Genomic DNA, 487,587 nt, shown 5'->3' on the forward strand with positions numbered 1-487,587 from the left:
TTTTGACCCCGCCCACCGCCATGGTTTCCGTGGTTTCTGTACCGCCACGGAAACACTGGCGGTAGGCACTATCAATGCCAGGGAATTCCTTCCCTGGCACTGAAAGGGGTCTCCTCCATGCACTCCCCAGAGTCCTCCCCCACCCTCCCGCTCCCCCTCCCGTCACCCCACATATACACACATACACGCACATACATACTGTAAGAGGCTGGCCTGGCTTGTAGTGGGTACCAGAGGCACTTACACCTTGTGCCAGGTCCAGTTATCCCTTATTAGTGTAGAAGAGATGTTTTTAGCAGCTTAGGCTGATAGAAGGTAGCTATGGCAAAGCAGTTATGGCTGAACTAGGAGACATGTAAAGCTCCTACTATACCACTGGTGTCATATGCACAATATCATAAGAAAACACAATACACAGAAGTACTAAAAATAAAGGTACTTTATTTTTATGACAATATGCCAAATGTATCTCAGTGAGTATCCTCAGTATGATATATGTACACAAACCAAAGTTATGCAGGTAATAGCAAGAAAAGTAATGCAAGCAATGTAAAGTTACAGTAGATTGCAATAGGAGCACATAGGTATAGGGGCAACACAAACCATATACTCCAAAAGTGGAATGCGAACCACGAATGAATCCCAAACCTATGTGAGCTTGTAGAGGGTCGCTGGGAGTGTAAGAAAACAGTGAGGGTTAGAAAAATAGCCCATCCCAAGTCCCTGAAAGGTAGGTGTAAAGTGCACCTACTACCCCCAGAGAGCACAGAAGTTGTGATAGGGGGATTCTGCAGGAAGAACAAACACCAGCAATGCAACAACAATGGATCTCAAGACCTGAGTACCTGTAAGACAAGGGGACCATGTCCAATAGTCGCAACAGTGTCGAGAGTGGGCAGGAGCCCAGGAAATGCAAGCTGAGGGTGCAAGGAAGCTGCCACCTGTTGGAAGAAGCTTGGAGTTCTGCAAGAAAGAAGAGGACTAGGAACTTCTCCTTTGGACGACGAATGTCCCACGTCGCGATGAAGTTTGCAGAGGTGTTCCCACGCAGAAAGACTACAAACAAGCCTTGCTAGCTGCAAGGGTTGCTGTTAGGGTTTTTGGGTGCTGCTGTAGCCCAGGAGGGACCAGGATTTTGCCACTTGGAGGAGAAGACAGAGGGGGTGCCCAACAAGTCAGGGAGCCCTCACAGAAGCAGGCAGCACCCGCAGAAGTACCTGAACAGGCACTTAGAAGCAAAGTGAACCGGAGTCCACCTGAAGTCACAAAAGGGAGTCCCACGACGCCGGAGGACAACTCAGAAGGTTGTGCACTGCAGGAAGGAGTGTCGGGGACCCAGGCTTGGGTATGCACAAAGGAAATCCTGTAAGAGTGCACAGGAGCCGGAGCAGCTGCAAATCACGCGGTAACCAGCAATGCAGTCTAGCGTGGGGAGGCAAGGGCTTATCTCCACCAAACATGGACTGAAGAGTCACTGGACTGTGGGAGTCACTTGGACAGAGTTACTGAGTTCCAGGGACCACGCTCGTCGTGCTGAGAGGGGACCCAGAGGACCAGTGATGCAGTCTTTTGGTGCCTGCGGTTGCAGGGGGAAGATTTTGTCGACCCACGGGAGATTTCTTCAGAGCTCCTGGTGCAGAGAGGAGGCAAGCTACTCCCAGAGCATGCACCACCTGGAAACAGTCAAGAAAGCCGGCAGGATGAAGCGATACAAGGTTGCTAGTAGTCGTCTTTGCTACTTTGTTGCGGTTTTGCAGGCGTCCTGAGCAGTCAGCGGTCGAACCTTTGGCAGAAGGTGAAGAGGGAGATGCAGAGGAACTCCGGTGAGATCTTGCATTCGTTATCTGAAGAATTCCCCAAAGCAGAGACCCTAAATAGCCAGAAAAGGAGGTTTGGCTACCAAGAGAGGTAAGAGCCTATCAGAAGGAGCCTCTGATGTCACCTGCTGGCACTGGCCACTCAGAGCAGTCCAGTGTGCCACAAACATCTCTTTTTCCAAGATGGCAGAGGTCTGGGACACACTGGAGGAGCTCTGGGCACCTCCCCGGGGAGGTACAGGTCAGGGGAGTGGTCACTTCCCTTTCCTTTGTCCAGTTTTGCGCCAGAGCAGGGCTGGGGGATCCCTAAACCAGTGTAGACTGGCTTATGCAGAGATGGGCACCATCTGTGCCCATCAAAGTATTTCCAGAGGCTGGGGGAGGCTACTCCTCCCCAGCTTTCACACCGATTTCCAAAGGGAGAGGGTGTTACACCCTCTCTCAGAGGAATTCCTTTGTTCTGCCTTCCTGGGCTAGGGCTGCCTGGACCCCAGGAGGGCAGAAACCTGTCTGAGGGGTTGGCAGCAGCAGCTGCAGTGGAGACCCAGAAAGGCAGTTTGGCAGTACCCGGGCTCTGTGCTAGAGACCCGGGGGATCATGGAATTGTCCCCCCAATGCCAGAATGGCATTGGGGTGACAATTCCATGATCTTAGACATGTTACATGGCCATGTTCGGAGTTACCATTGTGACGTTGTACTTAGGTAGTGACCCGTGTAATGGTGTCCCCACACTCACAAAGTCCGGGGAATTTGCCCTGAACTATGTGGGGGCACCTTGGCTAGTGCCAGGGTGCCCACACACTAAGTAACTTTGCACCCAACCTTCACCAGGTGAAGGTTAGACATATAGGTGACTTATAAGTTACTTAAGTGCAGTGGTAAATGGCTGTGAAACAACGTGGAGGTTATTTCACTCAGGCTGCACTGGCAGGCCTGTGTAAGACTTGTCAGAGCTCCCTATGGGTGGCAAAAGAAATGCTGCAGCCCATAGGGATCTCCTGGAACCCCAATACCCTGGGTACCTCAGTACCATATACTAGGGAATTATATGGGTGTACCAGTATGCCAATGTGAATTGGTAAATTTAGTCACTAGCATGTTAGTGATAAATTTGGAAAGCAGAGAGAGCATAACCACTGAGGTTCTGGTTAGCAGAGCCTCAGTGAGACAGTTAGGCATCACACAGGGAACACATACTGGCACATACTTATGAGCACTGGGGCCCTGCCTGGCAGGGTCCTGGTGACACATAGACTAAAACAACATATATACAGTGAAATATGGGGTAACATGCCAGGCAAGATGGTACTTTCCAAGGGCTTAGACTGAGTTTGCCTCCCGTTTTGAAGTCTCAGAGCCTTCAAATACTTCCTGTGCCAGCATCTGGACTCTCTGCTGAGACTCTTGCCTTGCCAAGTGGTGCCCTATACAGTGCCTGGGCCCTTGAAAGGTGAAGCTGGTAGAAGAAGGACTGTAATCCACACACAGGAAGCCATGCAGGGAAAAGCTTGAAGCACGGCGTGCAACAGGGCTAATAGCTAAAGCTTCTTTTTCCACAGTTGCATAATTCTTTTCTCATGGAAACAGTTTCTGGGTTATACATAGAATGGGTTTCTTTTCCCCGTTCTCGACTTTCTGGAACAAGAGAGCACCTAAGCCAACTCCTGGGGCATCTGTCTGAAGAATAAATTAGTTTGAAAAGTTTGGGCTGTGAAGGATGAGCTCTGAAGTGAGAACGGTTTGTAGGGTATGAAAAGCTTCTAAGACTGATTTGGAGGAATGGTGGAGTCCAAAGTCAGAATCTTTGCCCTACTTGAAGAGATCCATTAGAGGGGTGGCCATTTGAGAGAACCTGGGAATTAATCTCTGGTAGTATCTCACCAATCCCAAGAAAGCCCTCAGATCTCTTTGTGTTTTGGCGAAGGGGATCTTCAAAAAGGCAGAAGATTCTATTTCCTGATGTTGGATGAGGCGTTCGCCTAACAAATACATTAGGTATTTGATCTTTCTGGCAGCTAAGTGGCATTTTGCTGGATTTATCTTGAGACCTACAGACCCTGGAGACCTCAGGACGCTACCTAGATGTTAGAAGTGGGCTACCCATGTTGGGCTAAATATGACAATGTCGTCAATCTAAGCTGCTGCATAAGAATTGCGTTGTTTAAGTACCACGTTCATCATGGATTAACATGTGGCAGGGCCCCTTGTAGGGAGAACACTAAACTGATATTAACCCCCTGGAATGGAGAAGGTGTTTTTTTTTCCTTGTCTTGGGGTCTAAGTGGGAGCTGCCAAAATCCTTTACATAAGTCAAGGGTACTGATATGTTGGGAATCTCCTAATTTCTCTATCATTTCATCAATTCTTGGGATTGGGTAAGTGTTGAATTTGGAGATCTTATTCACTTCTCTAATTCAATGCAGAAATGAATTGGCCCATATGAATTCAAGACCAACACAATAGGGGAGTTCCACTCACTTATAGAGGGTTCAATGACACATTTATATAGCATGCATTGTACAACTTCCGCAAAGGCCTTTCGACGGCCCACAGACACTCTATATGGTTTCAGTCTGTAGGAAAGTCCCTCTTTTTAGCATGGTTACTCCCACTTTTTTTGCCTGTTTTCAGTGTGCTTAGCCTTTTTTCACTGGGATCCTGCTAACCAGGACACCAGTGATTGTGCTCTCTCCTCTTAATTGGGTTGTCTTGGTACTCTTTACACCCCACAATTGGCATACTGGTGTACCCCTGTTAGCTCCTAGTATATAGTACTTAGGTACTCAGGGCATTGGTACACCAGTGGTCTCCAATGGGCTGCAGTATGTATGATGCCACCCATGGGAGCCCATGCAAACTGTGTCTGCGTGCCTGCCTTTTGCAGCTTGTGTAAAAAGGTCCATGCACCCTTTCACTGCTGATCACTACAAGAGGTTGCTGTAAGTCACCCGTTTGGTAGGCCCTTCGAGCCCTAAGGGCAGGGTCCAGTTCCCTGTGAGTGCGGCCACCCCTAAAAGTGTAGAGGTGTCCCTAAAAACTCCAATTACAATTCCCTGAACCTTGTAACTGCGGGGCTGCCACTTTAGCTATGTACTGGCCATAGGTCACTACCTATGGTAGAGCTACATAATGGTAACCCTAAACCTGGGCATGTTTGGTATCAAATGAGTCAGAATCATACCCCAATGCTGATGTCAGTATTGGTGGCATGATTCCATGCACTCTGGGGACTCCATAGAGGACACCCCAGCATTGCTCCTACCAGTCTTCCAGGGTCTGCGAGCAGCCCACGCTGCTGCAGCCCCTCAGACAGGAAGCTGCCCTCCTGCTGCTTGACCAGCTCAAGCAGGGGAAGGCAGAACAAAGGATTTCCTGTAGGGGAGTTGTAGGAAAGTACCATCTTGCCTGGCATGTTACCCCCATTTTTCACTGTATATATGTTGTTTTAGTTGTATGTGTCACTGGGACCCTGGTAACCCAGGGCCCCAGTGCTCATAAGTGTGCCTGAATGTGTTACCTGTGTAGTGACTAACTGTCTCACTGAGGCTCTGCTAATCAGAACCTCAGTGGTTATGCTCTCTCATTTCTTTCCAAATTGTCACTAACAGGCTAGTGACCATTTTTACCAATTTACATTGGCTTACTGGAACACCCTTATAATTCCCTAGTATATGGTACTGAGGTACCCAGGGTATTGGGGTTCCAGGAGATCCCTATGGGCTGCAGCATTTCTTTTGCCACCCATAGGGAGCTCTGACAATTCTTACACAGGCCTGCCACTGCAGCCTGAGTGAAATAACGTCCACGTTATTTCACAGCCATTTTACACTGCACTTAAGTAACTTATAAGTCACCTATATGTCTAACCTTTACCTGGTAAAGGTTAGGTGCAAAGTTACTTAGTGTGTGGGCACCCTGGCACTAGCCAAGGTGCCCCCACATTGTTCAGAGCCAATTCCCTGAACTTTGTGAGTGCGGGGACACCATTACACGCGTGCACTACATATAGGTCACTACCTATATGTAGCTTCACAATGGTAACTCCGAATATGGCCATGTAACATGTCTATGATCATGGAATTGCCCCCTCTATGCCATCCTGGCATAGTTGTCACAATCCCATGATCCCAGTGGTCTGTAGCACAGACCCTGGTACTGCCAAACTGCCCTTCCTGGGGTTTCACTGCAGCTGCTGCTGCTGCCAACCCCTCAGACAGGCAGCTGCCCTCCTGGGGTCCAGCCAGGCCTGGCCCAGGATGGCAGAACAAAGAACTTCCTCTGAGAGAGGGTGTGACACCCTCTCCCTTTGGAAAATGGTGTGAAGGCAGGGGAGGAGTAGCCTCCCCCAGCCTCTGGAAATGCTTTGTTGGGCACATAGGTGCCCAATTCTGCATAAGCCAGTCTACACCGGTTCAGGGACCCCTTAGCCCCTGCTCTGGCACGAAACTGGACAAAGGAAAGGGGAGTGACCACTCCCCTGACCTGCACCTCCCCTGGGAGGTGTCCAGAGCTCCTCCAGTGTGCTCCAGACCTCTGCCATCTTGGAAACAGAGGTGCTGCTGGCACACTGGACTGCTCTGAGTGGCCAGTGCCACCAGGTGACGTCAGAGACTCCTGCTGATAGGCTCCTTCAGGTGTTAGTAGCCTATCCTCTCTCCTAGGTAGCCAAACCCTCTTTTCTGGCTATTTAGGGTCTCTCTCTCTGGGGAAACTTCAGATAACGAATGCAAGAGCTCATCCGAGTTCCTCTGCATCTCCCTCTTCACCTTCTGATAAGGAATCGACTGCTGACCGCGCTGGAAGCCTGCAAACCTGCAACATAGTAGCAAAGACGACTACTGCAACTCTGTAACGCTGATCCTGCCGCCTTCTCGACTGTTTTCCTGCTTGTGCATGCTGTGGGGGTAGCCTGCCTCCTCTCTGCACCAGAAGCTCCGAAGAAATCTCCCGTGGGTCGACGGAATCTTCCCCCTGCAACCGCAGGCACCAAAAAGCTGCATTACCGGTCCCTTGGGTCTCCTCTCAGCATGACGAGCGAGGTCCCTCGAATCCAGCGACTCTGTCTAAGTGACCCCCACAGTCCAGTGACTCTTCAGTCCAAGTTTGGTGGAGGTAAGTCCTTGCCTCACCTCGCTGGGCTGCATTGCTGCGAACCGCGACTTTGCAGCTACTCCGGCCCCTGTGCACTTCCGGCGGAAATCCTTTGTGCACAGCCAAGCCTGGGTCCACGGCACTCTAACCTGCATTTCACGACTTTCTAAGTTGGTCTCCGGCGACGTGGGACTCCTTTGTGCAACTTCGGCAAGCACCGTTTCACGCATCCTTGTAGTGCCTGTTTCTGGCCCTTCTCTGGGTGCTACCTGCTTCAGTGAGGGCTCTTTGTCTTGCTCGACGTCCCCTCTCTCTTTAGGTCCAATTTGCGACCTCCTGGTTCCTCCTGGGCCCCAGCAGCGTCCAAAAACGCCAAACGCACGATTTGCAGCTAGCAAGGCTTGTTGGCGTTCTTTCGGCGGGAAAACACTTCTGCACGACTTTCCACGGCGAGAGGAATCCGTCCACCAAAGGGGAAGTCTCTAGCCCTTTTCGTTCCTGCAGAAACCTCAGCTTCTTCTGTCCAGTCGAAGCTTCTTTGCACCCGCAGCTGGCATTTCCTGGGCATCTGCCCATCTCCGACTTGCTTGTGACTTTTGGACTTGGTCCCCTTGTTCCACAGGTACCCTAGATTGGAAATCCACAGTTGTTGCATTGCTGGTTTGTGTCTTTCCTGCATTATTCCTCTAACACGACTACTTTGTCCTTAGGGGAACTTTAGTGCACTTTGCACTCACTTTTCAGGGTCTTGGGGAGGGTTATTTTTCTAACTCTCACTATTTTCTAATAGTCCCAGTGACCCTCTACAAGGTCACATAGGTTTGGGGTCCATTCGTGGTTCGCATTCCACTTTTGGAGTATATGGTTTGTGTTGCCCCTATCCCTATGTTTCCCCATTGCATCCTATTGTAACTATACATTGTTTGCACTGTTTTCTAAGACTATACTGCATATTTTTGCTATTGTGTATATATATCTTGTGTATATTTCCTATCCTCTCACTGAGGGTACACTCTAAGATACTTTGGCATATTGTCATAAAAATAAAGTACCTTTATTTTTAGTATAACTGTGTATTGTGTTTTCTTATGATATTGTGCATATGACACTAAGTGGTACTGTAGTAGCTTCACACGTCTCCTAGTTCAGCCTAAGCTGCTCTGCTAAGCTACCATTATCTATCAGCCTAAGCTGCTAGACACCCTATACACTAATAAGGGATAACTGGGCCTGGTGCAAGGTGCAAGTACCCCTTGGTACTCACTACAAGCCAGTCCAGCCTCCTACAGGAGTGGTGCAACCTCCTCTTCCTTTGAAATAGGTGTACATGGCTGGCGAGAGGTAGCCTCCCCATGCCTATGGCTTGCTTTAAAGGGCACATTTGATGACCTCCTTGCATAATCCAGTTTGAACCAGTCCAGGGATGCCCAGTCCCTGCTCTGGTGCAAAACTGCACAAAGGAAAGGGGAGTGATTACTCCCCTGTCAATCACCACCACAGGGGTGGTGCCCAGATCTCCTCTAGGTGGCCACTTGATTCTTGATCTTGAAATCAAGATGAGCAGAGACCCATGGGAGCACCTGACTCGTCAGGTTAGGCAGACGGCATCAGTTACCCCTCTGGTAGGTGGTCACCTTGCAAAGTCACTAAGCCCCTTTTTCGGCTATTTAGGGAATCCCTTGTGGGTGGGTCCCCATATTCATGCAAGACTCTACCAAGACTCCTCTGCAATGACTACATCAGCTCCTGGACACCATAACCGCTGCTGGACTTCACAGGAAGCAAACAAAACTGCAACACCGAGAAAAACCTCTCCTTGCAACATTGTTTTCGTGGCTCCTGTTAGCAACTTGCAACATTTCCATGGCTGGATTTCTCTGGGGTCAGCAAGACTTCAGCTGCACCAAAGAAGCAATAAGGAGTGAAGTAGTCACTCCCCTGCATCAGTAGGCACCTAAGGCAACAATGTCTGGCTGCTGAGATCTGCTGTCCTCTTGACCTGCAAAGATTCTCCAACACAGGAGTTGGTTCTGAGGGGTCCTATGGGTCTTCTCTGCCTTCTTTCCAACGTGGGAGATGGTGAAACCTTGCCTCTTCCTCCAAGACAGAATCACTGTGAATCACAACTGTTGCAGCAGCCAAGGCTTGTTGACTCCTGCTCTGAGGGATCTTCAGGCTCCAAGTAGCCCTGGCCCCCAGCACTCTACCTGTGCAAGGACAGTTTCTTCTCTGTTGCACCAGTGATGTGGGACTCATCTTCAGGTGTGCTACCTGAGCCTCACTGCAACTTACTATGCCAGCTGCGAGCGGGTTGCTCTTAGGGGCTCTGACTGCTTCTCCTGTCTTGTTAGGGTCAGCCCAGAGTCCCCTCCAAGGATTGTGTCCCCAGGACCTTGCTGGTTCTCTTCAGCCCTGCAAAACTCCAACAGCACCTGTTGCATTTGCTTGTGCTTGTTGGTGGTCCTCCTGACCACTGACCCATCTACAATCCGCCGACCATTGAGGGACAGCTCCTAGGTGACTTCAAGCACTTCTCTGAAGCTCCTGGACTCCTCAGCTGGACTTCATCTACCACTGTTGACCCGTCTCTTCACCCACAGAAGGGTGGGCATTGCATCCTGCACCACCTTGACACTCCGGTGTGGACTGTCCCCTTCTTTTGCAGGTCTTCTTCATCCAGAGTCCACAATTGGGTTCCACCAGCCTGTTTCTGTTCTTGCAATATTCTATTTACGTTTCCTCATGTTAGCTAATGGGGCGACCAGTTACCTCTGCTCTCCAGGTTGCGGGGGGTCTTCTAGATACTTTTCTTTTGGGGTTCCACTCTCTCTAGCCCTTGGCTAACTACTTCATATCTTCTGGTGGAGGACCCATTCTCGCATTCCAATTTTTTAGTGTACGGTTTGGCCACCCTATAGGGCTCTTGTTATTTTTTGCTATTTCCTAATACTTACCTGTGTATATTTTGTGTGCACTTACCTCAAGTAGGGGGTTTGCCTCTAGTAATCTAGTTTGGTGTTCTTGTTCTAAAGTACCTTTATTTCTGCAACAGTGTGTGGTTCTTTTCATGTGTGATAAGTTACAGTGTGACTACTGTGGTATTGCAAGTGTTTCACACTCCTCCTAGAGGAATCTTGGCTACTCACCACAGCTACTGCTAGAGAGCCCCGGCTACTTAGACACTGTATGTAACACTATCTAATAAGGGTTATCTGGACCCAGTGTAAGGTGTAACACCATAGGTGTCCGCCACACACTGAGCCAGCCTACTATAAGGTTTAGCTTTGTCTCCTGGTTAAGTGTGAATCGAGGGTTCCATTATGTGTGTCTATCCTGGTGTGGTGGCGAATACTGTCAGATGAGGTGGTAGCTTTTCTATCAACACCTGCCTCTGGGTAGAGGTTAGTTATGGGTCAAAACAGGCTACGGTCTGGAAGGTTTGCTCTTGGCCTGAATTGAATAAGATGGAAAGAGGCCTGTAAGGAAATGGCTCCCTGTTGCAGTTACCCCCCACTTTTTGCCTGATAGTGATGCTGACTTGACTGAGAAGTGTGCCTGGACCCTGCTAACCAGGCCCCAGCACCAGTGTTCTTTCACCTAAAGTGTACCATTGTTTCTACAATTGACACACCCCTGGTATACAGATAAGTCCCTTGTAAAAGGTACCAGTGGAACCAAGGGCCCTGTGACCAGGGAAGGTCCCTAAGGGCTGCAGCATATGTTGTACCACCCTAAGGGACCCCTCACCTAACACATGCACACTGCCATTGCAGATTGTGTGTGTTGGTGGGGAGAAAAAGGCAAAGTCGGCATGGCATCCCCCTCAGGATGCCATGCACACAAAATGCTGCCGGTGGCATAGGTAAGTCACCCCTCTGATGCCAGTGTTCGATTTATTAAAAAATGCACACTGAAGGCATCTTAGAGATGTCCCCTGTATTTTACCCAATCCTTCAGTGCAGGACTGACTGGTCTGTGCCAGCCTGCTACTGAGAGACGAGTTTCTGACCCCCTGGGGTAAGAGCCTTTGTGCTCTCTGAGGACAGAAACAAAAGTATTTTCTGGGTGGAGGTGCTTAACACCTCCCCCCTGCAGGAACTGTAACACCTAGCAGTGAGCCTCAAAGGCTCAGGCTTTGTGTTACAATGCCCCAGGGCACTCCATCTAGTGGAGATGCCCGCCCCCTGGACACAGCCCACACTTTTGGGGACAAGTCCAGGGGAGATAATGAGAAAAACAAGGAGGAGCCACTCACCAGTCAGGACAGCCCCTAAGGTGCCCTGAGCTGAGGTGACCCCTGCCTTTAGAAATCCTCCATCTTGATTTTGGAGGATTCCCCCAATAGGATAAGGGATGTGCCCCCCTCCCCTCAGGGAGGAGGCACAAAGAGGGTGTATCCACCCTCCAGGACAGTAGCCATTGGCTACTGCCCCAGACCTAAACACACCCCTAAATTCAGTATTTAGGGGCACCCCAGAACCCAGGAAATCAGATTCCTACAACCTGAAAAAAGAAGAAGGACTGCTGACCTACAAGCCTGCAGATAAGGAGGAAAACGACAACTGATTTGGCCCCAGCCCTACCGGCCTGTCTCAAACTTCAAAAACCTGCTCCAGCGACGCATCCCACAGGGACCAGCTACCTCTGAAGCCTCAGAGGACTGCCCTGGACTACAGGACCAAGATACTCCTGTGAACAGCGGCCCTGTTCAAAACCAGCTACTTCTTTGCAACAAAGAAGCAACTTCCAAGGACTGCACATTTACCGGCGGAAGCGTGAGTCTCTACACTCTGCACCCGACACCCCCGGCTCGACCTGCAGAAAACCAACACCTCAGGGAGGACTCCCCGGCGACTGCGAGCCCGTGAGTAACCAGAGATGACCCCCCTGAGCCCCCACAGCGATGCCTGAAGAGAGAATCCAGAGGCTCTCCCTGACCGGGACTGCTTGTAACAAGGACCCGATGCCTGGAACCAACACTGCACCCGCAGCCCCCAGGACCTGAAGGAACCGAACTTTGATGTAGGAGTGACCCCCAGGTGAACCTCTGCCTTGCCCAGGTGGTGGTGGTCCCGAGAAGCCCCCCTGTACCTGCCTGCACCGCTAGAGTGACCCCCCCGGTCCTTCCTTTGAAACCTATACAAAACCCGACAGCTGCTTTGCGCACTGTACCCGGACGCCCCTGTGCTGCTGAGGGTGTGTTTTGTGTGCCTACTTGTGTCCCCCCCAGTGCTCTACAAAAACCCACGGTCTGTCCCCGAGGACGGAGGTACTTACCAGCTGGCATACTGGAACCGGAGCACCCCTGTTCTCCATAGGCACCTACATGTTTTGGGCACCTCTTTGACCTCTGCACCTGACCGGCCCTGAGCTGCTGGTGTAGTAACTTTGGGGTTGCCTTGAACCCCCAACGGTGGGCTGCCTATGCCCCAGGACTGAGACTTGTAAGTGTTTTACTTACCTCCTAATCTAACCTTTACTTACCTCCCCCAGGAACTGTTGATTTTTACACTGTGCCCACTTTGAAAATAGCTTATTGCCATTTTTGCAAAGACTGTACATGATACTGTTTTCATTCAAAGTTCCTAAAGTATCTAAGTGAAGTACCTTACATTTAAAGTGGTTGATGTAAATCTTGAACCCTGTGGTTCTTAAAATAAACTAAGAAAATATATTTTTCATTATAAAAACCTATTGGCCTGGAGTAAGTCTTTGAGTGTGTGTTCCTCATTTATTGCCTGCGTGTGTACAACAAATGCTTAACACTACCCTCTGATAAGCCTACTGTTCGACCACACTACCACAAAATAGAGCATCAGAATTATCTAATTTTGCCACTATCTTACCTCTAAGGGGAACCCTTGGACTCTGTGCACACTATTTCTTACATTGAAATAGTATATACGGAGCCAACTTCCTACAAGGCCCTTCCCATTTTTTAGCAGGTTCAAATGATAGATTTGAGTTTATCTATTGTCATTATTTATCTCTATTTTGTAGGTGACAGGGAAACTTGTCCCAGGACAGTGAAGGGTCCTTGCCATCTACATAACAGTTTGCTCTCAGAAGATGGCAACATCAAGAGGACTTGTTCCCCCAATGCAAATTCCCAGATTGCTTATAATATTGGGTCTGTTTCTCCTCTTGGGCTTGTTAGAGGTTCATTTTTGTTCTCTCTCTTATTTGGTTTAAACAGGTTTTTAATCCTGTTATTTATTCCAATAGGGGTTTTGAATTATCTGTTTCCTGCTCCCATGACTCTTTGGCGATACCCAACAGGGTGAGGGGTTTACAATCAAATGGAGAAAAAACAGTGCTACTTTGTTCCCGACTCCAAATGGAGAATAAGGCTAGAGAAACATCTGTTTCCAGTTATGTACTTGAGATCTAGTGGTTTTTAAAAAGTGGATTTTAAGGTGGCCTTATATTGTTACACCAAACCTTCAGTTTTGGGATGATATGTCGAAAAACGTATTTGTTTTACCCCTAGTTGCACACATAATTGCTTCATTAATTTTTAGGTAAATGGAGTCCCATGATCAGTAAGCATTTCATGGGAAAAGCCTACCTGGGAAAAGAGCTCAATCATTGCTTTAGTAATGCAAATAGTGACAGGATGTCGGAGGGGAATTGCCTCCTGATATTATGTTGCATAATTCACTATAACTAGAACATATAGGCGCCCGCTGCATGAGGGAATTAGTGGGATGATAATATCCATTCCCACCCAAGAAAATGGTTCATCAATTACAGGTAAAAGGCATAAAGGATCTTTTTGGGGACTAGACATTCTCACAATATTTCTTTATGTGACTAACAAATGGCTGTTTGCTAAAAACAAGACTTTATCCCTAAAAGGAGTAGATATGAGTCATTGTTTGGGAAAGGTCATTTCCCCTTCCCGATACAACAAACCTCGCTATGTGAAAAATTGAGGTCCTACTTGCGTGTGGTTCTTCTTCTTCTTTATCCATGTATCAGGCTTCTCAGAACTGGGATTCTTCTCTCTGTGCAGCTCGAAATTTCCTATCAGACTCTCATACATATTCCTCCTAATACACAGGCAACCCTCTTGAGAATATTCATTTGTCCTCAGTTTCTTCTCTTTTTTAAAACTATTTTTGGGCTTGGGAAAAAGTCAATCAGCTTCTTCTGTCTGTGAAAAGGGAGTATTGGCCCACCTTGATTCTCCTTCTTTACAGGATGCCTGCAACAAAGACTCTAGGTTGGGAAAGTTGTGGCCAAAATGAGCAGTTCAGGAAGCTGCGGGATCAGTCTCACCTGTAAAGGTAGCACTGGGACTTGTTCATGTTGTATATTGGTGGTGGTGAGGTTATACTTCTTTTCATCTCCATGTATGCATTGTATATTAACCATGCCTTCCAGCTCAGGGACCCCTCCTGGAATGACTTGAGGCCTGACTACACTCTGATGGCATCCCATGTCTAGGAGGGCCGAAATAGGGTCTCCATTCACTTTCCTGGCACAATAGTAAGGGGAATTGGGTCCTGTTTGGTATAAAAAGAGAACTGCACCACATAGATATCCATGAATTCTTCCCTTTGTGGACATACTCTATCGATGTGTCCCCATTCGCCACATTGGAAAAACTGCAGGCCTCATTGTGGGGGCTTTGGACTGGGTCCAACCACTATAGTGGTGTTTCAGATCTTTTGGGACCTTGCGGTTTAACTGGGCATATTGGTCTGGTTGTCTTACCCTCCAACTGCCTTCCTCTTTTCCCTTAGGGATATCCTGGGCACGACTATAGGTACTCACCATCTCGACGGCTGTCTCAAAAGTGATATTACTATGTTGCCTCACCCTCTTCTGGATTGGAAGATGTGAAGATGCCAGAAACTGCTCTTAATAAATCTTCTCCATAATCTCATCTTTGGTAGCTGTTTTTTGGTCAGACCATCTATCGACCTTGTCTTTAACCCAATAATACAGATATTGAGTGGGTTCATAGAGTCCTTCTTTCAATTGTGGTAAACAGATTCATTAAGTTTCACTGTCCACCCCTAACTGCTCCAGGATACTTTTCTTTATGTCCTCAAAAGGGGTTGTTCCTATAGGGTTGTCAGTTTGGAAGGTATTTTGGTGGTCCCCCGTAAGAAATGGACCTAAATATTGGCCCCATCTACCTGTGGGCCATGCAGCCACTTGAGCCAACCGCTCAAAATCATTGAAAAAAATTTGGGGTCCTCCCCCTCCATATACTTTTATAACACAACCGAAAGGAGGGGTGAATGCCCTTGTTACTGGCCCAACACATCGGCCAGCCTGAGGAGTGCTGCATCCTGTGACTGGGCTACTTTGTCTATCATCTCAGCCTGACTCATTAGGGCTGTGTGGAAAGTCTTTCTATGCTCTTTGGCAACCGACAAAAGCATTCCATTACGTTTTGTAGTCATTGATGTCCTTTGGGCATTTTGAGGCATCCAAGTATCCATTTCCTCCAATCCCACTTTTGACACCACTTGTGGGAGACCAGAAATATGGCTTCAGAGACTTGAGTGGTCGGGGAAGCTTGTCTTTTTACTAGATATGATTAGGAAACATAGGATTTAAGAAAAAAAAAAAAAATGTATATATATATATATATATATATATATATATATATATATATATATATATATACTTTTATATCTGGCGCCGCCAAAATCCTCAAAAAGAAAAAAGGTTTCTCACTTCCTACTTTGTCCCAGCACCAAAGTCAACCAAAGTGCATATCTTTAATTTCTCTCTATTGTCTTGTTTTATGAGGCAGACAGAAGAGGTAAGTATAGAAATAATAACTGAAACAAACAACTATACCAAGTGCAAGAAAAGAAAAACTAAAAAGTCAAGGGCTGCTTTATTAGCACCCATCGTTTAAGGGAAGAGAAGCTTCTCCCATGAACATTACCATTCTTTGTACCCTTTTTGTGCTTGCATGCAACCACATGTCACTGTTTTATTGGGGGTTTTACTCCTCTATATGAGGCTCCCCCGTTGTATTCCTGTTCCGGCCACTCACAGCACTAGCCACAGCTCTCAAGAGCAATAAGAGTGGGGGTTGGGGGCTTCTAAAAAGGGCTCTTTCCTACTACTGTGATCTTATATTATGTGAGTATCTTACTGGTCAGTCAAGCAGGAATCACAGTTAATAAATAAACGTGCCTCATTGGAGTACAGTCAGTGGAATTTCTTGACCGTACCACATTTCGAGAAGGAATAAGACCCAACTGAATCTTGTAGAAGCTATTATTAAGGATCCTGCCTTCACAAACGAGGAAGAGCTCAAGGCCTTTTTGGAACTTGCTGAGTTTTATGCCAAATCTGTCAAAAAGTTTACCAGCCTGGTCGGACCTATGCTGTCTCTCTTAAAGAAAAATGCATACTTCTTATGGAAAACAGATTGTCAAGGTGCGTTTGAACAGGTCAAGTCAGCCGTAGCTAAGGCCACATCATTAACCAAATTTGATCCCAATGAACAAACCTTTCTAACCATGGATGCAAGTAACAAAGGGTTAGGAGCCACTCCTACTCAAGTTGCTGATGGAATGAGCAGATGATTGCTTTTGCATCTAGCTCCAAAAAAAGAGTTGGAGAACCACTACTCCTAAGCAGTTTCTCTAAAAGAAAAGCAGACGCTTGTTATTGAAAACATATTCCCAAGGTGCATTTGAAAAGGTCAAATCAGCCATAGCTAAAGCCCCATTGGGAATGAGAAGATTATTGCTTTTGCATCACACTCATTGAGAGGGCCAGATATTCACTACTCTACATTTGAAAGAGAAGCTATAGGGTGTGTGAGAATGTGGAGTGTTGTTTAAAGTGGGTGTCATAATAGCAGTATTCCTGAATAGATCTAGGTAGGTCTTAATCATGTAAACATGAGTTCAACCCTTGGTAGCTTTTCCATTAAAAAGTAGAAAACACATTACTATAAAACCCACTCAATTTTTAAAAAATAGAGTAAAATGTAATGAGCAAATAGACACCAAATGACAAAAATAGATGTAGGGACCTGGAGATATTGATTTTTTTTAAGTTTTACATATTTTTCATACCAAAAAGTGCAACATGCCAGCTGCTGGTATCTGCTCACGACAGGTCAAAGTCAAATGTTAAGGACAGCTGCGATGGAGCATGGATCTGAGATAGGGATGAGGTTCAGTCTGGTGGAAAGCTTTACCTTTTGACCTTTATGAAATCCTCAGCAGGTCAAGGCAGGAGGTTGTGGCTGACATGGGTTCCACAAGTCTGGATAGCCACTTGATGAAGTCACAGTGAAGCTGTTGACATTTGGTGGGAAAGTTCCAAGTGGTTTTCAAAGTTGAAAGGAGGTCCCTCGCAGGCCAGATGCTTATAGCATATTCTATCTGTTAAGTTTTCCACCTGCAGACTTACAAACTCTTTTGGAAGTCAAACTCATTTCAGTAGGGTACACCAGCAAGTTGAATCTGACTAGTGATGCAATGTCGCAGCTGTGGCTTGGTGGGGGTCTGGTGGTAACCTCAGGTCCTTTTTGGGAAAAACTTGGGAAAAGTTCTACTTTTGCAGTTGTTGTTGGAAGCAAAGTCCATTCTTCACTAGTCAAGCATTTCAGGACCTTTTGGGCACCAACTAGGTGTTAGGACTCAGTATCCTAGAAGCATTTTCATGTTCCAAGCTTAATCCAGTTGGAACTGGTTGGCTGAGCTCAGCAGACTCTTCAGCTTCTTGCAGCTTTTGTGTTCCTGCCACTTAAAAGGAGGCTAGCCAAGTAGCTCTTGGAGTTCACTCTTCTGTTCTGGGTTCAAGTGGGAGCAGGTCCAGCACTTGGGGTTTCTCTCCACATATTACATCAGGTGCAGCCCTTTTACTGAAGTCAGGGTTCAGCATGTGCAGTTCTTCCTCTGTCTTTCTGAGGTCCAACAGTGTTCTGAAGAAGGTATCTACAGGTGCCACTTTCATGTTTGATACAAGCTACTGGGTGGGGGTAACTCCATGACCAAAAGGGGAAATGTTCCTAGGGGCAATCCTACATACTTTGACATAATTCCCTGGGTGCTCGCCCTATGCAAACCCACACGTCCCTGCTCCGACATAATCCGAATTCGCAGAATCTTTTTTCCCTTGGTCAGAGCTCTTGCCAACTCCTGAGGTGTGTTTAGGAGAATAAAGAACTCCCCTGCAAAACCCATTCTGGGCCACCACCCCGCCACTACCACTGGGATTGGTGCCATTCTGTATACATGAATAATGGCAGAGCAGGCCTAGGTGTGAGCTATAACTGCCTGTGACAGGGGCTGCACCTTTGAAGCTTGCACAGTTGATGGCCCCATCCCGCAGGCCATCCTCTCAGGAGGAAGTCACACCTCCTCCCAGCTCTAAGGCCCTTTTGTTGCCTTTTGTAGGAGCAAGGCACACCTCTTATCAGATTGCCACATAAAAACTGAGAATTATCTCTGAAACATGAAAAATCTGATTTTACCACCATATTGGATTTTAAATTCATATTGTATCCTCGAATCATGGTCCTAACTATTCCCAAACTTAAGTTATACATTATACTGTGTTATAATGTAGCTGTTTTTCCATGGAAAAGACTGCCTTGTCACAGTGTAATTTTCTGTTTTAAAACTGCACACTCAAGCTGCAGGGGTAAGCCTGAAGACATGCTTCGCACTGTTACTTTGGGGGTGGTGCAATAGATGCTGCAGTCCACTGGTGACATTGAACTTGCAGGCGCTTAGTACCTTAGGGCAGTCAGGGATTAGCCAATCCTACCTGTTTTTAAGGGTCAGAGCACATAACCTGGGCAATGGATGGAGCACCTCATTGTACAAAAAATCCATATACCAGAAGTATCAGTCTAAAAATCTAAGGGGGACTAGCATGCCCAAAAAGTTAACTTTCCTTACAAGGTGCTAGTGGGCGACTAGACATTTCAAGTTTTTTTTTTCTCTAGGGTGTATCTTTGTGATTGGGACTGACCATAGGCCTTTACTGCTTGATTTTGCCACTAATGGTTCTGAATATACCCTGCCAAAAACTCTAGCTGGATTTTTGGTTTAGAGGGGTAAACCTTTTGTAAGCTTTATTTCCAGGAGTCAAAAATGTTGTGGCAGACTGTGAATCATATAGGGCCGTTGAAACTGACATTTGTAAAAATTGAGATGTTATGAATGAAATGGTATTAAATTGTATTTGCAATCAATCTCTCAATGGTGAATAAAGAGAAATGGGGAGAGTACATGAAATGTGACAATGAAATGGGGAACAACATGGGCGAATCGTGGCCTAAAACTGGTTGTGACCTGCCTGAATGCTTATCTAAGAACTGGGACATCAATTATTAGTTGAGTATGATGGATGGGGCTCTGTGCCAAAGTGAGAAAACCATTCGCCTGTGTTTTAAGAGAAAAGATTGTAGGTTGAGAACATGAGGGCCATTTGGACCGTAGTCTGACAAAGAGCAAAGTGCATTCTGAATATCGATGGCCAGGAATGAACAGTCTGATAGATAGCAAGGTAAATACTGTCACTGATGGTCGGACGTGACAAGGCACATTCAGTCAGAAAAGCTCCTCTCTCTCACACAAGAGTACCCAATAGGCCTTGGGTCCAAGTGCACTTGATATTATATGGTCTATTCAGCAGAAAACCCTATCCTAACGTTATGAAGAAGAAAAGGCTTCCTCTCATCAGTCATGGGATCCCAAAAGAGATCCTGGCACAATATCCTAGTTTAATCCCACTTGCATTGCTCATTTGTTGGGTTAAAACTGTTTTCTGCTGTTCAGTCTTTGTCCTGACAAAGTAATTTTTCATGTGTTTTATGTTCCAGGTTCGGACTACATTCGGCATGGCTGTGGAGTGTTAGCGCTGTCCGTATTCCGTGTCACTGAATGCCTTTTCACAAACAGACACAGAACTGAACAAATCAGCTGAATGCAGGACTTCACTGATGCCCAAGCAGGAACTACCTTTGATGCAGCAGGTGCAGTGTCATCAAGGCCCAGAACCCAGAGAGGCCCATTGAAGCCTGATATGTGGTTTATTTTACTATTTAACTGGAAGTCAAAGGATCGTTTTCCTTGCTTTCAACAGCACTACTGACATCTTGCTGCTCTACTGTGGCCACATATTTCATGATATTCAAGCCATGTTTAGCAATCCCTCTGGGGTGAAAGCAGCATCATTTGTCCTCATCTTGCGATTTATACTGCCAGAACTTTGATACAGTTATAGTTTTAACCCCTTACCTGCTGGGTCTTTCCCCCATTCCAGGGTCCTTTTTTTGGCTATTTGGGGTAGTTCGTGCTCAGGGCTCCATATCTTTTTTTTCACATAAAGGCTCTCATTACAACCCTGGCGGTTGGTGATAAAGTGGTGGTAATACTGCCAACAGGCTGGTGGTAACTACCGCCAAATTATGACCGTGGCAGTGCGAACTCAGATAGACAGCCACTTTACCACTCCGACCGCCAGGGCGGAAACAACAGCCACCACGGCGGTAGCCGTCTACAGGCAGGCGGAAGTCAATGTTCTGCCCACCATATTATGACACATTAATCCGCCACCTTTTCCAGTGAAAGCCTGGTGGAAACAGAACACAGAAGGGAAAGGACTCACCGTTGGAGACACAGGGAACAACCATGCCGCCATGGAGCCAGAACTGCAGATCTTCCTGATGCTATGCTACGTGCTGCTCCACCACGAACACCAACGACGGCGAAGATGACCACGGTGAGTACAGCTGCCTAGCACACAGAGGAGGAGGGGGAGAAAAAGAGAGTGACACACACATGCACCACCCCCCTCCCTACACCATACATATAATCAGATGCAGTAATAAAGCATATTTACCCCGTACCCCTCAGGAATAATGCAAGGACTACAGGAATTGATGAAAAGTGAGTGTTATAATATAAATACAGTGGAAATACAAAAAAATCAAACTACTGGCATGTACATATGCACAGTTCAAGGGACATTGCCCAGTCCATATTGTGCGTGGGCCACAGGGCCACAGGCCATAGTCCAAGGCCCCACTTGTCACCTGCACCAACACGGAGAGAACACTGCAGGGGCACCATTTGTAAAATAGGCAGGCACCTCAGGGGGATGGGGAACGGGGGGTACTTCAGCTGGTAGATGGAACAACACCACTGGTGCTGGAGGGGGCAACATGCCCTGTGCTTGGTCCAGGGGAGTGCAACACCACAGTCTCTCAAGTGGGTGACTTGCCCACATGCTCTGGAGGGTGCAACATGCCTTGTGCTTGGTCCTGGGGAGTGCAACACCACAGTCTCTCAAGTGGGTGACTTGCCCACATGCTCTGGAGGGGGCAACATGCCCTGTGCTTGGTCCTGGGGAGTGCAAGGCCACAGTCTCTCAATGGGTGACTTGCCCACTGACTCTGGAGGGGGCAACATGGCCTATGCTTGGTCCTGGGGAGTGCCCACATGCTCTGGAGGGGGCAACATGCCCTGTGCTTGGTCCTCTGGAGTACAAGGCCACTGTCTCTCAAGTCGGTCACTTACCCACATGCTCTGGAGGGGGCAAGATGCCCTGTGCTTGGTCCTGGGGTGTGCAAGGCCACAGTCTCTCAAGAGGGTGACTTGCCCACATGCTCAGGAAGGGGCATTGTGCCCTCTGCTTCTGATCCTGGGAGAGGATGGGGTGAGTGGGTGGCTTACTCACTGGCTCTGGAAGGGGTATTGTGCCCTGTGCTTCTGATCCTGGGAGAGGATGGGGTGAGTGGTTGACTTGCCCACTGGTTCTGATGGGGGCATCGTGCCCTGTGCTTCTGATCCTAGTGAGGATGGGTGGCTTACCCACTGGTTCTGGAGGGGGTATCGTGGCCTGTGCATCTGATCCTGGGAGAGGATGGGGTGAGTGGGTGGCTTACCCACTGGTCCTGGAGGGGGCATCGTGCCCTGAGCTTCTGATTCTGGGAAGTTCAAGGTCACAGTCTCTCAGCGGGGAGTCATTCCCACCGGATTTGCAGGGGGCAGGCCGCATAGTAGCCCATGGAGGAAGAACTACAGGCCATCCGCCGGCGGTGCCGACTGCTCAGTGGTGGTAGTGGTGCAGCTGCAGCCACTGGGGGGGGGAGGCTCCAGCCCATTCCCTGCAGCCTCGGATGGCTGCTCACTGGTGATGGTGGCGGTGCTGCTGGTGGTGGTGGGGGCAAGCTCCAGCCCATCCTCTGCAGCCTCGGATGGCTGCTCACTGGTGGTGGTGGCGGTGCTGCTGCTGGTGGTGGTGGGGGGAAGCTCCAGTCCATCCCCTGCAGCCTTGGATGGCTGCCCACGGCTGGTGGTTGCAGTGCTGTTGCTGGTGGTGGCGGTGCTGCTGCTGCTGGTGGTGGTGGGGAGAAGCTCCAGCCCATCCCCTGCAGCCTCAGATGGCTGCACAACTCTTCTTGGTGGTGGGGGCTCCGACTGAGTCCCTGCACCAGGGCTCTTGTCCTTTCTGCCTGCTGGTGCAGGTCCCTTGACCTTCCTGGCAGCACTTGGGGCAGACTCTTTGCCCTTCCTGGCACCACTCGGGGCAGGTTCCTTGCCCTTCCTGGCAGCAGCTGGGGATGGCTCCTTTCCCTTCCTGACAGCAGCTGGGGATTGCTTCTTGCCTTTCCTGGCAGCAGCTGGGGATGGCTCCTTGCCCTTCCTGGCAGCAGCTAGGGATGGCTCCTTGCCCTTCCTGGCAGCACTTGGGGCAGGCTCCTTTCCCTTCCGGACAGCACTTGGGGCAGGCTCCTTGCTCTTCCAGGCAGCATTTGGGGCAGGCACACTTTCTTTGAGGCTGGCTGGTGCCCCTGACTCCCATCACGAGTGGGTGTTGAGATTACTGGTCCCGTGGACTGGGTGGCTGAGGTGCTTGCCTGGGTTTGTTGCCACCATGGCCAGATGTGATGCACAGGGCGAGGGGTAGGGAAGAGGTCAATGGTGGAGAGGAAAAGCTTCTTAGGGACACAGGGGCGGGAAGAGGGAGAAGGTTTAGGAGTGGAGGAAGAGGGAGTGGTTGTAGGAGGTGTCTGTCTGCTGTGTTTGTGTGCAGGTGCATGGGCTGGATGCTGTTGTGAGGTGGATGGCTGTTGGGTGTCTGAGTGCTTGCGTATGTGTACCTTGGGAGGGGTGGGCAGACACAGGGGTGGAGATCACAGGGGACGTGCGTATGGCTGTTGTAGTGGTGTCTGCAAGTGAGGTGTGTGTTCTGCTAGGTGTGCTGGTGATGCTGGTAGTGGATGATGGTGTAGTGCATGCAGGTGTGAGTGTAGACGCAATGGGGAGGGAGGTGGAGGAGGAGGAGGAGGGGGACACAGTATAAGAGGTAGATGTTGTTGTGTCTGCATCTTGATAGTGTTTGTGTGAGTGCCTGTGGGATGATATATGGTGCTTGTGTTTGCCTGGGCCACTCTTGTGTTTTGTCCTGTGTTCATGCTCTTCTGCCTGTGTGCTTGGGATAGGTTGGGGAAGAGGGGAATGGGATTTGGAAGAGGAAGTTGGAGGGTGGAAACAAGGACAATAGCTGCCATCAGAGAGGAGGCCAGAGCCTGGATTAATCTCTGTTGGGCCGCCAAGCCAGCGTGAATGCCCTCCAGGAATGCATTACTCTGTTGCATTTGGGATGCCAGCACCTGGATGGTTGACTGCCCAACAGAGATGGATCGCAGGAGGTCAACAGCCTCCTCACTCAGGGCAGCAGGGCTAACTGGGGCAGGGCCTGAAATGCCTGGGGCGAAGGAGATGCCCACCCTCCTGGGTGAGCGGGCACGGGCAACTTGCTGAGTGGCTGCTGGGAGGGCGGTGCTGCTACAGGGGTGGCGGCTGTACCTGTAGCTGGGGTGGTCACAGAAATGTCCGCCACCACCAGGGAGCTGCCATCGGAGGAGGTTGTAGCAGGTACACCTTATACCAGGTCCAGTTATCCCTTATTAATGAAGTAGTAGTGTTCTAGCAGCTTAAGCTGATAGAGGTAGCCATAGCAGAGCATCTTAGGCTGACCTAGGAGACATGCAAAGCTCATGCAATACCACTTATAGTTACACAGTACTTATACACAAACAAAGACAATACTCAGTCTTACCAAAAATAAAGGTAGTTTATTTGGGTGACACAGTACCAAAATTATCTTAGAGGCAATACTCATTCTGGAGGTAAGTATTATACACAATATATACACTAGACACCAAAATAAGGTAAGTAATTAGACATAGGATAGTGCAAACAATAGGAAATGCTATAGAATGCAATGGGAGAAAATAGGGGCAACAAAAATCATATACTAAGAAAGTGGAATGCGAATCACAAATTCCCCCCTAGACAAGTGTAGTGTGTGGAGAATCACTGGGAGAGTCAGAATACAGTAAAGGTAAGCATATTACCCCACCCCAGAGCGCAGAAAAGCAGGAGTAAAGTACTGCAAGTTTCCTTAGGACACACTACACCTAGTGATTGGTATTTTGCAGTAACCAACCAAGTCCGCAAACAACTGCTGGATTCATGGACCTGAAGACCTGCAAAAGAAGGGTACAAGTCCAGAAGTCGAAAGAAGTTCCAGGAAGGACAGGAGCCCGTGCCACCCCAGAAGAGGGTGACAAGAAGAGTCCCCGGTTGGATGAAGACTGCAGTAATGTACCATAGGAAGATGTCAGCAGTTCCTGCATGATGCAAATGATGTCCCACAACACGAAGATGGATGCAGATGTGATTTCGTGTTGGAAGTCACCAACAAGCCTTGGTTACGACAAATGTGCATTTTGCATCAAAATGGTGCTGGAAGGACCTGGGGTCCTCAACTCTATGTGAGGAGGAAGAGAGGGCTCTCAACACTTTAGAGAGCCCTCAGGATGCCAGATAGCACCCACAGGAGTCCCAGGGTATGGGGACAAAGGAGGTGCAACATGTGGTTGGTGCAGCACAACAAAGGAGGGTCCCACGCCGCTGGAGAACAACTCAGCGAGTTGAGCATCGCAGGATGGAGTGCGGGTGACCTGGACCAGGCTGTGCATGAAGGAATTTTGCAAATAGTGCACAGAGGCCTCAGGAGGTGAAGAAGACGCAGTACACATGGTTACCGTCGCTTTCAGGGAAGGCAAGGTCTTACCTCCTCCAAATAGCGTTAGTAGGACCTCAGGACAGTCTATGTTGATGGGGTCCACCCTCTGTGTCCTTAGGAGCACGCTCATTGCTGTGAGAGGAGTCCAAGGGTACATGTCGTCGCCTTGGAAGGTGCCTGCATGAGCAGGGGAGTGACTCCGTCACCCTACAGGAGATTTCTTCGGTCCGTCTGTTACAGGATGAAGACAGGGAGTCCCCAGAGCATGCAGACTGTGGAAACTGTCACAGTTGCTGGCTGCTGCAGCTGAAGTTGCAGAGGAAAAGTATCCCTTATGGATACTTTGTTGCTGTTACAGCTATTCCTGGAGCAGGCTGCAGTTGATCCAAGGTCAGAGGATGAAGTAGTAGTTGCAGAGGATTCCTGTAGGAAACATGCAAGCAGAATCAGAAGAGAAACCAAAGGAGATATCCTAAATAGCCCTGAGAGGGGGATTGGCAACCTTATCAAGTATGGACCTATCAGGATGGGTCTCTGACATCACCTGCTGGCACTGGCCGCTCACAGCCCTCCAGAGTGCCCCCACACCTTGCAAAGCAAGATGGCTGAAGTCTGGGACACACTGGAGGAGCTCTGGGCACCACCCCTGTGGTGGTGATGGACAGGGGAGTGGTCACTACCCTTCCCTTTGTCCAGTTTCATGTCAGAGCAGGGGATGAATTGGTCCCTGAACCGGTGTAGACTGGTTTATGCAAGGAAGGTACCATCTGTGGCCTTCAAAGCATTTCCAGAGGCTGGGGGAGGCTACCCCTCCCCAGCCTGTAACCCCTATTTCCAAAGTGAGAGGGTGTAACACACTGCTCTCAGAGGAAATTATTTGTTCTGCCTTTCAGGGACTGAGCTACTCAGACCCCAGGAGGGCAGACCCTTGTCTGTGAGGTGGCAGCAGCTGTAGCTGCAGTGCAAACCTCAGAGAGCTGGTTTGGCAGTACTGTGGTTCCATAATGGAGCCCCCAGGAATCATGGAATTGGCTCCCCAATACCAGATTTGGTATGGGGGGCAATGCCATGATCTTAGACATGTTGCATGGCCATATTCGGAGTTACCATTGGGAAGCTACGTATAGGTATTAACCTATATGTAGTGCACATGTGTAACGGTGTCCCAGCACTCACAAAGTCCCGGGAAATGGCCCTGAACTATGTGGGGGCACCTTTGCTAGTGCAAGGGTGCCCTCACACTTAGTAACTTTGCACCTAACCTTCAGCAAGTGAAGGTTAGACATATAGGTGACTTATAAGTTACTTAAGTGCAGTGAAAATGGCTGTGAAATAACGTGTGGTTATTTCACACAGGCTGCAATGGCAGGCCTGTGCAAGGGTTTGTCTGAGCTCCCTTTGGGTGGTATAAGAAATGCTGCAGCCCATATGGATCTCCTGGAACCCCAATGTCCTGGGTACTTAGGTACCATTTACTAGGGACTTATAAGGGGGGGGTGGGGTCCAGTATGCAATTGAAATTGGTAAATGAAGTCACTGGCCTACAGTGACACATTTAAAAGTAGAGAGACCATAATCACTGAGGTTCTGGTTAGCAGACCCTCAGTGACACAGTTAGGCACTACAAAGGCATACGCATTAGGCCATAAATTATGAGCACTGGGGTCCTGACTAGCAGGATCCCATTGAGACAGGTAAAAACATACTGACATATAGGTTTTTATCTATGAGCACTGGGGTCCTGGCTAGCAGGATCCCAGTGACACAGTAAAAACATACAGACACACACTCACACACAGGCCAAAAGTGGGGGTAACCATGCTAGAAAGACTCTACTTTCTCACACACACACCCCAAACGAAGGACAATAAGGCTAACCTTGGCCAGTTGAGACTTTATTGTCTAAGTGGTGATAAGTGGAGAGTAGGTCTGCAATAGAGTGGTTACTCCCATTATCATCCACTATATGGTTTCTTCCCTGTGGGGATGTAAACCACTCTGTTTGGAGATTCTTACCTAATCAACAGTGTGAGTGTAAATTCTCAGAGTTCCCATGAGTATGTTTTAAAGTTGGACAGTGGGACTGGTCCACATGGGCCTATGTCAAATGCAGGAAATGCTAGACAGGGATGCTGTCTCAATAAAGCCATAGCTGGGCAAAAACGTTGTCCATGTGCCTATAAGAGGGAGCAGGGTTGCTGTTTCTCTTGAGTTGGAGCAGGGCAGGGCTGCTGTCCTGTAAGCTCCACACCAGGACAGGGCTGCTGTCCTAAGTGTTTAGAAGTAGTGCAGGGCTGCTGCACTACAGTTTCTCTGGGGGGCTGGAGGGATACTCCATATTTACTAAGATGGTGCAATTTTGCACATCTGGATTAGTAATTCCACAGAGTGGTACTTTTACCTCTGGGAGTCCAGCTGTGGTAGCTTGAGGCATCTTTGGTACAGGTTCCACCCCAGGAGAGGTTTCTCCCATCATAGGAATGGTATCTTTAGTGGCAGGGCGGGGAAGGGATACTTTGATACCTTTTTTACCTGTTGGTGGAGAGGGATCCTGAAATTTCAGGCCTTTTCCTCTCATTTGCTTTTTCATTTCACCAGAAATGAGAGGAAGAAATTCCTCAGGGATACCCAGCATGGATGCATGGGCTCTAAACTCTACCTCAGCCCAACCTGAGGCCTCTAGGTCATTCCCTAAGAGGCAATCTACAAGTAAGCTAGGTGATACTACTACCTGCTTAGGGCCAGTAACTCCACCCCAACTAAGTTGAACTACAGCTAAGGGGAGAGACTTAGTGGAGTTATTGACATCAGTAACTTTGGACTTCTGTCCAAGGAGTTGTTGTGCAGGTGACACCAGGTTTTCAGTCACCAAAGTGATACTGGCACCTGTGTCCCTGTAGGCCTGAGCCTCAACAACATTTATTACGATTGACTGTCTGTACTTATCCATGTTAAGATGACAAGCAGCCAAGGTGGCAAGGCCAATGGCACCAGGTGTGCCAGAAACTGTCTTGGGACTGTCTACCCCAGTTTCTATTATGGTCCCAAAAGTGAACCCAATTACACCCTTAGTTTGACTATTGCCAGTAGTCCCACCACTATTACCACTACTGCTAGGGGCACTAGAGTCTGATGTCTTAGTGGTGATAGGCTCAGGGCCTTTACCTGTGCAGGCCTTATCCCCTGGTCATTGGCCCTCATTTCTATACACATTACACCAAGGCTTTTTATGATTATGTGAAGAGTTTGAAGAAGATGGAGATGTTTTATCCCCACCCCCAGAGGAGTGTTTTGGACCTGAAAAAGGATCTTTGTGTTTACTTTTATCCCCATGCTTGTCCTGAGATTTTTCACCATCTTTCTTCTTGCCATCCTTGTCACCCCCGGTATGAGCTTTTCTGCTTACCCTTGCTCTAACCCATTTGTCTGCCTTCTTTCCCAGTTCTTGGGGTGAGGTCAGGTCTGAGTCCACAAGATACTGATGTAACAAGTCAGACACACAATTATTCAAAATATGCTCTCTCAGACTTCATTTACATAGGCTTTCTTAATCAGTCACCTTACTGCCATGTAACCAACCTTCTAGGGCCTTCACAGAACAGTCTACAAAGTCTGTCCAGTCTTGTGATGACTCCTTTCTTGTCTCTCTGAACTTCAGTCTATACTGTTCAGTGGTTAAGCCCAGACCATCCAAGAGTGCATTATTAAGAATTTGGTAATCATCTGCATCATCCTCTCTTACACTAGGAAGTCTGTCTCTACCTTTGATAGAGAAGGACAACCAAAGGATAACAGCCCACTGCACATGGAGGGACCCTCTGAACTTTACAGGCCCTATCAAGTGCAGCAAACCACTTGTTGATGTCATCACCATCCTGGTAAGGAGGGACACCGTTATGCAGATTCCTACAATCAAATGAGGGTTCCCTAACATTTGTATTCCTAAAACTGCTGCTGCCACCATGGGGAACTAACCCCAAACCCTGTCCCTCTTTCTCCACAGCCAGGGATTCCCTGTCTAAGGCCAACTGCTGCTGCATTAGCTTCAGTCTGGCCTCCTCTAACCTCAGATTTCTGTGTTCCCTATCTAGGGACTGGTCCTCAGAGTTAGAATTATGTGAAGCCTCTGAAACAGAGGTAACATGAGAATTTGCAGAGGCAGACCTATCTCTAACAGGGGCCACTCTAGTGACCAGGCCTCTAGGGGTGAAGGGAGCCCTACTTGAGTGTGAACCCTTACCACTACCAGTTATACTAAGGGGCTTGTTGACAGATAACTTTGTGGAAAGAACATCCCCAGGATTGTCATTCTGCTCCTCTGAGCTTTCCTGGTTGGAGTTATCCTCTACCTCTTCCTCAGTGCTGATTCCCTGGTCATCCTGTAGGAGGAGATTTAAGAGGTACTCCTTATTGGGGTTCTTCCCAATTCCTAAATTTCTTTCAATGCAAAGCCCCTTCAAGCTTTCATACTTTAAATTGTCATAGGTGTCTGGATAGCTGTAGGGGTGGCTTCTACAGAAGACATATTGAAAGAAAAAAAGTTTAGGAAAGTTAGTAAAAAGTTATTAGAATAACAGAGCTAACTTTTTAGAGAAAAGAAGAAAACTTTTCAGAACTTTGTAAAAATGTTTGCAAAGTTTAAAGAACTTTTAAGAAAGTTCGAAAATAGTTTCTAGGTATATATTCTATATGCTCTAAGTATCGGAGCAAGCTTTTCTTGTGAAAAGCACAGGTAACAAAGTGGTAAAGCAATTGCAAGTACTTATCCCACCGCTGCATCACCAATGTTGGAGGCTGGTGTAGTTTGTAATGGGTACCTTGGGTACTTACACCTTACACCAGGTCCAGTTATCCCTTGTTAGTGAATGTAGTAGTGTTCTAGCAGCTTAGGCTGATAGAGGTAGCTATAGCAGAGCAGCTTAGGCTGAACTAGAGACATGCAAAGCGCATGCAATACCACTTATAGTTACACAGTACTTATACACAAGTAAAGACAATACTCAGTGTTACCAAAAATAAAGGTATTTATTTGGGGTGACACAGTACCAAAAATATCTTAGAGACAATACCTCTTCTGGAGGTAAGTATTATACACAATATATACACAAGACACCAAAATTAGACAAGTAAATAGTCATAAAACAATGCAAACAGTAGGAAATCCTATAGAATGCGATGGGAGAAAATAGGTCTAGTGGCAACAAAAACCATATACTAAAAAAGTAGAATGTGAATCACGAATTCCCCCCCAGACAACTCTAGTGTGCTCAGAATCGCTGGGAGAGTAAGAATACAGTAAAGGTAAGTAAATTACCCCACCCCAGGGCCCAGAAAAGCAGGAGTAAAGTACTGCAAGTTTCCCTAGTACACACTACACCTCATTTTTGGGATTTTGCAGCAGCCAACCAAGTCTGCAAAGAACAACTGCTGGATTATTGGACCGGAAGACTTGCGAAGGAAGGGGACCAAGTCCAGAAGTCAAAAGAAGTTCCAGAAAGGACAGGAGCCCCTGCCAACCCAGAAGACGGTGCAAAAGAAGAGTCCCTGGTTAGTTGAAGACTGCAGAAATGCACCCTAGAAAGATGCCAGTGGGTTCCTGCATAGTGCAAAAGATGTCCCACAGTGTGAAGATTGTAGCAGATGAGAATTCACGTTGGAAGGTGCCAACAAGCCTTGGCTACAACAAAAGTGTGTTTTTCATCAAAATGTTGCTGGATGGACCAAGGAGGGACCTGGGGGCCTCAACTCTGTGTGAGGAGGAAGAGGGTGCTCTCGGAACTTCAGAGAGCCCTCAGGATGCTAGCCAGTACCCCCAGAAGCCGCAGGATCTGGGTTCAAAGGAGGTGCAAAATATGGTTTATGGAACACAACAAAAGAAGACCCCACGCTGCAGGAGAATAACTCAGCAGGTTGAGCATCACAGGGTGGAGTGCTGGGGACCTGGGCCAGGCTGTGCATGAAGGAATTTTGCAGAGATTGCACAGAGGCCTCAGGAGGTGAAGAAGACACAGTACACAGGGCTACCATAATTCTCAGGGAAGGCAAGGTCTTACCTCCTCCAAATTGTGTCAGCAGGACCTCACGACAGTCTATGTTGATGATGTCTACCCTCTGTGTCCTTAGGAGCACGCTCACTGTTGTGAGAGGAATCCCAGGGTACTGGTCGTCATCTTGGAAGGTGCCTGCTTGGAGCAGGCGAGTGACTTCGTCACTCAACAGGAGATTTCTTTGGTTATTCTGGTGCAGGATGAAGACAGGGAGTCCCCAGAGCGTGCACACCATGGAAACTGTTGCAGTTGCTGACTTGGAGCTGAGGTTGCTGAAGAAAAGTGTCTCTTGTAGACACTTTGTTGCAGTTACAGTGTTTCTTGGAGCAGGCTGCGGTTGATCCGAGGTCAGAAGAGTCTGAAGTTGTTGCAGAGGATTCCTGAAGGAAACTTGCGAGCAGAATCTGAAGAGAACCCACAGGCGAGACCCTAAATAGCCCTGAGAGGGGGACTGGCTATCTTATCATGTATGGACCTATCAGGAGGGGTCTCTGATGTCACCTGCTGGCACTAGCCACTCAAGAGGCCTCCAGAGTGCCCCCACACCTTGCAAAGCAAGATGGCTGAAGTCTGGGACACAATGGAGGAGCTCTGGGCACCACCCCAGGGGTGGTGATGGACAGGGGAGTGGTCACTCCCCTTTCCTTTGTCCAGTTTCCCTCCAGAGCAGGGGAGAAGGGGTCCCTGAACAAGTGTAGACTGGTTTATGCAAGGGCCATCTGTTCCCTTCAAGGCATTTCCAGAGGCTGGGGGAGGCTACCACCTATACCATCTATTTCCAAAGGGAGAGGGTGTAACACCCTGCTCTCAGAGGAAATGCTTTGTTCTGCCTTCCTGGGACTGGGCTGCCAGACCCCAGGAGGGCAGAACCCTGTCTGTGAGTTGGCAGCAGCTGTAGCTGCAGTGCAAGCCTCAGAGAGCTGGTTTGGCAGTACTGGTGGTCCATGGTGGAGCCCCCAGGATGCATGGAATTGGCTCCCCAATACCAGATTTGGAATGGGGGGACAATTCCATGATCTTAGACATGTTACATATTCGGAGTTACCATGGTGACGCTACATGTAGTGTAGGAGGCTGGCCTGGCTTACAGTGGGTACCTTGGGGTACTTACACCTTGTGCCAGGTCCAGTTATCCTTTATTAGTAGAACAGAAGTGTTCTAGCAGTTTAGGTTGATAGAGGTAGCTATAGCAGAGCAGCTTAGGCTGAACTAGGAGACATTTAAAGCTCCTACTATACCACTTATATCGTATAGCACTATATCATAAGAAACACAATACTCAGAGTTACAAAAAATAAAGGTACGTTATTTTAGTGACAATATGCCAAAAGTATCTCAGAGGATATACTCCCTTAGGAGGTAAGTAAAATACACAAAATATACACACAAACCAAAATCAGGTAAGTAAACAGTTAGAAAAGTAGTGCAAACACTGTAGAACACAATAGAATGCAATAGGAGACAATAGACCTAGGAGCAACAAAAACATATACTCCAAAAGTGGAATGCGAACAACGAATGGACCCCAGGCCTAGTGTAGTGTGTAGAGGGTCGCTGGGAGTGTAAGAAAACACTAAGGGTGTCCAAGATACCCCACCCCAAGACCCTGAAAAGCAGGAGTAAAGTTACTCTACTACCCCAAAAAGGCAGTAAAGTCAAGATAGGGGATTCTGCAAAGACAACAACTGATTGCAAAGCAATGAAGATGGATTCTTGGTCCTGAGGACCTGCAAAGGAAGGGGACCAAGTCCAAGAGTCACGCAAGTGTCTGGGGGGGCAGGAGCCCACTAAACCCCGGATGAAGGTGCAAGAGGTCTGCCTCCGGGTGGAAGAAGCAAAAGATTCTGCAACAACCGAAGGTGCCAGGAACTTCGCATTTGGTCAGATGTTGTCTCACGGCGTGCTGGAGGATGCAGAGTTATTTCCACGCAGAAAGACCACAAACAGGCCTTGCTAGCTGCAAGAGTCGTGGTTGAAGGTTCTGGGTGCTGCCAGGGCCCAGGAAAGACCAGGAGGTCGCCCCTTGGAGGAGGGGGCGCTCAGCAACAGAGAGAGCCCATGCAGAAGCAGGCAGCATCTGCAGAAGCACCTGAACAGGCGTTCAGAATATCTGAGCACTGCGGTCGTCTCAGCACAACAAAAAAGGGTCCAACGAAGTTGGGATCCAACTCAGTGAGTTGGGCAGTGCAGGAGGGAGTGCTGGGGACCTAGGCTGTGCTGTGCACGAAGGACGTCTTGCAAAAGTGCACAGGAGCCCTAGCAGCTGCAGTTCACGCAGTACACAGGATTACTGTCTGGCGTGGGGAGGCAAGGACTTACCTCCACCAAATTTGGACAGAAGGGCCACTGGACTGTTGGGGACTGTAGGAGGTTGGCCTGGCTTATAGTGGGTACCTTGTGGTACTTACACCTTGTGCCAGGTCCAGATATCCCTTATTAGTAGAATAGAGGTGTTCTAGCAGCTTAGGCTGAACTAGGAGACATGCAAAGCTCCTACTATACCACTTATTTCATATAGCACTATATCACAAGAAACACAATACTCAGAGTTACTAAAAATAAAGGTACTTTATTTTAGTGACAATATGCCAAAAGTATCGCAGAGGATACACTCCCTTAGGAGGTAAGTGATATACACAAATTATATGTACACAAACCAAAATCAGGTAAGTAACAGTTAGAAAAGTAGTGCAAACAATGTAGAATCACAATAGGATGCAATAGGTAGAAATAGGCCTAGGGATAACACAAACCATATACTCCAAAAGTGGAATGCGAATCACGAATGGACCCCAGGCCTAGTGTAGGTTGTAGAGGGTCGCTGGGAGTCTAAGAAAACACTAAGGGTGACCAAGATACCCCACCCCAAGACCCTGAAAAGTAGGAGTAAAGTTACCCTACTATCCCAGAAAGACAGCAAAGTCGAGATAGGGGATTCTGCAAGGATAACAACTGCCAGCAAAACACTGAGGACGTATTCCTGGACTTGAGGACCTGTAAAGGAAGGGGACCAAGTCCAAGAGTCACGCAAGTGTCCAGGGGGGCAGGAGCCCACTAAACCCGGATGAAGGTGCAAAAGGGCTGCCTCCGGGTAGAAGAATCCGAAGATTCTGCAACAACGGAAGGTGCCAGGAACGTCTACTTTGGTGAGAAGATGTCTCCCGGCGTGTTGGAGGATGCAGAGTTGTTTCCACGCAGAAAGACCGCAAACAAGCCTTGCTAGCGGCAAGAGTCACGGTTGAGGAAAATAGCCCATCCCATGACCCTGAAAGGTAGTTGTAAAGTGCACCTACTACCCCAGAGAGCACAGAAGTTGTGATAGGGGGATTCTGTAGGAAGAACAAACACCAGCAATGCAACAACAGTGGATTTCCAGGCCTGAGTACCTGTAAGACAAAGGGACCAAGTCCAATAGTCACGACAGTGTCGAGAGTGGCCAGGAGCCCAGGAAATGCCAGCTGAGGGTGCAAGGAAGCTGCCCCCTGTTGGAAGAAGCTTGGAGTTCTGAAAGAAAGAAGAGGACTAGGAACTTCCCCTTTGGAGGATGGATGTCCCAAGTCACAATGAAGCTTGCAGAGGTGTTCCCATGCAGAAAGACTGCAAACAAGCCTTGCTAGCTGCAAGGGTCGTGGTAAGGGTTTTTGGGTGCTAATGTGGCCCAGGAGGGACCAGGATGTCGCCACTTGGAGGAGGAGCCGGAGGGGGCACCCAGCAACTCAGGGAGCCCTCACAGAAGAAGGCAGCATCTGCAGAAGTACCTGAACAGGCACTTGGAAGGAGAGTGAACCAGAGTCCACCCGAAGTCACAAAAGAGAGTCCCATGACAACTCAGAAGGTTGTATACTGCAGGAAGGAGTGTCGGGGACCCAGGCTTGGCTGTGCACAAAGGAAATCCTGGAAGAGTGCACAGGAGCCGGAGCAGCTGCAAATCACGCTGTACCCAGCAATGCAGTCTGCCGTGGGGAGGCAAGGACTTACCTCCACCAAACTTGGACTGAAGAGTCACTGGACTGTGGGAGTCACTTGGACAGAGTTGCTGAGATCCAGGGACCACGCTCGTCATGCTGAGAGGGTACCCATTGGACCAGTGATGCAGTCTTTTGGTGTCTGCGGTTGCAGGGGGAAGATTCCGTCGACCCACTGGAGATTTCTTCAGAGCTCCTGGTGTAGAGAGAAGGCAGGCTACCCCCAGAGCATGCACCACCTGGAAACAGTCAAGAAAGCCGGCAGGATGAAGCAATACAAGGTTGCTAGTAGTCGTCTTGCTACTTTGTTGCGGTTTTGCAGGCGTCCTGAGCAGTCAGCGGTCGATCGTTTGGCAGAAGGTGAAGAGGGAGATGCAGAGGAACTCTGATGAGCTCTTGCATTCGTTATCTGGTGAGATCCCCAAAGCAGAGACCCTAAATAGCCAGAAAAGGAGGTTTGGCTACCTAGGAAGGAGGATTGGCTAGCAACACAGGTAAGAGCCTATCATAAGGAGTCTCTGACGTCACCTGCTGGCACCGGCCACTCAGAGCAGTCCAGTGTGCCAGCAGCACCTCTGTTTCCAAGATGGCAGAGGTCTGGAGCACACTGGAGGAGCTCTGGGCACCTCCCCTGGGAGGTGCAGGTCAGGGGAGTGGTCATTCCCCTTTCCTTTGTCCAGTTTCACGCCAAAGCAGGGCCTGGGGAGCCCTGAACCGGTGTAGACTGGCTTATGCAGAGATGGGCACCATCTGTGCCCATCAAAGCATTTCCAGAGGCTGGGGGAGGCTACTCCTCCCCAGCCCTGACACCTTTTTCCAAAGGGAGAGGGTGTAACACCCTCTCTCTGAGGAAGCCCTTGGTTCTGCCTTCCTGGGCCAAGCCTGGCTGGACCCCAGGAGGGCAGAAACCTTTCTGAGGGGTTGGCAGCAGCAGCAGCTGCAGTGAAACCCCGGGAAAGGTAGTTTGGCAGTACCCAGGTCTGTGCTAGAGACTCAGGGGATCATAGAATTGTCTCCCCAATGCCAGAAAGGCAGTGGGGTGACAATTCCATGATCTTAGACATGTTACATGGCCATGTTCGGAGTTACCATTGTGATGCTATACATAGGTAGTGACCTATGTATAGTGCACGCGTGAAATGGTGTCCCCGCCTCACAAAGTCCGGGGAATTTGCCCTGAACAATGTGGGGGCACCTTGGCTAGTTCCAGGGTGTCCACACACTAAGTAACTCAGCACCCAACTGTAAGAGGCTGAACTGGCTTGTAGTGAGTACCAAGGGGTACTTACACCTTGCACCAGGCCCAGTTATCCCTTATTAGTGTATAGGGTGTCTAGCAGCTTAGGCTGATAGATAATGGTAGCTTAGCAGAGCAGCTTAGGCTGAACTAGGAGACGAGTGAAGCTCCTACAGTACCACTAGTGTCACTTGCACAATATCATAAGAAAACACAATACACAGATATACTCAAAATAAAGGTACTTTATTTTTATGACAATATGCCAAAATATCTCAGAGTCTGCCCTCAGTATGAGAATAGCAAATATACACAAGATATATATACACAATACCAAAAATATGCAGTATAGTCTTAGAAAACAGTGCAAACAATGTATAGTTACAATAGGATGCAATAGGGACACATAGGGATAGGGGCAACACAAACCATGTACTCCAAAAGTGGAATGCGAACCACAAATGGACCCCAAACCTATGTGACCTTGTAGAGGGTCGCTGGGACTATTAGAAAATAGTAAGGGTTAGAAAAATAGCCCACCCCAAGACCCTGAAAAGTGAGTGCAAAGTGCACTAAAGTTCCCCAAAGGACTTAAAAGTCGTGATAGGGGAATTCTGCAGGAAAGACACAAACCAGCAATGCAACAACGATGGATTTCCAGTCGAGGGTACCTGTGGAACAAGGGGACCAAGTCCAAAAGTCACAAGCAAGTCGGAGATGGGCAGATCCAGGAGGGACCAGGATGTCACCAATTGCGTCTGGGGACAGAAGGGGCGTCGAGCAAGAAAAGGAGCCCTCTCAAAAGCAGGCAGCACCCGCAGAAGTGCCAGAACAGGCACTACAAAGAAGAGTGAAACGGTGCTCACCCGAAGTTGCACAAAGGAGTCCCACGTCGCCGGAGACCAACTTAGAAAGTCGTGCAATGCAGGTTAGAGTGCCGTGGACCCAGGCTTGGCTGTGCACAAAGGATTTCCGCCGGAAGTGCACAGAGGCCGGAGTAGCTGCAAAAGACAGAGTTACCAGCAATGCAGTCTGGCGTGGGGAGGCAAGGACTTACTTCCACCAAACTTGGACTGAAGAGTCACTGGACTGTGGGAGTCACTTGGACAGAGTTGCTGGAATCAAGGGACCTCGCTCGTCGTGCTGAAAGGAGACCCAGAGTACCGGTAATGCAGTTCTTTGGTGCCTGCGGTTGCAGGGGGAAGATTCCGTCGACCCACGGGAGATTTCTTCGGAGCTTCTAGTGCAGAGAGGAGGCAGACTACCCCCACAGCATGCACCACCAGGAAAACAGTCGAGAAGGCGGCAGTATCAGCGTTACAGAGTTGCAGTAGTCGTCTTAGCTACTTTGTTGCAGTTTTGCAGGCTTCCAGCGCGGTCAGCAGTCGATTCCTTGGCAGAAGGTGAAGAGAGAGATGCAGAGGAACTCTGATGAGCTCTTGCATTCGTTATCTAAGGAATTCCCCAAAGCAGAGACCCTAAATAGCCAGAAAAGAGGGTTGGCTACTTAGGAGAGAGGATAGGCTAGCAACACCTGAAGGAGCCTATCAGAAGGAGTCTCTGACGTCACCTGCTGGCCCTGGCCACTCAGAGCAGTTGTGTGCCAGCAGCACCTCTGTTTCCAAGATGGCAGAGGTCTGGAGCACACTGGAGGAGCTATGGACACCTCCCAGGGGAGGTGCAGGTCATGGGAGTGGTCACTCCCCTTTCCTTTGTTCAGTTTCGCGCCAGAGCAGGGCTCAGGGGTCCCTGAACCGGTGTAGGATGGCTTATGCAGAAATGGGCACAATCTGTGCCCATCAAAGCATTTCCAGAGGCTGGGGGAGGCTACTCCTCCCCTGCCTTCACACCATTTTCCAAAGGGAGAGGGTGTAACACCCTCTCTCAGAGGAAGTCCTTTGTTCTGCCATCCTGGGACAAGCCTGGCTGGACCCCAGGAGGGCAGAAACCTGTCTGAGGGGTTGGCAGCAGCAGCAGCTGCAGTGAAACCCCTGAAAAGGCAGTTTGGCAGTACCAGGGTCTGTGCTACAGACCACTGGGATCATGGGATTGTGTCAACTATGCCAGGATGGCATAGAGGGGGCAATTCCATGATCATAGACATGTTACATGGCCATATTCAGAGTTACCATTGTGAAGCTACACATAGGTAGTGACCTATGTGTAGTGCACGCGTGAAATGGTGTCCCCGCACTCACAAAGTCCGGGGAATTTGCCCTGAACGTTGTGGGGGCACCTTGGCTAGTGCCAGGGGGCCCACACACTAAGTAACCTAGCACCCAACCTTTACCAGGTAAAGGTTAGACATATAGGTGACTTATAAGTTACTTAAGTGCAGTGGTAAATGGCTGTGAAATAATGTGGACGTTATTTCACTCAGGCTGCAGTGGCAGGCCTGTGTAAGAATTGTCAGAGCTCCCTATGGGTGGCAAAAGAATGCTGCAGCCCATAGGGATCTCCCGGAACCCCAATACCCTGGGTACCTCAGTACCATATCCTAGGGAATTATAAGGGTGTTCCAGTATGCCAATGTGAATTGGTGAAATTGGTCACTAGCCTGTTAGTGACAATTTAGAAAGCAGAGAGAGCATAACCACTGAGGTTCTGATTAGCAGAGCGTTAGTCATCACACAGGGAACACATACAGGGCACACTTATGAGCCCAGGGGCCCTGACTGCCAGGGTCCCAGTGACACATTACAGGAGGCTGGACTGGCTTGTAGTGAGTACCAAGGGGTACTTACACCTTGCACCAGGCCCAGGTACCCCTTATTAGTGTATAGGGGTGTCTAGCAGTTTAGGCTGATAGAAAAGGTAGCTTAGCAGAGCAGCTTAGGCTGAACTAGGAGACGAGTGAAGCTCCTACAGTATCACTAGTGTCACTTGCACAATATCATAGGAAAACACAATACACAGATATACTAAAAATAAAGGTACTTTATTTTTATGACAATTTGCCATAGTATCTCAGTGAGTACCCTCAGTATGAGGATAGCAAATATACACAAAATATATGTACACAATACCAAAATATGCAGTAATAGCAATAGAAAACAGTGCAAACAATGTATAGTCACAATAGGATGCAATAGGGGCACATAGGGATAGGGGCAACACAAACCATATACTCTAGAAGTGGAATGCGAACCAGTAATGGACCCCAAACCAATGTGACCTTGTAGAGGGTCGCTGGGACTGTAAGGAAACAGTGAGGGTTAGAAAAATAGCCCACCCCAAGACCCTGAAAAGTGAGTGCAAAGTGCACTGAAGTTCCCCAAAGAGCACAGAAGTCGTGATAGGGGAATTCTGCAGGAAAGACCAACACCAGCAATGCAACAATGATGGATTTCCAGACGAGAGTACCTGTGGAACTAGGGGACCAAGTCCAAAAGTCACGATCAAGTCGGGAGTGGGCAGATGCCCAGGAAATGCCAGCTGTGGGTGCAAAGAAGCTGCCACTGGATGGTAGAAGCTAAGGATTCTGAAAGAACGACAAGGGCTAGAAACTTCTCCTTTGAAGGATGGGTATCCCACGTTGTGAAGAATCGTGCAGAAGTGTTTTCTCGCAGAAAGACAACAAACAAGCCTTGCTAGCTGCAAGGGTTATGGTTAGGGTTTTTGGATGCTGCTGTGGCCCAGGAGGGACCAGGATGTCACCAATTATGTGAGAAGACAGAGGGGGCGTCCAGCAAGACAAAGAGCCCACTCAGAAGCAAGCAGCACCCGGAGAAGTGCCAGAACAGGCACTATGAAGTGGAGTGAAACAGTGCACATCCGAAGTTGCACAAGAGAGTCCCACGCCGCTGGAGGACAACTCAGGAGGTCGTGCAATACAGGTTAGAGTGCCGTGGACCCAGGTTTGGCTGTGCACAAAGGAAATCCTGGAAAAGTGCACAGGAGCCGGAGTAGCTGCAAAACACGCGGTTCCCAACAATGCAGTCTGGCGTGGGGAGGCAAGGACTTACCTCCACCAAACTTGGACTGAAGAGTCACTGGACTGTGGGAGTCACTTGGACAGAGTTGCTGGATTCAAGGGACCTCGCTCGTCGTGCTGAGAGGAGACCCAGAGGACCGGTGATGCAGTTCTTTGGTGCCTGCGGTTGCAGGGGGACGATTCCGTCGACCCACGGGAGATTTCTTCAGAGCTTCTAGTGCAGAAAGGAGGCAGACTACCCCCACAGCATGCACCACCAGGAAAACAGTCGAGAAGGCGGCAGGATCAGCGTTACAAGGTCGCAGTAGTCGTCTTTACTACTATGTTGCAGTTTTTTTGCAGGCTTCCAGCGCGGTCAGCAGTCGATTCTTTGGCAGAAGGTGAAGAGAGAGATGCAGAGGAACTCTGATGAGCTCTTGCATTCGTTATCTAAGGAATTCCCAAAAGCATAGACCCTAAATAGCCAGAAAAGAGGGTTTGGCTACCTAGGAGAGAGGATAGGCTAGCAACACCTGAAGGAGCCTATCAGAAGGAGTCTCTGACGTCACCTGCTGGCACTGGCCACTCAGAGCAGTCCAGTGTGCCAGCAGCACCTCTGTTTCCAAGATGGCAGCGGTCTGGAGCACACTGGAGGAGCTCTGGGCACCTCCCAGGGGAGGTGCAGGTCAGGGGAGTGGTCACTCCCCTTTCCTTTGTCCAGTTTCGCGCCAGAGCAGGGCTGGGGGATCCCTGAACCGGTGTAGACTGGCTTATGCAGAAATGGGCACCATCTGTGCCCATGAAAGTATTTCCAGAGGCTGGGGGAGGCTACTCCTCCCAAGCCCTAACACCTTTTTCCAAAGGGAGAGGGTGTAACACCCTCTCTCTGAGGAAGTCCTTTGTTCTGCCTTCCTGGGCCAAGCCTGGCTGGACCCCAGGAGGGCAGAAACCTGTCTGAGGGGTTGGCAGCAGCAGCAGCTGCAGTGAAAGCCCGGGAAAGGCAGTTTGGCAGTACCCGGGTCTGTGCTAGAGACCAGGGGGATCATGGGATTGTGCCAACAATGCCAGAATGGTATTGAGGGGGCAATTCCATGATCATAGACATGTTACATGGCCATATTCGGAGTTACCATTGTGAAGCTATACATAGGTAGTGACCTATGTATAGTGCACGTGTGTAATGGTGTCCCCGCACTCACAAAGTCCGGGGAATTTGCCCTGAACCATGTGGGGGCACCTTGGCTAGTGCCAGGCTGCCCACACACTAAGTAACTTAGCACCCAACCTTTACCAGGTAAAGGTTAGACATATGGGTGACTTATAAGTTACTTAAGTGCAGTGGTAAATGGCTGTGAAATAACGTGGACGTTATTTCACTCAGGCTGCAATGGCAGGCCTGTGTAAGAATTGTCAGAGCTCCCTATGGGTGGCAAAAGAAATGCTGCAGCCCATAGGGATCTCCTGGAACCCCAATACCCTGGGTACCTCAGTACCATATACTAGGGAATTATAAGGGTGTTCCAGTATGCCAATGTAAATTGGTGAAATTGGTCACTAGCCTGTTAGTGACAATTTGGAAAGAAATGAGAGAGCATAACCACTGAGGTTCTGGATAACAGAGCCTCAATGAGACAGTTAGTCATAACACAGGTAACACATACAGGGCACACTTATGAGCACTGGGGCCCTGGCTGGCAGGGTCCCAGTGACACATACAACTAAAACAACATATATACAGTGAAATATGGGGGTAACATGCCAGGCAAGATGGTACTTTCCTATACAACCCCCCCCCCCCCCCAAACGAAGGACAATAAGACTAGCTATTTCCTGATGAGTCTTCATTGTCTAAGTGGAAATATCTGGAGAGTCCATCTGCATTGGAGTGGGTACTCCTGGGTCTATGTTCCACTGTATAGTCCATTCCCTGTAGGGATATGGACCACCTCAACAATTTAGGGTTTTCACCTTTCATTTGTTTTAGCCAAAGTATAGGCTTGTGGTGTGTCTGAACAATGAAGTGAGTGCCAAACATGTATGGCCTCAACTTCTTCAGTGCCCAGACCACAGCAAGGGCCTCCCTCTCTTTGGCAGACCAACGCTTTTCTCTAGGGGTCAGCCTCCTGCTGATAAAACAACAGGTTGATCCTGGCCCTCAGAATTAAGTTGTGATAAGACTGCCCCTACCCCTAACTCAGATGCATCAGTTTGGACAATGAATTTTTTGGAGGAACAGGGGCTTTTTCAGGACAGGTGCAGAGCACATGGCCTGCTTCAGCTCCTCAAAAGCTTTCTAACAGTTTGCTGTCCATAATACCTTCTTAGGCATTTTCTTAGATGTGAGGTCATTAAGAGGGGCTGCAATGGAGCCATAGTTCTTTATGAACCTCCTGTAGTACCCAGTGAGGCCTAAAAAGGCTCTCACCTGAGTCTGAGTAGTAGGGGGAACCCAATCTATAATAGTTTGGATTTTCCCCTGAAGTGGTGCAATCTGTTCTCCACCTACCATGTGTCCCAGATAAACCACTTTCCCCTGCCCTATCTGGCACTTTGAAGCCTTGATAGTGAGTCCTGCCTTTTGCAGGGCCTCCAAAACTTTCCATAGGTGGACCAGGTGATCATCCCAGATGGAGCTAAAGACAGCTATATCATCTAGATATGCTGCACTAAAAGCTTCCAGCCCTTGCAGGACTGTATTCACCAACCTTTGAAAAGTGGCAGGTGCATTTTTCAATCCAAAAGGCATTACTGTGAATTGGTAATGGCCTCCAATGGTTGAAAATGCAGTCTTTGCTTTTGCATCTTCTGATAATTTGATCTGCCAATACCCTGCAGTCAAATCAAAAGTTCTTAGATACTTGGCAGATGCCAGTGTATCTATTAGCTCATCTGCCCTGGGTATAGGGTGAGCATCAGTTTTGGTTACCTGGTTGAGACCTCTGTAATCCACACAAAATCTAATTTCCCTTTTACCATCTTTGGAATGAAGTTTTGGTACAAGTACCACAGGAGAGGCCCATGGACTTTCAGAGTGCTCAACCACTCCCAGTTCAAGCATTTTCTGTACCTCTTGTTTTATGCAGTCTCTGACATGGTCAGGCTGCCTATAGATCTTACTTTTGATAGGCAAGCTGTCTCCAGTATATATGGTGTGCTCACACCAAGAAGTGGTGCCTGGCACAGTAGAGAAGAGTTCAGAAAACTGACCCAGGAGATTTATGCTGTGGTCTTTCTGCTCAGCAGTAAGACAATCTGCCAAAACTACACCTTCCACTAGAGCATCTTGTTCTGTGGAAGAGAAGAGATCAGGGAGAGTGTCATTCTCTTCTTCCTGTCCCTCATCAGTTGCCATGAGCAGGGTGAGATCAGTTCTGTCATAGTAGGGTTTCAAGCGATTGACATGGAGCACCCTAAGGGGACTCCTGGCTTTGCCTAAGTCAACTAAGTAGGTGACTTCACCCTTTTTCTCAACAATTATGTGGGGTCCACTCCATTTGTCTTGGAGTGCTCTTGGGGCCACAGGCTACAAGACCCACACTTTCTGCCCTGGTTGGTACTGAACCAAAACAGCCTTCTGGTCATGCCATTGCTTTTGGAGCTCTTGGCTGGCCTGAAGGTTTTTGCTGGCCTTTTTCATGTACTCAGCCATCCTAGATCTTAGGCCAAGTACATAGTCCACTATGTCTTGCTTTGAAGCTTTTAAAGGTTGTTCCCAACCCTCCTTAACAAGTGTTAGAGGACCTCTCACAGGGTGACCAAATAGGAGTTGAAAGGGGCTGAACCCCACTCCTTTTTGGGGTACCTCCCTGGAAGCAAAAAGGAGGCAAGGTAACAGGATATCCCATCTCCTGCGGAGTTTTTCAGGGAGTCCCATTATCATACCTTTGAGAGTTTTGTTAAATCTCTCCACCAGTCCATTTGCTTGTGGATGATAGGGTGTGGTGAACTTGTATGTCACACCACACTCCTTCCACATGGCCTTCAAGTAAGCAGACATGAAATTGCTTCCCCTGTCTGATACCACCTCTTTTGGGAAGCCCACCCTGGAAAAGATTCCCAGGAGGGCCTTTGCCACTGCAGGAGCTGTAGTGGTCCTTAGAAGAATTGCTTCAGGGTATCTGGTGGCATGGTCCACTACCATCAAGATAAACCTATTGCCTGAAGCAGTAGGAGGGCCAAGGGGGCCAACTATGTCAACCCCTAACCTTTCAAAGGGAACCCCAACCACAGGCAGTGGAATAAGGGGTGCCTTTGGAGTGCCACCTGTCTTGCCACTGGCTTGACAGGTTTCACAGGACTTACAAAATTCCTTTGTGTCCTCTGACATTCTAGGCCAATGAAACAAGGGGACAAGCCTGTCCCAAGTTTTCATTTGCCCCAAATGCCCATCTAAGGGAATGTCGTGGGCTAGAGTTAGGAGGAACTTTCTGTACTCCTGAGGAATCACCAATCTCCTGGCAGCTCCAGGTTTTGGATCCCTTGCTTCAGTGTACAAGAGGTTGCCCTCCCAGTAAACTCTGTGAGAGTCACTGACATCCCCATTTGCTTGTTAGACAGCTTGCTGCCTTAGACCCTCTAGTGTGGGACAGGTATGCTGTGCCACACTCAGCTCCTCCCTGGCAGGCCCCCCTTCACCCAAAAGCTCAGCAGTGTCTGCTTCCAGCTCCTCTGGTGTAGGTTCTGCACAGGGTGGAAATTCTTCTTCCTCAGAAGTAGAATCCACTGTAGAGGGAGGGATAGTAGGTACTGTTTTACCTTTACTAACCCTAGCTTTAGGGAGCACTTGGTCCATTCTTCCAGGATCCAAGTCACCCTGTCCTTTTTGCTTTTTGGCCTGAGCCCTGGTTAAAGCACAAATATGCCCTGGAATGCCCAGCATTGCTGCATGAGCCTCCAACTCCACTCCTGCCCAAGCTGATGTCTCCAAATCATTCCCTAGTAGACAGTCTACAGGTAAATCTGAGGCAACCACAACTTTCTTTGGACCAGTAACCCCCCCCCAGTTGAGATTCACAACAGCCATGGGGTGGCTAAGAGTGTTGTTATGAGCATCAGTTACTTGGTACTGGTGACCAAGTAGGTGTTGTTCAGGGTGGACCAGTTTCTCTATTACCATTGTAACACTGGCACCTGTGTCCCTGTAGGCCTGAACCTCAACACCATTTATTGGGGGTAGTTGCTCGTACTTATCCATGTTAAGGGGACAAGCAACCAAGGTGGCTAAACCAATAGCCCCCTCAGACACTAACACAGCCTCTGTGGTCTCCCTAATCAGACGAACCCCAACTAAGTTACCAAAAGTGAGCCCAGCTACTCCCTTGGATTGGCTATTAGTAGGTTTGCTCCCACCACCACTGCTATTACTAGGGGCACTAGGTGTAGCAGCAGGGGTTGTAGTGGTAGGAGGCTTGGTGCTTTTCTTTGGGCAACTGGGATCAGTTGTCCAATGGCCTTTTATTTTACATAAATAGCACCATGGTTTCTTTTCTTTGTTTTGATTTGAAGAGGATTTGGGCAAACCACCCCCACCAGAGTGTTTTTGTGGGCCTGATGAAGACTCATTTTTAGATTTGTCCCCACCCTTGTCAGAAGACTTACCATCCTTCTTCTTGCCATCCTTGTCACCCCCTGTATGAACTTTTCTGTTCACCCTTGTTCTGACCCATTTGTCTGCCTTCTTTCCCAATTCTTGGGGAGAGGTCAGATCAGAGTCTACGAGGTACTGGTGTAACAAATCAGACACACAATTATTAAGAATATGCTCTCACAGGATTAAGTTATACAGGCTTTCATAGTCAGAAACTTTACTGCCATGTAACCACCCCTCCAAGGCCTTCAGTGAATGGTCAACAAAGCCTACCCAGTCTTGTGAAGACTCCTTTTTGGTTTCTCTGAACTTCATCCTGTACTGTTCAGTGGTTAAGCCATAACCATCAAGGAGTGCATTCTTAAGAACTGCAAAATTATTGGCATCACTTTCTTTAACAGTATAGAGCCTATCCCTACCCTTTCCACTGAAAGATAGCCATAGGATAGCAGGCCACTGCCTTTGAGGGACCTCCTGTACAACACAGGCCCTCTCAAGTGCAGCAAACCACTTGTTAATGTCATCCCCCTCCTTGTAAGGGGGAACTATCTTGTGCAGATTCCTAGAATCATGCTCTTTTACAGGATTACTATTTGGAATACTGCTGCTGCCACCATGGGGTCCTAACCCCAACTCTGTCTTTCTTTTTCTAAATCAAAGGACTGCCTATCTAAATCCAGCTGTTGCTTCTTGACCTTCAGCCTAGATTCTTCCACTCTCAATCTATTGAGCTCCCTTTCTAACACTCTGTCATCAGGGTGGATGGGTGGGGCATGCCTTGACACAGAAGTATGGTGAGAATGAACAGAGGGAGACCTGTCCCTAACAGATGGCACTCTAACATTCTGGCCTACAGAAGTAACACTCCTACTATGATGAGAAGTAACACTCTTACTGTGATGTGAATTTACATCAGTACCAGCTATGCTAGGTGGCCTGCTAATGGGCAGGTTGGGAAGGTTCCCTTCTAAATCGTTTGCTAGGGGTGCCCCAGGGTCAGATTGGGAACCATCAGCTAATTTCTCAACAGAAGTGCCAACTAAGGTCTTATCTTGTTCACTGAGCATATTAACCAATAGTTCTCTAGAGGGATTCTTCCCTACCCCTAAACCTCTTTCAACGCAGAGACTCCTTGCTCCTTTCCAGCTAAGGTGATCATAAGCAAGTTTGGACAGATCAACAGTTTGGCCTGTACCAGACATTATAGAAAGTGTTTAAGGGATAGAAAAAGATAGAAAAAGTTTTCAGAACTTTTGAAAGGACAGAAAAAAAACTTTGTAAACTTTTTAAGAACTTTTTGAAAGTTTAGAGGTACTTTTCAGCACTTAGCAAAGAAGTGAGAGAAGAAAAGCAAAACTTTTTGGTTAGGTGTACATACACTGAACTTGTTTTGTATATTTTTCTCTTATGAAAAGTACAATATGACAAAGTGGTAAGTAGTTGCAAAGTACTTATCCCACCGCTGCACAACCAATGTAGGAGGCTGGAGTGGAAGGTGTAGGAAAGTACCATCTTGCCTGGCATATTACCCCCATTTTTCACTGTATATATGTTGTTTTAGTTGTATGTGTCACTGGGACCCTGGTAACCCAGGGCCCCAGTGCTCATAAGTGTGCCTGAATGTGTTACCTGTGTAGTGACTAACTGTCTCACTGAGGCTCTGCTAATCAGAACCTCAGTGGTTATGCTCTCTCATTTCTTTCCAAATTGTCACTAACAGGCTAGTGACCATTTTAACCAATTTACATTGGCTTACTGGAACACCCTTATAATTCCCTAGTATATGGTACTGAAGTACCCAGGGTATTGGGGTTCCAGGAGATCCCTATGGGCTGCAGCATTTCTTTTGCCACCCATAGGGAGCTCTGACAATTCTTACACAGGCCTGCCACTGCAGCCTGAGTGAAATAACGTCCACGTTATTTCACAGCCATTTTACACTGCACTTAAGTAACTTATAAGTCACCTATATGTCTAACCTTTACCTGGTAAAGGTTAGGTGCAAAGTTACTTAGTGTGAGGGCACCCTGGCACTAGCCAAGGTGCCCCCACATTGTTCAGAGCCAATTCCCTGAACTTTGTGAGTGCGGGGACACCATTACACGCGTGCACTACATATAGGTCACTACCTAGATGTAGCTTCACAATGGTAACTCCGAATATGGCCATGTAACATGTCTATGATCATGGAATTGCCCCCTCTATGCCATCCTGGCATAGTTGGCACAATCCCATGATCCCAGTGGTCTGTAGCACAGACCCTGGTACTGCCAAACTGCCCTTCCTGGGGTTTCACTGCAGCTGCTGCTGCTGCCAACCCCTCAGACAGGCATCTGCCCTCCTGGGGTCCAGCCAGGCCTGGCCCAGGATGGCAGAACAAAGAACTTCCTCTGAGAGAGGGTGTGACACCCTCTCCCTTTGGAAAATGGTGTGAAGGCAGGGGAGGAGTAGCCTCCCCCAGCCTCTGGAAATGCTTTGTTGGGCACAGATGTGCCCAATTCTGCATAAGCCAGTCTACACCGGTTCAGGGGACCCCTTAGCCCTGCTCTGGCGCGAAACTGGACAAAGGAAAGGGGAGTGACCACTCCCCTGACCTGCACCTCCCCTGGGAGGTGTCCAGAGCTCCTCCAGTGTGCTCCAGACCTCTGCCATCTTGGAAACAGAGGTGCTGCTGGCACACTGGACTGCTCTGAGTGGCCAGTGCCACCAGGTGACGTCAGAGACTCCTTGTGATAGGCTCCTTCAGGTGTTGCTAGCCTATCCTCTCTCCTAGGTAGCCAAACCCTCTTTTCTGGCTATTTAGGGTCTCTGTCTCTGGGGAAACTTTAGATAACGAATGCAAGAGCTCATCCGAGTTCCTCTGCATCTCTCTCTTCACCTTCTGATAAGGAATCGACTGCTGACCGCGCTGGAAGCCTGCAACACTGCAACAAAGTAGCAAAGACGACTACTGCAACTCTGTAACGCTGATCCTGCCGCCTTCTCGACTGTTTTCCTGCTTGTGCATGCTGTGGGGGTAGTCTGCCTCCTCTCTGCACCAGAAGCTCCGAAGAAATCTCCCGTGGGTCGACGGAATCTTCCCCCTGCAACCGCAGGCACCAAAAAGCTGCATTACCGGTCTCTTGGGTCTCCTCTCAGCACGATGAGCGAGGTCCCTCGAATCCAGCGACTCTGTCCAAGTGACCCCCACAGTCCAGTGACTCTTCGGTCCAAGTTTGGTGGAGGTAAGTCCTTGCCTCACCACGCTGGGCTGCATTGCTGGGAACTGCGACTTTTGCAGCCACTCCGGCCCCTGTGCACTTCTGGTGGAAATCCTTTGTGCACAGCCAAGCCTGGGTCCACGGCACTCTAACCTGCATTGCACGACTTTCTAAGTTGGTCTCCGGCGACGTGGGACTCCTTTGTGCAACTTCGGCGAGCACTGTTTCACACATCCTCGTAGTGCCTGTTTCTGGCACTTCTCCGGGTGCTACCTGCATTAGAGAGGGCTCCTTGTCTTGCTCGACGTCCCCTCTCTCTGCTGGTCCAATTTGCGACCTCCTGATCCCTCCTGGGCCTCAGTAGCATCCAAAAACGCTAACCGCACGATTTGCAGCTAGCAAGGCTTGTTGGCATTCTTTCGGCGGGAAAACACTTCTGCACGACTGTCCATGGCAAGCGGGATCCGTCCTCCAAAGGGAAAGTCTCTAGCCCTTTTTGTTCCTGCAGAAACCGCAGCTTCTTCTGTTCAGTAGAAGCTTCTTTGCACCCGCAGCTGGCATTTCCTGGGCATCTGCCCATCTCCGACTTGCTTGTGACTTTTGGACTTGGTCCCCTTGTTCCACAGGTACCCTAGATTGGAAATCCACAGTTGTTGCATTGTTGGTTTGTGTCTTTCCTGCATTATTCCTCTAACACGACTTCTTTGTCCTTAGGGGAACTTTAGTGCACTTTGCACTCACTTTTCAGGGTCTTGGGGAGGGTTATTTTTCTAACTCTCACTATTTTCTAATAGTCCCAGCGACCCTCTACAAGGTCACATAGGTTTGGGGTCCATTCGTGGTTCGCATTCCACTTTTGGAGTATATGGTTTGTGTTGCCCCTATCCCTATGTTTCCCCATTGCATCCTATTGTAACTATACATTGTTTGCACTGTTTTGTAAGACTATACTGCATATTTTTGCTATTGTGTATATATATCTTGTGTATATTTCCTATCCTCTCACTGAGGGTACACTCTGAGATACTTTGGCATATTGTCATAAAAATAAAGTACCTTTATTTTTAGTATAACTGTGTATTGTGTTTTCTTATGATATTGTGCATATGACACTAAGTGGTACTGTAGTAGCTTCACACGTCTCCTAGTTCAGCCTAAGCTGCTCTGCTAAGCTACCATTATCTATCAGCCTAAGCTGCTAGACACCCTATACACTAATAAGGGATAACTGGGCCTGGTGCAAGGTGCAAGTACCCCTTGGTACTCACTACAAGCCAGTCCAGCCTCCTACAGCAGGCCTGTGTAAGAATTGTCAGAGCTCCCTATGGGTGGCAAAAGAATGCTGCAGCCCATAGGGATCTCCCGGAACCCCAATACCCTGGGTACCTCAGTACCATATACTAGGGAATTATAAGGGTGTTCCAGTATGCCAATGTGAATTGGTGAAATTGGTCACTAGCCTGTTAGTGACAATTTAGAAAGCAGAGAGAGCATAACCACTGAGGTTCTGATTAGCAGAGCCTTAGTGAGACAGTTAGTCATCACACAGGGAACACATACAGGGCCCACTTATGAGCCCAGGGGCCCTGGCTTCCAGGGTCCCAGTGACACATTGTAGGAGGCTGGACTGGCTTGTAGTGAGTACCAAGGGGTACTTACACCTTGCACCAGGCCCAGGTGCTCCTTATTAGTGTCTAGGGGTGTCTAGCAGTTTAGGCTGATAGAAAAGGTAGCTTAGCAGAGCAGCTTAGGCTGAACTAGGAGACGAGTGAAGCTCCTACAGTATCACTAGTGTCACTTGCACAATATCATAAGAAAACACAATACACAGATATACTAAAAATAAAGGTACTTTATTTTTATGACAATTTGCCAAAGTATCTCAGTGAGTACCCTCAGTGTGAGGATAGCAAATATACACAAAATATATGTACACAATACCAAAATATGCAGTAATAGCAATAGAAAACAGTGCAAACAATGTATAGTCACAATAGGATGTAATAGGGGCACATAGGGATAGGGGCAACACAAACCATATACTCTAGAAGTGGAATGCGAACCAGTAATGGACCCCAAACCAATGTGACCTTGTAGAGGGTCGCTGGGACTGTAAGAAAACAGTGAGGGTTAGAAAAATAGCCCACCCCAAGACCCTGAAAAGTGAGTGCAAAGTGCACTGAAGTTCCCCAAAGATCACAGAAGTCGTGATAGGGGAATTCTGCAGGAAAGATCAACACCAGCAATGCAACAATGATGGATTTCTAGACGAGAGTACCTGTGGAACTAGGGGACCAAGTCCAAAAGTCACGATCAAGTCGGGAGTGGGCAGATGCCCAGGAAATGCCAGCTGTGGGTGCAAAGAAGCTGCCACTGGATGGTAGAAGCCAAGGATTCTGAAAGAACGACAAGGGCTAGAAACTTCCCATTTGAAGGATGGGTGTCCCACGTTGTGAAGAGTCGTGCAGAAGTGCTTTCCCGCAGAAAGACCACAAACAAGCCTTGCTAGCTGCAAGGGTTGTGGTTAGTGTTTTTGGATGCTGCTGTGGCCCAGGAGGGACCAGGATGTCACCAATTATGTGAGGAGACAGAGGGGGCGTCCAGCAAGACAAGGAACTCACTCAGAAGCAAGCAGCACCCGGAGAAGTGCCAGAACAGGCACTATGAAGTGGAGTGAAACGGTGCTTATCCGAAGTTGCACAAGAGAGTCCCACGCCGCCGGAGGACAACTCAGGAGGTCGTGCAATACAGGTTAGAGTGCCGTGGACCCAGGCTTGGCTGTGCACAAAGGAAATCCTGGAAAAGTGCATAGGAGCCGGAGTAGCTGCAAAACACGCGGTTCCCAACAATGCAGTCTGGCGTGGGGAGGCAAGGACTTACCTCCACCAAACTTGGACTGAAGAGTCACTGGACTGTGGGAGTCACTTGGAAAGAGTTGATGAGTTCAAGGGACCTTGCTAGTTATGCTGAGAGGAGATCCAGAGGACCGGTGATGCAGTTCTTTGGTGCCTGCGGTTGCAGTGGGAAGATTCCGTCGACCCACGGGAGATTTCTTTGGAGCATCTAGTGCAGAGAGGAGGCAGACTACCCCCACAGCATGCACCACCAGGAAAACAGTCGAGAAGGCGGCAGGATCAGCATTACAAGGTCGCAGTAGTCGTCTTTACTACTTTGTTGCAGTTTTTTTGCAGGCTTCCAGCGCGGTCAGCAGTCGATTCTTTGGCAGAAGGTGAAGAGAGAGATGCAGAGGAACACTGATGAGCTCTTGCATTCGTTATCTAAGGAATTCCCAAAAGCATAGACCCTAAATAGCCAGAAAAGAGGGTTTGGCTACCTAGGAGAGAGGATAGGCTAGCAACACCTGAAGGAGCCTATCAGAAGGAGTCTCTGACGTCACCTGCTGGCACTGGCCACTCAGAGCAGTCCAGTGTGCCAGCAGCACCTCTGTTTCCAAGATGGCAGCGGTCTGGAGCACACTGGAGGAGCTCTGGGCACCTCCCAGGGGAGGTGCAGGTCAGGGAAGTGGTCACTCCCCTTTCCTTTGTCCAGTTTCGCGCCAGAGCAGGGCTGGGGGATCCCTGAACCGGTGTAGACTGGCTTATGCAGAAATGGGCACCATCTGTGCCCATGAAAGTATTTCCAGAGGCTGGGGGAGGCTACTCCTCCCAAGCCCTAACACCTTTTTCCAAAGGGAGAGGGTGTAACACCCTCTCTCTGAGAAAGTCCTTTGTTCTGCCTTCCTGGGCCAAGCCTGGCTGGACCCCAGGAGGGCAGAAACCTGTCTCAGGGGTTGGCAGCAGCAGCAGCTGCAGTGAAACCCCGGGAAAGGCAGTTTGGCAGTACCCGGGTCTGTGCTAGAGACCAGGGGGATCATGGGATTGTGCCAACAATGCCAGAATGGTATTGAGGGGGCAATTCCATGATCATAGACATGTTACATGGCCATATTCGGAGTTACCATTGTGAAGCTATTCATAGGTAGTGACCTATGTAAAGTGCACGTGTGTAATGGTGTCCCCGCACTCACAAAGTCCAGGGAATTTGCCCTGAACCATGTGGGGGCACCTTGGCTAGTGCCAGGGTGCCCACACACTAAGTAACTAAGCACCCAACCTTTACCAGGTAAAGGTTAGACATATAGGTGACTTATAAGTTACTTAAGTGCAGTGGTAAATGGCTGTGAAATAACGTGGACGTTATTTCACTCAGGCTGCAATGGCAGGCCTGTGTAAGAATTGTCAGAGCTCCCTATGGGTGGCAAAAGAAATGCTGCAGCCCATAGGGATCTCCTGGAACCCCAATACCCTGGGTACCTCAGTACCATATACTAGGGAATTATAAGGGTGTTCCAGTATGCCAATGTAAATTGGTGAAATTGGTCACTAGCCTGTTAGTGACAATTTGGAAAGAAATGAGAGAGCATAACCACTGAGGTTCTGGATAGCAGAGCCTCAATGAGACAGTTAGTCATAACACAGGTAACACATACAGGGCACACTTATGAGCACTGGGGCCCTGGCTGGCAGGGTCCCAGTGACACATACAACTAAAACAACATATATACTGTGAAATATGGGGGTAACATGCCAGGCAAGATGGTACTTTCCTATACAACCCCCGCCCCAAACGAAGGACAATAAGACTAGCCATTTCCTGATGAGTCTTCATTGTCTAAGTGGAAATATCTGGAGAGTCCATCTGCATTGGAGTCGGTACTCCCGGGTCTATGTTCCACTGTATAGTCCATTCCCTGTAGGGATATGGACCACCTCAACAATTTAGGGTTTTCACCTTTCATTTGTTTTAGCCAAAGTATAGGTTTGTGGTCTGTCTGAACAATGAAGTGAGTGCCAAACAGGTATGGCCTCAACTTCTTCAGTGCCCAGACCACAGCAAAGGCCTGTAGGAGGCTGGACTGGCTTGTAGTGAGTACCAAGGGGTACTTGCACCTTGCACCAGGCCCAGTTATCCCTTATTAGTGTATAGGGTGTCTAGCAGCTTAGGCTGATAGATAATGGTAGCTTAGCAGAGCAGCTTAGGCTGAACTAGGAGACGGGTGAAGCTACTACAGTACCACTTAGTGTCAAATGCACAATATCATAAGAAAACACAATACACAGTTATACTAAAAATAAAGGTACTTTATTTTTATGACAATATGCCAAAGTATCTTAGAGTGTACCCTCAGTGAGAGGATAGGAAATATACACAAGATATATATACACAATAGCAAAAATATGCAGTATAGTCTTAGAAAACAGTGCAAACAATGTATAGTTACAATAGGATGCAATGGGGAAACATAGGGATTGGGGCAACACAAACCATATACTCCAAAAGTGGAATGCGAACCACGAATGGACCCCAAACCTATGTGACCGTCAACAAACAGCTGACCACCTTCCTGGAAGACAACAACCTGCTCGACCCTTCACAAACCGGATTCCGAACCAACCACAGCACGGAAACCGCCCTCATCTCAGTCACAGACGACATCAGAACCCTGATGGACAACGGTGAAACAGTCGCCCTCATTCTCCTCGACCTCTCGGCTGCCTTTGACACCGTCTGTCACCGCACCCTAATCACCCGCCTACGCTCCACCGGGATCCAAGGCCAGGCCCTGGACTGGATCGCCTCCTTCCTCGCTAACCGCTCCCAAAGAGTTTACCTCCCTCCGTTTCGCTCAGAACCCACCAAGATCATCTGCGGCGTACCTCAAGGCTCATCGCTCAGCCCGACACTCTTCAATGTCTACATGAGCCCCCTCGCCGACATCGTACGCAAGCAGGACATCATCATCACCTCCTACGCCGACGACACCCAACTTGTACTCTCCCTCACCAAGGACCCCGCCAGCGCCAAGACCAACCTACAAGAGGGTATGAAGGACGTCGCAGATTGGATGAGGCTCAGCCGCCTAAAGCTGAACTCTGAAAAAACGGAAGTCCTCATCCTCGGCAACACCCCGTCCGCCTGGGACGACTCCTGGTGGCCCACGGCCCTCGGCACCGCACCGACCCCCGCAGACCACGCCCGCAACCTCGGCTTCATCTTGGACCCTCTTCTCACCATGACCAAGCAAGTCAACGCCGTGTCCTCCGCCTGCTTCCTCACTCTCCGCATGCTCCGCAAGATCTTCCGCTGGATCCCCGCCGACACCAGAAAAACCGTGACCCACGCCCTTGTCACGAGTCGCCTGGACTACGGCAACACCCTCTACGCCGGGACCACCGCCAAACTCCAAAACCGCCTGCAACGCATCCAAAACGCCTCGGCCCGCCTCATCCTCGACGTACCCCGCAACAGCCACATCTCCGCACACCTGAGACACCTGCATTGGCTCCCAGTCAGCAAAAGGATCACCTTCCGTCTTCTCACCCACGCACACAAAGCCCTCCACAACAAGGGACCGGAATACCTCAACAGACGCCTCAGCTTCTACGTCCCCACCCGCCCCCTCCGCTCCGCTGGCCTCGCACTTGCTGCCGTCCCTCGCACCCGCCGCTCCACGGCGGGTGGGAGATCTTTCTCCTTCCTGGCGGCCAAGACCTGGAACTCCCTCCCCACCAGCCTCAGGACCACCCAGGACCACTCCGCTTTCCGGAGACTCCTAAAGACTTGGCTGTTCGAGCAGCGATAACCCCCCCTTTCCCCCCTAGCGCCTTGAGACCCGCACGGGTGAGTAGCGCGCTTTATAAATGTTAATGATTTGATTTGATTTGACCTTGTAGAGGGTCGCTGGGACTATTAGAAAATAGTGAGAGTTAGAAAAATAACCCTCCCCAAGACCCTGAAAAGTGAGTGCAAAGTGCACTAAAGTTCCCCTAAGGACAAAGAAGTTGTGTTAGAGGAATAATGCAGGAAAGACACAAACCAACAATGCAACAACACTGGATTTCCAATCTGGGGTACCTGTGGAACAAGGGGACCAAGTCCAAAAGTCACAAGCAAGTCGGAGATGGGCAGATGCCCAGGAAATGCCAGCTGCCGGTGCAAAGAAGCTTCCACTGGACAGAAGAAGCTGCGGTTTCTGCAAGAACGCAAAGGGCTAGAGACTTCCCCTTTAGAGGACAGATCCCGCTTGCCTTGTAGAGTCGTGCAGAAGTGTTTTCCCGCCGAACGAACGCCAACAAGCATTGCTAGCTGCAAATTGTGCGTTTAGCGTTTTTGGACGCTTCTGCGGCCCAGGAGGGACCAGGAGATGGCAAATTGGACCAGAAGAGAGAGGGGACGTCGAGCAAGAAAAGGAGCCCTCTCAGCAGCAGGTAGCACCCAGAGAAGTGCCAGAAACAGGCACTACAAGGATGCGTGAAACGGTGCTCACCTGAAGTTACACAAAGGAGTCCCACGTCGCCGGAGACCAACTTAGAAAGTCGTGAAATGCAGGTTAGAGTGCCGAGGACCCAGGCTTGGCTGTGCACAAAGGATTTCCGCCGGAAGTGCACAGGGGCCGGAGTAGCTGCAAAAGTCGCGGTTCCCAGCAATGCAGCCCAGCGAGGTGAGGCAAGGACTTACCTCCACCAAACTTGGACTGAAGAGTCACTGGACTGTGGGGGTCACTTGGACAGAGTCGCTGGATTCGAGGGACCTCGCTCGTCGCGCTGAGAGGAGACCCAAGGGACCGGTAATGCAGCTTTTTGGTGCCTGCGGTTGCAGGGGGAAGATTCCGTCGACCCACGGGAGATTTCTTCGGAGCTTCTGGTGCAGAGAGGAGGCAGACTACCCCCACAGCATGCACAAGCAGGAAAACAGTCGAGAAGGCGGCAGGATCAGCGTTACAGAGTTGCAGTAGTCGTCTTTGCTACTATGTTGCAGGTTTGCAGGCTTCCAGCGCGGTCAGCAGTCGATTCCTTGGCAGAAGGTGAAGAGAGAGATGCAGAGGAACTCGGATGAGCTCTTGCATTCGTTATCTAAAGTTTCCCCAGAGACAGAGACCCTAAATAGCCAGGAAAGAGGGTTTGGCTACTTAGGAGAGAGGATAGGCTAGCAACACCTGAAGGAGCCTATCACAAGGAGTCTCTGACGTCACCTGGTGGCACTGGCCACTCAGAGCAGTCCAGTGTGCCAGCAGCACCTCTGTTTCCAAGATGGCAGAGGTCTGGAGCACACTGGAGGAGCTCTGGACACCTCCCAGGTGAGGTGCAGGTCAGGGGAGTGGTCACTCCCCTTTCCTTTGTCCAGTTTTGCGACAGAGCAGGGCTAAGGGGTCCCCTGAACCGGTGTAGACTGGCTTATGCAGAATTGGGCACATCTGTGCCCAAGAAAGCATTTCCAGAGGCTGGGGGAGGCTACTCCTCCCCTGCCTTCACACCATTTTCCAAAGGGAGAGGGTGTCACACCCTCTCTCAGAGGAAGTTCTTTGTTCTGCCATCCTGGGCCAGGCCTGGCTGGACCCCAGGATGGCAGATGCCTGTCTGAGGGGTTGGCAGCAGCAGCAGCTGCAGCGAAACCTCAGGAAGGGCAGTTTGGCAGTACCAGGGTCTGTGCTACAGACCACTGGGATCATGGGATTGTGCCAACTATGCCAGGATGGTATAGAGGGGGCAATTCCATGATCATAGACATGTTACATGGCCATATTCGGAGTTACCATTGTGAAGCTACATATAGGTACTGACCTATATGTAGTGCACGCGTGTAATGGTGTCCCCGCACTCACAAAGTCCAGGGAATTGGCCCTGAACAATGTGGGGGCACCTTGGCTAGTGCCAGGGTGCCCTCACACTAAGTAACTTTGCACCTAACCTTTACCAGGTAAAGGTTAGACATATAGGTGACTTATAAGTTACTTAAGTGCAGTGTAAAATGGCTGTGAAATAACGTGGACGTTATTTCACTCAGGCTGCAGTGGCAGGCCTGTGTAAGAATTGTCAGAGCTCCCTATGGGTGGCAAAAGAAATGCTGCAGCCCATAGGGATCTCCTGGAACCCCAATACCCTGGGTACCTCAGTACCATATACTAGGGAATTATAAGGGTGTTCCAGTAAGCCAATGTAAATTGTTAAAATTGGTCACTAGCCTGTTAGTGACAATTTGAAAGAAATGAGAGAGCATAACCACTGAGGTTCTGATTAGCAGAGCCTCAGTGAGACAGTTAGTCAATACACAGGTAACACATTCAGGCACACTTATGAGCACTGGGGCCCTGTGTTACCAGGGTCCCAGTGACACATACAACTAAAACAACATATATACAGTGAAAAATGGGGGTAACATGCCAGGCAAGATGGTACTTTCCTACACAACCCCCCCCAAACGAAGGACAATAAGACTAGCCATGACCTGATGAGTCTTCATTGTCTAAGTGGAAATATCTGGAGAGTCCATCTGCATTGGAGTGGCTACTCCCAGGTCTATGTTCCACTGTATAGTCCATTCCCTGTAGGGATATGGACCACCTCAACAATTTAGGATTTTCACCTTTCATTTGTTTTAGCCAAAGTAGAGGTTTGTGGTCTGTCTGAACAATGAAGTGAGTGCCAAACAGGTATGGCCTCAACTTCTTCAGTGCCCAGACCACAGCAAAAGCCTCCCTCTCAATGGCAGACCAACACTTTTCTCTAGGGGTCAACCTCCTACTAATAAAAGCAACAGGTTGATCCTGGCCCTCAGAATTAAGTTGTGATAGGACTGCCCCTACTTCTAATTCAGATGCATCAGTTTGGACATAGAATTTTTTAGAGTAACAAGGGCTTTTCAGGACAGGTGCAGAGCACATGGCCTGCTTCAGCTCCTCAAAAGCTTTCTGACAGTTTGCTGTCCATAATACCTTTTTAGGCATCTTTTTGGAAGTGAGGTCATTAAGAGGGGCTGCAATGGAGCCATAGTTCTTAATGAACCTCCTGTAATACCCAGTGAGGCCTAGGAAGGCTCTCACCTGAGTCTGTGTAGTAGGGGGAACCCAATCAATAATTGTTTGGATTTTCCCCTGTAGTGGTGCAATCTGTTCCCCACCAACAAGGTGTCCCAGATAAACTACCTTACCCTGCCCTATCTGGCACTTTGAAGCCTTGATAGTGAGGCCTGCCTTTTGCAGGTCCTCCAAAACTTTCCATAGGTGGACCAGGTGATCATCCCAGCTGGAGCTAAAGACAGCTATATCGTCCAAATATGCTGCACTGAAAGCTTCCAGCCCTTGCAGGACTGTGTTCACCAACCTCTGAAAAGTGGCAGGTGCATTTTTCAAACCAAAAGGCATTACAGTAAACTGGTAATGTCCTCCAATGGTTGAAAATGCAGTCTTAGGTTTAGCATCTTCTGACAATTTGATCTCCCAATACCCTGCAGTCAAATCAAAACTGCTTAGATACTTGGCAGATGCCAGTGTATCTATGAGCTCATCTACCCTGGGTATAGGGTGAGCATCAGTTTTAGTTACCAAGTTGAGACCTCTATAGTCTACACAAAACCGCATTTCCTTCTTTCCATCTTTGGAATGGGGTTTTGGTACCAGTACCACAGGAGAAGCCCATGGACTGTCAGAGTGCTCAACCACTCCTAGTTCTAACATTTTCTGGACCTCTTGCTTTATGCAGTCCCTGACATGGTCAGGCTGCCTATAGATCTTACTTTTGACAGGCAAGCTGTCTCCAGTATCTATAGTGTGCTCACACCAAGAAGTGGTACCTGGCACAGTAGAGAAGAGTTCAGAGAATTGATCTAGGAGATTTATGCAATTGTCTTTGTGCTCAGCAGTAAGACAATCAGCCAAAACTAGACCTTCCACTAGAGCATCTTGTTCTGTGGATGAGAAGAGATCAGGGAGAGGGTCACTCTCTTCTTCCTGTCCTTCATCTGTTGCCATGAGCAGGGTGAGATCAGCCCTGTCATAGTAGGGTCTTAGGCGATTGACATGGAGAACCCTAAGGGGACTCCTGGCAGTGCCTAAGTCAACCAAGTAGGTGACTTCTCCCTTCTTTTCAACAATGATCTGGGGTCCACTCCATTTGTCTTGGAGTGCTCTTGGGGCCACAGGCTCCAAGACCCACACCTTCTCTCCTGATTGGTACTGAATCAGAACAGCCTTCTGGTCATGCCATTGCTTTTGGAGCTCTTGGCTGGCCTGAAGGTTTTTACTGGCCTTTTTCATGTACTCAGCCATTCTGGATCTTAGGCCGAGTACATAGACCACTATGTCTTGCTTAGGAGCTTTTAAAGGTTGTTCCCAACCCTCCTTCACAAGTGTTAGAGGACCTCTTACAGGGTGTCCAAATAGGAGATCAAAGGGGCTGAAGCCCACTCCTTTCTGGGGTACCTCCCTGTAAGCAAAAAGGAGGCAAGGTACCAGGACATACCATCTCCTCCTGAGTTTTTCAGGGAGTCCCATTATCATTCCTTTGAGAGTTTTATTAAACCTCTCTACCAGTCCATTTGTTTGTGGATGATAAGGGGGGTCATTCTGACCCTGGCGGCCGGTGACCGCCAGGGTCACCGACCACGGGAGCACTGCCAACAGGCTGGCGGTGCTCCCAAGGGCATTCTGACCGCGGCGGTTCAGCCGCAGTCAGAAAGGGTAAACCGGCGGTCTCCCGCCGGTTTACCGCTGCCCCATTGAATCCTCCATGGCGGCGGAGCGCGCTCCGCCGCCATGGGGATTCAGACACCCCCTACCGCCATCCTGTTCATGGCGGGAAACCTGCCATGAACAGGATGGCGGTAGGGGGTGCCGCGGGGCCCCTGGGGGCCCCTGCAGTGCCCATGCCAATGGCATGGGCACTGCAGGGGCCCCCGTAAGAGGGCCCCACAAAGTATTTCAGTGTCTGCTTTGCAGACACTGAAATACGCGACGGGTGCAACTGCACCCGTCGCACCCCTGCAACGACGCCGGCTCAATTCTGAGCCGGCGTCCTCGTTGCAGGGGCATTTCCGCTGGCCCGGCGGGCGCTCTTTTGGAGAGCGCCCGCAGGCCCAGCGGAAATGTTTGAATGGCCGCCGCGGTCTTTTGACCGCGGTGCGGTCATTTGTCGGCGGTACCTTGGCGGACGGCCTCCGCCGTCCGCCAAGGTCTGAATGACCCCCAAGGTGTGGTGAATTTGTATGTTACACCACATTCCTTCCACATGGCCTTCAAGCATGCAGACATAAAGTTGCTACCCCTGTCTGATACAACCACTTTTGGGAAAATCACCTTGGAAAAGATTCCCAGGAGGTCTTTTGCCACTGCAGGTGCTGTAGTGGTCCTTAGAGGAATTTCTTCAGGATATCTTGTGGCATGGTCCACTACCACCAAGATAAACCTATTGCCTGAAGCAGTAGGAGTGTCAAGGGGGGCAACTATGTCAACCCCTACCCTTTCAAAGGGAACCCCAACCACAGGCAGTGGAATAAGGGGAGCCTTTGGGGTGCCACCAGTCTTGCCACTGGCTTGGCAGGTCACGCAGGACTTACAAAAATCCTTTGTGTCCTCTGACATCCTAGGCCAGTGAAACAGGGGGACAAGCCTTTCCCATGTTTTGATCTGACCCAAATGTCCAGCCAAGGGAATGTCGTGTGCCAGAGTTAGGAGGAACTCTCTGTATTGCAGGGGAATGACCAGTCTCCTGGCTGCTCCAGGTTTTGGGTCCTTTGCTTCTGTATACAAGAGGTTGTCCTCCCAGTAAACTATATGTGAGTCACTGACATCCCCATTTTGCTGTTTGACAGCTTGCTGTCTTAGACCCTCTAATGTGGGACAGGATTGCTGTGCCACACTCAGCTCCTCCATGGCAGGCCCCCCTCCAACCAAAAGCTCAACAGTGTCTGCTGCCAGCTCCTCTGGTGAAGGTTCTGCACAGGGGGGAAATTCTTCTTCCTCAGAAGTAGAATCATCTGTAGAGGGAGGGATAGCGTGTAGGGATTTATCCTTACTAACCCTAGCTTTAGGGAGCACATGGTCCATTGTTCCAGGATCCAAGTCACCCTGTCCTTTTTGCTTTTTGACCTGAGCCCTTGTCAAAGCAAAAATATGCCCAGGAATGCCCAGCATTGCTGCATGAGCCTCCAACTCCACTTCTGCCCAAGCTGATGTCTCTAAATCATTCCCTAGTAGACAGTTTACAGGTAAATTTGAGGCAACCACAACTTTCTTTGGACCAGTAACCCCCCCCCAGTTGAGATTCACAACAGCCATGGGGTGGCTAAGAGTGTTGTTATGAGCGTCTGTCACTTGGTACTGGTGACCAACTAGGTGTTGTTCAGGGTGTACCAGTTTCTCTATTACCATGGTAACACTGGCACCTGTGTCCCTGTAGGCCTGAACCTCAACACCATTGATTAGGGGAAGTTGCTTGTACTTATCCATATTAAGGGGACAAGCAACCAAGGTGGCCAAATCAATGGCACCTTCAGAGACTAACACAGCCTCTGTGGTCTCCCTAACAAAACCAACCCCAACTAAATTACCAAAAGTGAGCCCAGCTACTCCCTTGGATTGGCTATTAGTAGGTTTGCTCCCACCACCACTGCTATTACTAGGGGCACTAGAGGTTGCAGTAGGGGTTGTGGTAGTGGGAGGCTTGGTGCTTTTCTTTGGACAACTGGCATTAGTTGTCCAATGGCCTTTTACTTTGCATAAATAGCACCATGGTTTCTTTACTTGATTAGAAGAGGATTTGGACCCACCACCCCCACCAGAGTGATTTTGTGGGCCTGATGAAGACTCATTTTTAGATTTGTCCCCACCCTTGTCTGAAGACTTACCATCCTTCTTCTTGCCATCCTTGTCACCCCCTCTATGAACGTTTCTGTTCACTCTTGTTCTGACCCATTTGTCTGCCTTCTTTCCCAATTCTTGGGGAGAGGTCAGATCTGAGTCCACTAGATAGTGGTGTAACAAATCAGACACACAGTTATTCAGAATATGCTCTCTCAGGATCAGATTATACAGGCTTTCATAGTCAGAAACTTTACTGCCATGTAACCACCCCTCCAAGGCCTTCACTGAATAGTCAACAAAGTCTACCCAGTCTTGTGAGGACTCTTTTCTGGTTTCTCTGAACTTAATCCTGTATTGTTCAGTGGTTAAGCCAAATCCATCCAAGAGTGCATTCTTCAAAACTGTAAAATTATTGGCATCACTTTCCTTAACAGTAAGGAGCCTATCCCTACCCTTTCCACTGAAAGATAGCCATAGGATAGCAGCCCACTGCCTTTGAGGGACCCCCTGTACCATACAGGCCCTCTCAAGTGCAGCAAACCACTTGTAAATGTCATCCTCCTCCTTGTAAGTGGGAACTATTTTATGCAGATTCCTAGAATCATGCTCTTTCACAGGATTACTATCTGGAATACTGCTGCTGCCACCATGGGGTCCAAACCCCAACCTCTGTCTCTCTTTTTCTAAGTCTAGAGATTCCCTGTCTAGAGCCAGCTGTTGCTGTTTAAGCTTCAGTCTGGACTCTTCCACTCTCAATCTATTGAGTTTCCTTTCTAACAGTCTGTCACCAGGGTGGGTGGGTTGGGAATGCTTTGACACAGAAGAATGATGTGAATGAACAGAGGTAGACCTGTCCCTAACAGTTGGCACCCCAGCAACCTGGCCTGCAGGAATAAAATCATCCCTACTGTGATGAGAGCTCACATTACTACCAGCTATGCTAGGTGGTCTGCTAAGGGGCAGGTTAGGAAGGTCACCTTCTAGCACTCTTACTGGGGGCTCCCCTGAGTCAGAGTGTGAGCTATCTCCTAACTTCTCAATTGAAGTGCCTGTTAAGGCCTTATCATTTTCAATAAGCATGTTAGACAATAATTCTCTAGAGGGATTCTTTCCCACCACTAAACCTCCATCAATGCAGAGACTCCCTAAACCCTACCAGTTAAGGTGGTCATAAGCTGTGCTGACCAAGTTAGTAGAAGTTCCTACATCAGACATGATAGAAAAAGGTTTAGGGACAGATAAAAGAGAGAAAAAGTTTCAGGATTTTTTAAAGAAACAGAAAAAAACCTTTTTCAACTTTTTGAAAGTTTAGGAGTACTTTTCAGCACTTAGCAGATAGTGTAAGAGAAGAAAAGCAAAACTTTTTGGTTAGGTGTACATACACTGAACTTGTTTTTTATATTATTCTCTTATGAAAAGTACACAATGACAAAGTGGTAAGTAGTTACAAGTACTTATCCCACTGCTGCACAACCAATGTAGGAGGCTGGCCTGGCTTGTAGTGGGCACCAAGGGGTACTTACACTCTGTACCAGGTCCAGTTATCCCTTATTAGTGTAGAAGAGGTGTTTCTAGCAGCTTAGGCTGATAGAAGCTAGCTATAGCAGAGCAGCTTAGGCTGAACTAGGAGACATGCAAAGCTCCTACTATACCACTGGTGTCACATGCACAATATCATAAGAAAACACAATACACAGATATACTAAAAATAAAGGTACTTTATTTTTATGACAATATGCCAAAAGTATCTGTAGGAGGCTGGACTGGCTTGTAGTGAGTACCAAGGGGTACTTGCACCTTGCACCAGGCCCAGTTATCCCTTATTAGTGTATAGGGTGTCTAGCAGCTTAGGCTGATAGATAATGGTAGCTTAGCAGAGCAGCTTAGGCTGAACTAGGAGACGTGTGAAGCTACTACAGTACCACTTAGTGTCATATGCACAATATCATAAGAAAACACAATACACAGTTATACTAAAAATAAAGGTACTTTATTTTTATGACAATATGCCAAAGTATCTTAGAGTGTACCCTCAGTGAGAGGATAGGAAATATACACAAGATATATATACACAATAGCAAAAATATGCAGTATAGTCTTAGAAAACAGTGCAAACAATGTATAGTTAAAATAGGATGCAATGGGGAAACATAGGGATAGGGGCAACACAAACCATATACTCCAAAAGTGGAATGCGAACCACGAATGGACCCCAAACCTATGTGACCTTGTAGAGGGTCGCTGGGACTATTAGAAAATAGTGAGAGTTAGAAAAATAACCCTCCCCAAGAACCTGAAAAGTGAGTGCAAAGTGCACTAAAGTTCCCCTAAGGACAAAGAAGTCGTGTTAGAGGAATAATGCAGGAAAGACACAAACCAGCAATGCAACAACTGTGGATTTCTAATCTAGGGTACCTGTGGAACAAGGGGACCAAATCCAAAAGTCACAAGCAAGTCGGAGATGGGCAAATGCCCAGGAAATGCCAGCTGCGGGTGCAAAGAAGCTTCTACTGGACAGAAGAAGCTGAGGTTTCTGCAGGAACGAAAAGGGCTAGAGACTTCCTTTTTGGTGGACGGATCCCTCTTGCCGTGGAGAGTTGTGCAGAAGTGTTTTCCCGCCAAAAGAATGCCAACAAGCCTTGCTAGCTGCAAATTGTGCTGTTAGTATTTTTGGACGCTGCTGAGGCTCAGGAGGGACCAGAAGGTCGTAAATTGGACCAGCAGAGAGAGAGGACGTCGAGCAAGACAAGGAGCCCTCTCTGAAGCAGGTAGCACCCGGAGAAGTGCCAGAAACAGGCACTACAAGGATGCGTGAAACAGTGCTCGCCGAAGTTGCACAAAGGAGTCCCACGTCGCCGGAGACCAACTTAGAAAGTCGTGCAATGCAGGTTAGAGTGCCGTGGACCCAGGCTTGGCTGTGCACAAAGGATTTCCGCCGGAAGTGCACAGGGGCCGGAGTAGCTGCAAAGTCGCGGTTCCCAGCAATGCAGCCCAGCGAGGTGAGGCAAGGACTTACCTCCACCAAACTTGGACTGAAGAGTCACTGGACTGTGGGGGTCACTTGGACAGAGTCGCTGGATTCGAGGGACCTCGCTCGTCGTGCTGAGAGGAGACCCAAGGGACCGGTAATGCAGCTTTTTGGTGCCTGCGGTTGCAGGGGGAAGATTCCGTCGACCCACAGGAGATTTCTTCGGAGCTTCTGGTGCAGAGAGGAGGCAGACTACCCCCACAGCATGCACAAGCAGGAAAACAGTCGAGAAGGCGGCAGGATCAGCGTTACAGATTTGCAGTAGTCGTCTTTGCTACTATGTTGCAGGTTTGCAGGCTTCCAGCGCGGTCAGCAGTCGATTCCTTATCAGAAGGTGAAGAGAGAGATGCAGAGGAACTCGGCTGAGCTCATGCATTCGTTATCTAAAGTTTCCCCAGAGACAGAGACCCTAAATAGCCAGAAAAGAGGGTTTGGCTACTTAGCAGAGAGGATAGGCTACTAACATCTGAAGGAGCCTATCAGAAGGAGTCTCTGACGTCACCTGGTGGCACTGGCCACTCAGAGCAGTCCAGTGTGCCAGCAGCACCTCTGTTTCCAAGATGGCAGAGGTCTGGAGCACACTGGAGGAGCTTCTGGACACCTCCCAGGGGAGGTGCAGGTCAGGGGAGTGGTCACTCCCCTTTCCTTTGTCCAGTTTCGCGCCAGAGCAGGGCTAAGGGGTCCCCTGAACCGGTGTAGACTGGCTTATGCAGAATTGGGCACTTCTGTGCCCAACAAAGCATTTCCAGAGGCTGGGGGAGGCTACTCTTCCCCTGCCTTCACACCATTTTCCAAAGGGAGAGGGTGTCACACCCTCTCTCAGAGGAAGTTCTTTGTTCTGCCATCCTGGGCCAGGCCTGGCTGGACCCCAGGAGGGCAGATGCCTGTCTGAGGGGTTGGCAGCAGCAGCAGCTGCAGTGAAACCCCAGGAAGGGCTGCTTGGCAGTACCAGGGTCTGTGCTACAGACCACTGGGATCATGGGATTGTGCCAACTATGCCAGGATGGCATAGAGGGGGCAATTCCATGATCATAGACATGTTACATGGCCATATTCGGAGTTACCATTGTGAAGCTACATATAGGTAGTGACCTATATGTAGTGCACGCGTGTAATGGTGTCCCCGCACTCACAAAGTTCAGGGAATTGGCTCTGAACAATGAGGGGGCACCTTGGCTAGTGCCAGGGTGCCCTCACACTAAGTAACTTTGCACCTAACCTTTACCAGGTAAAGGTTAGACATATAGGTGACTTATAAGTTACTTAAGTGCAGTGTAAAATGGCTGTGAAATAACGTGGACGTTATTTCACTCAGGCTGCAATGGCAGGCCTGTGTAAGAATTGTCAGAGCTCCCTATGGGTGGCAAAAGAAATGCTGCAGCCCATAGGGATCTCCTGGAACCCCAATACCCTGGGTACCTCAGTACCATATACTAGGGAATTATAAGGGTGTTCCAGAAAGCCAATGTAAATTGGTAAAATTGGTCACTAGCCTGTTAGTGACAATTTGAAAGAAATGAGAGAGCATAACCACTGAGGTTCTGATTAGCAGAGCCTCAGTGAGACAGTTAGGCACCACACAGGGAACACATACATATAGGCCACAAACTTATGAGCACTGGGGTCCTGACTAGCAGGGTCCCAGTGACACATAACAAACATACTGAAAACATAGGGTTTTCACTATGAGCTCTGGGCCCTGGCTGGCAGGATCCCAGTGAGACAGTGAAAACACCCTGACATACACTCACAAACAGGCCTAAAGTGGGGGTAACAAGGCTAGAAAGAGGCTACTTTCTCACACAACCCCCCCCCCCCCAAACGAAGGACAATAAGGCTAACCTTGGCCAGTTGAGACTTTATTGTCTAAGTGGTGATAAGTAGAGAGTAGCTCTGCAATAGACTGGTTACTCCCTTTATCATCCACTATATGGTTACTTCCCTGTGGGGATGTAAACCACCCTGTTTGAAGTTTTTTAGCTAAGCAACAATGTGAAGATGTATTTTCAGAGTTTCTATCAGTAAGTTTTAGTTTAGAACAGTGGGAATTATCCACTGAACATATTTGTAATGATGGAAATGCCAGACAGGGATGCTGTCTCAGTAAAGCCATAGCTGGGCAAAAACTTTGTCCATATGGCTGGAAGAGAGAACAGGGATGCTGTTTCTCTTGAGTTGGAGCAGGGCAGGGATGCTGTCCTATGAGCTCCACACTAGGGCAGGGATGCTGTCCTAAGTGTTGTGAGGCAGTGCAGAGTTTCTGCACTAAAGTTTCTCTGGGAGGGTTGAAAGGATGCTCCATGTTAACTAAAATGGTGCTCTTTTTGTCACCAATGTTAGTTATCCCACAGAGAGGTACTTCTACCTCAGGGAGTCCAGCTTTGCCAGCTGATGATTCCCTTGGGACAGGTGCCACCCCAGGAGAGGTTTCTCCCACCACAGGAATGGTATCCTGAATGGTAGGGTGGTTAGGGGATACTGTGATACCCTTTTTACCTGTTGATGGAGAGGGATCCTGAGTTTTCAGGCCTTCTCTCCTTTGCTTTTTCATTTCAGTAGAAATGAGAGGGAACAATTCCTCTGGGATGCCCAGCATGGCTGCATGGGCATAAAACTCTACATCAGCCCAACCTGAGGCCTCTAGGTCATTACCTAAGAGACAGTCTACAGGTAAGCTAGGTGATACCACCACCTGCTTAGGGCCAGTAACTCCACCCCAACTAAACTGAATTATAGCTAAGGGAAGAAACTTAGTGGAGTTATGGACATCAATAATCTTATACTGTTGTCCAATGATGTGTTGATCAGGGTGCACTAGGTTTTCAGTCACCAAAGTGATACTGGCACCTGTGTCCCTGTAGGCCAAGGCCTCAACACCATTTATTGAAACTGTCTGCCTGTACTTATCCATTGTAAGGGGACAAGCAGCCAGTGTGGCAAGGCCAATGCCACTAGGTGTGACAGAAACTGTCTTGGGAGTGACTACCCCAGTTTCTACTATGGACCCAAAAGTGAACCCAACTACACCCTTAACTTGACTGTTGCCAGCAGTCCCACCACTATTACCACTACTGCTAGGGGCACTAGAGCTTGATGTATTAGTGGTGGTAGGCTCAGGGGGTTTACCTGGACAGGACTTATCCCCTGGCCTATGGCCTCTGTTTTTACACACAAAGCACCAAGGCTTTTTAATGTGTGCAGGTTGAGAAGAAGAGGAAGAATTAGTTTTCTCCCCACCCTCTGAAGAGTGTTTAAGATTTGAAGTGGGATCTTTGGTTTTACCCTTATCCCCATGCTTATCTTGAGATTTTTCACCATCTTTCTTCTTATTGCCATCTTTGTCACCCCCTGTATGAACTTTTCTGTTCACCCTTGTTCTGACCCATTTGTCTGCCTTCTTTCCCAATTCTTGGGGAGAGGTCAGATCAGAGTCTACCAGGTACTGGTGCAACAAATCAGACACACAATTATTAAGTATATGCTCTCTCAGGATTGTGTTATACAGGCTTTCATAATCAGTAACTTTACTGCCATGTAACCACCCCTCCAAGGCCTTCACTGAATGGTCAATGAAATCAACCCAGTCTTGTGAAGACTCCTTTTTGGTCTCTCTGAACTTTATCCTGTATTGTTCAGTGGTTAAGCCATAACCATCCAGGAGTGCATTCTTAAGAACTGTAAAATTATTGGCATCACTTTCTTTCACAGTAAGGAGCCTATCCCTACCTTTTCCACTAAATGATAGCCATAGGATAGCAGCCCACTGCCTTTGAGGGACATCCTGTACAACACAGGCCCTCTCAAGTGCAGCAAACCACTTGTTAATGTCATCCCCCTCCTTGTAAGGGGGAACTATCTTGTGCAGATTCCTGGAATCATGCTCTTTTGCAGGATGACTATGGGGAATACTGCTGCTGCCACCATGGGTTTCTAAACCCAACTTCTGTCTTTCCTTCTCTAATTCTAAAGACTGTCTATCCAAATCCAGCTGTTGCTTTTTAAGCTTCAGTCTGGTTTGTTCCCCTCTCAATCTATTGAGCTCCCTTTCTAACAATCTGTCATCAGAGTGGGTGGGAGGGACATTTCTAGATACAGAGGTATGATGGGAATGAACAGAAGGAGACCTGTCCCTTACAGAGGGCACCCTAACAGCTTGGCTAACAGTATAATGTGAGAGCACACCATCAGTATGGTGTGATTCAACCTCTGTACCAACTATGCTAGACTGTCTAGTAATGGGCAGGCTGAGAAGTTTCTTTCCTGAATCTTTTCCTGGGGGAGTCCCTGGATCAGATTGAGAACCATTAGCTACGTTTTCAACAGATTGGGCACTTATGGCCTTATCCTGTACTCTAAGCATGTTAATTAACAGTTACAAGGAAGGATTCTTCCCTATACTCAAACCTCTCTCTATGCAGAGACTCCTTGCTCCTTTCCAGCTAAGGTGATCATATGCAAGTTTGGAAAGATCAACATTTTGGCCTGTGCCAGACATTTTTAGAGAGAGTTAAAGTGATAGTAAAAGATAAAAAGTTTGTCAGAGCTTTTAGAAAGACAGAGAAAAAACTTTTAAAACTTTTTAGAACTTTTTAGAAAGTTAGAAGTACTTTTCAGCACTTAGAAAAGAGTGAAAAGAGGAAATGCAAAACTTTTTGGCTATGTGTATATACAGTGACCTTGTTTTGTATATTTTTCTCTTATGAAAAGTACAATGACAAGAGTGGTAAGTAGTCTCAAAGCACTTATCCCACCGCTGCACAACCAATGTAGGAGGCTGGACTGGCTTGTAGTGAGTACCAAGGGGTACTTGCACCTTGCACCGGGCCCAGTTATCCCTTATTAGTGTATAGGGTGTCTAGCAGCTTAGGCTGATAGATAATGGTAGCTTAGCAGAGCAGCTTAGGCTGAACTAGGAGACGTGTGAAGCTACTACAGTACCACTTAGTGTCATATGCACAATATCATAAGAAAACACAATACACAGTTATACTAAAAATAAAGGTACTTTATTTTTATGACAATATGCCAAAGTATCTTAGAGTGTACCCTCAGTGAGAGGATAGGAAATATACACAAGATATATATACACAATAGCAAAAATATGCAGTATAGTCTTAGAAAACAGTGCAAACAATGTATAGTTACAATAGGATGCAATGGGGAAACATAGGGATAGGGGCAACACAAACCATATACTCCAAAAGTGGAATGCGAACCACGAATGGACCCCAAACCTATGTGACCTTGTAGAGGGTCGCTGGGACTATTAGAAAATAGTGAGAGTTAGAAAAATAACCCTCCCCAAGACCCGGAAAAGTGAGTGCAAAGTGCACTAAAGTTCCCCTAAGGACAAAGAAGTCGAGTTAGAGGAATAATGCAGGAAAGACACAAACCAGCAATGCAACAACTGTGGATTTCCAATATAGGGTACCTGTGGAACAAGGGGACCAAGTCCAAAAGTCACAAGCAAGTCGGAGATGGGCAAATGCCCAGGAAATGCCAGCTGCGGGTGCAAAGAAGCTTCTACTGGACAGAAGAAGCTGAGGTTTCTGCAGGAACGAAAAGGGCTAGAGACTTCCCCTTTGGTGGACGGATCCCACTCGCCGTGGAGAGTCGTGCAGAAGTATTTTCCCGCCGAAAGAAAGCCAACAAGCCTTGCTAGCTGCAAATCGTGCGGTTAGCATTTTTGGACGCTGCTGAGGCCCAGGAGGGACCAGGAGGTCGCAAATTGGACCAGCAGAGAGAGGGGACGTCGAGCAAGACAAGGAGCCCTCTCTGATGCAGGTAGCACCCGGAGAAGTGCCAGAAACAGGCACTACGAGGATGCGTGAAACGGTGCTCGCCGAAGTTGCACAAAGGAGTCCCACGTCGCCGGAGACCAACTTAGAAAGTCGTGCAATGCAGGTTAGAGTGCCGTGGACCCAGGCTTGGCTGTGCACAGGGGCCGGAGTAGCTGCAAAGTCGCGGTTCCCAGCAATGCAGCCCAGCGAGGTGAGGCAAGGACTTATCTCCACCAAACTTGGACTGAAGAGTCACTGGACTGTGGGGGTCACTTGGACAGAGTCGCTGGATTCGAGGGACCTCGCTCGTTGTGCTGAGAGGAGACCCAAGGGACCGGTAATGCAGCTTTTTGGTGCCTGCGGTTGCAGGGGGAAGATTCCGTCGACCCACGGGAGATTTCTTCGGAGCTTCTGGTGCAGAGAGGAGGCAGACTACCCCCACAGCATGCACAAGCAGGAAAACAGTCGAGAAGGCGGCAGGATCAGCGTTACAGAGTTGCAGTAGTCGTCTTTGCTACTATGTTGCAGGTTTGCAGGCTTCCAGCGCGGTCAGCAGTCGATTCCTTATCAGAAGGTGAAGAGAGAGATGCAGAGGAACTCGGCTGAGCTCATGCATTCGTTATCTAAAGTTTCCCCAGAGACAGAGACCCTAAATAGCCAGAAAAGAGGGTTTGGCTACTTAGGAGAGAGGATAGACTACTAACACCTGAAGGAGCCTATCAGAAGGAGTCTCTGATGTCACCTGGTGGCACTGGCCACTCAGAGCAGTCCAGTGTGCCAGCAGCACCTCTGTTTCCAAGATGGCAGAGGTCTGGAGCACACTGGAGGAGCTCTGGACACCTCCCAGGGGAGGTGCAGGTCAGGGGAGTGGTCACTCCCCTTTCCTTTGTCCAGTTTCGCGCCAGAGCAGGGCTAAGGGGTCCCCTGAACCGGTGTAGACTGGCTTATGCAGAATTGGGCACTTCTGTGCCCAACAAAGCATTTCCAGAGGCTGGGGGAGGCTACTCCTCCCCTGCCTTCACACCATTTTCCAAAGGGAGAGGGTGTCACACCCTCTCTCAGAGGAAGTTCTTTGTTCTGCCATCCTGGGCCAGGCCTGGCTGGACCCCAGGAGGGCAGATGCCTGTCTGAGGGGTTGGCAGCAGCAGCAGCTGCAGTGAAACCCCAGGAAGGGCAGTTTGGCAGTACCAGGGTCTGTGCTACAGACCACTGGGATCATGGGATTGTGCCAACTATGCCAGGATGGCATAGAGGGGGCAATTCCATGATCATAGACATGTTACATGGCCATATTCGGAGTTACCATTGTGAAGCTACATATAGGTAGTGACCTATATGTAGTGCACGCGTGTAATGGTGTCCCCGCACTCACAAAGTTCAGGGAATTGGCTCTGAACAATGTGGGGGCACCTTGGCTAGTGCCAGGGTGCCCTCACACTAAGTAACGTTGCACCTAACCTTTACCAGGTAAAGGTTAGACATATAGGTGACTTATAAGTTACTTAAGTGCAGTGTAAAATGGCTGTGAAATAACGTGGACGTTATTTCACTCAGGCTGCAATGGCAGGCCTGTGTAAGAATTGTCAGAGCTCCCTATGGGTGGCAAAAGAAATGCTGCAGCCCATAGGGATCTCCTGGAACCCCAATACCCAGGGTACCTCAGTACCATATACTAGGGAATTATAAGGGTGTTCCAGTAAGCCAATGTAAATTGGTAAAATTGGTCACTAGCCTGTTAGTGACAATTTGAAAGAAATGAGAGAGCATAACCACTGAGGTTCTGGTTAGCAGAGCCTCAGTGAGACAGTTAGGCACCACACAGGGAACACATACATATAGGCCACAAACTTATGAGCACTGGGGTCCTGACTAGCAGGGTCCCAGTGACACATAACAAACATACTGAAAACATAGGGTTTTCACTATGAGCACTGGGCCCTGGCTGGCAGGATCCCAGTGAGACAGTGAAAACACCCTGACATACACTCACAAACAGGCCTAAAGTGGGGGTAACAAGGCTAGAAAGAGGCTACTTTCTCACAGTATCTCAGTGAGTACCCTCAGTATGCGGATGCCAAATATACACAAGATATATGTACACAATACCAAAAATATGCAGTAATAGCCAAAGGAAGTAATGCAAGCAATGTAGAATTATAGTAGATTGCAATAGGAGCACATAGGTATAGGGGCAACACAAACTATATATTCCAAAAGTGGAATGCGAACCACGAATGGACCCCAAATCTATGTGAGCTTGTAGAGGGTCGCTGGGACTGTAAGAAAACAGTGAGGGTTAGAAAAATAGCCCACCCCAAGACCCTGAAAAGTAGGTGTAAAGTGCACCTATATTCCCCAGAGAGCACAGAAGTCGTCATAGGGGAATTCGGCAAGGAAGACCAACACCAGCAATGCAACCAAAGTGGATTTCCGGACGAGGGTACCTGTGGAACAAGGGGACCAAGTCCAAGAGTCGCAACAAAGTCGAGAGTGGGCAGATGCCCAGGAAATGCCAGCTGAGGGTGCAAAGAAGCCGCCACCGGATGGTAGAAGCTGTAGATTCTGCAAGAACGAAGAGGGCTAGAAACTGCCCCTTTGGAGGAAGGATGTCCCACATTGTGAAGAAGGTTGCAGAGGTGTTCCCTCGCAAAAAGACCGCAAACAAGCCTTGCTAGCTGCAAGGGTTGCAATTAGGGTTTTTGGATGCTGCTGTGGCCCAGGAGGGACCAGGATGTCACCACTTGGAGGAGGAGACAGAGGGGGTGCCCAGCAAGTCAGTGAGCCCTCACAGAAGCAGGCAGCACCCGCAGAAGTACCAGAAAAGGCACTTGGAAGAGGAGTGAATTGGAGCTCACCCGAAGACACAAAAGGGAGCCCCACGATGCCGGAGGACAACCTAAAAGGTTGGGCACTGCAGGTTAGAGTGTTGGGGACCCAAGCTTGGCTGTGCACGAAGGAAATCCTGGAAGAGTGCACAGGAGCCGGAGCAGCTGCAAATCACACGGCACCCAGCAATGCAGTCTAGCGTGGGGAGGCATGGACTTACCTCCACCAAACTTGGACTGAAGAGTCACTGGACTGTGGGAGTCACTTGGACAGAGTTGCTGAGTTCCAGGGACCACGCTCGTCGTGCTGAGAGGGGACCCAGAGGACCGGCGATGCAGTCTTTTGTTGCCTGCTGTTGCAGGGGGAGATTCCGTCTTCCCACGGGAGATTTCTTCAGAGCTCCTGGTGCAGAAAGGAGGCAGGCTACCCCGAGAGCATGCACCACCAGGAAACAGGCGAGAAAGCTGCAGGAGAAACGATACAAGGTTGCAGTAGTCGTCTTTGGCTACGTTGTTGCGGTTTTGCAGGTGTTCTGAGCAGTCAGCTGTCGATCCTTTGGCAGAAGGTGAAGAGAGAGATGCAGAGGAACTCTGATGAGCTCTTGCATTCGTTATCTAAAGAATTACCCAAAGCAGAGACCCTAAATAGCCAGAAAAGGAGGTTTGGCTACCTAGGAAGGAGGATTGGCTAGCAACACAGGTAAGAGCCTATTAGAAGGAGTCTCTGAAGTCACCTGCTGGCACTGGCCACTCAGAGCAGTCCAGTGTGCCAGAAGCATCTCTGTTTCCAAGATGGCAGAGGTCTGGAGCACACTGGAGGAGCTCTGGGCATCTCCCCTAGGAGGTGCAGTTCAGGGGAGTGGTCACTCCCCTTTCCTTTGTCCAGTTTCGCGCCAGAGCAGGGCTGGGGGATCCCTGAACCGGTGTAGACTGGCTTATGCAGAGATGGGCACCATCTGTGCCCATCAAAGCATTTCCAGAGGCTGGGGGAGGCTACTCCTCCCCCGCCCTGACATCTTTTTCCAAAGGGAGAGGGTGTAACACCCTCTCTCTGAGGAAGTCCTTTGTTCTGCCTTCCTGGGCCAAGCCTGGCTGGACCCCAGGAGGGCAGAAACCTGTCTGAGCGATTGGTAGCTGCAGCAGCTGCAGTGAAACCCTGGGAAAGGTAGTTTGGCAGTACCCGGGTCTGTGCTAGAAACTCAGGGGATCATGGAATTGTCTCCCCAATGCCAGAATGGCATTGGGGTGACAATTCCATGATCTTAGACATGTTACATGGCCATGTTCGGAGTTACCATTGTGACGCTATACATAGGTAGTGACCTATGTATAGTGCACGCGTGAAATGGTGTCCCCGCACTCACAAAGTCCGGGGAATTTGCCCTGAACGATGTGGGGGCACCTTGGCTAGTGCCAGGGTGTCCACACACTAAGTAACTTAGCACCCAACTTTCACCAGGTGAAGGTTAGACATATAGGTGACTTATAAGTTACTTAAGGGCAGTGGTAAATGGCTGTGAAATAATGTGGACGTTATTTCACTCAGGCTGCCGTGGCAGGCCTGTGTAAGAATTGTCAGAGCTCCCTATGGGTAGCAAAAGAAATGCTGCAGCCCATAGGGATCTCCTGGAACCCCAATACCCTGGGTACCTCATTACTATATACCAGGGAATTATAAGGGTGTTCCAGTATGCCAATGTGAATTGGTGAAAATGGTCACTAGCCTGTTAGTGACAATTTGGAAAGCAGAGAGAGCATAACCACTGAGGTTCTGGTTAGCATAGCCTCAGTGAGACAGTTAGTCATCACACAGGGAACACATACAGGGCACACTTATGAGCACTGGGGCCCTGGCTGGCAGGGACCCAGTGACACATACACTAAAACAACATATATACAGTGAAATATGGGGGTAACATGCCAGGCAAGATGGTACTTTCCTACACTAGGTCCCCAGCACTCCGTCCTGTGATGCTCAGCTCCATGAGTTGACCTCCTGTGTCGTGGGACCTCTCTTTGCCTTGTGGAGATGACCACCATGTTCAGTCCTCTTGAACCCATGTTCAAGGACTTCTGTGGGTGCTTCCCTCCTGTCCATGGGCTCTCTATATTGCTGAGGGCCCCCTCTGTCCCCTCACCTGAGTGGCGACATTCTGGTCCTTCCTGGGCCAGGGCAGCCCACTTTTTCTCCAACCGTGACTTTTGCAGGTAGCAATCCTTATTTGTGGTATTTTGCCAAGGAAACAACTCTGCATCCTCCAGCATGCAGTGGGACATCTTCTGCACAAAGCAGAACCTCCTACCTCCTTTCGTTGTTGCAAAACCTGCAGCTTCTTCCAACCAGAGACAACCATTTTGCACCTTCATCTGGGGTTTAGTGGGCTTCTGCCCCCCCTGGACACTTTAGCGACTCTTGGACTTGCTCCCCTTCCTTTGCAGGTCTTCAGGTCCAGGAATCCGTCTTCAGTGCTTTGCAGTCTGTTGTGGTCCTTGCAAAATCGTTTATCACGACTTTAGTCTGTTTTTGGTGAAATAGTAGTACTTTACTCCTACTTTCCAGGGTCTTGGGGTGGGGTCTTCTTTACCCCTTTAGTGTTTTCTCACACTCCCAGAGACCCCCTGCATACTACACTTGCCTAGGAGTGCACTCATCGTTTGCATTCCACTTTCTTACTATATGGTTTGTGTTGCCCCTAGGCCTATTGCATCCTATTGTGCAATACTTTCTGACTGTTTTACTTACCTGATTTGGTTAGTTGTGTATATTTTGTGTATGTTATTTACCTCCAAAGGGAGTATATCCTCTGAGATATTTATGGCACATTGTCACTAAAATAAAGTATCTTTATTTTTAGTAACTATGAGTATTGTCTTTCTTATGATATAGCACATACATGCTATAAGGGGTATTGCATGAGCTTTGCATGTCTCCTAGTTCAGCCTTGGCTGCTCTGCTATAGCTAGCTCTATCAGCCTAAGCTGCTAGAACACTACTACACTCTACTAATAAGGGACAACTGGACCTGGCATAAGGTGTAAGTACCATTGGTACCCACTACAAGCCAGGCCAGCCTCCTACACCCACCCAATGTATGTCAGTGTATGTCTTCTGGTGTTGTCCCCATAACATTGTGTAAGGCTAATGTTTGTCCCTCAATACCTGCAGGTGTCTCCGGGTACCCAAACCTATCGTGGCTCCTGACCCCTGTGAGGAATGCCAGGACAGGGGCTGAGAACCGTTATAATGATGCACATGGGCGAACCAGGAGAATTATTGAAAGGACCTTTGGCCTCCTTAAGGCCAGACTCAGATGCCTCCATCTGACAGGTAAATCCCTGTGCTACTCACATGAGAAGGTCTGCCAGATAGTATTGGCATGCTGCATGTTGCACCAACCTGGCCCTCAGACGACATGTGCCTTACCTGCAGGAGGAGGAGACTGGAAATGCCCTGTGGCAGCAAAGGACCCTGAGGACAGTGATGATGAGGAAGCAGAGGATGAGGATATTGCCTACAGAACATCAGTTATACGTCAATACTTCCAGTGACACACAGGTGATACAGTGGAACTGACCATTCCTCTGAATATTGATGTTATCTGTGTGGCTGTAAGAGGATGGCATTCACTTCCTTTGCATCTCAACTTACTGTCACCTATGGCTACTCATTTTGCAGATGTTGGTGATATAACAACAGTGTACTGATGTGGTGACTACAGGCCGCTACAGATCATTAATTGTATGCTATCACAGTGTTCAGATCATTTGCACATGATATGACTGTTTCCGTAATTACACATTTACATCTCATAAAACACTATCAGTCAAGTTGTATTCAAGGGGTGTTTATTGTAGTCCAAATAATTGACGGATAAGTGCAATGGAATGGGGTGATAGTAGAGGAAAGTCCAGGGTATTTTTCCAGTCTGTTTGTAGCACAGATCCAGTGTCCAAGGGGCCATAGTAAGGGGTGCAAAGGCAGTTCAAAGTGGACAAGGTGACAGGGTGGGACACAAGGAGGACATTCAGAAGGGTCTCATTTCCTGGTGGTGGCCTTGATCTTGACAAGTGTCTCTGGCTTCTGTCTGGGTCGCAGGGAACGTTTGCGGGGTGGTTCACCTTCTGCAGGGGGAGGGGTGCTGGTGGCTTGTGGGTCCTATGGCAGGGCCTCCTGCCCACTAGCTACAGCGGAAGTGGAGGGCTGGTCAGTAGACTGGCTAGTTGTGGGGCCCGCTGGTGTGCTGTCCATTCCCTCATGATGTTGGCCATATCTGCCAGCACCCCTGCTATGGAGACGATGGTGGTGTTGAGGGCCTGCAAATCCTCCCTAATCTCCTGATGGGGTTCCTCCTGCAGCCGCTTGTTCTCCTGCATGTTGGTAAGGATCTGGACCATCTTGTCCTGGGAATGTTGGTAAGCCCCCAGGACATTAGTGAGTGCCTCCTAAGGTGTCAGTTCCCTGGGCCTGTCCTCCCCCTGGCGCACAGCGGTCCTCCCAGTGTCCCTGTTCCCCTGGGCCTCTGTCCCCTGAACGGTATGCCCACTGCTACTGACCCCAGGTCCCTGATTGTCTTGGGTGTGAGGTGTGGACTGTGGTCCCAGTAAAGTGGGCACACTGCTGATTGACGTGTCCTGGGGACATTGGGTGGGTGCTGTGGTGTTGGATACTGATGGGGGAGGCTCTGTGGTGGACTGTGAGTGGGCTGGGGTGACCAACTGACCAGTGGTCCAGATGGGCCAGGTACTTCTTTCATATCCTGAAGTCCAGGGTTACTGTCATCACTGAAGGCATCTTCTGTTGGGGGACTGGATAGTTGTGGCACCTCTTCGCCACTGTTATTGGCTGGGGCACCTTTGGGGATGTAAGTGATGTATTATGCTTCATGTCTGTGACAAATTGTACATCCCTAGCTTCCCCTCTATCGTTGCTGTTGCCCTGCCACCTTTGTTTGTGTATGGTGATGTATTGTGGGATTGTTAGTTCTTCATGCTGTGCATGCTTTGGTGATGGGTGTACTTGCAGGGCTGGGAGGGCTGTCCATGCATTGTTATGGCAGTATGGCATGCAGGGCTTGGCATTGGGGTTGGTGACATGTATAGGTGCACTGTGTGGGATGGAGTGGAGTGATGGGAGTCAGGGTGAGGGGGTGAGATGGCATGCAGGTATGGGGGGTGATGAGTAGTAAATATTGACTCACCAGTGTCCAGTCCTCCGGCTATTTCAGTGAGTACCTCAGGGTGCAGGATTTCCGAGACTTGCTCCTCCCATGCTGTGAGCTGTGGGGGAGGAGGTGGGGGTCCACCGCTAGTCCTCTGGATGGCGAGCTGGTGTCTTGCTGCCACGGAATGTACCTTCCCCCGTAGGTCGTTCCACCTGTTCCTGATATTGTCCCTTGTTCTTGGATGCTGTCCCATGGCGTTCACCCTGTCCACGATTCTCTGCCATAGCTCCATCTTCCTGGCTATGGATATTTGCTGTACCTGTGCTCCAAACAGCTGTAGCTCTAACCTGACTATTTCCTCCACCATGACCTGCAACTCCTCATCAGTGAAACAGGGGTGCCTTAGTGGGGACATGGGTGTTGTGTGGTTTGTGTTGTGCAGAGGGTGTTGAGTAATGTGGTGGGATGTGGGATGTGGGGTGCATGACGGATTAATGGGTGTTTGTGGTGTGTGTGTATAGTTGTCTCAGTGGTCTTCGTGTCAGTCTCGAGGCAATAATTGATGTTCGTAAAGGGTTGTGGGTAATGTGGGTGCGTGTTTTATAGTGCTGTGGGTGGGTTGTGGTGTGCATATCAGTGTCAGGTGTGTGATTTTCATTCAGGTCAATTTTGTGTTGTTTTGAATTTGGGTGACCATTCTGAGCGCGCCGGTGTGTTCCTTCTATGGTTTAGCATCATTGAATGTCCACAGTGGAGATTCGTGAGTCATAATGTGGTGGGTGTTGTATTGTTCGTGTAACGGTGTGGGTATTCGTACCAACACTTTAACACTGACCTTTGGGCTGGTGGATTTGTGTATGTGGCAGTATTCTGTCGGTTTGGTGTGTGTGTGTCATAATATGGCAAACGGATATTCGCCACCGCAGAGGTATGTTGGCGGCCGTCACCCCGGCAAAAAGCAGGATTTACTTCCTGTAGGAGGCTGGCCTTGTTTGTAGTGGTTACCTAAGGTACTTACACCTTCTACAAGGTCCAGTTATCCCTTATTAGTGAAATGTAGGCAGTGTTCTAGCAGCTTGGGCTGTCTAGAGGTAGCTGCAGCAGAGCAGATTAGGCTGAACTAGGAGACATGCAAAGCTCCTGCAATACTACTATAGTTACACAGTACTTACACACAATAAAAGACAATACTCAGTGTTACCAAAAATAAAAAGGTGCTTTATTTTAGTGACATAAGGGCAAAAATATCTTAGATGCAACACTCCTTTTGGAGGTAAGTATAATACACAATATATACACTAGAGACCAAAATCAGGTAAGTAAATAGTCATAGGATAGTGCAAACAGTAGAAAATACAATAGAATGCAATAGGCCTAGGGGCAACACAAACCATATACTAAGAAAGAGGAATGCAAATCACGAATTCCCCCCTAGGCAAGTGTAGTGTGTAGAGGGGTGCTGGGAGTGTAAGAAAACTCCAAAGGTAAGTAAAATACCCCACCCCAGAGCCCAGGAAAGTAGGAGTAAAATACTGCAAATTTCCTCAGGACACACTACAAGTAGTGATAAGAGTTATTGCAAGAACCAAGTAAGACTGCAAGCAACAAATGGTGGATACCTGGACCTGAAGACCTGTGAAGAGAAGAGATCAAGTCCAGAAGTCGCAGAAAATTCCAGGAAGGACAGAAGCCCCTGCCAACCTAGAAGATAGTGCAAAAGAGGATTATCTGGTTAGAAGAAGTCTGCAGAAGAGCACCAAAGAAGATGGCTGAGGGTTCCTGTGTTGTGCAGGAGATGTCCCACATCGAGAAGTTGGATGTAGGCTGTTTGCGTCGCTGGATTAATCCAACAAGCCTTGGTTCAAGCAAGGTTGCGGTTTGCATCAAAATGGCGCTGCCTGGACTCCGGAGGGATCTGGGGGTCTCAACTTGGACTGAGGAGGCAGAGGGGGCTCCCAACACAGGCGAGAGCCCAGAGATGACCAGGCTGCACCCACGGGAGTCCCAGGACAGGGGGACAAAGAAGATGCAAATTGCAGTTGGTGCAGCATAACAAAAAAAGGTCCCTCGCCGCCGGAGAACAACTCAGCGAGTTTTGCGTTGCAGGATGGAGTGCTGGGGACCTGGGCTACACTGTGCACAAAGGATTCTTCGAAGAAGTGCACAGAAGCCCAAGGAGCTAGAGGTGACGCCGTGCACAGGGGTACTGTTGCAAACCGGGAAGGCAAGCTCTTACCTCCTCCAAATTTGTACAGCTTGACCTTAGGACAGTTTGGGTCCGATGGGTCCACCCCCTGTGTTCCAGGGAGCATGCTCGCCATCAGGAGAGGAGTCCCAGAGAAGCGTTCATCATCTTGGAAGGTGCCTGCAGGAGCAGGGAAGTGACTCTGTCACTCCATAGGAGATTCCTTTGTTCTTCTGGTGCAGGGTGAAGACAGGGAGTCCTTAGAGCGTGCACACCTTGGAAACTGTTGCAAATGCTGGCTGGAGTTGGAGTTGCAGGTCACAGGAGTAATCCTGGATACTTTGTTGCAGTTACAACGGTTCCTGGAGCAGTCTGTGGTTGATTCGACGGTCAGAAGCTGAAGCAGAGGATGCAGAGGATTCCTGGAGGAGTCTTGCAAGCTGAATCTCAAGCGGAACCCACAGGAGAGACCCTAAATAGCCCTGAGAGGGGGATTTGCTAACTACCCAGGTATGCACCTATCAAGAGGGGTCTCTGACGTCACCTGCTGGCACTGGTCACTCAGATATATCCAGAGTGTCCCCACACCCTGGAAAACAAGATGGCTAACACCAGGGACACACTGGAGGAGCTCTGGGCACCACCCCGGGGTGATGATGGACAGGGGAATGGTCATTCCCCTTTCCTTTGTCCAGTTTCACGCCGGGCAGGGACTGGGGGTCCCTGAACCGTTGTAGACTGGCTTATGCAAGGAGGGCACCAGTGGTGCCCTTCAAAGCATTTCCAGAGGCTCTGGGAGGCGTCCCTCCCAAGCCTGTAACACCAATTTCCAAATGGAGAGGGTGTACCACACCCCTCCCAAAGAAAATGCTTTGTTCTGGCTTCCTAGGACTAAGCTGCTCAGACCCCAGGAGGGCAGAACCCTGTCTGTGAGGTGGCTCCAGCTGTAGCTGCTGTGCAAGCCTTAGGGAGCTGCTCTGGCAGTACTGGGTGTCCATGGTGGAGCCCCCATGATGCATGGGATTGCCCCCCAATACCAGAGTTGGAATGGGGGGACCATTCCATGATCTTAGACACCTTACATGGCCATATTCGGGGTTACCACTGTGAAGCTACATATAGGTATTGCCTATTTGTAGTCACACGTGTAATGGTATCCCTGCACTCATGAAGTCTGGGAAATTGGCCATGGACAGCTTGGGGGTGCCTTTGCTAGTACAAGGGTGCCCTCACTCTTAGTAACTTTGCACCTAGCCTTCAGTAAATGAAGATTAGACATATAGGTGACTTATAAGTTACTTAAGTGCAGTGAACATGGCTGTGAAATAGTATGTGCACTATTTCACACAGGCTGCAGTGGCAGTCCTGAAGAAGGGTTTGTCTGAGCTCCTTTTGGGTGGCAAAAGATATGCTGCAGCCCATAAGGATCTCTTGGAATCCCAACGCCCTGGGTACCTAGCTACCATGTACTAGGGACTTGTAAGGGGGGTCCAGTGTGCCAATTGGAATTGGAATATGAAGTCACTAAACTATAGTGACTAATTTGGAGGCAGAGAGAACATAAGCACTGGAGTTCTGGTTAGCAGAACTTCAGTGACATAGTTAGCACTACTGACAACACACACATAGGCCACAAACTATGAGCACTGGGGTCCTGGCTAGCAGGATCCCAGTGAGACAGGCAAAACACACTGACAAATAGGGTTTTAACTCTGAGTACTGGGGTCCTGGCTAGCAGGATCCCAGTGAGACAGTAAAAACATACCGACACACACTCACAAGCAGGCCAAAAGTGGGGGTAACCATACTAGAAAGAGGCAACTTTCTCACACAGCCAGTGTCATGATGAGGGCCTATGTGTTGCTAGATCAAAGACTTTGGCAATACCTGTTTGATGTGATGGTAATTAACAGGGCAGATAGCCACCATAATGCTTTGGTTGCTAACTTTTGTGTAGGTATTTTTGATAAAGCCACTGAAAGTAACACTGATCCCTTTACCTTCCTGTTGAATTCTAAAAATAATCTTAGAAACATAACATGGGCAAATATTTGTCGAAATGATTGTATTAAGGCGGAAATATGTAAGGAATTATCTTATAATTTTGGGCCCCGTGAGCTGACTGTGCTCTGTGCGGGTAGCACATCCAGCCTTATTATAAAACATAATCATTTATTTGGAGCTTTAAAGTTCCTTTTTAGGAAACAGACAGGGAAGATATCAGTTAGACTTAAATCGTACCCTTGGCTTAAACCTCATGAGGGCTTGCTAAAGGGAACCTGTTAAAAGCCATCAAAACTGGAAATAAAGGGTAAATAGCTCTGGCAAGGGAGTTCTATAAGTCTTCCCTGATCAAGGCTAAAAGTACATTAGAGGATTTGCAATGGGCACAGTCCTTGGGAAAAATGATCATCAAACTTTTTGGAAGTTAGTGTCGGTGGGAAATGGGTGTGGTAGTTCTATCTTTGAATTCTTTGTCCAACCAGAGAGGTGGGTTGAACACTTCAAAACCTTATATAGCAAATATGAAAAAGGCTTTTTAGCTTTTCCCACAATACTCAGTTGGCTTCATGCAATTTAAATCTAACTAATGGTTGCCCAATATCATTTACTGTGGAAAAAACTACATTGTCCTTTACACATACAAGAAGTGAGAAAGCTTCTGGTCCAGATAGCATACCTGCAGACCTTTTTAATTTGGAGCCCAATATCTGGACCCTGTATGTGAATGTGCCATCAAATGCAATCGCCCAGTGGGTGGAATTCCTGAAACATGGCATGGCTCAATTATTGTCCTTATTCCTAAAAAAGGGGCTATAAGACAAATCTGCTAATTATAGGCCCATTAGTCTAATTCATAGCTCCCAGAAGATTTTTGCTTGTCAAGTATTAGCCTGGGTCCATGGGTGGATGGCTGAGCACACTTTCAGGTGGGTTTTTAGAAGAAGATTGGGACAGTGGATCAGATGTTCCATTTTATAGTTGTCAGTTGAAAGTATGTTACCACTGGGAAAGAACACTTGTAAATGGGCTTTATGGGCATGCAGGAAGCTTTTGACCTAGTGCAGCTGCAAACAGTTTGAGAGGTGCTGGACTGGATGGGGTTGCCTCATGACCTTTTGCATCTCTTAATTACATTGCATACAGGCACATACACCCAGGTGAGGTAGAAAAAGCAAGCTAGTCTAACCCATAGAATCCCAATGGAGTGGAGTGTACACCAGGGTTGTGTTTTGGCTCCCACTCTCTTCTCACTGTTTATGAATTGTGTGGTAGATGATCTGTCTAATTGTCAGCACTATGCACCAAAAATAGCTGGTATATGTGTACCAGTACTGCTTCTTGCAGATGATAACCTGCTGATTTCGCATACCCCCATGGGACTACATTTGTTTGATCATTTTGTTGAGCTTAGTAAACATAGAGGACTTGAAATAGAAGCAATGAATCTCTGATGGTAATAAATCCCCACCGTCATTCAGAAATACTTTGACTGTTTGATAATTTGAGCTGCAGCTACTAAAAAACAATTCTCTTGTGTCGCATAGGTCTTCAGCGATCACCAGGAAACGCAGATTATCATCCACTAGAGCTGTTGTACTGGTGCTGGAGGTTTGTCGCACAATGGCCAGGTTGGAGCACTCTATGGGAAGAAAATATGGGGGTATCGTAGACTCTTCCAAGCTCACACTTACAGAAAATAAGTTTATTACGTCTCTAGTAAATGTTCTGACTGACATTCCCCTAATACCTTTAAGGTGTACCCTGAAATTGAAAAGAATTGATAATGTTACCATTCCTTAATGTTTTGACCTATTGGTCAGACTTTGGACTACTTCAGAGTTGACCCTGTATAAAGCAGACCTGCAGGAACTGATTTCCTTAGACAGGACTACTCCCTGACTGACAACTCTAAGATTCCTATGTAGTGGTATAAATCTTTTTAGTTTTTGGGAAGATTTACCTCAATGGACAGGACCATAGCAAGTCGACTGAAGGGTCTGCTCTGGGAACATATACTACAAAGAACATGGTGTGGTGTAAAGTCTGAAGGGCTTGTTGACGGGTTTCTGAACCACAAACCATTACCACAATGTGAAGTTTATCTTGACAGGATTGTACCAGCGAAGGCTAAATTCCTATAGTTTGTTTTTGCTTTGGTATATTACTGTTAAGAGCTTACACTGTAAAGTGGGAGGACAGTTTTTTAGGGCCTGTAACCTGTTCATTTTGCCCTACCATTGCTGAAGATGAAGTACATTTCCTACTTTTTTGCCACAAGTCAAGGTCCCAAGAGCTAAATGGATTCTTCCCCTCTGTTTTAACCTGGGTGTGAGGCAAAGTGGGATAGCCCTACACATACTGCAAAATGATACAGCCAAAGTTATTGTGTTTACTTGGTCAAGATATCTGAAGTGTGCCTGGTCTCTCCACATAGCCACGTTGAAGGCTGGGCTCTGAGGTGGGCCAGCCAAATGTTAAATGTTATCTGGATTTGCTATAGCGTAAGACCTAGCACTGATTTATTGCACTTTGCATTTTAGTTTCCTTGGGTAGCTTTCAGCTCTCTTTTACTAAATTGCATTTTTAAATGTTTTATGTGCATTTTATATACCTTGCGCTTTATTTATTTTAACTGTGATACTTTATTGTTTAATTTTATACGTATGCATAATGTTGCAGTTTGTGATGATGTATTGTACTTTTATGGTCTGCATGATCAAAATAAAATAATTATGTATGCATGTTGTGTAGAGTTGCGTGATCACCAAGCTGGATGTCTGTGATGAAAATTATGTATGATTATTGAGATGGTAATCAATATGGTAACAGCTCGTAGATATTTATCTAGCATTAATCAGAATGGAATGGTTAGAGAGGCGTATCCTAGATATGGAGTCATGGGTGGGGATTGTGGTTGGGTTTGGGAAGGTGGGGATAGGGTGAGGTGAGCAAAGACTATGGTCAAGTTTGACTAGTTAAAATAGGTACACCAGTGACATTGAGGACTCCTCAGGAGGCACATCACTCATGTTACAGCCTGTGTGTTTATACCTGAGTGGTTATGGTGTGAATTAGAGTGATTCTGAACCTGCAGAATGGGGAGGGTTGTTTCATGTTAGTGCCTGGGTTCCACAAATAGGTAAACATTTCCACAAATAAGCAAACTTCAGAGAGAAAAAGGAGAGCTGGATCCTGAAATAGTGGACAAGTCTATCAAGAGAAAAGGCAAGACTGACTGGGGGACCAGCTTCAAAACAGATCCCAAATCAGGACCCCTCTTCTCAGGAGGATGAGTCAACCTTCTTAGAGGGAACTGAGCCCCAAGAGCTTGGGCCTTACCACCTAGAGCTCTTGGGCCCAGGGGACCCTCCAGGGAATATCCGTGCCAGGGGCAAAAGACCTGCCCCACTCTTGAAGGCCTGCAGCAGCAAGCTACGCAGGAACAGGTAGGGAATGTCAGTAGTACCCACAGGGTTTATTGGGAGGATCGCTCCTGTGCACTGAGGCCAGAGACCTCAAACCTGGTGCAACCAGGAGGGTGGTAGTGCCCCAGAAGTTCATAGAATTCCTCCACACTCTAGCCCATGACATCCCCCAAGCAGGGCATCTGGGCCAAAACAAAAGAGGGTTAGGTTAGTTAACCACTTTTTTTGGCCAGGAATGTCCCAAAAAATGAGGGACTTTTGTCAGTCCTGCCCTACCTGCCAGGCCAGTGGACCCCTTAATGCCACTGCCTGTGGTTGAGGTACCCTTTGAAAGGGTAGGAGTCGACATTGTTGGCACCCTTGACCCTCAAACAGCATCAGGGCACTGATGTATACTAGTGGTAGTGGATCATGCCACTAGATATCCCTTAGGACCATTACTGCACCTGCAGTTGCCAAATCTCTCCTGGGTATCTTCACCAAGGTAGGGTTCCCTAAGGAGGTAGTATCAGACAGAGGTTCAAACCTCATGTCTGCATACTTGCAACACGTGGCAGGAATGTGGGGTGACCTATTAGTTCACCACCCCATACCATCCAGAAACAAATGGGCTGGCCGAAAGATTTAGCCAGACAATAAAAGGCATGGTCGGAGTACCCCCCGAAAAGCTCAAAAGGAGATAGGATGTCCTGCTTCCTTGCCTGTTGTTTGCCTACAGGGAAGTGCCATAAAACGGAGTAGGTTTCTCTCCATTTGAACTTTTGTTTGGGCACCCTGTTATGGGACTACTAAGCCTTGCTAGGGAAGGATGGGAGAAGCCTCTCAAAGAACCCAAGGAAGATATTGTGGACTATGTGCTTGGTCTACGTTCAAGAATGTCTGAGTACATGGAGAAGGTCACCAAAAATCTTCAGGCCAGCCAGGAGCTGCAAAAGCTCTGGTATGACTTGAAAAGCTGCTATGGTGGAGTTCCAACCAGGGCAGAAAGTTTGGGTGTTGGAGCCTGTTGCTCCAAGGGCCCTCCAGGATAAATGGTGTGGTCCCTATCCCATACTTGAAAGAAAAGGGGAGGTCACTTATCTAGTTGACCTAGGCAGTTGCAAAAACCCCAAAGAAATCATTCATGTCAACCGTCTAAAACCCTTCCATCGTAGAGCTGATGTGACCATGCTTATGGTTACAGATGAGGGACATAAAGATGAGACTGAGCCTCTCCCTGATCTCCTCTCCAGCAACCCCCAAGATGTTTTTTTGGATGGAGTGTTCTTATCAGACACCCTCACAGAACTATAGCAAGATGATTTCAGGCAAGTCCTCAACCACTATGCTGAGTTGTTCTCTCTGACCCCTGGAAAGACAAACTGGTGTACCCATGATGTAGACACTGGTGACAGCTTGCCTGTCAAGAACAAGACTTATAGACAGTCAGATCATGTCAGAGGGAGTATTCAGGCAGAAGGTAAAAAGATGCTGGATTTGGGTGTAATTGAACCCTCTGATAGACCCTGGGCTAGTCCAGTTGTTTTAGTCCCCAAAACTCACTCCAAGGGAGAGAAAAAGGAAATGAGGTTCTGATGCACACCCAATTCCAAGAGCTGATGAGCTCATAGACAGAATAGGGCAGCCAAATATCTGCGCACTTTTGATTTAACATCTAGGTACTGGCAGATTGGCCTGAGCCCAGGAGCAAAAGAGAGGTCAGCATTTTCTACTCCTGGTGGGCATTATCAGTTCACTCTTATGCCCTTTGGACTAAAGAATACACCTGCCACCTTCAGGAGGTTGGTGAACCATGTCATTTCTGGACTAGAAAGGTTTAATGCAGCTTATTTGGATGACAGAGCTGTGTATAGTTCCTCCTGGCAGGATCACCTGATCCAACTAGCGAAGGTCCTTGAGGCTCTGCACAAGGCAGGCCTCACTATCAAGGCAAGTCATTGCCAGATATGGCCAGGAAAAGATGTTTACTTGGGTCACCTGGTTGGAGGAAGCCAAGTACAACTCTTCCAACCCATGATTCAGATGATTCTGGCTTGGGAAGCTCCCACAACCCAGTCACAAGTCAGGGCATTCCTTGGCCTAACTGGGTACTATAGGAGATTTGTGAAGGATTATGGCACTATAGTTGCCCCCTCAGAGAACTGACCTCCAAATAAATGCCCAACAAGGTTAACTGGACAGTGAGTCGTCAAAAAGGTCTTTGACACTCTGAAGGAAGCTAGGCACTCTGCTCCAGTTCTACAAGCACCAGACTACTCCAGGCAATTCATAATCCAAATAGATGCTTCTGAAATAGGGATAGGAGCGGTCCTTTCCCAGAAAAATGATGATGGACATGACCAGCTAGTTGCTTTTACAAGCAAGAAACTACTCCCTAGCGAACAAAATTGGAGTGCTATATAGACAGAGGGAAGCCTTTGCTGTGGTTTGGGCCCTGAAGAAACTGAGGCCATACCTGTTTGGTTCTCACTTCATGGTTCACACTGACCACAGCCTCTCAGATAGCAACAACTGATGAAGGATGGAAACCCCAAACTGCCTAGTTGGTCCATCTCCCTACAGGGAATGAACTTTCAAGTGGAACACATGCCAATGCAGATTGCCTCTCCAGGTTATTCCACTTAGATGATAAAGACTCACTAGGGAAAGGGTAGTCTCACCCTCTTTCATTTGGGGGTTAGTGTAAGAAAAGGCCTCATTTTTACATGGTTAGCCCCCACTTTTTGCCTGATGTATGATGTAGCCTAGAAATTTTAATGCAGAGGACCCCTGCTAACCAGGTTCCCTGGGCCAGAGCTCTTTCCCGAAAACTGTTGTGATGCATTGGCAAAATTGGATACACATTTACCTACCACTATAAGTCCCTAGTAAAAGGGTACTTAGGTACCCAGGGCATGGGGTACTATGGGTAGGCCCCTGAGGGCAGCAGCACTGGTTGTGCCACCCTCTAGGGTCATGCATCCAGATGTACCCAGCATTGCCATTGCAGGCTGAGTGTCCTAGTGCAAACCTAAAACCCAAACTCGACATGGCCACTGCCTGTGTGCCCTGTCCACCATACACTGCATGTGCTATGAGTAAGACACCCCTCTGGCAGGCCTTACAGTGCTAAGGCAAGGTGCATCATATTGTATGTGAGGGCATAGCTGCATGTGCTGGACACTGGTCAAGACGAGTTTCCCAGCTGCATGATGGTCAATCTGAACCCTGGGGTGTTTGGTATCAAATAACTCAGAATGATAAATCCAAACTGGTACCAGTATTGGATTTATCCCTAAATGTACCCAGGTGTCACCTTAGAGGTGCCCCTTGCAAAAGCTAACTACCCTGGTATGGTTGCTGCTGGTTCTATCCATCCCTGCCACCTCCAGGCACCCAATCTGCAAACCTTGAGGGAGAGCCCTGTCTCTCTGGTTTGCAGAAGAATGCCCTTCCTGGGAGGAGGTGCTAACACCCTCCCCCTTAGGAATGTGCACTGCACTGGCGGCGAGCTTCAAAGGGCTTACCACCTTTGAAACTCGACCCCAAGGCCTGCTGCTGGCAGCAGATGGTCAGCCCCTTTGTAAACCCCCACTTTTGGTGGGAGCAAAGGTGGGGTGGAAAACCACACAAAGAGTAGAGGGAGTGTCCCTCCGGCATGCACCTCCCCTAAGGTGTTGTCTAGGAGGTGGACACTCCATTTCATTTTCCTCCATCTTAGATCAAAGGAAGAAAGACAATCAGGGATACGGAAGAGGCCCTTCCCAGAGGAAGTGGTCATTATAGTGCGTGTAGCCACCCAAAGGTAATTTCCCACTGAACACTACCAAGTTCCCCATAAAATGCCCACTACATACAGTATTTAGTGGGCATCCCTAGACCAGATAATCAGATTCAAGGGATACAAAGAAGACCACCACCAAGAGGATCTAAGGCACAAGAACTATGGGCTTGCTGCACAAGAAAAGGCACCAAACCCTGCCTGTTGCATCCAGGACCAACAATCACTGCTGAGGAGAAGCTGGACAACTAGACTGACCTCAAGAACCCCAGAGGACCTCCAGGCTTCACCAGTCACCCAAGAGCTCCCTCTAGCCTGTAGGAAGCACTTTGCAACAAAAAAGAAACCAGCAAGACAGTGAGGGTCACTTCACTGACTGACTGCTAACTCCCAAACCAGACTTTGCAGCCAGACCCAACGGTATACCAACAACCACCAGGACAAACCCTGTAAGTGTGCCAAGTTTGGTGGCACTGCAACCTCCAGTGGCCGAACCATATTAATACCCTGGGTACTGGTCAGCTGAAATCAGACACCAAGAAAACTATCCTGCCTGGGGCTGAGAAAGGACCAGGAGGAAGCCCCAGTCAAGGGGTTTCAGGAACACCCTCGACCTCACACCAGAGTGCCCCCAGTTGTCCTGTAAGTGACCCTTTATGTGACTAACCTCCAAATACAAAGGAAATCTATGTGCACAGCTCCTGGCTCCCGATTCGCTCTGCACCTGGCCTCCCTGTGCCCTGCAACAAAGGACCTGCAGTGCCCTAAGGGTCCCTCACCCCTTTCAACCTTGACACTCCAAGGGGACCCCAAGGAACCACCTCTAAATTTACCTGCACAGACCGTTTCCAAGTGGTCCCCCCGAAATGGCCCTGCACCAGCTCCAGAGACTTTTCCTCACTGATCTCACCGAAACCGAGAGCCACCTGAACTTCTCTAGCTGGCACAGTGTGCCGACCTTGACAAACTTGCAAAAAAAGAACTTGGTAAAGTAACTATGTGATTTTGATATGTATTTTTAAAGGTGCCTTTCCATTGATTTCCATGGTGCGTAATTTCTCACAAAAATATAATTTTTTATAGAAATTCATATCTCAAAAAGTACTTAGCCAATTTGATAATCTTGGTCTTAAAAATTATATAAGAATCTGAAGTATTTTTATAAATTGGTCTTGAGTTATTCCTCGAATGTGTGAGTTGCATGATTGATACTGTAAGTACAACAAATGCTTTGCACTTCCCAAGTTTGGCCTAACTGCTCGACCAAGCTACCTAAAAATGAGAGCATTAAGGGGGTGATTCTGACCCCGGCGGTCACGGACCGCCGGGGTCAGGGTCGGTGGGAGCACTGCCAACAGGCTGGCGGTGCTTCGCAGGACATTCTGACCGCAGCGGTATGGCCGCGGTCAGAACAGGAAAACCGGCGGTCTCCCGCCGGTTTTCTGCTGTCCTGCAGAATCCTCCATAGCGGCGCAGCTTGCTGCGCCGCCATGGGGATTCTGACACCCCATACCGCCATCCTGTTCCTGGCGGTTCGCCCGCCAGGAACAGGATGGCGGTATGCAGTGTCGTGGGGCCCCTGGGGGCCCCTGCAGTGCCCATGCCAATGTCATGGGCACTGCAGGGGCCCCCGTAAGAGGGCCCCACAAAGAATTTCAGTGTCTGCCAAGCAGACACTGAAATTCGCGATGGGTGCAACTGCACCCGTCGCACATCCTCCACTCCGCCGGCTCCATTCGGAGCCGGCATCCTCATGGAGGGGTGTTTCCCACTGGGCTGGCGGGCGGCCTTTTGGCGGTCGCCCGCCAGCCCAGTGGGAAACCCAGAATCACCGCGGCGGTCTTCTGACCGCGGAGCGGTGTTCTGGAGGGGGGAACTCTGGCGGGCGGCCTGCCCGCCCGTCAGAGTTAGAATGACCCCCTAAGTGATCTAGTTTTTACCTCTGTAAACCAATGTGTGGTTGCCTGGGCCACCTGAACAGTGTGCCTAGCGCTGCACATCACATAGAGGGCCAGCCTCCTACACCCTGCCATGCGCAGGCGAAGATCATGCATGGCGCAAGATTGGATGCTTATAGAGTGTTGGACTCAGGGCCTGGCCACAGTTGGTGATTGGATTAATGTATAGTAATGAAAATTACTATATCTTAAAAAATCATTAAAATTCACCAAAAATACTAAAGGTTATAGAGACGGTATAATTAGGCTCACATTTTAAACGTACAAAACCATAGAAATTCATCTGTTATAGTTAGAGTTATCTTAAGTAATTATAACTCATGCCCTAAGGTAACTATAACTCGCACCCTCGCCATGCATTGCTAATTACCCAACAAATTACGACACTCATGACATCTTTAATAACATCATTGATAATATCAATGTAATATTTGCAGTAACATTTTTAACGTAGAAAATGTGCATGGTTAGGTAGCAGATTTTGGGGACTGATATCTAAGGATTAAAGTTTCAGGAATAGAGTTGTGGCATTCTAGTTTGAGGAAGAAATATTAAAGTAATTGGCTTTTGAGAGAGTATGGGCCATAGGGTCTTTGAACACTGCTCCCAAAGCAGGCCCAATGAATTGGTCCTTTTGGCTGGATAACCTGGGTATGAAGTGTGTGACTTATGCTTAGTTCAGACAGTGCAGCTGAGAGAGTTCAGGGACTTAATTAGCTTGAAAGGGACCAGGTTGATACCTGCCCATTCATATTGAAATGTGAAGTGAGACCTAACGAAGAGTGGTCTTTCGATAATATGTTGCATGGTAGCTATCCTGATCCCATCCCAGTGGGAGGAGGAGCTAGTCCCAGAACTGGTTTGGGGTGATTGAGGGGGAGGAGACTACCCATTTCCCTATACACATCCCTGGATGAGCCACCAGCCTCGTCCAGGGCAGAATGGTTCTGGCATGTTAAATTTCACTTAGACTAGTGGTCTATGGGAAGGTTTGTTGTAAGGCAAACAGGATTTAATGAAAAAGAGGGAGGGTTTGCCCTGGAATCTTTGTGCCAATTGATCAGTTAGTGTTCAGAACTCATCCCCCCCCCACTGGCTAGTAATTCCTACAAATATGGAACCTCGCCTAGAGCTCATCAGAACTCATCTGAACCTAGGGATGGACAGAAGAGAACTGGAATTACATCTCACCCATGTGGAGACCTGAAAGGTTGGACCTACTTTCACTTGTTTCAATTGTACCCAGGACTAAGAAATGGAACCAATGATCCATTGCCTGACTTACTCCAGAAGATGAAAGAGACTTTTTTTCTGGGGTAACCTGCTAATTATTGACAACTAGATTCTAACTTGACCTTGCTAGTAGCCTCTTCTGGTGTGAGTCCTGGCTCCTAAGTGCTGTTTGTGAGATCTCTAGAGCTTTAGAGGTCACTAAGAGCAGCTGCTTCAAAAAGAAGAAATTTGTGACTTGTATAATTTTTTAGCTCTGGGTACAGGGACTATCTACTCTGGGTTATCTGCCCCAAAGTGGGAATCAACTGCAACAAAATCAGGTTGGCCCCACTTTGAGATATTTCATGGGACCTTTGTACCTTAGGTGTGACCTACCCAGCTACAACTCCCAGCCTTGCCTTGCTGAAGGTGTTGAGCTTCAAAAAAAGAGAGTAAGGTCCTTATTTAATGTTTGGCAGACAGTTATATGTCCATCGGAATGACATAGTAAAACACACCATCACCATGACAGTCAATCCAAGTGCCGTATTTAGAGATGTCCACTTGCCTTGTGGACATTTCTTAACTTTGACAAGGACGTTTGATGGATGACTCAATCAAACATGATGACCATCCATCAAATCTTTATAAAGTTTTGCATTGTTTAACCCCTTCGCTGCCAGGCCTTTTCCCCCTCCTGTGCCGAGCCTTTTTTTGGCTATTTGGAGCAGTTCGCGCTTAGGCCCTCATAACTTTTTGTTCACATAAGCTACCCATGCCAAATTTGCGTCCTTTTTTTCCAACATCCTAGGGATTCTAGAGGTACCCAGACTTTGTGGGTTCCCCAGAAGGAGGCCAAGAAATTAGCCAAAAAACAGTGAAAATTTCATTTTTTTAAAAAAATTTGGAAAAATGGGCTGCAGAAGAAGGCTTGTGGTTTTTTCCCTGAAAAGGGCATCAACAAAGGGTTTGCGGTGATAAAATCACCAGCTTCCCAGCTTTCAGGAACAGGCAGACTTGAATCAGAAAACCCAATTTTTCAACCCAATTTTGGCATTTTACTGGGACATACCCCATTTTTACGATTTTTTGTGCTTTCAGCCTCCTTCCAGTCAGTGACAGAAATGGGCATGAAACCAACGCTGGATCCCATAAACCGCAACATTTCTGAAAAGTAGACAAAATTCTGAATTCAGCAAGGGGTAATTTGTGTAGATCCTACAAGGGTTTCCTACAGAAAATAGCAACTGAAAAAGAAAAATATTGAAATTGAGGTGAAAAAAACATCAATTTTTCTCAAAGTTTTACTCTGTAACTTTTTCCTGCAATGTCAGATTTTCGAAAGCAATATACCGTTACGTCTGCTGGACTCTTCTGGTTGCGGGGATATATAGGGCTTGTAGGTTCATCAAGAACTCTAGGTACCCAGAGCCAATAAATGACCTGCACCCTGCAGTGGGTTTTCATTCTATGCCGGGTATACAGCAATTCATTTGCTGAAATATAAAGAGTAAAAAATAGCTATCAAGAAAACCTTTGTATTTCCAAAATGGGCACAAGATAAGGTGTTGAGAAGCAGTGGTTATTTGCACATCTCTGAATTCCGGGCTGCCCATACTAGCATGTGAATTACCGGGCATTTCTCAAATAGACGTCTTTTTTACACACTGTCTTACATTTGGAAGGGAAAAATGTAGAGAAAGACAAGGGGCAATAACACTTGTTTTGCTATTCTATGTTCCCCAAAGTCTCCCGATAAAAATGATACCTCACTTGTGTGGGTAGGCCTAGCGCCCGCGACAGGAAACGCACCAAAGCGCAACGTGGACACATCACAGAAAACAGACCTGTTTTTAGCAAAGTGCCTACCTGTAGATTTTGGCCTCTAGCTCAGCCGCCACCTAGGGAAACCTACCAAACCTGTGCATTTCTGAAAACTAGAGACATAGGGGAATCCAAGATGGGGTGATTTGTGTGGCTCGGACCAGGTTCTGTTACCCAGAATCCTTTGCAAACCTCAAAATTTGGCTAAAAAAACACATGTTCCTCACATTTCTGTGGCAGAAAGTTCTGGAATCTGAGAGGAGCCACAAATTTCCTTCCACCCAGCGTTCCCCCACGTCTCCCGATAAAAATGATACCTCACTTGTGTGGGTAGGCCTAGCGCCCGCGACAGGAAACACCCCAAAGCGCAATGTGGACACATCACAGAAAACAGACCTGTTTTTAGCAAAGTGCCTACCTGTAGATTTTGGCCTCTAGCTCAGCCGCCACCTAGGGAAACCTACCAAACCTGTGCATTTCTGAAAACTAGAGACCTAGGGGAATCCAAGATGGGGTGATTTGTGTGGCTCGGACCAGGTTCTGTTACCCAGAATCCTTTGCAAAGCTCAAAAATTGGCTAAAAAAACACATGTTCCTCACATTTCTGTGGCAGAAAGTGCTGGAATCTGAGAGGAGCCACAAATGTCCTTCCACCCAGCGTTCCCCCACGTCTCCCGATAAAAATGATACCTCACATGTGTGGGTAGGCCAAGCGCCCGCGACAGGAAACGCCCCAAAGCGCAACGTGGACACATCACAGAAAACAGACCTGTTTTTAGCAAAGTGCCTACCTGTAGATTTTGTCCTCTAGCTCAGCCGCCACCTAGGGAAACCTACCAAACCTGTGCATTTCTGAAAACTAGAGACCTAGGGGAATCCAAGATGGGGTGATTTGTGTGGCTCGGACCAGGTTCTGTTACCCAGAATCCTTTGCAAAGCTCAAAAATTGGCTAAAAAAACACATGTTCCTCACATTTCTGTGGCAGAAAGTTCTGGAATCTGAGAGGAGCCACAAATTTCCTTCCACCCAGCGTTCCCCCACGTCTCCCGATAAAAATGATACCTCACTTGTGTGGGTAGGCCTAGCGCCCGCGACAGGAAACGCCCCAAAGCGCAACGTGGACACATCACAGAAAACAGACCTGTTTTTAGCAAAGTGCCTACCTGTAGATTTTGGCCTCTAGCTCAGCCGCCACCTAGGGAAACCTACCAAACCTGTGCATTTCTGAAAACTAGAGACCTAGGGGAATCCAAGGAGGGGTGACTGGCGGGGCTCGGACCAGGTTCTGTTACCCAGAATCCTTTGCAAACCTCATATTTTGGCTAAAAAAACGCATTTTCCTCACATTTGAGTGACAGAAAGTTCTGGAATCTGAGAGGAGCCACAAATTTCCTTCCACCCAGCGTTCCCCCAAGTCTCCCGATAAAAATGATACCTCACTTGCGTGGGTAGGCCTAGCGCCCGCGACAGGAAACGCCCCAAAGCGCAACGTGGACACCACCAAAATTTTGGAAGAAAACAGAGGTGTTTTTTGCGAAGTGACTACCTGCAGATTTTGGCCTCTAGCTCAGCCGGCACCTAGGGAAACCTACCAAACCTGTACATTTCTGAAAACTAGAGACCTAGGGGAATCCAAGGAGGGGTGACTGGCGGGGCTCGGACCAGGTTCTGTTACCCAGAATCCTTAGCAAAGCTCAAAAATTGGCTAAAAAAACACATGTTCCTCACATTTCTGTGGCAGAAAGTTCTGGAATCTGAGAGGAGCCACAAATTTCCTTCCACCCAGCGTTCCCCCACGTCTCCCGATAAAAATGATACCTCACTTGTGTGGGTAGGCCTAGCGCCCGCGACAGGAAACGCCCCAAAGCGCAACGTGGACACATCACAGAAAACAGACCTGTTTTTAGCAAAGTGCCTACCTGTAGATTTTGGCCTGTAGCTCAGCCGCCACCTAGGGAAACCTACCAAACCTGTGCATTTCTGAAAACTAGAGACCTAGGGGAATCCAAGGAGGGGTGACTGGCGGGGCTCGGACCAGGTTCTGTTACCCAGAATCCTTTGCAAAGCTCAAAAATTGGCTAAAAAAACACATGTTCCTCACATTTCTGTGGCAGAAAGTTCTGGAATCTGGGAGGAGCCACAAATTTCCTTCCACCCAGCGTTCCCCCAAGTCTCCCGATAAAAATGATACCTCACTTGCGTGGGTAGGCCTAGCGCCCGCGACAGGAAACGCCCCAAAGCGCAACGTGGACACCACCAAAATTTTGGAAGAAAACAGACCTGTTTTTAGCGAAGTGCCTACCTGTAGATTTTGGCCTGTAGCTCAGCCGCCACCTAGGGAAACCTACCAAACCTGTGCATTTCTGAAAACTAGAGACCTAGGGGAATCCAAGGAGGGGTCACTGGCGGGGCTCGGACCAGGTTCTGTTACCCAGAATCCTTTGCAAAGCTCAAAAATTGGCTAAAAAAACACATGTTCCTCACATTTCTGTGGCAGAAAGTTCTGGAATCTGAGAGGAGCCACAAATTTCCTTCCACCCAGCGTTCCCCCACGTCTCCCGATAAAAATGATACCTCACTTGTGTGGGTAGGCCTAGCGCCCGCGACAGGAAACGCCCCACAGCGCAACGTGGACACATCACAGAAAACAGACCTGTTTTTAGCAAAGTGCCTACCTGTAGATTTTGGCCTGTAGCTCAGCCGCCACCTAGGGAAACCTACCAAACCTGTGCATTTCTGAAAACTAGAGACCTAGGGGAATCCAAGGAGGGGTGACTGGCGGGGCTCGGACCAGGTTCTGTTACCCCGAATCCTTTGCAAAGCTCTAAAATTGGCTAAAAAAACACATGTTCCTCACATTTCTGTGGCAGAAAGTTCTGGAATCTGGGAGGAGCCACAAATTTCCTTCCACCCAGCGTTCCCCCAAGTCTCCCGATAAAAATGATACCTCACTTGCGTGGGTAGGCCTAGCGCCCGCGTCAGGAAACGACCCAAAGCGCAACGTGGACACCACCAAAATTTTGGAAGAAAACAGACCTGTTTTTAGCGAAGTGCCTACCTGTAGATTTTGGCCTGTAGCTCAGCCGCCACCTAGGGAAACCTACCAAACCTGTGCATTTCTGAAAACTAGAGACCTAGGGGAATCCAAGGAGGGGTGACTGGCGGGGCTCGGACCAGGTTCTGTTACCCAGAATCCTTTGCAAAGCTAAAAAATTGGCTAAAAAAACACATGTTCCTCACATTTCTGTGGCAGAAAGTTCTGGAATCTGAGAGGAGCCACAAATTTCCTTCCACCCAGCGTTCCCCCACGTCTCCCGATAAAAATGATACCTCACTTGTGTGGGTAGGCCTAGCGCCCGCGACAGGAAACGCCCCAAAGCGCAACGTGGACACATCACAGAAAACAGACCTGTTTTTAGCAAAGTGCCTACCTGTAGATTTTGGCCTGTAGCTCAGCCGCCACCTAGGGAAACCTACCAAACCTGTGCATTTCTGAAAACTAGAGACCTAGGGGAATCCAAGGAGGGGTGACTGGCGGGGCTCGGACCAGGTTCTGTTACCCAGAATCCTTTGCAAAGCTCAAAAATTGGCTAAAAAAACACATGTTCCTCACATTTCTGTGGCAGAAAGTTCTGGAATCTGGGAGGAGCCACAAATTTCCTTCCACCCAGCGTTCCCCCAAGTCTCCCGATAAAAATGATACCTCACTTGCGTGGGTAGGCCTAGCGCCCGCGACAGGAAACGCCCCAAAGCGCAACGTGGACACCACCAAAATTTTGGAAGAAAACAGACCTGTTTTTAGCGAAATGCCTACCTGTAGATTTTGGCCTGTAGCTCAGCCGCCACCTAGGGAAACCTACCAAACCTGTGCATTTCTGAAAACTAGAGACCTAGGGAAATCCAAGGAGGGGTGACTGGCGGGGCTCGGACCAGGTTCTGTTACCCAGAATCCTTTGCAAAGCTCAAAAATTGGCTAAAAAAACACATGTTCCTCACATTTCTGTGGCAGAAAGTTCTGGAATCTGAGAGGAGCCACAAATTTCCTTCCACCCAGCGTTCCCCCACGTCTCCCGATAAAAATGATACCTCACTTGTGTGGGTAGGCCTAGCGCCCGCGACAGGAAACGCCCCAAAGCGCAACGTGGACACATCACAGAAAACAGACCTGTTTTTAGCAAAGTGCCTACCTGTAGATTTTGGCCTGTAGCTCAGCCGCCACCTAGGGAAACCTACCAAACCTGTGCATTTCTGAAAACTAGAGACCTAGGGGAATCCAAGGAGGGGTGACTGGCGGGGCTCGGACCAGGTTCTGTTACCCAGAATCCTTTGCAAAGCTCTAAAATTGGCTAAAAAAACACATGTTCCTCACATTTCTGTGGCAGAAAGTTCTGGAATCTGGGAGGAGCCACAAATTTCCTTCCACCCAGCGTTCCCCCAAGTCTCCCGATAAAAATGATACCTCACTTGCATGGGTAGGCCTAGCGCCCGCGACAGGAAACGCCCCAAAGCGCAACGTGGACATCACCAAAATTTTGGAAGAAAACAGACCTGTTTTTAGCGAAGTGCCTACCTGTAGATTTTGGCCTGTAGCTCAGCCGCCACCTAGGGAAACCTACCAAACCTGTGCATTTCTGAAAACTAGAGACCTAGGGGAATCCAAGGAGGGGTGACTGGCGGGGCTCGGACCAGGTTCTGTTACCCAGAATCCTTTGCAAAGCTCAAAAATTGGCTAAAAAAACACATGTTCCTCACATTTCTGTGGCAGAAAGTTCTGGAATCTGAGAGGAGCCACAAATTTCCTTCCACCCAGCGTTCCCCCACGTCTCCCGATAAAAATGATACCTCACTTGTGTGGGTAGGCCTAGCGCCCGCGACAGGAAACGCCCCAAAGCGCAACGTGGACACATCACAGAAAACAGACCTGTTTTTAGCAAAGTGCCTACCTGTAGATTTTGGCCTGTAGCTCAGCCGCCACCTAGGGAAACCTACCAAACCTGTGCATTTCTGAAAACTAGAGACCTAGGGGAATCCAAGGAGGGGTGACTGGCGGGGCTCGGACCAGGTTCTGTTACCCAGAATCCTTTGCAAAGCTCAAAAATTGGCTAAAAAAACACATGTTCCTCACATTTCTGTGGCAGAAAGTTCTGGAATCTGGGAGGAGCCACAAATTTCCTTCCACCCAGCGTTCCCCCAAGTCTCCCGATAAAAATGATACCTCACTTGCGTGGGTAGGCCTAGCGCCCGCGACAGGAAACGCCCCAAAGCGCAACGTGGACACCACCAAAATTTTGGAAGAAAACAGACCTGTTTTTAGCGAAATGCCTACCTGTAGATTTTGGCCTGTAGCTCAGCCGCCACCTAGGGAAACCTACCAAACCTGTGCATTTCTGAAAACTAGAGACCTAGGGAAATCCAAGGAGGGGTGACTGGCGGGGCTCGGACCAGGTTCTGTTACCCAGAATCCTTTGCAAAGCTCAAAAATTGGCTAAAAAAACACATGTTCCTCACATTTCTGTGGCAGAAAGTTCTGGAATCTGAGAGGAGCCACAAATTTCCTTCCACCCAGCGTTCCCCCACGTCTCCCGATAAAAATGATACCTCACTTGTGTGGGTAGGCCTAGCGCCCGCGACAGGAAACGCCCCAAAGCGCAACGTGGACACATCACAGAAAACAGACCTGTTTTTAGCAAAGTGCCTACCTGTAGATTTTGGCCTCTAGCTCAGCCGCCACCTAGGGAAACCTACCAAACCTGTGCATTTCTGAAAACTAGAGACCTAGGGGAATCCAAGGAGGGGTGACTGGCGGGGCTCGGACCAGGTTCTGTTACCCAGAATCCTTTGCAAAGCTCTAAAATTGGCTAAAAAAACACATGTTCCTCACATTTCTGTGGCAGAAAGTTCTGGAATCTGGGAGGAGCCACAAATTTCCTTCCACCCAGCGTTCCCCCAAGTCTCCCGATAAAAATGATACCTCACTTGCGTGGGTAGGCCTAGCGCCCGCGACAGGAAACGCCCCAAAGCGCAACGTGGACACCACCAAAATTTTGGAAGAAAACAGACCTGTTTTTAGCGAAGTGCCTACCTGTAGATTTTGGCCTGTAGCTCAGCCGCCACCTAGGGAAACCTACCAAACCTGTGCATTTCTGAAAACTAGAGACCTAGGGGAATCCAAGGAGGGGTGACTGGCGGGGCTCGGACCAGGTTCTGTTACCCAGAATCCTTTGCAAAGCTCAAAAATTGGCTAAAAAAACACATGTTCCTCACATTTCTGTGGCAGAAAGTTCTGGAATCTGAGAGGAGCCACAAATTTCCTTCCACCCAGCGTTCCCCCACGTCTCCCGATAAAAATGATACCTCACTTGTGTGGGTAGGCCTAGCGCCCGCGACAGGAAACGCCCCAAAGCGCAACGTGGACACATCACAGAAAACAGACCTGTTTTTAGCAAAGTGCCTACCTGTAGATTTTGGCCTGTAGCTCAGCCGCCACCTAGGGAAACCTACCAAACCTGTGCATTTCTGAAAACTAGAGACCTAGGGGAATCCAAGGAGGGGTGACTGGCGGGGCTCGGACCAGGTTCTGTTACCCAGAATCCTTTGCAAAGCTCAAAAATTGGCTAAAAAAACACATGTTCCTCACATTTCTGTGGCAGAAAGTTCTGGAATCTGGGAGGAGCCACAAATTTCCTTCCACCCAGCGTTCCCCCAAGTCTCCCGATAAAAATGATACCTCACTTGCGTGGGTAGGCCTAGCGCCCGCGACAGGAAACGCCCCAAAGCGCAACGTGGACACCACCAAAATTTTGGAAGAAAACAGACCTGTTTTTAGCGAAATGCCTACCTGTAGATTTTGGCCTGTAGCTCAGCCGCCACCTAGGGAAACCTACCAAACCTGTGCATTTCTGAAAACTAGAGACCTAGGGAAATCCAAGGAGGGGTGACTGGCGGGGCTCGGACCAGGTTCTGTTACCCAGAATCCTTTGCAAAGCTCAAAAATTGGCTAAAAAAACACATGTTCCTCACATTTCTGTGGCAGAAAGTTCTGGAATCTGAGAGGAGCCACAAATTTCCTTCCACCCAGCGTTCCCCCACGTCTCCCGATAAAAATGATACCTCACTTGTGTGGGTAGGCCTAGCGCCCGCGACAGGAAACGCCCCAAAGCGCAACGTGGACACATCACAGAAAACAGACCTGTTTTTAGCAAAGTGCCTACCTGTAGATTTTGGCCTGTAGCTCAGCCGCCACCTAGGGAAACCTACCAAACCTGTGCATTTCTGAAAACTAGAGACCTAGGGGAATCCAAGGAGGGGTGACTGGCGGGGCTCGGACCAGGTTCTGTTACCCAGAATCCTTTGCAAAGCTCTAAAATTGGCTAAAAAAACACATGTTCCTCACATTTCTGTGGCAGAAAGTTCTGGAATCTGGGAGGAGCCACAAATTTCCTTCCACCCAGCGTTCCCCCAAGTCTCCCGATAAAAATGATACCTCACTTGCATGGGTAGGCCTAGCGCCCGCGACAGGAAACGCCCCAAAGCGCAACGTGGACATCACCAAAATTTTGGAAGAAAACAGACCTGTTTTTAGCGAAGTGCCTACCTGTAGATTTTGGCCTGTAGCTCAGCCGCCACCTAGGGAAACCTACCAAACCTGTGCATTTCTGAAAACTAGAGACCTAGGGGAATCCAAGGAGGGGTGACTGGCGGGGCTCGGACCAGGTTCTGTTACCCAGAATCCTTTGCAAAGCTCAAAAATTGGCTAAAAAAACACATGTTCCTCACATTTCTGTGGCAGAAAGTTCTGGAATCTGAGAGGAGCCACAAATTTCCTTCCACCCAGCGTTCCCCCACGTCTCCCGATAAAAATGATACCTCACTTGTGTGGGTAGGCCTAGCGCCCGCGACAGGAAACGCCCCAAAGCGCAACGTGGACACATCACAGAAAACAGACCTGTTTTTAGCAAAGTGCCTACCTGTAGATTTTGGCCTGTAGCTCAGCCGCCACCTAGGGAAACCTACCAAACCTGTGCATTTCTGAAAACTAGAGACCTAGGGGAATCCAAGGAGGGGTGACTGGCGGGGCTCGGACCAGGTTCTGTTACCCAGAATCCTTTGCAAAGCTCAAAAATTGGCTAAAAAAACACATGTTCCTCACATTTCTGTGGCAGAAAGTTCTGGAATCTGGGAGGAGCCACAAATTTCCTTCCACCCAGCGTTCCCCCAAGTCTCCCGATAAAAATGATACCTCACTTGCGTGGGTAGGCCTAGCGCCCGCGACAGGAAACGCCCCAAAGCGCAACGTGGACACCACCAAAATTTTGGAAGAAAACAGACCTGTTTTTAGCGAAATGCCTACCTGTAGATTTTGGCCTGTAGCTCAGCCGCCACCTAGGGAAACCTACCAAACCTGTGCATTTCTGAAAACTAGAGACCTAGGGAAATCCAAGGAGGGGTGACTGGCGGGGCTCGGACCAGGTTCTGTTACCCAGAATCCTTTGCAAAGCTCAAAAATTGGCTAAAAAAACACATGTTCCTCACATTTCTGTGGCAGAAAGTTCTGGAATCTGAGAGGAGCCACAAATTTCCTTCCACCCAGCGTTCCCCCACGTCTCCCGATAAAAATGATACCTCACTTGTGTGGGTAGGCCTAGCGCCCGCGACAGGAAACGCCCCAAAGCGCAACGTGGACACATCACAGAAAACAGACCTGTTTTTAGCAAAGTGCCTACCTGTAGATTTTGGCCTCTAGCTCAGCCGCCACCTAGGGAAACCTACCAAACCTGTGCATTTCTGAAAACTAGAGACCTAGGGGAATCCAAGGAGGGGTGACTGGCGGGGCTCGGACCAGGTTCTGTTACCCAGAATCCTTTGCAAAGCTCTAAAATTGGCTAAAAAAACACATGTTCCTCACATTTCTGTGGCAGAAAGTTCTGGAATCTGGGAGGAGCCACAAATTTCCTTCCACCCAGCGTTCCCCCAAGTCTCCCGATAAAAATGATACCTCACTTGCGTGGGTAGGCCTAGCGCCCGCGACAGGAAACGCCCCAAAGCGCAACGTGGACACCACCAAAATTTTGGAAGAAAACAGACCTGTTTTTAGCGAAGTGCCTACCTGTAGATTTTGGCCTGTAGCTCAGCCGCCACCTAGGGAAACCTACCAAACCTGTGCATTTCTGAAAACTAGAGACCTAGGGGAATCCAAGGAGGGGTGACTGGCGGGGCTCGGACCAGGTTCTGTTACCCAGAATCCTTTGCAAAGCTCAAAAATTGGCTAAAAAAACACATGTTCCTCACATTTCTGTGGCAGAAAGTTCTGGAATCTGAGAGGAGCCACAAATTTCCTTCCACCCAGCGTTCCCCCACGTCTCCCGATAAAAATGATACCTCACTTGTGTGGGTAGGCCTAGCGCCCGCGACAGGAAACGCCCCAAAGCGCAACGTGGACACATCACAGAAAACAGACCTGTTTTTAGCAAAGTGCCTACCTGTAGATTTTGGCCTCTAGCTCAGCCGCCACCTAGGGAAACCTACCAAACCTGTGCATTTCTGAAAACTAGAGACCTAGGGGAATCCAAGGAGGGGTGACTGGCGGGGCTCGGACCAGGTTCTGTTACCCAGAATCCTTTGCAAAGCTCAAAAATTGGCTAAAAAAACACATGTTCCTCACATTTCTGTGGCAGAAAGTTCTGGAATCTGAGAGGAGCCACAAATTTGATTCCACCCAGCGTTCCCCCACGTCTCCCGATAAAAATGATACCTCACTTGTGTGGGTAGGCCTAGCGCCCGCGACAGGAAACGCCCCAAAGCGCAACGTGGACACATCACATTTTTTCATTGAAAACAGTGCCTACCTGTAGTTTTTGGCCTGTAGCTCAGCCAGCACCTAGGGAAACCTACCAAACCTGTGCATTTCTGAAAACTAGAGACCTAGGGGAATCCAAGATGGGGTGACTTGAGGGGCTCTGACCAGGTTCTGTTACCCAGAATCCTTTCCAAACCTCAAATATTGGCTAAAAAAACGAATTTTTCACACATTTCGGTGACAGAAAGTTCTGGAATCTGAGTGGAGCCACAAATTTCCTTCCACCCAGCGTTCCCCCAAGTCTCCCGATAAAAATGATACCTCAGTTGTGTGGGTGGGCCAGGTGCCTCCAACAGAATAAGGCCCAAAACTTGTAGAGATACAGGGGATAGTACTGCGAGTTTATAAGGACATATTCTTTTATACATCTTTAGACTGACTCTGCTTTGGGGACCCACATACGTGAGGTGTCATTTTATTTGGGAGACTGAGGGGAACACTGGGGAGTAGGAATTTTGTGCTGGAGTGGTGATCGTACGAAGAAAAGTCAGGAAAATATGCTTTTTTTAAGCACATTTTGAGGTTTACAGAGGAGTCTGGGTAAGAAAATGTTGGGGGATCCACGCAAGCCACTCCTCCCTAGACTCCTTGGGGTGTCTAGTTTTAAAAAATGTCTGGGTTTGGTAGGTTTCCCTAGATGAAGGCCGCACACAGGACCAAAAACATAGGTGCCCTCTCCCCCCCCAAACACAGGTAGTTTTGTAATATATCGTTTTGATGTGCCCACATACGTCCGTGATGTGCCAAACACTAAAATTTTGAAAAGAAACACACTTAGGTTATGTGAAAAAGACCCCTCACCCACCAACCAAGTTGGTGGCATGCTTCATCATCGGGGTCCCACCTGAGGCACCTAGCGTGTCATAGGTGTGCTGCGACGCCTGATTACAGCGGAGCAGGTTTGGTCATTTTTACCACACATACTGGTTGGATTTGGCACGAGGGTGAGTGATGGTTCAGTGGATCAAATTTTACTAACAAGAGCTTTCACAAAAATGAAAAGCACTGTTAGTAACTGAAAGGCAAAAAACTGAACCAATGACTCACAGCTCGTGAGCTGTAAAGCCGCGACAAGGCACCAACCGCTTTACAGTCCATTCACACAACTTTCATACATGACACACACAAGGCCATTCACACCGCCAGCCACGGGCCCAGCACATTACAACACTCACATCGACAGACAGCGCCACTCAAGGGCCCATCACTTACATACGCCCACATGCCTGATACAACAATCACACCAGCTGATGGGAGTGTGTGGACTGGTGTTTGGCTTGCAGTGTGTTGCAGTAGCCAACATCAAGTCAATATGTACAGTCTCAGCCAAGCCCCACTCCACACACAATGGCATCATATTTTTTTTTTTTTTAACAGAGGAACCCCTAACTAAGTAGAAAGAATTACAAAACAACAAACACAAAAGCTCTAACTAACAACATGACAGAAATGCTAACCATGAAACTAAACACATGAAAATACAAAACAGACATGAGTTTACACTCATGGTTGTTCCCAGAAATTCTTCTGGGTGTGGTAATTCTTAAAACAAGCACCGACACACAGCCCAGGCTTTGAAGGACAATCTGGGCAGTACATTCGAGACTCCCTCCGGATACCTCTTCGAAAACACACTCTACATTTCTTAGCTGGAAAGTCTTTTTTGGGTGTGGGAGGAATGTGCTCAGCAAAGTGGCGATCTTTCAATCTAGCCACATCCTCCACCACTGCTTCTCTAGGAACTCTGGCCTGTTCCACCACAATAAGGCTCTCTATCACTGACTCCTGAAATTTCACAAATGTCATCTTTGAGTCTGGAGACCTATCCCTAAACACAATAAAAGCATTGAAGGTTGCTAAGTGGAAGAGGTGAAGTGCTAACTTCTTATACCAAACATAAGACTTACGAATAGCAGTATAAGGTTCCAACCTCTGGTCAACTCTATCTACACCTCCCATGTGCTTATTATAATCTAAAATGCACACAGGTTTGCGCACTTCAGCAACCTGGCCCCAAACAGTCACAGGGGAAGTACTCTCATCATGGATGGTACTTAGCATGTAGACATCCCTCTTGTCTGAAAATTTCAAAGCTAGCAGCTCCTCGTTCCGCAAGGCACAGCACTGTCCCCTCTCAAGTTTTTTACAGACAAGCTCCCTTGGATAGCCTTTCCGGTTAGAACGGATTGTGCCACAAGCAACTGTGTCCACTCTAAACAATTCCTTGAACAACTGCACACCAGTGTAGAAGTTATCTACATACAAATGGTGACCTTTGTTGAACAGTCGTCTACCAAGATCCCACACTATTTTCTCAGTAACTCCAAAAGTGGGAGGACAACCAGGGGGGTCAATATTGGAATCCCTACCAGTGTACACACGGAAACTATACACATATCCTGTCCTACTTTCAGACAGCATATACAATTTAATTCCATATCGTGCCCTTTTGCTAGGAATGTACTGCCTAAAAACCAAACGACCCTTGAAGAGGACCAAAGACTCGTCCACACTTATCTCTTTGCCTGGAACATAGACCTCCGAAAACCGATCTACAAAATGATCAAGGACAGGCCTAATCTTAAAAAGACGGTCAGAATCTGGGTGATCTCGTGGCAAGGCTAATGCATTGTCAACAAAATGCAGCATCCTAAGAAGAAGCAAATACCGATTACGACTCATGGTAGCTGGAAATATAGCTGTTGCCATCAAGGGACTAGTAGACCAATAAGAAGCCAGTGACGGCTTCCTTATCAACCCCATCAAAAAAGTCAAACCCAAAAACCTTTTTAGCTCCTCCAAATTTGTGGGAATCCACTGGGCAGCTCTAGAGTGTGGCCTAAGTCTAGCAGCGTTGTCCCTCAAATGCTGCTCCGCATACAAATTAGTCTGCTCAACAATCTCTTCCAAAAACACATCATCCATGAATAACTCAAAGAAATTGATAGGCATAAAGTTCTCTGTATTGGCGTTACACCCCGGGAGACCAGTAAAGGCAGGCAACTCTGGCTGCTCCATGTTTGGGGCAACCCAGACATCAGGTCTTCTAACGGGAAACCTTTCAGCCCCAGGTTGCTGCACTATTGGCACATCAATGTCCTCCTCTAAAACAGAACCTTCATCTGCACTGAGTGTGGCTTCATCATCAGAAGATTCCCCTCCAACAGAAACATCACTGCCAGAATCTCTGACTTCCTCCTCTGCCTCAGATGCAGAGTCCGTCTCATAGTCATGATCAGACTGTGACTCAAAAAGCATACCAACCACCTGCTGAGCAGTCATCCTGCGGCTAGCCATGATCTCTCCTGCTAAAATTAACTGGACAAATTCACCACCAACAACCAGCACTGTGTAAGACAAGTAACAAAGTGTAGCTTTGTTAGTAAGAGTTACAAACTCAAAAACTATACCGCTCACTTGCCTGAAAAAGCTTGATTCACCAGCAACTACACAGCAATCACCAATGATATCCCACTAAAAAGAAAGAAAGAAAGGCAAATTAGAAATAAGACACAACAAATATCATTGTGCACAAACCTAAGGACAATTTCACACACAATCCTGCATTTAGTACACCCCCTACAAACATGTCATTCATGCATGGCAACAATACTCCTTTGGAGTAAATTGTTTTTACTTACCTAAAACATGCAACTGTGCAAACTGCAGGTCAACCACCGCCAAAACCGCAAGGAGCCACAGCAAATAAAGCAAAAGCTTTAAACTAGAATAAAAAGGAGGAATTTTTTTTTTATCACAAATGCAAAGACTTCTTCAGTTGACAAACACCCCACCATCAAACATTTTAGAAATTGGTGCCTAAGTGGATTCTGTCATAGGGGCAGATGGGCCTACTAAAAAAATAGGCCTGTCTGCCCCAAGGAAGCCAGAAAATACCTTTAGTACTGTGTCCCCATGGAGAGCGACCCTTGCCAAAGGGGACAGCCCTCAAACAAAAAAAAACAAAAAAAACACACACAACACTATCCCTGGTGCCTAAGTGGCTTCTGCCCCCTTGGGGGCAGGTGGGCCTAAGAAAATAGGCCCATCTGCCCCCAGGGGGTGTAGAAATGGCCATCAGGTCAATGCCCCCCTTGGGGGGGCGCCCCGTGACCAAGGGGACGCCCCCCCACAAAAATAAACACATAAAAAAAAATCCCTGGCGTTCTAGTGGTTTCTGCCCCCCTTGGGGGCAGATCAGCCTAAAAATAATAGGCTGATCTGTCTCCAAGGGGTGCAGAAATGGCCTGGGTACATGTGCCCCCAAAGTGGGGGGCGACCCTTGCCCAAGCCCCCCCCCATCCACTAACATACACACACACACACACTATCCCTGGTGTCTACGTGGCTTCTGCCCCCCTTGGGGGCAGGTGGGTCTAGAAAAATAGGCCCATCTGCCCCCAGGGGGGGCAGAAATGGCCAACAGGTCAATGCCCCCCTTGGGGGGGCGCCCCGTGCCCGAGGGGACGCCCCCCCACAAAAATAAACACATAAAAAAAAATCCCTGGCGTTCTAGTGGTTTCTGCCCCCCTTGGGGGCAGATCAGCCTAAAAATAATAGGCTGATCTGTCTCCAAGGGGTGCAGAAATGGCCTGGGTACATGTGCCCCCAAAGTGGGGGGCGACCCTTGCCCAAACCCCCCCCCATCCACTAACACACACACACACACACACTATCCCTGGTGTCTACGTGGCTTCTGCCCCCCTTGGGGGCAGGTGGGTCTAGAAAAATAGGCCCATCTGCCCCCAGGGGGGGCAGAAATGGCCAACAGGTCAATGCCCCCCTTGGGGGGGCGCCCCGTGCCCGAGGGGACGCCCCCCCACAAAAATAAACACATTAAAAAAAATCCCTGGCGTTCTAGTGGTTTCTGCCCCCCTTGGGGGCAGATCAGCCTAAAAATAATAGGCTGATCTGTCTCCAAGGGGTGCAGAAATGGCCTGGGTACATGTGCCCCCAAAGTGGGGGGCGACCCTTGCCCAAGCCCCCCCCCATCCACTAACACACACACACACACACACTATCCCTGGTGTCTACGTGGCTTCTGCCCCCCTTGGGGGCAGGTGGGTCTAGAAAAATAGGCCCATCTGCCCCCAGGGGGGGCAGAAATGGCCAACAGGTCAATGCCCCCCTTGGGGGGGCGCCCCGTGCCCAAGGGGACGCCCCCCCACAAAAATAAACACATTAAAAAAAAACCCTGGCGTTCTAGTGGTTTCTGCCCCCCTTGGGGGCAGATCAGCCTAAAAATAATAGGCTGATCTGTCTCCAAGGGGTGCAGAAATGGCCTGGGTACATGTGCCCCCAAAGTGGGGGGCGACCCTTGCCCAAGCCCCCCCCCATCCACTAACACACACACACACACTATCCCTGGTGTCTACGTGGCTTCTGTCCCCCTTGGGGGCAGGTGGGTCTAGAAAAATAGGCCCATCTGCCCCCAGGGGGGGCAGAAATGGCCAACAGGTCAATGCCCCCCTTGGGGGGGCGCCCCGTGCCCGAGCGGACGCCCCCCCACAAAAATAAACACATAAAAAAAAATCCCTGGCGTTCTAGTGGTTTCTGCCCCCCTTGGGGGCAGATCAGCCTAAAAATAATAGGCTGATCTGTCTCCAAGGGGTGCAGAAATGGCCTGGGTACATGTGCCCCCAAAGTGGGGGGCGACCCTTGCCCAAGCCCCCCCCATCCACTAACACACACACACACACACACTATCCCTGGTGTCTACGTGGCTTCTGCCCCCCTTGGGGGCAGGTGGGTCTAGAAAAATAGGCCCATCTGCCCCCAGGGGGGGCAGAAATGGCCAACAGGTCAATGCCCCTCTTGGGGGGGCGCCCCGTGCCCAAGGGGACGCCCCCCCACAAAAATAAACACATAAAAAAAAAACCCTGGCGTTCTAGTGGTTTCTGCCCCCCTTGGGGGCAGATCAGCCTAAAAATAATAGGCTGATCTGTCTCCAAGGGGTGCAGAAATGGCCTGGGTACATGTGCCCCCAAAGTGGGGGGCGACCCTTGCCCAAGCCCCCCCCCCATCCACTAACACACACACACACTATCCCTGGTGTCTACGTGGCTTCTGCCCCCCTTGGGGGCAGGTGGGTCTAGAAAAATAGGCCCATCTGCCCCCAGGGGGGGCAGAAATGGCCAACAGGTCAATGCCCCCCTTGGGGGGGCGCCCCGTGCCCAAGGGGACACCCCCCCACAAAAATAAACACATAAAAAAAAATCCCTGGCGTTCTAGTGGTTTCTGCCCCCCTTGGGGGCAGATCAGCCTAAAAATAATAGGCTGATCTGTCTCCAAGGGGTGCAGAAATGGCCTGGGTACATGTGCCCCCAAAGTGGGGGGCGACCCTTGCCCAAACCCCCCCCCATCCACTAACACACACACACACACACACTATCCCTGGTGTCTACGTGGCTTCTGCCCCCCTTGGGGGCAGGTGGGTCTAGAAAAATAGGCCCATCTGCCCCCAGGGGGGGCAGAAATGGCCAACAGGTCAATGCCCCCCTTGGGGGGGCGCCCCGTGCCCGAGGGGACGCCCCCCCACAAAAATAAACACATAAAAAAAAATCCCTGGCGTTCTAGTGGTTTCTGCCCCCCTTGGGGGCAGATCAGCCTAAAAATAATAGGCTGATCTGTCTCCAAGGGGTGCAGAAATGGCCTGGGTACATGTGCCCCCAAAGTGGGGGGCGACCCTTGCCCAAGCCCCCCCCATCCACTAACACACACACACACACACACTATCCCTGGTGTCTACGTGGCTTCTGCCCCCCTTGGGGGCAGGTGGGTCTAGAAAAATAGGCCCATCTGCCCCCAGGGGGGGCAGAAATGGCCAACAGGTCAATGCCCCCCTTGGGGGGGCGCCCCGTGCCCAAGGGGACGCCCCCCCACAAAAATAAACACATAAAAAAAAAACCCTGGCGTTCTAGTGGTTTCTGCCCCCCTTGGGGGCAGATCAGCCTAAAAATAATAGGCTGATCTGTCTCCAAGGGGTGCAGAAATGGCCTGGGTACATGTGCCCCCAAAGTGGGGGGCGACCCTTGCCCAAGCCCCCCCCCCATCCACTAACACACACACACACACACACTATCCCTGGTGTCTACGTGGCTTCTGCCCCCCTTGGGGGCAGGTGGGTCTAGAAAAATAGGCCCATCTGCCCCCAGGGGGGGCAGAAATGGCCAACAGGTCAATGCCCCCCTTGGGGGGGCGCCCCGTGCCCGAGCGGACGCCCCCCCACAAAAATAAACACATAAAAAAAAATCCCTGGCGTTCTAGTGGTTTCTGCCCCCCTTGGGGGCAGATCAGCCTAAAAATAATAGGCTGATCTGTCTCCAAGGGGTGCAGAAATGGCCTGGGTACATGTGCCCCCAAAGTGGGGGGCGACCCTTGCCCAAGCCCCCCCCCCATCCACTAACACACACACACACACACACTATCCCTGGTGTCTACGTGGCTTCTGCCCCCCTTGGGGGCAGGTGGGTCTAGAAAAATAGGCCCATCTGCCCCCAGGGGGGGCAGAAATGGCCAACAGGTCAATGCCCCCCTTGGGGGGGCGCCCCGTGCCCAAGGGGACGCCCCCCCACAAAAATAAACACATAAAAAAAAAACCCTGGCGTTCTAGTGGTTTCTGCCCCCCTTGGGGGCAGATCAGCCTAAAAATAATAGGCTGATCTGTCTCCAAGGGGTGCAGAAATGGCCTGGGTACATGTGCCCCCAAAGTGGGGGGCGACCCTTGCCCAAGCCCCCCCCCCATCCACTAACACACACACACACACACACTATCCCTGGTGTCTACGTGGCTTCTGCCCCCCTTGGGGGCAGGTGGGTCTAGAAAAATAGGCCCATCTGCCCCCAGGGGGGGCAGAAATGGCCAACAGGTCAATGCCCCCCTTGGGGGGGCGCCCCGTGCCCATGGGGACGCCCCCCCACAAAAATAAACACATAAAAAAACATCCCTGGCGTTCTAGTGGTTTCTGCCCCCCTTGGGGCAGATCAACGTAAAAATAATAGGCTGATCTGCCCTCAAGGGGGGCAGAAATGGCCCTAAAAGACATGCCCCCCAAAGGGGAGCGACCCTTGCCCAAGGGGGCGCCCCCCCATCCACTACACACACAATCCCTGGTGCCTAAGTGGCTTCTGCCCCCCTTGGGGGCAGATGGACCTAAAAAAAATAGGCCGATCTGCCCCCAAGGGGGGCAGAAATGGCCAACAGTTCTCTGCCCCCTTGGGGGGGGCGCCCCTTGCCCAAGGGGGCACCCCCTCCCAACATACCTGCACAGAAAATATAATTCCCTGGTGATCCAGTGGTTTCTGCCCCCCTTGGGGGCAGATCCGCCTAAAAAGTAGGCCAATCTGCCCCCAAGGGGGGCAGAAATGGCCGTAACTAATTGCCCCCACAAGGGGAGCGACCCTTGCCCAAGGGGCCGCTCCCCGCCAGCAAGAAACACGAGCAAACAACAAAAAAAAAAAATCCCTGGTGTCTAGTGGGCATTCCTGCTGCCCGATCGCAATGCGATCGGGCAGCAGGAATGCTCAAAGAGACACCGGGGGAAAGGAAAAGCCTTTCCTTTCCCCCGGTGCCTCTTTAGCCCAAACCCCCCACCCACCGGGAAGAGGAACTCACCTCTTTCCTCGTCGCCGCACAGGAAGCAAATGGCTTCCTGTGCGGCGAAATCCCCATAATGAAGTCAGCGCGCGATCGCGCGCTGACGTCATTATGGGGGGGTGGGGGGGTCGGGGGTGGAAGGGGAAGGGCTTCCCCTTCCATCCCTGACTTTGGGGGGGTGGGGGGAAGCACACAGAGGGAGCGAGAGCGCTCCCTCTGGGCTGTGTGCCGAGGACGTAGTGGTTACGTCCTCGGCACAGCAGCACTGTGCCGCGGGACGTAACCACTACGTCCGCGGCACAGAAGGGGTTAAAAGAATACTCTCAAAGCAGGAGTTTGTTACTGAGAAAAGTAAAACTAATGGCCCCTGCACCATGGGGGTTTTCTCCCACAAAGTGCAGGTCATTTTTTTAACTGTCCCAGTAAGGAAAGTGGATTATTACATTATGTAGTTGTTTGACCTGATGACACAAGACTGTTTAAGGTCTAGTCAGGTTTGTTTGCAAAATCTGAACTCATTCCTGAGTAGCTAGGGCTCACAGCAGTCAGACTTTATCAAAGGAACACATGGAAGGCATTAAGAAGTACCAAAACTGTGAATAAGAAGAAAACCGACCCCAATAAATATCTGACATCAATTTGTAAAAATAGGTTGTAGTTTCATTTTTAAAAAGACAACTCAATGACAAAAATCCACTGGTGGGTTCCGGAGATATTAAAGAATACTATTTAAAGAAACAATAAATCATAGTTTTTCACTGAATGCAATAAATCTTTGTAATTTATCACAATCCCCTTTAGTGCTAGCCACAACAATCAAGATATATTGGTACCCTTTGGGGGGCCAACTCTGATAATGAGCCAATTAAAGGGACCAGTCAAGTCCAGTGGGACAGTTACCTGTCAGTTTTAGAAGTCTCTAGTCCAGTTCTGAATCCTATGGTAAAACCGCCAATGAAGTCAATGGAGTGATCCTAATGCTAGGGATACAGTATGCTGAAGAGCTCAAAAATGATTAGGATGTTGAGCCAGGGTCGAGGGTCTTTCTGTGGTCACCCCTTTGGCCTCTGGGGTTGACCTCCCACAGAGCCTGGGTGAAATGAAGCACAAGACCTACTTCCACTGGTCTACTGGTCTCCGATTACAGCAAAAGAACAAATGCAGCAGTTTCCTTCGGTTGGTGAGAACTTCCTTGCTGGCAACCAAACAGCACTCTGACGACTCTTCCAGGTCCAGCATACACAGATGCAACTTTTGAGGGTCAGGTCTTCCAAGCTGCACCTCAGTGTCAAGCGGCTGTCAGGTTTCTTGGCATTGGACTATCCAGGGTGCAGGCTTCTCAGCTTTTATGGCCCTGTGGGTGTGGCAGGGAGTTAGCCAACTGACACCTGGAATCAGTTCCTCTCTCTAGCACCCATGGGCAACTTATCCATGAGTGGGCACTGCAGGCAAATCCTGCTCTTTGCTACTCTACAGATCCAGCTGGTGCAGTCCAGTCTCTGATGCAGCCTCACCTTGCGAGGTACCGGGAAAAGCAGGGCTTCTTTGGTCTTCTCTCCAGTACAGATGTGATCTGAGGTCTGTGTGCCAGGGGTGCCTCTTTTATGCCCGCAAAGAACCTAGGGCGATATGAGGACTAAGTATCCAATAAGCGATCAGGCCCCCTCCCACCTGATGATGACTTCCAACATGATGTGGCATCTCACTATGCCAAAATGCACTATTTTGACCATCCCTAACGTGACAGTATCTTTATCTCAGTGTGTGACGTACCCCAGCCCAAACCAGAGATGTGAATACCAGGGGGCTACATTTCCTTTGAAAAAAACGTTTGGCAAAATAATCAAAAAGTGGGGATGAACATGCAAATAGACATAGGCCCTCATTACAACTCTGGCGGTCAGTGATAAAGTGGCAGTAATACCGCCAACAGGCTAGCGGTAACTACCGCCAAATTATGACCACGGCAGTGACAACTCAGATAGACAGCCACTTTACTACACCAACCACCAGGGCAGAAGCAACAGCCACCACGACAGTAGCCGACTACAGCCAAGTCAATGTTCCGCCCACCATATTAAGACACACAAATCTGCCACCTTTTCCAGGGCGGTACCAACGACACCAAAAGCCTGGTGGAAACAGACCTCAGAAGGGAAAGGACTCACTTTTGGAGACTCAGGGAACAACCAAGCCGCCATGGAGCCTGAACTTCAAATATTCCCTATGATATTCTACGTCCTGCTCCACCACGAACACCAACGACGGCGAAGACGACCACGGTGAGTACAGCCACCTAGCACACAGGGGAGTGGGGGAGGAAAAAGAGAATGACAAACACATGCAACACACCCCCCCCCACCCCCAACACCATACACACAATCAGTTGCAGTAATAAAACATATTTATCCCGTACCCCTTATCAATAATGAAAGGACAACAGTAATGTGATAAAGTAAGTGTAATAATATAAATAAAGTAGAAATTTCGAAAATTCAATCTAATGGTATATACATATGTACAGTTCAAGGGACAATGCCCAGTCCTCATTGTGCGTGGGCCACAGGGCCACAGGCCAAAGTCCACGGCCCCACTTGTCATCTGCAACAACACGGAGAGAACACTGCAGGGACATCAGTTGGAAAATAGGCAGACACCTCAGATGGTCGGGGAACGGGGGCACCTCAGCCGGCAGATGGAACAAGACCACTGGTCCTGGAGGGGGCAACCTGCCCTGTGCTTGGTCCTGGGGAGTGCAAGGCCACAGTCTCTCAAGTGGGTGGCTTGCCCACTGGCTCTGGAGGGGGTAACACGCCCTGTGCTTGGTCCTGGGGAGTGCAAGGCCACAGTCTCTCAAGTGGATGACTTGCCCACTGGCTCTGGAGGGGGCACCATGCCCTGTGCTTGGTCCTGGGGAGTGCAAGGCCACAGTATCTCAAGTGGGTGACTTGTCTAATGGCTCTGGAGGGGGCAACATGCCCTGTGCTCGGTCCTGGGGAGTGCAAGACCACAGTCTCCCAAGTGGGTGACTTGCCCACTGGATTTTGAGGGGGCATTGTGCCCTGTGCTTCTGATCCTGGTAAGACTGGGGTTGGTGGGTGTCTTACCCACTGGTTCTGGAGGGGGCATTGTGCCCTGTGCTTCTGATCCTGGGGATGCTGGGATGGGTGGGTGTCTTACCCACTGGTTCTGGAGGGGGCATCATGCCCTGTGCTTGAACCAGTGGAGTGCAAGGTCACAGCCTCTCAGGTGGGTGTCATACCCACTGGATTTGCAGGGGGTTGGCTGCACATCAACCCATGGAGGCAGGATTACATACCGTCCGCCAGCAGTGACAGCTGCTCAGTGGTGGTGCTGCTGGTGGTGGGGGGAGGCTCAGCCCATTCCCTGCAGCCTCGAACGGCTGCCCACTGCTGGTGGTGGTGCTGCTGCTGCTGGTGGTGGGGGGATGGGCTCCAGCCCATCCCCTGCAGCCTCTGACGACTGCACAAGCATAGTTGGTGGTGGGGGCTCAGTTTGAGTCCCTGCACCAGGCCCCTTGTCCTTCCTGCCTGCTAGTGCAGGCCCCTTGCCCTTCCTGGCAGCAGCTGTGGATGTCTCCTTGCCCTTCCTGGTAGCACTTGGGGCAGGCTCCTTGCCCTTCATGGCAGCACTTGGGGCAGGCTCCTTGCCCTTCATGGCAGCAGCTGGGGCTGGCACTCTTTCCTTGAGGCTGGTTGGTGCCCTGGATCCTTTCACACCACGAGTGGGTGTGGAGACTACTGGTCCCGTAGACTTGGTGGCTGAGGTGCTTGTCTGGGTTTTTACCACCCTGGCCAGACGTGAAGAACGGGGGTGAGGGGTAGGGAAGAGGTCAATGGTAGGGAAGAAAAATGTCTTAGGGACATTTTGGCGGGAAGAGGGAGAAGGTTTTGGAGTGGAGGAAGAAGGAGTGGTTGTGGGAGGTGTCTGTCTTCTGTGTTTGCATGCAGGTGCATAGGCTGGATGCTGTTGTGAGGTGGATGGCTGTTGGGTGTCTGAGTGCTTGCGTTTGTGTACCTTGGGGGGGACAGACACAGTGGGAGAGGACACAAGGGGTGTGTGCATGGCTGTTGTGGCGGTGTCTGCCAGTGAGATGTGTTTTCTGCTAGTTGTTCTGGTGATGCCGGTGTTGGATGAGGATGTAGTGCATGCAGGTGTGAGTGTAAACGGAACTGGATGTTGGTATGTCTGCATCTGGATGGTGTTTGTGTGAGTGCCTGTGGGATGAAGTGTGGTGCTTGTGTTTGCCTGTGCCACTCTTGTGTGTAGTCCTATGTACCTGCTCATCTGCCTGTGTGCTTTGGATAGGTTGGGGTTGAGAGGAATGGGATTGGGAAGAGGACGTTGGAGGGGGGAGGGTGGAAAGAGGGACAATGGCTGCCATCAGAGAGGAGGCCAGAGCCTGGATTGATCTCTGTTGGGCCGCCAAGCCAGTGTGAATGCCCTCCTGGAATGCATTTGGGCTGCCAGCCCCTGGATGGCATTCGCAATGGTTGACTGGTTGACTGCCCTATGGAGATATATCTAAGGAGGTCAATAGCCTCCTCACTCAGGGCCGCAGGGCTCACTGGGGCAGGGCCTGAGGTGCCTGGGGCAACTTGCTGAGGGGCTGCTGGAAGGGCATTTTTGGAACGGGGGTGGCGGCTGTACCTGTAGGTGGGGTGGTCACAGAAGTGTCCGCCGCCACCAGGGAGCTTGCATCAGAGAAGGTATCTGTGTTCGAACTGTCCCTGCAGTCTCCGCCGTGGTGCTCCCCTCGCCCTCCGTCCCACTGGTGCCCTCACCATCAGTGGACTCTGCCACCTGGGTCCTGTGGGATGCAGCTCCCTCCGTCAACGGTACCTCTGCTCCTCCGCCAGATGATGCTATTGCACATAAGGACAGGGTGAAAAAACAAAAAGGGGGGGGGGGGAGAAACAAAGGATACACTGGGTCAATGGCTGCACCAACACCACAGTTGGCATACACACCCCCGTCACACACAGGGAACAGCCCTAAGTACTATACAATACACTACCAGTAATAATGCTAGCCACCAGGCGAGAGGCACATACCTCCAACTGCAGCACACCTTGGACCCACACAGCCCTGACCAGTTGTGGATGCCTACAAGATAGGTAGCAGGATTAGCACCTCAGAACCCTGCCCAACATGGGACCTACTCTGCAATGTTAGGCCTGGCCTTGGGGCACCTACTGACACACGTCCCCACCTAAGTACCCTCCTGCCATGCGTAAGTTGTAATGATGGGCATGGTACTCACCCCCTTGTGGCCGCTGTGATGCCCCAAACGCCCATCCATCTCCGGATAGGCCACTGCTAGTATGCGGGCCATCAGGGGGGTCAGGGTTCGATGAGCACCCCTTCCTCGTTGGGAGGTGTAGGAGGCTGGTCTGCTTAGTAGTGGGTACCTTGGGAAGTTACACCTTATACCAGGTCCAGTTATCACTTATTAGTGAAGTAGTAGTGTTCTAACAGCTTAGGCTGATAGAGGTAGCTATAGCAGAGCAACTTAGGCTGAACTAGGAGACATGCAAAGCTCATGCAATACCACTTATAGTTACACACTACTTATACACAAGTAAAGACAATACTCAGTGTTACCAAAAATAAAGGTATTTATTTGTGTGACACAGTACCAAAAATATCTTAGAGACAATACTCCTACTGGAGGTAAGTATTATAAACAATATATACACTAGACACCAAAATTAGACAAGTAACTAGTCATAGAACAATGCAAATAATAGAAAATGCTATAGAATGCAATGGGAGAAAATAGGTCTAGGGGCAACACAAACAATATATTAAGAAAGTGGAATGCGATTCACGAATTCCCCCCTAGACAAGTGTAGTGTGTGCAGAATCACTGGGAAAGTAAGAATACAGTAAAGGTAAGTAAATTACCCCACCCCAGAGCCCAGAAAAGCAGGAGTAAAATACTGCAAGTTTCCTTAGGATACACTACATCTCGTGATTGGGATATTGCAGTAACCAACCAAGTCTGCAAAACAAAACCTACTGGATTCCTGGTCCTGAAGACCTGCAAAAGAAGGGGACCAACTCCAGAAGTCGAAAGAAGTTCCAGAAAGGACAGGAGCCCCTGCCTCCCAGAAGAGGGTGCAAAAGATGAGTCCCCCGCTGGACGAAGACTGCGTAAATGCACCGTAGGAAGATGCCAATGGGTTCCTGCATGATGCAAAGGATGTCCCACGATGTGAAGATGGATGCAGAAGACAGAGGGGGCAACCAGCAAGTCAGGGAGCCCTCACAGAAGCAGGCAGCACCCGCAGAACTACCGGAACAGGCACTTAGAAGAGGAGTGAACCGGAGTCCACCCGAAGTCAGAAAAGGGAGTCCCACAACGCCGGAGGACAACTCAGAAGGTTGTGCACTGCAGGTTAGAGTGTCGGGACCCAGGCTTGGCTGTGCACGAAGGAAATCCTGGAAGAGTGCACAGGAGCCGGAGCAGCTGCAAATTACGCGGTACCCAGCAATGCAGTCTAGCGTGGGGAGGCAAGGACTTACCTCCACCAAACTTGGACTGAAGAGTCACTGGACTGTGGGAGTCACTTGGACAGAGTTGCTGAGTTCCAGTGACCACGCTCGTTGTGCTGAGAGGGGACCCAGAGGACCGGTGATGCAGTCTTTTGTTGCCTGCGGTTGCAGGGGGAAAATTCCCTCCACCCACTGGAGATTTCTTCAGAGCTCCTGGTGCAAGAAGGAGGCAGGCTACCCCCAGAGCATGCACCACCAGGAAACAGGCAAGAAAGCCGGCAGGATGAAGCGATACAAGGTTGCAGTAGTCGTCTTTGCTACTTTGTTGCGGTTTTGCAGGCGTCCTGAGCAGTCAGCGGTCGATCCTTTGGCAGAAGGTGAAGAGGGAGATGCAGAGGAACTCTGGTGAGCTCTTGCATTCAGTATCTGAAGAATTCCCCAAAGCAGAGACCCCAAATAGCCAGAAAAGGAGGTTTGGCTACCATCGAAAGGAGGATAGGCTAGTAAGAAAAGTAAGAGCCTATCAGAAGGAGTCTCTGACGTCACCTGCTGGCCCTGGCCACTCAGAGCAGTCCAGTGTGCCAGCAACACCTCTGTTTCCAAGATGGCAGAGGTCTGGGGCACACTGGAGGAGCTCTGGGCACCTCCCCTGGGAGGTGCAGGTCAGGGGAGTGGTCACTCCCCTTTCCTTTGTCCAGTTTCGCGCCAGAGCAGGGCTGGGGGATCCCTAAACCGGTGAAGACTGGCTTATGCAGAGATGGGCAGCATCTGTGCCCATCAAAGCATTTCCAGAGGCTGGGGGAGGCTACTCCCCCCCAGCCATCACACCTATTTCCAAAGGGAGAGGGTGTCACACCCTCTCTCAGAGGAAATCCTTTGTTCTGCCTTCCTGGGCCAGGGCTGCCTGGACCCCAGGAGGACAGAAACCTGTCTGAAGGGTTGGCAGCAGCAGCAGCTGCAGTGAAGACCCCAGAAAGGCAGTTTGGCAGGACCCGGGTTCTGTGCTAGAGACCCGGGGGATCATGGAATTGTCCCCCCAATGCCAGAAAGGAATTGGGGTGACAATTCCATGATCTTAGACATGTTACATGGCCATGTTCGGAGTTACCATTGTGACGCTATACATCGGTAGTGACCAATGTATAGTGCACGCGTGAAATGGTGTCCCCGCACTCACAAAGTCCGGGGAATTTGCCCTGAACAATGTGGGGGCACCTTGGCTAGTGCCAGGGTGCCCACACACTAAGTAACTTTGCACCTAACCTTTACCAGGTAAAGGTTAGACATATAGGTGACTTATAAGTTACTTAAGTGCAGTGGTAAATGGCTGTGAAATAACGTGGACGTTATTTCACTCAGGCTGCAGTGGCAGGCCTGTGTAAGAATTGTCAGAGCTCCCTATGGGTGGCAAAAGAAATGCTGCAGCCCATAGGGATCTCCTGGAACCCCAATACCCTGGGTACCTCAGTACCATATACTAGGGAATTATAAGGGTGTTCCAGTAAGCCAATGTAAATTGGTTAAATTGGTCACTAGCCTGTTAGTGACAATTTGGAAAGAAATGAGAGAGCATAACCACTGAGGTTCTGGATAGCAGAGCCTCAGTGAGACAGTTAGTCATAACACAGGTAACACAGTCAGGCACACTTATGAGCACTGGGGCCCTGGCTGGCAGGGTCCCAGTGACACATACAACTAAAACAACATATATACAGTGAAAAATGGGGGGGACATGCCAGGCAAGATGGTACTTTCCTACAGCATCTGCCCACTCTCTACACTGTCGCGGCTCTTGGACTTGGTCCCCTTCTCTTACAGGTACTCAGGTCCGGAAATCCACTGTTGTTGCTTTGCTGGTGTTGGTTTTCTTGCAGAATCCCCCTATCAAGACGTCTGTGCTCTCTGGGGGTTGTAGGTGCACTTTACACCTACCTTACAGGGTTTTAGGGTGGGCTATTTTCTAACCCTCACTGTTTTCTTACAGTCCCAGCGACCCTCTACAAGCTCACATAGGTTTGGGGTCCATTCGTGGTTCGCATTCCACTTTTGGAGTATATGGTTTTTGTTGCCCCTATACCTATGTGCTCCTATTGCAATCTATTGTAACTTTACACTGTTTGCATTACTTCCTTTTGCTATTACTACATATTTTTGGTATTGTGTACATATATCTTGTGTATATTTGGCATCTTCATACTGAGGGTACTCACTGAGATACTTTTGGCATATTGTCATAAAAATAAAGTACCTTTATTTTTAGTATATCTGTGCATTGTGTTTTCTTATGATATTATGCATATGACACCAGTGGTATAGTAGGAGCTTTGCATGTCTCCTAGTTCAGCCTAAGCTGCTCTGCTAAGCTTCCATTATCTATCAGCCTAAGCTGCTAGACACCCTATACACAAATAAGGGATACCTGGGCCTGGTGCAAGGTGTAAGTACCCCTTGGCACTCACTACAAGCCAGTCCAGCCTCCTACATAGCAGAACATGCAGAGTAGGTCCTCTCCTGCTGAAGGTCAGGTAGCAAGTGTGTGATCAGATAGAAAATGGCAGTCACTTCGATGGCGGTGCATACCGTCACCGCCAGCGTACATCACCATTGGCCACTGTACCCCATAGGGCCCAATAATAACCAATGAGGAGTTGCACAGTGGTTCCCGACCGCCTCCCACAAGGGCGCACAACGTCAGCAGAATTATCTCACTCCACACAGGACAGGCTGACACCATTTCAGGAGAAGGGGGGCAGACCCTGGATAATAACTGCGTCACAGTTAAAAACTGGACATAAAAGACAAATACCACTTACACATTACAAATTAACATCATGCATTGTACTGTTGTGGCTGTGATGTTCAGTTTGTGATAGGGTCCTCACTCTTTTGTCCCTTAGACTGCAACCGCTGCGGATGAATAGGAGATGGAGACATACCCCCATGTACAAACCCCTGGTGGACTTGGCAACAATGGAGGACAGGCACATTATCCTCATCGAAAGACTTGACAGGGCCACAATCACAGAGCTGTGTGCTCAATTGGAGCTTGACCAAATATCTGCTGTCCGTCACCCCACTGGGATCCCCCCTTTTCTGCATGTCCTATCTGTGCTCCATTTCTTGGCAACTGGTTCTCTCCAAGTAACAGTGGGCTTGGCAGCAGGAATGTCTCAGCCAATGTTCTCAATAGTGCTGTCAAGAGTGTTGTCTGCCCTGATTAAACACATGTGCAGCTACATTGTTTTCCCCCAGGGTGGAGGATTTGGCCACAGTGAAGGCTGACTTCTTTACAATGGGACATATCCCCAACATCATTGGGGCAATTGTTGGAACACATATTGCATTTGTCCCCCGCCTCCTGGGCAAAATGAACAAGTATTCAGAAATCGAAAGAGTTTTCACTCCATGAATGTCCAGATGGTGTGCTTGGCAGACCAGTACATCTCCCATGTCAGTGCTAAGAACCCTGGGTCGGTGTATGATGCCTTTATCCTGAGGAATAGCAGCATCCCAAACGTGGTGGGCCAATTACAGAGGCACAGGGTGTGGCTAATAGGTGAGCCTGTTTCCCACCCAGTGGATGTTGGTGTATATGTATGGTGTGGGCCATATAGGCTAGTGTGTGCCTAAATGTTGTCCCTCGATATTTGCAGGTTACTCTGGTTACCCAAACCCATCATGGCTACTGACCCCTGTGAGGAATCCCAGGACAAGGGCAGAAAAACATTACAATGAGGCACATGGGAGAACAAGAAGGATTATCGAACGTACCTTTGGCCTACTGAAGGCCAGGTTCCGGTTCCTCCATCTAACGGGGGATCCCTGTGTTACTCACCTAAGAAGGTCTGCCACATAGTGGTGGCATGCTGCATGTTGCACAACCTTGCCTTGAGACGCCATGCGCCTTTTTTGCAGGAGGAGGAGGCTGGAGATGACAGCGTGGCAGCAGTGGACAGTGAGGATGAGGAGGCAGAGGATGAGGACAACAGAACAGCTGTGATTCGACAATACTTCCAATGACACACAGGTATGACAGTGGTACTTCACATTTCATTGTCATTTTTTGGATTATCTTTGTCACTGGCATGCTATTTCCCACTTCAATGCCCACTCACTGTACCCTTTGGCAACTAATTTTGCAGATGTTGGTGCCCCACTATCGGTCTTGGTGTGATCACTGCAGCCAACTACAGGTCTTTCCTATGTGAACATTACTATACAGTCGAATTGCAATGTTTGAACCTGGTTAAACAAATACATACTTAAAAAACATTTGACATACTCCGTACTTGTATTTATTCAAAGGTGTTTATTGAAGTGATAAGAAGGAGAGGTGCGAGTGCGTTGGGATGGGATGATGATTGAGGAAAGTCCAGGGTATTGTTCCAGTCTATTTGTAGCACAGGTGCATTGTCCAAGGGGACATAGGAAGGGGAGCAATGGCAGTTCAAGGTGGACAGGGTGACAGAGTGGGACACAAGTGTGACAATCAGGAGAGTCTCTTTTTTTTTATAGATTTTTTTTTATTTGGAAAAGAAAGAAAATTCATTACATTAGTTAGTCTCACAAAAGATTTAGTCCATAGAAGAAAAAGATCTAAGATACGTGACAATCATAATCAGGTTCAACAATAAAAAAGGAAAGAGAAAAGCGGTTCAGATATCAGTGGGAGAAGTTTGGATCAACCCCCCAATAAGCGTTAGCGGGACCGAATCCAATCTTAAAACCGCCCCCATATCACCTGCCCTTGTCTCCTAGCCCTTCTCCCCTTCCATTCATACAGGGCAATTTCAAGATGATACACAGATAGCAATTTGCCCATCCACTGTTGACAGGAAGGGGGCGATAAATCCAGCCATGCAGATGCAATACACAATCGATAAACCGCCACGGCCATGAATATAAAAGCTCTATCCGTTTCTCTCACTTTCTCCCTGACCCCCAAAATCCTAACCTCAGGGGTAAGCTCGACTTCATACCCCACTACTCCTTTTAACACTAGCTGGACCCCATCTTTCAACGCCATCAATTTCCCACAAGTAGCACACATATGGGTAATATCTGCCGCAAGCATCCCACACCATGGACAATGTATCCCTTCCTGACCACCCCATTTAGCTAGATGAGCTGGGGAATAATATAGATCATACAGCGTCTTATAATGATGCGCTTGTAGCGCTGAGGATAATAACATGGTACACCCGAGCTCTAGTGATTTAAGAAAGATAATACTGCCCTTCTCAAATTTACCCTTCCACTTCTCGCTGTATTTCTCTTAGTCATTAGGCTGTTGTAACATGAGCATTGAGTAAATTGATCTTATTATTATATTAGGTTTCTCGATTATATCCTCCAAAAGGGGAATATTTACAAAGAAATGTGCCCCCCCAGCCTTTTTCCTTAAGAAATCTCTTATCTGTAAATATTTTTTAAAAAGTCTGTCCGCTCGAGTCCAAATTGCTCTCGAAGATCCTCAAATGACTTCACTCCAAGCTCATCATAGAAATTTTCTAACCTTCGTATACCTAAAAAGATCCATTTTGCAGCATACTGATCCTTAAATATTACAGACAGGGATGGGTTATTATTGATTAAAGCATAGTAATTAAATCTCCCAAGCCCAGTCTTTTTCTGCCATTGCCGCCAACACCCATAGGCGGCCTCAAGTACCTTAAATCGTACTTTCTTATAGTACCCAGGTTCATGAAAAATCAGCAAACTTCCATTAGCTATTGGTCCTGTGAACAACTCATAAATGTGTGGGCAATATTCTATCCCCGCCTCGCCTTGTTTTCCCCCCAACAGTGGGCGCATATACTGAAAAGCTGCTGCAAGCTGATATAATTTAAAGTTCGGAAGAGACCACCCTCCCTTTTCTCGAGGTAAAGACATAAATTTGCCCGCCCTTCTAGATTTACCATATGCCCATATAAATCTCATTACTAACCAGTCCATCTCTTTAAACCGAGACTCAGTGGTATAGCTCGGAATATATATAGCAGCTGAGGGAGGAGGATCATTTCAACCATATTGCATCTTCCCATTATAGACATAAGTAAATTGTTCCATCTATTCAACTCCTGTTTTGCTTTAACTAATATCGGGTCCAGATTCAAATTAACCTAACCTTGGGGTGATGTCAATACCGAGATATACTGCGTGATCTACCCTCCGAGTGTCCTGTGTACTTGCATGGCAATGAACCAACAATTGAGTTTTAGCTTTATTTAGTAAAAAGCCAGAGAATATTCTGAATTTGCTCGTCACCTCTTCTATTTCTCTCAATGATACATCTGGGCTAGGAGTTATAACGGCTATATCATCCACATATGCCAGAACTTTTGTATCCCAACCAAACCTGGAAACTGGCTGGATAGTAGAGTTTACTCTTAGCTGTCTAAGCAAAGGATCTATATAGATTGCAAATAGCAATGGAGAGCATGGGCACCCCTGTCGGGTACCCCGTTCTATTCGAATATACTCAGATTGTCCTCCCATCAGCTGGATCCACACCACAGGGGATCTATAGATTGCTTTTATTTCCAGGATACATTTTTTACCAAAACCATATATTTCCAATACCTGCCACAGATAATTCCAATTCACCCTATCAAACGCCTCCTCAGCATCTAATAGCACAACAGCCATAGGTTCTTCCGCCACCTCTGTAGCATCAAAAAGCGTAATGACCCTCCTGATATGTTCGGTGGTATCTCTCTCGTGAATAAACCCATGTTGATTTGATACTACTCATTTCTCAATAACCATAGAAAGTCGAGCAGCAAACATTTTTAAATAAATGTTACCATCACAATTAATCAATGTGATTGGTCGGTATGAGCCCGGGTTCTGTGGGGTCTTCCCAATCTTAAAAAAACACTATATTAGCCAAATCCCAAGATGGGGGAGTTTTGCTGCCATTTTGCACCTGAATAAATAATTCCATCATCAGAGGTGACAGGAGTGTTTTGAAACACTTATAAAATTCAAGAGGTATTGCATCGGGACCAGTAGCTTTCCCCATGGAAAGATCACTCATTGCCCTCTCTAATTCGTCACTGTTGATAACTTCCTCCAGAATCGAGTGATCTTCATCTGATAATTTACTGGTATTAATAGAGTAAAAAAACTCCAACAATGCTGCTTCTGCACTTAGAGATGTCGAGCTATAGAGCTCGGTATGATATCTTTGAAATACCTCCCTAATTCCATCAGTATCTACTATGATTCGTCCTTGTTGATCCCTGATTTCTCTGATAACCCCGGTTGCTGCTTTATGGCGCGCTCTTACTGCCAGCAGGTGGCCAGACCTCTCCCCATATTCGTACCATTCGCTACGATTAGCAAGATATTTTTCCACAACTTTTCTTGCTGTCACTTCATTTATTGCTGCTTTTTTGCGATAGCGATCTGCTCCAAAATATTATTTGTGTCTTCACCCCTCTCTATAACCAAAATCATCTGATTCTCTACCGCTTTAAGTTTGGTATATGCAACCTTCATCGACTCTTGGGCACATCTCTGTTTCCTAAGACTAAAATTCAATGTTTCCCCCCGTACTCCCGCCTTTAAGGTGTCCCAGACCATCTCGAGCGAGGCTGTCCCCCGATTGAACTCTAAAAATTCCATTATCCAATTCCTCATGTAAGCGCAATATTCAGGGTCCTTAAGGAGCCCCCTCTCAAAAGTCCATCGCCTCAACTTTCGCTCAAAGCCATCCAGGTCGAGATCCAATATTAATGGGTTATGATCTGACATAAGCTGTGGGTATAATTCCATACCAGCACGTCCTAACAACTCAGGAGATGCTAAAAAATAATCTAATCGAGCCAACATCACATGAGGGGATGAGTAGTTTGTATACCCAGGGTCTGGTGCACACAGCTTTACCCAGGCGTCCACCAACCCTAACTCCTTCTGGAGCCCTACAATAGCTTTATATACCCGAGGCTTGCGACCTTGTTATCCCTTAGATGTAACAACAAGCAAATCTTGCAGCCCATCCCAGGATCCATCAAAATTGAGATCCCCACAAAGGAAATAGGGAGGGGACCATCCTGCTAACTCCACTGCCAGAAAGTCCATTACGGTAGGATCGTCCATTATTACACCATATATAGATCATAGAGTGAAGTGCCCTTGCCTGTAGTGACATTCCGTTACCACCCATTTTCCGTTATTATCTGCCATCTGCCTCGTGTATTTTAATCGATTACTCCAATCCAAAATTGCGACCCTTTTAGTCTTGATGCCTTGTTCAGAACAGACAATGACCCTCATACCAAGTGAGCCTAAAATCCCTCTATTATTATACTCCACATGTGTCTCCTGTAAGCAATATATGTCAGCCCTAAGGACCTTCAGATCTTCTGCAATCTTTTGCCTTTTTCGGGGATCGTTTAATCTGCAGATATTAACTGATGCAATTCGAAGTCTCATCATCTAGCCCTTGGTGCTTCTCTGCGAGTATAACTCCTTCTTTTCTTCCTTCCCCCTCCCTTTCGGATATCACCTCTCTGCTTTCATCGTACCTTGAACTTTTTTCTTCTTCTCTTGTGCTGCTCCATTAATCATGAACAATGCGTTACTCTCTGACTTCCAATTCCAGTTTGCAAGTTCAGGAAAAGCAGCACTCAACAGCTTAATCATGAATGTTCTAATGTCCCCTGCCTTGGCCCCTTCCTCTCTCACCAAAAAGCATAAGTTATTTTCCCGCTGCCTATTCTCAAAGTCCTCTAATTTCCACATGACATCTGTTAATTGTCCACTTTGGGTAAATACATTATCTTTAAGGGCCGCCATCTCCCCCTCAACCACTGAGGTTTGGCTCTCAACAGTATTCAGTTTCTCCTCTATTTCAGAACACGATTTGGCTATCTTCCGAACCATGACCTGCAGTTGTTTTATAGCCACTCAGGCTTTTCGATTCTCTGCCCATGTCTCATTTTGCAGTTCCCTCACAGTGCTGTAAATCAGCTGTAGCATTTTAGTATCAGAGCTGGCCAAATTGTTCACCAGCTCCCCCGGGCAATTTTCGTTCACAATTAAGTCAGAAGTCAAAGCTGTGTCGCTAGGAGCCTGGGGGACCTTCTCAGAGTGTGACAGCCTAATTCCTGAATAATCCCACTTAAGCGTCGCTGCAGGGGAGTCCATGACGCCACCTGAAGCTGTTCTAGATTTTATACGCTTACGATAGCGGCGTTGTGGCCGCACCGTGGGTCCCACTACAGGGGACATCCTCTCAACCAACTCTCAGCCTCTGATGAGGCACTGCCTTCCTCATCGTTCAGATCATATCCACTGCTTGCTGCTTCTGATTCCATCAGCGAGTAGAATTTATCTCCTCCTTCCTTTAGCCATTCACCATTTCTTCCATCATACTCTGCTTTTTCAGTCTCTGATAACCGGTTTCTATTAGCAACTCCCACCGTAACAGCTTCTGTCTTTTCCTGCGCTGTCCTCTCTTTGACACAGGACTCAGGGCAGCCCTCAATCAGACTTTGAGTTTCCTTTGCCCTTTCTTGCATGTTACTATGAGCCATAAGATGATCAAACCACCTTGCTTTCTGGTCCGGCCACTTAGCCTCATTCATCGGCCCCTCCCCACAATCTCGTGGACTCTTAGAGTTCAGGCTATTCTCCCCACACTTCATTTCCATGCATGCCCCCAATACAACACTGCTTGCCCCGCCTAAGGCTTCCATAAGAATAGGGGGGTCTTTAGGTAAGGGGCCTGAATTCCCATAGGCGAGGAAGTCAGTTATACTTGGTTGTGTCTTATTTTGCAGTTTATCTTTAGGCTTATTATCGGGCTGGGCACCTCTGGATGATCCCTCCCATCTCTCACAGCCGCAGCGTTAGTCTTACAGCCGATTTTCGTTGACCCACCCAAAGCCCGTTTCCCGATGGCATGACCATCACTGCCTTCTTTTGCCAGATGTGCCTGGCGCACACTTTCATTTTTATCTGTCACACTTCTTGCGCTTTTGGGTGCCATTTCCACCAGCAAAGACCAAGTCCTAAACACTTCCCTGCTATTTAGAGCGAGTGTTCGCCAATATACAGCTCCTTTCTTTAACGTCACTGCTACTTCTTTTAATGTCCCGTTAAAAAAACATATTGAGCTTGACCTAGCCTACTCCAGAGATATATCTTTGAATCCAATCTGCATCCAGACGTTACTTGTTCTTCAAGATAAATAACAACACCTCAAAAATTGACAAAAAAATTGCTCTGACTTACACCATGAAAAGAGACAGTCAAACTACCCCAAAAACCTTTTACTGTCCAATAACAGTGCCTTCCTCTCTCGGCGTTAGTTCCAGAAAATCTCCAAATCCAGGGAAAGAAGCAGCACTGACAAAAATCCAAAGGGAGGATGGGGAGCGGGAAAAAACTGAGCCTAATTCTACACAGACGCGCTCTCCATGCGAGCGCGCTCACCGGGTTCCGAAGTCCAGCATCGCGGCATCAAGGGGGAGGGGCCGAGAGACCGTCACTCCGCAGCCATCGTTGCTCCGCTCAGACAATCAGGAGAGTCTCATTTCCTGGCGGGGGTCTTGGCAATAGTCTCTGGCTTCTACCTGGATCACAGGGAATGTTTGCGGGGTGGTTCACCTTCTGCAGGGGGAGGGGTGCTGGTGGCCTGTTGGTTCTGTGGCGGGGCCTCCTGTCCACTAACGGCAGCGGAGGTGGAAGGCAGTTCAGATGTCTGGCTAGTGGTAGGGGCCCGCTGTTGTAAGACTGCCTCCCTCATAATGTTGGCAATGTCTGCCAGCGCCCCTGCTATGGAGACCAGGGTGGTGTTGACAGCCTGCAAGTCCTCCCTGATCCCCTGGTACTGTCCCTCCTGCAACTGCCTGTTCTCCTGCACGTTGTCCAGGATCTGACCCAGTGTATCCTGGGAATGTTTGTATGCTCCCAGGATCTCGGTGAGTGACTCGTGGAGAGTCGGTTCCCTGGTCCTGTCCTCCCCCGGCACACAGCACTCCTCCCAGTTTCCCTGATGTCCTGTGCCTCTGTCCCGTGAACCGTGTGCCCACTGCCACAGCCCCCAGGTCCCCGATTGTCTTGGGTATGAGGTGTGCCCTGGGGTCCCTGTAGTGGTGGACACACTGCTGATTAACGTGTCCTCAGGACAGAGGTATGGGTATGCTGGGTGGGTGCTGTGGTGGTATTTCCAGATGGGGGAAGCTCTGTGGTGGTGTGTGACTGGGATTGGGTAACCGACTGTCCAGAGGTCCTGGATGGGCCAGGTTGGTCATCCAGATCCAGGCGACTAGAGGTGCTGTCATCACTGTGGGCCTCTTCAGTTGGGGGACTGGATATTGCTAGCACCTCTTCGCCCCTGACATTTGCTGGGGTAACCTGCGGGGATATAAATGCAGTGTTATTGTTTCTGTGTCTGACATATTGTGCATCAGTGGGTTGCCCTCTTTGGTTGTATTTGCCCTGGCAGCTTTCACTTGTGCACGTTGGTGTATGGTGGGATGAATAGTTCTCTCTAGTGTGCATGCTTTGGTGTTAGGTGTCCATGCAGGTTTGTGAGTGGTGTCCATGTATTGGTATGGCATGCAGGGCTTGGAATTGGGATGAGTGAGTTGTGATGGTGGGGTGTGTGGGAGGTGGTGGAGTGACGGGAGTGAGGGTGAGGGTAGGGGTATTTGGTGGTGTACAGGTAGGGGGGTGATAATAGTAGAGTTGACTTACTAGAGTCCAGTCCTCCTGCTACTCCGGCCAGGTCCTCAGAATGCATGATTGCCAAGACTTGCTCCTCCCATGCTGTTAGTGGTGGGGGAGGACGCGGGGGTCCACCTCCAGTCCTCTGTACAGAGAGTTGGTGTCTTGCTGCAATGGAACGTACCTTCCACCGTAGGTCATTCCACCTCTTCCTGATGCCATCGCTGGTTCTTGGGTGCTGTCCCATGGCGTTGATCCTGTCTACGATCCTCCGCCCTAGCTCCATCTTCCTAGTAATGGATATCTGCTGCACCTGTGCTCCAAATAGTTGAGGCTCTACCCTGATGATTTCCTCCACCATGACCCTTAGCTTCTCCTCTGAGAATCGGGGGTGTCTTTGTGGTGTCATGAGTTTTGTGTGAGTTGTGTAGGTGAGGGTGTGTAAGGTGATGTGTTGGGGTGTGTGATGTAGGGTGCGTGGGTGGTGTATGGCTCTGGTTTTGTCTGTAGTTGTGGTGTCTGTCCCGTGCCAATGAATTGTAATTGTAAGGGTTGTGGGTAAAGTGGGTGTGTGTTTTTTATAGTGATGCGGGTGTGTGGGTGTGGTGTGTGTATGTGTGTCAGATGTGTGTTATTTAAATTATCCAATGTGGTGTTGTTTTGTTTGTGTGTGTGTATTTTGAGCACAGCAGTGCGTACCGCCAATGGTTTACAAAGGTTTACAAAGGTTGAATGACCACTGTGGTGATTTGTGGGTCATAATGTGATTGTAGGAAGCTGGCCTTGTTTGCAGTGGGTACTTTGGGTACTTACACCTTACACCAGGTCCAGTTATCTCTTGTTAGTGAATGTATAAGTGTTCTAGCAGCTTAGGCTGATAGAGGTAGCTATAGCAGAGCAGCTTAGGCTGAACTAGGAGACATGCAAAGCTCATGTAATACCACTTATAGTTACTTACACAGTACTTATGCACAAGTAAAGACAATACTCAGTGTTACCAAAAATAAAGGTATTTATTTGGGTGACACAGTACCAAAAATATCTTAGAGACAATACTCATTTTGAAGGTAAGTATTATACACAATATATACACTAGATACAAAAATTAGACAAGTAAATAGTGATAGAACAATGCAAACAGTAGGAAATCCTATAGAATGCAATGGGAGAAAATAGATCTAGGGGCAACACAAACCATATACTAAAAAAGTGGAATGTGAATCATTAATTCCCCCCTAGACAAGTGTAGTGTGTGCAGAATTGATGGGAGAGTAAGAATACAGTAAAGGTAAGTAAATTACCACACCCCAGAGCCCAGAAAAGCAGGAGTAAAGTACTACAAGTTTACTTAGGACACACTACACCTCGTTTTGGGGATTTTGCAGCAGCCAACGAAGTCTGCAAAGAACAACTGCTGGATTATTGGACCTGAAGACCTGTAAAAGGAAGGGGACCAAGTCCAAAAGTCGAAAGAAGTTCCAGGAAGGACAGGAGCCCCTGACAACCCAGAAAAGGGTGCAAAAGAAGAGTCCCCGGTTGGTAGAGGAATGCAGAAATGCACCCTAGGGAGATGCCAGCAGATTCCTAGATAATGCAAAAGATGTCCCACTACGTGAAGATTGTTGCAGATGAGATTTTGTGTTGGAAGGCACCAACAACCTTTGGCTAAGACATAATTGCATTTTTCATCAAAATGGCGCTGGATGGACCCAGTAGGGACCTGGGGGCCTCAACTGTGTGAGGAGAAAGAGAGGGTCCTCAGCATTTTAAAGAGCCCCCAGGATGCCAGCCAGCACCCCCAGAAGCCACAGGATCCATGTTCAAAAGAGGTGCAAAACGTGGTTGATGCAGCACAACAAAAGAAGGTCCCTCGCCGCTGGAGAACAACTCAGCAAGTTGAGCATCACAGGGTGGAGTGCTGGGGACGTGTGGCAGGCTGTGCACAAAGGACTTTTTCAAAGAGTGCACAGAGGCCTCAGGAGATGAAGAAGTCACAATTCACAGGGGTACCGTCGTTCTCAGGGAAGGCAAGGTCTTACCTCCTCCAAATTGCATCAGCAGGACCTCAGGATAGTCTATGTCGATAATGTCCACCCTCTGTGTCCTTATGAGCATGCTCATTTGTGTGAGGGGAGTCCCAGGGTACCAGTCGTCACCTTGGAAGGTGCCTGCTTGGAGCAGGGGAGTGACTCCGTCACTCCATGGGAGATTTTTTCGGTCCTTCCGGTGCAGGATGAAGACAGGTAGTCCGCAGAGCATGCACACTGTGGAAACTGTTGCAGTTGCTGACTTGGAGCTGAGGTTGCTGAAGAAAATTGTCTCTTGTAGACACTTTGTTGCAGTTACAGCATTTCTTGGAGCAGGCTGCGATTGATCCGAGGTCAGAAGAGTCTCAAGTTGTTGCAGAGGATTCCTGAAGGAAACTTGCAAGCAGAATCTGAAGAGAACCCACAGGAGAGACCCTAAACAGCCCTGAGAGGGGGATTGGCTATCTTATCAGCTAAGGATCTATCAGGAGGGGTCTCTGACGTCACCTGCTGGCACTGGCCACTCAGAGGCCTCCATTGTGCCCTCACACCTCTGCATGCAAGATGGCAGAGGTCTGGAAAACACCGGAGGAGCTCTGGGCACCACCCCTGGGGTGGTGATGGACAGGGGAGTGGTCACTCCCCTTTCCTTTGTCCAGTTACGTGCCAGAGTAGGGGCTGGGGGATCCCTGAACCGGTGTAGACTGGTTTATGCAAGGATGGCACCATCTGTGCCCTTCAAAGCATTCCCAGAGGCCAGGAGAGGCTACTCCTCTCAGGCCCTTAACACCTATTTGCAGAGGGAGAGGGAGTAACACCCTCTCTCAGAGGAAATCCTTTGTTTTGCTTTCCTGGGACTGGGCTGCCAAGACCCCAGGACGGCAGAAGCCTGCCTGTGGGTTGGCAGCAGCGGTAGCTACTTATAGTATAAGTATAAGTAACTTATAAGTCACCTATATGTCTAATCCTCACCTAGTGAAGGTTAGGTGCAAAGTTACTAAGTGTGAGGGCACCCTGGCACTAGCCAAGTTGCCCCTACATAGTTCAGGGCAATTTCCCTGGACTTTGTGAGTGCGGGGACACCATTACACGCGTGCACTACATATAGGTCAATACCTATATGCAGCTTCAGAAAGGTAACTCCGAATATGGCCATGTAACATGTCTAAGATCATGGAATTGTCCCTCCATGCCAAATCTGGTATTGGGGAGCCAATTCCATGCATCCCCGGGGCTCCAGCATGGACCTCGGGTATTGCCAAACTAGCTCTCTGGGGTTTTCACTGCAGCTACTCCTGCAGCTATTCCTTTGAGGGCTATTTAGGGTCTCTCCTGCGGGCTTCTCTTCAGATAACAAATGCAAGAGCTCACCAGAGTTCCTCTGCATCTCCCTCTTTGACTTCTGCCAAGGATCGACAGCTGACTGCTCCAGGACGCCTGCAAAACTGCAACAAAGTAGCAAGACAACTACCAGCAACATTGTAGGGCCTAATCCTGCCGGCTTTCTCAACTGTTTCCTGGTAATGCATGCTCTGATGGCTGTCTGCCTTCAATCTGCATTGGAAGCCAAGAAGAAATCTCCAGTAGGTCGACGGAATCTTCCCCCTGCTAATGCAGGCACCAAACCTGCATCACGAGTCCTCCGGGTCCCCTCTCATCTTGATGAGCATGGTCCCTGGAACACAGGAGTTTGATCCAAGTGACCCGACAGTCCAGTGGTCCTTCTGTCCAAATTTTGTGGAGGTAAGTCCTTGCCTCCCCACGCCAGACAGTAATCTCACCACACATTACAAACAAGACGCAATCAGTATTGGAGGGACTGAAGGAGATTCCGATCTTTAATCTGAGTCAAATTACCTTGGATGACCATTGTATCAGCTTGTTATCGAAAGGCTTGTCCTTTGTACGGAACTCAGACATAAATAAATTTGAATTGATGAAAAACCTTCAGGCATTCTTCAGACGAGTGAGACTAAAAAGGTTTTTTTCATCGTCTCCCCCTACTACCACTGTTAGCAGATCAGGACTCAAATTGCCATCTACGTTTACTCCCCCGTTAGAAGCTTTGGGTCCCGAAATAGCTATATTTGAGAGGACAGTGACTAGTAAAATTAAGAAAATGCTTCTACATGCCCCAAGATCCAGGTACAATCTTAGCAAAGATGAAAGCATGGCCCTAAAAAGTCTTAAAAATACCAGGACTATCACTGTTAAACCATGTGATAAAGGGGGTGGTATAGCTATTCTAGACACCAATTTGTATATGGACAATATGGAAAACATGCTACAGTGTCTAGTCTTTTATAAATCTATACCAGGCCACCCTGAAATCAAATTGAAGAGATCAATCAAAACTACGAATCTAGAAGCCTTAGAAGCGGGCCTGATTTGTAAGAAAGAATTAGATTTTTTGACTCCAGTCCATACTAGAATCCCGATTATCTATGGTCTACCTAAGATTCACAAGGACGCCAGTAATCCACCTATGCGTCCGATTGTATCCACCATAGGGTCGGCCATCAAAGTACGTTGATACCTTTCTGAAACCAATGGTAGCCCTTTTACCATCCTACATCAGGGACACAGGCCACTTCATTTCTAAGATAGAGGGCCTGCAATATAGACCTGATGGGGAATATCTGGTGACCATGGACCTTGAGTCTTTATATACGAATATACCCCAGCAAGAAGCCATTGATGTTGTAGCACTATATCTAAACAGACGGGGAGATGATCCAGCATTGAGTTTCATTCTGAAATGCTTGGAAACTGTACTATTTAATAACTTCTTTGAGTTTAATGGTAAAATGTATAATCAAATCAAAGGAGTCAGTATGGGTGCTGCCTGTGCACCTAGTGTGGCGAACCTATATGTGGGAGCATTCGAGGACAAGTTCATTTACAACGAAATGGCCCCTTTCTATGAGAATGTGCAGGCCTGGAGTAGATTTATTGATGATGTTTTCTTCATTTGGAAAGGCAGTGAAGACCAACTACTAGAATTTTACAGTTGGCTCAATCTGTGTGACAGCAACCTCAGATTTACGATTAAATACGACCATCATTTGGTTGAATTCCTGGATGTGTATATCAAACACTATCAAGGGCACTTGCTTATGACCCTATACATTAAACCCACGGCTAGGAACACGCTGCTTCACTTTGATAGTTTCCATCCCCGTAACCAGAAGCAGTCTATTCCTGTTTCACAATTCCTGAGACTCAGGAGAAATTGCACCAGCATGGCAGACTTTTTGAAACATGCCGCAGATCTTACGTGCAAATTTGAACAGAGATGTTATCCGATTAGAACCATCAAAGATTCCTTAAAAAGAGCCAAGTTTTACAACCGTGAGGCCCTGTTTTCAAAACAACGATGCAAGACCAGTGACCGGCTAGGCTGTGTGATTCACCATTCTACCCTGAATAATCAAATCAGGGATATTATTAACAAAGAATGGCACATTTTGAATTCCAATACTGAAGCGGATAAACTTGAAAAACCATTGTTCGCTTTCAGGAGGAACAAAAACCTACGTAACCATTCGGTGAAATCAGCTACCAATTTTGTATCTACTTTTGGCCAAAAGTCACTAACAGGATCTAATCCAGTTACGGGCAATTACAAATGTGGCCAATGCCAAGCCTGTGACTTAGCCGTTGTTGCAAAAGAGTTTACATTCAATGACAAGACTATCCCATTTATGGACATGACTAATTGTAGATCTAAAATTGTAATTTACTTGATTATTTGCCCGTGTAACCTGGGATATATAGGTGAGACCTCCAGGGAATTTAGAACTAGCCTATCGGAACACAAATCTGCGATTGGGACACAAAAGATCAACGCCCCGCTAGTTGCTCATTGGTTATCTTTAAACCACAAGGAGGTAGATATCAGGTGGATTATTCTTGAGAAAGTACTGACAAGAAACGATGTGGACCCCGAAAAACAAAGGAAAAAGAAAGAAGTGTTTTGGATTTTTTCTTTAAACACATATGAGAATGGCCTGAACGAAGATCTCCCTTGGAGCAATGCCATCTGAGTACGTATGTACAGGATTGCCTGAGGAGTCAATATTTTTCCAGGTGCCTACCACAGGGCTGCTTTGTGCTCTCCTGTGGTGGCCCTTTATCTTACTTTTAAGTGAATTCTTCACTTTATACGATAAAACTGTTTTCGGTTCCTTCTTATAAAACCTTATGTTATCGATTTGTATTATATACACGATACGTATTGTATTTTACTAACCCATTTTGTGCCTACCCTTGGGACATTGAGTACCCTGTACATTGACGTTCCAAGATGGCGCCCACTGTTTTGGGCGTGCTGGTAAGTGATATCTACTCTTTGGCTTGATTTAGAACTGGCCATTATTTTTTATTTTTTATTTTTGGTTATTTCCTTTTGCCACTACTATATGGCTATGACTCTACAGTTTGATTGTATCTCTTATTCTCTGTAGATTTGGGCATATTTCATGCTGTTTTGACGGTTCTAAGATGGCGCATGTTTGACCATTTCTTTAGATGGCACCTACGGGCCTGTTTCTATGTTCATCACATCACCTGTGGTGATTTGGTTTAAATAGGAGGCAGCTGGGGAAGTACGGGTTATTGCTCCTCGAGAGATCATCGTGCTGGTCATATGTCCTGGATCCTGCTGATACTGGTAGGCTAGCTTTGCTGAACCTTTGTGGATTGAATTATTTTATACCGTCTGGATTGTGTCATTTCTATCTGGCTCAAGACTCCCCCCTGTTCCCTTGCAGTTAGCAAGTTGTTCCCTACAAGTTTGGTATCCTTGCGGGTTTCCCCTGTGGATTACGTTTTTTAAACCATGTGAACTTGTAGGTAAGTCTGTAGTTAGCGATTGTACATATGAGCAGATTTCTTCTTTTCTATCCTGTAGACTTTCCTGCCCTGTGCAAGCTAATGATTTCATTATGTTTGCTTTTAGAGTGAGAAAGCATAGCTTCATTTAGCTATATCCATGTGTCAGTCCTTCATTTTGGACTACAAATTTGAAGTTGGAGAGTGTTTAATCCAGCCTGTAAGGGATATCTAAATTTGTTCATATCTAAGGTATTTTATCTTATTTTAATATAAACAAACTAGTCTTTTACTATTCTTGACTAGATTCTCTCGGTGGTAATCCAACACTTTTATGATATAGGTGATTCTATTTCTGCACTTTATCTAGTATTTTGTTGGACACTAATGGTGCTTTCCTTGGATTTTTAGATTTATTTACCTTTATTAAGCATTGGTTTTATAGATTTTGATCTTGGACACTTTATCTGTGTTTTTTCTTAATTAAGTCACTTGAGTTGGTCTGGTTGCAAATCTGACATGATTCGAGCCTTCCCCCTATGCAAAGAATTGTAATGAATAATTTTGATGTTTCTTTGCTAGGCAGATTACAAGATGTACGTATGCCAATTATACTGAACCATAAAGTCCTGATGAAGGTGTATTTATATTTTTCTTCACTCACCGAAACGCGCGTCGGCTTGTAAATTGGTATGTCTTGAACATTGGCATGAAGTGTTTGAAATTGGCAAATTTGAAGCCCTGACTAGGATTGGCTACCATCAGGCCTGTAACACGAGAATTTGAATCAAGAAATTATAACCTAGAATTGGCTGTTATTATGTTGAATTTTATACAATCCAAACTACAACGCATAATTGTAGCATCAAAGCAGTAACTTTATTGTGCTGTTTAAATATCCTCTCATGTATGAGGCGGTTGTAAATTTGTATGTATACTATTTTGTGATTTTGTTGGTTCTGTGTTATTTGTTTATTTTTGCATATTTACTGGTATGTTATTTATGTTTTCATATATGTCTGTTTCATTTAGGTTAGGGGGTTGTATTATATAATTTTTTTTGGTTGATTCTATGTTGATTATATTATGTGCGAACTGAATGTTTAATTAGCTATAATAAATATCTAAATTGAAATATATTGTATGTTGTATATTTGAATTTAAGATTTCCATTCCTATGTTTGCTATGTTAATGGAGAGTAAACTACATTATACTCATAGTATTGCTTCCCTGTGTGTTACTCTCTGTATCTAGCTCAGGGACCCTGTTTAGATACGAGGATTTGCTTACTTACAGCTCTGCTGTCAGGGTTTGCTCGTTTGATTACTTTATTTATCTTGGGTCTTTCTGTGCACCAGACCTTCTTTCTTTTTTTCATTTTGGATTACATTGTTTTTGGGCCAATTTTTTGTTTTATTTTATATTCTTTTCTCTCTTTTAATAAGTTCTTTAGAGTTAGTTTAATCTGTTTTCTTTGATGGAGAGTATTAAAACCTTTGGGTTTAACGAGGAGGATTTTTCAAGAATAGTGGGCACTAGTACCAATTCGAGTTCAGAGTCCTTATTTTCCAACAGCCTGAACAATGACTGGCTTAATTTACTCAATTTAAAAAAGAAAGCCCGCAGGACTGAAGCACACGCTGAATTTCTTTTAGAATATCTTAAGGCTGGTACTATCCCAAACGGCCTAAGAATAAGAAACATTCCAGGCCTCTTTGTTGAGATCAAACAATTCCTCGAAAAGTGGTCGCTTATTTCTAATAGATGCTCTCGTGATCACATGCTGTTGATTATAGAAACAGCCAGAGAAGTAGCTTCTTCTCTGTTTTCTGAGATTCAGGAACTTGAAAGCAAGCTCAGGCAGGCAGTATCTGTGGAGGAAGCCAAAAGAAAGCTAGAGGAGATAAATACGGATTTGGAATCATTTAATATATATTTGACAAAGAGGAAATCAGACAAATTGAAAAAAGATATCAGGTATTTCACCCGGGAGAGGACATATCCTTATCTTGCTGACCAGTACTACAAACAATCCTCCATACCACAGGAAAGACAGGAGTGGGTTCCTAAGAAAGTGGTGACGTTTTCCAATACTTTTGAATCTGAAGGGGAGGGTAGTTCATATCAATTCGATGAATATGGCAATAGACTGAATCATTCGGAACAGTACCAACAGAATCCCCGTTTTTTTAGGTCACCGCAGATTCAATCACAGATCAAGATTCAGACAAAATCGGGGAAATCGTCCCCCGAACTCAGAACAATCTCACCACACATTACAAACAAGACGCAATCAGTATTGGAGGGACTGAAGGAGATTCCGATCTTTAATCTGAGTCAAATGACCTTGGATGACCATTGCATCAGCTTGTTATCGAAAGGCTTGTCCTTTGTACCGAATTCAGACATAAATACATTTGAATTGATGAGAAACCTTCAGGCATTCTTCAGACGAGTGAGACTAAAAAGGTTTTTTTCATCGTCTCCCCCTACTACCACTGTTAGCAGATCAGGACTCAAATTGCCATCTACGTTTACTCCCCCGTTAGAAGCTTTGGGTCCCGAAATAGCTATATTTGAGAGGACAGTGACTAGTAAAATTAAGAAAATGCTTCTACATGCCCCAAGATCCAGGTACAATCTTAGCAAAGATGAAAGCATGGCCCTAAAAAGTCTTAAAAATACCAGGACTATCACTGTTAAACCATGTGATAAAGGGGGTGGTATAGCTATTCTAGACACCAATTTGTATATGGACAATATGGAAAACATGCTACAGTGTCCGGTCTTTTATAAATCTATACCAGGCCACCCTGAAATCAAATTGAAGAGATCAATTAAAACTACGAATCTAGAAGCCTTAGAAGCGGGCCTGATTTGTAAGAAAGAATTTGATTTTTTGACTCCAGTCCATACTAGAATCCCGATTATCTATGGTCTACCTAAGATTCACAAGGACTCCAGTAATCCACCTATGCGTCCGATTGTATCCACCATAGGCTCGGCCATTGAGCCATTGTCAAAGTACGTTGATACCTTTCTGAAACCAATGGTAGCCCTTTTATCATCCTACATCAGAGACACAGGCCACTTTATTTCTAAGATAGAGGGCCTGCAATATAGACCTGATGGGGAATATCTGGTGACCATGGACCTTGAGTCTTTATATACGAATATACCCCAGCAAGAAGCCATTGATGTTGTAGCACTATATCTAAACAGACGGGGAGATGATCCAGCATTGAGTTTCATTCTGAAATGCTTGGAAACTGTACTATTTAATAACTACTTTGAGTTTAATGGTAAAATGTATCATCAAATCAAAGGAGTCAGTATGGGTGCTGCCTGTGCACCTAGTGTGGCGAACCTATATGTGGGAGCATTCGAGGACAAGTTCATTTACAACGAAATGGCCCCTTTCTATGAGAATGTGCAGGCCTGGAGTAGATTTATTGATGATGTTTTCTTCATTTGGAAAGGCAGTGAAGACCAACTACTAGAATTTTACAGTTGGCTCAATCTGTGTGACAGCAACCTCAGATTTATGATTAAATACGACCATCATTTGGTTGAATTCCTGGATGTGTATATCAAACACTATCAAGGGCACTTGCTTATGACCCTATACACTAAACCCACGGCTAGGAACACGCTGCTTCACTTTGATAGTTTCCATCCCCGTAACCAGAAGCAGTCTATTCCTTTTTCACAATTCCTGAGACTCAGGAGAAATTGCACCAGCATGGCAGACTTTTTCAAACATGCCGCAGATCTTACGTGCAAATTTGAACAGAGAGGTTATCCGATTAGAACCATCAAAGATTCCTTAAAAAGAGCCAAGTTTTACAACCGTGAGGCCCTGTTTTCAAAACAACGATGCAAGACCAGTGACCGGCTAGCCTGTGTGATTCACCATTCTACCCTGAATAATCAAATCAGGGATATTAATAACAAAGAATGGCACATTTTGAATTCCAATACTGAAGCGGATAAACTTGAAAAACCATTGTTCGCTTTCAGGAGGAACAAAAACCTACGTAACCATTTGGTGAAATCAGCTACCAATTTTGTATCTACTTTTGGCCAAAAGCCACTAACAGGATCTAATCCAGTTACGGGCAATTACAAATGTGGCCAATGCCACGCCTGTGACTCAGCCATTGTTGCAAAAGAGTTTACATTCAATGACAAGACTATCCCATTTATGGACATGACTAATTGTAGATCTAAAAATGTAATTTACTTGATTATTTGCCCCTGTAACCTGGGATATATAGGTGAGACCTCCAGGGAATTTAGAACTAGCCTATCGCAACACAAATCTGCGATTAGGACACAAAAGATCAACGCCCCCCTAGTTGCTCATTGGTTATCTTTAAACCACAAGGAGGTAGATATCAGGTGGATTATTCTTGAGAAAGTACTGACAAGAAACGATGTGGACCCTGAAAAACAAAGGAAAAAGAAAGAACTGTTTTGGATTTTTTCTTTAAACACATATGAGAATGGCCTGAACGAAGATCTCCCTTGGAGCAATGCCATCTGAGTACGTATGTACAGGATTGCCTGAGGGGTCAATATTTTTCCAGGTGCCTACCACAGGGCTGCTTTTTGCTCTCCTGTGGTGGCCCTTTATCTTACTTTTAAGTGAATTCTTCACTTTATACGATAAAACTGTTTTCGGTTCCTTCTTATAAAACCTTATGTTATCGATTTGTATTATATACACGATACGTATTGTATTTTACTAACCCATTTTGTGCCTACCCTTGGGACACTGAGTACCCTGTACATTGACGTTCCAAGATGGCGCCCACTGTTTTGGGCGTGCTGGTAAGTGATATCTACTCTTTGGCTTGATTTAGAACTGGCCATTATTTTTTATTTTTTATTTTTGTTTATTTCCTTTTGCCACTCCTATATGGCTATGACTCTTCAGTTTGATTGTACCTCTTATTCTCTGTAGATTTGGGCATATTTCATGCTGTTTTGACGGTTCTAATATGGCGCATGTTTGACCATTTGTTTAGATGGCACCTACGGGCCTTTTTCTATGTTCATCACATCACCTGTGGTGATTTGGTTTAAATAGGAGGCAGCTGGGGAAGTACGGGTTATTGCTCCTCGAGAGATCATCGTGCTGGTCATATGTCCTGGATCCTGCTGATACTGGTAGGCTAGCTTTGCTGAACCTTTGTGGATTCAATTATTTTATACCGTCTGGATTGTGTCATTTCTATCTGACTCCCCCCTGTTCCCTTGCAGTTAGCAAGTTGTTCCCTACAAGTTTGGTATCCTTGCGGGTTTCCCCTGTGGATTACGTTTTTTAAACCATGTGAACTTGTAGGTAAGTCTGTAGTTAGCGATTGTACATATGAGCAGATTTCTTCTTTTCTATCCTGTAGACTTTCCCGCCCTGTGCAAGCTAATGATTTCATTATGTATGCTTTTAGAGTGAGAAAGAATAGCTTCATTTAGCTATATCCATGTGTCAGTCCTTCATTTTGGACTACAAATTTGAAGTTGGAGAGTGTTTAATCCAGCCTGTAAGGGATATCTAAGTTCGTTCATATCTAAGGTATTTTATCTTATTTTAATATAAACAAACTAGTCTTTTACTATTCTTGACTAGATTCTCTCGGTGGTAATCCAACACTTTTATGCTATAGGTGATTCTATTTCTGCACTTTATCTAGTATTTTGTTGGACACTAATGGTGCTTTCCTTGGATTTTTAGATTTATTTACCTTTATTAAGCATTGGTTTTATAGATTTTGATCTTGGGCACTTTATCAGTGTTTTTTCTTAATTAAGTCACTTGAGTTGGTCTGGTTGCAAATCTGACATGATTCGAGCCTTCCCCCTATGCAAAGAATTGTAATGAATAATTTTGATGTTTCTTTGATAGGCAGATTACAAGATGTACGTATGCCAATTATACTGAACCATAAAGTCCTGATGAAGGTGTATTTATATTTTTCCTCACTCACCGAAACGCGCGTCGGCTTGTAAATTGGCATGTCTTGAACATTGGCAGGAAGTGTTTGAAATTGGCAAATTTGAAGCCCTGACCAGGATTGGCTACCATCAGGCCTGTAACACGAGAATTTGAATCAAGAAATTATAACCTAGAATTGGCTGTTATTATGTTGAATTGTATACAATCCAAACTACAACGCATAATTGTAGCATCAAAGCAGTAACTTTATTGTGCTGTTTAAATATCCTCTCATGTATGAGGCGGTTGTAAATTTGTATGTATACTATTTTGTGATTTTGTTGGTTCTGTGTTATTTGTTTATTTTTGCGTATTTACTGGTATGTTATTTATGTTTTCATATATGTATGTTTAATTTAGGTTAGGGGGTTGTATTATATATATATTTTTTTTTGGTTGATTCTATGTTGATTATATTATGTGCGAACTGAATGTTTAATTAGCTATAATAAATATCTAAATTGAAATATATTGTATGTTGTATATTTGAATTTAAGATTTCCATTCCTATGTTTGCTATGTTAATGGAGAGTAAACTACATTATACTCATAGTATTGCTTCCCTGTGTGTTACTCTCTGTATCTAGCTCAGGGACCCTGTTTAGATACGAGTAATCCTGTGTACTACATGAACTGCAGCTGCAAGGGCTTCTGTGCACTTTTGCAAGGAATCCTTCATGCACAACAAAGCCCTGGTCCCCAGTACTCAGGCCTGCATTGCTCAACTCACTGAGCTGACCACCGGCTTCGTGGGACCGTCCTTTGTAGTGTTGAGATGAACGCCGTGCTCAGATTTCTTGAACCCCTGTTCAAGTGCTTCTGCGGGTGCTGTCTGCTTCTGCGAGGGCTCTCTGTGCTGCTGAGCATCCCGTCTATCTCCTCCTCCGAGGGGCGACCTCCTGGTCCTCCTGGTGCCGGGCAGCACCCATTTTTTTCAACCACGACTCTTGCAGCTAGCAAGGCTTTTTTGCAGTGTTTCTGCGTGAAAGCAACTCTGCATCCTCCAGCACGCCGTGGGACATCTTCTGTGCAAAGGAGAAGTTCTTGGCATCTTCTGTTGTTGCAGAATCTTCAGCTTCTTTAAACCAGAGGCAGCAATTTTGTACCTTCATCCGGGGTTTAGTGGGTTCCTGCCCCCCGGACACTTGCGTGACTCTTGGACTTGGTCCCCTTCCTTTGCAGGTCCTCAGGTCCAGGAATCCATCTTCAGTGCTTTGCAGGCAGTTGTTGTCTTTGCAGAATCTCCTATCATGACTTTAGTGTGCTTCTGGGGAAGGAGGGAAACTTTACTCCTACTTTTCAGGGTCTTGGGGTGGGGTATTTTGGACAGCCTTAGTGTTTTCCTTCACTCCCAGCGAACCTCGACACACTACACTTGGCCTGGGGTCCCTAAGTGGTTCGAATTCCACTTTCTTAGTATATGGTTTGTGTTGCCCCTAGGCCTATTGCATCCTATTGTATTCTACAGTGTCTGCACTACTTTTCTAAATGTGTACTTCCCTGATTTTGGTTTGTGTGTATATTTTGTATATTTTACTTACCTCCTAAGGGAGTATATCCTCTGAGATATTTTTGGCACATTGTCACTAAACTAAAGTACCTTTATTTTTTGTAACTCTGAGTAATGTGATTCTTATGATATAGTGCTATATGATATAAGTGGTATAGTAGGAGCTTTGCATGTCTCCTAGTTCAGCCTAATAGTTACCTCTATCAGCCTAAGCTGCTAGAACACTATTAATCTACGAATGAGGGATAACTAGACCTGGCACAAGGTGTAAGTACCATCAGGTACCCACTATAAGCCAGGCCAGCCTCCTACATTGGTGGTGCAGCGGTGGGATAAGTACTTGTAACTGCTTTACCACTTTGTCATTGGTGCTTTTCATTAGAAAAACATATACCAAATACTTAAAAATATACACAGTTAACCTAAACAGTTTAACTTTCTTTCTACAAACTTTCTAAAAAGTTACCTGAATAGGTGGCCAATCTTCCTCTGAGGGCTATTTAGGGTCTCTCCTGTGGGCTTCTCTTCAGATAACGAATGCAAGAGATCACCAGAGTTCCTCTGCATCTCCCTCTTTGACTTCTGCCAAGGATCGTCAGCTGACTGCTCCAGGACGCCTGCAAAACTGCAACAAAGTAGCAAGACGACTACCAGCAACATTGTAGCGCCTAATCCTGCCGGCTTTCTCGACTGTTTACTGGTGATGCATGCTCTGAGGGCTGTCTGCCTTCATCCTGCACTGGAAGCCAAGAAGAAATCTCCAGTAGGTCGACGGAATCTTCTCCCTGCTAACGCAGGCACCAAAGCTGCATCACCGGTCCTCTGGGTCCCCTCTCATCTTGACGAGCATGGTCCCTAGAACACAGGAGCTGGATCCAAGTGACCCCGACAGTCCAGGGGTCCTTCTGTCCAAATTATGTGGAGGTAAGTCCTTGCCTCCCCACGCCAGACAGTAATCCTGCGTACTACATGAACTGCAGCTGCTAGGGCTTCTGTGCACTTCTGCAAGGAATCCTTTGTGCACAATATAGCCCAGGTCCCCAGCACTCAGTCCTGCATTGCTCAGCTCACTGAGTTGACCACCGGCTTCGTGGAACCGTCCTTTGTAATGTTGAGACGAACGCCGGGCTCAGATTCCTTGAACCCCTGTTCAAGTGCTTCTGCGGGTGCTGTCTGCTTCTGCGAGGGCTCTCTGTGCTGCTGAGTGCCCCCTCTGTCTCCTCCTCCAAGGGGCGACCTCCTGGTCCTTCTGGGCCCGGGCAGCACCCATTTTTTTCAACCACGACCTTTGCAGCTAGCAAGCCTTGTTTGCAGTCTTTCTGCGTGGAAGCAACTTTGCATCCTCCAGGACGCCGTGGGACATCTTCTGTGCAAAGAAGAAGTTCCTGGCATCTTCCGTTGTTGCAGAATCTTCAGCTTCTTCAACCCGGAGGCAGCCATTTTGCACCTTCATCCGGGGTTTAGTGTGCTCCTGCCCCCTGGACACGTGCGTGACTCTTGGACTTGGTCCCCTTCCTTTGCAGGTCCTCAGGTCCAGGAATCCATCTTCAGTGCTTTGCAGTCAGTTGTTTTCTTTGCAGAATCTCCTATCACGACTTTAGTGTGCTTCTGGGGAAGGAGGGTAACTTTACTCCTACTTTTCAGGGTCTTGGGGTGGGGTATTTTGGACAGCCTTAGTGTTTTCTTACACTCCCAGCGACCCTCTACACACTACACTTGGCCTGGGGTCCCTAAATGGTTCGAATTCCACTTTCTTAGTATATGGTTTGTGTTGCCCATAGGCCTATTGCATCCTATTGTATTCTACAGTGTTTGCACTACTTTTCTAAATGTGTACTTCACTAATTTTTGTTTGTGTGTATATTTTGTGTATTTTACTTACCTCCTAAGGGAGTATATCCTCTGAGATATTTTTGGCACATTGTCACTAAAGTACCTTTATTTTTAGTAACTCTGAGTATTGTGATTCTTATGATATAGTGCTATATGATATAAGTGGTATAGTAGGAGCTTTGCATGTCTCCTAGTTCAGCCTAAGCTGCTCTGTTATAGCTACCTCTATCAGCCTAAGCTGCTAGAACACTATTAATCTACGAATAAGCGATAACTGGACCTGGCACAAGGTGTAAGTACCATCAGGGACCCACTATAAGCCAGGCCAGCCTCTTACATTGGTGGTGCAGCGGTGGGATAAGTACTTGTAACTGCTTTACTACTTTGTCATTGGTGCTTTTCATAAGAAAAACATATACCAAATACTTAAAAATATACACAGTTAACCTAAACAGTTTAATTTTGTTTCTGCAAACTTTCTAAAAAGTTACAGAAAAGTTTTCAAAAAGTTTTGAAAAGTTTGAAAAAGTTTTTCTCTTTTCTCTAAAAGTTTCTAAAAATGTTTCTCTCTGTCCTAAACCCTTTCTAACAATCATGTCTGCAGTAGAACTTACTCCCACAGTTGTCCAGGCAACCTATGGCAGTTTAAACTTTAAAAGTTTGAGGGGTCTCTGCATAGAAAGAGGTTTAAGCAATGGTTAGAACCCTACCAAAGATCTTCTCTTTAACCTTCTCCTAGAAAGTGACCAGAACCAGTCTGGCCCATCCCAGGATCAGGAGGTAGAGGAGGGGGGTAGTCAGCAAGACTCAGAGGAGTCCCCTGAGGACTCTGGGAAGGGTTCATCCAAGGACCTGCCAGCTAACAGGCCTCCTAGTGACACTGGTAGTGGGAGGGGGTCACACACTAGTAGGGCACCTTTCACTCCAAAAGGCCAGGTTACTAGAGTCCAGCCAGTTAGAGAAAGGTCCCATTCTGCCAATTCCCACATTTCCTCTGTGTCTCACAATTCCAAGCCTCCCACCCTGAGGATAACACCATGGAAAGGGAACTCAAAGCTGAGGTCGGAAGAGGCCAGACTGAAGTTAAGACAGCAACAGTTGGCCTTAGACAGGGAATCTCTAGATGTAGAGGGAAAGGCAGAGGTTGGGGTTAGTTACCCATGGTGGCAGCAGCTGTGTTTTGATAGTAATCCTGTAAGAGAACAAGATTCTAGAGACCTGCATAAGATAGTCCCCCCTTACAAGGAGGGGGATGACATTAACAAGTGGTTTGCTGCACTTGAGAGGGCTTGGTCCCTCAAAGGCAGTGGGCTGCTATCTTTCGGCTATCTTTCACTGGTAAGGGTAGGGATAGGCTCCTTACTGTCAGAGAAAGTGATGCTAATAATTACAAAGTTTTGAAGGATGCACTTTTAGATGGATTTGGCTTAACCACTGAACAATACAGGATAAAGTTCAGAGATTCCAGAAAAGAGTCCTCTCAAGACTTGACAGACTTTGTAGACTGTTCAGTGAAGGCCTTGGAGGGTTGGGTACATGGCAGTAAAGTGACTGACTATGAAAGCCTGTATAATCTAATCCTGAGAGAGCATATTTTGAATAATTGTGTGTCTGACTTGTTGCATCAGTACTTGGGAGGCTCAGATCTGACCTCTCCCAAGAATTGGGAAAGAAGGCAGACAAATGGGTCAGAACAAGAGTGAACAGAAACGTTCATACAGGTGGTGACAAGGATGGCAAGAAGAAAGATGGTGAGAAATCTCAGGATAAGCATGGGGATAAAGGTAAAACTAAAGATCCCTCTTCACATCCTAAAAACTCTTCAGGGCGTGGGGATAAATCATCTTCTTCCTCTTCTTCACAGTCCACACACACTAAGAAGCCTTGGTGCTATGTGTGTAAAAATAAAGGCCATTTGGCCAGGGGATACGTCCTGCCCAGGTAAACCCCCTGATCCTACCACCACTAATATATGAAACTCTAGTGCCCCTACCAGTAGTGGTAATAGTGGTGGGACTGCTGGCAACAGTCAAAATAAGGGTGTAGTTGGGTTCAGTTTTGGGTCCATCATAGAAACTGGGGTAGTCAGGCCCAAGACAGTTTCTGTCACACCTGGTGGCATTGGCCTTGCCACACTGGCTGCATGTCTCCTTTCAATGGATAAGTACAGGCCAGCCTCCTACATTGGTGGTGCTGCTGTGGGATAAGTACTTGTAATTGCTTTACCACTTTGTCATTGGTGCTTTTCATAAGAAAAACATATACCAAATACTTAAAAATATGCACAGTTAACCTAAACAGTTTAATTTTGTTTCTGCAAACTTTCTAAAAAGTTTCAGAAAAGTTTTCAAAAAGTTTTGAAAAGTTTGAAAAAGTTTTTCTCTTTTCTCTAAAAGTTTCTAAAAATGTTTCTCTCTGTCCTAAACCCTTTCTAACAATCATGTCTGCAGTAGAACTTACTCCCACGGTTGTCCAGGCAACCTATGGCAGTTTAAACTTTAAAAGTTTGAGGGGTCTCTGCATAGAAAGAGGTTTAAGCAATGGTTAGAACCCTACCAAAGATCTTCTCTTTAACCTTCTCCTAGAAAGTGACCAGAACCAGTCTGGCCAATCCCAGGATCAGGAGGTAGAGGAGGGGGGTAGCCAGCAAGACTCAGAGGAGTCCCCTGAGGACTCTGGGGAGGGTTCATCCAAGGACCTGCCAGCTAACAGGCCTCCTAGTGACACTGGTAGTGGGAGGGGGTCACACACTAGTAGGGCACCTTTCACTCCAAAAGGTCAGGTTACTAGAGTCCAGCCAGTTAGAGAAAGGTCCCATTCTGCCAATTCCCACATTTCCTCTGTGTCTCACAATTCCAAGCCTCCCACCCTGAGGATAACACCATGGAAAGGGAACTCAAAGCTGAGGTCGGAAGAGGCCAGACTGAAGTTAAGACAGCAACAGTTGACCTTAGACAGGGAATCTCTAGATGTAGAGGGAAAGGCAGAGGTTGGGGTTAGTTACCCATGGTGGCAGCAGCTGTGTTTTTGATACTAATCCTGTGAGAGAACAAGATTCTAGAGACCTGAATAAGATAGTCCCCCCTTACAAGGAGGGGGATGACATTAACAAGTGGTTTGCTGCACTTGAGAGGGCTTGTATTGTACAGTTGGTCCCTCAAAGGCAGTGGGCTACTATCTTTCGGCTATCTTTCACTGGTAAAGGTAGGGATAGGCTCCTTACTGTCAGAGAAAGTGATGCTAATAATTACAAAGTTTTGAAGGATGCACTTTTAGATGGATTTGGCTTAACCACTGAACAATACAGGATAAAGTTCAGAGATTCCAGAAAATAGTCCTCTCAAGACTTGACAGACTTTGTAGACTGTTCAGTGAAGGCCTTGGAGGGTTGGTTACATGGCAGTAAAGTGACTGACTATGAAACCCTGTATAATCTAATCCTGAGAGAGCATATTTTGAATAATTGTGTGTCTAACTTGTTGCATCAGTACTTGGTAGGCTCAGATCTGACCTCTCCCCAAGAATTGGGAAAGAAGGCAGACAAATGGGTCAGAACAAGAGTGAACAGAAAAGTTCATACAGGTGGTGACAAGGATGGCAAGAAGAAAGATGGTGAGAAATCTCAGGATAAGCATGGGGATAAAGGTAAAACTAAAGATCCCTCTTCACATCCTAAAAACTCTTCAGGGGGTGGGGATAAATCATCTTCTTCGTCTTCTTCACAGTCCACACACACTAAGAAGCCTTGGTGCTATGTGTATAAAAATAAGGGCCATTTGGCCGGGGGATAAGTCCTGCCCAGGTAAACCCCCTGATCCTACCACCACTAATATATACAACTCTAGTGCCCCTACCAGTAGTGGTAATAGTGGTGGGACTGCTGGCAACAGTCAAAATAAGGGTGTAGTTGGGTTCAGTTTTGGGTCCATCATAGAGACTGGGGTAGTCAGGCCCAAGACCGTTTCTGTCACACCTGGTGGCATTGGCCTTGCCACACTGGCTGCTTGTCTCCTTTCAATGGATAAGTACAGGCTGTCAGTTTCAATAAATGGTGTTGAGACCCCGGCCTACAGGGACACAGGTGCAGGTATCACTTTGGTGACTGAAAACCTGGTGTCTCCTGCACAACACCTCATTGGACAACAGTACAAGATTATTGATGTCCATAACTCCACTCAGTTCCTCCCTTTAACTATAGTTCAGTTATGTTGGGGTGGAGTTACTGGCCCTAAGCAGGTGGTAGTATCACCTAGCTTAACTGTAGACTGTCTTTAAGGTAATGACCTAGAGACCTCAGGTTGGGATGAGGTAGAGTTTAATACCCATGCATCCATGCTGGGTATCCCTGAGGAATTGCTTCCTCTCATTTCAGCTGAAATGAAAAAGCAAAGGAGAGAAAGGGGACTAAAATCTCAGGATCATTCTCCAACAACAGGTAAAAGGGGCATCAAAGTATCCACTACCCACCCTGCCATTAAGGATACCATTCCTGTGGTGGGAGAAACCTCTCCTGGGGTGGAACCTGTACCAAGGGAACCATCAGCTACTACAGCTGTACTCCCTGAGGTGAAAGTACCTCTCTGTTAGATAACTAATCATGATGTGAAAAAGTGCACCAATTTAGTTAACATGGAGCATCCCTCCAACCCTCCGAGAGAAACTTTAGTGCAGCAACCCTGCACTGCCTCACAACACTTAGGACAGCAACCCTGCCCTAGTGTGGAGCTTATAGGACAGCAGCCCTGCCCTGCTCCAACTCGAAAGACACAGCAACCCTGTTCTCTCTTACAGCCATAAGGACAAACTTTTTGCCCAGCTATGGCTTTATTGAGACAGCATCCCTTTCTGGCATTCTCATCACTTGATATAGGCCCAATGGACCCTTCCCACTTCTCTAAACTAAAACGTACTAATAGGAACTCTGAGAATATAACTTCACATTATTGGCTAGCTACAAAACTCCAAACAGTGTGGTTTATATCCCCACAGGGAAGTAACCATACAGTAGATGAGTTTCTGCTCTCTCTGTCTTTAAAATTGCCACTGCAGGCTAGTGACCATTTTTACAAATTCTGATTGGCACACTGGAACTCCCTTATAATTCCCTAGTATAAGGTATATAGGTACCCAGGGTATTGGGGTTCCAGGAGATCCCTATGATCTGCAGCATTTCTTTTGCAACCCATAGGGAGCTCAGACAATTCTTACACAGGCCTGCCACTGCAGCCTGAGTGAAATAACATCCACGTTATTTCATAGCCATTTAACACTGCACTTAAGTAACTTATAATTCACCTATATGTCTAACCCTCACCCATTGAAAGTTAGGTGCAAAGTTACTAAGTGTAAGGGCACCCTGGCACTAGCCAAGGTGCCTCCACATTGCTCAGGGCAATTTCCCCGGACTTTGTGAGTGTGAGGACACCATTACATGCTTGCACTATATATAGGTCAATACCTATAAGCAGCTTCACAATGGGAACTCCGAATATGGCCATGGATATGGACATATTCGGAGTTACCATATATGCAGCTTCAGAATGGTAACTCCGAATATGGCTATGTAACATGTCTAAGATCATGGAACTGTCCCCCCTGCCAAATCTGGTATTGGGGTGCCAATCCCATGCATCCCCAGGGCTTCAGCATGGACCCCTGGTACTGCCAAACTAGCTCTCTGGGGTTTTCACTGCAGCTACCGCTGCTGCCAACCCACAGGTAGGCTTCTACCCTCCTGGGGTCTGGGCAGCCCAGTTGCAGGAAGGCAGAACAAAGGATTTCCTCTGAGAGAGGGTATTACACCCTCTCCCTTTGCAAATAATTGTTATGGGCCTCAGTGTAGTAGCCTCTCCTGGCATCTGGGAATGCTTTGAAGGGCACAGATGGCGCCCTCCTTGCATAAACCAGTCTACACCGTTCAGGGATCTCCCAGCTCCTACTCTGGCATTTAACTGGACAAAGGAAAGGAGAGTGACCACTCCCCTGTCCATCACCTACCCAGAGGTGGTGCCTAGAGCTCCTCCAGTGTGTCCCAGACCTCTGCCATCTTGAATGCAGAGGTGTGAGGGCACAATGGAGGCCTCTGAGTAGCCGGTGCCAGCAGGTGACGTCAGAGACTCCTCCTGATAGGTGCTTACCTGACTAGGTGGCCAATTCTCCTCTGAGGGCTATTTTGGGTCTCTCCTGTGGGCTTCTCTTCAGATAACGAATGCTAGAGCTAACCAGAATTCCTCTGCATCTCTCTCTTCGACTTCTGCCAAGGATCGACCGCTGACTGCTCCAGCACGCCTGCAAAACTGCAACAAAGTAGTAAGACGACTACCAGCAATATAGTAGCGCCTAATCCTGCCGGCTTTCTCGACTGTTTCCTGGTGGTGCATGCTCTGAGAACTGTCTGTCTTCACCCTGCACTGGAAGCCAAGAAGAAACCTCCCGTGGGTCGATGGAATCTTCCCCCTGCTAACACAGGCACCAAACTTCTGCATCACCAGTCCTCTGGGTCCCCTCTCATCTTGACGAGCGTGGTCCCTGGAACACAGGAGCTGAATCCATGTGACCCCGATGGTCCAGTAGTCCTTCTGTTTAAATTTGGTGGAGGTAAGTCCTTGCCTTCCCACGTCAGACAGTAATCCTGTGTACTGCGTGAACTGCAGCTGTAAGGGCTTTTGTGCACTTTTGCAAGGAATCCTTCATGCACAGCATAGCCCAGGTCCCCAGCACTCCGTCCTGCATTGCTCAACTCACTGAGATGACCACCGGCTTCGTGGGACCCTCCTTTGTATTGTTGAGATGACCACTGTGCTCAGTTTTCTTGAACCCCTGTTCAAGGGCTTCTGTGGGTGGTGCCTGCTTCTGCATGGGCCCTCTGTGCTGCTGAGCACCCCCTCTGTCTCCTCCTCCAAGGGGCAACCTCCTGGTCCTTCCTGGGCCCGGGCAGCACCCATTTTCTCCAATTGTGACCTTTGCAGCTAGCAAGGCTTGTTTGTGGTCTTTCTGCGTGGAAGCAACGCTGCATCCTCCAGCACGCCATGGGACATCTTCTGTGCAAAGGAAAAGTTTCTGGCATCTTCCGTTGTTGAAGAATCGTCAGCTTCTTCCCCCGGAGGCAGCCATTTTGCACCTTCATCTGGGGTTTAGTGAGCTCCTGCCCCCCTGGACACCTGCGTGACCCTTGGACTTGGTCCCCTTCCTTTGCAGGCCCTCAGGTCCAGGAATCCGTCATCAGTGCTTTGTAGTCAGTTGTTTTCTTTGCAGAATCTCCTATCAGGACTTTAGTGTGTTTCTGGGAAAGTAGGGTAACTTTACTCCTACTTTTCAGTTCTTGGGTGGGTATCTTGGACACCCTTAGTGTTTTCTTACACTCCCAGCGACCCTCTACACACTACACTAGGCCTGAGGTCCCTAAGTAGTTCGCATTCCTCTTTCTCAGTATATGGTTTGTGTTGCCCCTAGGCCTATTGCACCCTATTGTATTCTACAGTGTTTGCACTACTGTTCTAACTGTGTACTTACCTGATTTTGGTTTGTGTGTATATTTTGTGTATTTTACTCACATCCTAAGGGAGCATATCCTCTGAGATATTTTTGGCACATTGTCACTAAAATAAAGTACCTTTATTTTTAGTAACTCTGAGTATTGTGATTCTTATGATATAGTGCTGTATGATATAAGTGGTATAGTAGGAGCTTTGCATGTCTCCTAGTTCAGCCTAAACTGCTCTGCTATAGCTACCTCTATCAGCCTAAGCTGCTAGAACACTACTAATCTACTAATAAGGGATGACGGGACCTGGCACAAGGTGTAAGTACCATCAGGTACCCACTATAAGCCAGGCCAGCCTCCTACATTATGGCGGTCATTACAACATTGGCGGTAAAAGCCGCTTACCATCGTGCAACACACCGCCACGCCCGCGGAAATCCGCCATGGCCATTACGACCCACAGCATAGAATCCGCCAATATTAAGACACCCACACAAGTCCTCCACACCAAAGGTCAGTGATAAACTGGTGAAAACAAAACCTCCACCGTCACGTCAACAGAAATACGCCCACACAATCACGACCCACGAATCCACACGGAGGTCCTTCAACCGCGGTATTCCATTGGCGGTACACACCGCCGCGCTCAAAATACACACACACATACAAAACACAACCACACTGGACAATTCGAAATACACACACCTAATACACATACACACACCACTCCTACACACCCAATACAATATAAAACACACACCTACATCACCCACAAACCACTACAGACACAATTGAGAAAGCAGCACAGAGAGAGACACCACCATCAATAATACTAGCATCCACAGGCCCATAACACCATCACCCACATAACTTCCACGTATCTCACACAACACCCCACTACATATCAGCACACTTATCACCACACACACCACCCCACACATCAGCCACACCACCCCATGGCAAGGCAAAGACACCCCAGGTTCTCGGAGGAGGAACTCAGGGTCATGGTGGAGGAAATCATCCGGGTAGAGCTACAGCTATTCGGATCACAGGTGCAGCACACCTCCATTGCAAGGAAGATGGAGCTATGGCGAAGAATCGTGGACAGGGTAAACGCAGTGGGACAGCACCCAAGAAATAGGGATGACATCAGGACAGTGCGTTCCATGGTCTCAAGACACATCCTTGCGGTTCAGCGGACTGGCGGCGGAACCCCACCTCCTCCCCCACAACTAACAACATGGGAGGAGCAGGTCTTGGCGATTCTGCATCCTGAGGGCCTCACAGGACTAGATGGAGGAATGGACTCTGGTAAGGCAAATCTTAACTATTACATTCCCCACCCTACCTGCATGCCATCACATACCCCCACCCTCCCCCCCCATCACCCCTACTTCTCACAAATGTTCCACTATCACAACCCACACATCCCAACACCAAGCCCTGCATGCAACAACAAAGCATGGACACCTATCACTAAAGCATGCCTACTGCACATACCCATACACCCCCCTAAACCATCATCACACAAGGTCCCACACAGGAATGCAAGCACTGGGGTACACGGTCACCCACCCATTGCAAACCATGGCACACACAGATGTAATAAACATCCTTTTATACCCCTGCAGGACCTCTACCCAACGCCACCGGACAGGAGGGTCCACACATGTCGACACCACCAACAGAAGAGTCCCACAGTGATGACAGCACCTCTGTCCAACTGGATCTAGATGACCAGCCCGGCCCATCGGGGACCTCAGGACAGTGGGTTCCCATCACACAGTCACAGGCCACTACAGAGCTTCCACCCTCTGGAAACATCAGCACAGCACCCACCCAGTGGGCCCATACCTCCGTCCCCAGGACACGTCAATCAGCAGTGTGTCCACCACTACAGGGAACCCAGGCTAACCCACCACCCCAACAATAACAGGGACCTGGGGGCAGTGGCAGTGGGCACACGGTCCAGTGTACGGAGGCCCAGGAACACAGGGGAACTGGGAGGGATGCTGTGCGACAGGGGAAGGACAGGCCAATGGAACCCACTTTCCACGAGGCCCTCTCCAACATCATGGGAGCCTACCACCACTCCCAGGAGACGATGGCAACGGTACTGGCCAAGTTTCAGGAGACCCAGCGCCTGCAGGAGGAACAGTATTTGGGCTTCAGGGAGGAACTCAGAGCCATCAATTCCACCCTGGGCACCATCGTAGGGGTGCGGAAGGAAATACTCAATACCAGGAGGGACACTGTGGCACAACAAGGGGCCCCTGACACTAGCCTGGACGATGAACTGCCCACCACCTCCACTGGCACTAGTGGACAGGAGGCACCGCCACAGGACCACCACACCAGCACCCCACCCCCTGCAGAGGGAGGACCACCCCGCAAACGGTCCCTGAGATCCAGGACAAAGACAGAGAACGATGCCAAGACCCCCGCCAAGAAATGAGACCACCCTGAATGTTATCCTTCTGTCCCACTTTGTCACCCTGTCCATCCTTAAACTGCCCCAGCTCCACTTCCTATGCCCATTTGGGCAATGCACCTGTGAGAATAATAGACTGGACTCTGCCATGGACATTCCTCCACCATCATCCCCTCACCATTTTGCTACCCCCCACCCATATTTTGCACTTAAATAAACACCCTTGAAGCACAAAACAATCTGGAGTCAGTCTGTGATTTCGGAATAGTGTATTAGCAATTAGAGTGTCAAAAAGCTCTTTCATTTGTAATGTCAACAAACCAAAGTCACACAGCTCTAGTCCATGAGGAAACAAAGCAGATGTCACACAGTGGGACCCACATCTGTGAAATCGGTGACCATACACTGGGTGACAGTAAAGAGGTAGTAGTGTTACAGTACATGTAGTAGGCAGGTTTGTATTCTTACCTGTGTCTCACTGGAAATATTGCTGGATCACTGAGTCCCTGTTGTCCATGTCTTCTTCTTCTGTTTCCTCATCTTCACTGTCCACAGGCTCCACAGCTGCAACAACACCGCCATCTGGACCATCTTCCTACAGAAAAGACACCTGTCGTCGCAAAGCTAAGTTGTGAAGCATACAGCAGGCCACGATGATCTGGCACACCTCATTTGGTGAGTAGAATAGGGATCCTCACTGGGGTCAGTAGCCATGACAGGTTGGGGTAACCAGAGTCACATGCAAATGGCGAGGGACAACTGTTAGACCCACACTAACCTGTAGGGATAACCCCAGACACAGAAAACCATTTCCACTGTCTTGCTTCCAGGTGCTCACCTAATAGCCACACACGGTGCCTCTGGAGTTGACCCATCACATAAGGGATGCTGCTATTCCGCAGGATGTAGGCGTCATTCACTGAGCCAGGGAACTTGGCATTAACATGGGAGATGTACTGGTCCGCCAAACATACCATCTGAACATTCATCGAATGATAACTCTTCCGGTTTCTGTACACCTGTTCACTCCTGCGGGGGGGAGACCAAAGCCACATGGGTCCAATCAATGGCACCTATGATGTTGGGGATATGTCCCAGGGCATAGAAGTCTCCTTTCACTGTAGGCAAATCCTCCACCTGAGGGAAAACGATGTAGCTCCGCATGTGTTTCAGCAGGGCAGACAACACTCTGGACAACACGTTGGAAAACATAGGCTGGGACATCCCTGATGCTATGGCCACTGTTGTTTGAAATGACCCACTTGCAAGGAAATGGAGCACTGACAGCACCTGCACTTGAGGGGGGATTCCTGTGGAATGGCGGATAGCTGACATCAGGTCTGGCTCCAACTGGGTACACAGTTCATGGATTGTGGCACAGTCAAGCCTGTATGTGATGATCACATGTCTTTCCTCCATTGTCGACAGGTCCACCAGCAGTCGGTACACCGGAGGATGCCGCCATCTCCTCACATGTCCCAGCGGGCGGTGCCTATGAAGGACAACAGCGAGCACAGAGTGAACCAACTCAGAAGTACGTACCCACAGCTTACACAGAACACAAATCATAATCCAAAAAGTGGCCTGTATGTGTGTTGAGTCCAGGCCTAGGTATGTGTGACGCAGTTAAAAATAATGCCATGTGGGCCCCTGAAATGGCGGCTGCTTGACCTCTAAAGTCGGACAATGGGATGTGAGGTAACTGCGCTGGCGTTATACACCGGTGCGGTAGGCGGTCGAAGACCATTGCGCAATGCTGCATTGGTTAACATTGGACCCTATGGGTCTCATGAGCCAATGACGATGTACGCCGGCGGTGACGGTACGCACCACCGCGGACGTGACCGCCATTTTCTATCTGTTCAATCACTCGATACCTGATCTTCGACAGGAGAGGACCTACACTGCAAGTGCTGTTGTGACCTCGGTCTGGAAGAGACAATGGCTCGAGTGTCTGGGGAAAGGGCCCCTGCTTTCACATCGGAGGAGTTGGAGAAACTCATGGACGGGGTCCTCCCCCAGTACACGTTACTCTACGGTCCTCCAGACAAACAGGTAAGTACACTGGGAGCATGCTGTATGGGCTATGCCTGTGTGGAGTGGGGTGGATGTAAGAAGGGGGAGGGATATTGCGGCGTGCATGAAACAACGGTTAGTGCATGTGCCACATGGCAAGGGTAGGGATGGGGGCCAATGACTGTGATGGTGCAGTTGGTAAAAAGTTTCTCTTCCCCCTGTATAATTCATGTAGGTCAGCGCTGACCAGAAAACAGATATTTGGCGTGCCATCGCCAAGGACGTCCGGACCCTGGGGGTCTACCACAGACGGAGCACCCACCACCAGAAAAGATGGGAGGACATCTACCGCTTGAGCAAGAAGACGGTGGAGGCTCAGCTGGGGATGGCCTCCCAACGTGGGAGGGGTGCCCGTCGCACCATGACCCCCCTGATGTTTAAGATCCTGGCGGTGGTGTACCCAGAGTTGGATGGGCGCTTGAGGGCACCACAGCAGCTACAGGGGGGTGAGTACACTCTCATCCTGCTGATTTAGCGCACAGTGGAGGGGTCTGGGTGGGGGAGGTGGGCTGTGGGTTTCCCTAGGCCAGGGCGAGTTTAGTAGGCAAGGTCCCTCCATAAGCCAGGCCATGTGGCACCCCACCCCACCTATGTAGAGTGCCAAGTACACCTAGTCATGCCCCTGTGTCATCCATGTGTGCAGATGTCATCCATAGAATAGTAGGCCATTTCCCAGGGATTGAACAGTGGAGCCCAAGAGCGCGCCGTATTGCAGGGGGCTTCTGTGTCTGTCGTGTCCGCCAACGGTAGCTGTAATGCATGCACTCAACATGTCTTTATTCTGTCATCCCCCCCCCTTTTTGTGGTCTCCCTGTTCTTGTGTGCCTTAGTATCATCAGGCGGAGGAGCAGTGACACCGGAGCACGAGGGAGCTCCATCCCACATGGCCATGGAGGGCCACAGTACGAACTCGGACTTCACCAGTGGGAGGGAGGGTGAGGGGAGCTCCACAGCAGGGACAGAAGCTGAGACCAGCGACATGGACTCGTCCTCTGATGGGAGCTCCCTTGTGGTGGCGGCAACATCTGTGCCCCCCATCTACAGGTACAGCCGCCACCCCCCCTACCAGCACCGCCCTCCCAGCAGCCCCTCAGCCTTTGCCCCGTGCCCGCTCACCCAGGAGGGTGGGCATCACCTTCGTCCCAGGCACCTCAGGCCCTGCCCCAGTCACCCCTGCTGCCCTCAGTGAGGAGGCCATTGACCTCCTCAGGTCCCTCACTGTTGGGCAGTCTACCATTTTGAATGCCATCCAGGGTGTAGAAAGGCAGTTGCAACAAACAAATGCATTCCTGGAGGGCATTCATTCTGATCAGACGGCCCTTCAGTGACCTTTTCAGACTCTGGCCTCAGCACTGATGGCAACCATTGTCCCTGTCTCTAGCCTCCCCCCTCCAACTTCCTCCACCCAGATCCAATCCCCTGTACCCCAGCCTATCCCAAGCACAACTACAGATCAGAATGCACACACGTCAACACACAAGGGAAGCTCTGGCAAACATAAGCACCACACATCCCACAGGCACTCATGCAAGCATCAGACACATGCAGACACACCAACATCCACTGCCTCCACTGTGTCCCCCTCCTCCTCGTCTTCCTCGTCCTTCCCAGTCTCGTCTACACTCACACCTGCATGCACTACATCTACAGCCACTACTTCCATCACCAGCACACCCACCACCACACCCGCTCACGTGCAGTCACCACCCCACTACCATTCACATGTCCCCTGTGTCCTCTCCCAGTGTGTCTGTGATGCCACCTCCCAAGATACCCAAATGCAGGCACACACCCACCCAACAGCCATCCACCTCATGACAGCCTCCAGCCCATGCACCTTCACCCAAAGTCAGCAAACAAACACCTCCTACAACCACAACCTCTTCCTCCACTCCCAAACCCCCTCCAGCTACCCATCCCAGTGTCTCCCAAAAACATTTCCTGTCCAACCTTGACCTCTTTCCCACACCTCCCCCACCCCGTCTGTCTCCTAGGTCCCGAACTAGCACCTCAGCCACATCATCTCCGGGACCAGTGGCGCCTGTAGTCACCGGAATCTGGAGTGCACCGGGCAGGAGAGTAGCCAGTGTGGCATGGAGCCACAGCACGGACAGTCCCCCACCTGTGAAGCATCAAAAGTTGGCCAGTGCCCGGTAGGAGAGGGGGAAGACTCAAGCCACCAAAGCCGCTCCCAGGGGTCCCGGTGGGAGTGTGGAGTCAGCTGTGACACCTTCCAAGGTGGGGAAGGGCCACAAGGAACCAGGAAAGTCTGGGAAGAGCAGCACGGCGGAGGAGACCCTCCTCATCCCCGCTGCCCAGGACACCACCGCCATCATCCCCGCTGCCCAGGAGGCCACCGCCATCATCCCTGCTGCACAGGAGGCCACAGCCATCATCCCCGCTGGGACAGAGAGGACTGCCAGCACAAGCCCCACTGGGACAGAGAGGACTGCCAGCACAAGCCCCGCCGGGCTAGAGAGGACTGCCAGCACAAGCCCCGCTGGGACAGAGAGGACCGCCAACACAAGCACCGCTGGGCTAGCGAGGACCGCCAGCACAAGCCCCGCTGGGACAGAGAGGACCGCCAGCAGAAGCCCCGCTGGGACAGAGAGCAGCTGAGTCACTGCAAAGGAGCCCGCCGCCTCAAGCACCGCTGAACAGGGCACCGCCGCCTCAAGCACCGCTGAACAGGGCACCGCTGCCTCAAGCACCGCTGAACAGGGCAACGCCGCTCCAAGCACCTCTGAACAGGGCACCGCCGCATCAAGCACCGCTGAACAGGGCACTGCCGCCTCAAGCACCACTGAACAGGGCAACTCCGCTCCAAGCACCGCTGAACAGGGCACCGCCGCCTCAAGCACCGCTGAACAGGACACCGCCGCCTCAAGCACCGCTGGCCCATGAGCGCCAAGGGCACTGACGCTGCTGAGTCTGCCAAGAGCAGGATGAAGCACTCTGGGCACCATGCCCCCTCCAGAACCAGTGGAGAGATACATCCGCTACCTCTGTCCTTAGCAGGATGAAGCACTCTGGGCACCATGCCCCCTTCGGAACCAGTGGAGAGATACATCCACTACCTCTGTCCTTAGCAGGATGAAGCATTCTGGACACCATGCCCCCTCCAGAACCAGTGGAGAGATACATCCACTACCTCTGTCCTCAGCAGGATGAAGCACTCTGGGCACAAAGCCCCCTCCAGAACCAGTGGAGAGATACATCCACTACCTCTGTCCTCAGCAGGATGAAGCACTCTGGGCACCTTGCCCCCTCCAGAGCCAGTGGAGAGATACATCCACTACCTCTGTCCTTATCAGGATGAAGCACTCTGAGCACCATGCCCCCTCTAGAACCAGTGGAGAGATACATCCACTACCTTTGTCCTTAGCAGGATGAAGCACTCTGGGCACCATGCCCCCTCCAGAACCAGTGGAGACTGTCATCCACTTAAGAGGCTGTGGCTTTGCACTCCCCAGCATTGTACAGTGGGCAACCCACCCACTGTAAAGACTTGAGTGACTGTGGCAACCCACCCACTGTAGAGACTTGAGAGACTGTGGCTTTGCACTCCCCAGGTTTGAAGAGTGGGCAACCCACCCACTGTGGAGACTTGAGAGACTGTGGCTTTGCACTCCCAAGGATTGAACAGTGGGCAACCCACCCACAGTAGAGACTTGAGAGACTGTGGCTTTGCACTCCCAGGATGGAAGAGTGGGCAACCCACCCACTGTAGAGACTTGAGAGACTGTGGCTTTGCACTCCCCAGGATTGAACAGTGGGCAACCCACCCGCTGTAGAGACATGAGAGACTGTGGCTTTGCACTCCTCAGGATTCAACAGTGGGCATGTGGCCCTCTCGTGGATTTGGCATTGTGCACTCAACCGGCTGAGGTGCCCCCCCTTTCCCTCCCCCTGAGGTGCCTGTTTTCTGGCTCTCTGATGCCCCTGAAGTGTTCTCTCCATCATGGTCGGGGATCTTGTGTGGGCCTCGTCCATACCGTGTGGGCCCAGTGTTCCACGGACTTCATTGGAGCACTACCTGGACTACTAAGCTTGGTGTATATTTTGTTTATGGTGTGTATACATATATATTTGCATTCTTGATTTTAATATATTACAATGGTTACACTCATTTCCTTTTGTCTTTGCATTCTTTTGGGGGGGTTGGGGGGTGTAACTATCATGTATAAATATGTATTAGTGTGTGTGTTGTAGTGGGTGAGGGTGGGGGTGTTGCATGTGTGTGTCCCTGTTTTTTCCCTCCCCCCTTCCCTGTTGTAGGTGCAGTGCTCACCGTGGTCGTCACCGCCGGCGTTCGTGCTCCTGGTAGAGGAGCAGGAAGACTATCGCAGGGAGAATTTGGAGTTCCTGCTCCATGGTGTCCTGGTTCCTCGTGGGGTGTGTAGAGGTGAGCGTTTTCCCTTTGAAATCCTGTTTCCACCGTGTTTTTATCTGCGGTGAATCCGCCTCGGAAAAGGTGGCGGATTGGTAGGTTGTGATACTGTGGGCAGTACTCTGTCCTCCGCCTGTCTGTTGGCGGTGACCGCCAAGCTGTTTGTCTGTACCGCTGTGGCGGTCGGAGTGTTAAAGTGCCTGTCTTTGTTGGCGGTTTCCACCACGGTCGTAATTCCAATTTTTTTACCGCCGGCCTGATGGCGGTCTTACCGCCACTTTAACACTGACCGCTAGGGTTGTAATGACGGTCTATGTCTGTGGAAATGTAGGCCTTTGTGGCGCAGGGCAGCACAGAAAGTCACTGTGCTGTGGTGCCCAGCATCACAAGGAAAGGGCAGGCATGTGCTGTATCAATCTAATATGGCACATTCCTGACCTTTCTCCCTGCACTTGCACCCTTTTGGCAGCATAGCGCCAATGCTGGAACCCTTGCACCATGGTGCAAGCGTGCCTGTTTTGCATGCAGGATGGGACAGCATTAACAAATTCCTACACAAAACACATCAGAAATTGTTAGTAATCACAGCCGCATAGTACGTATCTGTTTGTGAGCACCAGCAAAAAAGAAGGAAGGTGGCTCTCTGTTCTCAGTACTTGTTGCATAGTAGAATGTTTGTGTAGTTCAAAATTCTTTAAATTGGTGCCATTGTGAGTACTGCATAGTATTGGCCTCCATTTCTTGCCATAAAGTTGGTGGTAGCAAGCTGTACATCAAAACAAGTTATTGTCTGTAATATAGTTTGTCAATTATACCTGTGCTTATACAGTGCATAGCGCCCTTCTTGGAATAGTCCTGCATTTCAAAGATTGCCACAAAACTGTTTATCCAATTAACCTGGCAAATATTACATAAAACAGTTCAGTATTGCACTGATAATTGAATCACTCAAGGTGAAAAAAATAATATTTGCAGTGAACAACAGATGTACAAAGACTGGTTTTTAATTTGTCAGCTAACACAATTACCATTTTGGCATTTGCCTTTGAGTGCACATTTCGGTGCAAATCTGCACTGTGACCACTGTGCACTGTAAGATCTGGTATATTTGGCGTTTCTTGGAAACATGCTAAAGACAGTTTTAATTCCCTATGCTTGCAGGTAACACACATCACTGTAGCAAATGTATTAATACCCTGAGCTATCTCGACAACATCATAAACGTGCCTTTAGTATGAAACACAGCAATGCAGTCCTTTGTAAAAATGTTTTCAAAATGTAGTACTAATTTTTCAATCTATAAATAGGTCAACCAAAGTGACCTGTCGTCTTAATGCAAGCTTTTGCTCTGCCAAGAAGGTTAGAGTTATTGTGCTGCGCAATTTGCAATTTGCCAACTGACCTACAGCCTTTCAAAGTTAAACATTAATTTATTTTCAACTGTGCAAATAGCTTCTTGTGATAATGTTTTAGTATCCCCCATCACCCTACAACACAAGCCACAAGTCTTATTTTTTCCGGAGCACCCATTGCTACTCTGGGAGCATGGCTACTTCTTTCTCAGTTATGGAACTCGGAGGAGGCAGTGGCATCTCCCTTTGGCTGGTACTCACCCTGACCACCGTTATTTTTTTCGTGGTCTGGAAATCCACCCGCCAGAGAAGCAAACTACCCCCTGGCCCCATTCCAATTCCGTTTCTTGGGAACCTGCTCCAATTGGATGGCAAAAACATGAGCAAATCGCTTATAAAGGTATGGAGGCTTGATGTTAGCTGTTGTTTTTTGGAAAAGGTATGGTTCAAAGACTTGGTGCATTTTCCTTCAAAAAAGCCCTATGTGGTTTACAGCTCCAAAATGTTTTAAATACAATTGACATGTAAGTTTAATTTGTATGTGCTTTCACAGTTGACTATATGAGTGTGTTTTACAATGCAGTTTGTTGAATATAACACTTCTCCAGTGCCTAATTTAGGATGCACTTAAACACATTTATTTATTGCAATATAATCTCACATGGCAGATTTAAATCCTTTTAGAAGGTTCTTCTAGTATGTGACCAATTCATGGCCCACTAGGTTTGAAAATGTGTTTCTTTAAAGTTCAGTGAGAATTGTTTCTTAAATTAATGTTCGTATCTTTTTTGCCATTTGCAATTTTCATTGGTGCCAGCACAGTACGGTTGGAACATTATTTCACCATCAAAATGGCTTTCCACTCCTTACATCTAATCTAGGAAGGCCTTGAGCCATTTCAATCAAACTGATTCTAGTATGTGCAGCCACATAGATACCATAAATGAAGGAGCCAATCTGATTGTCACTGGAGACCTATTCATATTGCTAAAGTTAAGTAAATCAAATACCCAAAAGGTGATTGCACAGTGAGCACGGGCCCTGCATCCAGGCATACACTTGTCTACTTAGAACATCACATCAAATACACAAAAGATGATGGGAGGTATGTTTGCAATAAGTCTAACCACAGGCTAACCCTTAGGACAGCATTCCAACCAATCATTCTTCTGCCCACCTTGCCACCTCAGTTTGGACTCAGCCATATACAAATCAGAGTTGACCATGTTCCAGTAAAAACAGTCCTGCCCCAAAATGCATTTACCACAGCAGACTTCTCTTCCATGAGTGTGGAGATATCCACAATTGTAGATCCGATTGAAGGGAAGAAAGTAGGGGCTTTAAGTCATTGGTTGGTTTTGATTTTTAGGACCACCCTCGAACATACCTTTGTTGGCATTTCAAAATGAGCTTTGAACCCCTTACCTACATGAAGAAGGTGAGAGATTTGCTCAAGCGAGAGCTGAAGTAACCCCTCTTCCAAGGTGGGAAGGGGAACAGATCAATCCCAGATTTGGAAGGAGAAGGTAGTTGAAGTGATTTTCTGTTAGTTGAAAAAAGTGCATTTCAACTGAGCGTTCAACGTCACATTTGCAAATTTCTGCAAAGGGGGAATACGACTCCATGGGGCAATTTTCATGACATTCCCAGTACTATTTCTGGGAACCTGTGTCTTGTGCAGATTTTCACATGTACTAATGGGAATGTTTCTGAATAGTGAAAAGTAGTAAATCTGTACTGGTACCTAGGGGTACATTTATGGATGCTGATTTACTACTATTTTTGGTCACTAGGATTTATGTTTTATTGTACTAATAGTTGAAAAAAGAAAGCACATCTTTAGGCACAATTTTGCATGTTTAATATCTGCATTCACATGGAAATCAGAACAGAATAGCACAAAACATAATATTATTTGCCATCTCTACTGGAACAGCTTACAAACCCCTGCCTACCATCAACAAACCAATACTGCTCACAGACATTGCAAGAATCTACAAAATTATTAATCATATAAAGAACACCAAACGTTTTTGAATATGCAATAAATCAGTGCAATTCCACACAGCTCACCATCTTCCATATCTATTAATTAATTTATGACTTATGTATTGTGTCTGTAGAAGGCTCATGCAACTAGGAGAAGCTACAGACAACTGTCAACAGGGATGTGGAGTGAGAGAGACAAGCAGCCCATGAAGTGATTAGAGTTGGTGTGACATAATCAGTGCTCTTCAGATTGAGGATCAGGCAGGAAACATAGTTTTGCACTCTTTGTAGCATGCCCAGGGTTTTGGCTGGGACGCCAGTGTAGACTCCATTGCAACAGTCAATGCAAGAGTAGATCAAAACTATGGGAGGACACATGTGATGCTTAGTTTGTAATAGGTTGGAGGATAGTTCATAGATGAAGAACCTGAAAGAATGCACCATTGACAACAAAGTTTATCTGAGTAGAAAAGGGACGAAAATGATAAAAGATGATTCATAGATTTCTGAAAGATTTGGAGGGGATAGGAGAGAGAGTAAAAATTTTAAGATCAGATAGATGATTAGAGATCTCAATTTACAGGTTACTGTGGGAGGTTCGTGGTTTAGTGGTTGTTAAAGGAAGAATTATCATCCATTGTTCACATGTTGGAGTCAGACAAGAACTTCTCTGTGAATCTCAAGTTTTTGAGGAGTTTGAAATACATTCGTCAGTCACCAGCATACATGTGTTGGTGGACATTAGGGCTTTTGAGGGAGCAAAAGGAACCATATAAGCATCGAAGAGAGATGGAGTGCTGGATCCTGGGAAATCCCCAGGTGAAGGCTGTGATTTTCAATGAGAGTGGCCAATTTTCACCTGAATGGTGCAGTTGGCATGGAGTGATGGAAACTTTAGAGTATGATGTCTCTCAGCTAAATTCTGGACTTCAGACAAGGAAACTAAATTGTTATGTTGATTACGTAAAGGCTACAGACAGGATCAGAAGCATGAACGCACAACTGTTATCTCTGTCAGAGAGGTGTTATTTTCTGATGTTCAGTAGTTCTGTTTAGTTTCTTCCTCCAGGACTAAAGCCTGAGTGCACGTCACTTGGGAAGTTATTTGCCTCCCCCAAAGTAAAGAGTTGAAAGGCAACCACTACTTACAGATTTAGATAGAATGGAGTCCAGAGATTGTTTTATAGTTGGCAGCGACATTTATATTTTGTGTTATGTTGCTCTGGTTTCCCTAGGAGGGTCTGCCAAGGTGGAGGGGATTGTACAGAGGCGTAACAGTAGCATGTTTACATTTCTTTAGCTCAAATCCAGTATTCAGTGATGTATTGACAAATCTGATGATAATCAGTGCTAGAACAGATTGTCAAAGGTTATGGTTTTTACATTGCAATGATTTGATGGTGTAGCCACAGGCTTGAATTTGTGAAAGATTTTTTGGATTTTATCTTCAGAAATATTGTTGAATGAGTGGTATTTGGACAAAGTATTGAGTTAAAAATATCAGGAGGCACAACTATCGGAAATTAAATATTGTGAGTCACAAATATTGTGAACATTTTGAAATAAACCGGGCAAACCCAGTAACTCAGGAACCTGGCTACATATTTTTATAACAACAAAAGTGGTCTCTGAAGGGGAAGTGCAGCCCTTGACTTCCTCAGCAGTGGTCAAATAATGCAAAACCCTCCTAATGGTTAAGGTTTGTTGAACAACTCATACCTTCATTTTGAACAGATCCACAAAACAATCAAAAGTTGCCAAATTCAAAACTATTTTGGCTTTCATAATTCAGGTGCTCCTCATAAGTGACAGCGCAGTGCAGGTGAATAAAGTGAACTAGATTGCACCAGTGTTATTTAGAAAATTATTTGTATATATAGATATATATATATATAATGTGAACTTCTATGCAACACCCTTAATACAGGTGTCAAAAATCCACTAGCAGCCTTAAAATCAGTCCACAATTGCTTTACGTCGACGCTTCGACCCAACCTACAACATTTATTCAATATGGATCATTATCAGGATGATATGTTTGTGTAGGAAACATCCCAATAATATAGGCAGGATTCACAATTTCACAATATCATCAAGCCAAAGCCAAGAAAAAGCAGGTAAAACTGAGAGGGATAAAGGAACCTTCCAAAACTCACCAAAAAACACTCTTGTCTTTAATTATGCTGCCAAGTACAATCATCAGGCAAGCTCTAATCCACTAATGAGTCTTAACCGCATCCAAGCACCAAAGGTGCCTGAGGTCACCCTGGTAACTCGATGTATCATGGGAAATTAATCCCTTGGTAACTGCGGCCCATTAGAAGGATCGGGCTTATTCGGAATGCGAGTGTCGGCTGGAAAGGACCAAGGGCACAAATATCGTCGATAATAATATCGATTTGTGAGGTAATATCATTTGAGATACTATTCATGTTTTTAATATTGTTTTCACTAATAGAGTGGTTAAAAATATTGTTTTTGAGTTATTTTATAGTGTTTTAGTTGATATATTAATTTTATGTTACTATTGCTTCTGTAAATTTTATTATCGTTTTTACAATGTAGATTGGAATTTTAAGTGATTTTGAATTTTTTATTCATTTTTTAATAATAATTTATAGTGTTGTAGAGGGCTATTGGGTTTGTAGGGAGATAGAGTGGGAAGTTAATTAGGTAATAGTCATTTACGAATTGTTTAATCAATTTGATTTCATAATATGATTGTGAATTATTATGTAATGTATGTAATTTTTCAAACCACTGCCCTCATCAACTGCAGGGACTACCTGTCTCAGGAGTCCTTCCTTCTACCAGGAATCTCAAGGGGAGAAGGCGAATCTCTCCCAATGTGTGCTATTTAACTCTAATTTCTGTCTCGCATCGCAGGATGAAACCAGGATACACCCGAACTGCACCCTGGTGAAACCCCAGGCCAAGGGCAGGTACATCTTCACACTTCATTGACCAGAAGAGGCTGGGATGGGCCATCCCCCTTGGCTGGAACTCGAGAGGTCTTGGAGGTCCTGTTTTTCACTGTACTTTTCTATCACAGGAACCTTCAGGTTCCTTTTTTAGATATGTCTCTTAGCTGTTAAGCTACGATCAATTATGATTGACTGCTATTCGATGACCCTTTATTAGATTACTACTGAGATTCTTGTTGCATCAGGCCAAGCCCAGTGAAATTATTTATAATTTTTATGTTGACATTGGGGGTTTGTTTTGTCTTTCTAGTAGTAGCATTATTATTCTATTCTATTGTTGCTAGCTATGGGAAAGAGCCAAACAAAACAAGAATAAATTAGCTAAACAGCTGTTACTAACTGTGATCGAAGAAGTTGGCAACTTACTAAAGAAGTGTAAGCCGTACTGTGCAGTAGTGGAAGACTTTCAGGCCAAAACATGAAACAAACTGCATTAAAAAAGGGCCATGTTTCAGAAGCTGTTTTCCTGCTGCAAATGGCCCATTTCACAAAATTGGTCCTTCTGCGACAGGAAAAATGCAAATTGAAATGTACTTGAACTTGTTATCGCATCACAATTTGGGTTTAGCAATTCCATATTAGAAAGGGGGGTGTAGAGGGCATCCCTTTCTAATACCTTATCACTGTGGTAGGTGTGGATTTTTTTTTTGTGATCAAAATGCAGTCACAAAACATTCACAGTTTACCACCAATTTCAAATTTGTGATAACCTAAGGGACCCTTTCCCTTTGTGAATGTTTGTAAAAGCATTTTTTAAGAGTAGGCAGTGGTCCCACAGACCACAGTCTACTCTTAAAAAACATGAAACCTTTTATGCACAGACCATTTATGGAAAATGGGCTGCATTTAAAAAAAAAAGATTGCTTTATTTAAAAGCAGTCACAGAAATTGGAGTTTTCTGACTCCAGCAGGCCACCATCCCTGTGAGTTTTGCGATTCCAATGCATCTCAAAGAGAGACCTAGCTCATTAATATTCATTTCATGAGGTAGGTCTATTTGAGACCCACTGGGAATTGTAAATGAAACTCAAAAGAGTTTCATATATATGAAATTGCGATTTCCTAATTGCAATTTGCAAGCAATCACAATTTGGAACTCGCTATTTCAAACTTCCGTACATGTGGTCCAAAATTCTTTCAGGAAAAGGTTAAAGCCCATGTAGCCAGACGTTCCTTCTTCCAATGATAATCATTTTCAGGATATTAATGCTGTGTGCACAAGTAAATTTACCTCTTTGTTGCAGGATGGTTCTAGCTGTAGTATGGAGCTACCAGAGCACTCCTTGACTTTGATGTGTTATGCAGAGACCCAAATTGCATACATGTCACAAATCACAGGACTGCTTGATTCCAATTTCTAGTGAAATTGTTACTTTTGATTGCGTCATTGAAACATGAGGTTGAGACTAAGGGTGGGAGAACTCACAGAGTTTCACGGTGCAAAATTCTGTGAAGTTACATAAAAACTCCCTGAGATTCCGTGGAGTTCCACCCATCCCTAATTAATTCTTCTGCTAAAGTCTACCTTAACCATTAAGAAAACTGTACATGCTGCAGCTGTCGTTAGTTAATGTAATACCTTGTAAGTACACTTAGACACAGCTAATTGGAGCTTTCTTGTATTTGGGCCCATGATTAGTGAGCTGTGAGCCATAATCTATGTGTTTGTGATGCTCGGACTGCCACAGTGTGATCCAGGATCTCGTCAGAAGGAATATTGAGTGGGGTGGCTCAAGCAGGGTGAACCATAGGGAGACAGCTTTCCCTCACCCAAATCTAAGCAATAATAAGCATTATGGAAAGGACACTGTTTTAGTTCTTAATTAGAGCCAGGCTGTAATTTATTTGGTTTATGTGCTGGTCCCAGTAGTGAAATCTCAATGTGTGAAAAATGACTACAGCTGGGTGTGATCAATCTCCACCAGAACAGCCAATCTATATCGGATAATGAAATGTATCAACCAAAGTCGCATGGTATATTTGGAAAATAATTTGATCTACAGATAAATAACACATGAATTAATCAAGTCTGTCTCATTAAACCGTAAGAATTAATGACAAATCCAAAAATGTGCCACAAATATAGGGACTGATTTACTTTCTGCATAGCTTTGATGCGTTTCATGGCACATGCACATACATTCGATACTGTTAGCGATCTGTCCAGCCATAGATCCATCATGCATTTGTTGGAAAGCCAAGATTACTCACGCGACCAACTCATTCTGAGTCCATCCCCGTATTTTTAGTTACATTAGGGCCCTCTTTGCTAGTAACATGTTATTAGCCAAACGGACCATAGCTCAACCAACCCTTCTTCTTTTTACTGGCCATTCATGAGCTCTAGCAGTGGCCCAGAGCTCAACCCTTGCATTGCGTTTACTGAGCCAGACTCAGGGTTCATAAATACTTAACAATTACACTTTGTGCCCATGTACTGGCCTCACCATATTGCCGTTTTATCTCAAATTCTCTGTACAGAACTCCGGCTCTGATTCATCTTCTCTCACACGCATAAGTGGAAACCCAGCTCTGCCACTTCTGCTGAATGTCATCACTGATACCCACTAATAGTGATATGCCAGGAAATGGAGCTTGGGAATCCCAGACCTCCACTATCTTTAGCTTGAACCGTTAGCTCATAAACTTCAGTGTTTTCAAATCATGTTTTTCCCTCTGATATAAGACTTCTTCCCTCAAGCCCAGTTCACATTTCGAGATGTAGCTCCGCAGATCATTCTTAAAAAGGTAAGTGATTTGTCTCATCGAACCCTACACTTATGTGTTGCTGTTTCCCTTGTCGGCATAGTGTCTTCTACACGTCTCCAGGTGCACAGACTTTAGTTTACATACAAATTAACTGAATATAACACGGAAGTAGTAGTTAATCTAACCGGTTTACTTACTAAATACGCCCCACATATTGTAAGTTGCCTAGACTCTGTACGTGTTTTAGCCCCGCAAACCGTAACACCCATTTCACAAGGTATAAGTTAAATAGAAAACAGGGTGGCTGACAAGGATTGGTCCCATACCAATATGAAAAAATGTTGCTACTGCATTGTTAAAACGAGTGCACTTACATTGCACCAAGTTCATACTCAGAGGCACTTTTAATTTGTCTATGGGCCTTTCAGGAGCTAGTTATTAGTTGTTTATTTGTTGGATCGAATTTACAAGAATTCATTGACACAGTGTAGGAAAGTAGCATCTTGCCTGGCATGTTACCCCCATTTTTACTGTATGTATGTTTGTTTTTGCCTGTGTCACTGGGATACTGCTAGCCAGGACCCCAGTACTCATAAAGTATGCCCTGTATGTGTTCCCTGTGTGGTGCCTAACTATATCACTGAGGCTCGGCTAACCAGAACCTCAGTGTTTATGCTCTCTCTGCTTTTAAAATTGTCACTGCAGGCCAGTGACTAATTTTACCAATTCTTATTGGCACACTGAAACACCCTTATAATTCCCTAGTATATGGTACCTAGGTACCTAGGGTATTGGGGTTCCAGGAGATCCCTATGGGCTGCAGCATTTCTTATGCCACCCATAGGGAGCTCATATAATTCTTACACAGGACTGCCACTGCAGCCTGAGTGAAATAACGTCCACGTTGTTTCACAGCCATTTTACACTGCACTTAAGTAACTTATAAGTCACCTATATGTCCAAACCTCACTTAGTGAAGGTTAGGTGCAAAGTTACTTAGTGTGTGGGCACCCTGGCACTATCCAAGGTGCCCCCACATTGTTCAGGGCAAATTCCCCGGACTTTGTGAGTGTGGGGACACCATTAAGCGCTTGCACTACATATAGGTCAATACCTATATGAAGCGTCACAATGGTAACTCCGAACATGGCCATGTAACATGTCTAGGATCATAGAATTGTCACCCCAATACCATTCTGGTATTGGGGGACAATTCCATGCATCCCCGGGGCTCCAGCATAGATCCAGGGTACTGCCAAACTAACTTTCCGGGATTTTATCTGCAGCTACCGCTACTGCCAACCCTCAGACAGGTTTCTGCCCCCCTGGGGCCTGGGCAGCCCAGTCCCAAGAAGGGAGAACAAAGGATTTCCTCTGAGAGAGGGTGTTACACCCTCTCCCTTTGGAAATAGTTGTGAAGGGCGGGGGAGGAGTAGCCTCCCCAGCCTCTGGAAATGCTTTGATGGGCACAGATGGTGCACTCTCTGCATAAGCCAGTCTACACCGGTTCAAGGATCCCCCAGCCCTACTCTGGCGCGAAACTGGACAAAGGAAAGGGGAGTGACCACTCCCCTGACCAGCACCTCCCAGGGAAGGTGCTCAGAGCTCCTCCAGTGTGTCCCAGACATCTGCCATCTTGGATGCAGAGGTGTGAGGGCACAATGGACAGCTCTGAGTGGCCAGTGTCAGCAGGTGATGTCAGAGACCTCTCCTGATAGGTGCTTACCTTTCTCTGTAGCCAATCCTCCTCTGAGGGCTATTTAGGGTCTCTCCTGTGGGCATTTCACCAGATAACTAATGTAAGAGCTCACCAGAGTTCCTCTGCACTTCCCTCCTCGACTTCTGCCAAGGATCGACCGCTGACTGCTCCAGGAGGCCTGCAAAACCGCAACAAAGTAGCAAGAAGACTACCAGCAACATTCTAGCGCCTCATCCTGCCGGCTTTCTCTATTGTTTCCTGGTGGTGCATGCTCTGAGGGCTGTCTGCGTACACCCTGCACCGGAAGCCAGGAAGAAATCTCCTGTGGGTCGACGGAATCTTCCCCCTGCCAACACAGGCACCAAACTTCTGCATCACCGGTCCTCTGGGTCCCCTCTCATCCTGATGAGTGTGGTCTCTGGAACACAGGAGCTGGGTCCAAGTGTCCCCGACAGTGCAGTGGCCCTTCTATCCAAATTTGGTGGAGGTAAGTCCTTGCTTCCCCACGCCAGACAGTAATCCTGTGTACTATGTGAATTGCAGCTGCTCAGGCTTCTGTGCAGTTCTGCAAGACGTCCTTTGTGCACATCCTAGCCCAGGTCCCCAGCACTTGGTCCTGCATTGCCCAGCTCACTGAGTTGAACTCCAACTTTGTGGGACCCCCTTTTGTTGTGCTGAGTCTACCGTCGTGTTCAGATCTTCTGAATGCCTGTTCAGGTGCTTCTGCGGGTGCTGCCTGCTTCTGCGTGGGCTCGCTGTGTTGCTGAGTGCCCCTTCTGTCTCCTCGTCCAAGGGGCAACCTCCTGGTCCTTCCTGGGCCCCGGCAGCACCCAAAACCTTCAACCGCGATTCTTGCAACTAGCAAGGCTTGTTTGCGGTCTTTCTGTGTGAAAAGAACTCTGCATCCTCCAGCACGCCATGGGACATCTTCTGATCAAAGGAAACGTTCCTGGCACCTTTCGTTGTTGAAGAATCTTTGGCTTCTTCCACCCGGAGGCAGCCCTTTTGCACCTTCATCCGGGGTTTAGTGGTCTCCTGCCCCCCCTGGACACTTGCGTGACTCTTGGACTTGGTCCCCTTCCTTTGCAGGCCCTGAGGTCCAGGAATCCATCTTCAGTGCTTTGCAGTCAGTTGTTGTCCTTGCAGAATCCCTATCTCGACCTTACTGTCTTTCTGGGATAGTAGGGAAACTTTACTCCTACTTTTCAGGGTCTTGGGGTGGGTCATATTGGACACCCTTAGTGTTTTCTTACACTCCCAGCGACCCTCTACACACTACACTAGGCCTGGGGTCCATTCGTGGTTCGCGTTCCACTTTTGGAGTATATGGTTTGTGTTGCCCCAGGCCTATTTTTCCCTATTGCATTCTAATGTGTTCTACAGTGTTTGCACTACTTGTTAACTGTTTACCTACCTGGTTTGGTTTGTGTGTGTATATTTTGTGTATATTACTTACCTCCTAAGGGAGTATATCCTCTGAGATACTTTTGGCATATTGTCACTAAAATAAAGTACCTTTATTTTTAGTAACTCTGAGTATTGTGTTTTCTTGTGATATAGTACTAAGTGATATAAGTGGTATAGTAGGAGCTTTGCATGTCTCCTAGTTCAGCCTAAGCTGCTCTGCTATAGCTACCTCTATCAGCCTAAGCTGCTTTAACACCTCTAATCTACTAATAAGGGATAACTGGACCTGGCACAAGGTGTAAGTACCACAAGGTACCCACTATAAGACAGGCCAGCCTCCTACACACAGTCAAAGAGACACTAAAATAAATACATGACAATATATGCATTAAATGATTTAAAGCAATAACATCAATAAAGACTTATAAAAACAATGTATGCAGTCAATGTATGCCATGGTTGCATGAGCTGTCTTGTGCTTTCTCATGCAGCTATAGGCACTAATGGTTTTCAGGACAGATTTTTGGACAGTCAGATGTTTACAGCTCACAAACCAAGTTGTTCTCAAAAAGACACAGAATGCAGTACCTTTGGATGTGTATCACCAAGACCAATCCGTAAGGCTTCCTGATAGTGTCTGGTCCCCATATTTAAGCAGAATGGTTTAATTCACTTTGCTCTAGCAATTTTATATGCCATTCAAAAACAAGAGAACATGCTGAGCGGCATCTCGTGAAACATTACACACTGGACATGTGTCCGTGTTAGGGAGAAGTTGGACCAGATGCTCGTGAACGATGCCAATGAAAGAGTGTCTAACCTTAACTGGATATAGAGCTTCCTTTGAAGTGGGAGCTGCAGAAAATCAAGATACTCTTTGAACTTGAAGTCCATTTTTCAGTCAGAAAAGTATTAGTTAAGGATCCATGAGGTGGTTTTCCACAATGTACCCTCTGGATATATTGCCAAACTTACTTTTGTACTAATGGGACAGTGCTTGAAGTGACTGAATCAGGCTCAAGCCAACGTTTATCCACACCTAGCTTAGTTAAAAAGGTCTGGATATGCCTTAACCAGGGACATTTAATGCCTGTGTCTTGCTGATTACATTAGTTAGAACAGCCCTATAGTGGGACAATTCTTCCGTAGGCCAGGTCCTTAGCTGAAAAATGGGCTTTATCCTCACTCCGGCCCTCATTATGACATTGGTGGTAAATCCTGCTTACTGCCATGCTGACGGATGCCAATTTATCGCGGCAGCGGTGGATATCCGTTCACCATATTATGACACACACACACACACCAATCCGAAGAATTCAGCCACAGACACAAATTCGCCAGACCAAAGCCCAGTGATAAAATGACGGTATCAAAACCCACACCGTTACGCCAACAGAACAATGCCCACCACATTATGACCCACGAATCACCACGGTGGACATTCAACGGCGGTAAACCATTGGCAGTACATACTGCCACACTCACAATGGAAACTCACAGACAAAACAACACCACATTGGAAAATTCAAACAACACACACCTGACAGCCATACACACACCGCACCCACACACCCACACCACTATAAAACACACACCCACATTACTCACAACCGTTTACAAATACAATTCATTGGCACAAGACTGACACCAAGACCACTTAGCCAACTTGAGCCATACACCACTCACACCCATGCACCACTCACCAACTACACATCACACACCCCAAAACATTACCCAACACACCCTCACGAACACACCTCAAATAACACCCAGGGCACCACAAAGACACCCCCGTTTCACTGAGGAGGAGTTAAGGGTCATGGTGGAGGAAATTGTCAGGGTAGAGCCACAGCTGTTTGGAGCACAGGTGCAGCAAATATCCATTGCATGGAAGCTGGAGCTATGGCGGAGAATCGTGGACAGGGTCAACGCCGTGGGACAGTACCCAAGAACAAGGGACGACATCAGGAAGAGGTGGAACGACCTACGGGAGAAGGTACGTTCCATTGCAACAGGACACCAGCTCGCTATCCAGAGGACTGGCAGTGGACCCCAACCTCCTCCCCCACAATTCACAGCATGGGAGGAGCAAGTCTTGGCAATACTGCATCCTGAGGGCCTGGCCGGAGTCGGAGGAGGACTGGTCTCTGGTAAGTCAACTTTCAACAATTATCACCCCGTTACCCACAGTAACTCTGGACTTCTGGATCTGGACGGTCTACCTGGCCTATCCGATACCACTGGACAGCCGGTTGCCCAAGCCCAGTCACAGACCACCATAGACCCTCCCCCATCAGGAAACAACACCACAGCACCCACCCAGCATACCCAAATCTCTGTCCCCAGGACACGTCAATCATCAGTGTGCCCACCTGTACAGGGTCCGCAGGCTATACCTCGCACACAAGACAATCAGGGACCTGGGGTCAGTGGCAGTGGGCACACGGTTCAGGGGACAGAGGCACAGGCCAACAAGGACACTGGGAGGACTGCTGTGCACCAGGGGAGGACAGGACCAAGGAACCGACTCTCCAGGAGGAACTCAAGAAGATCCTGGGAGCCTACCAACATTCCCAGGACACAATGGGCCAGATCATGGACAATGTGCAGAAGAACAGGCGGCTGCAGGAGGGACAGTACCAGGGGATCAGGGAGGACTTGCAGGCCATCAACACCACCCTGGTCTCCATAGCAGGGGTGCTGGCAGACATGGCCAACATTATGAGGGAGGCAGTCTCACACCAGCGGGCCCCTGCCACTAGCCAGTCATCTGAACAGCCTTCCACTTCCACCGCCGCTAGTGGCCAGGAGGACCTGCCACAGGACTCACAGGCCACCAGCACCCCTCCCCCTACAGAAGGTGAACCACCCCGCAAACATTCCCTGCGATCCAGACCGAAGCCAGAGACACTTACCAAGACCCCCGCCAGGAAATTAGACTCTCCTGATTGTCCCCTTTGTGTCCCACATAGTCACGCTATCCACCTTGAACTATCATTGATCCCTTCCTATGTCCCCTTGGACAATGCACCTGTGCTACAAACAGACTGGCACAATACCCTGGACTTTCCTCCATCATCGCCCCATCCTATTGTACTTCCCCCCTACATGTTAGCACTTAAATAAACACCTTTGATAAAAATAGATTTCGAGTATGTCATGTATTTCAAATATGTATTGATTGAAACATGTACAACCAGTGCAAATGAACTGTACATAGAATAAGCATAGAATTAATTACCTTTAGTTGGTTGTAGTGATCACACCAGGAGTATTTGTCATATCACCAACATCTGCAAAATGAATAGCCAGAGGGAACAGTAAGTGGGCATGGAATTGGGAAAAACCAGCATGCCAATGCCACACAGAATACAACCAAAGTCATTGAAATGTAAAGTTACACTGTCTCACCTGTGTGTCATTGGAAGTACTGATGGATTACAGTTGTTCTGTTGTGCTCATCCTCATCCTCTGCCTCCTCGTCCTCACTGTCCACAGGGTCAACAGCTGCCACAGGGGCATCTCCAGTCTCCTCCTCCTGAAGAAAAGGCACATGGCTTCTGAGGGCCAGGTTGTGCAACATGCAGCATGCCACTACTATCTGGCAGACCTTCCTGGGTGAGTAACACAGGGATCCACCTGTTAGATGGAGGCACCTGAACCTGGCCTTCAGGAGGCCAAAGGTTCTCTCAATAATCCTTCTGGTTCACCCATGTGCCTCATTATAAAGTTCTTCTGCTCTTGTCCTGGCATTCCTCACAGGGTTCAGCAGCCATGATAGGTTTGGGTAACCAGAGTCACCTGCAAATATTGAGGGACAACATTTAGCCACACTCTATCCTATATGTCCCATACCATATCCATACACCAACATATACTGGGTGGGAACCAGGGCTCACCTATTAGCCACACCCTGTGCCTCTGTAGTTGAGCCATCACATTTGGGATGCTGTTATTCCGCAGGACAAAGGCATCATGTACCGACCCTGGATACTTAGCATTGACATGGGAGATGTACTGGCCCACCAAGCACACCATCTGCACATTCATGGAGTGGAGACTCTTACGATTTCTGAGCACTTGTTCATTCTGGCGGGGGGTACAAATGGAATATGTGTTCCGTCAATCGCCCCATTTATATTGGGGATATGTCCCATTGCATAAAACTCAGCGTTCACAGTGGCCAAATCCCCAACCTGGGGGAATGCAATGTAGCTGCACATGTGTTTTAACATGGCAGACAATACTCTCGTCAGCACTATTGAGAGCATTGGCTGTGACATTCCTGCTTCCAAGCCCACTGTCACTTGGAAAGAACTAGTTGCTAGGAAATGGAGCACTGATAGAACTTGCACAAGAGGGGGGATCCCAGTGGGGTGACGGATAGCAGATATCAGGTCAGGCTCCAATGGGGCAAACAGCTCTGTGATTGTGGCCCTGTCCAGTCTAGGGGTGAGGATAATGTGCCTGTCCTCCAGTGTAGCCAAGTCCACAAGGGGTGTGTACACGGGGGTATGTCTCCATCTCCTATTCATCCGCAGCAATAGGAATCTAAGGGACAAAAGAATGAGGAGCCTGTCACAAACTGAACAACAGAGTCACAACAGTAGTTTACAATCTGTATACATGAAATGGGTCAGTGTGATCAGTACAGTATGTGCCTATTTCTCCTGGGATGCAGCATTATTCCATAGGCCTGCAACCCCTGAAATGGGATCCACCTGTCCTGTGGCGGGAGGTGGGAGGGAACCGCCATACAATTCCTCATTGATTAATATTGGGCCCTATGGGGTGCAGTGGCGAATGGGGATCTACGCCGGCAGAGACGGTATGCACCGTCGCGGACGTGACCGCCGTTTTCTATCTGATTGCTCACTTGTTTCCTGATCTTCCATAGGAGAGGACCTACACTGCATGGGCTGCTGTGACCTGTGTCTGGAACCTACCATGGCCCGTGTGACCAGGGAAAGGGCCCCAGCCTTCACTTCGGAGGAGTTGGAGAGATTGGTGGATGGGGTCCTACCCCAGTACAGACTGCTGTATGGGCCTCCAGACCAACAGGTGAGTACACTGTGGGCACGATGCAGGTGGCATGCATGTATGGAGATGTGTGTGAAGGCATTGTGTAAGGGGGGAGGGATGTCCTCCTGGCTGGGTACACATTGAGTGCTGGGCTATTTTTGTGCCAATAGTGCTGTAAACGGGTATGGTGGGCCATTTGTGTAACTGGCTGTACTGTTTGTCTGATGGTGTTCTCCTGTCTGTATTGCCTCTGAAGGTCAGAGCCCATCAAAAGAAGGGTATATGGCGTGCCATTGCCAAGGAGGTGCGGACCCTTGGGGTCTATGGCAGGCGGAGCACCCACTGTCGCAAACGGTGGGAGGACCTGCGATGCTGGGCACGGAAGACTGCGGAGGCCCAGCTGGGGATGGCCTCCCAATGAGGAAGGGATGCCCGTCGAACCCTGACCCCCCTGATGGCCCTCATGATGGCGGTGGCCTATCCAGAGCTGGATGGGTGATTGAGGGCAACACAGCAGCCACAAGGGGGTGAGTACAGTGGCTATCATTACAACTTACGCCTGGTGGGGTGGTATCCATGTGGGTGCCCCTAGGCCAGGCCAGTCCAGACATAGCAGCGTAAGTCCTCTGGTGGCTAAGGGTCTGAAGGGAAAATACTGCCTACCTAGCTTGTTTACATCCACTCCTGGTCAGGGCTGCGTGGGTCCCAGGTGTGCTGCAGTTGGCGGTGTGTGCTCCTCTTAATGCCTTGGTGTCTAGCAATATCACTGGTAGTGTAATGCATAGTGTGTGGGCCTGTACCCGGTGTGTGAGGGTGCTGTGTATGCCAACGGTGGTGTTGGTGAAGTCATTAACTCAGTGTATCCTTTGTCTCTCTCCCCCCTTTCTTGTTTTGTCATCCTTTCCTTATGTGCATTAGCATCATCTGGCGGAGGAGCAGAGGCACTAGCGATGGAGGGAGCTGCATCCCACAGGACCCTGGAGGCAGAGTCCACCGACACTGAGGACACCAGTGGGAGGGAGGGCGAGGGGAGTACCACGGCGGAAACTGGAGGGGACAATACAGACTCTGATAACTCCTCTGAGGGGAGCTCCCTGGTGGTGGCGGGCACCTATGTGACCTCCCCAACTACAGGTACAGCCACCACCCCCATACCAGCACCGCCCTCCCAGCAACCCCTCAGCGAGTTGCCCGTGCCCGCTCACCCAGGAGGGAGGGCATCTCCTTCGCCCCAGGCACCTCAGGCCCTGCCCCAGTCATCCCTGCTGCCCTGAGTAAGGAGGCTATTGACCTCCTGAGATCCATCTGTGTAGGGCAATCAACCATTGTGAATGCCATCCAGGGGCTGGCAGCCCAGATGCAACAATCTAATGCATTCCTGGAGGACATTCACACTGGATTGGCGGCCCAACAGAGATTGATTCAGGCTCTGGCCTCCTCTCTCATGGCAGCCTTTATCCCTGTTTCTACTGTTCCCCCCTCCGAATTTCCACTTCCCAGTCCCATTCTCCTCAACCCCAACCCATCCCAAGCACACAGTCAGACGAGCATGCACAAAGAACAACACCCAAGAGTGTCACAGGCAAACACAAGCACCACACTTCATCCCACAGGCACTCACACAAACACCATCCAGTTGCAGATACAACAGCATCCACTATTTCCACTGTCTCCCCCTCCTCCTCCTCCACCTCCCACCCAGTTACATCCACACTCACACCTGCATGCACTACATCATCATCCACTACCTGCATCAACACAACACTAAGCAGAACACACACCTCACTGGCAGACACCTCCACAAACATCCATGCACACGTCACCTTTGTCCTCTCCAACCATGTCTGTCCTCCTATTCTAAGGTACACAAATGCAAGCACTCAAACACCCAACAGCCATCCACCTCATCACAGCATACAACCTATGCACCTGCACCAAAATCCAGCAGTCAATCACCTCCAACAACCACTCCCTCATCCTCCACTCCCATTACTTCTCCCTCTTCCCACCCCAATGTCCCTAAAAAGCTTTTCCTTTCCACCATTGACTTCTTCCCTACCCCTCGCCCCATCCTGCATGCATGGCCTGGGTATCAAGAACCCAGCCAAGCACCTCAGCCAAACAGTGCACAGGCCCAGTTCCATCTGCATTTGCTCGTGGTGGAAAGGATTCCAGACCACAAATACTGAAGGGTAAGTAGCCGGCACCAGCCAGCAAAAAGGGGAAGGAGCCTGCACCAGCCAGCAGAAAGGGGAAGGAGCCTGCACCAGCCAGCAAGAAGGGGAAAGAGCCTGCACCAGCCAGCAAGAAGAGGAAGAAGCCTGCACAAGCCAGCAAGAAGGGGAAGGAGCCTACACTATCCAGCAAGAAGGGGAAGGAGCCTGCACCAGCCAGCAAGAAGGGGAAGGAGCCTGCACCAGCAGCTGTCACAGAGCCCTCTCCACCAGCCGTAGTTGTGCAGCCAGCAGTGAGTGCAGGGGCAGAGCAGAAGCCTCCCACTACCACCACCACAGTGCAGCCATTGCAGGGTGCAGGGCCTGAGCAGAAGCCTCCCACTACCACCATCACCACCACAGTGCAGCTGTCACCGCCGGCGGACACCATGTGATCCAGCCTCCGTGGGCTGCTGTGCGGCCTGTCCCCACCAGAACCAGTGTGGGAGACACCCACATGAGAGATTGCGGCATTGCACTCCCCAGGACCATGCACACGACATGTTGCCCCCTCCAGAACTAGTAGGCAAGTCACCCACTTGAGAGACTGTGGCCTTGCACTCCCCTGGACCAGGCACAGGGCTTGTTGCCCCCTCTAGAAGCACTGTGGGAGACACCTGCTTGAGAGACTGTGGCTTGCACTCCCCAGGACCAGGCACAGGGCTAGTTGCCCCTCCAGAACGAGTGTGGGAGACACCCACTTGAGAAACTGTGACCTTGCATTCCCCATGACAGAGCAATGGACATGTTGCCCCCTCTAGAACCAGTGTGGGAGACACCCACTTGAGAGACTGTGGTCTTACACTCCCCGGGACAGAGCAATGGGCATGTTGCCCCCTCCAGAACCAGTAGACAAGTCACCAACTTGAGAGACTGTGGCCTTGCACTCCCAGGAGTGCTAATAATCGGGCTGAAACAAGACCTGTTTCCCAAGGTGAAGGAACTAACGTGCCCCACTAGAGACATACTAGTAGTGGAGATCGAATCTGGTAATTCAAAGGGGCACACCCGTATAGTGATCATAAATATTTATATTAGACCTGGTTCACGAAAAACTGAGATTGCTATGTTGAACCATCTTACGGACCTCCTGAGCCAGTGGTCAGGGAGAGGGGGCATAATTATTGCAGGGGACTGTAATATGCAGTTAAGCTGCAAGGATGATTATCTACGAGAAGGAATTCAGTTTGCAGACCCTTGGGAAAAGTCAGGCCCGGTACAAGACATAGCAAAGAAACCTGAGGGAGCGGTAACCATATTTGAGGATTTGATAAACACCAAAGGATTAAGAGTAGTAAATGGGAATACGAAGTTGGACACTCCGGCAATGCCCAGGTACAAAAAGGGATCATATACAAGTCACCTAGATTATGAGGGTCATTCTGACCCTGGCGGCCGGTGGCCGCCAGGGCCACCGACCACGGGAGCACCGCCAACAGGCTGGCGGTGCTCCAATGAGCATTCTGACCGCGGCGGTTCAGCCGCGGTCAGAGGCGGAAAGTCAGCGGTCTCCCGCTGACTTTCCGCTGCTCTTTGGAATCCTCCATGGCTGCGGAGCGCGCTCCGCAGCCATGAGGATTCTGACCCCCCCTACCGCCATCCAGTTCATGGCGGGAAAGCCGCCATGAACAGGATGGCGGTAGGGGGGGTCGCGGGGCCCCTGGGGGCCCCTGCCGTGCCCATGCCAATGGCATGGGCACGGCAGGGGCCCCCGTAAGAGGGCCCCGAAAAGTATTTCAGTGTCTGCCTTGCAGACACTGAAATACGCGACGGGTGCCACTGCACCCGTCGCACCTTCCCACTCCGCCGGCTCGATTACGAGCCGGCATCCTCGTGGGAAGGTCGTTTTCCCCGGGGCTGGCGGGCGGTTTTACGGAACCGCCCGCCAGCCCAGGGGAAAACTCGTAATACCCGCCGCGGTCTTTTGACCGCGGCGCGGTAATTTGGAGGGCGGGATCCTGGCGGGCGGCCTCCGCCGCCCGCCAGGGTCATAATGAGGCCCTATATCTTAATTGATGATATCCTTTGCCATTCCCTTATTGATATGACTGTCACTCCTAGGGTCGATAGTGGCTACCAAGCTCTCTGCACAGCTTTTTCATCCTCTGCATTCAACAGCAGTAATCTAATCAAACGCGTGATGGACAATAATCTAACAGTGTCTAATGACTATAAGAACGTAAGATGGGAAGCTGTGGCAGGTGATATAAAGTTCCAGATTTCAATTTACGAGTTAAAACGACTCTACTCCCCCTGAACTACACTGACTTTGCATTGGAGGACCTGACTAACTTGCATTGCTCCTTGGTCAATCGGCTGAGACCTCTTTTTCTGGTATTAAGAAAACAGGGGAAAACCACAGATAGATCATTGAGATGGTTCTCTAGTTCTTGCCGACAGGCCAAATTACAGCTGTTGGGAGCATTACAGAAAGGAAATAGTCGGGAGATAAGAGCAGCAAGGTCTTCCTATAAAAGAGTGTTGAAAAATGCCAAAAAAGAGTGGGAAATTAAAGAATGAAATGCCCTGGTAGGCACCCTTCAAGAGAGGGATACAAAACTGTTCTGGAAAGTGGTGGTAGGAAAGGAACATCCTCAAAAAGCAGAGAGTTATCCAACAATTTCGCCAGCAATTTGGGTGTCACATTTTGAAAATCTTTATAGGGCGGACTCGAACAACTGTACCAGTGAACACCTACTTACACCTGAAGGGCTCTGTATCCCCCATACTCTATCTCTTGGGAAAGTCTCTTGGGAAATGTCAAGCTTTGATCTGGGTTTTTTATCTTTGAAAGAAACTACCCTGGCTCTTCAAACACTATGTAAAGGAAAGGCCCCTGGCCTCGACGGTGTCCCAAATGACTTGTACTTATCTCGACCTAGAATCTGGTCTTTGTATCTAAACACACTCAGCAATGCGATCCTGAGGGGTGGCGAGCTCCCCTCTACATGGCGATGAGCAATAATAGTCCCCATTTACAAAAAGGGAGACAGGGAATCACCAGCTAATTTTAGACCAATAAGTTTAATTGATGTGAGCAAAAAGGTATTTTGTAAGCAGGTATTGACCAGACTGCAGACATGGATGGAAGATATCCAGGTCCTCTCCGATTTTCAAACAGGATTCAGGAAAGGAGTTAGTACAATAGACCAGGTATTTAGATTTAATCTCCTTTGCTGGATATACCTGAACCTAAAAAAAGACCAACTGTACATAGCTTTTATTGATCTAAAGACTGCCTTCAATCTGGTTCCACGCGACTTGCTGTGGAATGTCCTGGAGTCTTACAATATTAACAGCGAATTACTGAGATTGATAAAACACCTTCACGAGGGAACCTATACCCAGGTCCGATGGTCACAGGGTGGTAACTTGACAGAAGCTATACCCATTGCAAAAGGGGTCAGGCAAGGTTGTGTACTAGCCCCTACCCTGTTCAGCCTCTTTATTAACGGTGCAGTAGATCAGCTGATGAGATGTAATCACAATGCACCTAAGTTAGTAGGAGCCCCGGTCCCAATTTTAATGTTTGCGGACTACACCCTACTGATCTCAAGAACACCAATGGGTCTCTAAAATGAATTGGATGCTTTCACTATGTTCTGCGAGAAGAGGGGCCTTGAAATAAACCCAGATAAGTCCAAATTTATAGTTTTCAACTCGCATAAGAAATTCAGGGGGAAAATGACTGTAGGCGGCCAACTGATAGAACGAGTCAGCCAGTTCGATTACCTGGGGATCAGATTAGCTGACGACCATCAATGGTCAGCACAAATTGGAAAGAGTGCCTCTGTCCTTCGGCAGAGGTCAGCAGTGATAGGGAAGAAAATTAAAAACTCTTTAGAGGGGGAAATCTCGCCGGCTATCACTTTATATAAGGCTGCGGCTGTGACTGCCTCAACCTATGGTGCCGAGCTTTGGGGCCACTGTAACTCCAGGAGTCCAACATTGGTTGAAAACCAATTCATACGTAATTTGTTGCGCTTGCCGATGAGCACACCTCTTATCCCCCGTAGATTTGATTTAGCGCTTAATGAGATCCATAATGAAATCGCTTTGAAACCACTTTTGTATTGGGTGCGCCTCTGGTCATCTGACCATTTGGTATCCTTCCAAGTAGCCACTGCAGAGTTACTAACTCTCAAGGGTGCAATGTCAGTTCCTTGGTTTAAATGCGTTAGAGATATGTGCCAAAGTATTAAAATGGAGAAGGTGTGGAGAGATCCCTGCAGTTTAACCAAGGAAGTGAAACCACGTATAAAGCGATGCTATTGGGAGATGGTTCTGATGCAGATGTGGTCCAAACAGGGGCAAATCAGTATGACAATACAGTTTCTAGATAACAAATGTTTCCCAAAGTTCGAAACCTATATGGACAATGTAAAGCCTCCTTACATTAAAAGCCTTTTTATTAAGTTTAGATTAAGGACTTTGCCGTTAAAGACGTTTACCACGAGTCGGAGCAAGGACAACAGCAATTCGAGTTTCTGTCATTTTTGCCCCATGCAACCTGAGACCCTTGCACATTTTGTATTTTTCTGCCCTCGATACTCGGTCCCTAGGAAAAAGTGGATTATCCCTTTATGTAGATCTCTTGGGATAAGAAATTATAAGGCATCTCTTCACATATTGACAAGTGACACAAGTGATAAGGTAGTCCTTGCAGTCGTGAGGTATCTCCAATGTGCATGGGTGGTAAGATCAAGAGAATACCTCTCTGACTGATCTGCAAATACGCAAAGACACCTGGTCAAATGCATTAACTTAAGGGACCTAAGCAGAAAGGCTACAACTGTGTAATTCTATTGAGTGTCTTAATGGGCTTTTATTCAATGTATATATGTTTATAATAGTCTAATGTTTTAGAGTGGGGCAGGGATATTTATTAAATTGTATGGCACTTTTTCTACCTGATTTTCAATGACCATTGTGTGAATATATTATATTATTCTTATACGGATGCTATTATGGCTTTTAGCCGAAATAAAGAATATATTTATTTTTTAGACGTGAGTTCCCTTTCCAGGCCACCACGTACACTAGGAAAGTTATCCGTGTGAAAGCGAATGATGCTTAATAACAAATCTTGGGGCATTCCAAGAGCAGACAACACTTCCCACAGCTTAGTTCTTGGGACAAGATCAAACGCTGCACAAAGATTTATAAATGCAATGTGAAAGCTACCCTTGCCTAACAGCACCACTTTCCATCTGATTAGTTGGAACAAAAAGACTTGATCAACTGTAGTAACATTTTATTGGAAACCAGCCTGGAGTTTGATTAGAATAGATTTTCTGAAAATCTAGGCTGTTTGTCTAAAACGTGTTTGCTGAACATTTTTTGTGGATTATCTATTAAACTACTAAGGCAGTAATTGGCTGGATCATTAATCATTTTGCGAACCCTTCTTGTGAATTGGGCCAATTTCTGCACCTTTCCAGGTCTCAAGAATCAGGCCTCGCTGAAAGATTGCATTACTTACAATGTTAATCTAGGGTAGCCACAAATCAAGATTGGAATGACAAAGCTCTTCTGGGATTTTATTGACACCAGTGGCCTTCTCACTTTTTTGGGAGTTCAAGGAGAATTCAGTGCCAGGAAAATTATAAGGATTCTTCAGAATGGTTCAGGCAAAGGGTATAAGTAGTTGGAGAGGGTAAAGGGGTGCACTCTACCTTGTAAGACTACAGTGCTTTGAAGTGAGACTCCCAAACACCAAGTAAGACATTAGATTCTGGTCTTTTATAGCCAGTTTTACTCCCATGTGTTAACAAATGCCAAATGAGTTTGGTATCTCTGCCTCTGGCTTCTTCAAGCAATTCATTCATGATGAATTTGTCCCGTGGCCTCTTTGCAGCCCATAATGTTGATCTGTATCAACTTCTGGCTACTCTAATCATTCCTGCATCTCCCAGCCTAACTGCTTCTAGAAGTGTCAATTTTTTTAGCTCGGCATTTGGCTTCAAACCCGTCATTAGACTTGAGATTGCGGGTTGTGCCTTGTCTATTGTTTGTGAAGTTGTTTCCAATTTCATTGAAGAGAACATTTTGGGCTTCTACGATATCAATGAGTCTTTGAGGGGATGTTTGAAAATAATCAAGAGTTGAAGAAATGATGGTTGTAATAGAGTCCAGCACAATACTGTTGGCCTCTGAAGAGTGCCACCTAATAGTTCTATTATGTTAGTTAAGACTAGGGGCCTGATTTAGATCTCAGCAGATGGAATACTTCGTCACAAATGAGACAGATATCCTGTCTGCCAAACAACGATCTTCATAGGATATAATGGGATTATAATACGCCACATGGGATGTCCGTCATGTTTGTGACAGAGTATTCCCCTCTGCCAATATCTAAATCAGACCCTAAATAATTTTTCCCTTTGTCCAGTTCAGAGAGTAAGGAATTTAGTTTTGGGCTCTGCAAAAGAAGGGTTAACGATAAGTGTCGAAGCCAAGTTATCGAAGCCCAGTCAGAGTATTCCAGATCCAGACAATTCAGGAAACAAACCGAGACCAGCCGCTCTTCTTTAGATTACTTTTAATAAGAACTAATAAGACACAATAAGAAATACGTGTACACGGAGACTTGAGCGAGCAAAATCTAGCTCGAACAGTCTGCCCAAAGAAGTAATGCATGATCTTTTATAGCATTAAACCGCAGACATTTGAATACATTTTCATTGGTTCTTGATAATGTCGTATGATTAAATGTTTCTATATAGCACACGTGATGTTCCATATAAGGGTTAGAATCATGGACAGGAAGCTTGCACAATGTCCTCTGAATCAAATGTCTTGTGATACATCTATATGTGGAGAAAGAGGAACCATAAGTGCATACGTTAGTACTTTTAGCAGTGAGGATTTCGCAAGCTAGCATGCGGTGGTGTCTCATGATGGCCATCAGTTTAGCAAGCCTTGCAACATAATGCGTTTCAAGCACAATAGACATTTCTTCAAGGCCTAGTTAATTCAACATTTTAATGTGTTCAACAGAAACAGGCCTGTATTTTCATTGTGTATCACAGGGTCTACTAGGTCCAAATGGATCCAGGAGAACGTGATTCCACATTCCGCCCTCTGATACCCAATGAAAACACTCATTGACCGTTTAATCATCCTGATGGACAGGTGTCATTTCAATATCATCATTTTCCCTGGTCTCATCCTCATGCCTTCTCTTATGATGGTGCTCAGTGTCCTTATGACACATTTTCTTCATTAACATGTTCAAACAGGAAGGACACACCCTTATCAACACACATAATGTTATAAATCCTACTATTCCCACCACCAGTACTTCTATCAGCCAGGATCCCCAACCACGGAACCATGCTGCGATGTCCTTTAGTATTCCTCCTATTTCCGTCACATCCGTCACATCCGCCACTTTCCTTGCTCCTTCTTCTACCACCTCTATTTTCCCTATTGCCATCCTCACATTCCCACTGTTGTCTGGTATTAAAACACAGCATTCCTGATGGATCACGTTACATACACCACCGGCTCTTGCTAAAATGATGTCTAATGCAAGTCTGTTCTGTATTACAACAGCTCTTAGGTCTGTAAGTTCTTCAGTAATGTTACCTAAAGCTGCTGCAGTAGAACTTGCTAATGTTTCTACCAATACTGCCAATCTGTGTATTTGATATTCTGAATGCGCTATTCCTAATGGCATCACAACTATTCCTTCCACTGCTATGAACCTATCCAACCAAGTAGGTGCCCTTCTTCTTCGTACCCTACCCGGTGCCTTTTGTGTTGCATTGGTCAAATTTGTTATATGCAACATTCGGGGTAGTACGAACGCCAGGTAGCAGGAGCCCTGCCACCCTGCAGGCAGTCTAAAATATGCAGATGTCCCGCATACTATGTATATTCCCCTTGGAGCTGAGAGACCTATAGACAAACCTTCTGGGCCCTTCCGTATGTTATCCAAATCAGAGTATTTGGAGCAGGTGCTTTCTCCTACTTTTATGCTGCTCTTATTATGGTTGGGGAGGTGTTTGTTAGGGCATTTCATTACTGGTGTAACCATTCGACACACCTTATCATAAAATGTATTTGGTCTTGGGATGCTGCCTTTGAGGTATCGAAAACACCATGACCCCTTCTTCTCCTTATGTATAGAAAGGGATGTTTGTGATATATCTATGTTCTTCTCCCCCTGTACATAACCCTCATCTCTTCCTATGTTAAATGCTTCCAGTAGCTCTGCTTCACCTTTTTCCGGTACAAGTTGTCCACACACACCCATCCTACCTCCTCCTTTACTTTCTCTTCCTTCCCCACTGTTTCCCTCTTTTAATCTCCCTTTTCCAACCTTCCTCTTCCTTTTAGGTGGCCTTCTCTTTATAGTCCCATTTACTTCCTTTGCAAACATGCTGTTTAGTATGTGACATGAAGCATACTGAGGAAGAGGAATCTGGGCGTAATCTGTCCTTCCCTGGGCAGAGGTGGGTATATGTGTACAAATATAGCAATCAGACACATTTGCCAATTCCTTATAAAATTTCACCATTTGCACAAATGCATTATCCCTGTAATTGTTCCCATCTTCCTCCCATTTGGAATATTTTATCCACTGTGTCCTGTTCCCCTCCCTTTCTACCACACTAGAGTTCTCCCCTTCTTCTTGTTCTACTGCATTGGTAATCCCTATTTTGTTTACACTGTTATTTATATAATGTTCTTGGTCCAGATATGGGATTTGTATTTCTTCATGATATATAATAAGTATTATAGTGATAATTATTGCTGGAACAGGGGTACATATGGCAGTTAGTACCATAGGCCACTTTTTCTCTTTTCTTCTTCTTCTAGGCATTATTCTATTTCAAGTGTCACAGCTTGCACTTGTTTAGTTCTTGTCTGTTAATCTCTTATTCTCTGTATCTTCTTGTTGGCATGTCACAGAGTGGTGTCAGAGGTTACTAGCACTTGAACCCACTTGTATGATATACGTAGATATTCAGGTGAGACCCGATTGCCCCCATCCCTCTCCTGAGATGTACAGCACGAGCAGTTTATTAAGAATTCTTTGATGGACCCGCTTGCGTCTCCTGACTCCTGTAGGAGAGCAGCACGAGCAGCCCTGTAGTCTCTCCGCAGGACCCGCTTGCACCTCCTGACTCCTGTAGGAGTGCAGCACGAGCAGCCCTGTAGTCTCTCCGCAGGACCCGCTTGCACCTCCTGACTCCTGTAGGAGTGCAGCACGAGCAGCCCTGTCAGTGTTGTTTGGTGTTTTGTTTGGTGTTTTTCGTTGATCGAAGGTTGTACCCCTGCGGTGCAGGTGTGACCTTTATGGGTACCGCAGGTGGTGGCTGGATGACCTCCGGTTCAATTGCTCTCTTGGTGTGTGAGCTGTGGATCCAGTAATTGAGACCCTCACACTTGACCGCTGTGGCTGTTGTCAGTAGGACTTGGTAAGGCCCTTTCCATCGTGGTTGAAGGCAATGACGCCTAGTGTGGGCCTTGACCCAAACCCAGTTGCCAGGCAGTAGTCCGTGTTCAGGTGGCGTTCCTCCTTCTGGCAGGGCCTGCAGTACCTGGCGGTGAAGACAGCGTAACGTCTCTGTTATCTTCCTGCAATATTGTAACAAAAGATCATCTGTTATTGCCAATGGGGCAACTGACATGTGGCCTGGAATATTCATGGGGCGCCCAAATAGCACCTCATGGGGACTTAGTTTTGTGACTCTATCAGGGGTACTTCTCATAGCAAGGAGCGCTAATGGTAATGCATCAATCCAAGATAGTTCAGTCACTGCGCATATCTTCCCTATTCTGTTTTTCAACACCCCATTTTTTCTCTCTACTGCCCCTGCTGCAGGTGGATGGTATGCGCAATGCAACTTTTGTGTTATTCCCAGCCCTTTGCAAAGGCCCTGAATAACATGTGAAATGAATCCTGGTCCATTGTCTGAACTTAAAAGAGTCGGCACCCCAAAACGTGGTATTAACTCTTTTAAAAGGCACTTAGCCACAGTTTGTGCATCACAGTTACTGGTGGGGTATGCCTCAGTCCATATGCTGAACATACAAACGATTACCAAAACATATTTTAGCTTGTATACCGGGGGCATCTCAATGAAATCCATTTGGAGGCTCTCAAAGGGTCCATGTGGCGGTGGGAAATGGCCCGAAGCGGTTGGTGTACCTTTTCCCGTGTTGTACTGTGCACAAACTGTGCATCTCTTACATAAATGTTCTGCATGTTGCCGAAATTTGGTATTAAACCAACATTGTGAAAACAGTCGTATCATTCCATCCCTACCCACATGTGAGGGGCCATGGAAAAGGCGTGCCATAGAGGGCAGTAATGTGGATGGTAGGCATATTTTACCGTTGGGTCCCACCCACACACCCTTCCCGTCTGTCTTGCAACCACCCTTTTCCCAATCTGTTAGTTCTGACCCGTCAGCCTGCTGTTGAACACATTTTGGATCAAAATATGTACTTTCCTCTTTAGCTATTGTGGTGGGTTTAACCTGGACCATTACATACTCACACCCACTGAGGGCTATTCTTCGTGCCTCTTTGTCAACAAAAGCATTTCCCACAGAAACATAGTCCTTAGCAGAAGTGTGGGCTGCACATTTTACAATTGCAATTTTTCTGGGCAATAGTAGAGCTTGCAACAAGGCAACAATCAATGAAGCATGTTGTATGTGTTGGCCTGCTGAAGTGAGAAATCCCCTCATTGCCCACAGTTGACCGAAATCATGAGTGACCCCAAAAGCATATTGGCTGTCTGTGTAAATATTCGTTGTCTTTCCCGCTGCCAATGTGCATGCTCTGATTAGTGCTACTAATTCTGCTGCCTGGGCACTTTTAATCTTTGGTAGCCTTCCTCCTTCAAGTAATCTTGTGGCCGTCCCCACAGCATAGGCTGCTTGTAGCATCCCTGTGTGGTCCCTAATGCATGAACCATCCACAAACAAATCACCCTCGGCCTCAGGGAATGGGGTGTCTCTGAGATCTGGCCTCACCTTGGTGTGTGTGTCGACTGCCATAATACAATCGTGGAAAGAATTATCTATGGTGGGATCATCGTGATCCATTTCGGTAGGCAACAGGCAGGAGGGATTCAATGTTGTGCATCTCTTTATCCTTATATGTGGTGCCAATAGTGTCAACTCATAGCGTGAGAGGCGAGCATTCGTCAGGTGCTGGGTCTTGGTGGTAGTTAGTAATGTGTCAATTGCGTGTGGGACATGTAACACCAAAGTGTGAGCCAGGACAATGTTTTCTGATTGTTCCACTGCTAAAGCGGCTGCTGCCACTGCCTTCAGACATGGGGGAAGACCTGCTGCTACTGGGTCCAGGGTAGCCGAATAGTAAGCCACTGGGCGGTAGAAGGTGCCGTGTTTTTGTGCCAAAACCCCTAAGGAGCAACCACCTTTTTCATGGCAAAATAAATGGAAATCTTTGGTGTAATCTGGGAGGCCTAATGCTGGTGCTGCACACAATGCTAACTTCAATTTCTGAAAAGCCTCTTCACAGTTTTCTGACCATGGTACTTTGTCTGGCACATCCTTGTGTGTTAAATTCAAAAGTGGTCGTGCAATCAGGGAGAAGTTCGGTATCCAATGCCTGCAGTAACCTGCCACCCCAAGGAAAGCCCTCACCTCCTTCTGTGATTGTGGCCTGGGGTGCTGAGTTATTGTTGCTATCCTATCTGGTAGCAATCTCCTGGACCCTGGTGACAGTTCGTGCCCTAGGTACTTCACCTTTGATTGGCAGAACTGCAACTTCTTTGGGGAGACCTTATGTCCTTTTATGGCAAGGTGACAGAGTAGGGCCACGGTGTCCTGAACACACGCTTCCCGTGATGGTGAGGCTAGCAACAAATCATCAATGTATTGTATCAAAGTTGATCCTCCTGCAAAGTGCAATGATGCCAAGTCTGCTCTTAAGGCGTCTGAGAATAATGTTGGACTGTCCACGAACCCCTGAGGGAGACATGTATATGTCATTTTTCTATTTTTGTACGTAAAACAGAATAGACCCTGAGACTCCCTATGAAGAGGCACTGAGAAAAAAGCATTACTGAGATCTAGGACTGTGAAATGCGAAGATGTACTGGGAATGTTTGATATGATGGTGGCTGGGTTGGGAACCACAGGGAATGATGGTATAACTGCCTTGTTCAGTTCCCTAAGATCTTGAGTAAATCGGTATACCGGGGACCCATCTGGTCCTTTCGCTGCCTTTTTCACGGGGAGAATAGGAGTGTTGCATGGGCTGTGTCGTACCTCCCGCAGTACTCCCTTCTTTAAAAGCTCTTCTATTACTGGAGCTATCCCCTCCTCTCCCTCTTTGGCTATTTTGTATTGTGGCACCTGTGGTAGACGGGCTCCAGGGCGCAGTGTCACTCGCACTGGGGGGCAATCTAATATTCTTCCCACATCATTTGGCCCCTTTGCCCACACTTCACTAGGGACCGAGTCTTGTAATTCTTGTGGGAGACTTTGTTCTTGTCCCTTACCTCTGGGGTCACATCCCATGAAAGCCTGTAATGCTATCCCATTCTCCTTGCTTTCCAGGAAGATCCCTTCAGGTGAGCAGCTGATGGTGCACTGTAACTTACATAGGAGATCCCTTCCTAGCAAATTTACTGGACAGTGTCTCCCAAAAATAAACTGATGATTTACAGTAATAGGGCCTACTTTGAATTTCAATGGTTGTGTTAAGTATTCATTCATAGGTTGTCCTGTCAAACCTACGGCTGTTATTTGAGTTGCTGATAATGGTGCGTTGGGTACATCAGAGGCCTTTAGCATTGACATAGTGGCCCCAGTGTCAACTAAAAAAGGCACAGTTTTGCTTAGCACTGTCCCATCTACATATGGACCTTCTTGATCAACCGACAGTACTGGGCCTGTGAAATGTGTCTCCATAGGAGGTGGGTATGGAAACCCATGTCCCCCCTGAGGTGCCTGTGGTATGTCTTGATATGTACCCCACCCCGCACAAACCGGGTCATTTACTGTGGCATTTACTGTGGCAGCATCATATGCATTGTTTGTATAAGGTGGGGGTAGTAACTGTTGTGTTCCGTATCGTATACTGCCCTGTTGTTGTCTCTGCTGACCTCTACTTCTTTGTCCCCTGGCTAAAAAAGGGCAATCTGCCTTCCAGTGTCCCTGTTGATTACAGTGGAAACAGGTGGTGCCTGGCGGGGGCGTGAAAGTTACTCGTTCACCCTGTCCTCTGCCCCTGCCCCTTCCCCTGCCCCTGCTTTGATTATTATTGTAAAATCGTTCTTGTGCCACCATTAATTTGACCTTATCCTTTTTCAATTTCTCATCATCTGCTCTTTGGATATTTGTTTGATAGTCTGCGCAATACCTGGCTGCTGCTAATACTTTGTCAATGGGTTCTTGTTGCCAACACACAAAAGACGTTTGTAAATGAGTTTGTATAGGCTGTTGTAATCCATATACAAAGTTGGTCACAAACGCAGGCATTGCCTCACCCAGTGGGTTCCTCATTCCACTACTCTGCTGGTAGACCTGTAGAAGGCGGTCATAATAACTTGTCACACTCTCATTCTTCTCCTGTTTTGTATGTATTATTTTAGACCAATCAACCTTTTCCTCTGGTACTTTTTCTCGTATGTATTTCATCACCTTGTCTCTTGCGGTCTCTACCTCTTGTCCCGGTGCCCCCCCTTTTCCCCTCACTGGTTCCTCTGCCGGCCATCCTACCACCTTCTTACAATCCTCCCATAAATCTTGTGGTATTATTATACTGAATAACATGTTCAAATCCTTCCACAACATTTCTCCCATTGCCACTATTCTATTCAATTCTGTGTACCATTTGTGTGGCTCATCGCGTAATTTTGGGAAGTCTTTGGTGAAGGAAAACAGGTCAGCTCTATGCCAAGGTACATAGACATATGTTGGGGTATGGCCATCCTCCCCTAGGGAGGACGAAGGTACCTCTCTCAGAGGCATCATCTTCGTCTGTGCCTGTTCTGTCCCTTCCTTATTTTTCTCTAGGCTCTGCAGAACCTGAGCTGCTTTTAACCCTTCTTTCAATTCTTTCCATTTCTGTAATTTTAATATAGCGTATTCCAGTTTTTCAGACAATTTGTCATTACTCCAGGATGGCACGTCTGCATCTGTGAAACTCATTTGAGAAGTGTCCCAACTGTATTCTGTTGGCAGGGGATTTGTGCTGTTAGTGTAGTGAGCATATATCTGGTGTATCTCAGGGCCTAGGGCCATCAGTTCTGATCGCGCCATGGCTAGAAGTTCCTCTCTGTATTCCCTATTGTTATCTCTTTCTACTTCCGCAAATATCTGTCTTTTATCAATGAGATCTGTGAGTATGGCACGACAATTTTTTTTGTCTGATTTCAGGAACTTAGGCCCTCATTGCAACTTTGACGGGCGGCGGAGGCCGCCCGCCAAAGTTGCGCCGCAGGAATACCGCACCGCGGTCTGAAGACCGCGGCCGGCATTCTGAGTTTCCCGCTGGGCAGGCGGGCGGCCGCCTTAAGGCCGCCCGCCAGCCCAGCGGGAAACAACCTTCCCACGAGGACGCCGGCTCGGAATCGAGCCGGCGGAGTGGGAAGGTGCGACGGGTGCTACTGCACCCGTCGCGTATTTCACTGTCTGCTATGCAGACAGTGAAATACAAGCGGGGCCCTCTTACGGGGGCCCCTGCAGTGCCCATGCCATTGGCATGGGCACTGCAGGGGCCCCCAGGGGCCCCGCGACACCCCCTACCGCCATCCTGTTCCTGGCGGGCGAACCGCCAGGAACAGGATGGCGGTAGGGGGTGTCAGAATCCCCAAGGCGGCGCAGCATGCTGCGCCGCCTTGGAGGATTCTGACGGGCAGCGGAAAACCGGCGGGAGACCGCCGGTTTTCCTGCACTGACCGCGGCCAAAGCGCCGCGGTCAGAATGCCCTAAGGGGCACCGCCAGGCTGTCGGCGGTGCTCCCGCCAACCGCGAGCCTGGCGGTCACAGACCGCCAGGCTCGTAATGAGGGCCTTAGTCTTTCTTAGTGTGCTGGGAGAAGCACTCGGTGTACCGTATGGTGAATTTCCTTTCAATTGTGTTGCTGTGAGGCTGTTCCTCTTTTCAAATAGACTTCCGTCTAAAAACCTCGTCAAAATATCAATGTTATGCTTCGTGTGGTGTGTGAAAATACATATTTCCCATATCAGCTCATGCAATCCCTTTATCCCTTCACTACTGTCCCTGGACGCGTCTTGGAACTGCTGTTTCCAATGTGTATTCAGCAATTTTGGTCCATTTCCTTTCTTTGTAGCCTGTGCCAACAAACTGTCACTTTCCTTGTCCGTTTTCTGAGCAATGTGGGCCACTTCCTCTCTGACTTCCTGCAGCATTTGAAAGTCTTTCACTCGGTCAAGGTTCATTTTTGTGAGTTCCTCTTTTATTAAACCATGTGCGAGCTCTTGGGCTGCAGTTTTCTGAGCCAGAGATAGCTCAGGAGGCTCCGTACCTGTCGCTAAGTGCTCAACGTGCACTTTTTCCTCCGAACTCACTGTTTTCTTCTCATTACCTAACCTCCCCATCAGTATGTCTTCTATGAGTGCGTCCTCAGTCTCTTCCTTTGTTGTTCCCTGCATACTGTGTTCCTGTGATGGTGCACCTACCACAGGAAGACATGGGAATGTTCCTACCATATCGAGCATTTTATCCCTCCGCTCCTCCCTCTTCTCATTTCTCTGTCTTTCACAATAAAATCCGTCTTTCAACACCACCAATTCCTTGCACACTTTAGCTTTTATGTCGTTTGTGTGACGGAGGTCTCGTAGGCAATAGACCCAGGAATAGAAAGTGTCCCATTCCAGGTTACGAGTCTTACGTCCCCTTAGAATCAGCATTTGTCTCAAGTATGACAACTTGTTCATGTCATATGTGCCATTACTTGGAAACTGTAAGTCGGGTCGTTTTTCTGTCAGCCTGTGCCATTTGTCAAGAAACATTAATGCATGTAGTCCTTGCTTAACGGCTACTTGGTAGGCAGGACTATCCTTAGGGGGTGTTATTTGGTGTGTGTCCAAATGTTCCTTGCTAAAGGGGTTCCCCATAGCTAAATAAAAGGTCACTGCTTTCCCTTAACACTTCACGTAAACAGTTCGGTCACACCAGGAAACACCAGGGAGTCGGCTTATTTCTGCCGCTCATATCAAATGACACATGAGGAAAACCTGCACTCAAATCAGTACTGCCAACCGCATTTGTTATTAGTGAAGCGGAGAGTTTGTCTGCAATCACACAACATTACACGCAGCCTTGTTCACCTCAAGCATGCACAAGTTGGAATGAAGAAAAAACAGTGCCAAGGTGCTGGTGACGGCGTACACTGGCGTCCTTTTAGCGAATAAAAGATGACAGGAAAGTCAAGAGAGAAAGGCAAAGATCCCAAACCCTTGCTTTCCTGCCCTGAGACAGGGTGCGGCTGTATGGGATTAGAACCCGGACCAGATCCGTGGCGGGTGTCACACAGGTAATGCAATAATGGTGAACAGTGCACTCAATCACATATAGGACAATACGATAACAATATAACAAAAACAGGTGCTTGCCCTACTTGATGCTCATGCCTCCCACCCTTTGTGCTGGTGCTGGTGCGTGGTGACAGTAGAGTGTGGTGCGCAGGCAGACCCTGTCAGTCGTAGTAATCAGTCACTGTAACAGTACTGGCGGGCGTAATGCTCCTGAGTTCTGGTACAACCGCAACTTGAGTCAGTCAGTTAATACACATCCCCTTCCTCACTACATTCTCTCCACTATCCTAACACAGAATTCAATCACCCCCTCCATCTCTCCATCTAACCAGCCGGAGAGAGAGAGAGAAAGAGCAGAAAGAAGGAAGGAAAAATGCAATACAACGCCCCCACAGAGCACAACACCGCAACGTTATCAGCGCAGAGAGAGAGAGAAAACAAATAAATACATATGCGAGAGCACGGCACTGCCTGCCTTGCCTGCTCCACTGGAGTGGACACCTACCACTCGATCAATCACCGGGCACAACCTGCCCTTCCTGCTGGGGTGGACAATCACCACCCCCTCTGGCCAAAGTATCCCTCCCCAGCCCCTCCGGCTGGGAAATGCTGCCCCAACCCTTTCCGGTTGGGAGCTGTGGCCACACAGCGCCGTCCACTGTGTACCGAGACCATACCACTAACAGCCTCACACATGTAGCGTCACTGGGTAATCAGAAACCCTTTTATAATATTTACAGCAACTACCGAACCATGAATTCCTTAGCAGTGAGAACAAAAGAGGGAAGGAAATGGCGCAATAAGGCAGAAACGATAATATCAACACAAAACTCCAGCACGCGGCCATCTGAAGGCCATCATCTGAATGTCTGAACGAGGTACTATAGAAGAGTCTGGAATAATGGGGACAGGAACATCCGCATGCCACCGTAAACAAAGAACAAACATAACAAGAAAGAACAGCAGGCTAATAGGAATAGCATATAGTACAATTATCCACAACTCCATGTAGAAGTGCAAACATAAATCCCCCCGCCACCTCCCCCCTATACAACACCCTCTGCCAACAGAGGGAGAGAGAGAGAAGAAGAGGGAAACAAAACTTAAAATATAAACAGACGGGACCGAGGAAATGACAGATACTCACGACAGCACCAACACCCTGCCCCGGAGGGGACCCGACCAGCCCAAGACGCCGTTGCCCCCCCTCCGCAGAGAGGCAGGAGCTGAGCCTGTGAGATAGTAGATCCGATCGCAATTCTCCACCATATGTCGAAGCCAAGTTATCGAAGCCCAGTCAGACTATTCCAGATCCAGACAATTCAGGAAACAAACCGAGACCAGCCGCTCTTCTTTAGATTACTTTTAATAAGAACTAATAAGACACAATAAGAAATACGTGTACACGGAGACTTGAGCGAGCAAAATCTAGCTCGAACAGTCTGCCCAAAGAAGTAATGCATGATCTTTTATAGCATTAAACCGCAGACATTTGAATACATTTTCATTGGTTCTTGATAATGTCGTATGATTAAATGTTTCTATATAGCACACGTGATGTTCCATATAAGGGTTAGAATCATGGACAGGAAGCTTGCACAATGTCCTCTGAATCAAATGTCTTGTGATACATCTATATGTGGAGAAAGAGGAACCATAAGTGCATACGTTAGTACTTTTAGCAGTGAGGATTTCGCAAGCTAGCATGCGGTGGTGTCTCATGATGGCCATCAGTTTAGCAAGCCTTGCAACATAATGCGTTTCAAGCACAATAGACATTTCTTCAAGGCCTAGTTAATTCAACATTTTAATGTGTTCAACAGAAACAGGCCTGTATTTTCATTGTGTATCACAGGGTCTACTAGGTCCAAATGGATCCAGGAGAACGTGATTCCACATTCATTGTGTTGCTCTGACACAAAACACTGGCCCACTGGCAGAGGTTTCGGAGTTCAGGCACTTTGCGTTACACGGATTAGTGCGGAGTTCCCGAATTCCACTTTTCAGCATGAAGCAAAGATATTTTAATTTCATTTGCTCATGAGAGCTTTGTTTTTGGCTCACAGGCGCCTTGATGTTCTCAGACCACTAGCGAGCGGGCTCGAGATTTCGCACCTGCTCGCATGATTTCCGGCAGTGCAAGTGCCGATATAGTCTCATTGTCGAGTGCAAACACACCTTGAGTAGATTTTCTACTCGAGACGCAGCTAAATCCACTCAAAAATAGGTTTTCAAGTGGATTTTCTTCTCCAACAGACTGTTCGAGTTGTTTTTTAGTGCAAGAAGGCTTTGTTTAACTTTTCTTTTTCAACAGGAAGAAAATGCTCCAGAGACTCCAACTTCCAGTTGGTATTCAGAAGACTTCTCTCAGTGCTTTTTCCATCTCCTGGTCACTTTTCACTTGAAATTATAGATGGAATGATCACTCCCTTTATCTCCTGGATATATACTTTTGTATTTAAGGACTTTGATTTTGTGATATCATACAAGTGATTTAAAAAAAAACAATTGTATAAGGGAGTTGTTTGCTTGGGCATGCACCAGTGTATCTTTGAATTTTAATATGAATTTCAAATGTCATTGTGGTGGGTGGCCTTGACTTTAAGTTGGGGCCTAGATTGTTTTCATTTCATAGATTTTTCATCTTTTGCAAAAAGAATTGTTGCACAGTTCAGTACCTTTTCCTCATGTGTGCTACATTTACAATATTCATTTATTTACCATGTGGCCTAGACTTCCAATTGGCCATTTAGCCAGTGTCCCAATACTAGCAATCAGGGCATGAAAGAAATGTTTCTTCATTTAGGGCAGGGTTGTCATAAGATTAAATTAAAAATGTTGGCTATTGTTAGTGTTATTTTGTTTCTGCAAACATTGCATATGTGGAGTAATATTTGATGCCATAGGAGGATGTGTGTTTTTCTACATTTTTTATAGCTCAGTTAATTATTTTCAAGTTTTGCATTGCTGCATTAATGTTAGTATTTTCTTCGGTGTTATCACCATGCCTACTTTCTCTGGCAACTGTGCCAGTGTGTGTGTATGTATGTGTGCATGGTTGCCATTGGCCACCATTTGTCTTTGTTCTCCATACCATGTGGCCAGGAGGCATTTTGGGTAGTCTATGTCTTTGTTTCCCATGCCTCCTTGCTCACTATTGTTGTTTGCCTATTTGGCAGCCTGGCAGCTATTTTTTGCATGCAGCCAATGTGTTTTTGACATAGGCCTGAACGTGTTTTTTGTTTGCCATGCCTCCTTGCTCGCTGTTGTTGTTTGAACATTTGTCTGGCAGCCATTTTTTGCATGCAGCCAGTGTGTTTTATCCATAGCCTTGCATGTGTTCTTTGTTCTCCATGTGTCCTTACTCACTGTTTTTCTTTGACCATGTGCCTGGCACCCATTTTGTGCATCCAGCGAGTGTGTCTTTTCCCTAGGCTTGCATGTGTTTTTTGTTCTCCATGTCACCTTGCTCGCTGTTGTTGTTTGATCATGTGGCTGGCCTGAAAATGACCAACTTATTTGCAACAAGTGCAATACTTTCCAACTGCCGGACAAATGGGTTGATTCCTTATGTGATTTTTTGAACCACACCTATAACACATGCCTGTTCCTCCTTAAGAAAACTTGCTTGGCTTGCTGAACGCACATATTCAGGATTCCTCACTAATGTAATTAATAGGAGGTAACCCTCCTGAAACAGTATTCTCTTCACCATTATGATTAGACATTACTTGTGTCTTTATGATGGATCTCTCAATGCTTGTCGGGCATGCAAACCTAGATGTGCTCCAGTAAAGAACTCTTAAGCCAATCATCTTCCTTTGCAGGGACCAATGTTTGTTGTAACCCCATAAGAATGTTTTACAGATACCAATGGTTGTTTACAAAGATGAATGCTTATTGGAACCAATGCTTGTTTAAGACTAATACTTGTTTAGGACACATGTTGCTCCAGAAGCCTTATGACTGAGTGTGGCTCCCTTTAACTCAGACTGGGTGTGGCTGAATTCAGCAGGTATTTAAACCACACACAGCCTGAGTGAATTGCTTGTTGTATAGGTTACTGGCTGCTGCTCTGCTTTTCCATGTTTGATCTTCATGTTCAGTCATGTATCCTGGATGCCGCTCTGAGATGACAAAGAAATCAAATTAATTGGCTACTAAAAAGGTGGTAACACGCTGTGCATGCTCAAAAGGCATTTATTTGTGAAAACCTGATACTTGCTGACTTGATATTCGACAGTCGGGTGTTTCGGAGCATGATGCACCTAAGAAGGCATATCATTGATGTTTAAGGTCACTGGGATAATTGTCGCTAGTCGCCCAATATTGCTAATCAGTGTTGCTTGCTAGATATCACAGAAGGGAAATTCTTTTGCTATTGCTAAGTTTAATATGACATTTTCATAATTGATGATGCTGATATGGAACATTCTGTGTATGGTCTGAAAGTTTCATTGCAGTGCTCAACTTTCTGTGATGTTACACTGGTAAAACCGATCGCTTGTGTTATTGATAATAACCCTGTGTTCTCAGAGTGATGCAAACATTGCACTGTGATCTTTTGATATTAACCCTATATTCCCAGAGTGATACAAACATTGCACTGTGATCTTTTGATATTAACCCTATGTTCTCAGAGTGGTGCAAACATTGCACTGTGATGTTTTGATATTAACCCTATGTTCCCAGAGTGATGCAAAATTTGCTCCGTAATCGTTTGATATTAACCTTATGTTTTCAGTGTGATCAAAAAGCACCAAATTGTGTACCTTGGAATTCTAAGTACAGTGATTTTATTAACCCATGAGTGTCTGCAAACCCGAATTGCCTGAGAATTTGTTGTCATCATTTGTTATCTATTTAAATGTCTATGGAGTCGAGGGAGTCAGCACCTGAGGAAATCTCAGCAAGGTGATCAAGCAAGACATCCACAGAGCTTCAAGTACATTTAGGTAAGCATTAATTGAGGTAACGTGGGACTAATCAAGGGTCACAGTGGGAAAAGTCATAGATATTATAGGAGGTTCAATATTCCTATTCAATTACAGGTAATCCACATCATTTCCCGAAAATTCCTGGAGAGAGGGAGAGCCATCTAAAGCCGTAAAGGGGAACCAGACGGGTACACCTAGCTTGCACATAGTAGTTAGAGACTAGTATATACATGGGTTATGGGTAATGAGCTGTTTGACTGAAATGCAATTTATCATAGGAAATCCTGACTCTTCAAGGACAGCCACTAGTTTTGATCCGGACTTGCAGCTCCAATATCTCTCTCTCTCTCTTTCACCCATCCCCTGGGACGTTCTGATGCTGATCATGTGCAGTTAAATGGGAGGTATGCAACGCCTAGGAGGAATTGGGAACAAGCCAATTGGTCAACATTGTGTCTCTGTGGGACAAACAGGTTAGTGCTTGACAATACTCTTAGCAATGTTGATGGTTCCTGCATGCTAATAGTCTTTCCTTTACTTTTTTTTCAAATAACAGTTAAACACAAACTGATCCTTGATATAAATATATACTCTATTTTCAAATTCACACTTTGACCTCAAAACACATAACAATTAACTCCTCCACTGTTTCATCACTTGCTTTTTTGCATTTAAAACAATGATACCTTTCAAGTAATACACTGGTTTCTTCTGAATGTTGCTTGCACATGAGCTCTCTCTCCTCACTAAACACATTCCATGAAACATTTTCTGCATCAGGTGCAGGTACTACTGGCAAATTGTAAAATACACCTTGACCTGCCACTCCAAAATGGTTAAATAACAATGTTTATTTTCTTGACTGAGATAATTGTTGGCATCAATAGCATCAATATAACTTTCAAAGATAAAAAGACACTGTCTCCATTTAATGTCTGGTTTGCCTGTTGTTTGTAAATAAAAGAGGACATTGCACCACCCCTTGACTATTTGCCTGTAAATAACCAGGCCAAAGACGGTAACAAATTTCTTTAAACAAACAGTCAGGTTGAAATGTCCACAGTTAAATGCTGCCTGACACAAACATTTTACTGGAAGGCCTCAATAAATATTACAATCTTGAAAACAAATAGATTGAAGAAGCTATGAATAGCTGAAAAAATGTCACATTAAAGATGGCTGCTGATGTGAATACCCAGCACATTAGAGGTCAGGACAATGCATCATCTGGTGAGAACAATTGCTCCAGTCTCCTACTGAGTGCATGGAACAAACGTTTGTTGAAGTGCACAGCACAACCATTGCCAAGAAGAAATTGTAAAAAACAAAAATTCCAGTGAGTGAAATTACAAATATTTTTCTTTCATGTCTTGCACACTTTTGAAAGCGAGTCTCTCCAGAGTCGCAGCTATGTTCAGAAAAGAGTCACACAAAACCTTTCCAAAGTAAATAGACTCACCACATACCGCCATTTGCTATATGGTAAAAGTAGTCTTAGAAATGATGAGGTCTCTCTGTTCTGAAATAAATGTCCATGTTAAAGCGAATCACAATTTGTCAAAACGGCAGAACCCAACAGCTGCACAGGCTCAACCCAAAAGCTGCACTATTCCTCTTCGGTGGGTTTATCTCAGTAAAAACACACAGAGTACCCCACTCCTAATACCAAAATGTTGTGTGATGAGATACAGGTCAGAAAAAGCCCAGCAAGAATGAGTACGAGAGAGAGATTATATTTATTGAAGGAAAAAATCCAAAGTAACAAACCCACAACCAGGAAGTGACCAGTTTGTTCCAAGGACTCCAAGCTGAATGACCAGAACTTCTAAGAACTCCCAAGACACCTTCCTGATGCAAGTTACATCATACAAGCATGAGCTCTACATTACAGTAAATGTAGACCATTACAGTAAGTGTAACAGGAACTACATCAACATATTACAGCTTGCATGTGATCTTTGTTCTACATGCCTCCTTGCTCGCTGTTCTTGTTTGACCACGTAGCAGGCAGCCATTTTGTGCATCCAGCCAGTCTTCCTTTGCCATAGGCTTACATGTGTTCTTTGTTCTCCATGCCTTCCTGCTTGCTATTGTTGTTTGACCGTGTATCTGGTGGCCATTTTGTGCATCCACACAGTGTGTTTTTGCCAAGGCTTGTATGCGTTATTTGTTCTCCATGCCTCCTTTCTTGCTATTGTTGTTTGACCATGTGGCTGGCAGCCATCTTGTACATCCAGCCAAGGTGTGTTTGTCATGGGCTTGCATGTTTTTTTTTGTTCGCTATGCCTCCTTGCTCGCTGTTGTTGTTTGACCATATGCCTGGCAGACATTTTTTGCACACAGCCAGTGTGTTTTAGTCATAGGCTTGCATGTGTTCTTTGTTCTCCGTGTCTCCTTGCTTGCTATTGTTGTTTGACCATGTGGCTGGCAGCCATTTTGTGCATCCAGCCAGTGTGTTTCTGCCATAGGCTTGCATGTGTTTTTGTTCTCTATGCCTCCTTGCTCACTGTTGTTGTTTGACCATGTGGCTGGTGACCATTTTGTGCATCCATCCAGTGTGTTTTTGCCATAGTCTTGCATGTGTTCTTTGTTCTGCATGCCTCTTTGCTAACTGTTGTTGTTTGAATCTGTGGCTGTGAGCCATATTTTGCACGCAGTCAGTGTGTTTTTGCAATAGACTTGCATGTGTTCTTTGTTCTCACTGCCTTCTCACCATTATTATTATTTGACCATATGTCTGGCCGACATTTTGTGCATACAGCCAGTGTGTTTTTGAATAAGCTTGCATGTATTCTTTGTTCTCCATGCCACCTTGCTCGTTGTTGTTGTTTGACCATGTGGCTGGCGGTCATTTTGTGCTCCTAGTCAATGTCACTTTGCCATAGGCTTGCATGTGATTTTTGTTCCCCATGCCTCCTTACTCACTGTTGTTGTTTGACCATGTGACTGCTGACCATTTTGTAAACCCAGCCAGTATACCTTTGCCATAGGTTTGCATGTGATCTTTGTTCTCCATGCCTCCTTGCTTGCTGTTGTTGTTTGACCATGTAGCTATTGACCATTTAGTGCATCCAGCCAGTGTGTTTTTGCCACAGGCTTGCATGTGTTTTGTCTCCTCCATGCCTTCTTCCTTGCTGTTGTTGTTTGACCTTGTGGCTAACAACCATTTTGTGCATGCAGCTAGTGTGTTTTGCCATAGGCCTGAATGTGTTCCTTGTTCCCCATTCTTCCTTGCTTGCTGTTGTTGTTTGATTATGTGGCTGGCCAGCATTTTGTGCATCCAGCCAGTGTGCCTTTGCCATAGGCTTGCATGTGTTCTTTGTTTCCCATGCCACCTTGCTTGCTGTTGTTATTAGAGCATGTAGCTGGCAGCCATTTTGTGCACCCAATGTTCATTTGCCATAGGCTTGCATGGATGGATGTGTGATTGCAGTTTCATAATATTCTTAGGGATAATTGTAGTATATGTATACTAAGAATATTGTTTTGATGAACATTGCATATATTATTAGTACATGCTTTGATATGCATTTTTCATTTTGCACCCCCAGTCCTTTCCTCACATTAGGTTACTGTCTTCTTGTCCTCCCATACAAATATCAGCAAATATTGATCATTTGTTTAATTTAGGTTTTAATTTAAATTTTTAATGTTTATTTTTTACTTCCATTTTTCTATTATTTTAGATTCGTAATTAAAAAAATCGTACAATTTATTTATTTAATTCTGCATTTTACCTTGATCCATCCATCCATCCATCCATTTATCCACCAGGCGCACAGCTGTGCTACAACATTTAGCTTTTTTTAGGTCTATAATTCCATTTCCTCCTGGACACCCTGACTGCTGTGCACTGCAGACACAACAGCAGCCTAATACGTTTTTTAAATGATTATTACATTTTTGGGGAGATTTGGGACCAGCACTCCTGCACCAACAGCACCACCCAATCCTAAGCGAAAGACCATGTCTGTCAATGCAGCCACTGCAATCATGGTTACGCCGATGAGCAGTGACATTGAATTAGATTTGTCCCTCTTGCAAAGTAGCTCCCAATCACTTCACAAAACGGAGCAAAGTGGGAAACATCTGCAGCCAGCAACAGAAGTACTTCCTGAAGTTGAAGCAGACAAGGAGGTCGAGCTGCCTGTGGAGCAAGAAACTCCTCTTTTCGAATCATTGACTGCCAGATCTCCAACAAAGAAAAGGAAGGGTACTTACTACTCCAACATCTTTTCTGTGCACCACTTCTGAGTACGATGTTAGGGGCATGAGTGGACCTTGGCAGAGTCCGGGAGATGCCAGTAGAGGCATGGGAAAAGAAATGTTCCTGAAAGATGTAGACTCATGGAAGGGGATGATGAGGAGGATGTTGCAGACGAGCTAGTCATTGTGGAAGCTGGAACAGAGGAGACCGACATTACTATTCAACCAACTCTGAGGGATGTGGCTTAGGTAGTACCGCCAGCTCCATATTTGTAAGGCCCCAGCTGAAATCTGCAGTAGAAGTGTGGACTGCAGAGATGTAATTAACGCACTCATCTACCTCCAGTTCTTCTTCAGGCATTGGCCCACTATGAAAGTACTTCTCCTAGTTTGGGACTTTTTTACGCTTAACTAACAGGAGGAGAACATTGAAATATGCTCCATTTGCCACCTGAGTGTTCATCGAGGTAAGCCTGTTTCACATTATGGTACTAGAGGCCAGACAACCCATATGAAAAAATCAATGCACAACCCTGTGGGAGAAGCACCTTAAAAAACTGCTGAATGTGGTCATGGTGGTGAAAGTGAGGACAGCTGGGAACCATCAGCTATAACTAGTCAAATCATGGTGGAAGGTAAGGAAGAAGAGAGTGATATCCTCATGCAGTCCTGTCCCCCGCAGTGCAATAGAATCACCCACCTCAGCGACCTCACACTGGCACAAGAAGACTCAGAGTCAATGGAGACACCACGACATACAGTAAGTCTCCCATAACGCACATTGCGTCTACCACCACCTACTTCTCAAAAATCACCTGCGTCAGTGGCTCCAGGAAAGAAGAAGATCCAGGCAATTATTATGGGCATGTTTAGGCAGAAGGGGTCATACGACTGCATACACCCAATGGCACATTTGAATAATGGGAAGCTGACAAAAATGTTAGTGTGAGACATCCTCCCTTATTTAGGGTCGAGCCTGCGTCGCATGCGCTTGTGCATGTGTATGTGCATGTGTATCGCTAGCGAGACGCTTTAGGAATTAGAAAAGGGCTCAGAGCCCCGTCCATGTCCCGTCAGTGTCTTTCATTGGTTCGTGGGCTTGCCTGTTAGAATCTGCTTGCTCTCATTAGTGGAAGGCACGCATACGTCATGCCTTTTCCGGTGGTTAGCCCTCCTCGAGTGCAGCAACCAAGTACAGAAAACATGCAAGGCTTGCTGTTTCCCGTCAGGTTTGTGGACTACTTTTTCTCTATTTTCGTAACGCGATCTCGCTTGGCAAAAGTCGAGCGCTTTGCATAATAGCGACTCGGTTACACAGTTAATTGCACTTTTGCCGGTTACATACATAATTGCACTTTTGCCGATAGGTTTCATTATTTAAATGTCTTTTTAGGCCCACTTGAGTGTTGAAATGTCAGGGAATAATAAATCTTGTTTAAAATTATTCAACTGTTCATCAAAAAACATGAGCACCCTTTTGAAACTATTTGTTTAAAAATCTTTTTTGCTATTTACATTAAACAACTTGCATTGTTTGGTCCAGGCCCGGTGGAACATTTTCTCAAACGTTTAAATTATCTTTTAATTTTCTTCACAGGACATAATTTGAGTGACTTGTGTACGGCCCACATTTAGGGGAAAGTGACTGACTCAGTTTTGAGGTCGCTGACAAACTGCGTACATTCTCCAAAGGTAGCAATGGAAATGCACATTCCTCACACCCGCCCTGCCTTCTTAGAGTAGATACAGGCAGTCCTGTTTTTAGACATCACTCTTCAAATGCTAACATAAAGAATAGAATTGTGTCAGCTGTCTGGCGTCACCGGTTTTGCAACTTTCTAACTAAATTGGTAATCTGATTGTCTGAAGCCTGTTGATCATTTTTTCAGCAGACTCAATTTTGGATCTGCGCATATGCCTGGGTCTAGTGGGGACTGTATACTGATGCAATGCACACCGCCCAAATGGGCCATGATTGCATCATACACAAAGCCCATAGATGGCTCATTGATTGTTCATCACGACAAAGGTCACACAATTACCTGAGTACGCTTTTATAAGGGGAAGTTATGGTTCACTACGTAGGTTACATAGTAACCTATAGTATTTGAAAAGGTGAACACTTGCCGAAAAGACTTCAGTTGAATGGCTGTTGTGTTTATAATCCAAAATATTATCAGGACTCTATAGATAGTTTCACAGAACAAACTCTAATCACAGCAGTGGTGAGATGGCATACGTAGGTTCTGCAGAGGCTGATGTTGGTACATAATAGGATGGTATTTAAGGCTGCAGAGGACAGTTTGACTATACACTCTGGTACTATGCACAGAGCACAGCCTGCATGTATTGCAAATGGGGCAGCGTCCTGTGTTACCTGTATACACTAACCTCTCTGATTATGTGAGTGGTGATGTCTCTGATGTTGTGTGAGGTCAGAGGTGGAACGAGTGAAGGTGTACGTGCTCTTGTTACCATACTTGCAGAATTTCAGCAGTCTTGGATTGCAAACATAACTTCCCCTGCACTGACGTTTTTCAGGTAATATACATCCAACTATGGCTATAGAACAGACTTCTCCAACAAATAGCTAGTTAGTTACTGGTAGCTCTGAACGTACCCGTAGTAGTTCTCTTGTGTGTAGTCCACTAAACTAAAATAGATTTTTTTTCACTTTACTGAATTAATATATGGATAATAAAATTGAGTGCGTGTTCAAGGCTAAAATGTGCTTATTTTCATCTCTGAAACTGATATTTGGAGAAAAATGACACTTTCCAAAATATATTTAAATCAGATGTAATTGGGCCAATAAAAACAATAATAATTACACAGTCATTTTGGTGCCAAGGACACTGTTTAACGTATTACCCATGTGGAGGGATTTGAAACTGACAAAACCATTTTTTGGTCGAGCATAGCAGCGCACAAGCGCTGCTTTTCCAACCTGTTGGTATGTTTCTGGGCTTTTAACAATGCCCTCATCACGCCCATCACTACCACTCCTTCGTGGGCTTGCCCTTCAGAAATCCTTTGAAGACATGGGTAAATGGCTTACGTTTGTCCCTCCTTGGGAGGCTTTGTTACCGCCTTCATCATCGCCCCTGTTATGCACTTTTGCCGATAAGTTTGACTGCGGGCGAACTTCTTTTTCCTTTTGTGTCTCTCTTCACGGTGATGCTTATGGCGGCCATGGCCCTGTGAATCGGCTCGCTTGTGTGAAACTGTTTCACTTTTAGTTTTCAATTTATGTGGCAAGAAAAGTCAGATTAGGAGATTACAACATTAATAACTCTAACTCAAGCAAATGTGAGACCCATTGCATTGCAAATGCTTGTCTTTTGTGGAAGAAGTGTGATTCTTAGAATCTGTGGCAGCCATCTGCCCAAAATGGAATGTTCCAAGTCTGACCTATTTTGCCAGATTTGCTGTTCCAGCGCTGCATCACGATGTGCTGCAATTGGTTGAACAAGCTTTGCAGCAAAGTGTTGTCCACTCTGTCCACCAGATGAAAGACACGTGGAGCAGTTGTCAGGCAACTGATTACATGTGATTTCATGCACACTGGATCTCTTTTGTGTATCTACAGGTCTTGGCCCTGAAGAAAATTTTAAGAGCATTCAGCAGCATGTAATACTAGCCATGTTCGCCATGGAGAAATCACAAAGAGCTGCAAACTTCTTGGGGTAATTTAACAGCAAGGTGTCTGAATGACTGTGACCCAAAGGTCTCAGAATTAGATATGTTGCTATGGACAATGGCAGTAACATAGTCAAGGCCATGACAGACGGTAACTATTTCATGATCCTGTACTTGGTGTGCTGCATCAACCTGGTTGTGCAAGAGTTTCTAAAAAAAGAATACATAGTAAGCAACATACTGACCACCTTCAGATAAATCTGCACTCATTTCATCCATTCTTTTAAAGCCCCAAAGCAGTATAGAGTAATCAGCATGCTAACAGAGTAGCAGTTTAAGTCCTGATACAGGAGTTGCCAACATGCTGAAACTCGACCTATTGTAATATAGGTCCGTTTGAGCAGTACAGACAGATAAATGACTGTCATTCAAAGAGGAGGGGATGCAATTGGGAAAGGTATGACCACGGGCTTGGTCAAATGACTGACACAGATGCTGCTTCTTTTTGAGGTTTTTACACAGGAAGTTGGCAAGGAGGACAGTATGATAGGCCAAGCTATCCCATTGTTGCATCTGCTACAAGACCAGCCAAAGAAGGTGTTGTAAAGGTTCACACTCGGAGGTGTGAATGAAAACACAGAAGCGTATGCCTTGGTTGAGAGCTTATACTATTGCTTGACTTGTAATTCAAGGCTGCAAATTGACATTATCTCGCCCAAAAAGTATATCTGTGCCACCCTACTTGATCCACACTACAAAAGAAGTCTTCCCATTTTCATTCCTTTTTCTGAAGGGCATGTTTAAAAATACAAGAGGTGGATGGTTGAGCAAGGTCCGGAAGAAGAATGGCTAGAACTTAGAGTCCCACTCTATAGTTCTGGGCTGCTACCTTCAACTTCCAAAGAGGGCTGTCTTGCCTCACAGCAGCCAACACCAGAAACAAGAACACCGGCAACAAGATCAGTAGAAGAATTGGACCCGCCCTCTGCATTGATTTGGTTTCAAGTGGCAGGTCTTAAGTCCAATGCAGAGATGAAGGCAAAAGAGGTTGAGCAAGTGGCAGCACCAATGGCCATCAGAGGATGCTCCAGGAGTATCTAGATGACCAAAAAAAGGTGTATGTGGATCAAACCCTATTGGTGTATTGATATGGGAAGATGCGCCAATGGCCAGAGCTCAGCAGACTGCCAAAGTAACTGGCTTGTCCCATAGCCAGTGTGTCTGCTGGGTGTGTGTTCAGTGCAGCTGGTTTCAGTTCAGAAGGACCAGTCTCTCACCTCAAAATGTGGAGAGATTGACCATGATCAAAATAAACCAACCTTTCATACCACCTGATAACACATTTCCGGAAACACCGCAGGAGGAGGATCATTGGTCAGAATCAGGTGTGTCAGCTGTCCAACTTCTGGGTGAACAACCTGATTTTGAAGATGAACTCTACTTCCCGGACTAAGTATGCCATTGCCACTATAGAACTTTTAAATTATTAATTGCTGATTTTATTCCTTTGTAAAAAATAGCTAGTGGAACATTATGTTTGTGTCAGATGTATGCTGCTCCATCATTTTTTAGTCACATGTATTTCAGATTGGAGTTGGTCCAGTGTGCAGTGAAGAAACCTTTACATTCTCTTGAGGACATTGGACACAATGCCTGTGTCCCTCCATGCCACTGCATATCGTTTTGATGCAACAAAAGGATATGCAGTGGCATGGAGGGACACAGGCATTGCCCCAGAAGATCATTGATTAAAAGACTGCCAGTGGAAACGCCAAATTCCATTGTGTTGCTAGCATTAAAGATGAGATGCAATTTTGTATCTACTACCATGCTTGGATTGGAATAAGTAACTGCTAACCATTGCACCAGTGAGTGATGATATATTGAGTGATTGTGAGTGATGATTGATGACGTATGCGGAGGCAGAAAGTGAGGGAGGGAGTTCAACAAATTTGCAAACTTGATTTCAATGATTTGCAATGTTTGGGGGCTGATTGGTGATCATTTTTTCCTGAAAGTTATTGGCCTTTCAAACTTAGCGAAATGTACCAGCAGGGTCCATTCATTTTTTCTGGTTCTTCAGAGACCATGCCAGTCACTTTAGTTACCAAACACAAATCTACGGAAAATACTCCAATTCTGTTTCTCCATTTGTTCTTCAACAGCAGTGCACTACACAGGTCTACCGCACTCAATTTGGAACTGGGACAGAGTCAGGAGGAGGAGGGTGGAAGGACTCAGGTCGGGACTACCTCAACAGCTAGAAGAAGAGAGTTATGGACTTCAAAGAGAAACCATGATGATGATGAAGTCTCTGAGGCCTAGTACTTACTCAGCTCTGTAGGCTGGAGGGAGGTGTATTGATTTTGGAAATGCTGCTGCGTGTGTGTTGCAATGTGAAACTCCTCTTTATGTTCTTGCTCTGCCTCTGAGCCTTCTTGGTACACTCCTGATTCCTCATGAAGTTTACCTTGCTTCCTTCTGTCATTCTCCTTTAATCTATATTGCAGTTACTGTTTTTTAATATGCAGGCCTTCTGCTAATTCTCTCCTGCACAAACAAAACTTGGTGGAAGATCAACACTTCAGCTTACCTACTGGACAGGTTCAGCAAGGCACGCAAGAGTGATGGAAATTCCGAGAAGAATGTAGATGCACCACCCGATTTGGCAATACGGTATAATTTTCCTCCTAACAATCATAATTTTGAGAACTGGATGGGTTAACATCACTCCTCATTAATTTCTATTTTTCAAACCTAGAGAACAGAACATTTAAAGATATAGGGGGTTATTCTAACTTTGGAGGAGTGTTAATCCGTCCCAAAAGTGACGGTAAACTGACGGATATACCACCAGCCGTATTACGAGTTCCATAGGATATAATGGACTCGTAATACGTCTGGTGGTAAATCCGTCACTTTTCCGTCACTTTTGGGACGGATTAACCCCTCCTCCAAAGTTAGAATAACCCCCATACTCTCTTGGTTCTCTCTGGGGATGAAGGACTGTTTGCAATGCACTTAACTGAACTGTGTCATACTCATTCCCTCATTTCCTTCCACAACAGATTGATGATGGTGTACTGCTCAGTGGTACAATGAATATTGTTGTTGGTTCTTTTGTTTAGTGTTTGTCTTGCCACACCTTTTCCCAAATCCCCTTTACCATCTATGCATCAAGCCCATAACTCTCTTTCCCCCGGCTGTATGATTTGTATTGATGTGTGACTTAATTTTACACCTAAATGGATCACACACTTGCTGGGTTGGATGCAGTGAAAGCAACTCACAGGATGATCTGCTATTACCTAAGGTATAGCCACACGACCCAATTACCCACCCATGCATCATTTGTCAACATCATCATTCTGTGTGTTGCCTAAAGGTTTAACTTTGTCCGCACCACCACTGACTCTTAGCCCACTTCTCCTGATTTGAGGATTTTATTTCTTAAGTTTAGTTTTATTAAATACTAGCTCCCCTTTGTTCAGAAGAAGTTGCTATTGCTAGTTTTTGTTATCACATCATGTCTTCTTTGTTGTGACACTGTGGTAGTCTAGTCTCAGTGATTCTAAAGTTATGATATAATATAACACACTAACTTTCTGTTTTCTTACAATTTTGATCACAGTGATGAATAACCCTTTGAATAATGCTACAGTTGGAGTATGCATAAGTGGGAGTGGCACCGTGTGTCTGCTCTGTTAGCACACTAGCCTGCTACTACTACCACCACAATACGATAAGATGCCACCTTGGGAAAACCCTGCAGTCAGAAGACTGAGGTAGCATCCCTAGCTTCATCTATTCAGGTAAAAGAACTATGGATTGAAGTGAACTCATTTATTTAGTAATTAACTTCTAATGAAGAGGATGTTGTTTTGTGTGTATCTAGGGTTTTGTGGGCAAAATAGGGAATGGCAATCACCCTCTCGTGGTCATTATAGCCAGAGAGGGCAGTAGAGCAAGGGTATAACTAACTGACATACACTTTCTCAAGCAGATATAGTAAACAGGCTACACTAAAAGGCAGAAGTGCAAATTAAAACACCAAAATAAAGATTTCTGGCGTAGATAAAGTCAAATAAATTATTATCCTCTTATTATTTACAAATAGAAAACCCACTTTTTCCAACCAAAAAAGGCCGACCCCTCTCCCCATGCAAATTACCCCTTTCCCAAAAAAAGTTTAAAGACAAAGCCTAAAGTGAAATAAAACAGGTCAACAGGTCTCAAACCCCTTTCTTACCCTTTCCACCCACAAAAAGTGTCCCTTCCACCAAAACCAAAAATTAAAAGAAGGGTTAAAAGAGGATGTTCTCCACACGGGTCCTGAGATCATCAACTGTTGCCTCTATGTGTGCCACATAGTGGTCCAGGCACGTGAACTGCTGCAGGTTGCGGCATTGAAAAATGTAGTCTGAGCATGAGGGTTTTAGCAGTGGTGGGACGTGGATGGTCAGATGCTAGCTGGTGATGGTGCTGACGGTGCCATTGAGAGGCTGAAGGCACTGGTGGGCAGTTGGAGGGGCTCAGACCAGAGGGCAGGTTGATAGATTCCTGGGCCTCATCCTCCTTCTCCTGAAGAACCATCAGCTGCTGATATTCAGAGTGGATGGCCTCTAAACTCTGCAGCAACAGGCCGGGCTGCTATCTCCTGGTGAATAGGAGGATGTCCACCAGGAGTAGCTACAGCAAATGACAAATGATAAAAGGTTCTCTGTGCAATTTTTTTTTTTTAAAGTAGAGTGGCACAGTAACAGTACATTACTAGTACCCTAGGGCCATTGGAATTTGATATGGCTGATTGTGATTGACAAGGCAATTTTTTCCACACATGCTTCACTGTACTTGACAAATGTTGAAAAGGTAAACTTTTAACTGGCATGAGTCCATTATGGAAGCCATGAAATATTAATCATTTGTACATAAATGTGGCACATGCCAAAAAGAGCTTTTTTTTGGTGTGTGGGACAGACCTTTGAAATGAATAAATGACTAACGTACTAGGAGGGGACAGAGTGGGCACTGGGAGGAAAGGGAAATACACTTTGTTAGTTTTCAATGCATTGACAACTTTGTAAATGTTGCATTAAGTGAAGCAGATGCACATTGCACAGACAACACAATTGTTCTACCTAATTGAACCATGCTGCAATTGCACCGTAGTAGCATGGGTGACTAATGGGGAGGAAGGTATGATGATGCATGAGAAGATACATATTTGCCTTGCCTACCAACTTTATTGAGTTAAAGAATGAGACAGAAAATTAAAATACTTTGAACCAAAGCTTTGATAACCATGACAACTAAGCAAAGTAGCTGAATAGACATGTCCCTCTCCAGAGGAACTCCCTTATTTCTGAATCAAAAAATGTTCCATTATTCTTTTCATTCATCTATTCACATTTTGAAATCTGCTATTTAAGCTTTACATTCTCTCTCATCCAGTTTTTCCCCCATACAATTTATTGTAGGCATCCATTCTTTGCTCACCTTTCCACCAACCCATTAGTCATAGCATCCGTTCATTATGAGCTTTTGTCTGCTGAGTCACAGATAGAAGAGTCCACTAAGAACACAACTCCCAGTGAAGCTGCTAAATCAGGGTGTTCACAAGCAACGCCCTTGCAATGAGAATACTAGTAATTCTCAAGAAGCAAGAGCAATATGACTTACCTACACCCGTCCGTGCCGCCGCCGGTTCACCACCTCTGGCCGGGGCCCATTTGGTGCACTGGTGCTCCTGCTGGCACCTTCACTGGTGGTCGGTGTGGCTGCAAAAAACATTACACATTTTAGATGCCAGATATGCACCCCCTTGTTACATTTTAAGATCCAATACACAAAATACAACTGCAATAGATCACTACAGTTCTATCTTCTTGTACCAGTCACTAGGAATTTTGTCAGTTAACTATGTTAGAAAAACCAGGTAGTAAAATCAACTGCAAATATGTTGTAATGGAGGGGCAGACCTAAGTCCCTGAAGTGCGATGAAGGGGTGGAATATTTTGGTAAGTCCAGGAGGAGCTATGGTGAGGTCTTGGTTGGATACTGCAATGGGCATGGGATTGGGCAAGGAAAAGAAAACCTTCACAACCACGTGTAGAAAAGCTGACTTGGGAATGCAATCATGTCGGTAAAGTACCTATCCTAAAAATCTGTCCTCTTAGTATTACAGCACCAGTCCACAAGATATTTAAGGGGAGAAGGGAAAGCTAAGATTAGTTACAAAGCAGAAGAAAGCTACATGTTTGTACAGACAGGAGGAAGTCAGGCACAGAAACATAAAAATAGAAAAATGCAGTGATAATAAGAATTGAACAAGGCTTAGATAGAACAAAAATAGGTATGAAAAAAGATAGGCACAGTAAAAATGAAAGAAAAATTATTCTAAATGAGGAGAGGTGAAAGTTAGGGAAATAACAATAATATAACAGGAAGACTTACCTGGGCTAGCAGATACGACAGCTGCCGCACTGGTGGTGCTGCTTGCACCCTCGTCTCCTGGACCCACCTCAGAGGTTGCCCTCTTCTTTCCCTTAAGTACTAAGGTAAGAAAGAAAGAAGATAAAAAATAGATTAGTGGTACAGTCAATCTCCCAAAAATATTTTGACAGGCAAAGGCAAACACAGTAGATCACCTATGGTACTAATATCTACTTGACACAAGTTGACCAGTTCATTTTCTACACCTGAGCCGTACTCCAAATTCCTGAACTACATTTGCAACTACGTACCACTATTAATGCATTTATATTGTTACAAATGCTTCTCAAGCACCTTTGATGGGCCAACTCAGTCTCCATTTTTTTTTCAATCCATACATGCATACTTTGATACTACACATCACCGGGAGATTGGGATTGGGAGGTACTGCATAAGCTACTCACTGATGTTACTGAGGAGTCTCAATCTGCATGGCTTCTTAAACAATTAGTTCAAAAACGCGTCGATGAGTACAGTTATGAAGCACTTACTGACCACCTGGCTAGCTCAAAGTGGATCACATAATATTTATTATAACATAAACTTAATTTACCTCTGAGAGTCAGCAGCACCATTATTAGAAAAAAAATTAGCATTGTGGAACACACACAACAAATAAATAACTATTTACCCACGAGCCCTGACACCTTGACGCACTGTAGATAGAGCAAGTCCTGGTTGTGGACTAGTATGTCAGCCCAATGGTGCGTCCACTGCTAAGGGGTGCGCTGGACCCCAGTGTGCTGATGCATACAGAAGCCAACCCTCCCCCACACCAGTTGATGCTCCTGAAGGGCGTAACCACTCCCAGGCCTGCTGCCAGCATGGAGGTGAGGTGGCGCTGCACAAAAACACATGGCCACTTCCACCTTGATAGAAATGAGGCGGGGCTGCACCTACAGACTGCGCTAATGTCTGCAAGGTAAACAGCCAATAGCCACACTGGTACCGCCACTCCCTCTGCTGCTCTGCTCCGTCATGGCACTGGGTAGAAAAAAGAAAGGGAAATAAATAGAAGGAAGCAAGAAAGAAAAAAAAAGAAGTGACAGGAAAAGCAACAAAAAAAAAGTATTAAAAAAAAGTCAAGAAAAACACACAAAAATAATACAAATACGTAAAATACCCAACAAACACACACACCTATGAAATAAAAGAAAATAAGTGGAGGATAATCTATAAAAGAGTGAGATTGAAAGATTAAGGGTAGATTACAGTTAGGTCCAGCACCATGCACAGAGAGACTGAGAAAACAAAATGGCCGTGCCCATGAGAACCACATGCTGCCACTTGTGCAATATTTTCAATGTGGGGACCAGCACAGGGCTCCTAAAGGTGAAAAGCGTAGCACAAATGGGTACATTGAGCAATTTTGCCTGCTGGCAGAATTCCGTGGAGCTCTTGCAGTATTTTAACCACTTTGCAGAATTCCTTGTAGTACTACTCTGTGAGCTCCGTGTACCCCTAGTTAACAGGCCGTGGTCACTGTCTGGTCATGGGGAGACATAAAAATCGACAACCTCTTGCCAGAATTGATAAAATGATAAACCAGACGGGTACTATAAGAGCCTCTTCTAAATGTAAGTAGAGGTCTCCTGTTAGCCAAAGTGTCCCCATTACATGTTCCACTTCTGTGTATTAGAATGACATCAATCACCTGAGGGGCTACCGCAAAATTGCCTAACTGGTGTTATGGGGTAATCAATACCCAGGACACCCCACTAGGCATCCTCCTCCTTACAGATGTCATCAAGTAAGGAAGAAGATTTCAAGCGGACATTAAAATTACCACCCAGTATAATATACTTGCTTTGGTTTGATAACTTCAAAAAGTTATTAAAAAGCCCAAGGTGGGAAAGTCTCTACCAGTACTGACAGGTCTTTTATACACATTAATCACTAGCAGTTCTTTACCATGACATAAAGCTATGTTTCACATTAGAATATCTTGGGGTGCACAAGGGCTTACTTTAACAACCTCTGGATGGAAGTCTTAACCCAGTTGCACAAACCTCCCGCAGCCCGACCTGTGGATGCCCACTTTGCCATAATCTGATAACATCTATAACCTGACCTAAAAGTATGGGTAGCCATCCAGGTTTCCTGGAACATACAAATGTCATAATTATCAATACAAGTGGTCCAGTCATTTTCCAATAATTTTGGCTTCAGTCCAGCCACGTTCCAACAAATGGTTGTCAGGTTGTCTTGCTTTCGGGTGTTCTAGTTCTCCAAGCTGGGTAGGATTAAAATGTTTAGTCTGGGGGAGCTGGCAATCAGTCCAGACACTAGAAGAAGACATTGCTGAGTCAACATGATTGTCCTTGTGGTTTAAGGGAGAAACTTAAATACAATTGTGGTCACTCAGGACAGAAAAGGAGCTCAACCTACAGCCAACTGGACTGCTGAAGCAATGATGGTGCTAAGATTCCTTCCATCAGACGTTTCTTTACTATAGTTAGTTGTGAATGGTTTGGGTTTGTAGAGTCTACTGTATTGGGTAAAGGAGTAATCAGGTGGGGGCCACCCTTCCTAGATGTTTGGGGTCCATTGAAAAAAAAAGCTCATGAGCAGTGCAGATTTAAATTGAATCTCACTCCCAGATGGTGGTTCTGATCTGAGATACAGGACCAGGAGCCCATTAGCCATAGTGGCACTGCTCAGGGTGATTTTTATGTAGTCCCATTTTGTTCCTGGTGCAGGCTAACTTTTGGGACAAGCTGTGTCATCCCCAATTATTGAGTAAAAGTGCCTGACACTCCAAATCCAGTGGATCTCTTTATTCATAAATGATTCCATGTTTTCAGTGATTTTTGGATTGGACTGGCAATCCCAGGGACATTTACCAAAAACATCTCACTAGTTGGAGTAACAACCATGCAACAGAAGTGTTTTCTAGAGGGCAGTGTATGATAGGTGGGCAAACTTTGTGGCTCATAAAATAGGGCCGAAGTGGGGCACTGATGCCTAATACTGATGGTTTGCAAGTTCTGGCACGTATTGCTAGATGGAGAGTCTGGCTCACTTGCTATTCTTGGAAGAGGCCTTCCTGGCGTGTTAGGATTAGAACTTGAAGAGTTAATAGGTCTAAAAGGAATTTAGAAAGGTGAGTCCAGATTTAATAAAGGTTGTGGAACAACTTTGGGGAAGTAAGAATTCTGCAGATTGCAGGAGGCATAGAAAGGGGAGGCTCCTATGTTTACTTGTTTTGGCTCCAGGAGGTGAGATGAAGGGCAATTACTAAAGTTCTTCAATGTATCACAAAGCCTAAGACCCATTGGCTTTGTCTTTCATTTCCAGTTGTAACCGCTGGATCAGAGAGTAATTTCTGCCGAGAGATTCAGAGTATCAGGATTCCACCACCCCTTCTGTTTGAGTTTCCATGTCCCTTGATGATGGTTTATTGGGAGGCATTGCAGGCTAGCTATAGCTTTGAACAAAATAAACTATTGCTACAGGGGATGTGGGGAATCATAGGAGCCTTTAACATCTCTGGGTCAGCAGGAGTCAGAGGTTTGGGATCCTGATTAAGGTCACCACTATGGGGAAGAATGTTGCCTTTCATTGTTGTCTGGGATGTTCGTTTACCTTCATAGTAGTTTGCCAACTTTCTCTGGCTGTGTGACTCCTTTGGCGTGGGTGGCAGTTTTTATCCAAGTAGTGTATCCACTTCTATGATTAAGTTATCTAAATTGTAGATCAGGCAATTTTCAGCTCAATGCTTTGCTGCCCTCTTGTAGCCTTTCCCAACCTTTCGGCTGATTGTCGCCTTCCTATTGCCCATTTCTGCCAGGGGGCTACTCAATAAATCAATACCACGCCAAGAGAAGTGGTAAAATTATCAAAGTTCCTCAATCGTTGGAAAAGGGGAGCTAGGCTAAGCCAACAGGAACATGGAGGATAGAGGGTACTAGAGGCACAAAATGATTAAAATTATTACCCTGTTTAACATAGGGATACTGCAAATGCAATCTCAGCAGTCCCCGGACAAAGAGGGGTGGCCAGGCCTCTTCTGGCCAATGACCCGCCGCAGGGTATTGGCAGCGTTTAAATATCCCAGCTACCTGAGGCCACCTGCCACAGTACCTACTGGTAATCCTAGTTGGAATAATGAGCCCAGACGGAGCAAGGATAAGAAAATGCCACAGTAATAAGAAGTTTTCAGGTGGACAAAAATTGAGCACCAGACTCCCAAGTAAAAGGCCCCTTCGTGCTGTATGCTCAAAGTTAGTGATATTGCAGTAAGAGCAGGGAAGGGAGGATTACCTCTTCTTCCACAAAAGTTATCTAGCAATTTGGCCATTTTGTAGTCTAGGAGGAGAGGTTCCTATTGATGGTGAAATGAGCTTGTGCCCTGGGAGTTCATTGCCCAGTGCACTATCACTTGGAGGTAATGCAACTCAGGTCGTGTCAGCTCCCATGCTTACAACTTTATGTTTAATGTTCAGAAACTGCACCCTAGATCAAGTGAGGATTCAGAAACATTAAAAAATAAGGTGTTTCATTGGATTCGAGTGGTGCACCAGTGTGTTCAATAGTCCATGAAGATTTGGCAAATGTACAAGGCCTAGACCCTTTTGGCCAGTGGGACTATATTAGAATTTACACTAAAAGAGACCTGGATGGTGGAATGTTTAATACATCTTGGCCTTAGGAATGACCTTCCCTTGGGCTTGAGAATTCAGTTTAAAACATTTGCTCCCATTTTTTCACTGGGGTTGGTAACTGCTCCACATGTTCCACATTTTGGCAAGATTATTACCTGGCAGCATAATAAGAGGCAGATGAGACTTAATCTAGAGAGTAGTCAATCACATAGTTATCCTGCAGCTCTTCTCTTAACATCATTAATGGAAAACGATCAAAAACGGCAGTTGCACCAGGCAGAACAATTGCCCAGGCTTGTTAAACCTATCTCACCCTATTCATTCGAGCAAGCTAGCGTAGTTGACTCAAAACCACTATATGAGAACAAGAAATCACAATGTTTAGTGGGCCCTGGGTTTATCCCTTCAATTAATTTGAATGACAAAAGTTTTTTCCAAAGCTCTTATGGCTGAGGGGGTCTAACTCTCAACCCTCCTCTCTCGTTGTAAAAGATCTGTAAACCTGCTTAGTTGGAATGTTGCAGGTATTAAGACAAAGCTGGGTAATAAGGTTTAGGGGACTTTAGTAGACTCCTTCGAAGTGTGTATATTTTAAGAAACATGGGCTACGGGTGACATATATCGACAAGGTTATAGAAATTACCAAGTGACAGATAAAACATCCACTGCTGGGCGGCCATCTGGTGTCCTAATAATATGGGTAAAGACTTTGCTGGTTTGCATTTAAAAAACATGTTATCACTGGGTCTCTCGATATACTTGCCCTAAAAGTTTGCCCTAAAGGCAAAATAACCAATTTTACTTACTTAGGACCTCATTTAGATCTCGGTGGACGTGCAACTCCATCCAAACTGTGATGGATATCCCGTACACTGAAATATGATAGAATGGAATTTACTTTTTGGCGAAAGGTATATCCGTCACCTTTGTGATGAAGTCACCGCTCCGCCAAGATTTAAATCAGGCCCATCATGTGTATAATAGAAGTTCCCCGCACTCTACTGAGTCTGTCACTTTAAACTGTCTGAGGAATACTATCAGTGCACAAAGAGGGTAATCTGCCCTTATTATTGGGGGCAATTTTAATACCATTTTTGCACAATCAGGGTTACTTATGGTGTTGGCCAGAGAAGAAAGTGATTATTGCGGCATGAAGGATCTGCCAACCTCTCCAAGACAAAACTCCCTCTAAATGGGACCTGCTACTAGCAGATATTTCTTTATTGTTTAAAGTTCATGTTTTACATGGTCATTTGCTTTCAGATCGCCTGGTGACTCCTATGTTTAAGAGAGGTTCCTACAAAATACCATTGATATTGATATTGATGTTTCTTTGTGGTGTGTGGTCAAGGAAATTAAGGTACTAGATACACAAGCGAGTGACCACAATCCTTTAGCTTTATATTTAAATGGATCTTTAGTCATTGACTTGCTAGAGGCTTCTAGTTCAAAAGCTGATTCTTGTGTTGTTTGTAATAATAGCTAAATGTTAAATGGCCTAGCATCTTAGTTCAGCAATTATGAGCTCCATGTATGATGTAGCAAGCAGGAAACTGGAAGCCACCAGTACTAAATTCGATAGTTCCTTATTTTAAATGTGTATGGATGCATTATTGTTTCAGAATTTAAAAGCAGTTTATCAAACAATGTTTGGGCTGACAATGCACTAAGTTCTGGCAAAGAGTGGGTTAATTTGGATTGCTGTCGTAGGAAGCTCGATCTTAAAGCTGCTACTGGATCGGGCGATAAAGATGAAATAAAGTTCTCTAGAGCAGTATTTAAAATTGCAATCAGAGGGGCTAGCTCAAAATGGGAATTAGGCATTTGGGATGATCTTCTAGAAGCTGTTTCTTCTAAAAACTTTAAATGTTTCTGGCACATTGTGTCTCACAGGGGAAATAATGGTCCTATGAAACCAGAAATCCATGTTAAAGCTGATGACTGGGTTATGTACTTTGGAGGCCTCTATGAGGAAACCCAAATGCTATACTAAATTAGATTGTAGCCTAGAAAATACCTGGTCTGAAGTGGCTGCTCCATGTTTGCCAAGAATTACTTTTACCTTAAAGGACACAATGGAAATTTTACCTTTAAGAAGGTGAGTAAAGCACCAGACCTAGATAAAATTCTGGTAGACCTTTTTAATTCTGAGGCGTATGGATCCATATATTAACGCTGTTTTGAACACTTTAGCCTCAGATGCCTCACTCCAGGAAGCTTGGAAGGGAGCAGTGATTGTTCAAATTCACAAGAAGGGATCTCAAACAGATCTTAGTAACTACCATCCTATCAGCTTAATTGATAGCCTTTAAAAGATCTTTTGTAGGAAGGCTATTGACAAAGTAACAATGTGGCTGCTGGAAAAATATATCATTAGCCAATACCAAGCTGGTTTTAGGGAAGATATAAGTACTCTTGACCAGGTTTTTCATTTGTTTCTGATAAATGGAAGACTGTTGATCTCCTGGGAGGGTAGTCTTTATGTCGCCTTTGTTGACTTCCCCTAAGATTTTGACATTATCCCAAAGAGCAAATCGTAGGAAGTTCTATGAGCCCTGGGAATCCATTTGGACCACTTAGACTTACTGAGAGGACAACATTCTGATAGCTATATGCTGGTCAGATGGGGTTCCAATGGTGAACTTACTACTATAATTGCAGTAAAGAAAGGAGTTTGACAGGGGTCTGTTTTGGCTCCTACCTTGTTATTAATTTTTGTTAATGAACGCATAGGTTTCTTATTAAACTGTACCAATGATTACCCCATCTTGGCACGAAATAAAGTGCCAGGTCACATTTTTGCAAATTACACTCTGCTGATGTAAAAATCTGAAAAAGGTCTACAGGTTCTCCGAGATAGGTTAATGTTTTTTGTTCCACTCATAGTTTGGAGTAAATTACACAAAACAAAATGTATGGTTGTTAATCGACATAAGAAGTGTTCCTTCAAATTATTTTAGATGGGAACCTCCTAGAGAGAGTCATGGAATTTGATTATGTTGGAATTCAGATCTCTGATTTTAGCAAATTGATAAAAGTACTGCTTTACTTAACCATATGGCATTCGCTATAATTAATTCTGCTAAGAGAGCCACTAATCATTCTGTCTCACTGGCTCTAGGGGCATATAGAGTACAAGCAGTGAGCACAGCTTTGTGTGGCTCAGAGATATGGGGTCATTCCGACTTTGGAAAACTTGATAAAGTGGAAAATGCATTTCTCTGCTCTCTTATGATACTCTCCCAGAGCTCCCCTGTGCTACCAATTTGGCTATACTTGGCCCTGAAATCTATAGTAGATCATGTGAGGCCACTTTCGTACTTTATTCAAGTTTGGATGGTTTTGGAGTGTGTCTAAAATTCCTTGGTTAGGTTATGTAAAGATGTCCCTTATCGAGTTGGGGCTTGCAGCCTTTTGACACATAGGCTCTTTGCTTGTCAATGCCAAACAAAGTTGTAAGAATATATTTTGGTATTGGAATCATGAAAAATATATTATTTCATCTTCCCTGGGTTGATTGACTTGTTATTTTTCTCTTAATTAAATGGGACTACAAATTTGAGGCTTTTGTTAGATTATATTCAACCAAGGTTAGCTAGAACCATTTATATAAACTTTACTAATAGCGTCTTTTTGTAGTAATTAGCAAGCTGAGGATAAAATCCCCAGCACTTGTTCATCTTGGATGTCCCAGGATGAAACAGAAAGTCATATTTTGTTTTTTGAACAGCATATAGTAGAGAAAGATCCAAATGGGAAAAACCGCTTTGTAAACTATATAGGATAAGGCAGTATCTTGTGGCATTAAGAATTTGTAGGACCAATATGAACCCTATGGTTGTTTTTGCAGTAGCCAAATTTGTATGCTCTGCCTGGGTCATTCGATGTAAAGCCTCTAGAGTGAGGCCTAGATATTTATCCTTTTAACAGTTATCAGTCTTTGCACTATTGCATTTTACTGATGTTTGTTAAAGGAGTCCTTTACTTGTTATTTACCACTGGATCAAATTACAATAAATTGGCGCTTGGCAGAGTATGATAGAATTGGGAAGATACAATTTATTTAATATAACTGCTTTTAATTAATTTTAAGATTCGCTTGATTCTTTCCTGTAATTGTAATGAAGTTTTATATTGCTTTTTATGTTTTTTGTTGATGGACGTTGTACCTAAAATGACAATAAGTAATTAAAGAAAGCATTTTATGCTATTTAAGGGCTACTTGTAGGGGCATAGGGTAGAATGTTGAGTAAAAATCAATTACAAAATAATGATTAATTATTAGTTAATGATTCAGTTGATGTTTAATTATGTAATTTATGGAATACTTATTTATTTTACTTATCTTTCAGTTAAGGGATGATACATTTGTAGGGGTGTAGGGTAGGAAGTTAGTCTAAGTAATAATTAATTAACTATTAATAATTATTTGTAAATGAATGATTTAATTGAATCTTAAATATGAAAATTGTGGAATACTCATTTATTTTCTATTTATTTTAGCTGGATGATAGGTTTGAATGGGTTTTGGGTGTTAAGTTAAGTAATAATTAATTAGCAATATATTATTAAATGTTAATTGATTATTTAATTAATTTTAAATATGTAAGTTACAGAAAAGTATTTTTAGTTATATGTTAGGTGTGGCTGCTAGTTTTGTAGGGGTACAATGTGGGAAGTTAATTAGTTAATAATGCAATAGTAATTATTTATTAATTGATCATTTTTATTGAATAATAGGAAGATTAGTTCATTGTTTTTATTTTTTTAGTACATTATACAATATATATATATTAAGTTTATTATAATATTTGTCCTACTCTCATGGGGTTATTATATATATATATACGTGACCAAGGCTGCTGTGTCTGCAGAAACGCTTTGTGTTTGGAATAAAATGATATTTTCTTTTCCTTGAATCCTGAGTGTGCGAGTATAAACTTTTTTCTTTTGGGATATATATATAGATATATATACCCAGTGGCGGTCGCCACTAGGTAGTTGTAGTTAAGACCTAGTTTCTACACAAAAAGAGTTTTTTAATTGCTGATATCTTTGGCGTCAGTTGATGACTCTTCATGAAGTTTTCCCAACAAATTTGATAGTCACATCAGCTGCTGTCTGGAAACTTTGGGGGTGATCTATCAAGCAGGAGCCGAGAAAAAGGGGGGTCCCAAAACATGTTTTCCCATTCTTTTTTTCATTGGGATTTCGAACAGTAATAGTGCCAAAACCACTGTACGGAATTACACCAAATTTGGCAGAAAGGTAACTCTTGGTCTAGAAAGCAGCCTTTTTGTTATTTGGTGTACATCCGTTCAATAGTTTTGGATAAATGAAAGAAAATCCAAATTTGTATAACTAGGGATGCAAAGGATTCGCGACCCCTCCCGATCTCATGATGAGATCTGATTGGCTGCCAACATTTCAACAAGGAAGTGTTGGCACCCATCTTGGGACTCAGCTTCAGCCGAGCCCCATAAAAAAGGTTAACAATGAGGAAAAGGGGCCAGGGTAGAGTCACGCTGACCCCTTAAATCCCCCCTCCAGGGCTAAAAAGCATTTATTTTTATTTTTTTGCCGCAGAATCGTTCTGGGATCACAAATCTGTGGCAAAAATGTAAAAAAAAAAAAAAAAAAAAAAACAGGCTCCCGCGCTTTGTTTTTGACAAGGCCCTGGCTGGGCCGAATCCCAGGGGCATTTATATTTTCATGTGGGGGGTCACCCAACCCCCAGCTGCCCTGGGGACCACCCCCTCCTGAGACTTTGAAGACAAACAATGCAGGGGGGCCACCACCTCCCCAGGGCATTACACAAATGTTAGGCAGGACCACGTGGCCCTTCCTATACTACAAAAGAAGGGCGCCCTGCTGTTTGAAGCCTGCCCTGCTTGCTGAAAATGAAGACTAGATTTACACCGTTCAACCAAGGCTAAATTGACTCCAAGGGTCAGCTGAATTACCTCCTGCTCTGAGCTACAGGGCCACACAAGTTCCAGATGCTTCTTTGCAAATGTCCAGCTGACATACAGCAACTAGTTTTGCTTGAGCCTCTTTGGACTCTGCTGAAGTGAGTTCCTGATACCCCAGAGGAGCCTCCCAATTCCTGGACCCTTGGTGTGGCATCACTTGAGCTCCTCTACAAAGAAGAGAACACATCCAGATGTTTTGGGCTCTTCACCTGCAGTGACCATGAATGCAAAGCTCAGGTGAACCTGACTCCTTAAGTAACACAAGACCCGCGCTACAACATCGACCTCCAACAAGAATCTCCAGCAACAACCGTTCACCAACGCCCAACCAGATCTTTGTACTACAACGATGACAGCCTGCGACCACTGGCCTGCTCTCCATGCTACAACAATGACCATAGACAATGTTGTTGCTGCTCCTCGTGGCCTCCTCCACAGAAAATTTAACTTTTTTGCACTGGACTTTAGAAGGCAACTTTGTCAGCGGGACTAACTTGGTCTGTGCCTCTGGCCCACACAACATCATGGTGGGCCTGAACTTGTGACTTTCACCTGGCCTCACATGACCAGACAACTGTGACTGGCACTTTTTGGTTTTAGGCACTACACTCATCTTCAGTCTTTAAAATGTATATCTTGGTTCTACTGATTGGATTTCTGTCGTCTTAGTGTCAAATAATTTATTAAATTGTAATCTAGTTTTCAAATTTGGTGTGGAATTTTTTTTGAGCCAAGTTTTCACTTTATTACTGTTTGAGCACTGAATAAATACATTTACAAATTGCCTCTAAGTTAAGCTGGACTGCTTTTGAGACAAGCTACCTGAGGGTTAAGCACAGATTAATTCAGTGACTTTTTGTGGTTCCCCCTGACTAGGATTGTGGTTGTTGCCTTAGTGGGGTTTCACACACCCTTCCCCCCAATCACAACTCAAGATACTGTCTTGGGTGCAGTCCTGCTTATTTGCTAAACTTTTGGCTCATCCCTCTGTAGCTGCACATTTAAGCAGTTAGGCTTAAACAAATTTTAAAGCATTTTGAAGTGCCAAAACAATAAAATAAGAAAGTCACACAGCACAAAAGAAATCCAACATCAATTAGTAAAATAGGTCTTATTGTTATGGATTTTTAGACACCCAAATGAACAAAATCATTCCACAGATACAGATTTTTAAGTGAATCATAAATCATTGCTTTGTACACAAAAGTGCAACTAGCATGGGCAAACAGAAAGCGTGGAAACGTAGTAAAATGTTTATCAAGTTCTGTTCTATTATTCTGGCCCATTTTGGGCATCCAACTCCAGCAGTGAGCAATTCAAGAGGACCAGTAAGGAGTTGTAGGACACTTACCTTGTCACCAAAGCAATCTCAAGTCCAGTTCCAGGTTCTATTGGTGAACTGTCATAGACTTCAATGGAGTGGTCTTGATGCAAGAATGCTGAAGATGAGGTAAGATGCTGAGGATGATGAGTGGTTGAAGGGGATTTTCCTGGGGCTACTCCTTTGTCCACGGATCAGGTGGGGAGACTTTGGCCAGAGGGGTTGATGTCCCTCAAAGTCCTTTTTGGTCCAGAAAAAGTCCAATTGAACTGGAATACTGGCCTCTGGTCAGAGTGAAACCAGTAGTTTCCTTTGGCAAAGGCTAGTGTCCAAACTGCACTAGCCAATGGACTATCAGATACCTTCCTACCTGATGACGACTTCCTGCAATTTATGGCATCTAGCTCCTCCAGACTGCACTATTGTACCCACTCCAAGATGGCACAAAACCTCTGTGAGTGTCTGGAGCTTGGTAGCCCACCTTAAAGGTGTGGGTACCTCAAAGCTACACACTTGCAGAAAAAACTGTTTAACAATTGGTCTCCCCTCTCTGTCCCAGCAGCCAACCTGTTTAAATGAACAAAAGTGCTGCCTCTCTCTTGTATGCCCACCATTTGCCCTTTAAATGGAGCTTCTCCTTTGAAAATCACCTTTAGAGCTCACACCCTGTGTGGCTTCCCATCAGGAAGAGGTAACAACTCTTGCAACAGCAGAACTCTATGGTCCCCACTCCTGAGAGTCATTCACATTTTTCTCTGGTCAAGCAGAAGGCTGTCTGGTGGCCAGCATCTGTGAATAGCCACTAGAAAACTTGGGCAACAGAATGACAACTTTCTAATTGTGCCTTATACATAAAAGTTACATTAAATTCGACTTGGGCATCAAGTCTGGTTTAATATAATGATTATTTTGATAACTTTAAGGACCATCTTTATTAGTCTCATTCAGGAGTCAGCACAGCTGAGTTGCCAGTGTATACCCTGTACTCATCAATGGGCCTACTAACTTTTCCACAGTGAAAATGGCAATTTGGGTTTTTCACTCTTAAGATATATAAATAAACATATCCTGCTTTTTAATATATAGCACTCTGCTCAGGACTCAATAGGACTGCTTTAGGGGTGAATCAAATATATTAAAACAAGGGAGGTTTGGGATCTGCCACTGGAATAAAATAGCAAAGTCGAGTTAGCAGTTTAAAACTGCTCAGCCAGCATGCAGTGGTAGGCCTAGAGACATGTTTTCATGTTGTCTTATCCAGGGAGCCAAAATAAGTGCTGCAGCCCTGGTGGGACACTTTAAATTACAGGTCCTGTACCATATACCAGGGACCTATAAGTAATAAAAATAGACCAATTGGGTATAAGCCAATCAAGCAATTACTTTTGAGAGTCAGAGCTCTGAAACTGAGTCTGGTAAGCAGGCCTAAGTGCACTCTAAGGATCGAAAAACCATCAGCATCAGTCAGAATATTTTGGGGTGATCATGAAAAGAGAGGCATTTTGTTGCACAGGGAATGCCCTAATAAGGTCAATGGTGTGTTGCATATTAGGTAGTCTTTTTGCTGTAATAACCTAAGCTGCCTTCTTCACTTGTTGACTGCCAATGCCTAAACAAGGAAATACATCTGGGTATTTCAATAAACATTCTTTCAATTTCTGCCATCCAATTGACTCTTATTCCTAGATTAACCCGTTTAAATGTCTCCCAGTAGTGCATATTATAGAACAATCGAGGATTATTATATCTTGTCCAACATTAGACCTCTCAGACTAACTTAAATACGTTAAAAGATCCGCAGCTGCCTTTGCAATTTCCCCATTTATAGAAAAGCTGCCTGTATCTCAGGGATGAACTAAGAAATATAACCAAAATAATTATCATATCTAATCCAGCGAGGTACTTAAATTTAACCTAAATGTCATTTGAACATCACTGCACAGAGGTTCAGTTCTCTGCTAGTATCAACACACCATTAATGTTAACTGAGAAAACTTTATAATTAAGCACATTCATAGTGGACTCTCAAATTGCTCTTTCACTTTCTTATATTCCCACTGTGAAGCATGTGTGATATCAACCACTTTACATTTTTACATATTCAAATGTGCCATTGATTTTTGCAGGGAATTGAATTATTCAGTCATTTCAATTACGTTCGTACCCAGATGTCATTTTTATTTAGAAGCTTACCTGTTTCCTAATATCACCATTGTTTAGACAGGCTTGCCATTCGTTTGCTCTGATTGCATCAAGCCTCAAATCTATTAAATGGGCCTTTGAGGCCTATGTGTGTTTAGTATAAAATTAGAAGTGGGCATAGGGACAAGGCATGTTCCAAACGTATCACCATCCCTCTTACACTCACTCTGCTATGACTTACATTATTGGCAAGAAATAAATACCCAAGATGAGGTTTGGCTTTATAAGGCATGTAGATAGTGTAGGTGTTAGCAACAGTACAACAGTAAAGCCAGGAGGTATAATATTTAAAAATCTGTTCTGTTGATACATCATGCTCAGCCTGATGGTTACGACCACTTTCTTGTGTGTTTCTTCAAGAGTATCATACAAATTCAGGGTGTGCAACTTTGACAGCCACCTCTCTCATCTCTCTACTGTCCAGTGCTGTCCCTACCAATGATGATAGTGAGGCCATCAAATGACTACTGTTGCCTTCTTACTAGACTATAACAAATAATTATCTCCACTGTTCATCAATGTCAAATCAAGGTAGAGAGTGTTGGTTCATTTTTCTGCTGCTGGTGATTCCTAAAAGGAAACCCCACAAAGGCCCTCCTGTTTTCCCTCATCCAGAAGCAAAGTAGCGCCTCTACCTTATGGCATCAGCACAACGTTGCATTGGTGTCTGAGGTTTGTGACCAACTGGTTGAGGGGTGAAGTGTGATGGGCCCACTGTCATTCCCCCATGCTTCAGAAATTCTCTAGCTAAAGAAGCCCATCCAAAGAGAAATATTACTGCACCATTTGTATACATACGTGACCCCAAGCTTTATCAGAAAGCAATGCATTTAATATACTTTTTGACGTATTTATGAATCCTGCTGCTACCGGAAGATGCTTGGCTCTGCGGAATAATGCACCTGATCACTAAACATGCAGTTGAAGAATCAAGGGCTCTAGTGGATAAATAGAAAAACAACACATATTTTAGACAATAGGGCTTTTCTCTAGTGAACCAAGATAAAATACTCATATGATTAGCCATACAAGCTGCTGTGGTAGACGAAGCAGCAACATTTTGGACCGTTTAATAAGATAAGTGTCCAACATGGAGAGCGTTTGTGTAATCAAGTTGCAAGCCAGTTAGAGCAACACTTAAAGAAAAAGGCATACATTTTAGGAGGCAATATTTTTCTAGAGATCTTTAAATAGGAAACACAGAAGGAAGTAAGATTCCCGTGTTGAATCAAAAATAAAGAGAGACTCCTTTATTAAAACTACCAAATTACTAGCAGTCTGCCCCAGAGTAGAGCATTGACCAAGTCGGCCACCATCTCTAAGTGCAAAGGGTGATGGCTCACCAAAAACAAGAACCGTGGTTTATCTGATTTTTTTTCTGGGGCAGTTAGCAGACAAACATCCAGTGACCAATTGTGTTTGTACTGTTTACAACTAGTAAGCTCAAGGAATACAAGTACAGTGCTGAAAGTGAGCTTTTCCTTTTCCAAAGTACAAATTAATACATGAGGCCATTCGCATCGAACTGTGAAAAGCATCTTCTTTGTAACCAGTAGATGTTAATTTCCTTAAGAAAGTTACAAGATTCATAACCAAAGTACAGGAATAGAAAGGTTTTTGTTTTTGGCAACAGCAAAAGGAAGCCTTTGAATAAGAGATCCGTGCACAAGTTGATCAATCCAGCTGTGGCCTCTTAGTAATATATCTGCGGCGCAGGACAACCCCTTCTAGAAAACTCACTTTTTTGTGAGGCTCTGTCTGATCCAATGTATGTGCAATACGTAGATGCATTTCATCACGCGCGTTTCAAATCGAAAACACATTAACGCTTTACTTTAATATCCTCTATCACTTGCTTCCACGTTTGATTTCAAAAAGCCCTGACAATGGATTATCTATATTAACAACTAGAGCTTCCTGCGCATTTTAATGCATGGCAAGGGTAGCAGAAACGTTTGAAGTAGTGTAGACATACCACTGTGCACATCATCTGCTTCCGATAATCACAGTTTGGCTGAAGCAGCACTCAAGAGTTTTTCGGCTCATCCACTGGAAGGTAAATAAATCTAACCTAAACGTTCAGGTTTTAAGCTAGTGTCGAACAAGCAGCACCAAGGACCTCACGGCGACTGGAAAAACATGCAGTTCACGGTAAACGTCTCACACCTGAAAAGGAGCTCGAATAGGACTTGCGCAATAGTGTTGTGATGTAAGGGACGCACATCAGCACAAATTCCTTCTCAGTGATGGCCACCATGGTGTTGTCACTGGTCTAATCCTCTTTACATGAAAATAATAAGGTGAGTGATGTCAGTTCTCATTAAGTATTTCCAATCCAGTGCCTGAGGTGCGCTGAAAAGTGTATCTTGCAGCCCAACGTGCCTATTAAAGGACGGTCCCATTTTCCTTCAAAAGGCATCATGAGGATTGGACAACAATGCGCCCTGAAAATGTGTAGCGAGTCACCCAGGGCCACTGACACTCAGTGCATCACTGAATTTAATTACATTGTGAAATAACGCGATACACGTAACATTAGAGAAGAAATACATTTTACAAGCTGCTCTAGAAGCCTCACAAGGAACCATGTTAAAGTCAACTGACTGCGAAATTGGCAGGGCAGAGTCTGATTGCTCCGATGGAGTAGCTGCCACTTCAGTTTAAGTATAATTTGGCTGCCATCTGCATAACACATATAGGATAACTGCTGATCGTCAATGATTTGCACGGGGGGGCACATAGAGATTAAAAAGCATTGGACTAATGACTACACACTGAAGTATACTGCCCTGTGGAGATTTGTTAGAGTTATCTAATAGGCGAATAAGCTCTTACTGATATAGTAGAAATCATGTATATTTAGGGGTAAATCCACCCAATAAAACGCATAAATATGCACAATACTAGCTTTCATTTTTTTTTAAATCATTAAAATATCGGATACATTAAAAAAGTCAATCCACTAGTGCAAATAGTGCTGACGATTCCTTCTCAGTCAGAATAAATATCAAAATGTACTCAGCCCAACCACAATTAAATTGCTGCAATCTGATTTGAAAACTCTTAGCACCTTTTAATAGAGCCCTAACACAAGGTTAAGGCACAAAGATTGTATCAATTTTCTTCTTGCTTTGTGATAGGCCAGGCAATAAAATACAATATGTTCTTTCAGGCGCAGATAAACACATATTACGTGCAGCAGAATGAATGCTTTCCAAGTTCCACTTTGAAATAAAAGCATTAGTGGGCAGTATGCCAAAAATAAACTTTATATGCAAGCTTCTTGCATAAGGAGGATAAATGGCATCCGTATAAGGTTCACAAGCTTGGACTGGTTTAAAGTCCAAAGATCTGTCCGCAAGAGCTCTGACTAATAAAAAAGAAAATAACTATTCATGTACACTCCCTCTCATGCTGCACACTGCCAGTCTGTTGGCAATGACACTGTGTTAAATATGGCAGAGAGGAAAAGTAAAACGAATGCCATGGCCGTCCAAGGTGCACTACCTAACGAAGCTCATTTTGAACCCCCAGCAGGGCTACTTAAGTGCCACCGTGTAAGTAAAAGCTGACCTGCTGGGAGTTCAGAAGCATATTCTGATCACTAAAATACGTCAGGTGGGTGTTACCTGGCTCAATGCTGCGTTCACATTCACTGTATGTAAATGAAACAATCGTGAAGCTAAAATGTACTGCGGTTAGGAACACTGAGATGGATTGTACTGTAGTATACAATTAATTACTGCTCTGCACTCACACTGAAATCAACTTATTTGCATGTAATTGAAAAGACCGATACAGAAGGAAAACGATCAATTTGCCAATTTCCACTACAACCATATTGAAAGCAGGAGCATAATCTACTAAATACATAAAAAGATTAATTTTTGCTTTACTTGCTTATTAGCTGTGCAAACTAGAGCCAAAATGTTTTCTACTGTAGATTTCTTTTGTCTAAATCCCATTCACTCGGGATGAAGAATCTGCACATCTTCAATCCATTCCAACAGTTCTTCCAGTAATATTTTCATAAATATTTTAGCATCTGCATCTACTGGACGAATATGGCCTTATGTAAAAAGCTCATAGTCACAAAGCAGTTTCTTTGTTCACCAACAGGTTTGTGATCCAGGGCTTCTTTTGTGATGTGATGCATATACTGATGTGTCGGAATGCAAAGTTGTCTATAGTAGGACTTGCCGAGTCTTACTCCATTAACATTAATGAGGCATGATTCTTTCTGCGAATCCTAAAGAAAAAGCAGGATGTGAGGGATGGTGGCATCTCAAAACAGCAGCACCCATACCTGCATTCCAAAACACGAATTGCCATTTCATTTATCCTTACAATATATGTTTTGTGAGTTAACAAAAATATTTGTTTAAAATTATTAGGTAGATCAATTGCTGGCTATAGACCAAACAGAGGATGTTCCTGTGTGAATGTATTTTTTCATTTTTAAATGACTGCACAAGTGTTGTTCATTACAAGATGGACGACTCGAAGTCTCTTTGTGTAACTGTTTTTAAGGCGTGGGGTTAAAAAATTAGAAGCATTTCACAAATATATTGGTACTTTTTTCCTTCAAATGCTTTGCTATTCTATGAAAAGTATTTTGCTGCAAATCAGTTCCTTTAAAAATGGGTCTTATTGGCACTCTTTGACATACTTATTCTTCTTACAACACTCTGGGTTAAGTAATTTTAGAAAATATGAAACCATAGTGGTTCTTTTTACTTTTGCTGCAGAATGTTTTTTTTTAATAAAGGTAACATTTTGCTAAGCCTACTGCGAAAATACGATGTATTGATGTCGTTTCCTGTAAAAAACGGCACTTTTCTTCACACTTTCATATCCAAAATAACTGAGAAACACTTCCTAATACAATACACTACTGGGAACTTTATTCTTCTTGATATATGTAGGACCTGCTTCAATGAAAAAAAAAATTGAGAGCAGTTCCTGTTCCCATTCCCATTACCTAAGAGCATACTGCATTCTTCATCAGTGACTAAAGTTATAAAGTTAAGTAGATCGCGCTTGGAATATGCTTACACCTTAAAAAAAAACCTCTGATTTGTTATTTCTCCCCTTCTCTAATGATAGGGATATTGTTTTAGGTTAGAATGCACCTTGGAGGAGGATGGATGAAGGAAGACGAAAGCCTATTAAATGTTTTTGCCTATACCTTGTGGGACTCAGTAAACAATTTTAGATAAGCCTAACAAACTAAGGGACATATTAATCAAAAGTGGCAATGCACACGGCGCAGCATCGCTTTTCCTGTGCCCCTTAGCACCCCTCTAATGCCACCACGTGTGCACCGTATTTAAAATATAGCGCACCATAGCAGTAGTTAGAGGATTAGCGTCAGAATATTTTACGCTAGTCTGGTGCTTTGCAGGATTAGTGTAAAAAATTGTAAGCAATGGAAGCCTCCTTTTAACACCTGTTTTGAGCAGGCATTAAAAGTGCCCCATTTTGCATACATTGTGCCTGCCTCAGACACAATTTAGCACAAAGGGTTACAAAAGTCGCAATTAATGCATTGTACCACTTTGTAAATATAGTGCAGTGTTTTCGGCCTTCTAATGCCACGTTAGTGCTAGAAATGGGGTCTTTGGTTGACATTCAGGTTACCCCCTGTTCAAGCAAGGACCCTCACTCTAATCAGGGTAAAAGAGAATCACCCTCAGCTAACCCCTGCTTACCCCTTTTGTAGCTTGGCAGAGAAGTAGGCTTAACTTCAGAGTGCTAGGTGTAAAGTATTTGTACCAACACACACAGTAGCTTAATGAAAACACTACAAAATGACACAACATCAGTTTAGAAAAATAGGAAATATTTATCTAAACAAAACAAGATCAAAACAACAAAAATCCACAATACCCAAGTCAAGTTATCAAGAAAAATGCAAAAAGAGTCTCTAAGTAGTTTTAAACACACACTAGCGCTGCTAGCGTGAAAATGTACCTAGTGCGCGTCAAAAATAACCCCGCACGGGCAAGTGCGTGTCAAAAAGGGCTTGCGGGGCGTTGATTCCACTCACGAGCTGGACCGTGCGTCGTTTCCTAATTTGCCGGGTCGGGCGCGTCGTTTCTTCTCTCAGCAGGAGAGTGATGCGTCGATCCGGTCCGCACTCTCGGGTTCGGGCAGGCCTTGCGTTGTTTTTCCACGCACACCGGTACTTGAGTCGGAAGTCCAGCCGCACGATGATCCAAAAACCACACAACGCGGGTTGTGATCTCCGAGCCTCCGTCAGCGATGCTGTGCGTCGTTTCTCCTGCTCCGTGCGTCGATTCTTCGGTCACGTTTCCTGCAAGCGTCGCTTCTCAGCTGCGGAGCCGGCGGTGCATCGTTTCTTCAGCCGCAGATCGGAGTTGCGTCGATCTTTTCCTCGCACAGCGCTCTGTGCATAGATTTCCTTGTCTTTAGGCTACCAGCTTCTCCTTTCAGGGTCCCAGGAACTGGATGGGCACCACAGGACAGAGTAGGAGTCTCTCCATAGACTCCAGGTGCTGGCAGTGAGAAGTCTTTGCTGTCCCTGAGACTTCAAACAACAGGAGGCAAGCTCTAATTCAAGCCCTTGGAGATTTCTTCTCAAGATGGAAGGCACACAAAATCCAGTCTTTGCCCTCTTACTCTGGCAGAAACAGCAACTGCAGGATAGCTCCACAAAGCACAGTCACAGGCAGGGCAGCTCTCCTTCCTCTGCTCTTCAGCCCTTCTCCAGTCAGAGGTTCCTCTTATTTTGAGAAGGGTTTCTAAAGTCTGTGGTTTTGGGTGCCCTTCTTATACCCAATTTCTCCTTTGAAGTAAGCCTACTTCAAAGTAAAGTTTCTTTTGAATGTGAAATCCTGTCTTGCCCAGGCCAGGCCTCAGACACTCACCAGGGGGTTGGAGACTGCATTGTGTGAGGGTAGACACAATTCTTTCAGGTGTGAGTGACCACTCCTCCCCTCCCTCCTAGCACAGATGGCTCAGCAGGATATGCAGGCTACACCCCAGCTCCCTTTGTGTCACTCTCTAGTGTGAGGTGCAACCAGCCCAACTGTCAAACTGACCCAGACAGGGAATCCACAAACAGGCAGAGTCACAGAAATGGTATAAGCAAGAAAATGCCCACTTTCTAAAAGTGGCATTTTCAAACACACAATCTTAAAATCAACTTTACTAACAGATGTATTTTTAAATTGTGAGCTCAGAGACCCCAAACTCCACATGTCCATTCACTCCCAAAGGGAATCTACACTTGAATCAGATTTAAAGGTAGCCCCCATGTTAACCTATGAGAGGGACAGGCCTTGCAACAGTGAAAAACAAATTTAGCAATATTTCACTGTCAGGACATATAAAACACATTACTATATGTCCTACCTTAACCATACATTGCACCCTGCCCTCGGGGCTACCTATGGCCTAGCTTAGGGGTGTCTGACATGTAAGAAAAGGGAAGGTTTAGGCCTTGCAAGTGGGTACACTTGCCAAGTCGAATTTACAGTTAAAACTGCACACACAGACACTGCAGTGGCAGGTCTGAGACATGATTACAGAGCTAGTTATGTGGGTGGCACAACCAGTGCTGCAGGCCCACTAGTAGCATTTGATTTACAGGCCCTGGCACCTCCAGTGCACTTTACTAGGGACTTACTAGTAAATCAAATATACTAACCATGGATAAGCCAATCACATACACATTTTGTAAAGGAGCACTTGCACTTTAGCACTGGTTAGCAATGGTAAAGTGCCCAGAGTAACAAAAACAGTAAAATCAGAGACCAGCACACATCAACAACCTGGGGAACAGAGGCAAAAAGTTAAGGGAGACCACACCAAGGATGAAAAAGTCTAACAGTTAGCATAAGAAATTATGCTAATGTGGCATTGGAAGGGCGGTTGGGGCTCCTAAATATGCCCCTAGGTTTTCCAACTAGACTGAAAAGCCAGTGTATACATAGCAGTTACTCCAATCAGCTTGTAAATAACCCGAAACCGACCCCTTTTGGCAGTATTTTCTATTTATTGTATTCACAACCCAATATCTGCACAAAAATGCTCCTGTTTAGTGCAAAACTGCAGAGTTAATACCACCTTCAAACAGTATTGTGAGAGAGTTGAGTCCATCTGCCTTGCATGGCCTGCTTGTCTTCTGCATCAGTAATCTTGTTAAGGAACTAAGCACATTTTTGCTTCCTTGCTAGCTGCACACTGATGCCTTCTTAGAAGACTTCATCACACATGATATGTACACTTAGGGCTTTTGCGTGAGTTTACCTTTGTTTTGGAATTCACAAAACGTCATTTTAACAGTAAGTTTACAATTGTGGAGACTATGTGTAGGAAAGTACCATCTTGCCTGGCATGTTACCCCATATTTCACTGTATATATGTTGTTTTAGTTGTATGTGTCACTGGGACCCTGCCAGCCAGGGCCCCGGTGCTCATAAGTGTGCCCTGTATGTGTTACCTGTGTTATGACTAACTGTCTCACTGAGGCTCTGCTATCCAGAACCTCAGTGGTTATGCTCTCTCATTCTCTTTCCAAATTGTCACTAACAGGCTAGTGACCAATTTCACCAATTTACATTGGCATACTGGAACACCCTTATAATTCCCTAGTATATGGTACTGAGGTACCCAGGGTATTGGGGTTCCAGGCGATCCCTATGGGCTGCAGCATTTCTTATGCCACCCATAGGGAGATCTGACAATTCTTACACAGGCCTGCCAGTGCAGCCTGAGTGAAATAACTTCCACGTTATTTCACAGCCATTTACCACTGCACTTAAGTAACTTTTAAGTCACCTATATGTCTAACCTTCACCTGGTGAAGGTTGGGTGCAAAGTTACTTAGTGTGTGGGCACCCTGGCACTAGCCAAGGTGCTCCCACATTGTTCAGGGCAAATTCCCCAGACTTTGTGAGTGCGGGGACAACATTACACGCGTGCACTATACATATGTCACGACGTATGTATAGCGTCACAATGGTAACTCCGAACATGGCCATGTAACATGTCTAAGATCATGGAATTGTCACCCCAATTCCATTCTGGCATTGGGGAGACAATTCCATGATCCCCCGAGTCTCTAGCTCAGACCCGGGTACCGCCAAACAGCCTTTCCCGGGGTTTCACTGCAGCTGCTGCTGCTGCCAACCCCTCAGACAGGTTTCTGCCCTCCTGGGGTCCAGCCAGGCCTGGTCCAGGAAGGCAGAACAAAGGACTTCCTCAGAGAGAGGGTGTTACACCCTCTCCCTTTGGAAAAAGGTGTCAGGGCTGGGGAGGAGTAGCCTCCCCCAGCCTCTGGAAATGCTTTGATGGGCACAGATAGTGCCCATCTCTGCATAAGCCAGTCTGCACCGGTTCAGGGATCCCTCAGCCCTGCTCTGGCGCGAAACTGGACAAAGGAAAGGGGAGTGACCACTCCCCTGACCTGCACCTCCCCTGGGAGGTGCCCAGAGCTCCTCCAGTGTGCTCCAGACCTCTGCCATCTTGGAAACAGAGGTGCTGCTGGCACACTGGACTGCTCTGAGTGGCCAGTGCCAGCAGGTGACGACAGAGACTCCTTCTGATAGGCTCCTTCAGGTGTTGCTAGCCTATCCTCTCTCATAGGTAGCCAAACCCTCTTTTATGGCTATTTAGGGTCTCTGCTTTGGGGAATTCCTTAGATAACGAATGCAAGAGCTCATCAGAGTTCCTCTGCATCTCTCTCTTCACCTTCTGCCAAGGAATCGACTGCTGACCGTGCTGGAAGCCTGCAAAACTGCAACAAAGTAGCAAAGACGACTACTGTGACCTTGTAACGCTGATCCTGCCGCCTTCTCGACAGTTTTCCTGGTGGTGCATGCTGTGGGGGTAGTCTGCCTCCTCTCTGCACTAGAAGCTCCGAAGAAATCTCCCGTGGGTCGACGGAATCTTCCCCCTGCAACCGCAGGCACCAAAGAACTGCATCACCGGTCATCTGGGTCTCCTCTTAGCATGACGCGCGAGGTCCCTTGAACTCAGAAACTCTGTCCAAGTGACTCCCACAGTCCAGTGACTCTTCAGTCCAAGTTTGGTGGAGGTAAGTCCTTGCCTCCCCACGCTAGCCTGCATTGCTGGGAACCGCGTCTTTTGCAGCTACTCCGGCTCCTGTGCACTCTTCCAGGATTTCCTTTGTGCACAGCCAAGCCTGGGTCCCCGGCACTCTAACTTGCATTGTACAACCTCCTGAGTTGTCCTCCAGCGGCGTGGGACTCTCTTGTGCAACTCCGGGTGAGCACCAATTCACTCCACTTTGTAGTGCCTGTTCCGGCCCTTCTCTGAGTGCTGCTTGCTTCTGAGTGGGCTCCTTGTCTTGCTGGACGCCCCCTCTGTCTCCTCACGCAATTGGCGACATCCTGGTCCCTCCTGGGCCACAGCAGCATCCAAAAACCCTAACCGCGACCCTTGCAGCTAGCAAGGCTTTTTTTCGGTCTTTCTGCAGGAAAATACTTCTGCACAACTCTCCACAACGTGGGACATCCATCCTCCAAAGGGGAAGTTTCTAGCCCTTGTCGTTCTTGCAGAATCCATAGCTTCTACCATCCAGTGGCAGCTTCTTTGCACCCACAGCTGGCATTTCCTGGGCATCTGCCCACTCCCAACTTGATCGTGACTTTTGGACTTGGTCCCCTTGTTCCACAGGTACTCTCGTCTGGAAATCCATCGCTGTTGCATTGCTGGTGTCGGTCTTTCCTGCAGAATTCCCCTATCACGACTTCTGTGCTCTTTGGGGAACTTAGGTGCACTTTGCACCCACTTTTCAGGGTCTTGGGGTGGGCTATTTTTCTAACCCTCACTGTTTTCTTGCAGTCCCAGCGACCCTCTACAAGGTCACATAGGTTTGGTGTCAATTCGTGGTTCGCATTCCACTTCTAGAGTATATGGTTTGTGTTGCCCCCATCCCTATGTGCCCCCATTGCATTCTATTGTGACTATACATTGTTTGCACTGTTTTCTATTGCTATTACTGCATATTTGTGTGTTGTGTACATATATTTTGTGTATATTTGCTATCCTCATACTGAGGGTACTCACTGAGATACTTTGGCATATTGTCATAAAAATAAAGTACCTTTATTTTTAGTATATCTGTGTATTGTGTTTTCTTATGATATTGTGCAAGTGACACTAGTGGTACTGTAGGAGCTTCACTCGTCTCCTAGTTCAGCCTAAGCTGCTCTGCTAAGCTACCTTTTCTATCAGCCTAAGCTGCTAGACACCCCTCTACACTAATAAGGGATACCTGGGCCTGGTGCAAGGTGTAAGTACCCCTTGGTACTCACTACAAGCCAGTCCAGCCTCCTACACTATGCAGTCCGGGAACTCTGCACCTAAAAAGTGAAAACATGCCTCTCTTTTTATTTGCAGATTCACCATGCCCTTGCACAGTGACAAGGCTTTCCCTAGGCTATGGCTTGATTTAGTAGAATTAGCTAATTGAAGGCAATAAACAGGATCAAAAGCCCCAAATGACATAGTTGTCTCATCCACACGATAGGGTGGCATGCAAGGGGCTATCTAGAAGTGCAAAAGGTTCTCAGAGTCTCTTCAGCAGAAAGAGAGACTCTCTTTCTCATCCTCATTTCAAATCAACAATTCAGCAGTAGCGTAAATTGACTTATGATCTCTGAGACTCCAGAAGACACTGTGCAATCTTTAAAGAATTTACTAACCAAATACCTCACTTTAATTATTTTTTTAAACAAAAAAGAAAAACAAAATCTGTATGAATTTGAAGGCTGCACAAAAGGAGTACTGTTGTGTGTTTCTTAAAAGTGATTCTGCCTCTCATTTCCAGTTTGAAATGAACATAAACATTATAACGGTCATAAATATTATAAAGCTTGCCTTGTAACATTACAGAGTTTTTGAAACGGAAAACAACTACCTAACATGAACGAAAACTGTTATTTATTTTATGAACGTCTAACCTGGTATGCTTGCATTCTGCCAAATAATCAAGGTTCTGTTTTTGGACGTTATTTATTTATTTATTTAGTATAAATATTTTTTCTTTACCTTAGCTCAGTGAAAAGTATGGCACAGTCTTCACCATCTACATTGGTTCTAGACCACTGATTGTGCTTTGCGGTTATGAGACCGTGAACGAAGCTCTGGTGGATCAAGCAGATGACTTCAGCGGACGTGGATACTTTCCACTATTCAATATGTTCACCAAAGGATATGGTAAAAACTTATTATTTTTCATTCATCGAACAGAGCAGTGCATCCCTTCTTCGCAGAATGTAAAAATCGCAACCATTATTCAAATACTGTATTATGTATGTATCGTCTCACATTTAAATTATTTATTTGTGTTTTCGTTTTCATCAAAAGCCTAATCTAGACTGCGTTTTCACAAAGCATATGTGTAATCAAATTGGGTAAATGGTTATTAGACAATACAGCTAGGTAAGCATGCGTAATTTTGAAAGGTAGAAGTACAGGTGACTTTCCTTCCTCGTGTTCTCATAATGCTTCAGTTATCGGTTATAAATCCATACCATGTGCAAATGTGATTGCATTTTTCAACTCACCTACTGCCCTCACAAGGTGTTAAAGTGCTTTATGCCGAGCAGCACTCTGCTCTGGAACCCAAGGTTAATAGTTAGTCCAGTGTTATTTGTCACAGCTGGTGTCTGGGATTAGTCTTGTGCTCTCAGACAAACCATTCCATGCATTCACTCCAGTTTCTTTGTGGTAGATCACAATAATAGGAATTAGGTGTTCTCACTGGGGGTGTAGGGGCAGAGCAGATATATGGTATGGTGCATAGATGAGCTGGAGGACATTAGGTGTTGATAAGTTGCAGGGGTATGTCATTTAAGGTTGTTATTTTTGAGAAGAGTAGTGGGCAAGCTGCAGAAATAAATTAATAGAGATTAGGAAAAACATGCAAGTGTGCTCAGAGAAGCATGCAGATAATGGGAAAAGAAGAAGGGGGTCATTTTAAGGAAAAAGGAGAGGTGACAATCAGAATGCCTAAAGAAGAAAATACATTTTTCAGGCCAGATTTCATGATTTCATGACTGATGCTTTTTGAGACAACATGCCATTTGAGGATGCAAAACTCTAGACAGAAGCAACATCTGCAACATTATTTGTATGTGATGTTAATGCTGTGTGGTACTTTTGATAGCCACTAGAATGGGGAGAACAGTCTATACAATAGTAGGCTACCGCTACACCACCACTTCAGAAAGGACAGCTGATCAACTTAGAGGTTGGAAGCTTGAAATAACATTTGGGTGCTTCTCTTCTAAGATCCTCAATATATCCAAAGAAGCACCCGTCAGAGTTTCAGATATGTTGAGGGTGGCAGAAGAGAACAAATTACTGCCCTCTAGGAACTGGTGTTTTATGTAATTGTCTTGAAAAAAAAATTCAGCTAAAAATACAAAGAAGACATTAATTTTCCAAGACTTATTCCATGATCAGGCACAACTAACTCCAGGCAGTTTCAAGAGTTAATTACATTAACTCGCAGAAAACAGTGAACCTGGCAGAATACCCATAAATATGTTTCACAGATAAAAACCAGTAACTCCTCTTTGAGGAATATCAGCTGAAATATATTTCACTGTTGCTAGTCTGCCATATCTTCAAAGAAGCTGTAGCTGAAGGATGACACCAATATACGGTACACTTGGGGTTGGGTTGGAAGGTCTGCCACCTCACGTCTTGGTGCTAGCTTGTCATGGCCAGCATGAAAGGCAGTAGCCCAAGCTGATCAAAACCAATCATATAGACCCTGTTCTAGTCATTCATTGTTTGCAATGTGAGTAAAAAAAGTCCTTTCCAGATAACATGGGTTATGTGGGAGTAACACACACATACCACTGCATTCACATGCCAACCAACATTGCAGCAAAGTTGTGACATAGCTCTCTTTCGGAAAACTAATCTTAAATCGACTGCGACAGAAAAATTAAAACACGATTGGGTATGACAAATAATTGACAGCAAGCGCACTATGTGGAAGATTCCACCGAACAACACTTCACAAATCTATTTAGAAAAAGTGAAGTAGTAATACTAATCTGAATATCACTCCCACACACTATATGTTCAAACTGGTTAGACCTGTAAAACTTAAAGCAGCAGGACATACACTAATACACGCGTCCATGTATGAACCAGATAGACTTTTTACCGAATTAGGCAGGTCTTTGACTGTGGTTAGTGGAATCAGATTATCGACTGGACCGGGACAACGGACACATGTAATGATGATGATAGAGCAATGCTGAAACACATAATGAACTACCATAACGGGATTGATATCTGGAATATCACCCATCCTTTGGGACATCAATACATTTATGTGTCCCCAGGCCACAAGACTTCACCCCATAGCACCTGCAGTCCACATCTAGGGTACTTTATCCCAAATAACAACTCATGCAGAATTTTTGGCTTGGAAAATAACTGATCACTTTCAAATATTGATAGAACTTTCACTGGAGCATGATAAACCTCTCTAACAATATTGGAATATAACACTGTCAAAATACCAACAAGCAGGGGATAAATGGTTTCTAAATGACACGTCCAAGTGTATTGTGAAGAAAACTGTCATTTGTTTACTTCGGCCTAGACTCTCTGGCAGCAGGCAGAGTGACATGGAGAGGCACACTCATGTGCGACTCAGCCAAAGACAAGAAGAAATATGCTAACAAGTAATACAGACTTGAACAAAACATTGCTTCTTTAACATTGGGCTACAAACCAAGACCCACTCCACTCCAAAGATGATGTATCAAAGCTGAGAGTTTCACTCTGAATGCCCTATATAGCACTGACTCAGAGAAATAACTTTCAAGATTCAAGCAGGAGCTTTACGAGCATGGAGAAAGGCCTGGCAGAAAGCTTCCAATCCAATTGCAACAGAGAGGAGGCCAATTAACCACCCAGCAATACATAATGCCCGCGTATTCTTTTGGTAGACCCAGATTACATTATTGAAGCCTTTGCCACACCCTAAGGAGCCCTGTATGACTCTGCCCAGAATGAGATGACCCCCCTGCCCTCACTCTCAATGCAGAGAGGTTATACAAGATCTTATTTGCCCTGGCAGAATCGAAAGACCAATTCGATAAAATACTGTCAGTTTCCCTAGGTGCCGAAAAGGCATTTGGCATGGGGAAGTGCACATACCTGTTTTGGACCACAGACACATTTGGGCTGGGCCGTGACTCTATAGCCAAAGTCAAATGGTTATATGAATTTCCCGTGTCCCAGGTAAACTGCAGAAGGTTCCTCACCCACCATATTAGAATTGAAACGACGAGGCTGTCTTCAGGTCCATCCTTTTATGTTTGATTCTTGAACCCCTGTGTGTGGTCTGTTGTCCTTGGGCTCAAACACGTTCATTGTTTATACTGACTGAAGTGACCTTAACGTGAGTGGTCCGATTTTGGCTGCGGTTATGAACGTTAACTCATTTCTGATTATATGTGTATGGAGAATTATTAACTGCAAAAAAAAAAAATTAGAATTTATTGGTCATACCACTCTACTCTTACATTGCTTCCTGAATGTATTACTAAATTCGTCAAACTTTTCTCTTTCTTGATGGATATATGTATGGTGATTTTGAAGAACTTGTCCTAAGCTCAAATGACAGAAAGATTAAACAAGTCAGGTATGGGCCTCTCTGGCTGTAGCAACCTGTATCAACCGCTTCACAAAACACTAGGCAGTCTTAGAGAATTGTTGTCAACCTTTGTCACTCAAGAGCTCAGATACAGCAGTCAGTATCTTCAAAGAAACTCGTGCTATCTTCTAATTGCTACTCCTCCAAAGAGTTTGGTCTTTAAAGGAAAGTGAGTGACAACTTCCTTCAATATCTATTCGGCCTTCCTCTTCTCTTCTAATAGTGAAGAATATTAAAGCTGCAAGAACAACAAAAGCCCAAAGACCCGGAAGCTTACCCACTGTGGTGCTAAAGCAGAATCCAAGGTTATGCTGAACTCTCTTAGGAACCCTACATGCTGCCTAATGTACTAAGGGTAAAGAACCAGAGTCTTGTAAGAAGGCAATTATTGCCCCATTCTCAAGAAGGGCTCATGCACAAATCCTGAAAATCAGAGACACATTGTGCCTTCAGCTGCAATTAGTAAATGTTTTCCAGCATTGGTTCTGCAGTATCTCCAAACCTGGGTGGGGGAAAAAGGAGTATTAAGAACGGTCAGGTAGATGTTTGACCGAATCACTCGGGTTTGGGTAGTGTTTCAGCAATGCAAATGATCTGGGAGAAATATATACGAAGTAGGGGACAGATAATCTATATTGCATTAATGGATTTTTCTACTGCCTTTGAAAGGTTTAACAGAGCCACCTATAGTGTAAACTAGCTGGCATTGAAAGTTAGGAGGGACCTTCTGGTAGTACTGATGGCAATCCTTTACTGATACATGGGTTAGGGTCCTCATGTGGTCTGCCGCAGGTGTAATAAATAAAATATCCTTGTTAATTAACTGCAAGCAGGGATACTTGCTGCCCCTTAACGATTTTTTTCTTTATTTATAGAAATGATTTACCAAGAGTTCCATGTCTAATTCTAAAACTTTCCTCCGAATTAGTAAATAAGATTTGTTAACATGCTTTTATATGCAGATAACCTTATCCACTATTTAACTCCTGTCGGTCAAGAAAGACACCCAGCAGCCACTCATTTATATGTGGGTTCTCACTGCCTAAATAAGAACACAGAGAAGACTAACATAATGACCTTCAGAGAGTTCAGTTGGAGGTCCAGTTTCTGCTGCCATTGGATGGACTAAAGCTAGGAGCAGTGTCTCATTATAAATAGTTAGAATTCATCTTATAGGTAAAAAATAATTCTAAGCTCTACATTCAGCATGTCTTATCGAAAGGACTTTCTCAATCCTCTGGTCTCTCAACAGACTCCTGAAATATGTATTTAATGCTCAGATCCCGTCAACTATCTTATATGGGATTGAATGTGTTGCATATTCAAAACATGCTTTTCTTAAAAGGGTTGAAGGAAGACTTTTAAAATCCTTGCTGAATGTTTGAGAAAGTCTCTCCATTCAAGATATTGCTCACAGCTTGAGTTCAAAGTGTGTGGCACAATAATTATGGTGTGCTAACAAAACCTGTAATGCAGAAGCAAATTTATTATCCAGTTAATTTAGGGCTGAATCTTAGAAAGAAGACAAAAAGATTTCAAAATCCCTAAGACTCTCTAATATGTGCTGCACAAATTAGGTGTGAAATTGGGTCTTGAATTAATTATAACAACCACTAGTGATATCAATAAGTCTGGCATATAAATGAAAGTGCCTCTTCAGTCATCAATGGGTTTAGGCACTCAGTAAGTCATCATACAGGCACCTTCCCACTCACTGTTGCACTACTCACCCACCTACAAAAACACAATAAAACACACACAAGGGGATGTGGCCAGGCACCGAAAATAACCGACGTCTAATTCTGTTGCCATGGCTGGGGATCCATACCTCCCCTTTATTGCACAGCCCTGGGCATAACCAACAGCACATCTGGGCCCCATGCAACTGCATGGCAGTACCGGAACGTGGATCAGGCCTGGGGTAGGCCCGAGCCTCATGACTGACCAAGCTAGTAAGCAGCTTCGTATAGGTCCAGCGAAAGGCTGAGCTGCCTGGACAGTGTAGTATCCATGGCTGGGCGTATAGCATGACTGCACTGGAGCGACACAGCTTACACAGGGAGACAGCACTAGACCCTGGACACTGACAGATGCTGAAGCAGACCCTGGCCTCTAATCTAAAGGAGAATGGAAGCAACAAGGAGAGATGGCCTGTGTCCCAACGCAAGTGCGGAGAGAGCTGCACCTGGACCCAGTATGCCTGAAATGAAGAGCCTGACCCCTGGGATGACAGAACAGTCTCTGCATGCCATTGCCTGTGATGGGACAGATCGCGCCGGTCGGACATCGGCCATTCTGAAGCACTACCTCAATGATTTGGTGTTTCAATGTGTTTTGGCTTTTTGTAATGAACTATTCACTCGACCTATCTCATTTAGATGTACCTTTAATAGTAGAGGTGGTAATTCTGTTATAGACTATGTGCTAGTCCCCAGTCAATACTCTGCTAGGGTTGCAAATTTGACTAAACATAACGACTTGATAAGTGATCATTTTCCGCAGAGTGTAAACTTCACTCTTAATGATGACACCAATTTGAATCATATCCTTCACATTATCGATAACATTGACATTACCAGTGTAAATGGTTACTCCTTGCGATGTCTCAAGTTGAACCCAATACACTTTTAGAACAGCTAATGAATACTCAAAAAGAAGCTTTTGGGGTGTGCCTATCAATCAATCCTGCTAAAGTCATGTAGGACTTTCACATCATAATGAAAAGGGGTCAACGATGGGCTGTCTGTTAATAGGAGGTATACAACATGCGAGAGGAAAGGGTGGATTGACTCAATATGTTCAAAAGCACATAGTAGACTAAAAGATGCCCTACATTAATCACCCAGAAGTGAGCAGGAAATTCAGGCATTGTCAGGGAGTCCGGATCCTCGGGGTTTACGCTTGTTCCCAATATGTCCAACTCTTGGCAGCCCCAAACTCTACTAGATATTGTAGCACAGAATTAAAGAATGGCCAACTGGACGATGGGGTTTTAGGTTGGGAACAGCGGGGAAGGAGACCTATGGAAGCAAAAGATAAGAACACAATACTAAGATTATTCACATTGACTTTCATAAACTTTGTCCCTAATATTTATAATCTGATAACATGAATGATTAAGAGCTTTCCTATATCATGACCTTATTAGCTCTGGGTACCTGGAAAATAAAGAAGGATTATGCAAACTTTCATATGAGCGTTTTTAGAATAACATCTTATGCTTTGAACCTTGAATAAAACTCTGTTGGATCTGAATTTCAATAATACTATGAACATTGAATAACACTCTGTTGAATCTGGGTTTCAAGAATACTATGAACATTGAATAACACTCTGTTGAATCTGGGTTTCAATAATACTATGAACATTGAACAACACTCTGTTGAATCTGGGTTTCAATAATACTATGAACATTGAATAACAATCTGTTGAATCTGGGTTTCAATAATACTACGAACATTGAATAACAATCTGTTGAATCTGGGTGTCAAGAATACTATAGACATTGAATAACACTTTGTCTTGACTTTCAGGATTTCATTGCTTAGAAATTATTATACACTTTAATATTAAACTATGCATCAAGATTTCAGTGCCTAGAAATGATCGTGCACTTTGCCGATCTGTAACACAAAGGTTAAATGGCAAGAATGAATCACGCACTCTGCTGGCGATTCAACCATTAAGGTTTTAAATGCCAAGATACGATAGCACACTCTGCCGATCTGAGCTGTAAGGGTTAATTGCAAAGAATGAATTGTGCACACTGCTGCCGATTCAGTCATCAAGGTTTAAATGCTAAAATACGATCACGCACACTGCCGATCCGAACTGCAAGAGTTAAATGCCAGGAATGAATCGTGCACACTGCTGCAGATTTGAACATCAGAGTTTAAATGCCAAGATTACGATCGCGTGTTCTGCCGATCTGAACTGCAAGAGTTAAATGCCAGGAATGAATCGAGCACACTGCTGCCGATTCGAACATCAAAGTTTAAATGCCAATATTACGATTGCGCGTTGTACCAATCTGAACTGTAAGAGTTAAATGTCAGGAATGAATCGCGCACACTGCTGCCGATTCGAACATTAAAGTTGAAATGGCAAGACTACGATCACACATTCTGCCAATCTGAACTGTAAGAGTTAAATGCCAGGAATGAAGCGCGCACACTGCTGCCGATTCGCACATCAAAGTTGAAATGCCAAGATTACGATCGCGTGTTCTGCCGATCTGAACTGTAAGAGTTGAATGCCAGGAATGAAGCGCGCACACTGCTGCCGATTCGAACATCAAAGCCCAAATGCCAAGATTACGATCGCGCACGCGATCAACTCAAAAGGCCCAAAATTCGAATATGCAGGTTTAACGGAGTCGGGGGCCTAACCCGACCTCCGTCGTACAGCCCTGCTGGAAGATCACCAGGATAATGAAGACAGGGCCTAGAAAAGCTTAGGTAGGCCTTTGGCACTGGAGCTCAGGAAAAGGCTGCGCTGCTCTGCACCGGGACCTCTGAATAGTGAGCATGTGGAGCTGGGCTGGGTTCCTTAAATAGACCCAGGCCCCGCCCACGTGCCACACCTAGCCAGACTGCAGGAAAGGATTCTAGAAAGGCTCAGAATAGGAACCACACCCTAATCACACCCTGTAACCCTGCAGCAAAGCCTTGAAAATGAGCAAAACATTGCAAACAGCATTAATGACATTTCAAAATGAATCTCTGCAATGCAAAAGGTCAACATACTGCATTAACACATAATGCATGAATTATTACATTACATAAGGATTGGCTGTTTGCATTACGTCGTTCGTAGAGCGTGCACTGTCCTGATGTTGACAGGCATGCAGGAGGGACTATGAGCAAGCTTTGAATAGGTGGAGAAATAGTCAGAGGGATGAAGCTTAGGAATCCCTGAATGAAGCAAGTCTTAGTGATGATAATTTTGCCTTCTGCTCCCTTTGTGAACTAAGCAGATGGCCCCAAGATTGTTATTACTGAAGTTGAATGGGTACCCCCTTTCTCTAATATCTATAAGAAGTCTACTAAGGGACAGGTCAATTCTGGTCCCTCCGCATCCGTAATTCATACTGCTGTTCCATTTCACAGGCCACTTAACCTTTCATTCACACTGGAGGAAGTTACTAAGGCTTTAAATGTGAGCAAAGGGGGAAAAACCACAAGGTCCCAACTGCATCCCTGTGGACCTTTTTAAAGCTAGCATTCCTTTGGGAGCCCACTTATTGACATTAGTCCTAGAAGCCTGTTGCAGTGTAGGCTTTTTAACAACCTGGTCAGAGTCACTTATTGTTCCAATGTATAAGAGGGGAGATTGACTCAACCCTGCCTTCTATCGGACAACTTCATTAATAGTTTCACTGGTTAAAGTAGCGGGATGCTTTGTCCTGATAGGTTGCAGGAATGGGCAGAATCAAATGAAATTTTATCAGACTTACAATATGGATTTAACTTGGGGATGATTGAGCAGGGACTTAATTTGAAACTTTTAATCTGGAAGTATACCCAGGTCAAGCGTGGTTCTCTGTTCTTAGCCTTTGTAGATTTATCATTGGCTCTTGACTGTGTTGAGCATGATAAGTTGTGATTATGATTGATCTCAGTGTTGATCCACTTATAGTACAGTTTCTTAGGCAACTGCACTCTGGGAGAAGGGCCAGGGTGCAGAATGGCATTAAGGGAGAGTGTACCTGACTGTTCAACATAGAGAGGGGGTTAGGCAGGGCTGTGTACTTACACCCTTCCTTTTTACATTGTATATAAATAGCTTGGGAAGTGTCCTGGTAGTTCAATGTCGAGATCATCCCCAAATTGGACAGTGCCAGACTCCTGCACCCTCCTATGCTGACAATGCTCTGCTCATGACCAGTATTCCAGTGGTATTGCAGCGTTTATTAACCAACTTCATCACCTGCAGGATCTAGGCTTGCTAGTCTACAAAAGTAAAACCTTTGTTATGAAGTGTGGGAATAAGGTCTGTGAAGTGCCGTAATACAACGATCAATGACACAGTGATCAAGTGTAAGTACCTCAAGCCTGAAAATGTATTTGCCAGAAAGTTTTTTAATGTTTTGTACATGCTTCTATGATTTTTTTTTATTGAAATCAAATAAAGCTTATTTTGATTGATTGATTGAATCACAAGTATATTGCATATCGTAATCAGTCTATTGTAATTATGAATTAAGACCCTTTTCATGAAAGGACCTGTAAATTTGCATGCGTAGAGCTTCTGTTTCCCACACCTCCAGGTTTAAAATTTCTACCCCTTCACTAAACTAAGCAGTGGTATTCCTAGAAAGTGCCACCATTTGTAGCTTTTCAATAGTACCTGTGATTCAGTCAAGTAATCGTTTTTTAAAGGCCGATACTTCCCCTGTGCATAAGCATAATTGTACATTGAATACAATTCTGCACTCTCAAAAATCTGCCTGAGAAAACATGCAAAAAAGTTGCTGCAGCCCTTATCCTGGGGTCAATATTTAACTAATGACATGGTTGGAAGAGGTCAGAAAGAGGTTTGAGAAATTTTGTCTGGGTTGACAAATTGTCAAGACAAACCATGTCTTAAACCTTGCACCCCTTTCCAACCCCTTGCATGGGATGTATGCAGTTGTGGGATATAGTTATGCATAAGTAAAACCATGTGCACATGACAGGTGTCCTTTGTTGGATAGTCATCAGTGGTGGTTTATGTGGTTTATCATGAGTGGGTCATGACTTTTAACTGGTTTTGTGATTCGCAGGCTACGTTTCCTCAGAGCAGGGCTGGCTTTAGGGCGGTGCAAGCGGTGTGGCTGCATTGGGTGCTGACCTCAGGGGGGCTCTATGTTTAGCAATAACTTACTAAACTTGCGATTTAAACGCACCTGCTGAAAAGTTTCTTGTGCATCCAGCCTTCATGAAGCAATTAAAATGTCAAGATACCTCTTGTTATTTATGCTCTTGCTAGAGAGAGAGATCAGAGGTTTGTCTAGTGGCAGTTTTGACACGCCACAAAGTAGCGTAGAGGGTTAATATGCCTGCTGCAAAGAACAGAATGATATTTTGTGTGGCTAGCTGAGTGGATTAGTAAAGCCAGCCTTTACAAGCGATTTAAAACAAATGAATATATGTGAAAGGGGGGCTATGGTGAGATGAGTGGCACATTTGCCAGGTGGTAGTGAGGGGTCTGAGGAGGTGGTCATGAGGTATGGGGGTGCCAAAAAAAGACTGTGGCACAGGGCGCCACCAACGCTAAAGCCGGCCCTGCCTCAGACCTTTCAAACATGAGACACAAAAATACTTCAACACGTGCTCGTTTGTATACTTTTTAACATGAACTATTAAGACTGCTGAGTGACCTTTTTCCTGAAGTTTTAGCAATGAATGACAGAAATGACTGCTAAAGAAACCCAAAGCGGACCCCGAAGACCTCAAGAATTACCGACCCATCTCCCTCCTTCCCTTCTCATCAAGAAGATCGTCAACGGCCAACTGACCTGCTTCCTGGAGGACAACAACACGCTAGATATCTCCCAATCTTGTTTCCGCAGGAACCACAGCACCGAGACCGCCCTCATCGGCGCAACCAACGACATCAGGACCATGCTCGACAAAGGCGAGACCGCGGCCCTCATCCTCCTGGACCTCTCGGTTGCTTTTGACACCTTCTGCCACCACACCCTTTGCACTCACCTTTACGACGCCGGGATCCACCACAAGGCCCTGGACTGGATCACATCCTTCCTCTCCGGCAGAACCCAGAGAGTCCACCTCCCTCCCTTCCTGTCGGAAGCCACCAAGACCATCTGTGGCTTCCCACAAGGGTCTTCTCTCAGTCCTAATCTTTTTAACTTCTACATGGCACCGCTCGCCAACATCGTCCGATCCCACAACCTCAACATCATCTCCTACGCCGAAGACACCCAGCTGATCCTCTCACTCACCAAGGACCCCGCCACCGCCAAAATCAACCTCCATGACGAACTGCATGCCATTGCCAACTGGAAGGAGAAGAGCAGCCTCAAACTCAACTCAGACAAGACAGAGATCCTCATCCTTGGCTCCAACTGCTCCGCATGGGATGACTCCTGGTGGCCAGCCACCCTAGGAACCGCACCAACGCCCACCACCCACGCAAGCAATCTAGGTTTCATCCTAGACTCATCGCTCACCATGACCCAGCAAGTCAACGCCGTCTCATCATCCTGCTTCAATACCCTCTGCATGCTTTGCAAGATTTTCAGATGGATCCCCACCAAAACAAGAAAGACGGTCACCAATGCCCTCGTCAGCAGCAGACTGGACTACGGAAACACGCTCTGCGCAGGAACCACAGCCAAGCTCCAGAAGAAACTACAACGTATACAGAATGACTCCGCACGCCTCATCCTCAACATCCCACGCGCGACCACATATCAGCCCACCTCAGAGACCTACACTGGCTTCCCGTCACCAAGAGGATCACCTTCAAACTCCTCATCCACGCCCACAAAGTTCTTCACAACACGGGCCCTGACTACCTCAACGACCGACTCACCTTCCACACTCCCACCAGCCAACTCTGTTCCGCCAACCTTGCCCTCGCCGCCATCCCTCGCATCCATCGAACTACAGCCGGTGGCATATCCTTCTCCAACCACGCCGCCCAGACCTGGAACACCCTCCCCGCCCACCTACGACAGACCCAGGACCTCCTGACATACAGGAAACGCCTCAAGACCTGGTTATTTAAGCAGTAGCAATCCTTCCCCTCTCCCTTTTTCAGTGCCTTGAGACCCTAGCGGGTGAGTAGCGCGCTTTACAAATAATTGATTGATTGATTGATTGACATTCCTATTCTCTTATTTCTGGCAGAAGCTCAAACAACTTTAAATAAAGAATTTCACATAGTATTTGCAGCTTTGGGCGATGTTGATCAACTTACTTTCAATCTGGCCCTAAATTCAGCTATTTACCACTTGGCTTATCATATGCTGCAGCTCATGTTAAAACCAAAATAATGTTATGACAAAGACATATTGAAACTTGTTTGTAGGAGGTAGTATAAGTGACCATCAGAAGTAAACTCTCCAAGCATGGGTCCATCCTTTAATATAATATTTGGTCTGTGGAAGGTGGTAGGAACAAGTCTGTGTGTGTCTAGGATACAGCACTGAAGCCGGGCACTACATCATGACACTGGCTTTAGCTGAATTTGACAGTTTCAGCTGCTGTGAGTATGCAGGTCAGTATGTGGTTGAATCACCAACAATTTATAGTGAATAGGAATAGACATAAGCATAACCCAAAGAAGTACTTGCTCTTTGGCTGAAATTTCAAGTGCCTGAAAGGTGGTTTACATGTTTAAGGGTGCAACAAATACCATCATCACGGGGTAAGGTATCTCTCAGGTCGCGGTTACTTTATTCCACTTGTCTTCATAACAGCTAGAAATTGGTAAGCATAAGCATCAGTATAAAATATTTATTTAACTTGATATCCTTTATTTGTGGGTCTTCCACAGTTCTAAGTATCCAAGTGATTTCTGTGTGCAGTCACACTAAAGGAAGGAAATAATATCCCAAAGGTGCATTTGTAGACTGTCAAGAATTGATGTTTTATGCACAAATTCCTGCATGCACCAGAATTTACCAAGCATTTTCTCTTGGTTTGTTTAAGCAGATTTGGCCTGCTTAAATGTCCATGGGAAAAAATGTGAGGGTACAGTAACGATTGCAACACCTATAATTCCGACATGTGCTGTAACTCCTGTTCAGCGCTGTTTGAGGCTGGACTGGCTTGCAGTAGGTACCAAGAGGTACTTACACCTTGCACCAGGCCCAGGTATCCCTTATTAGTGTAGAGGGGTGTCTAGCAGCTTAGGCTGATAGAAAAGGTAGCTTAGCAGAGCAGCTTAGGCTGAACTAGGAGACAAGTGAAGCTCCTACAGTACCACTAGTGTCATATGCACAATATCATAAGAAAACACAATACACAGATATACTAAAAATAAAGGTACTTTATTTTTATGACAATATGCCAAAGTATCTCAGTGAGTACCCTCAGTATGAGGATAGCAAATATACACAAAATATATGTACACAATACCAAAATATGCAGTAATAGTAATAGAAAACAGTGCAAACAATGTATAGTCACAATAGAATGCAATGGGGGCACATAGGGATAGGGGCAACACAAACCATATACTCTAGAAGTGGAATGCGAACCACGAATGGACCCCAAACCTATGTGACCTTGTAGAGGGTCGCTGGGACTGTAAGGAAACAGTGAGGGTTAGAAAAATAGCCCACGCCAAGACCCTGAAAAGTGGGTGCAAAGTGCACCTAAGTTCCCCAAAGAGCACAGAAGTCGTGATAGGGGAATTCTGCAAGGAAGACCAACACCAGCAATGCAACAACAATGCATTTCCTGACGAGAGTACCTGTGGAACAAGGGGACCAAGTCCAAGAGTCACGATCAAGTCGGGAGTGGGCAGATGCCCAGGAAATGCCAGCTGTGGGTGCAAAGAAGCTGCCACAGGATGGTAGAAGCTGTGGATTCTGCAAGAACGACAAGGGCTAGAAACTTCCCCTTTGGAGGATGGATGTCCCACGTCGTGAAGAGTCGTGCAAAGGTATTTCCGTGCAGAAAGACCGCAAACAAGCCTTGCTAGCTGCAAGGGTTGTAGTTAGGGTTTTTGGATGCTGCTGTGGCCCATGAGAGACCAGGATGTCGCCAATTGTGTGAGGGGACAGAGGAGATGTCCAGCAAGACAAGGAGCTCACTCAGAAGCAAGCAGCACCTGCAGAAGTGCCAGAACAGGCACTACAAAGTGGAGTGAACCGGAGCTCACCCGAAGTCACAAAGGAGGGTCCCACAAAGCCGGAGGACAAGAGGTCGTGCACTGCAGGTTAGAGTGCCGGGGACCCAGGCTTGGCTGTGCCCAAAGGAAATCCTGGAAGAGTGCACAGGAGCCGGAGTTGCTGCAAAACACGCGGTTCCCAGCTATGCAGTCTAGCGTGGGGAGGCAAGGACTTACCTCCACCAAACTTGGACTGAAGAGTCACTGGACTGTGGGAGTCACTTGGACAGAGTTGCTGAGTTCAAGGGACCTCGCTCGTTGTGCTGAGAGGAGACCCAGAGGACTGGTGATGCAGTTCTTTGCTGCCTGCGGTTGCAGGGGGAAGATTCCGTCGACCCACGGGAGATTTCTTCTGAGCTTCTAGTGCAGAGAGGAGGCAGACTACCCCCACAGCATGCACCACCAGGAAAACAGTTGAGAAGGCGGCAGGATCAGCGTTACAAGGTCGCAGTAGTCGTCTTTGCTAATTTGTTGCAGTTTTGCAGGCTTCCAGCGCGGTCAGCAGTCGATTCCTTGGCAGAAGGTGAAGAGAGAGATGCAGAGGAACTCTGATGAGCTCTTGCATTCGTTATCTAAGGAATTCCCAAAAGCAGAGACCCTAAATAGCCAGAAAAGGAGGATTGGCTACCTAGGAGAGAGGATAGGCTAGGCCAGAATGGCATTGGGGTGACAATTCCATGATCTTAGACATGTTACATGGCCATGTTCGGAGTTACCATTGTAACGCTATACATATGTCGTGACATATGTATAGTGCACGCGTGTAATGGTGTCCCCGCACTTACAAAGTCCGGGGAATTTGCCCTGAACAATGTGGGGGCACCTTGGCTAGTGCCAGGGTGCCCACACACTAAGTAACTTAGCACCCAACCTTTACCAGGTAAAGGTTAGACATATAGGTGACTTATAAGTTACTTAAGTGCAGTGGTAAATGGCTGTAAAAAAACGTGGACGTTATTTCACTCAGGCTGCGAGGGCAGGCCTGTGTAAGAATTGTCAGAGCTCCCTATGGGTGGCAAAAGAAATGCTGCAGCCCATAGGGATCTCCTGGAACCCCAATACCCTGGGTACCTCAGTACCATATACTAGGGAATTATAAGGGTGTTCCAGTATGCCAATGTAAATTGGTGAAATTGGTCACTAGCCTGTTAGTGACAATTTGGAACGGAAATGAGAGCGCATAACCACTGAGGTTCTCGATAGCAGAGCCTCAGTGAGACAGTTAGTCATAACACAGGTAACACATACAGGGCACACTTATGAGCACTGGGGCCCTGGCTGGCAGGGTCCCAGTGACACATACAACTAAAACAACATATGTACAGTGAAATATGGGGATAACATGCCAGGCAAGATGGTACTTTCCTACACAACCCCCCCCCCAAACGAAGGACAATAAGACTAGTCATTCCCTGTTGGGTCTTCATTGTCTAAGTGGAAATATCTGGAGAGTCCATCTGCATTATAGTGGGTACTCCCAGGTCTATGTTCCACTGTATAGTCCATTCCCTGTAGGGATATGGACCACCTCAACAATTTAGGATTTTCACCTTTCATTTGTTTTAGATAAAAGTAGAGGTTTGTGGTCTGTCTGAACAATGAAGTGAGTGCCAAACAGGTATGGCCTCAACTTCTTCAGTGCCCAGACCACAGCAAAGGCCTCCCTCTCAAAGGCAGACCAACGCTTTTCTCTAGGGGTCAACCTCCTACTGATAAAAGCAACAGGTTGATGCTGGCCCTCAGAATTAAGTTGTGATAGGACTGCCCCGAATCCTAATTCAGATGCATCAGTTTGGACACAGAATTTTTTAGAGTAACAATGGCTTTTCAGGACAGGTGCAGAGCACATGGCCTGCTTCAGCTCCTCAAAAGCTTTTTGACAGTTTGCTGTCCATAATACCTTTTTAGGCATTTTCTTGGATGTGAGGTCATTAAGAGGGGCTGCAATGGAGCCATAGTTCTTAATGAACCTCCTGTAGTACCCAGTGAGGCCTAAGAAGGCTCTCACTTGAGTCTGAGTAGTAGGGGGAACCCAATCAATAATTGTTTGGATTTTCCCCTGAAGTGGTGCAATCTGTTCCCCACCAACCAGGTGTCCCAGATAAACCACCTTCCCCTGCCCTATCTGGCACTTTGAAGCCTTGATAGTGAGGCCTGCCTTTTGCAGGGCCTCCAAAACGTTCCATAGGTGGACCAGGTGATCATCCCAGCTGGAGCTAAAGACAGCTATATCGTCCAAATATGCTGCACTGAAAGCTTCCAGCCCTTGCAGGACTGTGTTCACCAACCTTTGAAAAGTGGCAGGTGCATTTTTCAATCCAAAAGGCATTACTGTGAACTGGTAATGGCATCCAATGGTTTAAAATGCAGTTTTAGCTTTAGCATCTTCTGATAATTTGATCTGCCAATACCCTACAGTCAAATCAAAAGTGCTTAGATACTTGGCAGATGCCAGTGTATCTATGAGCTCATCTGCCCTGGGTATAGGGTGAGTGTCAGTTTTGGTTACCTGGTTGAGACCTCTGTAGTCTACACAAAACCGCATTTCCTTCTTTCCATCTTTCCATCTTTGGAATGAGGTTTTGGTACAAGTACCACAGGAGAGGCCCATGGACTTTCAGAGTGCTCAACCACTCCTAGTTCTAACATTTTCTGCACCTCTTGCTTTATGCAGTCTCTGACATGGTCAGGCTGCCTATAGATCTTACTTTTGACAGGCAAGCTGTCTCCAGTATCTATAGTGTGCTCACACCAAGAAGTGGTACCTGGCACAGTAGAGAAGAGTTCAGAAAACTGACCCAGGAGATTTATGCAGTGGTCTTTCTGCTCAGCAGTAAGACAATCTGCCAGTACAACACCTTCCACTAGAGCATCTTGTTCTGTGGAAGAGAAGAGATCAGGTAGAGGATCACTGTCTTCTTCCTGTCCCTCATCAGTTGCCATGAGCAGGGTGAGATCAGCCCTGTCATAGTAGGGTTTCAGGCGATTGACATGGAGCACTCTAAGGGGACTCCTGGCAGTGCCTAAGTCAACTAAATAGGTGACTTCACCCTTCTTTTCAACAATTGTGTGGGGTCCACTCCATTTATCTTGGAGTGCTCTTGGGGCCACAGGCTCCAAGACCCACACTTTCTGCCCTGGTTGGTACTGAACCAAAACAGCCTTCTGGTCATGCCATTGCTTCTGGAGCTCTTGGCTGGCCTGAAGGTTTTTACTGGCCCTTTTCATGTACTCAGCCATCCTTGATCTGAGGCCAAGTGCATAATCCACAATATCTTGTTTTGGAGCTTTTAAAGGTTGTTCCCAACCCTCCTTGACAAGTGTTAGTGGACCCCTAACAGGGTGTCCAAACAGGAGTTTTGGGGTACCTCCCTGTAAGCAAAAAGGAGGCAAGGTAACAGGACATCCCATCTCCTGCGGAGTTTGTCAGGGAGTCCTATTATCATTCCTTTGAGAGTTTTATTAAACCTCTCAACCAGTCCATTTGTTTGTGGATGATAGGGTGTGGTGAACTTGTATGTCACACCACATTCCTTCCACATGGCCTTCAAGAAAGCAGACATGAAATTGCTTCCTCTGTCTGAAACTACCTCTTTTGGGAAGCCCACCCTGGAAAAGATTCCCAGGAGGGCCTTTGCCACTGCAGGAGCTGTAGTGGTCCTTAGAGGAATTGCTTCAGGATATCTGGTGGCATGGTCCACTACCACCAAGATAAACCTATTGCCTGAAGCAGTAGGAGGGTCAAGTGGGGCAACTATGTCAACCCCTACCCTTTCAAAGGGAACCCCAACCACAGGCAGTGAAACAAGGGAACAAGCCTGTCCCAAGTTTTCATTTGCCCCAAATGTCCAGCAAGGGGAATGTTGTGAGCAAGAGTTAGGAGGAACTTTCTGTACTCCTGAGGAATCACCAATCTCCTGGCAGCTCCAGGTTTTGGATCCCTTGCTTCAGTGTACAAGAGGTTGTCCTCCCAGTAAACTGTGTGAGAGTCACTGACATCCCCATTTTCTTGTTTGACAGCTTGCTGTCTTAGACCCTCTAGTGTGGGACAGGTCTGCAGTGCCACACTCAGCTCCTCCCTGGCAGGCCCCCCTTTCACCCAAAAGCTCAGCAGTGTCTGCTTCCAGCTCCTCTGGTGTAGGTTCTGCACAGGGTGGAAATTATTCTTCCTCAGAACAAGAATCCACTGTAGAGGGAGGGATAGTAGGTAGTGCTTTACTTCTACTAGCCCTAGCTTTAGGGAGCAGTTGCTCCATTGTTCCAGGATCCAAGTCACCCTGTCCTTTTTGCTTTTTGGCCTGAGCCCTTGTCAAAGCAAAAATATGCCCTGGGTTGCCCAGCATTGCTGCATGGGCCTCCAACTCCACTTCTGCCCAAGCTGATGTCTCTAAATCATTTCCTAATAGACAGTCTACAGGTAAATCTGAGGCAACCACAACTTTCTTTGGGCCAGTAACCCCCCCCAGTTGAGATTTACAACAGCCATGGGGTGGCTAAGGGTTTTGTTGTGAGCATCGGTTACTTGGTACTGGTGACCAAGTAGGTGTTGTTCAGGGTGGACCAGTTTCTCTATCACCATTGTGACACTGGCACCTGTGTCCCTGTAGGCCTGAACCTCAACACCATTTATTAGGGGTAGTTGCTTATACTTATCCATGTTAAGGGGACAAGCAACCAAGGTGGCTAAATCAATAGCCCCCTCAGAGACTAACACAGCCTCTGTGGTCTCCCTAATCAGACCAACCCTAACTAAGTTACCAAAGGTGAGCCCAGCTACTCTCTTAGATTGGCTATTAGTAGGTTTTCTCCCACCACCACTGCTATTAGTAGGGACACTAGGTGTAGCAGTAGGGGTTGTGGTGGTAGGAGGCTTGGTACTTTTCTTTGGACAACTGGGATCTGTTGTCCAATGGCCTTTTATTTTACATAAATAGCACCATGGTTTCTTTTCTTTGTTTTGATTGGAAGAGGATTTGGACCCACCACCCCCACCAGAGTGTTTTTGTGGGCCTGATGAAGACTCATTTTTAGATTTGTCCCCACCCTTGTCAGAAGACTTACCATCCTTCTTCTTATTGCCATCTTTGTCACCCCCTGTATGAACTTTTCTGTTCACCCTTGTTCTGACCCATTTGTCTGCCTTCTTTCCCAATTCTTGGAGAGAGGTCAGATCAGAGTCCACCAAGTACTGGTGCGACAAATAAGACACACAATTATTAAGAATATGCTCTCTCAGGATCAAGTTATACAGGCTTTCATAATCAGTAACTTTACTGCCATGTAACCACTCCTCCAAGGCCTTCACTGAATGGTCAACAAAGTCTACCCAGTCTTCTGAAGACTCCTTTTTGGTCTCTCTGAACTTCATCCTGTACTGTTCAGTGGTTAAGCCATAACCATCCAGGAGTGCATTCTTAAGAATAGTGAAATTATTGGCATCACTTTCTTTCACAGTAAGGAGCCTATCCCTACCCTTTCCACTAAATGATAGCCATAGGATAGCAGCCCACTGCCTTTGAGGGACATCCTGTACAACACAGGCCCTCTCAAGTGCAGCAGACCACTTGTTAATGTCATCCCCCTCTTTATAAGGGGGAACTATCTTGTGCAGATTCCTAGAATCATGCTCTTTTGCAGGATGACTATTGGGAATACTGCTGCTGCCATCATGGGTTTCTAAACCCAGTTTCTGTCGTTCCTTCTCTACTTCTAAAGACTGTCTATACAAATCCAGCTGTTGCTTCTTGAGCTTCAGTCTGGTTTGTTCCACTCTCAATCTATTGAGCTCCCTTTCTAACAATCTGTCATCAGGGTGGGTGGGAGGGACATGTCTAGAAACAGAAGTATGATGAGAAAGGACAGAAGGAGACCTGTCCCTAACAGATGGCACCCTAACAGCTTGGCTCACAGAGACATCACTTCTACTATGATGTGAGTGAATACTCTTACTGTGATGTGAGACCACACTATCAGTATGATGTGACTCAACCTCAGTACCAGCTATGCTAGGTTGTCTACTAGGGGGCAGGCTTGGAAGTTTCCCTCCCACTTCTTTAGCTAGGGGTGCCCCAGAGTCAGAGTGGGAACCATCAGCTAACTTTTCAACAGGAGTGCCAGCTCTGGCCTTATCCTGTTCAACAAGCATATTCACTAACAGTTCTCTAGAAGGATTCTTCCTTACACTTAAACCTCTATCTATGCAGAGACTCCTTGCTTCTTTCCAGCTAAGTTTATCATAAGCAAGTTTGGACAGATCAACAGTGTGGCCTGTGCCAGACATTTTAGAAAGAGTTTAAGTGATAGAAAAAGTGAAGAAAAAGTTTTTCAGAACTTTTGGAAAGACAGAAAAAAACTTTTACAACTTTTTAAGAACTTTTAGAAAGTTTGAAAGTACTTTTCAGAACTTAGAAAAGAGTGAAAAGAGGAAATGCAAAACTTTTTAGTTATGTGTACACACACTGAACTTGTTTTGTATATTTTTCTCTTATGAAAAGTACAATGACAAGAGTGGTAAGTAGTCTCAAAGCACTTATCCCACCGCTGCACAACCAATGTAGGAGGCTGGACTGGCTTGTAGTGAGTACCAAGGGGTACTTACACCTTGCACCAGGCCCAGTTATCCCTTATTAGTGTATAGGGTGTCTAGCAGTATAGGCTGATAGATAATGGTAGCTTAGCAGAGCAGCTTAGGCTGAACTAGGAGACGAGTGAAGCTCCTACAGTACCACTAGTGTCACTTGCACAATATCATAAGAAAACACAATACACAGATATACTAAAAATAAAGGTACTTTGTTTTTATGACAATATGCCAAAGTATCTCAGAGTGTACCCTCAGTATGAAGATAGCAAATATACCCAAGATATATGTACACAATACCAAAAATATGCAGTATAGTCTTAGAAAACAGTGCAAACAATGTATAGTTACAATAGGATGCAATGGGGACACATAGGGATAGGGGCAACACAAACCATATACTCCAAAAGTGGAATGCGAACCACGAATGGACCCCAAACCTATGTGACCTTGTAAAGGGTCGCTGGGACTATTAGAAAATAGTAAGGGTTAGAAAAATAGCCCACCCCAAGACCCTGAAAAGTGAGTGCAAAGTGCACTAAAGTTTCCCAAAGGACATAGAAGTCGTGATAGGGGAATTCTGCAGGAAAGACACAAACCAGCAATGCAACAACGATGGATTTCCAGTCGAGGGTACCTGTGGAACAAGGGGACCAAGTCCAAAAGTCACAAGCAAGTCGGAGATGGGCAGATGCCCAGGAAATGCCAGCTGTGGGTGCAAAGAAGCTGCTACTGGACAGTAGAAGCTGAGGATTTGGCAGGAACGACAAGGGCTAGAGACTTCCACTTTGGAGGATGGATCCCCCACGCTGTGTAAAGTTGTGCAGATGTGTTTTCCTGCCGAAAGACCGCCAACAAGCCTTGCTAGTTGCAATTCATAAGGTTAGGGTTTTTGGATGCTGCTGTGGCCCAGGAAGGACCAGGATGTCGCCAATTGCGTCTGGGGACAGAGGGGGCGTTGAGCATGAAAAGGAGCCCTCTCAGAAGCAGGCAGCACCCGCAAAAGTGCCAGAACAGGCACAACGAAGAAGAGTGAAACGGTGCTCACCCGAAGTTGCACAAAGGAGTCCCCCGTCGCCGGAGGGCCACTTAGAAAGTTGTGCAATGCAGGTTAGAGTGCCGTGGACCCAGGCTTGGCTGTGCACAAAGGATGTCCGCCGGAAGTGCACAGAGGCCGGAGTAGCTGCAAAAGTCGCGGTTCCCAGCAATGCAGTCTGGCGTGGGGAGGCAAGGACTTACCTCCACCAAACTTGGACTGAAGAGTCACTGGACTGTGGGAGTCACTTGGACACAGTTGCTGGATTCAAGGGACCTCGCTCGTCGTGCTGAGAGGAGACCCAGGGGACCGGTGATGCAGTTCTTTGGTGCCTGCGGTTGCAGGGGGAAGATTCCGTCGACCCACGGGAGATTTCTTCGGAGCTTCTAGTGCATAGAGGAAGCAGACTACCCCCACAGCATGCACCACCAGGAAAACAGTTGAGAAGGCGGCAGAATCAGCGTTACAGAGTTGCAGTAGTCGTCTTTGCTACTTTGTTGCAGTTTTGCAGGCTTCCAGCGCGGTCAGCAGTCGATTCCTTGGCAGAAGGTGAAGAGAGAGATGCAGAGGAACTCTGATGAGCTCTTGCATTCGTTATCTAAGGAATTCCCCAAAGCAGAGACCCTAAATAGCCAGAAAAGAGGGTTTGGCTACCTATGAGAGAGGATAGGCTAGCAACACCTGAAGGAGCCTATCAGAAGGAGTCTCTGTCGTCACCTGCTGGCACTGGCCACTCAGAGCAGTCCAGTGTGCCAGCAGCACCTCTGTTTCCAAGATGGCAGAGGTCTGGAGCACACTGGAGGAGCTCTGGGCACCTCCCAGGGGAGGTGGAGGTCAGGGGAGGGGTCACTCCCCTTTCCTTTGTCCAGTTTTGCGCCAGAGCAGGGCTGAGGGGTCCCTGAACCGGTGTAGACTGGCTTATGCAGAAATGGGCACCATCTGTGCCCATGAAAGCATTTCCAGAGGCTGGGGGAGGCTACTCCTCCCCTGCCTTCACACCATTTTCCAAAGGGAGAGGGTGTAACACCCTCTCTCAGAGGAAGTCCTTTGTTCTGCCATCCTGGGACAAGCCTGGCTAGACCCCAGGTGGGCAGAAACCTGTCTGAGGGGTTGGCAGCAGCAGCAGCTGCAGTGAAGCCCCTGAAAAGGCAGTTTGCCAGTACCAGGGTCTGTGCTACAGACCACTGGGATCATGGGATTGTGCCAACTATGCCAGGATGGCATAGAGGGGGCAATTCCATGATCATAGACATGTTACATGGCCATATTCGGAGTTACCATTGTGAAGCTACACATAGGTAGTGACCTATGTGTAGTGCACGCGTGTAATGGTGTCCCCGCACTCACAAAGTCCGGGGAATTTGCCCTGAACAATGTGGGGGCACCTTGGCTAGTACCAGGGTGCCCTCACACTAAGTAACTTTGCACCTAACCTTTACCAGGTAAAGGTTAGACATATAGGTGACTTATAAGTTACTTAAGTGCAGTGGTAAATGGCTGTGAAATAACGTGGACGTTATTTCACTCAGGCTGCAGTGGCAGGCCTGTGTAAGAATTGTCAGAGCTCCCTATGGGTGGCAATAGAAATGCTGCAGCCCATAGGGATCTCCTGGAACCCCAATACCCTGGGTACCTCAGTACCATATACTAGGGAATTATAAGGGTGTTCCAGTAAGCCAATGTAAATTGGTAAAATTGGTCACTAGCCTGTTAGTGACAATTTGAAAGAAATGAGAGAGCATAACCACTGAGGTTCTGGATAGCAGAGCCTCAGTGAGACAGTTAGTCATAACACAGGTAACACAGTCAGGCACACTTATGAGCACTGGGGCCCTGGCTGGCAGGGTCCCAGTGACACATACAACTAAAACAACATATATACAGTGAAAAATGGGGTTAACATGCCAGGCAAGATGGTACTTTCCTACATCAACAGAGCAGATAGTCCCTAATACATTCCACCAGGTCATAGTCGCTGACAATCGTGAGAGTCACCTACCGGTGGCTCTGGTTCCCTTTGAGTGGGGGGGGGGGTCTCTGGTACTCTGAAAGTAGCTGTGAGTCCTGCCATGCCTGTAGATTGTCTGTTAGGCAATGATCTTGAGCATACTGCTTGGAAAGAAGTGGAGCTCAGGTCTCACCTGGAGATGTTAGGGTTACCTGAGTGGGTCTGCATGACCACACGGTCCAAGGCTGACCGAGAGGGAAGTCAAGGGCGTCTGGAGTCTGGAACAATGGCCCAGAGAGCTGCCAAGAGGAGGGGCAAGGGGCGCGGGAAACCGGCCCCAGAAGTTCCAGCAGTGGCTGACGGGGCTCCTGAGAAGGAGGCTCCCGAGCCAACTGGGGAAGACATTGCCACCCTAGGTGACTTACCTGCGCTTGCTGGCTGGCAAGTTGAGGGTGGACTCACCAGGGAGGAATTCTGCAAGGCGCAGAAAGAATGTCCCACTCTGGAAGGTCTAAGGAAACAAGCCTCAGACCAGGCAGCAGGTGAAGCCTCTGGTGATCACCACATATATTGGGAGAATGATCTCCTCTACAGTGAGCCTAAGGTTCCGGCCTTTGGGGCAGTGCATACGCTGGTGGTCCCCCAGTGTTACCGAACCTTCCTACTGGGTCTGGCTCACGACATTCCCCTGGCAGGACATTTGGGGCAAGGCAAGACCTTTGACAGGCTTGTCACCCACTTTTATTGGCCCAGAATGAGGACAAACTCAGATAAGTTCTGCAGATCTTGTCCTACCTGCCAGGCCAGTGGTAAAGAAGGAAAAAGGGTTAAAACCCCCCTGATTCCACTTCCTGTCATTGGCACCCCCTTTGAAAGGGTGGGCATTGACATTGTTGGTCCATTGGACCCCAAAACTGCCTTAGGCAACAGGTTCATCCTGGTTTTGGTGGACCATGCCACCCGTTACCCAGAGGCAATCCCTCTGAGGACCGTAACTGCACCGATGGTGACCAGAACTCTGATGGGGATATTTACCCGTGTGGGATTCCCCAAGGAGATAGTGTCTGACAGAGGCACTAACTTCATGTCTGCATACATGAAGTCTCTGTGGGATGCGAGTGGTGTAACCTACAAGTTCACCACACCCTATCACCCCCAGTCTAATGGTCTTGTGGAGAGATTCAACAAGACCTTGAAAGGCATGATTGATGGCCTCCCTGAGGCCATGAGGCGTAAGTGGGACGTCCTCTTACCATGCCTTCTCTTTGCTTACAGAGAGGTCCCCCAGAGGGGGGTAGGGTTCAGTCCCTTTGAGCTTCTCTCTGGGTACCCTGTCAGGGGACCCTTAAGCATTGTCAAGGAGGGGTTGGAGAAAGCTCCAAAGGCACCCCCTCAGGACGTGGTCAGCTACATGTTGGCCCTCCGCAACCAGATGACCCGCTTCTGGAAAGAGGTCCAAAGTAACCTTGAGGCCAGTCAAGAGGTAATGAAACGCTGGTATGACCAGAAGGCCACCCTGGTAGAGTTTCAACCTGGAGACAAAGTGTGGGTAATGGAGCCAGTAGAGCCTAGAGCTCTCCAGGACCGCTGGTCTGGCCCATTTGAAGTAAAGGAGCGGAAAGGGGAGGCCACTCACCTAGTGGACCTCCAAACCCCTAGGAACCCCCTAAGGGTGCTCCATGTTAACCGACTAAAGGCTCATTTTGAGAGGTCTGAGATCAACATGCTTCTGGTCACAGATGAAGGAATGGAAGAGGAGAGTGAACCTCTCCCCGACCTCCTCTCTGCCCAAGAAGGTGATGGGTCAGTGAACGGGGTCATTCTTTCTGACTCCCTGACTCTAACCCAGAAAGGAGACTGCTATGAGCTGTTGGAGCAGTTCTCCCCCCTGTTCTCCCTTACTCCTGGACTGATCCACCTCTGTGTTCATGACATTGACACCGGTGACAGTCTCCCTGTGAAGAACAAAATTTACAGGTTATCGGATAAGGTGAAGGCCAGCATCAAGGAGGAGGTCTCCAAGATGTTAGCTCTAAGGGTTATCGAGAAATCCAGTAGTCCCTGGGCCAGCCCAGTGGTGTTGGTCCCTAAGGCTACTGCCCCAGGTGCGAAGCCAGAACTCCGGTTCTGTGTGGACTACCGGGGTCTCAACTCAGTCACACGGACTGATGCTCACCCCATCCCCCGAGCTGATGAGCTCGTTGACAGGCTGGGCGCTGCCAAGTTCCTGAGTACATTTGATCTTACTTCAGGGTACTGGCAGATCGCCCTGACTAAGGGGGCTAAAGAAAGATCCGCATTTTCAACCCCTGATGGCCATTACCAGTTCCGGGTGATGCCGTTTGGATTGAAAAATGCCCCTGCTACCTTCCAACGGTTGGTTAACGGGGTCCTAGCTGGCAAGGATGCCTTCTGTGCAGCCTACCTGGATGACATAGCTGTCTACAGTTCCAGCTGGGAGGAACACCTGCTCCACCTCAAGGAGGTGCTTCAGGCCCTGCAACAGGCAGGCCTGACCATCAAGGCTAGTAAATGCCAGATTGGGCAGGGTTCCGTGGTGTACTTGGGAAATCTAGTGGGTGGTGGCAAGGTGCAGCCACTCCAGGCCAAGATTGAAACTATCACGGCCTGGCAACCACCTAGGACTCAGACTGAGGTGAGAGCCTTTTTAGGCCTCACAGGATACTACCGCAGATTTGTCAAGGGCTATGGTATCATTGTGTCACCCTTGACAGAACTCACTTCCAAGAAACAACCTCGGTTGGTGAATTGGACAGAGGCTTGTCAGAAAGCCTTTGACTCCCTGAAGGAAGCCATGTGCACGGCCCGTGCTCAAGGCCCCTGACTACTCCCAGGAATTTATCGTTCAGGCAGACGCTTCAGAGTATGGCATAGGGGCAGTCCTAGCACAGCTAAATGAGGAGGGCCTAGACCAACCAGTAGTCTTTATTAGCAGAAGGCTATTACCACGGGAACAGAGGTGGAGTGCTATTGAGAGAGAAGCTTTTGCTGTGGTCTGGGCACTGAAGAAGCTAAGACCCTACCTGTTTGGGACTCACTTCCGGGTTCAGACAAACCACAGGCCCCTCAGATGGCTCATGCAGATGAGGGGTGAGAATCCAAAACTCTTGAGGTGGTCCATTTCCCTACTGGGGATGGACTTTACGGTGGAACATCGCCCAGGGGTTGACCACGCTAATGAGGATGGTCTCTCCAGATACTTCCGCCTTAGCGATGAGAGCTCCCAGGAGGTCGGGTAGCTCTCCCCACTTTCAGCTGGGGGGGACACATGTTGGACCTGACAGCTTTAGGGTGGTCACCCCTAACTTTTTGCCTGCCTCCCTCCACTTTTTGGACACTGTTTTTGCTGGCTTTTAGACTCTGCGCACTTTACCACTGCTAACCAGTGCTAAAGTGCATATGCTCTCTCCCTTAAAACATGGTAACCTTGAATCATACCTGATTGGACTATCAATTTACTTATAAGTCCCTAGTAATGTGCTCTCTATGTGCATAGGGCCGGTAGATTAAATGCTACTAGTGGGCCTGCAGCACTGGTTGTGCCACCCACTTAAGTAGCCCCTTTTCCTTGTCTCAGGCCTGCCATTGCAAGGCCTGTGTGTACAGTTTCACTGTCACCTCGACTTGGCATTTAAAAGTACTTGCCAAGCCTAAACCTCCCCTTTCTCCACATATAAGTCACCTCTAATCTGTGCCCTAGGTAACCCCTAGAGCAGGGTGCTGTGTGGGTGAAAGGCAGGACATGTACCTGTGTAGTTTACATGTCCTGGTAGTGTAAAACTCCTAAATTTGTTTTTGCACTACTGTGAGGCCTGCTCCCTTCATAGGCTAACATTGGGGCTGCCCTCATACAGTATTGAAGTGGTAGCTGCTGATCTGAAAGGAGTAGGAAGGTCATATTTAGTATGGCCTGAATGGTAATATAAAATCCTGCTGACTGGTGAAGTTGGATTTAATATTACTATTCTAGAAATGCCACTTTTAGAAAGTGAGCATTTCTTTGCACTTAAATCTTTCTGTGCCTTACAATCCACGTCTGGCTGGGCTTAGTTGACAGCTCCTTGTGCATTCACTCAGACACACCCCAAACACAGGGTACTCAGCCTCACTTGCATACATCTGCATTTTGAATGGGTCTTCCTGGGCTGGGAGGGTGGAGGGCCTGCTCTCACACAAAGGACTGCCACACCCCCTACTGGGACCCTGGCAGACAGGATTGAACTGAAAGGGGACCTGGTGCACTTCTTAGCCACTCTTTGAAGTCTCCCCCACTTCAAAGGCACATTTGGGTATAAAACAGGGCCTCTGCCCTACCTCATCAGACACTTGCTGGAGAAGAAACCTGAACCAGAAACTACATCCTGCCAAGAAGAACTGCCTGGCTCTTCAAAGGACTCACCTGTCTGCTTTCTACAAAGGACTGCTGCCTTGCTGTTGGCCTGCTGCCTTGCTGAACTCTTGTCTGGCTGTGAAAGTGCTCTTCAAGGGCTTGGATAGAGCTTGCCTCCTGTTCCCTGAAGTCTCAGGACCAAAAAGACTTCTCTTTTTCACTTGGACGCTCCGTGCGGCGAAAATTTTGACGCACAGTTTGTTCCGCGGCGAGAAAAACGCCGCACACCAACGCTGATCGACGCAACGCCTTCGGGACGACCGGAACTTCGACGCACGGCTTTGCAAGGACAACGCTGCCCGACCTCTAGAGGAGAAATCGACGCGTCGCCTGCCGTGAGATCGTAATTTCGACGTGCAGCCCCGCAGAACGACGCGCAGCCGGAAAACAAGCAGGAAAATCCCCGCACAGACCCGGGACATCTGGTAATCCCCGCGATCCACAGAAAGAGACTGTCCGCGCGCTGGAAAACGACGCGCGACTTCCCTGCGTGAAAAATAACGACGCAAGTCCATGTGTGCTGGGGAGAAATCGACGCACACACCCTTTTTTCACGTATCTCTTCTTCTGTGGCCCTCTGAGGAGATTTTCCACTCCAAACCAGGTACTTTGTGCTTGAAAGAGACTTTGTTTGCTTTTTAAAGACTTAAGACACTTTATATCACTTTCCAGTGATATCTCTTCAAATTCACATTGCAACTTTATTCGTTTTGACCTACAATTATCCTGATAAATATTATATATTTTTCTAAACACTGTGTGGTGTATTTTTGTGGTGCTAAATGGTGGTATTGTATGATTTATTGCACAAATACTTTACACATTGCCTTCTAAATTAAGCCTGACTGCTCGTGCTAAGCTACCAGAGGGTGGGCACAGGATAATCTTGGATTGTGTGTGACTTACCCTGACTAGAGTGAGGGCTTTTGCTTGGACAGGGGGTAACCTGACTGCCAACCAAAAACCCCATTTCTAACAGTGACAATATGCCAAAAGTATCTCAGAGAATATACTCCCTTAGGAGGTAAGTAACATACACAAATTATATGTACACAAACCAAAATCAGGTAAGTAACAGTTAGATAAGTAGTGCAAACAATGTAGACTCACAATAGAATGCAATAGGTCGAAATAGGGCTACTATATATACTCCAAAAGTGGAATGCGAACCACGAATGGACCCCAGGCCTAGTGTAGGTTGTAGAGGGTCGCTGGGAGTGTAAGTAAACACTAAGGGTGTCCAAGATACTCCACCCCAAGACCCTGAAAAGTAGGTGTAAAGTTACACTGAAGATGGATTCCTGGACCTGAGGACCGGTAAAGGAAGGGGACCAAGTCCAAGAGTCACGCAAGTGTCCGGGGGTGGGCAGGAGCCCACTAAACCCCTGATTAATGTGCAAAAGGACTACCTTTGGGTGGAAGAAGACAAAGATTCTGCAACAACGGAAGATGCAAGGAACTTCTCCTTTGGTTAGAAGATGTCCCAAGGCGTGCTGGATGATGCAGAGTTGTTTCCACGCAGAAAGATCGCAAACAAGCCTTGCTAGCTGCAAGAGTCATGGTTGAGTATTTTGGGTGCTGCTGGGGCCCAAGAAGGACCAGGAGGTCACCCCTGGGAGAAGGAGACAGAGGGGGCGCTCAGCAACTCAGAGAGCCCCTGCAGAAGCAGGCAGCACCCACAGAAGTACTGGAACAGGCACTTAGAAGATCTGAGGACAGCAGTCGACTCAGAGTCACAAAGGAGGGTCCCACGATGTCGGAGTCCAATTCAGCGAGTTGGGCGATGCAGGACGGACTGCTGGGGACCTGGGCTAGGCTGTGCACAAAGGAAGTCTTGGAAAAGTGCACAGAAGCCTGAGCAGCTGTAGTTCACGCAGTACACAGGATTAATGTCTGGCGTGGGGAGGCAAGGACTTACCTCCGCCAAATTTGGACAGAACGGCCACTGGACTGTAGGAGACACTTGGACCCAGCTCCTGTGTTCCAGGGACCATGCTCGTCAGGATGAGAAGGGACCCAGAGGACCGGTGATGCAGAAGTTTGGTGCCTGCATTAGCAGGGGGAAGATTCAGTCGACCCACTGGAGATTTCTTCTTTTGCCTTCCAGTGCAGGGTGAAGGCAGACAGCTGTCAGAGCATGCACCACCAGGAAACAGTTGAAAAAACCGTCAGGATGAGGCGCTACAATGCTGCTGGTAGTCTTCTTGCTACTTTGTTATGGTTATGCAGGCTTCCTGGAGCAGTCAGCGGTCGATCCTCGGCAGAAGTCAAAGAGGGAAGTGCAGAGGAACTCTGGTTAGCTCTTGCATTCATTATCTGAGGAATAGCCCACAGGAGAGACCCTAAATAGCCCACAAAGGAGGATTGGCTACTGAGAAAGGTAAGCACCTATCAGGAGGGGTCTCTGATGTCACCTGCTGGCACTGGCCACTCAGAGCTGTCCATTGTGCCCTCACACCTCTGCATCCAAGATGGCAGAGGTCTGGGGCACACTGGAGGAGCTCTGGGCACCTTCCCTGGGAGGTGCTGGTCAGGGGAGTGGTCACTCCCCTTTCCTTTGTCCAGTTTCGCGCCAGAGTAGGGCTGGGGGATCCTTGAACCGGTGTAGACTGGCTTATGCAGAGAGTGCACCATCTGTGCCCATCAAAGCATTTCCAGAGGCTGGGGAGGCTACTCCTCCCCCGCCCTTCACATCTATTTCCAAAGGGAGAGGGTGTAACGCCCTCTCTCAGAGGAAATCCTTTGTTCTGCCTTCCTGGGACCAGGCTGCCCAGGCCCCAGGGGGGCAGAAACCTGTCTGAGGGGTTGGCAGCAGTGGAGACCCCGTAAAGCAAGTTTGGCAGTACCCGGGCTCTGTGCATAGACCCGGGGATACATGGAATTGTCCCCCCAATACCAGAATGGTATTAGGGTGACAAATCCATGATCCTAGACATGTTACATGGCCATGTTCGGAGTTACCATTGTGACGCTACATATAGGTATTGACCTATCTGTAGTGCACTCATGTAATGGTGTCCCCGTACTCACAAAGTGCAGGGAATTTGCCCTGAACAATGTGGGGGCACCTTGGCTAGTGCCAGGGTGCCCACACACTAAGTAACTTTGCACCTAACCTTCACCAAGTGAGGGTTAGACATATAGGTGACTTATAAGTTACTTATGTGCAGTGAAAAATGGCTGTGAAATAACGTGGACGTTATTTCACTCAGGCTGCAGTGGCAGTCCTGTGTAAGAATTGTCTGAGCTCCCTATGGGTGGCAAAAGAAATGCTGCAGCCCATAGGGATCTCCTGGAACCCCAATAGCCTGGGTACCTAAGTACCATATACAAGGGAATTATAAGGGTGTTCCAGTGTGCCAATGAGAATTGGTAAAATTAGTCACTAGCCTGCAGTGACAATTTTAAAAGCAGAGAGAGCATAAACACTGAGGTTCTGGTTAGCAGAGCCTCAGTGATACAGTTAGTCACCACACAGGGAACACATACAGGGCATACTTTATGAGCACTTGGGTCCTGCCTAGCAGGATCCCAGTGACACATAGGCAAAACCAAACATACATACAGTAAAAATGGGGGTAACATGCCAGGCAAGATGGTACTTTCCTACATTTGTTTTCACTGATATGGCAAGCAGCACCTGCTGAAATGTGTTAGAGTGTCAGCCAGACCGGCACCCCACCCGTCAGCTTCACCGTTTCTATAAACCATCATGTACACACAAATCGACAGAAGCACACACACACAAAAACACATTTATCTTCACTTGTTCACACTCCCAAACACATGCACACATTCATGACACATTCACACATGAACACTCAACCAGTGATAGCATCCTCTCTTCAGGTACCTCTTGGCAGTGGCAGTGAGTCATGGCTCCAGCTGGCAACACGTTCCATGTTGTTTCTGGTCATGTAGAATGTCATGTAAGGAGAAAGCAGCGAGCCCTGGTAGAGCAGTTGTGGTATAATATGTTTCTGGACGGGTAACGAGACAGGAAGCTACTGTTTACAGCTCTCTTTGTCCTGAACTGTTTTGAGACCAGGCACCAGTGTGGGACCAAGGGATTTGTGGGGTCCTGGCAAGATATATTTCAGGGCCTCTACTTGGAACAACTTTGAATGTATTACCCCTTTTCAGTTCATTCAAGCCCTTGTGAAGCAAATAAATATTGAATTCCATACTAAACTTCAAGAAGCACGCAAAAAGAGTCTAAAACTTAAAGAGGTTAAGGAAAGGGACCAGAGGCAGAACGAGAGAAAGGGGAGGTGGAGAGGTGAGGTAGCGAACTAAAGGTGAGGTAAATTTAGAGCATAGGTATTCCGAGAGAGAGATGTGAAGTGGTTAAAGGTGAGATTGTTAGGGAGATTTGAGCGAGACAGAGAAATGGGATAAGGAGGTGAGGGGGTAATGGTGAGGTAGAGAAAGGGCTGAGGAAGAGATAGAATGAAGTAAGGTAGTAGAGACAGACTGAAAGACAGAAGGGTGAGATACATATGAAGATAGGGTTGTATGAGAAGTGAAGTAACTATAGATACATGTAGGTCAGATCAAAAAGCAGCAGTGAGGTACAGAGGGAGTCATTAGGTACAGAGAGAGTTAAGGTAGAGAGACAGGATTGATAATGATAGGCACAGAGATACTGACACAAAGGCAATGTCCTGGGTGTAGGAGGCTGGCCTGGTTTGTAGTGGGTACCAAGGGTACTTAGACCTTGTACCAGGTCCAGTTATACCTTATTAGTGAAATGTAGTCAGTGTCTAGAAGCCAGGCTGTCTAGAAGTAGCTGTAGGCAGAGCAGGCAAGGCTGAACTAGGAGACATGCAATACCACTGTAGTCACACAGTACTTACACACATGAAAGACAATAGTCATTTTTACAAAAATAAGGTTACTTTATTTTAGTCATACAATGCCAAAAATACTTTGTAGGCTATACTCCCTGAGGAGGTAAGTAAATCACACAATATATACACTAGTAAACAGAAACAGGTAGGTCCACAGTAGGAGAACAATGCAAATAGTGAAAATCACAATAGGTTGCAATGGGTCTATGAGGAACACAAACCATATACTAAAATAGTGGAATACGAAAGTCAATTTCACACCTAGGCAAGTGTTGTGGGTAGAGGGGCGCTGGGAGTGTAAGAAAACACCAAAGGTAAATAATGTACCCCGCCCCAGAGCCCAGGAAACAAGAGTAAAACACAGCAACTTTCCTAAAACACATTAGAAGTTGTGATAGAAGATAATGCAAGAACCAGGAGAGACTGCAAGACACCAGTGTTGGATTCCTGGACCTGAAGACCTGGGAAGAAGGGGACCAAGTCCAAGAAGCACTGAAGAGTTCGGGGAGAACAGGAGCCCCTGCTTACGTGGATAAAGGTGAAAAAGTGGAACCACTGGTGAGAAGACAAAGTCAGTATTGCACCAAAAAAGACAGATGTGGGTTCCTGGTTGGTGCAGAAGATGTCCCACACCGTATGGATAAATGCAGTCTGATTCGCATCACTGGATTCCACCAACAAGCCTTGGTAAGTGCAAAGCTTACGGTTAGCGTAAAATGGCGCTGCCTGGGACCAGGAGGGACCTGGTGGTCTTTACCCAGAAGGAGGGAACAGAAGGGTCTCTCAACAACTCAGAGAGCCCTCAGAAGACCAGGCAGCACGCACAGGAGTCCCACAGCACGGGGACAAAGAAGGTGCAAATGGAGACCCATGCAGCACAACACAAAGTATTCCCAACCTGCTGGAGAACCACTCAGGAAGCTGTGCATCGCAGGATGGAGTGCTGGGGACCTAAGCTGTGCTGTGCACAAAGAACTTCTTGGAAGGTTGCACAGACGCCTTGGCAACTGCAAGTCATGCGGTGAACGGGGGTACTGTCTTGCGTGGGGAGGCAAGCCCTTACCTCCACCAAAGTCGGACAGCTGGACGGTGGGACTGCCATAGTCACTTTAGTCCACCACCCGTGTTGCTGGGTCCATGCCTTTTGTCTGGAGAGTGGGTCCAAGCCACCAGTCGTCACTGCAGAGAGGTGCCTGCTGAAGCAGGGAAGTGATTCCATCACTCCACAGGAGATTCCTCCGGTTCTTCTGGTGCACGCTGAAGACTGGTAGTCCTCGGAAGATGCATGTCCTGGATACTGTTGCAGTTGCTGGCAGGAGCTGAAGATACAATGTTGCAGAAGTCGTCTTAGCTTATTTGTTGCAGTTTTGTAGAGTTCCTGGAGCAGTCAGCGGTTTATCCGTCAGTAGAAGATGAAGCAAAGGATGCAGCGGATTCCTGCTGGAGTTTTGCAATCCGAATCTGAAGAAACACCCAGAGGAGAGACCCTAAATAGCACTGAGAGGGGGATTGGTCACCTAACCAGGTAAGCACCTATCAGGAGGGGTCTCTGACGTCACCTGCTGGCACTGACCACTCAGATGCTCCCAGAGTTCCCTGACCATTTTGAAAACAAGATGGCAGAACCCAGGGACATTCTGGAAGAGCTCTGGGCACCACCCCTGGGGTGGTGATGGACAGGGGAGTGGTCACTCCCCTTTCCTTTGTCCAGTTTCACGCCAGAGCAGGGACTGGGGGGTCCCTGAACTGGTGTAGACTGGATTATGCAAGGTGGGCACCATCTGTGCCCTTCAAAGCATTTCCATAGTCTATGGGAGGATACCCCTCCCATGCCTGTAACACCTATTTCTAAAGGGAGAGGGGGTAACACCCCTCTCCTAAAGGAAATGTATTCTTCTGCCTTCCTGGGATTTAGCTGCTCAAGCCCCAGGAGGGCAGAAGCCTGTCTGTGAGGTGGCAGCAGCTGGGGTTGCAATGAAAACCTCAAAAGGCTGGTTTGACAGTACTGGGGGGCCATGGTGGGGGATTGTGCAACCTATACTGGAATCAGTATTGGGGTACAATTCCCAGTTATTAGACACCTTACATGGCCATATTCGGAGTTACCACTGTGAAGCTCTACATAGGTATTGACCTATATGTAGTGCACACTTATAACGGCGTCCCCGCACTCACAAAGTTCAGAAAAATGGGCCTGGTTGATGTGGGAGCACCTCTGCTTGTGCAGGGGTGCCCTCACACACAGGTACTATGCACCTAGCCTTCAGGGTCTGAGGGTTAGACATATGGATGACCTATAATTGACCTGGAGCAGTGAAATGGCTGTGAAATAGTGCTTACACTATTTCACTCAGGCTACAATGGCAGTCCTGAAAAAGTGTTTGTATGAGCTCCTTATGGGTGGCAAAAGAAATGCTGCTGCCCATAAGGATCTCCTGGAACCCCAATGCCCTGGGTACCTAGGTACCATATACTAGGGACTTGTAAGGGGGGTCCAGTATACCAATTTGGAGTTGAATACTGGGTTAACAGTATGTAAGTACAAATTTGGAACCAGAGAGAACATAATCACTGGAGTTCTGATGAGCATGACTCCAGTGACATAGTCAAGCATACTGATGAAAACAGTGAAACAGACTGACATGTAGGGCATAAACCATAAGCACTGGGGTCCTGACTAGCAGGATCCCAGTGACACAGTCAAAACACACTGACAAACAGGCTAAAAATGGGGGCAGCCATGGGAGAATAGGCGACTAAGATGATGCTCAGTAAGGTATATTGAAAGGGGGTGAGATAGAAAAAAACACGTTGAGATTAATTGGTAAATTCTGAAATTGAGATGTTAGGTACTGAAACAGAGGGAGAGAGAGATAGACAGAGAGAGAGTGAGTGAAAAACGGTAGAAAGTAAAAGGACAATGAGAGAAAAGGGTGTTTAAAAGAAGACTGATTTAGGAAGACAGTGAGGTACATAGTGTGAAATAGGCAGAGGATGAGATAGAAGTAGAGAGGTGTGAGGTATAGATAGATGGAGAAATATAGAGAGGTGCTATTAAGAAAGATGAGGTTGAGAGAGGTGAAATAGATGAAAAAGGGTTATGGACAGGTGAGATGGACAGAGCAGTGAGGTGCAGAGAGTGGGGGAGGTAGAGAAAGTGTAAATATGGAGAATGAGTAGCAACATACATATATAGAAATAGGCAGGCAAAGTATTAAAGAGAGAGGTGAGGTCATGAACAACATGTAAAGAGAGGTGGGGTACAGAGATATGGAATAGAGGAGAAGGGTTACGTACATATTTGGGACAAAATAATCTTCATACATTTTATATTTTAAGCATCCCCTTGTTAGATGTTATGTGCTCATTTAGTTGAGTGTCTTTTTCACATAGATAAATGCTGAATTAATAATGTTATTAAAATATTTGTTTCATTACAGTGTGATAAATCAATTTGCTCGAAAGTACTTGTGTTTATCTTAACCTGGCTTGAACTGCTTTCCTAGTTATTGTTTTTGAGTAATAAACAAGGCTTCATAAAAATCAGCATCTTGATTTCTCTGTTATTTTTAAACAGTAGGCAATCTTTCACAGAATATAAGTAGGAAATGGCTAGAGAGCCTTCATTATTGATTGTGTATTCAGAAAATGGTCAACAGTGTTGAAACAGAGTATTTAAACTGGAGCAAAGTTTTATTAGATAGAGAGCCAGTTTGATCCAGAGATTTCGAAATTGAAGGTCATGCAGTAGCTGTAAACTGCTTTCCTTGCTGAATGCTACAGAAATTGCACATCATGTTTTCCAACAAGCTTATCTGCCAATGCGATGACACATAGCCACTGAAATGTGGAGACAGTGACAGAAGCTGCTGTAATTATAGTGAGCACGCTATTCAGAAACCGTATGCTGGTGTCGACCATTTATGAGACACAGGTCGGCTCCTTTTGATGCTAAGATCAGCTTAGTTAGCTGAGGCAAGGGAACTCAAGATTACTGAAATAATGTTGCAATATTTTCTCTTTTGCTGCCTATTGACAAATAACATCACTGTTGTTTTTTTTAATAATAATTGCTGTTCATATTGTATGAACTAGGATAGGATTCTATTTTGATACATTTTGGAAATATATTCATAGTTTCCTTGTGTTCTTGAGTGTGTCTATTCATGACGAAAGAAGGTTTGGGTTTCACTGAAAATTCCTGTGAGCATTACAGGACTGTTCATTACCTAATATGCACCTTACTCAAGTAATGCTGGGTAGGTTGTGGGAAGTTGCAGTCCACTAAGTTCTTTGTCTCGTATAGACACATGGTCTAAATCTTTAGTGCTAAAGGGTCTAGAAATCTCATTCCTGTGTACAGTTCTTGATAGAAATCCAGACAAATGTATCAAAGAGGTAGAATAGAAAGGCAGGGACAGGTACATGAGAACATTGATATAGTCAGAGACAGAGAACAGTAAAGACAGACGTGCGGTAGAAGGGGTGAGATGACGTGAGGAGAGGCATGACACAGAAAGATAGTAAAAAAGAAGTCAGAGTAAGAGCGAGATGACATTGATGTAGTCAGAGAGATGGATAGTTAGAGAACTATTCAGGAGACAAAGATGGCAAATAAGTAATTAGTGAGTTAGCAAGAGATGACACATAAAACAGTAGAGAGGCAGAGAGAAAAAAAACTTCGTATTGCCCTGCTCACTTTACCAGGGGGGCTTTTGGCAGGTGAAGGGCCTGAGTAATTTGCAGCATTGCTATGCCTTAAAATGTATCACTGGACAATGCTGGTAGCACACAGGCTCATTGACATATTAAGGATTTTGGGGGTCCAGGGCCGAACTTATTGTAGGAGCCCTTGTTCGGAACAGCTTTGAATTTATGGTCCAGTTTCAGCTCTTTAATGCCGTCTTGGGCCAGGTAACTGACAGTGCACAAGCACACTCATCTAAATTCTTAAGTTGTATTATCTAATACTGAGGGATAGTGATGTTTGTTTTCAACATTGTAACACAGAAGCAGCTCTCTAATATTACTGCAATAAATCTCTGTGACATCCTCCCTTTTTCCTTTGTGAGGTCCTGCTTTGATCTAAAAACATTTTTATGGATGGTCCATCAAACATAAACACAACATTTCGCTGCTAAATGCCTGTATTAGACCATCACATATCAGTCACATTAAAAATAAATGAATAGGAAACAGAATTTCAAACAATTTGTTTCAGAATTTTTCTTCATGACAAGGCATCATGGCAAGGCCATCAGGACAAGACTCTGCAGAACAGAGCTGGTGCTATCAGGGGGACCCCTGAAAGACTGGGACCCTGGGCCACAGCCGACTTTGCCATTGCTTTAAAACGACCCTGGTCAGGCCGTGGTAAAGCTAAAGGAGAAGAGAGGCCAGAGGAAAACAGATGTAGTGATGGCAGAGACACCAAAGCCATAGTCTACTTGATCTGCATCTCTTCCAGGTCCCATCTACCTCTCTCATTAACTCACCACTGAAGTGTCAACCAGTGAAAGTAGGAGATGAGATCTGCATGGCAGGCACCAGCCCACATTATGGTTTGGGGTGAACCAATCACTCACCAAGCAGGGCCATAACTGTTGCCAATGCCTTTATGTCTCTGTCCTGAATCTGTGAACTCTCACTACAGAAATATAGGGGTGAACTAATGGTCAAGTAAGGATGACTACAACTATTTTCTCCCTTTGCAATGTAAGGAATGCTCAAAGCCTTCGCACTGCAAAATATCTTAATCCACCTACTCATCAATATTAATGAGGTAGGAATCAGCTTGCAATTCCTGGTGAAAAGTTGTGAACAGTGGGGCGGAGGACTGCATGGGATAGAAGACATCCATCCCAGAAACTGCAATTGTTTTGTGTAGTTGCATGCTGATTCCTGTTCCATTAATAGCAACCTGGAGTCTGTTTGCAACTTTCTGCAAACAGTCCTACCTTGGTGCGAGGGATTTGAAAATCCAATGCACTGCAGAAGGGCAGGCTGTTAAGACCACAGTAGAAGCATTCTGCTCCATCCATCCTTTTTGTGCATGTCCATACTACTGAAGCACTGTTTCTGGCTGCAGTTGTTGGCTCTTTTTACTAATAATGCATTGTTTGCATATATTTTCTAACAAAGTGAATTTGTAATTTTCCACTGACAAACACAGCTTCTGCTTAGATGTATGACACTATATATAGGTCGATAATATCAACTCACTGCAATATCAGTAGATCACCTACCACTACATCGTCTTGGTAAATATCTAATTACTGTCCCTAAAGCCACATCTACTGCCTATATTTACCTTGGGAGATAGAGACTGGGTTGATGAAGTGTATGAGATATTATTGACATGTGATCGAATGTATGTAATATAGTGGGGCATATATCCACATCCAGCAGTGTAAGTGTACCTGCTGCACAGGGGGGCTGACTTTCATCATATATACCAGAGATCTAAATGTAGAGGGTAGTCTTTTGCAAGGAAAGCAGAGGCAGGGTCTCTGCTGACCTAGTTGGGTGTCGGGCTGCCTTCCACGGACTTTATAGTCCCATAATTATTTTTATTGATTTTGACATAATGGACACGATCTACAAAATACATTCTAACCTGGCATCTAAAGATTCTGTCACTGCATGAATGAAAGGGTTTGAATTGTTTGGAATTTGAAAACCATTCCCAGATTATGGCTGGAAACTTGTAATAGCAACACATTTTTAATCATATATATATATATATATATATATATATATATATATATATATATATATACATAGATAGAGAGAGAGAGAGAGATTATTTCATGAAAACATTCAGCAGCACCCTCGCCAGGAATCATTTTTCACTGTGTAAACTACGTCCTCACAATTTTCTGTTTGTTTTCCCACCCCTTTATTCCGTTTAGGGAAGATACACAATAGCATTTTTTTGGGCAGATATTAGAGCCCCTAGCTCCACCTATGCGCCGCCATAGTGCCATTTTTGTGACATTAGGGTGGAGCTAAAGTGGCATTTTCCCAGCCCCATTTACAAAGTATGTATTGCGCCACTTTGTAAGCCTTTGTGCCACATTATGCCAGCGCCAAGCATAATGTATCCCCGTTAGGGGGGCCAAATAAATGACGTAAATAAATCTAAGAGATTTCCTTGTGCTGTTTTTTGGCACTTTTTGCACCTGATCAGAGCAAGCATTAAAAGGGGCTTCCATTATTTATAGTGAGTCCCTAGGTAAAATGTTGGTGCTACTCCTGCAGAGAACATCAATAGCGTAATAAAAAATTACGTTTTTGTTCCCTACCTTGCGCCATGGTGCACCGTATTTTAAATACGGCGCACACATGGTAGCGGTAGAGGGGGAGCTAAGGGGTGGGAAGAAAGTGGTGCAGCTCCACTTTTCTTAAATACGCCTCTTTGTGTTTGCAAAAGGTCTAATTTGCAAATTTTGTGGTGTCTGTGACCACAAAAAAAGGTCTTTTGGTATGTAGCGAGCCCAAATAGCGATTTTCAATTTGAGTTTCGACTAAATACTGACTCTGTATTTAAAAGGGACATGTTTACGGAGTCCCTTTGAAATAATGATTCAGAATGAGATGAATTAATGTTTTGCATCCAAAATCCATAACTACACACATTTAGTGGTAATCCATCCCAAACGGGAGAGAGACCCCAAGGAACCCCTTCTCCTTTGTAAATGTTGACAAAAACAAGTACAGCAAAAAAGAGTAGATTGGGGTCATTTTCTAAACATCTGGGCTGTATTAAAAAAAAAAAAAATCCTTTCATTTAAAGCAATCAGAGACTTGGTAGTTTTCTGACCCCAGTCAACCACCATCCTTGCGACGGCTGCAAATCACCTCATCAATACTTATAAGGTAGGTCGAATTTCGACCCAGTATGATTCGTTTTTTTCTGCGAAATGACTCATTAGGTCAATAACTCAGAGGGCAAACATGCCAAATAGTGCCCACATTCCTACCCTTGCTCGAAGATTTCCCCCCATTGAAATTTGTGTGTGATAAATCCATTTAGGAATTCTCAGCTATCGTTTTGATTTAGAAAAGAGATTTTGCACTACTAGGACAATTTGGATGTGTAATTCTAATTTACTGGTGCAAATAACTTTGAGAATTGGACCTAATGTGTTACTATCTATTTCGGTTGCCCTCAACTGGATACCCCTGTTGGCAGCCACCCGTTGAATGTTTAACGCCATGCAGGAACAATCAGATTGTCATTTTTATTAACTATTGTGTGGATTTGCAACATCTCAGACCGTTCACTTCCGTTGTCTCAGAATCTTTCACAATCAAACTGCAGAAAGGTTATTGAATCCTAAATGAAATGAATTTTTCAAATTAAATAGTACTTCCCCCCCACCCCCCCTCACACGTCTGGCATTCATGCATGCTTTCATGCTTTAACTTGGTTATGCCTAATTATTAGTTCTTAGGTAATTCCACACCTGTTTTTTTCTGAAAACTGCCTGGAAGAATCACATGAGTCTGACTGCGCCATACAATGCTTCCTCCGCTAGAACAAAACATGGGTTATTTGCATTGAGACAATGGCACAAGAGAAGAGGACAAGGAATTTTGATTGAGTAATAATTAACTTCTTGTTCAGGCTTAGAACATATTTCCAAGCCTCTCCTCATAGAAAGATCTGAGACCCTATGGTTCTACAAAACCTTTCTGAATTTGATCACTGTCCCCAAATATCAAGGATGCTCGCCTGCACTGTGGGCAACATTGTTAGTCACTTAATGGTTTTCCCACAGACCTTGATTGTTGTCAAACAAATGACAACTTCTGAAAATGTGACTTCATTGTGGAGTCTGAGTTCCCTCCAAATGTGTATTATTGGGCAGAATTATGTCCCTCAAAACAATATTATCAATGGACAGGTATTGACAGGAATACAATGGCATTGAGGGAAAGAGGCATCATCCCGATAGGGTTTTGGCAGTGAGCAAGTGATAGCCTCACATGTGGTTGGATTAGGTAGCTCTGAAGGTGCAACTAAGATAAGCAGTGGGTGTGTCTACTTGGGATCTTGAATACGCTAGTTCAACTTCGTCTATGCCTGTGTTTATGCCAAGCAGAGTGTCTGCCTATTACACATTATATTCATGAAACCGAAAGTTCTTCTTTTTAGGTGTTCCTTTTTCTTGCTCACATTGCTACATGTGCGGGTAACCAGGAATAATGTATAGAAAAGAAAACTAAAGTCAATGCACAGACTACCCAGTAATCATATCTCTCCAGTGTCGTGGTCTTAGCTTCTCAAAGGAACAATTTACTTCTGAGGATAATCAAATTTGTGTTTGTTCTAGGTGTTGTAGTTAGCAATGGAGAGCGCTGGAAGCAACTGCGGCGATTTTCCCTTATGACTTTAAGGAATTTTGGAATGGGGAAGAGGAGCATCGAAGAGCAGATCCAGGAGGAGGCCCTCTTTTTGGTGGAAGAACTTAAAAAAACTAAAGGTACTGTAGTTAACTCGGGGTGAAATGTTAGTCATAATCCACCACCCTCTCAAAAATGCCCAGTATCCCAGTACATGTACAGAAAAATGGAATACAAGACCAAGACAAAGAATTCGTCCTTTGGCAACCATCGGGTGGGGGTGGAGCCAGCAGCGGTTTCTCTATTAGGGCTTTGAGGCTAAGCCCCTTTGATTCTTTGGCCTAAAATGTCATTTCAAGCTTACCCTGATTAAAGGCCTGACTGCCACACCTTTCATCCAAGCATCCAAGCAACCAAAGGCAAGCAAATACAGGATAACCATTGCACATGCAAGGGAGTCTGTTCATTAGGGCTTACCCAGTTTCAGCCCTCGATTTCCAAGAAAAACCCGGTGCAGGAGTGACACCATGACGCTGATAAAATTCCGGTTAATAGGATGTTGCACATCAAATCCCAGCGTCATGCAGTCATGATGCACGTCACTCGTTAAGTAAGAGAATACACATTTCAGAGTAGTCTCTCATCAGTTTTTCATCAATGACTGACTGCATGCTTAGAATGTGTTGTGCCACTGATAGCGCGTCTGAACCTTAATAAGTAAACTTACAAGGGGACGCGATGGGGTCGATTAACCTTTTGACCAACGTTTGAGATGTTCCCACCGTATGTGCCCAATGTCATCACAAATCAATAATCAATAGACATTTATCATCAATGATCAATAACATTAGTAATCAATAGGAGTCAGTAATTGACTCACCATGACCTTTCAGTCATGAATAATCACACCTTTGGTTAAAAGTTAGAATATTTATTTCCCTATATTAACAATACTAAAGTCATGTAAGTCAATCACAGAATCAAATGATAAACACACAGAAACAATACTGGTGGGCTGAATCTGTGGAAAAATCTCAATCTAAACAAAGCTAGCACTACTAAACACTCTGATATTATGGTGCAAATTAATAACAAGAATATCTGTGCAAAGGTTATCTTATACATCTAGTTTCAGCAAAGAAAAGACTCCAATTATTAATTTGTATAGCAGGTTTGATTAGTGAACTCCTCAACTAACATCAGATTAGCATCAGCCTGTTGGGCTTCATGCAAAACAATTTAGTCAACAAAAATTTGGAAAACATCTAGCTATGGCTCTATCAAAATATAGCGGTTGGTACCTAGAAAGAAAAGCAAATAGACAATATAGTTGACATCTCAATATTTTACCTATCCTCAGTCATGGATCAGCAAGCAGAGTTAGTCTTCGTCCCCAGGACATCAGCTCGATCAGTAAGGCATCAGGCAAAGCTTAGAAAGGACAAAGTCTTTAGCATTAAAGTTAATCAAAGTCTTTTATCAAGACGTAAATAGTCAAACACTTGAGCCAAAGTGACTCGTGGGGCAGTTCGTAGAGCATGGTGGTCTCCTCTCTCTGTGGAGTGTGCCTAAATTGAATTGTCAGAAATTACTTCCCAAAACTCTATTGGTCAATAAATCGTATGTTATCACTTTTATCCAATAATATTAAAACATCCGATTAGTGATTTCTAGTATTACACAGTTTACATGTCGAGGATTGGTCCAGCTTGCAATGTCCTCATCATCCAGCTCGTCAGGTATCAATATTGTTGCATCCGTACTCCAGTCAGTGTCTCTATTGTTCTCTCCTGAGAAAGTCAGTCTAGCACATGCTACATATACTATGTTTAAACTAACAGGAACAACGTTTTCTAGCAAGCAGTTCTCATGAGAAAGTCTTCAGTCACGAGCACATTACTTCATTGCAATGGAAAATTCACAGTAAATTCTCTAGTCAGCTATTTTATTAAACGTGTTAAGAAATACAGTTTGACATGAGCCCAGGAAGCTAGGCCAGGAACTCTCCTAAGTTAAGGCTTTCAAATAATAAGGCTAACACTTAATGCATAACCCAAGATATGATGTATTACTACATTTATAAAACAAATGCTCAATATTTCATTTTAATAAAGCATTAATATTTACTTTGTGTACATTGACAACCACTTCACGTGGGCACATTTCAAATGTGTGCATTATTTTTCTACGCTTAATACATTCTCTATGCGATTTCATCACTCAATATACATGAATATTAATGAATATTTCTAGTTTTAATTCCCTGCGCCAACACCACTTCAGTAGCCTCTGCTATATGCCGCCATGTCAGGTACTTTATTTATAGATTATTTATAGATTAACTAAAATTGGAAATTGAGTTGTTTAGATGTACTGTAGTAATCAAATAACCCCACCTTCTGGAAGGTTGTAACTAATGTTTAATAATATCAAAACATAATGTAATGAATACATGTTGTCATCAACTCCCCATGAAATTGTTATAGCGTGAGACGAAGTGCAGTTTTCCTTTGTATTTACATGCAGGTGGGCAAATGCACATAAGGAGCCCTGTGCAGTGTTTGCTTATTTCCCGTACTGGGCTGGAAATAGACTACATACAGTACAATAGTACTTATCCTGAGAGAAACAACGTGCTGCTTGCCCTGCTCAACCTTTTTTAAAGAATTGGGGTTGTGTGCTTCACTTGCTTGTGCATTTCAATTTGGTTCTTTTGCCCCCACCATTTCCAAATTTCAACAGCCGCCACTGGGTGGAACAGGAAATGCTGAATAGGAAATTTGCATTAGAGTGCCGGCCTGGATAAATCCCTCTAATGTTAGAGTTAGACACTTCAGCAAAGTATGTTAAAGCAAACCGATTTCTTACAACTTCTTATGTAATTGGAGTCCATTTTTTGTTTGTGAGTTAAACTACAAAGTGAATATATTGGTAGGTGTCAAATATGTTTTCTAGTGTGGCTCAGAGTTAGTAAAGGGATGTTGTAGTATCTTAATTTTCACAGTAATACCGTTTAAGAAACTGCATTGTGCCTACGAAAACGTTATAAAACAAACACTGGCAATGCCAATAGATCCTGTTTGAATGCGATAGCATCTGACTATACGGGCATGTATGAGTGCAGTTTACATGTTTTAGCATTTTAAAGCCATGACCATTGACTTTGTGAATGTTGGTAAAGTAGCGTATCTGAAACCTAGGGTGTTTTCCTCAAATGTCAAAATGGAACGCGTAAAGCTCAAACACTGCACAAATAGCTGGGTCAGTATTTGGAAATAAACTTTATATCATGTTTCTGTAGCACAATGTTCGGAACATGAAGAGTGCATTTAAGACAATGTTAAACATGTTGTCCATCAAGTAAAATAAAACAGATGATGAAGGCTTTTTTAAGACTCATTTCCATTTGCAACACTAAGGCAATTCACTTTTTTATTTCTTAACTTTTTTATTTTTTTAACAAACAATACTTTGCAATGTGGGATCTGCAATTTAACGTCCCCAGTGAAAAGCATGGGCCTACAATAACCTAAGAATTGGCTTCTCAGCGATCTGTGCAATAACCTCAGGTCAGGTTCGAAACCTGGTAGGGTAAATTTACCCTTTGGTCTTTGTGAGGCAGATAAATTGAGAACTGTTGTGTTTAGTAATAATATTTGTTATTCATAGAACATCAACACACACGCACACACAGATCTACACTACTCACATGAACACACAGAGATAACTACATTAGACATATGCGCACACACAATTCTACAGTAGACATATGAGCACACACACTGTTAGACCTATAAGCCTTAGGGTGGTCTTTTCTCAAACTTTTTGCCTTCCTCCTCCATTCCTGCAGATCTCGTTTTTGCTGGACGTAGGACTCTAGGCACTTTACCACTACTAACCAGTGCTAAAGTGCATGTGCTCACTCCTTAAGACATGGTAAAATTGGCTTATCTCAAATTGGCATATTTAATTTACCTATAGGTCCCTATAAAGTGGTACTATGTGAACACAGGGCCTGTAAATTAAATGCTACTCGTCGGCCTTCAGCACTGGTTGATCCACCCACATTAGTAGCCCTTTAAAGGTGCTTCAGGCCTGCTAAATGCAGCATGGTAGTGCAATTTTAACTGCCATTTCGACCTGGCAAAATAAACTTTTTGCCAGGCCCCAACTTTCCTTTTAATGCATATACGTCAACCCTAGGGTAGGCCCTGAACAGCCCAAAGGAGAGAATGCAAAGTAGTAGGACATGCACATTTAAGTTTTAAATGTCCTAGTAGTGAAAAACTTTTAAAATAATTGATCTTTATTACAAAGCCTGCTTCTCCCATAGGATAACAGTGGAGTTACCTTATTACATTTAATAAGCCTAACTTTCAAATAGGAACAGGTGAACAGTTCATGTTTGGTGTCTTAGGAATTGTATTGCAACATCCTCTTTTATGGTGTACTCAGATTTTTTTTCTAATTTTGAAAATGCCACTTTTAGAAAGTTGGCATGTTCCTGCCTTAGACATTTAGGCCCTCATTATGTCCCTGGTGGTCTATGACCGCCAGGGTTCATGTGGCGGTAGTACCGCCAACAGGCTGGCCAATTTACCATTCATAACGCCATGGCGGTATGAGCCGCCGGACCGGGGATGTGAATCCCCAGCCCAGCGGCCGGCACAGTCCCGCCAACGGCATAATGAGCCTGCCTTCCACCATGGATTTTGGGGCATTAGCAACGCCATGAAAACCATGGCGGTAGGTGGCTCCCCCACCCCCCAACACTCACCTGACACCCCCACCCCCCTTCCATCCAAATTCAAACCCCCACACACCCCCATACACACACTATCCTCCCCACTCCCCGACATTCAGATACACTCCCCCACCCCACCCCAATCACACCCTAAGTCCCCCACCCCCTCCGATTTATCCACACAGCCCCCACCCCCATACAAGCACACAGACACCCCCACGCACCATGCATACACCCATTCACTTACACTCATCCATACACGCATTCATGCACAAACTGGCATACATGCATTCATACACGCATTCTTCCACACATGCACACACACACACACAACATGCCCCCTCAAACTCCCATCCCCCCTCCCCTGTCAGACGATCACCTTACCTGCTCCGGGGAGTTCGCCTGGCAAGGAACAGGAAGGGGCGCTGCTTCCACCAGCAGCGCCCACCAGCTGAACACCACCAGGCCGTATCACAGGTCAGGAAACGGCTGGCAGCGTTCTACTGGTGTGGCGGTGCTGGTGGTAGCAGCGGCAGCTTACCAGTGTCAGTCAGACTGATCACTGCCGGATTTCCGCCCTTATTGTGGCGGAAGCCCGCAGTACTCATAACCTGGCGGACGGATGGTAGCTGCGGTGGCGGTATTTTGGCAGCCGTCACCGCGGCGGTAGGTGGCTTTTACACCAATGTTTAAATGAGGGCCTTAGTGTCTGCAGCTTGTCTCTGGGTTTCCTGAGAGGGTATAGTTGGTAATTGGACTCTGTGTATTCCTCTTAGAGAGCGCCACACAATAGCGAACTTAGGTGTGCGGGATGGATCGTCACTAGTAGGATGGGAGGACCAAGTTAGGCACAGTCTCGTTTACATAGAAATTGCATACCTCCTATAGTTAGTCTGGAGCCAGGGTAGGGGAGGCAGGAAACCTGTGAACATCAAAGGGAAACCTCTAGAAGCTTCTCCCACTTGAAAGAAGGCACCAGATATAAATATTGGACCTCAGACAACAGCTCCTCAGTGCACCTCTGGACCTGCGGAGACTGCCAGGAAGAAGGACTGTTATGATGCTGAAAGGACTGCCACTCTCTTGGACTGCTATCCTGGATTGCTGAATTGCTGGATTGATGCCCTATTGCCCTCCTTCCTTCCTGTCTGAGTCAGAGGGACTTAGACCTGCACCTAAACCCAGGACCTCCAGAGTGACTCCAAGGGCTAGTCTGCTGGTTTCTTCTTCAGAGCCACAGAGACATAGCAGGGTTCCAACCACCTAAACTGGCATCCATATCCATCTGGAGCAAGCCCCTCAGCCCCAAGTGGTGCCATCAGGTGCTGAACCCTTGGTGTAGCCTCAGAGAGGCTGAATTGAAGTTTTTGGGCTCTTTGCGACCATGAAAGGGCCCACTGCTGCCAAAACATTGTCACTCTCACAGCCCACCAATGGGAGTTCCACCACCCTGACTCTTCGTGCTACAGTATTTACCACTCACGGTGAGCACCAAAAAAGCAGGATCTTTGCACTACAGCAATGACCATCCACAATGCCAGGAGTGGTCTTCACGCTACATAGATGTACATCTGCAAAGCTTCCCTACTCCTCACGGCCCCTTTCCATGCAAATGATACTCTTTGTGATGCACTGAGAAGGTAACTTTTCAGCGGCCATAACTTGGCCCCTATATCTGACATGCGCTCCATTGTGGCAGGCCTGAACTCAATACTTTCTCCCAGTCTTGCACGACCAGATGGCTGTGAGTGACGCTTTGGGCTTTTTGGTGCTATTTCCACTTACATCTTTAACCCCTTCGCTGCCAGGCCTTTTCCCCTCAGGTACAGAGCCTTTTTTTGGCAGTTCGCGCCTAGGTCCTCATAATTTTTTGGCCACATAAGATACCCATGCCAAATTTGCCTCCTTTTTTTCCAACATCCTAGGGAATCTAGAGGCACCCAGAGTCTGTAGGTTCCCCTGGAGGAGGCCAAGAAATTAGCCAAAATACAGCAAATGTTTTATTTTATTTTTTTAATGGAAAATAAGGGCTGCAGAAGAAAGCTTGTGTTCTTTTCCCTGAAAATTAGATCAGCAAAGGGTTTGTGGTGCTAAAATCACCATCTTCACAGCTTTCAGGAACAGGCAGACTTGAATCAGAAAACCTCATTTTTCAACACAATTTTGGCATTTTACTAGAACATACTCCATTTTTACTTTTTTTGTGTGCTTTCAGCCTCCTTCCAGTTAGTGACAGAAATGGATGTGAAACCAGTGCTGGATCCCAGACAGCTAAACATTTCTGAAATGTAAACAAAATTCAGAATTCAGCAAGCTGTCATTTGTGTAGATCCTTCAAGGTTTTCCTACAGAAAGTAACAGCTAAAATAAAAAAAAATTAAATTGATGAAAAAAGAGAAATTTCTGTCCACGTTTTCTTCTATAACTTTTTCCAGCTATAACAGATTTTTTAAAGCAATGTTCCGTTACATCTGCTGGACTCTTCTGGTTGTGGGAATATATAGGGCTTGTAGGTTTATCAAGAACCCTAGGTACCCAGAGCCAATAAATGAGCTATACCTTGTAATAGGTTTTCATTGGATACAGGCATACAGCAATTCATTTGGTGAAATATAAAGAGTGAAAAATAGGTATCAAGGAAACCTTTGTATTTCCAAAATGGGCACAAGATAAGGTGTTGAGAAGCGGTGGTTATTTGCACATCTCTGAATTCCGAGGTCCCATACTAGCATGTGAATTACAGGGTATTTCTCAAAGAAACATCTTTTTTGCACACTGTCTTACATTTGGAAGGAAAACATTTAAAGAAAGACAAGGGGCAATAACACTTGTTCTTCTATTTTTTGTTCCTCCAAGTCTCCCGATAAAAATGGTACCTCACTTGTGTGGGTAGGCCTAATGCCCGCGGCAGGAAATGCAACATGGACACATCACATTTTTACCTTGAAATCTGATGTGTTTTTTGGAAAGTGCCAAGCTGTGGATTTTGGCCTATAGCTCAGCCGGCACCTAGGGAAACCAACGAAACCTATACATTTTTAAAAACTAGACACCTAGGAAAATTCAGAATGGGGTGATTTGTGGGGCGCTCACCAGGTTCTGTTACCCAGAATCCTTTGCAAACCTCAACATTTGGCAAAAAAACACTTTTTCCTCAAATTTCAGTGATAGAAAGTTCTGGAATCTGAGAGGAACCACACATTTCCTTCCACTCAGCATTCCCCCAAGTCTCCCGATAGAAATGGTACCTCACTGTGTGGGTAGGCCTAAAGCCCGCAACAAGAAATGCCCCAAAACACAACATGGACACATCACATTTTCCCAAAGAAAACTGACCTGTATTTTGCAAAGTGCCTAGCTGTGGATTTTGGCCTCTAGCTCATCCGGCACATAGGAAAACCTACCAAACCTCGACATTTCTGAAAACTATACACCTACGGGAACCCAGGACGGGATAACTTGTGGCACTCTCACCAGGTTCTGTTACCCAGAATCCTTAGCAAACCTTAAATTTAGTTAAGAAATCAAATTTTCACCACATTTCTGTGTGGTAGCACATCACCGGCACAAATTTCTTACCACCCAATGTTCCTCTCAGTCTCCCAATAAAAATGATACCTCAGTTGTGTAGGTGGGCCAAGTGCTTGTGACAGGGAAGAGCCAAAAACATGTCAAAATTCAGGGGGAACCAAAGCGGGTCCAAAAGGGCAGTTTGAAAAAATACATTTTTAGGCTGAAAAGTGGGGCAAAATTTGTATTGGTATAAATGCGACAATGCTGAGATACTGGGTGGTAGGAATTTTGTTTATTCCTTCAGAGTCCAGAAGGTTCCATCACAAAATGTGGGAAAAAGGTGTGATTTCAAGCAAAGTTGGGGGTTTGCAGGGCATTGTGGGTAAGAAAATGATGCAGGGTGCATGTGAAGCACACCACCCAGGACTCACCCAGATGTTTAATTTTCAGATGTGTCTAGGTCTCACAGATTATTCTACATGGCAGCGTCCTGAAGTCCAAAAAGTGCAGCCCTCACCATTCCAAATGGGACGATTTTGAGAGACAGGCTCATGGCCCAAATGTAAAACCAAAACCCAAAATAATCAAACGTCCTCTTGCTTGCCATTGGGATAAGATCTTTTAATGTGCGGGGGAGAGCTGAAAGACTGTTACGCTCTTCAGTTGGGGTGGGGACATAACCATGCCCATACTGGTGGGTAGCCACCACCCCCCTTTTTTTTAAATTCCCTGGCACCTAGTAGGCTTTCTGCCCCCCCAGTGAGTGGATCAGGGGTAATTGCCCAAACTGCCCACCTGTGGGCAGAACAACTTTGTCCCCATTTGTTTGGGGGGAGACTGTGGCTATACCCCACCCTCTTTTTTTTAAAATAATTGTTCCCTGGTGTCTGGTGGGCTTTGTGCCCCCCTTGGGGGCATGTGGACCTTACAAACATAGGCTGATCTGCCCCATGGGGGGAGAAATGGCCAACAGTAATGTGCCCCCATGGGGAGCAACCCTTGCCCAAGGGGCTGTCCCCCCAAACAAAACCCACACACACCAATCCCTGGTGCTTACGTGGTTTCTGCTCACCCTGGGGGCAGATTGGCCTAGTAGAAATAGGCCTATCTGTCCCCAAGGGGGGGGCAGAAATGGCTTTAAGTAAATTTGTCCCACAGAGGAGAGACCCTTGCCAAAGGGGCCGCTCCACATCAGTAAAAAATAAATAAATATAAAAATCCCTGGTGCCTAGTGGTTTCTGACCCCCTTGGGACAGCTCGGCCTAATTAAAATAGGCTGATCTACCCCCAAGGGGGGCAGAAATGGCCTAAAATAAATTTCCCCCTGGGGAGTTTCCCTTGCCTAAGGGGTCGCTCCCCTTGCGTGAAATTGGCACAAAAAAAAGACCTGGTGTCTAGTGGTTTCTGCCACCCTTGGGGGCAGATTGGTCTAATAAAAATAGGCCGATCTGCCCCCAAGGGTGGTAGAAATGGCCAACAGTAATGTGCCCCCATGGGGAGTGACCCTTGCCCAAGGGGCTGCCTCCCCAAACAAAACACACACACACACAAATCCCTATGCCTAAGTGGTTTCTGCCCCCCCAAGGGGGCAGATTGGCCAAATACAAGTAGTCCGATCTGCCCCCACAGGGGAGTGACCCTTGCATAAGGGGTCTATCCCCACATGTAAAAAAACAAAAATAAATGATCTCTGGTGTCAAGTGGCTTCTGCCCCGCTTGGGGGCAGATCGGCTGAATTAAAATAGGCTGATCTGCCCCCGGGGGGGCAGAACATTCCTAATAAAATAATGCTCGCCTTATACATAAACACACAACAAACATCCCTTGTGTCTAGTATGCATTTCTGCAGCTTGATCGCTTCACGATCGGGCTGCAGAAATGCTCAGAAAGACATCAAAGGAAAGGAAAAGCCTTTCCTTTCCTTTGATGCCTCTCTGTCATCCCCCACCTCCCATTTGGAAAGAAATGCTTTAATTTCTCTTCCTTCCAGCGCGATGGGGGGGCCTCTGATGATAGCGCGCTGACGTCACCAGACGTCACTGGGGGGGCCGGGGATGGAAGGGGAAGCGATTCCCCTTCCATCCCTGCCCAGGGGAGGGGGGTGGGAGGCCCACAGGGGGAGCGCTAGCGCTCCCCTCATGGGCCGGGTGCAGGACGTGCTGGTCTCGCCCTTGACACACGGCCACTGTGGCAGAGGGTGAGACCAGCTCGTCCAGGGCACCCAAGGGGTTACAATTTAATATCTACGGTTCTACTGTTTACATTTTTGTCATTTGGGTGTTGATTTATTTAATAAATTATGCTCTATAGTGCTAAATTGGTGTGGGATTTTTCTTGTGAAATGTTTTAACTTTATTACTGTTTGAAGTGCTGCATAAATGCTATACACATTGCCTCTAAGTTAATTTTGACTGCTTCGTGCCAAGCTAGCAGACAGTCGAGCACTGGTTAATTTGGGATTTGCTTGTGAGTTCAAGATTTGACTGACAAGAATTGTGGTTGCTGTTTGAGAAGGGTTTCACCCCCTCAACCAGTAACCCCATTTCTTACAGACACATATCTACAGAAGACGCAAGAATGTAGCACACAAACACACATATCTACAGAAGACACATTAACACACACATATCTACTGTAGAAATATGAGCACACACAATTATTTACAGTAGACACATGAACATACACATATCTACAATAGACATATACGCAAACACACACATCAACAGTAGATGCATGAACACAAACACATATGTGCAGTAGACAGATGAACACATACACACATATCTACAGTAGATACATGAAAAAATATGAATATCTACAAGAGAAAAATGAGCACCTACTCATATCAACAGTAGACACATGAGAACATATACATATCAGCTGCAGACATGGGAGCACACACATATCTTTAGTAAACACATGAATACACACACATCTAAAGTAGACACATGAACATACACATATCTACAGTAGACACATGAATACACACATATATTTACAGTAGAGACATAAGCTTACACATATCTACAGTAGACACATGAACACACACATATCTATAGTAGACACAGTAGCACACATCTATATACGGTAGAAACATGAATACACACACAAATCTACAGTAGATTTAGGAGCACACACATATTTACAGTAGATTCGTAAACACACACACACATCTACCGTACACATCTGAAAATACACATCTACAGTAGATGCAAGAACACACACATATCTTCAATAGACACATGAGCACACACACATATCTTCAGTAGACACATGAACACCCACATATATCTACAGTAGATGCATGAGCACACACACATATCTACAGTAAATATAAGAGCACACACATATTTACAGGAGACTCATGAACACGCACCCACATCTTAAATATATGCATGAACACACATATCTATAGGAGACATATGACCACACACATATATATATATATAGTAGAAGTGTTAATACTCACACATATCTATAGTAGGCATAGGAGCCCAGAAAGCTATTTTAATACAACACTTCTAGGCAGGCACAGGTCAAGAAATCAGGTTATCAGCTAAATTCTGCCAATAGATATTTTCCCGTCCACCTCTTCAGTCTGAAGCTTGCACTTTCCTTTGATATTTCTGAAGGAAATCTGGGTAGCGCATTGCCTTGCACTGTTTGACCACATCTCAAGGCATCACTACAGACATGACTGCATCAAACTTAGTAATTAATCCGACCCTTCAGCCTCTAGCAATGGGATTCTTCTGGGATTAGTCTACTTTGGAGCACTGTAAACATGCACAGCAGTTCCACAGAGCAGCTCTGAATTTAGAAAGCTATTATGACACCACAGCGATATTGAAGCTCAGTATGCTGGATTTAACCTGGTGCAATCCCTGGCTGACATCCCGCTTTAGGGGCAGGTTAAAGAGTGACAAGGTTTTCTCATGTCTCAGGGTTCAAATGATAGATTAAACTTTATTCTTCTCAGTAAAGCCTTTACAGTATGCACTAACAATTAAAAGAACACTTGAATGGCTGTAGAATAATTGACTGCTATTGTGCTCATGAGTCCCAGGATTTGGTGCTTGGAAGGGGTTGTTCAGTACTTAGATCACTCAACACTGAAAGAGAATAACTTGGCTGTGCCATCATACTTTGAAGAGGAGCAATCAGGTGCGTATATAACATGTGTAAACCTCTTTTATGTAAATGTGGTGCACTGCAGAGCCATATTGTTGAGGTGCACATACGAGCAGAAGCCTGCAAAAATCTTATGTAAACCGCATCTATGCAAATATTATTTAAACATGTTGGTGTTATAATGTCTTGGAAATTATATATTCCTATTACCATTTTCTCCTTATATTGTGTTTCTGAGATTTTCACGTATAACTTCATAATTAAATGTGTGTTAAAAGTCTGTATTGAACAAGCTGGAGTTAAGGCCTGTTTTTTAAATTTACATTTAAACTTTCCGTGCAATTCTGTTCTGGTTGTTTAATCCTTTGATTTCCAACTGCCTCTGTACCAGTCTTCACTTAATGAGAAGCACATTGTTAAGTACAGATAAGGTGGTGTGAAGCTGGGTTGCCAAGGGCATGGAGCAGTAATGAGGAGCTGTAAGAACAAATTCCCCTTTCGAAATCCTGAACATGAGAGTAATCCAAGGTTGTGCAGATGTGATCCAAAGAGAATGAAGGCTAATTGGATATAATTCACAATGGTGTCATGTCAGTGAAAATGTCCTTGGCTGTGATGTCAGCTACTGAAAGTTTCGGAGGTTGATTAAAGTATTGTTTAGTTAGTCTAGGAGTCAGAATCCCTTTGTCCCTTGACTAGAGCAGACCTTTCAGAGCGGTGCAGACCTTTTTCCTTTTTTCTAGAATTAATTGGCTTTATGCTATGCACACAACTCTTAACAGAACTTCTACTGAGGTTTATGTAATGCTGATACTTTTCTCTGAGCTTATCTTTAGTTTATTAGGATAGTTAGGAATTTAGACTCAATGATTAGACAGGAAAATCTGAGCTTGAATTCAAAGTATCATATGCTTTTTCTTATTTACTGTATTGTTGCCATTGAGATATTGGTCTTTTCTATGTTGGTGAAATTTAAGATTTTGATGCTTTAATTCTCCTTTGGTGATTCTCTACACCAATATCACTTTTTTGAGACTCATTAATGTAAGTTAGACTCTGAGTATATAATCCCTTTCTAAACTTTATGTTAGTCTCTGAGATTTAATGTGTGACCAAATGTGTTACACTGTCATATAATGTAGTGAGTGAATGTGGTTTCTCCTTGCCCCTTAGGATTTCTAGAAGATTAGTTGGACTCAGAAAATTGGAGAAACGGCAGACCAGGATCAACACTTTATGTGAGCACTTCCACGGCTCCATTTGTAGAAGCAATATTGCAAGGCCGCATGCACATCATCTTAGAAGGTGCACTGATTCACACTTGCTAGTGCAGTTCCCACATGCCTCCATTTGATGAATAAGTCTCGCGATGGCAGAGGAGCGCTATCTCATAAAGGGCATTGCATCAAACTTTGTGCATGTCTGGTTTGCAGAAACAATGTCACAACATGGCATGTTTGCCATCTCAGGGGCATAGAATTGTACTTGATGGCTGCTGGCTCTGCATTACATCATTGTTATTTACAGAATTGTCCCACACTGTGTATACTATCCTATGGGCTGATCTGAAATGAATGACAAGCCAACAAAAGAAAACACTAATGAATAACAATGCATGGACACTGCAATTGAGGTACTACTTCATAGGTACACTTACACAAGTGCTGCCCAATCAAATGCTTATAAAGAACAAGATCAGTGTAGATTCCTCTCCCCTATGTCACTGTACTGCTTTTAATGCTAATTTGGGGGTTTCACATCGAGCTAGAAATTAATCCTGTCTCCAATTCAGAAAATATCTAAATTTTTCAAGTGTGAAAAACACATTAGAGGTTTGCAAAAGTCCATAAGAATTGGATTGCACATTTCATAGATATTCTTCCCTGTAAAGAAGGAAATTAGTAAACTTGATTCTTCCTTTGCTACACATACAAATATTGCACGTTTTGTATGTTGAATACGAGCCTTACAGTGAGAGCATGTAAATTTCTCTGTGGACACATAGGGCCTGAGTTAGAGTTTTGCAGACAGGCTACTCCTTAACAAACAGCAGTGGTCCACCCTAAATGTGGGGGGACCATGCTCCAGCACCTTTTGGTCATAAAGAGTGTCTGTCAGGCTGAGCAAAGGGCAGCTTGAAAGACACTTTTTATTTTCAGGTCAGGCAGCCAGGAGCAAGACATGTGCTCATTCCGAGGGTGCTGGGCAGGGGCCCTCTTGGGGCCCCTTGCATTTCTTCTCCGCCAGCCTTTTTATGGTGGGGAAACCACCATGAAAAGGCTGGTGGGGAACAAGGTTGCTGAAATTACTTTCTGTTGGCCTTGGACTCTATGCACTTTACTACTGCTAACCAGTCTGAAAGTGCTTGTGCTCATTCCCATACACATAGTTTGATTGGCATATACTTATTTGGCATATTTAATTTACTTATATGTCCCTTGTAGAGTGGTATAGCATTTACCTAAGGCCTGTAAATTAAATGGTACCAGTATGGCTACAGTATGTATTGAGCCATCCACTTCAGTAGCACTTTAAAACATGTCCTAGGCCTGCCATTGCAGCCTGCATGCAGTGGTACACTGCCATGTCAACTTGGCATTTAAATGTCCTTGCCAAGTCTTAAACTCCCCTTTTGTTACCTCTAAGTCACCTCTAATGTATGCTCTAGGTAGCCCATAGGGCAGGGTGCTGTGTAATTAAAGGGTTAAATATGTTTACACATCCTAAAAAAAAAAAACTAAATTCATTTTCCACTACCGTGAAACCTACCCTCCCATAGGATAGCATTGGAGATTCCTTATTAGATTTAATAGGCTGGAATTCCTAATTGGGAGCAGATGGATATTTCATGTTTAGTGACCATGACATTTTAATGTTAAACCATCTTTAGTTGTGAAGTCAGATTTTTCATTACAATTTGAAATTTTTTGAAATTTGGCATTTGCCTGTCCTTAGCCCTTTGTGCCTGCAACCTGCAACCTGTCTTTGGCCCCATGATTGGGCGTAGCTGGCAGTTTGTCTTTCTGAATACCTCCCAGACATTTGCGCAATGGAAGGATTAGGAGTGCCTCAATGAACCATTCGCTGGAAGGATGGGGGCCGAGCTCAGTACAGCCTCACTAACACCTGAAAAGCCTGGGTGTTTGCTTTCACACAAAGGACCTATTAACATTGTATTGACACTGCAGCTAGCTTGGAGCCAGGGCAGGGGACTCAGGAAATTCCAGTCACTTTAAAGAACCTTTTCAGAATATCCTCGTACCTTCCAGAAGAAGGGTACCATGGTATAAAAGTAGGGTCTTCAGACCTACTCTCCAGTTCACAGTTCACTGGACTATCAGAAGGACTCTCGAAGGAGTGCCCACTGCTGTGACATGCTATGCACTTTACCAGACTGCTGCTATACCTCGAAGGACTGCTTTGCTGCCATGAACCCTCAGAGGCCAGCCTTGCTTTCCCATCAGAAGAGACTTGCACTTCGAACTACAAGTGCACCATGCATAACTTCATTTTACTTGAACTGGTGCATGTCTCTCCTAGGTTACAGGACTCTAGGTGCATACTTAACCCTTATATGGGAGTATTTTATGTTGTCTACTCCTGTTAGCAGAAACACGTAGGAACCCCTCTTTCAGTAAGTATATACATGTGAATATATATATATATATATATATATATATATATATATATATATATATATATATATATATATATATACCTATACAGTCACCAAATAGCAGTGCTGTTCTCAATAGCTGTACAAGGTAAAGCAACTAACTGCAGCTAGGATACATTTGCGTTATTTGAAGATGCCAAAGACGTTACAGTGGTGTTGCAGTTGTAGACTCATAATCAGGAGAATCCGCAGGATCTAAGGGAGTTTTATGCTGGAATCATGCTCCAAAACATTTGAAGTTGGGTCGTAAAAGCGCCATCGATTGATAGTAATTTGTAATGACAGATAGACAATGTCGCTACTATTATTCATATATGTCTGTCTGCAATGGCAAAATATGTAAGTGGTACCCTGAGCCTTGTTCAAAAAAGGACTGTAAAAAGAACTTTAAAAAATGATGGCATAGAAAACGTGTATGTGAAATTGGATTGTTCTTCAAAAATACGGAATAATTATAATTGTCTCCTGCGGTTGAATGACACAGCTGTAAGTGCCCAAAAAGATGTGTAAAGCTTCTTTGATGGGTAAAAACAAAAGAGGACATGCGTTTAGGATTTAGGACAATTTCTAGAAACGATCTTTCAGGACAGGGTCAACACGCTAAAACTTTTGAGTTTCTTTTGTCAAATTCGACGTTTCCACAAACCAGCATGTGGCTCATTAGCAGGATATGACGACAAGATCATCATACAGAAACATAAAAAAAACACAAAAAAAACATTCTTACTTTTGGTCTAACAGATGTAATGCCACATAGCATTGTTTATAGAGCATGAGGAAGGTGTATATCTTTGGTTGACAAATTCAAAAAGAATTTACAGGTTTACATGGACTGCTAGAAGCATAATATAGCTAATCGCATACCCAGTCAGGGTTTATCACGGAAATGATAGTGGCTGTGGCACCTGGGGGAAATGAGGGTGCGGAGACAAGATTAAGGGCCAGGTGTATGTCCATTTCATTTTGAAAGTCTCTAATTGTGACTTTTTGCGAGTCACAAATAAAGTCTCGCAAAAATTAAATGTACAAATGTGTCTCAGATACATCTAGCGATTTCCAGTGGGGTCGCAAAGACCTACCTTATCAATATTCATGAGGTAGGTCACAATTTGTGACACCATTGGGAGTGGCCGCGCTCACAGGGATGGTGGCTTGCTGGAAACAGTAGAACACTATGGGGGTCATTACAACGTTGCCGCCCGCCAAGTTGTAACAGCTGCAGTGCCCATAATGACATCCCCGCTGGGCGGAAACAGAGTTTCCGCCCGCCGGCCCAGCGGGGATGTGGACCGCAACATGGGAGCCGGTTCCAAATGGAGCCGGCGGTGTTGCGGCCGTGCGACGGGTGCAGTTGCAGACAGTGAAAAGCTGCACGGGCCCTGTCAGGGGGCCCCTGAACTGCCCATGCCAGTGGCATGGGCAGTGCAGGGGTCCCCAGGGGCCCCGCGACTCCCCGTACCGCCAGCCTTTTCTTGGCAGTTCAAACCACCAGGAAAAGGCTGGTGGTAGGGGGACTCGTAATCCCCTGGGCAGCGCTGCAAGCAGCGCTGCCCGGGCAGATTATCACCGCCGGGGCAAATATGGCAGGAAACCGCCGGCCCCGGTGGTGCAACCGCAGCGCTACCGCCGCGGTCGTAATCCCCTCTGAAGTACTGCCAGCCTGTTGGCGGTGCTTCAGCCAAAACAGCCCTGGCGGTCTTGGACCGCCAGGGTTGTAATGAGGGCCTATGTCTGTGACTGCTTTTCAATAAAGCAGTTTTTTTGGGAAATGCAGCCTGTTTTCCTTAAAGGAAAATGGGATGCATTTCAAACAAAAATATGAAAAGCTTTCTTTTAATTTTTTCAGAGTAGGCAGTGGTTTGTGGGACCACTACCTGCTCTGAAAAAATATTTAGGCTTCCATTCACAAAGTTCTATTCTTCCAGTTCATTAGGTTTGTCAGGGACCATGTTGAGGCATTCAATCTGTCTACATTCTGACCAATAGCGATGGCTTACAAAGTCACCACCTTTTGCTGGAATAGTTTGAGACTCATGGCGATGTTTATTTAGATTGTGGACAACTAGATTCTCGTCAAAGCTATCCCGTCCACTGCTTTCTGGGTCGGATTGGGGAAACAATTAGCACCAGGCACCAAAAAAACTGACCCCATCAGAAAATCAGATAGCTAAAAAAGTGGCCAATGTGTGCAAATCAACGCCGCCGATGTTTGCAAATCATAGCAGTTTTCAACTTCTAAAGATAGCTTTGTAAGTGTTCAGCAAGGTATGGGAGATTGCATGGATTTCAGCAGGATGCAGACAACGCTTGTTTTAATATCAGGAAAATCAACAGTAAAACCCGGCAGACCATTAAAAAGGGTACCTAAAGATCCAAAAACCCAGCCCACACCCTTGTCAGACCGGCCCATCGGGCACTGACTATAGACTATTCTGACCCTGGCTGTACTACAAGTGCCATGGGCTATAATGCCTGTCCATAATAGTGGACGGGGCATAAGGAAGACCCTGAATCACTTTTCATCTAGTGTCACGCTCATTGTAGTTTTTTTTACATGATATGAAAAACCTGCGCCACATTTGCTGTGCGACATCTTATTCTATGGAGGTGTTGCGTTATTCCGCTTTCCGCTTTTTGTGCGACTTTCCCAGTTGTATTAACCCCTTCGCTGCCAGGCCTTTTCCCCCTCAGGTGCCAAGCCTTTTTTTGGCTATTTGGGGCAGTTTGCGCTTAGGCCCTCATAACTTTTTGTCCACATAAGGTACCCACGCCAAATTTGCGTCCTTTTTTTCCAACATCCTAGGGATTCTAGAGGCACCCAGACTTTGTGGGTTCCCCTAAAGGAGACCAAGAAATTAGACAAAATACAGTTAAAATTTCGTTTTTTTTTTAAAAACTGAAAAAAGGGCTGCAGAAGAAGGCTTGTGGTTTTCCCCTGAAAATGGCATCAACAAAGGGTTTGCAGTGCTAAAATCACCATCTTCCCAGCTTTCAGGAACAAGCAGACTTGAATCAGAAAACCAAATTTTTCAACACAATTTTGGCATTTTACTGGGACATACCCCACTTTTACTATTTTTTGCGCTTTCAGCCTCCTTCCAGTTAGTGACAGAAATGGTTGTGAAACCAATGCTAGATCCCAGAAAGCTAAACATTTCTAAATCGTAGACACAATTCTGAATTCAGCAAGGGGTCATTTGTGTAGATCCTACAAGGGTTTCATAAAGAAAACAACAGCTGAATTAAAAAATATTGAAATTGAGGTGAAAAAAACAGCCATTTTTCTCCACGTTTTACTCTAACTTTTTCCTGCGATGTCAGATTTTTTAAAGCAATATACCATTACGTCAGCTGGACTCTTCTGGTTGCGGGGATATATAGGGCTTGTAGGTAAATAAAGAATCCTAGGTACCCCGAGCCAATAAATGAGCTGCACCTTGCAATGGGTTTTCATTCTATACCTGGTATACAGCAATTCATTTGCTGAAATATAAAAAGTGAAAAATAGGTATCAAGAAAACCTTTGTATTTCCAAAAAGGCCACAAGATAAGGTGTTGAGAAGCAGTGGTTATTTGCACATCTCTGAATTCTGGGTTCCCCATACTAGCATATGAATTACAGGGCATTTCTCAAATAGACGTCTTTTTTACACACTGTCTTACATTTGGAAGGAAAAAATGTAGAGAAAGACAAGGGACAATAACACTTGTTTTGCTGTTCTGTGTTCCCCCAAGTCTCCCGAATCCTTTGCAAACCTCTACATTTGGCCCAAAAAAACACTTTTTCCTGTCATTTCGGTGACAGAAAGTTCTGGAATCTGAGAGGAGCCACAAATTTCCTTCCACCGTGTTCCCCCAAGCCTCCCGATAAAAATGGTACCTCACTTGTGTGGGTAGGCCTAGCGCCCGCGACAGGATATGCCCCAAAACACGACGTGGACACATCACATTTTCAGAAAGAAAACAGAGCTGTTTTTTACAAAGTGCCTAACTGTGGATTTTGGCCTCTAGCTCAGCCAGCACCTGGGGAAACCTAGCAAACCTGCGCATTTTTGAAAACTAGACACCTAGGGGAATCCAAGATGGGGTGACTTGTGGGGCTCGGACCAGGTTCTGTTACCCAGAATCCTTTGCAAACCTCAAAATTTGGCCAAAAAAACTAATTTTCCTGTCATTTCGGTGACAGAAAGTTCTGGAATCTGAGAGGAGCCACAAATTTCCTTCCACCCAGCGTTCCCCCAAGTCTCCCGATACAAATGGTACCTCACTTGTGTGGGTATGCCTAGCGCCCGGGACAGGATATGCCCCAAAACACGACGGGGACACATCTCATTTTCAGAAAGAAAACAGAGCTGTTTTTTACAAAGTGCCTAGCTGTGGATTTTGGCCTCTAGCTCAGCCGGCACCTGGGGAAACCTAGCAAACCTGCGCATTTTTTAAAACTAGACACCTAGGGGAATCCAAGATGGGGTGACCTGTGGGGCTCGGACCAGGTTCTGTTACCCAGAATCCTTTGCAAACCTCACAATTTGGCTAAAAAACACATTTTCCTCACATTTTGGTGACGGAAAGTTCCTGAATCAGAGAGGAGCCACAAATTTCCTTCCACCCAGCGTTCCCCCAAGTCTCTCGATAAAAATTATACCTCACTTGTGTGGGTAGGCCTAGCGCCCGCGACAGGAAATGCCCCAAAACGCAACGTGGACACATCACATTTTTTGAAAGAAAACAGAGGTGTTTTTTGCAAAGTGCCTACCTGTAGATTTTGGCCTCTAGCTCAGCTGGCACCTAGGGAAACCTACCAAACCTGTGCATTTTTGAAAACTAGAGACCTAGGGGAATCCAAGATGGGGTGACTTGTGGGGCTCTGACCAGGTTCTGTTACCCAGAATTCTTTGCAAACCTAAAAATTTGGCTAAAAAAACACGTTTTCCTCACATTTTGGTGACAGAAAGTTCCAGAATCAGAGAGAAGCCACAAATTTCCTTAAACCCAGCGTTCCCCCAAGTCTCCCGATAAAAATTATACCTCACTTGTGTGGGTAGGCCTAGCGCCCGCGACAGGAAATTGTCCAAAACGCAACGTGGACACATCAAATTTTTTTAAAGAAAACACAGGTGTTTTTTACAAAGTGCATAGCTGTGGATTTTGGCCTCTAGCTCAGCCGGCACCTAGGGAAACCTAGCAAACCTGCGCATTTTTGAAAACTAGACACCTAGGGGAATCCAAGATGGGGTGACTTGTGGGGCTCGGACCAGGTTCTGTTACCCAGAATCCTTTGCAAACCACAAAATTTGGCCAAAAAAACACATTTTCCTGTCATTTCGGTGACAGAAAGTTCTGGAATCTGAGAGGAGCCACAAATTTCCTTCCACCCAGCGTTCCCCCAAGTCTCACGATAAAAATGGTACCTCACTTGTGTGGGTAGGCCTAGTGCCCGCGACAGGATATGCCCCAAAACACGACGTGGACACATCACATTTTCAGAAAGAAAACAGAGCTGTTTTTTACGAAGTGCCTAGCTGTGGATTTTGGCCTCTAGCTCAGCCGGCACCTGGGGAAACCTAGCAAACCTGCGCATTTTTTAAAACAAGACACCTAGGGGAATCCAAGATGGGGTGACCTGTGGGGCTCGGACCAGGTTCTGTTACCCAGAATCCTTTGCAAACCTCAAAACGTGGCTAAAAAAACACATTTTCCTCACATTTTGGTGACAGAAAGTTCCGGAATCAGAGAGGAGCCACAACTTTCCTTCCACCCAGCGTTCCCCCAAGTCTCTCGATAAAAATGATACCTCACTTGTGTGGGTAGGCCTAGCGCCCGCGACAGGAAATGCCCCAAAACGCAACGTGGACACTTCACATTTTTTGAAAGAAAACAGAGGTGTTTTTTGCAAAGTGCCTACTTGTAGATTTTGGCCTCTAGCTCAGCCGGCACCTAGGGAAACCCACCAAACCTGTGCATTTTTTAAAACTAGAGACCTAGGGGAATCCAAGATGGGGTGACTTGTGGGGCTCTGACCAGGTTCTGTTATCCAGAATCCTTTGCAAACCTCAAAATTTGGCTAAAAAAACACGTTTTCCTCACATTTTGGTGACAGAAAGTTCCGGAATCAGAGAGCAGCCACAGATTTCCTTCCACCCAGCGTTCCCCCAAGTCTCCCGATAAAAATGATACCTCATTTGTGTGGGTAGGCCTAGCGCCCGCGACAGGAAATGCCCCAAAACGCAACGTGGACACATCACATTTTTTGAAAGAAAACAGAGGTGTTTCTTGCAAAGTGCCTACCTGTAGATTTTGGCCTCTAGCTCAGCTGGCACCTAAGGAAACCTACCAAACCTGTGCATTTTTTAAAACTAGAGACCTAGGGGAATCCAAGATGGGGTGACTTGTGGGGCTCTGACCAGGTTCTGTTACCCAGAATCCTTTGCAAACCTCAAAATTTGGCTAAAAAATCAAGTTTTCCTCACATTTTGGTGACAGAAAGTTCCGGAATCAGAGAGGAGCCACAAATTTCCTTCCACCCAGCGTTCCCCCAAGTCTCCCAATAAAAATGATACCTCACTTGTGTGGGTAGGCCTACCGCCCGCGACAGGAATTGTCCCAAAACGCAACGTGGACACATCACATTTTTTGAAAGAAAACAGAGGTGTTTTTTGCAAAGTGCCTACCTGTAGATTTTGGCCTCTAGCTCAGCCTGCACCTAGGGAAACCCACCAAACCTGTGCATTTCTGAAAACTAGAGATCTAGGGGAATAAAAGATGGGGTGACTTGTGGGGCTCTGACCAGGTTCTGTTACCCAGAATCCTTTGCAAACCTCAAAATGTGGCTAAAAAAACATGTTTTCGTCAAATTTTGGTGACAGAAAGTTCCGGAATCAGAGAGGAGCCACAAATGTCCTTCCACCCAGCATTCCCCCAAGTCTCCCGATAAAAATGATACCTCATTTGTGTGGGTAGGCCTAGCGCCCGCGACAGGAAATGCCCCAAAACGCAACGTGGACACATCACATTTTTTGAAAGAAAACAGAGGTGTTTTTTGCAAAGTGCCTACTTGTAGATTTTGGCCTCTAGCTCAGCCGGCACCTAGGGAAACCCACCAAACCTGTGCATTTTTTAAAACTAGAGACCTAGGGGAATCCAAGATGGGGTGACTTGTGGGGCTCTGACCAGGTTCTGTTATCCAGAATCCTTTGCAAACCTCAAAATTTGGCTAAAAAAACACGTTTTCCTCACATTTTGGTGACAGAAAGGAATCAGAGAGCAGCCACAGATTTCCTTCCACCCAGCGTTCCCCCAAGTCTCCCGATAAAAATGATACCTCATTTGTGTGGGTAGGCCTAGCGCCCGCGACAGGAAATGCCCCAAAACGCAACGTGGACACATCACATTTTTTGAAAGAAAACAGAGGTGTTTCTTGCAAAGTGCCTACCTGTAGATTTTGGCCTCTAGCTCAGCTGGCACCTAAGGAAACCTACCAAACCTGTGCATTTTTTAAAACTAGAGACCTAGGGGAATCCAAGATGGGGTGACTTGTGGGGCTCTGACCAGGTTCTGTTACCCAGAATCCTTTGCAAACCTCAAAATTTGGCTAAAAAATCAAGTTTTCCTCACATTTTGGTGACAGAAAGTTCCGGAATCAGAGAGGAGCCACAAATTTCCTTCCACCCAGCGTTCCCCCAAGTCTCCCAATAAAAATGATACCTCACTTGTGTGGGTAGGCCTACCGCCCGCGACAGGAATTGTCCCAAAACGCAACGTGGGACACATCACATTTTTGAAAGAAAACAGAGGTGTTTTTTGCAAAGTGCCTACCTGTAGATTTTGGCCTCTAGCTCAGCCGGCACCTAGGGAAACCTACCAAACCTGTGCATTTTTGAAAACTAGAAACCTTGGGGAATCCAAGATGGGGTGACTTGTGGGGGCTCTGACCAGGTTCTGTTACCCAGAATCCTTTGCAAACCTAAAACTTTGGCTAAAAAAACACGTTTTCCTCACATTTTGGTGACAGAAAGTTCCGGAATCAGAGAGGAGCCACAGATTTCCTTCCACCCAGCGTTCCCCCAAGTCTCCCGATAAAAATGATACCTCACTTGTGTGGGTAGGCCTAGCGCCCGCGACAGGAAATGCCCCAAAACGCAACGTGGACACATCACATTTTTTTTAAAGAAAACAGAGGTGTTTTTTGCAAAGTGCCTACTTGTAGATTTTGGCCTCTAGCTCAGCCGGCACCTGGGGAAACCTAGCAAACCTGCGCATTTTTTAAAACAAGACACCTAGGGGAATCCAAGATGGGGTGACCTGTGGGGCTCGGACCAGGTTCTGTTACCCAGAATCCTTTGCAAACCTCAAAACGTGGCTAAAAAAACACATTTTCCTCACATTTTGGTGACAGAAAGTTCCGGAATCAGAGAGGAGCCACAACTTTCCTTCCACCCAGCGTTCCCCCAAGTCTCTCGATAAAAATGATACCTCACTTGTGTGGGTAGGCCTAGCGCCCGCGACAGGAAATGCCCCAAAACGCAACGTGGACACTTCACATTTTTGAAAGAAAACAGAGGTGTTTTTGCAAAGTGCCTACATGTAGATTTTTGGCCTCTAGCTCAGCCGGCACCTAGGGAAACCCACCAAACCTGTGCATTTTTTAAAACTAGAGACCTAGGGGAATCCAAGATGGGGTGACTTGTGGGGCTCTGACCAGGTTCTGTTATCCAGAATCCTTTGCAAACCTCAAAATTTGGCTAAAAAACACGTTTTCCTCACATTTTGGTGACAGAAAGTTCCGGAATCAGAGAGGAGCCACAGATTTCCTTCCACCCAGCGTTCCCCCAAGTCTCCCGATAAAAATGATACCTCACTTGTGTGGGTAGGCCTAGCGCCCGCGACAGGAAATGCCCCAAAACGCAACGTGGACACATCACATTTTTTTAAAGAAAACAGAGGTGTTTTTTGCAAAGTGCCTACTTGTAGATTTTGGCCTCTAGCTCAGCCGGCACCTAGGGAAACCCACCAAACCTGTGCATTTTTTAAAACTAGAGACCTACGGGAATCCAAGATGGGGTGACTTGTGGGGCTCTGACCAGGTTCTGTTACCCAGAATCCTTTGCAAACCTCAAAATTTGGCTAAAAAAACACGTTTTCCTCACATTTTCGTGACTGAAAGTGCCGGAATCAGAGAGGAGCCACAAATTTCCTTCCACCCAGCGTTCCCCCAAGTCTCCCCGATAAAAATGATACCTCACTTGTGTGGGTAGGCCTACCGCCCGCGACAGGAAATGCCCCAAAATGCAACGTGGACACATCACATTTTTTGAAAGAAAAAAGAGGTGTTTTTTGCAAAGTGCCTACCTGTAGATTTTGGCCTCTAGCTCAGCCTGCACCTAGGGAAACCCACCAAACCTGTGCATTTCTGAAAACTAGAGATCTAGGGGAATAAAAGATGGGGTGACTTGTGGGGCTCTGACCAGGTTCTGTTACCCAGAATCCTTTGCAAACCTCAAAATGTGGCTAAAAAAACATGTTTTCGTCAAATTTTGGTGACAGAAAGTTCCGGAATCAGAGAGGAGCCACAAATGTCCTTCCACCCAGCATTCCCCCAAGTCTCCCGATAAAAATGATACCTCATTTGTGTGGGTAGGCCTAGCGCCCGCGACAGGAAATGCCCCAAAACGCAACGTGGACACATCACATTTTTTGAAAGAAAACAGAGGTGTTTTTTGCAAAGTGCCTACTTGTAGATTTTGGCCTCTAGCTCAGCCGGCACCTAGGGAAACCCACCAAACCTGTGCATTTTTTAAAACTAGAGACCTAGGGGAATCCAAGATGGGGTGACTTGTGGGGGCTCTGACCAGGTTCTGTTATCCAGAATCCTTTGCAAACCTCAAAATTTGGCTAAAAAAACACGTTTTCCTCACATTTTGGTGACAGAAAGTTCCGGAATCAGAGAGCAGCCACAGATTTCCTTCCACCCAGCGTTCCCCCAAGTCTCCCGATAAAAATGATACCTCATTTGTGTGGGTAGGCCTAGCGCCCGCGACAGGAAATGCCCCAAAACGCAACGTGGACACATCACATTTTTTGAAAGAAAACAGAGGTGTTTCTTGCAAAGTGCCTACCTGTAGATTTTGGCCTCTAGCTCAGCTGGCACCTAAGGAAACCTACCAAACCTGTGCATTTTTTAAAACTAGAGACCTAGGGGAATCCAAGATGGGGTGACTTGTGGGGCTCTGACCAGGTTCTGTTACCCAGAATCCTTTGCAAACCTCAAAATTTGGCCTAAAAAATCAAGTTTTCCTCACATTTTGGTGACAGAAAGTTCCGGAATCAGAGAGGAGCCACAAATTTCCTTCCACCCAGCGTTCCCCCAAGTCTCCCAATAAAAATGATACCTCACTTGTGTGGGTAGGCCTACCGCCCGCGACAGGAATTGTCCCAAAACGCAACGTGGACACATCACATTTTTTGAAAGAAAACAGAGGTGTTTTTTGCAAAGTGCCTACCTGTAGATTTTGGCCTCTAGCTCAGGCCGGCACCTAGGGAAACCTACCAAACCTGTGCATTTTTGAAAACTAGAAACCTTGGGGAATCCAAGATGGGGTGACTTGTGGGGGGCTCTGACCAGGTTCTGTTACCCAGAATCCTTTGCAAACCTAAAACTTTGGCTAAAAAAACACGTTTTCCTCACATTTTGGTGACAGAAAGTTCCGGAATCAGAGAGGAGCCACAGATTTCCTTCCACCCAGCGTTCCCCCAAGTCTCCCGATAAAAATGATACCTCACTTGTGTGGGTAGGCCTAGCGCCCGCGACAGGAAATGCCCCAAAACGCAACGTGGACACATCACATTTTTTTAAAGAAAACAGAGGTGTTTTTTGCAAAGTGCCTACTTGTAGATTTTGGCCTCTAGCTCAGCCGGCACCTGGGGAAACCTAGCAAACCTGCGCATTTTTTAAAACAAGACACCTAGGGGAATCCAAGATGGGGTGACCTGTGGGGCTCGGACCAGGTTCTGTTACCCAGAATCCTTTGCAAACCTCAAAACGTGGCTAAAAAAAACACATTTTCCTCACATTTTGGTGACAGAAAGTTCCGGAATCAGAGAGGAGCCACAACTTTCCTTCCACCCAGCGTTCCCCCAAGTCTCTCGATAAAAATGATACCTCACTTGTGTGGGTAGGCCTAGCGCCCGCGACAGGAAATGCCCCAAAACGCAACGTGGACACTTCACATTTTTTGAAAGAAAACAGAGGTGTTTTTTGCAAAGTGCCTACCTGTAGATTTTGGCCTCTAGCTCAGCCGGCACCTAGGGAAACCCACCAAACCTGTGCATTTTTTAAAACTAGAGACCTAGGGGAATCCAAGATGGGGTGACTTGTGGGGCTCTGACCAGGTTCTGTTATCCAGAATCCTTTGCAAACCTCAAAATTTGGCTAAAAAAACACGTTTTCCTCACATTTTGGTGACAGAAAGTTCCGGAATCAGAGAGGAGCCACAGATTTCCTTCCACCCAGCGTTCCCCCAAGTCTCCCGATAAAAATGATACCTCACTTGTGTGGGTAGGCCTAGCGCCCGCGACAGGAAATGCCCCAAAACGCAACGTGGACACATCACATTTTTTTAAAGAAAACAGAGGTGTTTTTTGCAAAGTGCCTACTTGTAGATTTTGGCCTCTAGCTCAGCCGGCACCTAGGGAAACCCACCAAACCTGTGCATTTTTTAAAACTAGAGACCTACGGGAATCCAAGATGGGGTGACTTGTGGGGCTCTGACCAGGTTCTGTTACCCAGAATCCTTTGCAAACCTCAAAATTTGGCTAAAAAAACACGTTTTCCTCACATTTTCGTGACTGAAAGTGCCGGAATCAGAGAGGAGCCACAAATTTCCTTCCACCCAGCGTTCCCCCAAGTCTCCCGATAAAAATGATACCTCACTTGTGTGGGTAGGCCTACCGCCCGCGACAGGAAATGCCCCAAAATGCAACGTGGACACATCACATTTTTGAAAGAAAAAAGAGGTGTTTTTGCAAAGTGCCTACCTGTAGATTTTGGCCTCTAGCTCAGCCTGCACCTAGGGAAACCCACCAAACCTGTGCATTTCTGAAAACTAGAGATCTAGGGGAATAAAAGATGGGGTGACTTGTGGGGCTCTGACCAGGTTCTGTTACCCAGAATCCTTTGCAAACCTCAAAATGTGGCTAAAAAAACATGTTTTCGTCAAATTTTGGTGACAGAAAGTTCCGGAATCAGAGAGGAGCCACAAATGTCCTTCCACCCAGCATTCCCCCCAAGTCTCCCGATAAAAATGATACCTCATTTGGTGGGTAGGCCTAGCGCCCGCGACAGGAAATGCCCCAAAACGCAACGTGGACACATCACATTTTTTGAAAGAAAACAGAGGTGTTTTTTGCAAAGTGCCTACTTGTAGATTTTGGCCTCTAGCTCAGCCGGCACCTAGGGAAACCCACCAAACCTGTGCATTTTTTAAAACTAGAGACCTAGGGGAATCCAAGATGGGGTGACTTGTGGGGCTCTGACCAGGTTCTGTTATCCAGAATCCTTTGCAAACCTCAAAATTTGGCTAAAAAAACACGTTTTCCTCACATTTTGGTGACAGAAAGTTCCGGAATCAGAGAGCAGCCACAGATTTCCTTCCCCCCAGCGTTCCCCCAAGTCTCCCGATAAAAATGATACCTCATTTGTGTGGGTAGGCCTAGCGCCCGCGACAGGAAATGCCCCAAAACGCAACGTGGACACATCACATTTTTTGAAAGAAAACAGAGGTGTTTCTTGCAAAGTGCCTACCTGTAGATTTTGGCCTCTAGCTCAGCTGGCACCTAAGGAAACCTACCAAACCTGTGCATTTTTTAAAACTAGAGACCTAGGGGAATCCAAGATGGGGTGACTTGTGGGGCTCTGACCAGGTTCTGTTACCCAGAATCCTTTGCAAACCTCAAAATTTGGCTAAAAAATCAAGTTTTCCTCACATTTTGGTGACAGAAAGTTCTGGAATCAGAGAGGAGCCACAAATTTCCTTCCACCCAGCGTTCCCCCAAGTCTCCCAATAAAAATGATACCTCACTTGTGTGGGTAGGCCTACCGCCCGCGACAGGAATTGTCCCAAAACGCAACGTGGACACATCACATTTTTTGAAAGAAAACAGAGGTGTTTTTTGCAAAGTGCCTACCTGTAGATTTTGGCCTCTAGCTCAGCCGGCACCTAGGGAAACCTACCAAACCTGTGCATTTTTGAAAACTAGAAACCTTGGGGAATCCAAGATGGGGTGACTTGTGGGGGCTCTGACCAGGTTCTGTTACCCAGAATCCTTTGCAAACCTAAAACTTTGGCTAAAAAAAACACGTTTTCCTCACATTTTGGTGACAGAAAGTTCCGGAATCAGAGAGGAGCCACAGATTTCCTTCCACCCAGCGTTCCCCCAAGTCTCCCGATAAAAATGATACCTCACTTGTGTGGGTAGGCCTAGCGCCCGCGACAGGAAATGCCCCAAAACGCAACGTGGACACATCACATTTTTTTAAAGAAAACAGAGGTGTTTTTTGCAAAGTGCCTACTTGTAGATTTTGGCCTCTAGCTCAGCCGGCACCTGGGGAAACCTAGCAAACCTGCGCATTTTTTAAAACAAGACACCTAGGGGAATCCAAGATGGGGTGACCTGTGGGGCTCGGACCAGGTTCTGTTACCCAGAATCCTTTGCAAACCTCAAAACGTGGCTAAAAAAACACATTTTCCTCACATTTTGGTGACAGAAAGTTCCGGAATCAGAGAGGAGCCACAACTTTCCTTCCACCCAGCGTTCCCCCAAGTCTCTCGATAAAAATGATACCTCACTTGTGTGGGTAGGCCTAGCGCCCGCGACAGGAAATGCCCCAAAACGCAACGTGGACACTTCACATTTTTTGAAAGAAAACAGAGGTGTTTTTTGCAAAGTGCCTACCTGTAGATTTTGGCCTCTAGCTCAGCCGGCACCTAGGGAAACCCACCAAACCTGTGCATTTTTTAAAACTAGAGACCTAGGGGAATCCAAGATGGGGTGACTTGTGGGGCTCTGACCAGGTTCTGTTATCCAGAATCCTTTGCAAACCTCAAAATTTGGCTAAAAAAACACGTTTTCCTCACATTTTGGTGACAGAAAGTTCGGAATCAGAGAGGAGCCACAGATTTCCTTCCACCCAGCGTTCCCCCAAGTCTCCCGATAAAAATGATACCTCACTTGTGTGGGTAGGCCTAGCGCCCGCGACAGGAAATGCCCCAAAACGCAACGTGGACACATCACATTTTTTTAAAGAAAACAGAGGTGTTTTTTGCAAAGTGCCTACTTGTAGATTTTGGCCTCTAGCTCAGCCGGCACCTAGGGAAACCCACCAAACCTGTGCATTTTTTAAAACTAGAGACCTACGGGAATCCAAGATGGGGTGACTTGTGGGGCTCTGACCAGGTTCTGTTACCCAGAATCCTTTGCAAACCTCAAAATTTGGCTAAAAAAACACGTTTTCCTCACATTTTCGTGACTGAAAGTGCCGGAATCAGAGAGGAGCCACAAATTTCCTTCCACCCAGCGTTCCCCCAAGTCTCCCGATAAAAATGATACCTCACTTGTGTGGGTAGGCCTACCGCCCGCGACAGGAAATGCCCCAAAATGCAACGTGGACACATCACATTTTTTGAAAGAAAAAAGAGGTGTTTTTGCAAAGTGCCTACCTGTAGATTTTGGCCTCTAGCTCAGCCTGCACCTAGGGAAACCCACCAAACCTGTGCATTTCTGAAAACTAGAGATCTAGGGGAATAAAAGATGGGGTGACTTGTGGGGCTCTGACCAGGTTCTGTTACCCAGAATCCTTTGCAAACCTCAAAATGTGGCTAAAAAAACATGTTTTCGTCAAATTTTGGTGACAGAAAGTTCCGGAATCAGAGAGGAGCCACAAATGTCCTTCCACCCAGCATTCCCCCAAGTCTCCCGATAAAAATGATACCTCATTTGTGTGGGTAGGCCTAGCGCCCGCGACAGGAAATGCCCCAAAACGCAACGTGGACACATCACATTTTTTGAAAGAAAACAGAGGTGTTTTTTGCAAAGTGCCTACTTGTAGATTTTGGCCTCTAGCTCAGCCGGCACCTAGGGAAACCCACCAAACCTGTGCATTTTTTAAAACTAGAGACCTAGGGGAATCCAAGATGGGGTGACTTGTGGGGCTCTGACCAGGTTCTGTTATCCAGAATCCTTTGCAAACCTCAAAATTTGGCTAAAAAAACACGTTTTCCTCACATTTTGGTGACAGAAAGTTCCGGAATCAGAGAGCAGCCACAGATTTCCTTCCCCCCAGCGTTCCCCCAAGTCTCCCGATAAAAATGATACCTCATTTGTGTGGGTAGGCCTAGCGCCCGCGACAGGAAATGCCCCAAAACGCAACGTGGACACATCACATTTTTTGAAAGAAAACAGAGGTGTTTCTTGCAAAGTGCCTACCTGTAGATTTTGGCCTCTAGCTCAGCTGGCACCTAAGGAAACCTACCAAACCTGTGCATTTTTTAAAACTAGAGACCTAGGGGAATCCAAGATGGGGTGACTTGTGGGGCTCTGACCAGGTTCTGTTACCCAGAATCCTTTGCAAACCTCAAAATTTGGCTAAAAAATCAAGTTTTCCTCACATTTTGGTGACAGAAAGTTCTGGAATCAGAGAGGAGCCACAAATTTCCTTCCACCCAGCGTTCCCCCAAGTCTCCCAATAAAAATGATACCTCACTTGTGTGGGTAGGCCTACCGCCCGCGACAGGAATTGTCCCAAAACGCAACGTGGACACATCACATTTTTTGAAAGAAAACAGAGGTGTTTTTTGCAAAGTGCCTACCTGTAGATTTTGGCCTCTAGCTCAGCCGGCACCTAGGGAAACCTACCAAACCTGTGCATTTTTGAAAACTAGAAACCTTGGGGAATCCAAGATGGGGTGACTTGTGGGGGCTCTGACCAGGTTCTGTTACCCAGAATCCTTTGCAAACCTAAAACTTTGGCTAAAAAAACACGTTTTCCTCACATTTTGGTGACAGAAAGTTCCGGAATCAGAGAGGAGCCACAGATTTCCTTCCACCCAGCGTTCCCCCAAGTCTCCCGATAAAAATGATACCTCACTTGTGTGGGTAGGCCTAGCGCCCGCGACAGGAAATGCCCCAAAACGCAACGTGGACACATCACATTTTTTTAAAGAAAACAGAGGTGTTTTTTGCAAAGTGCCTACTTGTAGATTTTGGCCTCTAGCTCAGCCGGCACCTAGGGAAACCCACCAAACCTGTGCATTTTTTAAAACTAGAGACCTACGGGAATCCAAGATGGGGTGACTTGTGGGGCTCTGACCAGGTTCTGTTACCCAGAATCCTTTGCAAACCTCAAAATTTGGCTAAAAAAACACGTTTTCCTCACATTTTGGTGACTGAAAGTGCCGGAATCAGAGAGGAGCCACAAATTTCCTTCCACCCAGCGTTCCCCCAAGTCTCCCGATAAAAATGATACCTCACTTGTGTGGGTAGGCCTACCGCCCGCGACAGGAAATGCCCCAAAATGCAACGTGGACACATCACATTTTTTTAAAGAAAACAGAGGTGTTTTTTGCAAAGTGCCTACCTGTAGATTTTGGCCTCTAGCTCAGCCGGCACCTAGGGAAACCTACCAAACCTGTGCATTTTTGAAAACTAGAAACCTTGGGGAATCCAAGATGGGGTGACTTGTGGGGGCTCTGACCAGGTTCTGTTACCCAGAAACCTTTGCAAACCTAAAACTTTGGCTAAAAAAACACATTTTCCTCACATTTTGGTGACAGAAAGTTCCGGAATCAGAGAGGAGCCACAGATTTCCTTCCACCCAGCGTTCCCCCAAGTCTCCCGATAAAAATGATACCTCACTTGTGTGGGTAGGCCTAGCGCCCGCGACAGGAAATGCCCCAAAACGCAACGTGGACACATCACATTTTTTTAAAGAAAACAGAGGTGTTTTTTGCAAAGTGCCTACTTGTAGATTTTGGCCTCTAGCTCAGCCGGCACCTAGGGAAACCCACCAAACCTGTGCATTTTTTAAAACTAGAGACCTACGGGAATCCAAGATGGGGTGACTTGTGGGGCTCTGACCAGGTTCTGTTACCCAGAATCCTTTGCAAACCTCAAAATTTGGCTAAAAAAACACGTTTTCCTCACATTTTCGTGACTGAAAGTGCCGGAATCAGAGAGGAGCCACAAATTTCCTTCCACCCAGCGTTCCTCCAAGTCTCCCGATAAAAATGATACCTCACTTGTGTGGGTAGGCCTACCGCCCGCGACAGGAAATGCCCCAAAATGCAACGTGGACACATCACATTTTTTGAAAGAAAAAAGAGGTGTTTTTTGCAAAGTGCCTACCTGTAGATTTTGGCCTCTAGCTCAGCCTGCACCTAGGGAAACCCACCAAACCTGTGCATTTCTGAAAACTAGAGATCTAGGGGAATGCAAGATGGGGTGACTTGTGGGGCTCTGACCAGGTTCTGTTACCCAGAATCCTTTGCAAACCTCAAAATGTGGCTAAAAAAACATGTTTTCGTCAAATTTTGGTGACAGAAAGTTCCGGAATCAGAGAGGAGCCACAAATGTCCTTCCACCCAGCGTTCCCCCAAGTCTCCCGATAAAAATGATACCTCATTTGTGTGGGTAGGCCTAGCGCCCGCGACAGGAAATGCCCCAAAACGCAACGTGGACACATCACATTTTTTGAAAGAAAACAGAGGTGTTTTTTGCAAAGTGCCTACTTGTAGATTTTGGCCTCTAGCTCAGCCGGCACCTAGGGAAACCCACCAAACCTGTGCATTTTTTAAAACTAGAGACCTAGGGGAATCCAAGATGGGGTGACTTGTGGGGCTCTGACCAGGTTCTGTTATCCAGAATCCTTTGCAAACCTCAAAATTTGGCTAAAAAAACAAGTTTTCCTCACATTTTGGTGACAGAAAGTTCCGGAATCAGAGAGCAGCCACAGATTTCCTTCCACCCAGCGTTCCCCCAAGTCTCCCGATAAAAATGATACCTCATTTGTGTGGGTAGGCCTAGCGCCCGCGACAGGAAATGCCCCAAAACGCAACGTGGACACATCACATTTTTTGAAAGAAAACAGAGGTGTTTTTTGCAAAGTGCCTACCTGTAGATTTTGGCCTCTAGCTCAGCTGGCACCTAAGGAAACCTACCAAACCTGTGGATTTTTGAAAACTAGAGACCTAGGGGAATCCAAGATGGGGTGACTTGTGGGGCTCTGACCAGGTTCTGTTACCCAGAATCCTTTGCAAACCTAAAACTTTGGCTAAAAAAACACGTTTTCCTCACATTTTGGTGACAGAAAGTTCCGGAATCAGAGAGGAGCCACAGATTTCCTTCCACCCAGCGTTCCCCTAAGTCTCCCAATAAAAATAATACCTCACTTGTGTGGGTAGGCCTAGCGCCCGCGACAGGAAATGCCCCAAAACGCAACGTGGACACATCACATTTTTTGAAACAAAACAGGTGTTTTTTGCAAAGTGCCTAGTTGTAGATTTTGGCCTCTAGCTCAGCCGGCACCTAGGGAAACCCACCAAACCTGTGCATTTTTTAAAACTAGAGACCTAGGGGAATCCAAGATGGGGTGACTTGTGGGGCTCTGACCAGGTTCTGTTACCCAGAATCCTTTGCAAACCTCAAAATTTGGCTAAAAAATCAAGTTTTCCTCACATTTTGGTGACAGAAAGTTCTGAAATCAGAGAGGAGCCACAAATTTCCTTCCACCCAGCGTTCCCCCAAGTCTCCCAATAAAAATGATACCTCACTTGTGTGGGTAGGCCTACCGCCCGCGACAGGAATTGCCCCAAAACGCAACGTGGACACATCACATTTTTTGAAAGAAAACAGAGGTGTTTTTTGCAAAGTGCCTACCTGTAGATTTTGGCCTCTAGCTCAGCCGGCACCTAGGGAAACCTACCAAACCTGTGCATTTTTGAAAACTAGAAACCTTGGGGAATCCAAGATGGGGTGACTTGTGGGGGCTCTGACCAGGTTCTGTTACCCAGAATCCTTTGCAAACCTAAAACTTTGGCTAAAAAAACACGTTTTCCTCACATTTTGGTGACAGAAAGTTCCGGAATCAGAGAGGAGCCACAGATTTCCTTCCACCCAGCGTTCCCCCAAGTCTCCCGATAAAAGTGATACCTCACTTGTGTGGGTAGGCCTAGCGCCCGCGACAGGAAATGCCCCAAAACGCAACGTGGACACATCACATTTTTTTAAAGAAAACAGAGGTGTTTTTTGCAAAGTGCCTACTTGTAGATTTTGGCCTCTAGCTCAGCCGGCACCTAGGGAAACCCACCAAACCTGTGCATGTTTTAAAACTAGAGACATACGGGAATCCAAGATGGGGTGACTTGTGGGGCTCTGACCAGGTTCTGTTACCCAGAATCCTTTGCAAACCTCAAAATTTGGCTAAAAAAACACGTTTTCCTCACATTTTGGTGACTGAAAGTGCCGGAATCAGAGAGGAGCCACAGATTTCCTTCCACCCAGCGTTCCCCCAAGTCTCACGATAAAAATGATACCTCACTTGTGTGGGTAGGCCTACCGCCCGCGACAGGAAATGCCCCAAAATGCAACGTGGACACATCACATTTTTTGAAAGAAAAAAGAGGTGTTTTTTGCAAAGTGCCTACCTGTAGATTTTGGCCTCTAGCTCAGCCTGCACCTAGGGAAACCCACCAAACCTGTGCATTTCTGAAAACTAGAGATCTAGGGGAATGCAAGATGGGGTGACTTGTGGGGCTCTGACCAGGTTCTGTTATCCAGAATCCTTTGCAAACCTCAAAATTTGGCTAAAAAAACACGTTTTCCTCACATTTTGGTGACAGAAAGTTCCGGAATCAGAGAGCAGCCACAGATTTCCTTCCACCCAGCGTTCCCCAAGTCTCCCGATAAAAATGATACCTCATTTGTGTGGGTAGGCCTAGCGCCCGCGACAGGAAATGCCCCAAAACGCAACGTGGACACATCACATTTTTTGAAAGAAAACAGAGGTGTTTTTTGCAAAGTGCCTACCTGTAGATTTTGGCCTCTAGCTCAGCTGGCACCTAAGGAAACCTACCAAACCTGTGCATTTTTGAAAACTAGAGACCTAGGGGAATCCAAGATGGGGTGACTTGTGGGGCTCTGACCAGGTTCTGTTACCCAGAATCCTTTGCAAACCTAAAACTTTGGCTAAAAAAACACGTTTTCCTCACATTTTGGTGACAGAAAGTTCCGGAATCAGAGAGGAGCCACAGATTTCCTTCCACCCAGCGTTCCCCCAAGTCTCCCAATAAAAATAATACCTCACTTGTGTGGGTAGGCCTAGCGCCCGCGACAGGAAATGCCCCAAAACGCAACGTGGACACATCACATTTTTTGAAACAAAACAGGTGTTTTTTGCAAAGTGCCTAGTTGTAGATTTTGGCCTCTAGCTCAGCCGGCACCTAGGGAAACCCACCAAACCTGTGCATTTTTTAAAACTAGAGACCTAGGGGAATCCAAGATGGGGTGACTTGTGGGGCTCTGACCAGGTTCTGTTACCCAGAATCCTTTGCAAACCTCAAAATTTGGCTAAAAAATCAAGTTTTCCTCACATTTTGGTGACAGAAAGTTCCGGAATCAGAGAGGAGCCACAAATTTCCTTCCACCCAGCGTTCCCCCAAGTCTCCCAATAAAAATGATACCTCACTTGTGTGGGTAGGCCTACCGCCCGCGACAGGAAATGCCCCAAAATGCAACGTGGACACATCACATTTTTTGAAAGAAAAAAGAGGTGTTTTTTGCAAAGTGCCTACCTGTAGATTTTGGCCTCTAGCTCAGCCGGCACCTAGGGAAACCCACCAAACCTGTGCATTTCTGAAAACTAGAGATCTAGGGGAATGCAAGATGGGGTGACTTGTGGGGCTCTGACCAGCTTCTGTTACCCAGAATCCTTTGCAAACCTCAAAATGTGGCTAAAAATACATGTTTTCGTCAAATTTTGGTGACAGAAAGTTCCGGAATCAGAGAGGAGCCACAAATTTCCTTCCACCCAGCGTTCCCCCAAGTCTCCCGATAAAAATGATACCTCATTTGTGTGGGTAGGCCTAGCGCCCGCAATAGGAAATGCCCCAAAACGCAACGTGGACACATCACATTTTTTGAAAGAAAACAGAGGTGTTTTTTGCAAAGTGCCTCCCTGTAGATTTTGGCCTCTAGCTCAGCCGGCACCTAGGGAAACCTACCAAACCTGTGCATTTTTGAAAACTAGAGATCTAGGGGAATCCAAGATAGGGTGACTTGTGGGGCTCTGACCAGGTTCTGTTACCCAGAATCCTTTGCAAACCTCAAAATTGGCTAAAAAAAACACATTTTCCTCACATTTTGGTGACAGAAAGTTCTGGAATCAGAGAGGAGCCACAAATTTCCTTCCACGCAGCGTTCACCCAAGTCTCCCAATAAAAATGATACCTCACTTGTGTGGGTGGGCCAGTGGCCTGCAACAGAATAAGGCCAAAAACTTGTAGAGATAGAGGGGATAGCACAGCAAGTTGATAAGGACATATTCTTCTTTTATACATCTTTAGGCTGACTCTGCTTTGGGGACCCACACAAGTGAGGTGTCATTTTACTTGGGAGACTGAGGGGAACGCTGGGGAGTAGAAATTTTGTGCTGGAGCGGTGATCAAATTTTGCGGTTTGCAGAGGCGTCTGGGTAAGAAAATGTTGGGGGATCCACGCAAGCCACATCTCCCTGCACACCTTGGGGTGTCTAGTTTTAAAAAATGTCTGGATTTGGTAGGTTTCCCTAGATGAAGGCCGCACCCAGGACCAAAAACACAGGTGGCCCCTCCCTCCCAAACACAGGTAGTTTTGTAATATATCATTTTGATGTGTCCACATATGTCTGTGATGTGCCAAACACTAAAATTGTGAAAAGAAACGCACTTAGGTTATGTGAAAAAGACCCCTCACCCACCAACCAAGTTGGTGGCATGCTTCATCATCGGGGTCCCACCTGAGACACCTAGTGTGTCTCAAGTGTGCTGCGACGCCTGATTACAGCGGAGCAGGTTTTGTCATTTGTACCACACATACTGGTAGGATTTGGCACAAGGGTGACTGATGGTTCAGTAGATCAAATTTTATTAACAAGAGATTTCACAAAAGTGAAATGCACTGGTAATAACTGTAAGGCCAAAAAACTGAACCAATGACTCACAGCTCGTGAGCTGTAAAGCCATGACAAGGCACCAACCGCTTTACAGTCCATTCACACACCTTTCATACATGACATGCACAAGACCATTCACGCCGCCAGCCACGGGCCCAGCACATTACAAGCCTCACATCGACAGACAGCGCCAGTCAAGGGCCCATCACTTTCATACGCCCACATGCCTGATACAGCAAGCACACCAGCTGATGAGTGTGTGGACTGGCGGTTGGCTGGCACCGCCAGCCAAGTGCCACCCCACCCACACCGCCAGCCAAGCCCCACCCCACGCACACCGCCAGCCAAGCGCCACCCCACCCACACCGCCAGCCAAGCCCCACCCCACGCACACCGCCAGCCAAGCGCCACCCCAAGCACACCGCCAGCCAAGCCCCACCCCACGCACACCGCAAGCCAAGCGCCACCCCACGCACACCGCCAGCCAAGCCCCACCCCACGCACACCGCAAGCCAAGCGCCACCCCACGCACACTGCCAGCCAAGCGCCACCCCACGCACACCGCCAGCCAAGAGCCACCCCACACATACCATCCCTTTTGTTTTGTTTTTAAACAACAAAGAAACCACTAATCATAAATAAGTACAAAACTACAAACACAAAAGCTCTAACTGAATACATGACTAATGCCAACCGTGAAACTGAACATATAAAAATATAAAACAGCAGTTTACGCTCACGGAATTTCCCAATAATTCTTCTGTGTGTGGTAACTCCTGAAACAGCCACCCACACACAGCCCAGGCTTTGAAGGACAATCAGGGCAGTACATCCTAGTCTCCTTCCTGATACCTCTTCGAGCACAGACTCTACATCTCTTAGCAGGAAAGTTTTTTTGGGCCGTGGGAGGAATGTGCTCAGCAAAGTGACGATCTTTCAATCTAGCCACATCCTCCACCACTGCTTCTCTGGGAACTCTTGCCTGTTCCAGCACAACAAGGCTAGCTATGATAGACTCCTGAAATTTCACAAATGTCATCCTTGACTCTGGACAACTATCCTTGAACACAACAAAAGCATTAAAAGTTGCCAAGTAGAACAAGTGAACCGCTAATTTCTTATACCACACATAAGACTTACGAGCAGCAGTGTAAGGTTCTAACCTCTGATCTACTCTATCAACATCACCCATGTGCTTATTGTAGTCTAAGATGCACACAGGTTTGCGCAACCTGACCCCAAACAGCCACAGGTGAAGTACTCTCATCATGGATGGTGCTTAGCATGTATACATCCCTCTTGTCTGCAAATTTCAGAGCTAGCAGCTCATCATTCCGCAAGGCACTGCACTGTCCCTTCTCAAGTTTTTTGCAGACAAGCTCTCTTGGATAGCCTTTCCGTTTAGAGCGGATTGTGCCACAAGCAACAGTGTCCACTCTGAACAACTCCTTGAACAACTGAACTCCAGTGTAGAAGTTATCTACATATAAATGGTGACCTTTGTTAAACAGTCGTCTACCAAGTTCCCACACAATTTTCTCACTAACTCCAAAAGTGGGTGGACAACCAGGGGGGTCAAAATTGGAATCCCTACCAGTGTAGACCTGTAAATTATAAACATATCCTGTACTACTTTCAGACAGCATATACAATTTAATTCCATACCGTGCCCTCTTGCTAGGAATGTACTGCCTAAAAACCAAACAACCCTTGAACAGGACCAAAGACTCATCTACAGATATTTCTTTCCCTGGAACATAGATCTCTGAAAACCGATCTACCAAATGATCAAGGACAGGTCTAATCTTAAAAAGACGGTCAGAATCAGGATGATCTTGTGGCAAGGCTAAAGCATTATCTACAAAATGCAACATCCGAAGAAGAAGCTCATACCGGTTACGACTCATGATGGCAGGAAATATAGCAGTTGCCATCAAGGGACTAGTAGACCAATATGAAGACAGCGATGGCTTCCTTATCAGCCCCATCAAAAAAGTTAAACCCAAGAACTTTTTCAACTCTTCCAGATTTGTGGGAATCCACCGGCTAGCTCTAGAGTGTGGCCTAAGTCTGGCAGCGTTGTCCCTCAAAAACTGCTCTGCATACAAATTAGTCTGCTCAAAAATCTCTTCCAAAAATATATCGGCCATAAACAACTCAAAAAAGTTGACGGGCAAAAAGTTTTCCGTATTAACTCGACACCCTAGAAAACCAGTAAACGCAGGCAACTGTGGCTGCTCCATGTTTGGTGCAACCCACATGTCAGGTCTTCCAATGGGAAGCCTTTCAGCCGCTGGCTCCTGCACCATCGGCACATCACTGTCCTCCTCTAAAACAGGCCCTTCATCAGCACTGAGAGTGGCTTCATCATCAGATGATTCATCTCTGACAGAAAATTCACTTCCAGAATCCTGCACTTCCTCCTCTGCCTCAGATGCAGAGTCAGTCTCATATTCATGGTCAGAAGATGACTCAAAAAGCACACTAACAACCTGCTGAGCGGTCATCCTACGGCTAGCCATGATCCTTCCTACAAAAATTAACTGGACAAATACACCACCAACAACCAGCACTGTGTAAGATAAGTAACAAAGTGTAGCTTTATCACTAAGAGTTATAAACTCAAAAACTATACTGCTCACTTGCCTGAAAAAGCTTGACTCACCAGCAACTACTCTGCACAGCCACAGCAATCACCAATGATATCCCACTAAAAAGAGAAAGAAAAAAAAAGCAAATTAGACATAAGACAACACAATAATCATTGTGCATAAATCTAAGGACAATTTCACACACAATCCTGCATTCAGTACACCACCTACAAACATGTCATTCATGCATGGCAACAATACTCACTTGGAGTAAATGTATTTACTTACCTAAAACATGCAACTACGCAAACCGCAGGACAACTACTGCCAAAACTGCAACAAGCCACAGCAAAGTCAGCAAAAGCTTTGAACTAGAACAAAAAGGAGAAAAACTGTTATTATCATAAAAGCAAATACTTCGCCAGTTGACAAACACTCCGCCACCAACCATTTTTTAATTTTCCCTTGTGTCTAGTGTTCTCTGCTTGGGGGAAGATGGGCCTAAAAAGAAAAAATAGGCCAATCTACCCCCAAGGGCGGGGGGGGGGGCAGAAATCGCCCAGATTACATTGCCCCCTTTGGGGGGGCGACCCTTGCCCAAGGTGCCACACCCCCACACAAAGCACACACACACACATATAGTATCCCTGGCGTTATGGGGATTCTGCCCCCCTTGGGGTCAGAAAGGCCTAAAATAAATAGGCCTATCTGCCCCCAAGGGATTCCCCTTTCAGCCCTGGCCTGGGGGATGGGGGGGCTGCCCTCGGGGGAAGCGCTGGCGCTTCCCCCGACGGCCAGTCCCAGGACGTAATGGTTACGTCCATGGTGCCACACGGGCGCTGCCATGGACGTAACCATTACGTCCATGGCGGGGAAGGGGTTAAATGACACAGGCACCGAATGTAGATAATAATTTGACTTGTTTTGCAGTTTGTGTGCACCTGGCTCACTTGCCTCACTTGTAGTGACCAATGATAACTATAATACCCATTGACTTGTCATAATATTATCAACGGTTGCAGTGCTCAAAGCTCTCAACAGATATTATTTTTTTGAAAAATTTGGAAGCAAACTCGGTTTTTCAAATTTAGCATTCTATGACAAGATCGGATTCCTAAATCTTTAGGCAGAATTTGAAAAGTAATTGCTGTATGTATTGAATATTTATACAGGAATCGGTCTGTTAGTTTTGTCTCTGTTTGACCTTGAACATTTCCTCTCGTGGAGAGAACACAGTCTAACTGACTGAGAGTTTAGCTTGTTTCTTTGGGTGCCTCATCTCTTTTTTTTCTCTCAGAACTAAAGATTGCTGAAAGAAGTCTTCCTTGAGTTTACAATAAGATGAGATTCCTATCAGAGGCTAGGGTGACAAGGAATGAGGAGGGAGGCTTTTACATAGAAGTAATCCATTTATTGATAATCCCGTCACATCAGTATTTGCTCAAAATGGGGTTGCTTGAAAGAATTAAGTTAAAATAATTTTGGCTAATAAACTATCATAGCACAGTTTCGAAGTTTCGAAGAGAAAAACGTCTCTCAATAAGCAAATAAGGCTACCCTTTACTGAGCAAAGACATGTATTTCATCTTGTAAAAATAATTTTGAGAAATTAAACTCTGACCAATTCCCTTGGGTGGGAGGCTAGGTGGGTGGGTGGGGATCAAAGCTCCTATATAGTCCTCATAGGCCTTTCTCACTCATCAACTCTGTAGTCAACGTTTTGGGGAGGGTGCTACTGGATAGGATGCAGTTCTGGGAAGCAGAAAATAACATTATTGCCGCGTGTCAATATGGGTTTCAGCAGGGTAAGTCAATGATAGATCAGTGTTTAAATCTTTTCCTGGTAAGTAGTAAATATACCATTTCCCGGTCTGAGACTATGTATCTTGCCTTATGCTTTCAACTGGGTAAGCAGGGCTAAGTTATGAAAACGTCTGCTAGATGTGGAGGTCGACCCAAATATTGTGCTATTTTTGTGCGATCTCCACTCAGCCACTTGGGCATAGGTAAGATACTCTCCTGAATTGGCATGCTCACATAGTTTTAAAATGAGACGTGGAGTAAGGCAGGGATGCATCCTGGCTCCTTTTTTATTCTTTTTATATTTGAAGGGGTTGGAGAAGGTGCTAGTACATACCAAGTCTGATTGCCCAATAATCGGTTACTGGCCTCTACCAGTGCTGTTATACGTGGATGACACACTATTAATGGCAAGAACTGCTATTGGTTTGCAGAAGTTACTTAAGGCTTTTGATAATTTTATGAAGGATTTAGACCTCTATACAAAATTGTCAAAGACGTATATTATGGTGGTGGGTCCAAGACTTTTAAAACACAGGTCCTTTCTGTTAAATGGGTAGCCCCTTACCAAGTCAAGAGCTTTGCAAATTAAGGGGTGCCGTTCGATTACAAATTAAACTGGAACCCCCTAATTGAGGCAGAAAACAGAGTTTAGGAAGTCAGTAGGGGCTACTTTCTGCTTTGCGGCTAGATTTCGGACCCATCCTCCCAAGGCCCTAATGAAAGTTTATGATTCGAAATGCATTTCCAAGATTTTGCATGGGAGTGCGTTATGGAGTCATTACCTGCAAAGGAAATTCATATTGAAGAGAATACATTTTTAAAACATCTCTTATGTTTACCACAATGTGCCACAACTTTTGCGGTTCATGAGGAGCTCAGGGTTAGGTACCTGAGTGACTGCATAGCTTTACAGCCACTGCTTGGCGGTGGCCTCCCCTTTGCCCTATTACAAGAGTTTTGCCGGTCTGACCTGGCTGACCAGTGGAAACCTTGAAATAGAGCATTACCGCCGGTAAGACGTGCAGAACCAGTGCATTGAGATAGCACTCGGCTCCCTTAAAGGAGCAAAGTGCTATCTCGTAGCACAGAAGGGGCAGACTAGCACCCTCGCAGTGCGCGCTTTCTGCAAAGCAGACAGTGCTCATTCTGATGGTGCTGGGCAGGGGGGCTCATGCATGGCCCATGCATGGACCCCCTGTGGCCCCTAGCACTTGTTCTCTGCTAGCCTTTTCATGGTGGGAAAACAGCCATGAAAAAGCTGGCAGAGAACAAGGTTGTAATCAACAGAGCAACACTGATTACAACCAGGACTGATGGCAGCCCGTAGGGATCTTGGATCCTGGCAGAGATGGTGGTCTGTTGACAGGTCCGCCCCCTAATCTCGCAATGTGGTGGTCGGACTGCCACAGCGGTACGACTGCCACCGCAATCATGGCGGTCTTGTGACCGCCAGCCTCGTAATCAAGACCCTTGTGATGAATTATGTAAAATGTAAGAATTAGCATATGAATTCAGTTACATGTTTACTAACCTCTATGACACATTATAAATCATATCAGCCTAGCCTATATGTATGAGCTATTGACATGCTATCAACCTATGGTAAAACAAAGTATTATTCAATATGCATGTGCAAATAATACTAAATGAAGCATGCGTTTATAAATGAAAAATGTGAACTAAAAATACATGAATATATGAAATGCGACGAGGAGCACACATCAGGAAGCACACTTCATAGTTAGATTGTGTAAAAAGAGTCAGTTTAAAGGGTTCAGGAAGATTTAAAGGGACCATAGGAGCTCATAGTTGAAGATTATAATCATGAACTCCAAACTTGGTGGGAGTGTATAGGACAGGTTTTTCCCACAGGAGGAAATGTTTTTTCTATAAAGAAGATAAAAGAAAGCATTAATCAGTTTTAAAAGAAAAAAGGAAGGTGCAGATGACATAATTCAGAACAGTTTTTGCAAAGTAGTTGTGCCTATTTCTTGATATGTTTCTTTTTCTTATCCTGGATCACTTCTCATGCATGCATAAGTTGCATCCTCGACTCCATAGCAGTTCTGGGCAGTCCATCTTAAGTAGGATTTCACACTCTAGCAATGAACACTTCATACACTTATGTACATTTCAGATACTCATGGTACATTGAAATATCCTAAGATTCCCTTGACGTTTAAAGATGTCGGGCTTAAAAGTTGGGTATGACTTTTATTTAGCAAGAGAAGCGAGCAAGCTTAATGGACAAACGTGGGGTCCAAGGTGAGTCCTCTGCCCTCCCCAAAAAATTAAAAAAGATTGACAAGTGGTTTAGTTAAAAGCAAATGAATTTAGTGAGTAAGCAAGTTTTATCAAGCAGTGGGAATGTATAATCTCAAAATACTAAACACTTTGAAAACTGCCCCGTATCTTACTGCATTAATATGTTCAACAGTTACTTTAATGTGCAATTTGTACAATATGACAACTTCAGGCCCTTTAAAGTGTGTGCTTGCCCCTTGTCTTGCACTGCATGCAGCATCAACTTTGGATGAAAATGCTCTAACCAGGCATCAGTAAGCAATCAATCAATCAATCAATGATTTGTAGACCGTGGTTAATCACCTGTGAGGGTCTCAAGGTGCTGAGAGAGGGAAGGAGGAGGGAGGGGATCAGTCGAAGAGCTAGGCCTTGAGGTCCTTCCTGAACTGAGGCTGGGTGGGAGATTGCCTGAGGTGGATGGGGAGGGTGTTCCAGGTCTTGGCGGCGATGTGGGAGAAAGATCTTCCTCCGGCTTTGGTTTTCCGGATGTGGGGGACGTTGGCGAGGGCCTGGTTGGCAGAGCGGGGTTGTCTGGCAGGAGTGTAGAAGGAGAGTCTGTGGTTGAGGTAGGCTGGTCCAGTGTCGTATAGGGCCTTGTTGGCATGGATCAGGAGCTTAAAGGTGATTCTCTTGTCGATAGGCAACCAGTGTAGGTCTCTTAGGAGGGCGGAGGTGTGGCTGTGTCGTGGGGTGTTCTTGACGTGCCGGACGGAGGCGTTCTGGTTGCATTGAAGCACCCACAGCTGCTGGCTGCAATCAATCATACAGAAATATGTGTAGACAGATCTTTAAGTGGGGTGAAAAAAATAGGGGCTCTCTAAAAGGAAACATGTAAAATACATTTCTGTGATTCCCATAGTGTGCCACCTGGCCTGTATTTTGTTTTCTCTCTGAGATGTTATTGCATCCAGAAATATAACACAACTGACATACACCTGAAACCTGTCAGTACTATTGGCTTTGTCAATGGTTGTTAGCTGTTTAAGAAAAAATGAGTAACAACAATGATTCGTTATAAATAATTAATTAACATTGGAAATGTTTCAATTCTGAAATTGTGAGACTGTGAATTAAATTTTATTGCGGCCTACGGAAAGAGTATGGCCTTGAGTAATGTGTGCTTTTCATTAGATATGTTTGCCCTTTTTCTTTTCACATCTCATCCATCTGCACATTTTCAACCCCCTCTCTTTCCTCTTCAGCACCCTCTTTTCCCTCTCACCTGAATGCACTCCCTTGCATCGCCCTCATTTTACCACCGGAAACATACACTGCACTCATTCATATTTAAGCACTTTATATAATTTTGCTTTTGCCTTCCAAATATTTTGACCTCTATGCATCCCTTCACACACATTTACACGGACTTTCATTTGCAATTGGAATACTTGACCACTGTTTGGTGTGCTCTGCAGAGAGACCAACCCACTGTCAGGCACTTTGCTTTGCCTTCAGCCTCAGCACCAATGCTCTCAATCAAAACCCCTCATAAACACCTGGCACGAGTCAAAGTATGCACTATGCAAGAGTAATACAACACACAGAAATACAGCGTGATGAAACAGCTAACTCTTTTGAGGAATGCAACATTAAGTAAAACATGTGAAATAAGAGGAACTAAATGGCTGACACACATTACATATATTTTATTATTCATTGTTCGCATATCAATCCATGTTTGTGGCAAAAATTTTAGGGGCATGAGTATAGTTTTAACACCATAAAGCAGATAAGTGCTTTTACTGTAAGCACGTATTTCTCCCCTGGCGCTTGACTCAGATATTTGGATCCATTTCGCAAGGGAGCAAGACCCCTGCTCATCTTTTGGAACAGTTTCACAAGGAACTAATACCGCAGCTCCACTTCTAAGGGAGCCAGAGGTCTGCAGCTAAGGCTTGGGATGCCACATGGGTGAGGTTCTCCGACAAAGGGTCTCGTAAAACACTTACCATTACTGAAGACAAGGCATAAGGGCTACGTGTGCAAAGCATTTTTCTGGGTGCAAACGGGCTGATTCGCAGAATCGTCCCTTTTGCAACTAGAAAAATGCTTTTTGTGATGTTCAAAGCCCAAATTGCAATTTGGTAACTTGTTACTGAATTGCAATTTGTTTTTTTTTGATTCAGCATTAAAAAGGGTGTGTTCACGGTGTCCCTTCCTAATACCGTATCTGAATGGTATGTATAATTATTTTGTGAATGCAAGACAATTGCAGTTAACACCAATTTCAAATTGGTGTTAACCCATTTGCAAACGTGAAGGGGACCCCATGGGACTCCTTTCTGTTTGTGAATAGCAGCGAAAATATTTTTTCAGAGCAGGCAGTGGTCCCAACTTTTCATTTATAATTTTTCTTTTTTAAATTCAACCAGTTTTCCTTTAAGGAAAACAGGTGCATTTAAAAAAAAAAAAAACAGCTTTATTTAAAAAGCAGTCACAGACATGGTGGTCTGCTGTCCCCAGCAGGCCTCCATCCCTGTGAGTGTGTCCATTCCCAATTGGGTCGCAAATTGCGACCCACGTCATGAATATTGATGAGGTAGGTCATTTGCGACCCCATTGAGAATCGCAGTGTACTTAACACTGTTGTACATTTTGTTTTGCGACTCACAATTTGGGTTTCCCAAACGGATCGTAAACTGCGAGTTAGCCCTGTGTCGTGCACCACAGTGTAAAAAGTTGATTTATTGCCTGGCTTCCGTCTTGTACTTCAAAGCAAGGTGAAGCAGGCAGCCTGGGACAGACGCCTGGACTTAAATGCTTCGATTTGTTTAGAGATACGATCACATCGCCAAACAAATTGATCTATTTAATATTTTTTATATGAATATGTAGGAATTTCAGAGGGGTGTAGCACCTTTGCCCTAAAAGAGAAACCACCCTTGTGTAAATCACTTTACTCTGTGGTCTAGCAGTATTTTTGCACAGTTAATTATAAATAACTTAACAATTGGTTAATTGATTTCATTTTTCATTATATATATATATATATGTATTACATTAAATAATAATGTTTATAATAAGAGTTTTATATTTTTTGTAAATTAATAGGGTTATTCAAATATGTAATGTGTTTGAAGTGAAGCAGTTTACCTACTGTTGCTTAGACTGGAGTGGGAATAGTAACATTTACCCCTCTGAAGTCTAATGCTTTCCCTAATGTTGCACAGACCAGAATGGGAATAGTAAATCTCACCACTACGAAGACCAACACTTTTCCTACTGTTGCATGGACTGGAGTAGGAATAGTAAATTTCACCCCTCCAATGGCCAATGCTAATTTAGGTGTAGGTGGACCATAGGTTTCTTTATGGCTGTAACCCAATTAGGATACGTGGACATATAACCATTTTTACTGTCCATCAGTGTCAGGCAAACTTTTTGAAAAGAAAAAAGAAAACTGTTTGGTGCAGTGCTCTGTTATGTTTACAGACAACAACCATGACTGCAGTTCCTGCCAATGCATTATCAATAATTGCCTTCTTAGCAATTATTTATAAATTCAGTGACCGTCCCTCCACTGGGTATGAAGTAAAATACTCTGTCCCTCTGGCAAGACGATGGCCATCCGCCAACGTATAAATCAGGCTTTTAATACCACAATATTTTGCCATAATACTTTTGTGCCACAATATTTTTGACAATTATATTGTGTCATAGAAGCACATAAAATGACTTACTTCTTAATTTGGAATGTAAACCTGTGGATTTGTCTGTCCATAAGACTGTTTTCCTCTTCTGGAGTATTTCACACTCTTGACACATGTTTTTTAATTTAGCAAACTCCTTATTTATTGTTATTATCCTACAGGTCAACACATTTAAGCTTGCCTCAGAATGTCCATACACTTTAGTACTGTACTGTACCTAAGCAAACATCATCTGTGGTTCATAAAATTGATTAATTGTATTCTTAGACTAAGACACTATCTTATACTGAGGCTGTTCATCTATTACTTTTCCTTGGTGTCGTCACTGGGATAGCTCATTTAGGAGAGTACTAGGTCCACAAATGAGCGAGAAAATATTGTATGCTTAATATAGGAATAATTTCTCTAGCATCTAAATATTGAAAGAGCTCAGGGCCTGATAACGACCTTGGTGAGGGCATTATTCCATCCTAAACGTGACGGATATTCTGCCAGCCGTTTTACAAGTTTCATAGAATATAATGGAATTTATAATAGGGCAGAAGGGATATCCGTCACGTTTGGGACGGAGTAATCCCTTCCGCCAAGGTCATAATCAGGCCCTGAGTAGCAAAAGCATTACTTGTGAAAGAGACATGGTTTAATTGGAAGAGGCACTAACAGGAGATGCAAGTTATAAAAAATAGACAAAGCGCTGATTATACTTGTACAGCACATTTGGGCGGGCCAATCTCTATCTTATAGTGACCATCCAGAGGACAAAAAGAACTGGAAAACATATGATTCATGCCACTTGCTGACTTGAGACCGGATTTATACACTGATGGGTGACTCAATATAGTCAGTGTGGCACAGGCCATCTGCTTTACTACCACGGCTAGAGTAATGCTTGCCAAAATATGAGGTTACCGCTGGCGCTGCAGTGATTTCTGTGCCCTCACAGGAGCCACTACCATTGTGGTTCCTCCGAAGCCACTGAAAGATTATTTTTTTTATACATTTATTTTTTATTTGAAATATTAGGAGCATGTGTATACAGAATTCAGATAACAGGAGATTGCATAACAGTTAACTCCAGAGCTATCAGACTGAGAATAGGCAATTTCAACAACACTCAGAATGGAAAGAAAATAAACAATAACTCAACACAGTGCCACTTATTTCCCCGCCCAAGTAGTATGAGTAACAATAAATGCAATGGACATCTAAATTTGGTTCACAAGCGTGAGCTAGAGTGTCTGGTCAATGTTCCCATGGTATTGTGCCCCGGTATCACACACCCCAGAATGCTTCTGTTGGCATCCTCTTGCTTCACAGGTTTTTCAATTACACTTGCTTCATTCAGGGCAATGGAAGTTTGATGTCAGGCCACCATCCTTTAGGTGGCTTACCAACACAATTTTGTTTTTCAAATACAAACTTCCAAAAGCAAGTTTTTGTTTAAAAAAACTAAATACTGATGGCCACCACAGCATTGGAACCTTTTCAGGGTGTGGCAATCATTATTGTTTTGTGTTTGTGACCACCAGGCAGACTTAAAAAAAAAGACATCAGACCATCTGCTCTACCCAGGATGGACAGTCTGATGGCCTTACTGCAAAAGGCTCTACTCCATCCGGATATCCGAGTAAGTTTTCTGACAGCACTGCCAGTAGGGGCTCCATTGTGGGAAGACTGATTGTGATTGACTCTGGTCCACAGGTGTGGGCACAATTGATCACATTAATATATTTCACAAGAATATGGCCTCTATTAACCTACACAAACAGATGTATCAGAATACATTCACAAGTCTAATTACAGCCTTAAAGCTTTACATGGAAAAACATTTGGGTAATTATTCAGTCTCCCTTACGGATCTTACAGTTGAAGTTGAATAAAAACGAATTCAATCATTTTACTAACATTATAAATAGCTGTGTAAATTTCCCAAGTGATCATTGAGAACATGATGCTGACATTTTTATTTGATGGGAGACTCAACTTTTGTATTTTGTAGAGGGGCAATATAAGAGAGGTCATGTCATTGCATTTCCTATATTGTTGGAAGCTGTTGAGAGAAAATACAAACACAAAGCATATGACTGCCTAATTTAATCTAGCTCTATTCATTTCTCTTATGACAGAGGGGGCTTTTGACCCCACATTATTCTTCAGCAAAGCTGTATCCAATGTCATCTGTTCTGTGGTCTTTGGAAATCGGTTTGACTATGAAGACAAGAAATTTATTTCCCTTCTCCAGCTGTTGAATGAGCTCTCCCGCTTTGCAAGCTCTTCCTGGGGACAGGTAAGGGTTTTGAAAAAATGGTGATTAACTGTGATTGCCTGGACTTGAATTTTAAACAAGATTGTAAATTAGACAGTTGTTTAGTACCACAAATGCTGCATTTTGGTACATATCCAGGAGATTTGTAGCTAGTACTTGAGGCAAGCCTTTTTACAGTACCAACCTACATATCACTATGCTGTCTTCCCATAACAGCTACCTGTGAAGAACACAGAGGGCCTGATTCCGACCCTGGCGGTAAAAACCGCCAGGGCCGTGGTCCGCGGGAGCACCGCCAACAGGCTGGCGGTGCTCCTTTGGGCATTCTGACCGCGGCGGTACAGCCGCGGCCAGAAACGGAAAGTCGGCGGTGTACCGCCGACTTTCCGCTGCCCAGGGGAATCCTCCATGGCGGCGCAGCTTGCTGCGCCGCCATGGGGATTCTGACCCCCATACCGCCATCCTGTTCCAGGCGGTTTCGGCTGCCAGGAACAGGATGGCGGTATGGGGTGTTGTGGGGCCCCTGGGGGCCCCTGCAGTGCCCATGCCAATGGCATGGGTACTGCAGGGGCCCCCGTAAGAGAGCCCCACTTTGAATTTCAGTGTCTGCTTAGCAGACACTGAAATTCGAGACGGGTGCTACTGCACCCGTCGCACCCCTTCCACTCCGCCGGCTCCATTCGGAGCCGGCTTCCTCGTGGAAGGGTGTTTCCCGCTGGGCTGGCGGGCGGCCTTTTGGCGGTCGCCCGCCAGCCCAGCGGGAAACCCAGAATAACCGCGGCGGTCTTTTGACCGCGCAGCGGTATTCTGGCGGTCCCAGCCAGGCCGGCGGCGTCTGCCGCCGGCCGGGGTCAGAATGACTCTCAGAGTTCTAACAAAGGACTAGAATCTTCACCTATTTCACAGAATATGTTTGTACTGGGAGACATGACGCTGGAGAAGACAGCTTTAGAATCATTCATTGTATAGAAGGCTGAATATGTCTATGAAAATGATACAGTAAACATTTTGAAGGCATCACACGTTCATGCAACTACAGACAAGGAGGAACTGGGAATAAGTAAAAAGAAAAAATTGAATGTCCAAACAGCAACTCTTTCCAGGGAGCTCTGCTACCCACTGGAGCATATAATATTTATTTTAAATATGAGATTTGTCTGTAAATAGCTTCCTGCACCTCAAAAACATCTACTCACATACATTTAAAAGGAAGATTAAAAAAACATTTGATGTCTAACAAAATCTCTTCTAAACCTAGTGGCCTATTACGAGGACTGCCACTCCTGGCTGTCCAATCGCCAGATTACAACCCTGGTGGTCGGGCTGCTACTGAAGCACCACCACCGCCAGGATCATGGATTCCGGCAGGGTGTCAGTGGTCGGAATTATGGTTAGCCACAGCGGCGCTCAGTTCAGCGCTGCAATGCTGATCATGAGTCCACTTTCCGACAGCCTTTTCATGGTGGGATCCATGGCATGGGCAGAAAAGGGCCCCCCTGCCAGCACCCTTGGAATGCGCACTGTCTACAATGCAGACAGTGCGCATTCCGAGGGTGCTGTTGTGCCACGGCCATGGCCTTGGCCCAAAATTAGCAGTCCCTATAGGAGATACCTGAGGATAATCGTCCAAAACTTTGGGAGGAGGATACCAACCAAATAGGCGCATCCTGAAGTTAAAGAGACAATGCTTCACTGCCTGGTGAGTAGAGTGAGACTTTCCATGCATAAATACAATAAAATTGGGAACACAATGATGGAAGCAGAGTCCTGACTGCAAAATGAACAGTGTCACCACACTATTTGAGATTGCTTCTGGAGCTAACTTTTTACTTTTTTGGAGTAACCACAAGAGAGGTTATGCCCATTTTCATAGCTGCACCTCTGGGCGAGCACAGGAAATCTGCTTTGGAGAAGAATGGTTCTGCCATTCTGTTTTTAGGTAGAGAGGAACACTGTGGAATTGAATCCAGTAAAACATATAGGAAGTACTGCAAAAGTGAGCATGCTCACCCTTGGGAACCTTTATCCTAATGTTGGTTAGGCAGTAGTCAGTAGTTTTTTTTTTTTTGCCTAAAACAAATGTCTTTATTCTTCTGTTGAAAAGAGGTAAGTATTCCAAGTTTGAGAAATATACAAACAAAGTTCCTTCTACCATCTGCCTTTTATTACCTGAATGAGTTTACCCCTTTTCATGCTTTATCCGAGTCACTTCAAATCAGGCCTGAACTGACGAACTGAAGGTCCAACCTGGAACATAACACTGAATCCTTGTTTGCCAGTGGTCTGGCCCATGCTGACAGACCACTTTAGAAATGATCATTAGGATTTGAAACCTGATAGGTTTTTTTGTGAATGAGGACTTTTTTTTTCAATTAATTGCACCTTCATACAGCAAATGTTGACATAATACTCACAATTATACAATTCCGTCTATAGTCCATATATCCCCAGTGGGGGTCGCTACAACTCAACAGTTTTGAATATCCTGGGCCTTTCTCTGCCCACATCTATCCATTCCCCCCCACACAAACAAGGGATCACATACCCTCCGGTTCACTAGTTTCTTCACCAATCAAATATTGCTTATAAATGTACCAGTACTTTGCAGGCATACTAGTTGGGGTGATCTCAGGGACCGTTTGCAGGGTGGTTCTCTCTCTGCAGGGGGTGGGGTGCTGGTGTGGTGGTCCTGTGGCGGTGCCTCCTGTCCACTAGCGCCGGCGGAGGTGGTGGGCAGTTCATCGTCCAGGCTAGTGTCAGGGGCCCCTTGTTGTGCCACAGTGTCCCTCCTGGTGTTGAGTACTTCCTTCAGCACCCCTACGATGGTGCCCAGGGTGGAATTGATGGATCTGAGTTCCTCCCTGAAGCCCAAATACTGTTCCTCCTGCAGCCGCTGGGTCTCCTGATACTTGGCCAGTACCGTTGCCATTGTCTCCTGGGAATGGTGGTAGGCTCCATGATGTTGGAGAGGGCCTTGTGGAGAGTGGGTTCCCTGGGCCTGTCCTCCCCCTGTCGCACAGCAGCCCTCCCAGTTCCCCTGTGTTCCAGTGCCTCCGTCCCCTGGACCGTGTGCCCACTGCCACTGCCCCCAGGTCCCTGTTGTTGTTGGGGTGGTGGGTTAGCCTGGGTTCCCTGTAGTGGTGGACACACTGCTGCTTGATGTGTCCTGGGGACAGAGGTATGGGCTCGCTGGGTGGGTGCTGTGCTGGTGTTTCCAGAGGGGGGAAGCTCTGTAGTGGCCTGTGACTGTGTCAGGGGAACCGACTGCCCAGAGGCCCCCGATGGGCCAGGCTGGTCATCTAGATCCAGTTGGACAGAGCTGCAGTCATCACTGTGGGCTTCTTCTGTTGGTGGTGAGGATATGTGTGGACTCTCCTGTCCGGTGACGTTGGGTAGGGGTCCTGCAGGGGTATAAAAGGATGTTTATTATATATGTGTGTGCCATGGTGTGCAATGGGTGGGTGACCGTGTACCCCAGTGCTTGCATTCCTGTGTGGGACCTTGTGTGATGGTGGTTTAGGGGGGTGTATGGGTATGTGTGGTGGCCATGCTTTGGTGATGGGTGTCCATGCTTTGTTGTTGCATGCAGGGCTTGGTGTTAGGATGTGTGGTTTGTGATGTTCGGACATTTGTGAGGAGTTGGAGTGATGGGGGTGAGGGTGAGGGTGGGGGTATGTGATAGCATGCAAGTAGGGTGGGGGATGTAATAGTTAACAGTTGTCTTACCAGAGTCCATTCCTCCATCTACTCCTGCGAGGCCCTCAGGATGCAGAATCGCCAAGACCTGCTCCTCACATGTTGTTAGTTGTGGGGGAGGAGGTGGGGGTCCACCGCCAGTCCTCTGAACCGCAAGGTGGTGTCTTGAGACCATGGAACGCACCTTCCCCCATAGGTCGTTCCACCTCTTCCTGATGTCATCCCGATTTCTTGGGTGCTGTCCCACTGCGTTGACCCTGTCCACTATTCTGCGCCATAGCTCCATCTTCCTAGCTATGTAGGTGTGCTGCACCTGTGATCCGAACAGCTGTGGCTCTACCCAGACGATTTCCTCCACCATAACCCTGGGCTCCTCCTCAGAGAACCTGGGTTGCCTTTGCCGTGCCATGGGGTGGTGTGGGTGATGTGTGGGGTGGTGTGTGTAGTGATGAGTGGGGTGATATTTAGTGGTGTGTTGTGTGAGGTGCATGGAAGTTATGTGGGTGATGGTGTTGTGTGCCTGTGGATGCTTGGTAGTAGTTTGTAGTGTCTCTCTCTGGCCTTCTCTCTGTAATTTTGTCGTAGGGGTTGTGGGTGATGTGGGTGGGTGTTTTATATTGTAATGGGTGTGTGGGAGTGATGTGTGTATGTGTATCAGGTGTGTGTATTTCGATTTGTCCAATGTGGTTGAGTTTTGAAAGAGTGTATGTATTTTGAGAGCGGCGGTGTGTACCGCCAATGGAATACTGCGGTTGAAAGACTGCCGCGTGGATTCATGTGTCGTGGTAGTGTGGGCGTATTTCTGTTGGCGTGATGGTGGAGATTTTGTTTTCGCCAGTTTATCAGTGACCTTTGGTGTGGCAGACTTGTGTGGGTGTCTGAATTTTGGCGGATTCCGAGCAGTGGGTCATGTGTTGGCGGTCTTCTGCACGGCAGTAAACGGCTTTTGCCGCCAATGTAGTAATGACGGCCTAAATATAGAAAAAGTTTCCTAGTGTGCCATGCGCCACTCTTCAGAGATGACAACATCACAGTGCTTTTATTTTTACCACTACAGCTACTAAATCACTGCAGCGGCGTTGCAAATCCAGCAGACAATGGATGCAGGGTGTGGGGTTGGTGAAGCAACAAAAGGGAGGTGTTGGGTGGGGAGGGAGAAGCAAGAACAGACAGTGGGAGGAGGGTGGAGGTTGGGGATACTGTACAATGCCATACACACTTACAGAGTGCATGACAAAAAGTTAAAAAATGTACCTGGAGCAGTGCACATTTAGTTAAAGGACTTTGACTGCAAACAGGAAACTATGATATGAAGTCCATGCTGCATGACAGTGGCAAAAGCTCCAGGAAGAATTCAAGAGGAGTTGAGCAGTCAGCAGGAAGCAAGAGGCAGGAGGCAGATCCAGTAAAAAGCTCTGTTATGTTCTGTTCTGTTCTGTTCTGTCTATTCATATATTTTTAAAACAATGTGCACTTTAGTCAACAAGTGTTTCAAGAATTAGTCATTTCTCCAGGGCCATATGATGTTATGTAAACCACTGAAATACAATATGAAACAAAATAAAATCAATATATCAATTTCGTTCTACTACTGACAAAAAAAGTTCTTACAAATAATGTACAGTCTACATGTGTACATTATTGTTAATTGATGCTTGTACAACAGACCACATTTAATATCAATCTTTATCTCTTAATAGATAGTATTCAAGTTATTATTCCACTATTGTGGGCACACGAAGGTTTTGTAAATATAGCACTGACCCATGAAAGAAATGATGAAGCCATTGTAGCATCATTGTGAACTGTGATAGGGCCATCATGCAACATGGAGATTTCAATTAAATGCTGGGATCATAAATGAACAACAGTGAAAATTGTCTTTGAGACTCTTATTTCCTGCATCTGTCTGGGGAGTTCTGTGTAAATGGAAACAATTTTAATGCATAGCACCTAAAAGCAAAGTCAGCAAGGGCATGTTATAGTAATTGAATAATCACAGTGCTTGTCTGTGTAGGAGGCTGGCCTGGCTTGCAGTGGGTACCAAAGGTACTTACACCTTGTGCCAGGTCCAGTTATCCCTTATTAGTAGAAGAGAGGTGTTTCTAGCAGCTTAGGCTGATAGAAGGTATCTATGGCAAAGCAGCTTAGGCTGAACTAGGAGACATGCAAAGCTCCTACTATACCACTTATATCATATGCACAATATCTCAAGAAAACACAATACACAGAGTTACTACAAATAAAGGTACTTTATTTTTATGACAGTATGCCACAAGTATCTCAGTGAGTACCCTCAGTAAGAAGGTAAGTAATATACACAAGTTATATGTACACAAACCCAAAACAGGTAAGTAAGAGTCAGAAAAGTAATGCAAAAAGTGTAGAATTACAAAAGATTGCAATAGGCAGACATAGGTCTAGGGGCAATACAAACCATATACTCCAAAAGTGGAATGCGAATCACGAATGGACCCCAGACCTATGGGAGCTTGTAAGGGTCGCTGGGACTGTAAGAAAACAGTCAGGGTGTCCAAGATACCCCCCCCTGAAAAGTAGGAGTAAAGTACACCTACTACCCCAAAAGAGCACAATAGTCGTGATAGGGGGATTCTGCAAGAACAACGAACACCAGCAGTGCACGGAAAATGGATTCCTGGACCTGAGGACCTGCAAAGCAAGGGGACCAAGTCCAATAGTCGCGACAGTGTCCAGGGGGGGCAGGAGCCCAGGAAAGCCCGGATGAAGGTGCAAGGAAGCTGCCTCTGGATGAAAGAAGCTTGGAATTCTGTAAGAACGAAGAGGACTAGGAACTTCTCCTTTGGATGGAAGATGTCACACGTCGCGATGAAGGTTGCAGAAGTGTTCCCATGCAGAAATACCACGAACAAGCCTTGCTAGCTGCAAGGGTTGTGGTAGAGGTTTTTGGGTGCTGCTGGGGACCAGGAAGGATCAGGATGTCGTCCCTTGGAGGAGGAGACAGAGGGGGCACTCAGCAACTCCAAGAGCCCTCACAGAAGCAGACAGCACCCGCAGAAGTACCTGAACAGGCACTTGGAAGATTTGTGAACCGGAGTCCACGCAGAGTTACAAAAGAGGGTCCCACGATGTCGGAGGCCACCTCAGCGGGTTGAGCACTGCAGGACAGAGTGCTGGGGACCCAGGCTAGGCTGTGCACTAAGGAAATCCTGGAAGAGTGCACAGAAGCCGGAGCAGCTGCAAATCACGCAGTTCGCAGGTTTGCAGTCTAGCGTGGGGAGGCAAGGACTTACCTCCACCAAACTTGGACTGAAGGATCACTGGACTGTGGAAGTCACTTGGATAGAGTTCCTGTGTTCCAGGGACCACGCTCGTCAGGATGAGAGGGGACCGAGAGGACCGGTGTTGCAGTCTTTTGGTGCCTGCGTTAGCAGGGGGAAGATTCCGTCGACCCACGGGAGATTTCTTCTGAGCTTCTGGTGAAGGGTGAAGGCAGGCACCCCCAGAGCATGCACCACCAGGAACCAGTCGAGAAAGCCAGCAGGATGAGGCGCTACAATGTTGCTGGTAGTCGTCTTGCTACTTTGTTGCGGTTTTGCAGGCGTCCTGGAGCAGTCAGCGGTTGATCCTTGGTAGAAGTCGAAGAGGGAGATGCAGAGGAACTCTGGTGAGCTCTTGCATTCGTTATCTGAAGAATTCCCCAAAGCAGAGACCCTAAATAGCTGGAAAAGGAGGTTTGGCTACCAAGAAAGGAGGATTGGCTACCAAGAAAGGTAAGAGCCTCTCAGAGGGGGCCTCTGATGTCACCTGCTGGCACTGGCCACTGAGAGCAGTCAAGTGTGCCCCCAACACCTCTGAATCCAAGATGGCAGAGGTCTGGGACACACTGGAGGAGCTCTGGGCACCTCCCCTGGGAGGTACTGGTCAGGGGAGTGGCCACTCCCCTTTCCTTTGTCCAGTTTTGTGCCAGAGCAGGGCTGGGGGATCCCTGAACCGGTGTAGACTGGCTTATGCAGAGATGGGCACCATTTGTGCCCACCAAAGCATTTCCAGAGGTTGGGGGAGGCAACTCCTCCCCAGCCCTTCACACCTATTTCCAAAGGGAGAGGGTGTAACACCCTCTCTCAGAGGAAATCCTTTGTTCTGCCTTCCTGGGCCACGGCTGCCAGGACCCCAGGAGGGCAGAATCCTGTCTGAGGGGTTGGCAGCAGCAGCAGCTGTAATGGAAACCCCGGAATGGCAGTTTGACAGTACCCGGGTTCTGTGCTAAAGACCCAGGGGATCATGGAATTGTCCCCCCAATACCAGAATGGTCACTAAGTGAAGGTTAGACATATAGGTGACTTATAAGTTACTTATGTGCAGTGAAAAATGGCTGTGAAATAACGTGGACATTATTTCACTCAGGCTGCAGTGGCAGGCCTGTGTAAGAATTGTCTGAGCTCCCTATGGGTGGCAAAAGAAATACTGCAGCCCATAGGGATGTTCTGGAACCCCAATACCCTGGGTACCTCAGTACCATATACAAGGGAATTATATGGGTGTACCAGTGTGCCAGTGAGAATTGGTAAATTTAGTCACTAGCCTGCAGTGACAAATTTAGAAAGCAGAGAGAGCATAACCACTGAGGTTCTGGTTAGCAGAGCCTCAGTGATACAGTTAGGCACCACACAAGGAACACATACAGGGCACATACTATGAGCACTGGGGTCCTGCCTGTCAGGATCTCAATGACACAAGGGCTGAAACAACATACATACAGTAAAATATGTGGGTAACATGCCAGGCAAGATGTTCCTTTCCTACAGTCTGTACCTGGGACCCACATATTGTTTTCACAAAGGGCCTGATTACGAGATTGGCAGTCCGTGGACTGCCATGGCAGCAGATGTCCAACCGCCCTCAGGTTTGGGGCCGGACCTCTGTATTAAGATGCACGCGGTTCCACAGACCAAAGACTATTGCGATCCCACTGGCACTGCCAGGCAGTGAAGACCACCGCGGACATGAGACAGGCCGATGAGGCAGTCAGAGCCACTGTTTTGGCTGGACAGATTATGGTGTTGCCTTCCGCCAACGTGATTCTTTCAGTCCAACCACCAGGTCCCAGCTGGGGGAAACAGAAGCATAAAAGGCAAGAGCTCATCTGTAGGCAGCATCAAACATCCTGTGCTGTCATGGACTGTTGCTGATCGATGGAGCCCAAAATCAACAGCGCTGTGGATGCCCCCAATGGTAAGACAAAACACCTACTTGTGTCCCCAAACACCACAAAAAATGATGTGTCACCACCCTCATGGTAGGGGGGCTGAGCTCCATGAACCTAGTATGATTTTGTGTGTCCTGAGTCGGAATTGGACACAGCATATGACACAATCACAGCAACATGGTGCCACGTTTGTGCAGGTCACTGACACTGCATCACCACACTCCACAAAACCACACATGTGCGCACATCCTAGATTCAGGGACAGTGAAGTGTATATTACATTGTGTCACACAACAGCAAAATCACAAAAATATCACATCCTACTATTTGAACTGACACCCTCATTTTGTGCACATGCAATGGATTGTCAACATATTGAAGACACATATGTATGGATGTGTCAGTTAACCAAAACACCCCTTTCATGCAAAATCCCTGTTATGGGCTAACACATATCACCCACATAGCAAGAGTATGGAAGATAAATGGGATACACAATATTGTGGGAGAAAACTATCTAAAGCTTACAATGTGAACAATACCTTTGGAATAGAGATGGCAGCATCAGGGGGCCTTCAGGAAGGATGTAGTCCTGAGACACATATCACTTTGCACATGCCCATAAAGCACTATTTGCACAGGAACTGGGGCCTCGCATATCACAAGGGTAACCAACTGAAGAACCAAGTGCCATACCTATGTATCAATTGTGCAAGTGCAAGTCAAGAAAGCAAATACAGCAGCAACAGCATGGGTCACACATGTTGATGAAGTAGCTTGAACCTACACATATAGAAAGGGACACATGGCCAGTCAAATGTGTAGAAAGGTAACACAGCTGTACACCCTGCATGTGTGGACAAACAAAGCTCTAGCTTGTTCACATGATATGAATGCCCAGTCTACATCAGGGAGACACATCTAACACAATACATGTTGACACTGGCCAAGCCAAGATGTAATACTTACCATATTACACAAAACATTATGCAAATCCACCCCAATTGGGTTACCACCCACATATCCATCCAGTGAACATCTACCCTTGTCATAGTTGACACCAGCTCCGACCCCCAAATCAAATTTTGGCAACCACAGCAAATGAAACATCAATCAGGGTGAATCATACACAACTGTAGGCGTACATCATAAGTTATTCAAGAACAGCAAAAAGGTAGAAAAGTAATGGCAGAGCAAATGTGTACCCAAGAAAACATCTTGGTTTATTAACTCCAGAGTAATGATAATTAAGGGCCATTGCCCAGTCTGTTTGAAAGTTTCTGCACAGTTCTGTGTACCAGCCTGACCCTGATCACTGCCAAAGAACCTCCATAGGAAGGGGAATCAGGTGGGTATGAAGGCACCCCAGGGATAATCCTTGTGTGGGGTGGGGTTGGGTGGGGTCGGATTTGGGATGGGTAGGTCTGGGAGGGGTGGATTTCACTTTGGGAGAGGTGGCCTTACCTTTGGGAGGGATGAACTTAATTTTGAGAGTGGTGTGCTTATGTTTTGGAGGGTTGGGCTTCTGCTTTGGGGTGGGAGTGGTATGGCTGGTTTCAGAGGGACAGGTGTAACAGGGGAGGACTTGGATGTGGAAGGGATGGGTTGGGATGTGGGTGGGCCCTTTTGGTTTTGGGAGGGTGTGGGGAACACAGGGGTAAGGGCAAGGTAAAAAAGGAAACTTTATTTGGGAAAACGAGTAGGGACTTTAGAATGGTTTAAGGGTTGGCAGGTTGAGGAAGGGGCTGTGTCAGCTGTGGGTGTTGATGCTGGTGGTGTGTGCCTGTCTGAGGTATGCTTGGGTTTGGGTGGTGTCTGTTGCATCTGCGAGTGTAGACATTTGCATTTCTTGGGGGCTGTGAGGTGAAGGTGGTGGGTAACGTAGGAGTGGTGGCTGTGTCTGTGGGTGTTGGTGTGGTGTCTGGGGTATGTGTGTGTGGTGTGTAAGTCTGTGGGTGTTGGTGTGGTGTCTGTGGGCATGGTGTCTGTGATGTGTTGGTCTGTAGGTGTTGGGGTGGGGCCTGGGGGTATGATGTCTGTGATATGTGGGTCGGTGGGTGTTGGTGTGGTGTTTGGAGGTATGGTGGGTGTTGTGGCTGTGTCTGTGGGTGCTGGGGTGGTATCTGGTGGTATGGTGTCCATGGTATGTGGGCCTGTTGGTTTTGGGGTGGTGCCTGTGGGTGTGCTGTGTGGGTCCATGGATGTGGGGGTGGTGTCTGGGAATGGTGTATGTTGTGGTGTGTCTGAGTGACTGTTGAGTGCTTGCATGCAGGTGTGTCTGGTGTGTCTTATGGTGCTTGTGTTTATGTGTGTAGCTTGTGAATGTTGAGGTGGGTGTGTGCAGATGTGTCTATGTGCTTGGGTCAGGTAGGGTAATAGAGAAATTGGATGGGGAAGAGGTAGGTGGTGGGGGGAGGATTGTGGGGGTGGAAGGCTGCCATCAGTGAGGAGGCCAAACCCTGAAAAGATCTCTGTAGGCCAAACATGGCACTATGAATGCCTTCCAGGTACATTACCATCTGCTGGAGTTGGGTGCCCTGCACCTGAATGGCATTCAGAATGGCAGTCTGACCCACAGACATACTCCTCAGGAGGTCAATAGCCTCCTCACTCAGGGCAGCAAGGATAACGGGGGCAAGGGGTAAGGTGCCTGAGGTGAAGGAGACACCCACCCTCTTGGGTGAGCGGGTACAGTCAACTGGGTGGGGAGCAGCAGGGAGGGTGGAGATAGAACTACGGGTGGCAGACAAGGATGGAACAGGAGCAGGTCCTGGAGGGTCTGCCACCATTAGGAAGTGGCCACTGCAGGAAGAATCATCTAGATGATGATGTGGATCCTGGGTCCTCCATGGCACTCCCCTCACCTTCCGGGCCACTGAGTCCCTCCGTGTCAGATATCTCATGACTTGAGGAACCATGGCCAGCTGCTTACCCACTTGGTTCAACGCTGTCTCCTTCGCTTGCCTGTGTTGATGCTGTAATTACAAAGACAAATAGGGTCACTACATGTGCACACTTGAACAACAGCTGTGATTACCAAACATTACCATAATGTACAGTAGTCCCAAGCAACAACATTCAGCAGAGTGGCCACAACCTTTGCAAAACCATATGCATGCATGCTGCATGAACTGAAAACAGTTGCCCACTGGAAATTCTGAATCACAGACAACTCCAATTACATGGGTGGAGTTCTGTAATCATAATACCAATGGAGCAACTAGGAAACCTTATCACCTTGAACGGTTTGGCTTATGTAGTATCTCTCAGTAACACAATAGTATGGCGATGCTAAGTTCAGCCTCACAGATCCCACACAAGGTCATGCATTGAGTTAATCTTCATGTACCCAAAACCACATCATGACGAAATGATGACCAAATAATCCAGTCGTGTTGCTGAAAGAAATACAGTAGCCGGAAGAAGATGACATAGAAACACCCATGTCACATTGGAAAAAAGATTCCCAGTGGTAACTTCACTATATGTACATTGTCTAAATAGACTCATGGAGGTTGGGCTAGTGTCGCTCAGATAGAGTACACATCTTGCGCAGAAATGTATGCTGGAGACAAATTGAACAAAATGTATGGAAGATTTGTCTACAAATATCCCTACCACAATGATTCAGCTAGCCCCAGGTAAATCACCTCTGTTGATTGGTACTCCTGAGAATCCCACCTCAGAGTGCACTCAGAGTGCATAAGTAAAAGCCAATAGTCCTCAATGGTAACGCACACCACTGTCCCTTTTTGTTATGCAAACACAGATTCCCTTGGATGAATGTATGTACACAAACACATATGATTCCCACATTACTGCAAGTCACTCGCTGATGCATGTCAACAGTTAGGCAATGAATCTTCACCATTTAATATGTGCCAAGCACTATGCTCAAAGATCCAACATCAATGGCATCATGGTAAAAACTGTAGTCCTACCTGTCATCTCTTTCATTGCTTTTGTAATTCTACATGCCAAATCACATGGAATGATGGGTGAGGGTATCTGTGTGCCACCAATCAATGGTGACACACTCCTGTCTGGGGCACCACATGAACTGTAGCCCCATCACATATGTCCAATTCAAAACACATGATAGCATGCACACATATATGAGGTAATCGGACATCATCCTATGAAGGAAGATAGGTAGACCAGCAGAGAAAATTATATGGCAAAAGTGAAAGGTATACATGATAACATGCAGGCGCAAGGAATGAGGGCAACAGTGATGTCACCAAAATCATGTCAGTGGACATTCACTATTTGCCAAGGGAAAGTACTGATCTGTGACTGCTCCCAAAAAGTAATGTGTACTCCGTACCAGCACCTGTGATACACTCAAGACAAGTAGCCTGTGGGGGGCAAGTGCCAATATACTCACTTAAGCAGACACATGGCTGAGTACAGTGATCTATTACTTTACGCTGTTTGGGCGGACACACTGAAGACAAGTGGACTGTTGGGTACAAATTACACCCACAACAGCAAACAACATGACCTGATTGATCACTGTACCCAGCCATGTGTTGGCCACGGAGAGTTAATTGGTTGTGGACTGTATTCCGTTGTGTCCTAAGTCACTGGGCCAATAGGCAAGCACATCACCATGCACCAACTACCATAACTACACAAACAATTACTCATCTTTTGTGTCACACATGGCCAAACTCCAATCTTCAGGTGGTGATAGCAGTCTTTAACACATCCACTTGACAATGTACCAGGCAGAAATATGCACAGGACTCACCCCTTGTAGCTACTGTGGTCCCCTCAAATGTCCATCAAGCTCGGGTAGGCCATCGCCGGAATGCGGGCCATTAGAGGGCTCAGGCTCTGACGTACACCCCTCCAAAATTAGGAGGACAGCCCCTGCTGGACCTCTTCGATCTTCTGGGCCCAGCATCTCAGGTCCTGTCAACCCTTCCAACAATGGGTTCTCCACCAGCTATGGATTCCCAGGGCCCACACCTTCCGGGAGATGGCTCTACAAATCCCTTTCTTCTGATGGGCGTTGAATTGTATGGATGCAGGAGACAATTCAGAAGGTTAAAAATCAATTTTTGGCCAAGTGGTTGACACACACATTTCAGAAACACCAAGTACAAAAATGTAGAAATTGTCAACACCCCACAAGTGTAATGCACACATGCTGATAAGGACAGGGACATGACTACCCACTTTTGGATTCATCTGCAGACTAAGCCACTACTCTAATTATGGCCTACACTGCCTAAGCAAGCCTACTGACATCAGGTAGCCCAGGCTTAAGCAACATTGTAGGAGGCTGGCCTGGCTTGTAGTGGGTACCGAGGGGTACTTACACTCTGTACTAGGTCCAGTTATCCCTGATTAGTGTAGAAGAGGTGTTTCTAGCAGCTTAGGCTGATAGAAGGTAGCTATAGCAGAGCAGCTTAGGCTGAACTAGGAGACATGCAAAGCTCCTACTATACCACTGGTGTCATATGCACAATAGCATAAGAAAACACAATACACAGATATACTAAAAATCAAGGTACTTTATTTTTATGACAATATGCCAAAAGTATCTCAGTGAGTACCCTCAGTATGAGGATGCCAAATATACACAAGATATATGTACACAATACCAAAAATATGCAGTAATAGCAAAAGGAAGTAATGCAAGCAGTGTATAGTTACAATATATTGCAATAGGAGCACATAGGTATAGGGGCAACACAAACCATATACTCCAAAAGTGGAATGCGAATAACGTATGGACCCCAAACCTATGTGAGATCGTAGAGGGTCGCTGGGACTGTAAGAAAACAGTGAGGGTTAGAAAAATAGCCCACCCCAAGACCCTGAAAAGTAGGTGTAAAGTGCACCTATATTCCCCAGAGAGCACAGAAGTCGTGATAGGGGAATTCTGCAAGGAAGGCCAACACCAGCAATGCAACCAAAGTGGATTTCTGGACGAGAGTACCTGTGGAACAAGGGGACCAAGTCCAAGAGTCGCGACAAAGTCGAGAGTGGGCAGATGCCCACGAAATGCCAGCTGAGGGTACAAAGAAGCTGCCACCGGATGGTAGAAGCTATGGATTCTGCAAGAACGAAGAGGGCTAGAAACTTCCCCTTTGGAGGATGGATGTTCCACGACGTGTAGAAGCTTGCAGAGGTGTTCCCATGCAGAAAGACCGCAAACAAGCTTTACTAGCTGCAAGGGTCGCGGTTAGGGTTTTTGGATACTGCTGTGGCCCAGGAGGGACCAGGATGTCGCCACTTGGATGAGGAGACAGAGGGGGCGCCCAGCAAGTCAGAGAGCCCTCACAGAAGCAGGCAGCACCCGCCGAAGTGCCGGAACAGGCACTACGAAGAAGAGTCAACCAGAGCTCACCCGAAGACACAAAAGGGAGTCCCACGACGCCGGAGGACAACTCAGGAGGTTGTGCACTGCAGGTTAGAGTTTCGGGGACCCAGGCTTGGCTGTGCACGAAGGAAATCCTGGAAGAGTGCACAGAAGCCGAAGCAGCTGTAAATCACGGGACCACGCTCGTCGTGCTGAGAGGGGACCCAGAGGACCGGTGATGCAGTCTTTTGTTGCCACCGGTTGCAGGGGGAGGATTCCGTCGTCCCACGGGAGATTTCTTCAGAGCTCCTAGTGCAGAGAGGAGGCAGGCTACCCCCAGAGCATGCACCACCAGGAAACAGTCGAGAAGGCGGCAGGATCAGCGATACAAGGTTGCAGTAGTCGTCTTTGCTACTTTGTTGCAGTTTTGCAGGCGTCCTGAGCAGTCAGCGGTCGATCTCTTGGCAGAAGGTGAAGAGAGAGATGCAGAGGAACTCTGATGAGCACTTGCATTCGTTATCTAAAGAATTCCCCAAAGCAGAGACCCTAAAATGCCAGAAAAGAAGGTTTGGCTACTTAGGAAGGAGGATAGGCTAGCAACACAGGTAAGAGCCTATCAGGAGGAGTCTCTGACAGGAGTCTCTGACATCACCTGCTGGCACTGGCCACTCAGAGCAGTCCAGTGTGCCAGCAGCACCTCTGTTTCCAAGATGGCAGAGGTCTGGAGAACACTGGAGGAGCTCTGGGCACCTCCCCTGGGAGGTGCAGGTCAGGGGAGTGGTCACTCCCCTTTCCTTTGTACAGTTTCACGCCAGAGCAGGGCTGGGGGATCGCTGAACCGGTGTAGACTGGCTTATGCAGAGATGGGCACCATCTGTGCCCATCAAAGCATTTCCAGAGGCTGGGGGAGGCTATTCCTCCCAGCCCTAACACCTTTTTCCAAAGGGAGAGGGTGTAACACCCTCTCTCTGAGGAAGTCCTTTGTTCTGCCTTCCTGGGCAAGGCCTGGCTGGACCCCAGGAGGGCAGAAACCTGTCTGAGGGGTTGGCAGCAGCAGCAGCTGCAGTGAAACCCCGGGAAAGGTAGTTTGGCAGTACCCGGGTCTGTGCTAGAGACTCGGGGATCATGGAATTGTCTCCCCAATGCCAGAATGGCATTGGGGTGACAATTCCATGATCTTAGACATGTTACATGGCCATGTTCGGAGTTACCATTGTGACGCTGTACATAGGTAGTGACCTATGCACAGTGCACGCGTGTAATGGTGTCCCCGCACTCACAAAGTCCGGGGAATTTGCCCTGAACGATGTGGGGGCACCTTGGCTAGTGCCAGGGTGCCCACACACTAAGTAACTTAGCACCCAACCTTTACCAGGTAAAGGTTAGACATATAGGTGACTTATAAGATACTTAAGTGCAGTGGTAAATGGCTGTGAAATAACGTGGACGCTATTTCACTCAGGCTGCAGTGGCAGGCCTGTGTAAGAATTGCCAGAGCTCCCTATGGGTGGCGAAAGAAATGCTGCAGCCCATAGGGATCTCGTGGAACCCCAATAACCTGGGTACCTGAGTACCATATACTAGGGAATTATAAGGGTGTTACAGTATGCCAATGTGAATTAGTGAAATTGGTCACTAGCCTGTTAGTGACAATTTGGAAAGCAGAGAGAGCATACCCACTGAGGTTCTGGTTAGCAGCGCCTCAGTGAGACAGTGATCACACAGGGAACACATACAGGGCACACTTATGAGCACTGGGGCCCTGGCTGGCAGGTTCCCAGTGACACATACACTATAACAACATAAACACAGGGAAATATGGGGGTAACATGCCAGGCAAGATGGTACTTTCCTACAAACATGTACTGTGATGTGAGCCACAATGAAACACAACACATCATTGTGGCCTCTGAAGGGTAAAGATCTTGGGCCTGACTGGACAGACACATGTACATTTAGCCATATTGACTCAATGCATACAGTCCCTACAAGAAACTACCATAGTACAAACTTCACTCTAAGACTTAAGTGACAATGAAAGGGCTGCCATGGGCGGCATGGAAAGTCTCTTCCCTGTGCATGTGTGGACATGTGGGCTACTCAATGTCAACTCATACCATTTCAAGGTGGGTTTTTGTGGTATGTGCTTTTACCACAGAATACATATTTTACCATGTGTGGCAATCCTCCAGAGATGGCATCCAACATACTAAGGTATTCTTGGTCTGATTTGTTGCATGTAACCAAGCTAATGAGTCACTTGTCATACCCTTCCCAGAATCAACCAACTATCTGCACTGTTTATTTGGCACTTGTGCAATACACGTGTACTGGACAAATATAACTCATGTAAAGGTGACAACAGAGCTGTTGGAGTAAGGGACTTGTCATAAGTCAATGACACACGTTAACAAGGAGGCAAAATGCAAATATGTACTAGGTCAGGGAATTAACTCTGTGCCCATTCCTAATGTAGTCAATGGACAAAGGACTTCAAGCCAAGTTTTGCCACTGGAGACTCATTTTCGCCACATGGCAGGATCTGCAACTCTACATGGAGTAGGCCTGGTGCCACAGTTGCATAGCCACAGTAACTCATCCCCAGCCTGGCCTATGTCCCATACTGGGAGATACATTTGACAGGCTCTGGTCTCTGCACGCTGACCATACAGAACCTACATTACACTCATATTTCCATCACTTCGATGCATGACAGTACATCATGTGGCCATCCTTTATGTGTATTGTGGCGTGTGTGGCACTCTGAAGGGCACAGTGGCTTTTATATGGTTCTCATACAACAGTCTGGCAAGGCCAACTGTGGGTTGAGTGCTCTTTAGCACTATACACATTGCTTACAAGATCCTCAAATGACTCAGACAGTATTCATACACAGCTCATGTTGTGATGCACATGTATGTAATTTGACAATTGCAACCATCACATCCAAAGATATGTCATTGTATGGCTGTAAAGTCTCCTTGCCTGGATATATGAATGCAATAGAAGGAGGATCTAGGTCTTATCACACTTCACATAACAAAGCATTATTGTGAAATATATGGAGTACTTTCCTCCACTACCTGCACCATGTACATCCCACGTATGACACACAAAATGTGACAACAGGTACCCAAAAAGTCTAACTGGCACACAGAGACACACTGTAACTTATGAGGAAGGCAATGATGGTGTTGAACAGAGTCAACTATATATATGGGGTTCTTACCTGCTCCTCTGGTGAGACATAGAGCTGACCATTCGGCAGAAGGACCTCCTCGCGAAGCCTCTCCAGCTCCTCAAGAGAGAAGGCAGGGGCCCTTTCACCTGCTTGGCCTGGCATGATTGCTCTCAGAGGTGGCACACAGCAGCTGAAGTGGTGGAGGTGTTGATGGCAGTTGTGTCTGGAGTCAAGTGAGTGAATTTGTCAAACGTGGCGTACATGTACGCCACATACACTGTCATCACCGCTGAGAGGCACAGCCATTGGCCCTCGACTGTCAGAGGCAACAACATTAGCCTATGACTGTGTCCATCGCGGGTGGAACTGCATACTGCATGGTCAACTTCTGCCCGCAGCCACAGGTGGTTCCTACTGTCCAGAGAAGTAGGTCAGGCATCTGCCATTTTGGTGGTTGGAAAATCATGTTAGTTTCCCTTCACATTGGCCAAACACTTTTGTATTAACTGCATGTAACTGTAGATGTGTGTCATCATTGTAGGCCAAAGTGCCTGTGACACATCACTGACATTTGTTTATGTCATACCATCAGATACCAAATCACTGGAGTTTAATGACCCTGTGATGAGAAACTGTTGTACTGCCACCTTTCAGAGTCTTGCATTATATGATATTGGATTACTTTTGTGTAGTAGGCAATAAGGCTCCAGCTGATGACATCAACAACTTCAATGTTTGGCTATTCTACAGGACAATGTGTTATAAATCAATTCCTTCCATGGTCTGGAGGTCTCTACCTGTAAATGTGATCACTTACCCAATATGATTCAATCATGTATGATTTGCTATGTTTCAGACATATTGAGAGCCTATGTGCTGAACAATGTAATTAAATTTCTTATTTGACAAGACACTTGTGTGTAGTTTTTTGCCTGGAATAGTTGTAATCCTGAGCTGGACACAGTGTACACGCAACATCTTTCTGCTCGTATCTTGGATGTTCATCATATGGTTCACATGGTCTGACATATCTACATGGCAAAATGTAAATTGTAAGACAGCATACAATGGGTTTGTGATGGGTAAATTTATTGCAATGCAACTACATAACAACATTTCTGACAGAAATAAACAAGAATGTGAAGTGAAGGGGTCAGTCATGGTGAATGTAATCATTGTAGTAGATTGCACATCATTGGAAGTCCTAAGTCCAGAGTACTCCTCCAATCAGAAATGGAATGTGGTTTAGGATCAGTCCACAGGGTGTATATATGAAACACAGAGGAGGACATTAAGGAAGAGGTTAATTGCTGGCAGTGGTGGGTGTTTTGCTATCTGGCCTTCCTGGATCCTTGCATGGACGTCCCCACTTGTGTGAGGGGAGGGGAATAAGCTGCTACAGAGGCAGTTATGCTTGTGGCTGGTTGTGCCTCTGGCCGGGCCTCTCTTCCTGTGGTTGCCACAGATGTACTTGACCCTGATGTACTTACCCCAAAGGAAGGGGAAGATTGAATTGGAAAAGCCCGGCTCCATTTTTGATATCCCTCAGCATTCGTTAGGGAGGCCACGTTGGAATTGTGGGCCTCCAGTTGTTTGCACATGTAACTATGTATGTCCCTCTGCAGCTGCTTCATTTCCCAGAGTTCAGTCAATACCTGGCCCATCACGCCTTGGGACTCCTGATAGATCCCCAAGACTTGGCTGATGGTATCCTGGTTGTGAGTGTCCCTAGTGGCCTCACTCAGCAATCCCAAAGAACCCCTCCCATGGACTCTACCCCGCAAGCCTGTGCCCCTGATACAGGGTGTCCACTCCAACTGGGTCCTGGAACCTCTGTGTCAGGAGTGTTGGGTTGGACCTCAGAATCCAGGACTGGGAGGCACAATTTGGTGGAAACTGTGCTAGGTACACAGGTTGTGGGGCTTTTGTTGCCTGTAATATTGATGCAACAAGGCTGGGAGGTGACGTTGTGGGCACAGTGAGACTCACTGTTGCTGTCTGACCAGGTTGACCTCATGTGTCAGGACCGTCTTCCACGTCTGCAAGTCCAGGACTGTCGTGATCACTGAGGACTTCATCCGGGGGTGGAGTAGTAGTCTGGTCGGTGGATGAGGTCTGCCCAGGGGCTATGCCAATTTGACCTTTTGAGTAAGAGAGTACGTTATTTGTGAAGTGTGCCATCTACCTCCAAAGGTTTTGTGTCACAGTAAGTAGAGACATTGGACACTGTTAAGTTGTAGGTTAGCCTATTGTACCATGTTACATGTGAACATGACATCTTACCACAAGTGAAGCCAACACAGTGGAGAGGCAACATGTGCACTTGACCATTTGGAAGCCTAGTTGAGTGTGATACAGGCAAACACGCAACTTTGTTGTATCTGTATCTGCAGTCATCAAGTGTACAGTGGTGTGTCAATGTGTTTGCTGCTGCTACCAATTTGCTGATACATTTTAAGGGCTTAGGAATACTTGGCATACAAACTTGGTAAGGTGCCATTCCTGTCCTCACTAGTTTCATTTTGGGATACCAGGTCAAGATGGAGCTAGTCAGACAGACATATCTCTGAGTTGAGCATAATCTGTATTTTGCTCACTCCCAGGTGAGTAAACTTCATTTGAGAGTATACACAAAAGTGTCTGTGGTTTGGTGGGTAAACTTCATTTGAGAGTATACACACAGGTGTCTTTGGGCAAGTGAACACTGGGCTGGTGTTTGGAGTTACAGGAACAGGGCTTCTTGGGCTTTCTAGTCAGATCACTCTCTCTGCTTCCCAACACTTGACAAATGGTATGCGCTCAGGCGAGTAAACATAATTTGAGAGTTCATTAACAGATTATTTGGGCAAGTGAACACTTGGCTGGCGGCTGGAGTTAGAGAATCAGAGCCTATTGGACTTTGCAGTCAGGTCAATTCCTCTACTTCACAACACTTGACAGATGGCATACTACCAATTGAGTAAACTTCATGTGAGGGTACACACAGAGGTGTCTTTGGGCAAGTGAACATGGCTGGTGTTTGGAGTTACAGGAACAGGGCCTCCTGGGCTATGTAGTCAGGTCACTCCCTCTACCTCCCAACATTTGACAAATGGTATACTCCCAGGAGAGTAAACTTAATTTGAGACTTCAATAACAGATGTACTTGGGCAAGTGAACACTGGGCTGGTGGTTGGAGGTAGAGAAACTAGGCCTATTGGGCTTTGCAGTCAGGTCAATCCCTCTACTTCCCAACACTTGAAAAATGGTATACTCCCAGGTGAGTAAACTTAATTTGAAAGTTCACTAACAGATGTAGTTATGCAAGTGAACACAGGGTTGGTGGTTGGAGCTAGAGAAATAGAGCCTCCTGGGAGTTGTAGTCAGGTCACTCTCTCTATTTCCCACCTCTTGACAAATGTAGGGTATTACATATATGTTGCCAGACTGAATTTAGGTTGGAGCATACATTTACATGGTGAGACATACCAGGAGTTCTGGGATGAATTTCTGTTATCGAAACACTTACAGGCACTATTCCAACTAATGGCATGTGAGGGGCCTTGGTAGCTGGGATGTTGGGTCCAAAATTATACATTGACAGTCTTACATCTCAGATACTCTGGGAATTGAATGTTGTTAGAGTCAATGAATGACACAGTGGCAAATGTTGAGCTGTGAGCATGCATGACATTGCAATTTAGCAACAGTTTTTGTGTTGTAACTTACCAGACTCCACTCCCCAAGGTAGTCCTGTCAAGCCCTCAGGATGCAGGATAGCTAAGACCTTCTCCTCCCAGGGAAAGAGTTGTAATGGGGCACTTGATGGGCCACAACCAGTCTTGTTGGCCTCCATATGTGGCCAGGAGGGCAGAGAATGCACCTTGCTCCTCAGGTCATTCCACCTCTTTCTAATGTCCTCCTTTATGCGCAGGGTGGTGCCTACAGCATTCACTCTGTCGACGATCCTTTGCCACAGTTCCATTTTCCTACTGAGAGCAGTGTGCTGGACTTGCGCTCCAAACAATTGAGGCTCTACTCTATGATTTCATCCACCATGACTCTCCACTCATCCTCTGAAAAACGTGGACTTTTGGTGCGTGACATGACTGAAAATAAAGTGAGTGACAGTGACGAAGTTAACAAGACAAGTGATATTTTGGACAAAAAATGAAAGAAAAATTAAAGAAGTGTGCAAGGTGAAAAATGAGATGGGCAAATAGGGGTATCTGATGTGACAAAAAGTACACAAAGTATTGTGGTCTCTCTCTTGCTATGCAGCACACTGTGCACCAATGCAAGAGTGAGTAGAAGTGCACCATATCTCCGTAGGGATGGTGCATTCCTGCTCTCTCCGTTTCACTTAACGCAGCACAGCAAGTTTCCTTACTGTGTAGCGTTGCATGAAACTTGAGTAAATATGGCCCCAGGTCTCACTTCCCAAAATCAGCAGGGTGGCAACTAAGCTGCACCTTCTTTTAAAGCCTTGCATTATCACTTCCTAAAAACTAGTTCTATACATGTGAAGGGATGGAGTGGTTATGTATACAGGCCTCATGAAAATTAACCTATCCAAATATATCTCTAGATGCCTGCTGGGAATAGCCTACCAAGTATTCCATTATGACTTTTGCAACTAAGAGAGAAAAATGCAACTTTGACAAAGGTTGATAACAAGTCATCAGGCTTACACAAGAAACAATTATAGGCCAGAGAAACCAGAAGAATGACAACTACTGTATTGAGCTAGGCAATTAAACTACCAAATACTCTCCTTTTTACAGCTCCTTGATCGCTTTCCAAGAATTATACTACCATTGCCTGGCCCTCACAATAAGTTTCTAAACAATATTAAAGAAACAAGAAAGTTTGTGAAAGAATATATCAAAGAACATCAAACGACATTGGATTCAAGCAACCCTCGTGACTTCATTGACTGCTTTCTCATTAAAATGCAGCAGGTAAGTTCCCAAAGGTGACTACATACACTCTAGCTGTTGATTTTTCATCTCTTTTCCATACATTGAATGAATTTAATCTACGTCTTTCTGTAAGGTTATCAGGTGGTCTGATTCAAAAAATGATTGTAAAGCGGAACAATGGAGAAAATTGTGATTACCACCATCACTATCTATATCACATGTGTTTAAATGATTTTGGTCTGAGCCCTTCAAAGCAAAATGTTTTGACGTCAGAGCCCTCCTCCAAAAATGTATGTTAAGGATTGGGCGAGTGTGAGTGACAGGGCTGAACGCAGTGGGCTGGATTTATGAGATAATTACAGGGAGACATTTTCTGCAGTTTATGATGCACAATAGATGTGAGATCTAAACCAGAGCAAATTAATCAAAGATAGAAATTGACCAAAAATCTCTGCTCCCCATAATTGGGGTGATGTGAGCCCACACACACCTGGGCCTCAATATAACTGCACCTGCTGTACTAATTATAGCTTCTCCCGGATTAGCAGGCTATCTCATCTGTCTCTTCCACCCCTTTTCACCATGCATGATCATTGCTCCAATCTTGGAACAGGCTCAGTTTTCCTCATCCCTGAGCCATTGCTCGATGGCCCAAAGCAGCACTGGACCGGCAAGTCTACACTGGGCCCCAGTGGAAGCAAAGAAGCATGGTAAAAGAGCCTTAATAGTTTTAGTCGACCCCTCATTCTGCCGGGGTCAGATACCACTGCACCTGTAGCACCAATGATGCCTATAGGTCTGTGAACCAGGCTGTCTGCTTTGTACGCTTCACTGGACCATCACAAAACACATCTCACCCCCCACTGTTCGGGGCCTGTTTCATGCACAGGAAGTGTGACCTGATCCCTAAAATTAGCAAATGGGTCCCTACTGCCCCTTTTTGTAATATGACAGCTATAATGGGTTGCAGTGTGTCCAATAAAATCCCTGGCCTCAGAGCCACACCACCTTCTGCACTAATGTTAGTGATGACCCTTAAAACAACGACCATCATATCACCCCTGTTCCCTAGAGGCATCTCTCAGAGCTAGCTGTCTCTGTCTATTTATAAACAAAAATTATCTCCTACATCTCTCTGGCAATATCCATGAATCTGACTCCCTTCCTTTTTCTCCTGGCCATTACTCTGAGACCCCAGTGATCCAGAGGATCAGGGCAATGCATCTGAATTCACCTCTGCTGGTCTTGTTCCCTACCACCCGCTAGACACTCCGTTTTACAAAAATAAAATCAGTCATACATTAAAGGTTACGGCTGATCTTATAATGCTACTTCCATAATGTGGGAGGGGCAGCACTCCACTGCTATGAAGCTGGGGAGTTACAGAAAACCAAATAGAAACAAACCTTCTCACCATGGGGCCTGTTACCTGAAATAAATTTAAATCTTGCATAGTTGGTTAATGACCAAATATATAGGCTGCTTGTGAGCCAGCGTAGACTTCAACTGATGGAGTTTCTGGGATCTCCATAGTGACAAATATTAATTCTTGCTGAGAGGTAATGTTAGGGTGTTACCAACTGAGTTCTGAAGTTTGTACTTTTAACTGACACTTATTAAAATGCTTGTGGGAGACACCGGAATTATGCAGCAGGGGAGGACCAAATTATAAGGCATAGATGACTAAATTATGCATGAAGAAAAGGCAAATCGTGCAGTGTAATGCAGCATTTTCTGTGATACTATTACTTCATTATTTTACTATTGTTTTACTCATGGTAACAGTGTCTGGTCAAAGATGATCATTCAACTTTAGTGAAGGGCATTACAATGTGTGGGGACAAATTGCAATGGTTTTACTAACTTTTGATTCATTTAAGCCAAAAAACAAAATGTGTTTTTGTTAAAATCTGCAGGTTATGCAGCAGATGATGTATTATGAGGCAAATGCAACAGCTGTGTGGAAAATGAAGCTGCTGCAGAATCACATACTTCCTGTGGCCTTGCTTATTGCTAAAATGTATAGATATAAATGATGACTTACATATTGACAGTGCAGTGCAGTGCTTTCTGCCACAGGATGGGACCTTTTAGCACTATAAATACACAAACCACTATTTCCCACTGCACCAACCAGGATTCAATTTTGTGATTCTCTGGTCACACACAGACACCTGCAGTGATCGCATTAGATTGCTAAGGTTTCACAACATAAGACTTAGGGGGTCATTCTGACCCTGGCGGTCCAAGACCGCCAGGGCCACGGATGACTGAAGCACCACCAACAGGCTGGCGGTGCTTCATTGCCCATTCCGAGCGTGGCTGTAAAGCCACGGTCGGAAAACCGGGTCCAGCGATTTCCTGCCGGATTTCCCCCGGCTGGGCGAATCCTCCATGGCGGCGCTGCAAGCAGCGCCACCATGGGGATTCTGACCCCCTTCCCGCCAGCCTGTTTCTGGCGGTTTTTACCGCCAGGAACAGGCTGGCGGGAACGGGTGTCCTGGGGCCCTTGGGTGCCCCTGCACTGCCCATGCCACTGGCATGGGCAGTGCCGGGGCCCCCTAACAGGGCCCCAGTATGCTTTTCACTGTCTGCCTAGCAGACAGTGAAAAGCGCGACGGGTGCAACTGCATCCGTCACACACCTGCAACACCGCCGGCTCCATTCAGAGCCGGCTTCTGTGTTGCAGGCCCGTTTCCCGCTGGGCCGGCGGGCGCTACCTTAGGTAGCGCCCGCCGGCCCAGCGGGAAAGTTAGAATGGCCCCAGCGGTCTTTTGACCGCGGGGCGGCCGAATGGCGGTTCCCTCCAGGCGGGCGGTGACCGCCGCCCGCCGGGGTCAGAATGACCCCCTTAATTTCCTACTGATTAGTTTAACTTGCATTTATTTTTCATTTAACATGTGCAAGTTATTTTATATGTTGTTATCTGAAAGTAAAAAAAATTTAATAGTTACACAATATTTTACTTTTTTTGCTGCATCTTTGACCCCGCCATACCTCTTAATGACCCTGAACCCATGTCATTCAGGATCAAAGTTCACAACCTTTTTTTCAGCACTTCAATTGTGCATGTAATGAAAAGTGTTAAATAAACAAAGTCCTACTGCCAGGCCATCTTGATTACAAGCAGTTGCAGTGACAATTGTGGCCCTTGGGAATGCAGCCACTGACCTCCAGGGGGCGAGTCCCACAGTTTAAAGACCTCTTTTCTATATCTATATTTAGCCACTACCTGCTCTAAGACTAATAATTGAAAAATGTCTATACCTTCTTTAGTAATTTTCTCAGAGTTCCGACAACCCCCTGTGAATAACACATTTAGGGTCTGGTTGAGAGTTTGGCAGACTGATTACTCTGTCACAAACATGATGGAGATCCCGTCTGTGGTATTCTAGGTGCATTATATCCAATGACACTTGTAATACGGCCTAAATCAGCCCTTAATTCCATATTTGGCTCCCATTTTCTGCTGACAGCTCCTACTTTTCAGCACAGTGAAGCATGCCTTTAATTACAGGAATGACACCAAATGTTTGTTGAGAGATTTCACTATATCCTATAGATGTTACAGAGTAGAATCTCGTATAAAAATAACTCAGAAGTTGATGGGTTTAGGGTTCATGGCTATGTTTGCATTGTTTATGTTACAAATTATAAATAGGGCTGCTGCTTTTGTCGTAATTATTTTTGAGACATTTCCATCTGTAATTATCCATATTTATTTCCTGCTCTTCATTTCTGTATTTATCTTTATTTATTTTGTGTTTTGTGAAAAGGTTTAACTGAAATTAACGTATTTACAGATTTATTTAACTGATCAAAATACACTAGCAATTGGATGCCTCATGAATTGTAATGCTATGAGAAGACATACATAATGCATCACTCACATGCTATACACTCGTATGACTTAAGTATTTTATTACACATGCATATAGAAGTCGCATAAAGTTTCATTTGGAAAGTTTGGCCCTATAATTACAGAAAACGAGTAAAGCTGATAGTGCGTCAGAGCCTTGATAAGTAAACATACAAGGAGACACGCCTAGGTCGATGAACCTTGGACCACATTCGGGGACTTCCCAGTACGAGGTATCTTTTGGCATCACAAATCAATAGATCAATAACCCAATCAATATTCTCAGTAACTAATCAACAAGTTAATCAATAACATTTAATAAGAATCAATAGTTGAACACACCATTACCTTTCAGTCATGAATAACCACAACAAATTAGTTAAGTGTTAGGATATTTATTTCCCTATCGGTTACAATCTAATATAATTTCTGTTCATCTCATTAGCAATCAATCTCATTAAGAACTCATCTAATTAGCAACTATAACGCAATTAATCAATGCTTAGAGAATATTGTTCAGCATTAATATGAAGCAACTTAGCAAAGTCTTGGTAGTACATGATTCAACAAAGCAAGAACTCAGTCATTTGTCTATTTGCACCTGGTAATTGTGAACGCCTTAACTAACCTCAAATTAGCATCAGCATGTTGGGCTTCATGCAAAACATTTTTTCAAACACAAATTTGGAAAACATCTAACTATGGCCTCTGTCAAAATAGCAGTTGGTACCTAGAAACGAAAGGCAAACAGACAATTTCAATTTTGCATCAGATAGTTACCAATTCCAGAGATCAGCAAACAGCTTCAGTCTTCGTCCTAGGGACATTAGTCGATTCGCCATCAGCAGAGATAGAACGAGGCAAAGTCTCAATATAGCATAGTTAAGGAATAGTACTCTTCCCTCATATGGAGGAGAGTAAGTGTAAGGTAAGTTACGGATTGTTCAAAGGGTAAAGGACAAGCAAAAAAAGTGAAAAGTCTCTGGTGGTCATTACAACCCTGGCAGACGGTGTTAAAGCAGCGGAAATACCGCAAACAGGTCGGCAGACAAAAAAAGGGAATTATGACCCTGGCGGAAACCGTCAACAATGACAGCCACTTTAACACTTCGCCCGCCACGGCGGTACAGACAAGCAGCGCGGCGGTCACCGCCAACAGACAGGCGGAAGACAATGTACCGCCCACAGGATTACAACCCGCCAATCCACCACCTTTTCCGGGGCGGATTCACCGTGGATAAAAACACGGCAGAAACAGCTTTTGCTATGGGAAAACGCTCACCTTAACATATCCCACGAGGAACGAGGAATCCATGGAGCCGGAACTCCAAATACTCCCTGCCCTTGTCTTTCTGCTCCTCTACGACCAACAGCTACGTAGGCGCCGCAGACAACGGTGAGTACTGCACCTACGACATGGGGGAGGCAAAAGTTAGGGGGACACACACCAAACACCCCCACCCTCGCATATTAAAACATACACACCAATGTATTCACAAAAACTCACAGTAACAACCCACAATCCCCCCAGAAGAATGAATACACAAAGCGAAAATCGGTCAAACAATGTAATGTGCCAATATACATGTCATACAAAAATATACAGATATATATTTGAAAATCAGTCATAATTATATACAAGACGAGAAGTAGTGCAGATATGTACATAACAATGTCCGTGCACCAACAGTCCAAAAATGCATGGGCGAGGCCCACAAACGATACCTGACCACAATTGGAGAGAACACTGCCGGGGCATCAGATAGAAATACTACAGGCACCTCAGGGGGAAGGGAAGGGGGGCACCTCAGCCGGATGACTGCAAAGCCAGATCCACGACGGGGCTCCATGCCCATTTATGCCATCCTGGGGAGTGCTAAGCCACAGTCTCTCAAGTCTCTACAGTGCGTGGGTTGCCCACTGTGCCATCCTGGGGAGTGCAAAGCCACAGTCTCTCAAGTCTCTACAGTGGGTGGGTTGCCCACTGTGCCATCCTGGGGAGTGCAAAGCCACAGTCTCTCAAGTTGATGCAGGTCTCTACTGGTCTTGGGGGGGACTGGTGCCCAGACTGGATGAGTCTCCCCGGGAAAGGTTGTGTCCTGTCACTGTCCCAGCTGCACATGGGATAAGGATGCCTGATGTGGCGGTCCATTCATTCCTACCCGGTGCATTGCCCTGTTCAGCGGTGCTTTGCCATGGCGGTCTTTGCCCTGTTCAGCGGTGCTTTGCCATGGCGGTCTTTGCCCTGTTCAGCGGTGCTTTGCCATGGCGGTCTTTGCCCTGTCCAGCAGTGCTTTGCCATGGCGGTCTTTGCCCTGTTCAGCTGTGCTTTGCCATGGCGGTTCAGGACTGTTCAGCGGTGCTTTGCCATGGCGGTCTTTGCCCTGTTCAGCGGTGCTTTGCCATGGCGGTCTTTGCCCTGTTCAGCGGTGCTTTGCCATGGCGGTTCAGGACTGTTCAGCGGTGCTTTGCCATGGCGGTCTTTGCCCTGTTCAGCGGTGCTTTGCCATGGCGGTCTTTGCCCTGTTCAGCGGTGCTTTGCCAGGGCGGTCTTTGCCCTGTTCAGTGGTGCTTTGCCATGGCGGTTCAGGACTGTTCAGCGGTGCTTTGACATGGCGGTCTTTGCCCTGTTCAGCGGTGCTTTGCCATGGCGGTTCAGGACTGTTCAGCAGTGCTTTGACATGGCGGTCTTTGCCCTGTTCAGCGGTGCTTTAACATGGCGGTTCTGATAAGGACATTGGTGTGTGGCATGACGTTCTCTACACTGGACATTGGTGTGTGGCATGACATTTTATCATTGCCCAGCGGGGCTGTGGCAGCCGGGGCCCTCCAGGGCACTGAGTCCGGCGGTGGTCTCCTGACCAGTGACGATACTTGGGCCCTCCTGGGCTGTGACTCTGGCGGTGGTCTCCTGACCAGTGACGATACTTGGGCCCTCCTGGGCTGTGACTCTGGCGGTGGTCTCCTGACCAGTGACGATACTTGGGCCCTCCTGGGCTGTGACTCCGGCGGTGGTCTCCGGACCAGTGACGATACTTGGGCCCTCCTGGGCTGTGACTCCGGCAGTGGTCTCCGGACCAGTGACGATACTTGGGCCCTCCTGGGCTGTGACTCTGGCGGTGGTCTCCTGACCAGTGACGATACTTGGGCCCTCCTGGGCACTGACTCCGGCGGTGGTCTCCGGACCAGTGACGATACTTGGGCCCTCCTGGGCTGTGACTCCGGCGGTGGTCTCCTGACCAGTGACGATACTTGGGCCCTCCTGGGCTGTGACTCTGGCGGTGGTCTCCGGACCAGTGATGATACTTGGGCCCTCCTGGGCACTGACTCCGGCGGTGGCAGTGGTCTCCTGACCAGTGACAATACTTGGGCCCTCCTGGGCTGTGACTCTGGCGGTGGTCTCCTGACCAGTGACGATACTTGGGCCCTCCTGGGCTGTGACTCCGGCGGTGGTCTCCAGACCAGTGACGATACTTGGGCCCTTCTGGGCTGTGACTCCGGCGGTGGTCTCCTGACCAGTGACGATACTTGGGCCCTCCTGGGCTGTGACTCCGGCGGTGGTCTCCGGACCAGTGACGATACTTGGGCCCTCCTGGGCTGTGACACCGGCTATGGTCTCCTGACCAGTGACGATACTTGGGCCCTCCTGGGCTGTGACTCCGGCGGTGGTCTCCTGACCAGTGACGATACTTGGGCCCTCCTGGGCTGTAACTCTGGCGGTGGTCTCCGGACCAGTGACGATACTTGGGCCCTCCTGGGCACTGACTTCAGCGGTGGCGGTGGTCTCCTGACCAGTGGCGATACTTGGGCCCTCCTGGGCTGTGACTCTGGCGGTGGTCTCTAGACCAGTAACAACGGTGCTGGCGGTTGTGTCTCGACCGCCGGAAATGATGGCGCACTTCTCCGCCGTGACAGTCACAACAGGCTGGGGAGACTTCCTCTGGCCCTTCCCCACCTTTGGTGGAGTCACAGCTGACTCTCCAATCCCCTTAGAACCCATGTCAGTTGTTTTCCCACCAGGAGTCTTAACACGGTCCCGTCGTCCACTCTGCAATTTTAGAGCCTTTACAGGGGGTGGGCAAAAAGGTAAACTTTACAGAGGGACAGTTTCTGACGAACACTGGGATGGGTAGCTGGAGGGGGTCTGGGAGTGGAGGAAGAGGAGGTGGTTGTAGGAGGTGTCACTTTAGCTGTTTTGGGTGCAGGTGCAGGTACTGGAGGCTGTCGTGAGGTGGATGGATGTTGGGTGAGTGATTGCCGGCGTTTGGGTACTTTGGGAGGGGGTGTCACAGACACACTGGGAGAGGACCCAGGGGACGTGTAAATGGCAGTGGAGGTGAGCGGCTTGTGGTGCTGGGTGTCCTGGTGCGATTCATGGTGCCTGTAGATGTGGTGCATGCAGGTGTGTGTGTAGACGAGACTGGGAGGGAGGAGGGAGAAGAGGAGGAGGGGGACACAGTGGAGGCAGTGGATGTTTTTGTGTCTGTATGTGGCTGAGGCTTGCGTGAGTGCCTGTGGTGTGTGTGGTGCCTATGTTTGCTTGAGCTACTTGGGTGTGTTGACTTGTGTGCATGCTGGTCTGTAGGTGTGCTTGGGCTGGGCTGGGGTACAGGAGATTGGGTCTGGGTGGAGGAAGTTGGAGGGGGGAGGCTAGACACAGGGACAATGGCTGCCATCAGTGCTGAGGCCAAAGATTACAGGGTTCGCTGAAGGACAGCCTGACCAGAATGAATGCCCTCCAGGAATGCATTACCGTGTTGCAACTCTCGTTCTACACCCTGGATGGCATTCACAATGGTAGACTGCCCAACAGTGAGTGACCTGAGGAGGTCAATGGCCTCCTCACTGAGGGCAGCCGGGGTGACAGGGGCAGGGCCTGAGGTGCCTTGGGCGAAGGTGATGCCCACCCTCCTGGGTGAGCAGGCACGGGGGGAACGCTGAGGGGCTGCTGGGAGGGCGGTGCTGGTAGGGGAGGTGGCGGCTGTACCTGTAGAGCTAGGGGGCACAGATGGTGCTGCCACCACAAGGGAGCCCACATTGTCGAACGAGTCCGTGTCGCTGCTTGGTGATCTGGTTGCCGACGTGAAGCTCCCCTCGCCCTCCGTCCCACTGGTGCATTCAGAGTCCGTGGTGTGGCCCTCCATGGCCATGTGGGATGCAGCTCCCTCGTGCTCCGGTGCCACTGTACCTCTGCCTGTTGATGCTGATGTACAAAAGGACAGGGAGAGCAGAAAAAGGGGGGGAGACAGAAGAAAGAGGGTTTTAGTGCATGGCATACCGCTACCGTTGGCGGACAAGACAAACGCAGCTGCCCCCTGCATTACGCCGTGCTCCTGCCCTCTGCACATGCAATTTCTGGGATCTGGCCTATATGGCAATGGTGGGCATCTGTGCACATGGATGCCACAGGGGCAACTATACCTCGACTTGGCACTCTGCTGAGGTGGGGTAGAGTGCCACATGGCCTACATTACGGAGGGACCTTGCCTACGGAACTCGCCCTGGCCTAGGTGCACCCACAGCCCTCCTCCCCCACCCAGACACCTCCACTGCACGCAAAGTCCGCAGAATGAGGTTGTACTCACCCCCTTGTGTCTGCTGTGATGCCCTCAAGCGCCCATCCAACTCCGGGTAGGCCACCGCCAGGATCCGGAACATCAGGGGGGTAATGGTGCCACAGGCACCCCTCCCACGTTGGGAGGCCATCCCCAGCTGAGCATCTGCCGTCTTCTTGCTGCAGCGGCGAATGTCCTCCCATCTCTTACAGCAGTGGGTGCCCCGTCTCTGGTGGGCCACCAGGGTCCGGACCTCCTTGGCGATGGCACGCCAAATGTCCCTCTTCTGGTGGGCGCTGACCTACATGACATGCACAAGTAAAGAGGAACAGTCATTACCAACTGCACCGTCGTTGTGAGTGGCCCCCTCCCTACTCTGGCCATACAGCCCATTCATTCACATGCATTAATGTTCTATGAACTCTGCCCCCTTCCCTCTTCCAACCAGCCCTCTCCACCCAGGCCTAGCCCATACAACGTGCTCCCTTGGTACTAACCTGTTGGTCTGGAGGACCGTAGAGTAGCGTGTACTGGGGGAGGACCCCGTCTACCAGTTTCTCCAACTCCTGTGCAGTGAAGGCAGGGGCCCTTTCCCCAGACACAGCAGCCATCGTCTCTTCCAGACCGAGGTCACAGAGGCACTTGCAGTGTAGGTCCTCTCCTGTCGAAGGTCAGGTATCTAGTGATTGAAGAGACAGAAAATGCCAGTGAAGTCCGCGGCGGTGACGTCCACGGCGGTGCGCATCATCACCGCCGGCGCACCTGTTCATTGGCTCCTGGGACCCATCTGGGCCAATGTTAACCAATGCAGCATTGCGCCGCGGTCTACGACCGCCTACCGCGACCGTGCGCAACGCCAGCGCAGTTACCCCACAATCACATTGTCCCACTTTAGAGGTCAGGCATCCGCCATTTCAGGGGCCCACATGGCTTCATTTACTACTGCGTCACACATAGCTAGGCCTACACTCAACACACATCCAGGAAGGGTTGTGTGAGTGGTGTAGTCTTGTGTGTGACTGTGGGTACATACCTGGAGGAATAATGACTGGTTCTTCGCTGTTGTCCTTCGTAGGCACCGTCTGCTGGGACATATGAGAAGATGGCGGAATCCTCCGGTGTACCGACCGCTGGTGGACCTGTTGACAATGGAAGAGCGACATGTCATTGTAACCTACTGGTTTGACCGTGCCACAATTCAGGAACTATGTACCCAGTTGGAGCCAGACCCGATGTCACCAATCCTCCATCCGACTGGAATCCCCCCTGACGTGCAGGTGCTGTCAGTGCTCCATTTCCTTGCAAGTGGGTCTTTTCAGACAACTGTGGCCATGGCATCAGGGATGTCCCAGCCTATGTTTTCCAACGTGTTGTCCAGAGTGTTGTCTGCCCTGCTGAAACACGTAAGGAGATACATCATTTTCCCTGAGGTGGAGGATTTGCCTACAGTTAAAGGTGACTTCTATGCCCTTGGACATATCCCCAATGTCATAGGTGCTATTGATGGGACCCATGTAGCTCTGGTCCCCCCCCATAGGAGTGAACAGGTGTACAGGAACAGGAAGAGTTATCATTCCACGAATGTCCAGATGGTCTGTTTGGCAGACCAGTACATCTCCCAGGTTAATGCTATGTTCCCTGGCTCAGTGCATGACGCCTACATCCTGCGGAATAGCAGCATCCCTGATATGATGGGTCAACTCCAGAGGCACCGTGTATGGCTATTGGGGGACTCTGGTTACCCCAACCTGTCCTGGCTATTGACCCCAGTGAGGAATCCCAGGACCAGGGCAGAGGAACGCTACAATGAGGCCCATGGGCGGACTAGGAGGGTGATCGAACGCACCTTCGGCCTCCTGAAGGCCAGGTTCCAGTGCCTCCATATGACAGGTGGATCCCTATTCTACTCACCGAAGAAGGTGTCGACATCATCATCGCCTGCTCCATGCTCCATAATTTGGCTTTGCGATGCCAGGTGCCTTTTCTGCAGGAGGATAATCCCGATGACGGTGTTGTAGCAGCTGTGGAGCCTGTGGACAGTGATGAGGATGAAGCTGATGAAGAAGACAACAACAACAGGGAGTCAGTCATACAGCAATATTTCCAGTGAGACACAGGTGAGAAATTTTTCATTTTTAGCATTACATTCACTTTCACACGTCTACCTCTATTCTGTTTTTCGATTTCAATCACTATTTGGTAACTGAGTTGTACCCTCCCATTACGGTTTCACAGGTGTGGTTACCTACGTGTCAACTGCTTGCATCCTTCAAGGGCTTGTGATGTGTGACATAGGTATGTTAGCTTTACAATGGTACACCCATTATGACACTGTCATTGATAATACATTTTTACTAAATCACAGACTGACTCCAGATTGTTTTGTGTTTCAAGGGTGTTTATTGAAGTGCTCAGAAATGGTAGGGGGTTGTAAAATGGTGATGGGTGATGGCGGAGGAATGTCCATGGCAGAGTCCAGTCTATTAGTCTCACAGGTGCACTGCCCATCTGGGCATTGGAAGTGGAGCTGGGGCAGTTTAAGTATGGACAGGGTAACAAAGTGGGACAGTGGGGTGACAATCAGGGTGGTCTCATTTCCTGGTGGGGGTCTTGCCATCTTGCTCTGTCCTGTTCCTGGATCTCAGGGACCGCTTACGTGGTGGTTGTCCGTCAGGAGGGGGTGGGGTGCTGGTGTGTTGGTCCTGTGGCGGGGCGTCCTGTCCACTAGCGCCGGCGGAGGTGGTGGGCAGTACATCGTCCATGCTAGTGTCAGGGGCCCCTTGGAGTGCCACGGTGTCCCTCAAGGTCTGCTGTATGTCCTTCAGCACCCCTACGATGGTGCCCAGGGCGGAGCTGATGGTCCTGAGCTCCTCCCTGAACGCCAAATACAGTTTGTCCTGCAGACGCAGGGTCTCCTGCAACTTGTCCAGGACCGTGGCCATCGTCTCCTGGGAGTGGTGGTAGGCTCCCATGATGGAGGAGAGGGCCTCGTGGAGAGTGGGTTCCCTTGGCCTGTCCGCCCCCTGTTGCACAGCAGCCCTCCCAGTTCCCCTGTGTTCCTGTGCCTCCGTGCCCTGTACCGTGTGCCCACTACCACTGCCCCCAGGTCCCTGTTGTTGTTGGGGTGTTGGGTTATCCTGGGTTCCCTGTAGTGGTGGACACACCGCTGATTGACCTGTCCTGGGTAGGGAGGTTTAAGCCCGCTGGGTGGGTGCTGTGCTGGGGTTACCAGAGGGTGGAAGGACGGTGTTGGGCTGTGCCTGTGCAAGGGGAACCGACTGTCCCGAGGCCCACGATGGTCCGGTCTGGTCATCAGGATCAAGTAGGGCAGAGCTGCTCTCGTCACTGTGGGCCTCTTCTGGGGGTGGAGTGGTGTTGTCTGTACCCTCTGGTGTGGTGACGGTCCTTCGTGTTCCTGCATGGGCATAAGAGCATGATTATTGCATGTGTGTGTGTAATGGTGTGCAATGGGTGGGTGTTTGTGTACCCCAGTGCAAGCATTCCTGTGTGTGGGTTTGTGTGGTGATGGTTGTGGGGGTGTACTGGGTATGTGCAGTGGGCATGCTTTAGTGCTTGGTGTCCATGCTTAGTTGTGTCATGCAGGGCTTGGTGTTGGGATGGGTGGTTGGTGTCATGGGTACATTAGTGAGGAGTTGTAGTGATAGGGGAGGGGGTGAGGGAGGGGGTGTGTGATAGCATGCAGGTAGGGTGGGGAATATGATAGTTAAGATTTGACTTACAGTGTCCCATCCTCCACCGACTCCTGCGAGGCCCTCAGGATGCAAGATGGTCAAGACTTGCTCCTCCCATGTTGTTAGTTGTGGGGGAGGAGGTGGGGGTCCGCCGCCAATCCGCTGTACCGCGATGTTGTGCCTGGAGACCGTTGAACGCACCTTCCCCTGTAGGTCGTTCCACCTCTTCCTGATGTCCTCCCGATTTCTTGGGTGCTGTCCCACGGCGTTCACCCTGTCCACTATTCTGCGCCATAAGTCCATCTTCCTGGCTATGGATGTGTGCTGTACCTGTGAGCCAAATAGCTGTGGCTCCACCATGACCCTGAGCTCCTCCTCGGAGAAGCGGGGGTGTCTTTGGCGTGCCATGGGGTGGTGTGGGTGATGTGTGGGGTGGTGTATGTGGTGATGAGTGTGGTGAGTGTAGTGGTGTGTGGTGCTTTGTGCGTGGATGTTGTGTGGGTGATGGTGTTGTGTGCCTCTGTGTGGTGGGGTTGTCTATTCTGTGCTCTCTCTCTGTCGCCTTCGTCTCTGATTTTTGGTCGTAGGGGTTTGTGGGTGATGTGGGTGTGTGTTTTATATTGTATTGGGTGTGTGGGTGTGGTGTGTGTATGTGTATCAGGTGTGTGTATTTGGAATTGTCCAATGTGGCAGTGTTTTGGAGATGTGTGTGTATTTTGAGCGCGGCAGTGTGTACCGCCAATTGAATACCGCGGTTGAAAGACCGCCGCGTGGATTCGTGGGTCGTAATAGCATGGGCGTGTTTCTGTTGGCGTGGAGGTGGAAGATTTGTTTCCGCCAGTTTATCACTGACCTTTGGGGTGGCGGTGTTGTGTGGGTGTCTGATTTTCGGCGGATTCCAAGATGTGTGTCATAATAGCTGTGGCGGAATGCCGCCGCCGCGGCGGTGTATTGGCGGTCTTCTGCATGGCGGTAAGCGCCTTTCACCGCCAATGTTGTAATGACCCCCTCTGTCTCTCTGCGTCTCTGCTCTGCTCTCAAAAAGTGTGTCCTTTCTCTCCTTGGGTCACTCCGTTAAATCAAATCTACCTAATTAGCTCATAATTCCTCACTGGATAATAATTGGTGCATCTTTATCTCTGTCCAATAATCCTCCAAGCACTTTGCCAGAATTTTAAACAAACCACAGTTCTCATGTCGCTGATTGGTCCATGTTATTGACGTCTTCATCGGTTAGAATGTCAGGTAAGAAAAGTTACACTTTGCGCTCCAGTCAGTGGCTCTATTGTTTTCTAGTACTCCAGGCCGCCTTGCACCTGCTACGAATTACACTGTTGCATTCAGCAAGAATGACTCCTTGAGCAAGTCAGTTCTCATGAGAAGGAATTTACTGCGGCTACACACATCTGGCTTCTGGAAAAATACAGCTTTGTGTCCTTCAGGAAAACAGCACATTACACGTTTAGAAAATGCAGTTTAATACAAGACCAGACAACTAAGCCCAGACCCTCGCTAAGCTAAGGCCTAATGATTAATGAGCAACTCCTAATACATGACTCTAATTATGATATGCTAATACAAATTCAAAACATTAAGAACACAAAGGCCAGGGCACACCCAACGTATAATATTTGTGTAGTATATCCAAGTGGTGATTCAAGAATTGAGTCGAAGTCCAGGTAAGCAGGTGACACAGGATATTTATTGAAGGTGAAAGCAAGTGGTCACAGATCCAGTCAGATGACCAAATATAATATAAGTCCAAGACAGCAAAACAGCCGACACGTGTTTCGTCTTCAAGACTTTGTCAAGGCTTTAGCTATGTGGACACATGAGGATGAAGAGAAATAAATGGGAGTTCCGAAGATTCATATGAAAGAAGAATAGCTCCTGATGAGCCAATCAAGTGCAGTACAGGTAGCAACGAGGGCTATGATAAGCCTTAAAAGTGATGTAATTCATGCCGTGCCGATCGCGTCAGTGCAATGTTGACATCAACATGGTTTAGGTTTCCACTCTTTGCTCTCAGTGTGTGAGCCTTTGTACACCTGAGGTGGCAGGTGTTTGGCTAGCCTGGCACCCACTACTAACATTTGCACAAGAAAAGGACTACTACTGATGGACATTTGTTAAAACATTTGTTGATGTGCAAGCACCTTCGGCATTATCCACCTGTTTTCACTTTCATTTCACAAATTCAAAACATTAGTACATAATTAATTCAGAATTAACAACTTTCATTAGTCTTCGTATACATTGGTAGCCATTCCCAGTGGGCACGTTTCAAACATGTGCATTATTTCTATGTTAACACATTTTCTATGCAGCTTCATTACACAATATAGTGCAAGCTTTTCATGTTAATTTTGCTTTTGAAAAAACACACTCCAACAAAGCTTCAGTTGGAAAGTTTGTACGTTTTTGAACTACCCTCCATCTCAGTCTACACAGCTATTGGCTTAAGCAGTCATGACTGACAGTATAAAAGATCACTCAAAGTAAGACCTATTTTCCGTTCTTTCATGGTTAAAAATAAGACAAGAGGGAAAAATATATGGTTTTCTGCCTGCGTTTAGCTGTGGAAATCAGTAAATACAGATCACAGGGTGCCCTAATCATGGTGTTTATCCTTGCATCCTGTTTAGACTTGTATCACTACTTAGCTAGAGTGTGATTTATGAGTGTTCTCTCAAACCAATGTGGCTGCCTTGAGTGAGCTGCAACGCACAACCAAGTTTAACACCAAAACAGCTTTTTTGGGGCTAAACCATGCTGTGTGCTCGGGGCGCTCAGCCCTGGAATTAGGATGTAGTGGCCTGAGTAAGGCCTAAATAAGGTTACGCTTCCTGCTTTCAATAGGAGTGCCGAACTCGCTACCGAGCGTTTAGGTGGACTGGCATGGGGGCTGGTTTCTCTGCTGTAGCGGCTGGTTTTGTTGCTGGGGACCTGCTGGCGCATCTAAATAAAAACAAATTGTTTTAGATCGTACTTTAAAACCGTCTGTTTTGCCTTGTTTATTTATAAAGACCTGGTACTCAGTCCAGCCCTGGTCAGTAGCAGCACCCATTGTTTAGAGCCCATGTACCAGTCAATATCTCTAGTCATTCAGTGAGTAGTCGGACAGTAAGAGAAGGTTGCACCTGAATTGGCGAGGAATATGACAGGGCCTGGAGAGTGGACAGCCTGGCGCAAAAACCCATTGATCACCAGATTGCTGTTGCCAACCGTGTGGAATGGTGCTGGGGTGAGAGCAGAGGAAGGAGAGTGAGTTGCTCTGACACTTCTCCAAATCAGCCTGATGTGCTGCTGATCCCTCTGCTGTACTGCTATGTGATGAGGACATTTGTGCTGATGGATTAGCACTGCCAGAATCTGTGCAGAGGCAGGAGAAACAGAGCTCATCAGAGGGAGAATATTGCATGGTTAGAACAATGTATTTAGTGGCATGCGCTGTGAGCTCTTAAAGGGATACCTTCACAGTATGGCGTAATGGGCCTGTGCACAGCACTACACTTTCAACCGTACATAGTGAATAAGCAGCATGTCTACTAAGAAAAGGAACATTCTGAATTGATCAATACATGTGGTATCACAACAGGGACAGTTTTGGCAGCTGGCCAACAGAAATATTGTGTGGTCCAGCCAGCAATTCCAGCAGCCATTCTCTCTTCCCCCTTCAGCAGCTTCAAACTCTTCACAGCATTACTCCCCTGTACAGCCTCATAGGGCATCACCCTTCCTGAAATCATTCAAAAGTCATTATTCCATTAGCAAAAAAGGTGTACAATAATAATAATATACCTGAGCACATTATTTGTCTCGATGTGGTGTGCTGTGTAATGGATGTTAGGTGTGGATTTATGGTTTATTTAGGTACCCCTAGAAGGTGGTATAAAAATGTCGGGGATCAGTTATTATTGAGATATTTGTGTGGGTGGGTGTTGTGGGTGATGACAGATCATTGTTGGAGGCCATGATTACAGGTGAACCTGTTTGGTACTGGGAGGTGGGTTGGGAGCTGGCACTCAATTTTGGGAACTGGCACATATTTTGAAGCAGCATACAATTATGAGAGCAAGAGAGAGAAAAACAGACAGATGGTGAAGACGGAGAAAGAGAAAGCTGGAAAAACCATCACAAAAGAGGAAAGCAGTAACCCGCAAGAGTGCTGAACACATTTTTCCGGTCCTGCCGGACCTACTTAATCTGTCATTAACAAGTGGCTTAGTTCCTCCTGTGTGGAAACAAACAATAGTAAAACCCTTGTTATAACAACCCGATCTGAACCCTCTGTGTTTGGGGACTACTGACCCATTTTTTTTAACCAGGAGTTGACAAGCTATTGGAGAAACGTGCTAACCAACACTTGTCTCTGTTCTTGGAATCCAATAGTGGCCTGCATCCCACTCAGACAGGATTTCGGCTATAGCATTGTATCGAAATAGCACTTCTGGTGGTAGTTGAGGTTCTCAAGATGCTGCTGGAAGTAGGATGCTTTGCCAAAATTATACTCCTGGATCTTAGTGCTACATTAGACACAGTAGATCACTGAATCCTTATTCAGAGAATTACCAATGTTGGAATAACTGACAGTAATTTACAATGGCTTACATCGTTTTTTGGGACAGGACTTTTCAGGTGTTGGGCAAAATGTGTAACTCTGACACTTTCCCCTTGAAATGCAGAATGTCCCAGGGATCGGCACAGAGTCCCACACTCTTTAATCTCTACATCACGTCTGGGCAGAGTTGGCGGAGTTCCGCTATGCAGAATTCCTCCAAGTGACCAAAAAACTCTGCCGCTGTATGCGCTTTTTCCGCACGTGACGTAGTGCGTTAGGTTATTCCGTTTGTGCTGATTTTTAGCAGTGGGTGTTTGTCCTGTGCTGAAAAATCCGCGAGAACAGCACCACTCACAGAACATGAGGGTGCTGCTTGTTTTCTGCCACTCAAGTAGATTTTCTACTCAAGTGACATCTTCCTCAATGCTAACAGAAGGTTTCTCAACGTGAGCGGTAGCAATATCCATGACTGCCCGCATTTTAGAAATCTCACTGGTAGGTGGTCTGGAGTAAGATTTTCCTTGCTTGCCAATGTAACTTTGGCGAGTGGGAACAAGGAAAAACTCTGCTATGCTGAGTTTTTCAGAACTCCGTGCTTGAAGCAGAGTGTGGAGTGGGAAAAACTCTGCAAACTCTGCAAGTGGTGCGGAGTCCAACACTTACCCCTATTCTACATGTGCCCTCTTGCTCAGATCATAAAAGCATTTGGGATGTTGATCGTATCTAATGCAGACGACACCCAAATAGTGTTTTCCAGCTCACTTGAGCACAGGACAAAATCTCAACACTTGCTCCATGTCTGAAAGAAGTGGCCAACTGGATGGCCAGCAGCTACCTTAAGCTCAATGGGGACACACCAGTGATTATGCTGTTAGGAAATAATTTGAACATTCAGTCATTACTGCCTTACTGCCTAGGAACTTACGCCCCTCCCCTAAAACCCTCAATAAAGAGCCTGGAGGTGTGGCTCCACAACACTGTTTCAATGGATTCTCAAGTGAGGAAACTTTTGGCCATCTGCTACAGCCTTCTCAGAAAGATTTGAAAAATTGTAGATTTGTTCCCCCTCTTTTCTATAAAGCATGTTGTACTGGCTCTAGTACTATCGTCCCTGGACTATGGTAACTCATTGTACCTGGGAGCACCTTAATACCTAACCAAAAGGCTCCAAGTTATACAAAATGCAGTGGCACGTCTCCTATTAAACATCCAGGGAGATCAATTAGCCCAGACCGCCTTTAGAATGCTTCATTGGCTCTTAATCAAACAACCGGTCAGGTTTAAGGCTCTTTGCTTGGAACATAGAGCACTCCATGCTAAAGGCCCACGCTTAGTGTGAGCCTTACTGCAGACCTACACACAGGAGGACTCGGAGGTTGACAAATACGTGACTTATGAGGATTCCAAAAATTTGTAGGATGAGATACGGAGGGCGTTCTTTCTTCTATCTTATTCCTAATCAATGAAACTCCCAGCCAAGTAACCTGCGCCTGATTGACAATGAACTGGAAGTCCATGAAAATGTGGCTTTTTGGAAGTTAGCCTGTCTCTTGATCAGGTTCTCCATTGAGCGCATGTTGTCAGTTAAGTGTCAGTTGGATGCCAGTGCTTGATGCCTGTGAGTGGCCATGCACTTTACAAATTCCAATAGAATAAAATATAATAGACGAGTGAGAATCGCAGGCAAGGAGTGTCTAGTAAGGGCCCTAAGAGGCAGGAGTTGCTTTTAGGATTATGCAGCCTTGTTATCCGGTGCACTGACGTTTGATTGCACCTACCTCGGGCTTCTGAGCAGAACCCTGGGCATCGGGACTGGGTGCTCTTCCTTTGTTGAATTAAGAATCACTGTGTACCCATGTTATGTGATTATGCTCTTTAATGACAAGTTAATATAATATATAATAGTAATTTAGAATCAATTCTATATGAGAAAGAACTAGTCCAACAGCATTGGCATTCTGCAGCTATTTTCCTCCTACTACTTATTAGAGTGATTCTTCCTCAATGTCTTTGTGTTTATCGATATTCTCATCTTCCAAAGGCTTATGCACATCATCTTATGCAGATGTTGTGAAGCATGTAACATAAGAAAGTGATATTGCACAGCTTTTCATGTGCTTACTGTAGGAGGCTGTCCTAGTTTGTAGTGGGTACCTTGGGTACTTACACCTTATACCAGGTCCAGTTATCCCTTATTAGTGAAATGTAGTAGTGTTCTAGCAGCTTAGGCTGATAGAGGTAGCTATAGCAGAGCAGCTTAGGCTGAACTAGGAGACATGCAAAGCTCATGCAATACCACTTATAGTTACACAGCACTCATACACAAGTAAAGACAATATTTAGTGTTACCAAAAATAAAGGTATTTATTTCGGTGACACTGTACCAAAAATATCTTAGAGACAATACTCTTTCTGGAGGTAAGTATTATACACAATATATACATTAGACACCGACATTAGACAAGTAAATAGTCGTAGAAAATGCAAACAATAGGAATGCTCTGGAATGCAATGGGAGAAAATAGGTCTAGGGGCAACACAAACCATATACTAAAAAAGTGGAATGCAAATCACAAATTCCCCCCTAGACAAGTGTAGTGTGTGCAGAATCGCTGGGAGAGTAAGAATACAGTGAAGGTAAGTAAATTACCCCACTCCAGAGCCCAGAAAAGCCGGAGTAAAGTACTGCAAGTTTCCTTAGGACACACTACACCTCATGATTGGAATTTTGCAGCAAACCAACCAAGTCTGCAAACAACAACTGCTGGATTCCTGACCTGAAGACCTGCAAAAGAAGGGGACCAAGTCCAGAAGTCGAAAGAAGTTACACGAAGGACAGGAGCCCCTGCCAACTCAGAAGAGGGTGCAAAAGAAGAGTCCCTGGTTAGTCGAAGACTGCAAGAATGCACCCTAGGAAGACACCAGCGGATTCCTGCATGATGCAAAGGATGTCCCACAACATGAAGATCGTTGCAGATGTAATTTTTTGTTGGAAGTCACCAACAAGCCTTGGCTATGACAAAAGTGGATTTTGCGACAAAATGGCACTGGATGGACCCAGGAGGGACCTGGGGGCCTCAACTCACTGTGAGGAGGAAGAGGGGGCTCTCAGCACTTTAGAAAGTCCTCAGGATGCCAGCCAGCCCCCCGGGAGTCCCAGGACACGGGGATAAAAGGAGGTGCAAAACACAGTTGATGCAGTACAACATAGGGAAGTCCCATGTCATCGGAGAACAACTCGGCGAGTTGAGCATCACAGGAAGGAGTGCTGGGGACCTGGGCCAGGCTGTGCATGAAGGAATTTTGCAAAAAGTGCACAGGGGCCTCAGAAGGTGAAGAAGATACACTACACAGGTGTACCATCGCTCTCTGGGAAGGCAAGGTCTTACCTCCTCCAAATTGCATCAGCAGGACCTCAGGAGAGTCTATGTCGATGATGTCCATCCTCTGTGTCCTTAGGAGCATGCTTGTCGCTGTGAGAGGAGTCCAAACGTACTGGTCGTCGTCTTGGAAGGTGCCTGCTGGAGCAGGGGAGTGACTCCATCACCCCACAGGAGATTTCTTCGGTCCTTCTGGTGCAGGATGAAGACAGGGGGTCCCCAGAGCGTGCACCCTGTGGAAACTGTTGCTGTTGCTGACTTGGAGCTGAGGTTGCAGAAGAAAAGTATCCCTTGTGGATACTTTGTTGCAGTTACAGCAGTTCCTGGATCAGGCTGCGGTTAAACCGAGGTCAGAGGATGATGAAGTAGTTGCAGAGGGTTCCTGAAGGAAACTTGCAAGCAGAATCTGAAGAGAACCCACAGGAGAGACCCTAAATAGCCCTGAAAGGGGGACTGGCTACCTTATCAGGTATGGACCTATAACAATTTATTATTGTTTGCATTTTGAGTTATGAGTCGTGTTCACCCCGTTGCCCGCTGACAGAGGTTCTGACATACACCAGTCAAGAGATCCATTGGCGTAAGTGTGAGAAAGGTGCCACCACATAGTTCTGGGCAATTTACCCGGACTTTGTGAGTGCGGGGACACCATTATATGCGTGCACTACATATAGGTCAATACCTATATGTAGCTCTACAATGGTAACTCCGAATATGCCATGTAACATGTCTAAGATCATGGAATTGTCCCCCCATGCCAAATCTGGTATTGGGGTGCCAATCCCATGCGTCCCCGGGGCTCCAGCATGGACCCCGGGTACTGCCAAACCAGCTCTGTGGGGTTTTCACTGCAGCTACCGCTGCTGCCAACCCACTGTCAGGCTTCTGCCCTCCTGGGGTCTGGGCAGCCCAGTCCCAGGAAGGCAGAACAAAGGATTTCCTCTGAGAGAGGGTGTTACACCCTCTCCCTTTGGAAATAGGTGTTAACCTCTTCTGTGCCTTGGACGAGATGATCTCGTCCAAGGCTACAGTTCCCCTGTGCCTTGGACGAGATCATCTCGTCCATGGCACAGGGGAACTTGGGGGCGCGCTAGCGCGCCCCCCGTGCACCCCCCTTCCCCCCCCAAGTTGGGGATGGAAGGGGAAGACCTTCCCCTTCCACCCCCGACCCCCCCCACCCCCCCCTGTGACGTCAGCGCGCGCGCGCGCGCTGATGTGTCACAGGGGCCTCCCTCGTCGCGCTGGAAGCTCTGCTTCCAGCGCGATTGAAAAAGAAATGCAAAAGCATTTCTTTTTCAATCACTTGGGAGGCCCGGAGGGGCTTCAAAGGGAAGGAAAAGTATTTCCTTCCCTTTGAAGTCCCTCCGAGGGTTTCAAAAGCCGGATTGCTTGCAATCCGGCTTTTGAAACCCCACTAGACACCAGGGATTTTTTTTTTTTTCTTAGAAATTTACAAAAGGGAGCGACCCCTTGGGCAAGGGTCGCTCCCAGTGGGGGCATTTTTTTGAAAAGGCCTTTTCTGCCCCCCCTGGGGGCAGATCGGCCTTATTAGGCCGATCTGCCCCCAGGGGGGGCAGAAACCTCTAGGCACCAGGGACCATTTTTTTTTTTTTATTTATTTTTTTTTCATTTTTTTTTTATTGAGGTGGGGAGCGACCCCTTAGGCAAGGGTCGTTCCCCTTGGGGGAAAATTATATTTTGGCCATTTCTGCCCCCCTTGGGGGCAGATTGGCCTATTTTGATGAGGCCAATCTGCCCCCAAGGGGGGTAGAAACCACTAGACACCAGGGATTTTTTTTTTTTTTTATGGTTATTGACAAAAGGGAGCGACCCCTTGGGCAAGGGTCGCTCCCAGGGGGGCATATTTTCGGGAAGGCCTTTTCTGCCCCCCCTGGGGGCAGATCGGCCTACTATTAGGCCGATCTGCCCCCAGGGGGGGCAGAAACCTCTAGGCACCAGGGACCATTTTTTTTTTTTTTTTTTCATTTTTTTTTTTTTGGTGGGGCGTGACCCCTTAGGCAAGGGTCGCTCCCCTTGGGGGAAAATTATATTTTGCCCATTTCTGCCCCCCTTGGGGGCAGATTGGCCTATTTTGATGAGGCCAATCTGCCCCCAAGGGGGGTAGAAACCACTAGACACCAGGGAGTTTTTTCTTTGCGTGAATTTCACGCAAAGGGAGCGACCACTTAGGCAAGGGTCGCTCCCTGGGGGGGAGGGGAATTTATTTTAGGCCATTTCTGCCCCCCCTGGGGGCAGATCGGCCTATTATTAGGCCGATCTGCCCCCAGGGGGGGAAGAAACCTCTAGGCGCCAGGGCAAATTTTTTTTTTGTGTTTTTTTTTTTTGTTCTTTTTTTTTTTTAGAGATGGGGAGCGACCCATCAGGCAAGGGTCGCTCCCCTGGGGGGCAAATTGTATTTAGACCATTTCTGCCCCCCTGGGGGCAGATTGGCCAATTTTAGGTCAATCTGCCCCCAAGGGGGCAGAAACCACTAGGCACCGGGGATTTGTTTTTTGGCGCCAATGTCACGCAGGGGGAGCGACCCGGTAGGCAAGGGTCGCTCCCGGGGGGGGGGGTGGGGGTTGGGGGGGCAAATTTATTTTAGGCCATTTCTGCCCCCCCGGGGGACAGATCGGCCTATTATTAGGCCGAACTGCCCCCGGGGGGGGGGGGGGCAGAACACTCTAGGCGCCAGGGCAACTTTTTTTGTTGTTTTTTTTTTTTGTTGTTTCTTTTTTTAGAGATGGGGAGCGACCCATCAGGCAAGGGTCGCTCCCCTGGGGGAGCAAATTGTATTTAGACCATTTCTGCCCCCCTGGGGGCAGATTGGCCAATTTTAGGTCAATCTGCCCCCAAGGGGGCAGAAATCACTAGGCACCGGGGATTTGTTTTTTGGCGCCAATGTCACGCAGGGGGAGCGACCCCGTAGGCAAGGGTCGCTCCCGGGGGGGGGTGGGGGTTGGGGGGGCAAATTTACTTTAGGCCATTTCTGCCCCCCCGGGGGACAGATCGGCCTATTATTAGGCCGAACTGCCCCCGGGGGGGGGAGAACACTCTAGGCGCCAGGGCAATTTTTTTTTTGTGTTTTTTTTTTTTGTTGTTTCTTTTTTTAGAGATGGGGAGCGACCCATCAGGCAAGGGTCGCTCCCCTGGGGGGGCAAATTGTATTTAGACCATTTCTGCCCCCCTGGGGGCAGATTGGCCAATTTTAGGTCAATCTGCCCCCAATGGGGCAGAAACCACTAGGCACCGGGGATTTGTTTTTTGGCGCCAATGTCACGCAGGGGCAGCGACCCCGTAGGCAAGGGTCGCTCCCGGGGGGGGATGGGGGTTGGGGGGGCAAATTTATTTTAGGCCATTTCTGCCCCCCCGGGGGACAGATCAGCCTATTAGGCCGAACTGCCCCCGGGGGGGGGGCAGAACACTCTAGGCACCAGGGCAATTTTTTTTTTGTGTTTTTTTTTTTTTTGTTGTTTCTTTTTTTAGAGATGGGGAGCGACCCATCAGGCAAGGGTCGCTCCCCTGGGGGGGCAAATTGTATTTAGACCATTTCTGCCCCCCTGGGGGCAGATTGGCCAATTTTAGGTCAATCTGCCCCCAAGGGGGCAGAAACCACTAGGCACCGGGGATTTGTTTTTTGGCGCCAATGTCACGCAGGGGGAGCGACCCCGTAGGCAAGGGTCGCTCCCGGGGGGGGTGGGGGTTGGGGGGGCAAATTTATTTTAGGCCATTTCTGCCCCCCCGGGGGACAGATCGGCCTATTATTAGGCCGAACTGCCCCCGGGGGGGGGGCAGAACACTCTAGGCGCCAGGGCAATTTTTTTTTTGTGTTTTTTTTTTTTGTTGTTTCTTTTTTTAGAGATGGGGAGCGACCCATCAGGCAAGGGTCGCTCCCCTGGGGGGGCAAATTGTATTTAGACCATTTCTGCCCCCCTGGGGGCAGATTGGCCGATTTTAGGTCAATCTGCCCCCAAGGGGGCAGAAACCACTAGGCACCGGGGATTTGTTTTTTGGCGCCAATGTCACGCAGGGGGAGCGACCCCGTAGGCAAGGGTCGCTCCCGGGGGGGGGGTGGGGGTTGGGGGGGGGCAAATTTATTTTAGGCCATTTCTGCCCCCCGGGGGACAGATCGGCCTATTATTAGGCCGAACTGCCCCCGGGGGGGGGGGGGGGGGCAGAACACTCTAGGCACCAGGGCAATTTTTTTTTTGTGTTTTTTTTTTTTTGTTGTTTCTTTTTTTAGAGATGGGGAGCGACCCATCAGGCAAGGGTCGCTCCCCTGGGGGGGCAAATTGTATTTAGACCATTTCTGCCCCCCTGGGGGCAGATTTGTCAATTTTAGGTCAATCTGCCCCCAAGGGGACAGAAACCACTAGGCACCGGGGATTTGTTTTTTGCCGCCAATGTCACGCAGGGGGAGCGACCCCGTAGGCAAGGGTCGCTCCGGGGGGGGGGGGGGGCAGAAACCTCTAGGCGCCAGGGGAATTTTTCTTTTTTTTCTTTTTTTTTTTCTTTGTTTTTTTTTTTTTAGAGATGGGGAGCGACCCATCAGGCAAAAGTCGCTCCCCTGGGGGACAAATTGTATTTAGGCCATTTCTGCCCCCCTTGGGGGCAGATTGGCTGAGTTTAGGTCAACCTGCCCCCAAGGGGGCAGAAACCACTAGGCACCGGGGATTTGTTTTTTGGTGCCAATGTCACGCAGGGGAGCGACCCCGTAGGCAAGGGTCGCTCCCGGCGGGGGAGGGTGGGGGTTGGGGGGGCAAATTTATTTTAGGGCATTTCTGCCCCCCCCCCCCCCCCGGGGCCGGCTGAGCTACAGGCCAAACACCACAGGTAGGCACCTTGCAAAAAACACCTCTGTTTTCTGTGAAAAAATATGTTGTGTCCAAGTTGTGTTTTGGGCCATTTCCTTTTGTGGGCGCTAGGCCTACCCACAGAAGTGATGTACCATTTTTATCGAGAGACTTAGGGGAACGCTGGGTGGAAGGAAATTTGTGGCTCCTCTCAGATTCCAGAACTTTCTGTCACCGAAATGAGAGGAAAAAGTGTTTTTTGGGCCAAATTTTGATGTTTGCAAAGGATTCTGGGTAACATAACCTGGTCAGAGCCCCGCAAGTCACCCCATCTTGGATTCCCCTGGGTTTCTAGTTTTCAAAAATGCACTGGTTTGCTAGGTTTCCTCAGGTGTCGGCTGAGCTACAGGCCAAAATCCACAGGTAGGCACTGCTTTTTATAAAAAAATGTGATCTGTCCACGTTGTGTTTTGGGCCCCTTCCTTTCGTGGGCGCTAGTCCTACCCACACAAGTGAGGTATCATTTTTATCGGGAGACTTGGGGGAACGCTGGGTAGAAGGAAATTTGTGGCTCCTCTCAGATTCCAGAACTTTCTGCCACAGAAATGTGAGTAACATGTGTATTTTTTGCCAAATTTTGAGGTTTGCAAAGGATTCTGAGTAACAGAACCTGGTCCGAGCCCCGCAAGTCACCCCTCCTTGGATTCCCCTAGGTCTCTAGTTTTCAGAAATGCACAGGTTTGGTAGGTTTCCCTAGGTGCCGGCTGAGCTAGAGGCCAAAATCTACAGGTAGGCACTTCGCAAAAAACACCTCTGTTTTTTTCCAAAATTTAGGATGTGTCCACGTTGCGCTTTGGGGTGTTTCCTGTCGCCGGCGCTAGGCCTACCCACGCAAGTGAGGTATCATTTTTATCGGGAGACTTGGGGGAACGCTGGGTGGAAGGAAATTTGTAGCTCCTCTCAGATTCCAGAACTTTCTGTAACAGAAATGTGAGGGACATGTGTTTTTTTAGCCAAATTTTGAGGTTTGCAAAGGATTCTGGGTAACAGAACCTGGTCCGAGCCCCGCAAGTCACCCCTCCTTGGATTCCCCTAGGTCTCTAGTTTTCAGAAATGCACAGGTTTGGTAGGTTTCCCTAGGTGCCGGCTGAGCTAGAGGCCAAAATCTACAGGTAGGCACTTCGCAAAAACCACCTCTGTTTTTTTCCAAAATTTAGGATGTGTCCACGTTGCGCTTTGGGGTGTTTCCTGTCGCCGGCGCTAGGCCTACCCACGCAAGTGAGGTATCATTTTTATCGGTAGACTTGGGGGAACGCTGGGTAGAAGGAAATTTGTGGCTCCTCTCAGATTCCAGAACTTTCTGCCACAGAAATGTGAGGAACATGTGTTTTTTTAGCCAAATTTTGAGGTTTGCAAAGGATTCTGGGTAACAGAACCTGGTCCCAGCCCCGCAAGTCACCCCTCCTTGGATTCCCCTAGGTCTCTAGTTTTCAGAAATGCACAGGTTTGGTAGGTTTCCCTAGGTGCCGGCTGAGCTAGAGGCCAAAATCTACAGGTAGGCACTTCGCAAAAAACACCTCTGTTTTTTTCCAAAATTTAGGATGTGTCCACGTTGCGCTTTGGGGTGTTTCCTGTCGCCGGCGCTAGGCCTACCCACGCAAGTGAGGTATCATTTTTATCGGGAGACTTGGGGGAACGCTGGGTGGAAGGAAATTTGTAGCTCCTCTCAGATTCCAGAACTTTCTGCCACAGAAATGTGAGGGACAAGTGTTTTTTTAGCCAAATTTTGAGGTTTGCAAAGGATTCTGGGTAACAGAACCTGGTCCGAGCCACACAAGTCACCCCTCCTTGGATTCCCCTAGGTCTCTAGTTTTCAGAAATGTACAGGTTTGGTAGGTTTCCCTAGGTGGCAGCTGAGCTAGAGGCCAAAATCTCCAGGTAGTCACTTTGCTAAAAACAGCTCTGTTTTCTGTGATGTGTCCACGTTGTGTTTTGGGGCATATCCTGTCGCGGGCGCTAGGCCTACCCACACAAGTGAGGTATCATTTTTATCGGGAGACGTGGGGGAACGCTGGGTGGAAGGAAATTTGTGGCTCCTCTCAGATTCCAGAACTTTCTGCCACAGAAATGTGAGGAACATGTGTTTTTTTAGCCAAATTTTGAGGTTTGCAAAGGATTCTGGGTAACAGAACCTGGTCCGAGCCACACAAGTCACCCCTCCTTGGATTCCCCTAGGTCTCTAGTTTTCAGAAATGCACAGGTTTGGTAGGTTTCAATAGGTGCCGGCTGAGCTAGAGGCCAAAATCTACAGGTAGTCACTTTGCTAAAAACAGCTCTGTTTTCTGTGATATGTCCACGTTGTGTTTTGGGGCATATCCTGTCGCGGGCGCTAGGCCTACCCACACAAGTGAGGTATCATTTTTATCGGGAGACATGGGGGAACGCTGGGTGGAAGGAAATTTGTGGCTCCTCTCAGATTCCAGAACTTTCTGCCACAGAAATGTGAGGAACATGTGTTTTTTTAGCCAAATTTTGAGGTTTGCAAAGGATTCTGGGTAACAGAACCTGGTCCGAGCCCCGCAAGTCACCCCTCCTTGGATTCCCCTAGGTCTCTAGTTTTCAGAAATGCACAGGTTTGGTAGGTTTCCCTAGATGGCGGCTGAGCTAGAGGCCAAAATCTACAGGTAGTCACTTTGCTAAAAACAGCTCTGTTTTCTGTGATATGTCCACGTTGTGTTTTGGGGCATATCCTGTCGCGGGCGCTAGGCCTACCCACACAAGTGAGGTATCATTTTTATCGGGAGACGTGGGGGAACGCTGGGTGGAAGGAAATTTGTGGCTCCTCTCAGATTCCAGAACTTTCTGCCATAGAAATGTGAGGAACATGTGTTTTTTTAGCCAAATTTTGAGATTTGCAAAGGATTCTGGGTAACAGAACCTGGTCCGAGCCCCGCAAGTCACCCCTCCTTGGATTCCCCTAGGTCTCTAGTTTTCAGAAATGCACAGGTTTGGTAGGTTTCCCTAGGTGGCGGCTGAGCTAGAGGCCAAAATCTACAGTTAGTCACTTTGCTAAAAACAGCTCTGTTTTCTGTGATATGTCCACGTTGTGTTTTGGGGCATATCCTGTCGCGGGCGCTAGGCCTACCCACACAAGTGAGGTATCATTTTTATCGGGAGACGTGGGGGAACGCTGGGTGGAAGGAAATTTGTGGCTCCTCTCAGATTCCAGAACTTTCTGCCACAGAAATGTGAGGAACATGTGTTTTTTTAGCCAAATTTTGAGGTTTGCAAAGGATTCTGGGTAACAGAACCTGGTCCGAGCCCCGCAAGTCACCCCTCCTTGGATTCCCCTAGGTCTCTAGTTTTCAGAAATGCACAGGTTTGGTAGGTTTCCCTAGGTGGCGGCTGAGCTAGAGGCCAAAATCTACAGGTAGTCACTTTGCTAAAAACAGCTCTGTTTTCTGTGATATGTCCACGTTGTGTTTTGGGGCATATCCTGTCGCGGGCGCTAGGCCTACCCACACAAGTGAGGTATCATTTTTATCGGGAGACGTGGGGGAACGCTGGGTGGAAGGAAATTTGTGGCTCCTCTCAGATTCCAGAACTTTCTGCCACAGAAATGTGAGGAACATGTGTTTTTTTAGCCAAATTTTGAGGTTTGCAAAGGATTCTGGGTAACAGAACCTGGTCCGAGCCCCGCAAGTCACCCCTCCTTGGATTCCCCTAGGTCTCTAGTTTTCAGAAATGCACAGGTTTGGTAGGTTTCCCTAGGTGGCGGCTGAGCTAGAGGCCAAAATCTACAGGTAGTCACTTTGCTAAAAACAGCTCTGTTTTCTGTGATATGTCCACGTTGTGTTTTGGGGCATATCCTGTCGCGGGCGCTAGGCCTACCCACACAAGTGAGGTATCATTTTTATCGGGAGACGTGGGGGAACGCTGGGTGGAAGGAAATTTGTGGCTCCTCTCAGATTCCAGAACTTTCTGCCACAGAAATGTGAGGAACATGTGTTTTTTTAGCCAAATTTTGAGGTTTGCAAAGGATTCTGGGTAACAGAACCTGGTCCGAGCCACACAAGTCACCCCTCCTTGGATTCCCCTAGGTCTCTAGTTTTCAGAAATGCACAGGTTTGGTAGGTTTCCCTAGGTGGCGGCTGAGCTAGAGGCCAAAATCTACAGGTAGTCACTTTGCTAAAAACAGCTCTGTTTTCTGTGATGTGTCCACGTTGTGTTTTGGGGCATATCCTGTCGAGGGTGCTAGGCCTACCCACACAAGTGAGGTATCATTTTTATCGGGAGACGTGGGGGAACGCTGGGTGGAAGGAAATTTGTGGCTCCTCTCAGATTCCAGAACTTTCTGCCACAGAAATGTGAGGAACATGTGTTTTTTTAGCCAAATTTTGAGGTTTGCAAAGGATTCTGGGTAACAGAACCTGGTCCGAGCCACACAAGTCACCCCTCCTTGGATTCCCCTAGGTCTCTAGTTTTCAGAAATGCACAGGTTTGGTAGGTTTCCCTAGGTGGCGGCTGAGCTAGAGGCCAAAATCTACAGGTAGTCACTTTGCTAAAAACAGCTCTGTTTTCTGTGATGTGTCCACGTTGTGTTTTGGGGCATATCCTGTCGCGGGTGCTAGGCCTACCCACACAAGTGAGGTACCATTTTTATCGGGAGACTTGGGGGAACCTAGATTAGCAAAACAAGTACTATTGCCCCTTGTCTTTCTCTACATTTTTTCCTTCCAAATATAGGAGTGTGTGTAAAAAAGACATCTATTTGAGAAATTCCCTGTAATTCACGTGCTACTATGGTCACCCCGGAATTCAGAGATGTGCAAATAACCACTGCTCCTCAACACCTTATCTTGTGCCCTTTTTGGAAATGCAAAGGTTTTCTTGATAGCAATTTTTTACTCCTTATATTTCAGCAAATGAATTGCTGTATACCCGGTATAGAATGAAAACGCACTGCAGGGTGCAGCTCATTTATTGGCTCTGGGTTCCTCGGGTTCTTGATGAACCTACAAACCCTATATATCCCCGCAACCAGAGGAGTCCAGCAGATGTAACGGTATATTGCTTTCGATAATCTGACATTGCAGGGAAAAGTTACAGAGTAAAACGTAGAGAAAAATTGATGGTTTTTTCACCTCAATTTCAATATTTTTCTTTTTCAGCTGTTATTTTCTGTAGGAAACCCTTGTAGGATCTACACAAATGACCCCTTGCTGAATTCAGAATTTTGTCTACTTTTCAGAAATGTTTAGGTTTCTGGGATCCAGCATTGGTTTCATGACCATTCCTGTCACTGACTGGAAGGAGGCTGAAAGCACAAAAAATTGCACAAATGGGGTATGCCCCAGTAAAATGCCAAAATTGTGTTGAAAAATTGGGTTTTCTGATTCAAGTCTGCCTGTTCCTGAAAGCTGGGAAGCTGCTAAGTTTAGCACCGCAAACCCTTTGTTGATGCCATTTTCAGGGGAAAAACCACAAGCCTTCTTCTGCAGCCACTTTTTCCAATTTTTTTGAAAAAAACGAAATTTTCACTGTATTTTGGCCAATTTCTTGGCCTCCTTCAGGGGAACCCACAAAGTCTGGGTACCTCTAGAATCCATAGGATGTTGGAAAAAAAGGACGCAAATTTGGCTTGGTTAGCTTATGTGGACAAAAAGTTATGAGGGCCTAAGCGCGAACTGCCCCAAATAGGCAAAAAAAGGCCTGGCACAGGAGGGGGAAAAGGCCTGGCAGCGAAGGGGTTAAGGGCCTGAGAGGAGTAGCCTCTCCTGGCCTCTGGGAATGCTATGAAGGGCACATGTGGTGTCCTCCTTGCATAAACCAGTCTACACCGGTTCAGGGATCCCCCAGCCCCTGCTCTGGTGTGAAACTGGACAAAGGAAAGGGGAGTGACCACTCCCCTGTCCATCACCACCCCAGGGGTGGTGCCCAGAGCTCCTCCAGTGTGTCCCAGACCTCTGTCATCTTGAATGCAGAGGTGTGAGGGCACAATCGAGGCCTTTGAGTGGCCAGTGCCAGCAGGTGACGTCAGAGACCCCTCCTGATAGGTGCGTACCTCACTAGGTGGCCAATCCTCCTCTGAAGGCTATTTAGGGTCTCTCCTCTGGGCTTCTCTTCAGATAACGAATGCAAGAGCTCACCAGAGTTCCTCTGCATCTCCCTCTTTGACTTCTGCCAATGATCGACCGCTAACTGCTCCAGGACGTCTGCAAAACTGCAACAAAGTAGCAAGAAGACTACCAGCGACATTGTAGCACCTAATCCTGCCGGCTTTCTCGACTATTTCCTGGTGGTGCATGCTCTGGGGGCTGTCTGCCTTCACCCTGCACTGGAAGCCAAGAAGAAATCTCCAGTGGGTCGATGGAATCGTCCCCCTGCTACTGCAGGCACCAAACTTCTGCTTCACTGGTCCTCTGGTTCCCCTCTCATCGTGACAAGCATGGTCCCTGGAACAAAGGAGCTGGATCCATGTGACCCCGACAGTCCAGTGGTCCATCTGTCCAAATTTTGTGGAGGTAAGTCCTTGCCTCCTCATGCCAGACAGTAATCCTGTGTACTGCGTGAACTGCAGCAGCTAGGGCTTTTGTGCACTTTTGCAAGGAATCCTTTGTGCACAGCACAGCCCAGGTCCCCAGGCCTCCGTCCTGCATTGCTCAACTCACTGAGTTGACCACCGGCTTCTTGGGACCCTCTTTGTAGTGTTGAGATGACTGCTGTGCTCAGTTTTCTTGAACCCATGTTCAAGTAATTCTGTGGGTGCTGCATGCTTCTGCATGGGCTCTCTGTGTTGCTGGGCACCCCCTCTGTCTCCTCTTCCAAGTGGCGACCTCCTGGTCCTTACTGGGCCTGGGCAGCACCCTTTTTCTTCAACTGCAACCTTTGCAGCCAGCAAGGCTTGTTTGAGCTCCTTCTGCGTGGAAATAACTCTGCGTCCTCCAGCATGCCGCAGGACATCTTCTGTGTAAAGGAGAAGTTCCTGGCATCACCCGTTGTTGCAAAATCTTCAGCTTCTTCCACCCTGAGGCAGCCATTTTGCACCTTCATCCGGGGTTTAGTGGGCTCCTGCCCTCCCTGGACACTTTCATGACTCTTGGACCTGGTCCCCTTCCTTTACAGACCCTCAGGTCCAGGAATCCGTCTTCAGTACTTTGCAGTCAGTTGTGCTCTTTGCAGAATCTCCTATCACGACTTTAGTGTGTTTCTGGGGAAGTAGGGTAGCTTTACTCCTACTTTTCAGGGTCTTGGGGTGGGGTATCTTGAACACCCTTAGTGTTTTCTTACAATCCCAGCAACCCTCTGCACACTACACTAGGCCTGGGTCCCTAAGTGGTTTGTATTCCACTTTCTTAGTATATGGTTTGTGTTGCCCCTAGGCCTATTGCATCCTATTGTATTCTACAGTGTTTGCACTACTTTTCTAACTGTTTACTTACCTGATTTTGGTTTGTGTATATATTTTATGTATTTTACTTACCTCCTAAGGGAGTATATGCTCTGAGATATTTTCTGACATATTGTCACTAAAATGGAGTACCTTTACTTTTTTGTAACACTAAGTATTGTCTTTCTTATGATATAGTACCTATATGATATAAGTGGTATTGCGTGAGCTTTGCATGTCTCCTAGTTCAGCCTTGGTTGCTCTGCCTAAGCTGCTAGAACACTACTGCACACTACTAATAAGGGATAACTGGACCTGGCATAAGGTGTAAGTACCATTTGTACCCACTACAAGCCAGGCCAGCCTCCTACATCAATGGCCAACCAAATACTTGCTTTTATAAGAAAAGGTAGTATCTGATTTCTACCTCTACACATGCAAAGATATGTGACATTCAAATGCAACAAAACAATCCCCCTTGAGATCAGGGTTCTAGTAGTTGTCAGGTGAATCCCTTTCCTACTGTCCTTTGTGTAAGTGTTCATAGTTATTCCATCTTTACTGGAGGCCTCATCAGGGAATGCAAAGTGTTAGGCCCTAGTCAAAGGTTCTCCCTTTTGATCTTTTAAGAACTTATATGGGCAACAAAACCCTTAGTTACCTGGGGGTCCAACTGACCCAGTTCATATCTTAACTGCTTTTGTATCACAGAAGAATTTAACAATGCAGCGGGTGCCTTCAAACACACACCTGGACGTCCTGCTCAGTCCGGAGAGGTTAGACTGCTCATGGCCGATGCAGCAGCATTTTGTGGTTCCGCTCACTCTCTCCTTAGTGACACTGACAGAGATCTACCAGATATCGGAGCAGCTCTTTGCTTGTAATGATGCTGTAAGTTGATTTTGCTCAATGGGGAGGAAAGAATCCTTTCTTTAGCTCCCAAATGGAGCCAGCAAGGGTTCCATGCCATCCACAGCATCTCTGGCAGTCCTTAGTGGTGAATTGGGGGCAGTTCCGTTACAGTGTGGGTCCAACACGTGGATCGCAGCCTCAGTCTCTCCTTCAGGAAGTGGCAAAAACCCTTTGGAAACACTGGTAGGGGCAGCCTCTGCTGGCATACAAGGTTGCTGTGGTACGGGGTTCTCTGGGTGCAGGCTGTTCCAGTCTCAGTGCCCAGGCCCAGATGATCACAAGTCTTCGTCGTCCTTGAAATGCTGCTTTACCAGTGACCCCCCACTAGCATAAGGAAGTCACCATAGCACAGAGGTACAGATTTAGCAAGACCCGAAGGGTGCTCGACACACAGCTCAGTCTATGATGGTCCTCTCCTGGTATACAGGGGTTGCAGGAAACAGTCTAGCACATGGGTAATGCCTTCTTGGTGCTCAGCTGAGTCTTCACGCCTTGCACAGGGAGTCCTCATGGTGGGGCTCTCCACTGGACCTTGCTCCCACCAATGCTCTCCTCTTCTTCACAGGGCACTCTAATATTGGCAAGCAGGCAGGCACTGGTGCTCCAGGTTCCAGGGCAGGTGGTCTTGGTTTTCCTTGGTGATGTCTCCTCAACATGAAGGCAGACTAGCAGGCCTTGATTCCAGTCATGGTCACAGGCAGAAGTCTTGCAGAGCTTCTCCTTCACAAACAGCCCATCTAACTGCTTGGCTGATGATGAATTTTTGGGGGCTCAAACTCCTCTTCTTATAGCCATTATCCAGATTTTGGAAACCAAATGTGATTTAGGGTCTGTCTTTGATGTTTTATGTTGGGATTCTGCTTATTTTGAAGTTGGCGCTTCTCCATTTCACCTTCCTTCATGAAAGATGTCTATCACAGCAGGCACTACTTCGAAGTTGATAGTCCACAACACAGTTCGTGGAAGTGGCCAGAGTTCACACCTGGATTTCAATTACAGTGATATGTGCATCAAAAGATTAATCCCAGATCCCCAGCACTACTCTTTATGATTATCTTTTCAGACCCATCTTCCTTCCCTAGATGTGTCCAGACCCCTTCCTTGGGATCTATCAATGAATCAAAGAGCAGTCTTTTGAAATGTAAAGGGAGTCTCTTCCTTTTCCCTCCAGTGCATCACCACCCAGCCCATAGGTGTGCAGCAATGCACAAATCTGTCTGGTGGGATTGCTTTTCTCCCCATGTTTTACCAGGCAGGCTTGGTCTTCCCAAAATCCAGGGTACTCCCTACAATATACCATTTGCAGCACATTCATTCAGTGTACTTTCTCAGCACAGTGTGGGACCAGCTCTCTTACCTCTATGTATTGTACCCTTAGATGTACACATGCACTCAGTACACACAGTCAATCGGTATGCACTGTTCAACACTGAAGCTTTTCTAGCTTAACCATGTTGTGTTCTTTACAAGAATACACTGCCAGCACATACACTTACTATGTGCATGCTACTAAACACTTCACCCTTCATGTATTTTACTTTGTGCAGGCACACAAGCACTCAGCACATGCTTCTCCTGCGCACACACACAACAGCACTACATCACTCATGTAATGTATCCCTCTGAGACATACACCCAGCACATGTACTAACCACACATACATTGCACAGTGAGGCTCTAGCCTTGAACTGTACCCTTCCCAGGAACACATACAACGGATGCAAAGTCACTACTTCTGCACTGCGCAGCACTCCACATTTTACCTGATGTAGGCCAAGGGTGAGTTAAGCACACAGCAGCAGAACATCTGAAAAGTGGAGTGAGTCTCTAGGCCTCACTCTAATGAAACAGGATAAAAAGATCCCGTTAACTACTACTAATCGCTACACCGAATGCCACCAAAGCACTCATGTTGCTTATCACCTATTGAATGTGATAGCTTTTCACCACTAGAAGGTCAGTGCTTTGGGCTCCCCTGCCTGTCCAACAAGACCACAAAGCATGAGAGAGGCCTCTGTCATGGCACACATGCATGATCTGTGTTCACCTATGACAACAAATCAGCATTAGGGATCGAGACAACAGTACAGTTGGGCACTCAGGGCAGAGGTAACTGTCTTTACCGTGCAGGGCGCTTTTCAGTTCCAACAGTGTAGGTACCTGGACTGAGTGTTATGTAGTCAAAAAAATGCACTATTGTATTTTGCGTATGGCTGTGTGATTGATTATACACCTTTCTAATCACCTGAGCGGTAAGGAGCATATAGTTAGGTTAAATGATAAACCATCATCTAATGGAGTATAAAACAATCTAAACTATTCATTTTTTAATCATGCATAAACACATAAAGAGTACACTGTTCCTGAAAGACAAAAAGGTCCAGGGAACCTGGATGTTCAGGAGCAAAAGCCCTCACGCATCATATTGGATGACAGGCATCCTTATCGGGAATTGCTCCACATCAGGCCGGCACTGCAATGCCTGACGTGCTCCCAAGAAGGGAGCTGTCAGCCGTAAATGCTATTGTGATGACTAGTGGAAGGAAGCTAACCACCAGTCCAAAAACGGGAGAGCGAAAAGGATCATGCAGTCATAGGTTAATTCTGTGAATCGTTGCAGCAGTGAATAAACGCAAGAGTAGCATCACACACCATCTGTATATTTATGCTGTGCTGTTGTTTCTGACTTTAGTATACATGTTCCATTGCCCTTGGTGGTATAAGACTTATGTGGGAATAGGCATGGGTCCCTAACACATTAGGGAACCCTTTCGTGACATAGACATTTGCACATAGCGGTACTGACCAATCAAGGACTAGGTGGGAAAATAGTGTGCTGAAGTACCAGTGAAAGAAATGCACCCATCACCTACCTGAAGGTACTACGAAACATTGTCAGTGATATACTATGTTAATGTCCTGCTGGGTTCTGGTCTCTCCCTCCTGCGTGGAAATGTAGCAAAGCCAGGAGCTTCATAAGAGGGATATTGCTGCCCGGGTGGCAATATTTGGTTTTAAGGCCACCCAATGGTACTAAGGAGGTGGTTGAAGACCACCACGACCAGCCTGTATGTTATTAAGCATAGGTTTCAGTCATGTTCAGGGGCTCTAGGCATATTTGGTATGCCACTTTGGTTTGCCCTGCCCATTTAATGCAGTGACCCATCCTCCTCCTGCGCCAAGATGGGGCCTGCTAAGTGAGTATTTGGATCTTGTCCAATACAATGAGTTCTGCTATGCATGTTTACTCTATGGGCAAACTAAAAGGGAGAAGTGTGGCTTTGTGTATGTATCCTGCTTTTATAGAGCCAGTAGTTAATTAGATACACCTGTATGTATTTGTTTGCTTGTTTGTGGATGTGTGCTTTTATTTTATTTATTAATATGGATGAAATTACACATTTTGCTAATCTTTTCGTATGCTGTTGCAGTATGGTTCAAATGTGATAGCTGTGATTATGATTTTCACTTCTTTTTTTACTACTGGAACCTGAATTGCACCTGGGCTGGAGAAAAAGGTGATGCTAATTCCTCTGTGGAAATTGTTGCCATTCATCTCGCATGATTTTTCAGTTTTCCGCATGTGATTTTAACGATTGTTAGGTATTTCAGCACGCATAAAGACGTGTGATCTGAATGATCTAGGAGGCTCTGCCGTCATTATATTCCTGGATCTTAGTGCTACATTCGATTAACACATAAAATCATGCAATAATTTTTCTCCGCTGGACTTGTAAGTAGGGCCTATATCTAGATAGCAGAATGTTTTGCGAACATAAACTTTAACCAGTCTGTCTTCTCAGTGTGCCTAAATAACTGTTTACACTTATTTGCTCCCTGATTAGTCCAAATACTTTTTCCTAGGGTTCCTTCAGAGTAATAAACATAAGTACTCCGAGGCTGCCTTATTAATACAGGTTTTCTGTATATGGCTAAGAATACACATCATAAAAGGCATCAATTAAAAAGAAGAACAAGTTCATCAGCGGTCATCAAAGAATCTTCATAACGCTGTGAACATGTTGCTATTCCTTTAGGAAACACAAAGCCCGACCAGTGAATTTTCCATGAAGAACTTGGTGGGGACTACAATGAATATTTTTGCTGCAGGAACTGAAACCGTCAGTACCACCCTCAGATATGGGTTCATGATATTCCTTAAGAATCCAGAAGTGGAAGGTAAGACACCTTAATCAACTGGACCAAGACAATCCATATGGTATGGTGAAGGACATGTTATTTTTTATTTATTTTTACATTGATGAAAAAGAAAGCGAATTTCTCAGCGAACACTGACATTTAAGTTGCTAGCTCACCATAAAGGGGAAAACAACATTTATGACAAGTGTAAAACACGTTTTCACTTGTTTATTGGAAAACTTGAGGTTTGAGATTTCAGTAAAGACTGTTTCAAAAACGCCCAATGCCTAATTTTGAATCAAAGATTCATGTGATGTCATCAACCTAGTTCTAATACAGTATGAAAAAGCACATTTGTTCGAATCAGGAAGACGTGCACGCTCTGCTCAGAGCTTTTTGCTTTTGATATATATAGGCCCATATTTATACTTTTTGACGCAAAACTGCGCTAACGCAGTTTTGCGTAAAAAAAATTAGCGCCGGCTAACGCCATTCTGAAGCGCCATGCGGGCGGCGTATTTATTGAATGACGTTAGCCGGCGTTAGCCGCCGGCGCCGTCTGGTGTGCATTAAAAAAAACGACGTACACCAGGCAGCGCTGGCGTAGGGGGATATGGGGCTTGGGTGTCAAGAAAGGGGGCAAGTCAGGTTGAGGCAATTTTTTCGCCTCAACCCGATTTGCGCCATTTTTTTTCACTCCCAACCCCCATAGAAATGACTCCTGTCTTAGCAAAGACAGGAGTCATGCCCCCTTGCCCAATGGCCATGCCCAGGGGACTTCTGTCCCCTGGGCATGGTCATTGGGCATAGTTGCATGTAGGGGGGCACAAGTCAGGCCCCCCTATGCCACAAAAAAATAAAAAAATAAAACTTACCTGCACTTACCTGAATGTCCCTGGGATGGGTCCCTCCAGCCTTGGGTGTCCTCCTGGGGTGGGCAAGGGTGACAGGGGGTGTCCCTGGGGGCATGGAAGGGCACCTCTGGGCTCCTTCAGAGCCCACAGGTCCCTTAACGCCTGCCTTTTGCAGGTGCTAAAAAACGGCGCAAAATCGGCCGTACGTCATTTTTTTTGACCCGCCCACTCCCGGGCGTGAATTTTGCCCGGGAGTATAAATCCGATGCACATGCCTCGGAGTCGATTTTTTAGACGGGAACGCCTACCTTGCATATAATTAACGCAAAGTAGGTGTCCACGCTAAAAAATGACGCTAACTCCATGGACTTTGGCGCTAGACGCGTCTAACGCCAAAGTATAAATATGGAGTTAGTTTTGCGTCGAAATTGCGTCAAAAAAAATGACGCAATTCCGGCGCAAACGGAGTATAAATTTGCCCCATAATGTTCATATCTACAGCTTGGAATTTCACCAAATTAATGCGAATATCCTTCATATTTGTGATGGAGTAACGCTCCCACCAAACAGTTAATCAAGCCGCAAGTTCTCAAGCAAGAAGCTGTTATCAGAATAATAAGGTAAAATATAACTGAGGTTTCCTAGTACGTCACTAATTGTTAACTCATTCAATAGGAGCCAAGCGTCCTTTACGTTTTAAAAATGAAGGAATGAAGTATCCGATCACTGTATACTAAAACATCTATATATAATTTAGAACAGCATACATAATTTAAAGAAAAAATTGTCAAATGTAATATCTTTACAGCAGGAGTTATCGTTAGAGCTTGGCATAGTTGGGAAGAAATTAGGACTTTTCATGGCAAAGTTCAACTTCATAGCTAGAACTACACGCATTCTTTACACGTCTTGGTATGCCTCCTATCAATTGGTAACTTCTCCCTTCGGATCAAATCTATATTGCAAGGATAATTAATACTTGAACAGATGAAACAGAATTGTTTATTCATAGGAGCTTGGAAGACTGCCATAAGAGTCTTCTTTCAATCCAATCAAATGGTAATTCATCTTCTAAATTAGTGAGCAATACAAGATGTCAAATCAGAGTAAGTTTATTTTATTTCAACAAGATTAGATACAAGCCTGCTTGAAAGACGGTTAGTAATGTTTTTCTCTTAAGTCACTGTTATAAATTCTTTGGTAGAAAATATACCTAAAAGCTCAATTAGGGAATTTAGTGATATGTGAACTGAAAATATTCATGCCTTCCTTCTATAGGTATCAGTGAAATTTCGGATTCAGTTGTTTTGGGTTTTGCGCTGGATAGAAGATAAATTGGAAGTAACGTAAATGTTAAAAAATTACGTGTTTCCTTGTTCTGCCCATCCATGCAGTTGTCTGCTTTTATTCAAACATGCTTTTATCTAACTCCTGTGTGGGCCTATAGTGGGTCAGATTATATTATACTTGTGACAAACTCAGGGTGATAGGTCTCATGCATTCGGATGCTTCTAGGCCCAAATGTGTCAACTGATTTTTTTTGCCTCTAGTGCCTAGGGGCCACCTTGCTGCAGACCCTCAAAATGAGATCCAAGAACCCTTGTACTTGACACAGATAACAATCATTTGCAATGCAATAGATCCCGCATTTGCTTGTGTTAGAGCTATTGTCATTGTAAATGCATAACTGGACTTTTCTTGCCACATAAATTGCTCAACCCTGCCACATAATTTGGTCCCCTCTGCCAGTAGCCCTGCATATAACTAAAGCACTTCCATTTACCTTCTTCCTCTATCTGCCGCAACAGATCCACATCATATAAGGCTGGAAAATTATGACACTCATTTTAAGTGACATTTGTAGGGAAATCAGTGACAGAGCAGAGTACCAGTCCCCAGTCTTTACTCCAACCCCAACTCAGGATGTTCTTATGGTACACATTGAGTGATCAGCTGGTGATAACAGCATTAACCGAAAGTCACTTCACATCAGTGAGCCAAGTTCTCAACTTTTGATGAATCGCTGTGACGTGCAACAGGAGAGTGAAAGAACAGACAGATGCATGTGGGAATATTTTGTTTAAAACAAAATACTAGGCTGTCTCTAGCCCGCAACCGTAGCCCAGCCATCAGAGCACCACTGGATGGGGAAAACAGTAAGGGACTGTGGCAATACTGCAAAGGAGTTGGAGAAGAAACGTCCCATGGCAGCTGTGTGTTTTTGCTGCCAGCAGAGGCATAGACATAGAAAGATGACTATGGGGCACTCGGGATCCATAACGCATTGATGCGGGCTGCGGGCCAGTGGCTCCGGTGACGAGGCTGATCTCTGGAGCGGTTAGGGATACAGCTGTTGCTTTAATATTTACATTAGCTGTGAAAGACACTAAGCAATATTGTGGGAGGTGTAAGAGGGTGGTGAGACAGGACAGGGAGAGTGAGTGTATGCCAGGAAGCATGAGCTAGATCATACAGCCATGCAGTGTGAAGCAGTGAGGCGAAAGTGAGGCGGAGTGTGCCACCCTAAGGTATATGGCCAATCGTGCAATAATCCATGTCACAGGGTCAGTTTGTGCAGCATAACAAAACAGCCGCAAGGGGGGACAAACGTAAAGCATTTGCCTACCAAATCAAGGGAATTTTGAACAAATGTGATGGCTGTGAGACGAGTGTGGTTAGAGCCCACAGAGTAAATTACAAAATGTCGAAGAGCAGCCCCTGTGAGCTGCTAAGCTCAACCTAATAAAGCAGAGCAGTCAAAAAGTGAGCTGGATGTTCTGTGGATGAGAAGCTCTGAACTACGCAACACAATGAGCACTAAATAATCCATTGTCTAGTCATTGGTTTTCACTCTTAAGTCTCTCAATACTACATAAAATTACAAATATTTACAAAATGGCAGATTGAAAGAGCAATTGATACCGCTTCTAAAGGGATCTTGCAAAGTATATGTGGTTCAAAACGCATACCCTAGTAAAAAGTCCTTATGAGTAAGTAACCTCTAAACCTACACTAGACACCATAGTGCTGAGGCACATTTAGCCATTCGTACAATGCAAACCAGATCGTAACTCTTAAAATCACAATACACCGATATGTTGCTATAGTCAGCGATACGGGATTTATGACAATTTATGCAGCATGTTATACTATTAGCCTATGGGCTTCACAAAAAAAGAAAATAGCATTTGGCCTTCCCTACTAAACACCAACCTCTATTAATCTTAACATTTCAAGAAGCAATGAAAAATAAAGGATTTAAATGCAGTGAACGTTTCAGTAGAAATGCCTATTTATTGGTTTACCCCATATTCAGAACAACCACTTGGAATCCAAAACACAAAGGGGCATATTTATAATTTGTTGACGCAGGGCTGCTCCGCAAGTCTATTTGCTATGGTGCCCTGCATCAAAAGGAAAGGGCAGGAATGCACCGTATCTATAAAATACGGCACATTCCTGAACTCTTCCACAGCGCTGGCCCCAATTGACTGGCATGCACCAACGCACCCATCCTTGCACCATAGTGCAAGGGTGTCTGCATTGTAGGTAAGACTGTTTTTTGCAGGAAGGGACACCATCCTGCAGAAAAAAAATCAATGGAGGTGACATCCTCTTACTATGTGTGCTGCCTCTGGGGAGGCATAGGCTTTTGAGGCATTCCCAGATTTACAGCATGTTGTAAATCTGGGAATGTGTTGAATGCCATAGGTGTTACGTGGGGACACATATGGCACCCCTTGCTACTGCAGTGTGAGGCAACGCAGCAATTTGCACTGGTTTGCGTCACTCTACAAGGCCATGGTGACTTTGCGTGGTCTTGTAGCTATGGCTCTGCAATGTGAGCCACTGGACCGTCCTTAAAAGTGATGTTCCAGAGGCACAGAGGGCTTGTAAATAAGCCCAAAATGTACAATAAGTCCAGGATAATACATGAACAGAGCCCATGAAGCAGATGGAAAATCGGAACTCCATTCTCCTTGGATCACTAACTGCACTTTCTTGGAAAGCATTTTTCACACTATCATACATTTGGAAAATACAAATGTGCTGGTGAAGGAAGCAATCTAGGGTCAGATGTAGCAAGCAGTTTTGCCCATTCTTTGTCTAGGGGAAAATGTGTTCGTACACATGGCCCCTAGTGTCTACTTTTATTTTAAATTGTTTCTCTCAAATTAATATCTGTAAATGAATTACCCTATTCCGGAAGAGGCACATGCATAACTTTTGAAGGTAAATATTTTGTCTTTATAATTTAAAGTGGTCACTTTTAATTGTCTATATTAATTTGTAAGTGGATAGATCACACAGAATCCGATACTTCCTCACTAAAGTCCTCTTTTTCTCTTGTGTTTGGGCTCCTGCAACAGAACCAGTCCACAGAGGCCCAAATCGTCCCTTTCCATGGAGGGTTCCATGCAAGTGCACAAACGTCTAGGAATCCTCCACATTACACCTCCCAAACAGGAGATCATTAAGATCAGTGGTCCGTCTCTCTCCTTTTGTTCCTCATCTTATCAGCTTTTTTCCCGATGTAGGATTTTATCGAGGGTGAAACTTCTACAACATAATAATCGCCCATCCAATCCAGTGATGGCATATCATCCCTCTGCCCCAAATGGCACTACCAGTGTTCAGTCAAGGAAGAAACGAGGGCCCCTGGATAGAATAAATAACGGGGTGGCGGATCTAGGGGAATTGCGACCAAAAGAAGAGCAAAAACAGACTATCCCAAATATTTATAACTATATAGTCCGCTGATAAGTATTTATTTAAAATATGTTTGTTGAGCCCAACATGTGTTATACATACACTTAATGTATTTTTTCACTTTTTATTTGTTTTTTCTAACAACATATTTATTTGTGTCTACCCACTTCTTTTTCTACGTACAATAAATACTGCTTAATGGTCTACAAACATATACTGAGAAATTATTTCTACAAGGCTATACAGACTCTTCTTCACATATCTTGGTATTAAAAACTCACCCTGTATTCATACATGTACTCAATCATACATCAAGCATACTTCAATCACATCCAACCATCACAACAATAAAAACGGATTTCTTGGGGGACACAGAAAGAGAAAAAGATTATGTCAGCTACTTCATGGATAGTATGAAATGCTACAGAGTTACATATGCACACACTTCCGCTCTCTTTGCATTATATAGTGATTGTGCAACAACTGAGTGTGTCAGGCAGCCATCAACCAACTAGAGGGCCTGAAGAAAGGAGCAGCAAAGCAGCTTTTGGTGCCAACCTGGGGATACTTGACATGCTTGTTACTGCATGCCAACCGGCACAGATGAGGAGGCCCCTCCTACCAACTTCGCAAGGCCTTGACCTCAAGAGCATTAGCTTGGCTCAGTTTCCTGGAACAACCTCACACCTAAGGGCTCAAGTTTGGTGGAGAAGGACATTTCTACTATTTTGCTTAACTCGTTGTTAGATGGGGACGATCTGCCTCACCTAATACATTGCCTGGAGAAGATGAAAGCCAGGCAGCAGCTGTTTGGTAAAATAGGGGCCCTTATAAATGGTGAGGAACTTACACAGGGTGGCTACCCCATGACTGGCAAGAATAGCAGAGCGGGAGAAATGGCCTTTCCAGCTGGTCTGTGCAACATCAATAGCCATCTGTCCCCAGGATCCCTATGAAAAGAAACAACACTGTCCACTGACCTCACGCCTGATCAGGCAAAAAACCTCTCATACCTTAGCACTAAGGAATGGGAAAATACGCTAGCCACAATTGCCAAAGATGCTCCACCAAACTCCAGTCACATTGCAGTGGGCAGCATGGAACCAAGAGGAGGTCACTTCTCCTCAGAGCACTGCAAAGCTTGGTAGAGGCAATTAACTATCAAACACATAAAATGGAAATAGAATAGCCTCTTAAATACCCTGGCCATCTACGTTTCAAGGACTGATGAGAAAATTGCCAATTTGAACAATCTAATCAGACAAGCACAACCTGAGACACAGCGCGCTGGGCAGGTCTTCAATTGCTTGCCTATCTTGGACAAACTAGAGACTCTCCCTGAGACTATATCCAGGCTTTTCAAAGAGCGAGGGAAACCGGTGAATAAAGGGCACCTAGCAGTTTGGGATCTAAAACGGATAGTGCACCAAGGCACTCTGAGGCTCATGAGGGATCTGGGGCTAAAGGGGAGGAGTCGGAGCAAGACAGCATTGCCATAGCTAAGCCCCAAGGAGAGGACCCCTGGCTGACAACACAACAGAAGGAAACAGCACAGAGGGGCTCACGCCCTGGAATGACGAATGCAATTACACAAGTTCAGAGCACTGAATGCAATTTCCAAAAGCAATAGCCTAAAGAAAAGGAAGGGACGCAAAAACAATTCTCACAGCAAGTCGGCTAGCTGCCTCGCTAGATTTGAATGTGCAAGAAGGGATCTGACTCTTAAACACAATTGTGAACATGCAACATGATGGTATGTGCCTCAGAAGAAACACAAAGAGAAAGAAAAATCAGAAATGAATCCAAAGGAAGGATAGAAGCAGGAGGGGTAGACCCAGAGGTGGCACCTTCTGTGCAGTCAGATAACCAGGTTGCAGCAACTAAACCAAATCACTCATCAAAGCTATCCTGGATCTCCATGCTTCAAAAGCTCAGTCAATATGCAAACTTCCACCCTACAATCTTCTTGAAAAGTGCTTTGCAACAGACAAGCCAAAAAAGAAGAAGTCTTAACACCAGGACATGGGTAAAGCATGTGCCTTCAACTCATTGAAGGAGTACAATCTCCCGAAGAGGGTCAAGAACAAATCGAGCCTGGGATCTAGCTGCATAAAAAATATAAAAGAGGCCAGTTCTTCCTTGGTAATTTAGAGTATCTTGGCCTTCATATTCTGATTGGTCACGGTGCCCCATACATACTGCCAGCGCTCCTATATCATTTCAAAACAGGCACATCTCTAATTGATCTCACCTTGCGGTGTCTCCCCCTAATTCAGCTTGCAATTTCTCTTGGATACGGTGGTATATCAAAAAGTGAGCATCTTCCCCAGGCAATAGCCCTGTCAATTGCCTTTGAAGAACATGAGGTTTCTCCTGTTCAGGGAAACTCATGTTACATAATCAACAACAAGTGTATTAAATGCACGGCTACTTCCTACTACAGCTTGTCCACAATGCAAAGCAAATATTGGAAGCAGTGAAGGTGGAAGGATGAACCCCCTTGTGCAACTGGGAAAGCTTTGCTGAAAATTTTAGAGGTCAACATGCCAAATCGGTTCAGGCCCAAAGGAAGAATACCAATCGCAAGGGCCCTCATCAACATGCCTGTGATGGGAACTGTTCTATCAAGGTGAGAACAAGGCAACTAAACTAGCTTCAGAGGGCCCTCAAGAGAGCACATAGGGACCCAGAATTACATCAAGAATTTAGGGAAGTTAAAAAAGCTTTAAAAATATCATTAGGGGAAACAATTTGCTAGCTTCTGGTGGACGGTGAATAGCATCAATAGCTCTCTCCCCAGAGTGGTCAACTCAAACATTTGGGAGTCTTCCTGGATGTATTTTTTGTTGAGGTATTTTAACTCTTGGAGTCCTGCTCACATCTGAAGAGACATCCCAGGGAGAAGAATGCTGAAACCTAAACATATGGTTGATGTACTACAACACTACCTTGATGTGGATAAAGAGTCGGGAATGACCAGCTCGGAATTTCCTATTGTATTGAGGCATACAGTCCTGCAGCCGCCAGCTCTGTTAAGCCACCCAGGTTCAGATGAATTACCACTGATCAAGCATTGCCTACCAGCACCTCTGACCTTAGTGACATCAAGCTCTAAATCAGTCTAAGCAAGGACCACCCAGAAACAAATCTGTAAGGGTCGGGCGAGAAGTGGTCCCCGGTCCGAACAGGATCCCTTCAGCGATCTAGAAGGAAGAGCCCACTTAGTGGAGAGAACAACTATCTCCATTATTTAAATTTGCCACAGACTGGAACTGCGCACCCATCTCATGGAATGGCTCAATCATTTTACCGATTTATAAATGGTGTGACAAAGAAAATCAATAGAACAATCACATGGTGAGTGGCCCTAATAGACAATGAAGCCACATACTTTGCAGGGACAATACTAGAGAAATTACAGCACTGGGCTGCTGCAAACAACATAATTTCACTGAACCAAACTGGCTTCACTAAGCATATGGGGACAACAACTAACATCAGGGCCCTCTCATTGCTAAATGACCTTGCAATGACCAACAACTAGCCAGTGCACCTGTGCTTCTAGATTACAAATCTACAGTCAAAACGGGGAGCACCCTGTCTTCCATTCCAGCATTTGTGACCCCAAGGCATCATGGTAAATGCAGTCATTAGCACAAATTTGAATATAGTTTTGAAAGTTTTTCACCATAAGTTGGTGCGGCAAGTGCAGTATCTTCGGACACGTGTTTCTGGCTATTTGGCCGTCATCAGCGAAGAGCAACGTGTAGCTGGCGGGGTTGCTTGAAATGCCGCCTTGAAAGTATTCACAGGTTTAAGTACCACTCAAGAAGGCGCACAGGTGCTTCACCCGAGCTCGTCAGCTCAGAGGCTCACGGGAGCCGTAATTACAACAGTCAAAACGGGGAGCACCCTGTCTTCCATTCCAGCATTTGTGACCCCAAGGCATCATGGTAAATGCAGTCATTAGCACAAATTTGAATATAGTTTTGAAAGTTTTTCACCATAAGTTGGTGCGGCAAGTGCCGTATCTTCAGACACGTGTTTCTGGCTATTTGGCCGTCATCAGCGAAGAGCAACGTGTAGCTGGCGGGGTTGCTTGAAATGCCGCCTTGAAAGTATTCACAGGTTTAAGTACCACTCAAGAAGGCGCACAGGTGCTTCACCCGAGCTCGTCAGCTCAGAGGCGCACTGGAGCCTTAATTACAACAGTCAAAACGGGCAGCACCCTTTCATCCATTCCAGCATTTGTGACCCCAAGGCATCATGGTAAATGCAGTCATTAGCACAAATTTGAATATAGTTTTGAAAGTTTTTCACCATAAGTTGGTGCGGCAAATGCCGTATCTTCGGACACGTGTTTCTGGCTATTTGGCCATCATCAGCGTAGAGCAACGTGTAGCTGGTGGGGTTGCTTGAAATGCCGCCTTGAAAGTATTCACAGGTTTAAGTACCACTCAAGAAGGCGCACAGGTGCTTCACCCGAGCTCGTCAGCTCAGAGGCTCACGGGAGCCTTAATTACAACAGTCAAAACGGGGAGCACCCTGTCTTCCATTCCAGCATTTGTGACCCCAAGGCATCATGGTAAATGCAGTCATTAGCACAAATTTGAATATAGTTTTGAAAGTTTTTCACCATAAGTTGGTGCAGCAAGTGCCGTATCTTCGGACATGTGTTTCTGGCTATTTGGCCATCATCAGCGAAGAGCAACGTGTAGCTGGCGGGGTTGCTTGAAATGCCTCCTTGAAAGTAATCACAGGTTTAAGTACCACTCAAGAAGGCGCACAGGTGCTTCACCCGAGCTCGTCAGCTCAGAGGCTCACGGGAGCCTTAATTACAACAGTCAAAACGGGGAGCACCCTGTCTTCCATTCCAGCATTTGTGACCCCAAGGCATCATGGTAAATGCAGTCATTAGCACAAATTTGAATATAGTTTTGAAAGTTTTTCACCATAAGTTGGTGCGGCAAGTGCCGTATCTTCGGACACGTGTTTCTGGCTATTTGGCCGTCATCAGCAAAGAGCAACGTGTAGCTGGCGGGGTTGCTTGAAATGGCGCCTTGAAAGTATTCACAGGTTTAAGTACCACTCAAGAAGGCGCACAGGTGCTTCACCCGAGCTCGTCAGCTCAGAGGCTCACGGGAGCCTTAATTACAACAGTCAAAACGGGGAGCACCCTGTCTTCCATTCCAGCATTTGTGACCCCAAGGCATCATGGTAAATGCAGTCATTAGCACAAATTTGAATATAGTTTTGAAAGTTTTCACCATAAGTTGGTGCGGCAAATGCCGTATCTTCGGACACGTGTTTCTGGCTATTTGGCCGTCATCAGCGAAGAGCAACGTGTAGCTAGCGGGGTTGCTTGAAATGCCGCCTTGAAAGTATTCACAGGTTTAAGTACCACTCAAGAAGGCGCACAGGTACTTCACCCGAGCTCGTCAGCTCAGAGGCTCACGGGAGCCTTAATTACAACAGTCAAAACGGGGAGCACCCTGTCTTCCATTCCAGCATTTGTGACCCCAAGGCATCATGGTAAATGCAGTCATTAGCACAAATTTGAATATAGTTTTGAAAGTTTTTCACCATAAGTTGGTGCAGCAAGTGCCGTATCTTCGGACATGTGTTTCTGGCTATTTGGCCATCATCAGCGAAGAGCAACGTGTAGCTGGCGGGGTTGCTTGAAATGCCTCCTTGAAAGTATTCACAGGTTTAAGTACCACTCAAGAAGGTGCACAGGTGCTTCACCCGAGCTCGTCAGCTCCGAGGCTCACGGGAGCCTTAATTACAACAGTCAAAACGGGGAGCACCCTGTCTTCCATTCCAGCATTTGTGACCCCAAGGCATCATGGTAAATGCAGTCATTAGCACAAATTTGAATATAGTTTTGAAAGTTTTTCACCTTAAGTTGGTGCGGCAAGTGCCGTATCTTCGGACACGTGTTTCTGGCTATTTGGCCGTCATCAGCGAAGAGCAACGTGTAGCTGGCGGGGTTGCTTGAAATGCCGCCTTGAAAGAATTCACAGGTTTAAGTACCACTCAAGAAGGCGCACAGGTGCTTCACCCGAGCTCGTCAGCTCAGAGGCTCACGGGAGCCTTAATTACAACAGCCAAAACGGGGAGCACCCGGTCTTCCATTCCAGCATTTGTGACCCCAAGCCATCATGGTAAATGCAGTCATCAGCACAAATTTGAATATAGTTTTGAAAGTTTTTCACCATAAGTTGGTGCGGCAAGTGCCGTATCTTCGGACACGTGTTGCTGGCTATTTGGCCGTCATCAGCGAAGAGCAACGTGTAGCTGGCGGGGTTGCTTGAAATGCCGCCTTGAAAGTATTTACAAGTTTAAGTACCACTCAAGAAGGCGCACAGGTGCTTCACCCGAGCCTGTCAGCTAAGAGGCTCACGGGAGCCTTAATTACAACAGTCAAAACGGGGAGCACACTGTCTTCCATTCCAGCATTTGTGACCCCAAGGCATCATGGTAAGTGCAGTCATTAGCAGAAATTTGAATATAGTTTTGAAAGTTTTTCACCATAAGTTGGTGCGGCAAGTGCTGTATCTTCGGACACGTGTTTCTGGCTATTTGGCCGTCATCAGCGAAGAGAAACGTGTAGCTGGCGGGGTTGCTTGAAATGCCGCCTTGAAAGTATTCACAGGTTTAAGTACCACTCAAGAAGGCGCACAGGTGCTTCACCCGAGCTCGTCAGCTCAGAGGCTCACGGGAGCCTTAATTACAACAGTCAAAACGGGGAGCACCCTGTCTTCCATTCCAGCATTTGTGACCCCAAGGCATCATGGTAAATGAGGTCATTAGCACAAATTTGAATATAGTTTTGAAAGTTTTTCACCATAAGTTGGTGCGGCAAGTGCTGTATCTTCGGACACGTGTTTCTGGCTATTTGGCCGTCATCAGCGAAGAGCAACGTGTAGCTGGCGGGGTTGCTTGAAATGCCGCCTTGAAAGTATTCATAGGTTTAAGTACCACTCAAGAAGGCGGACAAGTGCTTCACCCGAGCTCGTAAGCTCAGAGGCTCACGGGAGCCTTAATTACAACAGTCAAAACGGGGAGCACCCTGTCTTCCATTCCAGCATTTGTGACCCCAAGGCATCATGGTAAATGCAGTCATTAGCACAAATTTGAATATAGTTTTGAAAGTTTTTCACCATAAATTGGTGCGGCAAGTGCCGTATCTTCGGACACGTGTTTCTGGCTATTTGGCCGTCATCAGCGAAGAGCAACGTGTAGCTGGCGGGGTTGCTTGAAATGCCGCCTTGAAAGTATTCACAGGTTTAAGTACCACTCAAGAAGGCGCACAGGTGCTTCACCCGAGCTCGTCAGCTCAGAGGCTCACGGGAGCCTTAATTTCAACAGTCAAAACGGGGAGCACCCTGTCTTCCATTCCAGCATTTGTGACCCCAAGGCATCATGGTAAATGCAGTCATTAGCACAAATTTGAATATAGTTTTGAAAGTTTTTCACCATAAATTGGTGCGGCAAGTGCCGTATCTTCGGACACGTGTTTCTGGCTATTTGGCCGTCATCAGCGAAGAGCAACGTGTAGCTGGCGGGGTTGCTTGAAATGCCGCCTTGAAAGTATTCACAGGTTTAAGTACCACTCAAGAAGGCGCACAGGTGTTTAACCGAGCTCGTCAGCTCAGAGGCTCACGGGAGCCTTAATTACAACAGTCAAAACGGGGAGCACCCTGTCTTCCATTCCAGCATTTGTGACCCCAAGGCATCATGGTAAATGCAGTCATTAGCACAAATTTGAATATAGTTTTGAAAGTTTTTCACCATAAGTTGGTGCGGCAAGTGCTGTATCTTCGGCCACGTGTTTCTGGCCATTTGCCCGTCATCAGCGAAGAGCAACGTGTAGCTGGCGGGGTTGCTTGAAATGCCGCCTTGAAAGTATTCACATGTTTAAGTACCACTCAAGAAGGCGCACAGGTGCTTCACCCGAGCTCGTCAGCTCAGAGGCTCACGGGAGCCTTAATTACAACAGTCAAAACGGGGAGCACCCTGGCTTCCATTCCAGCATTTGTGACCCCAAGGCATCATGGTAAATGCAGTCATTAGCACAAATTTGAATATAGTTTTGAAAGTTTTTCACCATAAGTTGGTGCGGCAAGTGCTGTATCTTCGGACACGTGTTTCTGGCTATTTGGCCGTCATCAGCGAAGAGCAACGTGTAGCTGGCGGGGTTGCTTGAAATGCCGTCTTGAAAGTATTCACAGGTTTAAGTACCACTCAAGAAGGCGGACAGGTGCTTCACCCGAGCTCGTCAGTTCAGAGGCTCACGGGAGCCTTAATTACAACAGTCAAAACGGGGAGCACCCTGTCTTCCATTCCAGCATTTGTGACCCCAAGGCCTCATGGTAAATGCAGTCATTAGCACAAATTTGAATATAGTTTTGAAAGTTTTTCACCATAAATTGGTGCGGCAAGTGCCGTATCTTCGGACACGTGTTTCTGGCTATTTGGCCGTCATCAGCGAAGAGGAACGTGTAGCTGGCGGGGTTGCTTGAAATGCCGCCTTGAAAGTATTCACAGGTTTAAGTACCACTCAAGAAGGCGCACAGGTGCTTCACCCGAGCTCGTCAGCTCAGAGGCTCACGGGAGCCTTAATTACAACAGTCAAAACGGGGAGCACCCTGTCTTCCATTCCAGCATTTGTGACCCCAAGGCATCATGGTAAATGCAGTCATTAGCACAAATTTGAATATATTTTTGAAAGTTTTTCACCATAAGTTGGTGCGGCAAGTGCCGTATCTTCGGACACGTGTTTCTGGCTATTTGGCCGTCATCAGCGAAGAGCAACGTGTAGCTGGTGGGGTTGCTTGAAATGCCGCCTTGAAAGTATTCACAGGTTTAAGTACCACTCAAGAAGGCGCACAGGTGCTTCACCCGAGCTCAGAGGCTCACGGGAGCCTTAATTACAACAGTCAAAACGGGGAGCACCCTGTCTTTCATTCCAGCATTTGTGACCCCAAGGCATCATGGTAAATGCAGTCATTAGCACAAATTTGAATATAATTTTTGAAAGTTTTTTACCATAAGTTGGTGCGGCAAGTGCCGTATCTTCGGACACGTGTTTCTGGCTATTTGGCCGTCATCAGCGAAGAGCAACGTGTAGCTGGCGGGGTGCTTGAAATGCCGCCTTGAAAGTATTCACAGGTTTAAGTACCTCTCAAGAAGGCGCACATGTGCTTCACCCGAGCTCATCAGCTCAGAGGCTCACGGGAGCCTTAATTACAACAGTCAAAACGGGGAGCACCCTGTCTTTCATTCCCGCATTTGTGACCCCAAGGCATCATGGTAAATGCAGTCATTAGCACAAATTTGAATATAATTTTTGAAAGTTTTTCACCATAAGTTGGTGCGGCAAGTGCCGTATCTTCGGACACGTGTTTCTGGCTATTTGGCCGTCATCAGCGAAGAGCAACGTGTAGCTGGCGGGGTGCTTGAAATGCCGCCTTGAAAGTATTCACAGGTTTAAGTACCACTCAAGAAGGCGCACAGGTGCTTCACCCGAGCTCGTCAGCTCAGAGGCTCACGCGAGCCTTAATTACAACAGTCAAAACGGGGAGCACCCTGTCTTCCATTCCAGCATTTGTGACCCCAAGGCATCAAGGTAAATGCAGTCATTAGCACAAATTTGATATAGTTTTGAAAGTTTTTCACCATAAGTTGGTGCGGCAAGTGCTGTATCTTCGGACACGTGTTTCTGGCTATTTGGCCGTCATCAGCGAAGAGCAACGTGTAGCTGGCGGGGTTGCTTGAAATGCCGCCTTGAAAGTATTCACAGGTTTAAGTACCACTCGAGAAGGCGTACAGGTGCTTCACCCGAGCTCGTCAGCTCAGAGGCTCACGGGAGCCTTAATTACAACATTCAAAACGGGGAGCACCCTGTCTTCCATTCCAGCATTTGTGACCCCAAGGCATCATGGTAAATGCAGTCATTAGCACAAATTTGAATATAGTTTTGACCTTCATAGATTACAAATCTACCTTTGACAGGTCTGATTGGTGGAAGCTATGGAAAAAATGGCAGAATGGAACATTCCCACCGGCTCACTCAGTGCCATCCAAGTGCTTCACACTAACACATAGATTCACATCAAGGTTGGGGGTGGCTCCTATCTGTCTAGGGCCATTCCAACAAAGCAAGGTTTAAAGCAGGGCTGTGTTTTGGCTCTGATCTTCTTCAACGTGTTCTTTGCAGATCTTCCATCATCTTTAAACCACATCAACTGCCACACACCAAAAACTACTCTTTGCTGATCACCTAGTACTAATCAGTAGGACCAATGTAGAGCTATATCGACTTTTAAAAGCCACTTTGGCCTATTCCAAGACCAACCGCTTGACTATGAATATGAAAAAGGCTAAAACATTAACTATTAAAAAAAAAGGACTGAAAAAAATAGACTTGGGTCCAGATGTATCAAACATTTTTGCGATCTGTATGCGATAAAAGAAATGTGTTTTGTTATGTAAAAAGTCCAATTTGTGATTAAGTAACTTGTTACCGAATTGCAAATTGGATTTGCGACAACATACTGATTCGGTATTAGGAAGGGGCGTGTCAAGGGCGTCCCTTCCTAATACCGAATCGCAGAGATATGTATGATTGTTTTGTGACCGTGAATGCGGTCGCAAAACAATTGTAGTTACCTACTACTTCAAGTAGGTGGTAACCCACTCGCAAAGGGGAAGGGGTCCCCAATGGACCCCTTCCCCTTTGTGAATGCATGCAAAAACGTTTTTTAAGAGCAGGCAGTGGTCCCACGAACCATTGCCTACTCTTAAAAAAATGAAAAGAAAATTTTTCATTTTTAAACGCATCCCGTTTTCCTTTAAGAAAACGGGCTGCATTTAAAAAAATAAGATTGCTTTATTGAAAAGAAATCACAGACATGGTGGTCTGCTGAGCCCAGCAGGCCACCATCCCTGTGATTCTAGCCATTCGCAATGGTTCGATAATTGCGACCTACCTAATGAATATTGATGAGGAAGGTTCTAGTGTGGCAGATGGCATTCGGAAATTGCTGCTATGGCCTAAACTTTCACTAGAGGGCTCCCTAAGGCATCACCATTGGTTGGAAATAAAAGGTAGGGCATGATCCCTTGTAAAAACGTACTTACGTTCGGCTGTAACTTCCCTCCTCCTCTCATCTGCTTGAACCTTACTATTTATTAATCTTTTGATCAGAATTCAAAAGTTTCATAAAATTCAACACCAAAATATTGTCACTTTTGGAGGACAAAGCCAGTCTGGCATAGCTCAGTCATTGCTGGATGACTCTCAGCAATTACTCCAAGGTCAAGCCTCAAAGCTACTTGTGTGAACCTTATAGCAACCAGATCAAGGAAGAGTTCCTAAAGTAGAGTCCGGTCCCAGGATGCTTGTTTCCGGTCCAGGGAGGACCTGGCCTGGCAGTTCGGGCTGGACTGTTCCCATGAGGAACAGGGTCAAGACTGATTTGCATATGGCTGGGTCCAAACTGGGGTGGCATGGTGAGCAAAAGAACGATGGATTAAACCCAGATCTGTGACTGGGGCTGAGTGTTTGCATTGTCAGCACTCCGTCCATCATCCTTTTGTGTTGTTAAAGTTGCCCTAAGTGGGAAGGGTATGCCCAGACGTGGGTCCCTTGCTCACTGTGCCACTGGAATCAAGCTAGCCTGGCTGATGAGGGGTGAAACCCCGAAACCGGTCCCAGGATGCTTGTTTCCGGTCCAGGGAGGACCTGGCCTGGCAGTTCGGGCTGGACTGTTCCCATGAGGAACAGGGTCAAGACTGATTTGCATATGGCTGGGTCCAAACTGGGGTGGCATGGTGAGCAAAAGAACGATGGATTAAACCCAGATCTGTGACTGGGGGTGAGTGTTTGCATTGTCAGCACTCCGTCCATCATCCTTTTGTGTTGTTAAATTTGCCCTAAGTGGGAAGGGTATGCCCAGACGTGGGTCCCTTGCTCACTGTGCCACTGGAATCAAGCTAGCCTGGCTGATGAGGGGTGAAACCCCGAAACCGGTCCCAGGATGCTTGTTTCCGGTCCAGGGAGGACCTGGCCTGGCAGTTCGGGCTGGACTGTTCCCATGAGGAACAGGGTCAAGACTGATTTGCATATGGCTGGGTCCAAACTGGGGTGGCATGGTGAGCAAAAGAACGATGGATTAAACCCAGATCTGTGACTGGGGGTGAGTGTTTGCATTGTCAGCACTCCGTCCATAAAGTTGCCCTAAGTGGGAAGGGTATGCCCAGACGTGGGTCCCTTGCTCACTGTGCCACTGGAATCAAGCTAGCCTGGCTGATGAGGGGTGAAACCCCGAAACCGGTCCCAGGATGCTTGTTTCCGGTCCAGGGAGGACCTGGCCTGGCAGTTCGGGCTGGACTGTTCCCATGAGGAACAGGGTCAAGACTGATTTGCATATGGCTGGGTCCAAACTGGGGTGGCATGGTGAGCAAAAGAACGATGGATTAAACCCAGATCTGTGACTGGGGGTGAGTGTTTGCATTGTCAGCACTCCGTCCATCATCCTTTTGTGTTGTTAAAGTTGCCCTAAGTGGGAAGGGTATGCCCAGACGTGGGTCTCTTGCTCACTGTGCCACTGGAATCCAGCTAGCCTGGCTGATGAGGGGTGAAACCCCGAAACCGGTCCCAGGATGCTTGTTTCCGGTCCAGGGAGGACCTGGCCTGGCAGTTCGGGCTGGACTGTTCCCATGAGGAACAGGGTCAAGACTGATTTGCATATGGCTGGGTCCAAACTGGGGTGGCATGGTGAGCAAAAGAACGATGGATTAAACCCAGATCTGTGACTGGGGGTGAGTGTTTGCATTGTCAGCACTCCGTCCATCATCCTTTTGTGTTGTTAAAGTTGCCCTAAGTGGGAAGGTATGCCCAGACGTGGGTCCCTTGCTCACTGTGCCACTGGAATCAAGCTAGCCTGGCTGATGAGGGGTGAAACCCCGAAACCGGTCCCAGGATGCTTGTTTCCGGTCCAGGGAGGACCTGGCCTGGCAGTTCGGGCTGGACTGTTCCCATGAGGAACAGGGTCAAGACTGATTTGCATATGGCTGGGTCCAAACTGGGGTGGCATGGTGAGCAAAAGAACGATGGATTAAACCCAGATCTGTGACTGGGGGTGAGTGTTTGCATTGTCAGCACTCCGTCCATCATCCTTTTGTGTTGTTAAAGTTGCCCTAAGTGGGAAGGGTATGCCCAGACGTGGGTCCCTTGCTCACTGTGCCACTGGAATCAAGCTAGCCTGGCTGATGAGGGGTGAAACCCCGAAACCGGTCCCAGGATGCTTGTTTCCGGTCCAGGGAGGACCTGGCCTGGCAGTTCGGGCTGGACTGTTCCCATGAGGAACAGGGTCAAGACTGATTTGCATATGGCTGGGTCCAAACTGGGGTGGCATGGTGAGCAAAAGAACGATGGATTAAACCCAGATCTGTGACTGGGGGTGAGTGTTTGCATTGTCAGCACTCCGTCCATCATCCTTTTGTGTTGTTTTAGAGTCTGGGTTATTGCCTGTTCTAAAGCATTATCCTCTATGGAAAAGAACTTAAGGCCACCGGACCTGTGGCTGTGCAGCCAAGGATCCGAGGACATCATTCACATGCTGTGTCTTTGCAAAACAACCTTGGAAGACCGCCTTGCACTCTTGTGCAGGAACTGAATGAGAGAGGTATAAGGACATGCAGAGAGGTGGTGATAGCCTGCTTTAACTCATCTGATCCTCGAATGAACTGTGCTTCCATAGTGTTGATAAGAACAGGATAAAGCTGCCAATCACCCATGAATTGGAGAGACCTATTGCTGCAGCTGCGCGAACTGCAAATTTAATGATAATGTTGTGCTACAGGCCTCACATCTTAGCTCTTCATAATTCCAGAACTATTATGACTAGCTAGTAGCTGAAAGAAGACAGCCAGAGAGCTCTCGACTAAAGGCCTCAGGAGGATGACCTCAGAACAACAATACCCCAAAAGAACAGGTGCAGGCCATGGGCTTATTCTCTGGGATCTGTCCGCATTGTGAAATTGGGTGGGCAGCAGGAACATCAGCACTTTACCAGCTAAGGCAGAACATCTTTAACAGTTAATTATCTTGGATAGCACAGGGGATCTTAAACATCAACCATAAGGAAAAGAAACCAGATTATGCCACGGCACAACCACACTTTATCTCTCCTGAGTGCAAGAGTGGTCGGGTTGCAAGAATAGTAACACGTTATTGACCAAACTTTAATAAATAGCTGATATTGGCAGTACTGGGCAGTTTAAAAACTATCTATAAAGAATAGCAGAAGGTGAACAGTCGGGCACAACTGCACTTTATCCCTTTGAAGTGCAAAACTGGGTGGGCAATAAGAGCACTAGCACTTTACCAGCCAAGGCAAAAGTACATTAAAAGTCTGTTAATCTGGATAGAACAGGGCAACCCATAGACTAACCATAAGGAATAAAAAAAGGTTAATGATTAAGTACAAGCGCACTTTACCTCTCCTGTGCGCAAGATCAGAAGGGCTGTAAGTGTACTATCACTTTTATCATTCAAGGCACAAGGACCTTACTAGCTAGCATAACATGTAGCACTGGGTAGCCTAAAGATTAACTATAAGGCATGGTAAGAGGCAGATGCCCAAGCATCCTTACACTTTATCTCTTCATAGTGCAAAGCGGACTGGTAGCAAGAGCACTAGCACTTTACCAGCCAAGCCACAGGGACCTTAACTTAGTTATTCTGGCCAACACAGGGCAGCTTAAAGAACAATTGAAGGAATAACAATTGTTGGGTTTCCAGGCGCAACAGCATTTTACCTATGGGGTACCTCTCGCTGTATAACTTCATCTTCACCTTTTGTTAGCAGTAATCGTTCACTAGGCCAAAGGAAAAGCAAGAGACGGGTGCTCAGACATAATGGTATTTTCTTCCTGGGGCCTGTAACTAAGGCCCATATTTATACTTTTTGACGCTAAACTGCGCTAACGCAGTTTAGCGTCAAAAAGTTTTGCGCCGGCTAACGCCATTCTGAAGCGCCATGCGGGCGCCGTATTTATTGAATGGCGTTAGCCGGCGCAAGCAGACCGGCGCTGCCTGGTGTGCGCGAGAAAAACCACGTACACCAGGCAGCGCCGGCGTAGGGGGAAAATGGCGCATGGGCGTCTTAAAATGGGGCAAGTCAGGTTACGTCGAAAAAATCGTCGTAACCCGACTTGCGCCATTTATTTTCGACGCCCATCCCCCATCAACATGACTCCTATCATTGTAAAGATAGGAGTCATGCCCCCTTGCCCAATGGCCATGCCCAGGGGACTTCTGTCCCCTGGGCATGGTCATTGGGCATAGTGGCATGTAGGGGGGCACAAATCAGGCCCCCCTATGCCACAAAAAATTATTAAAAAAAAATAAAAAAATACTTACCTGAATGTCCCTGGGGTGGGTCCCTCCAGCCTTGGGTGTCCTCCTGGGGTGGGCAAGGGTGGCAGGGGGGGTCCCTGGGGGCAGGGGAGGGCACTCTGGGCTCATTTTGAGCCCACTTGTCCCTTAACGCCATGCCTGACCCAGGCGTTAAAAAGCGGCGCAAATGCGCCGTTTTTAGCCACGCCCACTCCCGGGCGTCTCTTCTGCCCGGGAGTATAAATACCACGTAAAGGCCTGGGAGTCATTTTTTAGACGGGAACGCCTCCCTTGCATATCATTAACGCAAGGAAGGGGTTCACGCTAAAAAATGACGCACATTCCGGGAACTTTGGCGCTATTCGCCTCTAACGCCATAGTATAAATATGGCGTTAGTTGGCGTTAGTTTAGCGTCGAATTTGCGTCGAAAAAAACGACGCAAATTCGGCGCAAACGGAGTATAAATACGGCCCTAAATGATTTCTTTTAGCACCCCTCCCCCACCCCCCCATTCCTTGCTACAGTGAAAGCCGACCCACATCGGCAAGCATCACAATTGAAATCTCCTACTAGGTTAACTCTCAAAAATAGGGAGGTACAAGGAATACTTAGCTCACAGTATAACCCTTTGAAAATATGTTTCTGCAATAACTTTGCGAGCTGAATAAATGGATTGTGCTCACATTGCCCAATTACATTACAGATCATCTGTTTTTAAAACTTTCTGTAATGTTACCATGGGTAAAGCCTGTCATGTTCTGATTTAATACTCGCATTTGATCTACTCAACTTGCCATAAGTGTTGCAAGGTATATACGTATTAACTTCGTTTTTGTACATAATTGACCGGCCTCGCACAGTCTCAATGTTGGAATCTCTTCTAGTAGACCATTTTAGGCAGTGTAATATGTACGTGCATTGCAATAGTTTTAATTAATCAAGCAATACATTTCTATTCCTCTTCTCACAATCGGATAATTCAGGAGCGGGCCGGTCTGCAAAGTGGACCAGATCAGGGCCAGTGCACAACACCTCCCTGGTGGGGGACGGAAGCCAAGTGGGGTGGAGACCTGAAGCCTACAAAAATGGTGCACCCGGATTGGTGGGTGACCTTTGAACAAACCAACCCGGTTGCACCTGGGTAGGCTAAAAGGGGGGTTATGGCAGGCACCCCCACAGAAAGCACAGGGAACTTTGGGCCACCAGCAGATCCTTCACCCACTGCAGAGGAGTTCATCGCCGGATGATGAACTCGATCCAGAGTACGTCGTCAACGGTTCGACAGAGTGGGACAGAAGACTGCAGACCCAGCACGCCAATGGCCATCACCAATGCGGGAACAAAAAGAAGCAGCTTCAACCCAGGCTCGAGGCAAGGGATCACCTGGGCGGCCTCATCGGCTGCCACATGGGGCATCCAGCAGGAAGTCAGGTGAGCAGCGCCAGCAGCCAAAAGCGTTGCTTTACTGTTGTTGGGCCCAGAGTGCACCCCCCCCCCCCCACCTCCAGGGCTAGCGGGAAGATTCACTTGTGGCTTGACAGTGGCAATAGACCCTCAGGCTGCAAGTTTAGGGTTCGACTCCTGGCGTGTTGATGGGCTTTTTACCTTCTTCAGCAGAGGATCCATGGGGGACACAGCAGCGTGGAACGATCCACTAGCAGTGCCTGCCGGTTGCTGGTGTGTCTGCGGTAATTCTCCTTCTTTCAGACGAGCAGAGGGAGGATCGGACAGAACTAAATTACGCTACAAGACTGCAGTTACCTGTGACCTAAGGGTTGAATTCACAGACCATCACTCTGAAAGTTCAGGGTTCTACTCCAGGTGTGTCCGTGGTCTTTGCTGTTCCTTAATTTCTCAGAGCACCCAAATCCAACTTGAAACAACTTATTGAAAGGGCGATTTACATAGCGCATAGTTGCGGAGTCATAAGCTTCTAGGCTATTTTCCCAACTTCTTTGTTCCCAGAATCTGTTTTTCAGACACTCAACAGAATATAACTGTATAAAAATTACTTGGCTCTGCTAATAAACGCTAGACAACTGTTGTAGGAGGCTGGCCTGGTTTGTAGTGGGTACCTTGGGTACTTACACCTTATACCAGGTCCAGTTATCCCTTATTAGTGAAATGTAGAAGTGTTCTAGCAGCTTAGGCTGATAGAGGTAGCTGTAGCAGAACAGCTTAGGCTGAACTAGGAGACATGCAAAGCTACTGCAATACCACTTAATTAATTACCATGAGTTACACAGTACTTATACACAAGTAAAGACAAGACTCAGTGTTACCAAAAATAAAGGTAGTTTATATGGGTGACACACGGCCAAAAATTTCTTAGAGGCAATACTCCTTCTGGAGGAAAGTATTATTCACAATATATACACTAGACACCAAAATAATGTACGTAATTAGACATAGGATAGTGCAAACAATAGGAAATGCTATACAATGCAATGGGAGAAAATAGGTCTAGGGGCAACACAAACCAATACTAAGAAAGTGGAATGCGAATCACAAATTCCCCCCTAGACAAGTGTAGTGTGTAGAGAATCGCTGGTAGAGTAGGAAAACCACAAAGGTGAGTAAAATACCTCACCCCAGAGCCCAGGAAAGTAGGAGTAAAGTACTGCAAGTTTCCTTAGGACATTCTACAGGTCGTGATTAGAGTTATTGCAAGAACCAAGCAAGACTGCAAACAACAAATGGTGGATCCTGGACCTAAAGACTGCAAAGAGAGGAGACCAAGTCCAGAAGTCGGAAGAAGTTCCTGGAAGGACATGAGCCCCTGCCAACCTAGAAGAGGGTGCAAAAGAAGAGTCCCCGGTTGGACGAAGACTGCAGAAATGCACCAAAGGAAGATGTAGCAAGACCCGGCTACTTGAATTTGTATGTCCAGGTATTCCAAGTCATAGGGGCAGGGTTCTGGGAGCCTAGCTATATGGATCAGAGCATCCATAATCTGTCTAGTGTCCCAAATAGCAATTGCCTCCCCGGACATTCTGGGCATTGACATTACCAGTAGATCTGGCCTAAGGGTAATAGTCAATAATGTATACATCCAAGGGAAAAAAGGGTGGTGAGTCAAGCACCCTGCATATTTAGGAAAACCAACTTGATCAGTGTGAAAAGCTGACCTGGTTTGTAGTGGGTACCAGAGGTACTTCCACCTTATACCAGGTCCAGTGATCCACCTTAGTGAAATGTAGACAGTGTCTAGCATCTTAGGCTGTCTAGAGGTAGCTGTAGCAGAGCAGCCAAGGCTGAACTAGGAGACAAGCAAAGCTCTTGCAATATCACGGTAGTCACACAGTACTTACACACAAGAAAGACAACACTCAGGGGGTCATTCCGACCCTGGCGGTCCATGACCGTCAGGGCCGGGGACCGCGGAAGCACCGCCATCAGGCTGGCGGTGCTTCCTGAGCCATTCTGACCGCTGCAGTTTACCCCTGGCCCAGGGAATCCTCCATGGGGATTCCGACCCCCTTCCCGCCATCCTGTTCCTGGCGGTTTTTACCGCCAGGAACAGGATGGCCGGAACGGGTGTCGTGGGGCCCCTGGGGGCCCCTGCACTGCCCATGCCTGACATGGGCAGTGCAGGGGCCCCCTAACAGGGCCCCATAATGATTTTCAGTGTCTGCTTTGCAGACACTGAAAATCGCGACGGGTGCCACTGCACCCGTCGCACCCCTACAACTCCGCCGGCTCCATTCGGAGCCGGCTTCATTGTTGAGGGGGGTTTCCCGCTGGGCCGGCGGGCGGCCTTCTGGCGGTCGCCTGCTGGCCCAGCGGGAAAGCCAGAATGGCCGCCGCGGTCTTTTGACCGCGGTGCGGTCATTAGGCGGTTCCCTCCAGTCAGAATGACTCCCTCAGTGTTACCAAAAATAAAGGAATAATTCCCTATTATATGGTACCTAGGTACCCAGGGCATTGGGGTTCCAGGAGATCCCTATGGGCTGCAGCATTTCTTTTGCCACCCATAGGGAGCTCAGACCATTCTTACACAGGACTGCCACTGCAGCCTGAGTGAAATAACGTCCATGTTATTTCACAGCCATTTTACACTGCACTTAAGTAACTCATAAGTCACCTATATGTCTAACCCTCACTTAGTGAAGGTTAGGTGCAAAGTTACTTAGTGTGAGGGCACCCTGGCACTAGCCAAAGTGCCCCCACATTGTTCAGGGAAATTTCCCCGAACTTTGTGAGCGTGGGGGACACCATTACACGCGTGCACTACATATAGGTAAATACCTATATGTAGCTTCACAATGGTAACTCAGAATATGGCCATGTAACATGTCTAAGATCAGGGAATTGTCCCCCCATGACAAATCTGGTATTGGGGTGCCAACCCCATGCATCCCCGGGGCTCCAGCATGAACCCCAGGTACTGCCAACCTAGCTCTCTGGGGTTTTCACTGCCGCTACCACTGCTGCCAACCCACAGACAGGCTTCTTCCCTCCTGGGGTCTGGGCAGCCCAGTCCCAGGAAGGCAGAACAATGAATTTCCTCTGAGAGAGGGTGTTACACCCTCTCCCTTTGGAAATAGGTGTTAAGGGCTGGGGAGGAGTAGCCTCCCCCACCCCCTGGAAATGCTTTGAAGGGCACAGATGGTGCCCTCCTGCATAAGCCAGTCTACACCAGTTCAGGGATCCCCCAGCCCCTGCTCTGGTCCGAAACTGGACAAAGGAAAGGGGAGTGACCACTCCCCTTTCCATCACCACCCCATGGGTGGTGCCCAGAGCTCCTCCAGTGTGTCCCAGACCTCTGCCTTCTTGAATGCAGAGGTGTGAGGGCACAATGGAGGCCTCTGAGTGGCCAGTGCCAGCAGGTGACGTCAGAGAACCCTCCTGATAGGTGCTTACCTTGTTAGGTGGCCAATCCTTCTCTGAGGGCTATTTAGGGTCTCTCCTGTGGGTTTCTCTTGAGATAACGAATGCAAGAGCCCACCAGAGTTCCTCGGCATCTCTCTCTTTGACTTCTGCCAAGGACCGACCGCTGACTGCTCCAGGACCCCTGCAAAACCACAACAAAGTAGCAAGACTACTACCAGAAACATTGTAGCACCTAATCCTGCTGGCTTTCGCGACTGTTTCCTGGTGGTGCATGCTCTGAGGGCTGTCTGCCTTCAACCTACACTGGAAGCCAAGAAGAAATCTCCCGTGGGTCGAAGGAATCTTCCCCCTGCTAACACAGGCACCAAACTTCTGCTTCACCAGTCTTCTGGGCCCCCTCTCATCTCAACGAGCGTGGTCCCTGAAACACAGGAGCTGGATCCAAGTGACCCGGACAGTCTAGTGGTCCTTCTGTACAAATTTGGGGGAGGTAAGTCCTTGCCTCCCCACGCCAGACAGTAATCCTGTGTACTGTGTAAACTGCAGCTGCTAGGGCTTCTGTGCACTTTTGCAAGGAATCCTTTGTGCACAGCATATCCCAGGTCCCCAGCACACCGCCCTGCATTGCTCAACTCGCTGAGTTGACCACCGGCTTTGTGGAACCCTCCTTTGTAGTGTTGAGATGACTGCCATGCTCAGATTTCTTGAACCCCTGTTCAAGTGCTTCTGCAGGTGCTGCCTGCTTCTGCATGGCCTCTCTGTGTTGCTGAACGCCCCCTCTGTCTCCTCCTCCAAGGCGACCTCCTGGTCCTTCCTGGGACCGGTTGGCATCCATTTTTTTAAACCACGACCTTTGCAGTTAGCAAGGCTTGTTTGCAATCTTTCTGTGTGAAAAGAACACTGCATCCTCCAGCACGCCGTGGGACATCTTCTGTGCAAAGGAGAAGTTCCTGGCATCTTCCGTTGTTGCAGAATCTTCAGCTTCTTCCACCTGGAGGCAGACATTTTGCACCTTCATCCGGGGTTTAGTGGGCTCCTGTCCCCCGGACACTTTCATGACTCTTGGACTTGGTCCCCTTCCTTTGCAGGTCCTCAGGTCCAGGAATGCGTCTTCAGTGCTTTGCAGGCAGTTTTTGTCTTTGCAGAATCTCCTATCACGACTTTAGTGTGTTTCTGGGGAAGTAGGGTAACTTTACTCCTACTTTTCAGTGTCTTGGGGTGGGGTATCTTGGACACCCTAAGTGTTCTCTTACACTCCCAGCGACCCTCTACATACTACACTAGGCCTGGGGTCCCTAAGTGGTTCGCATTCCACTTTCTTAGTATATGGTTTGTGTTGCCCCTAGGCCTATTGCATCCTATTGTATTCTACAGTGTTTGCATTACTTTTCTAACTGTTTACTTACCTGATTTTGGTTTGTGTGTATATTTTGTGTATTTTACTTACCTCCTAAGGGAGAATATCCTCTGAGATATTTTTGACATATTGTCACTAAAATAAAGTACCTTTATTTTTAGTAACTCTGAGTATTGTGATTCTTATGATATAGGTGGTCATTACAACCCTGGCGGACGGCGTTAAAGGTGCTGTAAAACCGCAAACAGGCCGGCGGACAAAAAATGGAAATTATGACCGTGGCGGAAACCGCCAACATAGATAGCCACTTTAACACTCCGACCGCCATGGCGGTACAGACAAGCAGCGCGGCGGTCACCGCCAACAGACAGGTGGAAGACAAAGTACCGCCCACAGTATCAAAACCCGCCAATCCGCCACCTTTTCCGGGGCGGATTCACCGTGGATAAAAACACGGCGGAAACAGCTTTTGCAATGCGAAAACGCTCACCTGAACACACTCCACGACGGAAGGAGGCTACCATGGAGCCCGAACTACAAATACTCCCTGCGCTTGTCTTCCTGCTCCTATACGATCACGAACAACGTAGGCGCCGAAGACAACAGTGAGTACTGCACCTACGACATAGGGGAGGGGGGAGGCAAAAGTCAGGGGGACACACATGCAACACCCCCACCCCCAAACCGACCCTCGCACACTACAACACACACACCAATGCAGTTCCATACAGCACAGTAACAACCCCCAACCCCCCCGGAAGAATGCAAAGACAAAACCAAATCAGTTCAAACATTGTAATGTACCAAAATACAGTTACCAAATATATACAGATATATATACACATTCCAGATTTTATACATTACGAGAATAGTGCAGGTATGCACATATCAATGTCCGTGCACCACTGGGCCCAAAATGCATGGGCGAGGCCCACACTAGATACCTGTCCACAAACGGAGAGAACACTGCAGGGGCATCAGATAGAAATACAACAGGCACCTCAGGGGGAAGAGAAGGGGGGGCACCTCAGCCGGATTACAGCACCACGCCAGATCCACGACAGGGCTCCATGCCCATTGATGTATCCTGGGGAGTGCAAAGCCACAGTCTCTCAAGTCTCTACAGTGGGTGGGTTGCCCACTGCACCATCCTGGGGAGTGCAAAGCCACAGTCTCTCAAGTCTCTACAGTGGGTGGGTTGCCCACTGTACCATCCTGGGGAGTGCAAAGCCACAGTCTCTCAAGTCTCTACAGTGGGTGGCTTGCCCACTGTACCATCCTGGGGAGTGCAAAGCCACAGTCTCTCAAGTGGATAACAGTCTCCACTGATTCTGGAGGGGGACTGGTGCCCAGAGTGCTTCATCCTGTGAAGGACAGACAGAGTGGATGCAGGTCTCCACTGGTTCTGGAGGGGGACTGGTGCCCGGAGTGCGTCACCCTGTTCCGTCACTGTCCCAGCTGCACATGGGCTAACGAAGCTTGATTTGGCGGTGCTTTGCCCTGCTCAGCGGTCTTCACCATGTCGGTCTTTGGCCTGTTCAGCGGTGCTTTGCCATGGCGGTGCTTTGCCCTGTTCAGCGGTCTTCACCATGTCGGTCTTTGGCCTGTTCAGCAGTGCTTGCCTTTGCTGTCTCCGACCTGTGCAGCGGTGTGTGGCATTACGGTCCCTCAGTGCCCAGCGGGGCTGTGGCTGCCGGGGCCCTCCAGGGCACTGACTCCGGCGGTGGTCTCCTAACCTGTGACGATACTGGTGCCCTCCGGGGCACAGACTCTGGCAGTGGTCTCCTGACCTGTGATGATACTGGTGCCCTCCAGGGCACTGACTCCGGCGGTGGTCTCCTGACCTGTGACGATACTGTTGCCCTCCAGGGCACTGACTCCGGCGGTGGTCTCCTGACCTGTGACGATACTGCTGGCGGTGGCGTCCCGGCCGGCGGGGAGGATGGCGGCCTTCTCCGCCGTGCTGCTCTTCCCAGACTTTGGAGACTTCTTCTTCCCCTTCAACACCTTGGGAGGAGTCACAGCAGACTCAGCACTCCCCCCGGGACCCTTGTGAGCTGTTTTCCCGCCAGGAGTCTTCACCCTCTCCCGTCTGCCACTTTCCAACTTAAGGTGCTTTACAGGGAGTGGACTGGCAGTGCTTTGGCTCCGTGTCACACTGGCTGCCGGTGCACTCCACACACCTTTAACACGCACCACTGGTACTGGACTTTTTTTGGCTGAGGTGCTACTACGGGACCGATGAATGGGAGGGGTGGGGGTGGGGGGAAAGAGGTCAACGTCGCGGAGGAAGAGTTTCTGACGAACCTTGGGATGGGTAGCTGGAGGGGGTCTGGGAGTGGAGGAAGAGGAGGTGGTTATAGGAGATGTCACTTTAGGTGATTTGGGTGCAGGTGCAGGTACTGGAGCCTGTCGTGAGGTGGATGGATGTTGGGTGCGTGGGTGCCCGTGTTTGTGTACTTTGGGCGGGGGCGTCACAGACACACTGTGAGTGGACACAGGGGACGTGTAAATGGTAGTGGGGGTGGTGAGTGCAGGTGAGCGTGGTGTGGTGCTGGGTGTTCTGGTGCGAGTCCTAGTGCCTGTAGATGTAGTGCATGCAGGTGAGAGTGTAGACGACACTGGGAGGGAGGAGGGAGACGACGAGGAGGGGGACACAGTGGAGGCAGTGTCTGTATGTGGGTGATGCTTGTGTGAGTGCCTGTGGGATGTGTGGTGCTTATGTTTGCCTGAGCGACTTTTGTGTGTTGGGGTGTGTGCATGCTTGTCTGATGGTGTGCTTGGGATAGGCTGCGGTACAGGGGATTGGGTCTGGGTGGAGGAAGTTGGAGGGCGGAGGCTAGACACAGGGACAATGGCTGCCATCAGTGCTGAGGCCAGAGATTGCAGGGTTCGATGAAGGGCAGCCTGACCAGAATGAATGCCCTCCAGGAATGCATTACCGTGTTGCAACTCCCTTTCCACACCCTAGATGGCATTCACAATGGTAGACTGCCCAACAGTGAGTGACCTGAGGAGGTCAATGGCCTCCTCACTGAGGGCAGCAGGGGTGACTGGGGAAGGGCCTGAGGTGCCTGGGGCGAAGGTGGTGCCCACCCTCCTGGGTGAGCGGGCACAGAGCGAAGACTGAGGGGCTGCTGCGAGGGCGGTGCTGGTAGGGGAGGTGGCGGCTGTACTTGTAGAAGTGGGGGGCACAGATGGTGCCGCCACCACAAGGGAGCTCCCATCGGAGGACGAGTCCGTGTCGCTGGTTGCTGATCCGGTGACCGACGCGAAGCTCCCCTCGCCCTCCTTCCCACTGGTGTATTCAGAGTCTGTGGTGTGGCCCTCCATGGCCATGTGGGATGCAGCTCCCTCGTGCGCCGGTGCCCCTGTACCTCCGCCTGATGATTCTGATGCACAATAGAACAGGGAAAGCACAAAAAGGGGGGGGGGGAATGACAGAAGAAAGACAGGTTGAGTGCATGGCTTACCGCTACCGTTGGTGGACAATACAGACACAGCAGCCCCATGCACTACGCCGTGCTCTTGGCCTCTACAGATGCAATTCCTGGGATCTGGCCTACATGGCTATAGTGGACTTCTGCACACATAGATGACTCAGGGGCATGTATACCTGTACTTGGCACTCTACAGAGGTGGGGTGGAGTGCCACATGGCATGCATTACGGAGGGGCCTAGCCTACCTAACTCGCCATGGCCTAGGGGAACCCACAGCCCTCCTCCCCCACCCAGACCCCTCCACTGTTCGCAAAGTCTGCTGAATGATGTTGTACTCACCCCCTTGTGTCTGCTGTGATGCCCTCAAGCGCCCATCCAACTCAGGATCCGGAACATCAGGGGGGTCATGGTGCGACGGGCACCTCTCCCACGTTGGGAGGCCATCCCCAGCTGAGCCTCCGCCGTCTTCTTGCTCCAGCGGCGAATGTCCTCCCATCTTTTATGGCAGTGGGTGCCCCGTCTCTGGTGGACCCCCAGGGTCCGGACGTCCTTGGTGATGGCATGCCAAATGTCCTTCTTCTGGTGGGCGCTGACCTACATGACATGTACAGGGGAAGAAGAGAAGTCATTAACAAGTGCACCATCGAAGTGAGTGGCCCCCATCCCTACCCTTACCATGTGGAACATGCATTCACAGTCCTTCATGGTCGCTTAACTCTGCACCCTTGCTACTGACATCCAGCCCTCTCCACCCAGCATAGCCCATACAACGTGCTCCCTGTGTACTTACCTGTTGGTCTGGAGGACCATAGAGTAGTGTACTGAGGGAGGACCCCGTCGACTAGCTTCTCCAACTCCTGAGCAGTGAAGGCAGGGGCCCTTTCCCCAGACGCAGCAGCCATTGTCTCTTCCAGACCGAGGTCACAGCAGCACTTGCAGTATAGGTCCTCTCCTGTCGAAGATCAGGTATCGAGTGATTGAACAGATAGTAAATGGCAGTCACGTCCGCGTCGGTGACGTCCGCGGCGGTGCGTATCATCACCGCTGGCGCACTTCGTCATTGGCTCCTGGGACCCATAGGGTCCAATGTTAACCAATGCAACATTGCGCCGCGGTCTACGACCGCCTACCGCGATGGTGTACAACGCCAGCGCAGATACCTCACACCCCATTGTCCCACTTTAGAGGTCAGGCAGCCGCCATTTCAGGGGCCCACATGGCTTCATTTACTACTGTGTCACACATACCTAGGCCTACACCCAACACACATACAGGATGAGTTTTGTATTTGGTGTCGTGTTCTGTGTAGCTGTGGGTACATACCTGGGATTTTGTTGACTTTGTGGTCGCTGTTGTCCTTCTTAGGCACCGTCAGCTGGGACATTTGAGGAGATGGCGGAATCCTCTGGTGTACAGACCACTGGTGGATCTGTTAACAATGGAGGAGTGACATTTGATCATCACCTACAGGTTTGACCGTGCCACAATCCAGGAACTGTGTACCCAGTTGGAGCCAGACCTGATCTCACCAATCCGCCATCCCAGAGGAATACCCCCTGACGTGCAGGTGCCATCAGTGCTCCATTTCCTTGCAAGTGGATCATTTCAAACAACAGTGGCCATGGCATCAGGGATGTCCCAGCCTATGTTTTCCAACGTGCTGTCCAGAGTGTTGTCTGCCCTGCTGAAACACATAAGGAGCTACATCGTTTTCCCTCAGGTGGAGGATTTGGCTACAGTGAAGGGTGACTTCAATGCCCTGGGACATATCCCCAACATCATAGGTGCTATTGATGGCACCCATGTAGCTCTGGTCCCCCCACGCAGGAGTGAACAGGTGTACAGGAACCGGAAGAGTTATCATTCCATGAATGTACAGATGGTATGTTTGGCAGACCAGTACATCTCCCAGGTGAATGCTATGTTCCCTGGGTCAGGGCATGACGCCTACATCCTGCGGAATAGCAGCATCCCTTATGTGATGGGTCAACTCCAGAGGCACCGTGTGTGGCTATTAGGGGATTCTGGTTACCCCAACCTGTCATGGCTACTGACCCCAGTGAGGAATCCCAGGACCAGGGCAGAGGAACGCTACAATGAGGCCCAGGGGCGGACCAGGAGGGTGATCGAACGCACCTTCGGCTTCCTGAAGGCCAGGTTCAGGTGCCTCCATATGACAGGTGGTTCCCTATTCTACTCACCAAGGAAGGTGTGCCAGATCATCATCGCCTGCTCCATACTTCACAATCTTGCTTTGCGACGCCAGGTACCTTTTCTGCAGGAGGTTGGTCCAGATGACGGTGTTGTGGCAGCTGTGGAGCCTGTGGACAGTGATGAGGATGCAGCTGAGGAAGAAGACATAGACAACAGGGAGTCAGTCATACAGCAATATTTCCAGTGACACACAGGTGAGAACAATTTTTTAACTATCACATTCACTTTCACAATTCTACCTCTATCCTGTCTGTCAGTTAGTAGCAGTATATGGTAACTGAGTTGTACATTTCCATTACGGTTTCACAGGTGTGGTTACCAACGTGTGTCATCTGCTTGCATCCTTCAAGGACTTGTGATGTGTGACATAGGTATGTTGACATTACATTTTCAAACGGATTTTGCCATTGTCATAGTTAAAACACATTTTCATAATCACAGACTGACTCCAGGTTGTTTTGTGGTTCAAGGGTGTTTATTGAAGTGCTAATTATTGGAGGGGGTGGCAAAATGGTGATGGGTGATAGTGGAGGAATGTCCATGGCAGAGTCCAGTCTATTAGTCACACAGGTGCATTGCCCATATGGGCATAGGAAGTGGAGCTGGGGCAGTTCAAATCTGGACAGGGTAACAAAGTGGGACAGTGGGAGGACAATCAGGGTGGTCTCATTTCCTGGCGGGTGTCTTGCCATCTTGCTCTGTCCTGTTCCTGGATCTCAGGGACCGCTTGCGGGGTGGTTCTCCGTCTGCAGGGGGTGGGGTGCTGGTGTGGTGGTCCTGTGGCGGGGCGTCCTGTCCACTAGCGCCGGAGGAGGTGGTGGGCAGTTCATCGTCCATGCTAGTGTCAGGGGCCCCTTGTAGTGCCACGGTGTCCCTCATGGTCTTTTGTATGTCCTTCAGCACCCCTACGATGGTGCCCAGGGCGGAGCTGATGGTCTGAGCTCCTCCCTGAACCCCAAATACTGTTCGTCCTGCAGGTGCTGGGTCTCCTGAAACTTGGCCAGGACCGTCGCCATCGTCTCCTGGGAGTGGTGGTAGGCTCCCATGATGGAGGAGAGGGCCTCGTGGAGAGTGGGTTCTCTTGGCCTGTCCGCCCCCTGTCGCACAGCAGCCCTCCCAGTTCCCCTTTGTTGCTGTGCCTCCGTCCCCTGGACCGTGTGCCCACTACCACTGCCCCCAGGTCCCTGTTGTTGTTGGGGTGGTGGGTTACCCTGGGTTCCCTGTAGTAGTGGACACACCGCTGATTGACGTGTCCTGGGTACGGAGGTATGGGCCTGCTGGGTGGGTGCTGTGCTGGTGTTACCAGAGGGTGGAAGGTCAGTGTTGGGCTGTGCCTGTGCAAGGGGAACCGACTGTCCCAAGGCCCACGATGGTCCGGGCTGGTCATCTGGATCCAGTTGGCCAGAGCTGTTGTCATCACTGTGGGCCTCTTCTGTGGGCGGGGTAGAGATGTCTGGACCCTCCTGTCTGGTGACGTTGGGTAGTGGTCCTGCAGGGGTATAAAAGCATGATTATTGTGTGTCATTGTGTGCAATATGTGGGTGAGCGTGTACCCCAGTGCTAGCATTCCAGTGTGGGGGCTTGTGTGATGATGGTTGGGGGGGTGTTAAGGGTATGTGCTGTGGGCATGCTTTAGTGAGGGGTGACCATGCTTTGGTGTTGCATGCAGGGCTTGGTGTTGGGATGTGTGGTTTGTGTATTGAGTACATTAGTGAGGATTTGGCGTGATAGGGGAGGGGGTGAGGGTGGGGGTGTGAGATAGCATGCAGGTAGGGTGGGGGATATGATAGTTAAGATTTGACTTACCAGTGTCCCATCCTCCACCGACTCCTCCGAGGCCCTCAGTATGCATGATGGTCAAGACCTGCTCCTCCCATGTTGTTACTTGTGGGGGAGGAGGTGGGGGTCCGCCGTCAGTCCGCTGAACCGCCAGGTGGTGTCTTGAGACCACGGAACGCACCTTCCCCCGTAGGTCGTTCCACCTCTTCCGGATGTCCTCCCGATTTCTTGGATGCTGTCCCACAGCGTTGACCCTGTCGACGATTCTTCGCCATAGCTCCATCTTCCTGGCTATGGAGGTGTGCTGCACCTGTGCTCCAAATAGCTGTGGCTCTACCCGTAGGATTTCCTCCACCATGACCCTGAGCTCCTCCTCAGAAAACCTGGGGTGTCTTTGGCGTGACATGGGGTGGTGTAGGTGATGTGTGGGGTGGTGTATGTGTTGATGTGTGTGGTGATGTGTGGTGGTGTGGGGTGTTTTGAGCGTGGATGTTGTATGGGTGATGGTGTTGTGTGCCTCTGTGTGGTGGGTTTGTCTATTGCTGTCTCTCTCTGGCCTTTTTTCAGATATTTTGGTCGTAGGGGTTTGTGGGTGATGTGGGTGTGTGTTTTATATTGTATTGGGTGTGTGGGAGTGGTGTGTGTATGTGTATCAGGTGTGTGTATTTGGAATTGTCCAATGTGGCGGTGTTTTGGAGATGTGTGTGTATTTTGAGCGCGGCGGTGTGTACCGCCAATAGAATACCGCGGTTGTAAGACCGCCGCGTGGATTCGTGGGTCGTAATAGCATGGGCGTGTTTCTGTTGGCGTGACGGTGGAGGTTTTGTTATCGCCAGTTTATCACTGACCTTTGGTGTGGCGGACTTGTGTGGGTGTCTGAATTTTGTCGGATTTCGAGATGTGGGTCATAATAGCTGTGGCGGAATTCCGCGGCGGTGTGTTGGCGGTCTTCTGCACGGCAGTAAGCGGCTTTTACCGCCAATGTTGTAATGAACCCCATAGTGCTATATGATATAAGTGGTATAGTAGGAGCTTTGCATGTCTCCTAGTTCAGCCTAAGCTGCTCTGCTATAGTTACCACTATCAGCCTAAGCTGCTAGAACACTACTAATCTACTAATAAGGGATAACTGGACCAGGCACAAGGTGTCAGAACCCTGAGGTACCCACCATAAGACAGGCCAGCCTCCTACATTGGTCCTGCAGCGGTGAGATAAGTACTTGTAACTGCTTTACCACTTTGTCATTGGTGCTTTTAATAAGAAAAACATATACCAAATACGTAAAGATATACACAGTTAACCTAAACAGTTTAACTTTCCTTCTACAAACCTTCTAAAAAGTTTCAGAAACGTTTTCAAAAGTTTTGAAAAGTTTGAAAAAGTTTTTCTCTTTTCTCTAAAACTTTTGTCTCTCTGTCCTAAACCCCTTCTAACAATCTTGTCTGCAGTAGAACTTACTCCCACAGTTGTCCAGGCAACCTATGGTAGTTTAAACTTTAAAAGTTTGAGGGCTCTCTGCATAGAAAGAGGTTTAAGCATTGTTAAGAACCCTAACAAAGATCTTCTCCTGAGCCTTCTCCTAGAAGGTGACCCGAACCAGTCTGGCCCATCCCAGGATCAGGAGGTAGAGGAGGGGGGGCACCCAGCAAGACTCAGAGGAGTCCCTTGAGGATGCTGGGGAGGGTTCAACCAAAGACCTGCCAGCTAACAGGCCTCCTAGTGACACTGGTAGTGGGAGGGGGCCACACACTAGTAGGGCACCTTTCACTCCAAAAGGCCAGGTTACTAGAGTCCAGCCAATTAGAGATAGGTCTCACTCTGCCAATTCCCACATTTCTTCTGTGTCTCAGAATTCCCAAGCCTCCCATCCTGAGGATAACACTATGGAAAGGGAACTCAGAAAGCTGAGGTTGGAAGAGGCCAGACTGAAGTTAAGACAGCAGCAGCTGGCCTTAGGCAGGGAATCTCTAGAAGTAGAGAGGGAAAGGCAGAGGTTGGGGTTAGTTCCCCATGGTGGCAGCAGCAGTGTTTTTGATAGTAATCCTGTAAGAGAACAAGATTCCAGAAACCTGCATAAGATAGTCCCCCTTACAAGGAGGGGGATGACATTAACAAGTGGTTTGCTGCACTTGAGAGGGCTTGTATGGTACAGTTGGTCCCTCAAAGGCAGTGGGCTGCTATGTTGTGGCTATCGTTTACTTGTAAGGGTAGGGATAGGCTCCTTACTGTCAGAGAAAGTGATGCCAATAATTACAAAGTTTTGAAGGATGCACTCTTGGATAGATTTGGCTTAACCACTGAACACCAGAAAAGAGTCCTCTCAAGACTGGACAGACTTTGTAGACTGTTCAGTGAAGGCCTTGGAGGGTTGGTTACATGGCAGTAAGGTGACTGACTATGAAAGCCTGTATAATCTAATCCTGAGAGAGCATATTTTGAATAATTGTGTGTCTGATTTGTTGCACCAGTACTTGGTAGACTCAGATCTGACCTCTCCCCAAGAATTGGGAAAGAAGGCAGCAAATGGGTCAGAATAAGAGTGAACAGAAAAGGTTACACAGAGGGTGACAAGAATGGCAAGACGAAGGATGGTAAGTCTTCTGATAACGGTGGGTCAAAGATAAAAAACATTCTGAGTCTTCATCAGGCCCACAAAAATCATCTGGGGGTGGTGGGTCCAAATCCTCTTCCCACAATCAAAAGAAGCCATGGGGTTATTTATTTATGAGTAAAGGCCATTGGGCAAGTGATTCCACTTGTCCAAAGAAAAACACCAAGGCTCCCACTACCACAACCCCAAGTGCAACCTCTAGTGCCCCTAGTAATAGCAGTGGTGGTGGGAAGTCTACCACAAATAGCCAATCAAAGGTTGTAGCTGGGCTCACCATTGGTAGTGTAGTTGGGGTTGGTCTGGTTAAGGAGACCATAGAGGCTGTTTTAGTCTCTGATGGTGGTATTGACTTTGCCACCTTGGTTGCTTGTCCCCTTAATATGGGTAAGTACAAGCAACTTCCCCTAATAAATGGTGTTGAGGTTGAGGCCTACAGGGATACAGGAGCCAGTGTCACTATGGTGATTGAGAAACTGGTTCACCCTGATCAACACCTACTTGGTCAGCAGTACCAAGTGACTGAGGCTCATAACAACACTCTTAGCCACCCCATGGCTGTTGTGAATCTCATCTGGGGGGGTTACTGATCCAAAGAAAGGTGTGGTAGCCACTGCACTGAATTACCTGTAGATTGCTTACTAAGCAATGATTTGGAGACATCAGTTTAGTAGGCTCCTGCCCCCCCGGACACTTTCACGACTCTTGGACTTGGTCCCCTTCCTTTGCAGGTCCTCAGGTCCAGGAATCCGTCTTCAGTGCTTTGCAGTCTGTTGTGGTCTTTGCAGAATCCTCTATCACGAGTTTAGTGTGTTTCTGGGGAATTAGTAGTACTTTACTCCTACTTTTCAGGGTCTTGGGGTGGGGTCTCCTTTACACCCCTGGTGGTTTCTCACACTCCCAGCGACCCTCTACACACTACACTTGCCTAGGGGTGCCTTCGTGGTTCGCATTCCACTTTCTCAGTATATAGTTTGTGTTGCCCCTAGGCCTATTGCATCTTATTGTGTTTTTCAGTGTTTGCACTACTTTCTGACTGTTTTACTTGCCTGATTTGGTTAGTGGTGTATATTTTGTGTATGTTACTTACCTCTTAAGGGAGTATATCCTCTGAGATATTTTTGGCACATTGTCACAAAAATAAAGTACCTTTATTTTTAGTAAATATGAGTATTATCTTTCTTATGATATAGTCCCTATATGATATAAGTGCTATTGCATGAGCTTTGCATGTCTCCTAGTTCAGCCTTGGCTGCTCTGCTATAGCTACCTCTATTAGCCTAGGCTGCTAGAACACTACTACACTCTACTAATAAGGGATAACTGGACCTGGCATAAGGTGTTAGTACCATTGGTATCCTCAACAAGTCAGGCCTGCCTCCTACATTGGTGGTGCAACGGTGGGATAAGTACATGTAACTGCTTTACACTTTGTCATTGGTGCTTTTCATAAGAAAATCATATTCCTAATACTTTGAAATATACACAAGTAAACTTAACAGTCTTACGTTCACTCTAAAAACTTTCTAAAACGTTTGAAAAAGTTTTTTCTCTCTATTCTTAAAAGCGCTAAACTTTTTTCTCTCTCCCCTAACCTCTTTCTTTTCACCATGTCTGTGGTAGAGGCCACCCCCAAAGTTGTGAAAACAAAGTATAACAATCTAAACTTTAAAAGTTTGAGGGGTCTCTATATAGAAAGAAGTTTAGGGATTGGTAAGAATCCTAGCAAAGATCTCCTTCTTAACCTTCTCCTTGAAAGAGACCAGAGTCAGACTGGTCAAACCCAGGATCAAGAGGTAGAGGAGGGGGGTACCCAGTTAGATTCATGGGTAGGTCCTGAGAACTGTAGGGGGGTACTTCCAAAGACCTTTCAACTAACAGGCCACCTAGTGAAGTTGGTAGTAGGAGGGGGTCACACAACAGTAGGACACCTTTCACTCCTAAAGGCCAGGTCACTAGGCTTCAGGTAGTCAGAAAGGTCTACTTCTGCACATTCTCACATTACCTCTGTATCAGAGACTTCCCAAACCTCCCACCCTGAGGATAACACCCTAGATAGGGAACTCAGAAAGCTGAGGTTGGAAGAGGCCAGACTGAGACTAAAGCAGCAACAGTTGGCCTTAGACAGGGAATCCCTAGATGTAGAGATAGAAAGACAGATGTTGGGGTTAGTTCCCCATGGTGGCAGCAACAGCAGCAATCTTGATAGTTATCCTGTTAGAGAAACAGATTCCAGAACCCTGCATAAGATAGTCCCCCCTTACAAGGAGGGGAATGACATTAACAAGTGGTTTGCTGCACTTGAGAGGGCTTGTATGGTGCATTTGGTCCCTCACAGGCAGTGGGCTGCTATGTTGTGCCTATCTTTCACTGGTAAGGGTAGGGATAGGCTCCTTACTGTCAGAGAAAGTGATGCTAATAATTACAAAGTTTTGAAGGATGCACTCTTGGATGGATTTGGCTTAACCACTGAACAATACAGGATCAAGTTCAGAGATACCAGAAAAGAGTTCTCTCAAGACTGGACAGACGTTGTAGACTGTTCAGTGCAGGCCTTGGAGGGTTGGTTACATGGCAGGAATATGACTGACTATGAAAGCCTGTATAAACTAATCCTGAGAGAGCATATTTTGAACAATTGTGTGTCTGATTTGTTGCATCAATTTTTGGTAGACTCAGATCTGACCTCTCCCCAAGAATTGGGAAAGAAGGCCGACAAATGGGTCAGAACAAGAGTGAACAGAAAAGTTCATACAGGGGGTGACATATTTTTGGCACATTGTCACTAAAATAAAGTACCTTTATTTTCAGTAACTCTGAGTATTGTGATTCTTATGATATAGCGCTATATGATATAAGTGGTATAGTAGGAGCTTTGCATGTCTCCTAGTTCAGCCTAAGCTGCTCTGCTATAGCTACCTCTATCGGCCTAAGCTGCTAGAACACTACTAATCTACTAATAAGGGATAACTGGACCTTGCACAAGGTGTAAGTACCATCAGGTACCCACCATAAGTGAGGCCAGCCTCCTACAGTATAATCCACAGAGAGGACCTGGCCTGGGATATCCCCCCACTCACTATTGCTCTAATTTCTAGTTAAACAGAAGCTGCCCTCCAACTAAAGGTTCCCACAATTGAGTGTGGGCATGGGGCTGCTAACCGTCTAACAACTCCTGACAGATCTGGGGCCCACCCGTATAATAAACTATTTCACACAAGCATGATCAACTATATTCTTATCGATCTCTGGCCATCCATAATTGATGTGATTGTTCTTGAATGATGCAAGAGCAATCATAATCCCCTTTCTCTGGTGTAGTTGGCAGTTGGTATTTGTGTATTCCTCCCAGGAAGCCACAAAATAAAGGGTCTGGGTGTTGGCAGGATAGGCTATCCTGACTTGATAAGGGGGTGGTGCTATCACACTTGCACTTCAAGACAGTGCCTTATCTCACATACAAAGCACTTCAAATTAGCCTATTGTGCCTGCAGAGGCAGGGATTTCCGGACACCTCTGTAGAGGGAAGACTCCAGAAGTTTCTTCTACTTCTACACGGGGACCAGGTATAAAAAGGGGACCCCCATGACTAACTCTTCAGTACACTCTTGAACATGTGGATACTATGGAAAAAGGAGTGCCCTGATGTTAGAGGGCTACCTTGTAGCTTGAGGCTAGACCTACCGGTCTGAGAAGGAAGACTGTACCTGCACCCTTCATCTCAGACTGAAGTGACCCCAAGGGTCAGGCGATTGACCTCCTGTTCTGAGCAACAGGAACATAACAAGCTCCAGAGGTATCCCTGCCACTGCCTAGCTGACCTGCTGCACTGGACCTGCGCGGACCTGCAACTGACCCTGCCTAAGCCATGCCGGCCTCTACTGGAGTTCCTGATCTCCAAGAGGTGCCTCCCAGGTCCTGGACCCTTGGCTTGCAAGTGTTCTTTGTACTCTGTGCCTTGTCCTTACTCATTGTTGTTGTTGTTTGATCATGTGATTGTCTGGCAGCCATTTTGTGCGTGCAGCCAGTGTGTCTTTGACATAGGTTTAAATAGAAACAACGTTAATTATTTATCATTTGTTTTTTAAGTTTTTATTCTTATTTTTAATTTTAATTTTTATGCCATTTTTTATTGCATATTTTGAATTTCTTTTAAAAAAAAATTTATATTATATTTTTTTATATATTTTTTAATGTTGTTTTTTAATTTATTTTTATTTTAGTTTTTATATTTTCTTTTATTTTTATAATTTTTTATTTTTTATTTAGTTTTTATTTAATTCTGCATTTTGCCTTGATCCATCCATCCACGACGATCCGATCCATTCCTCCATTAATCGGTCCATCCATCCACCAAAGACGGACAGCTGCACTACAGCATTCAGTTATTTCATTTCCTCCAGGATGCCCTGGCTGCAGAGCATGGCAGACAAATCAACAGTATAATTCAATTTCCCCTGGATCACTTTGCTGCCATAGGTTATTTAAAGGATTATTCCATTTACCCATGAACATCTCTCTAACTACCCCAGGTATCTCCTTTAAAAAAGATGGAGGTAAAGCAAAGAGATAGATCTGCCTGTTGTGCTATCTGATTAGAAATGTAATCTTTTTATGGTTTGGTGGTGTGGTTTGCCTTTACAATGTTTGATTAAATAGGTATATTACATAAGTAACCAACCGCACTAAGATTGCAGTCCTCTGTACTATTTCAACCTGCAACAATGTCATGTTTCACTAACCACATGTTTTTATTGCTTGGTTTTTTTTTCAGGGGCACAAGAAAAGAGACTCCACATCACCCGTAGTGGTGCCAAAGAGAAGGCCTTACAGTTACTTAAGTCCACAGGCACCAAACTCTTTCACTTGTACATCTTAGTGACACTGCCAACCTAAAGCTGGTTAAGATGGCCCCAAAGAAAGTTGCTCCCAAGAAAGTGGCCAGTGAGAAGAAGCAGCTTTCCACCATTGGCGTGCCAACCACAACATTTTTCGGGAGATGTGTGCCTGCCACACCGGCCTTCGGGGAGGAACCTGGGAGCAGCATTCCTGCATTAACAGCACCACCCCAACCCAAGCCTAAGACCATGTGTGTCAATGAGGCAGCCACTGCAATGATGGCAATGTAGATGAACAGTGATGTTGAATTTGACTTGCCCCTTCCGGAAAGTAGTACCCAATCATTTCAGGAAAGAGAGCAAAGTGGACAGCAGCCGCAACCAGATCTTCCAGAAGTTGGAACAGAATAGAAGGCCCAGCTTAATGCTGAGCATGAACCTCTTCTTTTAGAATTAATGGCTCCCAGATCTCCAGTAAGAAAAAGAAAGGGTACTTCTCCACCATCTTCTCCAAGCACCACTTCTATTGACGATGATAGGGACCTGCAATGGACCCCGGCAGAGTCTGGGAGGTGCCAGGAGAGGCGAGGGAAAATAAAAGTTCCATAAAACCTTAGAATCGTGGAAGGGGTTGATGATGAGGAGGAGGATGATGATGAAGAGCCAGTCATTGTGGAAGCTGGCACAGAGGAGTCCAACATCACTATCCAACCTGCTCTGAGGGATGTGGCACATGCAGCACCGCAAGCTCCCATATTTGAGAGGACCCAGCAAAGAGCTGCACCAACCAGTACCTCAGTAGAAGTATGTACTGCAGAGAGGCAATCGACACACCCACCTACATCCAGTGCTTCTTCAGGCAATGGCCCAATAAGAAAGTAATCTTCCCCAGTTTGCAAATAGGAGGAGAATATTGTCATATGCTCCATTTGCCACATGAGTGTTCATGAAGATAAGTCAGGTTTACATTATGGTACTGGAGGTCTGACGACCCATATGAAAAAGCATCACGAAATCCGGTGGAAGGAGCACCTTAAACAAATGTCTCAATGTGGTCGCAGTGGTGAAGGTGAGGAGCGCCAAGAAACATCAGCTACAACTGGTCAAATCATGGTGGAAGGAGAGGAAGAAGAGGGTGACATCCTCATGCAAAGCAGCCCTGTACCCAGCAGTGTGCCAGAATCACCTGCCTCAGCGACCTCACAATGGCACAGTAAGACTCAGATGGAGACACCATAGCATACAGTGACTGCACCATGACGAGCATTGAGTCTACCACCACCTACATCTCAAAAGTCACCTGTGTCAGTGTCACCACAAAAGAAGAAAACCCAGGCTACAACTATGGGCATGCTTAGAGAGGAGGAGCCCTACAACTGCAACCACCCATTGGAACGTTTGTACAATGGGAAGCTGGCATAAATGTTAGCGCTGGACCTTCTCACTTTTTTTGTGGAAGGAGTGGGATTCTTAGAGGTTATGGCAGCTCTCTGCCCTAAATGGAAGGTTCCAAGCCAGGTCTATTTTGCCAGAGTTGCTATTCCAGTGCTGCATCACAATGTGCTGCAATTGGCTGGACAAGCTGTGTAGCAAATTGTTGTCCTCACTGTCAGGAATCCCCAAGGTGCCTCCTGCGTTATCTGTCAGCATCCCCAGGGATTAGGGTTTAATCACATCTCTGTTCTTGGTTAAACCTTTGTGTTTCTAGGTAAACATAATGTGCTGTTACACAATTGGTTTTATCAATGCTTGTTTGCTAATGTGAGCAGGTGTAGACATGTGCTTCTAATTGGGTGTGGTGTAGACATGTGCTTCTAATTGGGTGTGGTGACTCATCCACTTGTGGAAACTCAACTGCTTTCTTGATTGGCTATAAATAGCAGAGTGAAGCATGCCTCCCTGCTTGGCTTTGTTTTGCTTCCTGATCTCAGCATCTGACTTGGCAGTCCATCCCCGTCATCCTCGTATTCAGGACTTTTGACGCAAAACTACTCTTCGTTCCTGTACCAGCTGACACCAGGCATTCCTCCAGCACTCCGGAAAAGACTGCAGCTAAGTGACTAGTATTCTTCAGGGAGTTTGTTCTTTGAGCGCAGCGCTTTCATAGAACAGCTGGTATATTTCAGACCTCATATTTTGGCAGAGTTCTTATCTTGAAGAGACAAATGCATTTCTGAACATTCTACATTATTATTGTAGTTACTTGCCAAAATGTGCTTCAGGAAATCTGCTTGAGCTCAAGTACTACAAAAAGTGACAGTACAATTTTAAAAGAGCATTTACGTGACTTTTCTTTCTCTAATAGTATAACTCTTGGATTTAAATTGTGTCATTCATGCCTGTGTTTCAGGTTTGAGGAATTTTCTTTTTGAAAGATTTTTCACACACACAGTGAAACCAAACCAAACTGTGCCACCCTAACTGTTTGAACCCAGAGTGGACATTTGTATTTCTTGGACTGTTTTTGTTTCTTTAGTTTAACTCTATGCATGAAAGTTATATGTGATATAATTAATGCCCTTGTTTGTCTTTCTTGTGCATGATAAGTGCATGATAAGTGCAACCAATGTTCTAATTGTAGTGTGCAACAGTGAATTTCTGTGAAGCCAGCCCTAGTGTTGCAGTACTTATTGTTATGGTACTCAGTTTGGGTTTTTGGTAATGCAGTGTTAGTAATTGTGCCAACAGTTTTTATTATCCAAGAAAAGTGCTGGAGCATCCCGGTGTTCTTCTACCGCTCCTGTGCCCATATCAGAAAGAGAGATTCACTTTCAAGGAAGTTGAGTGCACTAACTCTACTATCACTCTGTCAACAATGACCTGCCCCCTGAAGATACAGGGTGCCTGGCTGGACCGGCAAGACTTGGCAGTGTTTTGTCTCTTTCTCTTCTGCTCCCCGTTTCCTTTTGAGACACCTGCCGGGGATTCTGTGTCCACCAGGAAGTGCAGAGAGGTGTTCCAGGAGGTCGGGGCATACCATCACCCCTGTAGACATCCTGCTTTTAACGTGAGTGGCCTGCCTCGACATATAGCCAAGCCGCAACATACAGGGCTGCCTGGGCGATGGATTCCTCCATGAGTACTTTCAAAGGTTTAGCACAGGCTTTACCAGCTGATCAGGATGCAGGATTACAGAAGGAAGTTCTTTCCTTAAAGCAAGACAACCTAGAGTTGCACACTGAACTACAGTGGTATAAACGACAAGACACCCTCTGGGGAGGAGTCAAACTAAAACCAAGATCTCCAGTACTACAGGCCCCTCGGTTTGACCCGTCTAATCATGTTCCTAGACCCGATTCAGGCCCAATGACTTCCACCCACAACCCATGCAGGTAATGATCACAACACCAACCCCTGTGCCCTTAGCTCCTCCAGAAAGTTTTTTTGGAGATAGTGCCAAGTTCAACATTTTTCTTAACCAGTGCCAGCTACAGTTTTTGTGTCGGGCAGCTGCATTCTCCAACAATGCTGCAAAGATAGCTTTTATTATCTCTTATTTGGGAGGCAATGCAGCTAATTGGTCTATTCTGCTGGTGGAGAGCAATTACCCTATACTGTATGATTTCAACCAGTTCAAGGAAGCCTTGCGGAAACTGTTCGCCAAACACCTCTTCGTGCAAGCCAATGACAATGAGTTGCTGAATTTATGCCAGGGAAACAAGGGCCTACTGTCCTATATCACCTCTTTCAATCGGTTGGTGGCAGAGACTGAGTGGCCTGAGGAGAAGAGGACCTCCCTCTTCTATCGTGGCCTTCGGGACGATCTCAAGGATGTTCTACCCCAAATTGTGGAACCTCCTACGGAGTGTTACGAGTTCATTGACCTGGTGCTTTGATTGGATCACCGCTTGAGTGAACGTAAGGGAGAAAAATTCTGGGGTGACACACGCTTTGTGGTGCTCAAAACTGAGAAAAAGGAGTCCACATTCCCACTCATGATACACCTGAGCCCATACAAATTGGCAATGTGCGTGTCAGGGAGACCAGATCCTAGGGGGTTCCCAACATGTCTACCTCTTGGCAGCTCCAAACTCCACTAATTATGTAGCACAGAGTTAAAGAATGGCCAAGTGGGGGAATGGGTTTTGGGTTGGGAACAGTGGGGAAGGAGACCTGTGGAAGCAAGAGTTAAACAACACAATTGCAAGATTAATCACAATGACTTTGAATACGTTTTATTTCAAATAAACACTTATGCTGAAAACATGAATGACCTAAGGCTTCACTATAACTAGGCCTCAAGAATCTAGGTACCTGGAAATCAAGAAAGGTTATGCAAGGTTTTCTCATGAACATTCCAGAATTAGCATATTATATTTTGAACAATAAACTCTCTCCAAAATACTTCTTAGAATAATCTCTGCATTGGAGCAAGAATCAAAGAGCACATGTTTTTTTTCTCTGCATGAATAAACTGTACAAGTACCATGAATAACACTGCTACGCCACTCTCTGATTAAGAGTTTCAAGACTCAAATGTTCAGGGAATATTATGCACTTTAATCAAAACTGCACATCTAGGTTTCAATGTCTAGAAATGATCGCACACTCACCCGATCTGTATTTCTAAAGTTAAAAACACCAGGAAAGAATTGCGCACTCTGTTGCCGATTCGAACATCTAGATTCACATGCAATGAAACAATCGCGCACACAGCCGATCTATGATTCAAGAGTTAAATGCCTGGAAGGAATCGCGCACACTGTTGCCAATTCAGAATTCACGATACAAATGCCATGAAATGATCGCGCACACTGCCGATCTGAATGCCAAGAAGTAAATGCCTGGAAGGAATCACGCACGCTGTTGCCGATTCGGAATTCACGATACAAATGCCATGAAATGATCGCGCACACTGCCGATCTGAATGCCAAGAAGTAAATGCCTGGAAGGAATCACGCACGCTGTTGCCGATTCGGAATTCACGATACAAATGCCATGAAATGATCGCGCACACTGCCGATCTGAATGCCAAGAAGTAAATGCCTGGAAGGAATTGCGCACACTGTTGGCGATTCGGAATTCACGATACAAATGCCATGAAAACAATCGCACATGCGATTTCAAGTTTAGGCCCAAAACTCGAGTGTCACTGGAAAACGGAGTCGGGGGTCTAACCCGACCTCTGCCTTACCGCCCTGCTTGAAGATCACCAAATACACGAGTGCAAGCCTGGAAAAGACTGGATAGGCCTCCAGAACAGGAGCTCTGGAAAATGCTGCTGCTCTGCACTGGGACATCTGAATAGTGAGCACGTGGAGCTGGTCTGGCTCCCTTATATAGAGCCAAACCCCGCCCACGAGCCACACCCAACCATGCTGCAAGAAAGGCTTCTAGAAAGTCTTAGAATAAAGGACCACATCCTGTAGTCCTGCAAACAAGCCTTGCAAATGAACAATGAATTACAAACAGCATGAATGACTTTTGAAGGTGAAAGCTCTGCAATGCAAAAGGTTAACATACTGCATAGAAACATAATGCATGAAATATGCCTTTGCATAAGGACTAGGTTTTTGCATTTACGTCGCCCGTAGAGCGCGCACCGTCCTGATGTTGACAGTGCGTGCCCACTATCTAAGGAAGAGAGAGAACATAGGAAAAAATTGAAACTGTGTTTGTACTGCGGTAAGGCAGGGCATTTTGCTCGGCAATGTCCTAACAAGCCTACTGCTCCAAAGAAAGCCATTGTAGCGGTAACAGGGCCTGAATTCTCTCTTCCTGACCAGGCAGAAATAACTCCTGAGACCATTTTATCGAGCACTTCTTTCAATATGGTCTCACATCTTCTGGCTAATACCACCAGTCCAGTGCCTCGACATCTAACTCTTATTGTGACGTTAGTGTTGTCCCTTCAGGTTCTCAAGGTAATTCCCATATTGCTTGACTCTGGGGCTACCGGAAACTTTTTAGACATGGGTTTGGCTAAAACCTTAAATATTACTACTGTCAGAAAAGACGTCCCTGAACCAGTCAGAGCCGTGGATGGCTCAGAATCGTCCTTCGGGCTTATCGTTTATCAAACAACACCCTTGTTCATGCTTTGTGCAAAGAACCATACAGAACAAATTCAGTTTGACCTCATAGATACCCCAGTGTTTGAAGCCATTTTGGGGATACCCTGGCTTCAGTTACACAATCCCAAAATTGACTTGGCAGCAAGGCCAGTGACATTAGACTCTAAACATTGCTGGCACTCCTGTTACCAAGACAAACCATTACTAGTGACACCCTTGCATTGTGGGTCCACACATAGTATGGCTATCAAGCCGGACGACACACTGGCCATTCCTGAACCGTATAAAGACTTCCATGATGCCTTTAGTGAACAGAAGGCCACCCAGCTGCTGCCACATAGGTCATACGATTGTCGTATAGACTTGATTCCAGGGGCAACGCTACCATGTTGTAGGGTGTATGCTCTTTCTGAGACTGAGAATTGATACCTGCAAGACTACCTGGATGATCTATTGGCTAAGGGTTTCATTCGTCATTCAACGTCACCAGTATCGTCGTCTTTGTTCTTCGTGCCCAAGAAGAATCGCGAGCTGCATGCCTGCATAGAAAATCGTGCAGTGAACAAAGTGACCATAAAAAAATCGGTATCCACTTCCGTTTATTCCAATACTTTTAGATCAGGTACGCCAGTCGACCATTTATACTAAACTCGACCTCTGGGGAGCCTACCACTTGATCCGAGTGATGAAGGAGGATGAGTGGAAGATGGCGTTCCAAACTAAATTCGGACTCTTCGAGTACACAGTGATGCCCTTTGGGTTGTGTAACGCTCCTGCAGTGTTTCAATTTTTCATCATTGAAGTGCTGCAGGAGTTTCTGGATATCTGTGTAGTGGTATACAGAGACGATATTTTGATCTGTTCGTCTTCCACTGAGAAACATATAGGGCATGTAAGAGCGGTTTACAATGGCTTTGTGAGAATCATCTCTTCGCCAAGCTGGAAAAATTTGTTTTTCACGCTACAACTGTAGAATTCTATGGATAGGTCCAAGGTACAGGCCATCCTGGATTGGGTAGCCCCATGATCCATCAAGGAAGTGCAACAGTTTTTGGGCTTCGCACATTTTTATCAGAGATTTATACCCCACTTTTCTACCGTGGTATCTCCCATAACTCGTCTCCTACGAAAGGGGGTTAAGTTCCTCTGGGATGCAGAAGCTGAGAAAGCCTTCCAACATCTTAAAAACACATTCACTGAAGCACCCATTCTACATCATCCCGACCCGGCTCAGCCATTTTTCGTGGAAGCAGACGCTTCCCAAATGGCAGTGGGTGGTGTTTTGTCCCAACGAGATCCTGAGTCTGGGCATTTCCATCCAGTAGCTTACTTCTCAAAGAAATTGCTACCCGCAGAGCAAAATTACACGGTGGCGGAGCGGGAACTTCTGGCCATCAAGCTTGCCTTCCAGGAATGGCGTCACCACCTACTAGAAGCTAGACACACCGTAACTATTTACACAGATCACCGTAATTTACAGTTTTTTCAAGCGACCAAGGCCCTGACACCTCGTCAATTACACTGGCTTTTATTCTTTAACGAGTTTGACTTCATAATAACCTATAGGCCCGGTACTACACAACAAAAGGCAGACACGTTGTCTAGGAATTGGTTTCTCCTTTGATGTTGTGCTAGAACAGGTCAGAAGCATTATACCCCCAGAAACAATTGTGGCTGTGTGCACTTCCCAAGAGTTCCTTGAGAAAATACGGGTAGCCCAACACAAGGTTCCCTGTTCAACTGATGTGTATGAAAAAGAGGGTTTACTATACCATGCTGATCAGTTGTACGTCCCTACCAAATAATTACAGGATACAGTGTTACATTGGGGACATGATTCTGTCCTTGCAGGTCACCCGGGTGAGAAAAAGATGTTAGATCTCTGTCAAAGATGGTTTTGGTGGCCCACACTTTTGCAGGATGTCAGAAGCTACATCCAGACTTGTTCCACCTGTGTTCGGGCTAAAACCCCACATACTCCAGCCACAGGATTGTTACTTCCCATGCCAATTCGGGTGGCCTCATGGCATACCGTAAGTATGGATTTTATTTCTGATCACCCAGCGTCCAATGGACACACTGTCATATGGGTGGTTGTAGATTACCTAACTAAAAGGGCTCATTTTGTTCCATTAAAATGCCTCCCTACGGCTTCCAAGCTCTCTGATTTGTTTGTCCAGCATATTGTACGGCTTCATGGGTTGCCCATCACAATTGTTTCCAATCGTGCCCCCAATTTATATCATGGTTTTGGCGTAGCTTCTGTTCCACTGTCGGTATGGATGTCCGCTTGTCCTCTGCATATCATCCACAAACGGATGGGCAGACGGAACGTGCCAAACAATCGCTGGAGAAAATCCTGAGATGTTACATTGAAACATGGTCTACTGAGTGGGATAAGGCTTTACCTCTTGTTGAATTTGTATATAACAACAGTGTCCACATGGCTACAGGAGTATCCCCATTTTACTGTTTGTTTGGTCTGCACCCAAGAATGCTACCTATAACTGGTCCCAAACATCCACAAGAATCCCATCAGTACAGAAACACCATAAAGAGTTACAGGAGATTCAAAAACAAGTACAACACCATTTAAAACTCTACCAAGCTCAAGTAAAAAAACAAGCAAGCAAAAGAAGGAGACCTGCTCCGTCAGGTGTGGCTCTCATCAAAAAATCTCCATCTTGCAGGATCCAGAAAGTTAAACCCCTGATTTCTAGGCCCCTTTCCTATTGCCAAAATCATCAATCCTCTGGTAGTAAAACTGACATTGCCAGATGATTTCAAGGTACACCCCGTGTTTCATGTGTTGTTGCTCCGTCCCTATTCCCCTGATACCCGCGATGCCCCACCACCTCCCCCGGTAAAGGTACACGGGTAATGGGAATTTGAAGTGGCCAAAATTCTTGACTCCAGGCACGTCGGTGGTGTTCTACACTATTTATTGGCTTGGAAAGGCTATTCGCCTGAGGACAATTACTGGGAACCCGCGTCCACAGTTCATGCTCCACGTCTTACTAAAATATTCCATCTCCTGCACCATTCCAAGCCACGCCCTTTGATTCCTTGGTGGGGAGGACTGTCAGGAATGCCCAAGGTGCCCCCTGCGTTATCTGTCAACATCCCCGGGATTAGGGTTAAATCATATCTTTGTTCTTGGTTAAACCTTCTTGTTTCTAGGTATAATCTGCTGCTACACAATTGGTTTTATCAATGCTTGTTTGCTAATGTGAGCAGGTGTAGACATGTGCTTCTATTCGGGCATGGTGTAGACATGTGCTTCTAATTGGGTGTGGTGACTCATCCACATGTGGAAACTCAACTGCTTTCCTGATTGGCTATAATTAGCAGAGTGAAGCATGCCTCCCTGCTTGGCTTTGTTTTGCTTCCTGATCTCAATCAATCAATCAATCAATCAAATAATTTATAAAGTGCGCTACTCACCCATCAGGGTCTCAAGGCGCTTGGGTGGGGAGTTAGTTGTCGAAAAGCCATGTCTTGAGGCGTTTTCTGAAGGCTAGGAGGTCTTGGGTCTGGCACAGTTGGATCGGTAGGGAGTTCCAGGTCTTGGGAGCGAGGTAAGAGAAGGATCTTCCTTCGGTGGTGGAGCGGTGAATACGGGGGACGGAGGCAAGGGCGAGGCTGGCAGAGCGGGCTGGGCTGGGGTGTGGAAGGTGAGTATGTCATTGAGATAGGCCGGACCTGTGTTGTGGAGGGCTTTGTGTGCATGGGTGAGTAGTTTGAAGGTGATCCTCTTTGATACGGGTAGCCAGTGTAGTTCTCTGAGATGGGCTGAGATGTGGTTGTGGCATGGGACGTCGAGGATAAGTCGGGGGGAGGCGTTTTGGATGCGTTGCATTTTCTTTTGGAGTTTGGCAGAGGTTCCTGCGTAGAGTGCGTTGCTGAAGTCCTGTCTGCTGCTGACGAGGGCGTGGGTGACTGTTTTTCTGGTTTCAATGGGAATCCACTTGAAAATCTCATGGAGCATGCAGAGGGTGTTGTAGCAGGAGGAGGAGACTGCGTTGACCTGCTGAGTGCTGAGTCCAGGATGATGCCCAGTTTCCGTACTTGGGTGGTGGGGGTGGGGGCAGCTCCGAGGGATGTAGGCCACCAGGAGTCGTTCCAGGCGGAGAGGTTGTTGCCGAGGATGAGAACCTCTGTTTTGTCTGTGTTTAGTTTGAGGCGGCTTGATTCCATCCAGTCGGCGATAGCGTGAAGTCCCTTGTGTAGGTTGTTTCTTGCTGTAGTGGGGTCTTTTGTGAGGGAGATGATCAGCTGGGTGTCATCTGCGTAGGATACTATGTTGATGTTGTGGGATCTTGCGATGTTGGCGAGGGGAGCCATGTAAATGTTGAAAAGTGTTGAGCTGAGGGAGGATCCTTGAGGGACGCCACAGACGGTTTCGGAGGATTCGGACAGGTAGGGCGGAAGGAAGACTCTCTGGGTTCTGCTGGAGAGGAAAGAGGAGATCCAGTCGAGGGCCTTGCCATGGATCCAGCTGTTGTGGAGACGTGTACGAAGGGTGTGGTGACAGACAGTGTCGAAAGCTGTAGAGAGGTCCAAGAGGATGAGAGCTGCGGTTTCGCCTTTGTCGAGCATGGACCTGATGTCATCTGTGGCAGCGATGAGTTCGGTCTCCGTGCTGTGGTTTTTGCAAAATCCAGATTGGGAGGCATCAAGCGCTTTGCTGTCTTCCAGGTAGCGGGTCAGTTGTCTGTTCATGATTTTTTCGATGACCTTCGCTGGGAAGGGGAGGAGGGAGATGGGTCGGTAGTTAATGGGGTTATCTGGATCTGCTTTGGGTTTTTTCAACAGGGCGTTGACGTCGGCGTGTTTCCATCTCTCCGGGAAGGTGGATGTCTTGAATAAGCTGCTGATGATTGCTCAGCATCTGACTTGGCAGTCCAGCCCCTGCTGTCATCCTCATATTCAGGACTTTTGAGGCAATTGAGATTCAGTTTCAAGGACGTTGAGTGCACTAACTCTACTATCACTCTGTCAACAACGACCTGCCCCCCGAAGATACAGGGTGCCTGGCTGGACCAGCAAGACGTGGCAGTGTTTTGTCTCTTTCTCTTCCACTCCCCCTTACCTTTTGGGACACCTGCCGGGGTTTCTGTGTCCACTAGGAAGTGCCAAGATGTGTTCCAGGAGGTCAGGGGGCATACCATCGCCCCTGCAGACATCCTGCTTTTCAGGTGAGTGGCCCTGTCTCGACACTCACTATCCATCTGATGACAGACATGTCGACCAGTTGTCAGGCGACTGATTACATGTACATCACTGCACACTGGATCTCTTTGGTAGGGGTAAAACAAAAGCTATCTACAGGACCTGGCCCTGTAGACATTTTTAAGAGTGTTTGGAGGCATGTAACAGTAGCCATGTTCACCATGGAGAAATCACACACAGCTGCAAACATTTTGGAGTAATTTAATAGCAAGGTGTCTGAATGACTGTGACCCAGAGGTCTTCGAGTTGGATTTGTTGCCATGGATAACGGCAGTAACATAGTCAAGGCCATGGCAGATGGTGGCTATTTCAGGGTCCTGTGTTTGGCACACTGCATCAACCTGGTTGTACAGGACTTTCTAAAAAAAGAAGACATAGTCAGCAATATACTGACCACCTGCAGACACATCTGCACTAATTTCAGCCATTCTTCTAAAGTTGGAAACAGTTGCAGATTATTCAGCTTCATAACGGAGTACCGGGTAAAGCCCTGATACAGGAGGTGCCAACACATTGGAACTCAACCTATTACATGTTGCACCGCCTGTTTGAGCAGTACAAATAGATCAATGACTATTTCATTCAAAGAGGAGCTGATGCAATTGGGAAAGCTATGACCATGGATGCAGACAAATGGATCCTAATCAAATACGTCACACAGATGCTGTTCCCTTTTGAGGTTTTCATGCGGGAAGTTAGCAAGAAGGAAATTATGAAGAGCCAAGCTATCCCGCTATTGCATCTGCTACAGGAGCAGCTAAAGAAGGTCTCTAAAAGGTTCGCATTCAAGGGTGCGAAAGAAAACCCAGAAGTCCTAGCCTAAGCTATCACTTGACTTGTAATGCAAGTCTGCAAAGTGACATCATCTCGTCCAAGAGTACATCTGTGCCAACTTACTTAATCCATGCTACAACAAATTATTTCCAGTAGCATTCCTTATTCTGAAGGGGATGTTTCACATCACAAGAGGTGGATTGTTGAGCAAGCAGGAGAACTGGAAGAAGAATGTCTGACACTTAGAGTTCCACTCCGCAGTTTTGGGGTGCTGCCTTCAACTTCCAGAGAAGGCAGCCTGGTCTCACATCCGCCAACCCCACCAACAAGAAAACCGGCAACAGAAGAATCGGACCCAACCTCTACATTGGCTTGGTTTTAAGTGGCCGGTCTTAAGTCCAGTGCAGAGGTGAAGGAAAAAGCAGTCAAGCAGGGGGAAGCATCAATGATTATTCATAGGATGTTCCAGGAGTATCTGGATGAACCAAAAGAGGTGTATGTGGATCAAAACCCATTGTTGTATTGGTATGGGAAGATGCAACAATGGCCAGAGCTCAGCAGGTTACCAGTAAAGTTTCTGGCTTGTCCTATAGCCAGCATGTCTGCTGATTGTGTGTTTAGTGCAGCTAGTGCAGTTGTTACAGTGAGAAGGACCAGTCTCTAGTCTCAAAATGTGGAGAGACTAACCATGATCAAAATGAACCACCATCTTATACCTCTTGATTACACCTTTACCAAAACACCAAAGGAGGATGAAGAGGATGGTTGGTCAGAATACACTGTGTTAGCTGACCAACTTCTGTGGGAACCACCAGTGTTTAAGGATGAACTCTGCTGATTGAGTATGTCAGTGCCACCATAGAACTGTTTAATTATTTCTCATTCAGCTTCTTTTTCTCTTTCTTTCTTTGCAAATAGAAATATGCTAGTGCAACATTATGTTTGTGTTGGATTTGTGCTGCCCCACCATTGATTTTCTAGTCACATATAAGCCAGATTGGAGTTGGACCCGTGTGCAGTGAAGAAACCCCCAAATACCCTTCAGGACATTGGAGACAATGCCTGCTTCTCTCACATGCCATTGCCAATCCAAATTTTTTTTTTACATCACCTAGGAGAGCTGCCCTGGAAGATCATCGATTAAAAGACTGCAAGTACCAATGCCTAATTCCGATGTGTGGATACCATCAGAGAGGAGATATCTTGTTCAACCACCGTGCTTGGATTGGAAGAGATAACTACTAAGTAACTAATGCATCAATGAGTGGTGTTATATTGATTGATTGTGAATTTGTGAGTGATCACTGATGTATATGGTTGCTGTGAGGGGGGATTTCAATACATTTCCAAACTTGTTTCCGATGATTTGCTATGTTTGGGGGCTGATGGGTGATCATTTTTTCCTGAAAGTGATTGGCCTTTCAAAAGTAGTGAAATTTACCTGCAGGATCTACTATTTTTTCTGGTTTCTCATAACAAACCAGCCACTTTAGTTACCAAAGACAAATCTACACAAAAATTACTCCATTTCCATTTTTCTCTTTGCTCTTCAACAGCAGTGCACTTCACAGGTCTACCGTGCTCAGTTTGGGACTGGGACGGAGTAACTCTGAATCTGGAGGAGGAAGATGGAAGGACTTAGGATGGGACTACCTCTACAGCTAGAAAGGAGAAAGTTACCGACTTCAAAGAGAACCCATGATAATGGCAAAGACTCTAAGGTCTAGTACTCACTCAGCTCTGTGAAATGGAGAGAGGTGCGTTGATGTGGAAATGCTGCTGAGTATGCATTTGCTGCATTGCTAGCTCAAATGTGAAACTCCTCTTATGTTCTTGCTATGCCTATGAGTCTTCTTGGTACACTCCTGACTCCTCTTGAAGTATACCTTGCTTTATTTTGTCCTTTCCCTTTACTCTATATTACAGCTACTGTTTTTTCAATACACAGGCCTTCTCCTAGTCCTCTCCTGCATGAACAAAACTTAGAAATTTCAAGACTCTAGCTTACCTACCAGACAGGTTCATACAGGCACAAGAGTGACGGACATTCCAAGAAGAATGGTGATGCAACACTCAATTTGGTAATACAGTATCATTTTCCTTTTAACAATCCTAATTTTTAGAAATGGATCGGTTACATTCAATCGTCCATATTTCAAAACTAGAAGACATCTCTGGGGGGGCAGAAGGACTGTTTCCAGTGAATGTACTGAACTGTGTCATACTTACTTAGCCCTTTGTTTCCTTCCACAAGAGATTGATGAGGATGTGCTGCTCAGCTCCTCAACAAATACTGTTGTGGTTTCTTTTTTGTAGTGTTTGCCTTTGTCACACTTTTACCCAAATCCACTTTCTAATCCATTGATTGAGCCCCTAACCCTCTTCCCCTGGGCTGTGTGATTTATTGAGGTGTGACCTAATTTTACACCATAAATGAAACACTCGCTTGCTGGGGCGGACGTGGTAAAAACAACACCAACTCACTGCATGACCTTCTACCTTCTATTACCTGAACAATATTCCACACTGGCCTCATCAACATCATCATTTATGCCTTGTGTGTGTGTTCAGTAAATGCTTAACCTGGTCCAAACACTGGAGTTCGAGCCCACATCCCCTGACTCCATGATTTCATTTCCTAAGTTTCATTTTATAGCTCCCTGTCACTGCTCAGAAGAAATTGATATTGCTAGATGTTATTATCATATGGTTTTCTTTGTTGTGTTTCTAATGCTGTCAGTGTTATAGTCTGGTCTCAGTCGTCCTAAATTATGACATATGACCCACAAACTCACTGTTTTCTTTCAATCTAGTTGGTAGTAATGGATAACCCTTTAATAAATCCTGCAGCTGGAATTCACATAGGTAGGAGTGGCACCTTCCGTCTTCCCTGTTAGCGCTTTAGCCTGATACTGCTACCCTAACCACCTCCTCAAGATGCCACCTTAGGAAAAGCCCTGCAGTAAGAAGAGTCCCTAGCTTCATCTATTCAGGTCAAAAAAGAACTATGGATTGAAGTGAACTTGTCTAGTTAGTAATCAACTCCTACTGAAGAAGACATTGTCTGTGTATACTGGGTTTTTGTAGGCAAAATTAGCAAGGGCAGTCATCCCCTAGTGGTCAATCTATAGTTGCAGAGGGCAATAGCGCAAGGGTATAGTAAATACCACATACTTTTTTAAGAAGATTAAAATAACAGGCTACACTAAAAGACAGCAGTGCAAACTAAGGGCCACATGTACGAACATCAGGTGTTGCGACTCGCAAATTGCGGGTCATAGTGACTCGCATTTGCGGGTCGCAAAACCTGATGTACAACAGTGTCAATGACACTGTTTGCGATTCCCAATGGGGTCGCAAATGACCTACCTCATGAATATTCATGAGGTAGGTTGCAATTTGCGACCACATTGCGAATGGCAACCCTCACAGGGACGGTGGCCTGCTGGAGACAGCAGACCACCATGTCTGTGACTGCTTTTAAATAAAGCAGTTTTATTTTTTTAAATGCAGCCCGTTTTCCTTAAAGGAAAACAAGATGCTTTTCAAAAACAAAAAATTAAAAGTTTTCTTTTCATTTTTTCAGAACAGGCAGTGGTCCATAGGACCACTGCCTGATCTGAAAAAATGTTTTCGCTGCCATTCACAAAGGGGAAGGAGTCCCATGGGAACCCCTTCCTGTTTGCGAATGGGTTAACATCAGTTTGAAACTGGTGCTAACTGTGATTGTTTTGCGACTGCATTCGCGGTCACAAAGCAATCATACATGGGACTTCGACTCGCAATTAGGAAGGGAACACTGCTTCCTAATTGCGATTCGCAAACCCTTTTTGCGATTCGATAAATAGATTACCGAATCGCAAAAATGGGTCTATACATTCCAAATAGCATTTTCCACGTCGTAAACGGCCCGATTCGCCGTTAACGCTGTGGAAAATGCTTCGTACATCTGGCCCCAATAGTCTAAAACACCAAAATAAAGATTTGAGATGCGATGATGTAAAACAAATGATCCCCTTTATTATTTACAAATAGAAAACCCTCCCTCTCCACCCACAATAGTCCCACCCTTCTCCCCGAACAAATAACCCCATCCCCAAAAAGTCCAAAGAAAAGTCTAAAGTCCATCCCAAATCCCTCCTCACCTTCTCCAACCACAACAAGTCGCTCTCATCACAACGAAAAAAATTAAAAAGGAGCTTAAAAGAGGGTAATGTCAATATGGGTCCGGAGCTGGTCCAGTCTCTGCTCAATGCTGGCGAACCAGCTCTCCATCCGGTCCATCGGCTGCAGGATACACCTGAGCAATGCCCTCTTGGAGTAGGAGGGTGCAGCAGCAGATGCAGTCAGGGTCCCTGGCTGTTGGCAGTGGCAACTGTGATGTACTGGCCGGTAGGCTGGGGGCTAGTGTGCTGCTCTGCTGGGTCTTGGGTCCTAGGCAGCTGTTTCAGCCTCGTCGTCCTCCAAGATCACCAGCTGCTGATATTTGGCCTGGATGTTCCCCAGCCCCTCCTGCCACAGACTGGCCGCTATCTCCTGCCTGCTTGGTGGTCGTCAAGCAGGAGTAGCTATATCGAGAAAAAGAAGCATAAAAAAGACAAATTGTAAACAATGCTCTGAACAAACACTTCAAATGATAAACAGTGGGTGGCATAGTAGCACTACATTGCTGGTCCCCTAGGGACATTGGAATTTGATGAATATGATTAAGAGAGTCTCAGGGCCAATATTTTATTTGTTTATCTGCCACATTCCTCACATAGAAAGCACTGATTGTCTGGTAGAAAATAATTAAGGCAGAATAAGACCAGATTAAAAAAACAGTGATTTCATTTTATTTTATTTTAAAGGCTTTTCTAGTAACTAAACAGACACATTCAGTGGAAAAATACAAATGAATTACCTCTCAATTATGATGAGTAAGGCATTATGCACTATGGAGTATAAGTTATTGTGCAAAATAATAGGAGGCATGCTATCCAGCACTTAAAGCACTTTGCTACTGTCTGCAGCTCAGGCAGCTATAGCTGACATTGATCTATCTTTAATTCCAATGACCCTGCTCTTCCCCACATGCCTTTCACTTAGTTTAGTTTCTACCCTGATTCCAAAGAGGAAGATGAATAAATAATACATCACACGTCATGTATGAAATGCAGATACATTTATCCTGTCTGCCGTTGAGTCGACTGGGGGAAAACAATGCACTGCATTACAGGGAAAGGAATGGGCTATATAGATTGTATTTGGCATGTTCGTCACAGAGTATCCCCTAAGCCAAACATGAAATCAAATTGGACACTTACTAGTCCCACTGTACTCACTGGTCTCGTCCATCATCACAAATTCTTTCCAACAAATTGATTCTCTAGCCAGTAAGGAAAGTAAAGAAACTTGACTTACTCTACTGCAGAGTAATGCAGATGGATTAGGCAGGAAGGTAGAGCTTTGGCTATAGAAGAATAGAGGGGTGTCACTGATCTCTCCACAGAAGAAGAGCTCCCTTCTTTATTCATCCAAGCAATTATTCAATCACCCTTTCATTCTTTCCCTATATACACCCGTAGCGACTATGATTTAAGCTTTACTTTCTCTCATCAAGTCTTTCACTCAAATTTGCAATCCTTTATCCTCTATTCAGTACCCATACTATCTACCCTTTACCCAATAACAATACTCACCCATGCATCCTTTTTCATCCACCCACGCATCCTTTCCTTTCACTCTTTTCACCCATCCTTTCTTTTAATCTTCTGTTCTTTCACTTTTCCATCAAGCCATCATTTTTAGTGTACATTATGGCGGTCATTCCGACCCTGGCGGTCATGGACCGCGGGAGCACCGCCAACAGGCTGGCGGTGCTCCCAAGGGCATTCTGACCGCGGCGGTACAGCCGCAGAAACGGAAAACCGGCGGTGTACCGCCGGTTTTCCGCTGCCCTGGAGAATCCTCCATGGCGGCGCAGCTTGCTGCGCCGCCATGGGGATTCCGACCCCCATACCGCCATCCTGTTCCTGGCGGTTTCGGCCGCCAGGAACAGGATGGCAGTATGGGGTGCCGTGGGGCCCCTGGGGGCCCCTGCAGTGCCCATGCCAATGGCATGGGCACTGCAGGGGCCCCCGTAACAGGGCCCCACCAAGATTTTCAGTGTCTGCCATGCAGACACTGAAAATCGCGACGGGTGCAACTGCACCCATCGCACCCATTCCACTCTGCCGGCTCCATACGGAGCCGGCATCCTTGTGGAAGGGTGTTTCCCGCTGGGCTGGCGGGCAGCCTCCTGGCGGTCGCCCGCCAGCCCAGCGGGAAACCCAGAATACCCACGGCGGTCTTGTGACCGCACAGCGGTATTCTGGCGGCTCCCGCCGGCCCCGCAGATACCGCGGCCGGCGGGAGTCAGAATGACCCCCTATGTGTGCTTTTGCTGAGTTGCAGATACAAGAGGCCATAAGTAACCCAGCCACCACTGTAGCTGAAATGCGGGGGGTTCATAAATCAGATCACAACAACGCCCTTGTAGCTAGTGAGTAAGAAGAATCGTCAATAAGCAAGCAATGTGACTTACTATTGCCCATCCCTTTTGCTACATCTCCCCCTTCTCCATCTTCTCCTGCAGCAGTAGAACTTGAGCCAGCTCCACTGGTTGGTGTAGCTACAAAAAAACTGCATACAGTTCTAAGATGCCAGGTATACCTCCAGTTCTTAATTTTTTAAATAAAAAAATGAACCACAAAACATCATTACAGTTCGGACTGAAATATCTTCTGTCAAAAACATCACTCTGGGCATTTTGTTGGAATGTTAGAAAAGCCAGGTAGTCAAGCCAACCAAAAGCTTTGTGTAACAGAGGGACAGAGCTATGGCCTATGATTGATGTTGACTCAGAATCATTGAAGAGCAATGAGGGGGAGGAATGCAAAATGGTCAATGAAAGACAGAAAAAAAAGTTAAAGCAGGGATAACAGAAATGAAAAAAACTTTGCTAGGGAAGTTAGAAAAATAGAGAGAAAGTATAAAAAATGTTAACAAGGCAAAATTAAAAGTAGTATAAAAGTGGGGAGAGGTAAAAGTCAGGAAAATAATAATAATAATATTAAATAATAGGACTTACTGAGATGAGCAGAGCCATCAGCATTGGTCAGTAGTGGCTCGAGGGCCGCGGAAGGGGCGCGCAGGAAGGCACGGGAAGGGGGGGAGGTGGGTGTGAAGAGGGAGTGCTGAGCACACCCCCTCAGTGCACGTCACCCCCGTGGCCCCGCCTCTTTTAAAGGAAGCGATAATAAACATAGTTTATTATTGTTTTCTTTCAAAGGTTTTGCAGTTGCTGCTGTTGGCGGGGGAACAACACTCCTCGGCCCAAACGGAGGAGCCGCCACTGGCATCGGGTTCCGATGGCACAGCTCCCCTCTTTTTGCCCTTGGGTGCTGATGTAAGAAGTAAAGAAGATAAAAAATACATTAGTGGGACCGTAAATCTCCACAAAAGTATTACATAACAGGCAAAAGCAACAACATTGTACTTAAATTAGATCGCCTATGGTCCTATACTAGTATGATCAACTATCATTGAGTTGACTTGTAGGAGACTGGCCTGGTTTGTAGTGGGTATCAAAGGTACTTACACCTTATACCAGGTTCAGTTATCCCTTATTAATGAAATGTAGTCAGTGTCTAGAAGCCAGGCTGTCTAGAGGTAGCTGTAGGCAGAGCAGCCAAGTCTGAACTAGGAGACATGCAAAGCTCTTGCAGTACCACTGTAGCCACAGAGTACTCACACACATGAAAGACAATACTCTGTGTTACAAAAATAAAGGTACTTTATTTTAGTCACACAATGCCAAAAATACTTTGGAGACTATACTCCCTTAGGAGGTAAGTAAATTACACAATATATACACTAGTAACCAAAAACAGGCAAGTAAATAGTCAGAAAATAGTGCAAAAACTGAAAATCACAATAGGTTGCAATGGGCCTAGGGGGAACACAAACCATATACTAAAATAGTGGAATGCAAAAGTTGGTTTTCCACCGAGGCAAGTGTAGTGTGTCGAGGGGTGCTGGGAGTGTAAGAAAACACCAAAGGTAAGTAATAGAACCCACCCTGAGCCCAGGAAAACAAGAGTAAATCACAGTGAGTTTCCTGAAACACACAAGAAGTCGTGATAGAAGATATTGGAAGAACCAAAAAAGACTGCAAGACACCAATGAGGAATTCCTGGACCTGAAGACCTGTGGAAGAAGAGGACCAAGTCTAAGAAGCACTGAAGAGTCCAGGGAGAACAGGAGCCCCTGCTAATCCAGATGGAGGTGCAAAAGAAGAACAACCAGTGAGAAGACAAAGGCAGTATTGCACCAAAGAAGACAGATGTGGGTTCCCGGTTGGTGCAGAAGATGTCCCACGCCGTATGGATGAATGCAGCCTGGTTTGTGTTGCTGGATTCCGCAAACAAGCCTTGGCTCACACAAGACACGTGGTTGCCTGGCACCAGAAAGGACCTGGTGGGCTCTACCCAGGAGGGGGAGTCATAGGGGGCTCTCAGCAACTCAGAGAGCCCTCAGAAGAGCAGGCAGTGTGCACAGGAGTCCCACAGCATGTGAACAAAGAAGGTGCAAATGTTGGCCTACGCAGCATGACACAAAGTATTCCCGCGCCGCCGGAGAACCACTCAGGAAGCTGTGCATTGCACAATGGAGTGCTGGGGGCCTAAGCTGTGCTGTGCACAAAGAACTTCTGGGAAGGACACAAACAAGCCTTGGCAACTGCAAATCATGCAGTCCATGGGGGGCCTGTCCTGAGTGGGGAGGCAAGCTCTTACATCTACCAAATTTGGACAGCTGGACGGTGTCAGAGTCACTTTAGTCCATCTCCTGTGTCGCTGAATCCATGCCTGTCATCTGGAGAGGGGACCCAAGCCACCGGTCTTGGCTGCAGAGAGGTGCCTGCTGAAGCAAGAAAGTGACTAAGTCACTCATGGGAGATTCCTTTGGTTCTTCTGGTGCAGACTGAAGACAGGCAGTTCTCAGAGGATGCACGACCTGGAAACTGTTGCAGTTGCTGGCAGGAGCTGAAGATACAATGTTGCAGAAGTCGTCTTAGCTTCTTTGTTGCAGTTTTGTAGAGTTCCTGGAGCAGTTAGTGGTTGATGCATCAGTAGAAGATGAAGTACAGGATGCAAAGGAGTCCTGCTGGAGTCTTGCAATCCGAATCTGAAGAAACACCCAGAGGAGAGACCCTAATTAGCCTTGAGAGGGGGATTGGTCACCTAACTAGGTAAGCACCTAACAGGAGGGGTCGCGGACGTCATCTGCTGGCATTGGTCACTCAGATGCTCCCAGAGTGCCCCACCAACTTGGAATCCAAGATGGCAAAACCCAGGGACACTCTGGAGGAGCTCTGGGCACCTCCCCTGGGGTGGTGATGGACAGGGGAGTGGTTACTCCCCTTTCCTTTGTCCAGTTTCACACCAAAGCAGGGACTGGGGGTCCCTGAACCAGTGTAGACTGGATTATGCAAGGAGGGCACCATCTATACCCTTCAAAGCATTTCCAGAGGCTCTAGTAGGCTACCCCTCCCATGCCTGCAACACCTATTTCCAAAGGGAGAGGGTGTAACACCCCTCTCCTAAAGGAAATGCATTGTTCTGCCTTTCTGGGATTGAGCTACTCAAGCCCCAGGAGGGCAGACGCCTGTCTGTGAGGTGGCAGCAGCTGGGGCTGCAGTGAAAACCTCAGAAGGCTGGTATGGCAGTGCTGGGGGTCCACTGTGGAGCCCCCAGAGTGCATGGGATTTTGCAACCAATACTGGAATCAGTATTGGGGTACACTTCCCAATTGTTAGACACCTTACTTGGCCATATTTGGAGTTACCATTGTGAAGCTGTGCATAGGTATTTACAGTGCACACTTAAAATGGCGTTCCCGCACTCACGAAGCCCTGGAAAACGGGCCTGGACAATGTGGGGGCACCTCTGCTTTGCACCTGGCCTTCAGGGTCTGGAGGCCTGACATATAGGTGACTTATAAGTGACCTGGTGCAGTGAAAACGGCTGTGAAAAAGTGCATGCACTATTTCACACAGGCTGCAATGGCAGTCCAGTAGAAGCTTTTGTATGGGCTCCTTATTGGTGGCAAAAGTAATGCTGCATCCCATAAAGATCCCCTCGAACTCCAAAGCCCTGGGTACCTAGGTACCATATACTAAGGACTTATAAGGGGGCTCCAGTAGGCCAATTTGGAGTGAAATATTGGGTTACCAGTATGTAAGTACAAATTTAGAACCAGAGAGAGCATGAGCACTGGAGTTCTGGTGAGCAGGACTTCAGTGACACAGTTAAGTATACTGACAAAAACAGTGACAGAGACTGACAAGTACGCCACAGACCATGAGCACTGGGTTCCTGGCTAGCAGGATCCCAGTGACACAGTTAAAATACACTGACAAACAGGCCAAAAATGGGGGTAACCATGTTAGAAAGAGGCTACTTTCTCACATGGCTATACTCCTAAAATCCATATTCCAAATGTCCTTAACAAAAACTACATTGGGGTCTAATGCATTGCAATGAATTATCTTTTATTCTATTCTCATTTCTCAAGCCCCTTGATGGACCAACTGAGTCTCCTGTTTTTGCAATGCATGAATACTTGCTTCACTATGAAATTGTTTGGGACTGTAAGAGCTACATATATTCACAGAGAACACTAACTCACTGACATCACTTATTTACTATGGAAAGAGGAGGACAGAGGAGTCTGCATTGCAATGGCTTCTAAAATAATCAGCCAAAGCGAGTGCCTACCTACGAGTACAATGATATAGTGTTGAGCACCTGCCTAGCTCTAACTAGATCACATAATAAATAATATTCTTAACACAAAGGAAATGTAACTTACCTCTGAATGGAAGCTGCATGCTATTTAGAAAAAAGTTAGCATTGTAGAACACAAACACAAGAAAAATATAATACTCACTGAGCCCCGGGATCTCGACGCTTGGCAGGTCATGCTCGTGGTCAATTATATCCGCCCAGCGATGCGTCAGATGCTGGGTGGTGAGCTGGACCTGGATGGCGGCCCTGACTAACGCTGCTGATGCTCCCGCCGGGGGTAACTGCTCCCGGGCCTGCCGCCTGTACCAGTGTGGAGGGGAGGTGGCACTGCACAAAGAAAACCAGTGCTGCCACCTACTTCTTGCCAAAGATCGGCTGAGGCTGTATCTCTTGATGGCATCACCGGCCACAAGATAGGCACCCGCTGTTGTCCTGCTCTGCCATGGTGCTGGGTGGGGAAGGGTGAAGAAGAGAAGAAAATAAACAGGAGGCAAAAGAAGGAAGGAAGAAATAAGGGAAAAACAAAAATACAAAAAGTCACAAAAAACACAAAAAAATTAGAACATAAAAATAGTCAGACACACAAATTCAATAAATAACAAATAGGGGTAGATTAAGTGTAAGGATGGAGGATTGCAAAGATTGAAGTCGAATGAAAAGTTGAAGGCCCAGCACCATAAACAGAGTGAAAAACAAGGTGGCACCACCCATGTGCACCATGTGGTGCTGTTCGCGCACAAAATTGTGAGTGTGAGCATGTACTTCGTGTTGTGTTTGACATCAAACACAATGCAAAGGGGCACAACGGAGAACTCCACCCTCTCGCGGATCTCTGTGTAGTGCTGCAGAGTTTTTTGCACTTCGTGGAGTTGCGCTCAGCACAACTCTGCGCTCTCTGCCCAGGCCTAGTTGTCAGTAGACCTCCTTCTAAAAGAAAAAAAAAAAATTCTGAAGTTTTGGGCTCTCTGCAACAGTGAATGGGCAGGTTTGCACCAAGTTCTTACCGCCTGTACTGACTGCCAATGCAAAGCTCTAGTGAACCAGACTTTTTGAGTTACAGTGACTGCCAGCAACTACTGGCAATGCAAGATCTCTGCTTTGCACTACAGCATCAACAGCCCACAGTGACTGCCAGTGTGAAGCTCCAACAACAATGGTACGTGACACCTGACGCATCTTCACCACAACAACAACCGTCCATGATTCCTGGCCTGCTCTTCATGCTAAAGTTATGACCTTCGGCTCCTCGTAGCCTCCTCCACTGCGAATGAACCATTCATGCTAGACTTTAAAAGATAACTCTTTCAACAGGACCCTGTGTCCGGCTCGCGCTTCAGTTCAGTTGGCATGAATTTGTGACTTTCTCCCAGTCACGTGCAATCAGATAATTACGAGTGACGCTTTGTCATTTTAGGTGCTATATTTACCTTAAATCTTTGAAATTTGATTTGTGTTGTTCTGGTTTCATTTCATCTATTAAAGTTTACTCTATTTGTCTAACTTGGTGTGGGATTTTTCTTGTGTTATGTTTTCACTTCATTACTGTTTGTGTGATGCATCAATACTTTACATATTGCCTCACTGTTTATGTGCCAAGCTTCTAGACGGATAAGCATAAGTCGATTTAGTGACTTTTGTGGTTCACCATGACAAGGTTTTTGGCTGTTGCTTGAGACCCCCCAACCAACAACCCAATTTCTTACACCCAATATAAGAATTCAAATGGAAATATAATCAATAATTGATAATGTAAAATTGGATAAAAATGGTAAGCACAAAAGAGTTTTACTTTGATGTAAATTAAACTCCTAGCATACCTGCATTCTACTTTCGAGATAAAAACTTGGAGAACCATCCTCTGGGGGTGGACTGTCACGGCAGCAAATGGGTTTTCAGTCAAAAATGCAGCGGCAGGACTGTCAATGCCAACATCTGAATCAGGCCCTTAATATCCTGGCTTTCTTTCTAACTTATTATCTACTCTGAGTACTTAAAAAAAACACACACACATTACCTTCTCTTCTTTCTTTCATATCCCAGGCTTTACATACAAGGACATCCTGTCCACCAAGCAGCTACTTCTATAGTCGTTTTTTAAACACCCCTCAGAAGGCCCCATGAAATGAGTGACAACCTATATGTGTTCCTTTTTTGTTCTGGTTGAATTTGGAGACATCTAAAATTAACCTTGAAAGGAAGCTTTTTTGTTGCTACTTGAGCTGTGGATCTGCTTCTTGTCCGATTCATTCCTCCACCTCATGGTTATTGGGGTCAAGGGTGGGGAGGGTTAGATTGTGTTGGAGCCCATCTGGAGTACTCCCCATGATCCAGCTGGGCCTGAGCAAAGGTACAGTTATTGCTTTTCCCAGAAATAGGTGACAGTGGGTCAGATGGGTACTTGGGAGGAGTGAGAGCGATGTTACCACATGGCTTCTTCTTCACTATATGATGACCATCATAGTTTGGGACCTGAAAGCTACACCACCATGGGATACCCAGCATTCTGGAGGTTGAAGCAATAAGGCAGGTTTGAGAAGTACAACAGTTTGCACCGTGGTAAGTCGCTGTTTTTTGGTCCACGATGTCCATGATTTTCGCTGTATTTATTCAATCTTTGATATATCATAGAGGCACAGAAGGGAGTTCTCTCCCATTGGTGAAATGTCTTTGAAGGAAAGTACCTCAGATGCAGCCAATGTATCAAAAGCCTTTCTCAAAATCCTAATGGCTGAAACCTTTTTTAAATTATTGGCCAAGAAAAAGTCAGAGGAACATGAGCTGTTAAGATGCATTGTTAATTCTCCTTCATCTTGGATGCCTTCAGAATAAGAAGGGAAGTCAAACGCCTCAGTTCTTTCTGCTCCTAGATAGTTACATTTGTTTTTGGCCATTGAGAAAAAGCAATATACTGAATAAAAAAAAAACTACTTTCAAGTAAATCAGAAAAAACAACAAATAAAACAGAACTGCCACAATTATTTGACCATTCAACATCTATCAACCAACCTAATATAATTAATTTCAAAGTAGAAGTAACAAATAATAAATGCCGGCAATGGGCTTCACAAAAAAACTTTATAAAATGAATCAGTAAATTTTACACCTCTACAATTTAAGAAACCTCCATTCTAGACCCCATTTATATCTAAATGATTGTAGACTGTTATTTCCTATTCCAATGGCTCTCTCATATTAGACACGTGTGATACATGCCAGGCAGCAGTTAGTAAATGTGAGATGTTCCTGGTCCTCCAAGCCCATGCTATAATTGATTGAACAGCTGCAGTTTCACGAACCACCATTGGCTTATGATATGATGTGTAGTCAGTCAATTAATATATAAGTGTAATAGAATTTCAACCAAGATGTATATTTGATGTACTGCAGTGATAAATACAGAGCCATCCATGGTTTTCCCCTTTTTACCCTAGATAACGTGCAAAGCTTGTTACCTACATCACTTTCAAGTCCAACATCGTATACTGTTACATCTCTATTTTTCCCATAATCTCCCAGAGGTTGATAAGATTAATCTATTGGTTGCTGTCAATTGGTGAATTCTACAAATATATAATGACCTCCTAAAGTCAGACATTTTCCAATAAGAATGTTTAACATGCATGCCAGGTCAGCCATGTTCTTCTGTGCTGGAAACCAAATTAAACTAGGCATTATCAAATTTCTGCATTTTAGAGGTGTAGCGACTTCCTTCAGAGTAAATATGATAATATCATTTAATTCCTTAGGATACTGAGAAAGATTATATATTCAAACCAGACATTTTCTTTACCATAGCCCAAAAATGGGACAGAGAGGGCCAAAATCGTAAAACCCAAAAGGTAGTACAAGGGGTCTGATCAGCAGCTATTTATCAGAATGCATGGGCCTCTTGACAAGAAAAACCTTTAGACACAATGTCCCGGTTATTCATTTATCTGTTCTTTCTGTTCAATATTAGTAATATAAATGATTTTTTCCTTGTTAGAACTAGTCTGACTTTGCACTCCAATATAGTTTGCCAACCAAGCGATTTAAATATTTGCTACTTTGTATCCTGTGTTTTATAGTATCATTTAGCAGAATGGATTTTGTTTAGAGTCATAGCAATTTCTGTGATCATCTCATGAATAGAAACAAGACATTTGTAATTGGATGATTCATTAATTTGAGCCTCAATGGTACTAATGGATAAAATGTCACTTAGGGAGGGTCAACGCTTGGGAATGTAGTTACTGTGAACACTCTCTGTTACCTCTACAATATTCAATTATCATAAAACATTGTAAAACGTCAAAGAATATGTCTTTATGATTTCTCCAAATACGATATGTTGGCAGAGACAGGTCAGACACTGATGCTCTATTACAGGCATCCAAACCTTATTGTAAGTTTAGATCATTTAGATTTTTAGCAGAATGAGTGAGAGAAAACTGATCACATGGCTTGACATTTGGAGGATACCTTAACTCTTAAACACGATAATATTTCCTACAACAGACATCTCACTGACATTTAACATTTTCTGCTAGAATAGTCATTGGTGCACCACAGCTGAACAAGGTGCTTAGAGTGCATTATCTAAGAGACTATTTCCTGCTTGGAAGTCTGTTACTACTAAAATTAATGTGGATAATTGAATTTAAATTCTTGTAGAAAACATAAGGGCAACATACTCTATAACTATTCAGCCAGCCCGCAACACCTTTACCTTGCACTTGAGAAACACTTCAATCCATATTTTTTGCCCTTCTGTTAGACCTCTTAAAAGTTATTGGATAGCCTCAGTACTATAAAAGTCATGTAGCCCAGTTTTAAATGTCTCAAACAGCCCAGGTTTCTTGAAACTTGCAAACATCTATTATAAAATAGAATTTGGAATTGAAGCCACTCAGAGTCAAAACGTTTATTGGGAAATGTGGCAGAATTTAATGAACGAACTCTTAATTTGTTTGGACTGTTAACTGCAAGATGACTAAGCAGTTTATCCTTATTAACTTGAAGTATCAAAACAAAAGGAAGCTGCCTAGCTATGTGGTTCATTTTTAAGTTTCTGTCTCTTATAATGACATGGTCAGTGGGCTTTACAGATGATCGAGACTAATCAATGCACAGGGATAAAAAGTTATGTGGATGGCACATTTTATTTGGATGTTAGTATCATGAGGGGAATATATTGCTAGTAAATAGATAAATAAGCTGTCTTGAATCTACTAATTGCCTCATTTTACATGGCACACACATATAATAAATATGCAAAAAAGATACATTCAAACATTGTAGTCTTCAGTGCTTAGTGTCACGCTCAGATTTACATGGTTAAGCAAGATTAGCCACAGCTAGTGAGCCAAAAAACAAGCATTAGTGGTGAGGTGGTGAGTAGACAGTTATATAGTTGATTTGCTAATAACCTGAATGACATTAACTGCTGTTAATTTAGCCCAAAGACTTTCCTTGGCCCATTTGTTACTACACAATGTTTCAATACAATACCTATGTATAGAAAAGATGGGTCATCATCAGGGCACATTTTCTACATAACACACAACCGCCTGTGACTGTAAAATAATGTTTGTTTTATATCATATACAGAGCAAGAATAACTGAGGAAAACACAAACTTTGACATTTACAGATTCATATATTTTTCAAACAGAAAAAATGCACCAGGAGATTGACAGTGTTATTGGTCAAAGTCGCCTACCTTGTATGGATGACCGAAGCAAGATGCCATACACTGAAGCTGTAATCCATGAAATCCAGCGCTTTATTGATGTTATCCCATTGAATGTGCTACATTCTGTGACACGGGACACACCGTTTAGGGGCTACACCATTCCAAAGGTACAAATGAAACAAAGAAGTAGTATCTTACATTTGTGTTCTGAAAACTGAACTTCTGTCAAATTAGATAATTTGATGAAAGTACAGAGCAAGCTCTGCCTCCATCTGATAAAGGTGGAAAATTTGCTAGTCTCGTTTTAATATTCATTGGCCTCATTATTCATGAAAGCTAGTTGTTGAATCCTTTGTTAGTGATCCATTAAGAGATTTGGGAATGCGTGAGAATGAGCAACAAACATGTCCCTCATTCTCCTGATTCAGAAATTGTGGAAAGGTTTTAAAGAAAATGACTCAAAGGCTCATATAAATGTGTGATGTATTGGAACAGCCACCAACAAATATGCAAATACTTAAACTGTCCACTTCTACATTTACTGATATTTCGTGTTAGCAGACATGATACAGATGGAAATGGCATTCCAGTGGCAAACCGGTGAAAGAGTAGTTCATTACAGTCTATTAATCACATTACCTTGCTGAGAAACTGTACGTGATTTTTCTCAATGATAGGAAAATTCGAAGAGTCTTACTAAAAGTGATTTATGATATATGCATAGAAACAGCACTAAAAGCATGCTTATGAGTTGGCTAGTGCCGGAGGGCCATAATTACCATCTCTGACTTTCAATTGCTAACTTACATCATCCAGGTACGAATTATTCCAGCTAGAGTTGGGAGGATCATGCGGACTCAATTTTACTGAGTAGAAATCTACATGTGCACCCAATTCTGTGTGGAATAATGGGCACGTTTCCAATTAAGACATAGTAAAGGCACCAAGAGCAGGGGAAGCTAGTGTCACACAGAGGGGAGTCTTTCAAGCTGTATAGGTGCAGTAGGAGAGCGTCTGTCTAGAGCCAGGCTGCACTTGTGTCTGTACCCCCTGCCCAATCCACACTCGATTTTACTGGCCACATTTTCCAGCTGGCACATTCCCACATCTGTTAATCTGGGTACAACAACACCAAACCTTTACAGTCAGTCAGAGGGTTGCCACTCTGGCCTACATATAATTTAGCCCCACATAAGATAATGGGTGTAGTGTTGGGATGTGCCTGACAGCATTGTAATTTGATATTTTGTTCTACTAGTCTGCAACTTGGGGAACAGTGGTGAGCACCATCTGTGTTGGCTAATTCTATATGGCCCTGTGGTTAGACTCTGAGAGGAGATAAGTTATAATATATTAAATTATGTTAGAAATGCAAAGCACGCCGTTGATTTCTTCATCCAGAATTGTGTGGGCATGGTTCTTTATGCCCTGCAGGAAGAATAAATGATTTCATCATCATAAATACTTTATTTCGGCTAAGAGGTTCTGAAAGTTACAAACAAAAACATCCAATATCAACAGTACGTACAAAAAGATCACTTTTGCTTACAATAAATAATAAACAGGAAGTTCACAAAGAATGCATATTCATGTTTCTCTTGCGTTTGTGTTTCCAAGATTGTGTGACATTTACTTCGGTATTTCTCAATAACGACACTCAAAAAATAAGAACAGGCTAAAATACATTACTAAAACTAAAGTGCTACTCCTACTCAGCCACTAATGTCATTCTTAAGACCAGGTTGTAAAGTGCATGTGAATCTTCAAAGCGTTTGCAGTTCAATCAAGACTTTTTTAGACCTAATTCCCCATGCCCAGAGTGTAGGAGGCTGGACTGGCTTGTAGTGAGTACCAAGGGGTACTTGCACCTTGCACCAGGCCCAGTTATCCCTTATTAGTGTATAGGGTGTCTAGCAGCTTAGGCGGATAGATAATGGTAGCTTAGCAGAGCAGCTTAGGCTGAACTAGGAGACGTGTGAAGCTACTACAGTACCACAAGTGTCACTTGCACAATATCATAAGAAAACACAATACACAGTTATACTAAAAATAAAGGTACTTTATTTTTATGACAATATGCCAAAGTATCTTAGAGTGTACCCTCAGTGAGAGGATAGGAAATATACACAAGATATATATACACAATAGCAGAAATATGCAGTATAGTCTTAGAAAACAGTGCAAACAATGTATAGTTACAATAGGATGCAATGGGGAAACATAGGGATAGGGGCAACACAAACCATATACTCCAAAAGTGGAATGCGAACCACGAATGGACCCCAAACCTATGTGACCTTGTAGAGGGTCGCTGGGACTATTAGAAAATAGTGAGAGTTAGAAAAATAACCCTCCCCAAGACCCTGAAAAGTGAGTGCAAATTGCACTAAAGTTCCCCTAAGGACAAAGAAGTCGTGTTAGAGGAATAATGCAGGAAAGACACAAACCAACAATGCAACAACTGTGGATTTCCAATCTAGGGTACCTGTGGAACAAGGGGACCAAGTCCAAAAGTCACAAGCAAGTCGGAGATGGGCAGATGCCCAGGAAATGCCAGCTGCGGGTGCAAAGAAGCTTCTACTGGACAGAAGAAGCTGAGGTTTCTGCAGGAACGAAAAGGGCTAGAGACTTCCCCTTTGGTGGACGGATCCCTCTCGCCGTGGAGAGTCGTGCAGAAGTGTTTTCCCGCCGAAAGAACGCCAACAAGCCTTGCTAGCTGCAAATCGTGCGGTTAGCGTTTTTGGACGCTGCTGTGGCCCTGGAGGGACCAGGAGGTCGCAAATTGGACCAGGAGAGAGAGGGGACGTCGAGCAAAGAAGGAGCCCTCTCAGCAGCAGGTAGCACCAAGAGAAGTGCCAGAAACAGGCACTACGAGGATGCGTGAAATGGTGCTCACCCGAAGTCGCACAAAGGAGTCCCACGTCGCCGGAGACCAACTTAGAAAGTTGTGCAATGCAGGTTAGAGTGCCGTGGACCCAGGCTTGGCTGTGCACAAAGGATTTTCGCCGGAAGTGCACAGGGGCCGGAGTAGCTGCAAAAGTCGCGGTTCCCAGCAATGCAGCCCAGCGAGGTGAGGCAAGGACTTACCTCCACCAAACTTGGACTGAAGAGTCACTGGACTGTGGGGGTCACTTGGACAGAGTCGCTGGATTCGAGGGACCTCGCTCGTTGTGCTGAGAGGAGACCCAAGGGTTCGGTAATGCAGCTTTTTGGTGCCTGCGGTTGCATGGGGAAGATTCCGTCGACCCACGGGAGATTTCTTCGGAGCTTCTGGTGCAGAGAGGAGGCAGACTACCCCCACAGCATGCACAAGCAGGAAAACAGTCGAGAAGGCGGCAGGATCAGCGTTACAGAGTTGCAGTAGTCGTCTTTGCTACTATGTTGCAGGTTTGCAGGCTTCCAGCGCGGTCAGCAGTCGATTCCTTGGCAGAAGGTGAAGAGAGAGATGCAGAGGAACTCGGATGAGCTCTTGCATTCGTTATCTACAGTTTCCCCAGAGACAGAGACCCTAAATAGCCAGAAAAGAGGGTTTGGCTACCTAGGAGAGAGGATAGACTAGCAACACCTGAAGGAGCCTATCACAAGGAGTCTCTGACGTCACCTGGTGGCACTGGCCACTCAGAGCAGTCCAGTGTGCCAGCAGCACCTCTGTTGCCAAGATGGCAGAGGTCTGGAGCACACTGGAGGAGCTCTGGACACCTCCCAGGGGAGGTGCAGGTCAGGGGAGTGGTCACTCCTCTTTCCTTTGTCCAGTTTCGCGCCAGAGCAGGGCTAAGGGCTCCCCTGAACCGGTGTAGACTGGCTTATGCAGAATTGGGCACATCTGTGCCCAACAAAGCATTTCCAGAGGCTGGGGGAGGCTACTCCTCCCCTGCCTTCACACCATTTTCCAAAGGGAGAGGGTGTCACACCCTCTCTCAGAGGAAGTTCTTTGTTCTGCCATCCTGGGCCAGGCCTGGCTGGACCCCAGGAGGGCAGATGCCTGTCTGAGGGGTTGGCAGCAGCTGCAGTGAAACCCCAGGAAGGGCAGTTTGGCAGTACCAGGGTCTGTGCTACAGACCACTGGGATCATGGGATTGTGCCAACTATGCCAGGATGGCATAGAGGGGGCAATTCCATGATCATAGACATGTTACATGGCCATATTCGGAGTTACCATTGTGAAGCTACATATAGGTAGTGACCTATATGTAGTGCACGCGTGTAATGGTGTCCCCGCACTCACAAAGTTCAGGGAATTGGCTCTGAACAATGTGGGGGCACCTTGGCTAGTGCCAGGGTGCCCTCACACTAAGTAACTTTGCACCTAACCTTTACCAGGTAAAGGTTAGACATATAGGTGACTTATAAGTTACTTAAGTGCAGTGTAAAAATGGCTGTGAAATAACGTGGACGTTATTTCACTCAGGCTGCAGTGGCAGGCCTGTGTAAGAATTGTCAGAGCTCCCTATGGGTGGCAAAAGAAATGCTGCAGCCCATAGGGATCTCCTGGAACCCCAATACCCTGGGTACCTCAGTACCATATACTAGGGAATTATAAGGGTGTTCCAGTAAGCCAATGTAAATTGGTAAAATGGTCACTAGCCTGTTAGTGACAATTTGGAAAGAAATGAGAGAGCATAACCACTGAGGTTCTGATTAGCAGAGCCTCAGTGAGACAGTTAGTCACTACACAGGTAACACATTCAGGCACACTTATGAGCACTGGGGCCCTGGGTTACCAGGGTCCCAGTGACACATACAACTAAAACAACATATATACAGTGAAAAATGGGGGTAACATGCCAGGCAAGATGGTACTTTCCTACACAGAGGCATCCAGGGATTGCAAATACAATTTGTTCCTTTGTTTCACACTTAAGGAGCCTGTAGGCCTCCCAATAGTGTACAGTACCCATGATTCTACCTGGTGCCACAATCCACTTCCTGCAAGGCATAACATAACCTGGACAGCAAAAATGAAGTTCTTTTCTGACTCTGGAACCATCAGACAAAAAAAGCAATTGGTGGTTCCAATTTGGATCTTATGCTATTTAATGTAAATGAGCGCATGGGTCAGTTGTAAACTCTTTGTGGAAATGTTACCTTGTTCAGCCATGGGGTGCGTACAGATTTATCTAGACTGAATAGCTTCCCCAAGAAGTCTCTGTAAACTACCAGCTCCAGATGTAGTCCAGTGACGCACCCAAAACATCAAGGTCCAGATTTATACTCTGTTTGCACCGAATTTGCTTTATTTTTTGATGCAAAATTGGCGCAAACCTAACTCCATAATTATACTTTGCCGCTAGACCTGCCTAGCGCCAAAGTTTTGGAGTTAGCATAATTTTTTGCTTGTGGAAACTACCTTGCGTCAATGAGATGCAAGGTAGGCGTTCCCGTGCAAAAAATGAATATATGGCCTTAGCGCCATATTTAACCCCCTGTGCTAAAATCACGCATGGAGGAAGGTAGCCTTAAATAATGGTGCTAAGCTTGCTTAGCGGCATTATTTAACGCCTGGGTCAGGGCAAGCATTAGGGGACACGTGGGCCTATTTCCATGATCAGAGACCATGGAATGGAAACACAGGTGTCCTTCCCTAGCCACAGGGACACCCCCACCCACACCAGAGGGACACCAGAGGATGGGGGGACCCCATCCCAGGTAACTAAGGTAAGTATTTTCAATATTTTTTTTTTTTTTTTATAGAGGAGCCTAACTTGGTCCCCCCTACATGGCACTGGGCCCAGCGGATATGGCCAGGGGACATAAGTCCCCTCGGCATGGCCATTGGGGTGGTGGGGATGACTCCTGTCTTTACAAAGACAGGAGTCTTGTCCATGGGGGTTGTACGTCATTTTTATGCCTCTAACCAGACTAGCATCATCCTTTGACACACCACCTCTTGTTCCCCCTACGCCTCGCCATCTGGCTAGCGTCCTTTTTTATGATGCTAGCCGGTCCTTAACGCCGGCTACCGTCATTCCATAAATATGAAGTCCAGCCGGCGTCTTGGAATGGCGTTAGCCGGAGGTAAACTTTTTCATGCAAAACTGTCTTAGCGCTGTTTTGCATGAAAAAGTATAAATCTGGGCCCAAATGTTTCAGCAGGGCCACATAGTTCACCTTCTCAATAGCTAAATCTCAACGGTGTACTTGTAGGCAAGGAAAACAGTGACCTAATGAATTGATTCTCTATTTGAACTAAGAGGGATGGGTTCCGCACAACCCCAGATCTCGGCTCCGTATAAAGCCCCTACCTGAGCAGTAGCCTGAAAAAACTCAAGGGCTAGAGTAACCTCTCTGCTTGATGCTGTATTATATTTCCTTGACACTGAGACTGACCCTTGATGTAGAATGACTCTACTTTTTTCAATCTGAGGTGCCCAGAACAGATTTTCAGCCAATCTAACTCCCAAATAGTTACAATTTCTCACTTGCTCCAAGTATTCCCCTTGCACAATCATCTTGCTGCTAAAAGAGGGGTGAGGGTTTAGCACCATAAAATTGGATTTTGAGGGGTTAATCTTCAGGCCCCTAGCCGTACAGAAGACATAGAACTGATCTAGCAGTGTTTGAAGTCCCATCAGTGTCCCTGAGAAGAGGACTGTGTGATTAGTAAACCAAATTGACGTACTAGTGCCTGCAGATTTTGGTGCATAATGTTTGCTGTTTCTCATGCATCATATTTGATGTGTCTCAGCTATTTCACTATCCCGTTGACGTACAGGCTGAACAATTTTAGGGCAAGCACACATCCTTGCCTAATGCCCTGGTTTTTAGGAATCCTGGGCTTGAGATCACCCTTCGTGTTCCACCTAACATGCATGTAGGACTCATAGCACAGGGCCCTCAAAATTCCTGAAATATCTCACTGGATCCTAAAATTCTCCAGAATTTGCCACACGCTATTCCTAGGGACCAGGTCAAAAACAGCCCTTTAAGACCATGAATGCCACATGTAAGTGATCCCGCCTCAAGACAACAAACTTCCAGCGTATCGTCATGAAGTGGAATACCTGGTCCACAGTAGTGAACCTGCATGTAAAGCCCGCCTGTCAATCAGTTAAGATGTTATGGTCAGTTGTCCACTGGAGAAGTCTAGACATTACCTGTCTGCAGAAGATCTTTTGACTATTATCTATCAGGCTAATGGGTATGCATTTGGAAGGGGCATCTCACCTTCCCTTCTTAGAAATAGGGACAATAACAGCTCCTTTCCAGGAAGGTGGAATGTCGCCCCCTCTCAAAATATCATTACCCAGAATATTAAAACAAGGCACCCAGATATAAGTTTTGGGACATGAATAAATCGCCTGGGATGTGGTCAGTGCCTCATGCTTCATCCCTTTTCATCTTATGTAATGTTTTCGCTGTTTCAGCCAGCTCAAGATCTAAACTGATACAAGCCTCAGCATCAGTTTAAAATTCAATACTAGAGGTTGCAGGAACGGCCATGCAAGATGAAGGGTTTTCGGACTCCCGCCATATAATTTAGAGAAATAGGCGACCCAAGCATCTACCTGCACCACTGCTTCCGAATGGCTTTCAATAACACAATTCACACAAATTATAAGTTATTTATTACTTGTTGCTACAAACACACTTCCAAAATATCATTTTATACCTACATGTTGTCTTTTACAATTTCACAGATTCTAGCACTTAGAGGGCCATGTCAACACAAGTAGCTCCCTAGCCTGTGAGGTCATCATTGTGCCTGGCTTTCTGTCCCTGGCTGAAGACTGTCCATCATATTCTGAGATCCCCCCTGCTTGATAATTATTTTGTTGCCTTCTGTGCATCCTCTTGTTCAGAGGACACAGAAGGCACATCATTATACCAACTAGACATATGTTTCATTGGCATCTCTTGGTCTTATTTTTGTTTTAGTAAAACAAATTTCAGAGGTGACGGTTTGTTTCACTAATGCCAAGAACCAATGTCGCTGAAGTACAAGGCATTTTCTCCTTTCATATTGGAGGCATTCTAAGTTTTCCTTAATCTAATCCATCATGCTTACCATGGTGGACTCATGCAGGAAACATTAATGATGCCATCTGACATGAATCGAGTGGGGCAAACTCCTATATGTCCTAGTAGTCATGTGGTTGATGGGTCATAAGTTAAAGTGTTTCTGATAGCAGAGCCATCTGAAGCTTGCTGTCCAAAACAATGTGTTTCCCCCGATTCCAAATTAGGCAGTCGGACAGTGAAATTAGTGGGGCAATACATAACACCACTAATTTATTGCATTCCTCTTGTCCCACCAAATTCTAAACGAGCTCCTAATTTGTGTCTTTAATGAAGGCTTTCTGTGTTTATCTATCCTTGTTTCAACACGCCTGAGACTTGTTTGCACACTGTATTTAGTAAATAATTTCATTTTCTGTCTATCTCACTTTAATTGTGCTCATTTGTCACACAGGACACAGATGTTATCCCTGTACTGACCTCTGTGCTTCATGACCAAAAGAAGTTTGGAAGTCCAGAATGTTTTGACCCCCAGCGTTTCCTGGATGACAATGGATACTTTAAGAAAAATGATGCATTTATGCCATTTTCTGCAGGTATTTCCCTTTATTTTTGACTAAAACACAAGTTAAGAAGATGTTGCAGTCGATCAACTAAAGCTGGACATGAAAACAGGGATCTTGAATTCAAAAGTCAACATTGGAAGCAGTGTTTAAATATATGATTTAGAGTTAAGCTGCTGCCAAATATTGTGGCAAATTGTCCTCCTCCACCAGGGTGTGACAGGAAAATCTACTATTTTGGAGTTCTCATGAGAGAGGCAATGATCTCAATGAAAGAGATTTATCTGCAATTGAAAGAGCCTTACTGTAAAAAATTGGGTTTCTGGGTGGCAGAGGCACCCTTATCAAACAGAAACCATAGTCCTTTTCAAGGTAAGTGTTAGGCAAACCTTAAATTACCCTGTGCTCACTCTCTGGTATCTCGGCACAGAGCATTCAGGCTGAACTTGGAGGCAATTTGTAAAGTGTTTGTGCAACACTTCATACAGTAAAACAGTAAAAACACCACACAAAAAGATACTACACTTGGTTAGAAAAGTAGAACATAATTTAATTAATAAAACAAGTCTACAGTGACAAAAATCCAATAAGTAGAAGTTCAGTAATGAATTTTTAGAGAATTAACTGTAATATAGCATTTAGAAGCAAGAAGCACCAACTCGGGACATCTGGTTGCTCTGGACAGGGGCAAAGTAAAAGAATCATGCCACCTGCAATGGAGGGGCCAGATACAAGGACCCAGAGAAGCCCGCTGAACAAAAGTACCATAATCCTGTTGTGTTGATGACAAAGTTGCGGGTGCATCTGAAGTGGTTTGCCGGTGTTGATCCCCACAGCAAAGGAGATGCACCAATTTTCCCCATGCAGTTGAGGAGATGCATTGATTTTCTCCAAGCAGCAGCAGTAATGTGTAAGTTCTAAGATGTGGCAGGTCCGAAGATGATGTGGCGATTCTCTTCCCGCAACAGCAGCAATGCGTCAAGTTGATCCCCACAGCATAGGCGATGTGCTGGTTCTGATCCATGCAACAGAGGCGATGCACCAGTTCCGATCTGCACAGCGATTACAATACTTCTGGTTGATGGTGATGCATCTGCATAGGTCCAAGAGTTCTGGACTGAGGTGGCACCACTTGCCTGGGTAGACTCACAGATGGCAAAGACCAGGGGTGGCGGTAGGTTGGTTGGAATTCTTTAATGTCCCTGAGACTTCAGATCATGAGATCAGTCAGCTGGCCCTGGGAGTCACTCTGGGTTCTATGTTGAAAAGATGCAGGTCCAGTCCTCCTCACTGCCAGTCAAGAGGGCAGCAGGCAGCAAGTCAACACAGCAAAGCAACAGTCCAGCAGAGTAGCAGGCCAACAGAGTGACTTTCCTTATAGCAGCACAGCAGTTCTTCTTCCTGACAGGCTATCCACAGGTCTAGAGGTGTACTGAAGAGGTGATGCCGTTGAAGTGGGAGAGACTTCAAAGAAGGGCCTTTGAAGTGCACAGAGGCCCTTCCTTCATGCCTTGACTCCAGACTCACTACAGGGGGGTATGTAGCCCTTTGTGTGGGGACAGGACACAGCTATTCAGGTGCAAGTGAGGATGGGAGGGAGATGCCCAGTTCTTTCCTCACATCCTCCCAGGATGGCCTATCAGGTCACACTTAAGCTTCCATTGTTTGGGACTTTCTAGAGGGAATACACAAAGCCCAGCTATCACCCACCACAGACATGCAATCAGATACAGGCTGCAGGACACAGGGCTGGGAGCAGGAAAATTCTAAAAGTGGCATTTTCAAAATTGTAATAATAAAACTAAAGTTACCATTAAAGATAATTCATTTTTTTAATTCCATGGGTACTAAATATGACACATCTACTGCCTTTCAATTAGGAATTACAGCTTATTTAGTGTATTAAGGAATCCCCAATATTATCTTACACGATGGTAGGCCTCAGAGTAGTGAAACCAGAATTTGGGAGTTTTTCACTATCAGGACATGTAAAAGTTCAAAGAATATGCCCTACCTTTTGTTACATAGCGCCCTGCCCTATGGTCTACCTTAGGCCTACCTTAGGGGTGACATATGCAATAAAAGGGGAGTTTAAAGCTTGGCAAGGGGCTGTAAATGCCAAGTGGACATGGCAGAGTAACACTGGATTCAAAATTTGATGGCAGGCCTGGGACATGTTTTAGGTGCACTTCTTAAGTCAATGGCACAATAAGAGCTGCAGACCCACTGGTAGCATTTAATTTGCAGGCCCTGTGTGTATGTTATACCACTCCACAGGGGAATTACAAGTAAATCAAACTTGCCAATTGGGAATATGCCAATCAAACCTTTTTTCAGTGAGAAAGCACATGCACGTTAGCACTGGTTAGCAGTGGTGAAGTGCACAGAGTTCTAAGGCCAATAAAAAAAGAATTTGGCAAAATTGGAGGCGAGGAGGAAAAAAGTTTGAGGGGAAGACCACCCTAAGGATGACAGGTCTATTAGTTACTGATTGTGAAAACATAGTTTTTCTCAATTCACCTCTCATTTTCCTCCAAAATGTGTGGGTACTTGGAGATGTACTCTCAAAATATGGCCTCTGAGGCCAGGGTACTGTATTGAGGGAGCCACTGGAGCTGCGGATGCCAATGCTACGCCCTTGACATCAACCAGATTGGAGGGATATATGGCAACTTATTATTACGACAATATGTACTACACTCATAATAGCACCAGACACCCAGATAACAGCAATAGACTCACCTATCTGTTCTGTTTCACAAGCTGTGCTAGATTACTCCTTAAGCTGATATGTAGACACAAATAATAGCACAGCAGATGAGTCGGTGGATCTCAAAAGATCAACAGTATTACCTACCAACAGTGAAAGTTTCTGGTCTCTGGCTGCGGGGAACCCAAGTCCATCCCCAAAACACAGAAATATAGATAACTGGATCATGATTAAGTTGTTCAGACCCATCTGCAAAGTCCGTTTGCTTGATCGCAGACCCGCTGCCAGCTTTGAGACAATGCAAGGGTTCTGCCTTATGGTAGGCCTGCTTGTTATAACTTCAGCACTTACCCTCATACGTAAGTCAGGGACAAGATTTCAGTCACATCATGGGTGTTATGAACTTTCTGCTTTCTTACCGTGGCAGTTTGGCAAAGCTCAGGATTATATTATAGTAAAAAACTCTCAGATTTCCTTTTTTACATTGAATATGTTCCCATACTCATTTCCAATTTCATTGTTTACGATGAATATGTCTGAGCAGGTTTTTCTGAATTCTGAAATGCAGCCCGGTTAAACACTGGGGCCCATGTTTATGGACTTTTGGGACAGGGCAGAGCAGCCCGTTACCTTGCTGCACTTTCCTGGTTCAAAGGGAAAGGGCAGGAATGTGCCATATTTAAACAATACAGCACATTACTGTACTTTCCCACTGTGCTGGTGTCGTTTTGGTGTGAGATCCTTTTTGTGTGGTGTTTTCACTTTATTACTGTTTGAAGTGTTGCACTAATATTTTACACATTGCCTCTAAGGTAAGCCTGACTGCTCCGTGCCAAGCTACCAGAGGGTTGAGCACAAGTTAATTTAAGGTTGGCTTGTGCCTCACCCTGACAAAATTGTGGTTGCTGCTTGACCAGAGCTCACACCCCAGTAAACCAATAACCCAATTTCATAAACTAGCCAAGTTTGGCAGGGATTTTAAATTTCACAGGATATATTCAATGTTTTTTTTGCAAGAATGTTGGTGTAATGGTTTGGTTTCTATGATTTTAAAAATAATTGGATTGATTTGGCCAAATTTTAGAATGTCTTTTAAGGTGCCTAAAGAGTGGTACACATTGATTAGGGATCCTCATGTTTCTGGCAAAACGGGAGAGAAATGGTCTAGGTGCTGTTTGTTTTAGATGACAGGGACATGTATTTTATAGAAGTTTCCTTGTCCACTAAGTAGTGGAGAAGCTTGTTGAATTTTGAGATTGGTGGATTTTGGTGATAGGATTTAGGGTGGTGGTATTCTGGTACCGGAATTGTAAAATAGTTTAAGTCTGGTTGGCAGATTTGGAAATTAGAGCTATTAGGTAAACTAGTTTGGTAGAATTAATGGTTAGTTTACATTCTTTGCGCTATTAATCTATTGAGAACTGTGGGAAAATAGATTTTATATGGAAAATTTCCTATCTTACTTTTACAGGGAATCAGTGAACGTAGGCTTTTGCCTATGCTGTTTCAGCTTGGTCTTCAGATGTAGGGGGGTTGGATGTTTAACACACAATCCCTGATGGAATTATACATAATTAGAGCATCATTGATGTTTTTTGATAGGTCCAACTGTTTGAATCCTGGGAGGAGATGGTCTTTGAGTGCTAATGGGAAATGTTTTAATAGGATGAGCCCAATAAATGATAGTTTGTGTTTCAATAGGGCCTTTGGTGATAATTCTATAATGTCTGTAAATCACAAAATATCTATAATTCTAAAGTGTTTATAATTTCTTACTGGACAATTGTTTTCTTCTATGTTACTCTATATTGTCTCTATGTAGGTCATCGTACTATCACAACCACATTTTTGAAGTACATAAGTAAATGATTACATTTTAGATGTGTCTAAAATTAGAAAGTAGTTGCCTTACTCAACATTATCATTGCATGAGTGATGCTGATACAAAGCCAAAGAGAAAATGGGTTTCAGGGTGTAATACAATGTGTGAGAAGTCAAAATAAAAGGAAAACTACAGTCATTGCTTGTTTATGCCTGAGGTCTGAGTAAATTACCATTGCAGGAATATCACAGAAAAACAATCGGAACGCCCCTAGACTCTGCGTTTTTAATTTCTTTTGTTTTTGTATCTTCCCCGAATCCTGATCCACTACTTATCCATAAACATATAGCAACATATTTCAACAGTTCTCGTCTTTTTTCATTTTTACCACTATCACATGTTCCTTCAAGATTATAGTTACTGAAATCAGATTTTTTCACAGAAGGACAGTAAATGGGCTGGTATGTACGAATACGTCTGAATCGTATAAATAGGATCACAAACGTTCAGCTGACACTAGAGAAATATTGCAGCCCTGCATCATTATGTTTAATGAGACTAGTACTTCAAACCAATGGATGGCAGCCTCTAGCCACGATTCATTCTGCCAAAACCTGCAAATATTTGTTATTTGCTATGTCTTTAACTTTTATTAAAAAAACAGTAGAAAATTAACATTTTCCTTGATGTTTAAACAATTCTTCTGACCTTCACCTTAAAGTGCTGCCTCATTAGTGACAAAAATAAGCAATTGATGCTCATTGGAAACGTGCATGAGATCTCCCCTATATTGTGTGCAACAAACTGCTACGTTTATGCGTAGATAATGGAAAGAGCCTGCCATAACAATGGCTGCTGGCTACACAAAGTCCTTTGTGTAAAATACAGAGTAATACTATGCAAATTGCTTGTTCCTGTTTGCAAATGTAGGGCCTTAGAGTTTGGTAGTTTGGTTATCCTTCACAAGTGTGATGGATACCTCACTCTCTTTGATGGAAGTGATTTATATCCTAATGCACTTTTTAACAAGGAGGACAGGATGTCCGTCATTTTTATAACGGAGTACCATACCACTATCCTCTAAATGAGCTCCTTAATCTTATTAATAAACATATCTTATGCACAAATAAGAAATGTGTACATCAAATGAGTAATATGTTCTGAATTGTGTTTTGTAATGTGATATGCAGTATCCACTTTGTAATAGTCCATGATTTTGTTACCTCTAAATAGAGGCTTTGATGCTCGTACAGGGATAATATTTCACCCTAATGTATATCCCTGAGGATTATTCACATTTCTATAGCTCTGAATCACTGTTTTAAAAAAAAGAAGCATAGCCTCATCCATACAAAGTTGACTCCTTCATCATAGAGCTGCTGCCGCGCCTGCAACTGTGTTGCAAGGCGGACTTTTGCCAGAGCTCTTTTTGGGTACACCGTTTGTGTGCATTGTATTAAGTAATGGAGGAGAGTTGCTTTATTTAGATCACCTCTCTACGTATACAATATTAACAATACTCAGAAAAGGGAAATGGTGTACTAAGCCACCTCCCCCATCTATCCTATTGGACATGTTTCTGTACTAGTCTCTTGTGTTTTCAAATCCCAGGAATTTCTTGGGGATCTGAATAATTAAAGTACTCTTCTCTCTAACTATTCCCAACTTGTAACTTGTTCTACTTTGCTCAAGGGGTAAAATATTGAGAGTATAACCTGTCCTTCATTGGTGCTCATGTTTCTTGAAAAGACAATGTTCTAAACTATTAGTTTCTAGGCTTACTAAGGCTGATAGCGAGAGACACACATTCCCCTGTCATGGCTAGACAATGAGAAGTCTTAATATTCCTCTCCTCCTTGCACCTAATTCCAAGGTGCCCAGTTTTTGTTCCTGAATATCATAATTGAATCTTGTCTTTTCTTCTAGGGAAGCGCATTTGCCTCGGGGAGGGACTTGCCCGCATGGAGCTCTTCCTTTTTTTTACCACCATACTGCAGCACTTCACTTTAAAAGCGGCTGGAAATCCAGATAATATCAACCTCACCCCAGAGATAAGTGGATTTTCGAATCTGCCTCACCGGTATCAACTCCACCTCATTCCACGCTTTGGATGAACCGCTGGCATAGTGTTAATTTAGGTGTCTCATTTAATATCTGTATTCTAAAAGGAGGGTACGCATAATTTAGAATTGCAACTGTATGTAAACTGTGTGGTTTAAAGCTGAAAGCAAGGCATATACTAAAAATTCACTAGTAAGTAAATCCTGCATGTGCTAAAATATAACTCCTGATATTTGCATGCAGTCTTGTGAGTTCCTAATCCAATAAAGCAAGAGTTGGATAAATGCAAATGGGTGGAGTGGTTAATCTTTTATGGAGCGAGTTACATGTATTAATTCACCTAAGTGCCATGAGGAATCAAAGTGACACCCTTTAGTGAGCCATGATCATAGTCCAGGACTGACCCACTATTTAATTTGTGACCCACCGCAAAGATTGGACACTACGCAAAGTATTCTTGGCTGTATGAGCACTGCTTACTTTCTCGTTCTTCTGCTACCTTCATGACTCCAGAGACAAGGGATAGTACCAACAGGAAGGCCAGGGAGACTAAGGCAGATTAAGGGACATATTTACAAGAAATTGGTGCATCGTTCCCG

At 46.5% G+C, this 487,587-nt stretch overlaps 1 protein-coding gene across 1 annotated transcript; it reads left to right on the forward strand.

Moving 5' to 3' along the window:
* Nucleotides 1–166,415: 166,415 nt before the first annotated feature.
* On the forward strand, nucleotides 166,416–487,272 carry LOC138259477 (cytochrome P450 2G1-like). Its single transcript, XM_069207247.1, has 9 exons — nucleotides 166,416–166,681; nucleotides 246,223–246,385; nucleotides 288,863–289,012; nucleotides 339,609–339,769; nucleotides 362,890–363,066; nucleotides 401,207–401,348; nucleotides 471,856–472,043; nucleotides 480,287–480,428; nucleotides 486,854–487,272. The coding sequence occupies exons 1-9, from the start codon at nucleotides 166,475–166,477 to the stop codon at nucleotides 487,039–487,041; spliced, it is 1,518 nt and encodes a 505-aa protein (XP_069063348.1). The 5' UTR covers nucleotides 166,416–166,474; the 3' UTR covers nucleotides 487,042–487,272.
* The last annotated feature ends 315 nt before the right edge of the window (nucleotides 487,273–487,587 follow it).

Source organism: Pleurodeles waltl, chromosome 9 (assembly GCF_031143425.1).
Source record: "Pleurodeles waltl isolate 20211129_DDA chromosome 9, aPleWal1.hap1.20221129, whole genome shotgun sequence".
Taxonomy (NCBI): domain Eukaryota; kingdom Metazoa; phylum Chordata; class Amphibia; order Caudata; family Salamandridae; genus Pleurodeles; species Pleurodeles waltl.

Excerpts from the sequence above, each read along its gene's own strand:
- LOC138259477 (XM_069207247.1), top strand. The coding sequence starts at position 166,475 with ATGGCTACTTCTTTCTCAGTTATGGAACTCGGAGGAGGCAGTGGCATC. Across the intron at positions 363,067-401,206 it reads TTCTCATTAAAATGCAGCAG|GAAACACAAAGCCCGACCAG; the intron begins GTAAGTTCCCAA and ends CTATTCCTTTAG. Across the intron at positions 401,349-471,855 it reads TAAGAATCCAGAAGTGGAAG|AAAAAATGCACCAGGAGATT; the intron begins GTAAGACACCTT and ends TTTTTCAAACAG.